Source organism: Rhea pennata, chromosome 11 (assembly GCF_028389875.1).
Source record: "Rhea pennata isolate bPtePen1 chromosome 11, bPtePen1.pri, whole genome shotgun sequence".
In the NCBI taxonomy this organism is placed as follows: domain Eukaryota; kingdom Metazoa; phylum Chordata; class Aves; order Rheiformes; family Rheidae; genus Rhea; species Rhea pennata.
Window position 1 is genome coordinate 7797313 of NC_084673.1, and position 576716 is coordinate 8374028.

At 35.1% G+C, this 576716-nt stretch overlaps 1 protein-coding gene and 1 long non-coding RNA gene across 3 annotated transcripts; one reads left to right on the forward strand and one right to left on the reverse strand.

The window, feature by feature from the left end:
• Positions 1–99337: 99337 nt before the first annotated feature.
• DIAPH2 (diaphanous related formin 2) lies at positions 99338–351695 on the reverse strand. Its single transcript, XM_062584399.1, has 28 exons — positions 351469–351695; positions 333733–333765; positions 331238–331414; positions 330401–330505; positions 325713–325733; positions 319216–319355; positions 310218–310292; positions 310063–310132; positions 308415–308551; positions 306984–307092; positions 303360–303470; positions 301130–301248; positions 300403–300519; positions 299517–299635; positions 297761–297825; positions 295762–295866; positions 293063–293371; positions 287476–287590; positions 263970–264071; positions 260963–261057; positions 256093–256194; positions 249456–249695; positions 245568–245697; positions 226014–226138; positions 199173–199337; positions 183351–183486; positions 167380–167475; positions 99338–103861 (listed from the first exon to the last, which is right to left on the reverse strand). The coding sequence occupies exons 1-28, from the start codon at positions 351589–351591 to the stop codon at positions 103797–103799; spliced, it is 3306 nt and encodes a 1101-aa protein (XP_062440383.1). The 5' UTR covers positions 351592–351695; the 3' UTR covers positions 99338–103796.
• Positions 351696–351855: 160 nt separating this feature from the next.
• On the forward strand, positions 351856–439389 carry LOC134145416 (uncharacterized). Of its 2 annotated transcripts, none has more exons than XR_009959602.1 (3): positions 351856–351903; positions 412616–412696; positions 439186–439389. It is a non-coding gene; the product is annotated as an uncharacterized LOC134145416 (long non-coding RNA). The 2 variants fall into 2 exon arrangements; XR_009959603.1 differs by lacking the exon at positions 439186–439389 and adding an exon at positions 416734–416806.
• Positions 439390–576716: the final 137327 nt, after the last annotated feature.

Consider the following 576716-nt stretch of genomic DNA (forward strand, 5'->3'; position numbering starts at 1 on the left):
ACTTCTCACATAGACAGTAGGAAAGTGATGTAAAAGTTTTTGGAGGATATTCATGCAGTAAAAATGGAGTCAAAATTACATCCTTGAATTCTAGTTTACATCTTCTCAGTGACAAACAAAGCAAAATTTTCCTCAGCTTGCATATAGAACTAATGAAGTACCTAACAGTCAAGTTGTATTCTTTTTGGCTTGTGCATCTCTTCTATTAAATGCTATGTAAGACAAACTCTGCCTGAGTTTATACTTTGCAATTCCATTGAGAAAAGCTGAATAGGAACAGCTATATACAAAACTGAGCCCTAAGGTTGGACTTAATACTGGTGATAATGGTAGAATGTCTGAGATCTCATTTTTTTGTAGTTCTGCAAACCTTGCAGAGCTTTAATAATTTTCATTTCCCTTAGAACTTATAATTTTGTTTTCATATTTTTTGTGATATTTCCTAGAATTTTCTCCTTCTCTTTCATTTCATATTATGCAGTAGACATGATGTTGTAGAAGCTTTATCATAAAAATAAAAATAAAAATTTATTAATGGAGTACAAGTTTTCTTTGGATTAGTAAATCAAATGGTTTTCTACTTTAAAAAAATATAGGTCTTTAAATGTAGGTATCCAGTGCCATATTAGATTAGATTAGAGCCATGTTGCATCTAATATGTTAGATGCATGTGTTCCTGAGTTGCAGGAACAGATCTTGCAGATCTGAAATAGAATATACAAGAAATCCATGTCCTTTTGGAGCAAGAGGTGGAAAGAAGACAAGATATCCTATGGTTTTTGAAGTGTCAATAAGCAGCTGTATAGAGGCATCTGAATGTTCTATTTCTATCCTTACACTTCAGCCTCGATACAAAATGTTTGAAAAACTAAACACTGGAAAAATAACCCAATAATATCTATTAAAAAGAAGACAGCATTAAAAACAGATGGTTAAGCACTGAATTTTCAGAGTCCAATTTTCTTCTTCCTGTGGAAGAAGAAAAAAATTGTGTATAGAACTCAAACACGTTCACAGTAATGTTGAAGTACCACTGTCAGCGTGTGTATATATATTATATATATATACACACACTCTTTATGTACATACATATATATATGTATATATATATAAAAATATATATATACACACACATATGAGACAGTGGGTGTATTTCTCCTGTGCTGCATCACAGACAAGTTTATATGTTGATTATGTTAATGGACTTGCATGCTATTTTGACCTTATGCAGAGAAACTAGTTTTAGGAACCATATGTTTTCATTTAGAGTCCAATGTGTATCTATGTTCTATATGCACTATGTTTATAAATAAAATATATGTTTTGAATATAATACATTCTTGTATAGTTTAAAGCAAAATGTCAGAAACTTAGATTTTCAACATTTAGAATGGAGTGGTGGTAGTTATGATCAGGGGGAAAAGTCCTTATCCAATTATTGCGTATTAGCACAGGTAGCTGTGTGAAAGCTACAAAAAGGTTTACAGACTATGTGGCTAGCAATGCAGCACACCTAGGATAAAATACAGATCTGAAGAGCTGCATCTTTAGGCCAGTCTAAGACTTCATGCTATTCAAAGTGAGAAAGAGTTTTGACTGAACTGAAAAGATCTTTTGCTAAGAGCTTTTTTTTTTTTTTTTCCCCAATCAATTCCCTTCAGCTCAAGATGAATATCAGGTATAACATATGCTGTATGCATCATATGTTTGCCTGCATACCCATGCATATTGTCGCTTTGTGTTACTCCAGGAATCTCTTGAGCACGTGGGGAGTTTCAGTGGATTGGAAATTTATGCTTCAGTAAACGCATTGTCAATTTGGTAACCATCTGTAACTTACAGAATTCTGCTTTATGATGCAGCAATGAATAAAGTAAATTTTTGATTTTAAAACAGGCCAAATAGCATTCTGCAAGTCCTATGTTTAATAGTTTAAATAAAACACAAGTATTTGTGGTAATATAAATATAAATGTATATAAATATGTGGTAATATAAAACACAAGACTATTTAATCATCCACACACATCAAGAAAAGAAAGGGCAATAGCTAAAATACAGATTAAACAATAAAAATCAAAATACCAATCCCCCTTGCCCCATCTGTACTCCATTCTGTTTTCTTTGCTACTGGGATACTCAAATCTAGCTGTTGAAATTCTATGCTTCTGTTTGTCCATCTATAAAAATTGGCATATTACTTACCTTATGTGGCTACTCTGACAATTAAATGTGATTTGAACAAACCATTTTAAAGTGTCCTTTATATCATTTTATTGTAAAAATTAATTCTTTAAGATTTTATGTTACTCTTCAAAATCTGTTTGTTTTCCTTCAGAGTACTTTTTCGTTTAAGATTTTATAGTATTGTTTATATTAGGAAAAGGTCTTCATACTGTAGTGTAGTGTATTTAATTTCACAGCTACAAGGCACAGAAGCAAAAACTACTCAAAGAAGTGGAAATGACATCCTCTCAGCAGACAGCATTTATATGGCAACCTGCTTAGCTAAGATTCAAACAGAACAATGTATTTCCTCTTTCCTTCTCCAAGGTAGTACCTACTCGTAATTGGATATGAAATCGTGAAAAGACGCCAGGATAAAAAAACTTCAGTAGTACTGCAACATCAGTGCGACATTCTTAAAATTAATACTAGGTTTCATTAAAAGAGTAAATACAGTTTTAGCCATTTTGAAAAACACTACTTAAGAAATGTTAGAATTCTACGTTACCTGCTGCATCAGGACATTCTTACAATTCTTATTGCTCTACAGATATGCTCTTATGAAAGCTTGTCATATATTTTGTTATTTGTATAGCATTTTAAAACAATTTACTCAAATAGCAGATATATTTTGATGAAACAGGCTTAGGATTTTCCTAATTAGGTAGCTCTCATTAGTTTTTCAAGAATTGTTAGCATTTTGTCTCAGTACCCATTACTTCAGCCAGGTGGTCAGGCTGCCTAGTATTACTACCAGAAAATACTTTATTCATGAAGAAGCCTGTTATAAACTCCTAAATTGGACATACACACTTGCCTTTTACATCCTGGAAAACCGCACTGTAATGGTAAATACTGCCATCTGATCTGGAAACCCATTTTAAAGGAGAGCCATGTTCTTAGGACTGCCTTCAATGTTACTCAGATTACTCAGTCAGACAGATATTTGGCTTAAGTCCAGCTATATAACCTAGTAAATATGATTTTTGCTGTTATTAGTAGATGGCAATAGGCTTTGCAATGAGCAAAATTGCAAAAATGACACAGTCCATGGTCTCAGGGCTTGTCTGGGCTTGCCTCATCATGAGCTGTTTTTTGCCTAGCGGCCAAGAAGCTGTCGCTCTAGTCTAAGCACTCTACCTGTCCTATCAGGTAAAGGTCTGACAAACACTGAATGTCAGACATTCACATTAAAAAAAAAAAAAGAAGAAGAAGAAGAAGAAGAAGAAGAAGAAGAAAGAAAAAAATAAGAATTCCTAACATAGATTTTGATACAATCTTCAGTTATGTAAATGCCTTTTTTCTCTTTTATTCACTGGAAGGACAGTTATTCAAGTTATTCACTGCTTCTGCAACATACTGGATTTGATGTTTGGCCTTGGCCAAAAAAAAACCAAAGTTTCTTTTTGCAGAGCATTGGTATGGAAACAAGGGCTGTTACCCACATTTTCCCTCAGGGTGCATCAATTAGATCACACAAAATCCAGTTCTCTATTTAGCTGAACCACCCTACTGAAAATAAAAGAGGTCTGGATCTGGCCCATCAATTACTGAAATTAAAAAGACACATTTAAAATCATCTTCTCTTTTGTTGGCGTAATTGTGCATCACATAAATGCAGGTGTACAATGTTAACAAGCATATAAACATTTTCATAATAAAATTTAGCTGTGACATAAAGTCTAGAGCAATTTTTATGAGCTAATGAGAAATGTAAATTCCCTGGATTTTACAGAAAGGCTAGTTTAGTCTTATTGAACCAAATTTCTGAATGAAATGAATTTTGTGAGCAGTAGGAAGTCATATTTTCTCTAGCTTACCCCTTTTAACAGTTGCTGCTGTCTTTAGCTCAGCCTCCCATTCCTTAATTCTTTTCAAATTTGTCTCACAAGAACTCAATATATCTATGCCTAACAAAAAATAAAAAAAGATCAAACAAAACTGATGAGCGGGTTAATAGAATAAATGTATTCTATTATTTTGTGTACATTCCAGAAAAAAATGATCAAATATTACAAATAGCAGAAGCTTTAACTTAGTATTTCAGTAATACCATTAAAATTGCTAATTAACTAATCAAATACTTAACAGTGGCATGTAACATTTATACTGTTAAATATGCATTATAGTTGCTGTAAACTATTGAGAAAAATGTGAGGATGCTTTCAAAAAAAAGCAATCAGATTTTTTAGCTTTACCTTCAAGATCACAGTCTACAATAATTAAATTAGGAAATAACTCAGTGTATTACACTTTAAACAGTATACACTGTTTAAAAAACAATTCAGTATTTTAATAGTTAATATTATTAATTTATGATTAGCTAATGCATTATTAATTGTATTAACATAATTAACCATATTAACAATATGAAAAATCCCCAAGCAACTTGAAAGATAGTTATTAATATCAAATAAAACAATTTATCCATTTCCACTCCTGTTTGTATAATGCAAGAGAATCCACTGAAAGGGGGGAAAGTGAAGTCTCTTCAGATTATTTAGAATAAACTCAAGTTTTGCTTATAGCATTGTGTAACACAAAAAAACTTCTAACAGTAAAACATAGCTTTGTTCATTCCCCAAAGGTAAGCGAAAAGGTAAGATTACCCCTTCAGTGAGGTAAACTGTGAAGAGGAAGTAGTAACACCAAACTCACTGAAGTTATACTTCCTAAATATATACTTACTGAAGACATATATTATTTATATGATAGAAATTGTCTTACTTTACTGGCATGGGCACCACTGTCAGGTCTTCTGAATTATTCAACAGCTGTGGTCAAAATGCCAAATCCCTATGGAAATTTTTGTGCTATTGTAAATAAATTGCTATCTTACCTAAACATGATTATTAAATTTGATGTACAATGGCTATGAGTTTTCAAAAACATCTCACTCCAGCTTGCTTGGTAATGCTGCCTCCTGGTTTATGAATTGGTGTACTTAATGTATTTCTTTCTTTCAGTGAACAGCTAACCTCTTGCATATGTGCTGTTTCACCACTCAACACACGCATTTATAATTTTCATTCCAGGTATATAGATGTTGGCCAGTTTATTAAATCTCCTCCATTTGCTTCCCCCTTCTACTTTTATACATACAAGCAGTTTGATTGCTAATATGATAGGAGTAATAATGTCCATCACCACAGTTTCAGTTAAATTTGTAACTGACATTCTCATCTGGAGCCAATTATTTTTAAATGAGTAGATCCCTGTAAAAATTATCTAAATTTATTCTAACGCTATTTTTAGAACATAAAAACAGAAACTAACAAGAACAATACATGACAACAGAAACCATTCTTAAGAATACCGCATGCAAAAACAATTGAATTTCTGCATAGTATTTTCTTAAGAAAAAGTTAGCAACTTGCATTTGAAATTCATGTCATAAAGACTTAGGTACTCAGATTTACCATCTATCATTCATCCATATTCTATCTTTAGAGTCTGTGGACTTGATTAATCTATCAGAGACTACAAGCAGATATGTAAGAACTGTCCATTTATTATTTTCAATAAAATACATCCTAATCCACAAGGCTTAGAAGTTTAATTAAAGTCAATGGGAAAAATGAAGTAAGAAATCGTAGTAAAATTTAATATTAAATCAGCCTAAAGCAATTCAAGAGCAACGAGAGGGGACCGATATATATTACTTGATTGATGGTGAAGGACAGGCTATTTCAAGGAGAGAGGATGCCATACAGCATTGTCCCAGCTCAAATGAAGGCAGAGTTATCTAGGTGTTAGGTAACTCATTTATGTGCAGAAGTGCTGCCCGTATAACTGGAAAGGCCAAAATACTTGAGAAGACGAATCCTGACATAAACGACTTATGACCTAGAGATAATGTTTACACTATTCCCTGTTCTAAGTCTAGTTTCTGCATACATACCCAAACTAGCTTTAAACTCTGCAAAGTACCTAGTTCAGGAATGAATGCCAGTGTAGACATAGCAACATGAAGTTTATTGCAGGTTCCAATACTCACCCATAAATTTAAGTACACAGCTGGGTGGCTAATTTGCACTGAATTTTGTGCTTTCACAACAGCGTTGATAACACTGGCTAAGTGATTAGCCCAGGCAGTCTTATTCTTCATCTTCCAAGTCTGTATTTTTCATGGATCACTTGCAAAAGACATTTGCATCATCTTTATTGGCTTGTCAAGACTAAGTTCCCACTTCTCAGTTTTGATGGCTAGATTTTTGCTATCATGCTAAGAACAGTTCTAGAAATGCTTGAAGGATTGACAGTCTTTTGGATTTTTTTAGGGCACTCAAGAATTTTCCTGTCTACAAGTTAATCCTGTTTTATTCTTAGCCATCCTCTCTAACACAGCTTCTCAGATGAGAATTAGATTCTTTTGTCAAAGCTATGAATCCTCTAGTAATTCTTCTGACAACATTGTTCAAAAAAACTCCTTTCTTCCTGGGTTAAACTAGCATTTAGTATTAAAATTCTAAACTTTTTTGTTAAATAAATTCCCATTAAGTCAAAAATGTGCCCCTATTAAATTATATAGAATATCTCACCTTTTCCTAAGGTAATTCCTAATCCAAATATAAACTGCAGCTAGTACTTAAAATTCTTCAGTCAATATGAGTTGTGATTAACAATGTATCTCAAAGTGGAATAGAAAATTTACAAACTACACTGGATTTTGACTGATTGATGATGAAGTAGTAGTATTTTACATTCCCAGCAAACAAGGCTGAAATACAAATATTAATACTGCCTAAGTAATTTTACTGAATAACCTAAATATGACTAAATAATTTGTAAAAGTTAACTGAATTTTGTTGGGGGAAAAGAGATAAAATTGATTCAGCAATGAGATGGATGAGTCAATCCCCTAAAGCCTTTGATACGCGTTTTGCCCTTTTCCAGGTCCACCTCCAGTTTGCTCCTTACTAATACATGGACTTCCTAACAGTTGCTAACTCCAGAATCTACTTGTGTAGAATTTGTATCACAGAGGAAATGTTTAAAACACTACCAACTGAAATAGCTAGTTCTGTCCCTATACTTGGTTCAGTCCCCAAAAGATTTTTTAAAACTTTAATAATTTTAAATGAGAAAATGTAAGTCTATTTAATTCTTTGTTGTTAACATTTAGGGTAAACTTTTCCCATTAGGTTAATGTTTTCTGATGTATAAGACTGTTTCATTGACTCAGGGTACACTCACACCTCTACCAGTTCAAGACTGCAACAGGGTTCTTCTCTTTCTACTGTTATAAACATCAGAAATATAAATCCAGATGATATATTATTCCATTTCTTTTTATTCTGATATTCAATTATTCCTATGGCATATGTACTGTTAAAAGGTTTTCCTGAAGCTAGTAAGGAAGAAGGTAGCATACTTCTTTGAAAGCATTTTTGTTTTGCAGCAAAGCATTTTCCAAGTTCTTTTTTCTTCCCTTCTCTGGCTGACTCTTGCCTTACATTTTTATTGCACAGTCTTGTCAGTTGTTTTGGAACTCTCTCAATGTTTTTGTGAAGACTTTAATGGCAATTTCTAGAAAGTCAGGTACTCCAGTTATTACAAGTATTAATCTGGTAAAACTGACAGATAGAAAATGCACTGTGTACCTCTGCATAGCATTAGATAACACCATGACTAGTAATGCTCTAAAGAGAAATAGAAAGTACACAGTACCCTTACAATTTTATGGGATTTGAAGTGGGTTGGCAATTCTACAGCATTTGTAGAATTTATTGTTATAAAACTCCCTTAGGATGGTATACTTGGAATACACTAAGAGGATGTAAACAACAGTATGCAGGCTACTGAAATATAAGGTGGATTAAATCTCATTCCATTAAGTGTGATACTCTCACAACAAAGCATATTCTGAATATACATGATAAAGTAATAAAACCACACAAGTTCTGAAGAGAATGAGCAGTATTGTTCAAGATGAGGAGTGAAGTCTCTCATTGGATGGATTTTTTTCTTTAACACAAAAAAGTATAGTGTAATAACAGTAACCACTAATTTTCCATTAGCAAGTATTCTAGACCCCACCTAGCAAAGTTATGACTAGAGGGCTAGTTCCAACAGGCTTTGAGAATAAGACACCAAAATTGGTAAGAGGAAGAATGAGAAACAGGACAAGTTCATGTATGCCTAAATAATTCTGAACTGTGCATATTTAGATTTGTGCATGCTCATGTGCAATTTGCACAATACACCTATGAATTGTTCAGTAATTATAATTTTTAGGAAGGTGAATGGCTGACAGCTTCCAAAAGCAATTGGAAGTTCCAATAGTAGATCTGGAAGCAGTGAAAAAGCATAGTCCTGAACTATGATGCCTGTGTCCACATACCAGCAGCCTAACAAAATTCTCATACAGAGTATTAATACCTCAAATTAAATAAGAACTCTAATTTCCAGGAAGAAACTACAGAAGCCAGAGGTGTTGAGGGAAGACAGAATATTCCTAACAAGTCTGGAAACCGTAATTAGTAAGCATTTTGTTGAGACTATCTCTTTCACAGATTAATAGAATATATTCTGGTTGTCTCCCAGCTAAATCCCCAATTCAAATCCTAGAATTTTAGTCACTCTTTCACTTTGTGAAATACTGTACAAAATAATCTAACATTAGCCAGTAACACTATCCAATAATGAAGTTGCATAATTCAACCAATTTTCTGAGATCCTAATTTTAAACACATTACACCACTAATGAGGTGTAATGCTCAGGCTTGGTGTTTTGTATGTCAACATTCAAAACCCATAGGCTTTGTCAATAGATGGATGTCATTTGCAGGATAATGACCTAGGTAGATACCACATCCTTTAAAAGTGTCTGACTTTCAGACAAAGGACTCCAAGGAATTTCTGAAAATCCCTCTAGGTTCCTTTCAAAGGACCTTAACTCAGAACCCAGAATGAAACAATTTTTAACATTTTTAACTCAGTTCCTGTTTTGCACTTATCAATGTTGTCAATTTTGCTTAAAGCCAAGAAAAATAATAGGAAAAAAAAACAAGATTGTAGAATATTTATCAAGAAAACCTTTGTCCAAAGTACATAGCTTAACAAAATACTGGAGGCAGACATAGACCATTAGTTTGCAGAAAGAAATATGTATGCATGCTGTTCAACACATGCTCAGTAAGTCCTATGTTTTTGAAAGATTTAGATATGGATGGTCTCAGTCCATGCAGTAGATCTGACTCTTTTGAGATGCACTGACCCCCTGTGTTTCTATTGATTGACATAATACGTGTGCAGAAAAATCTAGTATTTCCCAGAAGCAACATATCTGTTGCATGTAGACTATGTAATCATTCAGGAATTCTGGGATTCCTGGTCACAGTTCCTGTTCTGACAAACACCACTCAAAAGATTTTCAAATTCTGCTAGACAATATTACTACATCGAAACAAGAACAGATATGAAAATGTTGACTTAGGGTAGTCATAAATCATTGCCGTTTTTTCACTGTGTCTCCATGGAGTTTGCAGACAATGTATATTTCTCTGACAATGAGCTTGATTAGACAAGACAAAGCAATTAATATCTGGCCCAACTCCCACAAAGTTCAGTAGAGCAGTACTATTTATATTAACACAAAGAATAAGCATCTTGTATTTCCTAAGAGCCCATCTGTACCATTTGCTGTACCCCTTTTTCTGATAAACTGACTGATCTCTGAAATTCAGGACAAAATAAACAACTGTAGGTGCCTAAAGCCATACGTAAGTTTCTTAATGTAGTCTACTAGTGATCAGTATTAACTACGTATAATGATTTTGATTCAGTGGGTGGCTTCAGATTCTCTGAGGAAACACACCCTTTCAGTTGGATGCATAAATACAGCTTCTCATATCTAAAAGCAGAGCCTCAAGTGTCAGATAATTTTACCAAGATGGTAAGTATTTTTATGACTCTATCATCTCCTTGGAATACCCTGCTAGTTTCTCAGACTATTTTGATCAGGTTTGTGTCTGCCACCACAAACACGTCTACACAGTCAAGAGATCAATCTCTTATCAAATGTTCACGAAACAAAGGCCTAGCATGAATGCATCAGGCTTAGTCAATGAAAGAATTGGAAAACAAACAAAACATAAGCTTGCAGATGTTTAGCAAAACAGTTTCTCATTTCCACATCACTTCCTTATAAAATTCAGTACTATATTCAGTGCTTTAGAACTATTTAGATTCCTGTTTTTCTTTTATCCTTTCTACAAGTTACAATCCTTTTTTAATTAAAATCCTAGTTTTAGGAGGCCTTTATGAATCCCTTATGCATGCATAAATACATGCATAAATAGTCACCTTATTTCCAAGCATTTCTTCTTCCAAGGGCCATCTGTTTGGTTTTTTTTAATTTCATATGTCTTGCATTTGAATTTTAATTGTCCAACTTGTAAAGAGCCAACTAAGACAAGCTTGCTATCTTTAAAGAGACATGGCTACTATTTTCATACTAATTTATTTTTAAACTACTAATTGCATAAGTTCTCAAGCCTGTACCCCTTTCTCCTGTTCACTAAGTTTCAAAAGATTCACAGTTATTCAGTTTCCTTAACAAACTCAGTCTTCTTGCTTAGACAGAAGTTACCAGCTTTTTAAATGTTAAAAAGGACATGATATAGAAAAGGACAAGGGATACAGAACACCTGAAAACACTAAGAAGGGTTAGAGTACAGTAATATTTGGAAATAATTTACTTTCAGAACATAAAACAATGGTATTTTGTAGGTTCTGTGTTTATTATTCGATTTCCCCTATCAGAGATGCTCATGAAATGCAACATAATTTAACAGCCATTCTAAAAAACTTAAATTTAAGATTCTCTTCCCTCCCACATACCAGTTGTCGCCAGCAATAAAATATATTGTAGATTTCACTAAACCTTGTGTGGTGCTTGTGTAATGCCACTGTATTCCTTTGACTGGTATAACCAAAACTAATAGAAATAGAACTTTAGGGAACAATTATTCGCACGAATAAAGAGAAACAATTTTATTTCATCTCTGTTGATTCACCATTGTTAAAGAAAAAAAGGGGAAAAATAAGGAGAACTATAACAGGAAAAGAAGAAATAATGAAAGTCTACTTAGTGGCTGTTCCACAGTTTCTATGAAGTCTAAGGAACCTCCTGATTACAGAATATTAGCAATCACTACATGTATACAGTCTTGAGACCTATGCTCACATCTATAGATTCTTAGGTACTGCAATCGCCTGTCTGTATCTCACAGCCTTTGCACTAGTTAAAAAGAATCTAAACGTTCCTAAATGTATCATAATATGCAGTGTTAGGTGAAAAGATCTGGATAGCTTTTCTCTCAAGAGAACAGACGTACTAGTTACAGAGAAGTGCCATTTCCCCTTAGGCTAGATAGAAGAGAGACTGTGGCTGGGGAGGGGGGGAGTTTACTCTTTTTACAAACTAGCTGTAAGTGACTAAGAAATTGGTAGGTCAGTGTAAATCTGAATTAAGAAGGCAGATCCTTCTACTCAGTAAGGGCAGATGAATGAAATTATTGGTTTAAAGGTGCAACTTGATGTAGTGGTAAGACCGTTGTTCATGCACAGGGAAGGCTCTTCCAATCCAGAAATTATAGCCAGAATTAAGCAGCTAATACATCTGATTACACGTTGCTACCAAAGGAAAAGTTAAATTTTACTACATATAAAGTTCATTCACCTACGGCTTTTGAATTGCAGTAGAGCTAGTAAACAAAACATACAACATGGGCTGTTTCCAAGATGATAATTCTAGAAGCAGAATTACACATAGCCTTTGCTAGAGAATCTGCAATAAACATTTTTCCTTTTTCTTTAATGAAAGATTATCCAGGATAAGGAAATGCAGGTGGGCATTTGTACTGACAAGGCTAAGAAAGAAACTTAAACATAAGGAAAAGCTACTCTCCCACAGAGCACAGCTTTCAAGAAAAACTACCCTCAACTAATTCTGAAGCCATCCTACATTACAGCAGGCTCCCTTGGGATAAAACAGGTGTACTGGTTGTCTTCCCATCAGGTTCAGTTTTCTGAACCTGTTATACGATGTCAGAAGAAAACTGGACCAGTACTAACAAGAAATCTCCCAACACTTTCAGACCATTTTTATTGACATCTTTCAAAGGTTAGGATCAGAATAACCAACGGATATGCAAAAAAGAAAAAAAAAAGAAAAAAAAGAAAAAAGAAAAAAATTCTTCATCATGAGTAAACATTCAAGATCATGCTGATCATTCCTCTGACATGAATTGATATTGTTTAGCCATCAGAACAGTTTCTATTTTTGAATAGAAAACAAGACTCCATGATTTTTTAAATAAATTCTATTGGATCTCAATAAGAAAGAGCTTTTATATTTCATAAAAGAATGATATGTTCATGTAATTGGAGAGAAGTAAGTTTAAAAAAAGTATTTAAAATAGAGTTTCTTCAACATTAAGCTTCATTTTTTTCAAGCTTTTTCCTCCCTAAAGCAATAGAAAGCTTGTTTAGAAGTTTGGAGGCTTTTTTTCCTGTTTGCTTACATCCTGAATGAACATTAATTTGTATGCACAAAGTGCTGATTGTGAAAATCCAGAAGGGCCTGTCTAAGAATATTACACAGGGCTGTGACCTAAAAGACTGAGGTTTTGATCCAGTAATGAGATCACCACAGACATATCTCCACCCAACACAGTTGCATATGCACTTTATTATAAAACAGAATTAACCACAGCATCAGGAAATCAGATCTAGAATATCATATATTCAAAGTGATTAGGAATCATAAGACTAAGGTAACAAAGGCTTACAAGCAGCTCTCACTCCAAAGACTGAACTACTGCAATTTCAAAAATAAAAATTGCATTAGTGATTTGAATTAGAAAAAATATCTTAATATCTAGGCAATACAAACACAGATTAAAGGCACAGAAACAGCTTTTAGAATGCTGGAATATTAAATTGGATCTAACCACCAACAGAATACCTTATTGGACTCCGACTCTTTCTATCTATACATATACACCTTCCTATATATATACACAGACACATGCACTTATATTACATATATATTTTTTAATAGGTACTATGCATTAATTTCACTATTAATTAAAAAGCTAGCAGGTAATGGGTAAATTCTGCTACACTTAATACTTCTACAATAGGGAAATTTTCAGGCCTATAAATGACAATCTTAAGAATAGAGAAAGGGTTGTCACTGCAGCCAATTTTTAAACTGTGAACATAGGAACTATATTTATATAAATAATAATGTATTAGTAATAGCTGTCTTGCACAGTAACCAAAATTGGCAATCAGTTATTGGTACTGTAATTATCCAAACCTGCAGCCTATTAAGGAAGACTCCTTATCTATGTGAAGTCATCAACTGCCACTTACTAAGAGCTTTTCTTGTTTGAAAGTTCAGCATGGCCAGAGATAATTGGAGATATTAGGATAATGAAGTTTAATATGGCACTATAGGGTACAAGTAAATAATAGCTATGAGCTAAGTCCTATATTTAAGCCAGAGTTTATGGTGCATACAGACAAAACATTCAATTGATTTTTTTTAAGAAAATTTGAGTTACAAGATATAACTGAAAACAGAACCATTCAGTTTCCTTTAGATTTTGAAGCTGAGACATGAATATTGTGATTTGCTTGTCAATGGTTTTACTTCTAGTTTTATTAGAAAAATAAAAAAAAAAAAGAAAGATTTCAATGGTCAGTTACTCAGAACTGTTTCTATTGCACTATATCCTTTACTGCTGAATATACATCCTATGTATGTTTGTCTTGCATTTTATTTTTGTACATTTCTATCAGTTATCTTACCTTTCGCCCAGCACTTAAAACTACTTTAGTTAGTGTAGTTTAAGGAAGATTTATAACAATTCATTTAAATCTGGTCTGCCTGCATTGCAGGTCATCACATCCACCAGTTATTCAAGTTTAAGAGCTCTGATTTATATTTTACATTATCTGAACTCATGAACCTGGATGTGTAACAGTTATGTTCAAAACACTAATATTTTATTGACACTTACAACTGGATACTATTTTGATGCAAACTGCTACATGAAATATTAGCAGTTAATGAATATGATTTCTTTTTATGGGTAAAGAAATACAAGAAAGATGCATATAACAATACATTTAGAGACACTTTAGGAAAGTTAAAAGTGGGACGAATTATGTTGTGTTGTACAATAAAAGTTCACTCACCAAGCACAGGGAAAACCTGAATGTGAAATCTAGCCTAACCCCAAATCCAGCTACAATACTAGCTTCAACATACTCAAATGTCCAGTGCCTAGAAGTATCAGTCATTAACTGCAGCTGACACTCTTGCCACCTCCTGCAATCCAAGCCACTCAGCATACAGCAATATATTCAATTAATAAATTCTTTTCCTAACTTTTTACACATGGTGTGACTGTAGTCTTGAGCACATCTAAAAAAGCTATTTCATAAAAAAATAGAAAGGGGTCAATAGCTTATATTCATGCTAGTCCCCAGTTTTCTCAGATCTGGAATGCCCAGCAGTTAGAGATAATTGCTTGGTTAATTCAGCAATAAACAAAGTTTTTCATTTCTTTTCCCAAACCCAAATACTAACATCAGCCATATCCAAGCAATCCTATCATAAATCAAAACTAAATACCAGCTCATAATCATGCCAATACTGGCATTCATTCTAGGTGTCTGGATGAAGCAATAAACTGACTCCAAAACTTTGTTCCAAATTCCTATAGGTAAGGTAATTCAAGGGAAGACAATCAGGAAATGATGGTGTATTGTCACTTCTTCTTTACTCTAGCTATGGGATTAGATAACTTTTGTCTGGCATACGTAGGAGCTAGATTCAATTATTCCTCTGAAAGGATTGGAACTTGGACCTTATGCCTTCCAAGAAAACTCTCAAATCACCACCTAGTCTGTTCTTAGATTGGGTGCTGCCAGTCTCTCTTGCAGATACTTTATGTAATATGCTTTCAGTAGAACAGGAGCTCGAAGACATTGAAAGTCCTTTCTCCAGCCTGATTATCCTAGCTATTAGGCCAACAAACTATTTGCATATTTATTCCCTTTGGCCTATTAAGTATTTTATGCAGAAACTAAACAACTTAGCTGAAGGGACAGAGACATTTTACAGAGATACAGGAAACATCCATTTCCAAAATTTTTCCCTAATTCAGTAGGGACTTAGCAAAATAGCAGGCACACAGATATAGATACAATACTCATTTTGTTCCAGCATCTGTAACTGCTCTTTGATTTCAGCTTTGAAGTTCAAAACACTATGTATATGTCTAGCCAAAGTAAAAAAAAAAAAAAAAAAAAAAAAAAAAGAGAGAGAGAAAGAAAAAAAAAACTTGTATCAGGATATCTACCTTGTGAGTTTTGCACCGACATTTGAGAAAACTATTATATCTGATACCATCTGGAAAATAAATGATTTAGATTAATCTCTAACTCAGGTGTAAAATAGTTATAAATGCAAAGTCTACTACTGTTAAAGAAATGCTTTGATTTCCTTGCTAATATCATCACTCTACCCTTGTAGAATGTCAACAGCTAATCATATTCTATCTCTGCCTCAGTATTATATAAGAAATTGACTTTGCCATCTGGCTTTCTAGAATTTTTATCAGGTCTTTTTAATTAGGTTCAGATCAGTGATTCTCATCATTCTCCAGCTTCTATCTTTTTAAGTACCACTAAAACTGAATCCATTTCCAATGCACCACAGGCTTCTCAAGCGGAACCTATAATGAATAGGATTTCCCCACAGGTTTTCACACCTTACATATGCTAGCAGAAGTCATGTCATGCTTGTCCAATAGTGCATATAATTCAATTTTTGTTTTATTAAGATAAGACGATGACCATTCTATTAATTTTTTTTTAAATTCTAAATGAAAAATGGCCCAAAGCTGAAAACTTAGAGACCTCTGCAAGCAGGTTGAAAGGTTAGAATGCTATAATTATGTTGGACATATTTAAATCAAAGTGTTTGTAAAGACTTTTCTAGATCAAGGCATATTTCCACATCAGTTTGCTTTTTTCTATGCAGTTGCAATGTTAAAGCCATTGAAGTAACACTTCAAATTTATAGCATCCAAACACCACTGAATACCTCAGTTATGGATTCTGTAAACTTCCTGACAGGCAATTCCTGCACAGTAGCATGTTAACTTCTAGTTGAGAAATAAGAACCTATCATTGGAGCAATATTCTTTCCCTCTCTCCCTCTCTCAAAAAGAAGGGCAAATTTATATGAAAGAGAATTGTGAGTGCAATGTTCTACTCACATAGGACTTTCTCTTGACAGAGTAGACACAAACAGAACCTTCAGGGTGGTCACAAAAGTTAGCTCAGATTGCTGGAGAGTACTTGGAAACTCAGCTAGCAGATGCAATGCATTTTTTCCAGTACTTTTGGAATCTCACTAAAGCTATCTCTCAGTGAGACAGCTTAGAGTCCTTTTTCTAGTTTTACTAGCTAGGTGTGTATTAACTGCACATACACTTAATATACCATTCAAAATAACATTTGAAAGCAAGACTGAGAATCCACAGCATAGTAAGCTTAAGGCATAAAGATGAAAATGTGAGGATTTGCATACTTTGCATTTAACACTGCCCAATTAGCACACATATCCATTCATTAGTATGAAATGAGAGGGAGAAGGTATAGGACAACTTTCACAAGTTTAAATAGTTAGTGTTCCTTCCACCTACTTGAGTTGTACATTCCTAATTCTTTATAACTAATTCTAGCTGAAAAAATTCAGACATCAAAAGGAGATAAAAGTTAGCATGCATATTACTTTTCATCCAAACACGCAATTGGCAAGTCAAAGGAGAATTATTACCATTTCTAATATGGTGAAGGACATTAGTTAGAGGAAAGCTGAACAAGTGCTTTGACAGACAAAATCTGGAACAATCTAGCTATGTCTAGATAAAAACATTGCTTATGTAGTTCATGATCTCCTGTTAAAGAAGTATTTCTTTAACGTTAATAGCGTATTTCTCAACAAGGAATTTAAGATTTAAAAGTCAGGTGGTCAATATCTTTCACACAACATGAAAGCAGACTTTCATATGAAGCTACAACTTACTATAGGATCGGTCTGCATTATCACTATGACCAAGAAGCACTTAAAACAATCTTAATTTGTTTTAATCTTAATCGAGTAAACCAAGGTAAAAATTATAAGTATAATTATAGGTTAAAAAAATACAAGTTTAAACCAAGGTTAAATTATTTTTAAAATTATAAAAAAATATAAAAATTATAAAAAGTCACATTGAGAAAGGAAAACTGAAGTTAGTTACATCAGAGTGACAAGCCCTTCTTCCATCCAAATGCAAGTAAAGTTCATGCACTCATTCACTATATTATTCCTTGTACAAAATGCACTCTTTTCTTTAGAGGAGAGGTTGAATGGCTTTCTTTCTAACTTTTTTTCTATATTCAGCTTGTTGTAGAGTTTTTCCACTGGACCCAACAATATCTCATGCATGTGCAAAGAGAATTATTCTTCACAACTTTAACATAAGTTTAAACTAACAATTATTTTCAGCTTTTGAGTTTGAGACACAGAAATTTGAAGCCAATACTTTCTATATTAGCAATCTTTATTCTTTCTAATTCTATTTAAAAAATAATAATAATGAATGGTATAAGGTAAAAGGAAAACCACGCTTCACTCTTCCAGTGCAAAACTAAGGGCATCAAATAAAACTAACAGATGACCAATTTAAAAGTCCATTTAACTCAATATTCAGTCTTTCACAGAATCCAGTGATGATACTTATATTTTCCAAATCCCCAATAGTCTGCAGCTTAATGATTTTCTGAGCCCATAGAGCTGATTTTGGATTTTTCTTACCATGAATTTGTCCTCTTTCCCCCCCCCCCCCCCCCCCGCTTTTAACCCATGCAAACTTTTAGCATTCACATTATCCCACAATGAGAACTTCCACAACTTGACTGCATGTTGTATGAAGACTCATCCATCTTCTCTTGTTCTTTTTTTTGAACCTGCCTCTGACTAGTTCCATTTTTGCTGAGAGATACTTGCTTTGAAATTGGAGCATGCAAATAGTAGACAAAAAAAACAGCAAAACAGATTAGATTGTACTGAGCATGGACAAGCTCTTAAATAGGCTTGTTGGTACAGCACCAGTTCTGCTAAATAACCCCAATGTATTTATTTTCATAAAATAGCACGGTCTTATTGACTAACATTCAACTTGTGATCTTAAGTAATTTCTAAATCTTTACCTGAAGAATTTCTGCTGGATAACATTTTGTATACTTGCAGTTGATTATTCTTGTGTATAGTACCTTGCTATTGAAATGCATTTTATTCTTTCAGATCTTTAACTCCAATTTTACCATGAAGCAGATTTTTCCTTCTATCTACACAACTCTTCTCAGTTTACTATTGCCTAAAGTTTAACACTGTATTATCTGTTCCATCATCCAGATCAGTAATAAATACACCCAGTAGGAACAGATTCCAAGTCAGATTCCTAAAGAAACTTGCTTGATATAAGCTCCCATATGAAAGTCAAACATAGATATCTGTTCTTTGAGTATTGTTTTCTAACCAGATGCATAATTTTGGATGTTTCCTTGGCTTATTCATGAGAACGCTACAAAAGTCTCAAAATATTTTTTTTTAATCAAGATATGCATCTACTGCTTCTCTTCTAATCACAAGGCTTGTTATCTTGCCATAGAAGAAAAATTAAATTGGCCTGGTGAGATTTTTTCTTGACATATCCATGTTGACTGTTTCTTGTTATCCCGTAGGTGCTTGTAAGAACTATGTCTGTTTCACTGTTTTTCCCGGAATTGAAGCTAAGCTAATCAGTAATTATAAATTGTAATTCTCCAAATCTTACATTTTCAGTGATGAAAGACACCTCTTGCAGTCTTTCAGAGCCTTGTTCATCCCTCCAGCAGCTCAAAGACCATTGTTAATGGCTCTGAGATTGATTCAGCCATTTGGACGAATTTAACATTGCTCAACTAACTTGACGACATTTTTTGTTGTCACCCAACTATTTAATATTCTTTTTCTATTATAGCTTATATTTCCCTTTTGTCATTAAAATTAATTGCATTATTCAATTAATTACAGTGGCTCTTTTTAGGGTGGTGAAAAAGAGTATCAAAAACTTGGACTGTCTTAGATTTGTTTCTCAGTAACTTTTCCTTTTCACTGAATAGAAATAAAAAGCATTTTCCTTGGTACTAGCAGACAGAAACAATGTCCAAAAACTTTTACTAGTTGCATCTACTGTTCTATCCTAACCTTTCGATTTTTGTCTCTGTATATTCACCATTAGAAATCTTAGTTCTTCCTTTCTGTGCACTTCTTTTTTGACATAACGTAAAAATTTGGGTAAGATTTATCCAAATGTGTCTCTTGCTACACTTTTTTTTTTCATTAGGAAAGTTAGAGAAAGGAGAAACTGTTGGGTATTTTTGAGGTCTGTAACTCCACCACTTTAGTGCGAGTTCACATGGAGTGCAACCCATTGCTTACCTTCATTCAAATCTATTGTTTTCTTCAATTATCTTCCTAAAGATCAGGAACTCTATTATTTCACAGTCTTCCAAAGCCGCATTTTACCAGCACATTCTCAACTAATTCCTCCCTATTAATTGTTCTCCTCTCTCTAGACTAGCTTTCCTTTCCTTTGCTTTGCCAATTTTGTTATATAATTTTAATTATGCTTTAAACCAATCATAGAATCATAGAATCAGTAAGGTTGGAAGGGACCTCTGGAGATCATCTAGTCCAACTTCTCTGCTCAGCAGGGTCACCTAAAGCATGTTAGACAGGGTTCCATCCAGGCAGGCCTTGAACATCTCCAGAGAAGGAGACTCTACCACCTCTCTGGGCAACCTGGTCACAATGTATATGTATATATAAAAAAAAAAAACAAAAGTACAATGTAGTCTGTATTCTACTATAAACCTTTTTCAGCCAGTGTCTTGGGAATTAGACTGAACTGCCAAGACTAAGATTTTAATGATTGCTCACAGAAAGTCTCTGAAACCTGAGCTGCCTTGCTTGGGAGTCTGTAGCAGATATGCACCACAACAGTGCTTTTACTCTTTCTTCCATGCACTTACAGATGCTTAAACTTTCTTTTCAAATTCAAGATTCTAATCATGTGGATTATTTCTTAAAGTCTCTATATGCTAATTAATCATAATTTTCACACTGTACTGAGACTTTCAGTTCCTCTTCCTTATTCCTTATAGTTCTTGCGTGTTTCTTCCTTTTGTCTTCCATAAGGACACATACAGAAGATGTTCTGCTGAGTAATTTTATTCTTCTAGTTGTCCCTCTTTCAGCAATATTACGAATAAACTTCTCTAATCTATAACCCCTGTTCGGTTGTTTCTCTTTGCAGATAGAAATGTTATTTCTTGCTCTAGAATTTGCTCTACTGCTCCGAAATACATTAGTGACTTTTTAACAATTGATTAGAGATGTTTCCAACGACTCATTATTAAAAGAACTATTTCACTCTACTTCATTCTGTGATAATAAATTTGAAACAGATGCTGATTTTCTACCTTGGGAGAAGTTACCTTTTCTCCCTTGTTTTTAAACTTGTGTATTTACCATAACTTACTTTTTTTTCATTTCTGCTGCCTTATGCCTGTCCTGCTTCCCAGATAATCATAAGCAAAAGAAATCTTTCCCCAGGCCACTTTACCTATCCCAAACAAGTTCCTTTTATCCTGCAGACTCACAGAGCCTTTAATGGAAGCTATACGAAAAACAAGATGGACAGAATTCCAGTTACCTCTCCTGTCATGCTACAGGAAGGAAAGATGGAGTATCACTATTCTCTCTCTAAAATGAACCCAGCTTTTCAGAATTACACACATACACTTCCACTTTCTCTTCCTGAAGTTCAAAACCATGCTGCTGATGATAAAGAGGCAAAGCAACAATCTAAGAAAATAATTTACCCAGTCATCTTGCAAGCCATATATATATTGCAAGAGCTGCTTCTTCATGTATTAACTGTCCAGGAACAGCTCCATTGTGGATAGGGAGACAAGTGTGATAACACAGTTCGCAGGAAAGGTACCCATCTCAGAGCCCCTTAGCAAAGCAAGCAAGGCAGGCCTCAGGATGGTAGCCAGGTTCAGTCAAAAGTCCAGATCATCAGACAAGTGTGTGCCAATGAGGTAGGTCCAAGGTCAACTTACAAGTCAATTTGCAAGCCAGAGTTTGGACCTGAAGATCAGGTCTGGTGACAATAAATTGTAAATTGTAAATTGTCTGACATGGTCAGACACAGCTGAGTGATCATCAAGCAGATCAACAATGATGAGACCAAGGTTAAGTTGGGAAGACAGTCCACAAGTCAAGATCAATAGAGTTCATAGCCAGGTGCAGGTCTGGTTATGGCTGAGCAGGAGACAAACACTTCCCCAAAATAGCTCAGTAAGGCTCTGAAGGCCCAGGGATGACCTTAACGGAGCCCCTAGGCAGGGAGAGGTGTGGGTGAAGGTGCCAAGTGAGGCTGGCCAGGGCAATTAAGGCTTAGGAGCGTACTCAAAGCCCTAGCATCAACATGTCACAGAAACACATAATCACAGATTGATTGGGAACCACAATCCATTGTGCAGACTCCATACAAATATAGATTATTCATTTTAAGACAGCATATTGAAAGTAGACTAGTACACAGGAGAATAAAGGAAAAAATGTTTTTCTATAGGGGATAGGTAATACAGTGTTGATTAATCAAACTCAGAGTTGTTCTTCATATACTCAATATTTTCTGTAATTTGTTAAAAACATTTCTTTTTGTTAATCCATAGTTCTTACCAGAAAAAAAAAAAAAAAAAAAAAAAAAGCCTAAAACCTCAGTAACATCTATCACCTGTCGCCTAGCTTGACATATGTCCACCTGCTGATTGAGTCTGCTTAACCCACACTGCCAGAAAAAATAATTACACTAGTTAATACTGTACTTGCCTGGGAAAACTGAGTCCTGTGTGGCCGCTTCTGGCAGCATAAATTGAACTTCAGCAGAACATACTTTGCCAGAATTCCTGCACTACAGCACCACTCTTTCATCCTGGCAAGTTTGTATTATACTATGTGGCAAGTAGAGGCATCCATATGCTGTTAACCTTTTCAGACCACTAAAGAACAGATGGTCTCAGATTTGCTGTGGATGACCCACTAATGTAACTAGCAGTCAATACTGTTAATTACAGTTTTCCTGTTTCAAAACAGCCTATATTGGAAATATTTTCTTTAAAAGCAGAACATAAAATAACCCACGCTTTAATCATCAGATTAGACATACAGACACATGCAAACCTAGACAGTGTTCTCCTTTCATCCCATGTGAAAACTGCATGTGAACTTTTGTCTTTATAAAATTACCAAAAAGCCATTTTAAGTACAGAAGATCTTAAAAGATTTCTTGTCAAAGGCTCCTTTGGTCCACCTATAATTTTAATCACCTGTTCTCAGTTTCCATAAATTATGTACTACCTAAGAATTTCAGTTACAAAAATCTTTCTACCTGTTAGAAAACGTAATAAAAAGATATATCATTTTCTGCTTTGGGAAAGAATAGACATATTTCCATAAATACCTTATTGGATACAAAATTACCTCTGCCTTCAGACAGTTAGGGTATTGCTTTGTAAACTCTCTTAGGATACTACAGTAAAAGCTATTTCATTTTTATTTTAATTACAGTGAATTACTTGTTAAACGAAAACAGTCTTGCATAGATAACAGTTTCATATACCAAGGCTTCTTCCTTCATGAACAAGTTGATAGGAAATCCAATTTAATATAGTTCAAGCTTTTTTATTACAATATTATCTGTGCAGGTTAGTCAGTCAGTCAGACATGCGCTTTCCAGAAATAAAGTAACATTGTTTCTTCTGCTGTGGATGCTACACTGCCTCCAATTTTTTTTGCAGATAAAAGCAGGTGGAAAGACTAATCATGAAGCTATATTTTCATCTGTGGCTATATTAATGCCATGAACTCAGATTTTTAAGATCTTATATGGGATTATCTAACAAAAACAGTCTAGAAAAACTTATACATAAAGACATAAAACAGAGTTACTGAAAATGTATAGGTCTTTGGAAAGATTTAGACAGATGAATAAACTGAATCTAGAACTATGAAGCATTTTATTAATACTTATAAGAAAAGGTTATGTTTATTTTAATAACTTTAATATGTGGCACTTGAATTCTTATGAAGTTTCTAATTTTAAAGAAAGAAATTCTACAGTAACTTATTGTCATAAATCTGATCAATCTATAACCTTTTGAAACATATCTGTATTACAGGAGAAAGACTTACCTTTGCAAGGTAAGAAGAAGTAATTTTGAGATCATAACTGTTTTCCTCCATTGTATTACCTAGAACAAAGGAATTTAAAACAGATATTATAGTTTTCCTTGCATAAAAATAAATCCTAGTATATAAAATGAGGAAAAGTCTGCCATTTTGCATCAAGCCTTTACAGTGAAACTTTGAGACCATTCTGCTGTGTGCCAGGTATACTGAGTTCTTTTAACTGCTCAGGACCACATAACACTAACCCCAAATCTGAAAGTTAAAAATAACAGTAAGTTTAAAAACTACTTTTCATGTTTTCCTTCCCACTGTGATCTTCCCACAAAGTCCACATTCTAAATAGGGACTGAAATTTTTATTTTTTATGAAGAATTCAAATAAGGTTTTATTTTTGGAAGAAGGAATGTTTGGAGGTAGAAATACAAAGAAATCTCAAAGACTGCTTGGAAGTTTCAATATCACATCATAGAGTTCATAACCTTGGATAATTAGAGCTACTAGGTGATCCTTAGCTTTGAATACCTGGAAACTCAAACCCATTGCTACTCAAAATGACTCTCAACCAGAAGTGAGCAAGCATATTTCTTTCTTCACCTTTCTCCAGAAGCTCAATGAGTATGTGGATTTGGTGCATGTTCATCATCACTTAAAAACTGATTAATTTTTTCCCAAGTCTTTTTAGCTTCAGGAATCAAGCTACCTTTCAACACTTGGCAGCAATATTTTAGTATTTATTTAAAACACCTCTGATTCACTCACAGAACATCATGAGTATTTTACTTACCCACAAATGGCAGATAATTTCAGATAGGCTACAGGTGTTAATTCTTAGGCTGCCATGAACACCTACAAACTGTTTTGAATAACATTGATTTGGCTGTAAAAATGGGCAGCATCTCAAAATATCCAAATATACTCCAGAAAGCATTCTAATCCTTACTAGAAGGAAAAAAAAAATGTCTCTCATCACTTCTAGCATAACTCCCTGTTGTGCGCTAAGATAAGCACACAGATGCAGCTTCAGACAGTGTAACATGATTCAGACATGTAAGTAGTCCCTGCAGGAAGATTAAACTACTGTTAACACACTGAATGGCATTCTCTATAGTATCCTGAAATACAACTGTTCCAACATATTCCTATGTTATAGTTCTTTAGAGGACCAGTGTAGAGAAAGTTTTAGTGTGACACAATAACTAGCTACAGCTGAAATCTGGAATTCAAGATTAATCCCGGGCCTAAAGGAACAAGAGTGTAAGCAATTCATGGTTTAAAACAGTTTAGCACTGGTCTAATTGCCTATTCCTTTGACAGATGAAGGTGCAATAGGATTAGAAACAAAAGAAATTACTGGTAGTCTATCATTAATAAAGGCACTGAAACAACAAGGAAGGAGAAAAGGAAATAAGGAAACAGAGTGAGGGAAGTGATTCTTTGGTATTCTTTCTAAATTATTTGGACTGTCAAAATGACAGGTAAACCTGTAGGTGTTTTGCCTCAGGGTCTGTTCTTAGGAGGGCTCAGTGGAAGTGAGGGAGGGGAAAAATGTCCTGAAAATAATGGTGTAAGTGAAAAGCTAGAAAACATGCATGTCTATATATACATACATATATATGTATGCACATACTTATTACATGCCAAAAAAACCTACTGAATAAAACATCAAACTTCCTTAAAACACATCATTGAGTGCTAAGTGTGGCACAGACTCTTTCATCACTTCTGATAAGAACTATAAGAATATTTAATAGGTATTTTGAACCCACTGTAAATATATATTGCTAAGACATGACCTAACAGACTGTATTAATAATGTATCATCCCATCCCAAGGTCTCTCACTGTCATGGCCTCTGAACTTTTTCTTCAATGACTGCTCAAAATCAGTTATAATTTATTCTGATGGCTGCAACTTGCTCCACATTTTTGAGGCACTAAAGCTATTCTTTGATTAGTGACTATGGTGTATCTCCAGCAATTTTCAAATAGTATTTTAAATGAGCATTTACTGTGATGGCTGAGACAGGCAATAGTGCCTTTCATGTAAAGGTCATTGGCTCACTTCTGGCCCTAGATAATAAAGGCTGAAAGGGATTGCTGCCCAATGACTATTTTGTACCCTGAATGAACTGAATTGATGGGTTTGGTCTAGAGTGTTAGTGGATAAATATCCACATCACAAACTATCACTAGAATTGATGTTATTAATGTCATTCTTAGTAGAAGGTCAAGGAGCGAGTTGGCATACAGAATAAATTGCATTCTCAAAACTAGAAGGCAAGATAAAGACACACTAACAAGGTGGTCTAGAAAGAGCCATCCCTTTCTTGTAGCTGTTTTGGAGCTGTCAGTCCAAGATTCTTAACATGTTAAATTCAAAAAGAATGAAGCATACTACTGAAGATTTCTGAGGCAAAAAAAACACCTCATTTTGCGTGATTTCTCCAGCTTCCTAACAAAATAGACATGTTCCAAATATATGATCAACGATGCTATCTGTGAATACTCTCTTGCTGTTAGAAGTAAGTGACAGGTTTGAATAGTGATTTTTGCCAGAGAAATGGCAAAAATTACTATTGCTGTTGCTCCACATATTTGTGAGCTGAGTTTAAAAAGTCTGTAAAAGATGGTAAGGCAAAGAACACTCAGAAATCAATTCAGTCCTCTACACCAACTGTTAATCAAAAGTGAGATTCACTGGCAGCTACAAACTTCTAAAATCCAAGAAGCATATAACATTCAGATTGTCGCAGTCCCCTCAGTCGCTCTGTTCATCATAAAATCAAAATTTAGATTAGTACAGGAAACAGTTGATCTGTAGTGGTCATTCAATGGAATATGCATTTTCTGGACAAAGGCTCAAAGAACTACAGCATAGTCTTCCAACCCCATTTATACGAATAAATGTGTTTACTGTTTTTAGAACCAAATAGTGGTCCCACTTAAGTCAGATAACTGATGATAGCGACACTACATGCCCCTGAGAAAGATGCTCTGATGATTTTTTACATTCTGTCAACTCATGCCAAATTTTCAGGAGTTTTTCATAAGAGGACACATGAGAGAGCCTCAGTGAAAAACCTGTTTCACCTAAGTGTGCAACAGAAAATTAATGACAGGTGAATACAGTTTAACACAAACTTTACCTCTGCTGATAGTTCTGCTTATGAGACAACAAGCTATGCTTTTCTAACACCAGTTTGGTGTGGAGTTGGTATTTCTAAAAGTTATAGTTGTCTGTTTGTTCTGGAACTGGTTTAATCTAACAGTGCCTCAAAATAGGAAATGTCTCTTTCATTGTGGCTGTAGAGTTTATGCCTGCTCTCCTAAATGAAGGCTTGGATTTGAGAAAGGATTCATGTAAGACACTTACCCCAGTTATACAAGCACTTGTTCAAAAAACAGGCAGGCAAGAAAAGATAAATTCCTTTTTATGCTGCATGGCAATCATATGGACTCCATTTATGGCTAAAAAGTGAACTGAACTACAACCTTATTTTTAAGGAGAAGGCACTGATCACAAAGAGAGAAGTGAATTCCTTTACAAATACGACATTTCAGTACCTTTCAGCAACCACTTTGGTGCTAACAGCGAACAGTTCAAAATACTAGCTCACATTACAACTCAGTCCTGCTGACTTCTCTAGGAGAAAGAAGCGCTTCCCCTGTAACAGGGTAACCCCCGGCTGCAATAGGAAGCCGCTAGAACTCCTCACGCAAATATTAACGCCCCCCTCGACGTCCTAGGCTGCCCGGTAGGTCCCTGACGGACCGTTGGGCCTCCCAACTGCCATGGAACGCTGACAAGATTCAAACGCGCAGCCCCTCCCCCGGCAGCAGCGGGCTGACTCCTCTCCTCACCGTGGCTCAGGTAGGTCTGTGTGTCCCACCTGTGACTCCTGCCTGGGTCAAGTGTATTTTCCCCACTCCTTTGGGAGGTGCTGCGGCTTGGAAGAGTTACAGGACAACTCAGCTTTCGCCCAAGTGCTCCCCACACCTTGCGGTCCCTTGTCAGTACCCTACCCTTTTATTTACAAAGTGGGTAGAGGGCAATGGGCACCTCGGGCTGGGTGTTTCTGCTGTGGAGCCTACTCTAGCACCAGTTTAAAGCCATGGGTCACATTTAATAAACTAGATGATACATCAGCCTTAGAACTGCACAGTTCCCTGTGCACTTAGTGCAACCAGTCAACCTCAGGACTGTTTTCAGCAATCATAAATATCTTCGGAGTAAATGCACTAATATTTAATAAAATTAATTTAAAAATTGCCAAGCTCTTGAACTCAGGTCGTTATGGCCTAATAAAAGAAAGATATTCAGGTTGTTTACTGACAGTGGCAGAAATACAAAGATAAATAGACATATTAAGACACATAAACATCCCCTCTTTTGTAGGCACATTTATTTTAACAGTGCCAATAAATGTCTGCTTATATGGGTGTAGCAGTGACTCATGTTCATCAGGAGATACATTTTAGAAACAAGAACTAGGAAAAAAGTTCTATGTGCACAAATAGAAGATTAAATGTGAAAATTAAATATGTTAGGAATTTTTCCTAAATTCCTGTAACTGAGTAATTTGGGAAATGTATTAGTTTTGTTATAGGATAGAAATTCACTTTGCAAAACCATTGGAAAAGTAATCAATTCATTTATTAAAAATACAGGAAACAAGAATGACACAATTACTGCATTAATTAAATCTTATTTTGAAATACAATTTATGTGATGAAAACTGCTGTTTCTTACTCACACTGTCATGAAATAGCTTTAATAGAGTATATTATATAATTTTGTTTTCTTCTGAGAAATTATTCTGTCTGAATATTACAAACTGACTGAGCTATTAAACATATGTGTATATATACATATGTATAATACCTCGATATATACATACACGCACACACACACACACACATACATACATATATTTATACACACACACACACACACTGTTTCCCCTTTCTAAGACTACTAGAGACTTTATGTAGGAGAACAATGGAAGAGAACATCATAGCCTATTTGTATTTCCACTTCACATGTTCACATCTCTGCATTAGGCTAGTGGTTTTTTTGACACTGTTGAAATGCTGGGAGATAACTGCCAAAAGGAAAGACAGTTAGAAATGAGAGCTTCCAAGGCAGCTACCTATCTAATGTCTCTTCACTTGTCAGAGAGTATCCAGAGAACCAACTCCCCACAAAGCCATTTCTCTCTTCATCTCCCAACAGGACTTAGGGTAGCATGAGTAAGACATGCCAACAAGACAGGCAAAAGGGGAAGGGAAAAAATGAAATATGAAAATTAAGTCATATTTTTATAGGTATCATAAAACCACATCATTTGTTGATACTGATCCTTGATAGGATGAAATTGGACGGATTAGCTGAATCAAAATTCACAGTCATGTAGCTCAATTAAGGTGAAGATGAGTGAACCAAACCTCTTCATTGCAATCATTTCTTCTGAACAGAGATATTGTTCCTTCAGTCACAATGAAAATTTGATTTCAATATTTGTGCCTAATTTATTGTCAAATTAAAGTAGGCAGGATTTTCAGATAAGAAAAGACTGAAAAAGTATGTAATTTAATCTGATAATCCAGTTCTCTTATTATGACTGATCTCTCTGTGATATAAAATAATAGTCAAGGCATATTCAGACCTGACAATTAACATCATCTGACCCCTTATTTAGAAATTGTTTATTTATTTTATTTGTTTGAAATATATATGACAGATTTATTTTAAAGAAATAGGCCAATGATTCAGATAAGCCAGGCTGAATCAGCTCCATGCCATGATTAAATATTATGGATAAGTGCCAATTACTATAATAATCCTGTTAAGAACAGACAAAAGTAAATTTCACCCTCTAAAGCAGAATAGTCTTTTTTTCTTTTAAAAATAATGTAAACCAACAGATAGCATGTATTTGAGAAATATGGCTGTCATGGGACTGTTACAGTTCTACTATCTGCTTAATTGTCATAGAAAATGCAGTCAGATTAATATTGATATGAGCATTACTAAAATTCTTGTCACTAATATTCTTCAGGAACACTGTTAATTTTATATGTTAATGAGTAGATAAGGAGAATTATGTTCCCAGAGGGAGAAGAAGAGGTTGACTGAGGCATGAAGTGTCCCTAAGAGTGCAGCCAAATAGGATTGAGGATGTGCTCTGTTTGTGTAATTTGCCAGATGAACTAACTTGCATTCTACTTGGAGTACAGCTCGTTATTTTTTCTTATTGTTGTTAGGAAGTTTTTATCTAAAATGAATACTAGTGTGAAGAATTGCTCTTATGAATAAAATGCTTTATTAATATATATAGTGCTTTCATTAGGATATTAAAATAAGATAGTATGAGTATACCTGAAATAATTATCAGGGAACATGATAAATCTTTACTTTCAGGAAATGCTTGATACAGGTCACCAAGGAATACTGCCTGAATATAGTACTGTCTTGGTGCTCTCTTTTCATCTTCATGACTGAAAAAGGAATTTATTTCTTTAGATGTATGAAGTCATACCACGGATACTGCAGTGAAAAAAAGAAACAAACAAATGGGAAAAAAAAAACAACAGAAAAAAAAAAGGCCATTGGCAATTTTATGTTGTTCTTTAAAAAGAAAGTAAAAACAAAGACTGATAATATTTTTTTCTTCAACAATAAACAAAGTTTACTGATAAACCTAGTGATTGATAGATATTCTGGCAACTGTCTGTTAAAATGACATATCACCAAATCACCCAAGTAACCCGCACTCACTCATAAACTGCCTGCAGTATTAATCTAAGAACCTGTATAATATTCCTGGTTTGGGGTATAAATATCTTAGTCATGAAGCAAACAGAATGCTTTTGAAGTTATTATCTACATTTTTAAAAACACAGAAGCATTAAATATTGAGAGACCTAAATTAAACTTCAGTACTAGGATCCATCACAAATGCAACAAAAGATGTTATCACAGTATCCCCATGAGAAAATATACATTACATATATAATAAAAAGAGCAACTTTGAACTTCTTTGTGAACTATAAGGGGTGGGGGGGGAACACTTAAATGTTGCACTGTTTGGTGCTAGCTTAATGGTTAAACTTTAGTTGGGATTTTTCAGGGGAAGATTTTGCACTAGTTATTTGTTACTGCCAGACTAAAGATTTACATAAATCTTTTCTGAGAGCTTGCTTCATCACTAAGTGCCACTTTCCACTGCTGCCAGATGAGAAAATGTTAGAAGCCCTTAAACATTTAAGAATCCAGCCCTGTTCCTTCTGTTCCTCCTAACTCTTTCCTCTACTTAGGCAGTCATTAGGAAAATGGGAAGGTACTTGTTTAAAAAAAGTCATGGAGCTAGAGGCTATGCCAGTAATGGCTTTTTGGTTATAACAGCTCTTCAGTCATGTTACAGCAACAGGAAGAGGCGTCTTCCTAATGATTCTCACATTTGAAATTTGTTTACTTTGGAAGTATCCATCAAGACGAACATATATACATTGTAGACTTCAATTTACTTTGCTCGAGATGAAGGCTTTATCATATCATAGGTAGAATGCTTCCAAATTAGGTAGATTGGTAACAGGTACTCAAATTTGCTTATTAAAAGTTAGTTTGGATGTTCCTATATTATACTGTAGTATGCAACAAAAAATATACTAGTAGTATATTATAGATTAGTTAGAGATCTGGACCTAGTATCGTATTTTACCTCAGACACAAAGCAGCACTGTATCATTATACACTAATCAATCAATGTAAAGAGGCCCCTTAGTCATTACATAGATTTTGTGGATGGAAGAAAATGGTAAACTACAGAAAGAGTTCCTCTCATAATCTGCATGTGAGCTAAAATCTAGAGAACTAGTAGCAGGAAAGAAATAAGTAGGATCATGGCATGTGGAACTCATAAAACCAATGACAACATCATTTTATAATTCCATAGGAACACATACATAGAGTTAAATGTTTGGGGGAAGTTATTAATTTTTAGTGTCTATGTCAGCAATTTTTGGAAATTGAAATTCTCTAATTCACATGTTTTTTTCTGTCTGATACTTCTCACACACTAGTTTTTGACATACAATCTCCTTCTAAACAGGTTGGAAATTACATGTAAAAACATGGTGATTACAGTTTACTACTCTGATGAAATTTAAAAAATTATCCGACTTAAATTGTGAAGTACACCTACATGAATGTAAAGTGTGTATGTGTGTGTGTGTATATACATGTTTATATTTATATTTATAACTTGTTTACCCTTTCTTGTTTGCTTGTTTTTCAGAAACTCTCCTGCATTATAACCCCCTGCTTAACATGTGGACATTGTCTTGATTCACACTCAACAGGTGAGCAGCTGCACGGTCTCGCTTCTATAGCAGATTATTATATGGGACAATCTACAATAAATCAATTAAGTTTATTATTAGGACGCCTGAAGTGTAAAATGAAAGTTGTATATAACTTAAAATGTTTCTCCACTTGTACTGCATGATGTTTTCCAGAGGGCTGAGCAAGTAGAAAAGAAGTTATGCAGTCAATGTGGAAAAGAACCAGCTGGTCTGTTCTCTATATGCCGTAGACAGTATTTCACTAGTTGGCTAGCTGTTCTTGATCCCACCTGCTACTCCCTGTGTAATGTTGCTGCTTTGTACTGTAGGAACCTGTTGCCTCAAAACTAGCACAAATGCTCCATTGGAGAAGTAGCTTCATTAAAAAAGACATCCCAGCAGGAAAAGTAGGAAGGAGGTACTTTGCTAAGAAGAGTTTGGCCTCAGAAGAGGAATAGGGAAATACTAGCAAGAGAAATACAGACGGGAGATGGTGTGAGACATAAGGAGGGCAGCTGATGGGACTGAGAAAAGAGATGCAGGAGCCAGGTATATCAAGAAATACACAGGACAGTCATCCATTTGTAGAATTCCAAAAGTTAATATAAATGGAAAATATATAATAGAACAGGACATAAAATGTCTTAAGCAATATATCTGCTCTATTTTGAATTGAAATATGTTCTAGTACAGTCTTAACATAACCCTCAGGCCAAAGACTCTTTCAAATAGAATTTTTGGTAGGTAAAGCAACATTTACCTACAGCACCTGTCAAGTATCCATTGAGAACTAAATCCTGTGCTTTCTAAGTACATATCATTGTGTACTATTGTCAAGATCTAGTGGTGACCTGGTGCTGAACATTGCAGCACATGTATATTCTATCATTTGTCCAGGAAAAGCAGGAAGAAGATACTTTGCTCAGAAAAACTTGGCCATGAAAAAGGGACAGGAAAATATTAGGAAGAAAGAGGTACTGATAAGAGAGAGGTTTAGTGTATGGGGAGAGGGAGCTACACTTTCATACTATGAAGCCCTCGTTAGAACCTCTGTTTTCTCAAGTTATTGTAGTGTCATTTTATTCTCTCCGAACTAAAAGTTGAGTTCTGCTTAACAACTTTTATGTATCTTGATATTTGTCTGCCTCTGGGAAGAGAATTGGGATTTTTCAGGAGAAGATAATGTCTCTATAAATGAGGGCCATCCCATCTACATATGAGACCTGTAAAGAAGAAAATTTCTCCATAACACCACCAGGAACATACTAAAACATCTATGTTAAGATGGTGATGCAAGAAACTTAAAATTTAATGTATTTAGATTGTATGTTACAAAGCTATCATGAAGCTGGCTTTCCTGACAATATTACAGAATATACCAATGATATCTAATACTCCTAAATGATACTCTAATACGCTGGCTAAAGAGGGCCATATTGTTTCTTGTTTAGGCCTCCCAGGACCATGCAATATGGTACTACCCCCTTCATCTAATGAAATGATCAGCTTATGCAGTGCAGCTGAGCTGCAAGTGTATAGGCAATCTGATTATTTTTAAAAAGACAAATATATCGCACAAGGCAAGGCCAGATGTGCACGTGCATAGAAGAGCTATTGCTACCCAGAAGCACTGGGCTTACTGAGTATGCACTAGACAGCATCTGAATGTATGCCATCCAGTAAATTTGCTGCTGCATCTGAGCACTGCTTGGGAATTAGCTGCTTCTACCCATTATCAGATGTAAGCACAGAACAGATCGGATTCTGGCAGTAACAACCCACTGCTGGCTGTCATTATTCCTCAACTAGAGACATGTTCACAGTATTAAAAAAAATCTCTATATTACACCACAAGACAAGGTAGTGGCAGTGTAACCTCCCAAAAAGACAGTAGCTGAGACCTGTTGCTGCCTGCAAAGGACAACCGATCTGCCACAAATCCTGCTCCTCCCCTTACTGAAGGAGGATGATAGAAGAAGGCATTAGTTTAAGTAAATTGCTTCATGATCTGAAAATAGATAATGGGCATCTTAGAGGTATATTAACATTTTATTCTTTTGCATTGTATTTCTCATTCAGTTCTTAAAATATTTTAAAACTCTATCCTACAAATGAAAAAATAATATGAAGTTTTACACTTAGAAATTATGTCAGGCTTCCTCAGCTTGCTAGCTGCAAAGCCAAACCCTAATTCAGAAGGAGCAGGCAGCCCTTCCACACAGCACATATGCAGAGAAATTCTACCTTTTCATAGCACCACCTGGACTGAACAATGTTGTTCATCCTCCACCCTATGCCTTTTTTCAGTATCTGCCAATGTCAGTGAGATGGGTCTCCCAGCCGCAAGTGATGCCACTCACCTTATTATGCAAAATGCCTAAATAAAACTGTTATTGCTTGGCATCTATGCCCAGTGAGATAGTCCAACTGATCAACAAGCACATTAAGAATTGAAAATGGACGTGACTGAAGGCAGCCAAGACTCTTGGCATACTCATCAAGTATTTCTTTTAATTGAAGTCAGGTTTCGAAGCCAAAGTATCCAAATGTGTGTTTGTCTGAAGTTTATGCATGTAGTGGAAGGCACACTCTTACCTATTTTCATTATTTTCTATGATACAGAAAATAGAAAATTTGCAAAAAGGTTAGAAGATTTATAAGGCAAGAAAACAGGTATCATAAGTATGTATCTGTCTATATTAATGAACTACAAAACCAAGGAGAAGAATGTAGCTATGTTTCAGATTAACAGATTGATAAGAGGAACCAGAAATGTTGTGGGGACTCATTCATGAGAGGTAGGTGTAAAGAGTCTTTGGACAACATTATCTGATATTTTCCTTTTCCCTCTACAAAGGATATCCATCCTAGTTGTGATCCTGAGTGACAAGGATTGCAGTGGTTTTGTCCCAACACCAAATTTGTGCATATCCTAAAACAACTTCTTTGCAGTTCAGTGGAGTTTCAAAATTAGAGGAGGCAAGTGTTAAGAGACATGCCTACAAGGATTAAACAAGTTTAGAAAGGAATCCCTTCCACATTTTGCCTAAGTGATACCACTTCTGTTTAGTTTTCTGATTTCAAATGCAGAAAATTATTTTCAAAACATGTAAATGGAACATTCTCTAGAATAAAGTTTACTCAAAGATGTCCACTAGAATATTTTTCAAAAAAAATCAAGAAATTAGCAAGATTGATGCAAAGTGCAGTTTTATATCCCAATCTAAGCAAAACAAGCAGTAGGCTATGTCTCCTCTGATACATCAGTGTACGAATAATTTTGCTGAGGTTAGTCGGCTTAAAAACATGAATTTCTGTAGAAAATTTTGATGTGTTTTCATAGATATTTGCTTTGTTCAGGAAAACTTGTTGTTATTCCCCCTTAACTCCCCCACCTAAGATATCAAAAACTATCTTGAGTAAAGAACAGAAGACTTCAAGAACAAAAACTAAGTTTAAAAAACTTTAAATTTTTTTTTTCATTTTGTGATACTTTTATTCCTTTTGATAAGAAAAAAACCCAACAACTAAACCCAAACAGTTTAACTGGAAACATGGATATTACAATAGAATCTAAAACTATCTAAAAATTGTTTGAACAAATACTCCCTTTTGATTTGTTGACATAACCTTTTTTTGGAAAAGCAACTTTGTAATATATATTTCTCTTTAACTGTACTTGCTTCAGTGATGTTAATGACAAATAAAGATATTTAAGAGACTTGACACTTCTGACAAAATGAACACACACCTTTTAATCTTCAGTGTTTTGGACGGATGGAAATTAGGTTCTCCTCCTCTTGCATAAGGAGGAGAAATATTCTACTGTAAGTTTATAAGTGGTAATTCAAAAAATCTTCAGAAAATCTAATACTTCAAGCAAAACTTAGTTCTTCACTCTTCAGCAAAGTGATGTTATTTCTGAATGCTGACACCAAGCAATTACACAACTACAATCTGTTCTTTAAACATTCCATTTTAAGTGCTTTCTCCCCAAACACTAAATTTTCATTTCTTTTTTTTTTCTTGGAGAACTAGTACATGTTATTTCCATGACAAAGCAGGTTACAGAGCGCCAGCTAAGGAATATTGGTTTAAATTTACAGATAAATTGGGATTGAGGTCTCTTTTTATCATTGAAAATAGGAAAAATTTTCAAATAGATTATTCAGTTTGTGAATAGCTATTTGAGACAAGCTATGTGCAATACTGAATACAGACAAGACAAAACAGCTATAAAAAGGAAGTAATTTCATCATATTCCAAATATTCCATCATATATAAAGTCTTATCAAATACAACAAGCGGAAAAAACACTCTATCTCCGTTAATTGATTGACCACTTCAATCAAGAAGCTAGACACAGAATCTGAACCATATTCTCCCGATTAATAACTGTTGTGCTAGGGCCAGGTTGGTGTACTTCACGTAAACAGTACTCTTAGAACATGGTTATGCTGTATTTGTGTTTAGAAGATATTTAATTGTATTCTAACTGCAATTAGGGACTGCAGGAAGAGGGTCATTAGTAATTCTTGATACTGTAAAGCCATGCTAAAGAGAAAAACTATTTAAAATTATGATAGGATTCAACTCTTAAAAGTTATAAAGGAGACAGGAAGACAGTAACTGGTATACATATGTTAATGAGTGTTGATGGGGAGACAGAATTTCTCTTACTGCTATTGTTTGAGTTGGTATGCCATACCAAAGGCTTTCTTTTTCCACAGCAACACAACACAAAAAAGAACTTGTGCTCAGTCTTCTAGTCCTCACTAAAATGCTCTGTAAAGCCATAGTACTTGGGGAGGGATGGAAAGGTCTTTGCGCTGAGTTGCTCCTAGTAAACATACACTGTCTGAAAACCAAAACTGCATTCTTTGTCTAAGTAAAAAGAACAAGAAGTATCTAAAGTAACTAAGGAACAAAATAGCATCAGCTACAGAAAATGAGATAATACCTCCAGTCTAGAAAACAAAAGGCCTTAGGGTGCTGGGTGTTTAGTAGTTAGAGATTCAATGATGTGTGATTTATCTGAGAATTAAGTACATCTTCAGTCTTTTAAAACAGGTTCAATTACACATATTTGTTTTCTCCTTCTTCACTGCCTTGTCTGTCCCCAGGCACTGAGGAGATCATGGGCATCATTAGGAGTGAAGGAGTTGACATCAGTGAAGTTATATTCCATTCTTATATCTAACACTGATCTACTGTGGTGTTTTATCTCTCTGGTCTGTTGATTGCTTTTCTCATTATTTATCCATGCTGAGTGTCAGGAACACCTAGTATCATTTTGTTCCATTCTTTTCTGAATACAATACAAATTATGACAGGAAGGCACAGATGCATCTAAAATCATCATGGGCTAATTTAATATCCTTTATTGATAAAATTAAAGCAGCTTCTTACCTTAGTTTTCTGACTAAGCCATTTGTAGTTGAAAGAAGAGGTATTCAGCTCTTGTCCAACAACTGGTTCTTGTTTTCTCCAGATAAAAAGGAACTGGCCACTTGGCCTTCCTGCTGCACTTTCAATGGGATCACACTGTGGTAGATAATGGAAGGCGAGAGCACTGCTGTATAGTGGTTTTAAATCTAAGAAACACCAAATGTAATGACACATTAACCATACCAGTAATGGTATCTACTTATCAGTTCTCAAGACGTCTCAAGATTTCTCAGTTCTCCTGTCTCAATTCTCAAGATTTAAGTTTCAGCCTCTGCATCTCTCTGTTGTGTTTTTTTTTTTGTTTGTTTTTTTTTATTTTTTTGCAAAATTAACATTATTTCAATGCCATTGATTTCACTCCATTAGTCACACAGGCTCTCAGAAAAGAGGATGAAAAAGAGACTGTCAGAACAAGCCACATGATTCATCAAGTACAGTGGATCCAACCCACAAGAAGAGTTCTAATACAGTGAATCCCAAATTAAGGGAAAGTTTTAGGTACATCAGTTATAGCAGACATCTTAAAAGCTCTGCAGCTGAATTGACTAGTGGAAATCAATGTAAGATTGAATTGAATTGTAAGAATTGAATTGGCCAATGGGAGAACTGGATTAAGTAAAACCAGTGTAAAAGAGAGCAGAATTTTATCTTCCAACAGCTATTATATTTCAGTGGGATATGTAGGTTCTTCCTAATAAAAATACTTGCGTGTCATCCGCACACTGAAAATACTTTTTCCTCTGATTAAGGTGAATAGTTTCACCAATGGTGAATACAATGGTGATACAGGTGGTTTGCAGTACTATTAAAATTAATTATTTTACTATTGTAAATGCCAAATGATTTATATCATATGATCTTACAATTTGCATTATATACTGTTTTACAGATGTTAATGTGAATTTCTCTTTTTGGACTAATTCTCTAAGCCTTTTGTCTGTTTGTACTGTTGAATCTGTAGACTTCCCATAACAAAATGCAAATAAAATTATAATGTCAGCAGGAACTTCCTCCATAACACAACTTTGGAATATTCCCATCATTTGATTGGCAGAAGAATTAAGAAGTACCAAGGAAATTCTCTGCTTGCATACACATTCAGGAATGAGCAAGCAGGGAAGTTCTGTGATCAATCTGCCTCTATAAGGAAGGAGCATCCAGTGGCAGCAGATAGCAATATTGACTACAAAGGCGATTGCCACAGCAGCACATCATCTGTTGGCTAGGCATAACACAAAGTAAATGTTTTACAATTTGCCTAGGGCAGAAGAAGGTCCTAAAGCCAGCTTTTGGTGGAAGATACACTGCTTCTCCATGGAGGAAAACCTACCAACTTTAAGCAATCCAGAGGACAAAACATTCATACACTATTTCTAGTACAGTGTAAAAAGGCACTGCTTACCATTCACCATTGCCAATGCTCAACTTTTCAATCGCCAGCTCTAAAAATCTGTCTGACAGAAGCACTGCAACATCAGATGCTTCCTATCAGTTCAGCTACCTACCTATTGGATGGCTTTGCAGTACTTTTCTGCACCCTTCCTTCCATCTTCTTGACACACAGCTCCATTTAAGCACTAACTTCTCTATGATATATAATTTCCTCCTACCTGCTTCTCTCATTTCTTCTAATCCCTGCTACCTGAATCTCCTTTGTCTCTCATCATAGGCACACTCATGCTGCCTTTGTTGTTGTGCTTTGAAACTGAACACTGGATGCCAGTGACGATATGCAATATATAATTGCTGAGGCCTATTCTCTGGGCACAGCCTTCAGAATCTACCATCAAGATCCCTACAGCTAGTTCTAGTCTTTCTTCAGCTTCCACACAGTCTTATGCATAAAGGTTCCCTTCCTGATGGCTGTACTTTATAGCTTCACCTTATGAGGATGCACTTACAGAAAATGAGTGGAGATTTCATAAATTCTTATTATTATACACGTCTCATTAATGGAGAAAGTGTCTACAGTTAAAACTCCCATAATAAAAAACAAGGAAAAAACCTAGAAGTGAAACCTTTCTCTCTAGGATCCTTCACACTCCATAAGGCCATGAAGTTTCAGACAATTCTTCCATGGTATTAAAGCCTTGTTGTCCTCCTGCGCAGCCTGGAGGCTCTCTCAGTTTGCTTTCCTCTCATTTTTTTCAGGATCAGCTTTTTCTCATTTGGTCAGATGGCTCCCCGGCTCAGAGAACATACATTCTTTTAACATCTATTTTTTCACTAGGCAATTTCAATTGTTCTAATTTACGGAGGGACAACCTGAGACAATCCTTTAGTTTAACCAGTCTATTTAGCATATTCAATGTTTTACTGAGAAAAAAATCATATCATGTTATCACTTCTTGGATTACTCATGTATCTCAGCTCAAATAGTGTGTGTGATCTATGACATAGTCCCAGCCAGCAAGTGGCAGATTAAATACAGTGAGGGATAGAGTGGTACATGAAATTCATAAAATATCTCTGAATTTATAAATTATACATATATTCCCCAAATTGTCACATTTCCCAATCTTATCTCTGCTGTTCGCCAGCTTTTCTTCCACCAGTCACTGTCACATCATAGTTTCTCCTTTCTTTTTAAGTCCTGATTAACAGGACATCTATATTCTCCCTGAGCTCTCTTCCTCCCAGCAAGCTTGTTTTCTGTATTCCTGCAGAGAAGGTCCAAAAAGCATTTGTGAGTCTGAAACTTTTCTGTTTTTTTTCAAGATACATTATGTGATCTAATAAAAGATAATACTTTTCCCTATAAATATATCTCTAAGAGTAAAATTCAAGTGCTTCAGTATAAGTTCAGGGGAAAAAAACTATACAAAAAGAATTTATTCTTAGTTACTTTCAAAAATCAAATGTATTTCTGTAGGTAAAGTGATTCCATTAAGCTTTTGGGGAAGTCTTCTGACTATCTGAATATTAATAAAGACCAAATATTTTGTAGTTGGAAAAGTAAGCAAAGATAGAGTGGTCAGATTCTCCCAGTAGTACTGATTGTTTAGTGATGTTCATGACACTTTAGAAAACCACTGTTGCCATATATACTATCTATACCCCATGCTCTATTCCAAAACCTAACTAGCATAGTAATTCATATAGAATATAGGTATATAGAACTAAACAGTAGTTGATAGACATATTTTTTCACAATTTACCAACCTTTATGGATCTAGTTTCATTGTTTAGCTCTCAATATTCAGGAATTACTTACAGCATGTGTCAGGTTTTGTAGCTTGAATCAAAAAAGAGTAAACAGCTGTACATCAATGACATGCAGATGTTCTTATTGTCTTATTTACCAAGAAGTGCCAAATTTTGGTGAGAGGATGAGACGTGATGGTAGAAAATGGTTCATTAACACTTATGAATCTTCAGTGCTTGAGTAGAACTAATATTCTCATTTCTATCCCACAGTCAAATCTGCTCTGATTCTTCTGCTTTTCTCTGCAGCAATTTTCCTGGAATTAAATGAGTGCAGAAGAGATTGTAATATTCCATGTATGTATGCACTTGTTTCACGTTTTCATCTTGCTCTGCTGCTGATTTCACCAGCACAATTTTTGTTGTTCAAATCAAGGGAAGTTGCAAATAGGCCCCTAGGGCTTTTCCCTCCAGTGACTTCTCATATATTTCCAGCCTGCATAAGTGCCACTCTGTTTTCCAGAATGTATGCTTATCTTTTTTGATGTGTATATTACGTGCACTAGAGACTTTCAGCAGTTATATTAGTATCACCTTATCTGATGTTTAACAGGTTTGATAGAGTAAGTGGCCTCTTGAAATTCGAACTATCTTGCTGTTTTCCCTCTTCACTGTGTAGTGTGCATTGCTTTTGATTTTTCTTTTTTATAATGAGTCTTTGTTATACAACTTATGCTTCAGCCCTGAACTGCTGAGAAGAATGTAATACACAATAAATGAAATAAAGAGTATGAGTAGGAAATACTGAAATAATGTGACTAGGTTAGGAATGCCTTACTGATACTGTTTGGTGAGTTTGGTTTTTCAAGGAAAATAACTTGTTCTGTCTTTCTTACAATCAAATGAAATTTGCAGGTGAAAGGGAGCATCAGTGCACAGATTACACAAATACATATCCAGCCTTACCTTGGAGTACAGCTTATTTTTTCTAGCAAAAAACCACATACATAAAAAGAAAGCAAAGTCCTTGACTAATACAAGGTATGGTTCTTAGATGTCGTCTTCGTTACCTCTTCTTTGCTGCTAGAAAAAGAATACACCTTATTCTTAAATCCCAAAGTTAAGTGACAGACCCATTTATTTCTTTCTTGTTTCTTTGTCAAAAAGGCAGTAGATGTGTTATGTCCTCTGCTTAAGACTTAGCTGTAATGCTTCTATTTTATTAAACATTAGATATGCACAAATTAAATATCTCAATAAAAGTATATCATATCTTTTAAAAAAATATTACTTTCTACTAGATAATCTAAAAGCATAATAGTTCTGCAACTGAGACTGGTGGAAGCTGTTAACTAGAAAGGGACATCAGACAGTGTTTTTCCATGTTTTGCTTGAAATACGACCGTTTTTTAAAAAGTTAGGATAGTTATGTGGTTTTTACAATTTCAAAAGTGTATGTTGCAGTTAAATCCATACGTCATAGTTAGACCTTGAAAATATTTGTAAATTCTTGGGTTCTAGCATTTAGAAGAAAAAGACAAAACAGTGCCAAATACAAAAGATAATTTTTAAAAAATGAAAAATGATGAGAATAGCAAGAGTGGCTATAGCCTAGGACATACTATGCTGTTGTAAGAAGACGAACAAAAATACAATGAAAAGGGACAAAAGAAACAGCAAAGGCAATCACAAAGGCAATAACTGCTAAAGAAATAATTTGACCTAGTTTTAAATTTAATTTCTTAGTCAACTAATTGCTGTTAGATAAAGAAATCAAAATACCCTGTATCAGTGCTTATACTAACATATTGTTGATAAGGTAGGGCTCATACTCAGCAGAAAGGAGGATCAAACAGCTGGGGTAATACCATCTTCAAATGTTGCTGCAAGTTTTGCTAGAGAACACCTGTCAGAACTCAGAAATATTGAAGTGCCACAATTATGTAACTGAAATGTGGGTGGATGCAGCAAAGATAACATCCTTTCCTGTCTGCATATAATATTAGCAAAGAACCCATAAGTGTCATAAGCTCTCCTTTTAGGGTTTTAGTAAAAATGTAATAAGAGAATAGAGAATAAAAATACAAAAATAAAAGTATATAAAAGAATAAATATGTATAAAGAATAAAATATAATAACAGAAAATAAACAAAATAAGGAAGAACATTGAATTTAAAAGTAGAAAATATTTCTTTTCTAAAAGTTTCTGGAAAAATGTAAATTCTAAATATTGAGTTAAATGAGTGAACAAGTATATAGGTAAAGTGGATGTGCTATGTGGGTAGAGGTTAGGAACATACACACAAAGTCTTCAAGAGCAACAAAACGTGTAGAACTGATTCTTAATGCTATCATAACAAGAAAGTGTATACATATCTCTGAATTCTTCCTTACACAAAACCCAAGCCTAGCTTATATTTATTGCCAATCTCTTAATTTTAATCTTTGACAGTTATCATTCCACAAACAATGATGACTGGCATCAGGTCTCTCTGCTTTCTCATGCCATGTTTTTTTTATGATCCCTTTTTGCCCTACGTTTTCTCATTTTTAAGTTTTCCATTTACTTTAATTTTTTTTTTGGGGGGGGGTGCTTATGTCTCACCAGTACTATGTATGTATGGCTCTTTTTTTTTTTTTTTTTTTTTTTTAACATAATCTTGTTCATCTGGCAGGTCTGAGTTAGCTTTCATGGCTGTCTTGGTTTTGCTTAAAGAAAAGGAGGAAAAAAAAGAGGGGCATTGAGTTCAGGCAGGAGAACTGACCACTTGCCTTTTCAGTGATTTTTTTGTTTTGTTTTGTTTTTAATCGGCAGTCCAGGGGAATTAAAACAAAAATGGAAAACAACAACTTCTGCCAAGACAGAGAGCAAGAGACTATATTCTTTTTTCCAATTTCTGACATGATATGTTCAAATACCTTTCAGATACAATATGTCAGCTTGTGTTTCACCATATGACATAATGCAACATGACACACCAATTGTTTTATGACAGAAATGTAAAGAAAAAGAGCTTCTCCTTTCTGATAGCAAAGAAATCATTTTTTAGTAGAAAAATAGTCAGATTTCTCAAAAACATTAATGCATCAAAGTGCAAGGGCCCTGAGAGCATTCTCCCCTCCCTCCTTGGAGCTCTGGTTGCCAGGGCTCAGAACCAATGTAGGCGTAGGGTAGCTGAGGGCTGCCCCTCTCCCTCTGGTGGCCTCAGAGAGAGGCTTCCAAACACCCTAGAAGCCCCAGGGAGGGCTGATTCTCCCTTTCCATGGTAGCTGCTTTTGAGCTGAGGCTCTAGTTCTTTGCCCCCACCTGAGCTACAGCCTCAGTGGAGTTGCAGCCATTCCTATGCTTGGCTATGGGCCCCATAGATCCAAACCCAGAGCATGACCCACAGACTGACTTTCCAGTCTTACTTTGGACCTTCCTCATCACTGTGAACTTGACCGGCAGTCACTGGGCTATCTAACCCTGGTCAAGATCACCAGATTTGATCTGAGCCTGACTCGCTGACTTGTGTGCTCAGCTGCCTCATCACTATGGGCTTGCCTGGCAATCTGGGCTCTTGGTCAAACCTGACTGTCATCCCCAGGCCTGCCCTGCTCACCTTGCTCATGGACTGTGAGATAGGCCCCTGTACTGCTGGCAATGTTAGCACATTTGGCTTCCGGCTGTGCTCCCTTAGGGAGCAGCTGCACTATGACATAAGTAAGAAGTATTCGTTCTTCCAGAAATAGTACTGTTCTGGTTAACCCTGCAAGCCCTGCTGATACAGTTCATTCAGAAAGCCACATAACTTTCTTATGCCAGTATTTTTCAATTCTAAAACTTTTAATGTCAAAGCATATTTGTAGGGCCCTGGATGAGTGGATGACCTTTAATTTTAGACATGTATTATGTATTCACAGTGATTAAAAGAGGAATTAAGTTCAGCTTCTAACAGCTGGAAATTTCATATAATCAGTTTGAGTATTATAAATTTAAAGCTTTTCAGCAGCAGCACTTCCAGAGATTTAAGTTTTTGTTTTGCTTTGTTTTTCACTTGTCATCTGTCCTCACTTCATCAGATTTATGTGATCCCAGAAGGCATTCTCTGCCTTCTCAGAGGAACAAACTGGATGAAGAAATGAGCATTGTATTACTGCAAAAACTAGAAGATGTCATCATCTTTAATTGAATCTGACTGCTTTCCAGAAAAAAAAGAGATATCACCAGTAGAAAGGAGGAGTATGCCGAAAGAGTTTCTTCAGCATACTGAATTGGTAGGGCAGATGTGTTTGCATGTGTTTACAAGTTCTCCCACAATACACAGCAAAACAATTCATGCAGTGTGTCATAGATTAGTGCAATACTTTGAACTAAGAAATATTCTCCAGATCCCACTAGGCTATGGCAATTCCAATATTTATATATTTACAAGAGTATAAGTTGATTGACAGTTTCAGGTGTGGAAAAAGAGAACTAAGACTGGACTTGACTACTATAGGTTGTCTGCTCTAGATCTTTCCAGTGCCTTTCAGCAAACCCTCCTTCCAAGTAAAGTGAGTGGTATCCTAATGCATAACTTCAGGATAAATCTCCCTATTAAAAATAGTTGAGGAGCTATGGTAAGGAAAGCCAGAGACTCTTAATCTGGGCCTGGATACACCATGCAAACACAAAGCATACAAAATTTATTTTTGATATGTTGATTAATAATTTGGGGGACGACACATGAATTCTGTTTGCTTGAAGTCTATGATATTTCTAGTCCCCTTTTGCACAAAAGTTTAATTAGGCTAGTGAATTAGGGGGGAGTATGGAATGTAACTCAAAGCTGTAGGTTTTTTTGTAGTGATGAGTGATGAGGAGTGAGTGAGTAGGAGCAGAGCAATGACATCCCTTCTGTGGTTACAGAGCCATTCTGTCATCTGTGCTTGGGTTCGGAACTGCTAAGATCTTTCTATAATAAAAATAGACTTAGTCTTAACTGTCCCTTGAAATTCTTTCAACTAGGGAATTGTAATGGTGCTATCAAAAAAACAGTTCTGTTGACATGACACATTCCTTAGGATGGGCCATTAATCGTTGCGTGTTATTGTATCTATTATAGAATCATAGAATCACAGAATTGGTAAGGTTGGAAGGGACTTCTGGAGATCATCTAGTCCAACACCCCTGCTCAAGCAGGGTCACCTAGAGCATGTTAGAAAGGGTTGCATTCAGGCAGGCCTTGAAGATCTCCAGAGAAGGAGACTCCACCACCTCCAGCCCTCTGATCATCTTCATAGCCCTCTGCTGGACTCTCTCCAGTAGCTCCATGTCTCTCTTGTCCTGGGGAGCCCAGAACTGGACACAGTACTCGAGATGAGGCCTCACCAGGGCGTTACTGTACTTATGTTCAAAATTCAAGAAATATCTTTTTGATACAACAATCAAGAGGAAAAACCGTAGCACAGAATCTGGCTAAGAGTGCTTCTGCTGTGACTGAATAGCATTTTAAAACTAATACATATCAAATAGAATTCTGCTGGTTAGTATGTATTTTTATTCCTTAAAGTATCATTTATAAAAAAATAAGAAGGTCAGAAATGTCATTCTTGTAACCTGCCAACTTACTCAGAAAGAAATGCTGGATATAGAATCTTGCTGTGTCTTATTCTCTGGAGTTTTCTCTCAAAAAATGCACAAATACAAACTTAATCATAAAGCTGGGCCTATGTTTCAGCTCCAGGCAACACTGACTGCTAAGATTCTATATCAAAACATGAGATAAGGTCTCTAAAAGGTTTTTTAAACCTGTCCTCATCTACATTTCACTAGGAAGAGGATTCATTTTAAATTTACAATGTATAGAGATTTTTAAGCCTCTAGAAAAGCAATTTATTAATGAGTGATTAACATAATTAATATCTACTGTTTTTGCTGGTCCTGATTGTTCCCATGTCTTTCTTTGGTTGGGGGGGGAGTCTGGAAAAAAGGCAGAGAAAAAGGAAAACCAGTCAGCAGTGTGAAGCTTGAAGAGAAAGAAGGAATTTCTGATGAATGTAACTACCCTCCCTGCAAAAATCTGACACAATTGTAATACTGCCACTCTTGTGATATCCAGTTAATTGTGTGAAGGCTTGACATGCAGGAAGAAGCTGCAATTTTGCTCCATTTAGTATGTTTGTTGTTCCAGGTGCATATTGTCTATATGAACTTGGGCTTCACTTACTGCACTGAATGTACAATAACCATGTAGAATTGCTGTCCTCTTACATCTCCTTTTCAGGGTAAATCCCCTGTCTACCCAGCACAGTGATTCTTTCACCCAGCTGTGCTTACTGGCCCAGTCTGCTGAAGGTGAGCTCCCACTGGCAGAAATGGGTTTTCATCTTTCCCTTTAGATTTCAAAGATCTCGCTGTGAAATTCTGTGGCAAGGATAGTATTAGGATCTATGGTGAGCAGCTGAGCAGCTGATACCCAATATAGGCACCTAAACCAAGTGTGAATCCCACACCAGCACCATGGCTTTCAGTCTACCTTAACTCAATGTAGAATTGAATTAAGAATATAACTCCACTACAAAGGGACAAAAGAAAGATGACACAAATGAGAAAAAAGGTCATATTCTTGATGTATGTTAGAAAAAAAAAATCAGAAAACATAGTCTGCACTAAAGCACTTCCTCTTACCAAATTAAGTGTGAATATCAATCTGCTGTGGTTTTTGAAGGCTTAGTTTACAAATGTATTAGTTCATCATACTTCTTTCAGGTTTAATAAAAAATACTTACTCAAATGGGTAATAGTCAGTTTTGCTGTCTTGTGATAGACTGAGGGCCTTTAGCTCTCCCAAAGAAAATTCAATATCTGAATAAGGATTAAATGCCAAGGAAGTGTCCATCCTTAAATAATTATTTATCACATTCTTGGTGGAACATGTCAGTAGCACAACAGCAAAAAACAAAAAAAAACAGCATTTGTTTCTTTAGATATTTTTCAGCCCAACTGAGGTTTCTTAGTTCAAGTAATTAACTTAAGGTTTTGTTTTATCTGAATTTCTGACATGTTAATATACTACTTGGTAGTATAAGGTTTAACTATAGGTCAAGTGTGGTTTAAATTCAGTACCAAATATATTTACAGTTTACAGAACAGCAAAAATAGCAGTTATTATTAAGGTTGCTAAGTTGAAATAAAATAAATTGAACTCACATTTTTGGAATCCTGACCTTCCATGACTTCTTTTCATAAGTATGTAAAAGCTTTACATATCACTCAGGTGTTCAAATAAGCATGAGTACCTTTATCCTAGGACAGAGAGAGACATGGAGCTACTGGAGAGAGTCCAGCGTAGGGCTACGAAGATGATCAGAGGGCTGGAGCATCTGCACACTGAAGCATCTGAGGAACGACTGCGAGAGCTGGGCCTCTTCAGCCTGGGGAAGAGAAGACTGAGGGGGGATCTTATCAATGTGTATAAGTACCTGAAGGGAGGGTGTCAAGGGGATGGGGATAAACTCTTTTCAGTTGTCCCATGTGACAGGACAAGAGGCAGTGGGCAGAAATTGAAGCCCAAGAAGTTCCGTCTGACCGTGAGGGGGAATTTCTTCAGTGTGAGAGTGACGGAGCACTGGCACAGGTTGCCCAGAGAGGTGGTAGAGTCTCCTTCTCTGGAGATCTTCAAGGCCCGTCTGGATGCAGCCCTGTCTAACATGCTCTAGGTGACCCTGCTTGAGCAGGGGTGTTGGACTAGATGATCTCCAGAAGTCCCTTCCAACGCTACCCATTCTGTGATTTAACAAAAGAAATGTGAATCATTAGAACTACGAAGTGCACAGCTAGTCATTAACAGCAAAAGTTATAGTGCCTTCTGAATAGTGGTTACAAGTCAAAACAAGCTGATAAAGCTGTTTAAACAGAAGAACATTGCTAAAAACACAGTAGAACAACACGGGAGCAACACAAGTCAAGGAAGCAGATAATTCAATTAAGTTATGAGTTCTCAGTTCCCTAGACTTATTAGCTGCTTGGAGTAACTTCTTCAAAATTGCCCCATTATGAAGTTATACAGGAAGTAATCATAACAGGAAGTCGGGAAAAGCATTTTTTTTTTCTTTTGCATAAAAAGGAATGGGAGGGGGGGTTATTTTAGTGATACTCATTCAAGAATGTTTTCTAGAAACTCACTAATTTTTAAATCAATTCAAAGAACAGATATTTTTAGCTTTCTATTGTAAACATCATGCTGAAAAAACAACAAAAAAGAAAAGGAGTTTAACAGTCTGCATCTGTTGAGTTTAGAAATGGTAAATAACCAAGCGGAAAGAGATATTTTTCTCCAAAAGAAGATGCTGTCAGCTAGTGGAAATAGTTAAATCCTAAGCAGTAGAAGCTGTAATGCTAGTATCTGCAACATCTGAAATAATAAACAGAAAGTGATGAAAAATAGACTATAGATGAAAAGTTCATCTTCCAGCACACTCCATTCAAGATGATGGCTAATTATGGGCTTCTTTAAGTGTAATGATGGAGATAATGTGAATATAATTCAGTCTTATCAACAGATTCTGCTGCTCCTGAGAAATTAACTTTTAAGCATATGGTCATACAGTCAGAAAAGCCAATCTATATGAAGAACAATCCTTGAACAGCATGAGAACAGTTTGGAATTACATGCTAGGGCTCACACAAGTGGATTTCCACAGCCATAATGCAGACAAATAAATTTTGTAGTTTGACAGTTCGTCATACAGAGAGAGGAGTTCCCAGAAAGTGTTTAAATTGTTCCACTCAATTTTTGAATATTGTTTTCATTTCTAATGGAGAAAGCAGGCATTTCTCTCTTAAATCTAGCTAATTTCTTCATTAAATATAAAAAAAAACAGAAACAAAAGAGCTCAAATTCTACCAGGAGATGGTGCTTACTACAGAAAAATACAGTATAAAAAGTGGTCCACTGATTCCTGCCCATAACATATGGACATACTAGCCATGCTTTAACATCTCCTTCTTGCACTGAAATCTAGTTATCAAATGGTATCACATGTTAAACACTGGTAGGTTTTTTTGATTCATAAAGTATTACAATGAATTAGAAATGTCCATTAGCATTAAGCAAGGCACATGAGTGCCTAGCTCATCATCAGTGGTGGTTTTTAAAGGGAACAAAAAGCAAAAAGCTGAGTTTTCTTTCTGAAGCATTTCAAACCACCTTGTTTGTTTTTCATATGTCAGTGAAGGCCAGGTTTATGATCAATTTAAGTTACTTACATACTTGAAACGTGTTAAATCGGCCTTGTTTTATAATTGCCTTATCCATCTAGTTGTACCAAACTGGTATTTGAAACTGAGTTCTCAGCTGTCCTTTTCTTTAAAAATAGAGCAGATAGAAAGCTGGTATGACTAAGCAAGTTTTGGCTACCTGCACAAATCTATATTTGTTACAGAAAGAATGAAAAATGTATTTGAAATTCATCCCTGCAGGTTTATTAGTATTTTCTCAAAAATTCCAGTGCATAGGTAGACTAAAACTTTGGACAGGTCTGTTTACAAAGTCTCCCTTTTTGTTCTTTTCCTGGCTCAGCTTTTGATCCTGCAACTGGCTGCTTATGTAGTGCATCCACTGGGAACTTGGGTGAGCGCATCAATCTGTATGTAGTTAGGATCCAAACCCTTTTTATCATTTAAGCTGTTTTCACATGTCTTTCTCCAGCTAAAGCAACATTGGTGAAGTAATTACCACCTTCGGTTGTTGCAGTTGCTAGTGGTTACTGCTTCTGTTAATCTCCCAGCTGAGTTGCTTGTATAAGCAGTCCCTGTAGTGTTGCATTTCAAATCAGTTTGATTAGCAAAAACCAAATGCTGTTTAAGTTAACTTGAATCATTTAGTTAAGAAGGACTCGGATAAGAAAATCCATCAGATGAGAATAAGGAATACCTTCTACAGGGAGAACTGACACGAAGAAGGCAGGATAAGGGAGTAGCAACTGCTTCAGCTGGTAGGAAGAACTCTGTCTAGGGAGAACAATATATTTGCACATATCCATCAGGATAGCCAAAGTGCAGAATAAAATATATATACTAGTTTATTTGTTTTACTAGAACTGACTTACATCGGTTGCAGGAGAACAGGCAACACCTGACCTAGTATTATATTAGATATTCGTGGACAGATGATAGTTGATCTAGCATAAACTCTTCTGAGACAAAGTTACTCCTTCAAAAATGTTAGTAAATGTGATCTGGCAGAGAACATTTATACAAGTTCAACAGAATGTCTCATCCAGACTCAGCATTTCTAATCTGTGCTCACTGAAACCACAGTTAATATCCCATGGAAGTGCAATTTGAGTCTTTCAAAACAGGAGAGAGTACACATATTCCTAAATTACTAACAGAAAATTAAAAGATTAAATTCGCTATATGAATATAAATATGGAAAGCAAAAGAACAAAAAGGGTCAATTTCTGAAATTTTGAAGATGTATGTGGTCAGTGCAGAGGTTTAAAAGTAATTAAAAAGATAGTTGTACAGCTGTTTTGACATTATCTCCAAAATAGGTGACAATCCAGCTCTAGCTGGACAGAACTCTTTCGAACACTTTTACTGTTTCTTGAGGACAAACTGTTTCTTTCCTCAACTTATATAGAATTTTATCTTCTTTTTCTATTGTAGCTACAACATTTATTGGCCTATAGTAACTTACTTAGTAATATAAATTATATTTTGGATGTTAGGGTTGTGAATACTGTACAAGTATTTACTGTAGCTAGTGTGACTCTCTTCTTCACAGTATTCTGATTTACACTGTAATGCTTTCAGAAGATCTCTTAGCATAAAAATAAGCAATTTTGTTTCATTCCTATGTCATGTTTTGTTGAATCCCCATCAAGCCACCATTGCCCTAGAGCACCTGGAAATGTGCACTGATCTTCTGCAACACTAGTTTCATCTCTTCAAGACTGAAACTGATTTTTCTCAAAGTGGCATATACAGGTACAAAGTGTACCCAGTGATCCATGGCTCAAGTGAGTGCAATGGTACCAGCCTCGGTGGTTGAAAAAGCAGTAACTTTTTAAGGTTTTGCAAGCAGCAGTACAAGAAGAAACAGACAGTAGTGAAGAATTTATCTTGTAAAAGGTTGGTAGTCAAGTTGTTCCACTGCTGCTGGAGGCTATTGTCAAAGTTGCTAAGTAAATGGTAGAAATAGTTTTCTTTAATTGGAAAGAGCTTGGATACCATGGTGATATGCTTTTTATAGAGTACCTAACATAACAGATAAAAAGGGATTTCTAAACTCAAACTTTATCACTGCATGATTTGCCTCATTCTGTAGTTCATTGTGAAAAGATTAAATCCTCTCTTTTGAACATTGAAAAAGAAGGAAACACGCTGGAGTTTTTCCTCATCCCCCTCCCCCCCCACACACACACACATAATCCTGTCTGTATGTTAGGAAGTTAGTTCCCCTTGCTATAGGGGAATGTGTAGCCTTGCATGTGTTCACATGCTCACCTTAACTGCTAGGTAAGAGAAAAGTTAAGAAGCTTAAAGAAGTTTCATTAGAAACCTTTAGCAGTTTCTCTGAGGTTGTATGACCAACAAAATTCTTTATTATAAGTCCTGAAATCAATAACTGAATATTACAAACAATCCAGATTTCTACCTCTACTGGTTCCTGCAGTTTCCAGGCCTTCAAGAAGTCCCTTTATTTTATTCTCATTGCATATGCACAGAAGAATTTTCACGTGCCCATGGAAAGGTGACACGTTGGTGAATAAAGACTTTAGACATTATGATAGTTGAAAGTAGAGATCCTTGGAGTAATAAATGAAGAAGTCACCTCTGTAGTTTTAGTTCCTATCTTGATTTATTGAATGTCAACTTTCTGTCTACTTTCTCCTACTGACTGATAAGGATTGTAAAAATTTAGAGCCTAACTTTCTAAAAGAACTTTTAGAAGAACATTTGAAGTCAATGGATTGACTTGATTTGTAAGTGCTTGGCAATTCTAAAATTTAAACCAGACAAGTAAGCATATTTGGAATGTGTCAAGTTCTGGATAATTTTCCAATGATGTGCAGAAAATGACTTGGTAGACCTGGTGACCAGTCAGTTGAACACGAGTCAGCACTAGGCCCTTACAGCAGGTGGCCAAAAGCATCCCAGACTGTATTAGCAAGATTGTAGCCAAAAGGTCAATAGAAATGATTCTTTCTCTATTTGGCACTTCCAAATATTGCACTTTGCAATTCCATCTGGAATACTGTGTCCTGGTTGGGGCTTCCTAGTACAGAGAAGGCATGGCTAAACTGGAGTGAGTCCAGCAGAAGGCCATAAAGTTGATTAGAGGGCAGAAGATTCTGTCTGTTTCTAAACTTGACCTCTAATTCCTCCGTTCAACTATTTCTAAAATCACAATATTCTAAAATAGTAATTTTTGAAACTTCTCAAGGTTTTATCTCCTTTAATGACTTTACCTACAAAGATGAACTTTAATCTTTACTCTAACCTCTAACTTGAATATTATTCTCTTTGCAAATGAAAAATCTGCTAATAATAGATACTTCAGTCAAGATGTGTTAAGAGGCTTTTTATACTGTTTTATAGCAAAGGAGTACTGATAATGTCCCAATCATCTAAATCAGAATAAGCTTCAACATAGAAAGGGAAATTTACCTTTTCTGAGTAATTATAACTAGAAATTTTATTATTGACTATTTAACTTTATAGTTCCTTTTTCAATTATTTGACTCCTGCAGCATTATCTTAGAATAAATCTAGATCTGTTTTAGAGGGAAATAAAATCCAACAGAGAAAAGTAATATCAGAGATTGTCTTTCACTGAGTGACCAAACCCCTTAATGCATAGTTCTACTCAGGCAGGATGAGATCTGAAGTTACATCTGTCTTTCAAGGATGCTGTGCTATATATCCAGTTTTCTAGCTTGACTGGAACACAAATTCTGTTGAACATAACTGTGAGCTCCTTGAAAAGATAAGCACTGAAGTTTTTCTATGATTTTTTGGAACCTTGTCATTTACAAATAATTGCAATGTCCAGATACTCATATTGAGTATCTATGGAAGGAAAAATGAATCAGTTCCAGGAAATAAAGATGACAGCTTAAAAATCTGGTATTAAGACAACAATATCCAATTGTATTTAGGAAAAAACTTAACTGATGCTTGTCTACTATTGCTTGCCATCAGCATATCTTTCACAATGGCTTTCTGTACAATGTAGATGTTTTTAATTTGAAGTTTATTGCTCTGCTTTCAAATACCAAAGAAGTCATAATCACACCTAAAAAAATAGATTAATTGCTACAGCTATGTTTAAGTTACTGCTAACAGTAACTTCTGTTCATCATTGGGAATAAGAACTTCCGGCAAAAGTATTCGAAATTATTTTTTTCTCTCCTAGCTGGTTGTCTTTAGCTGTTTGTAACAGTCCTCATGTTATTTGTCCTAGGTCAACTTGTGATCAACATCCTTTTTTAGAAATATACAGGCACTTTGTGTTTTTAATTTTTGTTTGAAAGCAAGCAAATTTATTTACCCTCTTTATGTGATTACTTCTTTGATTACAGACAGTCTGGCCAAGTTTTTCTCTGAAACTACGTGAGAAGTACCAGAGATAGCATTGTTTCTGCTTGCTAAACATCTATGCCGTGAAAAGATACTGCCTGGGAAATGAATTAGGCATGAATCATTTTTTATCTCCCATTTTAAAAGAAAAATGAAATAAATCAAATTATTGTTTAATATTCTTAATTACCTTTTAATGTGTCTCAAGTCACATGGCATATGTTCTGTAAAAAAGCACTTGCTTTGGTACTCTGAACAGGTCATGTGCATGCTAATGATGAGTGATGGCACATCCTACTCTAATTGCCTATATACTTACACTCACAAATTTTATACATACATACACACACACACACACAGAGTGATGCATTCACTAGGCTAACATTTACATTTACTAAGCTCTTTATTTTTAACAAGCTTGATATAAGGATCCTGTTAAATGTCTACAATATGTTCACCTTTCATAGTCCTTAATAAAGTCAAACACATTCTTAGAGCTACCTCATTGCAAACATACTGGCAAAGAAAGGAAATCTTTAAAGGCGTGAACTCATCTGAACGTGGTGATTGAAAGTATTTTCACATCTCAGGAAAGGAGGATTTTAACATTACTCCTCGCAAACATCCTGTCAGGCCTTCACGTGTTCCAGATAACACCTTTGGTACAGTTTCTTCAAGCTTCAGGATGAACTTTTGCCATTGGTTCTACTGTAAAATTAGATTATTGCATTGTACTCCTGGGTTGCTGTATTCAAATGATAATTTTTGCTTGCTTCTTACTATTCACTGGAAATAACTAGCTCTGTATGATTCATCATGTTGTGGGAGTTCAATGCCAAGCCAGCTCCTGCTTGCACACAAAAGAATTATGTAATTATACTAAATTTTGCAAAACAAAAAATTATTTTTAATTGCCTTAAGATTATTCTGTGTTCCATTTTCAGCTGTTTTCCTGTGTAGATGTTTTGCAAGAACATTTATTATATAAGTTCATTTTAATTTCTTAAACAGTTTGTTACCAAAGATAACCTCTGTTACACATTCCTGAATTTTGGGGTTATGTTTTGGGTTTGCCCTCTTTCTTAACAATCTGATTAAGGAAATGGCATTTATTTGTACTGTACACATATCTGATCTCAATTTCATATTTTATTGAAAAGATGTACTACTGGGCAAAAAAAAGCACTGACAGTCTTAACAGTCAATGAAATAAGTTTAACTTAAAAATATTTTAGAATTAATAAGGAATGGAAAAAATACTGAAATATTTTTAAATAGAGTGTTATTTTAACAGACAGATGAAAACAGACAGGACTTTCAAAACATCATGTCACTACAGGGAAGAATTAATTAAACAAAATTAATTAAAAGATAAAGTTTTTCCACTTTCTGACATTTATTTTTATGGATCTATTTGGAGTCCAACATTGGCAATTCAGCAATCAGCAGCTATTTCTGCTGTGTTGCTTCCTAACTTTACTACAGACTGACACTTTAATCTCTAGAGAATGTCATTACCTAGACAGGCTGAATTGTAAGGGGGAGAAAACCCAAGAAAATCACTTCTCATTACAGTGATGTCAATTGGAAGACTGATTGGAAGAATCAAAAATCTATTCTTTTATTCGTACAACAGAGGAGAACCAAAATTCTCTTGACTTCTTGATCCACAGCTCTGTCTTATTTCTGAAAATACCAGTTTCACTAGACAGGATTTCTAGATTGCATGCAAGTGGGAGGAGATGGTAAAGGACTTCTCAAAACTTAATGATAACCAGTCACAAGATTCTGTTTAGCCAATTAAGATGCTTCATAAAATTGGATTTTGATGAAGTTTCTGCACCTTAATTTCCTCTCCCTATGCATTCTTACAAAGAACTATTACATAAAATACTGGCTGAAAGCTAACCTACGCTCTACATAGCTCTAGATACTTTAACAGCTCTTGTGAGCATTAGACACCCTGCTTATATTTACCACCTACTAGCAGGACGGGACAGAAAATACAATATATACTGTGAAACGCACTGCTATTTTCTCCCTTCTTTGCCACTTTCCTCTGCCTTTGTTTGAATATTTTGCAAAGCAGCTCTCTTTATTTCTCACTTTTATACTTTGCCTCCATACACCAAAAGCAGAGAAATGAAAAGGGAACACTGTTCTTAGCCTAATATTGTATAGGTGACAAAACACTTCTTTTCCCTCTACTTTGGGGACAGCTTTGAGACATGAGCTGCTTGACAGATTCACTCCTGCTGCCCAAAACTTGGCTGAATTCCAGTCATAATTACATTCCACCTACCTAAAATTCTCCGGTTAATTCAAGTGGGATAGTGTGCTACCTTCCCATTTTCTGAGCTCTGTTACTTTTCTCATAAACTCCCACTGATATTAAAGAAAAAGGCAAGCAGGATTTGGCTCACTGGTCTAAGAATGTTATATACAACATACCAGTTGTTCAATAAAGTTGATGAAACCATTTCCGTAGACTTAGGTTATAATATTAAATCAAAAGCTGTCACTGGCCAATTAAAACACTGGTCTGTGGCGTCATTTAAGCTCTTGCCATGCTTGATTCAAAGTGGCATGGAATGAAAATCTTTGGCTTCAGAATCTGGAACTCATAAGCCCAGTACAAGCCTTCCAATACCATTTTCTCTCTGTGAAAACAATTAAGTGGCTCTGTTTTCATTCTAGTGGGGAATTAAAAATTTCCAAAATATTACATATTCCAGGAAAGAGAAATGTCAGTCACTGACGGACTTTGATGGAAGTTCCAAGAGCATTTGCTATTTAAAGATTAAAACCAGAATGGAGAAGAAAAATTAGTAAGAGGAAAAAAGGTTTCACATTGATACACATTAGAAGAATGGCAAAACTACAGATGCAAAAAACTGATCTTGGAGAAAGAAAAAATCATCAGAATATGAATAGAATGAGAAAAATGATGTGAGGTAAAGTTAAGACAGACAAAAGGAAGTTATAAAAGAGGAAGGGAGAAGTTTCAGTTAATTTTCTTTTAGCCTGTGGCAGAATCAGGTATGCAGCTTTTTTTTTTTTTTTTATCACAGTAAAGCTTATTGTGGCTAGATTTGTTAGTAAGTTGACAAAGGGATTTTTTCAGTAAATTGTTTTGTTTGCTCAGTGATTGCCACTCTTTTTTATAGATATTCACACAGACCATACTCATTTGCCTGTCGAGGAGGGGGACTGGAAAGAAGAAAGAAAATTAGTGTAGACATGATGATCTACACTGTGAATTTTACTAAATGACTTAATAGTTAATTAACAAATTCAGTTCGACAACTCATGCCATTTTAGAGACAGCGGGTAGACCTGATGACTATTTGTAGCAGGCACACAGACTACACACTTCCCCCTTTCTATCTGTGGTATCCTCCCAAGTAAGCAATTTAAACCATCCAGAGTGTAGCTGGTCTGATATGATGGCTAATAATATGAAATTAGCAGCCAGAAATGCCAACCTTAATTCTGGTTCTTCTCCACCAACTCTTATACCTTGGGAAAAGTCACATAACTTCAATAAGGAATAATCGTACCTCCAGGTAAAAACAAAAAACATTAAAAAAAACCACATACACACACAAAAAAAAAAAAAAAAAAAAAAGAGAGAGAGAGAGAGAGAGAGAGAGTTTCCCAGAAAATATTCAGCACCTGTGACTTTACAAAATGCTACAAAATGAAAATAAGATTTTGCCTACTATTTTGAACATGAAAAGCTAACAAAGCCCTAGCTGTCTGGGTTTTTATGTACCTTAAAAAAAAATGAACAAAATGCATACTACAGTCATTTGTGGAAATCGTTATCTTTGTACTGTAAAAGCAAAGGCTGCAACATTACAGTCTTAGGACATATGTTATCCATACAATGTCAGTGACACAAGGACAACTATGTTCTAATATAATACTTATCAATGTTCATTAAGTGTTCACCATGCTAAATTGCATCTACACTCAGCACTTGGTAAATATATGATTTTAGAAGCTAGAGAAACCAAATATTTTTTGTCAAATTGAAATTGAGACTTCTCAGCAGACTTTCTCCTGTAGACATTTTTCAGTTCCTCTAACAGTTGTTCTGTCTGGCAGGATAAGCAACAACAACTGGTTTTGCTGGACTTTTCTGAATCCCCTAAAGCATTCCAGCTCACTTTCTGTTTGGTTATTAATAATGTTTGCATCTGATTTTTATCTGATTTTACTTGATCATTTTGTCTGCTGCTAATATTTTACCTTTTCCTTTTGCAGATGCTTGCTGATTATATCCAAACTGTACCTGCCTTTTAAACAAACTAATTTATCAGAAAATGTGTCAGACAGAAGAAAATTTCACCAGCAGCAGGTTTTCCAGATGATGAAGACGACATATGGTAAGAAAATCTAATTTACTTTTTGTGTGAGGTTGAAAGGTTATATTCCTCTGGGCCTTTGTTCCTGCGCACACTACTTTCCGAATGATACACACCACAGGAAGTATTGTATAAAGAAAAGCATCATGAATACCAAGTTAATCCTGACTTGCATAGGAATATAAAATGCACTAGTTCTAGTTAAAACTAATTTCTCCTTGGAAATAAGTACTGTTTGATTTTCTCCCTCTCCCCAAAACACTTAGATAGGTAGAATACGCAACTGTAGCCACAATATTTTAAAGTAATAGATACACTTACACATTCAAGCAATCCTGTTGGTAGTTTCAGTAAAACTGATTGTCATTGTTTCACTACAAAAGCATATAGCCTCTAGAATGAATTGACAGAGCTCATCTATATTGAGCAAAAATGAGCAATTCTTTTTTTTTCCTGTTTTAACAAGATATAATTGGAGCAGACTAGTTGTCAGACGTTCAGACTTACTGAGAAGGAGAAGAAATGGGACAGGAACCACTCATGAGCAGAATTCTTTTTAGTTCTTCCTTTTTCCCTTCTTTTTTTCATTCCAAAATAAATTTATGTTCAGGCAGCAAAAGGGCTATATAAAGATTATGGAGAAAAAAAATCTCATATATTGCTGCACTGACTTTAACAATAGCTAAAACTTTTTATTTCCCTATACATTAAGCTAAAGTAAATTATTAATTCAAATTCTTTTAAAGTAATTATTGATTTTAGGTAAAGCTACTGATGAGTATCTTCAGGTACCCTACCAGGATCCAACTTTCAAAATTTGTTGGAGGACCAAATGACTTTGAGTATCTTGCTCCTGTAAAATTCATATTTTTAACACATGAAGATTAAGGAACTATCATACTTGATATAGATATGCAAGATCCTTGTCACCTAGAAGGGGCAAGTTTCATCAACTAGGTCTGTAAACCTCTGACATCTATATTCATTTGCTCAGTAACTTTTAGGCAGCATCAACTGTACCCCTTATTAACTTATCTTCACAACAGATATCATTGGATTGATATTATCAATTAGATCAATAGATAGCATTAAGCCAATCATAACTTCTGTTGCTTCTTTTTCATTCCACTCTTATGGTATACGTATACCTATAGTGTAGAACTAATCTTTTGGCTAGGTATTTTGTTTCAAAATCAAATAATTTTACTATCTGACTTGACAATAATGTTAGCCTGGCATTGCAGTGCCAGGTACCAGATCAAAAATACTGTGGCTGATTCATCTCACTCAGCTAATTCAAAACTTTTGACTAATTACTCTGCACTGGCAGTTTTTTCATTTGCTCATGCCAAGAGAGGTTAATATGACAGAAATGTAAGTATGCAAATTTGTACTGCTGGATATTCTAATAACAAAAGATCTGGTATGATGACTATGAAAACAGACTCTTAATTAGAGAAAAAAGTATGCCTTTGCAAGGCAAAACTTTCTAACATTTCTGTTTCTTCAACTTTTAGACTCTAGGGCAGACAAAATAGCTGTCAAATTTAAGAATAAAAATGACAATAAAAATAAATTATATCATTCATTTAGTTAATGAATAAGGGAGAATAAGCGTCATATACAAACCAGTATGAATGGAAAGACCTTATTTGCACAAATCTTTGTGCAGCTGCAAGGTGACTCATGAGATATTCAGAGATAGGTAGACCTAAAGAAATGGTCCCTGTACTACAAAGACTTTGTCACCTAGGCTATTTTAGATGGAGAAACTGAACCATCAGAGTTCATCACAGAGCTTGTAAGAGGCCAAAGATAAATCTATGTGATAATAGAATGATAAAGAAAAAGATGGGTATTTTAGGATTTCATGCTTGTACTATACATATTTAAAATGATAGCAGCATTTTATGAAGATTTTCTGTAAAACCACTTAGGGTATGAGTTGTGAAATATGAAATAATGAAGAACTAAAAATGTAAGGCACTGAAAGTGGGAAAAAAATAAATTTACAAGATGTGAATTGAAACAGAACTGTATATGAAACAAACTTCCTGCCTACTGCCAAATACTGCAGAGGGGAGGGTCATCCTCTATGTTGATGAACGTACAGTAGTAGGGCACTAGTACACTCATTTCACTGGTGGGCAATAACACAGCAGGTGCTGTGCAGTGACAGAACTAAATGTTGTAAGTGTCTTCACTCAGCAGAATCTGTTGCTTTTCCTCTTCCCCGATGTTTTTCACTATGGATGTTGGAAGATTACACAATCTGGTGATAAAAGTATGGCAAGTCATTATCTCTCTATTTTAATCCTATTTTCTACCATGTTCATTGTGAGGATTCTACAAATTTACCTACTATTTCTCTGCTGTATTATATAAACCACAGGTATTTGTTTTTAAAGATTGATATTTTCTTGAATTTGAATGCAAACTGTTGCGATCTGAGAAGACTCTTCTGTTCAGTCTTATAACCTGAGCACTTAAAGGTATTTTTGTATTATGTCACACTTTAATCATCCCCACTGACCTGATTAACTAATCAAACTGTAGCTAATAACTATAACAAAACACATTATTTTCCCTGCCCTTCTAGTGTACTTTTGACTCTATCTGAAATGCTGGGTTTTGCATATACCTACCAAACTCTCACTTAGTTTAATCCTCAGCTTCAGACCTTTATACTGTATAGAATGTCATTCTTCAAGGTTGACAACATCTGATAAAATACAGAGATTCTTTTTCCAGCTCCCAAAATACATCCTTTCCTCTGAAAAATCCCCAAAGCTTTCTATAAATTATTCTCTTTGTAATTATATATATTCTTTCAACATATGGAAAAGCACTTGTTCAAACTGAGAACCCGCTATCCATTATCATTCTGTCTTCTCTCTCTGGAACTCAGACATATGCACACAGTCTCACACAGTCCTTTACAGTTTTTGAAATGAAACCAATGTGTCTGTTATTCCAGTGTAAGATGTGTCTGGGAAATAATGCTTCCAAGAAGTCAGGGAGACACTGCTTTAGAGATATACAAGCTTTGCCTGTTCAAGATTGGATTTTCTATTTGGTAGATTTTTATGTTTCCAAAATGACCTGGCACAGAAATGATCACTTTGCTTTGCCTGGTTGAGCATGGTGAATAGTGTATCTTGCTAATTCTCCTGGGGAAAGGTACAGAGATAATGAGACATATTCATATACATAAAGTGTATCTATCTGGTTAATATGGATTCACAATTACAAGAAATTAAATTCTAAACGCTTTTGTACTAGAAACACACCTGTGAAAGCCTACCAAAGGTCAGAGGCAGATCGCATAAAGGAGAAGTCTGTGTTATAAAAATGAGAAGAAAGAAGAGTATTTGGAGGTGGGAACTGGGATGATTGTAAATGAATAGTTGCAAGTTCTATCTTAATCTTTATATGCAACTAGCTTCCCATGTCTATCATTCTAGCATCTGAGTGACTTCAAACATCCTCTGGGATATCTTTAGAACTTACTAAATTCCCAGGTAAAATAAATCATTAAACTACAGTTAAGCAGAATGGTTAAAGTATGATCTTTAAAGCAACTGCGAATTGATAAACCATTGCAGTTCAGTGATTTTTCAGCCTAGGAAATTACTTAGTTATCATTTTTAAACTTACTTCTTATATATAGTTACAAATACATAAAAAATTAGTTTTCTTTTGTAGAATAAAATCTAAAATGGGTCCTCTATTGTTTATATTTGACTTTAAGAAGTCCTAAGCCTAGGACACTATATACCTTACATTGGGGAAGGCTAATACATGCTTGTCCCACTTGCAACACTGATTTTAATCCTTTGTAATTTTCTGATGCAAAGTCTAATCCTCAGTCACTATACTAACAATTGTTTTTATTCTGCAAGTCTGATAATTTAAGGATATGGGACCTGGATGTTTGTGCCTACACATACACTAGTGAATAATGACAGTTGTGTTACTGCTGATGTGTGCTGTACTTTCTGGGAAGTGTGTAGAGTAGTTTTTCTGAGTATGTTATGTGGGAGAAGGCAAAGTATATCTTTTTCTGTACATTCTGTCTGCCCGAAACGTATTAGTCAGAACTCCTGATAGTTTCTATTTGACGAAAATGTGAGTGCAATTTAGCTTAGTAATACTATTGCATAGAAGTAACGTAAAATAGAGAATAAAATACGTATTCATTTTAAACATCACTAACTATATGAAGAAAACATAACTGGGACAAAGTAGAGTTGTAGCTTGGGTACAATGGAAGTGCTATATATGGATAATGAATATTCATCTATTTAACTGGTAATAGACTTATCACCATGCTAGAATGATATCAAGAGCAGCCTGTATATAGGGACCCTAAATGCATCATCTCCATCATTCAGTTTTTGACCAACGGGCAGAAACTGAAGCACAGGAAGTTCCGCCTGAACATGAGGGGGAATTTCTTCCCTGTGAGAGTGACGGAGCACTGGACCAGGTTGCCCAGAGAGGTTGTGGAGTCTCCTTCTCTGGAGATCTTCAAGGCCCGCCTGGATGCAGCCCTGTCTAACATGTTCTAGGTGACCATGCTGAGCAGGGGAGTTGGACTAGATGATCTCCAGAGGTCCCTTCCAACCTTACTGATTCTATGATTCTATGAATCCATTTTATAAGAATTTCACTCACAGACAATATTTCAGGACTAGCTTATTGTGAGCGTCACTACACATCTTGTTTGAAGACAGAGCTCACTGTTAGCCTTTCTTGGCATCAGCTGTTAGAAGAGCTGTGGGATACAGAGAGAGAGAGAAGTGTCTTAGCCGGTAGATAATATTGTGTTAAAAATAAAAATGAAACAGTACTTTCATCTGAATTTAAAAATTTACAGCCACAGTAACTGAAGAGCATTCTCTTCACCTAACCTGGATTGCATCAAACCAGTGTTTCAAGTTTCTTTTGTTTTGTAAGATACTCACATATCAAGAAATTGTGCTGTTCTGGCAGCTAGTTAGAGAATTTCTAAAATTGTTATTCAAAAATATCCTGGAGTTTGACTGAAAGATTATTGAATTCCTTACTCTATGTGAAGTTTTGAATTTGGAGGAAGTGGCATTGTTTAAGTTAATTACAGTAACAGTGAGAATTTTGAATGGTATTGTCAGATATTGTCAGACTTTTATCTTATCAATGGTAGATTTCATGCATGCCTAATGAAATAATAGCAAGAGAAATTCCTGCTCCCAAAACATTAGGAAACACACAACATGTTTTACAATGGCCTTTTTTTATCCTGTTTGTTCTTTTCAAAGCTGCCACAGTAAGTCTTAGGTATTCCATAATTTTGATAAGCCAGATACCTGAAAAGTTTTATTTTTTACTCACTTTCTTCCAGCTTTTTACTTTTTGTCACTCCTTAATATTTTTTACAATTATAGTAAGTCTGAGACTGCACTAATTTCGTAACATAAAAGGAAAGCACTAAAATGAATGTTTCTACTTGAAAGTTCATTGTGTTACCAGTGAGTTTTCTGTTCAGCTACTACAGGATGAACCTGAAGATATTTTTTCAGCTAAGTTTTATTAACAGCCAAATAAATAGTATAAATGTTCACTTGATCTATAACATTTAAAAATATATTTACAGGAGAATTTTTTATCAGACTTCCAGTATTCCTTCCCCTGACTGAACTAAAAAAGCTAGGGGGGAGGGGACATTCATATGTCCATGTGTTTTTATTACCTAACATGTAATAACCAACTTCATTACAAGACTGTGTATTCAGTAAGTCTGTTTGAACTTGACTTCAATTAAGCTATAATTGGGGCAAAGCATCCTTCTCAAAGTCATTTACTTTGTCCTAAAAGTGATAAATTATAGAGGGACAGAAATGCAGAACAAAGACAGGAAGTCTTCAGAAGAATTGCCAGACACTAGTTCTTATACATTTACATAAGAGCAACCATGTAATACTAATATGGAATTCAGAGGAAAATCTCAGATTTAAAAGAGGTCACATACCACATGACAGATCTCTTGTAGAACGATCTTGATAATTTATTCATCAAGATAGTATCTGCTAAGATATGACAAAGGGAAAGGGAAGTAGAAACAAAGAGCAGGACAGGGAAAGATTGAGTAGTATTGCAATGTACTGTACAGTTTTTAGAATGATCAGAAGACATTTGTAGGAGTCAAAACTAAAAAAAAAGGAAGTAAAAGCAGGTAAAATAATATAGTAGAGGATGCAAATAAGATTACTTCATGTCTTTATAATAGTTACAGTGACAAAAATAGGTGTGGAAACAAAAAAGCACAAGACTTGGAAAAAATATACAAAATATAAAAAGTAGAGTGAACAATAACATTGTGGTTGAAGGGCACACAGCAATAAAGCACAAAAATGTGGAGAGAGCATAACATACAGTTAGACCAAAATGTCAGCATAGAAGCATGTGGGGAAACGGTCGATAGTTCAGATGCTGGAAAAGAAAAGATGTTATGTCACTGACATAAAATTGCTGAAAGGAGTATAAAAAGAGAATATATGCAGTCAAACTGAAAATGAGCTATTTATAGGAGCTAAGCAAAGATGAAGACTGAAGATAAACAATGTAATCTATACAAACAAGTGATACATTAATAGAGGATTAGTATATTGCAGAACAGAAAACTGAACAAAGAAGTGCGGAAGAAACAGAAATAAGCTACAGGATATCAATAGCACAGAAAAATATATGGTAATAAAATTCTTAGAATTATAAACAATGAAAAAGCTACTGAAAAGCAAATACAGAAACAATGTCTGTGAAAACAACAATGAAGTTATTGAATGAGAAAAATAATATTGTAGTTTTGTACTTCATTTCTCCGATTAATACAATTATTAGTTATAATACAGAAATGCTTAGAAGTCCCAGTTTTGAACAGAGGCAACATAGAATTTTGCTGCTTACATTGCTAAAGGATTTCTTTAAAATCCTTTGAAAGAAGGGAGGAGTGGGAAAATATGCATTGAAGAGCTTACTTCATTTCACTGAAGTGCACAGAAATATATCTTCTGACTTCAGTGGAAAATGGGTTAGATGATCAGTACAGACTAACTGTTCCCAATAGGAGTACTAGGTAAGAGGTGGGACACAAGTATTTTGCCCTCCCCAATAACCAAAGTCTAAGTCTAGCAGCTCTAAAGAAACAACTCCTTTACCTGCTCATCCTTCAGTTATTTATGAAGTACAATAAGATAGCAATTAGCTTGCAAGATGAGTATCGGGATGCAGAATAATGCAGCTGACTTTCTAGACAAATTGTAAAAAGTTTTAATGTTAAGTGTTAGAATTCAGATACTGAATCATGGAGACACTTTGGCACCAAAGAATTCTTGAGAATTGGAATATACTAACCATTATTAACTTAGAATAATCCTTTCTTCCTTCCAAATAATTATAACTTGTTTTCTATCTGTCAACGCCCACAGCGACAGCCTAGGGAAGTGAAGGTAAATTTAACATAATAACAAGGGGAAAAAATTGGCTTCAGTCAGCCATTGAGACATTGTCTGGTGCAAAGCTATGACATTTGCTTATCTGACGAAACATTATGATAACTCACCACCATAAAATAGTCCATCTCTTGTCAGACTGCTAACAACAATACAAATTGCCACAGGTTCCAGGAAGTTTGTGTCCACCATCAACTAGATAAAGTCAAAGGAAAAAGTTGAGGAAAAACTCCTGCTACTCTTTCTTTAAGGCAGTAGGACTTGGAACCTTGTAGCTCAGGGCAATGCAAATACCTATTTTTCTGTGCAAGTAGGGTGACATTTGAAAAAGAGAACGGGATATAATTTTCTTCATAACAGAAAGATGCTAATCTTTCCTAGCCCATAAGACAGACAGTATTAGATCACAGCTAGACTAATTTAGAACACAGGCCATAGAAGAGGGTGTTGAGAGCTCTGATTTGAGAGAAAGTTACCTGTATGACTGTGCAATACTCCAGAAGGAAGTATCAGTCTCCTGAAGAAAGAGGCAGTCACTGGAGACTGGAGAGGAGATGAAGAACACTTTGCATTTAGTCACTACAATAATAATAATGAAACACTATAAAACACAACATATCTCATCAGGAGTAATTTTCCTCATGAATCAATTATTATGACAGGATAAAAGATTGTGTCCATACTGAAACAAATTCCTAGCAAGCATATCCCACCACGAAGAAAAATTTTAAGCAGTGAAGATTAAAGGCCAGTTACAGCCTCAGACACATTTCTATTCTAAAAGTTTCCAGAATGAGGAAGGTGCATAGAAGCACCCCCATCCTAGAAAAGCTTATCTTGGTATAAAGCTAGAGAAACTCTACTGACTCCACTTTCACATTGCTTGAGATGAGAACAAAATTCAGCCATAATTTTTCTATTTTTATAGGAAAGTGAGCTGAAGTTTTTCTTGAACCAACAGCAGATACTTCTAAAAATTATCCAGCCAGCGCTAGGCTGGTTGTATTCAGAATTTGCACATCTAACAATGAGAAATACTAACTAAAGGACAGAGTTTGGCCTAGACCATCTCAGGAAATCCACAAGTCCTTATGCAAGTTATGTAGCTGCAAATATAAAAGATGTTTTTATTCCAATCAGCAATTGATAATGCAAAGAGAATTCTTTAATATAAAATATATTGTACTATGACTAGTCTTGTTTTTTAAAATATATAATCATATGTAGAGGGAAGAATTTAGATCTTAACCCCAGTTATGAAGGGAAATTTTTCATAAACTTCCATTAGCTGTTTTTTAATATGAAAAGCCAACAAAATGTGTCATGAATTTCAGCTGTCTCATTACAGATTCTGATATAGAAAACTCATAAATCAGGTTTTGCTGGAGGAAGAGGAGAAGCTGTGGTGGAAGGGTTGCAGCATATATAAACCCAAAGAGGCTCAAATAATTTAACTGCACTGGAGTCACAGAAATTCTGAACTCCACGACTCATGTTTTTCTGTGTTGCTGCAAAATACCCTATTTAGTAAACATTACAAAAAAGTAGTCAGTTGGGAAGGTCTGCCCACTAAACCCATCTTTGCTTCCATGTAGACTTTAACATGCAGAGAGACGTGTACATGCCCTTTGCTGCAGTAGGGACCATCACAGGTAAAAATGATAAATGCTAAACTAGAAAGGTGCATCATAAGGGCATTTGAAGGATATATTTGTTCAATAGATCATGTCATCAGCTTCCATGCTGATAGAAGTTGGACAATTTTGATGATGTTGGTAGATGAATTTCCCATTTCTTCTCACTTTGCTGAAGGGAAGATTAATGCAGGAAATGAGATACCCTTCTTGCATAGTCTTCAGTTAATCTGATTGGAAGATATAAGCAAAATGTGAGAGTGAAGTATGTCTAATTTCAAACAATGATATTAACCTGGTCAGAAAGCTATTACAACTGCAAAAAAATATATGTTTTCTCAGTTTGCAGCAGGGCTTGCTTGAAAAAGGGTAAATTAAAAACATCTAAAAAACACACTTGGAACATAAGTATTTTGCAACTAAAATATGACAATCCTTTCCCTTCTATTATGTGCATTCTTTAATTAGAAAGATTCTATTCTGAGTTAGCAATTTAGAAATAAAGGCCAAGGAAAGGAAGAAAGGCCAGCATGTATATCTATCTTGTATCTATCAGTCCTGGTAGTGTCCCATGTTGCCAGCTGAAGTAATAGTATACAAGCCATATATGCATTCCATCACATTTCATAGTTTAAGAGAATATAAAATTCATCAGCCCAACTTACCAAAAAATTTTGAAGTTGAAAATGCATAAAAATAAACATAAGATAGCAATACATTGAACTACTTGAAATTGAAAATATATATTGCAAGTTGCAACATAGAATATGAAGCAAGAATACGGTTCTTTGGTTTGAAATTGTTGCAAGATTAATACCAATACACACATTTTTGGATATTTAATAGAGAAACAGAGAAATGAATTAAAATACAAGGCTTCTTGTGAGTTCTTGAGTAGTAGTCAAGGGAAACATTTCAGTCTATCATGGAAGAGAGGATAAAACTGAAGCTGAGTCCTACCCAAAGAAGTGCAAAATGGCAAATTTTGAAATATTATTGTATAGAAGGTAGCTCCCCATATTATTGCATAAGCAACTGATATATAATTAAGCATAAAATATTTAAATGTCCGCTTTCAGTTGCTTACAATATTAGTAAATAAGCTCATTTTGCACTGCTATTTAGGATGTTTGTTTTCTGAAGGAATGAAATATTTTTCAATTTAAGAAAAACTACTGAGTCTTAATCATTATCTTGATTAAGATAATGTGTGCAGTAGTCTTGCATCATAAATTCCTCCGCCACAACACATGAAATGGCATAACAAGTGAGAGTTATAATGGAGCTGTTTCAGGATGCAATTTTGTAACAGAAAATACAGATTTCACAGAATCCCCCCCAAATTTTTTTGAGAATGCATGATTGCCGACATTTTCAGGAGAAATCAAGTTGTTGACTGGCCTGTTTTCTTCATTTTTTCCACCTAAACAGTAACTCAGAGGGGTCTGGGAAAGCAGAATACCTGTCAGCTTGCTATTTGTCTGCTTCCCTATCTGCAGAGCAGACTTGTGGACTGTCCGGTTAGCCGACCAACCAGATCCAAATAGTTTATTCTACTTCACTGGAAATTTCAGTACAATCACCCAGAATTTCTAATTGAATAGAAATGTAGTCATCCCACAGTCCTATTCTATTCATGCTATTTGCACGGACAGCAGTTTTGTCTCTGATTGCTCTTTATAAATGCTGGCCTTTACTGCATACAAAAGGTACAACATGGATTAGCAACTTTTAATAGTAGTCTGACCTCATATATTTCTCCTGGGAAACACTCATTTCACCTGTCCTCACAGTCCTCGGTACTAGCTGCCTGAAGTTTGTTCCTGATCCCATTGCTTTTGCAGCATAGGAGCAGCTCATGTGATAGCAGACAGCAAAATGAACTGGACACAGCTGTCAATATTGCAAAATAATTATTGACAATTTGTGCACTGTGAATCGAAGTAATGTATTTCAAACTCTGTTATCTAAAAAGAAATGCCAGTCTTGTCCCTAACATAACTGTCCAGAGAATTTGATCATGTCCTGTTACTCTTTTAATTATATTTGAGAATACTCAGTTACATTTTTCAGAACAAAGATCCTAGACATAGATGTTTTGATTTGGTCTCTCATTTCCAAGTTTGCAGTGCCTTCCTCCGATCTATACAAAGCTTCAAATAATAAGAAATGCGTAAGAACCTGGACTGAAATTCCCCAGGAATATCAAATGTGCTAAGAGTAATTTAGATAAGGATTGATGAAGGAAGTATTTGTATCATCTATGTGCCAGCAGTCTGAGAGAGACCCACACTGAGCAATTATGCTGACCTAATCCCTGTAGGCAAATAAGAGATTTCTTTTTCTGTCTTGTTTTCTTTTAACACTAACAGAAAATGTGAACAAACAATATGAAGACTTACTACTTTAGATTATAACTTCCACTTCAAGTAACTTATCCCTCACAAGCAAAGCAAATGAGAAATTCTGTTAATAACTGTGCTCTACCCTTACTGCTTACATAACGTGCACTATAATCCTTGCCTAAGGCATTTATAGTTGTGGCCGTTCAAGTTTGAAAACTTGAACCTATCGTCTATTTTTTAGGAAGTATATAATGGGTCTAATATACTCTCTAAAAGTCACAGTGAAGTTAAAGCCCATGAGAAGTGTGCAAATGAGTAAGTTTGCACCATGGTTTCAAAATCCAGATGCAGATTCTGTGGACCTCTGAGCAAAAAGGCCATCTGAAATTATATCCTAGCTTTCCTAATAATCAAACTGCAAACAGAGGTAGTGACTTCCTCTGTGCCTTTTAGCCTTTCTTTAATCTATAATTTTATAATACTCCTCTGTCTTTATTGTAAATATTTAACAAATTTGTGCAAAAGATCACTTGTAGCTTTCTCATACAGAAAGATATCTTACTGTATTAATAAGAATATAATTCCTTGGTTTGGAGTAGATGTAGTAGACTTAACAATATAAGAATTCTCACAGTTGATCAGAGGTATGAAAAGCATCTTTTAATTAAGACCTATATAGCACCACATTGTACTGTTTAGCTGCTTGCTCATTTGTCAACAGATTATATAGGTTACTCAACAGTGTGTTGTGAACACCTTATTACAAGAAAAAAAAAAAGACAAATATCTTGCATTCCTTCTCAAGAAAATTGTATTCCAAATATTTTGTCTTATAATGCCTCTATCATCAAACTGGTGAAGAAAAATGATCCAGAGGTAATACCTTTGCTAATACACCAAAAAGAATTTGTATCATAAATCGAATGGATGGCTGACACTTAATTACGGGCAAATTCTTGCTGTTTTTTAATTGTAGCTTGTATGAAGCTTTTAAAATCATATCCATCAATAAGATGACCTTTGACCTAGCACCTTTGTATACTGAAGGATTCAAAATGCAGTACACCATGAAATGTGCAGCAATAAGCATTCATTTCATCGCAATAGCAGTTGTCTAAAGAATGGTTATTTATTGTAGTAATTTTATGTTTAGCCCTTACTTCTTAGATTAATATTTTAGCTCTGGGAAGAAATTGAAGAAACATTATATTGATAGCCAATTACATGAAAAGAGGTAGATGAGATTAAAGATGCATAAAATCCATAGATCTACATCCACAGATTATTTTCAGTCACATCCATACTGTTTCTCGATACTGCTGTATGCATAGTTTAATTTTTAAAATTTCTCTTACTCACTTATTCACATAGATTAGCTTAAGTAGCTTGAAGCTAATTTAACTCTTCCGTCAATATTTATGGACAATAAGTTGTTTTCCATAAATATAGATTCAGTTTCACCTATTTTTATATGTATCATAAGTACCAAAATGCATAAAATCCCCAGAACTATGTTCAACTGTTTAGGTATCAAAATAGAAATGCTTTTCTTAGAACATCAATTGCTGTAGACTGAATGTTTTAAATTACAGAGAGGGAAATACACGTAAGCTGCAAAATAAGCTTCACATTTCTTTCCCCGCAAAATCTGTGACTTTTAAAACACAGGTGAGAGTTCTACTCATCAGTTTAGATAGTTTAGATGAACTCTGGCCTGTGACAAAGATATACAAAGATGCAAGCTGCTTTACAAAGCACCTAGCTAATAACATATCACTACATACTGTCAGTTACCAAAAATGTTACTCAGAACTGCTTTGTCGTGTTGATTAGTGCTAAAATAGATGGATAAAAATTCACCATTTTTAAATTGCTTTTTATAAAGCAATTAAATTCTTGGAACCAAATAAAAAAATACCAATAGAACTGTATCTGCATTTTCTTTTGAACATAATGATAGCTATTTCTTCACAAAGGTATAGCGTTCACTAAGAAATATGTGACTAAGCTATTATTACTTCAGCAGTCTCTGGGCTCCAACAAGGAAAAAAAAATATTTTAAAAAATGCAGGAAGTCCATAAAATTGAGAAATGGATGATGACTTTGTGCTATTTACTGTACCTTGTCAATTCTTTGCTTTTCATCATAAACTGAGAAGACTGCACAGACCAGCCACTTGGATGCAGCCAGCCTGAAGACCAGGTAAGAGAGAAGGCTGTCTAATCTAGCAGGAAATTAATGATGACAAAAAAGGGAAAGCTAGAAGCATGGAACATCTATTATTCATCTCCAGTAATTTGTTGTCTGGCAAGAGCTGAAGTATCCAATTCTTTGAGTATTTTGCAACAAATTAAGAAGTTTACAAAAGAAAATCAGTAAAAATAGTCTTTCCTGTTCTGGAAATAGGCTAAAGTCATCACTGGAAATCTGTCATCTTAGATAACTTGATTGGAGTTAAACAAATCAATAGTCAGCATCATACCAATAGCTGAAAATGAGAACAGTGAAATTTTCTATGGTAAAGATTTGGTTCATTCTCAGATTGTACGTGAGAAGCAACAAAAAACTGAAAGGGAGAAGTTCTGGTTCATTTTAAGTTCTTTCTCACTCAGAAAAGGAGGAGAATTGTGCAGATAAGGTCTGAAATGATCACGTTATTCACTCTAGGTGAAGGATCCTAGCACATCAAAATCACATTTTTTATGCCATTGACTGAGAATAGTGAGAAAGGAGCTAGTTTTATCATAAGCATTTTGTAATAGCCTAAACTTGTTTCAACTGCAATTAGTTAATCTCAGTGGAATCACAGTCAGGACAGTTTCAGGTGGTTTTTTTATTTTTTTCTTTTTTTTTGGCTGGTCAGCATAGGTAGCGTAAAAAAGCACAACTTGTTTCATTACTAACACAAATACAGGAAAAATGATCTCATATTCATTGGCTCTACATCAGATTTTGCATCAACTTTCTGAAATTATAACTGGGAGTAAGGGTTTGCCTAAAGAGAGAATTCATGTGCTGGTCAGTACATTGGCAGAGAGACTGTATTTCTACTTTATCCAACAAAGCAGAAAAAGAAAATCTCAATTTTCTTTTTTCCATAAGACCAAAATTAACACAAATGTTGTTCATAACAAAGGCCTATGTTTATTGATTTTATAAGTGATGTGATGGTAACTGAACAGAAAAATTTTGTTCGTATTCTCTGACTTGTCAAGTAAAGAAACAGATCTTTCTAAAAGAAGAAATCAATCACTCTTAGAATTGTAATGGCTAATAAAATAAAAACTCATTTCAGTATTACTCTGACTTCTTATTATGAGCTACAATTTATACTATATTGAAAATCTTCCTAAAGGTAATAAATTTGTGATAGGAAAAAAACTAAGACAGAATCTAATTACTTTTAACAATCAAATTAGAATGGACATTTTTCTGTAACCTCTTTTAATTTATGACATTTGTGAAGCAGCAAAATTGCTAGCAATGCCAAAAAAAAAAAAAAAATCACAGTTGAAGTTTTACATCTTATCATGTGCCTACATTCTTCTCTGCTATGGGAAAGATGAGAATGGAAAACCCGTGCTCTGGGCCAGTGTTCTGTCATGGGCAGCCTCTTTCTACAGCCCTTGGACCAGAATCTGTTACTTTGATCTGTAGTGTTAAAGCAACTTGACAGAGAAGAGATAGGGTTCAGGGAAGGCAGAATGTTTCTATAAAGCATTGTATCTCTGAGAATGTGAGGGAATCTCACTGCTAATCTCACCACATTTCTTCTAAAAGAATTCCCAGTTCACACTAGTAAAACCTCTTCCTCTCAGGAAAGGGGGTGATGGTCAAAGAGCTACATTCTGGCGTATGTCTGGGTCAAAAGATAAGTTCATGTTTCTCTGAGGAAATATTGCTGATCTTGAAACATGTGGAATGGGAGAGTCACGCTGTATTGTCCAGCAAAGGAATTCATATTGACAGAAGAGTACAGCGGAAAATCTACTTTAAACAAACTCCTCCTGTATGTTTTTCATAAGAAATGTCTTTTAAGCTAGCTGAAAAACCATTACTACTCAAACATGATGCTTTTAGTAGGAAGAACTTTTTAAACTGTTATTTTTCTCTTTTTGTCACAAAGATTACTTTGCAAACTCTCTGATGATTATTCTCAAAACACATTCTTCTGAAGCGATCTGGTGCTTCCTTCTTGAAATGTTTTAGTAATTATGCCTTTTAACTTTGTTCACTGAAGAAAAGATACTTAGCCAGTCAAAGAACTTACCTTGTGTCAAAAAGTATTTGCATAGGTACTGTTAGTAGTTTGATACAGTATTTAGTTTCTATTATGGACTGTCCAGCAGTCTTTTCAGCTACCAATTCCTCAGCCATCTGGAGGTCTTTTCTTTCTGTTGTTGTTGTGTTTTATACGAGAAGCTGAATTAGGCATCTTACCTTTCCAGCATAACCTGAGCAAAGGTCTGCTCCCTTTATATGCCTCTTTCATAATCCTTGTGTGCTGCAGATCTAGCCTTTAAAATACCATCATAAATCAGTAAATAAAAGTAAAGCAAGTCTAGTTTTGAGAAATAACACCCACCATTCTTATACAGTTCATTAAAAAATGTGTTCAACCTACAAAAGATTTAGACATATTTTTAAAATAAACAGCAGTGCAAAAAGTTTTAGAGATGTATTCACTTCAATGACTCAGTATCTCATGTTTTTTTTCTCATTTTTTTCTATGCCACAATAAATCAGGTTGTGAAGTAAGTTTGAAGTAAGTAGCAAAAACATTGTGATTTCAAATTTAGCAGCATGAAAGTTGCTGTATGTGTATGCTGTATGAATTTGAATTCGTGCTTCTCAGTAAGCCTCCCAGATAGCTTTCACACACTTGTAGTTTGTTACCTGCCGAGGTGCTTCCTATGGGCAAATTCAGACTTGTCATCACAAGCCATGATGAGTGGGTATTGACAAGAGGCCAGATCCTGAAGAAAATTCTTTTTGTATTTGGTATTTATGAAGTTAAGTTTGCAGCAATCATCTGAAATTATATGCCAGTTAAACTTACACAATTTTATTTGGTGATTATTAGAACTTTCCAACCTGAATTTATATGTAAGCAGCCTCTAGTAAATCAAAGTCTGACCCTATTGGCACACAAAAAAAAATGCTCAGGATAGAGAATTTATTGTGAATTTTCACTAGGATAACACAAAATTAAATTCTGAACACAAAATGAAATCCTGAATTTGTTAATGAGGTTTTATCAGATATTAGTGAAATTCAATGGTAAAGTGGAAAATTCTCAGTTTATTTTCTATTTTGAGTTAAAATGGAAGTTAAAATATCAGTTTTCTATTTGGAAAAGTGCTGGAAATATATCTGAATATATCTGAATATGAAATTCTGAAAATTTTAATAATGTTGCACTATTAAATGGTTCACATCTTAACATTCAAGTGGATAAGACAACAGAAAAAAATAAGACCTAAAAAATGAAGCAATGTGGAAAGCAAGATGAAACAAAAACCACCTTCTGAAACCCTAAATATCTGAACATTTTCTACATGAAATCTGTCAATAATTTCAAGTAAAAATATAAATATCTACAATGCTTTAACTTGTAAACTAACATTTGTAACTTGTAAATTAACATTTACATTTTCAATGAAACTGCTTTTTCCTGAAGGATTGTTTTACAAAAAAGTTTTTCCTAGTTCTACTTAAGAGATTTATAATTGTCTGTATAGCTGTGACTACAGTTGAGAGATTTTATATATATATATATACAGTGAAATATAATGGTTCATATCATATTTGAGTTAATGAGAAAAGTCCTCCAGTACCAAGAGTGAATTATTTTTATGAACTGAATTCATAATTAAAAATCTAATTCAGTTTCAAGATGCCCTTCCTTGGTTTGCATTCCTATAGTGACTGTTTAGTAAGTTTTCAGTCTTTATATGTCATAACTGGTTTATGTGAGTGGCCTCAAAACATTCTATTTATTCTTATATCTTCATAGATGAAGAGCAACCAAAAATGTATCACTGAATGCTGAAAAGAAAACTTATTCTTTGTAATTTTAAAGACAAAAGGAAATATGAAGACCATATTTCAGCAGTACATACCCACTTCAGATTTACAAAATCTTGCCAGAAAACATGGATCATATCTCCATGTCAATTCAAAAGAACATCCTATTTCCACAGGTTTCAGAAGCAGTCAAATAATTTATTCACATGGGAAGCTAAATAGAATGCTTATGTTAAAAATTATTAATTAAAAATTGTATTCTGGAAGTAAAATCTTTAAAAACCACAACTGTGCTTGGCAACCGCAGAAATGAATACAAACCTTTTAGAAATACCAGTGCTCTGGAAGCCTGAAGATACCAGAGTGAGCATTCATAAGACATTTGTTCCTTTACTTCAAGAAGGCATGATGATGAGCATTTCTTTTAACACCTTCCCACATGAGTATTTGAGCATTCAGGCATTTAAAACAGATGGGAAGAGGGAGAGGCAAAAGTCTTTAAGTGACCGAAATAGTAAATTTTCTAAAGAGTTTCCAGTTTCTGAACAATCACTTTTCAAGTCTGACCCAGTGGGCTTCAAATGATACCCAGCACTAATGCTTGGAAAACAGTTACTCAGATGATTACAAAAATGGCATTATGGAGCAGGAAAAACATATTGGGAGAAAATATCTTTTGGGCTAGATATTGCACTATTCAGAGAGTAGCTAGGATGCTCTAAGGAGAAAAACATTATTACTAGAATGAATTTACATGCTACATTTTATTTATTTTTATATATTAATAAACTCTTCATAGGTAGCAGGCAGCATACTTAAGAAACTGCTTTTACTTGAAAAATCATGGTAAAATCTATACCCGGAAATGAATTCTTTGATTTATTGGTAATATTCTAGTAGTAAAGAACATGTGTGGAGTGCATCTTTTTTCATATCTTACAGTTTTTCACAATACTTAAATATTGTTTAAACTATTTTTATGAAAGCAAAAAAAAAGGAACATTTAATGTGAAAACAGTTAATGAATTTATAAACATGATGCAGTAATTGTAAATAATTGTATCTGTTCTTTTTAATTGTTTTGCCAAGTACTTCATGATGTCATATGTCTATCTTCAGAAAGGCAGGACTGGGAAAATATAAGATAAGTAAATACACAGGAGTGAAAATAATCGGAATGCAGATGCTATCTCTCCCTCTTGTATTGCAATTATATATACTACATATCTTTATGCTATATAAAAGCAAAATCCTCATTTGGTCAGTGCTGTGTAAGCAAATGCAAATGTAACCATTGCTAAAGTTCATTGCTTGAAACAATCAAGCTCACTTATGCTGAATGCAGAAGAAAGGCCTAGAAAAGAATTGGCCAAGGACAGTATCCAGTACTACATCACCGTTCAGACAGAGAGAGAGATTAGGATAAAAACAGAAAACTGTTTCTTAGATTGAAGCCACAGTATACCAGGCATTCACTTCTGTGCACAAAAAGTAGCATCAGCGTAGATGTTCTACCATATGGTCAACCAACATATGAACAACAAAATAACTTTGTCCATTACACTCAAACACAGTCAGAAACAGAAGCTGCAATAGACTCACTGTTGCCAACCCTCATTATAGTGAAGGCAAGTTTTTACAAGCCATGGAGCTGCAGCTGCTATCTGAAGGCTTTGCAAAATGCATGCATTTGAACCGTCTCTCTCCAGCTCTTGTGAAAACTATCTTTTCTTTCAGCAATGCCAGGTACTTATGCCATTTTGAGAAGCAGAGAATATCCAGGTATATTATTGTTGAATTATCCCTAGAAGAAAATTCCAATTCCCAGATGGAAATTCCCATTTACATACTTCAGGCTTTGTTTATAAGCATGATCTTAAGGGAAGACATTCTTACTGAATTTACAGTGAGAAGCACATTTTCCTAACTCACAAAAATGTTTATAAAAAAAAAAAAAAAAAAAAAAAAAAAAAAAACTTCCAGTATCCTCAGATAACTGCAAAGAAGATGCCAAAATTGGTGTGAAAATTAGGTTTCTCTACAAATAATAATGAACTATTTTGGCTTATGGAAAAATATACATAAGCTAGTGCACAAAATAGCAATTTAAATACATTATCTCCATGAAGCTCATACAGAAAGGGAAAACATATGTATATTTTATTTTTGAACATTAAATACTCACAAAATGTTTATTAAGACAAATACATAGCCTCATCAAGATGAAAGACTTGGGAAGACTTGTGAATTTTAAAATTAAAAAAAAAAATAAAAACATAATGTTAGTAAGACTTAATGGCATAGTTAAATATTTAAAATACGTCTGTAAAAAACTTTAATATCTAGAGGGCTAAATACTTTTTATCTATAAAACAACATCAGCTACCAAAATTTGGTTGTGCATCAATTGACTTAATCAAAATGGACTTTTTTTAATGCTTTGTTACCGTTTCTGTCTTCTTTATACATAAATAATACATATTTCTTCTGAATTGGCTAGCTAAGCCAGACAAACTTAAGGGAATAGATGTTGTACCACAGTTTAGTTATATTACAGAGCATAGTTCTTCTGACAGAGGTTTGAAACACACTGCTTTCTTTTTTGCATAGTTTATATTATGCAACTTGAGAGCCATACCTAATAAATTCATATTTGAAAATGAAGTAGGAAAAACTATTTCATATTTCCTAGTGTTGTATAGCTGTATGATGGATCCCACATGATGAACTGTGACTACTTTGTTCCAGATTGTTGCACAGGCAACAAATAATCAGTAAGTGCGAGATTACTTGACAGGGTAAACTAATGGCTTTGCGTTTTCATGGCTAGAGCAATAATAGGACTTGTGATCATTTCTTAAAATATTCCCTGATCCTTAAATTTGTCTCCTTGGGTATTGTTACAATGAGATCTTACAGGGGTTGTGATCAGCAGTCACTTCAGACTCATTATAAAAAGTATGCATCCACAGATAAGACTTTAAACAGAAACATGCAAGAACAGCAGCTATATGCATTGTAACTCTTCGTGTCTCCATTCAAGCTTTCAGAAAATTACTTTAAAATGTTTAAATAAAACAATCAACTCTAACTTTGGCCTCTGCTCTCAAAATTTAGCTGGAAATAGAGCAATTAACAGTTTAGAACTTCTCTGGAAGGGCCTGAAATGCTAAGCAGAATTTAAAATGACTCTATCCTGCACAAGGATGACTACCACATTCATATTTCTCAGGTCTTTTGCAAAAAGGTCAAATGGCCAATGATTCTCACTGAAAAAATCTTGAGGGTGTAAGCAAAGAACTTTGATTTCACTTATCACATGAGTGGAGAAAATGAGCCATGGATTGTACAACAAAACTACCAGAAGGATTCAGCCCACAAAATAAACGTTCTCACTGGCATTTCTTTTTATTTGAAATATGCCAAGGGCATTAAACTAGCTGGATCTTTTATTAGCTCTGATTTTACTGATGATCAAAGTCCTATGCTCAACAGCTTGAGATAGCCACCAAAACTGCCCAAGCAATGTCTGAATATGGTTTCAATGTCATTTACACAGCCTTTGTAACAAAAGTAAAGAACCATAACCATGGAGTATGTCTCACTGCTGCCTCTTAACAGTAATGGCATTTATTAAGAAAATTAAATCAGTGTCCACCTTTAGGTATCAATCCCTGGCTTGATTTTTCAGTTGATTAGCTTTAAATCCCACAGGTTTGAATTGAATCCTGGAATTCTGCAAAAACAAAATGATGCTGGATTGCTGTATTAAACACAGATGCCACCGATCTGCACAGGGATCTTGAAATCATGTTTTTCATTTCTTGTTCAAAAAATAGTGTGATCTCTAAACAGCTGCTTTGTTGACTCCCACAGGTAGCTGCACTTCAGTAGTGAGAGAAGTAATTCCTATATATAGTGCCCATATGTTCCTATTCTTTCAAAGGCTTATTGGAAATTACATAAACAAACAAAAAACCTGCTTCGAATTGCAATATACAGGTTAGCCTCTGTTTCTACACAGCTACTAGAAAGCCTTCTGTGAAGACCATGAAGTAGTGCCCCATAGTGAAATCAAGATGATAGCTGGGGTCAAAAAGCTTTTAATTTATTGCTGACCTTTAGCGTTAAAAAGCCAATAGTGCTAACCTGTGTCTAAAGCCAAGCATATCAGCAAGTACCCTGCAGTGCTGGGACTGTCACATGGCATTCAGATTTTCAACAGGTTTCCAGATGAGCAGTGAAAAATAAGTGATAAACTAAAATAAGATTTTTATCCCTGTTTACATTTTCATTAATAAAAAATAATAAAAAAAGCAGTCTCCAAGAAGAACAACAAGCATTTGAAGAAATGGGGTCAGAAATCTTAACATGCTAAATTAAAGATTACCCAATCAATTTTTCACCTGCCAAATTGCAAGGTATTTTCATTCACAGGTTACAAATTTCATTTGCAGACAAGTTAGCCTATTTCAAAAGAGGAGGTTGCTACCAATTCCCCCAAGTTCATCTTTCAGCTTCTCCAGTGATTTGATTTTGCTTTCGTATGACTTTTTACAATTTCTGCTTGATTTGATTCTCATGTTAATTGCCTGTCAGAATACCATAAAAAGGGCAAGGTACACATAAAACCTGTTCAATTTATGAGCTGGGCAAAGAACTTTCATGCGCCTGATGGCAGAGTTCAATCCTTGCTTAATTTGTAAGTGATATGTTGGGAGTTTTAATCTTAGTGGCCATATGTCACATCTCAAAACCAGATCACACTTTGGCGTGAATGGCAGTCTCTGCTTAGAAAAGCTCTAAGATTGACATATTGGAATGGGTTTGGGAGATGCTCATGGGGGAAAGCTTATTCATCTTATATCACTGGTGGAAATAGTCACACTTCAGATATCGCATATGGAAAAACATCATTTTCAAATCAAAGGATTTTTATGGACAACTATGAAATCAGCTTTTTCTTACAGCCAGTGATCTATGTATAAGGATTTTTTTAAAAAAATCTTATCCAATGCTCTATATAATAAGGACAGCATCTATCTAGCAGCTTCTGGTTGTTTAGGTATAATAACACAGTACAGACAGGCAAGAAGGATCAGAAGACACAGGGTCTAGACTTAAGTGTAATTGTCAGTTTAATAGAATAATTTATTTTCTATTAAATATATTCCTGTATACACTTAGAGCTTTCGTAATGCCATAAAGCAGTATGTACAGCACAGTTACTCAAATGCCACATCTGTGAGTATGTTTATTCACTTGTCCAAAACCAATTGTAAAAACAACCCCCGAAATGTGTAATACCAGCTCCTGACTGACTAAGAGCCATAGAAATACCAGGGGTTCTTCCTTTAAGGGGGGTGTACTAATTTTAAATAAAACTAGCCTCTGTTTATATAGGCATTTTCATTTTTATGTATCATAGTGCTTGCTGTTCATAGTACCTAATGCACAGAATAGTATCCAGCTGGTAGAGATTCTTTCATGCAGTGCTTTTCAGTTCTATTTAATCATGCTAAAACCTCCCGATGGAAGTCTATGCTATTCTGTTTCCAGATTACACACCATTTTAGACCAAATTCCGTATTTTCCTTTCACAGATAAAGAGGATATATTGCAGTGCACTATAAATCAAAAAGTTCCCACAGCAGTCTTCTACAGCTTCAAAAGCTAAGTATGGCCAACTAGGTACCACATCTTCAACCGAATTCTCAGATAACCCTTCTTACTAAAGCAGCCATTTGCTGAGGCTTCAATCATAACGTAGTTTCTCATAGCTTCTTCACTGTTCTCTAAACACCATCTTATGTCCCTCAGCCTCAAACACCTCATAATAAAGCCCTTCCTCTTCTAAAAACTCTCTGCTGTTGAAGTATTCTAATATCTTGCTCTAGTTCTTACTCATTAGCAGTTAATGTATTTCCAAAGCTAGTAGGTAATTTAAAACATAATGGAAACATCTTATGCCCACAAATGTTATCTTAAATAGTTCTGTGTAGACTCTAAACTCAGCATTTGCAATCACATTATAAACAAAAGTATTCTAATAGCTGGGGGAAGCTTGGAGAAAGCACCTTTCCTTCCTCTCTTTTTTCTTTTTTTCCTAGGTCTATTCTAGCAATTTTACAAAGACTGGAGAAGCCATTTTGAGTAAAATACTACGAAGTATTATGGTCACTAAGTCAGTAATCTGATACAGAACTACATGATTAGGGAGACTAAATAATTGGTCCATTTCACTGCATAAAACTTGCCATTTGTCCTCATTTCATTAGATGATTAAAAGAATAGAAGTTCTTTAATTCTAGGCCTTTTATCAGGGGACTTTAAGGTAAGTAAAATAGTTAGAAGTGGAGGAGTTACAAGATCTGATACAGCAGATCAGATTAAACAAACAGAATAAATGTGACGATATGTCTTTAAACATTTTAAAGGAAATTTAACAGAAACTTTATCTCAAAATCTTCTCCAAATGTAACCAAATCAGTATAAAAGTTAGAAAAATTGTTTAAAAACACCCACAAATCATAGCTTACATGATTACTGGATCAGATTCTGTCTCGCTATTGCTCAGAACCTACATTGTCTCATGGCTAGACATTTCCCTGAATCATCTAGCACTACTGCAAGCCAGCTGCATGTAATTCCTGGTAGAGGGCAGAAGCAATCACAAAAAAGAGGTCCTTGTACCCTATTGTGTATGACTGTCATAATGTAAACTAGAGCAGTTTTGATTTTCATTAATATGCACTGGGATTGAAATCTGGGGCTAAGATTTGTAATGATATTGAGTATCTCCATCTTTTCCTGTGTTCGAGTCCTGTAACAAACACTGTTTCATATTGTTTTGTAGAGTTTTGTTCATTTGATGGCTTTTTATTTTTTATCTTTCCCCTTTGCAAAGTTCCTTTTGAAGGAACTCTGATGCAGCATTATTCTCTTTCCTTAACCTCATAGGAAAGTGTCCAACCAATGCAGTGCTTTCAGGAATTCTGCTCTGCTGGCTGGTAAGCTGCATTACAAACACACTTGCAAATGTAATTTCTCACTGCTTCTCTCATGGGCTTAGCTGTATGCAAGCAGATGGGTAGGAGTTATTCCTGCAGAACAGGAAGCAGTGACTGGCCTGAAAAAGCTGGCTGTGTGGATAATGATCATCTCTGATACTTCTTCATCATTCCTGGAGAGCATAGCTATCAATCCATGCCTAATCTAGACAATGTGTTTCTAACATAAACTCCCAGCAGGAAACGACAAGCGAGAAAGCTGATTTATCTATGCTGCACTGCTGGCTCCTATTTCATGACAGACTAACTAATATGTTGACAGACAGACAGCTTAAGCTGAGCTCTTACTTGATGTCATTATGCCCCAGCTGATGCAAGTTAGCTACCAAAGATACAAGTTCTGTTCTTGATAACCAAACTTTTGCAAAAACTAGTAGAAATATTTTCAAGCTAAATCCAATACACTTTTTTTGTGCTTTTGAAAAGTAGCTTCAAATTGACCAGTCACACTATAGCTTCTCTTGAAATAAAATAAATCAAATTGTTCTACCAGTGAAAGTTCCTAAAGAACAGCATTTTAATAGTTTTTGTCTATGTTTAAAATACATATTTATTAGTGACAGATTCAACTGAGTTACATCCAGGTCAAAATGTTAAATATAGATGTACTCCTTTCCTGATTCTTCTGGAAAAAAAGCTAATGATCTGACTCCATACCCTTCTAGCCAAAGCAAAGTAGAACTAAACTTTTGTGATGGTGCAGCAGTAGTAATAATATACAGAATGTAGAAATTTGTGGTAGGGTTTCTCAGAAGCAGTGCTGTCTTATTCCATCCAAAGACAGACAGTTCTATCTGAAACTTCTAACTTCACAGAAGCAGGAAAAGTAGAAGAGTTCTCTATTTGAAAAAAATATATATATCTATATTTATAAAATTCTTCTTAAATGTTATGACTTCCAACAAAAATGCTTTTAGACAGAGACAATTCTGTAGTATTTAGTTAACAATAGCAAATAAAACAAAAATAAATTATTGTTAATTCTGGAAAACAAATAAAATATTTACCTTTTCATTTTCTCCTGAACATTTCACTGACTTTAAGAGGGATGACATTCCCTTTACCTGGCTTCATTTTGACACTTCATTAGCCACTGGTCGTCACCTTTCACTCCACTGAGTAGCAATTTTTCATGCCAACACAGATAGAGGACTCAGATCTGATTTGTATTGCAGGTAATAAATGGTAATTATCTGCACTTTTTTTTTTTCTGATGTGAAACACTGTTCCTGAATGCAGGGAACTAAATCTTTGTACACTTTGATGACAGCAGATTAGAGAGTATAACTAGTCTTTGGTATACTTACTAGGGCAAAGACTTAGAGGTCATGTATTCAATTTTGTGTAATTAATGTCAGTTCAGTGATGAAGATGAAGGAAGTGGTTGTACACTTAATCAAGTGGTTGTACACTTAATCAAGCAGATAAGCAATACGAAGCTTTTGCATTACAGATTTAATGGAACAATAGACACAGAACGGAAAAATGAACAGAGGACAAAACATATCCCTTCTTTGACTGTTCATGCTGTATTCTGAATCGTCAGGACAAACCCTAAATACTTTATTCTTTCTCCTTCGTCCTTTTCTAAAGGATTTCTAAAATGAAAAGCAAGGGAACAGGAAGTTAAGAACAACTTTAGGAATTGTAGTTAAATTTCACATTTTCCTCTTTGGAGGCGGTGGTGAAAAGTACTAGACTAGATGGATTAGAGTCTGGCGTTATCAGACAGAGACAATACTGACATAGTGACATAAGCTTTCCCAGATGTAACATGATTTCACAAGTATAAACAAAATCTGCCATAGTTCATATATTTAAAAATCAAAACTTTCATTATATTTAACTTAACATCTCTATGACACAGTGGAATACTACAGTTCCTTAGTTCTCCATCTATTTAAAGGATAAACAAAAATTGGAAGCATTCAGACAATGTAGCCACCTGTCAATGAGTAGAATCCTCTAAACGCTTCCCAGTCTGCAGGGCACTTGGTGACCACTGTGGTGTCTACAGCACATAAAATTCTTTATTTCCTTATATGCGAAAGGGCCAGACACTCAGGACTGCCTCTTACTGCATTGAGAGACTCAGAACAGGAGACACATGTAAACCCATTCAGGCTGTCTGAATCTTCTATATGATGCATCCCAATGAGATTTTTCTGGCTATACTTTACATGCATTATCATGCTCTGCAGAAAACACAGCAAGCGTAGCAGCTTGCCAGAGTAAAATAAGCTGTTAGAGCTCCTTGTAATACAGCAGTTCAACAGTTCCAAGGATTGTCTGTACATTTTACAGAGAAGTGTTGAATAAAGTAGTAGCGAATACAAGCCTGAGTCCAGAGTACTAGGTAAGAATGCTTACAACGAAACTAGCATAATGCTACCATCTGCCTCTGGAGAGAAGCCACTGAGCTATTAAAGGAGATGGCAGAATGCAGAAATATCTCTTTCGTTATCTATGTATTAGCAGAAAATAGTGACCTTTGTTCTGTTATTGAAGTATATGACACAGTTATTCAACTCCAATTAAGATTCTGATATACGATACGCAACCTTAGCCCAGCATTAGGCTCCTAAACTGTCAAGCAGATCAAGTTTTAAGACACATTCTCCTCTTCATCATTTCCTATTGAATAGCATGGATGACACCCCTGTCTATGTGCTGGCTAGTGTAAATACCACCACAAGCCTAATACACCACACAACACAGAAGCATAGGTCCTTACCTCAGAATTGCAGGTCTCACATCACACAGGTTACAACATACCAAGATAGTCTGCAGATCCAGCCCTGTGGTCACAGAGGAGGTAAGAGCACAACAATAACTGAAGGAAACCAGGGCTCTTGAGTCTCAGGCTGCGTCCCACTTGCTGGATTGTTCTTTATCTACCAGAAAGCAGCAATAGTAAAGGGCAGTGAGTTTGTCTGAACTTAACTGGATCCTGAAGAATATTATATTTTCCAGTTCATACAGATTAGTCCACTTAAATGGTGATAATTCTTAACTGTATTTGAATATATGAACTGGAAATGTAAAGAGCTTTGTCACTCTTTTTAGAAGCTCATGAAATTTCAAGAGGATACTGTCTGATTAACTCTCATATCCAATTTGCCAAGATAAGTAATAATTTCCACCCTTCTGTTAAATGTAGATGTAAGGTGCATGTCAAACAGCTTGAGTATAGTGCTCCCCAGATGCTACAGCTGTTTCTCATATATCATTTTCTTCTGTTTCAACATTTGTATTTACACATTTAGGTTATGAATCTAAGTTCTGCCACCAGGGAAGGTCATGTCTGAATGATCCTTATTACTTATTACCATTGTTTTGTATTTTATTGATGGTCCACAGGCTTCAGTCAGGATCTGACGTATGGTGAACATCTATCAAACACTCTAAACAGAGAAGTAGATAGTGAGTGGGAAAAAGCTTCATTGGAATGACTATGAAAACTGATAGATGTCTTAGTCCCATTCTGTCGTGCTAATCTGCCTCTTCAATATTTTTTAATCTTCAATTTTACTTCTGCTGGCATTTGAGCTATGATGGTATAAAAAAATGGAAAACATCAGCACTAGGATGACAAAAAAGAAGCTTGGGTGTCAAGATGTGAGTAGCTTTGGATCTCTTGTACTCTACCACTGCTTTTAGTGAAGTTATGTAAAAGCACTGTCACATTTACTTCAATGAAATACCGGATATAACTGAAGGCAAAAGATGAAGAGTTAAACTGTAGTTTTTCTAAACATCAAATAACTGTAAGTAAGTCTTAGCAAAATGTCTTACTGTGCCATTTTTATTTCTGAATACAGTTTTTCACCTGCTGCTGCAATGGCTCTGTTTATCAGTGCAGCACTAGTGGTTAAATATCTCTTGTCTGCAACAGCTATGTTAAGAACTGGAGGGCTTTTAGATTGTGAACTGTAAAACTCCGATAACAAGACAGTAAGTCTGGCCCAGTGACCCAAAACAAAGGAAGCAGTGGATGCAAAAGGGTAATGCTGGGAGAAAGAAGGCAAGTTCTGAATTAACCTGGGATGATTATGTGTTCTGACAGAATGAAGTAACTCTTATTCACTATACTAAAGCTACATGGCAGCGGAATGGAACAAAAACAGATGTAGACTTTGTATGCAGTAGATACTATATTATCTTCTTTTATACATAAGTGAAGCTATTGGAATAAATTCTGTCAATGGTTGTTAAAAGTACAAATAATTAGGCACATACTTAATATATCAAATTTAATATATATCCTTACTGAAAAGTCCATAAAGATGTAGCATAAATTATCAAAGAAGCACATATACCTTCCGTAAGTTGTTTAATTATGCTTATCTGCGGAATATATCTCTATTATAGTCTACATTTTTTAAAGTATGCTTTGCACCATCTATGTGTCATCTCTACTAAAAGTTACAGAAAAGCTGCATACAGTTTGTTTTTTTTTTTTTTTTTGTTTTGTTTTTTTTTTTTTTTTTTTTTTTTTTTACCTCCCAGTCTTTTTGCTGGCTCCTCCAATTCATACCCTCGTAGTTAAAGGGACTGATAAAAGCCAAAACCCATGTGTTGCTGGGTTCCACTGGATGAGGATCTCCTCCTTTTCCCAGAAGGCTGATTACTTGCCTGTTTTAGATCACTCTTTCATGTGAATCTCCTAGGCTTGCCTAGCAGTTGAATGAATTTATATTACTTATGTAGAAGTATTAGTAATGCTACACTGTGCAAATAGCACTCAGCTGTGCTCCACTGTTTGTGCACTTCCCTGGCCTCTGACTGACTTCACTACTATGAAATGGAGTGCACACAAAAAACTATGCAGGCCATGTAAACACAACCATAGCAGTTGACCATAGGACCCTTAAAACTCTTAAAGTGGGCATTCATATTGCCACTGCTATGTAGCGACTAGCCTTGCTTGAAACAAAATTTAATCATAGGAAGGTTATGATTAATACCTACACACTGATGGCCTTGTATTATAGTCAGTTTAGGTGGCCTGTGTATTGCTTTGCCAAATACCTTCAGCAAAGAAAAGGTTCAGTAGGATCCTATCTGCCATTAGCCTTAATGTCAGTTGTGATTAGATGGGGTTTATGTATTTGGCACAAAATGGCTGGCTTTCAGCAAACCACCGTAGTATGTCAAATAAAACAAATGTAATACAAATCAGCTGCATTAATTGGAATGACAGTGACATTCTGCACTACACTTACCAGTAAAAATACCTTAAAGAAAAGAAGTCTGATATTTGACTGAGATACTCTATTTATACTTATCTTATCGGTTAGAAATGCAGCTCCTACAATCAGAAGTCTAGTATTCAAATTATATTAGTATAGTTATAATAATTGTAAAATGTCTTCAATCTTTTACACTAGAAGTCCTGCTTTTGGCATGACCTTGACAAAGTTGTTCTTCCTTTACTGTGCATGATAAGGGTCTCTTTTTATTATAACAAAATTAATGCCAAAGGAGGGAAAAGAGGAAAAGAAAAGAAAACACCTCTGTGATTCAAACATTATTTTCTTTGATTCTACTTTGGAATCCACTTTTATTTTATAATTTAAGGTCAAAAAGGTTGATATTTCTCTTTTTTGGAGCTCAAGAAAGAATTTCTTTTCATTGATTTAAAGCAAAAAGTGGTTGTCACCTGCCTGCAGGAGGAGTTCTAAAGAATGTTAATTCTCTTTCAGAGAAAGTGGCTCTGTCAGTTTACACATAGCTATAACCTCCTCATACACTGGAGATGTTTGCTAAGTCTTCACGACCTAGCTAGTCTTTTGGTAAGACAAAATGTCATGTCTAGTGGAAGTTTAGAGTGTAGACATTTGCTTACTAAAAGTCAAAGTTAGCAAGAATAATTGCAAAAGTAAAAAAATTACAAATCCATGGGATAGAAGATTTGATAATATTTATGAACTGGATTAAAATCAGCTGCTTTGGGATGGATGACTGTTTTCCAAGTAGCATCCATCCCAGAACAATTTACGGTGACTCCCAAATGCTAGAGAACATAATCCATTCTGGATAAATGAACATTTTTTCAAAAGTCAGAGCTCTACGTATTAAAACTGTGGAATTCCCTCTTTATAATCTTACACCACATTTCTGAAGAAATCTCTAGAAATAGACATCTCACTTGTGACACAAACAACTGACTTGCATAGGAGACGAGTAATTGCAGTCCCTTTGGTTTCAATAGGAATCTTGTGTGGTGAATCTCCCCTAAGATAATTTCTTAAACTTCTAAAACTGAGAGCAAAAATGGACATGACTAAGATGATGATATTTAAAATTCAAATCTCAGTCTTCTTGGGCTTTTCCATTTCCTAGCAATGAAATAGGATAAATGTTTAAGTAAGGAACGTTTAAAAACAAATTCCATAGAGCTAAGGACATTAAAAATAAATAAATAAATAAAAAACTTACAGTGATAAAGTTTAGAGTACTTAAAAATAAAAATATTTACCATGTTGGTCTTTGATGAATAAATTTGTTTAAACATTAGCTAGAGCTAAAGCTTTGCAAAATAGAGTTTGTTTTTCAGAAGTTACAGAGAACTTTTCAATTTCATAGAATTCTGCACTGCCTTAGTTAGGGCTTTATTTGCAGTGCTGATTAAGTAGATTTTTGCCTCATAAATGCAAATGTGTACACACTGTTGATGCAAAACACTCTTTGCTTGAGTGCTGTTATGTCTGCTGTGATATTGGCCTGTTTCTGCTCAACAAATTTTTCTGTGTTACCAAAACTTCACAGTACATTACAGACTCAAAACAGACCCACTTGGGAATAAAGAAAACATCCTTAAAATTATGCAAAATATTCATAGCAAAATGCAAATATTGTTTACAATTTTTAGCATCTCACTATAGCAACTCACATTCTAAATCTCAACCAGCTAGAAGCTTTATGGAAAACTTTTATCAGCCTTTATGCTGGATAAGTTGTCTTGCACAACAGTGTTGTTGATCTTCAGCAAAATGGCCAGGCCCAGCATTCAATATAAAAATACTAGTTTAAAGTAAAATGGTGGTTTTAGATACATTTAACACTGACATATTCAGAATGAGATTTACTTTTTACTGGGGAGATTTTCTGAGAAGGGCATTCAGCCAGAAGAGAACTGCTTCCTCTAGGGAGAGAGAAAACCTATAATTAAAGGATAGGATTTTAATACCACCGATGTTAAATTGCACCAAAAATGAATTGGGCAAAATAATTATTCACCTCACTACCAGGCAGTTACAGATTGATGTATTTACATTTTGCCAGAGTAAGCAATGCCTTGTGAAAAATATAGACCTCTGCTTCTTTAACTCTTGAATCATTGATGAACACAATTTTTGTCATCACTGTTCACTGACAGAGAGAATATACATCCTCTCATCCCTCAGTTCACATTTATCTTGCTGTCTGCTTTCCACTAAGTGAAAAGTCCTCCCCATTTAGAACCCAATGTCGTGTTTCTTAGCATACTGTATCAACAAACTAATGACATTTCTGTTGGTCTCTTTTGTGGTCCGCTCTGCCGCCTCAAGAGATGTCCACAAAACTACAGCTATTTCTCTCTGCTGTACCTAACTCCACCCCACTGGTTTGCAGAATGCTTCTGGAAAATGAGAAAAGAAAATGAGATACATTGCAAAAGACTGGAAGCTTGCAGAAGAAAAACCACAGCAGTATCCATCCATACTCCAGTATGCTAAGATTCTTGTTTAGCTCTATCTCTCAAGTTAGGAGTTTTCTTTTTCAAAGAGTAGAGATAAATGAAGTATGTTTTAAAAGTTTATACTAACATGTGGAGTTTTATTTGGGTGAAGTCTACCTGTATGAGGGAAAATTGCTGTTTTCATGAAAGTTTTTAGGAGCTAGTCTCACTGTTCCAGCTTGCTGAAATTTTTCTTTAGAAAATTCCACCAGGTATTCTACTGGACTCACTAGTCTGAAATTGTGTAGTGCAGATGTTCATGAATAACTTTGCAGCATCTCAGTGGCAACTGAAATTACTTGGGGGGGATAAACTAATGGAAGGAACACTGGACAAAATACTCTACAGAGTGTAAGACTTCAGAATTCACTCCACAGTGACAAATAAACTAAAAATTTAACAGATACCTTTCGGGTTAGGTTAAGCAAACAGATCTCACCTGACCTTTCACACTCGTTCCTTTTTAGGCTCAGTCACCTGCATTCAATCATCCACAGAAGAACTAGACTGAAATCAAAATGAAAGCACAAATGACACTGTCTGAATTAGATAGAACCAAAATTACAAGCTGTCTTCACCAAGAGTGAATGCTTTAATAACATAGGAATACAAGTACACTTTTTAAGGAAAACAGCTTCCCGCTGACAGATCTATGATCTATGATTTAGATATCATTTGGTTGCTCAATTAAAAACCCTATTATGAGAAAAAAAGAAGTTTTGCTGACACATCAAGATTTACATTAAAGGCTTCCCCTGTTTAACTACATCAGTAGGGAATGATGTCTCTTACCTGCCTTGATCAATGACACATTAGTTGAAATGTACAGGGTACATCTCTCCTCATTTCTAATACAATGTTCATCAGTGTAGCTCAAACTGAAAACCAATAATGGTAAAATAAGTAAGCAGCAACAAATACCTGATTGCATGAACAATCCCAATAGTCAGTCACATCTAAAAATAATCCTGGCATAACGCTTCGATCAGATACTTGAATTAGAGGCACAAGTGAAGTTTTAGTTTGATTCAAATCCTGAAGATTTTCAAACACTTCAGCCATATCAGAACTATAGCAGATAGCATTCAACAGATGTATTTTTATTACATACCAAGTTCTCAGTTTAGTTTATTTTAGCGTTACACATTTTGCTTCATAATAAACTTCCCTTTACCCTCAGATTACTGCCTGTATAGTTCATAGGGAAGTAGCTGAAAGTCTGAATTATCTGTTGGACAACACAAGGCAACACATCAAGAGCTCTTCTACCTACTCTGCCAGTCGTTTGCTAAATGCAGGAATTAAGACCACCCAAGATTTTACAGGACAGTACGCATAGTGAACTCAGGGCAAACCCAATAACTAACTGAATGGGAAAAGACAGCACTTTCCTGATGCAGTTCACTGAAACCCATAAAAATAAGAAAGGTTATCCTTTTTAAATTGTTCCTTGTTTTATAAAAGGGATTATACTTTCTATAATTTAGTGCTTCTGTAAATGGTTGCAGCTGTAAAAGAAAGATAGAAATGAAATGATTTAAGAAGAAAATAAAAGAGCAGATGCAAAAAAGATGCCAAAAACCTACCTGAAATAGTTTTGACAAAACTACTTATCACATGTTTGGTTTTGATGCTTTTTGTAGCTTGTGTCTACTCCATTTTATGATTAAGATTATTACGTTCTGGAAAAAATCCAGTTTAAAAAAGCACCGAGTATCCCAATGAATTTCATCAGTCACTTCACTTCAGTATGTACAGAAAGACTGAAATATTAAAAGTCTGACAATACAGAAGTATTTCAGTGGCAAAGCATTTTTTCCTGTTTCCACATTTTAAAAACTTAGATATCTTGCATGGACTTGATAGTTTAAAAAATACTTTCCTTTAAATTAAACTTAATTTTATATAGTGTAACTGGCATTGGAGAAACATGTTTTTCAATCTATGACTTCTTGTTCATGGCATTTCTTAAGTGATTTTTTTTAGAGACCACTCCTATATGGCATATTGTGAGCTTTACAGAGATGTGGGCTGAATTTTGTTAGTGAAGTGCTGTGGCAGCGATGCCTATAGATGCACACAAAATTTCACCTGACAAGGAAATAATAGTCATTATTTAAAAATGCAATTTAGATAGTTGGAACACAGTTCCAGCTGACTGAGGGAATTAACCCTTACCCTTTACCCTTCCCACACTGGCACATTTCACAGGCTGTGCAACAATGTTAATCTTAAGGACAAATGTGCTGGTGCTTAATATTCCAAACTGAATGATGAGAGCTGAGCAACACCTTGTGTTAGATGGTAAAACTAACCATATGCTGTGGTTTTGCTCCTTTATTTCCTTAATAGAGCAGACTTTTTCTCTCTGTACTAGCAATTTCCAAATTTTCTTGTTTTCTCTTTAAGCCATTTATGTATTTTCATTTCTTTCTGAAAAAACAGCTTTCAGAAGTCTAACACTGTATGTATTTTGTTCTTCCTTATTATTTCTTTTCTATCCTTTCTGGCATTATTCATTATGCCAAATGTTGCTTTCCAGTGTAAATCATATTTCTTGAGATATTTTTATCAGTATGATTGAGAGCTGAGACTGGCAGCTGATGATCACTCTTTCACTTCCTTTTTTGTTGATCCTTCCCTCTTAAGAAGTTAGATACCTATCTCAGACACTTCGACTAGAGATAGCTCTTTTCTACCAATGTATACTTTGCATACGTTGTGTAAGTTGTGTAAGAGCACTATAATAAAGTAATTATTAAGTTATACTGCCATGAATGATGGCAGACTACTCATGTTTTCCTAAGTGACTGCATCAAGCAAATATAATGCAGATGATTCACAATCCATTTCCAATATGTAGAGTGTTATAGTAACCGGATACTTGAAAATATTTTCTCCCCAACAGAATCCATGATGAGCTTTATGATAAAAAAAAAATGTATAAAATAACTTTTAATGGACATGACAATTAAGTTCATCTTTAACTTTAGAATGTGAGTATTTAAATGGACGGAACTGGCTAATTTTATCCACTCATGAAATCAAAAATTTTGTGTAACAAAGTAATATATATTACAGCAACTTACTCATATATTGATCTTGCCCATTTTATAAAACTATTTATCATGCTCCAAGAATCAAAATTTATAAAAAAAAAATAAACATTTATATGGGCACTTGCAGATGGTTTGCATATGAAAAAAGCAGTTTGGGCTTTGATGAAGAACTTTGCTTTTATTAAAAATGATAGATATAGGTAATTATGATATACAAATGAAGTACGATTCCTAAGTCCACAGAAAAGCTCCCATTTGTTGAGTTAATCTTTAGAATATTCACTTAAAGTCAATGGAGCCAGACTCAAAATGCATAACTTAAACAGCAGCACCCAGCTGATCAGCTATAGTACACATAAACATTACAATAATATTTTAGGTAACTACTCTGATAATACTAAACTGAAGAGCATTTTAGATGTTTGGCTTGGAATCGTAATCAGACCCAGAGATCAAATAGGAACTAATTAAGATTCTCTGTACATTATATATTAGCTGCATGATTTTGTAGCTCATCACTGCCTAACATAAAATTGATGTGCTTTTTTGTCTATTAGCTCTGGAAGCAAGATTTTGTTTCCCTTAACAGTTCTATGTTTTAACTTCTGGTACTACCAGGTCATAAGAAGCTATAAATTACCCTCATTACCTTAATCATTGCAGGAATGCTGAATAAGCTCCATTCCATCATAACAAAATCACATTCAAGCATCTGCATCTGGCTTTAAGACTTGCTACTGCTTATGACGAACAGATCTGAGTCAATCAATACAGAAAGCATTAACATCCACACAACATGTTGTGTACGTGGTAGAGACGCTTGCATGTCATTCATTATACTAGGAATACCTCAACAGCAAACTTGTGTATCTCAAAGTGAATCATTAAAAATTTTTGTTTCAAGCAACATATGCAGGTTGTAATTAAAAAAATGTTTCCTGTATTTAACTGATTTTTTTTTCTTTTTTTACTTCAGTGTTCAGAATTCTCAGGTTGTTAATGCTGAGCAAATGAAAATAGGTTTGCAGAATGACTACAGAGATCTGCTAAGGTATTACCTAAGAAAGGGAAAATAAAATGAATTTGGACAGCTTCAGCCAGCCAGTGCAAGGAACAATATATTTGCCAACCTCTCAAAAATCAAGCTGATAATGACATAATCTTGTGAAAGCTTTTAGTTTAGAGGTAAGGAAATGAAAGTAAGAGATTAAATTGCTTGCCCTAGGTTAGCGGTTGGGTCAGAAATAGAATCAAGGGACCACGAACACCAATCCCGCACAGTACGCATAAACAGAGCTCGTGCCTTGCACAGAATCCCTCCACACTGTACAAGTGTGGTCAAAAATCAGAGATTACATTTAAAAAAAATTTTTTATAACTATTCTTAGCTTTTACAGTTGCAGAAAGAATTGCAACACATAATACACGTGAGATACAATAAAAAAACAAGCAATGCCTGTGGAGGAGTCAACACCGCCTTCTCAGGCCGTGAGAAGGCCGCTCAGGGAGAGCATTCCCTTCCCTTCCTCTTGCCTCCCTGCCCTGCTGGGCACTGGCCTACAGCTGCATCTGGCTTTCTAAAATTCTTTTTCAAGACCCGTCAATCACAAAGCAACGCGTGCCTTCTGTCCAGCTCCAGCAGCAGGCAACGGGCCTTCCAGAAGCCCAGCAGGACGAGCAGATCCAGCTGTCTGCTCAAAGCCGTTGCGGCAGAGGCCGAGCGTCCAGGCTGGCCTGCTGCGGGTGAGCACCAGCCACGAGGGCCCTTCCTTGGTCCCACCGGCTTAACAGGCACGATGGAGTAATACAACTGTCCCTGCTCTCCTCACAGGGAAACTTCTTCTCACATCCTTCTCATTCACCAGTTGTGTATTTTTCTTGAGTGTTTCTCAGCTGTAATAATTAAGTGACTGTTGCTGATTGGATTTTATTGCTTTTCATTTGATAGTGAAATGTTTTACATCAAATATCCTCAAAAAATGAAAGTTAAAAGGACACAGCTCACAGCATTTCAAATTGACTCGGATTACTTTCTGAAAAGAAGACAGTGTTATCATGGTTGTAGAAATCACCTAACCCCACCAGCTTACACTTTTCAATTGTACACTTTTTGTAAATGAGGAGAAAAATATTTATTAAGGCCCAATGCCATGATTACTGATATATAACACTAGTACTACTATGCTTTACTCCTAATTGCTGACAATACCCTGTGATGAACTAGAGCAAATCAGAGTAAAAATCACAGTCTCAGTCATCATCAACTTATTCCCATGTTTCAAAAGGCTTAGTAGAAAAGCTATTCAGACTGTTCAGAGCGGCCTAAGTTCCTCTCTGCCCCCATAAAGAACACACTTGCAGACTTCTGCAGTTCAGCAGGCTCAAAATCTAATTTTAATTTCTAAACACTAACAATTTGAATACAACTCTAGACACTGAGATGCAATGGAAAACCAAATACTGAAAACAGAAATATATTCAGGTAAAAAATAAAAAACCTCTTTCAGAGTTTTGATTAGTTTATACTATTTGAAATAAAAAATGTTTTCATTAATTTTTGCAAGTACATCTCCTCCTGAGAAAAACATGCTATGACCCCTTTCAAGACTCATCACCTAGATACAAAATACATAAGCTATATAAAATACTGAGTTATTCCATTTACAGTAGTTTGAATTTCATTAAGTCTTGCTCAAATTACTATCCATCAGAATTAAAACTTTAGATTTTCTGAGGAATTTTAAATAGTTTCAGGTAAAATCTATATTACTTCTACACTGAGATTATAGTTTTTCTGACTTAACAGAATTTTGAAGAAGTTCTAGAAGTAGAATTTTGGTTTGGCCACTCTATTACCACAGCTTTCAAAATCCCACAGTTTTCACATAAGTAAAGTCTTCACGTATGTGTAACAGATCAAATTCAGTATCTATCTATTATTTACATTGTCAGTATGCTCATAGGCAGATTTGTCTCTGTGGCTTCAGATTGGTTTTATATTTATTATAGGTAGTGCAAGGGTCTTTTTAAGTGTCTATCATTACTTTTTGCCTTTGTAATCTCGTTTCTCTTCTTAGTAATGATTTCAGTCATTAAATCTCACTGAGTTTTGGGTTTATTCTTTTTCTTTTTTAAAAAAAAATCTGCAGATACTGCTGTTCTTTAAATTGATTGATCCTGTATTACTTAAGTAAAAGGGAGATTTCCTTAATTGGTATGGGAACTAGCCATGGTACATTAAAAAGTTATTTCATTAAAATTTACAACTTTTTTCACTGTTTATAATATGTATAGTTTGGTTAGCATTTACTTTATCTCTTCAGAATAATTCCTTTCACTTTTTACTGCTCCAACAGCTAAAGAATTTTTGAGAAATTGTGATCATTAGCAATTTTCTCCACAAACGGAATAGTCTCCCAAGCTGCTTCAGGGCATCTGCATCACAGAAGTGCTAACACAGTAATAGTCTGATTCGAACCTGTAACTCCACTGACACTGCCAGCCTGATAATTATTCATGAAATTATCTTTGTACTCTAAGTGACTGTTTAAAAACACAATTTCTGAATGTCATCGGAGAACCATCTTGAGGTTAGAGGCTTTGGTATTAGGTTCGTGTAATGTCAGTGGAAGAATTAGAATTAGTTAACACTAGATCTGACCACTGATTTATAGAAATCAGGTTTTCTTTCTTTTTTCTTTTTTTTTTTTTTTTTCTCTAAGGACTCAGGCACTTTAAAAGCATTAAACACTTACATGGGTTTTCAATTATCTATTCCTCATAGATAATTTGCTCCTTAAGACACAGAAATCAATTATTTCAATGGAAGAAAGTTGGGCACATTGCCCTTAGGAAAATCGGCCTGACGACCTGGCTCTGCTGCTGCTTTCACAGTGAGTACATTTACAATGGTATACTGCAGGCTAATGCAAGCCTGCTCTGCTTATGCCCTGAGCTAACAGGATGCAAGCCAGCTGAAGACAAAAAGCTCCATGATTTTGTTTGTGTGGCACCTGAGATAACAGCCCTTACTTCTCAGACAGGTTTCTTAGGTTGGCCTCGTTTCTGTACTAACACAAATACACTGCTTTCAGTATCTTGGGAGTTGAAGTAAAATAAACTTACCTTTGTTCACAGTATACAGGCAGAACCCCCCCCCCCCAATTTGCATTTCTACACTTAATCTTAGTTTCACATCTATAAAAAAAGGATTAATTACAGTAATTAATATAGTAATTAATAGTAATTAGTAAACTAAATACTTATCAAATACTTCAGAGCAAATCAACTGAATGCTTGTATTACTAATGCCCCACAATACTGACTTCCAAAATATGGAAAGGCAACTTAGAGAAGAAAATAATGGAGAGGAGGAATATATCTTAAAGATACATGAAGTATCCGAATGTAGGAAGTCTGTATGTGTGGCAGAGAGCCAGAACTGGCTATGTATCTGAAGTTCACGTACAGGCTTTCTTAACTGACCATGTGAAGAAGTAACAGAAATGATTACCATTGATAAAGGTATTGAGGTACTAGCTGGTTGTTCCAGCACAAATCCTGCCTGCAAACCTCTATAAGGAAAATATCTGAGAGGATGATGGGAATTCCAGACTTTCATACGAGGAAGTCAAGAACATTAACTGAAAGACAAGGAACATGAATATAGTGTATTTTTGGAACCATTAATACATTTTCTTAACAATGTGACAACCACAGAATTTACATTTATAGCTGTCGCTTAAAAGTTTTCATTGGTTACATGTTACTTCCATAAGCAAATAAATTTTATTTTTCATCAACTTAAAATAGTACAGTTTAACTGTAGTTCAGTTCATTAAATAAAACAGGGCCTTCAACCATTCTTTTGGGTATCTTTTCCATATGTAAAAAGTTACTTGAGGAGTATTATATCAACATAGCTGATCATATCTGTTACAGTCCCATTCACTTGGAATCTAGCTCATTACTGCAGAAATTCAGCGCTGTCTGTCTACACCGCTGTGTCAGGTCAGTCTGCTATGGTGACATCATTAAGTTGTTTAGCATGCACCAGGCTATTGCAAAGGGAAAAGTCTGTCAAGTTTCTATTCTGATAAGACCATTTCATGACCGAGTAAACAAACTGGAAAATACCAACAATAGCTGTATAATTGACTGATACGTCTATGGCTTAAAAAGCCTATACTGGAGTCCAGCCATTTAAAACAAATGTAGATCCTTTTAATTTGTTTAGTGGTTCCCTTTTACTGTCATTTTTGTTTAAAAAAATCACCAAGACTTAAATGACCTTTAAATTATGTACTGTTTTTCGGTTATTGTATTTTTAAATACAACTTCTTCTTCAAATTCAAATCAAATATAATTTTCTTGGTGAAAAAAAATAAAGATCCAAAAAAATCAGTGAACTAAAATGGCAAGTAATTTTCAATTTAATAATGTTACATAAGGAAAACAGATTTTGACATGATGATACTCAGTAGGTAACATTTACTATAAACAAGTAAACATTGGTTCACAAAACAAAATCATGTTACATATATCTTTATTACAGTTTTCAGAATACATGGATTTCCAATGGCCAGGCTCTGATTTCATCAAATTCTTATTTTAAACATAACTTAAAAACACAGAGCTGGTTAAATAGAAATTTGATTTTTATCACCTTTTCTTTTTTTCTGGCATCAGGAGTCATACAACTTCTAAAAGGGAAACCAAAGGTGCATGTAACAGACCATAACTAGACTGTAATAGATTATTGTTCACATTCTGTGGTATATCTATCACCTCAAACAGTGCTAAAATAAATACTACAAGAACTTTTTATACTTTTCTAATGAAATCATTTGGTCCTTCAGCCACAGCTTGCAGGACTGCAGGATTCAGCAGAAGACTTGCACAACTCCCTTTCTCGTGCTCAAAAGCAGCACGTGTTCTGAAACAAAGACACCTGAAGCTGAGGGATTTTGGCTTTAGCTGTTTTCATGATTTTTTTTTAACTAACATTTTTGTGCATGTGTGGGTGTGTACATACACAACTGAAGAAGAGATGTGAAGGTTTCTTGCAATACTTATTGAAAATTGCGGAATGTGCAAATACATTATGGCACGTACGAGATGCGATACTTCTGCACTGCTTTGTCTCTTAGCATTTATTATGCCTGACCTATCAGCAATTTGAAGGCAAACATTAAAGCACAATTCAGCCAAGCCTTTGTTTAATGGGTAAGAAGCAATTTACATGTACAGATAAGTTTGCTCCCACGTAACTATTACCAGCTTTAAATATTTACTGGCTATATAATTCTCAATATAGGAAGTACTAAATTCACCCATCAAAGCAGGATCCTTTGTGCCTGAGCAATGCAAAAGGCAAACACTGCAAAATTTTCTTAATGAATGCTACAGACAGGATTTCGAGAGCCAAACCTAGATCTCAGCCAGATTCTCAAAGTTCTGCAAACCATTTGGAAGCTGTGGGATGACTTTAAAGTAGGCCACTGATGAACTGTGGTCTGGGCAGAAACCATGAAAATATTATAGTTTTTGCAGCACTTGTCTGAGGTAGTACATAGACCACACACAAAAATGTATGAATAGACATATAACTATTTGCGTATTATAAACGGGAGCTATGTGAATGTTTGCATCGGTATCTAAGTTTTCAAAAAAGAACAGATAATTTCAGATAACATTTTTGATATTTACCACAGTTGTCTAAAGCCAGAACAAATTATGTAATAGTATTTCCAGCAATACTACTTGAAGTTGTTTGTCAATGCCTTCTGAAGCACTAATTCTGTTTTGGCTACAGTATCAATTCAAAATACGGTTAACATTTAAAAAAAGAATCATTTTTGCATTGAGAAAGGACATTGCTGAATCCCAGACAAACATACATGATATGAATCGTGTTGCACTTGTTTTCTAAGCAAACTGCATAAAACTTGATCAAATAAAGTCTAGTGTCTTTACATTTCTGATCTAAACAGCCAGTACTTTTAAGCAACAAATATATATACTTGTATATGACTTAAAATATTTCATTTCCAGGTCAATTGCAAATTTAGTTCAATTCATTTCAATGGTAACAATATTTTCCTCTTAAAAAAACTAAGAAATGTAAACAGTGTAACGTCATAAAAAAATCTCTTTTGTACTTATAACTGGTAAAATGTGAATGCAAACAGATGTGCTGGTATATTGTTAATGCAATGTCTTAGACATATAGTGAAACATAATTAGCAAAAAATTTATGTATGAATCCTCCAGTGATTTACTTCCTGGGATTGCCTTGAATACAAATATAATTTAACTGATATATTTCATTTTTTAAAATTAGAAAATAAGGCAAGTGCATTTCTGAAGAAGGTGCTACACTTCTAGGATACTAGATAAATGCGACAATTCTGAAAATTATAATAATAATAAAAACATCAAAAATATCTGCAATTTAATATAGACTGAAAAACTATCAAAAGACAAAGTGACCAGCATCGATTTCAGAAAATATTTCAGACTTCATAAATACAAGCACCCTATATTTACATAAATTATTTTCTAAACTAGTTTTCCTTTGAGACACTTTTGTTCTAACAGATATGCCCATGAAATTATATAAATGTTTCAAATACGAAAAAAGTAGTAAAATAGAAATATCAGATGATGATATTATTTTGGATTTGATTTTGCTAACATTTGGTTCTTCAACGTCTGTAGTCAGCTCTTACAGAGCTTTTAAAAAATACAACTAATGGAAAACTGGTGCATTAATAATTACTGCTATGGTATAAAGATTCTAACGTGAACTGCTGAGTTTTTACGTATAAATATTACAACAAAATTTGTAAATCCCAGCAAAATGCTTATTTTAAAAATCGGATTGGAATACACTGTTTCATTGTAGTACAAATTCATACAGTCATTATGCATGTAATCCTTTTACACTAGCTTTGTACATTAAGCACAATGTATAACTGTAAAGTTAATATTTCAGTTAAAAAAGTTATGCTTCGATACGAGGTTGATGTTGAACTTATACAAAAAATTACCTCTTTCTGAAAAAATGGGAGGCGGGATTTTGTTACATGCAATTTTTTTTCCATAAGTACCACATAACTCTTACTAAAAACAGAAAAAAATCCCAAACAATTTAGGTAGAGTATTAGTTGACAGCACATATTTCACTAGGCTTCAATCACGTTCCTATGTCTAGAGATACGGCAATGGGCAAAAACCTGGTTTCCTTCGAAGCCCATGGAATTGTTTTCTTTTATCTCAATAGTAGACTGAAAAACAAGCTGTATCTTTTCTTGCAATAATTAGATATTGATCACTAGAGTCTGAAATTATAAGAATTTATCCCAAACTAGTCACCTAATCTTTACAGTATCTTACTAGAAAAGCAAAAAGAATCTACTGTACAAAGATGCTTGGCTCAAGCAGTAGTGCAAAGTTATACTGCCCCAGTATCGAATGCTCCTCTAAAGTTAGCAGTTAGTGCACAAAATACCAATGTGACACCTTACCTTCCAAACACTGTTTACATAACATTAAAAAAAAAAAGTTCCCCATAACCTCAGGCAATAAAATTATTCATAATAATTCATCAGTCAGTGGAAAGCAATAATTTGAGAACAAGTGCCATCTACTACATTGTATCCTGTTTTTGAAAAGGTGACAGCTGAGCAACGCAGGAGCAGTTCCACTGGAGCTCCCACTTAAAAATCTTCCACCTCATGCAGATAAATGGTAAAGCCTTTAGCACAAAGGATTGTGAGGACCAACCTGACCACCAAAACAGACAGTACATTCAACTAGAGTCCGGGGGAAATAGGGATGGTAGTTTACCATTGAGTGGCAGAACATACACAGTGTCCACTACCAAGCTGACTGCTCACCTGAGGTGCTGCAGTGCAGGGGCTGGCACACCAAGGAGGCTGGGAGGAGCTTCCCCCCAAATTGGACTGCTGCAGTCATTGGTCACTGCTGCACAGAGCTCCAGGTATTTTTTTTTTTTTTTAATCTGCTTAACCCTCAGCACTAAAGTCCACCAGTAGAGATCCAACTACATATTTTACCTGAGAAACTGAGGAAAAACTCAGAGGCAGTTCTGAATAGATTCATAATGTTGCTTTTCTCTAAAAACCTAAACAAAAGTAAAGTATTTTTAGAGCAATTAAAATAGGACAATTATATTTTCCCCCAAAATATCTGTATAAAGAATATATAAGTGCATAATTAGAAAATCCCTCCTAAGATACAGTTAAGAACATATTATGCCCTCGGTATTACTTAACTTTGGTAGAATCCTATGCTTTTATGTATTTATTTATTTTTTAGCAGTGATAAGTAACTATACATCATCAAATCACCAAAAGTATAACTATGTGGTAAATCCTACTTGCAGCCAAACAGCTGAATCCACCAGGCTTTACACTGAGATAAGATTTTCAGTAACCTGACTGGGGCTGTGCATTGCTTTTTTATGGTTACAAAAATGACTCTGACAATGTGTATCAGCTCATGGCTGAATTCATTTATATACTAATTTCTTATTTTCCCCTTTTATGTCCAAATCAGAACTGCAAATGGAGTCACGTCTTTTTCATGACCTGATCCTATCCACAGCTGTATCATTTCAACAAATCTGTATTTTGTTACTTTAGATTTGCTAGAAATCCCCAACTCCCTCCTTTCAGGTAAATTGCCAGCTGAAAAAAAATAGAAAAACAGTAACATAAGAAAATAAGATACAGAGCCTGTTGTTTAACACTGTTTACAGATCTTGGTAGTTGGGGTATTAAAATACAGTATGTGTAGTATTTAGCAATAGCTTTAAAAATACATCATATTTATACATCTTTTGATTTAATCAATAGCAGTATTCATTTATGATTATTACCAATTTGTTTGTTAAACTCTTTCCAAAGTATATCAGTTTTATTGTAAAGAAAACAATTCACTAATTCTTTGGCATCAGAGGAATCATACAGCTGTGATCGTTCCATTGTGGCGAGAACGAGACCTTTCCAAAGTTACTCGTCTGTTATCTGTAATACAAAGAGAGAAAAAACAAATCACCATAAGATTTGAAACACGAGTAATGCAATGTCAAGAGGTTTTCAAACAGCCCTGAAAATCATTTCAAATGATATGTAAATAAGTAACTAGGAGACTGGATCAGAGAAGTTTCACACTGCAGCTGCCAGACTGAGTTCAAGAGTTCTGCAATCAGCAATAAATTACTTTCTTGATCAGAGAAGCAGAGTGATAAAAGCATTGGGAGAATCCTGAAACACAGTCCCCTTGGAAATAGCACATAACAACTAAAATGCTGGATAAAAATCTTATTTTATAAACAATGTATGTGCAGAAGCTCTGGAGAAACACATTTGAAATTTCATGAGAGTGTACTGACCAGTGTGGAGTGAGAAGCCTACCACAAGGCACACCAGATGCAGAAGAGCTCTCAGATTGTTCACTATAGTTTGGTACAGAGTTAAAAATAAAACAGTTAAATGAGCCATTTCCTAAGCATTTCCTGATTGTGCAATGTGAACAACTTTTGATATAAAATATTACACAGTAATTATTGCAATGAATAATAAATGTGTCTGTCACAAGAAAGAAAACAATCATGAACTACTAGTTCATACCTAAATGCCTTCAAAATAAAATTTTAAAGCAACGAATACGGAAAAAAACAAAAAGAAAGTGATGGGCAGAAAACAGTAGCTGAGGACTTGTTTTTGTTTTGTTTTTTTGGCTAGTTAGTTTTCTAGGGGGGTTGATCTCACTGTTTTAAAATGTGGTCCTGCTGCCCAATTTTATTTTGTTACTGTTTTCTTTCAACCTAGCTTTATCTGTTTGCTTATTTTATATTTAGCTTGCTGCTTTTGTTTGTATCAGTACAGTCTCCAACTTGCTGCAGCATGAGGATATCCCAGTTTACAGCTGGAACTCCTAGGTACTACTGTAATATTAAAAAACAACAGTAACATCATTGGCAGAGAGCCTGACAGACAAACTGCAAACAAATAGGTTTCTCAACCTTTTTACAGGTGAGATGATTAATTATACCTGTGCCTGCAGTGAAGCAGGCTAGAAAAATGTGCATTACTGTTACTGCTGGGAGAGAGCACAGAAACTTCGGGCAGGGCAGAAAGCCTCAGACCTAACATGTTGGATGGACAGAAACACCTTCTTTGATAAAGATATTGAGTGATTCACTACGTCCTACACCAGCAAAGCCAGAAATGGTCCAAGCACACTGATTAAGGTCCTGGAGTAGACAGATAAATTTATCTCTGTGATCTGCTTCTGGACTAGGAACATAGGACACCTGCAGAGACTGCTTGGGCTCCGCAAAAACCACCTTCCTTTTCCTCATCCAACAAAAGCATCTCCAGTGCTATAGGGAATTATGCCTCCTTTAGCAAGATTATTAGCTCTTTTTATAGTTTCACCTTGCCTCCTTTTCCTAATGAATCTATCCATGCATAAAGTACTAAAATTACCCCAAGTAAATCTGTTTTGCAAGGGAATAAATCTCTACATTGGTTGCAGTGTCACCAGGCACTGGAAACTAAAGCATGGAAATGTTGTCTGAAAACCAGGAAGGGGAGATATCACCTGAAATGGGCTGCTGTTCTGCTGTAATAGCAAATAGTGAAGAGTACAGTGATGCTTGCTCTCACTGGGAGAAGTGACTTCACCAATGGACTATTTGTTGATTCAGTATTATCTTCTTAGACAATGCATTTTAATTTTATGGCATTTATTGACTTAACCCATAAGTTCTCCCTATGCTCTGCATGTATAACACATTAAAGATCTGGTAGGGGAGAAGTAAATATTTTTGCAAAAAATACACTCTGCAAAATGCATTTTTCCTTTCTTTAATGCTTTTGCATCAGTTCTGTTATTAAGAGAAGTCTCAATACCTGCAACACATTTGTTAACTCAGTAGCTTGTCATCAGCATAAAACACACCTACGTTAAAGTAAAAATAGATATTTTGCAGAATGACTTTACATTTCACTTTCTTCTCATCTATTTTTTCAGGTAGCACCTTTGCACTCTTCTAATTATGAGCCTAACTTTTTATGAGTAATCAATACTAGAGATAATATTGATGTTGTATAATTGAACTAACGCATACATACTGCATCTATTCATGAGACTGATAGATAAAAGTCCACAAAACTATACATTAAAAGCACTTAAAAATTGTATTGTCCTTGTAACAAGCACAGAAAGTTTTTTCACTTTGATATGCCTTATGTTAAAATTATAGGTGTATTAAACTTATCTTGGGCTTTTAATGACTAATATTTGCATAGTTGCTAAGTTGACTAACTCACCAGAATTAAATCAAATCTTTTCAGTTGGTGAAAGCATCAGTTAGAAGCACAACTATTTGTCTTAATATTTAAAATAGATAGAAACTGTATAATTATTCTGTGGGCAAAATGTCAAAGCTCATCAAAAAGATCTCTGTGGAAAATCGTGAGTGGTTTTGTGCATACCAATTTCAGCATACAGTTATCATTTGCTAATTCAGCTAAGATCTCTGTGGTACCTACAATAAAAATGCACTACTCTTACAAAAAGCAGAAAAACTATATGAGACTAGAAAATAAAACTGAAAACAAGAAAAACCCAGTAATTAATCAATCAATTACTTTTGATCTAATTATCTCTCTACCTTTAATCAGGTAAGTTAGAAGTTACTGAAGATTATTTCAGTATTCACAGTACTCCTTTGTATTTTCTGACGTTTACTGTAAGAAGCAAACTTTGCATAGTCTCCATCCAGTTATGAATGTCTTTGGATTTAGATATTTTAAAGGTACATATTTATTAAATGTAATTCTGTACAAAAATTCTAAACTTCTTTAAGTTGTGAAATTAAGTTTACAATTTAAATTGTAATGTCAAATGCTCCAAAACCAGGAAATGTAGTTATAGTTGTCTCCAAATGCACTTGCGTTGGGATAACCATCTGTTTACTTGGGGGCTTTTTTTGTTTGTTTTTTTCCTCTCATGAGACAACCACTTAATTCAATCTACAGGATATACAGTAAAACAGGGTTGTTAAATATTTCATTTCATTTCAACTTAATCTCAGTGTTTCTTTATGCCTTATTTACAGAACCCAATCCAAATAACAGACTGAATTTGAAATTTGATTTCCTCGCAGACCTTCCTAGAGCACTCATCAGGAGGGCATCTATGTTCCTCCCAAATCTAAACAGCAGCAGCATCACTAGAATACCACAGAGGGGAGAGGGGGTGAAAAGAAAAACACTAGCGTAGATAACTACTTTTTGCCCTTTTGTTAAGCAAAAGATTGAAATATCATGCAGAAGACAAAGCCTTTTACCTTCTATAAAAATAGTGGTCGAAGAACTCTCTTTCTTAGACAATGAATATCTTAAAGAACATCTTAGTTAAGAAATGCTACATTAATCACATTAAGAAGAGCTTAAAATGGTGTCAGAATATCGAATCTTGAGTGTATGACATCAGGTGCTCAGCTAGCAACTGTTGTACTGGAGCACATGCTGGAAGGCATGAGCCCTAATACTGAAACTCTGAAACGGTGATATATAGTTAAAAAGCTCACACTATTAGCTTGCATATTCAAAGTCAGAAGATGTCCTCTTTTTGACTATCTACCTGAAGGTGAAAAAATTCCCCTAGGCTGATAACAAAGGGGCATTTAATAACAACAACAACAAAAAAAAAAAAAAAAAAAAAAGAAGAAGAAGAAGAAGAAACCACATGAGTTGACTTGAAAATTATCCTATGAAGAAGGTAGACACTCAGTAATGAAAAATATATTTAAAATTTTATCTTTTCAAAATAATTTTGGCTATGCAAAAGATGAAGAAAGGCACCCTGTAAGGGAATTTGTATGTCCTATGACTTTGGGAAGCAAAGGCATTTGCATGAAATATTTATTTTTATTCATTCATGGAAAATTTTGTTCACTAGTAAATTCTACTGAAATGCATCTTGTTTGCAAGAGTATCCCAGGGCAAAATACTCACACAATTTCAGGTACTTCAGTAAATACCATGAATAATATAACATGGAAAATAATCAAAATAGCAAGGTACAGTTTCATATGGAATGTAAGTATGGATGGCTACACTGAAGATGAGCAAGGTGGCCGCTGGAGAGCTTTAAATGGCTGAAGGACAACTGTTACCATACATGACAATTCAAATGAACAAACAACGCATCTGTGATACTGATGGCATCAGCATTTCTTCTTTAGCTAAAGATGGAAGTCTGAATAACACTTCAAAACTGTCACTTTTTTTCAGATTGAGATAATTAAGTATTTTGCAATATAGTGTCACCAGTAAGAACTGGGACAAACTAGAACAAATTTAAACTACCCTAACCTGTGTAGTCTTTTGCTTTCTCACTAAGTCATCTATGCACAGGGAAAAGTAAAGCCAAGTTACAATGTTATTTGATGTAACGTGTATCATCAATCACTTTAAAGAGCAACTCATGACAAGAATTAACTCAATTATTATTTTTCATTTCTGACTGTACATATCTTCATTATCCTGGCTTCTAAAAAATGTAAGGTAAATCTTTTTGGAAATTGTAATTGATAGAGTGTAAGGCAGAAGCACAATTGGTATAGTAGAAGACAGCAGGGAAGCCCATCAGTCTCCGACAACTCCTCAATGGCTACAGCTGAGCAGTGTTCTCTATTGCCTGGCCTGCATCTATGACATTATTAGAGAACAGAAACTGAGAAACAGCTGGTCAAGAAAATCAAAAGCTCCAAAACTGCTGCCAATTTCTGGAATAAAGTCCTTCTGAAAGACAGCATCTTGAAAAAAAATGTCTCCCCTAGCTGCTTTCCTGTTAAAATTCAGTCCATTTCCATCTCTTGCAAACAGAGATTTGATTTCAAATTGATCTTTCAAAACACATCGTCTACAAATTTGTAACTGGTGTAATTCATTAAATTTCTCATACTCTTAGCTACTGCAAGTATTTCTGACACATTTTCCAACTGGGCTAAGGGAAACTGAATAGCTAATATGCTTTGGTTATTTAGCATTTTAAAAACTGCTCCTCTTCTACAGAGCTCCAGCTTCAACAGGCACCCTACACATGCCTGAATTAGATCCTTTATAACTATCTTACAGGGTCATTTTCTATTTTTTTCATATTTGATATTTTTGTAACCCAAACTGAGAAAAAAATCCAGTGATACCATATCTCTGTCCTCATCTTTTCCCCCAAACAGAATCTCAAAGCCTTGACAAACAAAATTAAGTGGCAGCTAAAATCATTATTTTTAGCATCAATTTCTAAGAAAACTGTGACATTTAAAGTAATGCCTGTAGCACTCCACTTAAAGCTCAAATTCTATAAAGTCCTGTTTTATTTTGTTTTCGGTCCAATCTCAGACTTTGATGCATAAGCTGAGCAAGAGCCTGAGCATACATACAGATGTACACAGTAAGCATACAGTACAGTAAGTATATGGTATCAGCAAGGAGAAAAAGAAACATAACCTCAAGCCAAAAAAATAGCAGTAGCATCTTTGTCTTTTTTTAAAAAAAAGATCTGAAAATCAGATCGCACATATGGACAGCTTGAACACATTAATTATAAATGCATTCGGTGCTGATTTTGTATTAATTCATAAATAATGTTCTTGCCCTGGTTAGTGGGATGCTTACCAATATATTTGTATATAAGAAAATGTGTTAGAAAGAACAAAGGGGGAAGAAAAAAATGAGTCTGTGTAGCTATTAAGAGAGATTTCTAGGATGGAAAAAAAAAACAGAGAGAGAGTATTGTAACAGAGCTTAAAGGATGTCTCTAAAGAAAGGAAGAAAGGTTTCTCCTCAGGAAAAGCAGGCAAACAGATGTGTCCTAAAGTATCTGCAGAAGTCATGATTGCCAAAATTACCATCATAACATGGTAAGTCTTAAGATAAGATAGATTTCAATATCGTTATGTATGCCACTTTAAAATATTTCCTTTACATATAGATAATAACCTGCCTGATCCCTGTACTTCTCTATGCACAAATTCCAAATGAGAACATATGTGGAAGTCTGGATTCTGTTTAATTTGATAAATAAAAAGAGTTAATGCCCAAAAGCATTGTAGTCCAGAGCCAGATCTAAAAATATGGAGAGCTAACAGTTCAAGTCCTGACACATAAAGGGGATTTCACTTAGATTAAAAGGGAACAAAAACATTTTTAATCTTACTGCTTCAACTCATACCTAGCTAGCTTGGCACAAGTAATTGTAGTCTTTGCGCATTTTCATATGACTCAGACACTGTAGAGAAAATAACCCTGCTTATTTATTTTCTATTCCTTATACATAAAAATGCTTTAAAAATGAATAATGGGAGAAGTCAGAATGTTAAATGGCATGTGTGATGACACACATCAGCTCAGCGCAATCCAGCTGTGACCACAGTCGATACAGTATGGGAACACAATAAAAATAATGCTTTTGTAACCAAAATCTATGATGTTGACCATCTGTATCACAATTCCATCAACCAAATAAATATTTATCCTATTTAGAGCTCAAGAAAAATCTAATAAACTTAAGCATTTATAGAATAAAAATGGATTTGTAAACCTTATTTTCAAGTAATCTGTTTAAAATAAATATTACAATTGCTTTCTCCAGCTCAGTGTAAAGCCTTAACAGATTTTCAGAAATAAAAATCTAAAGCAGCCCAACAAGCTATGATTCCTTAAACCTTTAAAAGATCTTTTTAATATTTTAATTTGACTTTGCTTTTTTTGTTAGTATTACCACTTGGGATATGCATTAAAAGCTCTTCCACAAGAGCTGAAGGAAAAGCCGTAGTTTGAGATAACACATACCTGCCTCAGGGGTTACAACACAAATCAATCTATCTTCTCCTTTCCTCCAAGGGTAACTGGCCTTTAAAACCATAGAGGAAAATAGGCTTACATGTCAGTACAATGCAGACCCATATACAGCCATTTTCCATTTCTTCTTCAGTTTGAATTCTCAGCAAAGAACTAAACTTATAGCAGTGGGGAAACAAAAAGGAAGATGATGAGAAACAATTGCATCTATCGGAATTGCATCCCCAGGAATAAAAAACACTGAACAGTACCTAAGTTTGAAATTTACTGAGATGTGCTATGCATAGCTATGATTTTTCAAAAAAATTTTTTTTATTATGATTTGCAATATAGTATTAGTTCAGGTTCTGGGACAGCATGGACCACTGGCACTCATGGAGATTTGTCACAGATGGCAGTATGAATTCAGAAGTTAACAATATTGCTTCATTGCTGCTACAGTCTCACAAAGCAATACTGATTCTACTACCTCATGCTTACCTAAGTGCCTTTTTCAAGTGCTAATCGTGCCTGTAAGTAACCCATCAACCCTCATGCTATGCTACAAACAGAATCGCAATAAACTTGGTTTCAGACTATGAATACAGCTAAATCTATCACTCCTCAGCCCACGAACTTGGCTAATAACAAAGTGTTTCAAAGCATGTAGTAACATTCATATTTTTCTGATTGCTATTAAGCATGATTTAAAATACATTACACCATACCATAACCTCTACTAAGAAATTCAGATGTGAAAATATTTTACAGTACATAAGGATAAGTAACCAGCTAAACCACAACAAGGAGGAAAAAAAATCCTGTTGAAAAAAGTCAAAATAATTTAGTCTTTTAAAAACAGTACTAAAATTCCCTTGAAATATACTATTGAAACTATACCACTAAACCTTTAATGTGAATTTGCTCACTGGGACTTGTGTATACAGGTGTAAAGCAATTATTAGATTTGATATTTGAATGAACTCAGGTTCCCATTAGAGCCTGAATGCTTCAGTGACCCTATTATTTTCCTTCCAATGCTCCCAGACCTCAGCAACTTAATTATTCTGACTAGTGAAACATTTAGGACATGAATTTATGATTTATTTTAAACCAAATGAGACAACTGAACATACTTCATCAAATAACACAAGAGAAGAATGAGATATGTGATGTGATGTGTCAAATCCTGGAAGAAGGTCAGATCCAAGATAAACCTATGGTTACACAGAAATAGAAAAAGAGACCCAATGCAGTAACATTACATTCACTGAGATTCTTTCTCTTAAACTTCTGATTTGTATCCTGTATTGCATCTCATGTACAGAGCAAAACACTTCTTATGTTTTCAAAAGACAGATAATCAGAAGTAAAAAACAATTTTCACAGAGGAAATAAATTAGCTCCACTTTAGCAAGCAAAAACACTCAACTCAAGAACAAAGAGAATAAAATGTCTCCTTTCATGTCTATACACAAACTTTTAGTAGTTGTCCGAAAGCAAAATTATATTCGCTATTAAAGACAGACATTTTATGTCAGAGAGGACAGGTTTGCTGATATCAAGATGTATTTCCCTATTTTAATAGCATCCGTTATTTTACGGCTAGGGAAAATATTGTGACATTGCAAAAAATGTTTGCACATTTGAAGAGATTTGCTCTGATAATAATAAATTGTACACTTAAATAATATAATCTAAAATGGCATCCAAAATTTACTATTCCCAGCTCTCCTATTATCACTACTGCTCTTTCAATTTATATTTGCTCTGAAAATAAGTTTGACTGTAATGTTACAAGCAGGGTAAAGAAATAAAGTCAGAAATAGGTTCTGAAATTTAAGTATACAAGCAGTCATAAAGGTAGCATCTTCTCATCTGAATGCATTCGTCCTTAAAAAGAACGAGACTGACATCAAAGTGGTCCCCTTGCCCCTTGCCTCCCTCCACTAATGATATGTAACGGCTGCTGAGCCTGCAATAAATGTGTTTGTGTCCAGCTACATTGCCATCATTTTACAATCTGATCTGATACTTTCAAAAAACAAAAAAGTCACAAGAGACCAGCACCAGCTTGTGCTGAAGGCACTTCTTGACATCCACCTTCACTTCACACTTCAAATATAAGTATTGGATTTGACAAAACATACAGAAAGTCATGAGAGAAAGCTCTTCACCTCTTCTCCAAAACTGCCTGATAGAAGTCAATATCAATTCCTTTAAAAAGTTACAATCAAAACCTGCCAGATGAAAGTCAAAGGGGAAGCTTTCTAGCTATTCCATACAATATTTTATTAAAAGGTGGCTTAAGAATGCAGTTGCCTCTGTAGGATCACCCCTGCCTCCATTTCCTTCCTCTTTGGTTCAACTCCATCATTTTTATCAGCTGCAGGTTAAACGCCAGAAGTTAATCTCCCATACACAGACACATATTATTCTTTGCATAGAATATGAAAGCAATGAACTCAAATATGGGGGGGAGGAAGAAGAGAAAGTTTTCTTTATTCTGTAAAGATTTTTTATATTTTTAATATATATTTTTAAATTTTATATATATATTCACACATACACACATATAAAATTGAGGAAAAGATATAATGGGAACACATATATAAAATGGGAGCTGGATAACACTGCTGAAAACCAAGTCTTCCTGCTGTTTCACATGAACTGGCTACCATAATTATTTTCCATACCCACACAACTGACAGCCCTTGTCAAAAGCAAACAATTCTGCTTGTAAAAAGTCTAACTCCTGTACTTTTTAGGCATGAGAAACACATTCTCCTGATAAAAAAAAGATAACTCTGCAATAACTTGTAGTCTACATGTAAAATGAAATATTTTAAATAATACAATAAAGGCAGACTATTCATAATTATTTTTAGATTAAATAAAATATCAACATTTTTTATTCATGGTTAGGTTAACATTTACAATTCAATATTTTGCAATATTTAAATGGAATTGAATATGCTATGAGAAAACTTACAACTACATCACTCATATATGACTGCCTGGGACAGGCTGTAGACTTCAGTGCCCATCTGCACCTTCATCATATAACATTAAAGAAAAGCTCCTGTTTGAGCCTGGCAAGATGATCTCATTACTACCTGTTACTTCTCTACACGTCCCAGCTGAGAATGGCTAAATATCGCATACAACTCGTAGTATAGATTATTTGCAACAAAGGCATGTGCAGGATGTGTGATATGAAACTTTTGCTTATTAAAACAATTCATACAAAAAGTCACTTAGACTACAAGAAAAACACAAGAAAGGCTTTGAGACATAATAAGACAACTTTTTGGAACTCAGTGGCTACATTAACTTCTTGGCTGAGCACTGACAACTCCCTTATGATTCAGGAGGAGACCTCTGTATTCACACAGGGTAGAGCTGTGCTCTTTCTGTTGGTTCGTCTGTTAGCCTGCAGTGTTCCACGTGAGATCAAAGTTATCAAAGAGAAATGCTGAATATATCTCATATACACTCTTATAAAACTCCTCCCCATTAAAATCAGCAAGTATTTTACTGAATACTTCAACAGAAACAGCTGTAACCTCAAAAACAAATAAAAAAAATTTTATTATTGGAAAAGTGCAAAAGTAGTTAATGCTTGGAGAGGTCAAGATGTCCCATAAGTCTGCATTGCAGAGCTCAAAATATTTTCTATTTACCAATACTCGTATCTGAGGACAGCCATCTTTGAAACTTCTTATGCTCTGTCAGAAACAACTCTTGGACTACTGGAATCCAAAACTTAGCTCCTAATTATTCCATAATCCCTATCCATTTTGTGAGAAAGAAATAAACTAAAACTCACATACCCATTCAAAATACATAATTGCAAGATCTGCCAATTTATCCCTTCCCCAGTACAGTTCCTTCTGACAAAATGGCAAGGTCCTCAACAAGAGAAAGGCAGAGGTAGCATGCCATTACAGCACGTCTATTCCTTCTGCTGTAATAATCCGTCAGTATTTTGTGACAAGCATGGGGACACTACTACTCTAGAGGCAAAATACCCATGCACATACAGTGACAATTTCTTTGTGAGGTCAGGCTTTTCTAAGTTGCCCAGACATATAACTGTAAATCTTTACTATGTAATGAGCTGTGACAGTGTTGATACCCTGTATTACGCATGATGGAAAAATACCTGAACCAAATATATATATATACGTATATATATATATACACACATATATATATATAATCTGTATTAAAAGCAAGCCCAGATCTGGCTATATAGACAGCAAAGAACACATCCTGTTAGCAAGATATACAAAGAGGTCTCTGTGCAAGTTCTGGAAGTTTTAAATAAAAGATTTTACTTTATTTTAAAACAAGGGGAAAAAAAACAAAAAAGAAACCAAAATAGAGCTAAAAGAAGTTAAGCAGTGCTATCTGACTGAGATTAGAAGCTGCTGACCTTTCCTTGTCCCACTGTGTCTAGTAAAGATATTCTTCGGCTCACCAATTAACAGACAACGTTTTACTACTACTCACAAGTATTGCATTCTGTGGACAAACAAGAAAAATGGAGAACTAATCGGCATCCTTAAACTTCTCTATACCACAGCTGCAGACTCTGGATAGAATAAGCTTTCATGAAATTAATTACCTATTACGGAAGGAGCTCCAGAGGAACTAAGGCCAAGGTTAAGTTTGATTGGCATAGCTTTTGTCCAGTAGTGATACAACCTTAACATTGCTTACGTATTTTAAAATGTTCTATGAAATGTCTGCATATTACTGTTTTTAAGTACTTACCTAGAGTTTTAATTGAAATTGATTTATACTACAATTCACAGCTAGATAACAGATGAACGACATTATTTTATAAGCATAAGATTTTAACCATTATTTTGATTCAGGAAGAGCTATGCACCAATGTCATTGCAGATGTTCATACTGAGAATAAAAACACTTTTACAGACATGAATGCTTATTGAGCATAACAACAGTATTGTGCTGACTACACTAGAAAATTAGCCCTTCCTTCTTAACTTCAGGCATAACCTTCTTTTAGAAAACATGCACATTCAAACAGTTTATTGGCAACAGTCTAGTCCTTTCTCCTAAAGACCTTTAGCAGATGTCACTGCCTCTGCACCTTCCGGTGTTAAAAAGTTGATCTAGTTACCTAACCTTAATTAAGGTTCATACCACCAAAAACCCTCAAATAGTTTAGTTTCCCTCTTCTGCTCCTTTTCAATTCCATCATTCCCCTCTGCTACAAGAAAGATCACCAGAACTTTACAAATTATTTGAAAGGGCGCTGATGATACTGAATGAATGCTGTAAGTCTTCTGTCAGTGCATAATCTCTTCCTATACTCCAAAAGATTCTTTGTTCTCAGCTGCTTTCTAATAAATATGTTCCAACACCACCTTCTGCATTTCCTTATCTACATTTTTTTTGTGAATAGTTTCTTTTCTGAAACTTAAAACTTAATAGCTTTTTCCAATACATAAAAAAGCACGTAAACCTTACTTCTTGGGGATTTCATTTTATCTAGTTAAAATTAGAGATCATAAGCCTTTTCTGAAATGTATACAACATAAAAAGCGTGGAAAAAACAGTAGATACTAATTAGTTTTACGGTTAGCACAAACAACAAAGAAAAGGAACTTCAAAATTGTGGTGAACTTTAAGGAACATATTATTTCAAAGTGTTCTACAGCATGTTTCCAAAGATGTAGTAGAGCATGCAAACCTGCTCAACTCTGCCTTGTCTAAATATCTATTAGGAAAGCGAATTCAAACCTCACAAACCCAGGACATCTTTCACAGACTGCTGGACACTAGCGTGTGCTGACCTCTGGCATGTGCTATAGGTTCTCCACAGCTTTCCTGTCCCTTTTGCTTATTGAAGAACAGCAGGAAACATTATGTTGGTAAAATACACTTCAGCTTCACGAAAGAGTGAGAACTGCTGCTTTATGCTTTTAACCCTCATTTGGTTGCTGCACTGTTTCTGGAACTTAACTAGCTTCATCAATTGCTCACAACTCTCCTGGGTTTTCTGACCTCTTTGATAGGTATTAATTTCCTTAATACGTTACCTGGCAGTTATTCTTCCCTGACAGATTAAACTTAAGTTAGGTTAAAATTCTCTGCAAGATCAACACTTCAATATTGGGCTCCAACTCCGGTAACTGAAAATGAGTTGCAGATATAACTACGAAGAGGGGAATGGAGAATTCCTGAACAGCTCTATGGACACAACGCTAGCTGCACTTTCTCAACTCTGAAACAAGCTGGATACCACAAATTCTAGGTAACAGACAGCCACAAGAAGTCTTACCTTTCACCTTACAACCCTTCAGGTTGGATTTTATTTAGTAAATATTCAGCCACTAGATACTTTGGGCATTTATTTACCCTCCTGTCAGCAAGAATTCAAAGTATAATATGAAAAAAGGACTGGTCAAGGACATGCCCTCACCTGACTACAGTAAGAAAGAAAAAGGTTTCTCCATGTGTGTGCTTTCTTGGTGCCAGCAGTGACAAGGATGGGGAGGTGAGAGTACCTCAACTGCTTTCCCTGACTTCATTAGTAGGAATGATAAGGTAAGCCTCATTTTTCTTATCTTTTACTTCATCCTTGTCTCCCATTTTCAGCTGTCCTCATCACAGAACATAAAATATCACTGTTCTGCAGACTCCTCAAATCATCTTGCAGTCCTCTGTCCACTCTCTATATATCTGATACTGGTTTCATTTTGTAGGTGAATCAGCTTCATTTTCACCTGCTTTTCCCTCGCAGCATTTTCAGAACTTTGCCACATAGCCATTCTCCCCAAAATTTTGATGGTTATCTATGACACTAGTTAAGCACCATCCCCCATGCCACTCAGGCATCTTGAAAAGAAAAGACAGTCACTCAGGTCCTTATAATCTGCCCTGAGACAGTGGGACTAAAATAGTCCACTTACTCAGCTCATGCAACACCTATGAACATAAAGATAAAAGAAATATTATTTCCATATTCACTTGGGCTGGATGGAAAGTAGTAACTTTACATACAAGATGCACAGGAAGATTTCAGGAGATTAATTCGGCTCTTAACCCTTCTCCAAACTCCAGTGGCGGAAGGAAATGATAGGGCAAGAGTAGTTTGGCTGTGGATAAGGTAGGAAAAAAGATTCACTAGAAAAAGAGATTCACTGCTGAGAGCGCAAAGAAATCAGCAAGTAACTTGGGAACAAATTGTGGCATTAAGTGTCTTCTATACACAGAGGACTCGATCTGCTAATGAGGACAGGGGATTCTGGTAACCTCTTGCATTGCCACACAGACGGAACTGTAGCATTCCACATCTCCTACAACATGCCTTCAAGCCTTGAAATAATGGTTTGTGCCACAAAGCTAGCTCTTTTTTCTTCTCATTTTTTTTCTTTTAATGCCCTAGTTTACAATGTGACACTAGAACTAGTTTTATCCATGTAATCACTGGAATGATTAATTTGCGTGGAGGAAAAGAAAATCACAAGCCACTAACTGGAGTGGGAGAGAATAGGAACTTACTCTGCCTCTGCTGCTAGTTAAATGATTAGGAAAACCCATTCTTAACCCCACTAAAATAACACAAATCTATCAGAGGTTTTTACAGAAAGTTGATAATGTCCTTTAAAATTTTACTTTGTTGTATGTAAACAGTTTTATCTACAAACTCCTTTATTTTCATTTGAGTGATTTTCTTTTCTAAATGCTTGAACTAGTTTCATCTTTAACAAATATGAAGTCAGAGTGATTAACTGTTTACACCTATTTGTGATTCACTATGCACCGTGGCCTTTTAACTGTCACTCACCTTTTACTTGCACTTCCTACTTGGAAAGACAAGTAATTCTGCTTGCTGAGGCTGTCAGGATGGAGGATGGTGTTTCTAAAGCTAAAGCAAAGAAAATAATGCACTGTTTGCCCACGGTCTGCCAGGCTCAGAGTGAATCACAATTCAGAGAACAATGCAAAGATTGTTTTATTGAATTAAACTTCGGATCAAAAGAGATGTTATCCTTTTTGTTTGTATTCTGTTGTACTAGATACACTAAATTACCACCAATTTCTAAAAACAGGACAGAGAATTTTCTTCACTGAACATAGACGATAATTCCTGTCTGAAGCCCAAGCACTTCTCTTGCATACATTAGACACTTAAAGAAACAATGATGGAATATATTTAAAAACATAAATATAAATTGCTGCTATTGTACCACAAAGACAGATTTTAACCTCCCTTTCAGGTCCATACTAAGACCTGGTAACTACTCCGTGGACTTATATCTTGTGTTATTTCAGACAAGATTTATAATGAAGTTGACAACTTAGAAGCTTGGATAAAAATAAAGAATATGATTATATGAAAGAATTCCTATGGATCACTTGAATCTCACACTGGCATATTTGTGCTGTTTTTGTTGCTTGCTAACTCTTAATAAATGTCAGAACACTGTATAAATGTTATTTGCTGTTTGAGCCTTTAAAAAATATTTTTCTAGGCCAAATTAAACAGCTCTTTATTTCTGAAGCTTTTAAACAATTTTATTGGCTGCTTATGATGAAAGAAAAAAATAGCAAACTTCTCAAATTTCCCTTGATGTAACATTTGAATAGAAAATAGCAAGAAGTAGTAGTAAATAAAGCAGAGCCTGTACTGCAGCATAACGACTTGACTTGCAAGTTAGCTACACTTTATCTGAAGTGAACTAACTCCATGGATTTTTTTTTTGTGAGAATGGGGAGTTTCTTTCTTTTTTCTCTGAAATTTAGACCTGTGACCATATCCAACTCAGCAACAAAGGAACAGCAAACTGTAAATGAAAAATTTTACAAGGCTTTAAAACATAATTTGTTGCAGAGCTTTCTTCATAAAGTATGTAAATTATACTGCTTTTATTGTAAGTATTCTACTGACTACAGTTTAGGACAAATGATAATTGTTTTATATGAAAGCATAGTTGCAAAGGGCAGAAAACCGTATCTATAATCCAGAAGGGAAAAAAGGAGGAAGAGGTATACTCTCAAGTACAAAAAGCATTTTCATATCCTTTTTTTCATTTATTGTGATGAGAATGCATTTAGACATTTCCTTCTTTTAACTAAATTGACTCATTTTTACTCTTCATACTAATTTATTTTATTTTGAGTAATAGTTCAAAAACAAGTCTCTCATACTTCAAGTCCTACACAGCAAGCAATAGCCATAATGTCTGGGAAGTTCAGTGGGAAGGATTAGTAAATGTCAAAATGCCTTTGGGGGGGACAGCAAACCCTTAAGATAGGAAATGATTCAAGAGTTTCAACAGGAAAGATACAGTAGGGTGCCTTGAAAAAGTCTGCAGACTAAAAGGTCTACTAACTTAAGTTTAATGATGAGCAAACTAAAAGGTCACTCAGCATTCAGCATGATCATTTATGTTCAGTTACAGCTGTTTGATGGGACTGATACAATCTTTTAATAGTCTAGCAAAGGAAATATTAAAATAGTCTGAGCCACTCACTGCCACTTAAGAAAAAATCCATCATTATCCCTTTCTCTAATGTTTTATCCACACACATAGGATAAGATTGTTCATGGAAGGGATCTTCTCAACATTAAATTTAAAAAAATGCTGTATGTAAATTCTGATAAATTTAGAAGATGTAAAGTACACACACACACGCGTGTATTTATTTTATCACTTGGAGAAACAAAAAGCTCTCCGCAAAGTGTCTGTCACTGGAAGAAATGACAGAGTAGTTAATTCAAGAAGCTCACGTCAAAGACTCCTGATTTTTATTTACACCATAGATTATCACTACCTGTGAGATGCTGGGAAATTCACAAGCTTTGTAATACTCCTGCAAGAATGATTATCATCTCTATTACTGTTCACATGTGGTCCTTTAAACACTGATTAGCATTTGAAAAGCATTTTGATTTTGTAATTGGAAGACACTAAGGGCGAATCACTATTAAATGATTAGTGATTTTTCCATCTCCTTTAAAAGATGTAACCTTAGGGAAAATAATATTCTTACACTAGAGCATTTTAAAAATCTTTGCCATATCAAGTCTGAATAAAAAAAGTCTAAAAATGTTCTCAAAAAAATCTAAACTAATATTAAAACAAAGTTCTGATAAAATGATTAAATAAAGAAATAAAATTTTCAACACAATAAAATAGAATAGTCATCTTTTCAAAATCATTTTTGAAGCAAAAAAATTCAATAAACCTAACAATTGGTTTCTGTAAACAAAATGGCTTCCACAAATCCTAAGTTCTCTGAAAATACATTATTATACAAAACACATACTTGCTTTCCTTAGAAAGACTTTCTCACTTCTGTCACTTATGAGGTATGATTTTTAATCACTATTTCTTCAGTGTGTTTTTTGGGTGTTCTCCATCCAACTGATCTTGTCAACTTCTCAGACAGGACAGCTAATAATATTAGAGTATTTTGCTCAACAGCTGCTGAGAGTCCTAGTTTGATCATTGGTCTTCATAAGACCTCTCAATTTTAATTCAGTAATAGCATACTGCTAAAATTTTTAAAGATAAAATTATCTTTGAACACCACTAGTTTAATTCTGAGTTTGCTTGTAATCAAATTAGTATTATTGTATTATTACTGCTTCATAAATAGAAAACCAGTTAAATCAGCTCCTACATAGCTATCTTTTCAGAGGAGAATAATAAGATGAGATAGAAGTTTTTCAGAATTCTTGCATAAGCCAAACATAAAGATGCTAACCATGAAGGGTTTTTGTCTTTTGAATGAGGATACTCGACTGCATTTTAGCCTGCAGCTTGCCAAGGGCCAACTGATAAGACTCATGATGAAGTTAAGCCTCAAAAAGACTGTTTTACATATCAAATTGTGTCACCAAAGAAATTCAGATCCGTAAAATAATGAGTCCTCTGAAGTTACAGAGAAATGATCAGAGACATTTGGACATTTTAGTTTTCTCTCTCCAGTTACACATTTGGTGATATTTTACTTATTTCATAATGGGAGCTTCTTCATATCAATTTGTCACTGAGAAGACTGTGGATTATGTCCCACCAAACCCATTTCCTCCCAATACTACATTTTGTAAATAAAACTTTAGTTAACACAGAATTCAACTTTTAGAGCAGTAAAATCTATTATTTTTGTATCTTCAGTCTATCTTTACCTGTGCTGTTAAACAATATGAACTATATATTCCAAAGAAAAGATGAACATGTGAATAGTAGAAACAAACCAAGTTCCACACTATATCGAAGGCTGGTAAGAGTATTAACAAAACAGCAGATGAAAAACCCACGCAAGAACTAACAGAAGATCTAAATAGGAAGAAAATACATTTGGGACTGTATTACTGATATCTGATCAGCAGACTGACTGCTACGTGAGGAGAGATGAGAGAGACGAAATGTGCACGCAAAATGCAGCAGGAATAGGAGATCTGAGCTACCCCCATGCGGACTGGGCAAATGGAGACGTGGGACTGCTGCATGGAGATGCAGCTTTTCAGCACCATTCATGACTATCTCATGGAGAAGCCCAAAAGAGGAAAGGGAACCTTCTGGCTGGTGCAGAGCAGCATGCAGGTGGTCTTGTTTAAGATCCATCCTGTAACTGCAGCCATGTTGTACTGTGATTCAATCAAAAACCACTAGTTTTGTTCAACTTAAAGGGGGCTATGGAAAAACAAAAATAAGGAAACTCATTAAAAAAGAGAGTTAAAAGGGACAGCTAAGCTTATTAGACTCTTACAGGCAGTGTGGAACTGCTTAAGCATACCCCATTCAGAAGTAGACAGAGAGCAAACGCATAACCAAGAAACAGGGACAGGTTTGAGAAGTAGCAAAAGAAAATTTGCATGTCCATGCAGTGGCTTAAAGGAAGTTATTTTGAACAAGCAAATATCCCTCAAAAAGCTCAAATCATGTCTAAATTAACAAAACAGAAAAAATCACAGTCCTTACTTCCTTACTTAAAACCTGCTGAAAGTTTGTGCAACAATCTGCAAAAGTAATCAAGGTTAATGATAAATCTTTCCTCAAACAGGCCAGGAGCTAGAAAAGAAATTATAAGACCAGCTGATGTTCAGGATATGAATAGAAAGCTCATACGGGGAACACTGACTAACTGAATGTCTGACCTTTACAGCCTTCAAGTTCAAAATTCCTTGTTACTAGAGAACAGGAAGGTGCCAAAAGTGATGCCATCTTCTGTTCTTTTCTCCCTCCAGTTGAGATTCAGAAATATACCTGCCAGCATGACATTGGGCAAATTTCTGATGGAAAGTACAGTAAAAAATAGAATTAGTGACAGCTGGATAAGCATGGTAACAGTGGCTTCCCTACGAGAAGATTTCATGAATTTTCCCCCTTATTCCTTCACTGTTTCTCTAATCCTCGTCTTTGTTTCACACTTTCTTTTCCCTTCTCCCACGTTCAGCTTAGTTTTTTTGTCCACCTTTAGGTTTACTATTGAATTAATATTACATTATTTTAAACAAGTGTATTCAGTACTTTTAAAGCCTCTATTCTGCTAGAACACATAATCAGGCTCTGAAAGACTTGATTTCATAAAAGTAGTAGAGATTCCTGTAACTTACATGTAAAAAAATGAATTCATTGCCTTCGGACAATCCAAATTTAGAATAATTCCACTGAAGTCTAAATGCAGAACATAACCCAGTATATTTTTTTCTTTTCTTTTTAAGAAAGAATCTGTTATAGTAAGTTTATTTTGCCCACAACTGACAACAATTTCTTCAAACTAACAGTAGTAACATACATCCTTATCTTATCAGACTTCTTTAGTGTAAAAGAATTGGGCGTTTAGGATGATCTGCGATATTTGCACAACATACAGAATTCTTTGAAGCTTAACAATGAATAAAATCAAACACTATGAAACTGTTGTGAATACTTAATTATCTTAATTAACATGTATTCTGAAGCAATACATTTTGATAAAATCTTGCAAGCTTCTTTTGGAAAGCTATGCAATTGGGCTCAGTCACAATCCACTCACTGTGTTGCATGAAACTGCACAATTCTATAAATAAAGCCCTCAATACACTGCTAGCACTATTTGCCAGATGCTGCCACTGAAACTAGAAAATGGCAAAAGCAAGCCGATCTTCCTTGCTCATATCAAACCAGCGCAAATGATTTTGTTTGTACTGTCCTCAGAGCCAACATAGCAGATGGGTTTGACAGAGGGTCTAGAAGAACCACCTAGAACCGCTGAGATCTAACAGCTTGTATTTTATTTTTACACGATGGTAAGTCAGGAAGGTAGGCGAACTCATGCCTTTAGTAGAGTTCCTTTGAAGGTGTGGCACTATTAGGAAGCACACTCCTGGTTATAGAGATAAATATAATCAAGTATGAACGTACTGTATAAAATTAAAGGCTAGGGTCAGTTTAAATTTATACATTTCTGATTGTTGAATTGTTCCTTAAACAGACATAATAGCAGAACTGAGTCAAATATTAACGAAAATCTTGAATTATTTTACAATTGAATCAAATAAGAGAGCATATATCATTCAAAAACAACCAGTATGATACATGGAATTTTTCATATGTGAAGAACATAACTGTACAGTAGCTCACCTCTGTGATTTTGCTAGACACAACCTTTGTCTTTAACCTTAATTGCATCATTCCACTACTCTTCCTGCACCTAGAACAGTCCTTTACAGGTCTGGAATAAACCCTCTACAGCAATGCTGAAATTACTGTAAGTAAACAAGAAGTGAAAAGGAAGTCTAAACAAACTACTGTGGATTTTGTTTCACTATACATACAGTTGTACTTAAAGTCTCTCGCACGAAAAGCCTACTGATGTGAGTATATTCAAAGCAAGCCAAAAAAAAGTCCTATCTTTTGTCAGTGTAATACTTCCACAGAAACGGAATTTTAAAAAGTTAGGTATTTTAAATCCACCAGTGTAACCTTTCTGTGTTTAAAGTTCTACTCTCAATGAAGCACTGAAAATGCGTCTGTTGCCATTACTTACCATTTCACAAGCATCTATATGTCCCTTTAAAATAGACCACAGAAGACTACTTAAAATTACATGGTGCTTAATACAGGGACACACAGAATCGATTTCACTTTTCCCCTCTTCCTGAGGCTTATGTCTCAAGCTGTCAGACTATTTGCTGAATCTACCTTAAGCATAGTTAATGAGATGGGGTTCTGAAATACTCTATCATTTTCCATACTATTCACTCAGAATAATTTAATTGTGTTTTTCAGATTTTAGTTTCCCCTAACACAGGCTAGAAAAGATGGTCCAAAATAGGTAAATAGAAGCATACGTGAAAAGCACTTGGTCCCTTAAAAGAAAATTATTCTGGATACATATACTCATATGTGAATCTCCATAACTGGGGATCTACCCTACAGCACTGTCATCCTATACTACATGAAATTAATGACTGTCTCGTACACAGTCAAGTGACCCTTTAGTACTAAGTATGATATATGCACACAAGACAACACAAAAGAATTTACAAAGACAAAAGAAACTATTACAAAAGAGTAGCATTACTATTTCCATTGTAGCGTAAGATTAAGTGCAAGACTGTAAATGTATTTCAAAACCTAACTAACCAGAAAGAAGTCTAGAAGTATTATCTCCACATCTAAGTGGTTTTGAAAATCTCACTATATATCTTGAAAAATCAAAATCAAATGCAGAGTCTGTAGTCAAGCAAACCACTAACTTATCCCAGATATTCTGGTTTTGATCCTGGAAGTTCAACCAATAATTAAGGTGTTTTCCCCTCTTGTATTTTGAGAACAGCTTAATTATCTAGTCTGGCCTCATGCAATAAAAAAAAAAAAAAAAAAAAAAAAAGGAAGAAGAAAAAAAATCACACTGCCTGTAATGCTGTAATGGATGACTTATGTAACTACACTTTAATTTGTATCCTACAGTGTTTATATTCAATCTGTATTACTAATATTGACCATATTCACCTAATACAGTAAAATCATTCATATTTTCTCTCCATTCTTTCCCTTTACAAAATTTACCTTGTGGACAAAAACCCAAATGAATTCATATCATACAGCTTCTATAATTCTCCTGTATGAAAACCGGCACTCACTCTGCCTTGCTTTTTCTCTCAGATGACCCATGAGATTCACTCACGGAAGATGAGCACATGAAGTACACAGAAGATGAGGGAGTTGGATGTTTTTGCTCTGCTGAAGAGGAGGGCTGAAGACAGCTAATAGCAGCCTTTATCTGCTTGAAGGGGAAAAGACAGAGTCAAGCTCTTGGTGTGACAGACGGTAAAACAGGAGTAAATTGACAAAAGCTGAAGCTTGGCCCTAAGAAAAAAAACAAATTCTTCACTAGGAGCATGGCACAGCACTGGAGCAGCTCACCCAGGAGGCTGTGCATGTTTTCACAGGACTTGCTTTCACGAAGTCACAGCTGGCTTCCTCTGGCGTTGGTAATAATCCTGCTCCAAGCAGGAAGCCGGACTAGATGCCTTCCAAAAGTCCCTTCCAAACAACAGTCCTCTCTCAGCAGTAACTGGCTGTTTCTCGGCAAGCTCATGTCAGGGATTTAGAAATAGTAAGTATTAACACCAGTTATTTTGGGCTCGTCATTAGTATTTACATCTGTACTGTTTGTAATTCCTAGTGCCAGGGTTTGGCTTTCAGTGCTATCTTTCTAAGTGAGAGAATTTCTTTTGCCTGTTTATCATTTCTAATCTATTCAAAGCTTAAACCAGAATTCTTCAGAGAGACTTTTTAAGTAATGGTATATAATGAAAATAAATTAACATCTATTATTTAGCTTAATTCTTAAAATAGTTATTATATGCCCATAGGCTAAAGCATATACTGGAAAACAAACAAAATTTAACGGCTGCTAAACATAGTGGATCTTCACCACTCTCTGAGGACTCAGTAATAAGATATGTTAGAACTATGACTCAAGGCTGACTGATAAATTCTTGATTGCATAATTTAATACAGGTAAAAAATTACTACTAACAGATTTGGAACTAGCACAGCCATAGGCAGGTATGATTCAAGCCATAACACAGCACATCGGAGGTGCTGCTTGGGTGCAGGAGCTCTGTGTTCTCGGCTGCATCTCTTCTACACACCCCACGTGCCGGCACCCAAGGTGCACACGCTGGCCACTTCCTCGCCGGGGCGCAGCGAGTTTCCCCCCTCTCCTAATGTGAGGTATCTGTGGGGGCATAACGCAGCTCTCTGCTGAGCCGTGCGTCTGGGTTTCCTCCCAGCTGCGCCTGGAAGAACACCCCATCAGGACGCAGACACACGGACCTGCCCACATGGCCACCGCAGCCCAAGGGGCTTCAGCCGGCCCTTTGAGAGGAGAACAGACCCTCCGGACTACGTACAAGTAAATAAATAAAAAGTTCTTGATGTTGTTTCCTGACATCTTCAGCTAAAAGCCTACAGATGAGAGAGAACCTGTGCAAAGATAATGAAGGGAGAAAAAGAAGGGGAAGACAGAGATAAGTTACTATCACCCTTTCCTAATTTGGCTACATCTAGATTTCTGATGGATTTCACCCAAGAAACATACTAGTTGTGATAGAACATGCTCTATGATGGTAAAGAGCAGAAGTGTATTACAAAGAGAATCAAGTTTTGACTTCAGGGAAAAAAAAAAAAAAAGAAAAAAGAAATCCAGAAACACCGCTGACATTTCTGAGTGCTGTGTACCACGGGGTAAAGGGTACATTACTGAGAAACCAGTCAGCACAAGAAACACAAGAAAATTAAGAGGCTAGAAGAAATCAAAGAAAACACAGTTACAGCACTGACTGCTTTGGGGAAAAAAAAAGACAAACTAGATTTCTGATATTTGTGTGTGATTTTGTTGTTGTTGTTTTGTTTTTGTATTTTTGGCATTATTTATAGGGCTTCAGATATTACAGCAGACTAACTGGACAGGAGAGGAATGATAAACAGATGCCTCTCCAGGGTGCGTGATCTAAAACATGAATCATGAAGAACTTTTTTTTTTTTTTTTTTTTTTTTAATCTACTATATTACACATGCTAAACTTTGGGGGGGGTCTTAATGTTTTATAGGGGAATTTCAAGGAAATATTAACTTATTTGGTCTTAAATGCTCCTGATGAACTTTTTGTTTCTGCTGTGAGTTATGGTGTGACTTTCAGGCAAAACAGCCCCTATCTGCAAAGAAGGCTCTTTTTTAGGGTAGAATTAGAGTCCAAACAGGACTGAAGAGAAAAAATACAAAAAGGATTAAAAAAAAAAAAAGATTAATAAATTGTCAGCTTATATGCTTGCAACTTTTGAGTATAAACAGGTGCTGAAGTGAAAATCCTCATGAACACTGTCTGGAATGGGAACCAATTCTCTTTCAAATGAAAGTGCATCAGACTTCCCTGCCCTCACATAAGAAAATCTGTGTAGTGATATTTTGTGCTTTTCGACATTCCATAAACGGAAAAATCTCCCAACTAACAAAACATAATTATATGGACTGCGTTTATCCTACATTACATTATATAGAGGGCCTATATATTATCAACAAGAAAGCAGAATAAGATACATAAACTGCCTTTTATAAGAGCAAAACAGAGTGGTTTCAACCTTCTGACTGGGTGTTTTCCAGCAGTTTTCAGATCCTGCCTATATCCCAAGAGAGAGCTTCCATTGTCAGCAGACCTAAAATATAACATTTTTTTTCAGATTTCATTGCAAGACACCTTTGCTTACAGCACATGGCTTTTAGAAGGTGAACCTAAGAAAATAAAATATGATTTAGATTTGCAAAGCTCTGGGCCATTGCAGGATAAATACTGTATCCTCAAGCTCAGCCTAGACACAGAAGGAAATACAAAAATAGCAACAAAATGTGGGCAAGTAATTTATCTATTTTAAAAGGACACACAGGATAGCATATGGGTTCAAACTACTGTAGAGAGTCCAAGTCTAAAGCTTGAAAACACACACTTGAAGCAGGAATGGGGGAAAAAAAAATATATATATATATATACACACATACATATATACATATATATACACACACACACATATATAGAGGATTTCCGAAAGCTGATCAGAAATCTGTCACACTAGACAAAATGAAATTACTTAATGGAAAATATCATAGTTCAAGAAAACATTTTTGTACTGCTTCAGATGTGATATTAAATAGTGCACAGCAGCACACATGAGTTGAACTAAAAAAAGAAAATAAAGCTTGTGTATTCTATTTCACAAGCACCGGAAAATGTAACAGCAAAGCCAGGCTACATGGTGGCTGAACGTACTGTGCCAGCAAGAGCAGTCTGGCATGTCATTACCTGAGAATATAAGATGTGCAGACGATACAGCTCAGTGTTTACTGAGTATTTAACACACACACACACACACACACACAAAAAGAGACTATAAGAATCTCCTAAATATTTGCAGTGCAACTGATTTTTCCATCACAGACCATAATAACTGAGATCAGCAAATGAAAATATATCAGACTAATAAAAACACAATCATTTAAAGTAAATATAAGAAACAATAATAGGTAATACCTAGGAACTCAAACTCTGAAGTTGGGGTAGTTTCTTGTAAACTAGTCTTAGACTACGAAAGGTCCTCTGTTTTAATTTTATCTTTCCTTTAAAATAAAGTTTATCACCTTCAAACTAATTCTTATGACATTATATGTGATCTTCACACAGGGCTTGATAAGTTCCTTATGAGAACTTCTATGAAAAGGTATTCTAAACAGAGGACACACTAACAGTAATTCTCTCCACTCTACCTCCAATCAGTCATTCATATGTCCAACTTAAGCCAGCTGAGTAAGAAAAAAATCCCACAAATACTGAAATGGAGAAGGATTTATGAATTGAATTTAGTTTTAATCTACCAATCAACCTAACTTAAAAACATGAATAACCAATTTAACACTGAAATGTATTCAAATATTTAAGTTCAATTCCCCATTGCTTCTAAATTTACTCAGAAGTCAAGAGTATTAATTATTCGTGACAAAAAATCAAGATTTAATGATCATCTGACAGCCATAAGGAACTGCAAAGTAAACTTAGATGATAATTCACACAAAATAAAACGATTTTATACATATAAGAGAAACATTATAGAGAACATCACTTCAGGCATTTCTTTTCAGGCAGTAACTAATTTTTGATTAAAATTTAGAGCAAAAATAGTATGTTTCAATATGTACAGTAAAAAGTGTGTGCAATTAGAAAGGATTTATGCTATCTGTGGATCTTTTTCCATACTACTCTATTTAGCTAAAATAATAATAAAAAAATTCCTTAAAAGAGCATTTACGCTTAATAATAAAATAGAAGAAAAGATTTTAACCCGATGACTTCATTGCAAGTCATTTAAGCTTAGGACAATATTGCTGTTTGAGATCAAGTTGTCTATTCACCAAGACCACAGGTCAAAATTGTCAAAATATTGCACTTTTTATATTTTATAGATAAGCTGATTTCAACTTAGTAAAAATGATATCTTCTAAATGTTTTTTTTCTTTTGTATAAATTTTTAGCTTTCAGATCATGTCTGCAGGGAAATAAATTAGAAGTAAAAGCTGTGTGAAAAATGGAGATGCAGAAACTGTACAGCCTGTGCATTGATTTCTCTGCCCCAGACTTTCCTCTGCTAGCAGAAACAATTTAAAACAAAGTACATGCCAATGACAATCTATTTATATATGACTGTGCTCATTTTTTATTTTGAATAGTTTGAATTTAATGACAATTAAACTTTAAAGCAATTAAAATGTCTCTCTCTTCAATGCAAGTACACTGCCTTTTCCTTGTTGCAAGCTTGCACTGAGTAGATTACGCCAGAAAATTCAAGAGCCAGAGTAAGCTCTAAAGGCAGTTCCTGTACATGCTGGCTCTAGTTAATCAAAAATCCTGACAGATGCTTTTCTGTAAGCCTTCAGTTGTAGAAACTGAGACAGGATTTAGAGGTTCCCACTAGAATGACCTGGGAAAAATTTTACTGTGGATGCCAAATCTACTATTCCTTTTACTCTCACCATTTAATACGCGTTGACTAGAAGACAGAGGGGTGGAAGCAGTCTCCACTCTGCAAAAACCATGTTATGCATCAGGGAGAGAAATGGAAAGAACAGGGAATTCCTCCCTGACCTCAGAAATTTCTAATACTAATGTAGGAGAAGTGGTTAAGAAATACTGGTTTGGGTAATGAAAATGACAGCAAAGACTCAAGATTTTTACCTTCTACAAAATCGTAAGGCAGATCAAAGTGAAATGCAACTACACACTTTAAAGCCCTCTGCTTTTTTATTTTTTAACACATTTCTGTACAGCAATTGACAAAGGATTTGAGGCCATCTCTAGATATGCAAAAATAAAAGTGTGTCAGGGGAGATAAATTTCACGTTTTTCTTATTGCAATTCTTCCTCCTTTAGGAAATACAAATGTATTTCATTTGTAGTTTTAAGTTAACAGTTTGCCTCTGACATTGGCAAAAGGCTCCCGTATGTTTCTGTACTACTCTATGGTCACCATCCATTTAATTCATGCATCTAATTTGTTGAATTTGTTTATCTCTGTGTAGTTCTTGATTTCTAAGCATCACTAGTATTAAGTGGATTGCAAGCAAAGTTAAAGGTGATTTCATGTATCTAGGAAAGCTTTTTGGTTTGTACTTCATTCTAACTGGTCCCCTTATAACGATGCCATTCATATCTATAAAGTCTATTTCTTTGCTATTTTAAACATACTAAACCTAAAAGTCAAACCAAAAGTACTGAATACCCTATGGAATACATGAGGAACTTGGGACCAGCAGGAAGTAGTTAACTCTCTTAAACTTTTGCCTTAAAAACATCCCTCCTCCTCTTGTTTTAAACACATTATAGAGTTTTGATAATAAATGCCTTTTTTAAAATGTCAAGGATGATTAAGGAGCTACATCAGGCAGATGATACAGATAATTTTAGTATCAGTGAGGGACAAAAAGCATATTTTTCTCAAGTGTCTAGTTATTGTTTGTTTATTAAACATTAACAGGCTTTTTAACACATTAACAGACTTTTTAACACAGCAAAAAGTGATGAAACAACAAATTTTGGGGCAAGAAAAGGAAATGACCAAAAAAAGCAAAACGGAAAAATTCTGAGAGCAATTAACATGAACACTGAAGGCTATAGCTTTTCTATTCCTGGACTCCATTCCCAAAGAGGTTGTTAAAATCCACTACTTTGCTTAAAACCTATCTTTATAGATAATTGTTTTTAGTTAAGTATCTACTTTATGAAACAGTGTTCACAATTTTAGCAGTCTACACATGTCTGCAACCTTGTAGACTTGACATCTTGTCCTTTTTTCAGCTCTATACTGGGAATTATCCATATAATTTATTTATATTATGAAGCTGAAAAGGGGATACCTTTATTTTCTTTTATTTAAAAGTATTTGATCTACCTTCTCAAACTTGTCACAAGACATCCCCCTTCTCTTTTACAAGCTTTGCACCACCTCTGACTTGGCAGCTTTACTGAAATACTGGCTGAGGAGTTCAGCTCTAGTTATAGCTCCTTCCTCGACAGTCAGTAGTGAACATACCAACATACACAAGATGAGACCATGCTAAAATAAACACTCCTGTGAACTGGTCCAGCCATGCTTTACAAGCCACATGAAACTGAGCTTTGCATGCCTGTGCTAACTACTGCCTTTATTTAACAGTACGAACATATTCCTCTTTCTTTGAAGACATCGTTTGGGTGTCTTCCCTCAGTCTGCGGTGTTCTTACAGGAAAAAGAACAGAGAAAAATACATAACTGAAGCATTAAGAGCTACACATTTCATATATGAAATTTCACTCCTAACATAACTAGACAGACTTTTAGAAGTCTTCCACTAGGGAGAACATCCTAGTAACAACTTAGCTGAGATGCACCACAGTTCATAGGTAGGTTTCAACACAAGACTAGAACTTAAGGTGGACTGATTAAATGCAGATATTCCAAACAACAAGTAGCCTTTAGGAGGCCTCCTTCAAAAATCGCCACAAAAAGCATGCATATATTTATTATAAAGATCAATATTAATGTATCTACGTTAGCTATGATTAAGGAGAACTAAAAAATATTTACTAAAAAGGAAAATAGACTTTTACCCCCCGAGATATTTCCAAAAAAAATAGTTTTCCCTAAGCTTTTTCTATATGCAAACATTAATCTACTCCTATTATGAATAATATTTTTCACTGAGAGCACATGTCCATCTTTTATATCTTAAATCTGGACTTTAAATAATACTCAAATTTACATCAATGTAAATTTTTGGTTCACAATGTTTTGCCTGCAAGCTGCTTTCAGATGTACAATCATTACAGTTTTTAAAATGTAAAAATTTGGCTAGTTCATATGTTAAAAACTTCTGCTTAATTTTTATGCAGAAGGTGCTATGCATAGATTCATGAACCCTAAAAGGTGTTTGAACAAGAAACTTAATATGAAAGGTACTTTAAAATTTTTTTGATACCAACCTTCCCTGTTTTGGCATATAAATCTTCATGTGCTGTAACTTAAAACTGCTAGTACTTCATGTCAAGGCTATTAGAAAATAAGCAGGAAATAAGTTTTGAAATTTATTGTACATGTTGGCAGCTGCTCAGGAGAGGAGTACTTAATCCACCCTACTCATCTCATGGGGATATAAGCAGGTAGGCAGGAGAGGAACCCTTTTTTTTTATTTTTTGCATGCATAATTAAGAGGATATGTACTGTCATCTTTGTTGCAGGAGATGCAAGCAAACAGCCTGCCCTATGGCTCTCCTTAAAGCACAAGGGCCTCAGTCTGGCTTCTAAAGAGATTTAAACTTAGCAGGCCAAGCATTCACTCTCCTTGCAGTCCCCATCCCCTCACCCCAAAGAGTTGCTGTCTGCAATTTTAAATGCCAAAGTTGTAAAATAAAAAATTACAGATGCTGGCATTTGTGGAATTGTTGTAATTGCTGTCTTCCATGCAGTAAATAGAAGTGATAATGATAAATGATACTAACAATAGTTATGCTGCTGGGATGCTGTTTTGCTTTTAAATTGGTACATGCATGGAATATTCCTTCAGATTATCAGTCCTTTAAAAGCTTTAAATTAGACTGGTCCAAAAAATCCTAATGCCTTGGAATACTAATCTAGAATATTTTTAAATGCTTTCCTCAGACTATTTTCCTACTTTAAATTCCTAGGAAAAAAATCCCCTATATCAAGTGCAAAAGCTGAGATCCTCAACTACCAAATACATTTTTGCTCATGATTAGAAAATACTGAATGCCATTTTTCTCTAAAGCTTCTATTCAATCTCAATATGGAAAGCTTATAGTACAACTCTCCTTTCTGAAGACTGCCAATAATGAAAATTTTGAATACTTTCAACTCTTACCAAGTCTTACCTACAATATATTCCCCAAACACGTATTTCCCACTGTCTCTTCACTAAATTTAAATTCTCATCCTCATCTTCCCCTCTATTGCTGTTTACTATCCCCATTGCAGGGCTGTTTTGTACAGTCATACTACCCAGAATCACTGAAATGAGCAGGTACGAAAACACAGCCATGCACATATCCACTCATATGCAAGAGCATTCTGAGATGTATGGCATTTCACATGTCAAAAGCCATTAATACTTTAAAAAATAGAAAATTATTGTATCCATTATTTCTAGAAGATCTGTGACCAAACTGTTGCTTTAGATTACTACATTTAAAGCACTATATATGTACACCTATACATACACACACATATGTCATCTTATATATCTATATTTTTAATATATAAATATATATATATATTTGCATACACATGCACAAAACTACTTTTTTGGTCTGCCAGATAGGAGTTATTTAGCAAAAAGCTGATTTTACATATATATCATTATTAAAAGCAGCTGAACTAGCTTTTTATTCCTTCAGACTATAGGCATACACTTTATGTTTCTAATGGTAAATTATATTTGACATTTAATTTAAAAAACAAGTTACCTTAATCTACAACTCTACTACAACAACACTGATAAAGCAATGAAACTTTCCATAGGAAAAGAAAAAACCATTTTTTTTTAGTTTAAGATAATTTTCGTCACAAGTAATTGAAAATGTAATTTAGAATTCATTACTTTGGGTGGTTAATTACATCAGAACAGTTCCAAAAGATGATGATCTCAAAAAAAATTAACTGTTTGTGCTCTGAAACACAGTATCAGAACAAATATACTAATAAATTACAAATTGGTAGGAGTTATATTAAAAACATTAAATGTATATCGACATGTAAACTTGTCCTAATACTAAGCATTATACCTACAAGCACGTTCCAGCAACTTATAAAAACTGAATAATCTAGACAAATCTATGAAAGTTAAAACAAGCAGCTCTTATATCACAAATATCTATTTTCCCTTTAATTCATCATGAAGGCAAAATGGTTTTATTCAATTAATACTCTGCAATTAGTCCACAGCTCTTGCTAAGCTGAGAAAAACGTTATTTCCTAAACCCCCTAGCTTAAGAACGTAACTAAGCCAAGGTTTTATCACCACGTGATATGACTTTTCCAAAGTCTTTTTCTTCAGAAGAAAAATAGAGGATACTTTTAAAATCAAAATATCTGATGTAGAATTTTTTTTTTGCACTAATTCTGTCCGCACCACCTCCATCTACTTAGCAGCAGAAGAATCCATGACCTTACTTGCCTGTCAGAAAGGGGACAGAAGCTTGATGAACACTATTCCCATGTTCTTGAAAAACAAAAGTCTGAATCAATTTAACAATTCTTCCATGGGTCTCCAAAGCTTGCGTCCTTTCTTTCACAAACTTCAACAGACCAGAAGGTTATCAGTTCATACATGACTGACGCACCATGTATATAGTTCAGAGCATTTTTGTCTGAAGATCTTTAAAATAATTTGAGTAACTATAGCTGAATACGTTCTGAAGATTAGAAAATAGTTGTGTGCAGATCACACAAGGAACGTGCTATTCCAAGGCATGTGGCAAATTTAAATTGCTCACACGACACCTGAAGTTAAATTTTGTATTTTGGTAATATGAAGTGTTAACACGGATTTTCCTAATAATTCTCTCTAGGGCACAGATCATTTTTAATTCAAAATATCATCTTCTCAAGGACATTTGTCCCTGCAGAAAGACTGGAGTCTCAGTATATAATCTAAAGGATTGCTTCATGATAGATTATACCTGACAGTACTTAGCAAGAATGTCACGTACCACAAATATGGGCCAATAATGTGCAGTACCAAGGCTGTAAACGTCAGCATAATTTATTAGAGGCATCACAACCCTTTAAACCCTAGAATCTGAATCATTTGCAGACACACTGTTATGATATCCCCCCTAGTGCACATCAGAGTTTTAAAGATAAGTTTATTAGGATGTCTTTAACTACTTAGTTTCATAATGCATAAATACCATATTTTTGTCTATTTTCATCTGTGCACCATCCAGTGAGAGGATGGCAAAGTTGAGATGTATCGCCTATGGGTTTTGCCATGGTAGGTCACCTTGACTATACCACAACATTTCCGCTTCAGGCAGAAAGCAGACAGTGTAGGACATGAGGTCCAAACCATGACATTTGGCTCTCATCACAGTGACAGTACTCTCTTTCTCCTCTCTCCCCCAAAACACTTCATCTTTCAAAACTGTAATATGCATTTCATTATGCTCACAACCATATTTTACTTTAAAACAACTATTTAAAGAATCAGATTACCTCAGACTATGTTTAAAGTTGGATGAAAACAATTACCAAATGTATCTCAATTTAGTAATTTTGAGGTTATACTTTTAAAATCAACGCCGTCTAAAAGACAGCCTGTTCTCCTTTACATAATAGGAGTTATAATGGAATAAAGTGACACATCACAAGATCACTAGTTTTATCTGTCTCTATGGAAATCACTGCAAAACTGAACTCCCTCAAAAAGGGTCTAAAATCTATACTAACACTCTCTGCATTTGGATTTTAAATTATGCAGTCAGCTATGAAATTGGATGCCACTTTATCAGCATCCACTGTGGATCCCAAAAAAGATAGCTTGAAACATTTTTTAAAAAATAACAAAAGCCCTAAGATGCAAGTATTTTTCTTCTTCTTTGATCATTTTCATCAATTTCGGTTTACCACTGAAAAATAATGTTAATGAGTTTGAAGGCATTCAGATCTTTTGAAGGTGGTGACAACTATTCTATTGACCAGATCTTGCAAGGTATTACACTGCTATACATTCAGATTCACAGTCCAGCAAAATTACAGCTATTTAGTGCACATTATCCATTTTTGCTGTATGGATACTATTTCAGAACAAAGTACATGAAAGGATGAAGTAGTATAACATGTTATGTTGGCTACTCCTAAACTTTGGAGAAAGACAGGGAGTGACAAATCAAGACTATCAGAACAGTGAAGTCACTTACAATCATTGTCTTTACATAGCCATGTTTGGAGGAGATAACAAGCAAGACATTTGCAATTAGAAATATGAGCAGTTATCACTAAAACTCAAAGCAGCTTCAGATTTGGGGGCTCATATGTGGATGGAAAAATGCTTTTCAGATAGAAATATGTGAACGACGTATAGTCTTCACAAATACTTTAAAATATTGTTAACAGCCTAACATCTCAAAAATGACCTATGGTCCACTCCTCCCAACACTGATTAGTTGTACGAGAATTCAAGTCCTCAATTTAAAGCAGCAGAGCTATATTGGGTAAGGTGAGAAAAACATTTAACAGAGCTGTGCTGGCAAAAATTCAAGTTTTATAGTTTATTTACACCTGGGAAATATGTACACAAGTATTTTTGCACTTTTCTTGGAACAAATTGGGTTATCACAAGAAAAGTTTCTTTGAAATATATCAGCTCTAGAAAGAAATTCTAATGTAGACAATATAAAAGTTATTTTCTAACCATCTGTGCTTCATATCAACTTTGTGTTGTCTAACTTCAAGATACAGCCCTAGGAAAGCTGACATCAGATTAAAATTCAAGTCTTTCTAACATAATATGAACTGTACAGGAACTAGTGATTTGCTTCATTTCAATATTGCACTATTTATTAGTATTTAATGTGCATCTTGTTCAGTAAAAAATGGGAAACAAACTACTGGAGAATATTAAACCTGTGAAACCGAACAAAATTTAATCTATCACAATAAATTTCTTACTTTAAAAGTATATGTTTTTTCTACATAGCAAAAGTAAAAAAATATTAATTTTATATTTACTTATGAGAGTTTTAGTTATATGATAGTGATGATTCTTACTGCTTATAAAGGCAGAAAAAGGAGAACTGGTAATAACTCTAAATGAAGGGCTGTTTCCCTGATAGTGCTGCATTCACAGCACAGTCTCACCCGTTTTAATATAAACACGTGGTCTGCATTTTTCACTTAAAATGCATCACAGGAAAACACAGCCTAATCAATGAAAGAGTTACTATCGTTAACTGGCCAATATATTTGCAAACCAGCTTTACACCTTGGAGCATGAGGTTTTATTCATTACACCCAGTCAAAATGTGAACAGTTGCACAGACCAGTTAGGAATTTTGAATCTGGCTTTAAAAATAAAACAGTGAATGAATGAATACATTGCTACAGACTTCAGGAGAAGATCAATGCACTCAAGCAAGCAGCACAATAAGCCTAATCAATACGGGACTCATTGCAGTATAATATCCTTGGGAAAAATATAGATCAATTTGAAATGTTTGCTATGTAGGAATGCCAGTAAAACTTATTTCCCAACAAACTTAAGGGCAGCTTCCCGGGTCCCAGGGTTTTGTCTGTCTGTTAAATAAATACTGCTTTCTGCCCAGAGATTTAATTCGTGCATCGTCAGTCGTATCAGAACACAGGCAGCACCAATGTGTGGCCTGTCATTACGTTCCTGTGAATGTCTTAAGAAAGAATCTTAAGGCTGCAGGAAAGCTGCAATGCTGCTTCACTAAGAATATATTCTAAGGAGACATTTAAGGAATAAAAAAAGAGTAAAAAACAGAGTCGCTTTGGTGGTGTTTAGAAACACACTGAAACACTGGAACATTCATAGCTGGCAAGCTCAGCCTATGGCATTCGCATGCTTAACAGGTAACTACTATTTATGCTACGAGAGAAAAGTGAATCTGTAAATGAAAAAAAGCCTGCAAAACAAAAATATACTTTTAAAAATATCACAAACTAACCATTAATAAGACCACTAACAATTATGAAAAAACATGCACGAGATACATTAGAACAGGCCAATGACACCACTTTGTTTTTCTAGGAACAAAAGTGCTTTTATTCACCAGTTAACAAATCTAGTTACTCGGACAATCTGCTCTACAGACTAACTCTGGATTAAAGTACAATAGATGCTCAAATCCTAAAAATACGGATCAAAAGACCTTTGACGTCAAAATCTGGATATAATGCAAGTTAATAGGAGTTTTCTATTTGGTTAATGCAAAATTGGACAAAAACATATATAGGTAAGCTACCAGTTTGGAAAAAGTACAAATAAATAAAATATCCTTGAAAATGAGACATTTGATAAACACTTTGAAGCTGTAAACTTCCAGTTTCTGCTTTTTCAAGTCTCCAGATACATCAAAAGACCTTTTCATCTGAATAGCAAGAATAAAAAAGATTAAAGTAATAAATAATGTCATACTATCTTGACTGAGTTCCACAGGTTGCATGGAGGACAATAACACTTCTCAAACAATGTAACATGAAAGAATAAAATATCTTTTAAATATGAAGAAATGAAAAAGATGTTTTTAAAATTAACACTAATTCACAACTGTAAAACCGAACCATCACCTTGTCAATTGATGATAAATCATCCCAGTTAGTCAACACTGACCATGTCACACTGGCATACCTCATACAAAGATAGATATTCGCTATCTTTGCAATAAAAACAAGATTTGCAAGCTCAATATTCACAGTAAACATACCTAGCAGTGCTTTAAATTGTTTTTGTCCTAGGATGTGAAAGTCTATTTTCATATGAATAATTAAAAAAAGAAATACTACTGAACAACTATCTTACTCACTATATAAGTAAATTAAAAATAAACATACAAATTCAATAAAATAAATAAGAAATATGCAGAATGACTTTTTTAGGACACCTTGCCAACGGCACTTCTGCACCCATCTAAGTCTAGTTAAAATCTTTGAGTTTTCATTGTGGAAAAAAAGAATACAAGTAACTTGGAAATCAAGATAGGATCAGATTAATGAGTTTGTGAAATCGCTTTAGTTAAGAATGCCAGTGGGCTTCGCACAGGTGTATGCGTGTGTAAGTATATAAATATACATATATATTTATCTATGTACATATATAGCACAGCACTTATGTATAATATATGTAGACACATGCACATTTTTCAATGCCTTGTTTTCCTCATTAAACTATCATACCAAAAATGATGTTTAAGACCTACATATGCTTATTACATAGCATCAAGATGAACCAAATAATATAAAGATACAGGATTTTTTCAATCATAAAATATTTCAACATTAATTGTCAAGAGTGTTTTTACCTCTTGCAGCTGTAGTTTGCGTGAAAGGTCATGTAATGCTCTGTTCTTAAATATTTCAGTTGTTCTCACAGTGTTTTCTACTCATGAGATCTCTCAGCTACATTTAAATACTGTCTGAGGTGTTCCTACGTATAACATGACATGAAGGATTCTTTCCTGCTGATCCCTTCTGAAAATTATTAGAACCAGGACAAGGGCACATTGGCAAACATGGCAAGGATCATCCTCACCTTCTAATATCTATGATTTTAAGGCAGACATAACAAAAGAAAAGCACTCAAAAACCCTGAATAATGGAACTAAAGTATAATACAGAAGAGACATCACATGCACTTCAGAATAATGTTAGTGTCTTCTTTCAGATTACTATAAATTTCACATCAGCTTGAAGAAATGAGTACATTTTTCAGCTTATGTTTGTGTCTCTATTCTTGTTTATAGTCTTCTTCAATTCAATAAATTACTTCAATTGCAAACCATGAAGTCCTTCATTACACACACAACAATTTTAATCAATAAATATACTCTGCACAGCAGAGATTCACAGTAGGGCTGGAGATACAGCGCTCATGGCTAACAAATTCTCTTTTCATCCTTGGACCACCAAGTTTGAGTGTAGCTGAGCTCACAATTGTTTTTTGTGATTTCAATAGCAACATTTCATATATATTTGTAAAAATCAGTTCACTACAACACAAAGTTCACATTGTCATGACAGCATACTTTCATAATAAAATGCAGAGAAGTGTTTCTTTTACTTTTGTCCTCTAACCAAGATGACTAACAGGCTCTCACTTTTAGAAGCAGAACATGATCAGTTCTCTGTGTAAAAATTTCTACAGTTACTAGAACAATGTATTTTTCAACAGTGAGAAAATAGTGATTTATGGAAGAATCAGTGCTATACTTGTAAATAATTCACCAAAGATCCAAGCTAAAATATAATACACTAGCTAAATTATACCCTCATCCTCACTTCCACTGCTGCCATGTGCATTGGGATTTTCTGACTCTTCATCAAAAGGTTTAGAAGCCTGATGATTGGGTTGATTTCCCTAAAGTTTGGAAAGTCAAATTCTTAATACTTTTCAAACGTCCTCTATTTAAAATGAACTTAAGTAAAGAAAAGAAGCTTACCTACCTAAGCCATGAATGGCTGCAGCCTCTACAATGTTACTGATAGCTTTTAAACATCTACAATACACATAGCCAGAGTGAAATCTTCATTTCGTTTGTGGCATATATATTTGTAAGAAGCCTCTCAGACTTAGAGTGCAATATCTTAGGGCAATATCTCACTCTTGATCAAATAACCGCTGTCTCACAATAGTCAGGGATTCCTGAACAATATTGGTATAAAGAATTCGTTCCTATATGTATTCTCATGAGTAAAAACTCATTACTCAGCTTACGATTTAACAGTTACTGACTTTAATATTTGCAGTAATGGTGAATGTGCAAAAAGAATAACCTGCAAAATATTATTTCCAAGAAAGCTACCACTATACTGTTACTAAGATGTTAAGGAGACATTACAAAGATCAGCTACTGAGAAAGATGTATGATGATTTTTATTTCAGACGGAAGGAAATAGCAGGTTTAGCGAGGGTGATTCTGTCTGCATGTTGAGGATGTGTAAAAAAAAGTTTCTGCTTTAATTTATGCTGTTTGAAAGTCCTGAACTACTTTTCAAAACTTTATTCTTCAAAGGCTTTCTTAATATTCAAAAAGACCTTGCTAATTAACTCCTAAAACTTCCTCAAGCCCAATATGCTTCTCCTGCTCCTTAGAAAAATTTTAATTGCACAGATTAAGCACTGGAATTCCAGCTGTCACCTTCCAATAGCTTTCTTGCTTTTTAAATAAAGTGCTTTTGGACTGATATCTCCTTTGCTTTGAGAAGGGCTTTGGATGAGTTGTTTTTACAATTTAGCAATTCCATCTGACTATTAAAAATGATGTGGCACTGTGGAAAGTACATTTAACCTGTTACATGGCACTTAGCGCTTTTCTAAAATGTTGTGACATCTGGCCATCGGATTAGCTTTTACCCAACACAGATAACAAAAATGAATTATTTGAATAGCTGAGTGGTAGTTACAGAAAAAAGGGAGGCACTCTGTTCACAAAGTCCTGCACAGTGGCAGAGCAAGAAGGAAAAGGCACACCTTGCTACAGGGAAAATGCCTTCCCCACTGCGAGAGCAATCAAGCAGCAGAGCAGGTTGCCCAGACAAATGGTAGAATCTTCTTTGCTAGAAATACTCATAATGCGGTTTGACAGGGCAGCAGGCCCTAGTCTAAAGCCCTTCTTTCACCAGAAGGTTGGACCAGGTTACCTCCAGAGGTTCCTTCCAAACTAGATTTTTCTATGATCTTACGAGCGCATGCATCAGTCTGCATAAAATGTTAGCAGTGCATGTCTCTCTTTCTGCGTCATCATTTGGGGGAAGATGGCCTAAAGCAACATACAGGTCACAGGGTAAGTGGATAATCCTAATAGGTAGGTGCATGCAATTAATGCAGAATGATGATTCTGACCTTAAAATAGCATAAAATTTATAAATACCTACAAACCACTGACCTAGAAACCCAGTGCTTTCTGAGCCATCTAATGGCTCAGATAATTAGGTTGGAGTAATAATCTCATATCTATAACGAGACTACTCAAACTATATTTTAGGAAGCACTTTGCCAGTTCCAAATCTAATAAACTGGTTAAATTCTGTATGCTTAGGAAATAAAATGATTTGCCACAATTGTCTCCAGAAATCTGAAAGGAGGATAGGAAATACTTGCTCTCTCACAAGCCTATATTACAATTCATGCATTTGAGTGAGGTAGTTTTCTGAGGTTCAGATCCAGACTCTAACCCCACACTGAGTTACAAATAATCCAGAGCAAAGTCAAGTCAGGCAACTTTCCTCATTGGCTGAAGGTTCCTCTTCCGCCATCACCTTCTAGCTGCCAGCATTAATTTCTCACTGTAAAATAGCTCTTAAATTCCCATCCGTTCTAAGGATCCCCTGCTACATCACTTCCAGTTCATTGTGAACAAGTATCCCATCTGCCATGTATCTCAGCATCACCCTCACCCAGAATTTCTTTTTGAGTATTACCTATATAAACTCTTCCATCCAGTGGTACAGTTGAAATATAATGAAGTCCTCGTCATCCCGCACCACAATCACCGCAACATCCTCCTCCCTGGCCTTAAAAAAACACATTGATGTCCAGTCCACACGTTTTAAGAATGCTGTCACAGAAATCACATTCCTGGACTGTTGTTCCAAATAAAACACTCCTCACTTGAGCCCTCCAAATATTTATCTCCTTTTATATTGCAATTTGGCTTTTTGGTATTTATTTGGTAATTTAATTCTGGAAAAAGAAAATCTGAGTACTCACCTAAAATTCTTTCTGAAAGTCTAGACCCAGAGAACTCTGATCTTTGCTTTTTTTTTTTCCAGCAAAGGAGGAGAACTAAAGCAGGATGCCTCTCTTTTCTAGTACGTTTTAAATTCCTTTCCTGTCTAATGCAATATACATCAGAAATTTAGCCAGATTTGATGGGAACCCTGCTGAACTGCAGCAGATATTTTAGCCCCTTTCCAACCTCATTTAACACTCCTGTAGCTCCTGCTACACAGATGCAAGAAACAACTCGGTTAAAAAGAAAATGCGTTAAATGTATACTCACACAAACATGTATGTATGCATGTATGTACACACACACATCTCAAGGCTAAAATCATGCGAAGTATATAACCTGCACTATCCTTTCCTCAATAACACTCAAACCAGAGAATATGTATGAGAAATACTCTCTTCCTTTAGCATGAGAGTCAAAAACAGAAATTCGGTTGTTTCTTGCAATATTTTTCCTAAGTACACAAATATCACAGTTCTAAAATATTTTGAAAGTCTTCAGAAAGGACAGTTCTATCTTTGGGGAAAAAGAGCTGTAGCATCCTAATCACCAGCTAGCTGATGATATATCCTGCTTCCTTAAAGAGTTCTTGAAATTCTAACGAACTGTCAGGGTTTTACTAGTTAAGAAATGAGTATATTTTACGTAGTTCATTTCTATCTAGGTTATCTGTGAAAACGTGACCCTCTTCAACCCACGTTAACAACTTTATTCTACAACGTACTGCAGAATCTGTGTAGTTATATAGGTAGCGATACATTTGCACAAATGCTCTTCAATACACGTTTGTGCCTTGCAACGAGTGTTTCTAGTGATGTAATATAAACGATGACACTGTATGACAGTTAAAGGAAAAATGCAAGCATACATATAATTACTTTTTGTAACCCCAACCAACTTGGAAGAAATTTAAGTTAAATCATTGACTCCAGTAGCAGTGGAATCGGATGCTATGACCGGTTTAACGTGAAGATAGCACAGCCACTGGAGTCCTTCTGTCATTTGGCTTTCACACCTCAATGTTCCAGCGAGAACCCTCAAAGCTTCTGAAAATTCTTAAATAGACAGAACAGATAAGATATTTGAAATCTTACAGCTTTCTATAAAGCAGCGAAAGCCTTTGTTAGCCATCAAGTGGATGATATAGGAGAGAAAAAACACATCCATGATAGGCAGAGCACGTCTTGAAAGACAGACAGATTGTAGAAATGTGCAACCCTTAAACTAAGGGGCATTATACACATAAACACACACACACATCTGAATTTGTACTGTGTTTTTTATCTCACTGAAGTTTCCTTACAGGTAAAAACACACATTTGTTAAAAAGATATCATTCAGCAATGGCATAGCCGAAGTTTCAGACTGACCGCAGGTAATAGCTCATTTGTGCAGTGACACCATCATGACAACATATCATCCCTGGATCCGGCTCAAATACACTGGCTGGCAAAAACTTAACTCTTTCATCATCCCCCTTCAATCACGTAGAAGCAACTACAGGTGTTCGATAGAGATTTAAGAAAAATAAAGCAATGTTTTTTCCTGAGCTAGAACTTCTTTTCTTCTGTGCCAGAAAATATGTAGCAACTGGCAAAGAAAAAGGGAAGAGTATAAAGGGGAGCTCAAGACCAGGAAAAATGGACAAAAATCACTGGGGATAATTTAAATATCGATGGGAGGTAGTGAATTTGGAAGTGAACTAGGTCCTGCAAGCTATAGACAGAAAGGATCTGAGATCCCAGAAGTATTTTTTTTTCATTTGTGCAGGGATTACTTAAGACTCAAACCATCTTCATGTATTCATACATGAATAACTTCATTCCCCTGTGCTCAAAGATGGAGGTGGAAGTCAGATACATATCATACAGAAGGGATGAATTTTTAAATGCTGTTTATTTGACATATAAATCATTTAAAACTGAACTTGGACAGTTTTTGCACGTGCACAGGAAGAAACGGAGAGAGAGGGCAAGAATAATTAACTCTTATTAAAATTATACCTTCATAATCTTACAGTTTTTCTAATGCATCTGTGTTTCATTTTATTATCTCTCCTTAAATGGAAAAATTATTTTATCTTACAATCAGGACCTAAAAGCAGGACCTAAAATCCTAAACTGTAGATTATGCAACAAATCTCACGCCACATATGATGCGTAAGAGATTTCCATTTATAATTTTAATGGAGTATATTGATTCTTATAAAAGAAATTTTTAAGATACAGACATAGGTATAAAAAGAAAATATTCAAAGGGATACCAACATTCTGGTTATCCCACTTTCAGACACTTAATAGATTATCAAGCTATGAGCTACTGCTTCCAATATACAAAAAGAAATTTAAGAAGTAATAATGGGTAAAAAGGAAACCTTGAAATACTCTAAGTAATTATTAAGTGCCTTTTACAGAATTCCCTTTGTATGGCTAGAATATTTTTCACGCTTACAGCAACTATTATCTCATTGTAGCAGGTAAAATACCTTCAGACTCCCCAAATTAGAAGAACTAATATTTACACATGAACTGGAGTAGAATACTTAAAACCTCCTACTGTCTAGTTCATCAAGTTCCTCTTTTTTAATGTTTACTCTTAAATTTGAGTTACTTCTGCTTTGCGATACAGAAAAGATTAAGACGGAATACAAACAGTTCAGGAAAGTTGAAGAACAAAACTGTTGCTGCAAGTAAACAAGCACCCCTCAAAAGAAAACCAACTCCAAGGAAATTTTGTGTTTTGACAGATCATGTCTTTTATCTGGTTTTGTTTGATTCTTTAAATTGATGACAAGCTGCACAGTTGAGTTGGCAGTTGTGATTAAGAGGTCAAGGATTGAATTCAGTACCTTATTAATCTGCTTTTTTCTCTCAACTAGTACCTTATTAATCTGCTTTTTTCTCTCAACTAGCACTTTAGTATCCAAAGTTATTCATATCAGCAGGAGTCTATGGGTGAAATAGACACCCATGGGAGACAAGCTTCATTATCAGCTATTGCTTGAAGTAAATAAACTCAGTAGCAGTTCAGATAATCGAGGCATATATATTGTCTTTCAAATTCAATAATTTTTTGTTTTCCTTTTTCTGATCCATCAGTTCCACTTTGAAAAGCTTTAAAAAAATTAAAAGGTTTTTCAGAAAGGGAACCTCTTTTGTCCTTATACAAAAAAGCAGTTAAAAAAAAAAGGTATTCCCATGAACAGAGTCCGTTAAAAATCAGATTATTTCCACAGCATTCTCCTATTATTCACCTGCCAGTAAAATATGTACTCTCATTGTCCCTGTTTGAATGCCTATTTTTATCCAACTGAGGCTATATGGTCATTTTTGTATTTATTACTGAGTTACTAAGGTTTTTTTTTTCCTTCTTCTAAAGCATGTTTTTCTGTTCTCAAAAACTGGGCCACATGCCTCTAAGGAGAAAGTAGTGCATTATTTCATTCCCACCTTTTCTTCTTTTTTGGCATCTCTGAGGCCTGCTATGCCCAGAAGTGCTTCCACTCAAGCTGGACCATCAAATCAATTATCACAGCAGTCTGCTTTCCAAATATGAATGGCAATGAATGACAACAGGCAAGGCAAACTTTCAGCTTTGATTTGTCATCGGTAATGTAAATTTTTTTTGTTTTGTTTTATAGATGTTTGTTATAGTGGCAACCTGACCAAACTCTTCCCCCTGCTGTCTGCAGCTGTGTTGTGTAGGTCCTGAGATTAAAAGCTTCACCTTTGCCAAGGTTAAGGCTAAGCCAAAGACACAACAGAAAACATGCGATAGGGAACTATTATCAATATAAAAGCTCTTCTTCCTGCTAACCTCTTATTACAGTCATTACTGTCAATGAAAAAGCACTGCACCATAACAAAACTTACTTGTTTCCATTACTAATAGTTCCAGCTGTTCCACAATTTCAAGGTGCAGTTGTTCGGTGCTGCTGTTACATCATTTCAGTCCAGGTCTCTATTTACAGCAATATGTTTCAGTTTCTACATGTTGTTATAATCTATCAGCTTGAAAAGACTGAGACACAAGAAGCAATAGCTTGACGAAACTACAGAAGGAGTTCATAACACTATGTGCACTAATCAGTCTACTGTGTGCAAGACCACAAGAATCAGTGTAATAAATTCAGAAGCCTGACATAATATTAATGTTGTAGCAATGTCTTGTGGGTTTAAATATGTAAACTTTATTAACTGAAAAATGTTCTTAAACTTAACATTCAATTCTCATAATAAATACCTGTTAATTCATTGTCTTTCATAAACATTTATCAGTAAGTGAAAATAACTCTAAACACATTCAGAAAATTTTAGACAAAAATTTTGACACTTCCATGTATCAACAGCAGCTTTCTTTAAATCCTGTTCAACCCCCCCCCCCCCTCAGTCTTATGAATATACACAAATAAGGAACTTCTTTAACTTTTTTTTTTCTATAAGCAGAATACTCTCATCCTCTGTACTTGTTTTGCTCTATTTTCCAAGAGCAAATATACCTGGGAAATGAACAAGGGCTATCATAACGTTTCCCACTTTTGTAAAAGCAAAGCTTTCGCCCTCAGCCAGGTGCCTGGGTTCTAAGTCCTGACCATTGCTAGTTGGTTCCTTCAGTTACTTCTAGTGCCAGCTCTGCACATAGGCTATTTCATTTCTCCAAAAATAAGCTCTCATTCGTATTCCTGTACTGAATTCAGAAGTCATGGAATATTTCTGACACCAGCACATACTAACTCAGTCAAAAAAAAATCAATTAACAAAAACAAAACACAAAAAGCAGACAAGAACAAAACACACCACACCTTTTCAGGATCTCTGTTAGGCATATGTACGGACAAGCACATTCAGGGGCTTTGCATTTTGGAAAAAGCAAAAGGAAATAGTTCTATGCTACTGGTTACAAACTTCTCTAAGAGTTAGCATATACTGTGAGGCTAATTGGCAAGAGAGTTGGTCCCAAGTATTGTAAGTTGACATACGAAACTTTTTTTTTTTTTTTTAATATAAATGTATATATGTGCATACACACTCATATATATATAGCTGGAAATAAAGGGTGAAATGAATCTAATCCAACTTTAAACATCATCAATGTAAGCATCAGGATCTGAGATAATTATGCCATTATACAATGGAAAGAAATAGGCACAAGAATATCATCCACTTCTTCCTGACACAACTACGATAAGATCAGACCAATCACACTCTACAAAAATGCTTGCTTCTTTTCATAACCGTAACCGAAACTTAAATGATTAGTTCAATTGTCAGCAGTCACATAATACCTTCGACTTTTCCTCATGACACTTAAACATATGACTGCAGAAAAAAGGAGGCAATTTCTTGGTAACTTCCTTCAGGGTTGTTCGGAGTACAAAATCTACCAAAGGCAATCTTATAGCAGGCTTCTAGGCACGCCGCGTATCTTACCCACAAGTGCCTCCCTGCCAAAAACCTGAGCACACAGACGCAACCACTGTCTCCATTACTCTTCGCTACAAAACTAAAGACACAGCAGGTCCAAAGTGTAGTAGATCAACAGTTGTCCTAAGCCTCTTCAAGGCTAATTTGGAAGAGGTTTGTTAGAAAACTGCTCACAGGTGAGACTGCCCAAGAGCACCTGCAAGTCAGAGCTTTCGATATCCAGTATCAGAAATTCAGTAGCACAGAAGCTGATTAAACTTTATGTATTTTCTTTGTAGACCAGAATCCAGACCAAGCCCATTTCCTCTTTCTAGATCAAACTACTGGAGTGACTTAGTGGGAAAAAAAAAGGCTTACTTTTGGGCTTGGGTTTCTTAACGCGCTCTGGAGAAAGCTGGTTTCACCAAAGCAAGCATGTTTCCTCCATAAGCACATAGACTGAAGCCCCTAAATTCTGTTTTCAGTGTCTTACACTCATCAACTGATACAAAGACAGCCTTCCTTTGTAAATCATTCATTTAGAAATCATTCTTCTGCATGCCTGAAGCAACAACAGGTATTTAGGAAAAATCTTATCCCTTTCCTTTCAAATAAAATAATATTTGCAGATACCTTACATTAAAATTGAACCAAAAGAAATATATTTAGCTAAAAAGGATGAATACCTGCCTTACAAAGACTTGTAAAGACTACCTTTCTGAATTATACAATATGCTGAAATGCAAAATGTTAAAAATGCTTGTCATAAAAATTACTTGCAGAATATTATTTACACAGAGCAAAGTTAAAATACACACATATTTTGGAATATACAACCTAAGAGACAATTTACATTAGCCAAAATGTATATATTTGGGTGCTTTTTGCCATGGAAACAAAATTCTGAATCAGAGAAGTGGGAGTTGCAGTTACATCTACAAAGCTTTTCTTACTGAAGGAAAGAAGGGAAAACGAGGCTTGGAACATTTCCTTTGGTCCTCCCTCCTTTCCATATGCCAGTTGTGAATTATGCTTCATAAGATAAATAACTAGTCAAGAGTAAAGAGATGAGCTGCTTCAGAGCACATCCTCAGGCCTGATGGGCTGACTACCTGTCAGATAATGTTGAGAGTAGGATTATGCCTGGAAAGGTTGACATGTAACAGATTTATCTCTCTGAATCAAGCATACTATGTTTAGCTAAACTCAGTGAACTTTAACTAATTAGCCCATCATTACAGCAAACTTATATTGAATAATTTTCAAAAGACTAAATCCATAGAACCTATAGTACATAATCTTAACTGGAACTATTGATAGTAAAAGCAAGCTGTTTACTATTGCAGAGATCTTTTCTTATAAATTTCAACTGAAATGCAGCAACTGCAATCTTTTACTGTTAATTATTTAAGAACAAGACCCTTCAAAAAAGAACAGATACCCCCCCCAAAAAAAAAAAATCTTGAAAAAAGATAAATACAAGAAAATAATTTTCTCCACCGGAGTGGAAATCAAAGGCTACTGTCTTGTACCATGTCTTATTCCATCATTTTTTGTGCTTTATGTTGAGTACAGAATTCAAAAAAATATATATAGTGCATATATATACACACACACAAAAAGGAAAGTACAGAGCACCACAAACTATTCAAAATTGTAAGATAAATCTTGTGAAAAATATCAGCCAAAATCATAAATGCAGAAACGCTTTTAAAAATTAAATAAAACATGTTAATATTTCAGTTCAAAGTGATACGAAAATGTTATTGGTACAGAACAGATACACACATGCAAGAAATGCTAAAGAATGTAAGAGTTGTTCTTAATAGTCTTCCTGGGACTTTCGGAGAAGTCCCCTTTCATTGCTCCAGACACACGAAACAGGTACTCACAACAGAACAGGAAACAATATAGGAGGAGGTGCAGCTGGTTTCTGGCTGAGTAGAAGAAGCTCCAATATTGCCCTTGATGTAAAAATGTGATGGGAAAATAAGACTTCCATTTCTACTCCTTACAGGTTAATATTTGTTTCCTTCTAAAAGAGCAGAGAAAGGAGGAGGGAGAATGTATAACCTACAATTCTCTCTACTTTTCAGTAGAAAAAGAAAACCTTTTCAAGCTAAGGAGAAATCCTATTTACTCTAGTACCACCCACTGCAATGCTTATGTGAAGCACAGTAGGACCATAAGGGTCGCTCCAGTACTAAGTAGCATAGTCTATATGCACATACATGTCTTGGACAATGACTTATTTGCTTGAGAATACTCACTTGCCTTTCAAGTACCTAATTTCACTGTTCCCATATACCATCGTCTCAAAATCAGACACCACTTCACCACTCACATCAATACAGTCACCAAATTTGTGAGCTCATCCTTTTAACTAAACAAACCAGAGTGCTCTCAGTATTTCAGTAGAACTTCTGCGATTCAGATTCAGTCACTACTGTCACTTTTTATAATCAAATAATAACTGAATTCAGATTTCAACTGTTTCTAAGCATTCCTACAAACTTGAAACAACTATATATTTGTTATCCACAAACAGTACTATTTATTTCCGTATTAAATGCAACCTGCTGTGACTTTTTAGATTTTTTTCTTCTCCTTCTTTTTCTGATGGCTTCTACTGAAGCTGCTTTTCAGTTACACGCAAAAGCCTGGTGTATTACAAATAAACACAACTTGGAATTTTATAAATAGAATAATGGAATATAGGATACACTGCAGAAGCAGAAGACATCCTTTTACCCAATGTGCATCTGGATTCATAGCAATCCTTATAACATCAGTGAAGTTATATACAAGAATCTGAAAATGAGTTATGGCCTAATTTTAAACCAGCTTTCTAAGAAAAGCTGTGCAGTTATCTGCTTCGGAAGTCTGGGAGTTGTTTCTAATTTCTCTTTGACATTTATTCTACTACATCCCTCCTTAATCCATAAAAATCACATTTTAAGGAAAGATCTCTATTTTGATTGAAATGAGTTGTCACATAGAAATTCTAGTAATCCAAAACCCTACAGATGTGTTTTATGCTAGAAAATAAAAATTGTTTCAAAACAAATATAGTATTTTCCAGATGTGCTCTACCTACTATTCTTAAAATGTCCATTTATGAAAATACTTTAAAATCTCTAGTAGCCTAAAATTAAGGCTATTTAGGTACTCTATGTAAAGACAACAGTTCACAAAATTCTTCAATACTTTTACAAATTTTATACACTTCTACATAGGTATTTCTCCGAGTAGCATCGCCTTATTATCAATATTCTGCAGAAACTTCTCTCACACATTCATTCTGATAATGTTCAAATGATACCGTAAGTACCATCTGCCTGCATTTTCCTTTCTGAAATAATATATTGACTTTTTGACTAGACAGCATTAGAATAATTTCTCTAGCATGCATCATTAAAAGAGGACATAAATGAAAGACGACAGCTAGTGAGTAAACTGGGCTAGCAGAGCAAAGCTTGTGTTTTACTCAGACTTTTTAAAGAAGTTTTTCCAAACTACGTGAGCATTTTTGAAACAAAACACATCTTACTTTAGTTTTTCTATTCTTCAACACAGATGGACAGTGAAAAAAACTGTAGGGCATGGGAGATATATGTTTTAGGAATGTGGAATATTCCAAGACATAACAAATATGACGGATTCCAGACTCTTTTTGATGTTGCAGCTATCTTTATGGGGTTGGCTAATGAGTATTCATGACTAAAGGTGTCCAGATGACACCTAAAGGTGCTGAAGTAAAAAATTCAAATAGTTATTCCCTATAACTCTGCTAGTTGCAGAGATTATTGATCATTTAAAGCTTTTCTCTCATGAAAATATCCACAAATATTTCCAATTCAGGGATGTTAGTTACTGAAAATGATATTGAAGTTGTTCCTCCAGACACTTGGAAGGCAGAATGCACTCAAAAGAAAAAAAAAAAAAAAAAAAAGGCATAAATACGAGATTTCTACTGGAATATGATTGCTTTATATGAAGCATTACACATTTTCTGGTTTATCAGTTATCCCCCCGACCTAAAAAACAATAACTTGTTCTATCTAAATTTTACTTTTATTTATGAGAACCTGTTGTTATTCATCCTGAAAGAAAATAATACTCCAGGTATTTAAAACAAAGTAGGTCCTGAAACAATCATAGGAAATTACAAAGCACTATTTGCCAAAATTCCAAGCTAGAGGGGAAAAAAAAACCCAAAAAAACCAACCTGCAAAGAGTGGCATCTAATGACCTATATCTAAAAATCTACCAATGGTAATTCAAAAATAATCCTGAAATTATGCAGAACTTTAGTACAAAAGTATTGCCTACACAGAGAATTTCAGAAAGCTCTCTGAATATTACCTGCTCCTATGCTATGCCAGCAAAGCAAACAACATGCATGCTGCTCTGGGAAACAAAGGAAAAAACAGCACAATACAGTGCACTGAGGCTGTTCAGGATAATTTTACCAACAAATTTGTACATAAGTGCATTCCCTCCTTCACACACAACACACACACACACAAATACACACTTACTTTGACCCCATAAGGCAAAAGATAATTGTTTCAGTGTGTATTTAAACACAGAAGTACCACCTACAAATATGTAGCAGGTGACAAGGTCAGCTACACATTCTTACCAGCCCCTACGTACAGGCTCATCCACACGTGCAGCTGTGCAGTGCATGACGTCTTCCCAAGCACAGTATAGCTCACTTTTACTTTATCTCCTTCCCAAAGGCACTTCAGCACCTGACTACTGACACTCAATCTAGTACAAATTGTTTTTATTTTTTTCATCCTCATGATAGAACTTTATCTTCCATTCTACTTTAAGTGCTGAGAAATACAGAAATTTTTGCAGACCTCTGTCTGTTTGAGTACCTCTGTACAATGAAGAACAATTTCTCTCCAGGTTTTATGTTCCATTACATTGCTTTGTCTTTGAATGTTCCATCCTTTCAAATACCTTTCCTAACAGTTAGAGCACTAACAGCAATACAATTCCAGCAAACTGATAAAACAGCCTTTTAAAGGCTTATATATTCCCCTAAATTCTCTCTTCACTGCTACAAAACTTTAAATTATGTTTTAAAATAATTTGAAAAGATTTTCCTACAAAGTTTAAGCACAACATAGCAATAGATTTAAACTGTTCATTTAAGAGAGATGCTGTTACTGCTTTAAAAGAAAATCTCGACTGCCTTGGGTGAAAAGATAACTTTTTTGTGATATGGATATTCCTTAATAGAATCTGTGGTATTACAGCAGTAAATATTCAAAAGACTCAATAAACATAATTCTAGTTTCCTTCAAAGTGGTTGTCTATTAGCAGAGAAAATGAAAATTTTAGTCAGTCTTCCTTTACATTTTCACTCTAGTGAACAGCATCTAAAATACGTTTTTATCTAATCCACCTTGCAGTGAACTCTGTTTACCACTTAAAGAAATCATAAAGTATTTTTGGAATGTTTACCAAATCAAAAGTGATTAAATATATATGTGGGGCGAATCATCAGATATTGCTTAATTTATTGATAAGGAAGCTACCTAAATAATTCATTTTCAAATAACTGATTCAACATCTTGCCAGATTTTAATCATGGATGAATCAATTAATGAATGAATTTAGCTGTGTTTTCAAACCAACTAAATTCAAACTCTTAAGTCCTATCAAAAGTAATAAAAACCTTTGGAGTCCCTCAACCTGTTCTACTTTATCCACAGTTCCTGCAGAGCTTAAAACTATGTAATTTGACAATATAATTTGTATGATTATAGAAGGAAAATGCTGCACTCCCTGAATTTGGATTATTTCTTCCTCCTCCTTTTACTGCAGAACAAAAATACACTCTCTTGTCTGCTTAGTCTGACTGGCAGCTCCTATGCACTGACCGAATGAACCTTTCGGCCCAAGAGTCTTCACACATCCCCTGATAAGCGGCGAACTGAAGCTCTACCTCGGGCGTTGTTCCGTAAGCCCCTATAAGTCCATAAGGACTGTAGTTCCAAGGTCTCCAAAAACAACCACTGTAAACACTTGAAGAACAGTTCCTGCTGGAACGCTGTCAAATTGATTGTTTTTCTATTACGTTATTTTAGAAATCAGTTCACTTAAAAATGCAAAAAAATTATCACAATAAGTAGACATTTCTCCTACTTTCAGTGTGATGCATCTGTTTTGCTTTGTACTTTAATTTTGTTCGAAAAAATGCAGAAAGGCTGACATTCCACTTGAGCAATATATTCATGAAGTTACAGGCACATAGACACTGTTGAGCAATTTTATATACTTATAATTATTTAAATAGAATCCTCTTCAGTGACAGAAGAAATATCTAATGCATTAATAGAAAATGTAAGAATAAAAAATACACAAACCACACAGAAAATGAGCACTACAGTAAATGGAATACGGATCTAACTAAAATCGTGCTTTAAAAAGTTTTGATTGACAAGGTCTAGACGTGTTCCTTCAGATTTAACTTTCCTTCAGCACAACAGTGTAATCTGACAAAATGCATTGCCATGCAAATTCAGACCTGTAGTCTCTGAAGCCCAACAGATTATAAATGAATGGCCAAAGAGCTTCAGGCAAACGCAAAATGCAAAAATCGTAACTTGCCAATAGACAAAAGATCTTCTTAAATTGATCTGCTCCCAAATTCTTAAAAGCATGAAAGTAACTAAATTCAGGCCTAGCCTATATTAGAAAATCTACACCAGAAAAAACATGGTAAAATTCTCCAAATGTCATAAACTATAATAATCAAAGTGGGGTTGGGCAGCATACTCCTAATTAACATAATAATAGTAGCAAAAGTTTCCAGCATAGATAACATTTTTATACAGTCTGTTATACAGTCTTGTTTCTTCTATAACTCTAAGACCAGTTTGCTTCCCAGGTAAAGTGTTTTTCAGAGTATTCAGTTCTGTGATATTTTTTACTATATATCAATGACCTCCATTTTTTGATCTCATATTTGTAATAGTACTACTCCAGTTCAGTAGCTTAATCATTCATTACAGTACTCTAAACACATCTTAAAAACTGCTCTTGTGCATGAAAATTAATAGGAATATTGAAGCCTGACCAGTATCATGTGATTTATAGCATATTTCCACAATAAATTCTTAATGTTTGACTAGAAATCTTCTACAAAATTTAAGCTAAGTGGGAATTACACAAGTCAGTGAACAGAGCAGGAAACACTGACAAACAAGTATTTGAGTAATTCATACGTATTCAGCTCCCCTGAAAACTGACCTACTGAATGCTTTATAGAACAACCACAAGTAAAGTCAAACAAAAACTCTAAAAAGTAGAGGTTTCTTCTCTATTGGTGAGACTTCTGAGAAGAAAAATAGTAATACCCTCAAATTAGTCTCAGCTGACCTATCTTTAAAAGGCATTCAACTAACTGATGAAGTTAGTCATTACACAAATCTCAAAAGGTATAAAAGAAACAACCAAAACATAAAACAAAACAAGATCTTCCTAATTCTGCAGAAAATAGGATACTTAAGCTAAAAGGAGACAGGAATATGAGCTGCTCTAGAGGGAAAAGGACACAACAAGCAGCCCTTGCCCAGGGTCTACAACAAGCACAGTACGCAGCAAGTCTCATGATTGCTGCAGTAACACACGGCACGGCCTGTCCTGGGTGTTACTGTCACAGAGCGCTGCGTTTGCCCCTCAGCAAGGACTAAGGCACTATCAAGATCAAGCAAACAACCAGCAAGAATGATTCCATCAAACGAACAATAAATAATTCTACTTGCTTTTATAAATCCACCCACGGTAACTCCTTAGAAGATGTCTTGCAAGCTCCCTTCCACTTAAACAGTGTATTGACAGAAATCAATGCTTTGCTTAAGAACATTATATTGCATACAACGCTTTTCTAAATTCAAAGTGATGCTGTACCTTCTCCAACACGTCAGTAGTTTGAATGTTTTCCAAGGTAGCTGAAAACTGCACAATTCTATCTTGTTCGAGTATCTCAATTTTCCCTTCCAGGTATTTCTGTATGCAGAAATGCATTGAACTAGAAATACTGTAGACACATATTTCTAATTACACTATACTCACAGTGCACAATTCCACTCCAAGCCCTAAGAATTTTACATGCAAATATCATTTCAGAGTTCTTAAAAGCTCAACAAAACAGGACACCACATATTTTTAAATGTATATACGAGAGACCTTTCTACTCCTTCAACCATGATAAAGAAAATTAAAGAAATGCCAGTTGGGTCTTTTGCAGGCAGTTATGAATTCTGCTACACTGAGGTCACTGAAAGGCCATTGTAGTTGCATTAGCGCAGTGGTTCAGTGCCTCCAAAGGTCTTCATTGGGCTAGATCAGTCTTGGCCACAGCGAAAGAAAATTTAGAAAACTGACTTGTAGCTGGCTGGCTTGATGTTCAACAAACGAGTTTGCTTCTGTCTACACAAAGCTCTGGAGTCACCATGTATAGTTTGTTGTATGAAGAGTACATCCTCCACAGAGTCAAACTATTCTAGCACACATGCCACACCACGGCCTCTTGATCAACTATTACCTTGAGAAAAAAATCACAAAATCCTAGAATTTCAAAGAAGCGTCTTTATTTTAATGGCAATTTTCTTGTGCAAAACTCATGGTTGACATTGAAATTCTCTATTAACTAATTCCGTTGAAATTCTGATGTCAAAGGTCTTCGTGCTTCCCACAAAGTCCCCTTGTTTGTCCTTCTACAGCTTTGTGCAGCCCCAAAATCAAATTCTACCATAAAATCTCTCACAAGCTTAAAAAGAGCAAGTTGGGAGTATTGTCCATTACAGATTTTCAGATAGACAGAGATATAATAAATACTGATAAACAATTGCTACCCTCTTTTATTCCATCACTTGTTTGTAATTGAAAAATGAAAAACTATAAATGTATGAATAAGTTATTGGAGAAAGTGACCTAAGACAAAAATGACACTGACAAATTTTTTAAGAATGAGAGACTTAAATGAAACAGTAATTGGAGAAGAAAGTATTAATCAAAAGTAAAGTTGTTAGTATACAGTATCAAAGCTCATATATTGTCCTCCCACTCCTTTTTCTTGGCACACTTTTTCCATAATTTTTAGAAAGTTTATGTAGCCTCTCTCTCCAACAGAGATTGCTTCAAGTACCTATGCCCTCTACATGCCTCTCTGCTGCTGGATACCCTAGCCTAGATCCTTAATTTATTTAATCTATCAAAGATTATTGAACTAAAAAGACTGATACAGTGAAAAGACTTATGGCAATATGCTGCAGTTGAGCTTCCAGCTTTTCATGTAATGATTTAACTGCCTAACTACTAAGCTGTGCCTAATGCCAAGGCATGGTATCAGTACTTTGTGGCTAACCACTACTACTTGGGGTATGTTGACCAAAGAATCTCATTTCCTTTTGATCACACATCAAGGAAATTACAATTTCCATGCTTTGTCATGCTATGTCATCCATTACCATTAGGGTAAATATATACTTTACAGAGAATAAAGTAATTAAACTGTTTCACGCAAGATGACATTACAGAAAAAGATGTACAATTCTCATACTTCTGAAAGTCAGGACAAACGCCAGTAACAAACTTGGGACAATCCCTCTGTGATGAGGTTAGAGCATGATCTGAATTCCAAACCACATATTTAGAACACCATGGAAGAGAAAACATCCCTATCTGCTTAAAAAGAAAAAAAAAAAAAAATCCATCCTGATGTATCATCCTGATATATCCTAAATGTATGTCAGGCAAATTAAACAACTACTAAGTCACACATAGCTAAGACGACTTTGATGTCCTTCCTTTCCTTTACATTCTTTATGTATATATATTAAAATATTAAAGCCAATGTGTACTACCTCAATAAATATTACTGCAAGTGATAATTGTTCAGTGTTTCATAATAATTACATAATGAAAGAAAGTGTCACCATTGACAATAAAAATCGAATGTCCAAATGTAAAATTAAATTAGTCCTACATATCATTCATTAGTACTTGCACATGCATGTACGCACTTGTCTGTGTGTGTAAAAGTAATTTCTTTAACCTAAGCTGCCACATACAGATGGGGCCAAACTTCAGCTACCCATCTGCAGAAATGTAGGCGTTAACACCTAGCAAGACATTCCTCATAAAATGAAAGGTTTGGGATTCAGTGTGAATTCAAAAATTTAGATGTGTGGGTGACTTTCACCTCACAGGAGACTGTCACACTAGCTTGGCAGCTGCCTTCTGGATTACCTCTTTTGAGAGGCCAGTTACCGCACACACTTCTGGTTCTCATAAAAGCTTTGTTTTCAGTTCTAAAAGTCTACTTTGCAACACGGGACATTCAAAAAGACTTTTGAAATTCAAAACAAGGCTTTTTTACAGCTTCAGAAACAGCTGTGACAGGTCAGTTCCCAGAAAAAGAAACTTGATAATAAAAGCTGAACCCTATAGCTGCCTCAGGTATCTGCAGAGTCTGAGGATGAACTCTAAAAGACAAAACAACTTTGAAGAAAACTGTAACAGTCGGTTTCCGTGTCTGAAGCAACTGCACAGCACTGCATACTTGTCACATAAGCTCAGATTTTAAATGTGCAAGTTACAAGTGCAGTATCACTCTCAGTACCTCCCTGTAATTCTCATCAGCATTAGGGCAATGTGTTTTACTTCCAAAAGAAGCAGACATCACACTACCCCTTAAATCAAAATAAGTTAGCTTTGTATTTTTGGATTTGAGGAAAATTAGATGACTGAAGGTGTAACATTTTATATAACGCTTTTGCAGAACAATTTCCAGAGAATTTTTAATACTGTAATGAAATGTTTAAAAAACACCTACACTAGGAAAAGGAAGAGACACATCATTCTCTTCAGCTTAATGCAAATTATTAATGTTTTAGGTGAATTATGCTAACTCAGATGCAATTAGTAACAATCACATAGCACCACCTTTCTGAAGGACACTTTTCAGAAAGATTATTACTTTTCATGGCATATCTTCACTCATTCAGATTAAAATCCTATCATAAAAAAATAATAAAAATGGCAATTAATAATTCAGAATTACAGAAAGCAGCAACAAAATATACAAAGTCTAGAGTTCACAATACCACATTTGTGCACCTTATTTAGCAAACATTTGCAAGTACTTCATCAAAATTACTATATATATGTTTTTGGAGAAATTTCCCACACAGCTTTTTTGTATTACAGATCCACACGCAGAAACACATAAGCTCTATGCCCATGTGTGAGCAGTCACTTGTGCATCGGTATCACAGAATCTGAAAGACAAACAATCCTTAATACTTTCTCCAGAGAAAGTTAACCCACACAGGTGGAAACAACAGGAAAACAATTATTCAAATGTATGCAGTTCCTGAATTTTTGTCTTTACACCAATTCACTTAAAGCTGTGAAGTGTTTTCACAATTTATTAATTCCCTTCTGCCCAAAGATGCTGTCCATCTAAAAAACTGAAAAACTGAGTCCAAGCCTGGAGGTTATATCCGGCTTTAGTTCCCGCTTTCTTCCCATGTTTATCATCTTTCTTCCTCCCTGTTTGTAAGCAGAACTCTTCTCAAATGCAAAGCAAAACACTCTACATACTACAGCTGTTGCTTACATACTAACCCACTAGAATGTTATCTAGATTATTTTAATTACAAGAATTGTAAGCTAAAATGCATATATAGTAGAAACAGATTACACAACAAGTATCTGTTTTTAAATAGCTTTGGGACTACTTATGGAGCTCTCTAGACCTAAGTAATTTGCTCAGACTACATTTGAACAGTGCTAGAAATAGGTTTTCTTTCTACAACCCATATTTATATTTAGCAATAAAAGCAAACTTAAATCTCACAATAATGCCTTGGTAGTATAAAAAGCAAATTTATTATTGGTGATTCTTGTTTAGCTCTTGCTATTACATTTATGATAATTCTGAAGTACTTAGATGATATGTGGAAGTCTCATAAGTCCATAGCTCTCTGTAAGCAAAAATTCTCCACTAAATATGCTTTTAAATATTGAACGTCTCAAGATAAAACAACAAGATTACGAGATGCCAGCTGAATATGGCAATAAAAATACTAGTTCTTTACCATGAGATGTCTAAAAAGATGACGAAATGCATTTAAAGTATATATTGATCTATTTCTTTTTAAACTTGAGAGTAGCATTTTGATAGTCTAACAGGTATTTTTAGTTTCATAACAAATGATGTTGCTGTCTTTCAGTCAAACAGCATGTCATCAAGATGAGTCAAAATCACTTTAGTTAAGCACAACCTCTGATTCATTAAAAACACCTAGCATATCTGGGGATTTTTACACTGATAAATATTCTCATCAGTTTACATCCAGATATGAGCATATCCAAAATCAGTTTATAAAACTGCCATGTACAAGATAATAAACAATGCTTTCAGTTAATAGAATATTTTTTGACTGTCTAAAGACTTTTTAGTATGTTTTTGGTAAATAAGGATCTTGCATCTGGAAACCTAAATGACTGTCAAAATTTTATTTGCAATAATTAATGCAACAGTAAATATAGAAGTCAGATTTCAATTCTAAACAGAGCTACATCTTCAAGCACAAGACACAAAATTCCTAAAAATATAATTGGAATTTGGGGGTTAGAAGTTAGAATTGTTATGAAATATATGCTCCTTTTTTATAATATTTAATAAATAATAAATATTTAAGAGTCTGAACATAAACTGAAAATTATCAAGAAGTCATTAAAAGACAGTAATACTCTATTGCCTCCTTTTTTCTTTTTTAATCTTACTGAAGCTAAACAAATGGTGGCACCATTTCAGACAGCTTGCATAACAGAGTCAAATTAATACTGAACAAGCAGGTTTGTTCCCTCTCTCTCTCTCAAGGCATAACACTAAAATGGAAATATGTACTATGGAAACTATGTAGCAATTCTCAGCTAAATCAAGTTCACAAAACAGTTACTAATTTTTGCCTGGTATGCATCTTACTGTTGTGCTACCTGCTGATTTGATTTTGATGTAAAGTATTAAAAATAACACAAAACATGCATATTAGCAGACTCAGTAAATACTCTAACGTGTTCATGTACCTTAAAGCTATGATTTCCTGGTAGTGAAAGAGTGGCACACGCTGCCATTGCAGTTGCAACATTTTGGGTATGTAGGAAAGGGCACTAGTTAAACTTTCTGAAAAATTAAGTTTAATTCCATAGCAAAAGATTTCACAGCTTAGTAGAAAGGAAAAACCCTAACAGAACAGTTAACTGTGCACAGAAATTTAGTTAAACTAGTATTAGAGCAAAAATATTCCTGAATCAGTCTTTTTTAATAAAATCATACCCCAAGGCTAGAAAGAAAGGTCAGAGATAATTGGAGAAATAGTACAGCTGGACACACACTTTGAACTGGTACTGCGTAATGAATGCCACCCTAATACCCTTCTTTGTTAAACTCCTATCCCAATATTAGCAAACTTGTAGAAAAGAAAGTATATTTTTCAAAGAGGAAGCAAAATTTCTAGAAACCAATTTCTAATTATTAACACACAGCCTCTAAAGGCAAAGCAATCTACTGAAAGCAGACAGTCCATAGTTAAAATCCAGTATCTAGAAACAATGAAGATACAGTAATAGGCATAGGAGAGAGAGAAATCACACCAAAGTGTATTTCAAGCTGAAAATTCTACATGTCAAGTTATACATAAAATTACAATGAAATGAAAACTGCTGGAGGGGGATAGGGATTTTTTATTATTATTTCCACGACCTGAGGATAGAAAGATTCTGCTAGGATCCTCCCCACACACAAAAAAAGCTGTAATTATAAATGTAATTCATTTAAATGCAGCTTTTCCATTTGCAAGTTCTTCAAAAAAGGAAAAATAAGTTACACATGTAAAATGAGATTTGCTTTTTCTAACCTGCCTGTACATTCCCTCCAAACTCTTTTGTCCAGTTGGAAAGCTACAATGTTGAGCAGTTGGCCCTGCCTAAGGTTATCATCCTAGATGAACAAAGCACAATTCCTTCGCTAGCTCTAGATCTTAACAATTCAGTCCATCTCATACTCTTTAAAGATCAACACATGACCGAGCGGGCACAAGTAGGCCAGCCAACTTTGTAATATAAATAAATAAATAAACGACTATTTGACTATACAGAGATTTTTGGTAGAATGATACTCTTTCGGAGGTAGTTGCGCCTATAGCCACCCAAACGAAAGGATCCCTCCTACATCCAACCTGCTCTCCCTCCTGCTAGCAATGAATATGTGCCACTGCAAAAGCTTCTGCTTTAGTAAATTGTACTTTTTTTCTTTTTGGCCAAACTGAGCAAGAATGTCATTAGAGGTGATGTTACGGTTTGCTCCTTTGAGTTAAATTTACTCTGTGAAACCACAAGAAGCAAATATAACAAAGGGCAATTTTTTTTTACAGTCTAGTGGTTGTAACCATTCTCTCCCTGGTTGTAACCGTTCTCTCCCTTTTCAATTGTTTTCATTTGCCATGAGTAGGTGCAATCAGAGTAAGATTGCAATATAAGATTGAAATCTAGAGCACATCCATGAAAATAAGCAGCAAATTCACTGTATGAGTTAAAAAACTACAAGTAGTAAATAATTGTTTTTTCTTCTCACTAGATTTTCAATTAGAAAAAAAAATAAAAACGAAACACAAACCATTGATATGACAAAGCTAGAACTGACAAAAAAATGTAATCTATGTTCAAACAGCTGGAAAACAACAATTTCTCTTCTCAGACCACAATGGCTACCAAGATAGCTTTAAGCTCAAAACTTTGCTGTACAAGTCGAAGTTCCGAAATAACAGCACTCCTTTTCTGTATGTCAAAAATGCATGCCAATTTCTGAGACAGTGCAGCAATCTATGAATAATGTACGAGAAATTCCTACGCGGTGCACCAAGTATAGGCAGTGCTATATCATTTGCTGTACGGTTGCCAATCTTAACCAAGCAATCCAGCAAGCCCAGAAATCCCCAATCCTCTTCCTTCCATACCTTGTGTGTGCTTTGTCTTCCTTCCATTGGAACCTAAGAGGCCTGCAGTTAAAGGCTTAGCAGATCCTCACTGCATGAAACTCCTGAGAACACTCAAAGTCTATTTATAGTACTAAAGAGAAAACTCATTTTCCCTGGCATTTTTGGAGAGATACAGAAATTTGTAAACCTCATGTCTGTTTCTTTTTCTTTCTTAATCACTGCTTACAGATGTCACTGTCGTATTTTAAAGTGTCTCTGCCTCTGTAGACAAGTTACTCCTTAATCCAATTTCAGGAGAGTCACTACTTACAAACTGGGGTTTCAGTTATCTAACTGGCTTTTGGAGCTGCAGCAAATTTTGCACAGTCCCCTCTGATCCCTGGGAATCCTCTTTGTCATCACTGGGTGAAAAATCCCACCTCAAGCTGCAGGTGTTTGTCACGCTGTTGTGACTCCCTTGCCATCCTCTTCTTTTGCCCACCTATTCTGCATTAACCTTTTCAGGAGCAGGTCAAATAGATTCATTTTTTAAAAAAGTAACATTAAACATGGAACGAATCATGCAGTGGAGGGCCAGAATTATAGTTCAGGTCTTCTGTTTGAAGAGTATTTAGCTCCTTTTCTCTTGTTCACCTGACGGAGTCCAGAACTACATTCCCAAATCTAGAGAAGTTGAGCTGCTACATCATATTGACACTAGAAGTGTTACTGCTGGGCTCCTCTAGCAAAATCTGCATCTCCACACTAATAGCATAGGAGACACAAATATAAAACCACCCAGAAATATGGTACCTAAATAGGATCCTGAAGGAAACATGCAAGTTGACAGGACCCTGCAAATTATTAACCCAGCGTTAACTACACAAAGCTCCCCTGTCTAGTGGGGAACAGGAATAGTGGGTCAGCCTCTTTCTACCCTGTTCCCACAGAGCAGAGTTAAATTAGAGCTCCCAATAGGCAAGACACCAGAAAATGTCTGCACTGACTAAACGTTAATATTGCTTGGGGGGGACAGGAGGGTAAAAAAAGAACAGGGTTCCTAAGGGCTACCCGCAGCAACGGTCCCACAGTGAAAAACTGATGGCAACATTCTGCAGGATGAACAAAGAAAATGCAATTAAGTTTATGTAGGACTAGTAATATCACCAAAAATTTTTAGCTTTTTACAGCTTCTTAATCCTTACAAAAAGCATCCAGGTAGAAAGTGAACACTGTTTATATTGAAAAAGCCTTCTCATTTTCAAATGGATAAAATTTCTGCTCACATCTGAATAATGCTATACTTAAATGTAGACTGGAAGTATTTTTATGTACATCCATAAGACACGTGAAAGAGCTAAAAGAATTGAAAGCTGCCGTATAGAAGTGATTTGGATTTCAAAGAAAATGGCAGAATTCATGCGGAAAAAAATTCAGAAAAGTGAGATAAAATGTATTAGGCTTTCAGTGTGCTCCACTGAAAATAAACATGGAAATACGTCAACATGGAACTGATTGACATAATTTCTACTGCTAAAGTCTATGGTCTTAGCTCTATAATCTTTTTTCTTAATTTTCTTTCCCTTTGATTTGATTTTTCCTTTGCAGAAAATCTACTTGCAGAATGATGATGATTGAAGTTTAACAGAAATTCAGGAAAAAAGGTTGCTTTCTAGGAATTAAATTTAGTGGTCATTTAAAAAAGTGTACTAACCAAATATCCTTAGAAAAATATCCTATCAAAATATAAAGAACAGTATTGAGTGTTCTAAAGCTTGCACTTTCAGGCTACCCTATGACAAAATAATGAGATCCAATTCAGGGCATGACAGTAAAGAGAAATGAAGAACTGAACTGAGATGATTTTACAGTATGTTATGTCATTTATTATGGAAAGGAATAAAAAATTTCTTTAATAGGGCTACATATATAGCAAGTGCTGTTGGGAGTTTTTACAGCTCTGATACACTGTGTCAACTTTATATAAAGACCACATTAAAATTTAGTGCTACAGATGTAGCATAAACAAAGTGTCTGGTACAAACGATATATTTTGTTTCATTTTTAGTTACGACCTATAAAAACTTGAACAAATGGCTCAATATTAGTTCTTTCAGTTCTGAGCTGAGTGCCGAAATAAGCCGTGAAGAACAACATTGAAAGTGTAGCACAACTCATTTCCTAGGAGGTATGAATCATGTAACACATTTCACATTTTTTCAAGCAAAATCAGGCATATGCCAAATTAGAAGTAATTTAGTAAAGTTATATACTATCCTTGCTAGCTAGATTAAAGAGGATAATAGATTTTGCTTTTATTTTAAAAAAAGTCAACTCCAGTTTATTGGACATGAGGTAGATATACTTGGCTATTTTAAAAAAAATAAGATATCACTTTTTTCAAATCTTCAGCAGCATATATTTGACATAAAAGCATTTGATTTTATGCCATCTTAAAAAAAAAACTATTGAAAATTATAGTTAAGATGGTTTTGTTTGCTGTAAGTTATGTTTTGAATGAAAAGATTGTAAAATACTGTATACTATTGTGGACTTTAAAAAAGGTAAGTGCACAACAAATCCAATTAAAAATTGTATGCAACTTACAAGGGAAGGAGGAAGTGAAGAACAGAAACTGTAGCTGCTTAGCCCTTTCTCAGATATTCTCATCAAAATCAAACCTGCTGGAAGCAGCAATTGTTCAGACTACACCTGTACAAAACTATTGCCTCAGGAAAATGAAGCTACTTCATTGTAATTTGGCTTTTATGACTACAGTTTCTAACCAAACTAAAATATGCCCACAACCAGTGCTTGAAAAAGACCATCAGCTGTATGCCTAAATTCTTATGGGTGTTAAGAAGTTAATGTTTTTCACAGCACCATCTAAATCAAACTAATTATACTTACAATTTTAAAGATTAACATACATGCACTCAAGACTGCAATGATTTTTTTAAAAGATCATTTCAAACATGGCAGGAACTCCTGCTACAAAAATTTTTTTGAGTTGATATAGTTAACTGAAGATACTATTATTAGGTAAAAATTTTGTGATCACAAAGAAACAGCCTGCTGAGATTTCACAGCAGCTTCATGAACAACTTTTAGTGAAAACTGTGGCAAGTCTTTGCAAAACAGCTTTTGCCACCACACTTTCAATACTTGTTTTCTTACTCAATTCAGAACTAAGCTTTTGAGGGCTGGGGGTTCTCCTTACCCTGGCTTCTTGGTGTTCGTTTCCTGCGATCCCTGAATGCTGCTCCCGACTGCAAGGCCTCAAGCAGATTATCCATCACTCCTGTCTCATCACCCTCTGAAAATAGGAGAAAGATAAAATTAATTTCAGTGCAATTGAAGTCAGACTATGGAAGAGAGGGAAAAAAAAGTAAAAGTTGTGTCATATTTACATAACAGTTCCAAATACGAGACATGTCTGTTTAAATATAATGGATGCTGTCAGTTCTTCAGTTATCACTGTCTGTTTTGTGTATGATGCTCTATTAAGCAAAAGTGATGCCAGTCCTACTGTTTTTTCAACTTAGAGATGTCATCAATAATGCACAAGATAACAGCTTCAGTACACAGATAGACAGCTGCTGATGAATGACTGTTGTTTCACTGTTAAAACTCATGTCTTTCCTGAAGTAGAATGAGTTTTTTAATTTAAGAGGTTTTTTTAATTTAATCAATACATGTGGAAAATCTGATAAAGCTGAACAGCACAAAGTTAAATATAGTAGCACTGCAAATATTTCAAACATTTCCTCCTACTTTTATGATGCCTTAAATCCTTAAAACATTTATTTTCTTTGAATCTTACTTTTTATCTATTCCATATGCCAGGTTACATACAATATATACTACACGGCTACAAGTATACCAATATACCATAGATTTTCTTCAGTGAAGGTAAGGAAAGAAAGAACAAGAAAAAAATTTTCAGTGGAAGTCAATGGCACAAAATTTCTTAAAAGCTGAATGGTATTTCTGATAAATCTTTCTCTTGTTTTTTTCATATGCAAGCTAATCTGTAGCCCTAACCAGCCCCAATGCACTAAGCAAAGCTCAGTAGAAAGACTACTTTCTCTATATTTAAGTCTTTAACTTTCTTTGTGTTTTGTTCTGTTAATAACAGTTGACAGCAGCAGGTACCAATACAAAAATATAGAAGTCAAAATACTGCAGTACATTACAAAACTGTTGGTGAATGACTCTTGCTCTGCTCACATACCTATGTAAAAATACAAAGTTAAATATAGACCAGACTCAACAAGTGGGAGGTGGACATTTTATTCACATCTTGGGACTTCAAGTTAATATAAATTTCACCAGAGTAGGATGACAATTACTTTATGCAAAAGATTTGCATTTTAGTAAAGCACTTCTACCTGACTCATACAAAAAGTGTAGAAGGCTTCAGGTACATTCAAGAGATCCAACCCTCAGATATTCAAGTTAAAAAGCAGTTTTTTAATGTAATGGAGAATTTAGATCTATGTATTTATATTTACTGGACCACATCCAATTGTAAAACGGTACCTGGTTTAGATTTCTACATGATGATCAGCAGAACTACTTTGCAAATTTAAGTTATATATAATGGTTTAAACGACACTGACGTATAATAACCAACATATAATAGAGTTATCTTCAGTGTAACATAAAAAGGAGCAGAGCAAAAGCAGCAAGCAGCAGAAGACTCTGAAGTACTAGTTATAATTAGATTCAATCTAAAACCCTAAAAAAAAAAAACAAAAAAAAAACAAAAAAAAAACAAAAAAAAAAAAAAAAAACACTTTAAGCTCATGCAAAAGAAGTAAAATCAGGTCCCCTAGTTACACACTCAAATATACAAGGCCAGAATCCGGTGTAAAGCATACCCATAATTATTTTTGCTGTGTTCCTTACTGCACATAGGGTTATTCATTGATTTATTTTTTGTTCTGCATTAAATCTGTTTTCTAAATCAAAGATCTGTAAATACACTGTGACCAAACTAATATACTCCAAGTTGTTCTGCAAAATTTAATGAATAGTAAGTATGGCTGTAATACATATAGAGGTAGTTAACATGTTAGAATATTTTATGCTTAGAAAAATTACATCTTTCAACATTAATTAGAGTTGGCAGTTTACGTAAGACGACAAAATTCCTTAAGAAGTTCATAAATGTTTATGCAGCTTTCCACTTCTTTTCTGCTGAGTGTGCTCTTCTACCTACTAATTGCTAAAAAAAGACCATACCTTTGGAATTTCAAAAGATACAATATAGAAAGAGACATGAAGGAAGGAAACTGTGGAGCATAGTACAGAGATTTTTAACTCTTAAAAGTGAAACAATACAGCTGATCTCAATATTGCATCTTAAAGCTGCCAAGTGATTAAATGGGCACTGGAGAGAGAATTGTATTTTTAATCAGTCTTCATTAAAATTCTTAAAAAATATTCAATAGAAACTTCAGCCCATCCCAGCAGTTCATGCTGAGGTATTTCAGATATTTACAGTTGTCTTGTTGATTTGCTGTTTTGGATTTTATACTTCCTACAGTAACATGTAGACACAAATCAGAAACAAAGCCAAAACAAGTTTCTAAACAGAGAAACTTATTTCCAACATAAATGGCCAATGGAAATATATTATACACTCCTATTTCTTTTCTAGGTATCTGCCACTGCACACACAAATCTGTGTTTGATCTGGCACAAGTCATTTCCTCCTCCTCATTCTTTCTTTCCCAAGTTGGACCAAGCATTACATGGAGACAGCAAGCATATTCATGTATGCAAAATACACTTTGCACATTTTTTTCCATTTTATGACTAGCTCTTTAAAGTCTTAGCAAGGAGGCAGATTCACTATAGGCATTAAATGCAACTCAAAAGGCAAAAAATTTTCATAATCATTAATTGGTGCAATATCTACAAGCCTGTCTTGTTTTCATTTGTATTTCACACTAACATTCTACTGCAGATTTGTTTTAGCATATGAAGTCAATTTTGAAAATAGGCACATTTTTTAGGAGGTTACAGTTAAACTCATCTTCTAACAGGTCCCACAACCTTCCAATTTTGCCAGTCTTACGAAACTGATTGCGGCCACTCTCAACAAGAACAAAAATACATGACCACTTCTATATAATATCATTTCTTAAACTGCTGAGCAGCCCTCAACCATCTGAGAGGCACAGACAGAAAAAAGAATGATAGAATGAATGAACAAAGCCATGTTTGAGATGATCAGGCAACTGTAAGGTTATGGGAACTAAACCTGATTGTAATTTTTGACCAGTATCAAGGAAGAGAATAAAAGGGAAAAAGATAATGGCATTAAAATGAGCTGTAACATGAAAGTATATGAAACTGGCACTAGGTGCAGCCATTTATGAATGCTTCTAAGAAATAGACATATGCTCTGTATAATGGCAATACTCTAGATTTTAGGCTTTGTTTTTATAAATAAAAACACATTATAAACTGATCATAAAAAAAATCTGACTACATATGTTAAAGGTTTACTATACTACATGAAATTCTTATCAGTAACTCTAATTAGGCTGCCGGTTTAAACAGGAGATTTTTGATAAACTATAATAAATGCTACCTAAAATAGAATATTTAAACGTAAAAAAAGGCTGAGCAAAGAGGGAGGAAAGACATAATTACAAGCAAATTGGTGACTATGGCAAGAGATCTAGGACAATCTCAACACGGTCAAGGTGAATGAATATTTCACTTCATTTTTAATGCAGATAATAGTACTAACCTCGGAACAAAGAAAGGATAGATAATTGAGCATGTATGATTAATGCTAGATTGGTTAATGTAAAGTACTCACAGTTGAGGTAGAAGCAAATGGCAAATACCTAGAAACTTAACTTGCTACTTTAGATGACTATATATATATATTTTTAAAAGAATATATATACTTATTTATTTAAATATTTTAGGTTTTCCAGAGATAACAGTAAATTTATACTTTCTGTAATATGATACATTGTACTTTATTTGTCTAGAGAAGTTCTCTCTCATTTATCTAGTCTTCAGCATTTGATGTAATGGCATATTAAATTATTAGTGAAAGCTCAAAAAAATGGTCATTAGTAAGAGATCTAGCAGACTCAACTCAACTAATGACAAAGGCTGGAAGGAAGCTTTAACACTTGAGAGCTCACAACGGAGCTCCCCAATCCTGTCCTTAATTTAATATTCTAATTAGAGAATTTGGCATAATAACAGATGACATACAAATGGGAAATACTAACTTTTCAGATCAGAACATGCATAAGTATTGGAATAAAACAATAGATTAAAATAACTAATAAAATGATCATGCATAACTTCTGGTGCAAGCCACAAGCTCTTTATCAGAGAATGACTGACAACGTCAGTATGAAGAGAGGACCAAAGAAATAGCAGTAAACGATCACTCTGATCAGTCTGTTATGGCTTGGGGCGAGGGGTGTCAGAGCATACTCTCTGCTTGCAGTAATAATCAAGAACAACTAGTGCAACTTTATGAAATACTATTAAGATTGGATTTAAACATGGTATACAAGTTTGGTCACTGCATTCATGGGAGACAAATCAAAACTGGAAAAGCATTTATGATAACTAGGGGAGTGGATTCAAGTGAGAAATACCTAAGGCAATATGATTTCCTTAGGCTACATGAAACAATCACTGAAAAGACTGATCCGAAGCAGAGTAGGAGACCACATTCCAAGAGGAGAGAGAGAAAAGGAGCAACAGAAGTTTACAAGCAGCTTTGGCACAGCAACGAATAGTTACAAACTGGCAAAGGGAACATACAGGCTGAGAGTTAGACAGAGAATCTTTGCCATCAAAAATGATGTTCTAGAACATATTCCCAAATAAGACTGAGGGAATAAAGTCTAAAGACATTAAGGATGAAATAAAAAGAATTCAGAATGGAATTATGTGATACAGCACACATGAGATCAGGGAGGGGAGTCACACGACCTTTCCAATCCACTCTCCCTAAAGCATTAATCTGCAACACCTTTTTGATGGTGTATCTTTAAAATGGGTGCATGGCAAAAGGGTGAATGACAGTGTAGGAAGAAACCAATTAATGGCACTTACGCTGCTGTGCAAGTTACAGAATAAAGAAAATACACAGTTCCTGGATATCTGTAATTGGAAACTAAGCCTTTCCTTTTGAGAAAGTGTTTTTATTTTCAAATGTCTTGTAGTGCAGATATGACCTTCAAATTTTATGAGGAAGTGTTTCCTTCCAAAAGACCAAATATATTTTAGAAATTAAGCCAAACATATACTAGAAAATATGTGATGAAAGTATGACTAGACTGTTTTAATTTTTCTTCATATAATATTTTTAAACAAAATGTAACAGTTGCGCTGTATTACTGTACTGGCTAGCACTTTTGACTAGATAAAATAGCCCAGGCTTTTAAAGTTGCTTAAATCATTTGGGAGAATAGACTACAGAAATGCCACTTCGTTTGAGGCCACCACACTACAGCTCACCCCGAGTATCCAAAATACGATGCACCTCCAACCTATTCAGTTTCTTGGGTTCGGCTTCACAGTCAGTGCTCAAGGGGGAAGCTCTCGGAGAACACCCGGGAACAGTCCCTTATTTCTGAAGCACTTTTCTGCCTTCACTTTTCTTTATCCATACTGACTAGGTGAAGACTACTAAGGGATATGCCCATAACTTCTAGTGGTGTGCTTTTATTTTCTAGTAAAGACAAGACCCACATGATCTTGTTCATTTGCAAAACATCTTGCACATGTATTATTACAAATATATTAGTAAAGTAATCTAAACCAATAAAAGCATAACCATTCCACAGTCATTTGGACAAAAAAGTACAGGAATTTCCCAGAAAATCTTTCATAAATTAGGGCCCTTACTAAAAGTCTGGCCAAATACTGCTTCAGGTAATACATTTTGACTACCTGCCTGCTTCTTCTGCAAATGGTTTAAAAATTATTCTTTTCTTCACATCTTGCACTATACTGTTCCACTTTGAACTTTCAAATACTTTTAAATCACATATCAACAGCAGAAGGGCCAAAATATTTCACAGCTCTTCCAAGGCTGAGTGCCCTACACAAACTTAAGAAAAGACAACTTTTTATTCATAATTAGTACAGGAATTTTTAATTGTAATATATTCTTTTTAAAAGGTCAATTTTCAGTGGCTTTTAGAAAGTGTGTATTTGCATTCTCATATCATATTTGCAATTTACTCATTTGTTATATTCATTTTGTCTGCATAAAAAAGTCTTTAGGAAGCAGTCTTCCTCATCATTTTATAGTGGAAGACAATCTCCTGACTATTATTTGCTTTTTAATTAAAGGAGAGAGAGTTAGGACAGTATGACTGATAAGTGAACCTAAACCCCATGTCAGTTTACAAAACAAGGCAAAGCCTTGCTCACATACCAATTAAGCTCATTGTTTACAATAACCTGATCTCAGCCTTTTGTAAAGTTAATAGAATTAAAAAATGTGCTTTGTTGTACTGGCAGGCTATTGAAAACAAGTTCTGAAATGCATTTACTTTTTCATTTCCAGATAATGTCACAATGGTCAAGGTCTACTTTAGCAGGAATGTATTTAATTGAAATGCATCAGCATTACCTCTGTGGCCTTATTCTGAATGGACTTATGCCCCTTGCAAGGCTGTTTTTCATGAAAAACTTAGAAAAATAGGTCTTAATATAGATTACTTAGGAACAAATGGGAAGACATTGCCTCTGTGTGGGAAGGAAAAGATGGTGCAACTCCAAAAATGAAAGAAAAAAGGCCATATAATAGATACCTCAACAATTATACATCTGTAATCAAGTTTTTATACTGTTTGAAGGTTAGATTTCAGTTACAGTACTAATTAACTTTCTAATTCAAGTGATCAGCAGATATTCAGACAATGCACATGATCCTGAATCCTTTTAGCATAAGAAAGTCATTTTCTTTTAAAAATTGCTTATAGCTGAACACTATCAACTAACAATATTTCAGGAGGAAACAAGTCCTGAGAACACATTTTTGAGGAAGGGAAGTTCTCACACTTTCTCGCTGAGACATACATATATTTTTTTCTTTTTCTAAAACAATATTAGTATTACATAGTAGTATATAGGCATATATATATACACACACACATATATACATATATATACACACATACAGACTACTAATATATTTATAGTAATGAACTCCTTCAATTTATATTGAAATTATTCAAAGTCCTCAGACAATTCTAAGAGCAATATCCAATCTTACACTAATTGAGGTCTTGAAAAATTTCAGATTTCGGTGCCACAATCAGTAGCAGCCAAAGGGATGCTGGGATTTTTCTATTACTGATCTCTTTAAATTTAAAGTGCTCCACAGACTTTTCCCTCTTTGTAAGAATGCACAGAAAGCAGCAGTGAAAACAAAAAAGTAATCTGGCAAACTCTAAAGGATGAAAGGAACATAATATATATAGAAAATTTCTTCTCTCTAAATAACTGTCCATTTCTCAATTCTGGTCATCTGAAATGGACATAAATATTTCTAAACGTATTTCCAGACGATAAGTGTTGTTAGTTAGCCAGCTCAAAAAAAATTAGAGCAGGGTTGCTATTCTCTAAGACCAGCGACATAAGACAATCACTTCCATTATAGGCATTTAACACTCATGTCTTTATACTGTTGATCTATCATATGCAAAACTCAACTTCCTAAGAGTTTGAATAACAAAGTCAAAGAGTGAACAAAGAAATCTCTGTGATAGACAACATAATATTTGCCAGAGAGGAATTGTTCTGTGCACGCCTTTCCTCCTAAGCAAAACAAAGTGAGACTTCCTCTAGCTGACCAGTTGGTATTACAGAGTTTGCAAGAAATAAAACTGAGATAAACATTCTATTCCAGAGCAAAATCAGCAGTATGTCTAGATGGGAATCAATTATCTGTCATCAAATAGCTTCCAAAATTTCTTGGCCAGTTCCTGACAGCCTAGTCAGTGTATCTTAATTTTTATCACACATTTATTCTCAGAAAAAGAAGCAATAAGTCCAGGCTACACTGTTGAACTTAATTTCTTAGCACTATACATCTACTTTTAAAAACTTCCTTCAAAAGTTCTTTATTAAGCCTCGTTTCTGTGAAACAAATTTTGCAATAGGTGTTGAAAAGCCAATCATGCTATTTCAGGATTTTCCTACTAAGGATGTACATACAGAAAAGTGCCACAGCAGTTGTCACGTTTTAACTTGCTCATTTGGTTGAATCCTTTCTACATGGATTCAAAAGTGGCTCTGACAAAATCTTTATGGTTTTCCATGACTATTAATCATCTTGAAGTCAGATTGGACAAATACTGGACCTGAACAAACCTGACATTAAAACTTACCAACATTTAACATGGGTAGCTGGAGATGTTTCCAACAAGAAACTTACTGTTGACCCTAAGAGGTCAAGACTTACTTGAAATCTACCTAACTAGCCTGAATGTGGCTAGGGAAAACTTCACTCACAACTATAATCATTATAGATTAAATGCTTACAAAAGATACAGAAGATATTAGAAAATAACACATAGTTTTAGAACTAATTCATAATCCAGAGTCCAACCAATGACCTTGAATATAAATGCCCCCGTTGATACAGTTACGTGGCTGGTTATACTGGTAGAGAGCAACTATTTTATTATTTGACTCTTGTACAAAGTTTCTAGTTTCTTATTACTTTGTTACTTCATTGTCTAAAGAAATATGTTGGTTTCAGCTTTTGAATGCGCTCATGCAACTCATCTTTTATGTGGTACAGTTTAACAAGAATTATATGGCATAGTCTGTATACTGAAGACAAATGTTACTACATAATACCTTTCACCTTATTGAATATGACATTGAATAATGTCTCTACAGTTTTGCAGTCTGAATTCTAGACTTGCAAACTTGCACTTTTATGTTTCTTGTCCATCCTGCAATTTTTTTAAAAAACATTTCAACTTTCTGATTTTAACAAAAATACATATACTCTGGATACAAAATTATAAATAAAGTGGAGCCTTTGTTTATATTGCACTTCTAAAAGATTAAATGTAATATGTTTAGAATTTTTTTAAACCCTTTCCTTGTGGATTACACAGCCTACCAATTACCAGCAATTTCAAGTATAAAGTCTCTTACTACACAATGGACACTAACAAAGCACCACTGAAATCAATACCATAAATTAGAGTTAATTTAATTGGATAGATACGTTTGAGAGAAAGAAATAGGCCTTTATCATTAAAACAAATGTCCTTTGGGGTCTTACAGAACTTATCCTTATGAATATACACTGCCTCATCATCAGTCTTAAACTATCCGTAGCTGCAATGATTGTATTGGGTTGCAACATTGTGCTAACATTTGTGAGAAGCTTAAAACTCTTAGCACTTTATTTGAAAAATTTAGCACTTCATATGGAAATTTATTATTAGTGAAAATGCATTATGATATATATCAACAAATAAACATTACTGAATTCATTAAGCTGGTTTTATGTACACTACAGTTAAAAAAAACTTTTTTTTGATATTTGATAGTAAGCTTGCAGTACAAAGAGGCTCATCAACATGGTATTCTCTCCTAAATAATTTCAGAAAACACACTTGTGAAGACAGTATCTTAACAGTTCTATTGGAAATTATATTCTATAACTGTAGAAAAAAAATCTTTCCATAGGGACAGAATTTAATAATCATCTCCCATTAAACTTGCATTTTGCAACACTTCTACATGCAATTCTCCTCCTTATTACCCAATTCCTGGATAAAGCTTACATTCAAGAAATAGCTGGCTGATCAACTAATTGAATTATTTCAGAAATTCCTGAAGTTCTACATGACTACATGTTACCTAGCAATTGAAATAAGGAATAGCATAGATATTTTGAAGGGTAACAGTGGCAAATATATTTTGGAATAATAATTTATCCACGTAAAAGGAAAAGTGAATTTGCATAGAATATTATGCTTGAAGTTAACACTTCTTACTGTTAATTAAACAGTCCCCAAGAAGCCTATTTTTTTTTTTGAGAGAAAAGTATTCAGTTGTTCTCTCTTCTATACCTGTAAATATGCCAGGGCTATGATTCCACTGAGTCTCATCATGTTATTCTTTTCTCTAAAAAATTACCTCATGTAGTTTCTTTAATTTGCTTGCAGGGTACCATATACAGTATTCATAAAGAAATTTTCCATTATAAAAATTTTTAAAGATGAGATTAAAATTTAATTTCTCATTTCTTTTTATCTTTCACTCAATGCTCCTATCTATTTGCATCTCTCTTGAGCTGTTTTGACCCACATTAATAAAAATATTTATAGTAATTTTTGTTCCTTTTTTCTCCCATTTTCAAGATGTCTTCAAAAGATATAAATGAAGCTTAAAAATTTGGGGGAAATCAAGAAAAATTGCTCTGAAGATGACAGAAATCAAATTTCACCCTGGTCCTATAGATGATTGTATTTAAGCAGAATGTAAATCCCCATCTGATTTTTCTCTGTGAACACTATGCAAAGAACTTCATTTCCATTATCATCATATGCATTAGGGTAGAATCTTAATATGTCTTCAAAACAATTAATTCAATACTAATTGGACTGAGGAAGCTCATTGGAGCTTTTATCCTCATACTGGTAGTTAAAAGGTGATCTTAATTGCCATGGTAGTCAGATATAATGAAGAGTAAAACTGTTTTGGATTAAATAACATTTGCATCAGAATTGTTGGTACATGCTTTTCAGCTCCCAGAAAGTTGTCTTCAGTTTTTTCCCCTCACTTGTTCCGATATGCACGTGGAAGCAATGCGGCAAGAATTTTGCAGATGTTAAACCAGACAAAAGTCATGAAAGACTAGGTATAAATGCATAACTATAGCCCAGATCGCTGCAGCCCTCAAAAAACAGGAAACACTGCTAAAAAACAGCCATGAAGAATATAAAGAACATTCTCTTTTCATAAAGGTAGTAAGTGCCAAAGAAAAGCTGACACTCAAGCTTCACACACACACCAGAATTTCTAACCTGTAACAAGAAAGAATGGTTCATGAGTTCGAATGAAACTTGGGATTTCTATTTGTATGAGCAGGTCACTTAAAACTTTCTGTGCCTCCCTATCTCAAGCAAAGCAGGTATTAAGCAGATGCTTAAATAACAGTGGTGAGAATGCCAGAAAAGAACAGGTATTCCAAAGCCCTGCCGCTGCAGCTGAGGTAGGGCTGAAGAGCCACCACAGTACTGGCTGGAAGGAGCTGAGTAAAACAGGTCTTGTTATGGCTTTGACTGCATCACAGATTTCCAAATCAAAGTGTAGATAATCAGTTGCTACACAAAGGAGAAGAGAGCACTCATTAAAATCTTTAAAAATGGGAAGTTTTAGTATGAAACAGTACGGACCACTATAAGCTGTTTTCAGCTGTAGTTTAAAATCAGGTATATATGAAATACACCCTTTCATTAAAAACCGTTTAAAACTAATCCTAAAAATATATTAATACAAATAAAAGCAGCCATGGCAATATTAAATTATAATTCTCTCAGCCAAATGCAATCAATTCTAACAATTTTTATAACAGAATTTTTTGAATTGCTATTTCTAAAAATGTCTTCAAACATCCAATTTTATACAGATAATACTATTTTGTTCTATTTTCCTTTCTACCTAAAAACAGTTCATGTGTATCTACATTTGTACCCTTAATTAAGCTAAATTCGTTATTTTCAAAAAAAGATGTAATTTCTAATAGAATTGAGTTCAAAATAAACCACAGACTCAAAAGATTAGTCTCACTGAATGTTTACTTTTGATTAACTGGGAATGAGCTAACCTTTCTGTATGTAGTAACACGCTTATTTATTAAAAAAAGCTAATACACACTTACGTAACTACAAGCTTTCATGAGGTGAAGAAGCATGTACATGTTGGATAAATTTCTGCTGTAAATATTTCTTTTGGAAGGTATGTGTTGATTTTTTCACCTGTCAAAATCAGCCTGCTTGTTTTGTTTTGTTTTGTTTTTTGGGGGGGGGGGGGTGTTTTTTTTTTTTTGTTGTTGTTGTTGTTTTTTTGGTGGGGTTGTTTTTTTAACGTAAGTACTGATATTTTTAAATCATGGACGTACTTTAAGATTTACAGTTACTTAAGCTTGTACAACGTCATCCAGCGTAAGTCGCTTGAAAGCATATATGGAGTTGAGAGATTTTCTATAACTATACATTCCTTTACCCAACACATTTAGATGCACTTAGTAGGATTTTTGTTGTTTGGCTGACAACAATGATATTTATATGATATTTCAAGCAGGGTAGGCAATCCACAAAGCAGTTTTCTGGTCTCTCAGTTATGCCAAGAAACAAAAAAGCAATTAATTCTAATCTGGATTCTTTTGGGGGCCACAAAAAAATTGCAGTAGCATAACAACAGAAAAAAAAATAAAAATAAAAGCTTACCATAAAACTACACACTAAAAGCTGGAAAAACTTAGGAACCCTATTGCTCTGATTTGAAAGACCATGGATTAAAATTTTGTTCTTGAAGACATAGCTAGAGAAATAACTGAAACAGAGTTAGGCTAAAACACCCTTTGGGTGAAAATCACCTTATCAAAATGACAGCTTGAGAGGACATCTGTCTGCTTCCTCTAAGACTTCTGTGTCATGTTAGCTTAGAGAAATTTGCAAACTATTTATATAAGCAGCAATAAGCACGCAGAAGTGAGTACTCCCAAAAAATAACAAGATGGTAAAAAAAAAAAAAAAAAGAAAATACATTAATTGAATACCAATGCCCTAGAATCCTGTGACCACCCTATGCCTCATCCTCCTGCTGTGGCAATATAGTTGTAACTTATGGAATGCGTATTTCAATATAAAGCCATTTAAACATTGGAAAAAATATTTTAGAAGTATTTGATTGATTTTGTGTCACTAGTTTAGAAATATTAGTTATTTAAATGACAGTTTCAGTGCATTTGGTAATATACAGTCATTCACATTTTCACAGTTTTAGTAACAGACCAAGAACCAGATTACAAAATTAAACTTACGTTATATCTGTTGATAGAAAATATCATTCCTGATGAGAAGCAAAACATACTATCAGAATATTGAAGTATATTACTACCAAGAACGGTCTACTCCTCATCTGCTAAAAATGCAAGGATATAGACAGATGCGTTCTCACTGTCTGAGCTGAAGCAATGTGAAAAGTTATAATCTTGATCTGTTAGCTACTGCCCCTAAACACAGACCAATTAACGGACAATCTTAGCTCCAGGTGGGCTTCTCAACCTTTTCAACAGCTAGCAAGACACCTTAGTTTATATTGCCTTCAGTGAGAGTTTAAATTAACTTCTCTCAGTAGTCTTCAAACACATTGGTAAGGAGGAGTGTGATGGGGGATTCTTAGATTCTTCTCACCCCACTCAAGGGAAAGTGCCTGTCCATAATTCAAAGCTTTTCAAAAGTATCAGGTGACAGGTATTAAAGAAAAGATTAGCCAAATGCTGAGAAAAGTTGTCTAGAGAAAGTTGCATTAGATATTTTTCATAAATTTATTTTTACAGATATAAAAAGATATCTCTTTAAGTATCTTCTGTTTAAATTTGTAATTAATTTTGTTTAAATTTAAACAGAAATTGATAGGAAGAATCTTTATAATATATGAAATTTAAGTTTGTCATTTATCCAAAGCCAAAGTTGCTTGCCGAGCCTATATTTTCATGCAGTGTCGCTGCCACTTCAAGCAGAGCCAAAAATAACAGAACATGTGGTACCACTGCAGAAAACCTCAAAACTAGCCCTACAAAAGTCTCTGTAAAAACAACAGAAATCAATAAAATGAATAGCAAGGCTCTGAGGCTTTGTGACAAAATCACTTTTACAAACACAAAAATTTTTAGAAGACTTTAGATAATTTGTTGTCTATCATTGTATCAAGTTAGAGTACATTTATATAAATGATTTTTAAAATTCAGAATGAAAAGAACAAAAGTATTGAGGAAAAAACTTATCATTATCAGCATATACAAGAGCGAATATTCTCTGATTTCTTAAAATATAATTAGTAGTAGTACATATAAGAATGAACATAGAATAAGAAAAAAGTTTGGCTGGGAATCAAGGCTGGTTCCCCATTCTTAGCAAATCTAAATTGTGAAATGTCTGAGTAAAAAGTGATGACATTTGTATACATATATCAATACAGATAAAACAGCAAAAGCTGCTAAATGATTGTAAATAAGATTCAGTCTGTCAAACAAATGCTTACATAGAGGATACCTTTATCAGCTGTATTAACAGCAGCATAGTTGGGGCTTTTGTCAGTATAAGAATTTGAGTTAAAAATAAATAAAAATTAATGGTTCAAATATAGCTGCATTGATGAAAAATGCATGGAGGACAACTGCATAGATCACGCAGAAGGTTTCAAAGCACAGCACAGAACGTGTGTCAGCTATTCACGTTGGAGAAAACGTCAGATCATCTTGAGCACTGAGTCATATGCACTTCCTGCTGTGATGCACAGAAAAGCACATAGGCAGAACAAGGATTATAACCCCTGTAATTTGAGATGGAGAGGTGAAAAAAAAAAAAAAAAGTAAAGCATGCTGGCAATAGCATGTCTCCTTTGGATTCTTCTTCCTCTTCACAGAACATAGAGATGGAGCAAGGGAGTTGGGGAAGAAATGATTTTCTTAAATGCTTCCATGATAACTATGTGTTTCTACCAGAGCTCTCAACAGAAGCCACTTTATGCATACTGTCATTCAAAGCAAAGACTGAAAGCAAAGCTTGCCAGGAATATAGATTGCAAAGGATCATGGTTGCCAAACAGCAAGAGGTTTGCTGGCTAACATCCTTCAAGAGCTGGCTGTCAACACACACAAGTTTCACTAGTGATGGGAAATGTACTAACATGACAGAAATACTACCATTCTAAAAGCATGCAATATCAAAAAATATTGCAGTTTTAGATGCCGATATGTCTGCACTATTGCATTATCAATAACTGAGATTCTGAACTGTAGAACTCCATGACTCTGGCCATGTTCACCTCCAGAATCATCCTCTTATATGCTGCACTGGGTCTGTTTGGCTGGCCTAGTGTTTCTCCAGTGTTTTTCATCCTTGTATAAATTGACATCTGTTACAGATACTGCATATACGCCATTGAATGGAAGTGTTATTTCAAAGCTTACCTCTGATTTTATCCATTTCCAATATAACATTATGTCAGTTTGTCTGCAACAAACTAGACAGATTACTGCAACATCATCCTGAGACAAAGTTAATAAACCACCAAATCTTCTGTAAATTTCATCATAACCAAAAAAGCTCCGCAGCATTTTGCCACAAGTGTCTGTCAGATTGTTCAATGGACAAAAAGCACAACTTGCCAAACTAATGTAAACAAAAGGGTAGCCTAAAGTAATTTACTGTATAATTTAACTTCTAGTTTTATCATCTCTCCATGCCTTCTAGAGTCCAACAGGTGAAAAACATAGCATATAGCTTACAACCTCTGTAAAATAGCGATATTAGGGACCACTTAATACCTCCAGCTTGCCTGCTTTATTTTTCTTAGGGTGGCTTCAAGCACAATATAATGTTCTCACAGCTAACAAATGCAACACTTTTTTTTTTTTTTTTTTTTTTTAATCAGGCTGAAATGTCACTCTGTACTTAGGTGCGGAGCTAAACCTGACTTTACAGCTTGTAATAGTACCGTTGGGACAACATCCATTATAATATGGAGCCTCCAAGCTCAGAAAAAAAAAGTTAATGGCCACACTATCTTGATTATAAAGACGTTTACAAAACGGAATTAACTACAAAACAAGTAAGATACTTTTTCTTGGAAGTAAATCCATACAAAAAAAAAAAATCAATTAACTGCAACAAATGAAAACAAGCCAATAATTCACAACAAAATGCCTTGAAGGGAACATTACACATACTAGGTGACAGATGTATAACTACAAGATCAGGTAGGCTAAAACAAAACAGAAATTTTTCACTTAAAATGATTGTTTTTTCCTGTTTTCAAAACAAATGGTAAGTATTTTTGATATTTATTTGGAACAGTCTTTGGTTTGTTATTCCTCACTTTTATTTTTTCTTTTAACAAATCTCTCTACTAAAAACATTGCCTTACCTTTGTTCATGTCAATCAACTGCTGCTTCTTCTTCTGCCGTTCCAGTTTCTCTCTTTCAGCCTTCTCTTTTGCCAGCTTGGCTCTCTTAGTTTTCTCCTCTAGTTCTCTTTTTTTGTTGTTGTCTTTTAACGCCTCCTACATTAAATAAAATGAACATAGTAATCTATACACTGAGGAAAACTAACAATGCTAATAACCAAACCAGCAATAAACTTCTCTGTGCGAGCAAGGCTATCTGTTGAATTGAAGAGAACATCCCCATATATAGATCTTTCCAAGATATTGCCTACATCTGGTCTATGAAACATCCTTCTTCTCCAGATAAGATTAGTTTTGATTCCTGCTCATTACTTCTTTGCACCAGTTCTTCACAACTGCTATTACATTGCATGTACGTGCACTCGCTCTTTCTCTCTCTCTGTCTCTGTCTCTCTCTCTCTCTCTCAAAAAAAAAGAAATATTTGAATTCCCTTAAGCTGTTTGTCAACATACTAAATTTCTCCATAGTTTTGTCTTTCCTGAAGATTTCTTTTAACTTGAAGAAATTCACTGAAATCTGTCATGATGGAATTTCACTTAATGTCACAGATACACATGATAAATGTTAGGTGTGATCTTCTTGTCTGATTTATATTCACAACTTAACTGCTACATATTTATTGCTCCCTTTCTTCTCCAACTCACAATACATTCATTTCCTCTGCCTATGAGCACCATCGGTCTGAACTTCAGATGATTTCAGGAGTCCAATCGTTATGCGCAATAAAGAAGTTAATAACACTAAAAAAAAAGTACCGGATCCAAAAACGTCCAGCATTAACAGGGCACATGCTCATTCACGAGGCTGCAGCTTAAATAGACAAACAGTCAATACTTATTAAGCACAGGGCATAGAATAAATGGTTTCTATTTCAGTATTTTTTTTCCTCCTAAAAACTACAAAAATCATACAAGTTAATACGCACATAAAAAGTAAAGGATTTCTTTGTGGATATCTATGTAAATATTCAAACAAATATATCTGTTGTTATTCCACAAGTGAAATTCCCACATGAGATCTGAGGCCTGGTATTAAACAGCCCAATAAATTCTTCAGAAGTGACATTTCATATGATTATAAATGGCAGCTCACTACCCTGTGTGCTGCGAACATGCTAGGAATGAACTACAGGCAACAACTGCCATTTTGCCAAAGAAAATCCCATCTAAATTGCTTCTAAGTGTTAAGATTTATGTAAGTTATGTCAGTGTCTGGTAATGCAGTACCTCCAAACACTGCACACCCACTCTTCCAAGGGACAGCATATTTCAGTATGGATGTGCCATTTCAAGAGTTCACTGAGGTAAAACACTAGCATGGCACTTTATTTAATACTGCTTTGCAGAGATGCTGGATAACACAGCTACCAGTGACATTAATTGTAGATCCAGGTGAGAACTGGACGAAGAACTGTATTTGCTGTACCATCACATAGTCAACCACACTGACAACAAAATACTTTTTTTTTCTTAGACAGAAGAAAATAGTATTACAGAAGAAAAATCAATGTTTTATCCTTTTTGTTTTTAGACAGTTCTGTCTCTGCACATTCAATCATACTTGACAGAGATTTCATTTTACTGCAACTTCGCAGGCTGTAATGAAAGTAAATGCCCTCGATCTTATGGGAGAAAGCACATAAGCAACATCAGGGCTGCCCAAACTAGTAGCCCACTAGCCACTGACATACTACGATTAGATCACGGATCCTGACACATTTTATAACAGGAAGGCTACAGTTGACTGAACTAAGAAAGATAAAAAAAACAAGCTCTTAAGTTCTTATACGTGAAAATTATCTCTGGGTCAGATTCTGAAAGTCCCAGTTGCAAGGGGGATTATATGAAGATACACACTGCAGTTCACAAAATGTGCTGGCTACCAATGACTTTTCAAACAAAAGTCATTCAAATACCGACTTAATCTTCCTGAAGATTTGTAAGATTCGTAAGATAAAACACACTAGTAAATGTGTGCAAGAGTGCACATGTGTTCGCACACCTACCCCTTCACATACAGGCAGGCATTTGTATATACCCACAAAAATGAGAGAAAACCCAGTCCTACAACACATGCACATGTAGCACAGGAAGAGCAGGAAGGTCAGAGCGCCCTACCCATTAATTCTTCAAATTCCACATTCCTTTGTATTTTATTTTCTTCCAGAAAATAAGTGTTTCAGAACATCTTCATATATTAGTATTCCCTTCCCAGAAGCAGCTCAGAGACTAAGACGGGAGAGTCAGGGACAGCAGGTAAAAACCTACTAAGTGCTGACCAGAAATGGCAGAGCTGTTTCTGACTGACCTGGCTCAGGCCCAGGTTGCAGCAAAGGGGTAGTAAAACAGCGCATCCTCCGGCGGGGTCTGACAGGGCCCCCCGCAAGGCCGGAGAGGAAACCCCTGCGGGGTGTCCGCCCGCATGGCCCTCGCCACTCTCCATCCTCATCCTGACTCCTAACTGTTCCACATTTGCTATGTCATTTACCACTGCATACTTAAGTCAGAGTTGGATGAAAGCTTGAAGTAAATCATCATGTACACGAATACACGAACACACTCCCAGTTGTCAAGTTACTTCTGTGCTGAAAGCAAAACAAATACACATTCATCTGAATTTATAAACATACTTTATATTTAAGTTAATACTGGTAACAAATTTGATCATACTTTTTCAGAAGTTGATTACAGATGATTGTGAATAAAGATAGAGGGAATTTTGACTCATACATATTGTGATTTGTGCAGCATTTGCTCTGTCTGAATGAAAGCATAAATCACGTAAACTTTCTTCTACAATTTTACTATAAAGGATTTTTGTTATTTCTCTTGTGGCTTCTATCTCTTCACTACTTACGCTTTCCCAGCTTTTCAGGCCCCCAGTCCGTGGACTAACATAACAATTTCTAACATAAAGGTGACCTGCACATGCCCTACCACGGCGCGAACCGTGGGCGCTCCAGCGCCGAAGGAGTGCCAGGCTGCACCATACCTGCGCTGTGATTTACGCAGTGCTCAACCTATGGTCGTGTACGTGCACATATTTCAAGGCCACTGTTTTCAAACAACAGTAACAAACTAGTTCCGCAAAAACTTGTCTAACCAGTAATATCAGCAAGAACTCCAGCTATTATAATATAAAAGGTGATCAAAATTAGAATCACAAAAATTCCTTTTAATGTTACCATTCAGCTTGGGGAAAAAATGAATTCACTGAGTTTTAAAAAGACATCTATCTGCTTTTACGTATGCTGCTGACTACATGTAATATAATCAATCTATCACCATTTATCCTGCAAAGTAACAGGAGGTATGAATTCCATTTTTTTACTTTTATGTATAAAAATGCCACTTTAAATTGAATTTCTAAATCATGTTAGTAGCGTAATCTAAAGCATCCACAGCAGTTTATTCTGTATCTCTTAAAAACATTTTTAGAGATAGCAAAACTCACCAGCAAAAAATAAAATACCTTAATTTCTATATCTTACAATCTCCCTCAACAACTTTGCCATTTCCATTTTTTACACTTCATCCTCGTTTTTACTCGTTTCACGTCTTAGAGAAACCTTATTTCCCAAAGTGCTGCAAGCCATTTGTCAGTGATAAATCTCACTTTGAGTTGTAATAAAAAACTATAATAAAAATATCACTAAAAAAAGTTGGCCCCTTTCAACGGGCTCCTCTAGTTCACTCAACCAATAGCACACAGACAAGCATGTCTTCTGCTCTTCCTACACTAATGAGAATACTTGCAGCATAACTACCACTGGGGGAACAAAGCAGTGGTTCATGTAACCCGGCTATTGCAAGGATATAGAAAATGCCACCAGAACTGTGTTCTGCAAACATGCTGGTTCACTTGCACAGAGGTCAGGTCAGGATTGCTGGAAGAGATCAGGATGACATTATCATTAATCAGTTTCTTTCCCATAAAAGTCATAAATAATATGTTTATCATCCTTAAAAAAAATAAGGTCTTCAGAGAATCTGGGAGTGAGGGTGGCCACATACAGAAGAACTGAAGGCAACATGCTTAAACAACTGAAAAAATAACATTAGGGAAACAATGAACTAAGAAAACTAGCTTTGTAAGTCCTTTGAAAAGAGAATATAGAGAAAAGCAAATTAATCTGAAGGTTTCTTTTAATTTTAGGAGGTGTCTTTTTAATTTTTTTTAAAAAAAGCATATCTTTGAAATAACTGGTAACTTAACTATAGTTTCTACTCTAGAATGTCTGCTAACTTCCAACTAATCTTTGCTAAATACATGTACTATCATTTGGACTCTGACTCTTTACATACCAAATGCTTAATTTAGGATGATCAAAGCACAGAAACATGTGCATTAAAACCATGTATTACCATTGAGCAATGTTTGAATGAAATAATAATAAAACTGTGTGTTAGTAGCACCCTACCACTGGCAGAAACAATCCACTCATCTTTTGATATTTTCCTGTCAGTGTGATTCTTCAGTTTAGCTTTGTAGGTAATAATATACTCATGACAGAAGTGGAATTTTGTGTACCAGAGATAATGGCATTAGCAGCCAGCTAAAAAGTTTTGTTTGACCATAAATACTTTTTCCCTTCTCAGACTTGAACTTCTAGAGGACACAGAAAAATTTCAGATGTAGGAAACTAAACACTATTTTTACAGTAGGATTGCATTTCCATCTGGCTGAGCAGAACATCGAAATCAGAGAGAAACAAGGAAGAGAGACCAGGAAAAAATACGGAAGCTTCCTTATGCTTTCACCTCTCTTTTCTACTGTAGACTTCTATACTTTTTCTCTGTATTTATTTACTTCCAAATTGCGTTCTTCAATGGAATTCTTGTAATACAATGTACTGCAATTCAAGTTTAGAGAGTAGTTTTGAGTACTGAATGCCACAGATACCCTTTCTATGCAAGTCTGCAGGTCAAGTTACCTAAATACTCAAAGGCAGAGATCTATTTTAAAACTGAACAAAAAGTTTTTGTGGTTGTAAATTGAGAGAGAACGAGCAAGAGTGAATGAAAGAGTCAGAGCAATGCATTTTGTTACTGCAGTGTAGCTCAATGGTGACAAAACATATACTAGTGTTGATAGGTGTACGCTATACAACTATATATATGTGTGTGTGTATATATACATATAAAATTTATATTTTGGGCAAAAAGAAACCTAAAGGGCAAAAACTAAGACTTAAAGGGCAAAAAATACATACTACTAAAAAAACAGACATAAATGTCACAAAGCAAGAAGTAATTCAGTTAAGAATAAAAACCTTCCCAAAGGCTTTAGAAAATATTTTGAAAAGTAATATTTGAAAAGTATTTAGAAAATATCCAAATACTGACTTCTCAAACATACGTAAGCCCTAACAAAATCTAAAATCAATCTCAGCTACATCTCAAACAAAAAAATGTTTATTGTTTAATGAAACAGTTAAAAAATATTTTTGTCTACAAGAGGGCTTTATCATCTATTCTCCTTTGTAAAAAGATCACAACATTCAGGAGTACATCTCCATGAGCAATGCAGTAAGTATGAAAGAAAGGCTAAAAGCATGCCTGATATTGCAGTTGTCTTTTTTAGGATTATGTTTGAAGGCTGAGTTGATTAAAGTTTATTTTAACTGAAGTTTCTCCTTTACAATTAGGGTAAAGGGAGGGGAAAAAAAATCAGTGAAAACAACTTTTAATCAGATGCTACCACTTTTTTCCCCATTAATAAAGACTCAGGATTGCACTGACTTTTCTGTGCAAAATTTCTTGGACTGAAATATTTGTTTTCTTTAGGAATCTACTACCTTCATCATGTAAATAACATATTATAAAAGCAGTAGTACTGGACGCAAAAGACATGCCACTTTCTTACCTCACAATAGGATTTTTACAGCACCAACTTGTTTTCCTAGATACTTGACCCTCAAAACAAAAGCATCTTAAGTGTCTGTGCAAGAGATCATTTAGAATTTTAAAATTCAATTTTAAAAATCTGCCTAATAATCAGGATGAAACCTACTTTTTGACCAAAAATTATATAAATGAAATTTTTAAGTCTGATGTATTATTCATAGAATCATAGTATTTATGGACAAAATATTTTGTGAAGAAGTAGACAAGACTAGTTTAAAGTTTCTTTTTTAAATATATATATATATATGTAATATATAAATATTTACACATACATACATACATCTTGCACAGAAAGCCTCTTTTGGTTATAATTTAAATCTTCTATTTTTGTTGGCGAGGAACAGCATGGAGTTTTGCTGTTTACATGTAGAAGGGTTCTCTCTCTTTTTTTTTTTTTTTTTTTTAATACAAACGACTGCCTTTACTAGTAGAGAAAAATTTCAGCAAGAAAAATTATTTGCGGCAAAGAAAACTATTTCAAGGGACATGCAACTTGATGTTATCCATTGTGTTTATTAGGATTCACTGAAGTAAGGCTCTTGCATTCAGGACTGCCAACTTAAAACTTGGCCTTCGTAAGAAGCACCTAAAAAATTAATGCACTCTTACATGCTGTACCTATCTTAAATTTTGACAAATAGATCTTTGCACGTGAACCAAGTTGTAAATAGACTCTCCAAGGTAAATTATTAAAAACAAGAAGAAAACAAATCATAATGCACAAATCTCCTTGGATATTAACGATGCAGTTGGCTACAAAGCGGTCATGCACCAATAATGAAGGCTGCCTGTGATCCCTCAGGCCTTCCTTAAATTTGCCTTCGAACTGCAAAATATATGATCTGAAGCTCCAAAAAAGGAGGCGAGGGGTGACCAAACAAACAAACAAAAAACAAAAAACAAAAAAAAAAAAAACCTTTTTTTTTTATCATAACTCATTAGGAACAGTGAACTCTGATTAACTGGAAGTCAATCTATACAATAGAGTTTAAAATACAGCAGACTGCTTAATCAGTTCAGACATACAAATATACCTTTTTCATTGGTATTCCATGGAGGATAGCTTACCCAAAATACATTGTTATCCTTAGAATAATAATGGAAATGCGATACAATAAGGCGATATTAAATAAAAGCAGGTAAATAAATGGAATCTCCTGATAAGTGGGTATGAAACAAAGTAGAAAAAACTATGTTTGAGATACTGCCCTGTGGTTTGTGCATCGAGGCATTACATCTGACATGGGACATCTTAGGGGTGCCATTAGAAATTAAGACTTCCAGCATTTTTTGCTGTTTGGGTGGGGGGGTGGGTTCTGCTATTGGCTTTTCAGCAATATTGCAAAAGTACTGCAAACAATCTAGCAGCATTAGGTAAAGGAGGTCTCCCACGTTTAATGAACGAAGTTCAAGGCTAACAATTAAAAATCAACTAGACTGTACCTCTTAAGTAATTAATGTTATCTATTTGAATAACTACTCCACTAAATAGCCCTCAAGTGGACAGACTTGGGATTGCTTTAGTAGCTCTTTTAAATCAATATTTGGATAGCATAATTCAGGATATTACTGAAGAGGAGGAGAGTTGAAATACTTACATACTACAAAAACTGTATTCTTACCATCTAAAGTAAGGAAGAAAAGGTTTTTACACAAAGCAAAAAAATGTAATTCAGCTGCTTTGCTAAAACCTGAACAGAGAAACCAAGGACCACAGAAGATGAAAAAGTGATCTTTGTGAGTTAAGGAAAAGACAAATCAGTAGGCCAGCACATGCAGTCTTCCATCACTGTGCAAGCAAAATCTATTAAAATCCTTATAATATGTGCATTCATTTAAAATTAAATCTGTAAAATATGTTCCTAAAAAAAAATACATAAATCAAGTGAGAAAAGAGAAATATTTTCCCTCAGAAGGACATTCACTGAACAAGATGTGTTGAAAGGATTCAGCTTCCTGCTGGAAATTCTTGACAAGTCAGAGACAAAAAATGTTCTTGACAAAACAGACTGTGAGAATTACTAATAGGCACAGTCTACATTTATATAAGATATTTAAATAGCAGAATGAAAATCCATGGGTTTGGAATATTTTACATGCTCCCTTCAAGAGTTGATAGGCTAAAGAAATTTCAGCATTACATCCAAAAGGAACAGTAAACACAGAAAAATATAACACTGAAAGGGTACACTCACATATCTGCAAATTATTCTCAAGATTTCTTATACCTTCCACTTCATATTTTGTATTATAATTTGACACAATAATCCTATTCTAATAGTTTATTCGGGGTTTTTCTAAACATGATAACCAGGCAAATACAAACTTAAAATGAATAAGCTAATTTACTACAACATCAGCAAGCTAATTGAAGATGCAATAACAGTGATCAATCTGAAGTCACACAATTAGGCCAAACACAGATTCAAACTATCAAATTATTATCTTAATACGATATATGAACACAGAGAATGACGAGGCTGACAGTACATGAAAATCCCTTATGGAGATTTTAGAGATTAGATTTTTTCTAACCCAAGACCCAAAGACAGCATTTCAGACAATAAAAGGTACTAATGTGATGTGTGAATGGTGTAAGCATCTGTAGATTGTAAGCATCTTTTACAGAGATGTCTCTCTTAAATGTAAAATCTTGCCAAAGGGAGTCACTTACAGCAGGTAATGAAGTCTTCTGGTTTACAAGAGGCCTTTAACATCTGGGTTAGATTTACAATTTAAGTACTGCAATATTCAAAATTCCAAACTCTGCCTGGTTTCCAGAGTGGAATGCACAATCCTTACTGAAATGTTATAAACTTCCAAGATGATGCCTGGGAACAACGAGATGATTGAATAAGATTCACTATGATCAGCACACTGACTGGAGAGCCAGCTAAAACTAGTTTATGGAAAATGCTAAAGAAAGTTTTTAATCCTGTCCCTTTTCAAGATTTAGGGATCTTAATACCACAGCTTCCTCTAAACCATGTTTTCCTATACTACTTCTGAAAATAGTATTCAATCAAAGATCTTACCAGCATCAAACATATGACATCTATTGCATTTCCCTCAGCTGCAAGGCCTATCACTCTGCAGTGGAAGCAAGCTACAGTTGGCAGAAACAAACCTCATTTGTGCTACTGCTGTTCCTACATTCTCCTACCTATAAGTGCATGCAAATGCAATATATTGCAAGTCACTGTTTAAAATAGTTTTTAATATATCTTTTGGATATCCTTCAAGAGAAATGTCACCTTTACCTGTTACATCAGTTCTCACCTGAGAAGTACCACTTCTCATCTAGCAGCTCTAACAACTTGTTCATAAAGTTGATGTGTTAGTGCCCATATCTGAATTCTTTCACTTCCCATATGATAACATTATTTATAAACTTGTCTAGTCTATATCCAACTCCCGTTTTTTTTTTTTTTGTTGTTGTTGTTGTTGTTGTTTTTGGGTTTTTTTTGTTTTAAAAAGATCACACTAAATAATAGGTCCTAGCAACAAGCTGGATTGGATACATGCACTCAGACAACAATTTCGAGAGCTTATAACATTGCAACCTTTCGTGCGTGCGTGCATGTGTGGGTGTGTGTCTCCCCAGACAAAACAACCAAAGGAGAATAGTGAATACATAATTTCTTTTACGCCACTTCTGAATTAAACTCAATTTACTAGGTCGAAACTTGACGATTCAGCTTGACTCTATGTACTGTTTTTTATAATTAATACATAATAGTAATATGTTCTATCTATGCAATACATAGTCATTCATTCATATTACTGTAGCCAATGACCACTGCATCAAGGAACACTTTTCAAAAAGCCACAGAAAAGCAGTCTGAGTCACAGAGCTTGCAACCTACTTTGGAGAACTTATAAGCAAATAAATATTAGAAAGAAAAGGGCTTATAGAGACATTTATACTCCAGATGCTGAATCCACTATGGTGAAAATGATTTTTCTTATGAAGGTAATATAACAGATGCTCTGTTTATGCTTTTATAGAGCATAAATCTTAAAAAACTTCAGAAGACAATGGTCCTTGTGGCCCAATAAAAACTGTCAGTTTATGGATAATTTAACACATTGTATCTTTTTTTTGGAGCTCCATTTTCTGGCTCTTATAGGGTTACTGTAAGTATCCCAGCCACACACTAATAATCAGTGGACAAAAAAGGGCAGTTTAATCTCATCTCTCATATTGCCAATTGATGAATCACTCGTATCTGCTTAAATATTTACTTACACTAGAATACATCCCTTTCTCCCTAACTATATTCACCATGTAGTTTAAAGATTTAATTCCTTATTCAAACAGCTGCATTTACACAAATGTTTTCTACATGAGGGAAGTATTCACCGTTGATAATTTATCAGATATCAAAATTATCCTTCCACTGAAGAAAAGCGCTTCTCTGAACTTCATTAGAACCATGCCTCTAGATGTCTGTTGTTGGCTCTCCAAAGTCTACCCAATTCTTCTAATAGACATTACTACAATTGGTTTTAGACTCAGAATTCACCTTTAAGTCTATTTGCATTAAAGAGGGAGGCCAAGGAGCAAAAATTTCTGAAACATCTGATTTATCTTTAAGAGGTGCATGAAAAAAAAGAAAATAATTTGTTGTTCAATGCTAAAGCATATTTTTCATACAGCTTTCATGAAGCATGCAATTTGATTAAAAGGAAACTTAGCTGTGTTTGTAAATGGAGACATGACAGACTTGGTAGATGTCTTTAAATATACTGCTAGCAACAGAAAGAAACATTCAGAAAACAACACAGATTTAAAACATTTCAAATTATTTGATAAAAAGCTTGTAAGACACAGTTAAAGTGAAAAACCAAACCAGAAAAGAATGAAATAGCATATTGTTTCAAGCACTCAAATAATCGTTACTCAGGAAGAGCCCCAAACTACACCAAGCCGAATGGAACAAGCTGCAATTGTCCTAAGGTTATCTAGCAAACCAAGGACAATGGAAACGTGAGTGTACTTCCCGTGGAAGAAAAGATTACGTGAATATTATCTAAAAACCACGTTTCCCTCGAAATAGTCCTAAACATAAAAGGAATATTCTTACTCAGTGGATCTGCTATTTTAACTCTGAAGAGAAAAATAAGTTGTTGCTACCTTTCAAATCAATTTCCCTGCTTTGGTAGAGGAGAAGAAATACACATTTTTTTTTTTCAGGCTCGATTTTCAATTGCGTTCCATTTGCAAAGTAAAGTCCTCATGCTGAAGTGCTTTACTTATTGCTTGTGATATTTCTTGAACACAGTGAGGTTATCAAGAGGTTCCAAGGCACAAAACAAAACCAGGAGAGAGGTGATACAGAAGTACTAGGAAAAATCTATTTAGAAGCTCACATCTTAAGTATTTTACCTAACCTTAGAAAAAAAAAAGAGAATGAGCAAGAAACAGCATAGCCATTTAAAAGGCAAGGAGGACAGCATTTCTGAAGACAAGAGGTAAAAGAGAATTTTTAAGGTAAAGTGATACAAACTTTATTTAGTTATCTCACTACATCCTTGGCTCTACTTGCTTTCAGCAAAAAGGGTAGAGAAGGTTAAGGATAAATGGAAGCACATACAGCATACATAATCAAAACAAAGAAAATTCTGCCTATCTAAATAGATTCTCACAAAGAACATTTGATTAGAGTATTGTTCAAAAATGCGGTCAGTTTTAATTAACTATTTGCAATTATATGATGTACAGTTTTGCAGTTTTAAAGGAGTTAGTTAAATTGTGACCTTCTAACTACATAATTTCTTTTTCCACTATGATGTTAGCATCAAAGAACAATGCAAAAATATTTTTTCTCTCTCAAGCACAGCTGGTAAGGTGGAGATACACATCTAGGTCAGAGAGAATAATTAGAAGTTTTCACTAAAATACCGTATTGTCAGGAAGTGTTTTATAAAGTGTATATATAAATATATATATATTTATACTTTATATTATATATATATATACTATATTAATACTTTATATATAGACATATATTACATACACATATATATAAAGTTCCCTTTCTGGAAAAGTCTCATTCCCTCCTAGTTTCCCAAGTATAGAAAATGTTGCAGTGCCAATCAATAGGGCTCACAAAGAAACTGAGAAAGGTCAACTACTGTATCAGCCTACACTGTCTCCCTTACAATTTACTTTCCTCCTGTTGTTTAGGGATAATAGGATAACCCCTTACTTATACGGAAGATCTTTTTGAAAAATAGCTTGTGAAGAGAAACTGCTAGACCCAAAGGAATTTTTTTTTTCCAGCCGTTGATATACTTTGATCAGAAGGACTAAAGATGAAACAACACTGACTGTTATGGATTTTTTTTCCTTATATTCTGTAAATTTTGTCATTCGGTCTAACAACTTCCGAATGTTGGACCACGTGGAGGTGTATTTATTAGACGTTTTACCTGTTACATGCAATGAACAACTTACAGAAGGCAAACAAGCAGAAAAGATGCATGCATATATTTTTGATTTCAAATAATCAAAACTTGCACTTGTTTAACGCTTGTCACAGTCTCTAACCTGAGTTTACCACTGACCAGATGTTTTCTTAATATTAAAATATCTCAATATCAGTAGTACAAGACAAATATCAAGCTCCAAACATACACATTTAATATATATAGAATTCTCTCTGTGATCTGGAAATTTGCCATCTGAAATAATTCTCTGAAAATCATCATTAAAAATATTCATATATATTTCACGTTTCAAATGCACTAGTTGAATTGTATGATTCTATGTAGGATATTCTTATCTGTAGCTGCAAATGAAAAAGGAAAGAAAAATTGTCATTACAAAATATGAGGGGAAAAACAGGGGAAAAGGTCTTTTTTAGAAGTTGCAGTAGTGCTAATAATCAGAAAGCTTAGCCTGGAAGAAGTGATTCTTGCCCTCTATTTGATTTTTGTCAACCCAAATCTGGTGACCAGTTTTGGGATCCCTAGTACAAGACAGATACTCAAACAAATGTCACCAGGATGGTCAGGGAGCTGGAGCACATGACACAAAGGAGGCTGAGAGAACTGGGTTTGTTCAGCATTAAGAGGAGAAGGCTCGGGGAGAGTTTATTGCCGTCTACAACTATCATGCTAGGAGGGTGCAGAGAAGACAGATCTAGACTCTTCTCATAGATGCACAGTGATAGGACCAGAGACAATGAATAACAGCTGGAACATGGAAAATGTTATTCATTTATCTATTTTCCAAACACAGATGTGGTCAAACACTGCAACAGGAACACGAAGAGGCGGAAGAGTCTCCATCTTTGGAGATGCTTAAAACTTGACCAGACAAGTTCCTGTGCAATCTGCTCTAACTTGACCTGTTTTAGGGCAGAAGGCTGGACTAGATAACCTCTGCTGGTCCAGCCTACATAATTCCATGAGTTTGGACATGGATAGCCAGCAATACAGTGTTGACATTGTATAGAAAAGCATATAAAATAAACAAATCATAAAGTAACCTGGATTCTGCCTTTGCAGATATTGGAACTTAGATCAGAAGATAATGCACTGCATGTACATACATTTGAAATTTTGGCACCACAAGCCTCTGTGGAAATTTTTTATAGCCACTGGTTTTTGTCCAAGATTTTTTCTTAAGTTGACTCTTCTTTTTTTTAAGCTGTTCAAATAATGGCCATGGATAAAGCATTATCCATTATAACTATATATTATAGCCATTATATTAATGACTAAAGGAAAGAATAATCATTTATTTCTAAGTAAATGCAACAGCAACATTAACACAGAACATAAAAAAAAAAAAAAAAAAGATTATGCCTGGAAATTCAGAGAGATTAGCCCTCTGTACAAAGATAAACAACTAAATCTCTCAGAATTCCCACCTACTTAACAATTATCCTTACCTCTACTAACAATCAATAAACATAGATTATAAGCAGTAAGCTAGATTGTGTTTCTTCTCAATATCAAAACAATTAAGATCCAGTCAGTTATATTTATGCAAAAAAAATTGATACTGTAATCACACAAAAAAAAACCATATACACACCCATACAGAGAGAAAGAGAGAGAGAGAGAGACACAGACAGACTGCATGATACTCCGAAATTCAGGACTAAGGAGAAAAGGCCCACTAGTCAACTAAAACTACATTTTATCTAATTTTATCAAGAGTAACAGGGTTACTTTCTATTGTAAAATTAAGACCTCTGACACAGGAGTCACTAACATCATCTCTCCTTCCCTAGTCCCTAAATTCAACACTTCACTCTTACAGAATTACTTTTCTGATTGGAAACTCCTTCTACACCTTAATCAATGACAATTTCACCTGACTCTAAAAATGTGGATCCACATTTCACACAAATATTGCATCTTTGCTCCTACTAGAGTCAGAGTACTTAATACTTTATTTCTTATGTTTGCTCACTGAAACACTTAAGTATCTCATCTTTTTTTCCTGCTATTACTCAGTTACTCCAAAGCAATGCATGAATCTTTCACATAATATGCCTGGAAACTCTATTATAACCATTGAAGAGGAAGAGGCCTTCAACCAGATTTCGAGAAAGTCAAAAGGAAGATTAAATACTTTTATTTTCCATTCTAATATGTCTTCTAGAAAGCGTGACTATTTGCTTTCTAACTCCTATCAGTTGGTAGTTTATATATAGTTGAGGGCAGACTTTTACCTAGATATTTGGACAGTGCTAATATGAAGTCTGTTTCCATTAGCTAACTCAGATTAGTATTATCTTCTTCAAGACTTCCAAATTTAGATATTCACATTTGAAAAATTAAGCCTTTAATTTATGAAAAAGTAAACATATTGAAATAGCTCATGACAACTATTCCTGTTCTTGACAAGTCTTCACACTGATGTGCTGGCAGACTTACTAATTATAAAAGAATTGGTTATTTGCTCTCAGAAAAAGAACAATTTCAGCTGATTTAAAATGAACAGTTAAGTATATCGTAGTAAAAGCTTTCTAATAAAGTAAACCGTATGCACTAAAATTATGCTTTAAAATCAGATGTTATTATATTGAAAGTCCTTATGGTTACTTGATAAATTCAGACAGCTACTGGCAAAATAGAGATCTGTGAGCTACAGCTATATGGTAAAAAGCGTATGCAGTGGTATTTCAAAGCAATTTTAATGTTCTCCAGAGATACAATGCAACATTCCCAGCATCTGTTTTTCCTATATACTTCCTACGGTGCAGTCGATTATGGCTCCCAGACAGCTACTAGTAAAGATGACATTAAATCCATTAAAAAGCTTAGCTGCTTAAAATTAAATTCTCTTAAATTCCTTTATTAAAAAAAAACCCACTGCTATCAGCTATGCTGACTGACAATAGTAATATAAGCACCTACATTAGTTTCAAAAATTATATCAGAAATATAGACCTCATCATGAAAGTCTCAGCCTTAGCATCACTGTGTTATTAAAGCTTGATGCTAGACTAACACAATGCAAATGCAGGCATAGTGATTCAGGTTCCAATTTTAACATGTTTTTGTAATAACTTTCAGATAGCACGTATTAGGTGTGCATTAACCAACAGGCATTTTTTTAAAAAACAGAGGGAAATAAGTTTCCACACTATTACTCATTTGTATTGATCAAACTGACATTCAAGTTTGCAAGCTACAGACTTGAAGAGACAATAGTTATCAGTGATGAAAACCAAAGTAATTCTGGAGATGGGCATCTAGTTTCCTGCCACAGGAACAAAACAAAAAACTAATTATAACAGAAGAAATAACAAGAGTGCAAGGGGAAACTAAAATTAGAAGAATCCAAGAATGAAAATATATACATATACACAAATATATGTGCACACACACACAGTTTTACAGTCTTTACTCACCAAAAAAAGAGTTCTAAAGTTGCTCAGATCGCCAAAGAATTCTTCTATGCTTATTGCTTTGGGATCAAAGGTGAAGTATTCTCCCAAGTTTTCATACAATTTAGTCATGTGTTTGTGCATATTAGACAATTTCTCGTATTGGTCTCGAGCACTCTTAGCAAAGCTGTAGGTTTTTGTTAAGGAAAATAGTTGAAATGTAATCAATAGAAAAAATTCAAACAAGTTAGAAAACAAAACAAAACACTCAGGACCTAGTTTAGTGAAATTGGAAAATCTGCTGATACTGTCCTGCCAACAAACTTGCCATTTTTAGGTATTGGATTTTACATGTCTGTGAGTACAATCAACATAAGGAACACACTTCCACTAAATGACCTGTTTCTAATGGTGAAGATTCACCATTAGTAGACTATGCAACTGACTTTACAAAATTTCACAATACCTCAGATATTTTTCTTCTAAAGTGACTGATGTTCGCAGTCTATGAAAAGAGAAGCTGAAAATTATCTTGCTTTAAGAATATGAGTATGATACTCTGTTCTTTCCAAGTGATGTCTATGTCCCTCCTATTACGAGCGCATATTTTACTTGTATCTGACTGCACATAGCTACCAATCTCAAAACAATGCAGCATGAAGCCTGATTTCCCATTGCTTTTATTACAGACGTGTGACTTCTTCACAGAGTATTTAATGCTCGGCCACCCAGCTCAGCTCACATCTTAGGATTCGTGTATTGGATACACTGATTTGGGGCATTCTCTTTCCTCTTTACCTGTTTATCTTCACAGAGCTTGTAAAATGGAGCATCTACACCTCCACCCCAGTTACACAGAATTGATAAACACCTGTGAAAAATGATTAGGAGCAAAAATATAGGGCAACGTAAGCCTTTCTTTCCCTTTACGAAATAAGATTAAAAATGGAACTGTTTTTTTTTTTTTTTTTTTTTTTTTTTGAGAAAAAGCTGTTGTGACATAGAATAAATGTGTTAGAATTCAGGCAGAAACTCTATTTGTTCCTTGATACTGTTAGTTCATTAAAAGTCTATTTTAACTCACAAATTTTATGGAATATATTATCACAGTTGAAAATCAATTATGTCCCCTTGTATCTTTAAATTAGGGTACATTTTTTGGTCAAAGCTGAATTTGTACCAAGGTGTTAGTGGCACAAAAGATGATAAAGCAATGCAAGATGCAAAGATAAGTAATTTCTCTCTTTCAAGCTGGTTTAAAAACAAATTTCTGAAAAACTTACAAGTTCTAAACTAGCAAGAAAGCAAATGCAGCAGGACAGGAAGACATATCTGAAGACAAATCTTACTCTCTGAAGAATGCCCAGATGTTTGTCCATTCCAGCAAAAGTAAAAAGTGGAAGGCATTTTTCAACTACTAAAATGCGCTGCAAAATAAAACACACAAATATCTACTACAAATGGATCCTAAAAGTCATCTCAAACCAAATTCCCACCAATATGAAGTAGGAGAGACAAACAGCCAACACCTTTCTATAAAAAACTGCTAATGATAAACATGTAATGAGCTGCTGTACTGTCAGAAATGAAACACTAAGGGAGTTTACAAGACTAGAAGGATGTTCTCTCTCTCTCATCCTGGAAGAACCAACCAAGCTGTTTTCCCTTCCATGAAATGATACTGTTAAAAGGTCACAGTATATTACACATCTTTATTAGTAGCTAAAGACAATCTAGAAATGAAACAGATTGACTTCCACCCCAGCAGTCATCATTAAAACTTTGGCATTTTAAACAGAAAAGTATCATATTTTTTCTACAGAAAAAAATTATTTTTAGAACAATTTATATATAAATACATAAATGGTTTGAGCTACTAAGCGAAATATTTTTTTTTCCTTAAGGCTAATAAGATTCAATATGCTGTTTTAATTTGTTGTGGGTTGTTTATATCCACAGAGATACGAAGCCACAAATCACTGTAAAAAATAGCTAGGCACACGATTCAACTAGTACTATTGAAACTGAATTGTAGCTGATTAGAGTGTTGTGCTGTACAAATCAAAACCCAAGAACAAAAGATACAAGTTGTTCCCTGAGCTACAAAAAACATGCAGCCTGGCTCCCTGTGGCTTTCATTTGTAATGATTTTCTTCCATGTGGATTCTCTGATACTTAATACAGTAGAGCTCATTCTTCAAGCTTTCCCCATTCTTGAGTCTCTAATTTGAGTCTCTGCCTAGTATCATATTTAGGATTACATAGCATCTTTGAGATCCCTATCTCTCTGCAAATCAACAACCGAGAAACTAATTAGGGGGAATGAGACCTACAGAGGAATCATATAAACCCCTTTTTTTTTCTGGAGATTAGAGTAAAACCAAAAACGATTCTTCAGAAAACAGCTGACAAGTTGCATAATAAAGGAAATCAAGACATTCTATACACAACATCTCTCCGGTGTTTGGAAGCTGTGAAGTACTTAAAAGGCTGTATCATTCCCCAGCTACACGCAAAAGTATCAAGGCTGAAAATACATTTTATCGGAAAGTAACATAATATTTCACTTGGATTTTCCTGCTCTGTAACTAATATGAGGACACCTGAACAGTCATTTAAAAATTCATTCTTAAAAGCAAGCTGGAAAGTTATACATAACATACAGTTTCCTCCTAAGAAACTTACTTGAGTAAGTAATCAGCTCTTTTTCACAACAACCTCAGTAGTGTATTAATAGCATGTATGCCCAGTGATAATCTGAGCTCCATCTTACCAAGGTCTCAAACACAGAGTACATACAAAAAAGACTGCAGGCAAAAGTGGAGGAATCAAAAAAAAAAAAAAAAAAAAAAAAACTCAGATTACAGTAGCCCTACATAAAATATACAAACAGCCTGTCTTTTTATGTTAATTACTGTAACTTACATAGATACTTACTTAGAAGTCTCTTTGGAAAAAGCTTAAACTTGAAGGATTTATTTAATGCAAGATTTATTTTTCCGCTAGCTTACAATGTTCATTTAGAACTCCAAAAAAGAATCCTAATATATAAATATGAAGATTTTGAAATGGTAAGATGCACCTAGATAATAGTTGCACCTAGTTCAAAAATTCCAGTATCTATATTTTCAGTTTACTCAAGTGAATTTTAACCTGCTTGATTAGAATTTCAGGCTTAGACTGTTGAATCAGTCTTCAATGACAATTAGCTGTATACAAAGAAAATTAACATTTAAGAGCAAGAATGCATTAAGTAGGTAATAAAAAGACACACTACTGTATTACTGAACACAGCCTAAAAATTTCTTAGAAAAACATGAAGTGCTTTACAGTCAGACTACTATCTTGAACGTTCATTAAAAAAAATCCCTAAGAAATACCAATGTACATAATTACACAAAAGACATTTATGGTTCCTTTCTCAAAAAAAAAAAAAAAAAAAAAAAAAAAAAAAAAAACAAAAAAAAAAAAACTAAAAAAAACTCTGACATTGTAACATAAAATCATATTAATACTAGAAATAATGGAACAATGTGAAAGAAAGTAGTAAATAAAAACCTTAAAACACAAACAAGACATAACAGAAGCAAGCTTCATTTATTTTAAACTACTAAAATACAGGTATGTGCAAATCTATTAACATACATTTAGTAATCTGTTAACTTTAGCTGCCAAATTTCAGTTCTCCATTAACTCTAGTTTTTGTTTTCTCTTCCTGACAAAAGAGAGGCTGAGAAACTTTCTTGCTTCTTTTTTTTTTTTTTTTTTTTAATTTAGCATTTTTTTTGTTTCCTTTTACATTTGCTCTCAGCTTAAGCTTGCGTCCTATTCTGTGGTTTCATTGACGTTGATGACCATCGTCATCAATGGGAAGAGGGAAAAACAGTTTTTAAATTCCTTAATATATGAGGAATTCCAGATGAGCTTTCCTCTAATTCAGTATTCTTAACTTGAAAATAAAGTACTTAAATACACAAAAAAAATTCACTTGCTCAAAGGCTAGACCTATTACTGTCAACATTTACAAAGAAAATGAAAGCCAACACTGACACTTGGCATTCATCAAAAATGATTAGGGAAGAGCAAAAAGAGCACTAGTAATTTAACTACCATTATAAAAACGCACTGATGTTGCAGTAAAGGAGGTCTCTCGTCAGGGTAATACACTCCCTATCACAAATGCAATTTCAGGGATGTCAGCTGTAGGTTCAACTGCAAGTACGAAGCAGTAAAACAAACTGCTATGGTCTTTGGTACCCCCAGAAGAAGGAAGGATGCATTGAGAGACAAAGAAAGGAAAGGAGTCTGACAAAAGGTTCTTAGATCTTTTCCGTAATGTTTCAAAGGCTGAACAGCAATTCTCTTGACCTGAACTTCCAGCTACTGGTTACAGGAAGCTGAAACAGGTGAAAGCAGCTTTACACTGGGACAGTCTCATTTAATGCGTGTTTCTCAGAAGTTTGTTCTTACACACAAAATAAGTTTTAAGAAAGAGGCAGCTGGCATTATGCTACAGATGGATTTACACCTAATGGAGAGCAAAAACAAAGCACAGGAGAAAGCAAAGGTCCACTGGGAGGAAAGATGCAAGACATTCTCATTTTTAAATATACTCAGCCTAATGAGCAAAGAATCAGAGTACTTACTAAATTATCGAATTAGCACTGTAACGAGAAGGTAAATTATAATCAGTGTAGGATTTCCTAGAAGTCTGGAAAGCAAAACTGCCTAAACTTCATTTATTTAAATATCTGATCTACCTCTTTTTCCATTAAGCTCAGCCTCACTGAACCTTTCAAGGTTTGGGTTTGTTGTTATGCTCTACACAGTGATCCTAATGCACATCACATGAACTGTTCTTGAAAGACAGCACAGTTCACAAAAAGAAATATGAATATGACTTTTGTAGAAGTCCTCTAGAGATTCCTAGTAAACTTGTACAAATCTGCCTTTACAGTGCCAAGGCTCTGCACATTTCTAACTGTTTGCTTCTACAGTGGTATGCTACATTTCACACTGCAGTTGCTTAGATAAAACTCTAGTCAATTCAGTAATCTATGTTTACAATAGGATAATTGTAACGCTTTTTAATGTTAATTGTTAAATTGTTAATAGCAATTAAATGTTAATTGCTAAAGTAATTCACTATTTTTTAAAATAATTCATCTTTGAAACATTTGTTGCATTTTGCCTGTTTTAAACTTCAGATTGTTAAAGCTGCATTGAGGAGTGAAACAAGTCCATGAATGTGAGCTAAATCTTTACATAATGATAAAGCTCCAAGGCTTCATAATCCTAAACAGTGCAATACTGAAAATATATATGTCAAAATGTATTCTTTCGTGCTTTGCTGAATTTATAATTTGAAATAATTTATTATTCTGGTAGTTGCTTCAAACTCTTGAGCACGCCTTTTACTGTTCTGATAATGACAATTTCCATCAGAATGTTCTGCGTCTCAGATAATAGAGTTTAATTATAACTAGCTTATTAAAATTTCCATGAAAAATTGTATGTTTGAATGTTTCTCTCCTGTCCTGAACTGAACTATGGAATTAATGTCAACAGTATTTCAAGTGGGAGGGAATGCAGCTGCATGTCGTAATACCACTTTATTATTCTGAGGACATATATACATACACACACACACTCCATCTCTTTAAAGGGACAGATACATCTGGAAAGCCTCAAGTAACTAACGTACCAACAGTTAACGTCTGGATAAAATTACAGCTTTGGTATAAAATAAACGTATCACAGTGCATAATTCTCACTTGTATAAAACTGCTTTGTCTATTATCTATAGTACGTAGTCTTCTATTTTAGGGAAATGCCTTTGTTGATTATTTTATCATTTGTTCTGTAAATTCTGAATATATTTTTCCATCCATAAAAATTAACCGGGTAGTGGGTTTTTTGGTAAAATGTATCTTCATTTTTACCATAAATTACAGTAATCTATAATTTATTTACAATTTTTAGTCATCTCTTCTCTCCCAATTAATGACACTATCAAGTAAAATAATTTTCTATAAACAAAAGCATAGTCTTGTACAGACATCAAGAATTTTGATATTCTACTTAAAAATGCAAACTTTAATCTGATATTAAAAGCGATACACAACATTTAAAACCCCTTCTTCAATACTAAGTATCTTCGGTTGCACCTAACAGAGATTATTTTATTAATATTGGTAACTACAGTAACATAATCTTTAATAGAAGTAAAGCATCGTCTTGCTTCCCAGCTAAATGTTTTCATGGATAAAAATGGAATGCCATAGTATATTTGGCAACAATGATAACCATGGATGCCAAAGATGGACGAAGCAGAGCAAAACCTCTATAGCCCAGAGTTTTGAACCTCTGATGAGGAGTCTTTCTTCTAAGCACTTTTGCAAGACGCATAAAATCAATTATATTCTATTTTTAACAATAGATACAGGTGACACTAAGAACCAGAATCTAAAGCTAAAGATTTATCTTACTCATTCTAACAACCTGCCAGCAGATTATAGTATAGTCTGGCAGGCATTAATTGGTACCAAATTGAAGCTTATAAAGGGGTCTATAACTTATTGTCAGTTAGCTCAATATATATCATGTTACTGCCAACACTGTTAGAAGATTAATATTTAAATCTGCTGAAAAAATGCCTATTTACAAAGTTGAAAGAAAGCATTGCCTTGGAAGTAAAACCATTGGAGCCCAAAATGAAATAGTGGGGGGAAGGGAAGTAATTATACAGAAAGAATTATGTAAATAATCTTACAACAGCTGATTTTTTGTTTGTATGCCTTTATGATGGATTAGATTAATTGCACAAGAGTGGGATAAAAACTATTTATCACATCACTTATCATAACTATTTAATTTTACTAATAGGAATGTTTGGATTAGCAGGACTGCTTGCAGATTAACCCTATTCATAGGTAGTAGTTGACATCCTCAGCAGTAAGAAATGAGCAACACAAGGAAATGAAGTGTGCATACAATTAATTTCCTTTTGTTCCTAATTTCTAGGCGAGAAATCAGAAAGGAAACAGAAGATCTCACTTCCACAGCAGAAGCTGCACTCATATCTAAAGGAACTTTAGGTATAAAAATTCACAACCTAATTCATATATGGCTTTCTGTGTCTGCAAAGCTGAATCAAGTTTTGAGTTACATCCAAGTTAAGCTTAAAACCAAAAAGAACAAGACTGGTTAATCTGTTCATATATAATTTCAATTTAAAATCTAACATCTCAAATTATTTTTTTCCTCTTTAACCTGGATCGACAATACAACCTCAAGGTATTCAAAGAGCAATTTAAAAAATACATAATTTTTACACACTGTATTTTATCCCAAATAGAGTTACTGTTGTAGTTGCCAGAATCTTCAACACAAGAACTACAGACATCTCATTTTAAAATTATTTGAGTGAACAGTTAATTGTTTCAACATACTTTAATAAAGTTGTTTTTCAATAAAAGGAATTACTCTGTAAGAATTTCATAGGATGTTAGCAATTCAATATAACAAAACAGACCAAATATTTGAACTTATTTGTTTGCACTAGGTTTGATTTATCTTCCAATCGGTACGTAAGTCAACTCATTGTATGACAGTATAAAAACACACAAAAAACCTCACAACCCAAACCCCATGCTTTGAACCATCTGTGAAAACAAAGTCATCATTTGACATCATTACCTAAAATCAAAGCCACAAGTAGACTGCTTGTTAATCTATAGCTATACACTGCTCAGAGAATGAAACATGTTTTCAGGTGTACACGTAACAACTACTAATATTAATGAAATGCACTTTTCTTATAATGATTTCCACTAAGTGTTAAAGCTTTCTAAAATATTTCAGTGGTGCGCACTGCATTCCACAATTTCCAAATTCTTGTCTACTGTTTCAGAGCAGGATTCTGGACCATGAAACAGCCAAGGTAGGTGAAACAGAAGTTTTACCTAGGTAGAAGAGAAAGCTTAATACAGTTCTGTCATCACGTTTAATGAGGGGTGAATCAATGTTCGTAGCTTCTGATCACTAAGCTCATTCCTAATGGAGCATTCTTTGACCCAAACTGGATCCACAAACAGAACTTATTAGCTGAAGACAGAAATACATCTGTACTCATGTACAAGGATAGCTCTAGTTGCATGTGCTATCAATACGTAAGCAGACCCTAACAATTTTGTTGTCCATGCTAATGTCTCTCTATGACTATGCAGAATAAGACAAGACAACACTCTTGGAGCATACACTGATAATTATGAATCACAACTATATATCTGTTCTTTCTTCCTGTAGAAAGCCAGCCTTTTTTTTTTTTGCTGGGGTGGAGGCAGAAATTTTCATTACAATATACTTGATTACCCAAATTAGAATCCAAAGAAATTAAGACCCATAGAAAGAGCACACAAAATAATGTCCTTGTGAAGAGCTTAAAGCTCTTCACTAATAAAACACACATAAAAAGCTCGATGTGAGAATTTGCTTCTTGCTATAAAGCAAACTACTTCATTTTTCTTTTCATTTTGACTGGCTAGCCCAGAAAAAAAAACAATCTCAGTTATGATACAGCAAAGGTGTCTGCTACACTTCCCCATCTCAATTAGACTACATCAGTAGCTGAATAAGTTTTTAACTATTAGAATTGTTAAATATAATTGTATTCAATATGTAGAGTACTTCAATGTGTTTATGAAAATGAAGCACAGATCTATCATAATCATCTACTACAATGCTAGATGTGATCTGATCTTGCAGAATCTTGACTAACTTCTTATGACTGTATTCAAACAGATCTAAATTTCTAATTAGCACAAAGTCTCCAACTTGTCTGTAAAAAGCCACAAAACTTTAATCTTAATAAACACTAGAAAACCTGCCAATATTTACTTACTCCTTGCTTTAAACAATCATACTACCTCCTAATTTTTATGAATTCAAACTTTCCAAAAAATGAAAAAGACCATCAGCTGTTTCTATTGATTCTATATATGCCATTTACTGTGCACAACAGAAATTTTACATCAACATAACTACAATAGTGCCTTTTTATTTATACTTCTGCTAATCAAGAAATGAGGACCAGGGCTCATATCTCTAAAAGTGCCACCGGAACTCTCTAGGCAAAAAAACAATAAATGGAGGCCTATCTTATGAAATCTTTAATTCAGGAAATAAAGGTCCACAGACTCTAAATTGTTTTATATTAGAAAAGTCTGTTTAAAGACTTAAAATATTGATTCAATTTTTTTTTTCCTAGTAGCAAGAAGAAAAGCCTTCAAGTATGAGTACTTGGCACCTCAGACAGTAGCCATAGAAGACAGCATTTAAAAACCCACAATCTAGAGAAAAGGGAAGGTCTTGGATATCTTGAATACAGAAAGTGTGGAAAACTTCAAAGTCAGAGCTAGCTATTAACCTAATAATATTGTTTTTTTTTCAGAGCAAGGCAGTTATAACTTAAAACATAACAGTTTTGTGCAAATTGTAATATGAAAATATTCCAGAAGTCCATACATACATCAAGATAGTGCTATTGGTTTATTTTCGGCGGGGGGGGGGGGGGGGGGGAGTGTGGGGGGATTAAAAATATTTTTAAATGAAGAAAGATTAAAACAATTTCTAAAAACTCTAGAACTCTTGAAAGCAAAACAAATCTTACTGATGCATACTTTAAATGTACTTTTAGAGAATGCAAAACGTCATTCATGAACATACAGTAGGGACTATTTAACTTCATTTATTCTGAAAAGGATGTGAGAGTAGATAAAATAGGGAAAAAGATTATTATACCAGATTAATACTAAAACAGATGTTTGTTTCTGTTTCTGCATGTATCTTTCTGAATATATGTATTGTGTAATCTTCCTACAAGGTCCTTAAACCTTATTAGACCTACAGCATGTACTTGAGCGTGATGATAGCACAAAGAGGTGGCAAGTGACAATAGTGCTAGATCAATGGCTATTAAAAGATGACAGGAAAGAAGAACAGCAAAAAAATAAATTATATAAAAATACTGAAGGATGTAAAGACTACCTCCAGTTTCTTTTTTGCACCTTGGTGATGATTTGCAGGTTATTTTTCTCTACCTTACTATGCTTGATACATGTCCACAGATCTTTGCTCAGATCTTTCCTAATCAGAGATCACATTTAGATAAAGTCAAACATCTAAGAAATCTGAAAAGAAGTCTGTGCACTTAATCCAGGTGCCTATCCAGAATCTTTTAGAATGGAAATGATGTAGCTTTCAACATAATTCTCATTTACAATACCTTGGTGTAAAATTATTTGAAAAATATTAAGAGTAGTATTCTGAAGCTTTTTTAAATTCAGATTTCTCTCATTTTTACTGATGGCAAACAATTAACTATAATCACTAATAATGCATTAAACAGGAAGCAACACAGACATAATAGTTCAGAATATCATCAGACAGAAAATGTTGCAAGAGTAATGGCTTTCTAGTGTACTTTCCCTGGAGAACAATTAGATAAAAATCTGTTTAGATAAATAAAAACAAGGGAAAACAACTAAAATGAAGCTAGTACAAACAAAATGATTCTTCAAAATTTGTTTTGCATATTGTATTCAAATTAATTAAATATGACTATTTTGAGCAGCAAAAAGCACTGACATACGATCTTTTATCAAGAATAAGAATTAGCTATTATATCTCCTCCAGCAAAGCCGCACTAAGGTAGCCACTCCTAGAAATATTATACTAGTTTTGGAAAAGACATTGAGATGCCTTAAACAATAATTACAGCTTTATTTGCCCTAAATCTTTCAGAGAAACTGCAACCATATTCACCTTCTCTTTGATCATGCAGTTTTAACTCACTTCATATGGATTTAATTAACAGAGGTATGTTTGAGCTGTCAAGCTTCAATCAGCAGATGTGATACTTACTTCATCTAGATAAACTTTATTGGTAAGGTGTGGGAAAGCAAAAGAGAAATGGTTCCCTATATTTCTAGGTTTCTTTAACGCAGCATCAGGAAGTCCTTATTTTCTTGCTTTTAAAATTCAGAAAATTTTTCTTCAGATCATATAAGGCTTCAAGATCCTAGACTTTTGAAATCAAACAGAATAAGGTGAATTTTTAGGTCAGCTGATAGACAAATGCAGGAATGAACTTATTTAAACAGTCACAGATATATTTAGTGCACAAACCTGTTGTACTGAAGTGTTCACATATTCGAACACAGAAAAAAGTATCAGTGTCAGAGTGAGTGCACTCTAAACATCTGAATCTTCATTATGCATCTAAGTAATACTTGGAACATTGGTTGCATAATTAAAACCACATATCATATATGAGCTGAGTATTAGGGCCTGAGTCCTTTTCCCCTTCTTCTCTTTCTGGGTACTGCTACCAGAAATATGTAGCTGTAACTTACCGTGTAATTTTTTGCTAGAGACTTACCATGTATGCACACACACAAAGCCTTGCTCTGAAATGATTACAACTAAAACAAAAAAAGGTGGGGAAAGTGATGCAATTCCTCAAATGTATATCATGTTAGCCACAAACACTTCTATTTCTTAGGCAGGTATTTGTAGCCAGACAGAGAAGCAAAGAGCATAATAGCAGCACAATCAGGATATGAAATTAATGTTCCCTGTGTTCAAACACACTGCTTCAAACCGCATGAGTCTGCTTCCTCAGTGACAGCAGTCCTCTCTGAACGGATCTATTTCTTTCTCTTTTAGGAGGAATGGGTAGGTGGGGAAGGGAGACAAAAAGCAGGTTCATGAACAGCAAGACTAATCAAGTCCAATTTTCTATAGAACCATGTTGCGTGGCAGTTTGATTTTGATATCTAACCACCACAGTTTGAGGTACCTCTCACCCCGTGATAAAGCTAGCTTGAGAGGCCCTTCCCTGCCTGCTCCTTTCCACCTCTCTCCTTCCTTTTATCACCTGTTTGATTGTGCTAAAGCGATCACTTGTGGAGTTACTCTATAAAATATATTTGTGAACTCATGTAGATTTATAAAGCAAAACAGAAAAAAAAGGTTTGGGGAAAAAAAAAAAAAAAAAAAAAAAAAAAAAAAAAAAAAACACGATTGTTTCCTTACTATTACCCCACCACTCAACAAGTATCACTCTAGAACTTAAATCCCCAAAACTGAGTTTGGGACAGTTGTGTTTGACAACTCTATTTTTAGTTCAAGAAATGTGTTATCTGCACATTCAGTTGGACTATAAACACAGCAAAACTGCTAAAACAACAACTCAAACTAAAGGAAGAACTTTTAAGTTAAGAGGGAAATCACAATAGTAAAAAGTAGTAATTTATTCCAGAAATATCAAATGAAAATATATCATTCACTATTTTTCCTCCTTCTCTTTGGTTTAAATCTACAGAAACCTGCATCATGGTCACTGATCATTAGCTTTAACACCAAAATTCTAGAAAGGATTTCATTTTATTCAGCACGTCTCTTCTTTATGAAGCACTAGAAATGAACAGAATGGTATAACACATTTACATGTACTTCAAGGCCCTAAAATGCATCCAGTTGTCTTGTCTCTGACAGTATATTCAAACTATTCAAATAAAATATCCATTTTTTTTATACTTTCTTTAAGAAAATCAGGAAAATGGTTGCAAAACTTAGATGTTCCAACTTGGGAAACACATTTTACAGACAGTAAGACAACCTGAAAAAATATCTGTGACAAAGCAAAAGGGGAAAAGAAGAACAGCGGAAAGCAAGCTCTGTACTTACACCCTGAATCTATAAACATAAAGACATTTTATCATAGATTACTTTCCTCAATCACAGAGATTCTGAAACCGCTCTGTTTCTTCCAGGTATTTTTCAACCTGCATGATAATCTAGAAAGTTTCATACTATTTGCATTCCAGGAATTTTTTGTGTGCATTTTCCCTTTAATTTCATATTTTAAAATAAGCATACAGCAATTTAAAAATGGATCTCTAATGAATTATCATTCTAGAGGTACACAGTTCTTTGCCAAAATGTATCTTAGTGATTTGGATAACTTAGTTTAACACAAATTTAAGGATGAAAGCATTGTTTCCCTCAGGAAACTCTTCACAATCAAGAAGTCTTCAGATTTTTCATGTATTTAAAAATAATTTTGTTCCTTTGAATCCCCTGAATAACCACACTTTTCCTCCTATATCATTTTTTGCATGCCTGTACAGATTACTGTCAAAATCACCTACTCTCAACAGTTCGCCAACATATACACTAAACATGCATTTCATCAGCCTTTTGTTTTTTCCCCTTTATTGGGGAAAAATCTTCTCTCAGTCTTACTCAGCACTAGATCTGAAGCATATTCTAGATGTGGTCTCTAAACTGCAGAACAAGAGGGAGCTCCCTCATGTGGTATATCTACATAATCTCAGCCATTATGTAAAAACAAAAATAACCTACAAACATTTCTTACTTAACTTACAGAATCTATATGTCTTAATAAATACAAATCAGAAAAATAAGTAATTTGAAATTCTTAACTGGCACAGACATACCTCTTGCCTATCTTACTCTTCCTCATTCCCAACACTTGTTCAACCTCCTCCTTCCTTTATTTTTCCTGTAACGGAACCTACAGCTAGTATAGCTCCGCTCATAAAATTTATTGCATAGCCCATCATGAAAGAAATCAGTATAACTCCATGTCTCCTTATATCAGGGCTCTTTTTATTTAAGAAAAATGAAGCTTTGGGAGGCGAAATATACTATCATAAAGAAAATTTATGAAGTGTTCTACAAAACAGATTATCAAGTTTTATCGTTGTTATATTGTTTAGTTTAAGTTTATGAAAACCACGCATTTAGTACAGCCTCGTTAAAATCTAAACAATCACTTTCCAAAAGGATTTGTCATTTATTTTATTGATATTAAAGATAATAAAAATGAGCATTAAGCATTAAAACATTACATAGTATTAGGTGATTTTCCAGTATAAACTAGATGAAGGATTATGCCCATATTATCTAATACTTTCTGCATACATACCCAGGTCTCTTGCTATATATAGCTCTAGATGCGTACTTCTCCCTAGTTATAATACCATCCATTTCCTAATTTTCCTTTTACTTCAGCTTAAAACTACCGTTTGTTTTAATCTCAGCTTCCCCATTTCCATTCAAACACAGGTAGAAATATCATTAAAAGAATGGCCTAGCCTTAACCACTGATCTGAAATATAGTAGTATAAACAAAGGTAATGAAGATAATCTTTTTTTCTGCAAGAACTAATCATCTGTAAATAACAAAGAAAGTAGAATTCCAGAGTGTATTAACTGATTATAAGACTTAAAAACAGACAATATGATGCAACCATAAAAAAACAGAAATGCAATCCCAAGGTACATTGTGAAGGCAATCTCACTAGGAGATAGAGAAGTATTAGACTACTGATCCACTGACTGCCCAGCTCAGCTATCACCTGGAACACTGTGTACATTTTTAGCTTGTTTCAAGAAAGATGAATCAAACAAGAAAAATAAGACAGAAAAGATGTATGATGATAAAAGGATTGTTATGAAAAAAAGAAAGCTTAGTGTTTTGAACTTGGCAGAAAGGCATTTTGCAGAAGATTGTTTTTTCTCTAAATTCATCTGGGTGGAGGAGAAAACTAGGAAAGAGAAGAGGTCTTTAAAGAGCAAAATTAAAACAACAACAAATGAGCATCAGCTGACTGATAATCCAGAACACCTGCAAAAGTTCACCATCTGGGAAGAAAAGTTCTGCAATTGTGCTTATAACGGACATAGCTAAGAGCATAGATCAAGGAAGTTTTAAAAGTGAATTCTAATGTGTTTATCAGAAATTTTATGATCCAACTGAAAAAGATGAAGCAACCTTTTTGTTTCATGTTTTCTCAGCTCTATATGCACCTTTGTGCTCTCTTCCCTTGGGGCCCAAACACACAGCTGCCTGTTATATCTGCATTTCTTCTCTACACCATGCCATTTTGCTGTCCTTGCTGTACACAAACTGCAGCATAGATCACAACCTCACCTGCTACTTCACACCTCACATCCTCCAAACCAGCCTACTCCCTCTTCCTGCCATATGTTCTCTAGGATTTCTGCTTCTCAAAGCTTTCCTCTTCAAATTGTTCTTCTATACCTTCACAGATCTACCAGCAGTGAGATCAGCTGATGGGGATGAAACTACAGCATCTGAATTCACCAGCACAAGAAATTCAGCTTCTAACAACTGTAAACACTACTTTAACTACACATACAGAAGTTTAAGTATAAGCATAAGAAGATAAGTAGTATAAGCAACACCCACAGTGCTTTATGCATTGAAACAACTCCCGGGAAGTTCAAGTCAAAAAAAAAAAGGAACAAGTGGAAATAAACAAATCATAAGCCCACGCACTCACCCCCAACTCAATACACAAAGTCATGCCTGAAGCATTGCATGCACTTGTCTCCCCCAGTAATCTACCTTCTATCTAGTCTGCATCCCTAAAAAAAATTCACTGAGGGCCTGTGCCCAAACAGAAAATATATTTCTAACAAAAATAATGTCAAAAATGATGCATAACATTTTTCAAATTGCTCGCCCCGCCTGGCTTGACAAAAAGCACTACTCAACAACTGTGATGGATACTCCCAACCTGACAGTCCTACTTTCAACTCCATATAAGCAAATCTCAAACTTAAAACTTCTCCAGTACATAGCACATACATAAACATAACAGAAAACCCCACTGACCACATACTTAAAAAAAAAAAAAAAAAAAAAAGTATTTCTAGAGAACACAATAAAGAACATTCTCTTAGAAAAATCAAAAGTAGCTAACTTTACTTTAAGAGAAATTGTGAGCATATGATCTGTACTGCATTTTCAAACTGGGCTTCTTGGCTTTTATCATATAGAAAAGAGAAGGTAGTACACAATTCCTCTTTATTAATGAACCATATCCCCATAAATACATTGCTGCATTACTTTTTCAAGAGTCATTATAATTCAGTTGTCCTGACATTTTTATTATCCCTGAGCCATTTTGTATTTGTCACTTGTGTTTTCATTATTTACTGCTTTGTTACCTGTGAATTTAACTGATAAGCTATTTGCCTTCTTTTCCAGACTGTTCATGAAGCTGCTACATGAAAGTGGACTTTAAACCAGTCCCTGAAGTATTTGCCTAATCGCTCACTCTACTAAGTATATTACCAGTTTGTTTATGCCCTTAAGGCAGCCTGTAAGGCTGACCTTGTCTCAAAGCAAATTAATGATTTTCATATAATTAGTCAAACACTGCAACAATGATTTACTAATCTCTTTTGGTTTATATAATATCTTTTCATAAAGGAATAGGCTTCAGTTCATTATCTATTATGCAGATCTGTGTAGAATCCTTCTTTAAAGAATAAATATTAAAATAAAAGAATGTAAAAAAATTCAAGTTTATAGCAAAAGCATAGTGAAGCATCATGTAAATCTCCTATTAGGACAAAAATAAAACACTTGGCATCTTAGCCATATTAGACTTGATCAATTTAAAGTTTTCCAAATTCTATTTCATAGAACCACATGTGTAGTATAACAAATTAAACAATTAACAGAAAAATACCTCAACTTTTGATAGTATGTAATGAAAATTCATTTGATTCATAGTGCATGACAGAAGAGAAAATACTTCATTTCAGTATTCCTCGGGTAAAAAATTATAATATAAAAGACAAAAAGAATTAAAAATCAAAAACACACACTCCACACACATTTATTACACAAATGTTAGCAGCTTCAGTGTGCCAGTAGGGTGACAGCTTGGCAACTGTAAAAAATTTAACATGTTAATAAATGAATGAACATGTTTCATCCAAAATGACTATTATAAAACACTATACAGTAATTCTGAAATTCTAAAATACAGTACTCCCTAGAACTCCCATGAAAATAAAGAAACAAAAGCAACAGTATAATGAAAAATTGGTTGATTTTTTCACTACTTTAGGAATAAATGTAATTGTCAGTATCAACGCTGCCATTTATTGTAAGAAACCAAAAGCAATCCTGACCAGAAAAGGAGATTCATTTGGTCAGGATAATGAAATAACTTATCTTGTTTCAGCAAATTATCTTTGCAAATTAACTTTTTACAAAGATTCACTGCTCTCCTCTGCTTTATACCAGAGTAGACATAGTGGGCTAACATGTTACAGAACAGGCTGCAGGAACAGTGTATCTAACCTTTAACTCACAGTGAGAGGCACTCACCTTCATGACAAGTATCCAGCCATACAACATGTGGCACCAATCATGCAAATATCTCAAAGCAATTTTAGTGAGTTACTATTATTTTTTTCAAAATGAAGTAAAGGGATTAGTAAGTCATAGAATCGGTAAGGTTGGAAGGGACCTCTGGAGATCACCTAGACCAACCTCCCTGCTCAGCAGGGTCACCTACAGCATGTTAGACAGGGTTGCATCCAGGCGGGCCTTGAATATCTCCAGAGAAGGAGACTCCACAACCTCTCTGGGCAACCTGCTCCAGTGCTCCGTCACTCTCACATGCCACAAGGCCAGACTGTCATTTCTCAGTGGACCTAGAATTGAATAGCAACATTTATATCACAACTGTCCGTGAACAACAGTCTCCTTAAAAAAAAGTTACAAAGACAATCCCGAAACTGTAAAACTGCTGCTCTGCACTGAGATCTTCAGAGATATCATACTGTGCCTTAAAATTACAACAGGTCCTGGTCATATTTCTAACCTCCTGGTTATCTAGTTTATAAACTGGTACCTACACCAAGGCTAGTCTGCACAAGCAGATCTTCTCACGTACTGCGGAGATACTCTCTAAAGAGCAAGGAAATAACTTAAGTGCATTTGAGCTCCACAATATCAAATAGCAGGTTATTTTCCATAATGCTGATTGCATAAACATGACTAAACACACCATAAATTGTAATCTGATTTTGAACTTGGCTGGGTCACTTCTTCAATAGGATTCAAAATACTGAGATGCCGTAAGCTTGAATAAGCAATGCAAAAATCGGAAAATAAATCATTGTTTTATTTTGTGCTCTGTAAATGCCCTGAATTTACTGAAAAAGCTGCTAGTTCAGAAAGGAAAAGCAGATTACATGTATGTACTAATTCTTCCTATCTTTTATCACAGTACTTTCAGAAGTGAGATTTTCTGCCCATGCTGATCAAATACGTCAGACCTTTAGAAGTATTTCTCAGAATTACAAGAACGATTGGTTTAATCAAGCGTGTCTTCGTTGCTTTAGCATAGCCATTTAAATATGATGCAAGCGTTCAGAGATAAAAGGTTTTTAAATGTAACCTCTCAAGATAATACACTGCTGCTTTTCATTTCAAAAATGCATTCCAGTGATTCTTTTCATACATTTGGGGCAACAAAATAAACACAAATTTGGGGCATCTACATTTGATGGACGCACTTTCACTTACAGAGCTAGGAAAAATCTCTAATTTGAAATAGAAATGGCACGATTAGTTTTGTTAACAAGTGCATGAACTGAAAACAATTCCTTCTAAGCGACCAAACTCTACACTGGAAAAATAAATAACTAAAATGTATTCATAGTACTTAAGTACATTCTGCTTCAAAAAGTTCCTTGGTACCTGAGCAATTTATATCTTTGGAAATGCACCAGAACACTAAATTCAAAACTACAGAACTTGGATATCAAACAGTCTAATGAGAAAAAGCTAGCCAAAAACAAGCCTACACATTAATCTGTATACTTGTAATTCTAAAGACCAAGAAAAGAAAAAAAAAAAAAACACACACACACAATTTTTTGTAGAGAGCAAAAGACACACAACATAACAGAAGTTACATTTACTGCTTAAAGTGTTTCTAAACACACACTAAGAATGGCTTAGAGAGAAGCAAAATGCATTTGTAGCTTTTTGCTACAAAAGCTGAACAAAAAAGTTTGCATCCACTTGTCATGTTGAAATTTTCCTACCACTAATTGCAGTATTTCTAAACCTTGTCATTCTGACACTGTGGCCTTCATCTCACATCTGGATTCTGAATGGTTCTCCTAGTGCATTTCCTAAATTCTGGAAAAAGAGGGAGGCTTTGGGGGTTTTTCATGACAAGTTTGAGGAAGTCTGGGTATCAAAGTCACCAGAAGCAGCTTTCTAAGAAGAGAAGCTGGATCATCTTTCATGTAATGTGCTGTACTTTGCACAGTGTCCAAGCTGCAGCAATCAGAAATGATATGCAAGTCGTTCAGACCTGAGAATTAAGAATATCAAAATTCCCTGTCATACGCACAGATTAACTACGCATTTAACCAAGTATTTCTTTTTCTGAGCTAAGTCTTGGAGAGAACAGCTAGTATTTTGATCTCCTAAGCTAGGATGAATCTGTCCTGTCCCACTTCCCTCCACCTTACAAACTCACAAGTCCTGTTAAGTCAGGCTCTTCCCTGGTGCTAGCAGATCTTAAGAAACATGCTTTCTGCAGGGTGTTCCTTAGAGTACATTAACTGTAAGCAGAAAGCTCGAATGAACGCTCAGTGCTGAAGGCAGTAGCACGTAAAGCACCCTGATTATATTGTTAAAGTGCAACCACAACCCAATGCTTCATATAAAAGCCATGTCTTTCTGTCCCTTTGTTTTTCACCATATAATACTTCATAATTTTAAGCAACAGTAAGCACTTTTTCACTGCCTTTTTTAGACAACTTAGGTTTTCGCTCTTCGAGGGGGAGAGGGAATAAGAACTAGGCTATTTGAGAAGCAGGTTGGAGAAAAACAAAACAAAAGAAATCAGCAAAACAAAAAAACATCACAGCTGATATTACTGATGTATAAACTTCAGTAAGATAGATTTTTTTTCCCTAAATACTATTCAGGGAAAAAATATTTTATCTGGATATATAATCACGAGTTTCCCCAATACCTCTTTTAGTCAAGGACTGATCTTCCCAATGAAAATATTTTCAAATGTCATTTCTGTAGAATAGCAAGAACACCACCAACAACAAAAACTTTAGATCATAATCAAGTGCCCTTTTGTAAGTTTTTCAAAAGTCAAAAAATAAATGATCAAAAATTCAAAATATTTGAATAAGTTTTTCTCTTCCAACTCCCAAAGAACTCTATATTTAAAAAAATACATTTAAATACAGTCAGGCAAAATAACAGTTATTTCAAAAGTAGGAACAAAAAGGTCCTAGAAATTTTCTCTCGTTTGGATTATTTTTGAGGAGCCTCTGGTTGTGAACAAATTTGGATGTTAATATTCATATTCATGAGGAAATGAAGGCACTAGTGCATTTCAAGTTGTCTGGAAAACAAAATAGGCTTTCCTAAAAATGACATCTCGAAACACTTAAAGTGAAATATTTTTCCGTTACATGCTAGGAGGAAATCCCAAGTGTTAACGGGTGACAAGAGCGGTAATGCCATTAACATTCTTTCAGTACTCTTTGGCAGTGTGTTAATGATGTCCTGCTGCCTGCTCAGTCACTCTGAGAGGGTCGGTGCAGGGGGAAAATCAATCACAGTCAATTCAGGATGCTGAAATTCTGATTCAAAATATGTATTTGTTTCTTCCCTTGTGGCATGCTATAAAAGAATCTGTGGCACAGTGTAGAGAGAACTCTCGGTTGCTGTTTAGTGCACATTAAACATTTTCTGACATTCTCAGTGCACAAAAGCCCCCACACACACTTAAAGTAGACTTTTCCCTAGATCCTTTCTTTACCACTCAAGTAGATCAAGTAAGAAACTAATAAAACTCATGTTTTATTGTGCACCAATAGTAACTATTAGAACATAGCACAGAACTATGAGCACATATTAATATCACTTGAGAAACCTTAGAAGCAGAAGGCTTGATTTATTTTTTTAAGAAAGGATTTTGCTTTAGTGAATGGTGCTCATTTCTGAAAACCAAATTAGTTTACAAGATCACTAGTTTTCTACTTAAGATGAATAAATACTAGTCTAGAAAACTTTATCTTTTGTTCATGGTTCTCTTAATGTTGCAAGTCCACAAAAACAGAAGGTTTTAATAAATTATTTGCATGTTTCCAATGAATCAGTAAAAACAAGCACCACTGTTTGTACATGTCCTTACTATTCACTTGGTGCCAAGGGTCTGGAGAAAGCGACAAGCACTATGTTACAGCATCAGTTTCTAAATACAAATACAACAGAGAGAGAGGCCTTAATGACTACTATGTGACAAAACCTGCTTGGCAGATACAATGCTAACAAGAAGAGAAGTTTCTGCCAGTATGAGAATGAAAGCATTAAGCGAGTTAAAGCTAGAGCTAGCTTAATCCAGCTAGGGACCATCTATAAAAGGACTGCATGTGGCTCATCATCACTTAAACATCCCTGGAGATCCTAAACTAGAAAGGTAGAACATAGGAAGACTATGGCTAGAATGACTACATTTGCAGCAAAATTTTTCTACCCAAGGAGCATTCATAAGTCATCAAGAAAAAGACTTGCTTCCCCAGTATCTTACCTATTATTTGGGCTTATGCTCAACTTGTGCATGGAGGCGTACAAAAATCCAGCTACAGCATTCTGATTCAGACTCCCTGAACCTCGTGCAAAGCTGGAGGAAAAAGCCGGGTTCAATTCTTATGGTGGCCTTGTTCCCTCATTTAAAAAGACATTCCTCTTTCATCCACTCTTCCTATTTGAAAGGGCACAAATAGGAATGAAAACACTGACTAAATTTAGCATGTGTTACAGGACTCATCTGTTGGCATAGGTTTACCTTCTGTTTACTTAGATGACTCGATCTGCTATCATACAAGCAAAGTTGGTTTACTTCAACAGGTATGTTTCCACAAACATTTGAAACTTCCAGTTGTATTTTTAGATTTCAGGAAATGTTGTCCTAGAAGGAATAACTTCAACTATTTTTTAATAATTGATTTTACAACCAAACTGTAATAGATTCTCAGCTGTAGTAACTCAGCAGATGTGATACATGCTCTTGAAAACAAAAGTCAATACTTGCATTATTACTGTTGTAGCCTGGTTGTCTAAATATATTAACAAGATGAGGCTCTTACTAAGCTAAACGACATAGTTGAAAAAAGAGTTTTATTAAGTCTTAATTTAAGGACATATTAGTCCATCTAGGATACACTGTACAAAAATTTTAATGTGAGATTGTTTAATAGTCCACAAACAAGATCTCCAGTTCTTTAAATTCATCACTAAAAGGGAGACTAGACATACACCTATCACAAGTGAGTACAGAATTCATTTTTCCATTTAAAATTCTTTAATTACAGGCACTAATACTGAAATAAAACAGGGAGTGAATGCAAAATTTGTCACGGTCTCTAATCACTTCTCTAAACTGTTGAATCAGACTCCCCAGCTGCATGAAGCTGGACTAATTATAAAAGAATCAGCCCACAGCTAAAGTTAAATCATTTACAATTTGATATTCAAGTAAAGTACAATTTGAGCCACAGATCAGATCATGGAAATTGGTCCCAAGAACCATAAGCTATTTTAATATAAAATGAAATTTATAGAAAGAATATTCTAATCTTTTCTTTCATTGTAACCATATTCTACTTTCTGCTACAACATGGTTGTGATTCTCATAAGGTTTTGAAACCAGCTACTCCCAGTGGCCTGCTGTACAGGTCAGCTTCACGAACTCCACAACTTCAGAGTGCACTGTGAGCTTTCCTTAAAACTCAGGCAATTAAATCCTTACAGAAAATTCCTGATATAAAAAGGAAAGCAAACTTAGAATTCCAGCACAAGAGCAACATAATGTTCATAAAAATAACTTCACAATCTCACAGAAGTATTTCCGTACAGCTAACTTTTTTCTTTTTTTAAAAAGGGTCCACAGTGCTCATGACAAACAGACACACGCGCAGAATGGACAACTGTATGCTGGGAGGCGGCGGTACAGAAGCGAGCCGGCCCCGGTCCCGGGCTGACCGGGCTGCACGCGAGGTTCCACTACCATCGCGGTGGCTACAGAGACGCTGCTTTTTGATGGGAACAGTTACACCTAATATTATATAACTGACTTTTCCTGTCCAGGAAGCTACAAAATGATTACTGAAAAGCTGTATTTAGCCAGAGTCTATACTTAAAAAAGCATGTTGACCAAAATATTAGTCAAGTCTGGAAAAATAGTGCTAAGCTGGAGAAATTGATTTATTCTGTTATTGCAGAAAAAATTAAGTAACCTCACAACAGTACAAAAGTTTCCACATGGAGAAGAAGATATCTAGTAACAATAAGTCTTAAAATTAAGTCTTAAAAAGTCTTAAAAAAAGGGGGGGGGGGGGGGCAAAATGAAAAAAGTGTCACAATAGTTAGAAACTAAAACTACAAGAAGTCAAACCAGCAACAATATGCATATTTTTGAGAGGAAATATGTACAACCTACTAGGGATGTAGCAGGAACTTACATCAGTTGACTTTTTATAATTCAGATCATGCAACGGCACAAGACATATGCTATTAAAGAGAAGTTAGGAAGTTGATTCCAGCATTATTTGGTGAGACTTTTCTGTTATATATGAAATATATATATGAAATCAAATCAGATGATCATACTATTCCTTAACTGTTAATTACTTAGACAAGATGGCACTCAACCTATAGCTACCTCATCTGAATTTATTATCTTTATTGAACTTCATGATTGGTCATAAATGGAAAAATGGAACAAACTTAAGCGGGAAGTCACACCAATATGATTACAAAACCAATGCAAACAGACTTCTGCAAAGCTCTAAAGCCAGTCTAACATAAAACCAAATGTGGTTCTGTTACAAAAAGATTTCATTTAGTTGCCTCTACTTTTCCTTTCAATATGAACTATTCAGATAACATTAAGCCATTATTCCTCAGATTTTACATATCAAACTGTGGTAAAATAACTGTTCAAAATTTATTAGGAAAACAGACTGCAGCCAAAACTGCATAAATTTAAACCTACCAGCTTTAATTCAATATTTAGTTGAACGTATTACTCCTGCAATACATTGCATTTTTTTAAACGGGTTGTGAAATAGTATAATACTACTATCTTTGTATTTAATACTTAAAACAGCTTTGTTATTGTTACCCATTCAAGAGTTACATCAAGTAATATGCACTGAAATGAATAACAGTATGCATTAAATAAAAAGCCTAAGTGAAATCACAAACTAGCCCATTTGAAAATGGGTCAAAAATAAGAATCTTAATTATATTTTAATGTAAGTTCCCTTTTTTTTGTTACTCATAGTACCAACAATGTGCCTTATTTCTTTTAAAAAAAAGTCAGGTCATTTTGTCATAACATTTGCTTCTAGATTATGAATCATTTTTATTGTAATTCATTTCCTACACCAAGCAATATTTCTTAGTATTCTCTTAAAGAAAAAAAAAAAAAAAAAAAGAAAAAAAAAAACACTAACAACCACCAGTGAGCAGCTTTGTTAATTGGCATGAAGGGAAAGAAAAACTCTGCTTTTAATTATGGTATATTCATGATACTGTATCCCAAACCCTTCCCCACTGAAAACTGATTTATGTTCTAACACTTGTCTTCATTTTCTTCCGATACACTCAAGAAGTTTGAGAAATGTTCAGCCTGCTCTCCTGAAATTCCTTAACTTTCTAATCTCACTATGTGCAACAACATTAAGCTGACAAAAACAACAAAAAAAATACATTGAAGACCAAAATAACATTTCTTTTCAAGTCTAAAAAAAAGAGAATGTAGAAACAAATGTAGAAATATTTGATGATAAGAAGCAGGAACACATTTGATCATCTGACATCACTAGAGACTACTTTCTCAGAATGAAACATACCCTTTATCAGGTCATCTATCAACTATGAAAATATAAATCCTTAGACAGAATCAGTTAATTTCTTGCAATCTCATCTATTTTGTCAAGCCAGCAAATTCCCTACTACGATAGAAGCTGTCACACATCTACAGTTCAGGGTGCTGAATTACCATTTTTTTAAAACAGGAACTGACAGTCTAGCGGTGATATCAGATATGTGCACTGAAGCAAGGCTGCTTTGTTAACAGAGTTTCAACAATCAGTTTTCAAAAAGAATTTGGTAGGATCCTCATATTATGCCTAAGCAAAAAAAAGCACTATATATATTCCTTAACTTTTTTCTCCTCCTCTTAAATACTCAGTTGCATTATCAGATACACTATCTGATTTCTTTAAAAAATTCAGGTAAGAAGCCACAGATTAAAAAAATGCAAGCATTACCTACTTGGCTTTTCTTTTTTCTCACAAAACAAGTTACTTGAGAAAAACTGATTGCATCATTCAACTACAGCAAATACAGAGGTAGCAAAACAAATGACAAAACATTTACTCAAAAACTGAAGAAATGCATATAAACTTTAAATTAGAGCTGTTAACAAGAAAATATACTTGCAAAAGGTGCATTTCAATGTACTGGCATTGTTTATGAATGAAAGTGGGGATTACTTGACAGTGTTCAACCTATGCACTTGATGACAAGGCAAAAGGCTATTACAAGGCAAAACATTTTAATCACTATTTAAGTGAAGAAAATCAAACTAGGAAAGTTATGCATACTTCCTTATGTGAAAGGAGCTCAGAAAAAATACCAACCTTCTCTCCAACCCTTTATTTTTTTAAACAGCAGAACGGATACATGTGCTAACTACCAAGACTCCTAACCTTGCATACAAGATGAGGCAGGAAAAAGCATACAAGTAACAAATAATAATTTTCCATTTAGTCTCCCTTAAGCTACTTTCCTACAGTCTTGATAAAAACAAAAAATAAATCCATATAGAGAAGATATAAACATCATGTGAGTTTCTGTCACTGGATCCATTCATACAGTTAACCCCATTAAAATCTAGTATTCAAATACACAGTAGTTAGGAGAAGCTTTTCAGTACCTACTAAGTAAGAGCAGTGTATTTTCTAATGGCTTGACATCAGTTCCTTTTTAAACAAAGCTATGACTTCTGTCTCATTGGCTTAAGACAGAATAGATGGGCTAAGACAGATGATGATGTAGATGTCCCATTAACAACTTCAGCTTTTGTAAATAAGTGCACAAAACTCCTTAGTCACCGCCACATACCACGTGCTAAATATTTCCACATACGCAGAAGAGAGCTTTGTGCAAAAGCTGTAATTTTCCTTTATGAACAATGGAATTTTGCTTACTCTCTTTCAAAGTTCTGTGAGCTCCTTGCATCAGATGCATCACTTATTCTCCTATAGGTTTTGCTTACTAAAGGTTAAAGAATCCACAGTCTCTAAGCCCTACTAAAAAAGGGCAAATCAATCTCAAGTATAAAATGCATAAATATTTTACAAAAATGACCTGTCCAAAAGAAAACAAATAAATAAAAAGAATAATATGAATAAAAATTCATAGCTCTCCTTCCAAAATGAAGATAGTTGAAGCTCATATTATTCTCAGTCCTACTACTGACAATTTTCTAGATTGAAACAACTCAACAGCTACCATTAAAAACTCTTTTCCTATAAGATAAAACTGTATACTCATCTTTATGACAGGTTAGTATAACTAATTCCTTCAACAGAAGGCTACCTTTTTGTCTTTGGATGTCTGCATATAAATGCCTTAAAGTTATACTCAGAGAAAGGACAAAAAAAATGCATTTCAGTTTAGTTAACAGCTTGGGGGTAGTGGTGGTTCAGGGGATGGGGAAAATGTTTTTAAACATCCAGCATATACACTTTTTTCTGTGCTAGAAAAAATGTGTGCATAGAAGAATTTATTTTAAAATGGTTTGGGTTTTTTTTTTTTTTCCAAGTGCTGTTAATACTTTACCAGACAAGTAGAACATTCAGATCACCAACCAAAAACCACAAAAAGGATATGCTCATCTTTTCGACAAACTTATCATGTGCGTCTTTTGTTTTAGGGAAGTGCTCAATGTCATTTTCGAGGCGCTGGATCTGATGGCCCATTGAATCAAGGTTGCTCTTGAGAGTCTGGGCTGAAACTAAGAAAAAAAGGACAATAAATAAAAATCTTGAAATCTCTGGTTAAAAAGAAAGGGTAGCAGAAAGGGAGAAAACAATACCAATATAAATAGTCTTAAGGAGAATTATTCCATTAAGCAGACTCACATTTTCCTGAATTACTGCTCATAAAAATTCTAGTCTTCATAAAAATAAGTGAAAGTATCTAATGTAATATACCAAATCATCATATTTAATGTAGGAATGTAACCACTTTATTCAACCATTAGCTCAAATGATCCAATTTCCATTTAAATTTATCGATAAAAATCCTAATATTTCATTCTTTTAAGTCTAATTTGAAGATTAAAAGTAGCAAAAGGTTCAAAGAGATTTTACCTTACTAATGCATGTACTTGGTCAAATGAACGATGTTATTAATTCATGTACTTGGTTGTATAAATGATTTAAGAAATAGCCATGGAAAAAAAGATCAAATATTTTTCTTTTATTGAAATTCAACTGATTTCTATAAATCAACATCTGTGAAGTCCTGTCTTAATACCAAAGGCAGGTTTGAATAATAAAAACTGCTGATAATTACCAAAAAAGTAAAAAACTTAGAGTACAGCAGCAAAAAAAAGGCTAAAGACATACTGCTTACTCTGACATATATTATTCTAGTGTAAACCACTAATTTTTTAATTTGTATTAGAATAACCAGTAACTGATACACAACAGAACAGAAATCTCCATCAAAAGTCAGGACATCATAATTTTCAAGGTACATTATAATACCACAAAGAAGAAATCCAAACATTACAGAACTAGATGAAAAATGAGAAGCTTTGCAGAGAAAGTTCCTGGTCAAAGCATGATATTAAAAACAAACTGAAAAATTGTCCAAAAGGGTAAATAAAAATAATGACATATGAGGTTATCCATAAAGCCTCCCTTCCATTCTCCATTTAATCATACAGAACAGGCTACTTGAAAAGCACTTGCTCTCTCCAGTTTGGAGCCCTATTTTAGCTCGTGCTGTTCATCCCCTCTTGCATAGTTTAGAAATGCAGTCTTTGAAGAACACAAGGACAATCTCAGTATCACCTTTCCCTTAAGAAAACTGCAAGTTTGGCATGGTTTCACGTCCTTCCTCTAAACTTAGAGAACGTTTCAAATTTTAAGCTCTGCTTTAGAGATGATTCATGCTCTGCAAACCCTTCACCTTCAGTGAAAGCGCATACTTCCCGGCCAGTTTTTAAGAGGACAGAGCCACAAATGACTGAGATGTGGGATCAGGGGTGGGAATCTCCAGCATTTTAGCTGCTCACCAGCAACTGGCTGGGCAAACACTCCTCAGCAACTGAAGGCAGCCGCCGTAGAAGCCTCATACTGCACACCCGCAGCATAGTTAACCCAAAAGGTAATTCTTCCTTTAGTCAAGACAAACATGTGACATGTGACTTGGTTTTCACTTTTCATTATTATTTGGCAGTAAAGTATTTTTCAGAAAGTTTTACTCTATAAGAGTTCATAAGAATGTCTTGTTTTCCTTTTCCTTTGTCATTAAAAAAAATTGTAAATAGAGAATACTAAATAGCCAGAGCAAGTCATCGCAGGGCGGCTTGAAAAACAGTATATAGAAAATAGAAACTAAAAAATGCTATAAATACAGAAACTGCTTCCAGAACAAAATTCATTTTATATTCTTGGTAAATAATTACTTAAATCAGCCATAATGGCACTATTTAACTTTTCACAGGCATATTCAAATGAATGATAGCTGCCTTTATTACACAAGTGACATTATTAAGTTTTCAACTGTATCCATTCTGGATAGTTAATGGGTAAGTACGTACCACTAATTAAGTGATTTTAAAATTATACTGAAGCAGCATCTTAAATTTAAGTAAATTGGAGTGTGTGTGTGGGGGGGGAACCACTACACTGACCATTGCACCCTTTTAGCTAACCCAGACACCCAGACTCAGACACTATCTGAGTCAAGTAACCCCAAAATCATCCACTAAAATGGTCTGAATAACAAACAGTATCACCGCTTTTAGGTTATGGCTCCATTAGTTTAATCATTTCATGTTACTAAGTCTGAAAATTAACTTATATTTTTGCTTGAACTGAAGAACTTGTCTGAATTACTATAATGGAAGTTTCAGTGGCAGTTATGTATTTGGATAGGGAAACAAACAGACCTGAAGTAAAATGTTAGTACCAAAAAATAAATCAGAAAGGATGCAAATGGTAATTTTGCTGGTAAAAAGAACAGCAGCTGGTAAGCAAATAGGCAACATAATAGATAATAAAATTTAACTGTTTTCAGTGATTTGAAAATATTTAAATGCATGACTGCCTAGCAAGAGTAGTTGTTTATTTTTGTCTGAAATGTAGAAGTGCAAGGAAATTCAGCATGCAACGACAAATAAGTAATCGTGACCTCTGTGATTAAAATACAAGGAAAGTATTTTCAGTAATTGTTTTGCATAACTGAATTCAGAAAACACTTCAGATTAAGTGCATACTGACTTTCAAAGTATGAAGGAACTCTATCCAAGGAAGTACAGCTTTTGAATGCAGATGTTTTTGCTAAGCCTAACTTTTGTAGGCATACTAGATACCAAAAATCTTTAAAGAATATTCATTTTCATCCATCTCATTTTTTTTCCCCTAGCAGAGGCAAATATACAAATTTATGTTCAATTCAGACAGTTTTTTGAACAAGCCCTGTTCCTGCAAGAAAGGCTTAAGACAACTTTTTACACAGGAAATTTGCATATACAATCTGTAATAAAATACGTGCTTTTCCTCCCATAAAATATTTTAGAGATTTACTACTACAGTTACGTGAAAAAGAAGGTGACACTAATACTTTTTACTCTTTAGGAGAAAATCACACAAGTTATGTTATCTTGCAAGGTTTTGACTTAGGAAAGCCCAAGGCACAAAGGCCATTTGCAGCAAAATGCCATTTCTTTGAGCTCACTCTATTTAAAGCACAAAGCAGAAAGACTGTACTACTGCTCTATCACTTCTCTCCTCAATGCTGGTGATTGCAAGACAAACACTTGTTCATCCTTCAATTTAGCCATCCTTCCACATGCAAATTAGGCTTCCTACAAAAATTACTCAAAAAAAAAAAAAAACCCCCACACAAATGTAGGATTTGGTCTTCACAGGTGCAAAAGCATTGTTCAAGAAGCATTACTGGAAAGTTTGTATGCAGCAGTAAGTACTATTAGATATAATATTGTGGCCAACTAAATCAGTACACTTCAAGAAACGATACACTGAGACAAACAGTCAAAATAAATAAAAAACATTGTAGAATGTGCGAACTAGAAAGAGGCCTATAAGCAGCCAGGACACTTTCCTGATTAGCAGCCTGGATACAGCATTTGCTACATTTCAAAAGCAAAACAAAGGAACAGCAAAATACAATCCACCCCCACCACTTACAGAGCTTTATAGGAGAACTAAGAAAATCATCCACAGGGGAAAAGGGTCATAGTTAAGAAATGAAAATTTACTCAAAGAGAATAATTCTAAATAGGACATGCTAAATATAAAAAGAAATTAACACCACAAAAAAGCATTTGAAGAGCAAGGCATATTCAAGTTCACAATACAGAGTTGTTCAAATACATCAGCTGGGCAAATCATTAGGAGAGTTTGATGATGAATGTTTAAAAAAAAGAAACACTCAGGGATGAGAAGGTCAAAGCAGAAAAGCTCAGTTAATTCTTTGTGTTGATCTTCATTCCTGAGGATGTTGGGGAGAGTCCCACACCTCAGGCAGTCTTGTAACAGTCAGACCAGAGAAGCTACATCAATTTGAAGTTAACGTTCTTTAAGTATTAAATAAAATAAGTTACATGTTCATAAGTCACCATGCATGCACCAAATGTTAATAATGTCACTAACAGCATTCATCAGAGACTCCTGAAAGAACTCAAATGTGAAACCACAGAACTGCTGACTAGTGTGTGTTTTTTACTGTTAAAAAAATTTACTCTTCCAGAAGACTGGTAGGTACCAATGCAATTCCCTTGTACAAAAACATTTTTGAAGGGATCATTGGAACTATAAGCTGATGAGGTTGATTTTTACCCCTGGTAATATGACAAAATATATAATAATCATAAAAAAAAAAAAAAAAAGGATAAACATGTAAGAAACTGTCCACATGGCTTCTTAAAGTGAACTGTCTCATTAACTGTTGGAGTTCTTGTGGATATCAAATATGGGAATCCAGTGGACATAACATATTTAACATTTTAAGAGCCTTTGTCAAAGTTCCACATCAGAGGCTATTAAAATAAGGAAAAAAAAAAAAGCCACAGGATGGGATGTTGACTAAAAGCTGGTTAAAAACAGGAAGCAAAAGGTTTAATGATCAGTTTTTACGCTGGAGACAAATCAACATGGTTTGAGTGTGCTAGTTTCAACTCAAGAAAGAGATCTTCAAGTTACTATTGACAGCTATCAAATCCTCACGTCAATGTGTACAGGTAGCTCAAGAAGCTAGAAAAATGTGGGATACTGTACAGAAGTGTTTTGAGAAGAAAACAACAAACATCATTTTGCTGCTATATAAAACTTCAGGAAGTCGAATCTTGAGTACTCAGTACTCAATCTGGTTTCTGCATCTCAAGAGATGTAGAGCAGCATTAGAACAGGTCTCAGAAAGAGCAACTAAAAATGAACAAAGAAAGGCAGCAGCTGCTTTATAAACAGAGACTGTGATTCTTTGTAAGGAGAAGCTAGAAAGGTCATGGGAAGCGACCTTCACCAGATCTTGCAACACAAGAACTAGCGGTACACTTAGTGAAACTACTAGGAACTTCGTTTAAAAGAGATAAAAAGTAGCACTTTATGTAACAAGTAGCAAACTTTCAGAAGTTTGCTGACAAAGGTGGTTTGGGAGGCAGTTTAGAAGAGAATTATACAAATTCATTTAGTCCATAAAAAGGTACCAAAGAAAATAAGCAGGCACATAAGCTTCAGTGTTTTGCAGACAAGTCAACACTTGCTGCAGGGGGGTGGACTGCAGGAACTAGAAAGCCTTCCATGTTCTCCCTAAATGGTCTATCTTGCTGCTACTGTTGCACAGAACATCAGGTTACACGTTATCACTGCTTTGTCCCAAAGAGGCATTTCTTACATTCTTGTTCCCCAAGTCAGAAAACACATTGAAAAATATACCTAAGAGGCAGCAAGATTCCTCACCCTGTTCTGAGCTGCTAAACACATTCACCCATTACTTAGCAATAAGAAAAAGCTGCCTGTTTTAGAGTCATTGCAGCTCTAAAATTGGAAGAAATACAGTATCTTTAACAAATATTTGTATACCATAACCTACTATAATAGAAAGTATTCATGAGACAGGAAAAAAAAAATCTGTATCAGAAACTAAAAATACATACTTCCACAAACAAAAGCATTCTCATGCAGAATGCCTATTAACATAAGATTGATATTAAGAGAATATGAAGTTCTGGGGATTCATAAATTGGCCAATTCTTTTTCATGTCAGTGGAGGCCTAATATAATCACCTAGATTGATCAGTATTCCCTTTGCAAAAATACGAGGTGAAGCTCTGTTTATCATACATAAACTAAATAATCAATTACAAATTTACTTATTATTTATGAAAAACAAGATGCACAGTCATTTAATATAAGGTGCAGTGCCATTTCAACAAGAAAGGTGACTTTTTTTCCTTTCATTTTACTCTTTTCCCTATATTAACTTTTCTTGTGTAAACAAAAACCTATTCACCTATTTCAGAGAAAGCAGTTGCAGAGACTGTGCCCTAAGGAAGGTTCAGTGAATGATTAGTTGACCACTTAAGTCATAGCAAATGCTACAAGCTGTTAATGTCATGTTAATGTCAAATGCCATTGTAAATGCCACTGTCAAATGCTAGCCACCATACAGTCATGATAAGCATTTCATGTCTACAGTAACAGCACCAAAGGACAAACTACCCCTTGGCTCCATCCAAAATACAGCTGAGGCAGACTAAGTTTTCTTCTATAAAAAGAAGTGAAATTACACATTCCAACCAGGTGCAGCATCTCTTGCATCAAAAACTCAAAGCATCTGAATCAGGCCTTCTGATCATAATGCAAAACAAGGGGGGTCATGTCCAGGCATCAGGTTCTAATGCAAAGTAAAAACTCCAAAGAAACAGACAATTATACTATTTGAATGACTTTAGTAAGTAAAGGTAAGTCTATACGGAGCAAGTAGATCAATGCATTTATAAGTCTACATAGTATGAAGACCATAATTCTGCATTCTAAACTTATTGATGATGATCTATTTCTTGTGCCTAAGGGCAGATGAAAATAATCTTTCACAAGAATCTGAAAAATACTTTGAGGAGCAGTAAGTGAGCAAGTATGTAGTCTGCAGGAATTATAATCATTGAGTACCTAACCCACACTGCTGTATATTGAAATATTGTATATTAAAAATGCTAAGGATTTTTTTCATTAAGAATGTACTTCCATTTCATGTCTGATAACTATTCCTGTATAAATTAATCCCACAATGGAATGAAAGGTAAGTGTAATGGGTGGGGTGGGAGCTTTCCATCTCACCCTTCCTTCCCTCTTCCCTCAAGAAAGACATTTTATTAAATCATAAAAAAGTTTTGCATATAATCATTCATCCTTTGAAAGCACAAGAGTTGGTAAGATTAGAATCAACATCCATAACGCAAAGACAATTGATCCATAGGCAACATCCAGATTCAAATCTAATCTTCATCTTAGCCTTAACTGGTTTACCAGACAATTATTGGTTTTATGGAAATACAAAGGCTATGTGTTTCTAAAAAAGAAAAGGCTGAAATTTAATACAAGACATGAATATTTAGACTTGACATGAAATCCTTCAGACTTCTGCTGTTCCTACAGAATAGTCTGTAGTTCTTCATATCATGTAAAATCCTCGTACAGAAACTAAGAATAAACCACATGCTTAGAAATGTAAATCATCAGAAACCAAAATTAAGAAAATAAGAGGCTACTAAATGACTTATGGGAGCTAGGTGTATACGCTGCAGAAATGTACTTGAGTGTTCTGAGTTTATCCCAACATGCCTTTACCAGCCAACCCTCTCTTCCCCCCAAACTTGAAGCTTCATGACTGAGAAGCTTTCAGACCTTGAAGCAGTACACAGCTCTTAACATGTTGTTTCTCAAATAATTAACTATTCCTGATAGGAGTTTTCCTAACACAGCTATACTGTTTCCAGGGCACAAGCTATGATAATTTATGTTGTTTCACTTTGCTGTAGACAAACGATTGTGCTAAAAACTAACTCTAAACATTAGATCAATCATTCTTTGGTCATAATTCCTCCTGAACGCTGGAGGGGGAAAAAAAATAAAAGAAGAAAAAAAAAAAGGATTGTAGATACATTATGTCCTAATATCATAAACCAGAGTTTCACTACATGCTAGTGTGATAGATTGTTGTGTGATAAATCTAGAATAACCTTCAGCAGTAAAAATAACTATACATCGAAATATCTTGCCATGGCAGGATGCTGAACTTCAGCATTTTAAGTTTTGAAGAAGCTAGACAAACAATCAAGACAGGATGGATGAGATAAATCCTTAAAATGGCTTCCAATCCTACTACTTCAAATGAAAAAAAACACTCCTCTATTCAGATTAAACATCACATATGTTTTTAAAATACACTTGGGCAAAAATAAGGAACAAGTATTGAGCAGTACATTCTTAGATCAACAGTCAAAGAATGTCACAGTAGAACCTCAAATAGGGCAATATGGCAAGAAGTTATTATTAGTTCATAAGCTCAAAAGAAATTACATATTTTTTGATAGTATTAAGGTCACAAACGGGTAAGAAAGAGGACTTAGGAGTGCTATAGATACTAAAAAGTAGGTATTTATCCATCTATGATGAGGGAGCAGAAAGGACAGAAAATATCCTAGCTAGATCACAAACATTTCCAAAAACATAAGTATTCTGACACAAACTAGTTATGCTTAACAAGTTGTGCATTACAAGTTATATAATTTTTTTTTCTCCCTGTAATATTGCACTTTTTTTTCCCTCCTCTGCATCCTTTGGAAGTTCAGGAAAAACACTCAGTCAATTCAAAAGCTAATAGGTTACTTAGATATTATACTGTACAATATACTGTAAATGAATATGTATTATTAGAAAGAGCTTCAAAAAGCAAACATTTTAAGCACAGATGTGCATCTGTACTTCTAACTTTCATACCAAATTTCATTCACCAGCAGTGGCCCTGCATTGTTGTCTCATCATAGTATGAATACCGAGTGCTAAAGCAAGGCAGCAGTACAATTATGTTTCACCATTTCTCCCCTATTTTTTTTTAGGGGATTTTTAGACCTTTCCTCTCCTACAAATGATCTCCCTTCAGCAAACATACAGCAATTATTTCATGACATTTATTAAAGCTCATCATTTTAAATGCTGGTCTCCCAAGCTATAATACCCATTTTAACTACATCAAGCAGTATCTAAACAAAAACCAAACAAAACCTTAAAAGAAATTCCTTGTTATACTCTTTTTAAGGCTTTCAGAATCTACATCTCCCAGGAAATACACCTTCACAAAAAGCAGAACTGAAATATGCAACAATCCAACTAGCTCTTTCTTATTATCTAATTCTAAAGCCTCAAGATTAATGTACAAAACAGACAGGTTTTTACTGTGATCCGTCTACCTTTGAAAATGGGAAGAAAAAAGCAATTTAAAACGATAGTCAAAAAACATTCTCATAATAACACTGAGTTAAGCAGGCAAAGTAGGCTTCTTCCCACCAAAATTGTAAAATAACTATGAAAGAACAGAATGAGAGGGATAAAAATATTGGTAAGCATAGAAACATATTTATGCTGATCTAGTTTACATGAGTTAAAACTTTTGATCCATAAGACTTTTACACTAAACTCATTTTAGTTTACCAAAGTCAAAGCAGTTACGTATTGATTCTATCATCCTGTCCATTTGCCAGTAGAGATGGAACACAATTTTGAGATAAGAACACCTTGTAACAAGTCCAGCCTTAAGCAGCTCCTGGCATCATCCGAGCTTAATGAGATAGTCAATCCGAGATATAAATTATCTGACAGTTTGAGATGATGTTTAATGAGGCATGTGTGTGCAGAAGCTCTGGATTGCAATGGTGTTCTTAGTCTATAGAGAGAAGGGAAGGAGACTTATCAATCCTTTGGGACAGGAAAGAAAACACCCTATCAAACCAAAAAAGGGTGAACCTTGGAGGCTCACAATCTCCGCTGTGATCAAGACCTAACAGCTTCACAAAAAATAAATGTTTACAAATACTTATAACATTCATATGTCGCTGAAAGAAAACAGACGTATCTGATAAAGAGATGACATACAGTTTTTAACACCTACCTGGAAAAAAATATACCATGTAAGTCAAGCTTACAAAGAACAAATATTTGGTACAAACTATGAACAAATTCTGTCAGTTTTGCAGAATAACGATAGCAGCCCTCTCAAATGATGAAATTAATTTTAAATGTAATACGCACTGAAATGCAAATGCCATTGACAAGCTTGCCTTGAAAAGTAAGATTAAAAAAAATAGAAGAAAAAAATGCCTTAAGATTACTTCTGTTTGAATTGTGACCCTTGTTATTTTTACTTTTGTGATCTAGCAGCCTTTACACATAACCTTTCAACTTCACTAGGAGTAAATTGTAAACAATCATATGTTGGAGAATATAAACTCTTTGTCTCTTTTTCTCCTCTGGAGTTGATGAAATTACAGTGCTCGTAATCCTGAAACAGAAGTTTGTGCAGATAGCTTTTGTTTAATATCGCTATATATATACACACACACACACACACAGAGTTTTACTCTGGTTTAGGAAACAAATGTCCTTGTCCCTGTTACAGGTGGGAAACACTCCAATGCTTATGCACCTCCACACATGTTCAAAGAGTACAAAAACTCCAATTCGATTATTGGCTATAAATACAGATCTCTAAGGCATAAATTATATAACATTGATTATCATAACACAACTTACTGAGCCCTTAAAAAATCAGTCATAAATAGAACCATTAAAAGCCAAAAATGTTTTACCACTAATGCTGTTGACATGAGACAGCTGTCAAACTCCTTTCCAAAGCACAGTAAAATGCCATTTCTCTTACAAACTATTTCAGAAGGAAACCTCGCTGTTTGTTTTGGACAGGTCCACTTGTCCAACTCAGTACTGACTCAAAATTCTTTACATCTTAAGGTCAAATTAACTGGCAGTAAAAGAACAATTTTCTGAAAAAGAAAAAAAAAGCCTCAGCCCTTAAGATTACTTCTGTTTGAATTGTGACCCTTGTTATTTTTACTTTTGTGATCTAGCAGGCCTTTACACATAACCTTTCAACTTCACTAGGAGTAAATTGTAAACAATCATATGTTGGAGAAATAAATCTTTTAGTTGAACATGAATTGACTCATGGTATTACAGATGAAATCACTTTAGAGAACAGAAATCTTAATTTCAGAAGCTTTAACCATGAGCATTACAGGTTATTACTAAGAACAACAACACCTCCAGCAGCATTCTTCTTGCAATAAGGATAGTTTCTCTAGGGCACTCCACAAATTCACTCTACTTTGAAAGCTTTTATATGCGTCTTTCAAGATCTCAAAGGCTGAATTAATTTTGAAAGTAAATCTTATCTTCATAAATTGAGTACCCAATACAGGAGAACACTAAAGTCAAAATTTCCTGATAAAGGTGTAAAATTAATTTTAAGTGAGATAAAGGCTTGAAATGATCTGACTTTTATGTTCTATTTAATTCATTAATTTTCAAAAGCATTGAACATGCTGCTTCTGCTACATTCATTTCAAAATCCTTTATTTTGCACTGGCATAGTTTCTCCACAGTCAATCGTTGCTTGGTCTGTATAATTTCAAATTTACATGTACATACCATAATTCACTGGGAAACAGCTAAGGTGCACTACATTCAGTGGTGCAACGGTTTGGAAAGCCCAGCACGTAAAAGACAAAGGAAGAGTAAACTTTTGTAACATAGCCTCTTTAGGAAACCTAGTTTATCTCCATCATTGGAGATACTTAAAAATTGACTGAACAAGGCCTAGAGCAACCGGAGCTGACCTAATGGAGCATCTGTTGAGCAGGGGCTTGAACTAGATGGCCTCCAGAGATCCCTTCTAACCTGTATTTTTCTGTGATTTAATGAAAATTTACATATACTTCAGCAACTTCAAGTATTCCCCATTTTGAAAACCAGCTATTCTTTTTATTCTCCTTCCCTCAAAAATGGATTTAAGCTTATATTAAACAGCATTTTAAAAAACATTGAATAGCTAGATAGCTAGCAGGATCTTTAACAAAAGCATGTAATACAGAATATGCTTTCTAGAAGCTGAAGACAAGAATAAACTTGATACATGCATATAAATGCTGCAGTTCTTGGCATTCAACAGCTTCAGATCCAATTTAAATGACAGCTTTCTTTACTTTTATTCCCTCTCCAGTGTCTGTGCACTTAAATCCTTTCCGTAAGGAACAATTACACATCTATCACTAACTGTGACAATAAGAATTCCATATGATAGATGCATTCCAATGTAGTAGTGTTTCTATGTATTTATAACAGCTACACAAGCTACCTGTCTATGCATGACTTCCATTGCTTTGGAATGTCTATACATTCAGCTCTTAACAGTGAGGCCTGGTCTTTCTAAATAGCCTTCAGAGGTTTACCAACCTTTCTGAGTCAGGAAGGATGCATATTCAAGAGTAGATCAGGAAAAGGAAAAAGAGTAGGTGCTGTTTTGCAACTTTGACAGTGCAACATACTTCTAAAAGCTGGTATTACGGGAATTCTGGGGAGATTAAATAATTTGAGAAGTAGTTTAAAGTAGTCTTCAGAACTTAATTAGTTCAACTGCAGTTGGATTTTTTTTTTTAATATATAACAACCTATGAGAGTAATCTGGATTATTCTTTTTTTTTATAGTTATATAAAGTAACTTTTTTAATGTAGAAAAATGCTCCCAGATTTTTCTCATATATATGATGCTCTTGCAGCTGCAAAACACTGTAACACCCTGATGCTAACATGATTAGCTTCCTTCAAAAATCTCAACAACCATTATTTTACTTAAAAATTAATGTAGATTAGAAGACAATAGCTAAATAAAGTCTCAAAACCCTCACATATCATAATAGTAAAGCCCAGAAAAATTTAGTAAACAATTTTGCAGAGCACAATCCAGCCTAGAATGCTACTCCATCTCCAACAGGAATTCTTTCAGAAATTCCACCTTGGAACCACAACACAAAGCTTGTCTGTGAGTTTTCCTTCTTTCTCTTCTTCACTGTCATCTTGTCAATGAGGAAGAAAATTTTTGCTGAAATACTTTTAATGAGATAATGCAGAAGCTATTGTTAATATACAACCTATGATATATGCAGATAAAGGAGGGTTACTCGAAGAAAAAAATCCCTCTGGTGTTTGATGTACCTAATGTTTGTGTTTTTGCTACATTCAGAAAAAAATATTGAGAGCTCCTGACATTTCAATATTGCAGTTCACATGAATGAAAAGAATGATAGAAGTATAAGACTTATACTATACAGTATAAGACTGGCTTTTGAATGTAATGCGGAGTGCCAGTTTTCGGATTCTATTACGGAGGGAATCAGTCGCAGATGCAGGCGTGAAGTTTACCCCGCCAGAAGGCATCGTCTACTTCATAGCCACTAATGTGCCAGATTGGGTAAAATCTGTTTCAGCAATTTAAACTGCACAAGGTGGAAAATACTGCAGACTTTCTTCGTAAAAACAAAGCTTCTCCTGCTGCAAAGAACTAGAACATTCTCCTCATATAACCAAAAAAATGATTGCAACTTTTGAGTATGTTTTAAATTGCTATACATGAAAGGAAGACTCAAACAGTATTCTAAGACATTTTTCCTGCTCTAAAATTGTGGCATTAACTCACAGTGAAATACCTGTATAGAATTTAAAAAATATTTTCTTACACTATTAGTAATAAGATATAATGTCAGATATATACATACTTGCATTCCACAGCACTTCTGGTTACTAATGTCCTGTCTATGAAAGATGCCTCGACTGTCAGAAACATGTATTCGCAGATTAAAGAAATAAATTTTGTATTTCTCACATGAATGAGAAATCTGTGGTGCTGTTATTAGTACTTTCTAGTCTACTAAACAGACATACTTCTCCTCCCCTAAGGCATCTTTCACTTCTACTCCGCATACTCTACATCATATAGTGGCATCTTTGTATCAGGCACTGAATATGCTATGTTTGAAGAAAACACTCTCACAGCTTCTGAACCTCCTCTGCGTTATTCTTATTCCTCCCCTTGGAATTCTGCTATTCTCAAGAGTCCTATATGACTGGTGAGCTAAGCCCCAAACCCCATACTCCCCCGACACCCACCAATGATCATGTTACTTGTCTAAAAATCAAGACACCTTGCACAGTGTCAAATAGCCAGTTACAGACAGCATCATTTTAGATCCAGCTCTCTCTGAAGTAAAAAGGGGATGACAAAATAAAAGCTCAGAAATATTTCATACAACTTTACTCAGTATAGCAACCCCCGCTCTTGGCAGACGAAATAAGACTGTTTCAGCTATACAAAGGACATACAGGATTTACCATGCACTGTAACATAAGTATGTCAAGGATTAATAAACTTAGGAGGAACTGGAAACTGTGAGAAGTGGGACAGAATAAAAAAAAGAATTTCTGGCATATGATTCTGTCTTGCTTAGATTCCCTTGGCTCTAGTTACATTATCTAGGTATCGACATCAGATATGATGAATTAGTAACACTGGTCTAATTTTTGAGAAACTGATTTTGTATGCTTGTGTTTTCACACGATCATAAGAACAGCAAATAGTTAAATTTTACAACTAAGATAATTATAAATAGAATTCTTTTTAAGGAGAATCCCTCAAATTTATCCTGTATCTGAATGTTTAGAAAATACAAGCACTTGCATTTACCATTAAACAGTCTCTCAAGATATTCCAAATCTGTGTAAGACATAGGTAAAGTGTTACACTGTTTGCTGCACACATTTTTTAAACATAGTTCCTGCTTCCAGTGCATGATTCTATGTATGTGAATTCCAGTGCAAGGTATTTATATATGTCTTACAAACATAGGTTGGCTTTTTATAGAACCGTTCATATTGAATCCTGTCAAATGCAGTTCTACTTTGTTGGTTATATACAATGTAAAGAAATTAAAGTTGATGAATTCCCATTTAAATAGGAACACTTCTGTACATTGTGATCATGTAATCTTTTTTTTTCCTCTCTCTCTGAGTTTGTCAGTGTAACATGTTCCTGCAGCCATGGCGCACACTACATCCATGAGTGAAATTTCTAAGAATGGGTGCTTTAATTTGCTGTGCAAAATACTGCTTTTAGTAGCAATGTTAAAAAGGCTACATGGTTCTATATTTCTTTAGGTAGTCAGGAAAGAATGGATGTTCAGACCAAAAAGGTTAAGAATAGCTTTAAAAAAAATAGTAAGTCCTTGCTAGCAGGTCAATATACACTCACTTTTTTTATGGTATCTACTTTTTAATCTGCTGTACTCAGCAGACAACAAGCACTTGTTTTATCAAATATTCTTCCATTGTGAAAATGAAAGCTATTTGTTTTTGTTTTGTTTTCCTCCACAACTCCTTGCATTCTCCACAAATTCTACCAGCGAAGATGATGATGAAACCTTTTGCACTACAGCAGTCAATTCTGAGTAAAAATCAGTTTTCAACATAAAAATTTTTATCGGGGCTATCAAATCTATACATAGTTGACTCAAATATCTTCACTAGGATACACGTGCCTTCACTTCAAAGATCTGATCAGGATTTATTTTAAATATAAGCTCCATGTTTAAGCCATCAGTTGTGATTTATAGGTTCTCTTATTTTAAAATCTGAAATTAAATTATTATTATAAAACAGATGATTAACTTCCCTCCTCCTGTTTTAACTTCTTTTGTGCAACATTTCTCTTCTCTAATTTCTAGATAGCTTGATAATTAAGGGAGCGTTAAGTTCAAAAGAAACATCTGTTCTGGGGGATTCAGAAATATACTTTTTTACAATATGACTTTACCTAGAAATACCAAACTTGTTAGCTGACTTCAGTAAGGTACCTTTCTGTTTGTTTAGTTTCAAAGTTTTGTTTGACTGCACCTGCAGAGAAGGATGTGAAAACTTAAGACTGTCAATAAAATCATAACTTACGATATATAAACAACAAGGAGCAAATACTATGAAGAGAAGAGTAGGTAAAGTAAATAAGGTTAAAAAGTAAAGTAAGGGCTATGTATAGTTTCAATCACAACAGGAACATGAGGATAGCACTGGAGATTGGAAGCAGGTGAGTGAATACCGTTTGCACCAAAGGATCAAGTTTGTCACAATCACGTGCTTTTTATTGGTTTTCCTCTCATACAGTCTGCTTCTTTGAGTAGGAAAGAACAGTTTCCCAATAATCTCTTCATAGTTAATCAGTTTGACCTTTGCTTACATTTTCCAGAATAAAACTGTTTCTCAATTTATTTTTACTTTTCGTAAATCTTTAGGTTGATCTTCCATCCTTAAAAAGATCAAAAGATTTTATTATGCCTAATATCAGATTATTGAAGATTTTAGTACATGCACGGGCAGTTCACCTAATCCCATTGACCTTTTCATATTAAAATCCAGTTTTACGTTTTATCTATTTGTTAAAAAAAATTCTCATATATCCTTTGTTCAGATCCTTGTTCTTTATTTTTACATGAAAATTAAAGCAAAACAAGACTTTTTATTTACACAGGACTGAAGTATATACCAAGGATTTAGGGGAAAAAAAGTCAAATGTGATAAGTTTTGTATTCATAATTTTATGTACAATTTAAACTACATGGCCACCTTCTGCCTAAAATGTAAGAGGTATACATCTCAAGAAGTCAGTGTTGACTGTTTTGTTCATATTTTCTTATTTAAAATTCATATGAAGATATTATTGGCCAATACATTTGCTTTTCAAACCTTATCTAAGTGAAGTGAATGCCCTTATGCCTGCAGACATTTTGTTCCAAGAAAAGCAGCATGCTACACACACACAAAAAAAAATGTAACCATCCATTCCCTGAAAATACAGGTTTTTAAAATAACAAATAATAAATAGAAAGCAAAAATATTCCACACGTAGTACATTAAATTCCTACACCAAAAAAAATGACCGCACATGACAATAGATGAACAACCACCAAAAAATATCATAGGGAACAGCTGTAGCAAGTTGCACAAGAAGGTTTTTTCTGCCAAAACTCTGCTTTGTCTCAGAAAGCTCAGAAGAGCTCAAAGGGAAGTTTCCGTCAGTAACAATGAACAGTTCATGCTTTTCATACGAAAGAAGTTAGTGCTGTTTAAAGAAAACTCAACCAGCTTTTACGCTGTAGAACGAAACAAATGTAACTGTAGTGAAACCTTATGCCAAATCCTGGGATTAGTAGCGACTTTGCTGTCATTAATATGCTTTCTCTTCTATTGGATGCAATAATTTAATTAAAATTTTACTGACCCTTTCGGTTTAATCCTTCAAGTCAACCCATAAAACACCAGAGGTTTTCAATCAAACTATAAAATGCCTCAAAGCTGCAAGGTGAAGTGTCAGCCACATGAGAAAATTAATAAAAGATTATCAAACATACCTAGTAAATCATAAGGCTTTGTATTTTAAACAACAGAATTTTGTAACTTAAAGTCAATAAGAATTTTAACAACAGAAGCAAAGAAGGAGCAAGGTTACATTAAAAATTCCCCTCCAGAAACAAAAGACCAAGTGATGGCAAAATATTTTCAATATTTAACTAAGACAATAAACTGCTGTTACCTAAATAAAATTAACCATGTTACACTTTATCACAGTTCCTAGTGAACACTTCCCAGATTAGCAACACTTACTAAGCAAATTGAAAAAAAAAAAAAAAGGTATAAAACCTAGGATTAACAGCTCAAGTTTATGAAGTTTATCAGATCTGAGAAAGTCATTTGATTCTGTATCAGAGACTAGGAACAATCACTAACACAGTACCAACCACAACAGTAGCTGTACAAATTCTGCGTGTAATATCCATAGCAGTGCCCAGATTTAAATGGCCAACGGTTCATTTTTAAGCATGCTCCTTTATACGTATGGTACATTCAAGACAGAAACGCACAAGATATTCTCTCTCGATCTCTGTGCTGCCCGCAACCACAGTACCCCCCTCCATCCTCCTTAAGCAGATCTGTCCCATTTCATCAACAGGCATTCATGCCTGTAAGCGATCTACCAGTAAAGAGGTAACCGAAGCATGGGGACACGCATGAAAACTCAGAAAGGGCATGAGGTGGGAAATCCACACACTTGCCATAGCCAGGTGCAACTTTCATTAGGTGCAATGAAGCAAAAGGAGAATCCTGGATTCTGAAATAACTATTTGTCTTGCAGAGGAAATGGTAATTTTAAGCATTAACTTCAAAAAGATGGCTCCATCATCTTAATTATGAAGTAACAATTCTAGTTATTGATGCAGGAGAGAAAACTTTCTGCAATCTATTATAAACTGCTAAGTCACAATAATTTATCTTAATTTTCAGAAGTTTTTTTTTTTTATTATTTATTTATACTGTGGTTTACCTTATTAACATTGAAAATCATTTTGGCACCATTCTGAATTCTGATACTTTGAATAGTATCCAAAAGCATGCCCTTCTCCTTACCATTGAAACGGGGGAGAGAAATAAACATTTGCAAAAGAAAATCGGGATAGAGCACCTTTTCTCTTCACCTTCATATTCTTGTACTCTTGAATAAATAATGCCACTTAAAACAAAAGAAAAATCTGTTCGATTCATCTTTATCAACTGCTAACACGTATTCTTCGCAGAGGGGGAAAGATACAAAATACCAGTCTTGCAAAATTTGGCAGATCAGTTGAAAAAGGAGGTTGTAACCCAGAAATTAAGTTAAAGGACAGCGTAACCAGTTGCTTCCTCATAGAGCAGTGAATTTAAACAACTCTCTCCCCCTACACAGTGCATACTTTAAAGCCTGCTGAACAAAAAATTCTTTCTAGGGAGGCAAATTCTTATTCATTCTGATCTTAATATTAGAAAAGCCAATCATTTCCAATACTTGGGAGGCAGGAACACTGGTACGTACTGAAGAGCTCCATCACAGCACTATCCCACTGCTTCGCAGAAGGTAGACCTAGGTTCTTACTTAAGTGATGGACAAACTTAAGTATTACAACCTTAAGCTGATTTTCACAAAAACTTCAAATTCTGACTTTTCACAAAAGACTGAAAAAGTCAAAAGGTTATGCTTCGTTTTTATAAACAGGTAAACTACACAACTAAGATAAATATTTTCAAGGTTATTTTTGTTTTCCTTTCAGTGGTAGCTTAACTGCAGCTCATGTTTAAAACTAGATTTTGACAAAACATTTTTGGAGGAGAATCTCTCCAAAATTCCTTTTTAAGAAACAAAATAAGATTTCCTGCTTTGTGATAATGGTGAATGTAGAAGCAGAATAAGACAAATGGTGTTCCAGACAAAGGGCCTCACTCAATTTCTATTTAGACATATTTGAACTGGAAAAGTTCTGCTAGGATAAATTTTTATTACAGTTTACAATTACATATTAAGCTTTTACAGGTTATAACAGACAATGTCTAAGTTAAATAATTTTAATCTTTCTGTGTCTAGGAACCAAGTGGGCTAAGAAGCAAAGTTTTACTTTAAATGCTCTCCAACAACAGTTCAGTTTTCCAACACATTTACTGTGCAGTATGGCTGACTAAGAACAAAATTGGTAGTAACTGTTGACTTAGTGGTAAATGAACACCAGTCAAACCGTATCTTTGATATATCTTTGATTACTGTGATCATTAAAAAGAGTATTTGTTACTCTTTATTGAGGTAAAATTCAGGTGTTAAAAAGAGAAACACATTGCATGAGTAAGACGTGTTCACTTGCAAGAAACAATCCAAGACATCAAAGGGATAATGAGAAACTAAACATCACCATTATACTGCTAAAGTAAAACATCCTGTATCTGTAAAAAAAAATCCTGTATCTGAAGTTGCAAGCATTTCAGTGAGATATGCTGTATTATTTCCACAAGTCCACTTGAAATGAACAGCAATTACTTTATTATTGTTTTACTCCTTCGCATTTTCTCGGGTCAATACATACTAGAAAAGGAAGAATCCACCTAGATTATTAAAGCTTATAGGTTATATAATCCTACAATTTAAAATGAAAGTTGGAAGTGTTTCATGTCAAAGTAAACAGGTATTACCTTTACGTGTCTTATCTGTTTGCTTACCTTTACTTGCACTCTCAACATGCTCCAATTCATCTGGGAATTTTAAAATGTCCCGATAATTCTCCTCACAAATCTCTACCAGAAAATGCAATAGAGTTGTTTTCTGATCTGATGACTTAGTATCTCTAATCTAGAAAAGTGAACAGAGGGGAAAAAGAGAGAAAAATCATTTTTTTTAAATGAAGCCTTTTTACATCTGCCAAACTCATTTTAATTGAGTTCATTAGCAAAAAGTTACGTACAACGGTTGGCTGCAAACGAAGTAAATTATTTCAAAATTCCCATTTCTACAATCCCTTGTAATTCTCAAGACTACAAAGGGAATCTATCCCTATACTGTATTTTTCATAAGAAATTACTCTGAGAATACTAAGATAAGAACACAGATGTGAATAAATAGAACAAAAAGAGCAAACTCCTCCTATGCCACCACTGCTAGGTTTGTGAAAGAACCCCTCTGAACTGCTGCATAGCTGGACAGTGTGCTAAATACAGAATTTGCTCTTTTATTCCAGTCAAGTTAAAGAAGCTTCTCATCATAAATCTGCAATTTTTATTGAAGAAAAAGCTGAAAAATAATGCTGGCTCTTAAACTGTAGTTTCCAGCCAGTTCAGGCTTTTGAAAAAATTCTATCCAAACACATGAATTAAATGCACCTTAATATTTCTGCAATACAAAACAACAGAAAAAGTAAATCTAATCCTAACTGCCAGTAAATGAAATTCATTAAGTCCACTTTTACTTAGGAAAAGCTATGCGAGAATTATGCACAGTGTGAAGAAATAGGCAATTACTTATTTTCACCATCCTCTCAATTGTACAGGCAATTTCTAGAATAAATTAGTGATCTTAAAGGTCGTATGACCCCCTGTTCTCCATTAAAGCTGTAGGCCATTAGAATTGGTTTACTGTTTTAAAAATCATTCTGAGATCATGAGATACAGGGCTAGCGACAAATTCCACAGTAAGCATATGTATCTGCGGCTAAATCCCACACTGCAGTGTGCTAGGGTATATGGAAAGGAACATGATGAATTTAAGAAAATTACAAAAAAGATTCAAATCCAAACTCCATTTTAATGGACATGTGTTCAAAGGCCACAGAGGCAGTTGATGCATATAAGAGTTTGAGATGACTACACTTCATTATAATAGATGAGAATTAGTACTACAGATATAGCTGTTAAGATTTTTAACCAAATTTTACTAACCCTTCATCTAGTACAGAGCTTATTCAAAAGCAAGCTACAACACACACTACAAATGAAATCAAGGATTTATTTAAGAATACATAAATATGTGTACAAAATCTCCTATTTGTTTTCTCATTCTGTAAATCACTAGAAGTTCTAATTCTATAATCCTCATGACAAGCTTGCATTGATGTTCAATTTAATACAGGCCTTTCAGCTTTAAGGATTACCCTGTTAAGAATAAATGAGTACAGTTCAAAACTAGGCTTTTAAAAATATAAGATATTTAGGCAATTAAGGATGCAATTTAATTCATACTGATTCAGTGATTAAGGACTAAACAATGCTCAGTAATGGTATGCAGTTAAAAGCTTTTGATGCTTTAATGTATTATCTACATGAAGTTATAGCAACTTGAAAAAATCCTAGCTTTACTGGCTAAGCATCTGCATGGTAAAAGGAAATTGCATTTCAATTTGTCTGCAAACAAGAACTGTGGGATTTATAATATCACAAAGATCAGAGAATACAATGTGGATAATAGAAAAAAAATATTTTGTCTTCCAGTTACAACAGAACTGTATTTTGTCACCAACAGTAACAAATGAATTAATACTAGCACCTGCTAAGCTATTTAAGATCTGTAGTGAACAGTCACTCAAATCTTGAACAACCTTATCATGTTTGCTTCTTTGGCCCTAACAAAGAAGTCATACCCATTAAATTCACTCATATTTGAGCTTCATGCATTAAGATACACAACGTGTAACATTAGCTCTTTGTTTGATTTTTAGAATTATGTCAACGCTTTAAAATACTATTTATAACAAGAAGATAAAGGAGATGGTAACTCTGAGTCTAGCTTAGCAGACATTAAACAAAAATGCAAACAAACAATTGGAATTAGAATGCTAACAACAACATGAACTATGTCATTATATTCTCTGTATTAACTTGCAGCTTTCCAGTATTTTTATCCTTCAGGCTAAGCTTTTTGCCTCTTCTATCATTTGAGTCTCTGGAGGAATTTAGATTTCACTTTATGGAAAAGACACTTTTGCATATTTAGAAAACAATAAATTTATCTTTTAAAATTTTGATTTTTTCCCCTTATATCCAGTCCAAACCTCCCTTGCTTCCATTTATGACTACTTTCTCGTATTCTTCTGCTATATACATTATTGATAAGATGGAGCTAGGCTCTTTGCTAAACTCTTAATTAGTGGAAGGCTACTACAATCCTCCCTGAAGCCTTCTCTTCTTCAGCCTGATCCCCATTGCATCAGCCTTGCTTCACATGGCAAGTGCTCCATCTCCTCGACCACCCTTTTGATCCTCCACTCAACTCACTCATCAACAAGAAAGATATCTTGTAGTGAAAACTGCACACAATATTCCAGATAAAAAAAAAAATTTTTTAAGACCAATGAAATAAAAAAAAAAATCATTCTGAATACTAAGTATGTAAACACTGATCTATAAATTCAACTTTATAAAGAAATATTAATCATGTACAAGGTTACTTCTCTAAATATGATCCTACAGCGTAAGTATGGGCATAAACTACTTCTAAAAATGTAAATTCTTGAAGTATATTATTATATTTATCTAATTCAAATTAGAATGGGTACGTTATATAGCAGTGAAAAATGAGGCCTTAAATGGAAACAGAAAATAACCTTTAAGATGAGCACAAATAAGCAACAAATGTAATAAATATCATACAACCATGTCACCCCATCATGACAAAGTTCTCTGCATTTCCATTAACAAATTTGTTCTGATTTTAGAAGTTCAAAGTGATAATTCACAACTAAAAAAAAATACAGGGCATAATTAAAATGTAGACCTATTAATGATACATTTTCATGTCTTCTATATTTTGGTCAAATCATCTTTTTCACGTTCAACAATCATTATTGTCCTTGTGGTCATTTTAATGTCATCTTACAGCAAATGCACACTGAATACAAATACAGTAGCATAGTAAACACTTCATTACAGAGAATGTTTAACTATTTTCTCTATTTGTAACATAGAAAGACAAGAAAACAAAAACCCCACTTCCAACAGAAATTACCAGTCTTAAAACCCCTCCAAAACAGAATACATTTTGTTTCTGAGGACAGGTCTGAATTGAATGATCAGAAACGAGTTTCTCAGTTATTTTAAGTGAAATTCAGCTGTAAGCACAAATACCTACACTGCAATAGTTATTCAGTTTAGTAAAGAACATTTTTTTGCAGAATTAGTCAAATCTACATTTACTGTATCAACCTCTGTTGGATTAGCATTGACAGCAGTTTATAATAATCTATCATCTGGAGTGCAAGAATTCCTTCTCAAATCCAGGCTATGGTAGAATATCACTCACGCATACTCATCATTCTCCTCTCTCAATGAATAACTATTTTCTACTTAAAACATTCATTTTCCTTTAGATTCAAAAACTATTGAAAAGCAAAAGCAGAATGGATTTATAAACTTTCAACTTGGCCTCTCTGTAAAACAACTATTCACAAGTAAAAACATTTCCCAGGTGATGGCTTTTAAGTTAGTGATATCTTTGTAGTGCACCCCTTGCTAAAAATGAAGAGGTAGTCAGTAAGTTCCACTGATGGAAGGGGTTTTTTCCCTACTTTGGGTAGGTTGTCATGAATGTACAATTACAGGAGTTTTAGAGCTTCATCTTACCTTGCAAAGAAAACTGATGTTAAAACCAAGAGATTGTGCATTTCTGGAGCCAGAGTTCATGTAGTTTCCAACCAACAGCACCAACTCTAAAAGCCTACTGAAGCCTTCACTTTTCTTCAGCTCTTCACAAGCTAGTGTAACTGCCATAATATCAGGTTTAATATTGTTTACATGCTCTTCAAACATGAGCCTGAAAAGAATCCCATTGAGACGTGACCGCAACATTTTCACTGAACTCATCTGCAAAATAAAAATAAATGAGAACATAATAAATAACAAAAGCAAGTTTATGAAATTTATGCAAAATAGCTGATAATGAAAAACACTATGTAGCCACATCAGAAAGTATACTTCCTATACATTTGTATTGACTGTATTGTGTGTCCAAGAATTTCTACCTGCGCACAGATTTTTCTCAAACCCACACTGACCAACTAGAAGCAGTTCATTGAAACAATATATTAAAAAGAACTTTTTTTTTTAAAGCAAATAACTTAATTCCAAACTCACTAACAATAAACATAGCACACTGCCAAAACACTTCTTCACAGCAAAGGAAATGTAAGCAACTTCCACCAGTTAACAACAACTGAAGAATAATTACCATACATGTTGTCACAGCTCAAAAGAAAAAAAAATGTCTCTGACATTTACTGATTTCCTAAAATTAAGTTTTTCAGTTTTTCTTCCTACAAAAACATAATCTCTTAAGTGTATGCTGATATCAGCACAAATAAAAACACATTTCAACTCTGATTAAGCTAAAGAATTATGCTTTTCAGACCCCCTCTTACTGAGCTGATGCACAGTATCCTAACTTGTGTTTGATCATTAGAGGAGCAACAGGGGAGAAAGTAGAGGGATAATGAATTCCTAGGGGTCAGGGATCTTCAGGAAAGATGTGAGAAAATTCGTGAGTTTGAGACATAGGAGGTCAAGCTTCGTTAGTTAGATGTTTGTATGAAGCCAGGTTACATCTACACCATTAGTCATGAAGCATTTTCTGCCTGATGTGACTTATATTCTTGTGAGTTACTGCAATAAATATTGATGACATTAGTGATACATCTAAGGTGCTTATTTTTGCAGTTTTCATTAAACTGTAACACTTTTTTTGTTCACTTATTATCTATATCCATAGCATCCTAAGTTGTACAAAAATAATAATACAAGCTCCACCAATATTTTGGAATGATAGTTATTGAAAAAACTCAAATGCATTTTAAGTACATTTGATCCCCAGATGTTTCAAGCTCACCTCCAAAAAAGAAAGCACCAAGCTGCATATCTCAAAGACCAATCAGATTCAAGGAGCAGATTAAAAGGGTTTTGGCACAAATTCATGGCAGCAAAACCTATATATACAAGGAAGTATGCCCCAGGATACTAAAGCAAGGATATACTTCAGGTTTACTCTTTCAGTTCTGATCACTAGACATTACATTGTGTGGGCAACACACTGCCTGCTTTTCAACCTGTTGCCTTTGCCCTTTAAATATACTACTTAAGCTACACCCCAAGATGCTATCACCTTTACATTTCAGATACCTTGCTAACTACAGTACGTAACTTCTTGACCTGATAAATAGATGGAAGATTATAAATCACACCTCTGCGAAATGGGAAACAATGTAGATATTGAAGAGTATCTTTGCTAGCGATTCATCAGCTTAAATGACCCAAGATCAATTTTGTTAGATTGTCTGCCAAAATATGTCCTTACAGTTATTATAATTCACAGAAGATATTTAAAAGCTTTAGAATATTAAAGCAGAAGTGCAACGATAATTTGACAGAACACTAATCGAAACATTTGTGAATAATAATCCTTTACAGCATATTAACCAATTCGGACTTTTCTCTTTTTTAAATGCTGTGAAGTGGCATGGAACACTGGTCACTGGTCATCATGCTTCAATATGCAAGGGATTTACTTGCATTGTAAGGTAGCTGTCTACAACAACAGCACTAAGTTTTAATTTCATTTTCTGATCTGCATAGTATTAAAAAACATCTTGACAATTTAGTGAGAGCTGCTTCAAGTGGGATTTCCTATAAAATTAAAAATACTTATGTATTTTATGTTCTTCATGCATCAGTGGATGATGACCATGAGTTGCATTTTCCACCCTGCAAGCTACTCCTCCTTATCTTCTTATGCATCTATACATACACTTTCAACAGCTGATTAAAACATTGAACTTCGAGGAATCTTATGAAAATAGGTAAGATGCAGTAATTACACTCATTAAGATTCATTAAGAAAAAAAATCAGGTTCCTTATAGCTCTACAAAATTGGTGTCAAAGTCATATAAGATATCACACCTATTCAAGTGGATACAAGTAACAGGAAGTATCATGCAGGACATGAGGGGTTTTTTTGTTTGTTTTGTTTTTGAAAAAAAGAAAAGCACCTGTCCAACAAATGTTATGGGCACTGGAGCTAATATGATCGTTTCCTATGCATCTGCATTTGTCTGAACTGTCTACTTGAGTTCTTGGGAAACACGGCAAAAAAAAACATGATTAAATTAGCCTTGTTTCCTATGGAAAAAAGTTGCAATAGCTGTAACACAAACTTTGTGAACTCACTCAGACAACTTACTTAGCCTCTTAACTGTAATACATTAACCAGTTGCTTTCCTTTATTTTCAATGTTCTACAAAGATTAATTCTGCAGTAGTACTAGAAATTACAGTAGTAAAAAACAAATGGCTATATTTAATTAAAAAGATCCAATGACTAAAATAACACAGTTCAGCTTGTACAATTCTTCTTGATTGCTCTACCTTCCAGCAAGGACTCTTTCAGAGAGCCAGAGCTGGTTACCCACCAGACAGGGTCACAGAATCTCCAAAAGAACACCTACTTTTCCAGGACACAAAAGAGACAAGTTATCTTTCAGCCAGTTCCAGTTACTTTGGTTTTTTTTTGTTTTGTTTTTGTATAGAAGACAGTAACTAAAACTTACATCACATAACTGTGGGATGATCTTTTAGAAGCAGTAACACTATCCCTAACCCCACTTCAAATTTCATGGTTGGCAGTAAAGAAACATGGGTGAAGTTTGGGGAGTTTAAATACCATGAACTCTGTGTAAGATGATATTTTTCTAGGCCTTCATTGAGAAGAAACGGTAAGTATTTGCACTTTATAGCAACCTATGGGAGTTATACTTTCATAATACTTATACTGCTCAACCAGCAATCAAATTAAGTGCCATTATTTAAGATGCAGCTGCTTCTATCATAAAAAGTTAACCATTTAAAATACATATTGTATTGTATTGTATTAAATACCAGAAAATTCTGCACAGCTTATTTAATGTTACAGAACTGATTCAGTTAATCTATTTTCTTCACTCTGCTTCAACATCAGCAACACAATCATTTTTACAGGAGATTTTTGAGCTGCCTTTTTTAAATCCAGGACATAATTTCAAGAACTGCTCCAATAATTAATTTGAGTACATAATTGATCTTAATATTTCAAGTAAATGAAAATGTGATGCACTAATTTTCATTCACATATCAGACAAATATTAAAGCTAATTGGTCTCTTACAGTAAGCAACCCATTCAACAATGGCTTTTCTACACAAATTTTAAACATCTTATTCTGACCTTTATTAAACTTGACAGGCATACTGATTATCCAATTAAAATCTGTTAATTAACATACCTAAATTTGCATACAAATAAGTGTACACCTTTTAATGTTCCCTAATAAAGCCTGTTAGTTAGCTTTATTTCTTAGCATACTCTTCTTCACATCACGGTTAAGATTATCATTAATGCAAGACCCTAATTCAACGCACAATGAAGAAACACCTCCTTATTTGACTGCAATCAAGTTCAGCTGTATTTCTTCCACTTTAATGGAATAATGGATGGTTGAATTAAATCATAAATAAAACCAGCATTTTAACAGTACTATTGTAGCCATATAACTCTAAAAATAAGACTGTAGTGTCTATAAGGAAAATAATTTTTAATTGAATTAGATTATGAAGTTGAATAAACAAACCAGCTTCAGGACACTTAATCTCTTCATCAGGTAAACACCACAGTTTGGACATGTTTGATTATGCACATTTCTCTAGTTAATGGTGTATTAACTACTTTTGAATTCTTTCTCAACTTCTGTGTTCAATCATTCCCCAAAATAATGAAGTAGCAAAAACAGCGATCACAAATGTATTACATGATACTTACTATCTAAAAATAAGGATTTATAAAAATTATATGACTTTTTCAAAACATTTGAGTGAAAAAAGGATCATTTAGTTACAATTCAGTACTAATTACAAGTCAGAAACACAAGATTGCAAAAGACATGACAGGCTCCCCAGTGATTTTCATTTATCATTTTAAGTTCTTCATTCTGAACTTTCTGCTGCCCATTCTGATGTATCCCTAAAACATGACTCAGGGCAGTACACTGACATCTGCAGCTTGCTCCTAACTTATGGCACAGCCCTACTGTCACAGCTTTGCTCAGCAGAATGGTAATTCACTATTACCCAACAGAGAACAGTGAGGATGCAGATAAACAGCACACTGATTCAGAAATCTCTTTATATAAAACCTACAGAAAAATATAGCAAAACTGAGTTGGTGAAAAAGGCTGAGGTAAAAAAGACAAAGTAGATATTATGTTTATAATAGGAAGTGTGTGGCAAAAGAACAGGTCTAGCTTGGAGAAGAGGCAAGGTACAAAAGATCAGGGTGGAGTAGATGGGAATTTACAGCAGTCAAGAGGAGGAATGTCTATAGAATGCCTTAAATCAAAGTCAATAAGCCTAACTTTCGGAACTACTATGCTAACATCATTTTAAATAGCTAACTGAATGCACTTGATAGACATTTTAGTAACCATAATTTGTCTTTAATGTTCCTATCTGGTTTGCTTTCATCCCATGTTTTTCTTTGGACAAGTTTCAAACACCCTCCTTGCACAAAATTTAAACAATTTCACACTTCAATTGGCATTATTTCTGTGAGAGAGGAATAATGAAATATTTATTTGATATATCAGTTGCTTCCTGCTATCCTTTTGCTGTCTTTTCAAAAGTAGAGAGGAAGTAGAGATAGAACTCAATTCCTCTGGTATTCCTTCCTTCCAAGAGAGCAGGAGCCCTCAGGGCTGGCAGTACCACTGCCATTTCATCACTGTTTTAGTCACTTTCTGTCATGTGACAAAGGGGGGGGGACAAAATATTCCTCCAGTGCTTTTAGATAGTTACATATCACACCTCAAACCTCCTCATCATTGCTCTAAAACAATGCATTTTGGAAACTTTATGCCATTTATTAAAAAATAAAGAGACTAAAAGTTCTTTAGAAAAGTGACTGGCCTTTCATTTCCCTAACTCCTCTACAAAAATTTCATTAGATCAAGTTATGTTCCCTGAATCCAAACAAAAGTCAGTGCAAACGCACTTCTGAAGACAAATTATGCTCAAAACAGAGCTTTTTAATATAAAATTGGTTTTGCTCTTTCAAGAGGCCACTACTTCTGTCCATAATACATTTTACTGTACATCACACCGTAAGAATCTAACAAAAGCAAACCTATCTGCTATGGAGTTACAAATATATTCTAACCAATTTACAGAGGTGATCATAAGCCCTATGATCTTAGATTGACATACTGAAGTGAAAACTGGAATTGATTTGCCTAAAGAGTAATCAAGTTTTTGAAAGATCAAAAGCAGAAGAGGGGGAAAAAAAAAAAAAAAAAAAGTATTCCTAGTCCTAGTTTAGTACTCTGTATCCATAGCAGTACAGTCAACTACTAGCATGTGTTAGGGCAATTAACGCAAAATGGATAATCTCATTCAGAGACTGGATCTAGAATCATAGAATGGCAAGGTTGGAAGGGACCTCTGGAGATCATCTAGTCCAATCCTCAGCTTGGCCCATATGCGGATTGAACCCGCAACCTTGACATTAGCAGCACCATGTTCTAACCAACTGAGCGAGTCACTGTAATAATTGTACAAAGTAGAGGTATCTAATTGTAACAGCTCTACTTTAGGAATAAAAATCTATGTATTGAACATAAGTAAAAGCAACAGAAAACAATCTTAAATCTAAATTCTGACACAAATGCATGCATCTTCCAGAGCAGTTTCTCATTAAAAATATGTATATATACATACACATATGAATTTAAAAGTTCTAGCTTTTGGCAAAATATAAAATGAAGGATAACAACTATATTAACTCCTTCAGTCATCTGCAGTTTTCCATATGGTAGTATAAGTTCATCAAAGTTGTCAGTGCCAGAGTAAATGCATTGGTTATGAACTCTTAGAAATACTTCTTCTTTGTTAGTTGTAAAGAACACTCCAGGTTTAATCAACATACATGATCTGCATAGAATATATACAAGGCAGTCAGACAAAACACTTGGGCTGGCACAGAAATGCCTGTTTGGTCTTAATCGCATGCCATTATTCCTTTCAGAAAAATACATGGTAAATGTATTCATAGCAATTTTTAGATTGTTATTGAGCAATAAAAGATAACGAACTGTAGAACTTGTAATAACTATTTCCAATATTTTACAAAATAATTTAAAATTTTTCTTCCCAATCTACAAGTTCCCAGTTAACTACTGCACTAATACTTACGACAATTCCAAATTGTTCCGGCTCGCAAAGATCACTATATTCATCCTTTAACTGGGCTAAGGCATTGAGCTCTTTTTGCTCAGGAAGATTCTTTACTAGGCTCTAGGAAAAAGAAAAAAAAAAAAAAGAAACTTATTTCATTTAGGTATTTCCAACATTATATAAACATCAAATCAAATCAGTAATTACTTAATACAGACATCAGCACCTCTGTTATAGGCTCTAATTTGAGGGATGACAGACTTATGCACAGCTCTTAGACACTGTCAAACACTGAAGAATTATTTGCTATCTACAATCTTTTTTGCCCTCATAACTGCATCTTGCTCATTATGCATTAATCAAGGAACAAATGATTTGTGCGAAGCAAGACATGAAAAGGAAAAATAAAGCTTATGATTTTATTCACAATAGCAGTGTGAAAGTTTTCACATGAAATCACTTTAAACGAGAGATAAATGCCATCTCAAACTTGTACAGAATCTTGGATGGTAAATGTTACACTCACCACTTTTGATAATGCAACTCAGCAGGAAGTAAAACTTGCTCAAAATCTTATCTAATGCACTCCAAAAGTTTTGCAACATTATGATTTAACTTTCATAAAGTTATACCTAAAGTATAAAACTACTCTTACTAAAACAGAGTATTCTGACTTCAAAGGCTATTCAACAGAATGTTCAATATTCAATAGAATATTCAATATATTTAAGTTTTGAGATATTTAAACTTGTTCTTAGTTGAAAGAATATTTTAAGGGAAAATAAAGTTATATATTTATATTTAAATAAAGGTATATATTTACATTCAAGCAAGTAAACAAAAGCAAATAGTCCTTTTTCATTCACCAAGGTTCATGAATCTTAAGATCAAAGAATGACACTAAAGCAAATTTAAGAAGTGTTAGGCTGGTAAAATTATACCAGAGCTGATATTAAGGTCTGCAGCAGCACAAGGACCTTGAATGACGTCTCAGTAGTGAAGGAAGCTTAAAAGTCTTCTGCAGCTCTGTATTGTCCCCACAGATCAGAATGAATTCTCAACATGCAGACAGATACCTACTCCAGATATCGTAACCTTGATACAATTTGGACATAATCTTTATGCAACTACTAAGTTCCAAAATTACAATCTAGATGATCAAAGTAAAAGTAGACATATTCCAAACAAATGCTGGTTATGCTTACAGGCAAGCATTCTGTAATATATATTAACCACAAAATTATTGGATAATAATTCTTCTTTCTTAATGCCTGAGGCCCCTGCCAGCCCCTCCTTAAAGAAGCCCAACCACCAGCAGTGTAGCTAATGAAAGCTCTCATAAACTGTCTACAACCAATACCTCCTTCTGATAGGATGTTACTGGTTGATGAATTAACAAAAAAAAAAAAACAAAAAAAAAAACCCACTCTGCTAGTATTCTCTACCATGCCAACATATTCTCCACTATGCCAATTTACAATCTTTACAATTATACTTTGATTTATTAACGACACCACTAACCGTTGAAGACGTGCAAAATGCACATTCATGACTGGTTGAATACAGTCCCAATTTCTCCACATCACAATTCACACTTTAAAAACTAAGGTTCTTAGGGACGACTAGCAAGTTTAACCATCAAAATCCAAAAAGATTACTGTAAAAAAATACTATTGAATTTAAATGCTAATAATAAAGCATACGTCGTTGTTTCCCTATTGTTATCAATATGCCACTCCATCTAAAGTCTGGGAAGTAGCAACCAGCTGAAAGTCCATCGTCACAATGCCCTGAATTCAGCTAAACATGGTGTTTGAAAAGGAGATGCTTATAAGAACTTATTCTCAATTCTCTTTAAGAGAATATTTTGTCCCAGAATATATTTCTCAAGGAAAAAAAATACAATGGCTTACAGTCTACCATGTACTCAATCTGATTAACAATCTAATTAATTTCAGTATGTATTACAAGATAAATTTGAACAACAGCAAGAAACAAAGGCTTCAGAAGCCTAATTGAAAGAGACAGCATTTCTCAACACGTTCAGTTATGCTATACTCATTTAGCTTTCACCACTACTTAGACACTTAAGAGAGACTTAGAGACGTACTTAGGGACTTAGTGATACTTAGAGAGAACAAGGCAGTTCCTGCACATGCATTTTTATAAACTTCAAGTTCTGCTAAGTATGAAAGTAAGCAAGGTTTGCTCTGCAGAAGCTCTCCGACTAGTAATACTGAAAAATGTTAAACTGGTAAATTAGGTAGTACCTCACACATAGTTGGAAGACTAGAATAAAATACACTAGAAGAGACTGAAGATTAAGTAGATGATACGGCCCATTTGTGCCAATATATTCTTAAGAGCTTTTTTAAAAACATGGAAGGAAATTCTTACATTATATCAGCTAAATCTACCTGCTATTAGAGGTCACACTATTCCTTTCAGAAATAGGCTAACCTCCAAATAATAACTTATTTCCTGCTTCAACTCTCTCCACTGGAATGCCAAACCAAAGCCTTGCTCTTTCGAGGATTACGAACAGTTGTGTTTCTAGAATGGATATGAATTTATCACGAAGGCATCCATGCATTCTGTTAACATTGCCTTTTACTTAAGCAATTTCATTTTCCTCTCCGATGCTTATCTACCTCTCTCTTCTCCCAGCACAGTTATAATATAGTTATATCCCCTCTCAGCTATTTATATTGCTAACCTAATCAAGCCAATCTTTTCTAGCTTCCTTTTTAAACTATGTTTCTCCATCCCTCAATCAGCTTAAGTAGTTTTTAAGTTCACCTTCTACATTTTTAATTCATTTTTGAGAAATGTAAGACATGATCTAAAATGCTCTGCATAAATGTGTTATTCAAAAATATAATAATTATCCTCTCTCCTGGAAATACTTCACCTGATACACCTTAGAATCACATTTATTTAAAAAAAAAAAAAAACACACAGCTGCATCACAGTAGTAGTTATACTCATCCTGTTGGAGATGGACTCACTCCTCAATGATTTCTGATTGATAAGCAACTGTTACAGCATTAGTTCCCAGTATTTCACAACTGTATTTCAAGATCATGACCTTGTATTTTGGCCTAATATATTACATGTTATTTCTATTAATCTAGACCTCAAGATGACTCCATACTTGCTGTAATCAAGGTAACTACACTATTGTTAAGCTATTCTGCATTTCTGAGGAATGTGAGGATTTTTTCTTCCTGTTGATACTTGATTTGACTAATCCTATAGGCTTCTTGATCTAATTATCCAATATCCCTGACCATAACTGTAAAATCAAACTTCCTACTTCTTTCTAAATAAAGAATAAACTTCTTTCTTTCCTATACTGTGCAGAAGCTTTTTATAAGAAAAATGGATTCTCTGATGCTAGGTAATACTTTCATCATTGTAAATACTTATTAGAAGTACTTAGTATGTAACTTTAGAGCCCATACTCATAAAAACAATGTATTTTGCGCTGACATAGCCTGCAGCAGGACACCATACTGAAATATATCAAATAAGGACAGATTGGAAATAAACTATAATAAATGAGGAACTTTCAAAATATTACAAGCAAGAAAAAAAATCATAATATCAAGTATTACTCCAAATTAAACAGGGATGAGATTTTTGATACTCCATTTATATTTTCAAACACATTAAATTAGTTAGCAGAAGTTTCAGAATATGCCACCACAAAAAAAGTACCCTATATATACTGCTGTAAGCCCAGTACTGAGGTTTATGAGAAAATGATAGCCCTTCCTTAAAAGCCTCAAGTCAACAAAGCTCCAGAGAGGTAGAAGGGCTTTGTTGGTACGAGAAAAACTGCAAAGGAAGCACAAGTGCATTTAATTTGATAAACCTAATTCAATTCACATTGTGTATTGCGCAACATAGTAGAACCAATTTTATTATTTATGTTTGAAGAAGCTATGAATTGCATAACCGAAATGTGAAAAGACCAGGAAACTCAGTTCTGCTTGTTTTTCCTGGAATAAAAAATTGCCTAGACCAAGAAAACAGGAAGGAATTCACATAGAAAGCTGGAGGAGTAGGGAGAGTGGGAAGAATATCAGTGGGGGACATGGCACGTACACACAGGGGACAGGGAAGGGCAAATAGTGGTCTGCTACCTTAGTTAAAAAAGCATTAGTTAGTGGAAACAAGATGAATTGGCAGTCATAATACCATGAATCTGTGTATGATATTAAAAGAAACCAATCCAACACCAATATTGTGGTGCCAGCTATACTACCATGCTAATTCCATACACACTTTTTGTCTTGGCTGCATGTCTGAGCTGCTCTGCCTCACTGCCCAGAGATCATTAGGGGCTGCGTACAAACTCACTCTGCTTTTGCTGTGTGGATATCAGAGAGACAACTGTACTCTATATTTTCTTCTCTTTGGCTAACACATTTTGACCTCAAAAACATGATGAAAGTAGCTCAGAAGCAGGCATGAATTGCTAATGTTTCTGTTGAGTTGTAGAAATATCCTGAAACATTCAAGTAGTTTCATCTATCACTACAGCTGAGGTGGTTCAATGAAAAGTCTGGTAAAACTTCATTATCTATCACTGTAAACTGGCAAAAATGTTTGGCTAGCTTAAACTCAAAAACTAGAATTATCAGAAGTTTCCTTTTGAAAGGGAAACTTCAAAAAGTAACAAACTCTGCAATGAAACAGCTTTTGTTAACCGTCTCTTCTAAAGACAGAGTTTTACTGCTATATATCATCATATGCAACAGCAGAGGTGAAATAAACAAAACAGTAAATACTCTACACTATTTTACTCTTGAACTCTCGTTCCTTCACAGAATTTTTACAAGGCAAACAAACTATGAACAAAACCAGTGACATTTTCACATACCTGAATCAAGGATTCACTCAGCTTCTCTTCATCAACCTCTAAAATTATACTTTTTATTTCTTCGTAAGGCATACGAAAAGATCCTAAAAATATCGCTAAAATGCAAGAATACATAGTAAGAATGAAAAATGTCAAAAAGATACATATAAGAACACAAACTTCATTTCTACTAGCCTGTTCTTGATTCAAATTAAGATGATGAACAATTAAAAGTTTATTAAAATAAACTAGACGAAGTGCACTATTTCAGTCCAAATTCTAATGAAAACATGTAAGGAGTAAATCTATGACAGCAGTATTAACGGTTCAGGGAACCTCAGTTGCTCCCTAACAGTTTCACTCATCTGTATCAATAAAGTCCTATTTTTACAAACAGCAAAATATGTACATTATTACTTAAAAACTAGATTTATGCCATCATTAGAAGAATTCAGCTATTATTCTTGCTTTCATAACCACATACATACGTATGAACTGAATCTGCAATTGCTTGAATGATATTTACATGGCATTCTAGGCAAATTCCATGTCAAAAGGCTAATGAAGATTTGGGTAAAGACAAAACAGTATCCTAAGTCCCCTCCCATTTCTGAGGGTAACTAAGCTTATTCAGTAACAAACATACTATACACTCTTAAAAGATGAAACTATCAAAGTAATTTGATCTTAGGCTGTTACAACTTCTCAGTAGAGCCCAATTCAGTATACCACATAGCATCCATAACAGATAGATTAGCATACCATTTTCATGAGCTGCTGTACATTCAGCCCAACTACTATGACTGATTTTCCTGCATCCATATTTTCAACACTTGGTTTGAAATTTTATATCATTTGTGTCACAGCACATTTTCAGCTATGGAAAATGTGCTCACAGACATGGTAATAAACAATGCACAGATTTGGTTTTACACTTCATTTGCCATGGATGTAGACAGACTAGTGGCATTTCATGGTATTTCCAATTCAAATAAAAGAATCAGCTGCTGTCAGTGATTGATTTGCCTACATAATTAAAGAGAGAACAATCAAATTTAAAATAATAGACAAAGCTATTTTCTTCAACATTATAGTCACAAAACATAATGGAGGAAATGCTAAACAGAACTCATTAGAGCTCTTCCCATCCTGTAACATTCACATGTGATAATTACATCACATGCATAAAACCACACAATTTAATACCATTGAATACTACAGCTTTCCTTATAATTTATGGTAATAGCATTTGCACCTAACTTCTATTTTATATTATTTTTCTCATTAGAAGTCAATCTCTCATCACTAATCAATCTCCTCAGTCTCTCTAAATCTAAAATCATGCCATCTCTGCTTGGCCAAGAAATTAGAATTTTTTGTGTTATATTTTTAAACAGTTTCCATAAGTTGCATAATGAATTCAAATCATATATATACAGATCTTTTTTGACCTAGCAAGACTCAAGTTCACTTTAGCCAGTTTATTTTAGAAAATGATTCTTCCTCCCCACCCCCTCCTTCTGGGAAGGAGGAACCTATGAGGAACGGCTGCGAGAGCTGGGCCTCTTCAGCCTGGGGAAGAGAAGACTGAGGGGGGATCTGATCAATGTGTACAAGTACCTGAAGGGAGGGTGTCAAGGGGACGGGGACAAACTCTTTTCAGTTGTCCCATGTGACAGGACAAGAGGCAACGGGCAGAAACTGAAGCACAGGAAGTTCTGCCTGACCGTGAGGGGGAATTTCTTCCCTGTGAGAGTGACGGAGCACTGGACCAGGTTGCCCAGAGAGGTTGTGGAGTCTCCTTCTCTGGAGATCTTCAAGGCCTGCCTGGATGCAACCCTGTCTAACATGCCCTAGGTGACCCTGCTGAGCAGGGAGGCTGGACTAGATGATCTCCAGAGGTCCCTTCCAATCTTACCGATCCTATGATTCTATGATGAGGCATATACTTCCAAGCATCTACCCTTATTTTCACTGAACAATTAGACACAATAGAAATTTCAGAGTTTTCTCAACTAAAAGTAGCTCTTGTAGCCTGAATATAATAAATAAGGCTTCTGGATACTGACATGAAAAAGGCATTTCACTGCTTTCATACTTCATGAAGATTTGGAGGCAGCTTTTAGTTTTCAAATTTTCACTTTTTTTTTTTTTTTTTTTTTTACTATTTCCTGTTCCCCAAATCAAGCATTATGACAGTAGATTTACCCTTCTCCTTTATATAATTCGCAAATCCTTAAGTAAAAATTGAAATACTATTTCTTGTCCAAGAGCTTAGTAGAAGCTACTGCAACTCCTGTTTCTACCCAACTTCATCTGTTCATTCAATTATTTAAGTGGTGTTTCATTATTTCTCTCCAAAATAATCTTGTTACCAAAAATAAATGCATCTTAAATAATTAAAAATGCATGAATCCAAATGCATCTGAAATAACTGGATTAGTGGTTGATGGGAAAAACTACGACAGTATAGGATTTATTAAGGAATCTATCTTAATGACACAACAGCAACCTCCAAGAACCTGCTCGTCAGGAGCCAAAGACTCTATTAAGACATTCCCCTAAGCAGGGGAGATGGATTATATCAGAACAACATTTACTCTTGAATTAAAAATCTCTTCAGTGATTTTTCAAGTATATGCTGTAAGCCTACTTTGGCATAAAGAGGCTGCATTTTTGACAGTAATTCTTCCTAAGTACTAACACTCAAATCCTCACAAGGCTACCAAGCGCTCTCAGGATGCATAATACTCATGCTGCCCTCCCACAATGTGAAACTTCAAGAATTACACCAAATTTTCTGTACAGAAAAGTGGAAACATTTGGCCAGAATTTAGCAACACTGTGACAAAAAACACATGGCTGACCTGGAAAGTCAACAGCCTATACCTGATTAACTGCATTTTTTTTTTCCTTAGAAAGTGGGGTGGGAAGTAGTTTCACAAGTCAGCAAAGAGGAAAGAAAAGATTTAAGGAAGAATAGTTTTGTGTAGGTGTTTACCTTATAAATACATTTTACAGTACTTACATAAGTTTTGTGCAGTCTTTCCATCCAAGATTCTTAATTCTTTAATCCTCTTCTTTGGTTGAACTGTTTTCTTTTCTTCTGTTTCTTCTACTGCCCTTTTAGCTGTGAAGTATGCATTTATTAAAATCTGAGTCGTTATTACAATTTTTAAATTTAAACACATTAACAGCATCTTAGCCAGGAAGTCAAAATAACACATCTACAAGAATCAGTTCAAGGCAAGATAAATCCATCTCCTGAAAGTACTTTAAAATACTCAAAGAAACAAATAAAGCGACTTAATTATATTAGAAGAAATAGGAAATAAAAGTCATAAAACAACAACAATTTTCCCAAGCACCACCAAACATGTTTATGTATTTTTAGCCCACAAGATATTTTTAATTTAACTCCACTCTATCCCAAGCACCTTCAAAAACACACTCCACAGTGATTTAGTGTCAGTTCAAAGCATATGAGTGCCTTCTGCTGAAATACTAATATTAAAGTTTAAAATTTTAAAGTTTTTGATCCAAAACTGATAAATCTTCTGAGATTTTATCATATTACACAAAGGTAGAATTCTTATAAACATATAACTTACTTTTAGTAATTATTTATGCTGTTGCTAATAAACAAAACTAAAAAAAGCTGTATATTTAAATTGATAATTTCTCAAGTAACAAGGTCCACCAGCCTTATATTTAACACTTGAAACTATTTAAAGTAACGCAGTATTTAAATATTTAAAATATTTGTTGATTTCCTGCATAATTAACTTAATTTTCATAAAATTTTCTTAAATCCTTACTAATGGCTTTACATAACAGACACTTAAGTATTATAAAACACGTATGGTACTGAAGTAACAGAAACATTATGTGCTTAACATTAATGAAGCTTTTCAATGACTTAAAATGTTCAGCAAATTAATTAAAGTAAAATTCATGAAACTATGAACAGATCAGCTACGCCCCTCTCCTCAGAGCTTTTTTCTTCTTTTTCTCTGAACTAATTTCTTCAGCATGGATTGCTTTTTCTTTACACACATCTTCTAGGAAAAGATGGTTATTTCTAGCATGAAGAAAAACTCCAAAATCTCAGCTTAAACCTCTTCCCCTCCCCACCCCCCAAAAAACATGAAAGAAACAGAAGTTTTTTCTCCCTGTATACATTACACTAGGGAAACACCTGGCATAAGATAGTTCTGCTGGGTTTATTCTTCTTGAATAATTGGTTTACTTTGGGTATTTTCATGCCAGCATATATTAAGCTAGTCCAAGGTATTTCCATTATCTCCAGTTACCCTTGAAAGCCCCAAAGCAAAAAAGCCAGGCAAAAAACCACAATTCAACAATGATGCAAAGCTTGCTCTTCTCCTGCCCTTTTTACTGCAAGCTCAGGAAGAATGACCAGCTTGCTTTATATTTAAAACAGTGTGGAGCTACACATGAGCTTTACAGCAATCTCATACACACAGATAATTCTTTAGTTCCCATTAGCAAAAACCCTTTAACTGCAATGAGCTACAGTTTAAAATCCAAAAGTAACACTCCATGAAATCATCACCAAGCCCCTTTCACAAACCATTTTCAAACAAAAACTAAGAAATTAAGAGAACCTTACCAGAAACAAAATAGAAACCAGAAATAAGTTAACTACTGTCCCATGACAACGCAATAAACCTTAAGAGGTGTACTATATGAGCAGAAGTTTCACAAAACTGTTCAAAAGCCTAAATTTGGGTCTGTTGAGACAGATGTGAGAAATGGTTCAATAAGATGATTGACCTATTCCAAACTCCTCCTGTTTAAGAATGAAGCCTTCAGGAACTCCATATACGATTGGGTCCTCAAAGAACTATGGTAAACACCACACATGCTAACAAGCCACTCGAGGAGTAGGATACTTCCCATGTTAGTTGTGAACATGGAAAACACGCCTGTTCTACAGCTAAGACAAGAACACATGAAATCAGCATTAATATTTTCAGTCCCGCAGCTTGCAAAACTTCAACAGAGGTAATAAAAATTTATCAAGCAATAAAGCAAAAATCCAATGGAAATGTTAACTAGGGATTGCTTAGCAGAAGACTGAGGAATTTTATAATTCTCGGCATTTCCAAGTGGTACACCACAGCTCAATGTCAGAACTCAATTCATTACAGCTTTACCTACACAGTAAGGTAAATGAGTAAGGACTCATCTAGTCCCATGACAATCTCCAACACTGTGAAAAAATCAACTCCACAGAAAAACAAGCTCCAAGAGGTCTCCAGGATAAACCTAGATCTACAGTGAAAAAAACAGTGTACTAGTTCACAAGCTACAGTAAAAAAATTTAACAATGACTAAAAAAGGCAAGTCTCTCATATGAGGTTGATTGGCAACAAAGTCAATTTATTTTTTAAGAGAGATAATCTTAAGTAAATGAGTAAGTAAATTACTGCTAAGCAAATGAGCACCCTTGATATATATTTTATATACAAATACGTATTTAATATATATAAATATTTTAAGGTACCTTTTGACAAAGTGAATGCTAGGTAAGATTAATCAAAACTCTTCTTCCCCTATGCTTTATTTAGTAATAATTGTGACCTCTAAAAGACTAACACACACAAAAAACATTGCAGAGCGACTGACAGCTCTCAACATTCCTGTAATAGATGAAACAGTTCTCAGCAACAGGATACGTGAAGAGAAGCCGACAGACACTGATCTGAGGACTCCTTTTACCAAATGTCATCCTTCACAGAGGTAAATTTATTTACAATGCTATTTTGTGCACATTTGACCAGCCACAAGTGTGTGAAATACCTTTGTGAGCAAGAGTTCAATGGCAAAGGTGCTGTATGAGCACAACTCAAAACACATACTCAGCTACTACAGTATCAAAAAAGGAAAAGTGTTTCAGGATTTTTTTTTTTTTTGTTGTTTTTAAACAATGTTTTAGTCAAACAAGATTGGACAAACTGAAATTTACAATTGTACCTTTGCCCATACAGTGCAAACAACTAGGTTTTTCCATTACTGTCCCTCAACTGTTTCCAGACTGCACTCATTTTAGTATTGTAAAAGTAATAACCACAGAAAATCAGATGTTCAAGTCTTTTATAATACAGTATGGCTACTCTAACCTGCTTAAGCCTGAAGAGCTGTAACATAACCACTCATAAAACATCCATTTTATAAAAGTTTCATTTTGGGGTTAGACTAAGACTTCTCCACTAGATGTTCTTTTCAAAGGTTCTGATCTATTCAAACATAGATTTTTAAGACCTTAAGTTACCTTTATGCCAATTCACAAAAGACATCTGGAGAAATGCTGAACCGAGACACTCGTGACTGCATCGAAGTCATAATCCAGCATCAGCACCTGCCCTATTTACCAGTCACAGGCAGAAACAGACATTAAACTGCTAGAAATCCTATGACATTGTTTGACCCATGTTTGACAGTTCCTTAAGCATCTTCAGAATATTATCAAAAGCTATGCCCTTCCCTCTTCTGTTACTAACACATTCTCCCCTAATTATTTAGGCCACTTCAGCAGTGTTTTAACCATAACAGATTATAGAGTTCTTAAAGCATCTATATTATTCATGCAAAATTTTGCAGTTTAGTGCAGCGATTTTTCATCATTATAGCACTTGGTTAAGGTCACTGCCTTATCTATTCATCCAATAGCTGCTTGTTTTCAAGCTGACAATCTTGCAGTCATTACCAAAGGCTAAAGTAGTCATACGCGGGTTTCCATAACAAAGGTGGTCATCCTTTAGAAAACAAAGAATAGCAAAGGGGATGTTTCCTTCAACAGCTGACTAAGCAACAGGGTCCTGAAAGAAACAGGACAGTTATCCAAGGTAACATCTTACTCTTACCCTTTGTCCCCTCATTAAGCAAGAAAATCCTCAACATAAAACCACTCTTCAGAAATTCAAAAAGGCTGCAATTGAAGTTTTATTAACCAGGGTTCATTTTGCACCCAGCTCCCTACAAAGCTGATCTCACCTCTGAGTATCGCTGCTTAGGTTTACCTCTCCGATTTGAAACGTGGCTTTTTGCCACCTGTATATCATGCTTGATCCAACAGCCTTTCAAATTCATCACTTACTCCTTTCCCTTCCCAGAACATAAGCACAAATCAAGCTCTGTCAGTCCTCCCCTGCCTTACTGACATTGCAATGGGAGCAGAATCCTCCATCAGGTGAGTAAGGTTGTCCAGGTGACGTAGCAAATCAATCTGGCAACAGTGATGAACACCACCTTCCAGAGTTGTCATTCAGAGAGTCCAAAAAAAAAAAAAAAAAAAGCTGCTTTCCACATTCATACCCCCACAACAGGGCTGCCAAGCTGTCCTCTCTCCTTTCCGGCCACCATGCCTGTGGTAACTGACCGCATTAAAGCATTATTCTTTTCGCTGATACAAAGTATGTTTAAATCCCCTATCCTACATCTGTTTTTCTTGTTGAAGTTTTATATAAATCTTTTCTCTTAAAAAAGAATGGTATCCTTCATTGTTTAAAAGCAGTTCTCCCTCCTCCAGGTAGGAAGAGGGAGGAAGCCTTTTAAAAAACAAATTATCACTCATCAAAACAACAAAACACTTACTAATAAACCACTATCTCACACTAGTTACAAGTCCAAAATGTTTTGGTTTTACTTTTCTTTACTGCCTACCTCCAGCAGACAAGAGAAGGAAAGGGAAAAAAAGAGACATGAGGAAGCCAAAGGGGGAAAAGTAACTTGAGAACACGCAGGGGCCTCTTTAAAGACAATATAATATGGATGTAAATTCCATGTTAAATAACCAACGTTCTATTTTTTTTTTTAGAACTGAATACTGTTTTGTTAGCAACAACATATTTGTTTATCAAAGATGAAGGAAAAAAGGTGATGCAACATGATGTAAGGAATTGGTTTCTACTCCAGTCTTACATTATGCAATGAATGTGCAGCTTAAATGTGTACCTTTACTGATACCTGTGAATTAATATGTCCCACAGAAAGGACACTGTTTGAAATATTTACTGTCTAAAGAAAAAAACCTAACATTATTCAGAGTTACAGAAGTATTAAACAAGACTAATGACCATCATGGCAAAGAAAGTGCACAAACGTGTTGAAATATTTTAGAGACTTAATTTAGAAAAAAGTCTACCACCAGTACTTGGAACCTTTGTACCAAAAGAACTGTTAGCACACATGGATTTTGAAAATCAACAGCTGCAAAATAACTAATAAAATTGTACACCTGTTCATTAGTTCAGTTACCAAATGGCATTAAAAATCAGCACAATAAGATTTTTAGAAATGCATAAAATCGTATTTAACACTATTGGAGCTGTTAAATGTTTTGGCTCAGAGTAAGATGCTTTAGTTAATATTAACAGCCTCCCTTCCTTGTTTTTAAACCTAGGCAGTCTTAGTGCTAAATAATTTTAATAAAGTATGAAGAGTAACAACTTAGAGTTATGAATATGATAAATATCCAAACAAAAGGGAGGGAAAAAAAGGCCTAAATAGAGTTACCATACTATTTATCCTTTCCTTGCTATGTAGTATCTTCCCATTGTTTTTTCTTTTAAAATATTCTTCGCTTTTTTGTTATGGAAATATATACCCTCTTGTTTTGAAGGAAACCAGTACTTATATTTTGCTAAAAACAAGCTACACGTACATTATTTGCTAGAGCTAGACAAAACAGAGATTTAGGTGAACTTTAGTCCATCTGAACCTGAGCCTTAATCTCCAATTTTTAACAAGTCTGTACCCACAGTGAACAAAAGCCCTTGTATTGTTACAGGAAATGAACGAGTAATTTCAGCTTATTTCCATCTGGCAGGTGGATTACCAATTGCATTCGCTGGTATTTTGCGGTAAAAAACATTATATAAAAAAAATTAACTGATTTCTTATTTCCTTAAGTTTACCTTGAAAGAAGATCCATGGATAAAGAGCTGCCAATCTAGGAGATTTTTTTTTTTTTTTTTTTTTTAAACACATAGATCAGTTTTAGGGAATATAAAAATACATATACAGGAGTACTCTTGAACACCTGAAACTAATAATTAAATAGAAGTGATCACTCCTGGGGCAGGGGGAAGCTGATATAAGTCAGTGAATAAGTAGGAATGAGTAGCAACATGTTAGTAAATAACGAGCTACAAATGCCAAGTAAAAGGGAACCTAACATGTTCATAAAGAGATAAGAAAGTAAGATATTTTGTAGCTTAAAAATTCAGCAATACTGCTGCATAATGAAACTCCTTAAACATGGCTAAGTTGATTACATTGAGAAGCTACTGATAGTTCTATTTTTCCAGCAGTGTTAGCAAGAACATATTATTTTTACAGGTACCCAAGTTCAAAAAAGGAAAAAAGCAGGGGAAAGATAAATATAACAGTCTCAAACATGCCCTTGTCTTTCCCCACTGATTCAGTAATGCTGTCTTTCCATTCATCTAACTACATAATTTTCAGTCTCACATGGAATAGTGCAGCAGGTAGCGTGAGTTTGGTCCCAGTAGCATAGCTGGTAGCTTAAATCTGTGAGCATTCACTAAACTCTTGTTTTAGCGAAGTAGACAAAATATGACCAACCTCTTGTTCCACACAACAAAACGAACCTTGAGTAGCTGTTATGTGCTGAAGGAAATGGACAGCTGGACTATGCAAACCTGCTGCTCATCAAGTGCAAACATGTCCAGAAGTGTCTGGAACAGGCAGCCTGTGAGCAGCAGCCACAAAAACTCAGCACAAGTTGAATGGACCGGTCCCCAAGGAGTGTCCTTGCCCCTATCCTGCACCTAACAAAAAGTTAAGCGATATTCAGAGATATTCTATGGATCCCAGGGAAGGGGAGACACCGGGGCACCTCATGGCCCCACACACGGTCTATACCTGTAGCATAATGCAATGACCCCAGCAGGCCCCCCAGCTTTTCTCCTGGACAACACCATCTCTCCCGCAGAGTGGGCAAGTCCCACAATTTGGAAATTGCAAAGATAAGCGACTGAAGTGTTTTGGTATCCAAATCCATTTAGTCACCACACTGTTAACTTGGTCTTAACCTGTGACAAAGAGCAAACCATTTCCCCAAATATCCAGAAACAAATACAGAGCTGATGCTAGCTGCAGCTTCATGTCAGTGCAGCCAGCAGCTGTGTGAGCTCATGTTTATTCCCAGTGCCACCTGGCCTTTCTCAGTTCATCTACATTACTCAGTTATCAGTTCCTGAAGTAAAATTAATTAAGTGCTCCTGCTGCCACTTTGTCCTTTCTGCAATCATAACAGCTAAACAACTGATAGGATTTTTTTTTAAAAGAGCAAAAAATTTATTACAGAGAAAATGAGCAATTGCTCGGAAAGTGGATCTTTCTTTGAGCTCTAAAGATAAAAAATAAAAACCTGGCAGAGGAAAAGAACAGGGAATATCTCTCATAATCTTGTATGTTTTTTGCCTAATTAATGTAATCAAGCAGAAGGAAGTGACATCAACCCAACAGATTCTATTCTATGGAAGGGAAAAATGTCATGACTGAGTTGACAAATGAGTTGTGGCAAAAAATAGCAAGGGAACTGTATTCTTGCTATTTGCTCTTATAATACCATTGACTGCTACTATATTTGACCATCACATCTAATGAATAAATTAAATGCCTCTTGCTCTATTAATACTACCACAGAATAGTTGTAACTAGTATAATATTCAAGTGCAATTTGAAAAATTGCATCAGGAATTTGTGCACTTAAGTTGTACAATTGAATACTTAGCTAACTGATCCTTATTACAGTGGTTTCCATCCTTCTATCAACAGCTTGAAATAAAGTAAATGTTTGGACTATGCAAACTTCAAAATAAAATACTGCATTTTCCTCCTTTTATTTACACTGCCAAAGACCAATACAGAAGACGTTGATTTGGCTGGATTTTATGAATTGCTTAACAATTCATAAAATATAAACGGTCACAAAAACATTTGCAAGTACTCTTTCTGAACGTTAGAAATCAAACAGTAAGCAAATAATGATTAAACTGAAAATATCCTCAAAGCCTGTCTTTACTCTTTGGTAAAATGTGCTGTAGGAAAGTGGAATAAAAGTCAGTAGTCTCTTCCATTGACTCTTCCTTCACCTTTCCCTCCATCAGGCCTCCAGACTGTCTGCCCCATTTCTCCCTTTGTTACCGTCACATCTTGTATCTATCCCTGCATCTGTGATACCTCACATGAACGTGGTCCCTTTGGCTACAAAGGCATGCTTTTGCTTAATGCTTTTTGCCAGGCATTGAGATATTAGATGTCTTAATTGCTGATAATATTCATGCTGGACTAGTGTCTACAAAGACCAATCAATGCATTTTTAAAGTAAAAGACATACTGATCTTTCTATGACAGTCAGGGAAGACATTTGCCTATGAAAATAAAATGCTACTGCTACTTACTGGATAGTAAGTCTAAATTAGACAGTTGCATGTCCCAGTTATGTTTTTCTCAAAGATTAGGCTATCATCATCACCAAGCTGCCAGATAAGATAGCTCCTGGTATTTTTTGCGTGTTGCATCTGTTATCTATGGTACTTTCAAAAGTAAAAGAAAAGAGCCAAGACTCAGACCAAAAAAATTTCAAGTAAAATGAAGTGCTGAAAAAATAGTCGTCTTTCACCAAGATTACCATAAACTAGTCTTCCTCATAAGTCTATTACACAAAAATCTTTTAAATGAATGCTTTAGCTAGTGTACCTCTTGATTAGGCCTGTAAAAGGCACATCTTTCCAGATGAAGACGCTTATGTGAACCACATTTTCCAAAGGAATTCTAAAAATCATGAAGTAAAAAAATAAAACAAAAAAACCCCAAACAATTAAAAGAGCATAATTCTTTTCCACAGCCAAGTCAGATAAGCACTGTTTTTTAATGGAGCAGACTAAAAATGAAGTGTTTATTATATTCCTTACCCCTTGCGTCACTGTGCCATTTGACATTAAAATCCCTGGCGACATTTTTCAAAAACAATACACACTTTCCTAAATACATATTTTAGGTACCCCTTCCCTGTCTACACACCTCTTTAAGTTTTAAACAGAGATGTAAGAAAAAGAAGTTTCACTTCAATATATTCATTAAAATCTCAGAGTCCTCAATTTCTTTTGAGTCCAAGATCTACTGCAGCTTTTAAGAGTGTCCTAGTATGTCTTGGTGTTCTACCCTAGACAGTGAAATAGTGTTTCATTTGTATTGATTTAGTACTTCCTAAAGTTGGTCTAATTTTACTTAAAAGAATTCTATTCTCAGACTCATTTAGAGTGTAGAAGTCCATTATTAGTCCTGAGAAATGGATGCAATTATCAATATTAATAATACTATTGGCAATTAACTGATGCATATTGTTTTATTAAGCTGGCAGAGAAAGATGCTTTGATGGCCATCAGATCCAGAGCCTAATTTCTGAGGGGAGTAGAATCATTAAAAATTATAATTCCAATGAGATTACAGTATGTTCATTTCCATAATTAATAACATGCCCTATGAAATTAATGTAAATCATTAATATAAATAATTAAATACAAATATCAATTTTTACGCTTATTGATAAAATACTGAGAAATTAAGTCCTTCATTAACAAAAGTGTTTGAACATGTGGCCTCATGGTAGACAGTACCAAGCAGATTTAACTAGTTGCATAGGATGTATGAAAGCATCAGTTTGCCAGGAAGCATACTTTTTCAGTAATTTATGGGTATACAAATTTTTTCTTTGTAACATCCCAGTGATAAGCCTATTACTACCTTTAGATTAAAATTACTTGTAGTTTTAACCAGACATATTCGAGGACAAGGATTTGTTTGGAACAGGAACTGCCACAATGCACACTGCCACAAGTTATATGCATTGTAACCTTCAACACTGCAATCATCATAACTTAAGGTCATCACAATACAGTTTCAATATACTATTACAGAGAAATGTTTTAGGTATACAAATATAGCTGTCTATATAACAAACAATAATTGAGGTGTTTGATGCTTCCATACTAGAATAATCAAAACCATAAGATATTTAAAAAATTATTGTGTAGATCAAATCATACTTATCAGTTAAGGACTATAATTAATGATATATTTGTCTTTTGTGTATGATACAGTTTTGGTCTTCCCATCTCAAAGAGTGCAGTACATTAAGAAAGGACACAATAAGAATGATTGAGAAAAAAGAACTGTTTCCACAGAAGGAGTTACTGGGAAAGCCCAGATTTTTCAGAGAGGAAAGCATACAGGGCACAAGGAAGAAGAAGATATGACGGCGGCCTTTGAAAGTACAGAGGAAGTGAGTAGAAATTAATTATTAATAAGACTTCTAATGAGGAAAAAAAAGGAAGTTACAAAACAGAAAACCTAAGAAGTGACAGGTCTGAAACACAGTGGAAAACTACACACATCTGTTTGAAATGTGAAGATGTGAACCTGTGAATGCCACAGGTTAAGAATGCTAAAAGATTACATGAGTTGATTGAAGAAAAATCCATTGCAAGCTTTACTATGTAAAACAATGTGACCTCTGGCTCAGAAAACTAAATAGCTGGAAGCCAGAAGTATCACCACATTTAATTGATTCTATTTACATAGATAAACAGACATTTTATATATACTCAATAACATATATTTACCTTTTTCTTACACCTCTGCCTAAGCATGTGCTTACAGTCATCTGTTGAAGCCAAAATACCAAGCTCAACAGGTCTTAAAACAACACTGTATGGCTGCATGCATTCCTGTTACTCTGTAACAGATCCATCCTGAAAAAGCCTTCTTAAAGCCCAAGTATCTCAAAGGGTGTTGAAAAAAACAAGGTGCTCATTGCACACATTTACAATGTTTTTTTTTGCCTTCAACAAGTAAAAGATAAAATTATTTTCAGACTACAGGATTAATCTTAGGGGACCCAACAAAATACTAAATTAAGCTATTTATGGTAGTAGCAGACTAAAGATGATCTTGAAACATAGTTGTATGTCTTTCATATTTACCAATACAGACAGGTTTCACTATTCATCTGAGCACATTTTAAGCTTATACCCATGGAGAATCCATAGCATATTCCAAATTTAACAAAGGTAATCTGTGCTCTGTTTACCTTTACTTTACCAGCATAAGCAAAATTTAGCTAAATTAATTAAGAAGGTAGCACATCAGCACTGATGATTAAAATTTATCTTAAATCCAAGAACAAAAAAATAATAGGTGGAAAACCATCCCAACCTGCTCCATGTAAACTGTAACTGAGAGTATACAGTTTGCATACAGTTTCATTTGATGAATGAAACTCTAGTTTAACATACTCTTTTTGCTTTTAAAATGCCTTTAAGCGATAAGTTTCTGATTCTCCCTACCTCTTAAGTTTGGGAAAATATTCTATAGTAGTATTCTAGAAAAATTATATTCCCAAACAGACCAGAAAAATGTGTCTGAAGGAATTAAGTTTCAGACGTTTCAGCTTCTCACAACTACACAAGATGCACAACGGTGACAGAATATACCAAATTATAATTTAAATTTTACATCCTTCAGAGATCATTAACAGGTCAATAACATAATCATCAGCTTTATCATCTGCGGTGATGCCTACAAACCTAGTATTTTCAATTTCTCAGTAAATTCAGAAAGTTAATAGCATTTGATTTCTTAATGCATCCATCTCCAAAGAACCAATATTCATTTAGATTATAGATTTATCCTTAGTTTATGTATATTTGGCAGATGCACTGTCTAAAGCATCTCCTAATAGCATCACATCAGATACGGCCAAATATCAGTTAAAAGTCCCTGTCTCAAAAGCAGAAGCAGATAAGGAGTTGTTTTTTTTTTTGATGAAAATATCAGTTTTGCGTGTAAAACTACTAGGCATGTGTGGAACGTAGCTTTCATAAGCACAGCATTACCACAGGCCAGCACAACACCTAACTAGACTTGGTCCACAGATCAGACCACATTTTCAGAGTTTACACTTTTACACAAACAAAATCAGTATCATAAAACAAACATCTGAGAGAAAGTACACCTAGAAAGGAGCGCAACACTTAACTATGGCTCTGCCAGTAAAGTGTACAGAACATCTCTTCCATATAAGACTTGAAACAATTGTTTTAAACGTAAGACCATTAATTTTGCTTGTAAGTACATCTTTGTTTACCAGATTTGTTTGTTTGTTTAAACAACTCTTCTGGAACTTTTCAGGACATTAAAATACAGGTATAGTCTATTCAATAGTCAGCACCAACTTTCCAGGCGAGTACCAGATCTGTTTTTGTTGTTTTCCTTCCTTTCCTCTAGACTTCTCATTTATTCTCCTGCCTTCATTTGGGCCAGAAATTCAGTCAACTGCATGGCTTAATTTCAGCTTAGAAAACTGGAATTTCTTAAAAAGATGACAAATTTCACCCACACAAAAAATGTTTTGAGTCTCCTCATGTTAATAAGTTATTGCAGCACATCTTACAACTCTCACAGGGCTAACCCAGAAGAACGGAAAGTCTGCTTACACTCCTGCAGATTAAAGGATACACTTCCATTTCCAGAGAGGAAGAGATGCGTTTGCTACGTAAAGGCTCCACAGCGTTCCAGAATAATCCCAGTCAAGACCAAAAAATAAGGGGGGGGGGGGCAGGGGACACAATAGGATGCTGGGAAAAGCCACACTAGGAAGAGTCCCCAAGCAATCACCACTTTCTCCCCACCCCAACCTATGAGAAGAGACCAGAACTGAAGCTCCGGAGATAACTCCGCGGGGAGGGGATACAGCCGGTCCCTGGTTGCATGCCCCTCCTGCTCCACAGTGGTGACCCGCATCACAACTCTCAGCCTTCTAGCAGTACGTACATAGGCAGCCGTCTTCACCAATACTGAGAAAGTTCTCGCAAAATACAGTCAAAAGTGCAAAGACGACATGAGAAGGCAAACACTACCCTTACAGAACTACCTCACACAGAATTACACAACACAGACCTAAAACCAACATCAAGTGATTGACCTACAATCTGGGGCATGTGTATATATAGACATACGCATACCTATACACCTGCATTTTTTAAATAAAAGTCATATATATAAAAATACATACATACACACACTATATATATATATTAAATAAAGTATATATGGAAGATAAGGCACATTCCAGGCAAATCTTCACAACAGACATCTTATCAATTCAATTAAAATAAAAATATCGTATGATAACATGGAATAGGCTACTTAATCATTTTCTGTAACTGGCTTCAACTTCAACAGATTTTTCTAATATCTAACCTAAATTCCTTTGCAAAAAAAATGAAGTTGAGAAAAGAAATACTTGAAGTAAAACATCTTTTGATGTGTTTTTTCTTCCTGTTTTGACATTAGAGAAAAAAAAATCTTTTTAGTCTGATCTTCTTACCTATTCATGTAACGTATTTTATTGCAGGAATACAGATTTCCTTAAAAACAAACAAAAAAAATGTTCAAGATTATTTTTGCATTTCAACTTCTGGATTTATTTTTCATTGAACTCATGGAAAAATTATTTTCCATAAGATCATTATACATCAAGACTACTTCATGAATGTATTCATATTTCATGCTAATTAGTCTTTGTATACAATCTCTTTCCCCAGTGTGCCTACTACATGTGTCTCTGTCCTCTACTGCTCATTAAATCTGCTATACTTCATTTGAACACTGCATCGCCGAGACTGAAACAGACATTTCGAAATACAAAAATTGCCTTTCTTCCTCTGCTGTGTTTTATGAAGTCACTACAAACAGAAGTTTTATTTCCCTTAGAGAAAGGCATATAGTAGTTAATACACTCCGTGTGTAATAAAGTTACCAAAAAGTAGCCTGGAATCCCTCTCTTCTCGAACGCCTATGTGTGGGTAGTGCCCTGTATAAGACAAGCACTAAAGATCACTATCCTTATTCTAACGGGCATATCTGAGACGCTAAATGTACAGAAAACATAATGCCTGGCTGAGGCCTCTGGTAGGTCATTTATGATTAGAAAGCTTTCATCTGTTCTCAGCAAAATTTAAAATAATGCTGATCTGTACATTTTCTCACACAAATGATTATTTAATACAGTTAACAAGAAAAAAACACCTGTCATGTATTGCTAAATAAAGGGAGTAAAAGACTGGTTTTTAAATCCGTATTTTGCACTGAATATTCAGCTTACAATCAACTTGTAGCAAATGAGTAGTATTAGAGCCACTGGGCCCAACTGACAGTATATCTCCTTTACTTAATAGAGGTTCTCAAAAAAATATATACACGTAATATTATTAAGCATATTATTCCATGTTACCAATTACCTTTCACAGAGAAAAGAGACCACATAATTTTGGGAAAGAAAACTGCAAAGTAATTAAATGCAATCCAAAAAAAACTTGAAGATCTAAAATTTACAAACATTCCCTCCTTACTGGAAGCCTTCATTTGTCCGGACTCTTTCAGAACACTACTCTCACGTTAGTCCTTTTGTACTGTGATGAATGAAATGGCTACTGATGCTCTTGAAATAAAAGACTCACACTCCCTTCAACAGAAGCAGGTGCTATCAAACAGCTACCGTTTGCACAGTGGCTTCCTCATACAAAAAATTTACACATAAACCAACGTACAAGCAATTCCTGGGAGGCCTCATCTGTGATTCTCCTGAACAATAGCCCAGCTGCAGCAGAACTACATGCACCATTCCCAAAATCAATTTGGAAATCACGCTTCTCTGGGCAACTACCGAAAGTATATTTCCACAGTATAATTAGTAGGTGTTAACTGCTGCAGTTAAGATTTAGTATTTGATGGGGGGGGAAAAAAAACTTCCAATATAAAGATCATATGCTGTTCTTCATTCTTGATATTTTAAGTGTTGCAAGACTGAGTATCATTATCCCATACAAACTACTCTGAGGCTTACAGGCAGAAAAGATTTTATCTTATGGTTAGCTATACACAAACTTGTTTAAAAAAAAGACAAGTCAGACACTCTTAGACAATTACTATGATTAACTTTTAAATGATTCTGAGATCATCTAAGATTCAAAAATGACTTTTTGCTTTTATTCCAAATTTAAAATATCAGTGACTTAAGAGAAACCTCAGATTCTACCAAAAAAAAGACTAACTAAATGCATTATTCAGACTTTTTAAATTTATGATTCAATATATTATCTGTATTAAGTAGTAATAAATGTAGCCATCAGGGTTTATTTTAATTAAAGCACAGCTTTTGCCATCACAGTACTTGACAATCTACTGAGCAGACAGATAAAGGAAAACTAAGACAAACGACAGAGTAACTTGCTCTTTCTTTATTATACTTGAATTTATTCTACTGTTGAAAAAGAACAATTTCAAATATATTAAAAAAGCAACAAATCAACGTATTTTATTTAATTTCCCCTACATGAGTCTCAGATGTGAAGACTGACTACGTAAGCAGGCAAACTAACAAGTTGAAATTCCTGTAAGACGCTGAAGCACTTCATTACTCCATCCTGTACAGCAGTATTTTCCTTTGGTTTGGATACATACACTTCTGAAAAGGAGATAACAAGAAGGGCAAGGGAAACTGCAAAACACGTGCACGCACACACACACACACAAACACACACTGAATTAATCAGAAGGCCAAGGGAGCCACCTGCAGTTTGCAATCCAGAAGTAAATACATCAGGGATTCTTTGTTTTGCTTTTTCTCCTTATTTCAGCAAAGCACTGCATGTAATTCAGCAAGTACATCATATTTATTTTTAATATTGGAGACTCAGTATTAAACTGAAACAAGCTCTCTCGCACCTATAATTACATTTGTGTTATGGGAACATCAGATAAAATCAAGTCCAAAGTTTTTAATATATTTAAAATGTGTAAAAGTTTAAGTGCTCTATGATTTTGATCTTAGCTTCTTAACTCAGATCAAAAAGTACTAATCCACTTTAAGGGTACTAATCCATTCTTCTTTGTTATAGAAATACCAATCGTAAATGAATGCAAACCTTTTTCCTTCAAGTTTAAAGGTGGACAGACCTCTTTCTTTGGTTGCTACTTATCTCCCTCTACTGAGAAATAGCTGAAAAGTGAACTAAACATAACTTGTTTTTCACTAAGAATGTCTCATTTTTATTAAATAAATGAATGAAATATTATTTCAAGCAAAAAGGAAGAACTGATAAAGGAGTGATGTGTATTTCACAATGTCATTTGTCAGTCAAGAACAGAGGTGAAGACAAATCCTGCAATATTCACAGAGGAATACTGCACAAACAGATGTAGAATGAATCTTGAAATATCACATCGTTTCAATAGCAGAATTAAAATAAAAGCAGCATTTAATACCAGTATCCTAATTATTCCAGTGAGGAGGTCTGAAGCTAAAACACATTCATTCTGATCAAAGAGAGAACATGATCTACTTGGAAGACTAAGTGGTCACACAGGGGAAGTTCAGAGGTTTGCAAGTAATTCGATCGTCAGTTCTGCACTTCCTTCTCACACAGAAGGTGTCTAGAGTGATTGTACTTAGCGTGTACAAAAAGGTTTGGCTATGGGCATTCAGTGGCTCAGTCGGTAGCAGCGAAAGCCCCCCCCCCCCCACACACACACCAAAAAAAAAAAGCACTGAAGACTGCTTATAGATATTCAATATTGAACTCATATGAATTCCATATGAATCTCTTCTGTATGAAGTGAATTTTAAGAGCAAAACTACACTATTTACTTTCACACTATTTACTTTGAGTATTTATAACTATGTCAACAGTATCAAGAACATATGTTCAAATTTTTTGAATAAAAAATCTGATAAAGTATCAAGACTTATGTCTTCTATATTGCTGCTCTGTAGGACTTTTTCCTGGAAGAATAATAATTTCAAATACTGAAGCAGGCAAGTTGTTCAAAATTTTGGCATATTCTTGTAGCAACAGCAAATTTTAAAGTCCAAATTATAATAAGTTATTCTGTGGATATTTCACATCAAGTTTCAAAACACACAAGCTGAGTAAGGGAAAATGAAAGCTTACAGTTAAGTAGGTGGGAACAGCAGCCCACCTATACTATTGGCCTTTAATTCACTACTCCAAGTAAGCCAACATTTTGACCTAGAATGAAATGCATTCCCAGAAAGTAGGAGTCATTCAAAACTACTACCACACACTGCAACTCAAATTATTAATAATTCAGTTTAATTAGAATGTAGCTATCCAAGTTGAAAGTCTAAAAATGATTGGAAGTGTCTATGCAATTGTAAACAATGTCAAAAATATCACACAGAAGTATGTAACATTAAGTACTAGTCACTGCTTTTAAACAAAAAACAACTTCCAAACACAAAAAAGTACCGTATACCTGAACAGCTATTTATGACTACTATTTTAACACTGAGTTACAGAAAGGTCATGAGAACTGCTCACAGAGGATGATATTGAAGCTAGGACAGGAAAGTCATCTGAAATTTCATATTCTAATTCTTGAACAAGACTACATTAGAATATGCCTATATCTATCTATATCTAAAGGTACAGATATAGATTAAATATGTATAAAATGATAAACATTTACAACATATAAAATATTTTGTTCATGTTTTGATTATAATTTACTACAAGATTATATTTTCTCTTATTCACTCAATCACTCAGATTCTATAATGTGAAAAATTAAGTCAGCTATTAAAACCTTATTTCAACCAACAGTTGAATGATATTTTAGAAGTCTGATCATAAAGCAGCAACAGAACTCTTGACCAATTGAGAGGTCTTCCTTTGAGGTAGATTGTATGGATAATGAATTCTGTACTGGAAAATCCCTGTAGTTAGACTATTATGTACTAATTACTACCTTTACTGATCTACAGTACACATAATTAATTTCTTCAGAGTACCACTATCACTTTTGACTGGCAAAATACACAACCTAAATTGCAAGAGTTAGAAATTAATATGATCCTTCAGGGAGAAGGTATTAACTTGCTTTGTAAAGTTTTGCAATTAGACTATCAAACAAATAGTGAAAAGTCACTGATTTTGATTGCTGCAGGCCAGATACGTTGGATATTGTCACACTACAGCAGAAAGTGGTACAAAAACCATGATAGTTGTTCTTATTTATCCAGCTGTAATATTTTAATCTTTTACTTTTACCTGAGTTATATAAGACATTTCATCATACTATTATATATGTATTTAATATTCACAGAATTAAACACTAACATAAGCAGTTTTTGAGATTGTATTGCATTAAGCACTATTGGCATCATGTTGATGACAGTGCTCTTTGCCCTATTATCTGCAGCCTGCAGTAAATTCTGACATCAGTTAAATAATAAAAAACATACTAAAAATTGCTCTAGATTAAAAAAATGGAATATAATTTGCTTAAATGCTTTGAAAGATTCGCTATTAAGCTGGTTCTTGCCAAAGACCAAAACTGTTAACAACCTACACAGCCATCCATTAATTTTCAAGTGCACCTGATTTGGAATCTCACTTATTTCCTCAAACTACCTGGAAGACTATAGTGACCATTTCCAGCTCCATATCTGGGAGCACAATTTCCAGTTCAAAACATGCATCTAAGATATTCATTGGCCATTTGAAGTCCATTCAACATAGGCCCTAAAATGCTATTCAGATCACTCAAATTTCTCTTGAGTAAAACTGAAAAACATTCTTCAAGATTGTACTGAGACAGTGATAATTATGTCAGTTAACTTGGTTCAAATGCAGAGATCTCTAAATCCTGTAAAGCCTGACAGGGCGTACACCCCTTAATACTTCTGTTGTTCCCTACAGGACAGATGTTTTCATAAGTGTTTTCAATAAATGATCTCAGAATGAACTGTGTAGTTTGATTAGCTCCAATCTGAATCTAATTAAACACACTGGATATATTAAACAGTCATCAATTTTAAACATCTGATGGCAAAACAAGTGAAGATTTAGCCTTACGCTTACCCTTTGGAAGAAAATTTGACTCTAACTATATTCAGATAAAATTATTTTAGCAGGGAACATTCCTCTCTATTTTTGGTGCTCAGTGATTAAATATTCTTACCTTTTTTAAGTAGTTAATTGACACATGCAGTAAATAATTAACTAATGAAAAGTGTGCTTTGGAGGTGAACTATTACGACACTTATTTTTCCCTATAGAAGGTCTGGTTTCCAAAGGTCACACTTTCCTGCAGCTTTGATTGCCTTCCATGGAAACTGGTGGTACTCAGATAATTAGGCAGCATATAGTTCAGTGACAACCAAGACAAAGACATTTTCGAAGCATCTTAAAACAAAACCATGACAAATGAGAATAAAGAAAAACATCATTCTGTCATTGACAAAAAAATCATGAACAGAAGACAGATTTCATCAAATTTATGATTGCTGAGATCTTACTGGAAATACAAAATTTTAATAAGTGTGTACATTATCATTTGTTTTGCTTCAGCCACTATTCCTATTGGCATTCCAAAAATCTCATGAAATAGAAGATAACACACACTAAGTCATTGCAATAAGCTTTTGGTGTTCATCAGTTTTCTTCCCTTCATCCATATATTTGTTTTACATGCTGACTGTGCTCTCACGAGACAATAAAATGCATGTCTATCTGTCATTATCCATCATTCTCATGGAAAACATCAGGAGACCATACTAAAGATTAGAATGAATGTAAAGAGAAATTTGATTGATCCTAAATTATGCTTGAAACCACTATTCTGGTGATTAAGATGCTTTCTGTGGATGTAAAGGCTAAGAATAAGGAGGAAGAATTTGAAGTACTCTTTTAACACTCCCATTCGCAGGTAGAAATTGCAGAGTAAAATTTCTTGTTGAATGTAATTACTTGAGTCTGTACTGCTACTAAGTACTATGAGACTCTTCCAACTTCTACTAGCTTTTAGAGTTTTTCTTAAAAATTTAATTAAAAAAAATACTAATTTTCTCTACTATTCAGCTAAATAGGATTTTAATGTGCATTTAGCAGCATTTTCCAGAAGAGTATATGAAAGACTGCCCATAAAGCTTTTTTTTCAGTAATGATCAATACAATTTCATCACATTTCTGAAAATGCACCATATTTTCTTTAGAAGCTTTTCAACAAAAATACTGCACTGCATTTTGGTGTATAACTTCTTCGGCTTTTTGGGAATAGTTGTTAAATACACTGAAAGACTCGTTCACAAGTTTGCCTGCTCATAACTTGAACTTCAGAGAAATTTAAATAAACACTAACAATGTAATCTTTATATTTAAGAGTTTTCTCATCCTTTGTTATAGTATATTATTTTCCACAACTATTAAGTGAGAATAACTTAAGGAAGAAGGGGAAAACATCTGCAAAGCTATGAAATGAAGCTAGTAAGAGAATTTGTGCTGTTTATAGTTTTATAACTGTGCAACTAGGTCAGCAAGAATTTCCTCTCATAGACAACTGACAGCTATGTCAACATTTCAAGAGGGTTTCTTCACAATATTTTTAATGAGGGTTTCTTTGCAATATTTTTAATGAAGAAGCTTTTTGAGGAATTCAGAAACATTTCTTCAATTGCTGATAGAAGAATTCAGCTCAAGGAAGAACCCTGTCATTTTCATGAGGAAAGTACTTACTCCACTGCAAATGCTATCTGCTGCCATGGCTTCCTTTCCCTGAAGATTTTCTTGCCTTGCCATTACACCTAAACCACACAGTACAGACTACACAATTGCAACCTGATCGCAAGGCCATCTAGTCTTGATTCTTACAGTGAGTCCAGAATTTAATAAACTTCTATGGAAAAGAGGGTTAAATTACTGCAAACACTGCTTTTGTATTACTGAATGCAACACATTTAGAGGAAAAAATGGGAAACACTGTACAGTCAGAAGACTAATGTTTGAGATTCAGTAACTTAAAAGAGCAAGAGCTCGAGTGAAAGAACTCAGTATTATCTAATGAAAAGAACAGAGTTGACTAACTTTTCTAAGGGGTTTCAAATAGGCTCAGGAGAAACAGACATTTATTCGAAAATAACTCAAGGAAAAATTCTACTCAAGGAATAACTCAGGAAGCTTATGGTACTCTAAGACACCTTGTTTAACCTGAATAAATTTTTTCAATACAGTAAAAACTGTAGATCTTATTCCTGAAATTCAGAACACAGCCTAGAATACCAGAAATAATTTCGAAGTGCAATAACTTATATTTAAAGCAATAAAATCCTCAAGTAATTTATAGAAGTGCAAAAACATTTTTAGCACTTTTTTTAAGAAAGAAGATTCCCTACAGTTAAAATACAAAGTATCACATGAAATGTTAATTCTCAAAATCAAACCCTTAAAAGTTAAACCAACACAAAAAAAAAAGAAAAAAAAAAACGTTTACAGACATCCTAGAACATGCATTCAATTCTCTTAAAAACTAAATTTTGTTTGCTTATTTAGATTTGGCCTATGAACACTTGATTCATCTGACTGCATTCACCTTCAAGAAGTGCACATCCCTGAAGTATGCTAGACTAACTGCCTGACAGATGGAGAAAAGATTTGTGACTAGACCAGGAATTCATTCTTTCAGTACCTGCTGCTTTTTGAACTATAATTTGTTGGGCTGCCTCATTAGCTCTTGAATAAGTTATTATTGAACCATACTTCAACAGTACTTGCTACTTTCCAATGCCTGAAATGAATTACTGGTAAATTGCCCACATATTAAATACTGATTGATTGTTCATTATTATTCATGGTTAACCGTAAGTCTTGAAGAGTTAGTCTGCTGCTTCAGAAGTACTCTAATGCCATCTGAAAACCACAAATAACTGAGGATGGTACTAAAGTACCAGAATCATAACATTCAGTTGTTAGTCAACTACATTCCAGACTTCAGATATGAATATTAAAAAATTATATCCTATTGATGGAATTAAAAACATTGGAGAAAATAAGAATTTTATTAATCCAAAAATATTAGCAGAAGAGCTATTTACATGATATACTAAGCAATCTCACCTTGACTTTTCAGAAAGTGCCATCATAAGGTAGTATTCTCACTGTGCTGTTCTCTCTAATACTGTCAAACAATTGACCCACTCCACACAGTGCTCCATCATAAATTGGAAGAATATTTGATGTTTTCCTATGATGTTTTTCAAACAATTTAAAGAATATGCACTCACACATTCAACTCTAAGAAAATTAACTTATATTTGGTTCACAAATGCCAATAAAAGCGCGGTTTAACTGTAGAGAATTTCTGTTAGGAAATGCTTCTTAGGTAACACATAACATGAATTGAAATAATATGAAAGCTCTCTTTTCTCTCTCTCTCTCTATTTTAATAGAAGAAGCTTATCATCTTTTTTCATGAGACTTCATATAGTATTCCACTTTAAAAAGACCTGAAAGCAAAGACCAAGGAGATCCATGTCTGCAAAATATGCTACACAGAGGTAGGTTCACTCAGTTTGTGCTTTGAGCCAACCAAGAGTCAGTACACCAGGGTAGTACAGTCTCAATTCTAAACTTGTCTGATGGATCAATAAACCCCTCTGAAATGGAAGAAGGCTGTGAGGAGATAGGCAAAAGCTGTAAGCTCTTGATGCTCAGAATGAACAGAGAGATTGACCACAACTGCTGCAAAGGAATCTGAACTTATCTCAGCACAAAGGGAACCAGAAGGTACCCCTTTTCTCTACATCAGCTCTATCAGCTGAGTGGATCAACCCCCTGTGTAACTGTTCGTCCCCAGGTTAATAAGAATGCAATTATATGTCTTCCTGATTAAGTCAGAGCGGCTATAGGGGACGTATATACAGCTTAGCCCGACATAGAGTACAAAAAATGAAGAACAAACAGAAGAACTTTTAAAAGAATAGGCTTAAAATGGTTTCAACAAACATAATCCTTCCTAGCCATTTGATATGCTCAGCATGATAGCAAGCATATCATAGAGACCAGTAACAAAACTCACATTTATGTTGTGATTTAACTGTATATTGTAGTTGTATACTTCTGTGATATATATTGTTGATATACTTCTACTATACTTCTACTCTGATTTAAGCGCATTGCTGTACCACTCTGATAAATCAAAACTTCATGCAACTCCCAGTAACTTCAAATGGGTAGATTTGACATTATACATTAAACACTTCACATGTGGAATAACTAAAAGAACCTGACAACTTGAAATTCCTGCAGCTAGGCATTTTAATGCAGAGGAGCATGATTTTAGAATTAAAATTTTAATTTTTATTAGCATCTGTCTTGAAACAAATTCACATCTGCCACAAGCGCAGTTTTGAGATTTTTTTTTAAATCAGTTTTCTTACTGTTCAAGAACAGACCACAGAAATAGGGAGGGGAAATTCTTGTAATAAATGGCTATCCTTATAAAGTATACATTGCAAGAATTCTGTGTATTTCATAGGATTGTATAAATCATAAAGACAATTGGCATTATACATTTTTAAACATAATGGAAGTGGGATGCAAAGTGAGAGAAAAATGTACCTTTTATTTGTGTTCCAAAAGTAAGTGCTAACTTTGCAAACAGATCTGGGCTTTCAAATTTATCTTCTCTAGTTTTTACCCAAAAGCTGCATTCTGTTATTTCATGAGGCTCAACCTGAAACAAACAAACAAAAAAAAATCATTTTTGAAGTTAATAGTATTTTCAATAGCCAAATTAAAACCAATGCTATTAGACTATTGTAATAATTGCACTGAATTAAGTTTGAGAATTAAAAGCATTCTTACTAAGAAACAAACTGTTTAAGACACACAAACACACAGGGGGCAGTGCCACATGAGATTTAACCCGTGGAGACATAGCAAAGTCCTTAGAACCAGCAAATGATGAACATGGCTGGGTTTACCATCTGACCACTTTGGTCCTGCACCATTTTGGGTGCAAGAATCAGAAAAATCAGTTCACAAAGGTGTTACTTCAATACATCTTATAAGTGTTCTCTTAAAGATGCTTCCTGAGGAAATTAGTCACATTAACTATCCCCTATCTTCACAATGATTTCATCAGATTAACTTAATACCTTCAAGTAAATCTGTGCATTTTTCTCTTAAAAAAAATGCCATGTAAGAAAACAAACTTATCCAATATCAACGAGACAGATTTTTGGCAAGAGAAATTTCATAATCAGAGAACACTTTTCTACATCAACTGGCAACTGAAAAACTCGGACAAAATTTAAGAATAGAAATTTTTCCTAAAGTCTGAAAGAAGTAGCTGATTGAAACAACTGTTCAGACTTCAGTTAGGTGAGTGCGTATAAATATATGTTAGACCATCTTAGAAGAATAAAAAAGATAAGTACCTCCAGAAGAGGTAGCTGTTACCTGAATTGTTTTTAAAAGTGCAGGCAGAAAGAAGAGATAATAGAGTTTCTAGCCCAAGGAAAGCAAAGATTACAGGAGAATGTAGGATTATAGCATGCCCTAAAGTAATAATCTGCATTGAATTCATGGTATCCAGTAGCCATTAATCTGAGTTCATCCTTTGCTTCATATGTTTGGTAGGTTCCTCTAGTGCACCATGACTGAAAGATTAAAGAGCCATAGACCTAAAAATATGACGGTAGAACATAGAGTTGCCTATGAATTTTACCAGCACAGTCCTCACCATAAAATTACAGCAACTTGCCCAGTGCTGATTCAGCCACTGCTTGTTAAATCTTAAGGGCTACAGAATTCTCCTTATAAAGAAAGACTACTACTGTGAAGCTTTTGTTAGCTGTGCTCCCACTCACTATCAGTTTCTTGAAATACTTAATGAGGGAAATCTCAAATGGAATTTCAAACATTCTCGCATTTGATAGTCTTGCTGCTGCTTACTCTTCCCATCGACAGTAGCCAGGAAGAGGATGTTAGAAGTGTCATAATACAGGTTTTAGATGATTTTTTTTAAAGTGTCAGCAAAAAAGTCCCCTAATGCATTGCATAACCAATAGACTATCCAGATGTCTCTCTTTCTAGAAACTGAAAACTTTAAGAACAATTACTTGTACCAGAAGGTGCTTTTATAGCTTATATGGTGTGAGAGTTCACTGTTTCTTGTTCATCCTTGTGGTGAATACTGGACTATGTCTTGCTGCTAAGGTAGAAGTGTTGGTTGCATTTCTTCTTTCCTGTCCTCCTTTTTACAGTGTACAGAGATTGCTTTCTCAAATCACTTGAAATTTACTGATCTTGTTTCTGAGATTTTATTTTTTGGGGGGGGGCCACTAAAGCAGGTAAAGAATGTTTTCTCCAGTTATTTCAGGGTTTTTTTGTTGTTTAAATGGATTTCTTTTTTTTTTTTTCTTTCTTTCTTTTTTTTTTTTTTTTTTTTAAGTTCACTTGCATAAATCTATAACACAAAGAACTATGTGATGGTCAGAAATTACTAGTGATTCTCATAAGATTAGGAGAATATTTGCTTTTCCCAAAAGCTTACAATTCAGACAACACTGTTCAGGTTGATTTCTTTTTAATGTTTTCCATTTCAAAATGGCAAAATACATCATCTTCTATGTTCTATTTGTAGTTTCAATGTATTCACAGTAATTTGAGAACAAGTAAACAGTAATTCTATCTCACAATCTTTGTCATCTTATAACCTTACATCACTACAGTTCTTCTCTCTGTAAAAAAACAAGAGCTAAACAGCGTTAAAATAATTAGAGTTTATTTACACAGAACTAACCAAAATCAAGTGTACTAGCTTTTCCTTAATTCCTAGTAGAAAGAAATTTAATTGTAGTTAATGTCTGTAGTACTTCATCTGATATTTTTCCTAATAACTGTACAGGTATAAGTGTTTTACCGTTAAAATTTTCCTTTCAACAAGTTTTCCAAACAGGTTTGATAGCATAATTGCAACAAGATCTGGAACTGCCCTAGCCTTCTCTCTTGATTACCTTCTTGATAGTTCCCAAAGCTTTTTCTTCACCACTGAAGTGAACCATGATTAAAGATTGTAGGAAGAACACTAATCTTTCTTGCTCTGCCTAAAGGATGGCGTACTTTACTTGCAAATGATATCAGAATGGACATACATACATATACATACATACATATATATGTATGTATGTATATATATGTATGTAAGAGACTAAATTAGCATGTCTTTTTAAAACATTAAGTCTTTAGGAGGAATTAACATCTTATATATGAAAAATAATTCTTTATTTAGTATCATTTATATACAGTTTCTATTTTTCAAATGTACCAACTAGTTAAATACACAGAGATTAAAGTACTTGATTTGATACCACCTTTTTTAAAAAAAAAAAAGAAAGCAGACTGCAATAGAAACTGAAAGCTGATCTTTTTCCTTCCAAAATGATTCAGAATATCTATTTTATGTTTTCAAAACATGCTACTATTCCAGTTTGTAAGTGTTGCAATCATTGTTTATAAGTTTGGAACACTGGTCAAATGCCAATAAAAACTTTGAAATTAAAGGGCTATTTAAATTCAAGCTGACATGCAGGAAATTCATCAATATCAATTCTAAACCTTATCAGAATCTCACTGAAACACAGGTCCTCCACCTTTCTCCATACGATCACTGTTCTACTCTGTAGCTACTTTACCACCAGCTGCAGACAAGACATTTTAAAAATCTAACTTAATGCAACACCAACTATGAAGAGTTACAACTAAATGCAATATTTTTTAATCTCTAAGATTTTTATTCCTAAAATAACTAAATAACAGTTCCTTAGTGATGATCTAAATAGACTTTATTTTTTTTCTGAATGTGGAAGAACATTGGCACTGTTCCCAGACTACTTAAGCCAAGTATCCATCTGTAGTTACTTTCTATTATCATATACAGTGTTCAGATGTACAACACTATATATCACTTCTGTAAACATATTAATATAATTCGTTTCAATGAAACAGGCTACAGTGATAAACACATATTATAAACCAAAACCTTACTTAGGAAAACACTAGCCAGAACAAATGCATAAAAGTGGTAAAATGTAAATCTGTGATGAAAGGAAAAAAAAATATTCAAAGAACCCAGTAAACCCAAAGAAGAGATTAATACCAAAAATTCAGCAAAGAAAATAATATGTAATATTCCAAGAACACTTAAAAGGCTAGGCGGGAAGGCATTTCTGAGGTATTAGAGCTCCATTTCAAAAGGAAAAAAAAATGGGAGGGGGAGAAAAATCAAGGAAACTATATAGCAGTTTTAGTAGTTTTCTATGAAGAGCTATGAAGAGAATAATCTCTTAATAAAAGATAATATGGACATTCAACACTAAAATATTTTCAACCAACAAAATGAACATATTTTGCAAGGAAGTGAAATCGCCTACATTCTTTAATTCAAGAAAAGCTCATCATTAAAAAAAGTTAAACTTTTGAAGATGAATCATTATAATAAAAAGGATTATGAAAGTGTTTAATTCAAATGATTCATAAGAGTGCATGAACTAAAAAAACAATTATCCAGCTAGATGAACTACAACCCCTCCCCTTGCAAAAACCCTCCTGATTCCATAACTCAATAATGCCCTATTCCTCTAAGAAAGAATTAAGTATCTTTTCCAGTATGAAAAACTCATACATTCTTGCTTCTTTTAAATAATGCAACTACACTATTTAAAACGGCACGGATAACTTTACTGAAAAAGCTAATAGCTTGGCATGGCAAGGAGGAGGTTAAAGGTATTTTGTACAGATGTGTTGAGAACACAGGAGGAATATAAGACTCCTTTTAAATTCAAAAGCATAAAAATTCACCTGTATTTTTCAAGAACACTTCAGTATTCCAGAAATATACTGAGAATTATATCCAAAGAACTCCCTACCAATTTCATTTTACTGCAATCTCTCTAGTTTCTTATAACATCACCTTGACCTACAATTCTCTACAATGGATATGAAATTTCCAACACTGCCATTAATGTACTGTAACACTAATAGTATTCTGCTAGTGCTGCATGAGTCATAAGAGCCTGCTAGTAGTCAATAGCCCTCTGCGATACACTAACATATTCACGTATGTTTTAAAACAAATGTGTCACTGTGGGAAGACCCAGATATTTAATAAAACATTGCCTCTATGAAGATAGGATTTAAATAAGTAAACTTAATCTTGATGTTTCTGGAACAGAGACACTTGAAAAGTAATCATGTTTTAACATGCAACATCCCTCCCTTTAAATTATAAATAACCCGTGAATTACTGAATCAAATAAGAGGAAATCACAGGAAGTGATTTCACTTCTGAAGCCAGGATAACACAGCTATCCACAACATGGAAGCTTGTTAACTGAAAGTAAAGATTTAAGATGTTTTTCTCTGAGATGCTCTTAATTCTGCATCCCACAACAAAGAAGTTTCATTTAGTTATCATTTAACCTCACATGAAGAATAATTTATTTGATGTGAGAACTGCAGACTGAAAAAGATAAACAGAAATAGTTAATCGTGATTTAAATTATTAATTTTAATTACAGGTTAAAACAAATATAAAACTATCTGGAAAGTCCTTCCGCTTAATTAAAAACGGGCTTCATGACGTTCATTAGTGCTAGATACATTTTCAGACTATTTCAACACAGGTCAAAATTCAGCAGCAAAAGATGATGATGAATTATATACTTTAATTCTTCTTTACCAGAATGCTGACAATCTATGCATTTCCACACAGCTTTTTAAATAGTTCTATACTTAAGTGTATATTTTAACCATTTGATAACTCAAACATGTTTTAAATAGAACATTTTTACATCTTAAGAGCTCACTTGGAAAGTCAAATATCACCTACAATTGAAAACATGTACAACTATTAACTCAGCTCAATATGACGAGAGTCAAAATTCTGAGAGCTGTTAGCTACCAGTATTCCCAGGAAAGTCGTACAGTGTTACAGGCTTGTGGCAACATTAAACACTTGGAGATCCTCCCATGGAGGATGAAGTGTCTTTGAAAACTAGTATCAGCTGCGGCAGAAATATTCTGCCTAATGCATGGGACGAATTCTACAAACTTTAACCTCCATTTACAACCATGTTATTTTCTTCTCCCACAAAAAACTCTTTTTTAATAAACAGAGAGAATGAAATAAGCATCATAGTACCTTTGACCAGTTGATTCTTTTCATAGAGACTTCTGGCTTATACTTTTTCTTCTCTTTCATTCCATGTGGTAATGCTGGTATCACAGGAAGGGGTGGAGAAGTAGTAACACCTCGAAAAGATGCTGGCATTGGAGGCCCACACAAAGGTGGGGGAGGAGGAGGAGGAGGAGGAGGAGGAGGAGGACCTGTTCCACCAGGCAAAAAAGGAGGTGCAGGTGGAGGCGGGGGAGGTGGTGGTGGTGGCGGCACCATCTCACTTGGTGGAGGTGGAGGTGGCACTTCTGTCAGTTGACCTGCCAGGCCTGGACCCTAAAAATTAAGAGAATTTTTCATCTGGAAGGAAAAGGAAGTTGCATATAAAGTTAAACTACCTAGGCCACCTCATAGCCAACTGTATTGCAAGAAAGTAACAAATACAACAATCCCTTTATTTAAATGAGAAATATTAACAATAGCTTGCACTATGTTCCATGAAACTGCCAAATACACTAAATAACCCAGCATATTTATCAAAATTAATTGTTCCCATTTTAAAGAAAACTTCATAGCATTAACACTTAAGTGAACACTTAAGATGAAAGTATATCATCTTATTTCTTACCAGGCACCAAAGATGGTAATAACAACGATGAATGTTAATAATATTAATCATTAATCAAATGGAAAACTTTCCACAGAAATCACAGAAGGAGGTATTGCCATGTAAGAGGTTACGGGGCCACAGTCATTCACAACTATCCTGACATCTTGTTCAGGGTAGGAAGAGATGGAAATCATTAGTTGGTTTTTTGTTGTTTGTTTGTTTGTTTTTAATCTTTCAGCTGTTGTTTCTGCACTGGTATGAAGGAAGAACAATTGCAACATCCATTCCAGTAAGTTGCAAAGGGAATAATGAACAGAAACAACCTCGTGCTAAGCCATCAGAATTTTTTCACATGATCCTAGCCTAGAACACCAAGTTCTCAAAGAATTTTGTCCTTGGAAGTACATTAGAAAGTAGCAGCAGAAATCAGGCACAAACTACCACACAATGAGTTTACATTCTAACTTGTTTACAGTCTAATTGAACTTTTGTTGCAAAATCATTGTGTAATATAGGCTGTTCATTTAATCTAATTAGCATACTCTTCTAGGCAATTATATACTGTTTCCAGTTTTCTGTCAAATGGGGAAGAAAAAAAGAAAAAAGAAATCAAGCTGAGAAAAATTTGAACATACAAAAAATTAAATATCACATTCTAAGCTAGGTGAGAATAGAAACAGGGAGTATAACACTGGGGGGTCGGGGGGGAACATAGATACTAAAATGTTTATGCATATCAGTTTTAATTGTAGCATTATTGTGAATGAGCTGTAACATCTTGATAATCTGAAATAGAAGCACAAATATCAATATAAAGGGACAAATAATTGATTAGAATAATTCTTAGCTTCGCACAAGGCACATGATATTTTTGGCCCACAAGATCAGTAAGCTATAATAGAGCAATTGGTAGGGAACTCAACAAGATAGGCTGCCAAAACTTAGTACAACACAGTCTTGTAGATATTTGCAACAAATATTAAAATTGGTGTGAATAAACTATGGACAGAAATATCTGCGAATGAAAGCAGCATAAGAAGCAACAGACTATAGATTACTAGAATGGCTTACATACTTTTTAAGAAGGACACAACCAACAGCAATCCAGCTATTAAACACCAAGTAACACATTTTTATTAAGATGAGAAGGCCAGTGTTCTGATAAGGCCATAGCACAGATAACTTGTCAGCGCAAGACCCACACTCTCACAGTGGGAGGATGGTGGCCAGGTTACAGCCTAGCATGTACCATCCTGCTACTCAACAGAAATTGAGACCACAGGCATAAAGATACCCACAATGAAGGAAAAGGCAATCAGTGGCAATCTCACCTAACATTCAACCAGAATGAAGTAGGCCACACTGATGCAAAATGATAATTGTTGGTTCCTAAAGGGTGTAATGAATCCAATTCATTGCCATTGACAACAGGAACCCAAGCAATGCTGAGGGGTCAATGGGCACCTTACAGGTGAACCTGGACAGAACCGCTTGGACATATAGTTCTGGTGCTGCTGAGCGAAATTTATATGAAAATGAATGCAAGTAAAATCAAGTGTTGCAAGTGTTGTTGAAAGTATCACCTTCTCCTTGTGTGGGCTCCTGTACGGTGTTTTGTTAAACTGATCTTCTTCAGTCTCTTAAGTAAACAGTATTTTAGTGAAAGCTACAGCCTAAGGTTCAAAGTTCCAAAAAAATGGATGTTACCGGCCTTCATTTGCATGCATAGTCTGAAAGGTGGTGTATTACACATAAACAGTTACTTCCAGCTTTGCAATTAACACACAAAGCCTTCTGAAACAAAAGTCTTCTGTAAAATACACGAAAGTAACATTAGGACATGAACAATTATTTAAAGAAAAAGAGATGTTTGATTCAAACTTTTTATAGCCTAAGGAAATTTTATCTTCAATAAAGCAAGATTCTACAACAGGTGTTGAACATACTGCTATTTGAAAAACTGCTACTTGCATTAACTATGTTGAAAATAAATCAGCGCAACTCTTATATAGATTTCAAATTCTGCTGAGACAAGGCACCTTCACAGTACACCTTCTTTTCAATTCTAGCAAAAGTAGTTTTCAACTCTGGAATCTACTGGATTTAGTTTTATTACCTGTGTTCGTAGCTTTCTGATTTCTGTTTCAAGTTCTTTGATTTTCTCCTCTTGTTTCTGAAGCTCAGCTTGTGCCTCCTGTCGAGCTGTGAATTCTTCATCAAACTGTAATGATTAACAACCATAGAAATATTCATCCCTTTATAGCCACACTAGATATTATACTTTCAGAAATCTTTGCACAATAGCACAACTACAAGAATAGGTGCATTTTTAGCTTTAAAAAAATTCTACATTTTTCCAGTACCGCATAAAAATTCTCATCCATAGGTTACAATACAAAACCACTTAGATCCAGATCCTTATTTTGGCATAAATTTTATTTATTTATTTATTTTTAAGCGGAACTTTGCAAACTTCTCAAACTCCACTTAAGTATATGCTTCATGGAAAGAGCTTACATCGGAACAGAGATGTCTGCAGCTCCATCAGTTATCACCTACAAAGTAACATAAGAAAGGAAGCATCCAAGGAAGTTAGTAATCACTTCAGTCTTGCTGTCCTCATATAAAATGGGAACATGCAACCCTGTCTAACATGCTCTAGGTGATCCTGCTGAGTGGGAAGGTTGGAGTAGATGATCTCCAGAGGTCCCTTCCAACCTTACTGATTCTATGATTTTATGACATGATTGTGAAAACTTTGTCTTACATTTTCATCTTGGTACTGTTTGCTACGTTTAAGAGATTACTAGCATTCTTCAAAGGTTTCTATTAATCATTCTTCCTTAGGATACAACAACTTATCATTGGGAAGAACATGAGTTGACTGCCACTAGCAAAGCACACTACAGTAAAGAGCTCTGCCAGGGAAACAACACAACAACTCGCTTTATTTAAAGCTTAGACACTAATAAGTCCTATTAATGTTAAGTACGGATGCTATTTTGGAAAGAAAAGCTAGTGATTTCACTCCATCCTATATTAGAAATTTGTGATCAGTATATGTACTGCCTTTTGACCTAGAAAAGGCTTTGTGGACCATACTGGTGCACACAAAAATTTTGAATGCTTTTTGTACTCAACATCATGGTATATGAACTTCAGTAATATTGCAGCTAATACAGCGCATTCAGCGTTTCGTATTCTTAGAAAGGACGTGATGAACTGAGATTACAAATCAGCTAAGCAATCTGAGGAAGCATGCTGTATATCCAGGCATTTTAAGCACAAACACCAACACTGATGAAGCAGAAAGAGAAGTATTAATCACTTCAGAAACGGCCCCCAAAAAGTTTATTGCAAGAAAAAGCTGAACTGGAATTCTTCCTGAAGAAATAATTCTAAATGTCTAGCCTGTTTCTAGTAGCAAATTAAAACTTCCCATGACTGAAATCAAACTTAGTTATTAAGTTCTTAACATAAAAGATTTGCACAGAAGGATAAAATTGTTAGCAAAATATGTCCCAAAATGCACTGCAAGATTCCTAAACACGTGAATAATACAGAATTTCTTTTAATGAGGGAAAGTAATTTATCATGGGCACATTATAAGGAAATAAATCATTATTTTGTGTTAGCTTCTCTCTCTGTGCCTAAAAACTCCATGAGTTTTCAAACATGTAACAACTCGCTTTTAGATAAGTTCCTTTCAGTTCTTTATCAGAGCTAGACAGAAAGTTATGAATCCTCTCCCCCAAGTTCTTTTAGACTTTAGATATTTTGTTAGGACTAAGTTGTTTCAGGAGAATATAAAATAGCAGCAAGTGGAATTTTTCTCATCGACTATCTACAACAGAGGAATAAAAGAACTTAGGATATTTACAACTAACATTACTCATCAGCTTTTGAATTCAGAGCAAGCTTAAATCTGAGCCTTACACGAGATTAAAAAACAGTTATGAACTGCTGAAGAACATCCTGTCTGTGAGATTCACTGTTTCCCAGCACTCTCAGCTTCTACTAAAAAACAAAACAAAACAAAAGAAAAAAAAAAACACTGTAATGTTCTTGTCAAGTTTCTATCCCCTTTCTTAAAAGATCAGTGATATAGGACTTACCTTTTTGGAAAATTCTGCTGCTTTTTTCTCGCTTTCTTCTACTTTAGCTTTGTCCACACACGCATCTAAAGTTAAATAATTACCACACAAGTCATGTAAAACATACCACATCTCTGAGGTCCCTCAATTACCCTATAATTCTATGACATAAAAGCAATAAACAAAAAAGAAAATAAATCACAAAAGGTAAAAAGTAAATCACTTGCATTAGTTTCTCTCCTTAACTATAATATTCCGCTGGTTGGAAAAAAAAATCTAAGTTTTTAAAAAAATTTTTTTTTTGAACTGGTCTCTAGTATACTACAGAAGTGCAATTTCACAATATGCATAATCTATATTGTTGGCAACTATCAAACACTGCAGTAGTACTGCATCCCATAAACTATGCATTCCTGTCATCACCCTGATAAATAATTAGCAAACCATAATGACCTAATAAGGCTCATATGACCAAATAGTTGGTGAATTATTTGTTGTTTTTATCAACAAAATCAGTAAATATAAAAAAAAAAGCGGTGAGAACACGTGACCAGGAAAGTTAAAGACAAATCCTCATAGAGTTGTTCTGTTCACTCTCTAACAGGTGAGTTTACATGTGATGATTTTAGCCCTTCTCTTTTCCATGAATTTTCTACTAAATAAAAGGCAAAGAAAGTAGAGTTTAACATTATTATGAAGTGATAGCTCCTTCAGTGTTTTTAAATCAGAAAGCACCCTTTTAACATAAGAAACCCCAAAAGCAGCATTTTCTTATTTCAGTAAAATTATTCTGTAGGCTTCTAAAAGAAAAAGTGGGCAGATTGTAAAGTAGATTTCTTCACTAAACAGTGAAGAACAGCTATTTCTGTTGACTTTTCACGGAGTGCAAAACTCAAAACATTTTAAGTGAGGTAAACACGATTAACTGCATGTTATAAATAGGAACTAGTATACAGAGACAAACCAGCTATCCCTAGAACTAGCAGATCAACAGAAACTGAAGTAAAATCAAGTGATCAAGTTCTTCTTAAGTCATAACTGAGTAACAGAATGAAGGTAGGTACTTTTTTTAAAGTTTTTTCAAAAGTCAGCCAATACAAAAATCTTCCTTTCTTCTTGTCACATAGCCAAAAATATATTCCTAAATTAAGAAATTTCCAAACAGTTACTACTTCCCCATATGAAGTATTTACTCCAGGGATAGCACTGGATTTCGAGGAAGCAGTCAATTTCACTAATCAAAAAAAATAATCCGAAATAAAACAAAACACCCACACTTCTAAGTGCTGACAATTGTCATTTGCCTGATGGTATGGAAACCTATTCATCTGCTTCTTCCGCAAACAACATGGGAATCCAGTTTCCTAATGCTTCAGCTTATTAGTCTACTTTACTAAGCAAGCTTAAGTACTTGGTTATGGAAAATATTCTGAGAATTAAACACACAAAATTTGTAAATCCATTAACAATTAATGCTTAGTCTTAAGATTTGTAACTGACCAGAAATTAATAGAATTTTGAACAAGCAATTTTTAGTTACCATGATTTTTACGATTCAAATAGAAGTCAAGATAAAGCTGGAGAAGTAAGCCTCAACTATGTTATTTCTTAAAGGCTGGAGAGCTTGATTTGGCAATATAATTGTAACTTACACAAACACTTGCAGAAAATTGAAAAAATTCACACAGTCAATGTAAATTTACACAGAAGTGATTATGGAAAAAAAAAAAATACAATTTAGCAAAGAACAAGGTAACATTGACCGTAGTATACAAACCAATAAGGTGAGTAAGATCCACATCCAGTCTCCCTCTACATTTAAAATCTGGATCCATGCCACTGCAGTGCAATACAATCTGTGAAATGCATTCTTCTATTATCTTGTAGTACTGAGGTCTGCAAAGAACACATTTTATAAGATAATGAGAGCATGAACAACAACATATGCAACCACGAGAGGAAAAGTCAACTATAACTCCTTACACACGAATTACACAAAAGGCTGCAATCAAAAGCCTTATTTGTATGTTGGCTAATAAAATGTCATTATCAGTTTCTCAAATGGATATCTGAAAATATTGAGAACTCTATGAAATATAGTATACTTCTAGTTTATATTTTACTTCTACTTCATGCTTTGCCAGATAATAAGCAATAAAAGATAAACGTTACTTAATATTACCAATATACGTTGCAGCAACTATTTAATAAATTCTCAATACACTGAATTCCATTCCACCACCCAATTAACGATCAAAATAGTCAATTAACAACTTGTTTGATATACATCTCTACACTACATCAGGAATCTCTAAGATAATAGGATTCTGTGCTCAAAATTACCAGCTCTTACCACACCACTGCAAGGTACTACACCTCATTTTCACATAGCATAAAGTTCTCAGAGTAGAAAACTCTGAAAGCTAAACTGGTGATATCCCAACCTTTCTGATTAAAAAAAAGTTATAAAAACATTAAAGGCTTCTCTGGTTTTATCTAATTCTTAATGTCTTCACCTTACACATCAATCATTTTTATCACCCCTTTACAACAAAGCACCATCTTCTCAAAAAAGACTTTGTTCGGAGTACTTTTACACTGTTAATGATATTCTTCTTCTCCTCCTCCCCACTCCAAAATTAAACAAGATAGTTGATTCTTACCGAACATAATAATCATTCCTGATCAGAAGGAAATGTTGGAGAATTGACAGGAAGTAGTTTTCAGAAGATGTATCTTTCAACATATTATACAATAAATGATATACTTCATTAATATCAGTGAAAATATTGTCAAGGAAATGCACAGCATTAAAAATGTTCCCTATATGAGGATTCATATAACTTATATAAAACCCTTTAACATTCTGAACTACTACTCTTATTAATAAATACCTTTTCCAGCAACAACTATCCACAGAACCATTGTTCCCTGCTGAGCAATTAAATCGTTTCTCCAGTACTAATGACCACTTTTTCAAATTTAGACAAACATCAAGCAAGTGTTCTGCACTCATGTAACTTCACATTTACTGCCTCTTCATATCTACAGAAGATATGCATCTTGAAAAAATATTTTTAATTAGTTTTCAAATCTGTCATTTTTCTTCAGACTTAAAATTCAAGTATAATTTACATCTTTATATGGTAAACCAAATACTCTGTTGTTTTATAACAAATAGTATTTTTAAAAAATTGAGTTCCTAATGACTTCGATTTAACAGAAAATTATCAGTATACTAGATTTCTAACTGTATTTCTAACAAAAGGCAAGTAGAATGAAATCTTCTTGTGACAATCAGCTGCATGTAGACAAGGCTACCTTAAATTAAAAAAAAATATATATTAATCAATGTGTCAGAACACCATTTCACATTTCTATAAAGGATATTCCATTTCAGCTCTGATATCACTGAGACGATGTGACAGCTCAATTAAGTCTTCTTCTTTGTTTTCATCAAATACTTTCAACTGAATATCAAGCTCTTCGTTCTCCTTATCTTTCAAGTCCTATTTTTCAAGGCATAGCATATCTTAATTTTCCATTTTCTCTTAAAGCAACAGTTTCCCTCCCTTCAAAGATTACATCATTGTAAAATATATTATATTAATCTTTTGAGCAGAAAATACATATTTAAAAAGAATTAAGTTATAGTTTATTGTCTGCTTTTTTAAAAAAATACTATTGCAAAATTGATAAAGGTAAAAATATCAGTCAATATAGCAGGTATAGGCTGTAGAAGAAACAAAATCTCCTAACAGAGTTCAGTTCTCTTAATAGAAAGTAGTTAGCAATTCAGCCTTGTCAATATCAGTTCTTAAAAAGAAAGAAATAAATAAGAATATTTCTAGACATCAAGGAAAGCAAGCTAAAGAAGGCTAAAGAAAGCTAGAAAAGTGTAAATGAGGGATGCTTATGGCTTTTGTTATTAAAAGTTAATCTAGATTATAGCATAAAATTCTCTATAGTGCTCTCTCAGAAACAAGTAAAAACACAACAAGTAAAAACCAAAACAAACTGGTATTTGGAGATGGAAAAAAAAAATATATGTTCCTTGTAAGAAATACAGAACAATTTCTCCATTACAACTAAGAGGTAAGTTTAGCTTCCTACTGGACACATCACACAAAAAGCATCACTATTTGAAAAGCCATTAGTGTGACCACACTCCATGCTTTAAATGAAAACTGGCTGAAACTGGCCATGCGTAACTCGATGCTAATCATATTCAGAAAAAGAGTGAAATTCATACTGATTCTAATGTTTGAAAGTCAAAGAAGCATACTTTGTATTTGGACAGAGAAAGAGACCAAGAGTTACAGATCCTCTTCCCGAATCTTTCTTATTCCAGAAACTTTTGCTCACTTACAAATTTCTTGAAAAGTTTCCCCTAAGCATAGATAAGAGCATAGAAAGTTTTTAAATGCTTTGTCATTAAGAAATTTGCTTTGTAATATAAAAAACCTCCTCTACCTTGTACAGAATTAATGATTTAAGCTCAATGTATATGTTGTAATTAACAATACATTAAGAATAAACAAACAACAAGATATGAGAGATTTTATGAAATTAAATAATTAATCTTGTTGGTTAGAGACAGAATTTCAACGCAATAGGTCTTCAGAATTTTTTTTAGAAATAAGTTACTGTTATCACTGAATCTTAATTGCTTTGTACTCAAGTATCTAGATATTAGTACATTTGATTAAGTTTTCTATCATGAATTATTGTAGTTCACTTCACTGCACCTCCACCTCCTGCCCTCCCCCAGTTCTTAAGTTTGGGAAATATTTAGTGATTGTAAGAAGACTAACTTGCACTAAGTTTAAGTATATACAAAAAAAAAAAAAAAAAAAAAAAAAAAAAAAAAAAAAGACTAAAAGAGTTAAGCTTTCAGAGATTTTGCAGCAAATAAAAATAGATTGTTTTAAGGTTTCCACATCATATAAAACTTGAAGCTTCACAAATATACCCTAAGAAAATTTGACACATACAAGTTTGAAACTGTTACTGATTTGTATGCGCTAAAGACTAAAGGTTATTCTTGACAAAAATTGATGATGCAAAAGCTGGTATCTTAAAAGTTAAACTATTTCAGACAAAAATAAGCAGTTACTGTTTATTTTCACCCATCTTCTATGGCAAAATACTCAGTGGCTTAACTACACATATTCTTGATGCAGTCATCAAAATAGTTTCTTGGTTAAGAGGTATAAAAAAGCCCCTAGCCTTGCAATTATACTTGCAAAGCCATTATTCTGCCTAATGTAATAACTATTCTAATTGTATTTTTAACATATACTGAATTGTTCCAAATTGCCATTCTGGTCTACGCAACTAATGAAAGCCTACATCACCTTTTCACTATACTTTTACAGCACACACAAACTAAAATTGCTACATTTCAAAACAATAGTGCATTTTAACTGCTAGTTGAAAGCGACAAAACTATGCGCTGCTATGTAGAACAAAAGTAAATGTGAACTGATGGTCCTCTGTAGCTCTGGCCTTCCCACGCCCCAACCTTTCAGTGGCACTACTTTCAACAAGACAGTCAGGTTATATTCAACAGCTACACAGTTATTTGCGATCAATTCGTGTATCAGGAAAAACTACTTACAGGTAATATTTTTTTCAGCCCACAACGTAAAAACTCATTTCTCAAGTGTATCCTGAAATCAAGATCTTCTGGAGATGTAACAAGGGCATTGATGAACTGCATACAGGCTACCTATGATCAGAAATATAGGCAGAAAGCTTTCATTAGGAATGAAACAAAAATAAACGCTTACTGTCTTTGACTATTTCAGTTTACTCGCATTATAAGAACAGATGTCAAGAGATGAACGTTACCATAAAAACCATAACAAAACCTCAGGATACAAGTAAAACTACAGCTCCATCTAATGTCACAACCACAAAAGAGATGATAGCATGCTAGTCGCATAAGCATCTGAATAGTATGTGTAGGTATTATAATGCAAACGCACAGAGAAATAATTACAGTGGTACCAAATTTACCATGTTTCACTCTCTCGCTTTATTTCAGAAAGTTATTCCCATACTACATTCCCATACTTCTACTCTTTCTCTTCCTCCTCTGTGTTCTCCAACTTGAAAGCAACTTCTTCTTGCAATAATTGGAGATTGAAAAATAAAGAGTCAACAAAATTAAAATCATTAGATATGTGTTTTCTACTCCCGTGCAGCATTTTTGCAGAACACCTGAAGTCTCAGGCTACTAGCTAAGGCTTTAATTGAACAGCTGTGCACTTTAATTGATTTATTTTAAAACAGGTGGACAATAGCATTAGGTCAGAAGTGCTGATGCATATTAACAGACTACAGTGGGACTTCAGGAAAATATCCAGTTTGGTAAAAGATGCTAACTGCAAATAGAAGTAGCGGGGTGGGGCAGGAACAATCTATAGCTGCTGGACAAAAAAATAAAAATAAAAAAATAAAATTAAAAAAGATAAAGACTCCCTTCCAGTTTAATTACATACACTATTTAGTTTTAATGGAACACCTTAAGAAGTCTTAAATTTGTATCAAAATTCACTTTGAAAGGCACTCCCCTAATATAGTTGCATCATCAGAAAATGTAGTGTCATCATGCTTGCTTGAATGACTCTTGTCATGTTACTACTATGACATGACTTAACAAGGCAAAGTACATGTCCAATCAGAAATTAATAGAGAGAAGAGGTGCCATCTGCTATGATTGTTTTTGCCAGAAGAGACTCTGGCTTAATGGCTTGTGCTAATACATTACAAGTAAAGAACGTTTTTGTCAGAAACAAGTTAATGAGTCTTGCAATTGTACCTTTACTCAAGTGCAAGTGTTTTTAGCAAGGGGATCACGTAGTGCGAGAAGACTTCAAAATGAATTTCCTTTGCAATAGCATTAGTTGGACAAATACTATTATTAATATGTAACATTAAGATTAAGATGTAACACCTACGCGTGTATTACAAATTACCAAAATAAAGGCAACAAATCACTTCAAAGATGTTTTCAAAAACAGTACACAAAGATTTATCATAAGCAAGAAGAAATACTGATCTCAGTTTCCTCTAAGTCTGGTTTTCAGAAATTCCACTATTAATAGCGTCTGATATTTGTCAAACATTTCAATAGCTAGAAGAATTTTCATGACACACGTATCAAAGAGTTCCAAGTTGCAAACTTCCATGTAATCTAACTTTTACTATTATGTTTCTAGGTAACTACTGTTGGCTAAGATTTTCAAAACTGACAAATTTTGAAGTAGAATACAAACCATATTTTGCAGAAATTGCAAATAAATTGATTCTTAAAAAAAAAAAGTACTACCTGAATTCCTACAACACTACTTCAAAGCAGATAAGAATGTAATTTATAGAGACCTCACCTATATGAAAATCTTGCACTTAAGAATACAAAATTTGACTATAAAGACTGTATTCTAAAAACAAAGCCAGTCAAAGTCATTCTTCAGTAGGATATTCAGGCACTTTGTCTCTACAGAAGCAGTTATGATAAAACATATGGCTAATGATGCAGGATGTGACATTCTACATGTGACATGAGGCAAAACTCATAGCATGCCACAGCCTGACATGTGAATTGACAGATGAAACAACACACGTGACATGATATGATATGAGGCAACAGGTGAAACAAAACATCATGTCACATCAACTGCCAATGGTCATGTCACATGTATCATGTCATGCCACTGCATATAAGTGACATGTCAAGTTTCACATATCACATGACCTGCCCATATCCTGTGTCATGTCATATGAGAGATGTCCAATATCACACGCCATGTGTGATGTGGCATCACACAATATTACATGTCATTTGGCATGTGGTGTGATGCATCACATCACAGGCCACATTACATGTTGCACCACTTGGTATGTCATGTAATGTTTTGTCACATGACATGACTCATGTAGCATGCAGCACATGAATTACAACACCTGAAATGACATGTAGCACATGACATGAGACAACACAACTTCATATGTCACAAGTCATGTGTCATGCTACATCATGTCACAGGTAACTTAACATGTCACATGTCACAGGGAGTATAATATGTGCTATGGGGAGTGATAAGTTGGGGGTGTGATATGTGCAGACAGGCATCATGTGTGGGAAGGGCACAATATGTGTCGGGGGTATGATATGCTAGTGAGGTGCAATACGTGGTAGGAGATCTGAAAAGTAGGGGATGGTGTGATACATGAGAGATGCAATGTGTGTCATAGAGGCACGATAAGCGCTAGAGGGGACATGATAAATGGTGAGGGGGCTTAATAAATAGGGGGCATGGTATGTCAGAATAAGGGCATGATATGTGGGGAAATGACATATCATGGGAGCATAAGCAGAGGGATGTGATACATCAGGCAGTATGATGCATGGCAGGGTGCATGATACGTGGAAATGGTAGCAAGCGGTGTGGGATGTTATATCCAAATTGGGCATGATATGCCAGAAAGGAGCCTAAAAATTGGTAAAGGAAAGGTATAATAATCAAGGGGTCATAATAAGTGGTATAGAGGCCTAATAAGAGCACAAAGAGGGGAAAGATGTTGAAAGGGGCTTAAGTTGGGGGATGGGAATGATAGGTAAGGAGGCAGCGTGATAAGTGGCAGGGGAAGTGTGATATGTGGCTGACAGGGAAAATTTCATAATAAGTGGCAGGAGGGTTGAAATATGTAGGAATGAGGTGTGATACAGTAAGTGATAGGGGAATGATGCATGGCTAGGGAGGGAGGTGGTATGTCGGAATGGGGGCATGATAAGAAGAGGGGGGAGTGATAAGTGGCAGGGGCATGATATATTGGAATGAGGGAGTGATAAGTGTGCATGGAGGGGGAAGAGATAAGGTGCAGAGGATGGCAGGGGGAATGCTGGAATGGGAGGGGCAATACATGGTGGAGGCATGATGTGTTCAAAGGGCAGCATGATTACTTCTCAGAGGGGTTGATACCTGGCAGAGAGGGGGCAAAACATCAGAATGGGGTTGGCAGGATGAATGGTAGGAAAATGATATATTGGAATAGAGGAATGAGAAGTGAGGGTAGGGTAAGGGGGAGAATGTGGTACAACGTGTCATATATTTTAGCTTACAGTGCAACTAAACTTTGCCAGGAAATAATTCTTAAATCAAGTCATATACAGTGTTTTTTACTTCACATTATTTCTAAAGTATCAAAAAGTATATAGGAAGAAAAGTCAACACACCTGCAGTTGTAAAAATTCATGGTTCTCCAGCCCTTCAACAATTTGTGAAAACCGCTCTCTGTTGCGCCTTTCAGCAGCAGTTGTTATAGCTCCTAAAAGTTTGTCAAGACTACACAGAAAGATAAACTGTCAAAAGCTTACTATAGTTAACATTCTCATTTTGAAGAAACTTAGTCCACTGTTTACACAATTCAAGCATTTAGTACACTGATAGGTAATCTAAATGCATTTATCTACATTTATTATGTTAAGCTGAAAACAAATCAAGGAAGAAGTGTTAAAATATCCATGCATTTACAGTTAGAACAAGAGGAGTAAGTTTCTATTGGGACACTCTTAAGAAATAAGTAGACATGTTCAGAGAACAACAGTTGCTGCCTTTGCAATGCTGTACATTTGGTACAAGCAGGAAAGTTTGATATTTGGGAGTTTTAGTTACCTTTTCAGAAGCCAAAATGATTTACTTACTGTATACAAGGGGATTTTGTGTTTTTGAACCTTCAGTAAACTAACACCTTCAACAATTCACAGTACAGATATTAACTGATGATCTTTGCTTTAAAAAGCTCATGGATATGAGCTACATAAGTTAATTCCGTAACTTGATTTATTTAAAACTTCACATATAAATGAAAACTCTGACTTGGCCAAATTAGTTATGCTTAGGTAGAGAGAAGATGCTCTGGTAAGATTCACCCCTTTTTTATTTCTGCAGTTTTTTCCCTTTTTTAACATTTTTTTAAACTAATGACAAACCTCTGTGCAGTGTCATACCAGTCACTTAGAAAAATAATTACTTCATCTTCCCCTCCTTGGGATAAGATAATTAATGGGACAGATAATTAATGGGTAAGATCATTAATGGGATTATGTTAGGTCCCAGCCTAACTTTCTGTTGTTCTTATTTCTCCTTCAGTTCAACTGACAGATAGCTCACAGCCTCCTGTGGCAACCCATTCCATCAACTCAATACAACATCAGAACACTTCTCCCTCAAGTTGACCCTCAGCTTTCATTGCGACAGTTCAAAGCTTACTATTCCTTTGCATACTCAGAGATACATGAAATAATGGATATAGGAAATAACTTCTCTTTTCAGCTGCTTTCTGCAAGCATTTATGGCTCATTAAGTGTTCTCTTCTTTACAATAAGCAATTATAATCCTTCAGCACCTTCTGCTTAGGTCCATTCTTTTCCGTTATTTTTTTTAATGATTTAATACTGTATTAATACATAGGAACAGCTGAAAGACTCTTCATTAAAATTGGAAATAGCATAAAAGCAGTATAAAAAATAAGAAGACTGTAAACACTAAGTGGTTACAACTGCCTTGCCCCCCCTACCGCCTAACAGGCAAATTTCATCTCACCTGTGACCAAACTGACACCTCACAAGCATTCAAGAAGTATTTCATTTCAATATCTTACTCACATATTTTCCTCCCCAACAATGCAGATCGCAGAAAGTATTTTCACCGTTTCTGTCATCATGTTAGGCTGCTTTGGATCAATTGCTCTTGATAACAATAAGAGACTTCTTTCATCTCCTAGAATCCTTTGCAAGCCATACTTAGAAATAAAAAGAAAATTTTTAATTAAAAGACTGTATTTGCCCTAGATGTTCACCATCATCTCTGAGTTACACACATGCACACACATACTCTTCCATATGAACTTGCTAATGTTCTACTACTAAAACCTTACGGCAATTACCACTTGGGAACACAAGTCAGTCTTCCCAATCTTAAATCTAAGGCCTTTTCCTGACAAAAAGACTCAGTTCCTAAAGGAAGGTATCTTGTAAAATCAGGTACCTCCCAAAACACAGACTACAGTTTTTATTTCTGATGAGATCTTTCAGGTGTATTTAAGAATGAAAAAATAGTTTTTTTCCCCTGTTAACTATTACAATAGGACAAAAATCTTTTTCCCTGGCAACTCAAAGTAACTTTTTCACTCACTGGCTGATAAAGTTGAGAACTCTCTCTTTAAAGAAATACTTCCTTTCATTTACTGCAAATCCTATTTTCACTTTATGTACTGATAATTCAAAACCTATGCTTTTGCATTTTTTTTTTCATTAAGTACAGGATGCTCAGGATCAAACATTGTTTGCAATTACATACTGTATGTGTAGGAATAACCAGGAGTTAAAAAATAAATAAATAAATAAAAACCCCAGGCATTCAGTGCTACAGTAAGCTATTGTGTAAGTGTTTGAGACCTTAATAAACGGAACAGCAGTAGTTAAAAGTAACTTTAATATATAGTTAACTTTACTGCAGTGGGGGAAAGCTAAGCCATTATGAACAACATTTGAGTTTGTTATGAGTTAAAGTCATAAATCACAAATAACAAGTTAACAATTTAAGTCATGAGTTCAACAAATCAACTTCTAAAAGCAGTTTACACAGGCTTAGTGAACACGAGTAATACACTAAAAACAAATTAGATTCACCTTAACCTACCTTTATTCTCCATCTACCACTTTAAGAACAATACCTACAAACACTAATCATACTCAATTGAAATTAGGTGTTAATTATTATAAAAATTAGACATTTTAGAGTTTTTTGGAGAGCCAAAATACAAGCAGTATAAAAACATTAACCGCAATGGAAAAAACGTACTCAAAAGAATCCAAAACAGGTTTTAAGGGAAATAACAGTATATACTTCCAAGTTAATCTACAATAACATATTTCAAAAGTTATTTCCTACTAGCTCTTCTATAACCTCATTATACACAAGAGTAAAATACAGTTCTTATTTTATTTTAGAAAGAAATATTTTTCATATTTCATAAGCAAGTTATTTTCCTAATTCATTTACCTTCAATCCACATGATCATGTTTGCCAAATGGTTTTACTTCTATACGAATAATATTTAATATAGATTCATGAACAAGATTCTCAACAAAAATTGTACATCACTTTGAGACCTACATTTCCAAAGAGTAAGATGACAATGGACATATGAAAAAATTCCCTCCTTTTTCTGAGATTCAACATCTTAGTTGATCCTGAAGTCTACTGAAAACAGTGACGCTAAAAGTATCTGAAATTTAAATTTTCTCTTACTTTGTTGTTCATAAATGCTTTGAGGCACTGGATAAGTTTATGTTGATTCTTCTTATCAATGCTTTCTTGCCTTGAAGGGAAGGAAGAAAATAAAGTAAGTGTGATCCATCTTCACAAGTTCCCCCTCCCTCTACTCTAATGATCTGAGTCCTTACTGTTTCTTGTCCAGAAGCCTTTCCAGTACATCTAATAAAAGTCCAAGACCTTCATGTCCAAAATTGTTAACCCAGCTAGAAAAGAAGTGAAAAAAAATTTTAGTTATCTTTAAATCAAATGTAAAACTTTCAAAGTTGTGTGTCCAATACTGCTAACACATCACTTCAGAGACACTGCCTTAAATACCACTTTCCAGCAAGACCTAATCAGCTGTTAATGCAAATGGGTAGCTCCAGCTAGATGTTTTGGAGCACCTAGCACAAGGCCAAAAAGAAGTTGTAATTCATTGTGAGCAAGTGTCGATAGACAAAAGGTAAGTGAATTCATTTCTGAAGTATTTGCTAACAATAAAGCACTTTAAATTAAGCATATTACAGTCCTGCAAGAAGTTAAATATAGTGCCAGCATCAAACATCTACAGGAAACCAAAAGTAGAATGCAAAGGGACAAGATGCACTGAGGTGGTCGGGGGAAGATGGCAATAGAGACGCATAGATGTTCCTTTAAATTACAAAAGGACGAATACAATATCCTTCATTTTTCAAATACTTTAGGATATTTGATACATAACATTCATATGACAGCAACAAAAGAAAAAAGTGCTGTCCTACTGTTAGTAGGACTAGAGAGTGTAGTAACAAAAAGATTCATTCACCACATGGCTAACAATCCAAAGTCTTCTAATTTATAAGTAATTTACAAAGTAAGGGTAAAAATCAGTAAATAAGGTAATAGGTAAAATGTGACAGGAAATCCAAAGCACCTGAACTTCACTGTAATGTATAATTATCTTTCCAAATCAAATGTATATTTATTGCACAATTAGTAAAATAAATGAAAATAAATATTGCAGTATGACATCACTAGAACAGTCCAAAAATTTTCCTTTGAAAATTTTATAATGGGTCTCAGGACGAGCAAAGCACCTCTCAAGTCCCAATGAAAGTTGTGCTGCAAGTATCTTTTGAAAGACTTGGCCTAACAAGGATTTTGTATACATGCAAGAAATGATCATACTGATCATTTCTGATATGTGGATCATCACACACACAATCCACAAAAGCTTCCCACTCCTCCTTCCCCCAACAGTCTGCTTTTGCAGAGTGAAACAGCATGATCATTTCTATTTTCTACAACACACTAAGGCCTTGACTAAATGAAAAAGTCCACTTGTATTGCTTTGTGTGCACCAGTTAACTATGCAAGGAGGTAGTTCCATGGAAGAACACAGCTGCTGATTAAGATGCTGTAATTGTCACATGAACACATTCTTTACCTGAAGCTAGTAAGTTGTGCTGAGAAAGAATGGTAAACTAACCTGGGTATAGTAGCATACCAACGCAGCAATACTGCTGTGAGCACCTGCACTACTAGTTGAAAAACATGAAATCGGAACAGCACTGTTTGTGCTATATACTCTTGACAAAAGTCAGTACTTCAAAAACATACATATACTTATGCTGTTGGAGGCAAAAGAGTGCTAGCCATCCCCCAACCATAATGCAGTCAAGTATTTTAAACACAAGATGTAATCACCTGAGAATCTACTGCAGACATTACTTGCAAACATGCAGCCTATACTTTGCTTAAAAAAAAAAAAAAAAACACACACACACACACATTCTTGCAACATGGTGGCATTTCTTGCTACCATTTATATGTATATTTATACATTTATTTATAAACAAGTACTGCCCCACACACACTTGTACACACAAACATGTGCCTACACAGTGATTTTTCCCTTAAATTGCCTCAGACAAAAAATATTCTTGGGAAAGTATTTACCAAATCACACTGTCCTAAAGTCAACACATTGCACATTTTGTGTAAAATCAAGTAACAATATATTTCCAAAAAAAAGCTAGAAAAAAAATTGATTACATTGCTACATTGACGGTGATGGCAAATGGGTCAATTGTTAAAACTGTGTTAAAACTTTTTTTCAACCAGAGTTTTGAAAACAGGGTACAAAGGTATTTCCCTCAAACATACTCATAACTGAAGGAATGAAATTCTCACTGTAGCCATCATCTAGAATGAAAGATGTTCATCAGTCACCATAGGATCTGAAAGATTAATATCACCAGATATATTATAAATGTATATTCTACGTTCATATTCTTTCCTCTTGCAGAAACAGTACTACATAATCTCAAGTCAACAGCTAAACACCATCATTTCTAAATGTGCTTGCAGTAATAACAAGGACATTCACAACTTGTGTGCCACAGTGACTATATGCAGTAGTTTATCTTTACAAGCGTTTGAAGCATATTTGTCAATTCAAAGTAGTCTCAAGACTGCTGAAGATCGACAGTATTAATTCTGACATCTTAACTCATGGTAAATGGCCATCGTAAAGTCTACCTAATAGCCAATTCATTTCATAATACTTAGTGATCAAGCAGGAGCATAAACATTTTTTTAGTAAGCAATTCGCATGACATCCTTCATAGACTGAAGTGACTTTAAAGTTAGCTGATCTTGGACACATAGTAGGTAGCACTGCTTTACCCTAAATATGCAAAAAAAGTTCTTTTCAAAGGAAAGTTTTCTTACAAAATAAATTTGATATGGCTGTTCTGAACTTGCACGTACCAAGCAAATCTAATATGCAGAGCTTTTAAAATACTTTACCAATAAAGTTACAGCATACAGGACTATCAAAAGCACAATAAGTGCTCTCAGACCTGCAACTGGAAAAAGTTTTCTGTAAACAAAAGCTGAAAATATCCTCTTAAAAAAAAAAAAAAAAAGAAAGAAAAAAAACCCAGCAGAGTAGCACATTATCAGTTCTATTACCAAGTTATCTTGTCCTAGTGTTTCCGCAAACAGGATGTAAACTTCAAGGCTAAATTACAACTCGGATTTAATATTTGTCAATATTACAAACAATATAAGCCAGCATCTGTCTTTAATTTCTGTTTATTATTCAAATTAGAAAAAATATGGAACAGATGCTATTTAAAAATGTTTGCCTCAAAGGTTTTATTTTACTAAGAAATTGTTAATTTTATGAGATGAATTCTTGCCCTAGCTTAATAGCAGACTTCTATCTAGCCACAGCCACACTTACGGCTATGCCATATAAAGTTCATAAAAAGTTAAAATAGCTCCAATTTTAACTATACTAATCCTAATACAAATATCAGATATCCCCATTCAAGCATTTCTAAATAAAAATTTTCTCATAAAATTAATAAATGTACATAGGGAAAGCATGTTACATTTAAGTGTTGTGCTACCATAGCTATATTTTTATACTGATATTATACCAAGTAGAAGTGATGCTGTAACAGCAATACTCTGTAAAAATATTTTTATTAATAACCAAAATTGCAGTCTTAGGAAACTATTGCAGGTTCCATCTCACAGCATTCAAGTAGCAAAAGCAACATTTAAATTAAAACTGTATTCTAGGTACACCTGACATATGTTCACCTCCAAACCATCCAGAGCTTCTGAAGAGAGATTTGGGGGAAATTGCACTGAAAAGCTCAGCAGTGTTCTTCATCATATAAGACAGATGTTTATAAGACAGTTAGCTAATTAAACACATGCACATGAAATGGTTGAGGTTGGATCGGATCCCTTGACATCATCTAGTCCAACCCTCATGCTCAAGCATAATCTCCTGGAGCACCTTACCCAGGATTGTTTCCAGATGGCTTCTGAATATCTCCGAGGGTGGAGACTCCACAACCTCTCTGGGCAACCTGTTCCTGTGCTCCGTCACCCTCACAGGAAAGAAGGCTCTCCTCATGCTCAGAAAGAAACTCCTGTGTTTCTGCTTGTGCCTCCGCCTCTCATCCTATCGCTAGGTACCCCTGAGAAGAGTCTGGCCCCATCCTCTTGACACTCTGCCTTCAGATACTGATACACAGTGATAAAATCCCTTCATCAGTGTTCTCTTCACCAGGCTGAACATGCCCAGCTCTTTCAGCCTTAAATCATTTTATACCATCTCAGATATCTGAAGAATAAAACACTAATCTATTATGCAAAGTCTTCTGTTCCTTCCTTGTCTACACTATACGTTGGGGGTCTGTAGTGTCAGTCGTATCTGATCAAAATTCCATTCAAAGTGTTCATACTTCTCTCAGAAAGAGCTTGTAATTTTAAAAGAACAGAACTGCAGAATTCCTATGTATTTGCATCGATATCTATAACAATTATATATCAAAATGACATTCACTGATGCAGCATTTTTCTTCTTCAAGTAAACCAAGTTATATGCTTTTTACCAAAAAAGTAGTCTCCCACCAGTCATTTTGGTTTTGCACAAACTCTCCCAGAGCTTATAGGCACTTTCAAGAATTGAGCAGCTGTAGTATCCATTTCATTTGAAATGACTAAGCAGCAGGGAGGGGAGGCCGCTACAACCAATCCAGATTTTTTTTTTTTTTACTCTGAAAAAGTATAATAGAACCTTCAAATTTTTTTGCATTCTGAACACCACAACAACCTAAATAATGTAAACCCACAATGAATTACTATTTTAAAACAGTGCTCATGTAATTTAGAAAGTTCTGCTAGACAAACTATTATTTTCTCAATAACTATTCTAAAGGGATCTTTGAGAACTTGACAAGAGACAATGAAATGCAGCAAACCATTGCAATAGTTATTCAATAATAGAAGTTATAGATCAAAATTTTTCCTGGTTAACTTAAAATTAGAGAGAAACAGGCAATTTTAAAAGTTACTTTTACTAGCGCTTATGTAAAAGGAGTGGTTTAAGCACTCTTTCATAGAATCCCAATTCAGAGATGAATAGTGAAATTTAGGCCACTGACACTGGTTTTGTTAGGATGGCTTTTCTCTAGTTGTCTTATTCTATCCGTTCCCTGCAACGGCTCTAGTATTCTCACTCACAGCCAGTCCTGCATCTTGTATTTTGTATTTTTCATTCTGCGTTAATCTCAAAAGCATTTTTTTTTAACAGTTGCCTCTCACACAATTCACATTTATTAACTATAGCCTTTTTGACAGCAGCTACATTAAAGCACTTCCACTTCAAAGAGTATACTGCTCAGATCAATTACTCAGAATTAACTGTTAATTTAAGTGCTTTCACAGAACCAGCTTGGTTTATTCCCATGTAGCATTCCCAGTTATGGCATATCCTCTTTTAAACTATCATTGATATTAGGCCTGCCAGGATTTCAAACAGAAAGAAAAGTTCGAACCATTCAATGCTGCGGCCTTTGATTCTTTAAGATGCTGAAATCTAACTTAAAAGCACTGATGAACAACAATTGATTCCATGCTCTGTTATCATACACTAAGCTGCAACTTGAACAACTGGTTGCATCCATCTCCTCTTAAACTGCACGAAATCTTCATATACAGCTTCTCTGAGTCCACATTTCGCATATCTACAGCTTTACCTTTCCATAATGCTTTTCACCAAATTCTGTGCCAAAAGGTAAAACACACAAACTTGGCTAAATATAAATGAGGAAAATGAGAATACTGAATAGAGCAGGCGATTTAGCAACAGCATAAACAGATGCAGTTGAGAGCACTCAGCGTGTTCTTTGCCTCCATCATCTCCAACAAGGTGTCTCAAGCTTTCACGCTTAGGGACTGAGTTCAGACAGGAGCACTACCAACCACAGATGACAATCAAATGAGGGATTACTCAACAGGACTCAACTCACATAAGTCAGCAGGACCAGATGGTCATGCCTAAGGGTACAAAAAAGGTGGCTGATAGCACTTTAAGGTCACACTATCACCTTTGAATGGTTGTAGAGATTGGTAGAGGTCCCTTAGAACTGAAGAAGGGCAAATTGGTGTACTCCGCTTCAGAAGGGCCAAAAGGGTGACCCAGAGAGCTAAAGGCCAGTCACTGTGATCCTTGGGAAGACCATAAGGCAAATCCTCTTGAAAGCCATTTCTGGGCATCTAGTCCAACCCCCCTGCTCAAGCAGGGTCACCTAGAGCACGTTAGGTAGTGTTGCATCCAGGTAGGCCTTGAATATCTCCAGAGAAGAAGACTCCACAACCTCTCTGGGCAATCTAGTCTAGTGCTCTGTCACTCTCACAGGGAAGAAATTCCCCCTCGCGTTCAGGCAGAACCTTCCGTGGTTCTATTTCTGCCCATTGCCTCTTGTCCTGTTACATGGGACAACTGAAAAGAGTTTAGCTGATTAGGACATTATAGTCTGCACGGGTGGACAACTAGATATGGGAAAAATGGTTGGATCAGCCCAGGAGGTAAAGGTTAATAGGACATACTTGTTGTACCTAGATGCCAGTAATGAGTAGAGTACTGCAAAGGTCTGTACTTAGATAAAGCCCTTAGCAGCTCAACTTGGTTTCATAGCTAACATCGCTTTGGGCAGTTGGACAAGATGACCTACTCAGGCCCCTTCCATCCTCAAATGTTCTATGCTTGTAACCTTTGCATCTACTTATTTCTTTTTCTTTTTTCTTTTTTTTTTTAAGAGACAATAACATACATAAGCCAAAATACAGTGACTGAACTCTTGAACTATAACGACCTCAAATATATTTATTCCAGTGCCAGCTGAACAGTTCAAGAAAAATATGAATGCATGACCGATGATGAAAAGTCTTTTTTTCCATGATCATCATCACAGGAAAACTATGTTAATTAGTACAGATAAACACAAAACTCAGCAGATTAGTGGTAATGATCTGCTTAAATGGATAACTACTTAGTTCAACAAATATAAACAGAAGTTTCCAATGTATATCAGATGGCTATACATAAGACACGAGCACTTTGTTTATTCTCTTTGTACAGAAATTACGGTAAGTATGCTATTCATATTCCATAATGATTTCAGTATGGAATTTGTACAGTTCAGTTAAAAAACCCAAAACATTAGATCAACCACATGATGGTTCAATTGAACTAGTTGACTTACTATAACTGTCATCTTTCTGCGCATACTATAAGCACTAAGTTGATCAACTCCCTCAATATTGTCAACAATTGACTTGTCCATTCCCACGATGAATTTCCGCAATATTGCTAGCAATCGACTTCTCCACTTCCAGTGTGCTGAGAATTATTTTCTGATGCCTATAAACAGGCATCTGTGTGCTTCACAGGAAGCAACTAATGGGAAACAGATCCCCACTCATACACATTCCCTATGCTATGGCAGTTACAGTTGCTTACTTCTCATAAGGTAGGCAGGGGGTAGGGGGTGGTTGTTTTTTTGGATTTGTGGTTGTGTATATGGGTTGGAGGAGGGAGCTGAAATCACTTTGAATAAAAACTTTCTAGCCTCCTGAAAGGCTACAACTTTGAAAGAGTTCCATAAATTGACCAAAAGAGTAGAAAATTATTATAAATTGCACAAAAATCACACCATTTAGCTATACTAGTAAAGTTATGGTACAATGATGCAACAAGAGCAATAAAAAGACAAGTTTCATCTGTATCTCAAAAGTATATTGCTTTAACTGCTTTAGTCAAAACATACTTCTCTCTAAAATAAAACAGTATGAACTACATGGACAGGGTCTAAGAACAGAAGTTTCATGTTTAAACTGGAATACATGCAGGCAATCAGCCAGAGCTAGACTGTGTATAGAATTGTTTTACTGTTCACATCTGCAGAGGGAACAAAATCTACTACAATCATCCAAATCAAAATTCAACCCAAGAAATTCTTATTATATTGGGGAAAGAGTATTGATTCAATTTTACTGTTCAGGTTACTAAACTGCTCTTTACAACAGTTGAGCATCAGGATAGCTTCATAACAACCATTCATCTCAATGCAGAAAGCAGTCCTGTTCAAAAATTTTTCAGCTTATTACAGAGGACATTGAAAACAAGAATCATCTAGGTACTTATTCTCTGAACACAAATCAAAGAACTATGATAGCAGTAGAACAAGTCTATGCACAAAGATGCTTTTTAAATTTCCCTATATAGAGTTTTTACAGCCAATTCTGGCTAAGTATATTTTATAATACCACGTATAGAAAAGGTACTATAGTGAAAAGCAGGAAAAACGGTTATTTTCTGCTTCTCAAATTAAAAGAAAACAAAAAGCTTAGCCAGATCTGTCCTTTGCAGAAGCTGCAGGCTACTTTCACCAAAACCTCTTCATTAATCTAAAGACAACTGTAGGGTTGTATATAACTAGGCCTTGAAGTCTCTCAACTTCAGTAACAGTAGCAGACACAGATCCAGCAGGTTTTCAGTAACAGTAGCAGACACAGATCCAGAGAGAATGAACGCATTACCCCAAAGGGCAACTAAGGAATGGTGGGTAGTCTGTAGTACACTGATCCTAAAAGGGAACAGGATTTTTCAGAGTATTCTCCAAGGGCTCACATAAAACCTTTTTAAAGCTTCCTTTATAAAAATATATCTCCTACAATTCTGTAAGGCTCCTTTAAGAGATCTCAGGGGTGTTTAGTGAACAAAACAGGGAGTCAAATCTACGTTTAAAGCCTCACAACAACTGTTCAAAATTTCCTAATGTTACATTTATCGATTAATGGGACACAGTATAACTCTAACAAAACCCTATCTGTTCCCTAAGTTCTCTCATATACAATGAAGGTCCACCAACTAAAACAAACAAAAATCGAGCAGTCAACCAAATGGCAGTATACTAAGCTCGTTCAGTTGTCAGTTCTTTGCTCATTTTAAGCTAAATATATATATATATATATATATATATATAAAGAGAGAGAGAGAAAGAACTTCAGAGCACAACTTGAGAATGAACTACCTGGTTTTATACATGAAACTGTTTGCAGGTTACAGACACCAAATTTCACAGTTCAACAATGTCTTTCTTGTTATCAAAGCTAGAGAGCTTTATTCACTACTCACATCAGAAGAATCAAACATCTTAACACTTCCAAAATCAAAACTTCCAAAGTATTCCTATAATCACCCTAGTTTCAAAGGGATCAGACAACCAAACGAACAAAATCTTTTTATTGTCAAATAAAAGCAGTACAATGAAATCCATAGAAAAAATTCCTACTTACCTGACTGGATTGCTTGTTAGAGACACTCTCAAAGACTCTAAACAATTAAGAAGCTTTTCCTCTGCAATTCCAGATCGCAATTCATGAACATACTCTTGTGAGGACAGTGTGCATTCATGCTTGCTGTTTTTCAGTCCACCCTACCACAGAAGATTGAATGATGCTTAGTGTTATATAGATTATAATAGCATCTAAGTAAACGATGATATGTACGGTCAATATATGCATGTTACTTAAAAAAATCAGTTTCCCTCTCTCGTACAACTATTACAGACCACTGACTTGACTTAGACTTGTCATACATGTATAATAGTTTTGGGCTTGCCTCCCAAGACTAGATATTTTTCTAGAATTTTCTTCACAGGAAGACATTTTAGTAGCTGATATGCTAGACAAATGCACAATATACTAGATAACTGCTAAAATTCTTTAAGATCTGAAAGTGTAGTGCATCATTACTTGATGCAGTGATTACGATACTTACTAGCTGGTAGTATTTAAAATTCTTTGTAAGATTCAAACTCATGGAAATTTAACTTATCAAGAGTAATACAGTTCCTGGGGGAAGGAAGGGGACAAACCACAAAACACAAAAGAATCCTCACAGTTTGGCAGTTCACCAATTACTTCCTTTTTCCAGTGAACGATTTGAATAATAGCTACAAAGTGGTTCCAGAAGTAGATAAAATATATTAAGATGATAGTATGATTTCAATCACTGTATATCAGTAGATGATAAGCAATAAGACACAAAATTCTTCAAGGCATTTTTCAGCTTGACTAATTCTAAGTGTCAATACCATACACATTGTTCCAAAGTAGCTAACCAAAAGTAGTGCAGGTGGACAAAGGTAGAAAGGCTCCAAGTGCATCTAGTTCTGAACTCATCTCAGATTTTATTTGTTTTATTTCTCTCTCACACACACATACACTGCAGAATAAACAAGTTTGCTACAGTTAAAACACTTCACACAACAGAGCTCATATCTCTTATCCAAGTTTTGGTACACAGGTTCTCGGGGTGCATTACAACAGGCACAAAACTATTTTAAATACTGTATTTAGAAATAAAAACAGAAAACACCAGACATTCCTTGCAACTACTGAGTGTAACATACAATATAGGTACTTCTATAAAAGTCGTGTTAAATCAGCCATCAAGACAGAGCAAGACAGCTACACAAAATTTTTAGTACCAGTCCAAATTTAAGATCTTAGGAAAAAGGTCCCAGGAAGTACTTCTCAAAGTTTACCAAAAAGAAAAATGTCATTTTCAACATAACATATGAATGCAAGCCTAGCCAGAAAGTTGCTACTACTGAGCTGCATAACTACTGCTGCTTCTCTTTGTGAAGAAGGTAGGTCTAAGTAGCTTATAGTCTACTCAAACTAGATTATACAGAACCTACAAATTCAATAGATTTTATAGAGAAATTAGCTATTAAAATAACGAAACAAGCTTACTTCCCGGGGAAGTAATCACAGTACTCTACAATCTGCCTACAAAACACTTCAGACGGGAAAAAAAAGAAAAAAATCTCCTGGATTTAAAATGTCTGATTTTCATGAAGTCTTGTTTTAATTGGTATCTTTTTCTCCTATAAAATACAAAAGATTTCTGAAATGAGCCAAACTCCCCTCACCAAAGCAGAATAGCTAAGGGATTATTATTATTAGGGAGGGCGTACAGATCCCAAGAGATGGGTACTGAACTGGCACAGACATCACACAGCACTACAGCCACTACTGAAAACTCATTTTCTGAGGTTCTATAATCAGCTCCCCAGTAAAATGGGGAGTGGGAGAAGACAGAACACTTCTCCTTACACACCTGCATTTATCTTGTTCTTAGATTTTATTTTCTGTGAAGCTAGTGAGCACCTAGTACAGACAGCCACAGACTAGAACACTAATAAAATCCAAAATCTTATTAAAATTGAGTAAAACATTAGTTCTTCGCGGTACTTCAGTGTACAATTAAAGCTTGTGACAGAAAATAAGGTGAATTGCTACATCCAATTCATTATCAGAAATATTCCAGTTGTGTTCACGGATACAATACTCGGCCATAAACCAGCTTTTAATGCTTCTTTCAGTGTAAGACACTTCCAGAGAAATCGTACCTGTTTTTCCCAGTAGTTTAAAAACAATTCAGATGGTTGACATCTCTGATCATACCAGTGCATTCATTTCTGTCACAAAAATACTTCACAACCGCAACTGCAACCTTTCCCCTTCCCTTCCAAACTACATTGAAATTGGAAGGTTTCAGCTGACTCCAAAGATGGTTTTACTGCAGCTTAACTCCTAATATAAATTAAGGATCAAGAACATTTATCCAAATTACCACATGCTAACATATATGAGTTTCTGCTCTGCTGCTATGTCAATACAAAAACAATCACCATGTAAACGAAGATGCAGGTTTGTAGCTTGAAGTAGTTTTAGACTAGCAGTATAGCTAGGAGACCAACCTGTAAGCATACACTTCAAAGTTTAACCTGTTGTCCAATTCCACTTTTCAATTGTGTCATTCAGACAAATGGAAGTTACAGTACTACTAAAACGTACCTATTGAGACAGACTCTTAAAATTATTTTAATCGCTTAACCAAAGCTAGAGTGTCTGTTTAAATCAGCCCAAAAACTGTCTTATATTTTCATCTTAAAAAAAAAAAAAAAAAAAAAAAAAAAAAAAAAAAAAAAAAAAAAACAGTTCAACAAACATGTATGAGTCCTTGAGCCACAACTGACAAACAACCAGACAGAAATGGGGAAGAAAAAGATAAAGATAACTTCTTCTTGTGTTAAGAATTGTATTATAACTTCTTCTAGTATTACTAAAGTTACAAAATTAGGAATTTGATTAAATTTTAGAGAATGCACACATATGGGTAAGTACACCAAAGAAAAATCTTGTCAGCTGGGCCTTTGATCAAGTCCATTTTAAGCTAAGAAAGGACAAAATAAATTACTTCAACATTTTTTTGTTCTCTTGTACTTTATACTTCAGTTTCTAAGCCTCCACGACAGTCAGTCAGGAGGCATCTGCAGGGCTTCTGCTGGCAAAGGTGCATCAACAACAGTGTCAGCTGAGCCCTGTAGTAGCAGACAGCACATTTTAATAGAAGGTGCCTTACAGCTTAACAGCCACACACATTTCTTTCATCACAGGAAGCTAAGCCAACAACTGCAGACTTATGTCAAAACAACCACATCCGCACCGAGATTTTTTTTTTTTTTTTTTTTTTTTTTTTTTTTACTTTCTGTATACTGTGGTTGGCTATCATGTCTATAGTATCTCATATGCAAATATTAGCTACAGCGAAACACATGCATCAATTTTTCTTCCACAATCAGCAGGCAAAACCACATCACAAATATTTTTAGGCAACTAGTTAGCGAAGCTCAAAAAAACAAAAAAAATATCTTTTTGCCTTTTGAGATTTTAAGAGGCAACTCTAACAAACATGGAAGAAAAATAATGTACTGAACAGTATTGTTAACCCACTGATTTAAATAATGAAGCTACTAAAGGAAAAACAAAGATCATTCTGGAAAAAGTAAAAGTAAAAGGGTTTCTGACTGAATGCATTCACCAACTCACAGAAAGAAAACTGCTCTGCTTTGGATAGCATGGAGAAGCAAAGCAGGCCATTTGCAGCTACCTGAAGAGAAATACACGTTCTCCAAGCCAAACTTGCTAAGTAAAAGGCACATACATACTCTTTAAACAATGAGAACTGGTAGTAGAGAAGATGACATACTTGTCTCAGAGAAGAAACAAGCTAGAGTAGAGACAAGCTAGCAAACAAAACACTTCTGTTATAGAAATATGGAGCTGAGAAGAATTCTGCAACAAATGTTTACAAAAGCTCAGAGGTTCAGGGAACACGGGTGGAGAATTCCTTCCCTGGCATTATGCTAAGTGGAAGTAGGATGAACCAAAAAACTCCTGAACTATAATAATTTAATAGATTGACTGGACTGGGTTTCCACAATCTTTTCTGCAGTTTAAATAGAAAGAAAAAAAAAAATCATTAAACTTACTAGTGACTAACTATAGTTTATTAATCAAAATTGCTCAAGACAAGGAGAGCTTCAGTTATTCTAATACATATTTTTACATTGGATCAGCTACATTACAATTCATTGTAACATCCATAGTAAGTAGAACGGTATTTCAAAAATGGTGTATAGAAAAACATGTAGTTGTCCTTCAGAGTATAAAAGAAGTATATATAGCATAAGAAACAAGGAGAGAGTAAAATTGAATAAAGTGTCCAAAAATAGACAATATTAACATCAAGATAAGAACTTACAAAGCAACGCTAGATATTTCTAGTATTGATTTTTGCTGTACATTTGACTTGGAAAAGCAATGTCCTTAGTCAAGTTGTGATGAATTTAGTAGTAGTATTAGTTCAGCAGCTGATACATAAAAGTTTGTAGTGTATATTAACTTCACCTAGGTTGATACTAGCCAAACACGCTACAATTCAAGCTATTAAAAACAGAACTAGCATGCTAATCTTAAACATCTACATTAGTGTCTAAAAGATAGACAGAACATGCAGAGCTACCATTTCCAAGTAATTACCAGTGTTCTGAATAAAAGCAAGGAAAGGTTACTTTGCGGGCAACTAAAATGATACGTTAAGCGGGCATCAGTGCTCATGATCCCAAATAAAACTCAGATAAGAAAAAGCTCAAAACTCTGAACAAACAGGCAAATCTCTTTGCAACCGTTTCTAACAGCACTCATGCTCCAAACTTCTTCACCTTCCTAACCACTTCAGATCCATGAAATTAACTAAAATAACTCCTTGTGATATACAGATGTTTCAATCTTTTCCTAAGCAGGATAAACAAACAAGGTAACGGCCTCAGTCTGCCTAAAGACATACTGGCCTACAACCTATAGGGCAGCGTTTGGAAATTCTCAGTGCAGTTGCAGGCAAATTCACTCAACTCCAAAAGGAGGAATGCCATTTAAAAACAAACAGAAACAGAGCAATCAAAGAGAGAGGAAAAACCATACTAACATTCATGATTTCAATAAGCAAGGAAAAGCAGAAGCCAGATCCTAAAAGTAGTATTTCATATTTTGGAAGCTATTTGTGCAAAAAAAACCATACTCAATTATACTTGCTCCTCCATCAGATCCTGAATTAGAAAGCACAAGATAGAAATCAGATAACTTAGAATTTCTCCACTAATCCCTTTGCATATGAGTTCTTTCTTACAAAAATCACCTCTTCACAAAGCAGCTGTTCAGGTTAACTCATATTACAGGGAAACAACTTGGGAGTAGGGATTGTTTCAAATTTGTTTTAATGCATCAAACTGCAGAACTAAACATTTGTGAATTTTCCCCAAGAATCAAATACCTTTCAATAACACCACTGTGCTTACATATTTTCCACAATCAGTGTGAGGAACATTAACTACAAACTACATAGTATTAGTACAAACTAAACAGTACTTATGAATACAGGTAGAAAAGTCTTAGGAAGCAGGAAAGACTGATTAAAAGAAAGTCAATGCCAACTTCTTAATCCCTATATGCCACATCCATATGTATTGAAGTACATGTTTGATGCAACTAGAGAGAACAAGAACTTGAAGTCAGAGGTAGCTCTTTATTCTTATTACTACAAAATTGAAGTATCGAAGATTACCTAAGTAGAAAAACTTGTAATACTTGAAAAGTTTTTTGAGTACAATTTAAACAAAGTCTAGCTATACCTAAGGAAAAAAAAATTCTTTGCTTCCATTTTAAACTGTACATGTTCAAAGTATCCTAATCTCCCCAAAACCTTTTTCCCCCCAGGAAATTTTCATTTCCTGTATCCAGTCCTACAAAAGAGTTATGAAATACTCGTTTAATAAAAAGTAAAATAAAATAAACAGAATAAATAAACAGAATAAACTCAACCACCACTTAATATAAATGTAACAGAACACTTACTAAGATAAAAGCTATGCTGTGAGTGGCCTCATCTTATGTTTATTAATTGACCTTCTGAATCCTTTATGTAAATCCCATTCTCACACTGATATCCGGCAGCTGGCAGTTCCACAGTGAACTATGAACGCTAACAAATATTACAAAAATCCACATCTCGGCAGAATAAAGATGAAGACCGTAATATAAGCTTTCAATTAAATGTCTTCAGTAAAATCAAGATAAGCCTAATTTATATTTGTTTTCATGACATATATCTTTTATCTTCATGAACAGATTCCCAATGAGTCTTAAGTATCTGGAAATAGATTCCTGAAAACATAATATAAAGAGATTCCTCAATAGCACAATCAAATTTATACTAGTAAGATAAATGTGTTTGGGCCAATTGATGATTACTGTGATAAAACAAGGACTAAATTACACCCACTGAACTTTTAAATCCATGATAAAAGCCCAAAATATTCCAGTCGAAACTCTAAAAAATGACACGTATTCATAAAAAACAAAACCATCATGTTCGTACTCACCGGAACTTTACTTCCGACTATCTGCATGCAGTGGTCAGCCAAGAGATTATTGTGTGAAAGAAAAATAAATAATAATAATAAATAAACATAGCAAGGTAATTAGTAGGATGTAGCATCACAAAAATATTTCAATGTTTCATCATTAGTAATAGTTGCATTCTTTTATTATTCTTTTATTAATTCATCAAAATGTTTAAGAGTTACAGCTCCTCAACAGGAAAACAGCAGCTCTACTGTAAAAAAAACAGAAGTTGAAATTCTTTATGTTCTACTGCTGAATCATTAGTGTTTTACACACTTACAAACAAATCAACTACATAATTTCAACATGTACATGCCAAGCTGGATAAGAGATATGCCATATTGTTACATATGACATGGAAAAGCTGCAGAGAAAACCCTGTAATGGCATACTGACTTTCATTAGTATACAGCAACTTCATTTATTACAGTGCTTTTTTCTATTTAGATGACATCATCACTGGATTTAATTAATTTTTCATAATCTAAACATAGCCTATAGTTATAAATCTAACTGGTACTTCAGAAAAATCTCATGAGGCATTTTTTTCAACTACTCAGTATGGATGTTTTTAATTACATGGATAATTAAACAGTGATTTACACAATCATGTTTGCTCTGTCCTATCATAGAACAACATCTTTGCATGTACACAAACAAGACGTTGACTTTGCACAGAAGAAAAACTCTCTAGAAAGGCAGTACATCTCTGCCCTGTTCTATCACTTTGTACAAATGACCACGTTCTTGTGAACACTAGTACTATAAGACTTCTGCCTAAATATTCTAGGCCTTTCTCTGGCAGCTATTTGCTGCAATCTGACAGCAGTCAATTTATTTGATATCTACCGTTATTTCAGTAAGAACCTAAGAGCGTAATGTTTTGCTCTGAGATCTAAATCCGATAGTATCTGTTCAGCCCCTACTTGTCCCACTTTCTGCTCCTACCTGTTCAATTATCCCTTTAGAACTCTTTCAGGGAATGGAAGTCACTGACAATCTTTTTATGTCTTTTCTCGCTTCCTACTGGTGAAGCTTCCTCCAGACGCACAAGATGAACCATCATCACCAGACGACAGATTTTCCTCTAATTCATAACCTTCTCCTCTGGTCTTGGTCAACGCGGCAAGACGCCACCAAGCTCAGTTCTGAAAGAGTTTTGAGCCCCCAAGTATAATTCCCATGACCAATAATCCTTCTCTTTGAGTTGAAAAAGTAATTAGCTAGCACCTAAGTCAATTCTGTAAATCTCCAGATGCTTTAATTCCACTGAAGTTTAGAAATAAAGCACAAACGCTTTTTACTGAACAGTAATTTGTACAAGTTTTTTGTTTTCTACATACACAAAAAGCTTGAAAGATTTATTAGAGAATGCAAGTATAAAACCACACTAGTAAGTCACCTTCTTCATAAGTTTCAAAGTTGAGTATCTCTCCCAACATGCATTAAAATAGAGAGAACATGGAAAAACTTTCACTGAACTTTCTCTGTTGCAGCACATACATCAAAAAGTTATCATTTTGTGGTTTCAAGGGACGTCATATGGGACATGACAAAGAAGGAATCAGAAGCCCAAGTAATTGTACCACATCCAAACATCTACCTTATTAGCTACTATCCTTCCTCCACCCCAAAAGAAGAGCAAAGCTTTTCTTTTCATCCATTAGAAGTCAAGTTCCTTCCTCACTCAGAACTCTCAAGACAGCAGTGTTTCAGAGAAGCATGGTCAACTTGCTGAAGATAGCACAGAAGGGAAAGAAAAACAAATCCTGATTTTTAAATTTGATGAAAATAAGATCAGGAAATGAGATTCATATTTCAGATGAGTGCAGAAAAGCACAAAGCCTAGCAAAAAAGAAAATAAAATGTACTGGAAGAGAAGTCACATCAACTATTAAGTGTTCCAAGAGCCATGAGCTCTAAACAGAAGAAAAAACCCAAGTATGTTCAGTACAAAAAGAATACAGATGAACAATTATCTGTGACCAAAGAAAAGGAAAAAAATCTAAGGAGCAAGGGAAAACCATGAGTTTGTACTCAGTAAATATTTTCACGGAAGACATATCTGAAAACGGCCTGAGGAAGAGAGCTTGAGAAGCCAAAATGTAACAACAATTGGTTAGGGCCAGAATCCAACTACATGTTAAAGTAATCATTCAACTAAAAAGATGACAAAATTAAAGAAGACAAGGTTTTCATTTATTTTAAGAGTCCAATCAATATTTTATAATGAAGTTCTATTTTTTGTGTATTAAATAGCTAGCAACTTAAAAAGCTAGCAACTTAAAACTAGCATAGGACTATAGAAAGGTCAGACATATTTCCAAATAGCTTTTAAAATACCATTTGAATATTATGTTTCAAACATAAAAATGGGTTATTAAATAATACAATACCTTTTTCATTAGGAAAAATCTTCCACATATCAACAAAACATCTATAGCAGAGCTGAATGAAGTTCAGAGCACATTAAGACAGAGCTTCTTTTGTACATGAAGACTTTTGGGGGTATCTTTTAAACTGTTAGTAGCTTTTGACAAATTTATCCCCAATTCTGTTACTTTTCCATGCTACAGCACATATAGTGGCAGTAATGCAGTTTGTTAAAATTTTCAGCAGTTAGACACGCAAAGGCAGCCATCCTTTTGTTACTCAACTACAAAATTCTGGGAATCAATGAGGCTACGTTTCAATACTGTTACATATAAAGAGATCATGCTCCTCTCCACTGCTTTTTGCGAAAGAATTTCAAGAACTCATGTTTTGAAAATTTCTACCACCTCAACAAAAGTTTTGCTTGCTCAGAAAAATTGAGATTTACCATTTAGTATCAACTAAAGAGAAACCCCTACAACAGAATCAATAGCTCTCAATATGAAGTATATTAACAGGAAACTTCATAACATTCACCACATAAGCTTGAAAAAATATTCCAATGAGTAGTATATTTAGCCAATGCCTTAAGTACCAAATTCATTATCAGACAGTTGGGAAAAAGGAAAAGACTGTGGGTTTTATCTAAGATAAATACATCCAGAAACTTCACTCCTCTCGAAGTAGAGCACCACTTGCACATTATAATACAAGCTTTTCCTTATTTAAGAAAAAGTTTTATACACAGCATTGAAGTTTAACATTTATATGTAATTCTTGCTATAATTTTTTTTGAAATTAAAACTCCATGGCAGAGTGGAGTATCACAGTCTATGCTTATATATTTAGACAGACATCAATACAATCTTATTTCTTATTTTTCAAAATCAATTGGCAACTAAATGACTGCTTAATATAATGTTATCTTTATTTTTCACTCAGACGTAGCTATGTAGAACTGCTAGAAGCACTACTGTTAAGTATTTGATTAATTATTCTATACTCAGGCTTCATTTCCAATAACTTTTTACTACAAACAATAACTTAGAAGTGAAAATAGAAATAGATTCATCCTAGTTTCCAAATAAAACCACATGCATCATTTATTTCTATTGAAGAACTCCTGACATGAGATTTCACTTATCACTTGAAACATGTTTCTGTCCCTTGAATATCAAAAGGTTCCCTCCCCCTGCCCATGCTGTTACTCAGCTCTGACTACTCTGCAATATATTAAATTGCTCAGAATTCTGCACTAGCTTCTTTAAAGTTCTATATACAGCAAACAATAGCAAAACAAGGACAAAACCAACATTCCAGTGCAATCACATTTATTTGTAATTGTGTTTCATACAATATTCAGGTGGTTTTCTGAAATATTTTATTTTTACTCCAAAAGAATTGTATTTGCCATAGTCGATCTTTAACACACAAAAAGCATTATTGTTCTTTTTAATAACTCACTCATACTACTATTCTCACTACTGTAGAAAAATTGCAGCTATTCACCATTTGAGATCAATAGTATATTTCTCTACCTCAATAGATGCTGAAGCATACTGTGGTTCTTTCACTTACAGCCTCAAATAGACAAACTTAAAAAAATTCTATACAAAGCACTCTTCTGTTAAGGGTTAATCAACCACCTTCAGTACAGGGAATCATCAACACAAATGAGAGGTCTGAAGATAAACTTTTCTACTCAAACAATTCAGGGAATAACTTAAGACCATTTTTTCCAATAAAGGAATCATTTTATTTGGCTGCAAAACACCTAAAAATATTTAACACAATCTTCAATAAAACTACCATAATCAATGCTTTCAAATTAAACTAATATCCTGATTTATTGCTATTTTCAGTATTTTCATTTCCTGTTTCTTATACTGCAAATGGTATGCCCACTAACAATGCATGTCGTTACTGAAACTGTAAAGTCATACTCTCCTTTCTAAGCACCTTGCTATTATAAAAGCATAAAATAAACTGCACAAAAATATGCTCAAGTTCTATCCATCACTCTACATGACAGAATTAGCAATTCCTTGTGTATTACATGAACATGTCAAGTTTTTTTTTATTGCTCAGCAACTGAAATTCAAACTAATTAACACTTCAGCCACAGTTGCGGGCATTTCAGAATATATTAGCAAGGACATGGTTCCCCCGCCACCCTTCCCTGCCTTAAAGGTTACATCTAGACCAAAAAAAAAGTAGAATTTTCAGTATCAAAAGTATAATATTTGCTAAGCTAAGCTTACTAGTTTCATCTGGTTTAGAGGCAACTACTTACAGATTTGGCAGTTGCAGAAATGTACTGGACAACCATCTCACGTTTTGTGGTCAAGTCTTTATCTCTTAAAGGAGCTTTACGTTCTTCATTAAGATTCATATCTTCCTGTAAAGATGACCACATGATATCTAGATTATATTTCATGAGTTTTATTCATAGTCCTTAGGCCATATTGACTGTTTGGAAGTTTTCTAAATCATCCTTTAAAATTGTTGCAAACAGTATTTCTAACAATCCTCAAAAGATCACATCTCCTTACAGTTCATATATAAATAGCACTGTGCATGACAAAAGTAATACATTTCTATTTCAAAAGCTTTTTCCTATATTACTAATAGAAAAGTACACTTCTGAATGATGTCAAGTCTTGGTAAATGAACTTATGATATAAAATACTCCAGATCATATAAAAATTTAGCTTTCTCGACCGTAAAGTTATATTAATGCAAATGGCTATTTTGCAAAGGAAGTAACATAAGCCTGGTAAAAACTATCCTTCAGCAGCAGTATCTATCTGCCACATTTAAGATGCTTACAAGTTAACAAAGCAATCAACACTCAACAGATTGAAATTTTTAGGTTTTGGCTTTTTGCCTGTTTCTTCTATGGAAATAATCTGAATGCATGGAATACGAACACATACTTTTTGTATTAACTACTCAATTTTTTATGTAACAGTTTAGCACAGGTCCCTCTGATCAACTTGTCTGTGTTCCTCCCCCTACCCCACACCCACAACATAGTACTGTCAAAACCACAACATTTGGAAACTACTACTACACAACACTAACACGAAAACTAATGAAAATCTCCAAATCATTTGACATATCATCTTACCATCATTTTTTCAAAAAGATCCATAACTTCTTTTTCTGATAAGTTCATGCAACGTTCATCAACAACTGGCTGGGCAACTGGGAGTTCACTGATAGAAGCTTGAGAGTCAGTAGGATGTTGAATGAGAGGTTTCTCTCTTCTCACTCCTGATTTTCTAAAGCTTGTTATTCTGTCACGCTGCAAAGATATCCATTTAAAAATAAACACAAACAAGTAGAAATATAGAAAAGCAGATATGTTATAATGCAAATATTCTTAAAGTTAATCCAAGTAGCAGTGCTAAGACTCAAATTGTGCTGTAAGCAAAAATATTATTACATGCAGAGATTACATTCCAGAGAAAGACAGCATTTAAGATAGGTTTTACGACAGGTCATATGTGAAAGAGACTCTGAGGTATACCAACTATGTCAAATTCTTCACATCGCAAGATCTTGATTAGATCTTCTCATGTTACTCCCTAATTATCCTTGCAGTAAATACATACAGTACCACAAAGATCATGTCAAACGTTCCTTAACCTGAAAAGTTGCAAGTCTTTGAGGATAACTGAAAAAGCCAGCAGCTGGGAAGGAGATACTCACAAGTTCACCAGGCTTATATAAAAACCCTGCTAAAGTAAAATAAAGTTTGTATAGGAATTAATGCTCCAAGTAACATTTACAATTCTTTGAAGTGTTTTTGAGTACAAACTTCTAAAATTAGCGCATAATTTTTAAAAGCAAGATAATGGATTACTTGCATAGAAGCAGACATTCAGTTAAATACAAATAACAGACATTAGTGAAAGCATACCATGTAGTCTGCAATGAAATTTAATTAGTTAAGGCTGATTTGTTTTATGTCCTGCACCCAATTCCCCACCCCTCCCTTTTTTTTTGTAATTTAAGCAGCACATGCTTATTCAGTTAATTTGTTAATATTAGAAATAACCAACTAGTGCATCTTCCTTATAAGGCTGTTTCCTACTGTATTATTTAATATACAACTCTATCTTGAATAACATAACCATTAGAAAATTTGAAATTTACTAATATTGTCTTTTAAAAAGGATATATGTGTGTGTGTGTGTTCATATCAGGAAGGTTATATCTACTGAAATTTTCTAAATAAGCTGTCTGCATCAACAAATATTTAGGTATTTATGTCTCAAACAGCCTTATGAAGATGTACTTTTGTTTAACAGCAGCTTATGTAGGCATTAACAGTATCATACATAACATTATAACTGCTATGCAAAACAGATTTTAATGTTCTCTATAACTAAACAACTTCCATGATCCCTGAAGAAATAGGAAGTAGATTTCATTTGCAAGCAACTTGGATTAATTTTCAGTTAGTCAAATCATGAGTGGGGAGACTTGACTAAGCGGGGTGGAAGACAGGAAAAAGTGTTGTTTCACTTTTTGCTTTGTTCTGTTGACTTTTAAGAAAAAAATATAAATTTTTGAACAGAAAATATTCCTACATAAGCTGCGTGCCCTTATAATTTGTTTGGAGTTTTGTTTTGTTTGGGGTTTTTTGGTGGTTGGAGAATAGCTTCCTTAAAAGTTTTACATTTGTGGACAGAAACACATTACTGAAAAGGATATTGTCAACTTCTTTAAAATGACAAGAATTTTATTTTAATTACATTTTCTCTTAACAGAGTAATTTACATTACATTTCAAAAAAATAGGGCATAGTCTATTGAAAAGCCCACAAAATACTATATAATGCTGTAAAGGCAATACTTGAGCAAATCCATCAATACATCAAATCCAATTTTATTCATTTACATTAAAATGCTCTCCTAGTAGTCACTAAATAGGGCTTTTAGATCAATTTCACTGTAATCCATTTCAAGTACATTTTACTGAAAAGCAAGTTGTTTAATCAGATTCTGACAGTAAGATCACTTTCAAGCCATATAGTAAGCTTAGATGTGGTTACTATATATAATTTCATCTCAAACAAATAAGTGATAATTAACTAGACAGCCAGTGAATAGCCAGAACTGCTCAACTATCATATCTAGAAAATCAGATTCAGTAATTTTATCACAATCAATTATAACAGTATGCAGTTATATAGAATACTTGACAACAAGTTTCAAAATATTGAATATTATTAAGTTAGTGCTACTGAACAGACTTGTTGTTTGACATACAGTTCAGTCATTAGCCATTATAGTTCCATTTGAATCATTTTGCAACTGACTTTGAAGAACCACTGCACATCCTTTACTGCTAAAAGAAGGAAATAACATTTCTAACAGTTTGAACACTTTTTGCAATGTTTACTCAAATATTTACTGTGGTTAAAGAAGCTTCTCCATATTGATACCATTATTTTTCTTTAACTAAAGTTATAATGATGTTCTTTGGGTATAGTAACTCAAAAGTCTAATTCCTAATATCCTTATAAGAACATGTCACATTGTCCACAACGTTTGGAGTAAAATAGCATGCAATGTGGGGTTATCATTACAAATCAAGATGTCATGAAAACCTTACCACATCATCTGCCAAAGTTTTTATTTGAATATTCTATTAAAAAAGAAAAAGAAAAAAGGCAGTTACCTATTATTTCAAAACAATAGTCCACATTTTGTACACTCTATCATCAAAAAAAAAAAAATCACTTATAATTTCAATAACTGTTCCAGCACAAACAAAACTAGAGCATGAAATCAGAACGCAAGCAAATTTCCTGTAATTCTTAAGGAAATAGTAGTATTCACTGTATTTTATGAGGAAAGACAGGCTTACATTACCTTGCCATTATCTTTGGACTACCTCATGAACCTAGTACCCTTTATGTTTCACAAAAGCGGAACAAAATCTCAAAACAGTTTGCCAAAGATGACAATTCTTCTTTTTTTTTTTTTTTTTTTTTGTCTTAGTTTGGATTTAGTATTACTGGACTTCAAATTTATTAATAGAATACAAGTAGATAAGCTATACGACATTCTCTGTTTTGACAGAGTGATTGAGACTGGGAGAGATGAGGAGACGCAGCTGTGCCTTGGCTTCTTGAGGCTTCTGCTGTTTTCTCACCACCTCATTCACCAAATTCCTCCAAACTGAGTAATGCAAACTGACCAGTTTCTGCACCATCAGTACAATATTATCTATGCCTCCCTCCTATCTCTTCACATTTCCTCAGACATAGTAAAAAACTGACAAAGATACTGACATTGTATCTTTATTAACAGCCAAGAAAGCAATCTACATGGCATACCAAGATCAACCTAATGCTTCCTTGATATGATTGTTAATAAATACTGATCAATTTACGCCAAGCAGTCAAGAACAGAAAGCTAATATCTAGCACTTAAAAAAACAAACACACACACAAAACAAAAAGCAGCCACAAAAAATAACTGCTATATCTTTAGAAGTGTGGTAATTGATCCACTTGCTTTGCAAGTGTTGCAAATGTTCGCAAATTAGCAGCCGTATCTTCTTGCATGCAAAGGATTCACATTCTTTGGTTACGCTCTTAACAGCTTGATCGCTTGATCAAGGTGCTTCTGTCAGAAGCCCATGCCACATGAGTCAACAAATCTCTGGTTGGGTTTCTGATTGCTTCATGTATAATGTTCCTCCTGTATTAATTATGGGGTTTGATCAACAGCTGCACTTGCAAGGAGGGTCCACTTCCGCAAAGAACTCCTAAATGCCAAGGAGGCATTTCTGGAACAGTAATCCATTTCTGGGATGTACTGTTCCAAACATGCCCTCGGTCTTTTTGCCATAGCTTTATTCAGGCTCCAAAAATAAAGTTAGACCTGCAACAATTCCTCCAGTAAATTGAGCTGCACTTTGTAAAGGTCTGCATCCACTGTTTCTCTGAAGTAAGAGAGAGATTAAGTCAGGAACTTTTCAAGCAGAAGCAGTAGCAATGGAACGTGACTGACTGATTTTAAGAGGCAACTCCAGTTACGTCAAGTCTCAAGTAACTGGTTAAGGTGTCAGGTAGCTGCTCATCAGTAACAGTATTCAGTCAAGACAACATTTTGACAACTAAGAACATACAATTACCCCCAAAAAGGTCAATCCAGAAGATGTATTATTGGTGGGGAAATTATATAACATTGGGAACATCACAATGTGATGTCTTTATGTGGGTTGACTGATCTTTCCATTCATATATTCATATATTACTTCTCTATGTTTTTGTCTGCTATGCTCAGAATTCTCACTTCCATCATAAAAATAAAAATCAAGAGCAACTCTGTTTACTATGTATATCGAAACAGCCATTGACTGGGTAACTTCTGAACTTGGTTTTCATTCTGCTCCACACTGCTCAGAAAAATCATGCTTTGCTGCAATACCCTCTTCGAGCACTGTCTGCAGGTAACAGTTCTGACAACTGCTAGCAGTCAATTTTTTTCAGCCATCTTCATTTAAAAAAGGAGAAACCAAAAGAGAAGGTATGATTGTTTTCTAAACTTTATTTGGACTCCAACAGAAAAACCAGCACCCTAAAATTTGGCTCAAGCAGAAGTGTTTTTTAAAACAGCCACAAACAAATGTGCATACATTTTTTCATAACAATTGGAAAGAAAGTAACTTCCTACATAAGTATCTCGACTAAAGGCTCATAAGCAGAGGAAAGCCAAATCTAGCTAACATAATATGCAGTACAAGAAGTTGTCTGTAACTAGAAACTAGATCTTATAGCCACAAAGTGTCATCTATTCCTACAACTTCTGTTATCTAGTACAAAAAGATGCTCCTGCTAGACAAATTTAACCTCCTGTTACCATAATCAATTTTGTAATTAAATATAAAAAAGTACATAGGAATTCATTAAAAAGATAGTTGAATTGTGTTAGTTGAAGTACAGAAACTAGTATTACACATTCAAGACTTTCGGGGTCTTTATCCATGACAAAGTATACCTGGCATGACTAATAGAACTAGCAAAAACTTAATTATTAAAATGTTTGCTTTACAGAAAGTTGATTAGCACTTCAAAAAGCATGAGTCAGACTTCGAAAAAGGAGAACTTAAAATAATTGCTGTACTCCATCATGTATATTAAAGGTAATTGAAGTTAGCAACTCTAATAGTTTTACTACTATTGCTGCACATTAACATTTAGTCTTTACAGCACCACACTGAAAGATGTTTGCTTTGCAGCTGTTCAGAGAAAATTCTTTAAAATGCATTATTTAAATAATTAAACTAAGACTTACTCTAAAAGTTGAACACTCATAGGGACACTACAAATGAAGACATGAGAACCATGTGAACACCTTAGACCAGGCTGCAAAATGAAGTTGAAAAAGGATCATCCACAAATGAGCAATCCTAGGAAAAGAAATTGGACAACTAACTCCTCACACTAAAGCCAAAAGGTCACCTAGGCTAGTGTTTAACAGCAGAGGGCAGCAATCCTTTAATCACAAAGCAGGAAGATTGAGGGCCTCAGAACTATTCCCAACTACGAGGTGGGGAGAGCGGGACAGGCCAGTGACCAAAATCCCTGTTCATCATACTGGACACTCACCCTCACAAGCGCCACTGATACGCAGGAGATGGAGCTCTCCACACCATATGCCTGTGCAAGCAACAGAAGCCTTAAGCAGCAGCCTGATCTGCCTCAAAAAGCAGGTTGAAAGAACCTGGGATGGCTTCCACGTTTTTAGTCTGTTTAGGCAGAACACTAGCACACTCTAAAAAGCACATGGACTATTGAAGAAATTGCGTTTTCCGCATGAATTTTGTGCAAGCTTTTACCAAAAGGCAAGTCAACTCAATTTGGAAAAATAACTGAACTTACATAATTTTAACTTCTACATTTTTATAACTGAAGATATACATAAATGTAGAGAAAAGAATTCAAGCAACATTGCTTTGTTATCTGTAGCTCAAGCTGCCATTACTGTTTTGAAGAACTTGTTTCAGAGAATACTTCATTGGTGTTTATCAGAAGTAGATTTTAAAAATCAGAGCAGAATTCATTCTGTTCATTCCAAAAGCTGCACTTTCACAACAGTCAGAGCCAATAGAATTACTGACTGTCAGACAGATGCAACAGCTGCACTAGGGCACTACAGAAGACTGTAGAAACAATTTCAGAGAGCCTGTTACAGGCAGTTTTCATGCTAGTCAGTGCAAAGGCAGATAACGTAAGCGTTGCCATTTTCCAAAGCTAGAGTCCAAAGTTTTCCATCAAGTCTTTGCACCAACCGTATCAGATGAGCTATCATCATTAAGGACATGCAAAAAAAAGATCAGACATGGGATCACCAGAGTTCAGATCAGTTATGTTACATGACAGATGAGCTCTTTATATAGCACTTAGTACAGCCAGGACCTGTTTCTCATTCTGATATTTAGTGACAAAATAAAAAAGTAAAACTATTATTGTTAAAATTTTGTGAACATTCAGAATTTAGTATCCAAGCATTAATTATAGCAAACTGATTAGTGACCATTACATTAAGAAAAAAGATTAACCTCCAGTAATATTAGGAAGAGCAAGCTCAGAACCACTTGGGTAAAAGCATCTTAAAATACAGGTTATCTACCTCTTGCCATTAACTGCAAGGTATGAGCTGGCTGGAAACTATATTAGCATGCTCAGGTTACTCTCTTCAGTTTAGATTAAGTGTTAACATACTCCTATAACTAGTCACAGTCAATTAAGTGACACACAATGCACTGATTATTTTCAAACAAATCCTTATTAAAAAAAACAAACTTCCCTTTGAGCTTCCTGAAAAAGCCTTGTAATAGTACAACATGATTCTCAGTAGAGGCACACTGTCTCTCCAAGATGCTTTACAGCCTTTGAATTCTTCAAGTAGTTCGCTAGCTAAAACTTTTATAAACTAGACATGAAAAAGCCAAGTCATAATTCTGTTCATGAATTCCACAACACACAGACTGCAATGCTGCTTTTATTAAATGCATACTAGCTTACCAGCCTCAATATGCAGTTATGAAAGCTTCATCATTATTGGATCTGAAGCAATTGCTGGTATGGTAGTAATAATTCTGTTACCACTTCTCCATTTGTCGCTTGGCTCATTAAAAAAGAGAGCTAATTAGACAACGCAGTAGTCCATTGAGGACTGCCAGATCACTTTTAGATATATCAAGATTTACAAAGTCTATATAACAGATACATGTTCTGTAAACTATTATCCATGTTTCATAGGAATACATAGTAGATGAGCGTAGGCAATAAGCGAATTTTAATACCATAGCGGTAAGCTAAAGAAACTAGCATGTGAGGCAGTGGTACTACGGATATTTTCTTAATAGCCAAAACATACTTTATGCCTAGCTTCATTTAATTAAAAAATATATTTCCTCCATGCAGTACTTCAGGTTAACTTGAGAGATCCACCATAAGTATTTCAACACATTTGATTACTTCCGGTTTCAAATATTACATTTAACAGGCCATATAACAATTAGAATATATTCAAGACTATTACTTTGAAGTAAATCAGGTCTTGAATGTTTTAACCGATGCTGAAGTAATCAAAATCTTTACAAAGATTAAGAGACAAAGCAAACCCTCTCTTTACAATATAAAAATTTAGACTTTACATTTTAGTTTGAAGGTTCCACATTTTTCTGAAACGTGATCCACTATCATTTCAGTCTTCAATTTAGAAATAAATGTAGCATTACACAATCAACCAACAGAAGTCTTTTAGGACACATCTAAGGGGGAAGAGAGGGAAGTGGGGGGGAGAAGTAAATTACTAAGAGACCCCTGACTATCCTTAGGTCTCAAAAAAAAGATAACTAAAATCTCCCACTTTTATAAGTATTCTGGCAGTCTGGCAAAAAAATCTCTATGAAATAAGAGAAAGATCTCAGTAAGAATATTCTGTTCATCTAAAAGATACTTTAGATACCACTAGAGAGACTTCACATATCAGCCTTTACAGATTTATAAACAAAATCTGAACTCAAAGGATAAACTTATGTCAGCTGGCCAAGTTCAAAAGTTAGCACACAAGCTCAAAGTGACTGAGGTACTTGAGTCCACCCCTCTTCTTGATAAGCCATAAAAGTAGCATTTTTATCCAATGTCACATTATACTCAGTTTTGTTACAGTGCATAAGAAAAAAAAAGGTAAGACTTGGGTTATAAAAGCCTTAATCATTCACAGATTCAGAATAAGCTAATAAATATGACAGACTAGTAGAAGTTACTTTAGAAATCAAGGCGACTTAGAAGTTGCAATGAATCTCAAACATTGACAAACATCTAGCAACAGGTTTTTTATCTTGGCTTTGCTGCACCTGCAGTGATCTAGCTCTGGTGTTATTTTCAATCTTAATTCCCATATTCCCATAAAACAAGTGTGTGTGGGGGGGTCTTTTTTTTTTTATATTTTTTTTTAAATCCTATTATCTAGTGGGACAGCAAGAGCTGTTGCTCCCAGGCAGTGTGAGCCACGCTCCCTGGAACTGCTTCAGCTCCTCCTTTCTACCCCTCTGTGGCAAATGGATCACCCACTGCGTTTCTCATCAACAGGAAAAAAAATGAGGAGCCTAATGGTGACAGGACTCCATTTGATTTAGCACACTACTTCTTACCTGAACAGTCAACACCTGCTGCAGCCTCTCCAACCTTTGTAATCCTGAATTCTGTGTTGTTTTAGTCTTTGTCTCCAGCTTCCAGTAAAAGGCAAAGAACAGCTTCATTCTCCAGCTTGGTGGAACCATTCCCAAACTACACATGCCAAAGTACAGCAACAGGCTTTGATAAAGTCTCTACCTATAAACCTAATACACAGATTTCCTTCAATTTGTAATTATTAGCCTACATATTCATATTTGAATTTCAAGTAAAGCTTAGGTTGAAAAGACAGGCTTCTTCAATCCATTAGTATTAACTAACAATATTCTAAGATTTAAGCTAATTCCTGAATGAATTGAGATAAACAATAATCCCATCAGTTAACATTTTATATTTAAAAGCAATTGTTTCCTGAATTCACAGGAAAACCTTTATAAAATTCATGTGGATATCCATACCCAAGCACACACTACACTCCAATATTATGATAAACTATCTTTTTTGCTAATTTTCTCCTTTAACAGAAGATCATAGCTGTTTCACAAGATTTCACAAGCTGTTTCAAGCATCTGGAATCCTTCCTTTTACCTTCTTAACAGAGAATCTCAACTGCACGGAAGCCAAACGATACCACTACTTCCTCTCTATTCTGTACAACATAATTCCTCTCCAGCAATGCTACATGTTGCTTCATTTCCTACTTCCTTGTAGGACAAAGGCCTGCCATCTTCTCAGGAAGCTGATACAAATGGGAAAGATCAGGAAAAGGAGCAGAAAGCCCCTGCACATATGCTTTGACTACAGCATTACTTATTTTTCTAAATTTTAGTATTATATCAAGCTTTTAACTGAAAAAATATATCTTCATCATCAATTTATTTATGAAGCAATCGCATACTGCACCGATCAGATACTCGCTCTTTGCCACTAAGTCTAGATCTTGGAATACAGAACAAACATTACTCTAAGGAGCTGTCTGCACGATCCCCGGCGACTAGATGTTCCACGATTGCTGGGTTCAGACAAAATGAATAATGCTCAAAAGTAATTCCAGCTCCCTTGGCTCACTACACCTCTACCATTGCCAGTTCCTTTCTGGGCTATGTTTTTGGCTAGTCGTGCATTTGTTTTTATTATTTAAAAACAAACAAAAAAAAAATCCAAAAGCCTATGTCCTTTCTTCCTCAAAGTCTAACAAAAGAAAAATACTTCCTTTTCAAGGAGCTGGCCAGTATTAGATCAAACTCTTCACAGCACAGGCTACCTGTAAACTTTTGTAACTTGCTTTTGGTCTTGTGGTTTATTGCCAAGTACATCAATTATCTCCCAATATGCTTCCAGTTTAATTCTCTTCTCAAGCAGCAGAGGGGAAATATGTTTAGTATTTGTATATTTTACTTTATATTGTTTTTATTTTTATATTAATTTATAATATTATGCAAAAAGAACAAAAAAATAAAGTCCCCTATAAACTTAAAGATGGGAAATCAAACAGTTTTTCTTTTTAAAAACAAGAAGCAGAGACACAGGGCTTAATATTGTACTGATGAGCAAACTGGGCAGAAAAGCAACAAGCAGGTAACTAGTCCAATAAATATCTTAACAGTCCATTTATCCTGGTAGGAGTTGCACTGCTTTCACTTGTAATTAAGTCCCAAAAGTTGATCCAATGACTATAGAAGTGGTTAGTTCAGTAAGTGATCTCAATCTGTTTTCCTACCAAACAAACAAACAAACATAAAAAAAACACCCCACCTCTAATTTCTTCCAAATCTAAACCAATTAACTTGCCTGGTCGAGTCACAGCAAACAAAACACACCAATATTGACAACCAGTCTTGCCCAATACCAGTTCAATAGCAACTACAAGGACTGATGGCTGCTTCTCTAATGTTCATCTGGCATCTTTTGCAAGCACCAAATACATGTACAGAAACCATTAAACCCATCTTAAAGCATTTTTGGAATTATTATGCTGCACTTCTATTAGTATTTCACTAAATGAGGCTTAGGAGGTGTAGCTTTAAAATAAGCTTTCTAATTAAGCAAAGCACAAAATGTCACTATCAACTCAACTACTCAAATTCCTATATTTTAAATAGAATGTTCCTCAAGAAAGTCCATTAGAGCATTCACTACAAAAAATTAGATTTCAATGTGAAATTGTTCAAGTCCAAAACAAATGCAATGTTATTCTTCAGGTGCCAAAAAAAAATGCAATATATCCTTAGCCTGAAAATTCAAGTACACAGAAGTATGTTTCCATTGCTGATTTTCCCATCTTACACTGTTGATTATTGCTGCAATCCCGTAGTATCATATTTTTAATGCAAATATTTATTTGTTCTAATACAAATGAAACACTGCATGCAACTACTTGAACTATTAATAACTGTCAAGTTCTCATTTATTCATGTGCTCATACAACCACAACTTGAACTATTAATAACTGTCAAGTTCTCATTTATTCATGCGCTCATACAACCACAATATACATATCCAACAGAGTTTCACCTGAAGCTATAGTATTTTAGAAGTTACTACAATTTTGTAGATACCAACATAATTCACAGCAGGAGATGAGGAATCAAAATGCAGCAGAAAAGCAAGAAATTATCCTGTACAAAAAATAACTACTTGTAGTACTAAATTACTTAAGTTTTTCCAACCTAAAGTACTCAGTTTTTCTTTATTTTGCCATGTGCAACAGCCATCCCTGAGACCAACAGAAATGATGAATTTATACAGAGCCATTTACAAATATAACCAACTAGTTTCAAAGAGATACCATCAAGGTAGAACTAAAGTAAAATGTAGATATTTCATTGCAGTCTGCCTTTATGCATAGTTATTACCAGAAATTCTACAATAAACTATTATTTCAATTAAATCAAATTAATTAAGTGGCAAGTTATTCATGATGCACCTGCAACCTTTCAACTAATTAATAGCTCTTTACATCTGTCTCACCTCTAATGTATCATCTTAAGAAACTGACAGTTTAAAAAAAATTGTAGTTTAATAGAACATATGCATGCAACAAAGCAGTAGTTCAAAAAAAAAAGTCCCATCTCTCAAAATTCTTTATTCATTCTTTTTTCTCTAGTAGGTGAATCTGTCTGGATTTAATAGCTGAAATCAAATGGAAATGAGAAAACATAAAACACACCCAAAAAAAATCAAGAATCTTTCTTTACATGTGTTATTTGTAACTTACAACCACTAAGGCAGCAATTGTGATTTATGTCTCCAGTTACATAGCTCTCTGGGATTCTACAGTACTATTTCCCATCTTTTTCCAAATCTACAAACATTTTATTTACAAACTTGTTCCAACCTATTAGTCAAACACTGCTCTGAAAAGTTCACATTTCCCAGGTAAATTCTTCTGCATTGTCACAAGACAAACCAAATACGCTACTTTGAGGGGTTTTATCACAAACATATTTCCACTACAGTTAGCAGAGCAGTAAATGTAAAAGTATCTTCACCAAAAAAAAAAAAAAACTCTGACAAAAAGATAGTATTTCTTCTGATCACATTTTTGTAATCACCTGGTGACTTTTTACACTTAAATTGTATACTTTCAAAACAAATTTACAAATTTCAATACACTTAACCATTCTGAAATAAAAATTGGAAATATCTTTACTAACACACATATTTCATCTTTGGTGTCCTCTGTATCTGATAACACTACAAGGAGGACACTTGCCAGCAGCCAACATGCATCACACAGTGAGCACGCCTAACACTTTCTCCACTATCATTTTATGTCTCCAGTGGTTTACGCTTTGGATCACTGAAAGGATCAAGAGGAAAGCTTACAAGGAAGCTGCCTGTCACATATATCACCTTGAACTTCCTCTTCTCTACCTCCCCCACCCCAGCCAGCCACAAAAAGGCTCTGAAACTAATTCAAAAATAGTTTCCTGTTTACATAGGCAGAGCCTTTATCTACTAAAGGCTCTTAAAGGCGTTTTTGTTTTATATACCAGAGGTGTGGTGATACTACAGTATTCACTACACCTTCAAAACCAAATACTACCACACCCAAGTGACTGAATACCTTCCACCAGCTGTACCAAATCCTAAAACATTTTCCATGTGGGAACTCATTCCTGAGTTGAATTTCTAAGGTATTATCTCAGCTTTTACAGGTCAGATGAATCGACGGTTTATATTAACATACAGATTACAATATTATACAATTGCCCTAAGAAATCTTTTCAGATATACCAACTCACGTGCATTGTGCTGCTTTCACACCTTGCTACCATCAACACACTATCATCAGGAGACGGCTGAAAAGCAGACACAATGGTGTTTTAATAGCACTAATGGATGAACTCAGACAAACCAACAGAGAAGGAAGAGTTCCAGTTTGCCATAACTCTGGTCATATTAATTCCAGTAAATAATCCACAAAGACAAGAACAAATATATTTTTTGATTGGATCAGTCTTGATCTTGTTCGTCACACTGCCACACAAAAACTTTAGTGAGTATAGCACAGAGATCAGCATGGAGACTGTTTAAGCAAGCACTGCTGCCCCTAAAAAACTGCTGAGCCTTACGCTCACACTGCAATTTTGACCACACTGGAATGAGCAAAGCAGCAACAGTCCTTTCTACTTGGACCCACAAAGGACTCAGCTTCGCTACAATTACCTCTTTCAGAATAAATCTGATTGGAGTTCTTATGGTCAGGCAGGTGCTTGTTACACTTCTACTTAGTTATGCCTTAACAGTTCACACCACTTTCAAAAAACAGAGTTGAAGTAATTAAAGAATTATTTTATTTAAGGCTCTGACAAAATCAGTCACGAAGATTTGACATTGAAAAAAATAGAAAAAAAGCAGCTAAACTGGAATAAAGAATTTTTCTTTCTGCAAGTCTGCTAAAAGTCTAAAAGGATCCAGTAGCATTTTTATTCCAGCTCCGCACATCTGTATGACCAATCCTGTACTATTAAATCTCACTGGACATACTTGACTATTAACACTAGCACACATTCTGAACTACTTCCTGCTCCAGCCTTCTTTCTCTTCCTCAGCCAGGGAAGACCTGAAACCCTGTCATGCATTAAGGATGTCAGTACCACAAGGTGTTCAGAAATATATATATACACACACACACCATATATTATATTAGACATATTATACATACGCTGCATTACATTTCCTCCTATGCATGGAATAGGTCACAACATAGGAAATCTCTGAATTTCTCTGAGTTCACAAGCACCACCAACTTCTGAGTTCTTCCTCCTTTCTTTTAAAATCATGGCATACTACAAGCATTTTAGTTTCTCTACATTAAAAATCTATATATAAATCTATATCCTGAAATAGACACCTTTATCTACATAATCCCAAAAAGCTGAAGATCTGCAAGTGATATATATTCACAACTTTTCTTGGTAGCAATTTGCTCTTCCAGGGATCAGCAGTTCTAAACCCAATATATACTGTTATCCGAACAGGATAAACATATCATGTCACATGATTTCACATGCTACAGATGTCAAAAAGCCTGGACAGCATTTTTAAATCAATTTCTAAAACTTTTTTTTTTTTTTTTTACCTTAAGTCAACTAAAATGTTTATTGAAGAGTAATATTTGATAGCTCTTTCTTCACAAAAACCAGAGCTGAAGTCACTAAAAAAATACTTAGTATTTTATCAATGAGTAGCTAAAACTGACTTATGTTCAGCAATGACAGAACTGTACAAGATTTTAAAATTATCACTTTTACAAAAGTCTGAAAAGTACATGAGAAAATATTCATTTTTCTAAACAAAATCTAAATATTTTTTGTTATATAATAAAAAAAGCTAAGAGAAAAAAACATTGTGGGCTATCTACAATCATTTTGGCAGCTCTAAATCCAGATGATAATCTGTATTTACTCAGAGCATGCATATTATACACATCTGCTATTCACTTAGTGATATATCCAACTTTCACTCTAATTTGCTGGGCAAGATACTGTGAAACTCCACAATGGTACATGACACTGCCAGAATGTGGCATTCCCCTATGGTGAAAGAAGATAATATTCACCAGTGTTAGGTGTCTTTAAGGGAAATACCTAACAGCAAAATAGTTAATCTAAGATGATAGAAGGCAAATGTATTTTAACCATTCTGTATCTCTGTCTTCTGGCAAAGATGTTTAATGCAACCTTTTAAAAGTGATTTTAATATTTGAAGCCCAAACTGCACATAATCTGTTCACAGTTATGAACATTAATTAGAAACTGTAGGCATTTTTTTTTTTTTTTGAAGAAATAAGCAACTGCTTAAGCATTTCTTCAGTTTTCACCCTTTCCTCCCATATAATGAACTATTAGTTAACAAGCAGAATATAATTGCATTACTACCACTTTTATCAAGCAAGACTCAGTTTATCTATCTATTAGGTATTTATGCTTGAAAACGGGAGATCAATATTGGTGGAACAAATATCTCAAGTAGTGAAATGGTACTTGATTCCCAAGACCTTAAGTGAAAGATCCAGTTGATACAAAAATAACACACAAGTTTAAGCTGCTTCACATTAGGTTTGCCTACCTGCAATTTCATAAATTGATACAAATTGTTACACATCTTTTGTTAGTCTGTCAAAATCATCTGCTCTCCTCATCAGAAATCCCTCAGATTAAAGAAAAATTCTCCTCCAAAATAAAACTATTGAATCATTAAAAACATAAAATATGACTTAGATATACAAATTGTAAGCAACTGTGGAAAAAAAAAAATAAGTTCAATCATTTCCTAACTGCTTGTGGTTTTAAGGTTGAACTAGTAAACTGATGAATACTCAAATCAAATTGTCAGTTGCTTCAGCAGCAAGCACTATCTCTTTCTTTTCCACTTTAATAGTTTTTATCCTTGTCAAAATCCAGAGGAGGGGGGATTTTATTAGCCAGTATTGCTTACCTCTGAAGAACTGCAATTGATGCAGAAAAGATGAAGTCATCTTTTAAACACACCAACATTTTTAAGCCTGACTTTTCTCTCACATGTGCACTTAGGTCATCAGCAATCACAGTGTCATTAACATAAATTGTACACACTGTTCATAAAGCAAATAAATTGCAAGTTCATCCTTAATATCTTGAACATTCAGCACCCCAGTGCTTAAACTCTAAAGAAAGCATCACTTATTTAATCTATCACTTCCTTTGATGTGTACACTGTCAGTTTTCACTATTTTTTTCTTTCTCATTGCCCAGATAGAAATTGTTTTGCTTGTAAAGCTTCCTGCATAGTATGGCAAGGCTCAACCGTTTTGTCTTATAAGAAGTACTCCATGAAATTTAATTACGACAAGCAGATAGGCTTATCACTGTATCATCTTATCTAAACAGCATCAATACCAATTAACATTAAAAGCTAAAGCATTCACCTAACTGTCAGTATCAAGTATGCTCTACTCCACCATACTAGAATACATGCTCTAATACCAATACCAACATAAACAAGTTTCCAGCAGGTGTCAAGTTCATTCTTCAATTACAATTGTACCTCAGCCTAACTTCACCTGCTAGAATAACTTTACAGGGATCTAGTAAGAATGAGACTATCTTCTAAAAGACAAAGCGTTTCAATTAATCTTACTCAAGCATACAGTTGAAGCAACCCAGAAATCCTTTGCATGCATGCACTGTCTTACTATTAGACACTCTGTGGTCTCAAATGTAATGTTTCATTCGTTTGCCAGTGATCTCTGCTCAATACAGGCTGATAAGTTTGCTTATGCAGTATACAACCATCTAAAAAAGTCGCATGTAAAGAGCACATTACTCCTTCACAAGACAAGGACATCAAATAGCGTGAGGAGGTAAAAATGATGATGGGATGCTTATTACCAAACACACAGGTCCTGTCTGACAGTAACTGGTACTACCGATGCCTTACATAAAACACTTGTTAACTCTTGCACTTAAAAGTAGGGGGAAGGGATGATGTAACTGGAAAATCTACTCTCCCAAGCACATGGTTTACCTCTGTATTTAAGCTAAATGATAAAAACTTATCCTATCTGACACAAGCTTACAGCACATAGTCAGAAACAAAGTCTTTAGTTTGTGATTCATCTCAAAGCTCACAGGGTTTAAAAGACTTGCACAAGAAGCAAAAGTAATCTCTACCTCTAAAACAAGGTACGAGCTGCTCCTGTTAGGAAGAACCATCAAGTCTACTTGCTCTCCAGTTAAATAAGCTTTCTCTTAACTCCAACAGTTTGCTTATCATGGTAAATGAGATCTTTCTCTCAACGTACTATTAAAAACAGCATCACACTTAAAACAACCCCTTTCAGAAATTTGGTTTGTACTTCTGTGGAATATATTATCACTCTGAACGATTAGCACACAAACTTGAGCTCGGGGGTAGTATAGCACTCCTTCAACATCTCCAGACCATTTAGGATCAATGTCAAGAGCTTATAAATATTTTGGCACTAGCTACCACATGCACAGAAATATTTCGATTTATGCTATTACTAAACCAACATGATTTAACACTATAAACTTAGCCAAAGAAAAGACATTTCTAACCACACCCAATCACATTAATTGGCAGTTAGCAGTGTTCACTTAGGCAGCTTTGCAAATCCTGTTTTAACTCCTCTTTTGAGCATTGATTCATAGCATTACAGAGATTCAAAAAGTGTTCAAGTCTCCAATCCAATCTCCACAAAAAACACTGAATTCCAAGCAATCTTGAAAACCTCCAGGGATGGAGGTTCCACAATGTTTCTAGACAATCCATTCCAATGCTTATCCATCGTTGGAATGACAGAGGCTTTTAGGGGGTTTGTTTGGTTTTTGTTTATATCCAGAACCTCCTGTTTCTATTTATGACCATTCTTTCCTGCTCTTCTGCCATGAACTTTTATAAAAAGCCTTGATTCATCTTCTCAACTAGGAAAGATAATCACTTGAAAAGCATTTGGATTCAGCTTAGCTACAATAACAACATCAAATCGGATCGAATGCTTTCAGGCACTTACCCGTTTCCTACACACCTAACAAAATCACATACTTCTCATCCCATACTGAAGTGCTACAGACAGTAAACAACATCTAAGTTAAGGGCTAACAAACTAAGTTAAGATTGTTAGGGAAATTTCTGAGATAGCTGCTTTCTCTAATTTAATAAATTTATCTTTAAACAAAACTTCATTTTGCAGAAGAAACACATTGCCAAACCAAGTTAAGATTGTAGCTGCTCACTCCTATCTCATGCCAGCCTATACTCAGTACTGGCATGAGAACAGATGATTCTTTGCTAAAAGAATTTAATTTTTTTCTCTACCCGTTTAATTGTATACAACAACAACAAAAATATCAAACACTCATTCCTACCTCTAGTCCTTGTGCCAGAACAAAATATGTGGAAAAACAAAAAGATGAACCCACTTCTTCCAGCAAAAGTGACGTGTCAAGGTGCTCCAGCTATGACACTGAATCTCAGGAGAAAGAATGGCACTAAATTCTAACTCCACGGTCTGTCAAGTTCAATATATTATAATGGACTTGAATGACTCAAAATGACCCAAAGGAAAAAAAGTTGTGAAATCGAAGCAAGAAAATCTCCATACTAAACTCTTCAAATGCTTTATGTACAAACTCAGTGACAATTTCACACTTGTACAAATACCAACTATTTTCTTACCAAAGTCACAAATACTTCCCTAATCTTATTTGCACAATGAAGAGCATGGGGATGAGGTACAATAAGGTTGCTCTGTGACTACGTAAAAAGACTGCTATCCTCAGCTGAACTAATCCCTCATTCAAAATTAAAGCCAGCAAAATTGATCAAGGTTATTCTTTCATATAATGGATGAAGCCTTTTCCCAGATTACAGTCTTGTTCTTCCCTTAGAAGACATCAATAACTGATACATCTGACTGTCCATTTGCTCACACTACTTCGAGTTTAGAACGCACCTGAATTCAGCCCATCCATTTCCCCTCACTGAGAGGGATTCTGTTTCACTTGAAATTTTATAAAGACTTCGTGTAGACCACATCCAAAATAAAACTACTCTCCCACTCAATATACTCACTCAATTATATAATCAGAAGGTAGTACTGTATCTCAAGGCAAAATAGTCTTTCAGAAGCTATTTAATTCAAATAATGTACCACTATTCAAATTCGTGTTCTCATTCAGTTGTGTTTTCCTCAAGAAATAAAATCACATTTAACTGTCTAAGAACTCAAGTATTACTCTAATATTTTTCCACTAAATGTAGCAAAAAAATTAAGTCTACTCTAGTGACTCTAGAATGACTGAAGAGAACACGCAATGGAAACAGTAAGCACGCGTAACACAGTTGAGCTCATTTCACACTTTACTTTTAAAATTGGATAGTTATTACATAACAAAGTGCTTTCCCTTGCTAGAAAGCAATTCTACATCTTTGCATCTAATGTACCTACAGCTTCAAATAGAAGCACTTTTCCTGTGTTCGCACACTACAAAGAAGTTTCTTTTCAATAACTTCTCTGTAGGCACTTTCAACTATCTTTCCTAGCTACCTTATTCGTAAGAAGTTTGTTTATATTATGACAGTGAAAGAAAGTAGGAGTTTGTTTGTAAGAAGACTATATAACAAAATAAGACATCACATCTGATGATGTTTGGTTAAGATATACACGGTCACTTTTAATACAAGCTGATGTTAGTATTCTGGCTTTCTGTCATCCTCTTAAATAACAGGCACTTTCAGCAGCTTTTTACAGCTCATATGTTACCAATTTAACATCAGTTGTAAACACATTTTAACTCAGTTTGCAGTAATAAAGAAATGCAGTTTTCACACTTAACAGCTTCCCAAGGCTCTTTTCCACTATGCTTGATGAAAGGAACATAAGGTGAAAGCATTTGTATTAACTTAATCCTACTACGATCTGTGTAAAACCTTGTGGAAACTAAACAAAACTCCACTTTATACAAAACATCAGGTAAGTTTTAAGAGTCCACTCCACTGCTCCTCTTGAATTCCCACAAGGGAATTGAACTAAAACAAATTAAGGCAAAGTTAAAACAAGTAAATGCAAATAACAGAAATAAACAAGTGATAATCAACATGCTGTTATTCACCGTTTATGCTGCTGCATTTATAACCCGAGGCACAATCCAGTGCTAAGATTAGGTTTAAAATGGTTTTTGTGGTACCTCCTGCTCCAAGGCACCAGGTTCTCAGGCAGAGATCGCTCCTGTTAAACCCAGCATCCCGGCCCCAGTAAGGGACAAAACGAACTCCCGGGCCCTCGAGCGGGCCCGCTCCACGGTCCTGAAGAGCGTTCGCGCACTCAGAAGCTTGTCCGATCCCTCCTGCTGCAACAGCTGTTCTCGCTGAAGAGCGAAGCGCACACGATCCCCCCCCCCCCCCCCCCCCGCCACCGCCGCCGCCCCCGGCCGCGCTGCAGCTCCGCGGCCTTTCCTCCCGCAGGCAGCGCCGCGCCGGCTCCGCCCGCCGCCGCCGCTGCCGGCACGGCGGAGCGGAGCGGAGCGGAGCAGCGCCGCGACGGCGCCTCCGCCCGCGGGGCGGCCCGCGCGCAGCCCCGGCCCGCGCGCAGCCCCGGCCATCGCGCCGCCCCGGCCATCGCGCCGCCCCGGCCATCGCGCCGCCGGAGCCCCCGGCCCGCGCCCGCCGCGCCCGCTCACCAGCTTGGGCTTGCTGCGGCTCTCCTCCTCGGCGGCGCGCCCGCCCCGCCTCGCGCTCGCCCTGCCGCAGCTCAGCGCCTCCTCGCCGCCGCCGCCAGCGCCCGCCGCCGCCGGGCTCTCCATGCTCACTCCCGTCCGTCCGTCCGCCCGCCCGCGGGCAGCCCCGTCCCGCCGCGGGGCTGTGTCCTCAGGGCCCCATAGGGCTGCCGCTGCCCCCGCGCAGCGCCTCAGCAACGCCGCGCGCCCTCACGCACACGCCCGCCCCGCCCGCGCCGGGCCGCTAGCGCGCACGCGCCGCCGCCCGCCGCGCATGCGCCACTGAGGAACGCGAGGGCGGTGGCGCCTCAAGGGGCGGGTGCGGGCGGCGGGGCGGGGCGGCGGGCGTCGAGGAAATGGCGGCGCGAGGGGGTCCGGACAGGAACGGCCGCTGGAAAGGTGGAGTGTGGGGCAGGAGCAGCCCCCTTTCTCCCCGGGCCGGGCCGGGCGGAGCGGGCCGGATTTGGCCGCCGGGATCCGCGGGGGTGGGGGGGAGGCCGGACGGCCCGGGGCAAACCTGCCCCTGCAGACCTGACACCCGGCGCGGAGGGGGGACCTAAAAAGGCGTCGTGTGTCCCGCTGTGTTTTACACCGGGTTACACCTAAAAAGGCGTCCTGGCTACCTGTGTCCCCGTGTGTGGGGAAATACACTGAATGCAGTGGACAAATGATGTTTTAGCAAAAACTGAGAGACTGTTAGCGCAACCTGAAGATTTCTGTTGTTTTCTCCTATCCAGATTTGAGAACACCAGTCCCTGGTGTCTGTGGTTTTGACACCTGCTAGCTGTTCACAACAATGAAAGAAACTTTCTGAACCATTTCTCTGGGTTAGAGAATTAGAGAATCCCCCTTGCTGAGCCTCACTGTTTTAACTTGAAGTTTTCTCAGCCTGGATATATTAGTCAGGATAGAGGGGAGAAAAGGATTGCATCTGTAATTGGTAGAGGGCTCACGTTGACAGGCATCCTGATATCAACAGAATTATACTGCTTAAAAAATATACACTTCTTGTTGGCATAGCTGAGTATATGCTGGTAAAGCCACACCATTTTGGTAGGAAGTAAATTCCCAGATCTTCAGCATACACATTTAGATACGAATATATCATTCAGTGGCCTTCTAGAAGAGGGTCACAAGTCTACATTCCTTCCAATTTGGGCCTGTTCTTTTTCAGAAAGGAAGCGAGACCAGTATGGTGGGTTTCCCCCATGTCTAATACACACATTGTGAAAGCAAGCCTGAGATTCTTGTAGCAGTTTGTATTTCTTGTTACTCTCCAAGACTAGCCTCAGTCATGGATGAAATATTATGAATAAATATAAAACTCAACATCCACAATCTGTAGATAAAATCTGACAATAGTAGTTTTCAAATAAATTCACAGCTGTAAAGCTTTCCGTAGCCTTAAAATTTAGGTTGAATCTTTACAGCAGAAGTTAAGAGATTATAAAACAAACCAGCTCTCTCAAAGAGACTGGCAAAGTGTACAAATCTGAACTTTTCTTTAGGTTGTGCCTCTGCCTCTACTTTTTAACATGATTGTCTTTTTATTTCGTCTCACTGATTTTATATTCTGTCACAGTTCATGCTATCATAGCTTCAGAATTACAAAATTGATCAAATCATCATGAAATTAATCACTTGTTTACAGTGACAGGCAATATAAAATTATTTCCAGCCACATCAGTTTCTAATTTACACTACGTCATTCTACAGAGATAGTTTAACAAGTGATTTGTCAGCTTCAGTTAAAAAAAAGAAAAAAAGAAAAAAAAAACTCAGATTTGGCTTTGGTCTTTCCAGTCAGCCCTTCTGGCAATTTTGTTTTTCTGTGCTGTCTTTATTTTTCTGTATTAAACAGCACCCATAACTGGAGCAGAAAGGTCACTCATTCCAGAGTCAGAGAAAAGAGAATACTTTCCAACTGCCTGACATTCCTGTGTACAAATTTAAGAATTTCTAATCCAAACTCTATAGTACTGTTTACTCAACATAACTCCTAAATGTGCTAGGATTTTTTTTTACCAAACATTTCTGAATTTGCCACAAGACTAGTCATACTGCTTTAGCCAAGTCTTGTCCAGGCAAACTTATATTGGACTCAGCGCTAAGATGAAAGAACAGCAGGGAAAACATTACCAAAATAAGGCAGGTACACATTTTCTCAAAAAAAAAATGTACGTACATTTATTTAGGCATTAAGTTAACTTTTTGATGAAGTAACAGATCATATGAAACATCATCTAAAGCAAGACTTGGAGAAAAATCACTGAGGGTAGGGCAGGGACTATGCATATTAAGTTGAAAAACCCCAAAACATTTACTATTTTCAGTGCTGTTATGCAATAATAGCTACAACCCTGACAGTAATGGAGACAAGATGTGTATCCATTAGGCTGTAGCTACATCATGTGATGAAAGATGTACCCAAAAGTACTCTTACTTCCTTCTTTTCCTATTGCCATTTGACAGTTGGACAAATGACTGGCAGACAGCATGTTTATTATATTGACACTTTTTTTTTTTAACTCTAGCTTGCAAACATTCTGCACAGACAGAGATTGCCATGGCATAAAATCATTGTTTGAATTGTACAAGACATTGCTACAGGTTTTTCTAGAGAAGCATTTAATTAGAATACTGTAAATCAAGAATCATTATTTCTACTTCACAGTCTCCTCAGCAGAAGTTAGAGAAATTTCTTTCTTCCGAATGTTTCTAGTAATACTCCCGAATTTTAGTATTCATTTTTTTCCAATTTTTAGGATGGAAAAGCAAATATTGCGTGTATGAACTAAGAACATATGAAATTGTCCCACTTAGGAAAATTTAAGCAGGAAAGCCTCACCAAAACAACAACAACAAAAAAAAAAACAAAAAAACCCCTCTCCTTAAACTAACAAACTAATCTCAAATCATTTTGGCAATCAGTTTGCAGTGTAGTGTTTTGGCCTGTCTCCAAGAGCAGCCTGGTATGGCCTGAGGGTGGAAATTAGTAGTTGTTGCAAATCTGTTCTTAATTTGGCTTCATCTCTGAAGAAAATTTATTTTAAAAGTATACAGTTTGCAAAAATTACCTCATAACATTAAAACCATGTAACTACAAAAGGCCGCTACTCTGTAAACACTAACATTTCTCCTTGTGGTTTCCAATGTAATCTCAGTCATATTCAATCACATAACCACAACAGCCAACTGTGACAGAAACTGCATAAGCCTCTGTTAAAAAAAAAAAAAAAAAAAAAAAAAAGAAAGAAAAAGAAAAAGAAAGAGAGAGACCATTAACTTAGAGCAAAGAGATCATGGCCTGATAGACATGATATATTTTGAGCCCTCCTCAAAGACAGAGTGTTTTTATCTGAATTTGAAGAAAATAGGCCTGTGAAGATGACTGGCTGACTCAAGCAATATAAGCACTTATCCCTCCCCCGCTCCAAACATAAAAATTAGAACTGTGCAAACTTACAGAAGACAGATATCCAAAGAACATAAGTAAAAGAAAAGGGTTTTAAGTTTGTGACAGTTTATAAGTTCAATGACAGAAATTCCATTAGCCAGAGGAGGCAGTAGCCTCTGTTTAAAACAGCAGTTCTAAAACAGGTGAGGTCACAAAAGCAGCTATTCGTATTTTAGTCCTCAAGAAATGTGCTGTTTTCCATGCTTTTGGTAATGAAGAAGGAAATCAGCAAGGCTGAAATCATTGTTCTAACTGCACTGGGGAAGAAAAAAAAATAATGTTCTGTATACTACCATGGGAGAAAACATACTAAATTTAACTAACCACAAACAGGAAATATGTTGTTAAGTCATCCAGTAGTACATATCCTCAGCTTTTCATCCAAAAATTCTTTATGCTTAGCAGAATGGCTGTACCACGCAAAACACTCTGTAATCATCCTTTCACTATCCCTGCAGAATTCCAAACATTTTCAAACTGTCTTGTCTCTCCTCCCTATTACTGTACTCAGTTTTCTCCTGAAGCGGTTAGTCTCTTGCCATTTCCCTTTTTGCAGTTCTAGATGACCTATTTAAAAATTTTAAAAATCTGGAATACTCTTCAGAAGGAAGCCAGACTAAGATTGCTTACAATGCGTGAGAATGTGGTGAAATACAGTTATAAAAAAGTCACAGTGTAAATAACTTGAAAGGTAGGAAAATGAGATTAGAAATGTTAACTACTACACAATGTAAAGCAACAAAGAACATTATCTAGATATAAAAGATACTCTGTACTGACAAAATAACCTCACTTACTAAAAATATTCTCTTTGACTAAATAAGTTTAATAAATAAGGCTTAGTTTGCAAATCTAAATCCAGAGAAAATTCACTTGCTGATAAGATAGTCCCAAGAAATACTGTTTGCCAGAAGTTTAATCTACAACCGTAACATCCTGGCCTGTTAGAGAGAGTCATTGTACGTTGTATAATGTGTCTGTAAATTAAGTCACAAGAAGTTACTATCGTATTTCTAACAAATATATGTTAGTGATTTGTAAGTTCATTAAAACATTCTAATTTAATCATTGAAAAATGAAGCTACATTTCATATTACAATCATGAACAGAATCAAAAATGTTAAATAAAAGCACAGCAAATTATGAGTATTTCTATACATGGGTATGGAATACAGCATGGGCAGCTTCTTCACAGCTATTTTGATTTTCCATGGCCACAGCTACAGTTTGTTTTTAACCAGCTGTGAGATGACTGCAGAACAGTTCACTGATTAGGCTATATACTGGAAAATTTTGAACCAACTTATACATTTTGCCTGTACCTATTTATACTTCACAGGAAGAGGAAGCTGATAGCTCCCACCTATTGTTTTAAAAAAAGTTTTCACATTGCATATGTTAGTGAGGTAATGAACTCCACAGTCACAGCAGACCTACAGTTGAACTGTACTTTGCTGTGTCTAGCTGCAAGTTAAAACCAAAAGCATTGGAATTAAACAAAGCATAACATTATTAAATGATATGTTAAGCATACATAGTCAGCCTATGCAAGACTGCTGTCTGTTCTGCACTCTCCCTATGGACCAGTAGCCGAGTTGTGTAGTTAATGTTTAGTAGTTAATGTGTAGTTGTGTAGGTAACGTGTGGTATGTTTCCCAAGACTGCTTAGTGTTTGTCTTTTGATATTGCTGTCTCACAGCACAGTTTATAACTGAACTGTTCAACATAAACTCCCTTTATTTACTATATCAGTCCCCTTGACCATATTAGGCACCAAAGATCTTTGTATTTCTTTTCTACTATGAGGCTTTAGACAAAAACTAAATGTCCCACTGCAGCCATTCTCTAGCAGACCCCTCACACATGTCTGGAAATTACATGGGTCTGGTCAAAATAAGCCTTTGGTTATTTAGCAGTAAGATTTTTCTGAATGGTAACCGCTCTACTTTACTTATTTTGTCTATAAAGAAGGCTATATCCTGGGGAAATAGTGTTTATAATTTCCTCTGGGAGTGATATGAAAGCTTAGTAAATAAGATTCTACACACATAGGATTAACAATCATCAGTGGAGTTTAGCTTTAAATGCATCTCATGATGCTCCATATTCTAACATTATAAATGTGTCTCTTTTTAGATCAGCAGAATTATAATGGGATGATTTAAACAGTTTCTTTGAAGGAAGGTGAGGTATTATAAAATGCAAACATTCTGCAGATAAATTAATGATTTCTGTTGTATAATTTCTTTGTTATCGCTATAGGTTTTACTTAGTTAAATATTTATGTGCTTGAAAAACAGGTATCAGAACATCAGAGTGAAAAATTACCTTAGCAGAGATGTGTTTAGTATACTTCCTGTATAGGTTTTATTTCACTTAATATTTTTACTTAAGCTATGAGAATCATTATAAACTACCACTGAAATAGAACTCATATCTAGCTTTTCAGATGGGAAAGCGTAGTTTTGAAGTCTAATGTGCTTACTTGCCATCTAGCAGAGTTCCATCAAGACGGCGCTGCATGAAGCTTACTGAAAACAAAGTATCTCCTCTTGCTCTACCTTTCTGGTTCTGAAACCACTTTTGTTTCAGTTAATTCCTTAAATATTGCTCAAAATGAGCTTATTTGTGAAAAGCAAGATTCTGAAACAGATAATCAGAGTTCTTTGCCTATCCGCTTGGTCTTCTTTATAAATGAGTGAAGATGTAATGCAGTGAGACCGGTAAACCAGTTAGAAGTAAGATTAACTCAGATCCTATTCTGCAAAAAACAAGGGTGTGTATTTTTATAAAATGCATATTTTCATGTATACATTATAAAATTTGTATTTTTAGTCAGGCAATCACCTGAAGATGAGTTTGGGGCTCAGCCCAAGGGAATGTGATGTTCCACATGATCTGAAACTTTGTTTAGTGTAAGGTAGTTTATTCTCCCCCCTCTTTATTCACATGCAAGGTAAAGTGGTTCAGCAAACTTATCTGATGGAAAAAATAATATGTGAAAAAAAGAATAGTTTTCCGTCAGATTAATCTACTGAGCTAATAATTCACTTGTGTCTGTAGTATCTGTAGCTCTGACACAAGGGACAGAGGAGAGATACAGCAGTGGCAGCTTACAGGTATAACAGATTAATTGTAATATAAAACCAAATCTTAAGTACTAGCATCTTTAGCTCTCCACTATAAGTGCTGTGATTCATGTGGCAGGACGGTTTATGCTGGGACAATTGGCAAGCTTGTTATCCTTTCCTATCCATTCCATTTCTGACTTAGGAAAGAATAATGTCTACGCTCAGGCTGCCACGATTCACAGCCTGATGTTTTAAGATAAACTGATATTGTGCAAAAAGAGAAGTATTAATTGGTGTATCGATCGGGAGGTTAACCTTGTCAGCCAGACCAATGTACGTTATTCCCCATTTCTGAGTCAGAAACCTAAGCAACAGGCACATTTCTTTGACATGGTGTTCTCTAATAAATCTTCAGTGATGAGAGTATGAACACAAAATTGCCAAAACAAAACACACTCCTGCATATACCTCTGTGTGGGGGTGGGGCATGAAAACAAGCGTGTGAGAGATGCCGGTTACATTGCTTAGGGCATTCTCTGAAGGTGACAATGCTACAATGGTACAGGAAGTGCCAGTTTCTTGTATAGAAGAATGCAAGTTCAATCTACAGGAATGATTGCTGTGCAGTTTATTAAAAACTCATTTCTCTGACAATCTTAACATTTCAGAACAGAAACAGTACTGAAATCCGTAGATGAAATTGTCCAGGAATAAAACAATGAAAGGAGTCACGAGAGGAAAGGCCTCTGTAGTCTGCAGACAGCTGGAGAGCGAAGGTGAGACTCCAAAAAATGCACTGAAAGTGAAACATAGGGAATCAGAGGAAGCCAAGAAGGGGCGATGTTGTAGTTATGTGGTTGATTGCCTAAGGTGTCTACTGGCACAAGAAAAATCAGAGTAGAATAGTGTTTCTGAGTTTAGCTAGAAAGATATCAATCCAGATTTCACTGATAGGAGTTTCACTGCAGGTTAAAGAAGTGGAACGGGAAAGGAACTCTACACTCTCTAGTCCAGCTGGAATTTGCGGTTCTGTGTTCTAAATTGTGCTTATTCTATGGGCCAGTTTGTCTCTTTAAGTCCTCCAAGGACTTTTAAGCCTCCCCCTCCCTTCCTGAGGCAATAGTTCTAGCAAGCTGAGGGCCTTGGAAAGTACACTCCAGGAGGGGATTGCTTATGTGTAGATAACAGTTGAGTTCTAAAGTCTTTGCTCTTCAGATCATGCTCTCCTTTGGCTTTTTTACATGTAGTCCTACCAGTCCTACTAATGGAAAGTTACCGGTTCAGAGCTGTAGGGAAATTTATACAAACTCTGTTTTCACTTTTAAAAGCTAGGACGATTTCAAAAATTTTTGTCTCTGCCTGTTACCCTTTCCTGCTTCCTAGTGCTCCTATTTGAGCAGAGCAGTCATTCATGTGACTGTTGTTAAATGTGATTGGATAAATGTGTTGCAAAAGTGGTCTGCATTAAAGTTAACCTAAAAAAGGGTTAGTTTTAACTTAGGTCAGTTTCTTGATCTTGCCTGTGATGTTGTTTCACAAATGCTTGCACTGACACAAGAGAAAAGATAAAGGAAAGGGCAGTGTAAATCAGACTACCCTCTCATCGTTCAGTTTACTCTTCCAGGAATCCAGGACTGTGCTCTAATCTGGCCCAGCTGTGTAATCCTGACTCAGACTGATGAGGAAATTGCTAAATTGTGAGGAACAGCTGTGAGAAAGTCTGCAAAATAGCACCGCGTGAAATTTAAAAGGTGAAATTACAGACAGAGGTAGGCTTGTTAATAGTTTAAGGATTCAAGAGGAGGACTGTTAACATGTGACTTTATGCAATCCTGAAGGAAAAGAGTAGGTATTTGATAGAAGATAGCTATATGGTATGAGAAAGGTGCCTGCAATAATACAGCAAGTAGCAAAGGCTAGCCTTTCTCTCCCTGACTAATGTTTATCTGACCAGCAAGGATTCTTTGGTCTCCTTATTGGCATGGTGAGCATACTAATGCTTGATGATTTAGCTTGTTAAATCTAAGCTTGTGTGTGTTAATCAGTAAGTTATTGTTTTATATTTTTAAGATGCCTTTATATTTTTCTTTTACAGTGTCTTTATTTTCAGCTAAAAGACCTCTAACAAAGTGACTAAGTAGGGCTGTATTTTAGTAATACTATTTGTTTGCAATATTAAACTACTTAGAGTTATGAATAGCTTGCTAGACTTAATCATAGAGAAGGCGTCAGAATACAATAATTCTGGTTTTATGATAATAGAGAAGTTTTTCTGAAAGCATTCTTTCTAGATAAATCAGTGGACATACTGATAATTATTATTATTTCTAGTTTATTTTGGGGATCTTAATATATTTGGAACAAACTGATCTTCCTGTGAGTTCTTCTTTTCTAAGTGATATTTGTGTTGGTGATTTATTCAGTGTAAGTTTGTCTTTACACTGAATAAATCTCATTTAGTTGACAAACACTTAGTTTTCTTCAAAGTTCATAACTAATTCATGAAATACTAGAACCTTAATATGACTTAAACTTCCCTTCTCTGTTCATCTTGTACTTTATTCTTATTATAATTTTACTGATCATGGTAAACCAGTTAAAAAACTATTCAAATTACTTCTCACAAGTAGAGTTGTACTTTAATGAAGTTAAGCCTTTCTCTGTATCTGGTATTCTGGTGCACAGCAGTTATCCAACACTGCCTTTGTCTTACTGAAAAACCTATTAGTCAGCATATTACCAACAGCAGTGACGTCATGTTGCTTAGATTCTGAAGTGCTTAATCTGAAATCGCATGGTTGATGCTCATTTTCAAGCACACCAAAACCAGTAAAGACAGTAGTGGAGTGTGCTGTGGAAACTTGCAATTCGTCTTTTGATGTATCTCTCAGCATATTAACAAATTATTTTGTTATATAGATCTATTTTATGACAAAAAACAATTTTTTAAAACTAGGCTTCAAAGCACAGAACCTTCTGCTATAGTTCTTACGAGGTTAGTCATTTAGTAAGTGAGCTGAGTCATTGAGCCAAATAATGTAATTGTGTAGCCACTTGTTTATCATTGTATAAACTAAAGTTTAAAATATCTTAACTATATAAATGCAAAGATAAGTGGGATGACATAACTGATGGCAGCTTCAAGGTTTTAATAACTGAGCCACTAGTTTAAGTATCTTAATGGGTCTTGTGGTTAATTGGGGGGTGGGGAGAGAGATGGGGAGGAGTCTCATACTTTCTATCAATTCTGTCACATTCCCAGAAATTTGTTTGCCTAGACTTCAATATTATCTTACCTATTGCTGTAGGAGAACTAATCAACTAAACATTCCTCTGCTGCTAAATACAGCCAACAAGCTGCTTATGAGTCATGACTCTGGCAGATAATACTGCTGCATACCAGTGAAAACTTTATTGCTAGCTGTCATATTCTTTGTGTGTACAAATACCACAGTCTTTGGTCTTATTTTTTACATTCTAGGTTCCCATTGTAGTAAGCATTCACTGTAGTAAGCTTATGCTTGTACAGGGCTGGAAAAAGACAACTTTGTCTTGCAGTAATCCTGGAGTATAATGCATAATAAATTTGGAAAAATGCATTGCTGTATCCATGGCTGATTAGTAATTAAGCTTTGAAGTGTTCATAATCTAATTTCCATAAAGAGCAGCAGATAAGAGTGATTACTGGATATGAACAGTGATGCTGGAAACTAGAACTACATAATATTATAGCAAGTGTGAAAGTGCTCTCCATTTTATTTCAGTCTTTTAGGATATAATACACCATCAGTTCATATTTGTGAATGAAAAGATATTATATACGTACTAATTATCCACTATATAGACCTGTGAAATTAATTTTTTATTGTAGCAGTACTTTGGATAAAATGAATATTCCATTTTTTTGTGTTGGTTGTATCTGCATCTCCTGCTGTACTATCTGTGTTTTTTAAAATGATGTATAAAGTAGAAAAAGATTGTCAAGTACTTATTAGAGTTCCTAAATGAAATACTAGCTTTGAAAGGCAAGTAATCATTCATTTGACCAATGGTCATGCTTATTTTTGTGTAAATATTTTTGTTTAAAATAATCTATCATAATCCTGTTATCTCAGATTAGTGGATAAGAGTACTCAATGGCTAAGCAGCTGGGCAATTGGCTAAGATATAGGAAACAATCTTGTTCCTGACCAGTTACTTGAACCTCATAATGTGACTGCTGTAACAGATGGGTTATATTTCGTTAATAGTCTGTTCATAAAAGTGGGTCAGAACCAACAATAAAATTAGAAAGGATTGCCATATATGTTAAAAACAAACAAAGCAACCTTATGTTCAGAGCACTCTCTGAGAGTTTAAAAAAATCAAGTTCAGTTTAATCAAGTAGAATGGCAGAATCGACTTCTCAGCTCCAAGATGAATGCTGTTATTGCAGGGATAGCAGGTACCAGACACTTCATCCTGAAGATGGGAAAACTCTTGCTGAAACGTTTTCTCCCAGCCGTGTAATTCCTAGTTCGCATATCCCCTACTCTTCCAGTTACTGTTCGTATTGCTATGCTTTGACAACTATTCATCCCACTTCAGACTTCTGTTGACAGTCTGTCAGCAATGCTGATTAAACATTGGCACAAAGAGGGTTGCTACTTAGCTAAGCAATTCCTGTTCTTTGCCCTTCTACAATCTAGAAACAGTCTGGTGCATCTACACACTTCTTTTTTGGCATTCTAAAGCAATAGAGCAAAACGTATGTAGTCCTGTTTGTTGACAACGTAGAATTTTTTTTCTGCTGCTTAGCTTCACACCTACAGTTAAGCTGTAGAATTCAGTGCCTTTTGCTGTTAACTTCTGTGTATTGTGTTTTCTAATTAAATGTAAGAAACATAATGGAATAACCATTGGAGCTAGTAGAATGTAGTAATTTAATGTCAATTTCTGGTCTTAATATTTTCATTTTAAACGAAAGCTAATGAGGTGTTCTCTCAAAGTGATGCACAGCAGGCAAGATGTATGCTAATCTGGTTTTAGTGCCATGAATAGGAGAATTTTAGAGCTTCTTTTTTTGGAATCAAGTATCACATTTAGACAGTTGAACAGAGGTATAAAGGAGTTTGATTCTCTTCAAGTGAATATATTAAGAGCATTAACAGTTGTCTAAAATGCGTTCCTATCTTGTCAGTTTCCCTACTCTGTGTTTAAAAAAAGTTTAAAAATATAGACAAAATTAGCAAATGTATCCCAAATTGAAGTGTGTTTTTGAGACATGCTTTTCCCCCTACCCCCCCTTCAGAGTAATTCTGCAACCAAATATGAAAGGTTTTGTTTATTAAAAAGAGTGGCCTGGGCAACTTAATAACTTACCATTTTTTTGAGATTTTTTTTTCCTGTAGAAGTGCCTAGTGCCTGCCTGAACAGCCATGTTGTACTTGTGCATTGTCTGCTTCCAGAGTTCAGCTATGATTCTATCAAGTGCAACCTGAGATCTGCCAACTACTTGTCCTTCCTCCCTGGTACTTTCTACCAATATGCAGCTACTTCCAGATGCCCAAATAAAGGGAAATTGCAATGAATCAATATTGACCTAAAGGTTTCATGCCAGGACATCTGCTTATTTAGTTTTGGGGAGCAGCTATATGTTTCTATACAGTAGAGCTTTAAATCGTACTACCTCACCAAAAGGTACAACAAGCTTTATTTTTGACACTTTTCCCCAGTGGTGAAGTATTTTATGGTTAGGCACATGTTGTGCTGCTGCTATTGCGGAGGAAAGAAAACTAGACAGACCAAAGGGACAGAAGTTTTTTTTAAAAAAAAAAAGCATTATAAAATACAGATATACTTTCTGAATGCACAGTCAATTTGAATGCACAGTCAATCCAAAGGAGAAAATGCTGAGGTACTGTTGAAGTAAGAAGGAATAGTGTTTCATGAATTGGAGGTCACAGAGCAATACTCTCACTGGCAAAGCTCACATTCCAAGAGCCTCAAGTACCCTCAACTCTCTGAGGGCAAAATAGCAGAGAGAGAACCTGAGACTGAGACAGTAAAAAACATATATTTCAAAGAATGAATTGGCTTTTGAGCTCGGACCTGTTAATCTCAGAATCTTAACATTCACACTTTTTTGTTTTTTAACATAATAAACAGCAGGAAATTAGAAAAATGATAAAACCTTGGATCTACTGAGCTCTTGGGGTTTAAAGTCTGTGTGGCTTGCTTCTCAAAAAAAGAGTTGGACTGTAATTTCGAAACAATCTTTTCCAAGTTCTTTATCTCAATTTAAAGTATATGTGGATTTAGGGGGTGGAGTGGGGAAAGGACACAGACATAATGAGAGAAATGCCAATGTAATACAAAAGAAATGACAAAGATCTTAGATCCTAGGAATCCTATTATGGTTTTGAAAACAGGTATGAAGTACCTGTGAATTGACGTTTGTTTTCTGCTATTTTCGATGTATTTTGGAAGTTCCTGTAACTGATGGTCAGACTTTCTTCAGAAGATGGGTTGTGTTGTAGTCATCTTGTAAGTACAAGACTAGCTGTAATCAGTATGGCTAATCTCATCCCATGCCTTTAATCTTTGATTCTTTGTTTTAATCAGACATGTAAAAATGATTAAGCCACTTCCAGAATACAAAACAACTGATAACCAGAGCCTTTTCTTCTGACCTAGTAGTAGCTTTTTCTTCTGTGATAACAGGACTTACAGCAGTGTGCCTTTGTTCCATATTAACTTTCCCAAGCCTAAATAGATTCATTTCTTGCTGTCTGGAAGGTTCTTTTTAGTTCTGCACAAGATTATAATAAGTTCTACCTCTGTGCTTGTGTCACCACTCTAGAAATGCAGAGTATTATAAATCCTGTGCAGTTATATTTTTAGGAACTTGAATGTGGCATACATTATCTGTTTTTTTTACTAACTTGATCATCTAATTTAGATGTTATAAATTGCTTCCCAAGAAGCACCTGCCCTTTTCATTTGGAAGTGGGATGCCTCAGCTCCTAACTTTGGTCTTTCAAATTGTGCTTAAGTTAGATTCCTAAAGGGTATATTGTGACTATTAATGCATTTTTTTCCTTTCTTTCTTTCTTTTTAAGATAAAGACATAAGCTAGAGTGTAGGCCTTGGACATCAAGCCACTGTTTTAGCCAGTGGTATCACATAATGATTGTTTGTTTTCTGATCTTGAGTTTTGCCTTTCATAAGAAAGTTTTGTATTCTGTTCTCCCTGATCATGTGCATCTGTGTCCTGAGTAGTTCCAGTTTTGTTAAAAGCAACGGAATGCAAGTCCAAGCAATAGAGAAGGCATTCACTTCTGGCAGGTCAGTTTGCAGTGAATGACTGTCTTGTCTTCTATGAGATGGCAGCCAAGGGGTTTGACTACTTGCCAGCCTCCTGGTAACTCTTGAGTCTCTAATCTTCTGTAATTACTCAGCTTTTAATTGTATGTAAAGGAAGTAAGTTGGATTTTTGGAAAATACGAGAACTTAATCTTTCAAGGCATAAGGATCCAGGCAAGTAGTGAGCCTTTTATTCCTCCCTCACTACTCCTCTCCTTCCCCCCACCCTTGTTGCTTTACAAGAAGATTACATTTTTGGCTGACTTTGGGTGCAATTCTTTTTAACCAGCTCAGAGCTTCTCCCTTTCCTGGCTGCATTTGGCATCCCCATTTAGCACATTGCTTGACTAATTGTGCCTTTAATGAAGCCAGTTCTCCCATGAAGTGGCAACAGCAACATGAAGTGGCAACAGCAACATGGAAACCTGATATCTCTGCGTAGCAAATGCATTCAACTATTGTCCCACTGATAAGAACATCACTGGAAAGGGACATAAATGATATATCTTAAAAAAGACCTGAAGTGACAAGTGTCATAAGCACAGGCTGGCCTGGAGTGCAGGATGAAGAACAGGTGTTTATAGAACAAGAAAGCATATGGATTTTACGTAACAGCTTGTCTGATTTTTTTCTACTTTTTTTCCTTTTGCTGATGAGCCTGAATATGTCAGTATGTCAAAACAAGTGCTTTCTCAGTAGACAAACCTCTGCTACTTGCATTATGAACAATGTGACCGCAGTTTGAAGAAACCAGGAAAGAGCCTTTTCTGTCATGTTTCCTTTCTGAGGGAATGCTGCATCATGATACTACTCACATTTTAACATTAATTTGCCAGCTCTGGAGAATGACATATGTTGCACATTCAGGGAAAAAAATATGTACAAGCAGATCAGTTTCAATTGCTAGAATGACAAGTCCTATTATTTTTCATGAAAATAACTTACCAGTGGTCAGTGTTTCCTTGAACCTGTATAGGGACTACAAGGAAACTTTCGGTAGTGCCCTTGGTCTTTCTACAAACGCAAGAATTGCTATACTCTCGGTCTTTGGGAAATTATGTCTATGAGCAAAGGCATAAGTCCTACACCATATTTGCTGTAGAATCAGTCAAAATGTGTTTAAAAATGTATTTAAATCAGCAGAATAATTATGTTGCCACTGTACTCTCAGCATAAACTTAAAGTATTAAAATTACTCTTTGGTAGAAATAATTCACTTAAAACTGACTTTCTATTGACAGACCAGTGTAAGTCCATGAAAGGCTTATTAAAGAAGCCAGCAGTCTACAATCTGTTGATATAGGTTGATTGTATAGGGACCTATTGGCATGCTGCAGGTATATGCTAAGAAACATTCTGTATGATCTCAGTGGCGATTTGAATTTTCTGATCCAGTTTAAGCATCTCTAAAGTGAAGAACGTTAACTTGTTTTTAACTTGGCATCAGTGATATAGCAATGATTAACAATAACTGATTTTCTTTGAGAGTCTTGCATGTAGTTACAAATGAGTAGTGAGTGAAAGGGAAGCAGAAGAGTGTCCTTTACTTGCTGAGTGATGACTAATATGCTGATTAAAATCTGAGTGAGTGCAGCTAATGATGTCTCATTTAGTGATTCAAGAATTGAAACACAGACAACTCTGACTCATTACAAACACTCCAAAAAAGCTATTAAAGGAAGCTGCACTAGACCTGTTGCAATGTGGAATTCCTAAAGCAATCATTTGGTGTGGGTAAGGGAAAATACACAGCTTCTAAGAGACATTTTGAAGGCTTAATGGTATTTGAAACAAAATCTTACCATTACAATATCTAAAAAATGGAACAGACACATTGCATTTTCTATTGAGTAAAACAATGCTGTGTTTCATCTTTTAGTTCCACTTTTCAGAACACTTTAATTCCTTTTCACATTAAGACTGAATAAATGCTTCTCTCTCACTCACTCTCTTCTCTCTCACTCTTGCACTCCCTTTTTCCCCCTTTGAAGAAAGCATGTACACATGCTTCCCTCTCCATTAGCTTTTTGGTGACAAGGCTTTTTACTTTTCAGACAAATAATATTAAGTAGTCAGTTCAGCAGGTTAAATGAGTGTTCCAAGCAGTAATGGATACTCGTGCCATGTAAATACAACAAGGTTATGAGATACTGGAATGCTGAGTGCTTAACTGGTACACAACACCATTTACATTACAAATGGATGCATCAAGTAAATAATTCAGGCTGTTAGGATATCAGCATGATCTTCTATTGGTTTATAGCGTATACATGGGTCACTGAATGACCCCTTTTGATTTGTTTACCACAAGTTTCATCTTCAAGCCCTGCATCTTTCATTTCACATATCTTAGAGGGTCTTAGTCTCTCTTGACTTTTTTTCAGAAAACAAATTCTTCCTATTAAGCTATTCAAGTATGAAGAAGGGCTAGGCAGAAAACTTCCCTAAAACACAAGTCTGTAAAAATCAGATTGCATTATATTAACCTAGTTTGCAGGTGTGCTTAGTGCTTTTTTTTTTTTTTTTTTTTTTTGGTATAACTTTCTAGGTTTCTATTACAATGCTTAGATAGATAATACTGCAGAACTTGTTTTGATTTGTCCAAGTTTAGACTTAAGTTGTTCAGACCTAAATAAGTTCAAATGCAAATAACTCATGCTTTGAGAGCTTTACAAATTCATAGAAATAAAACTAAGGAAAGGTAACTCTATGAGCATCAGTGCTTATGAAGCCTGACTTTTTAACTTTGTCTTGTTCAGGTTCCCATATCTAAGTATAAAGTTTGAAATTATTTTAAGAGATGAGGCACTTATCTCTGTTCTGTGCAAGGTCTCTGGTATATAAGGAATAAACTTATGCTGTTACCATTTTCCCTTCAGTGCAGAACTTACCATGGAACTCTTTTCAATCTTAGTGACTATCTTCAAAGGCATTGTAAAAGCTGACTTCTGAGAGATCTTCATGAATTTTTTTTGAAAAGAGATAGTGATTTTTTTTTTTTTAAGGAAAAAAGGGGGGGGAAGGAGAGCACAAGTCCTCCTTTATCATATAGCACTGAGGACTTAAAACTTTTTTTTTTTTTTTGGGGGGGGGGGGGGAGGGAGGAGTTCTTCCTGACAAAAATCTGAAAACTTTCTGCTTTAGCAGAATTTTGGGTAATTTCAGCAAAGAAATTGTAATATTGATCAGATATGGCATGATAAGCTTCACCTGTCTCATGATTTGCCTATTGTAAATAAAAAAAGATAAAATTAACTTTTGCTTTCCTGTCCAAGTGACTTGTTGTCCAAGAAACATTTAATAAGCAGTGGGAACAGTATAATACAGGTCACAAAGAATGAAGAAGATGATCTGACCTTCATTAATGTTATGCTGCTACTGGAAGCAGATTTTACACACGTAATTATTTGTTTTTCTCTTAATGATACAAGAACTCTGTTTTCTCTGGAGTATCTCTTTCTAATATCACTGAAGTCATCAAATGAGAATTCTGGAAAATGTCCCTGCTTGCTTGCAATTTGGAAGGTAGAGATTATGTCTCCAATTACAGTATAATTTTGGAGACGAACACATGCAAATGTGTCCTAATACGCTGTCCTGTCATACCTTCCCATAGAATTTGCATGATAGCATCCCAAATCACTTAATTTCATACTTCAGTTGCTATATGGTAACTAAATAAATGTTGGAATTGTAGAGATTCAAAAAAAAAAAAAAATGTTTAGTTGCTGGCTTTACCTCCAGAGTAAGCTGCTTATTTTGAGGCATCACAGATATCTCATCCTTTCCAGCAGTCAGGACTTCTGTGTTCAGAAATACAGATTTTGAGTGAGGTGGCTTGGGAAAATGTTTAATTTAAAACAAGTCCTTCAACTTTTTTTTTCCAATATTGCAGCAAAAAATTAATGTAGCAGATGGCTTCCATAAGAGATTAACTTTCTGGCAATACAGTAGGCAGAGTTTATTTGCCAAACTACAGTTGACATATATTGCAAAACAGTTCTTTGTATTGGCTAATATCTTGAGTATGGTGCTGACATCAAAAGAAGGATGTGCAGAACTGCTGGGAGAGCAGTCCTGAGGGTTGGTATGTTTGATGAGGTCAGATGCTTGAACTAGCCAGCCCCCTGTGGCAAAAATGTCCTAAAATGTAGTGGTTAACAAACAAGGCAGAGGCATAATGGTATACAAGAAATTAATAAACTTGCCTATGTTATGTGTTTGGCAGTGAGGGAATTCCATATTATGTGAATAGAGAGAGAGTCAAATCTGTGTTTACCCTCAAGTACATGATTTGTGCGATGAGATGCTCTCCCACTCCCAGACTGTTGTGCATTGATTTTTTTTTTTTAAGAAATATGTCAACTGCATGGCTGTGTATTTTGGTGGAAAGTAGATGACTTCTGGCTGTGAAGGAATAGTTATTCTGCAACAGAATAATGAACACCTCAAAATGGACATTTTTTGTATGGGAAAGTAAAAATGTATTTAAACTTGGTACTGAAATTTTGACTGATTGTAAACTTAGTGTAGCTTTCTTTCAATTTCTTTCAGCTTTACTTTAAAAGGGATTCTTACATCAGCTTTCTACTGTCTTCTAAAAGCAGCATGTGTTTCTGTGCACACATGCATGTATGCAGATTTCCCCCCTCCATTTCTCTCCGTTTGTATTTTTTTCAGTTTAGTAAGAGTACTTCTGTGTATGTCTTGGACTTCCTTATATCCCTAGATCATCATGGCTACAACAATAAGAAAAGTTAGTATCTGAGAATGAGAACTGTTACACTAGATGGATCATATTGACCAGATTTTGGTTTACAATAGTTAGTTTTCATAACAATAAAAATATTTGCTGTTATGCCTGGAAAGGATAAAGGTACTTTTTGTCAGTTCAGGGACCGAATAGAAATCACTTCTGAACACTATCTAGTTATTTACAATCGTGATTCCTCAGTTAGGTCCACATACAGGTTTTCAAAAGACTTGAACTTTTTGTCTTTTTTGGGGGGGAGGGGGGCAGAATTTCACTGTTAGATGGATTTCACTACTGAAAAATGGCATATTCTTCAGCAGTAAATTGCATGGAAAAAATATATTGTAGAACAGATGCTTAGTATGGATGTTTCATTTAAATAATGAATAACTGATGAAGTTATTGCAGAATACCTCCAGTGCTTGTAGAGTATTGATTAGTATCTGTTTTGTAGACAGCAGTTTCAGAGCTGTTTAAAGCCACATGGAATAAGATTACTTTCTCAATTGACTACTCTAAATATGAGTCATTATTGTTGACAGGAACTGGATAACTTATGATGTCTGCTTAAATGATTTGTTGCACTTGCTGGCTGGCTCAGTTTGTTTAAAGGTATTTTTTTCTTCTCCTGCTGAACAAATAACTTCTAATGCTAACTTGACCTTGCATGTGTATAGTTAGGATAAAGTTACTTTAATGACATGAAAAAAGGGAAAATTAAAAAAAAAACAGTTATGGTTGCATTCATCAGATAACTAACTTGAATTCAATATACTGTATGATGTGTATTATGCATTTATAATATGCACTGGAAAAAACTGTCCAAGGTGCTGTAATTTTTCAGGAATGGATCTCGTGGTCATATAGAAATAAATTGCAAATTCAGTGCACTGCAGAGTAATCCTGAGGTACAGAGCAACCAATTAAATTAAGCAGCCACAATTAAATCCCCTGCAAATCAGCTTTATATCTAACTTCAAGTAGCAAAAACATTCTGCAAGTATGAACACTGGATTATTTACTAGCATTTTAATATAGAGAGAATTCTCTCAAGCTTAGCTGGGGAAGTGAGGACTTAAGATAACACTAACTATGGCAACTTCAGGTGGAAGTTAACTGGATTCAGAAAAAACATCAGACATCATTATTTCACATATAAAGCAGTTTAAGTTTTAGAAGTTAAGTATTGCCCAATAGTGAGATAGTAATATTTCCTCACAAGCTGAAAAAATGAAGTCCCACAGTTGTGGCAGCTAGGTGTCAGCTAATCTTTTTCTGAAATGGAAAAAGCTGGCAATGTGAAAGGCTGATGCTGGCACAGAACAAAGCTTTTTCTTCTTTTTTTTTGTTGTTTGTTTATTTTTTTTAATAGGCTACTAAAGAGACTCTAGAAAAGCAAACAAAAAGAACTTAAAATTTCTAATACCTCAGGTTACTCTGCAGTCTAGAAAGTTAGATAATTATTCCTGGACTGTAAGTTACATGGGGAGATGTGCCAAGAATTAAGGGCTACTGACCTAAGTTTTCAGTTTCTCTAGTTGCATGATGTTCATGAGTAGATGATGAAAATTGATTCACAGTTGAGTATTTGACTGGCATTTAACAAAGCTTGGGTAGAAATAGACTTTTGCTTTTATTTCATGTCATTACTTTTTGGTTTGTAAGTGAATGTTAAAATGGAAATTACAATTACATTAGTAATTCAATGACATTTTCTCTGGACTTTTCATAAGAACACTAAAAAGCAACAAATGCTTCCAGACTCTTACAGTATTTCATAGTAGAACACAAAAATAAGACTGGAATATATTCTGAGTAAGAAATATTTGAGAAAAGTCAGATGCTCTGACAAGAGGCAATAACAAATATTTTTTTTTCAGCATGTAGTAGGGGCACAAGATAGTAAAGTAAAGTAAAGATATTTCTTCATTTAAGGCCAAAGTAGAAATAAATCAGCAATTAATGATCTGAAAAAGTATTGCCTCTTCAGATACTTGAAAATTCAACCAGCGAGTCGGAGACTAAACTGAGACTCTAGTGAAAGCTTCCTAGAAATTCTCTGACACTGGAAGACTACTATATGATTACAGTTAGTTTAAAAAAAAAAAAAAAAAAAAAAGTGCTGGTAACCTACTGTGTTATGTGGAATGTATAACTTTGGAGAGTTCTGCCTTATGTCTTTAAAGTGCAGTACATGTGGATTAGCAACCATTTTTGTATTGAAGAGGCAGAAATGTATTTGTGTTTTTATCTGCTTACATTCATCTTCTACACAGAGAACATTGATTTCTGTAGAAGAAATTTTGCCTGTGACTTTTACCAAAGCAAAATAGAAGTTCAGTTTCTACATAGAAATAAGCTTTGGAAGTAGGCACGTGAGTAAAAAGAATAAGTTTGTAGTGATGAAATAAACTACCATTACTACTTCTGTGGATATTGGTCTATACACAAACTCTGATGTCTCTTCTAAATGGAGAATGTGAATTTTGCAGCCATCAATTCTTGCTTCTTTGTATTTTAAGTCTTTTACAAATTAAGTCTTTTACTAACTAAGCACCTACATACTTCTGTTGGTGTGTTTGAATATATAGCTTATAACACGTGCTCTTGGGGTAGGAAGTAGGTCTGTCAAGGCCTAATGAAAATGGAAGTAGATCTATAAAGACTTACTGATCTTTAGTACATAACAGTGTGATTCCATAATTCCTCTTAATGATTGTGCTTTGTCTCCATTATGTGTTGCCTAGGAACAAAATGAAGATCTCAAGGGGTGCATGGATAGTCTATTCTGAGAATGTCTTAAATTTGAATATAAGAAAGAAAATTAATCTAGAAAGCTGAGGGGATTAAGTGTCTAAAATTGTATCAATGCCAGTTAATAGGGCAACACCAAATCCTAGATATTGAGATACCATGGCCATGGTACTAGATAACTCTCTTCGTTAAACTTCAGCTTGGATCCAGGCAGGCTTGTCTGGAAATTAATCTTCCTGTGCAGCAGCTGAGCCTTCTATATAGCACAAAAATGCGTAAAGAAATAGATGAGAACAGCCTACATTAGGAATTTTCTATAAAATATCATCACTTGTTTGTCATAACTTTAATGCCCGATTCTCAAGTTTTACCAGATTTTAAGGTCAAGATCCTGGAACTTTGCAAACTAGGAATATAAAATCAAATAACAAAAAGGATGGTGTTTTGGGTGGGAGGTGTTGTTTATTTTGGTTTTGTTTTTTACATGCATAAATCCAGTGCATATTTGTGCAAGTCTCAGTATGCTCTAATGCATAACAGTAACATCAAACTACCTCACTGTTTCCTGAGTGTGGAGCAAAGACATTACAGCTAATAATGATTCATGGATAATGTTATGATTTATGTCTTTGGGAGCTCTGTTAGAGAGGAAGAGATGGTGAAATGGGAAACCAAGCTTTGTATAAAAAAATCTCTAATTACTTAATTAGAGAGAAAAAAAGCTACAAAAATAATTTATGAAGGATTCTGCTGTATATTTCTATAGAAAAATATATTAATTATTGTGCATGGCTGGATACTGTAATGGCTTATAATGAGACAAGTGACTAATTTGATCTGAGACTTTTTAATTTGGGAGAACAAGAAGATAGATTTGAAGATACTGACCAAAGTAGCAGTATTTGTGGTGTGATCATGACTGTTACCTTAGAACTGGATTGAAAAATCTTTTAACCAAATAAATGATCTTGAAAACATGAAGTGTTATTCAAACTTATTTGAATATATTGCCATTTCTGAAACTCATAAATGTGTCCATGCCTAGCAGTAGTGCTCTAGAGTGAGCATGATGATGTTCTACTCTGCAGTGAAATCTACTGAAAGGATATGTACAAAAGCAGTTCTGTAATTGTACTTTGTGTCTGGAACTGACCTAATTTGACTTACTCATAATAAAAAGATGAAATTTGCCTTCCTTTTTTTTTTTTTTTCTTGCTGAAGAATGGTTGCTGAAGTACATGTGACTGTATGTATCAGAACATTAGAAAGCATTTCATAAGGTGTGTAACTTTACTCCTGTAAAAAGATAAAACTGAACTGGGATTTAATTGAGAGTCCAGGACAGTATTAAATCACTTTTACTGCTATTTTTTGATCACCTTGCTGACTTGTTTCTCTAGCAGCAGTACCGCAGTACCACTGCATTAAAAGACTGACTATTTAGTATAACAAAGTTGCTGATACTTCTTAAGAAGTGGATGTTAACTTTTTTTTTTGTCTGTTATGCTACCCTTTACATGTTACAGTCTTGAGTACAGGAGAATGAAAATAATGTTTATAGCTAGAAAGCTTATGTTCTTTGCTATTAATTTATACAGAAATGTAATAGAACAGTTTGTCTGTCCTAGCAAAGGATTCCATGAGATTCAGATCCCATTCAAGGACATTGGAAGTCCGGAAGGTGAGCACTGTTACCTTTGCTGTTCCACTGTACAGTGGAACCAGTATTTGCAGTACTTCTCCAGGTTTTTATAACAGAGCATGTACTTAAAGCATGTTCTGAAGCATCAAGTGAAAATATTAAGATTGTATGCTTCAAGAAGTTCAGTAGGAGTCAATACCTCAGTTGTAATCAGAAGCCACCTCTAAAGAGCAAGCTGATATTAGCTCTTCTGTTTTGTGGAATTCTGGGTGGATTTAAGGACAGTAGATCTCTTACTTGGGGACAAAAAAACCCACTCAACTAATAAAAATAAAAAAAATAAAATAAAAGGAATATGGTGCATTAATTCAGTACTGTATTAGATTTTTTTCTAGTAGAGAGATTCATTCCACTGTGAGCTGTAAGAGAAATCCTACATTTTTTTAACTTTAATTGGTCTATCCTCTTCCCTCATCCCACCCCAAGTCTATAGCAATTTTGAACTCGATGTTGCATGTATTTGTGTTTACAGCATGACTATGGTATAGTTATTGCAATGGAGCTTTAAGTCATCAGCAGAGATTAGGTCTGGAGAAACAGCTAGCAATAATATAACCTAATTTGTGTAACTTTGTTACAGCAAGCTTTGACTTGCTATTCCAGTGGTTTAGATATTGAAAACAGCTGTCTGTCTTTACTGGAACTTGACTGCAGTTGTGTTCTGAATTTTCTGGTTTTGTGCTTCCACTGAATTTTTCAAGTTTTTGGAGTGGTTCTGCTGAATGCACAAAATAGTCCATCTGTGCTACTCTGTAAAGCAGGAATTCTGCTTTTTCTTTGCTGTGGCTCACTTAGAGTAACTAAAGTCTTCTGAACTGTAATACCTCAACTGAAAACAATTACATACATGTGGCTTTCTTGTGCTATAGGTGAACTGTGGCTAGATGTTGAGAAGGCTTATTCTTCTTGCACTTTCTTCCAAACTAAAGTTTGGAACAGTACTAAGAGCTAGGAAGGACTAAGTCACCCCTTGAGTCGGTGTTTTCTTTGATTCACTGCTCTTTTTAAGCTCTTTAAAAGAGTTTCCTAAAGAACACTTAATGAAATTGACTCAGTAGTACAATTTTATGAACTAGTAATTAATACTTCATATTGACAGCTAGGATTTTATTACTGTAAGCCTAGTTATGGTTTCTGTCTGATGTAAGTGAACAAAATGCTATGTATGGATTGTCAGAAAAATCAGTGAGGAGAGAAATCCTTGGGACAATGTATTTCTAAATCTCAAAAAAGTCTCTAGAGCAAGTAATGAATATTTAAGCTTGCATGTATATTAAAAACAATTCTGGCCTGACTGTTCATTCTTAGCAAAGAGTACCTATCATCACAGTACAAAACAGAATCACCTTTGGACTTGTTATCGAATTGTGATTCATCTTATCCAAGCCTTTTTTGTCACTGAAGGTTTTCAGCAGATTGTTAGCAGTATGATCCCTAAATGTACTATTCCTGCGCTATCTATTAGCAGGGTAATAAAGAAATGCTCACTGCTCACCTGTCTTATACGTGAAGTTTGTTAGAAATAAACTTAGGGAAAATTGGAGTTGACTGTGTCTCTTTTACAGCTTTTTGAGCACTGAAAAAGGAGAGTACGTAAACTCTTAAATTTTTCTTCTGTTGTGTCTCATAGATTATGCAAACCCTTTCTATTTTATTTTGAGAAAAAGGCAAATGAAATAAGCAGAGGAATAGTCTGTAAAGAGGAAAGGGCGTTATTAAAGTTGGTGCAGCTTTTTCCAGTGTTCCCAAACAAGAAGTTGCATAGAACAGACATTAATTGCCAGAGTGAACACAAAACAAAAAGTTAGGGTAGGCACAGGGTCAGGAGAGGTTTTAGTGCTAAAATCCCGTGTTCCTCCTCCCCTCCTTGCAATACTATATAATTATGCATCAAATATTGGCATTTCTGGGAAAATGAAAGCTTTAGAAAAGCTGATATTTCTGTATTTTAAAGGAATAGAGTATTATCTTCCAGTTGACTTCACTTTGAATTGTGTTGCTGTTTTTTAAGTATGATAGCTTTATGACATGATTATGTTCACTATTTGAATGCTTTTTAGTCAGACTAAGGCATCAAGTTGCTGCAAAATGCCGTGCTTCTCAAACTCGATAAGAGCCTTCAAACATCCACATTCAGCTATTAATCTTCTTCCCCTGCCCCCTTTCTAATTTTACTGCTTAATCCAGTAACTTTCCTGTTGTTGAATGACAGCATCTTTCTAAAGCTATTAAAACAACAGTCATTTGCTTGTGTATCGACCTGCAATAATACCTTCAGTACATTTGAAATGCAACTGTGCATCCTTTACACATTTTTTCTGTACCTAGTTAAGCTTATTAATTTTTCTGTATTAAAGATGAAACAAATTTTCTTGATGGCATTCTTTTTAGATTTTCAGTGAAGAAAAGGAAAACAATCAGAAAGTCTCCTCAAGGGAATTGGCTTGGTTTAATTCTGCCTGAGCTAAAACATGAAGAGGCAAATGCCCAACGCTAGGTTCGGTACAGAAAACAGAAGGACTTTACCTTCAAATTTCCTGCAGCTTCTGGTGGTAAATTAAGGCACAGAACAAGAAGTTAAAATGAGTATTTCTGGTCAAATATAAGCAGAACTAGCAGCTTAGAAATATATTAAGATCTTGCTTGCTGTTGAACAGTTGGTGAACTGCTGAGGCTTTGCTATGGAAATACAGTAATCTGGTGTGTGTTTGTTTGTTTTCACTTCTCATTATAATGAAAACAAGACTTCAGGAGTCATGCTTTTCTTAGCATAAAAATAATGCGGTATGTATGTTTAAACTTTCTACCAATCTGTTAAGTAGGCTTGCATGAGCTGAGACTTGGCATGTGGTAATCTTTGCTAGAAGTATTTTTCGCTTATGTATGTTGATTGCCTAATAAAAACTTCAGGTTGATGTTAAAGTTCTGATCATGTATAAAATTACAGATGGCTTGGAATCTTCTAACTTTATAATATGAGAAGCAATTAATTTGGAACTGAGGTGCAGAGGTACATCAAACCTCTTGGCTTTACTGATAGACCAGTTAGTGTAGGGGAACTTACTTAAAAGATTTGGCCTCATGAAAAAGATAGTAATAAACCAAAATAATGGGAATAGAAAGGATTTTCACAAATCCTAGAAAAGCAGCATTGCAGTAGTCTAGGCAGTGTTTAAGGTCAGATACTGGTTTAGAAAACACATGTATCATGGAGCACAATCTACTCACTCTTACCTCCAAGCAGTTTCTGAACAGAACTTGCTGCTTCAAAATATTTTAAAAGAATTAATGTACCTTAATTATACTTTCAAATTCCAAGATGAAGACAGAAAAGCACTGGATAGTTTCTTCCTCATTCACTAGTATTCTAATAGGTTCCCAATATGAAAAATCACTCCATGAAAGAACTGCAGGGTTTTTTCAATAGTTTTGGCATCTATCTTGTCCCATGTAAATGAGTCGTGGCTTTAAAAAGGCTTAATTAGGAAAATATTTTTTTAGTGGAATCATGAAAGGTTTAAACTTGTTGTGGTGAATTATAGTAACTTTGTAATGTATGGAATTTGGGAACGTGATGCTTCCCTCTACTGGCTGACCCACAGAGAGTGAAAATAAGAGCATATTATATGGTGAAGCAACAACAACACTTTAAAACAGCAGTCTATGCTTAGGACTGAAGTAAGAGGATTCGAATTAAAATCTTTTGCACAGGAAGGATTAAGTCCCTTACCTGCATCATAGAACAGCTTTCTCATATAAAGTGACTAAAATCACATCAATCAGTTTTGGGAATGTGAAAGGACACTAAACCCATTAATATTTTAAGCTTCTTCGTGTCTACTAATAACCTTGCCACTAAGTATTAGCACTACATTACAAAGAGCGTGCAATCAAGTATTGAAATATTGCAAGGAAGACATTTATCCAGGGTAGAACCCATGATCCATATAGCCTTCTGAATGACATTTAAAACTGACTTTCAGCTTAATTTTTTGAGAGTTTATATGCTCAGTTGATTTCAAAGAATTTCTGGGCATAAAAAAAATCTGTGGGTAGTCCAAAACCACTGAAACTCTAAAGGCAGCATCAGTGGGTAATCAAACTCAGCTCCCTGGTCATTCACAGTATATAAAGTAACAGGAAAAATACTTAGCATTTGTTTGTGGTACATTATACATATAATTAACACAATATACATATAATTAACATGAACTTTCACATATGCTTCATATAATTTAAGATTGCCTTGCATGCTTGTAAGACAGCTTCTTACTGTCAAAGCACTTGTGACTTTGTGTTGAAGACTTCTGTGTTTATGCCACGGTTTATTCCTTCCTTAAGCAATGCCATTTTGCGTCTATCCTGTGTATTGTTAGAAGATGCAGACCTTTTTAGTTACAGATAAATAGGTCAGTGAAAGACTGTTTCTTACATTACTTAAATTTTAAGTTATTATGGTAAATCAGTCTTAAGTACTGAGAGGCTGCTCAAGTTGGCTTACCTGAGACCCGGAGAGATTGAAGGTCTTGATTCAGGGCTCTGGTTTCAGCTGTGTGCTCTGTACTTTCCTTGTATTGGTGTTACCCTGCAATGACGAGCAAAAGATTGATTTCTGCTGATGGTGTTGAGTGCATGTTTAAGAATCTCGGCTGGGAATTGTCAAGGAGATTAGCATACATGCAAGGCGCATTGATACAGCAATGTATCATGTTCAACTTGGTGCCTGCCAGGACCCTCAGGTCTTTTTTTGTCCAAGCTGCTTTCCAGTCAGCTGGCCAGTAGTGTGTACTGATGCAAGAGGTTATTCCTATTGCACTGCAGGACTGTATACTTCCCTTTGTTAAACTTCATGAGGTGCCTGCCAGCCCATTTCTCCAGCTTGCTGAGGTTCCTCTAAATAAAGCACACTCATCTAGTCTATCACCCACTCCTCCCAGTTTTGTGTCATCTGCAAACTTGCTGAGGACACACTCTCTTCAACATCCACATCCTTAATGAAAGTTTAAAATAGTATTGGCCACAGTATTGACCCCTGGGGCACACTGTTGGTGACTAGAGTCCAGCTGGACTTTGTGCCATTCATCACAATTCTCTGATTCCAGTAGTTCAGCTAGTTTTCATTCCTGTTCCAGCATCATAGCTACATTCAAACTTATTTAAAAAAATAATAATTGAGGGTTGGAAATGACAGTAAATGTGTGGTTTTGTGGGAGACTAACCCCTTCAAATCATGGGAGACTCGAAAACTATGACTTGAGAGAGTATAAAAGCAGCTGTGAGAAATAGAGGTAGACATCAATTTGGTGCTGAAAAATAGATGAGAGGGTGTTAGGAGCTTAAAAGTAAACAGAATATGTATAAATAATCATCAATGTATGCTTGTGATTAGAGAAGGGATGCAATGTTAGAGAGATGGGTAGTATAGCCTAAGAGATGGGCAAATGCCATTGTAACAGCACACAAGCGAGGCAAAATCATATTTCTGTAGAGGAGAAGAACAATAAACAGAGATAGAAGATGAGACCTGAACCATAAACATGACTATCTTAGAGACTGGGCAGAAATGATCTTAAACATGTAGACAAGGGCTAGATATGGAATAGCCTAAATATAGGCAACGGAAGTGGTTGAAGTAGATTTTTTTTTTTTTTTTTTTTTTTTATCCCAGGTAAGATTTTTGCAAAGACTTTTTTATTTTTTAATGTCTGCACCAGCTGGGAATAACCTATAAAATTGGCAGTCAGGTTTTTGCTGTTGTGTTGTTTGTGTTTTATTTTCTTTTTGCTTGTTTGTTTGGTTCCCCTCTCCCCTTTTATATAGGTTACAGCTTTGACTAATTAAAAACTTTGTTCTGTTCATTGCTCCTTGTACCCACTGAAACTAATTAATCAGGCTAATATTCCATGGTAGTAATGTCTTGATAAATTCTTGCCGATTTTGAGCTGTTGATTAACTTAAGTAAGCCTGCATACTGATTTTTACATAATTGTAGTGTACATTTCAATACAGCATAACAAATGGTAAATACCTAAGCAAATATGTAAATGCCACAGGTAAATAGATTTACCTGACTCTCTGAAAGGAGAAGAAATGCTTTTCAGAGAAACAAATACTATACTCCTTTAGCATACTTGTAATTAATATCTCTGCCAAGGGGAAACTTAATAGAAGATTTTTTGGAGTTTTGTTTGTGTTTTTTGTCTTGTTTTTTGTTTTGTGTGATCTATATGATATTTTCTTAAAAAAAAAAAGCTTATATCCTGTACCTTATATGCAACAGTCTGCTGTATAAATTAATTCAACTCAGTTTGACAGCCATTTTATCAATGCCTATTTTAAAGCACATTAAAAAATTTCTGTAGAACAAACTTTGCTTTTATGTGGGCTTTTTGTTTGTTAGCTTTTTACTTACTAATTAATTTTTCTGTTAGACACAGAAATTTTCCAAAAAGATAGTGGCTTCTTCTATTGTGAGTTGTGAGTAGCAGTTCAGGAGTAACCACTAGCAGTTCAGGAATAATCATTACTCTGAAGCTCTTGGATGAAATTCCTACTACAGTAGGAATTTCCCACCAAAAGTATCCTTCCATAGTGTCACAAAATTGCAGTTTAGATAATCCACTGGATCATCTAGTGTGAACTCGGAAATATTGCAGGTTATCTTCACTTTCCCCAAATACTCCATGAAGCTTCAAGGATTTTTAGTCTCCTAAGGATTAAAGTGATAACATGAGTTAGCTGAACAGCACAGGTGGAAAACAGTAGATAAAAGTATATCACCAAAAATAGAAGCCCCTTATAATGACAAGAAATTGTCACTCATATGACTGTCAGGGAAATGCCAACCTTGCAGGAGAATAACTGAGCAAAGTTCCTGCTTATCCAGTAGAAAGAAAGAGGTTATTATTAAATTAGGCAGTAACTATTTTTTTCATCTCAGATCTGACAGTTTGTCATGGCCATATGGGTAGGGCATAAGAACTAAGAATCACAGAAGACATGATAATATTTCATGTACATCATCTGTCGTTAGTGTGTCAAATACTGCTGGAGAGAAAAGGTGAAAGGTTACTATTAAAAGCCTAAGATTTTTATGGACATGTGCTAACCAAAAGCTGTGACTTATGTGTTCGTATAGAGGATTATATCCTTGTCTTCTCAGAACTGGCAAAAGAGAAATAGGAGTGCTGGACTTGCAGACTGACAGATTTCAAGCTCAGTTTCATGAGCATCTTGCTGCCCTCAAGAAGCTTGTCCAAGAAATTAGATCGTAGTATGTATTTTTCTAGGAGATACCTAATTCTACTATAAAAACAGTAGACTGTCAAAGACAAATTTACCATCTACCCTCCCTACTCCTGAGAAAAATAGGAGTTCAATGAGTTGTTTTTGAACCAACTTATCCTTTGTTAAAATCAGTATCAGTAAGAAATAAATGGCTATTAAGACATTCCTTTAAATTATTTACTAAGGAAGAGAAAGAAATGTACTATTTGAAGCTTACAAGAGTTACTGCCATAAAAATGAATATTTGATGTGCTACCTTGGATGACAAATAAGAAGCAACTCCTAATTCCGCTCTTTGTAATAAGGCTGTTGAAATTATTTTATGAGAGCAATTAGTAGGACAAAAAGTAGCTTGCAACCCACAGCTGCAAAACCAATCCAGAATGGAGTATCTTTTGGCCTACAGTTTTAGAGCCTTGCATAATAAAGGTACTGCTAAACTGGATGGTTAAGAGAAAATATTCAAAAAAAAAAAAAAAAAAAAAAAAAAAAAAAAAAGAAGAAAGAAAAAGAAAAAAGAAAAGAAAGAAAAAAAAAAAAAAACCCCACAGCGTGTAGACTGAATTTTGTGGCTTGTTCAGTATTGCAGAGTGGGATTTCAGCACTCTGGTGCTAATAGCGCTAAGACTTCTGGTTAGCACTGTTAGTGCTGTATGGCTTTGTAGAAATTTCTGTTGCTCTCTTTTTCCTTTCTTTCTGCCCTGCCCCCTCCTCAAGGGCTGAGAACAGCAGACATCAGCATACTTGGGAATAAATTCATGGGGGAAGAAGGGAATGTCGCATCCAACCAACTGAGAAGCTTTGTAGAAGTCTCTAGAGAGAAAGTGACCTTTACAAGAAGACTTGAAATTACGTATCTTTAAAAAAGAAACAAATAACTCCCATCCAGTAATTAAGAGTAATAGGTAATCTTGTAACTAGTTATACTTCATGTTACACACAGAGAGGTGTTACACAGATATCTAAACTGTTCTAATATGAATAGAAATGCCTGAACAGACAGACTAGGTATTTAAATGTCCCCTTTTCTACTTTGCTCTTTCTATGCCAAAATCCTGTTATCAGATACGATGTACTGACTTTCTTTCAGTTACTGGTACTCTTGCTATATGGACCAAAGTCAGTATTTGGCTGTCATCTGTGAGAGACTAAGACTTTTTTGGAGGCAAGTTCAAGAAATATGAGATGAGCTCACTTTAGTTAAACCTATCAGGTTGAAATCTGGGGTAGGGGTGTAATCAAAATAAAATGTCTATGTGAATAGTGCTTTGGCACTATGATTTTTTTATTTGAATATATAAAAGGGAATAGCACCGTCCTAAAGAAAACAGATTTGTGTTCAGGTCTTTCTCTTACGAAATAGTATAATTAGCATCAGCTTTAGTAAGAATTTCTTATTTAAATAAATGACTAATGTATATTTTCACGAGTAGTCACTAGAAAACACTAAAATAGTGAAATGCGTTATCTATTCAACTAGTCATGTAGAAAGGAAAAGTAATATCATCGAAAAGTGAGGTTCTAAAGTCTGAGGTGCAGAAACAGAACTGTTACACTGTCTGCTTTTTAGAAGTGTGAGGTCTTAAACCATGCTGGCTGCATGATATTGCTGTAGGCTGATCTAAGACTATAGGACAACTGACTTCTTTGCTGTGTGTATCAAGTCTGTTGAAAGGCAGAAGCTGCTGGTACTTCAAAAAAGATCTAAGAATATTAAAAGAAACTAGCTGTAAGACCACACATTGGCTTGTCTTTCAAAGTGAAACGCAGGCTAGCATATAATTAAATTACAATTTTTGTAGTAGCCCAAATACAACATTTCAGCTGAGAGCTGAGCTTTTTCATTATGAAGACTTTTCTCAGGAAATACTAGTGAACAAGTTCTGGGAAGTAAAAGCATCTTGGAGAACATATTTTGACATTAGTTTCATCTGAAAGGAATCCCTTTTATTGTACTCAAGAACATTCCCCAGGATGAACTGAAATGCATTTTATACAGACAATCAGGAGAGTTGCCTCAAAAATGCTTTCCTGGTCTGAATTAAATTATAGTGTAGATAAACCAATGGTACAGTATTTGATAGGAGAGGATGGCAAAGTGAAACTGGATGAATAGGAGGAAAATCATTATTCAGAGACCAGGAATATAGGAATATTTGAAATGTTAATATCTGTCCTCCTCAATTCTGGCGAGTTAGGAGTTGTGTACTAACTGGCTGTAGTTCCTAATGCATATGTATTTTATACTTACTGTCACCTTGCCTGCCTTACTGTTAAACAGTGTTTGGGTGTGGACAGGACAAAAGATTTTATTTCTCAGAGGTGCTTAACAGTATCTGAATATGAAGGCTTTCTTCGTAGTTTAGTCATACTAAACTTCAGAGCTTTTCGTTTACAAAGTTGGCTATTCCATGAAAGGACTTGGTGAAATCCTTGATTAAAATGGAGGGGAAAAAGTTAACATACTGCTGAGTATCCCTCCACACCCCCCCTCCCTTTTTTTTTAATTGCCACAGTTTAATTTTTGTTATGCTGGTTTCGTTTGCTTTGAAGTTCTATGCTTTTTGGAGTGTAACCTAAGCTAATTAAATCATGTTTCCTCCTGAGGGCTGGCAGTTTTGGCAAGCAAGGTAACAGTTGCACCATGCTGACGAGGAATGACAAAACGTGTAAGAGCATGTTTCTGCCTTGTCAGATGCAGTATTAAGTTGATAGCATTGAGGAACACAGGAAGCTTTCACACTTGTATAGTTCAATTCACACAAAATAAGAATTCATAGTGGAAGGCTATTGCTTGGCAGGCAGATATGCAGAATGCTGCCACTTAGAGTTAACAGCCAGAAGTGTGTGAGGTGACACTTGGATTTTATTTCAAGTTTTAACCTTCAGTAAGTCATTTAGATTCTTTTTGTTGTGGTCTTCCTGTCCACATAATAGAAACAGAGCTTGAGTCACAAGAGTGTTACAGTATCTTGATGAGAGGAGATATGTATGTACAATTAACACTAGGTGAGTCTGAATTGAACTCTCAACAAAGAGAATGCTTTCAGTTAGTTTACAATAAAATCATAAGTATAGCCCTAGTGTCCTTCGAAACAGATTATAGCCCTATATTGATATTGCAATTCAGTATTAATTACTGATTAAGAGATCAAAAAGAAGGCAGAATAGAATCACTCACTCCACAGTTCCGTGGATGTGGGGAGTGGGGCTTATTTTGTTGTTGTTTGGTTGCTGTTGTCTTGCCTCCCATTAGAGTAAGTGAAACCTTATTTGTTCAGAATTTCCTTTTGCTGTGTGGTGGGGGTTCGTCATGCTTGAAAAAGCCCTGTTATTGTAAGTCTTAAGAAAGCCCTTCAAAACGTTGCATGTTCTGTTTTACTTAACAAGATTTGAGTGTTTTTTGTGCTGAATCGTGGCAGAAAATACTCCCCCCCTCCCCCCGAAAGAGTGTTACTGGATGCTTTGATTTTTCCCCACCAATATTCAGCCACAAATATTGACTTTATTTGATAATTCCTGCTCCAAAACTTCAGTTCTTCACTTCCTGTACTCCTCAGATTTTTAAGAATAAATTATTGACTAGTTCACTCTGCTCCCATCTTCCCAAGCAAATGGATTTAACAACAGATGACATTTATTGGAGTGTTAATTTTTGTTTGTTTGTTTGTTTTAGTGCAAGCTATCCAGTTCTGATGCTATTTCATAGCTTTGTTTTTCACCCCATCCTATTATATCAAAAGATGGACTCCACTCTGCTGCTTTTAGCAATATGCCTCAGAATAGTTACTGATTTCTTCATCCTAAGTGTGAAAACCAGGCATGGATTTCCTTAAGTCTTGTTCATTCTTTTGGGCTTTTTATGACCTGGACTGCAGAAGCAGCAGTGAGACTGATCTTTGGATAGAATTTTTAAGCTAATTAATGAGAGTTCTGGACTAGCCTGTAGTCATAAAAATATTTGTCAGCTTAACTTTTGGACAAGTAAACATGCCTTTAACTTTTGAGGGTGATAAGTTTGTTCTTGTCATCTTTTCTCACATTGCTTAATCTCTCTCCTATACCATCAAATGACAGTCTCATACATTATTAATTCTATTTAACATTAAGCTATGCAGAAAGTTCTGCTGGCTGCCAAAATGCAAGATTATCAGAGCATTGCACATAGTTTCTACTATGATGCTTGACTTCCCTCTCCAAGGAAAGCAGAGAAACTGTGGAAAAGTAACATTGACCTTAGTTTAATACCTGATCTTTGCGCATGTTTGGGGGAAGGAAATTCCTCAGGTAAAAAAATAAGGAATACCTGAAAACAGAGTAGGAGAGGAGTCGTATGTAGCTCAGGACAATTTTCATCCTCTGAGGGAGCCAGTTTTTGTGCCTTGAACTGTTGAAAGAGTTTATCAATACTGGAATTTAATGCATCTGTGACAGATGGTAAAACTGCTGGACTTGTCCATAGTTACCCTGTAATCTTTTAAAGAATTGCTGTAGCTTAACAAGGATGAAAGCTGCTAGTTTACTGTGCATTAGATATGCACTCTGTGTTATGACTGAACCTGCTTCAAAGAGGGAGAGGGAGACTGTATCTTGCTGAAGATTAATGAACAAGATTTGCATGTCCTTCTTGCAAGCAGACTAGAGCAAGCTGGTAAGCAGGGAGTTCAGATGGGGGAGGTGCCTGCCTGGAGCAGAAAGTGCAGTGGGAAGCAGATCCGAGGTGACAGAGGGATTAAAAAACCTATCTGTGTGGAGCTCTCCTTCAGCTGTTGAGGTTTCCTGGGCTGGAGGGAAGAACTGGAGGAATGCACCCTTCAAACTCCCCATGGATAGAGGGAATAAAGCTTTAAAACCTTGACCTTTGACTTTCAACATGTAGTCATTCTAAGCTTCTCTATATTTTGAATTTTCTTGTTCTAGTTCATTTAAAAAAATTTAACAAAATGACTGGCGTTCTTATTCTTTAGTATGCTGATGGAAAGCAAAGGGAAAAGTAGCAGTACTTGATGTGGTGGCTGTCTGGGAGCCCTAAATAAAGCAAAACAAACTTCTCTTTCAAGAGGGCTGGCTCATAATATTTGTAGCAAAACTATATTATGACCAGTGGAAGATTACTTGACTCTTGGCTGTTGGTACAAACCATTTGTTTATTAAGTTGAGAAGTCTTTGGTGTTATGTAGTTTAAAGATAGGGAGAGCATCCCAGTGTTAAATGCCTGGACCGTAATAAAGAGGGATTAAAAAAAAAAAAGAGAGAGAGAGAGAGAGAACCCAAAACCTTCCCTGAAGAAAAGTGAGAAAAGTGGTGATATTTATTGTGAGCTTAAAACATAGTGAGAAAGTGGGACAATCTGTATAAGAAACATAGCATAACTGCCTAACAACTTCTTATTTTCAAAGCTATTTGTAATATTCCATGTCCTATTTGCTGTATATTTTAAGCCATGCTACTTTTATGTGCACAGAGTTTTACAATAGTCGCTCTAGATGTTGACAGGGGGCTTGCAAGTGCTGGGTCAGTATGGTGCCTTTTCTCCTGCTAGGATTCTTGCACGTCTGGCCTATACTCAGCAAGGAGTTAAACTGGCTGCAGAAAAGAAAGTGTGCAATGTGAGATGACTGCCTGAACAGCTTTCTTCTTTTCTAAGTCAATGCCCTTGTGTATGCAGCTCTCTCTGTCTAGAAGGTTGAACATAATGAACATGCACAAGCACCTGAACTATTCTTTTGTCTACAAGTAAAAGTGTATAAATCATAAACTAACCGCTCTGCCACAATGGTGGAAGTCCTGCCTCTCTACCACTATCTTTCAATTTCTATCTAGAATAAGAAGGTTTTGTAAATAGAAACATTTAGCTATTTTTTTCTACTTTAAAGAATTGGATTAATAGACCCATTTTCTTAAATGGTAGTTTTATTTTTTTGTCCTTACTTAGTTATTATTTCTGTCTAGCTCTAGAACTTGTGTGGATTTAGATTGTACCCATTTTTACTAGGATAGTATTTGTTCATGTCTGTGTTGGTTTGTTTTCATGGTCTTGTTTTTGTATTTTGTAAATCACAGTGAATTTACATTTCTGTTACCAGATTACAGTATAGTCTCTTCCCTGGCTTTAAGTTCTAAAAGTGTATGGAAAATAAAACTCTGAAATCTGTTTCAGAATAGAAATAACTGAACTTCTCTGGTTTATGAATCAGATAATTACGGGCAGAACTTCTATCAGATCTTACCACTCATCAGATCTTTATCAGATCTTTTATTTCTGTAGTCATAAAAAGTAGTCATAAAAATTTCAGTTATTCATTCTCAATCCACTGAAAAAGAGTTTCCAAGTAAGCTAATAAATTTTAAAGCATAGTTTCTAAATCCTTTAACTGCTTTTGCAAGAGATGTTTAGGATAAATATTTCTCGTGGAAAAGCAGATATCACTAATGTATAATAGGAACTAGATAAAATTGCAGGAAACTCTTGTTTTTGTCTCCAGAGGATCAGTGTTAATAAGTCAGATAAGTCATTTTTATTTAGGCAATACAAAAAAAAAAGCATATGTTTTCTTGCTATACCAGCTGTCATAAAATTTTGGAGAAAAAGGTTGTTTCCAAGGTTTCCTGGGGGAATATTTCACAGAAATGTTTTAACCTTTACAGCTTATAAAACCAATTGGCTTCCTTTTCCCATAAACTATCCTCTGGCTGTGATTCTTCTACAGCAAGTCTTAGTTATGAGGGAAAATACCTATTTGGAACAAAATAACCAGACTGCCCTCTGGTGGTTTTAATTCTCATAGATGACTCCTCAGGAAAAAAAAGTCACTCTTCAAGTGAATTATATCATTCCAAGTTTAATATGCTAACAAAAATATGACCTAGTAGTTAATGGTTATAAATGTTCTCCAGTGATGTATGCATTTTTAGAAGCATGAGAGAGATCTTACTAGTGTCTTGTCTATCTGCTTGGTATTTTTCTTTAATCTTGATGAAAGACCTCTTGCCTGTTTTAATTATTTTATGGGCATTTACTGCTAGATCAGGAAACATTCTTTTTACAGTAAATTTCTCACTTTCTTTTATTCCTTTGGGTAGTCTTTTTTTTTTTTTTTTTTTTAATAGAGAAAAGAGCAACTGAATGAAGTGATGCCCTAAGGACCAGAAGAAAGATGTAGCCCAACAAACATAATCATTGAATTTAATAGTAGCATAGTCTAAAAGTGTTTCAGGTGATAAAGAACTGGGACAGTAATGTATTGTTAATAGTTTGAGTCACTAGACCTCACTGAAAGAGCAGCTTGCACAACTGGTGAAGAGTCTCATATGAGAAGGCTTAAGGGATTTGAATATTTGGTGCTCCCGAAGTGAATGAACGGACCTAGGTTGCTGGAACTCCCTTGTAAATGTTTGTGTTGTCACAGGTGGTGTGTAAGAGTTTTGCGTGGGTCTCTTCTGCAATAGCTGCTACTTATCAATAGGAAATGTGAAGGTCTCTGTAAATAGGTGTCTTTTACCTGATAATGACCATAACATGCATCAAGCAGATACACATTGTCAGTATATTCTCCTGGTGCCTTTTTTGTTTTTAAAGTTAATCTTCATTTTGAATTAATAGAAATCAAAACTTACTTTTTTTTCTTAAAAAAAAAAAAAAAAAAAAAAAAAAAAAAAATCCCCACCTCCAACTTGGTGTAACCTCCCCACAGGGTATTTTGTTTTTTTTGTGGGGCACTGAAACTTGCACTGGTGAGAGTAAATGAATATATATATATATATATTTTTTTCCTGTTAGCATGACATAACAGAAATAAGATCATAAACCATTTTCTGAAATCAGAACACCCCAGAAATGCTCTGGTCTGCAGTATTGACACTCTCTTGAAAACTTTAAGAAAAACATGACATTTCTCTCTAATTCAAATTAGTGTCCAGAAATAATGTAATTTTATATTTGTAGATCTTACTAATTTACTAATTGCTGTACAGTGCATAAAGACATCACTGAAATTGTAGCAGGGCAGTATCAACTTCAGTCTATGAACTTGTGTGGAGGTTACTATAGTAACAAATGCAATTTTCTGTGATAAAGCTGTGGAGCTACAGTTGAAACTTTGTAGCAAGGTAGGTTAAGGTGCACTTTACAAAAGGGTTTATTTGCGAAATAAAGCCTTAAGTAAGTCAGCAGAAAAGTTAGGTAATAAGATCATACTTTTATCTGGATAACAGCCTTGCAAAGATGCTGAAGAAAGGAAACTGGTAACTGATAAGTGTGATACAAATTGAGGTATATTAGTCATAACTGAAGGGATAAGCAGAAACAGAGATGGCAGCAGTGCTCAAGGCCAGTGTAATATAGATGGTGGCAGAAGAACCTTGGATCAGCAAATTAAGATCAAGTTTCTGAGAATGCTAACCATTGGGCAAGATTTATGGTATTCAGTATGGAGTCCTAATGCATGTATGGTCCTTTAGTCTCTGTGCTGTTTAAGTCCTCAAATATGTAAGTTCAGATGCTCCTGAATGAACTGATTTCTGTGCTAGTGCTGTAGCTCTGCTTTCATTTAAGTGTCCAGAAGGTTGCTGATGCTTAGTGTGTCTAGTGTAAGGTAACTTCTTAAAGCACACAAGTTAATACTTTCCACCTCACAAGACTTCTTCCACTTTGATTTTGCCAAAGTATTATAATATTTCAATTTTCTTCTGCATATTTTTTTACACTTTTAAGTAGTCCTCTCTTTTTTTTTTTTAAATAATGACATAATAGACCGTGAACTCAGACTTAAAACTAGACATCTAATCAACACTTTGACCAGTGGTTTGTATCACTAGTAGTCCAAAACTTTAAGATCCATTCATAAATTTTTATATATCTTCACAAAAATTTAGTGAAAATGAGAGATGAAAAAAGCATTGCAATTGTGTTTCAGATAAAATTTGGATGTGGCTTTTGAAATGATGAAAAAAGATATCATGAATCCATACTCCTACTCTGTGTTTGATTTCATCTCCTTTATGGGGGTAATGGAATATATTCATTTGGAAAATACATATTTAACTGCTTTCAAGAATTCTTGTGACACCTTTAATAAAAAAAATTGTTTTGAAATTAAATTTGTTCACTGGCTAAAAGTTGTTAATGTGAAGTTGATTTCCTGCATTTCCATAGGTGGTCTGGGTGACTAACACAGTTAAATGGTTTACAAGGATACTGTTCAAATTAGTTGGCAGCTTAATTCTGAAAGTTGCATTTTGATTCTCTGTATGACTCTGATTAGGAATAAATAAGAGGTTAAGTAAAAAAGGCCAATCTTCCATTGTAACTCGAGTCTGATATACCTATATTTAAACAGCAGCTTTGAGGAAGTAAAGAAATTACATAATATTAGAAAACGGGAGCTGGGAGAACTTTGTGTGTGTGTGTCTTTCGAATCCCTTTTCTCAGCAATAGAACCTTTTCAGTTTTATGATTGCTTCAGACGCTACTTAAAGTGTTACTGACATGCTTTAGTAATTGGTAGTAACATGCTTTAACCACGTCACTCTTTACATACCTATTTTTTATTGGGATAACTTAAACCTGAAGCTTGGAATTTATTATAAAGAAACAAGAATGTAGTTTAAAGTGGCCTTTAGGGTGCTTAAAATTTCTAGCTAATGCTCTTTAGTTTTGAGGGCCAGTTAACTGAATGAACTTCAAGCTCTGTTTATCATTTTACTTTAGTATTTGCAGTCATTCTCCTTATTTCTGTAATAAAACTGCATATGCTTTTCATGTTCCCAATGTGGTAGTTACCTAACAGGGAAGCATATAACACAGGAATTAATGTTCTTCATGTAATTTCAGTGTTCACCTTAATTCAGTTTGATTCTAGACATCTGTTATAAAATATTGGCTATGTTCCTTGCAGTTCTTATTTCTCATTGACATCTCTGATCTCTTCAAATGTGCTGCTCTAAATCTGTAAAGACAGCTAAGCTATAGATTAAAACCTTTCCTTCATAAAAATGATAAGTTACCTGACAATAATCAATTAAATATACAAACTTGAAGTAAGATTAAACTAACCAATAAGTTGTTTTAAAAATAAGCTTTGGAGAACTCAAATGATTATTGACCAGCCCTTCTTCATTAACAATGTATTTGATAGTTGTCAAGGAAACATAACCTTCCCAGTAACAGTATGCATTGCACATAATCAGTAACTGAAGTAATTTTGACAATAACTGAGCCACTTCTGCATACCTATGCTTCATCTGACCTCTGCAAAAATTACAAATGTGTTTGTATCAGGCTAGATTAATACCCACTGTAATATGCTGCACAGTTACTACTTTATATCTGAAGTTAAAATTCAATTCAAAACAAAAGGAGGATATCACCTTTTCCTGATTGTAAAATGGTCTTTTTGCAATGAAATGGGCAACTGTTGCATGCCTGGCCTGCCATTCTTGATTAAAGGTATTTTGGAGTACTACAGACTCAAAAGCTGGGTTATGTTTATGCTTCATATTGACGCAATGCAGAAATACTAGATTCAATCTACGAAGTCTAAAATAGCAGCATAAAGTCTTGCAGTACTTAGTAGTATTGTTTAGCTTGTGTATTTAGAACTCTATATTGCTGTAGCAAATGCAGCACAGAGGCTGTTCATAGTTTCTTTTTCCTGCGTTAGATTAAAATGGAGCTGTCACACTCTGAAGAAATCCCCTATTCGGATAAGGTGCAAGTCCAGTGAGCAGCATAAGAGTTAACCACAATCCACTTGAAATGTGAAGAATTCATACATTACTAAAATTAGTACAAGATTTCAAATGATGATAATGGCAGATTTAGGAGACACCAAAACAAAATTGCCAAAATGGATCCTCTGCCAAAATAAGTGATCTGAAGTTCTTGCAGTGGTAGGTAAGGTTTAAAAAAGGTGGGGAGAGAGGGGGAAATGCCTGTAATAGCACCACGTGTAATGTCAGAAAGATAGAGGGATTTTCAATTCTATGTTTTCCTTAGTACTATGAATGGTTCAAGGTGACATCTTTTATGCAGAACTTTGTTAGATATAATGAATGTTTTAATGCCAAATTGGTATTGGAATTATTTATGTATAGTTAAGGTGTACTTTACGGAATACCCTTAAAAGATGCTAGTGTTGAGTGCAGGTTACAGATGAAAAAAAATTGTCTTTGAAAATCTATATTTGACAGTGAAACTGCTGTAATTGTGACTCTAAAGCAGTGACTAACACAATGTAGTGTTTGATAAAGTGCTTGGGTGAGGTATCAGCACAGGATCTTAATCTGTAAGGGTGAGCCCTCCCTATTTCTTCCCAGTCAGGAAATTAACTCTTGCTCCTAAGCAAGTAATACCAATCTACATATGTTGCAAAGCTATGGAATGTGAACATGGGTCGTTTGACTGCAGTCTTAATTACATGAATTCAAGTAAATAGGTGATATATGAATTTAAGGTCTCTCAAAAAATATTAGAAAGACTGAATAATGGTTGCTTCTTGCCAAGTACACATTTGCACAAATTTCACCTTGCCTGCAGAACTGATTCTTCCGCATGAAGGATATTGTTTTATAATTTAGCAGTACATAATTCTTTCTTCATTTTGATGTTGTTGTTTGGATGATTTTTAAATAGGTCTTACTAAGAAATGGAAGCTAATGGCTTAATTGAATGGTGGCTGAAATAATCATAAAAGATGTCTTCTTACACTGTAAATTAATGCATGCTGTTGTCATACCTTATATAAATGATTGCTCTTTTTTTCTCCTTTTCTACACTGATCTCCTCTTTTTATAAAATCAGTTATAGTCCAAATTTAGTGAAGACCTTCCAGTTTTGTAATCTGCGTGAAATATGCTCCTATCCATTATCCAAGTACAATTTGGAAATTGGATCACGGCTCTTACTTGCTTCAATGCCACTATGAATCCAGATACTCAGCCACCAGAATGTCATCCCAAGGGGGAAAAAGAAGTGACTGAGAATGGTTTGAATTAAGTATGAACCTAATCTTTATGGAGGAGGAGTCAGGAAGAGATCTAAATCATGTAAAGCCTTTCCTGAGGCACAGAATCTAGCTAGAATTAAATTATTCAGAAAGCTATAACTTTGTCTGACATTATGCAATGCAAGTGGCATGACTTTAGTCAGGCATCGTGGTTTTTGTTTGTTTTTGTACCGCCAAAAAAGATGAAGTATTCCTTAATATGGGTCTTTTTAACTTGGGATTTTATGGACATGCTGCATAATAATTGTTCACTTCTTTCTTTTATTCAGTGCTGATGGCCTGGGCAGGGATACCTTGATCCTGGAAATGCTTTTTAAAAAGTATGACAGCTGTGCAGTAAGAATGATTATAGATCTATCCTTGAATAGTACTCATAACTTCTGTAACATGGACATCTTAATTTACCTTTGTGTGGAGCAAGCAGAAAGCTCAGTTGTTTTGCAGATCTGTTTTTGCCTTTTTTTTTTTTCTCCTCCCCCCCCCCCCCCCCATTGATATTTAAGAAAATTTTAGTATCTGCATTTGGATACGGAGGGAACAGACAGCTAGGTCTTTGTATGTGGAACTGAAGCCTGTCATCTGTCTTCGTAAGAGAGCTAATTAACGAGTGAAGTAATATAAATAATCAACGTAAAACATACGGTAGCATAACTTAAATGGTATACTATAGTCCTAAAAAGTATTTTTCTTTTAAATTAAAACAACTTCAAATGTAAGTTTTTTGGAGCTTGCTTTCATTAGTCCACGAGCTTGCAATTAAGTTTTAGACTAAACTGAAAAGGTGCTCTTAAAAGTTAAAAACAAACAAAAAAACGAGAACCCACCTAATCTTCAAAGTAAAGTTTAAATCTGGATACTAGCCTTTAAAAAAGATAAAGCTGGCTGTATATGCTCTCATTGGTCTAAAAGTATGTTTTCATCTCAAACTTTTGAACTATGGGAAAAATAAGTTACCTCATTTGTATTCTTCTGTTTTAATAGAGGGATTGTCTTGTAGCTTATCTTTCAGTGTATTCCCAGTAGCATAGACCTCACATTTTCTAACAGTGACATGATGCCAACCTGGATAAATAATAGTGGGAACACACTATCTTTTGTGGTCATTTGATCTGTTGTTAGAAGCTAGTAAGTATAGGTAATAGAGAAGAAAGAGCAAAAATAGGTAACAGCTTAGCTGTCTGAAACAATGTCCAAGTGGTTTCCTGAAGATCTGTAGAAAATTTTAATATGTAAGGTCATTAATGAAACTTTTGTTGGACAAGGTTCATGTTTTTATCTGGAATGAATAAGAGTTCTGTTGTGAATAAATAAATGCAAATACCTACAGACAGTTTGGGGAAAGATCGGTATTCCTGACTTTGGCATTCCTGACTCCTTCTTTTTTTTTTTTTTTATTTTTTTTTTTTTTTATCTGTAGAGGTTGAGGATTTGTCTATGTAAGTCTACAGCTTACATAGAGTACTATGAATACAACATTTGTCCAACTTTAAGTAGCTATCGAATGGTGCTTTGAACACTCTAAACAATCTTTGGGTTGGATGGATGGTCTCATGCTGAAATGGAGAATATCCATTTGAGCCATAGCAACCTATAGACTTAACTCAGTACAGAATGCTTTAGATCAAATATTTAGCATTGATATTTCCTGAGGATACCATAGTTGCACCTCCAAAAAGAAAGTCAACTAGCTATGGGCAAGGATGCATTTTAAACTGGTGAGAACTGTAGCTTATTGTTGAATTGTGTTTGAAACAAATATTCTTTGAAAAATTCCTACTTCACTTGCAAACAACTTTATTATAAGGAAATGTCTCAATGCAAAAGACATTCTTAGACAACAGTAAAATACTGCCTTTTAGTTTAACTTACTTTAACTTTGAGATTTTTTTCCTTGACATTTTTGGCAGTTCATTCAGACTTACCCCCTGCCCCCGACCCCTTCTTCTGTCTCTTGGCTGTGTGTGTCAAGGGGAGAGGGGGCAATTTTGTTCCGATTTTGTTTTCCCACAATCTCTAAATAAATAAATAAGGAGGTGGAGAATTAGGCTCACCATAAATTTATTACTTAAAAGACAATACTGCTTTAGGTTTGGAGATCAGGATGAGTCTAACTTCTAGTTTCGCTGCCAGTTTACAGATTTCATTATGCTTACTTTACCTTCTTCCTGCCTAGATTTTACTGTGTAGAGATACTCAATCTCCAATACCTGAAACACTTCATACTGTGCAACATGTTAGCAGCTGATTTTTTTTTAATTGTGCCAGAAATTTTCATAGAGTTTATTACTTCTTGCATAAGAGTATTGGTTTAATGTCTCCTATTTCAAGTTCATTCAATTCACAGTAATAACTGCTATATTTAGTCACAGTTTCTGGAAACTTAAATAGGAAATTTTAAGAGTACCCTGGAGACCAAGGTCTGATTTTATTATGCCAGACAAGATTTTCATCTTTATTTAAAGAGGAACTCACTTCTATCATCTTTTTAGTTTCATGAGAGTCTCCTATTCAAGTTAAACCAAGCACATTGCGTCACATGCAATGCTATATTTTCTGTTTATCAAGAAGACATTTTAAAATTAAGTTGCTGTTACCAATACATGCAAATCCTTTCTCTGGTGTATTAAGCTTTTTTTCAACTCTCTTTGATATCAAACACTGATAATGTAGGTAGAGCTTTCATTTTAAATGACCGCTGATGTAATTTGCTAACAATATATGTGATATCAGTCATTTCAGAATCTTTATCTACCTCCATGGGCATAATATTAATAAGAATACTGGAATAGTACAGTGAAAGTGAAGTGTTGCAGATAATCAGTTCAAATCTACAAAATGCTAAATAAAGCTTTGCTTGAGTGTGACTAGACATGTGACAGGAACCTGAGTGGAAATACAAGGTCTTTATGCAGTTTTGTAGCTGGTATGAAGGGGAGAGGAAAAAAGGGTGGTACTGTTACTAAAGAAGAAGAAATATAGTTTGTATATTTCGTGATAGAGATTAAGGAACCCTGTGTGACTGTGCTTAGTTGAAATTATTTTGCAAAGTTGCTATAGTTGACATTGACTTACTGATAAACATGCAGCTGCTTTTCATATGTGAGGAAAGGGGTTATTGTATGAATACATTGTGTTCTTCAGATTTCTGTCTGGAATACATGCAGGAAGATTCAAGATTGTTTTTGATTCCCAAGAAATGGGGAGTTACTGTGGAGTAAATGCTAAAACTGCTTGGTTTGTCCTTTTTTTTTTTTTTTTTTTTTTTTTTTTTTCCCTTTCTTACTGACGAGTTTGTGGAACTGAAGTGACCATTCACAATCAAGCCTACCAAACACAGAGCTCTGAATCAGAGCTCTAGAAAGTGGTGTCAGACAGCAGTAGACAAATGTACAGAAACATAAGAGAGAAATGCAGTAAAATTGACACTTACTATCAGATAATATTAAATACCCTAAAAATGTATGTTTCAAAAATCATTTTTTCCTGTGGAAAAAATACAAGAAGCTTAGATGGAGATTTTCTCTCTCTCTCTCTCGCTCGTGCTCTCTCTCTCAATTATATATGTGTGTGTGTATATATATATATATATATATATATATATAAATATTATTTATAGTGTGTGTGTGTGTATGTATGTGTGTGTGTGTATATATATGTATATATACATATAAAATATATGTTGTTAAAAATATTGGTAACTAATTAGAAAAATAAGTTACCATATATGCCATTGGTAATGCAGGGGATATGAACGGAAACACAAAAGGCCACTGAAACCAGCTACATGTATGCTGATCTACTGAATATAGCATCCCACCCTTGCTGTATTTGAGTGGAGTAGGAAATTTCATCCTTGTATGGGAAATGGCCACAGAGTAAGCCTCTGATGTGCACTGGTATACCAGAAAGAGAGCAGAGAGGTATTTGCTTACAAAAATAGCCTCTCAGGTTATTTGAATGTATTGACAGTAAACATAGTGCCTTTAGGCAAACTGACCAGCTTAGCGTTTGCTATTATGCACTTGTTCAACACAATATTGTCTTAATCACTTCAGTTGGTGTTTTGAAGTTTTCTCTGACTTGAACTCAGCTACATTGGTGGAGAGTGACATTGTTTTGCCATTTTTTCCAATGTCTGCTCAATTTAAGCTTGGGATTACTGTACAGTGTGTGTTCCTGCAGGATGGTTTATTGTTACTGGTTTGTTCAGATTAGGAAAAATATTCAGCAGGTTTGAAGATCAGACCTGTGAATTTTCTGTTTACAGAGAGAAATGTCTTCTCTGCTTTTGATGTGTCTTTCTTTAACAGTTACTGACATACTTTGGCTAGTGCTAGCAAACATAACAGAAATCTTTCTTAGCTCAATGTCGAGATTAAGCATCTGTCAGAAAGGAAGATTATTAATAATCTTTAACATTGCTACTCTTCTTCCAGGTAAATTAGCTACCAGGTTTGTGATTCACGTGGAAGCCTTTACTGCTTTTAAAGATCATTATTAGGTGGTTGCCCAATAATAGAAAAAAAAAAATTCCTACCCTTGAGTGATGTCATCAGCTGACATGTTTCACGGCTCGAGTCTGAAATAAATTGTTGCTATTTGGGAAGTTGTTTGGGCAACATCAAACAACGTAGTAAAACTAAAACAAGCTTAGGGTTGTTGAATGAAGAACACTTACATGCCAGTATACGAGATAAAGATCTATCCTGATAAAGCTATCTTTAATTTGCAGAGGTAATATTTCCAGATCCTGTGACTTTAGTGTAGCTTTGAGTAAAAAAATAAATGAAATTAAAATAATGGCTTACAAACAGGAGCACACACACAAACAGGCAGAGACAGACAGATGCACATGCACATAAACATATGTACACACTTGCTTTCCTGCTTTTTAGGAAAAGTGCATGAAGAGTAATATTTGTCACCCTAGTCAATTGTCTCTTGCATTGCATATTTTTCAGATGCTAAAAATTGAAAGTTCCCATCTTTCCTGAGTTTTAGTTTGTTTGTTAAATTTGTGAAATTGTATTTTCACTATTAAATTCAATAATGTATCAGATGATATTTCCTTGCTTCTAGACTGAAGGACCATAACTCGGTTACAGCTGATAGTAGAATCACATGGTTCCAAAACCATATCCTGGAATAGTAAATTTTTTATTTGAAAATTACTGAAATAATTTACAATTCAGAACACAACATATTTTGAAGGAACCTGGTTATGTTCTCCCTTCACTACCCAAGAATTTCATTGCTAGCTCCTCTGAAGGTACCATCATGGGAATATCATGCTGAGCTTGAAAGCTAATGCTTTCCTCATGCAATGCAGGAATGGAATTAAAAAATAAAAGCCAGCAAAATTATATTATGAGAGATTTTTTTTCACACCTGAAATGCAGAGAAGGGCACCACATACCACATTCTATTACTTTCTCCCACTCACTTTTTGAAATTGAAGACAACATTTTTTTTTCTTTCCCCCTGAACAGAAAGTTCGAAACATAGAATTTATCAGGAATTGTAGAAATAGATAGACCAAATAGATTCATTCCAAGGACTTACGTGTATGTATCCTCTATATATCTTCTGCCATTTCAAACTAAAGAATTGGAGAACAGTTTCCTCAGTGATGCATCTTTCAGATGGGTAGATACTGAATTAAGAGATCTATTGAGTTCTTGTTGTCATCTAATATCATAATAGATAACATGGAATGCTTTTTCCTCTTATTTTACTTCTGCAAAAATAACTCTTCTCCTTCAGAAAAGGAAGGGAAAAAAAGCAGAAGTAATAATAATATTTTACCTGATCTTGTTAGTAATTATAAATTAAGTTTAGAAAAGAAAATAAAATATTGTCAAGCTCTTCAGTGGTAGATTTCAAATACAGTAAGTGCAGCTCTTAAGCACAAAGAGAATTAAAGAATTGCATGTGCCATAGGGAATGGTTATGTACTGTCTCACTGAAGAATTCTGTGTTAAGAAGAGGAAGAAAAAGCATCCCAAGTGCTATCCTTTCTGAACAGTAAGTCAGTTACTCAATCCTTCAACATCTTTACTGATTTTGACCTTTGTGGAATATTTTCTTTTTAGGAATGGATGTAGTGACTGCAAAGTAATGATGTTGCTTTGTCTCAGAGTGGCTGAAAATCAAAATTTCTTAAAAAAAGAAAAGTCTATACTTGAAGTATTGTTATTAATCTCAAAAGCCTTTTTTAAAAACTTGGTTTTACACTAACTTACAAACTAGCTTATTGAGTTTGATAAGACTCCATGGTGCTTCATTCTTAAGAGAAAAATAGCAAGCTATAGCTTACCAGATGATTTTTAGCATGCTTGCACATGTAGCTGTTGCATGTTTGACACAGAAATAATAGTTCTTTTCCTACTTCATAACATAGCAACATATCATTAAAATGATCTTTATGTAATGAAGAAAGCTTTTGGATGTTAGACTAAGGTTAAATACAGATTGGTTATCCAAACTGTTAGTTTTTCAGGCATGTAGATATCATGTATGAACCTGAATGCTTTTTTCAACGTCAAAATATAGCATCTGTGTGTGTGTGTATGTATTTTACTTTGCTTATCTTCAAAGTGTGTCTTGTGATACTGAAGATGCTGAAGTACAGAGCATGCACAATTCCTTGTTCTCTCTTCTTGAGCTAAGTGATTCCATTTTGAGGTGAAGAGATATTTGTGTGAAGTGCTCTATACTCAGCTGCCCAGTGTCCCCTTTCTACCAACGACATCATGCTGATTAATAGCCACGTGGTCTCTTGTCAGCTGTCTGAACCTTACTGACTTTGTGAAAGAATAAATAAAGTAACACAGAGTTTTCACCAATGCAATGTGTGTAGTCTATACTTGTCTTTATTTTAGGCGGTAACCACAAGGTTGTGCTAATCTGTAGACCCCAAAATCTAGTGAATGGAGGTGGGTTTGAAAACCTAAATTGTGAAGTGGAATTATTTACTAGGTTTAGATTTTTGTTTGCATTTTTTGGACTCTTTCCCTCATCAATGTACTTATTTTAGTATGTTTAAATCTGTTGATGCAGTAGTCTTCTCTGCAACATGCTGGGCTTTGTGAAAAGAGCTGGACATGCTCTTAAGACTAATCTTCAACTTTTATAGTGGTTCTCTTATATTGATCTCTGAATTTAAAAACACTATGATCCTTCCTGTAAATAGACTTTCCATACCTGAAAATGATGCAGTAGAAACATTTGAAAGTGGTCAGTAGTCTTAAAATAAGAGGATATTACTGTCATAGAACAGGTTTGGTTCTAATCATACGTTCAGATGTTCATCTTTTTCAGAGTAAATAGTGCAGGAGTGACTATTGTAAAGAGTGTTAACAAATACTTTCCTGCTTGAGAATGAGCTGGTTTACATAGTCTAGTTGCATATGCACAGTAGAAACACCTGATCAAAAGATGGCTGGATAGTATTACACCGACAGTATTATACCTTCAAGCCCTTGGTAGTGCAGAAGCATAGGGTACCAAATCTTAATATGAGTTTTGTCCAAGCTTAATCAGTTGTGCCAAAAATAAAATATTTTCCAAGTGGCTCTAGGAAGATATTTTGATAACTGATATACGAATTTTCTGTGTTGCAAAAATGTTGAGGCTTTGAAATGTATTTCATTAGCTGTTGGATTAGAGGAGGCAACCTTCCAAAGCTTGTACTTTGATCCTACAGGTAAATTCAGAGAGGTGAGTGACATAATATTTAGGTTTTAACTTATCTATTATTTAACTTAACTGTTGTTATCTTTGGACTTTCACATAAGCCAGTGCTTGAACATAATGGCACAAAAGTTAAACTACAGTTGATGCTAACCAGTTGTAAAGAGAGTCAGCCAGAACACAAAGATGGGAACCAAGTCAACCGTGCCTTGGAACGATACTGCAGAGATAATGAAAGGCTCTGTACCTGTAGATAATGATCCAGCCACCTGTAATTTTGCCTAGGGGGAAAAACTGAACAAAACCTCGAGTTACTAGGAAATGACTGATGTTCCTTCTTATCATTCTACAGCTTGTTTTTTGATCTCTCTTCCTGCTGTAAGCAAGTCCTTTGGTCCTCTGAGCAGTCTCCTACCCTTTCTACCCTGACAATAGCTAGTATATTGAGCTAAGAGAAGCTGCTGGAAAGCAGAGAAGCACGAAAGAGGAACGGCAGCAATCAGGAAGCCTACAGCATATGAGCCATCTCCTCCTTCAGCAGTGTTCTCGCTGAGTCTTAAGATAGTAAGAAGTGAGGGCTACAGCAATGGGCAGCCATCTTCACTGTCTAGCCACAGTCGTTTTAACAGGAGACAGTACATCAGGAATAAACTGAAAACAAATAGTTACGCCAACTGTTACAGTGGGAGTAGCCATATGAAAGAAGTTCAAAGGGTGTTAGCTCTTGAGTGTGTGCACATTGTAGTCAAAGAAGTAACTGAAATAAGAGGGAGAGAGCAGTTATGAATAACTGTCTAGTTGGACAGTTAGGATGGAGCTCACTCTTCCTTCTTTTCAATAGCATCAGAAAAATTTTACACAGCACAAATTATAGCCAATGGTCTAACTTTTCTCGGAACAATGGCAATCAGGAACAGTAAAAGGAAAAAATGTCCAAGAACAGCTGGCATGTGTTGCAGCTGTACTTCTCCATTTCACTACCAGCTGTGGCTTCAGAATGCTGTATATGCATGAATCTAAGCTAGGTGGAAAGGAAGTGGGTAAACAAGGAACTCTCTAAAGCAGTAGCTCTCCATGTGTTGCAGTTTAGAAAAGGAAAGATAATTAAAAAAATTAATGCCATACTTCCCCCTCCTCCTCTTAGGCTATGTGTTCTTCTATGCTTTGCTCACTTTTCCCGGGCAGCAGCGTTCTCTAACTGAAGGAAGCATACTCTAATCTTAGGATAGCTTGCTAAAGTTGGCTGTTACTACACAAAGGTGTCTAGAACTGTATGAATCCCTTTCAATAGGGATTTGAGTATGCTATGAAGGACAAAGATGCTCTATAGTGCTGCAGTCTTTTACCAGTGTGCAGTTGTTGCAGAGCACCTCCAGGGTTATGAAAGGGTAAAAATAGTGTCTCACGCTTGTAAGACTTCACTAAAGTGTCTTGTGCTTCTTTAGCTATTCCAAAATGTGAATAGCAAAATGTTTTGTTATTCCAAAATTAAATATTTGAATTGATAATAAATAGGAAAATTTGTCTCATTGTGTGTTCAAAGTTTTTGAAATGAAAATGTTAGTATCTCAGTGTTTTGTGTGGTGACTGGCTTGATACAAGTGAAACATTCTTTTCAGTAAGAAAAGGTGATTTTGTTACATGGGAGCAATTTTCCATGTCAGATTTCTAATGTCTCAATGCTGTGGAAAATGACCTTGTTAGAGATCACTGTATTTCCAGATTAACAGTAAGCACTGTATGAGGATCTAAAGCATAGTCATATGGCTTTCTAGCTAAAGTTTTAATCATATTACTGGCTGACTATTGTAATTATATTCACCCAAAGAGTCCAAGGCACTCAGGCAGTTTATATATAATTGGATACTATGGTCACTGTGGTTCAGTGACACCATTCAATGCCAGTTTCTGCCAGATGGCAAGTCAAACACCTCTGTACTAATGAAAATGGGATAGTTCTGATATCAAAATAATAAGAATACCACTGATTGTAGGAAAATTAAAATGAGTATTCAGTGTGTCCTACAAATTTTGGGTGATGAGACTGATCAGGTTTCACAGATATTAAGATTGATCTCATATTATAATAAAAATAATGGATATAGAATCCTGGGCCAGTGGGAGTGTGTGTGGATGTTTTTGGAGCATCAGAAATAATTCCATGTACTTAATGTAGTGTGGCCAGGAAAGCTTTTACTTGAAATGAACAACTAAAAATAATCAAAATATGAGATGCAGAAACTATTGAAAAGTACAGGTATGAAATGTATAGACTGAAAACTATGTTTGAGTATATTAATACAGATCTTTTGATATATTGCTTCAGATGAAGCTGAGTGTAGGAAATATCCTGGAGTTGAAAATGTTACACAATTACTTGTCAGGAAAGTCCCTCCCCGAGGGAGGGGACAGCCCTTGGTGGTCTCTTAGGGTACCTTCCAAGCCTACTGTCTTTAAATATCAAACTGCTCTGTTGGATATCAACTATCAGGGTAGCTTTTACCTCTCCTAGAACTCCAGCACAAAAGATAATCTGCAACTTCCTTCTTAAAAAGTAAGGTAATAAAGACATCAGGAAACATACAGTAACTCTGCTATGCATGCTCTTAAATGTAGATTTCAAATAGCTGCTGAGGAAATATATTCATTATCAGAAACTGCTAACATCTATGGTATTACGATGCAATTACCTGTTAGCTGAATAAAACTCAGCTGGGTATTACTTCCTATGAAACTACAACGAAACATACTTGAAATTTAGTCCTTAAAGGTTAATCTACATTAGATTTGTAAATTAATTAGGGCAGGGACTTAGCTTCTCTTGAGTGACCCAAATTACAAAGAAGATGGACTGAGATTAAGGCCATCACTGAGATGTGATGAATCTGACTAACATGAAATGATGGCATGAACCTACTGTCTTAGGCTGTCCAAGCATGGCAGGGCGTTCCATGCTGGTGAAGAGAAGGAAGAGAAGCGAAGTGCCAAAGTACTCCAGCTGCCTTTGAGCAAACTATTATTTGACCCATAGTAGAAATAAAGTTCCTAGTGCTTGTAAGTAGGAATGATAGTTTGCAGCTTCAATATTCTCAGTTTGTACACCGGAAAGCATTATTAGCACAATAATTGATTGTTTCTCCAGGATTTGTAATGATCACATAAAAACCATAATTAACACCAAAATAAACTGGAGAATTTAAGCCCTTCGTGTATACTATTGGGGCTTTAGCCTTGGAAAAATGGTGCCTGTAAAATTCATGACTCACTTGATTAAATACATCTATCTCAAATCTTCTCTATCAGAAGAGCTTAAAAGAGAAATTCTAAAAATCCTTTTGTGTGTTGGGGTTTTGTTTACTTTCTTAAACTAGAAGGAGCTTGGATCTGAACCAGAGTGTACGTTCTGAGATTAGGATAATTTCTTATGAAACTTTGTCTTCAGGCTCAAGTCCAGCCTGTAAGAATTCAGGCCATAAATTTTGCTGTTAGATATTTTCAGTTTGTTTGGACCAAGCTAGTAGAGACAAATAGTGTACATAGAGTTTTGAGGAAGTCGCAAATGCAGTAAGTGACATCATGAGGCTGCCAACAGTTGGGTCTGGTCTGTAATGAACAGTAAGTACATCCTTATGGTCAATGAACTCTGTAATTTTTTTCTAGAGTTGTAAATCTATTCTTAGATATAAACTTAAAATATTTATCAGAACAATGCATCGAATTGCACAATATGGTCTACTTAACTTTCAGCATCCAAGTTGTTGTCATGACAGGATTTTGCATAGGATTTTTCATTTAACATAGGAGTTAAATGAATACTACAAAATGTGTATTTTCAATTATGTGGGACAGAGCTTCTTTCAACCAAAAAGGTGATTTGCCTAGCATGTAAATAATACAGTGTCAAAGATACTTCTTGGGCTGTGCGAAACTCTGTTTTAAGTCACTGAATGCTTTAGCCATTGGACTTTATTAGATGAATTAGAACCTTAGGATTTCTGTGGGATTTACTCTTATTATAAAAACAAACAAACAAACAAAAACTTTCTATTCAGTACAGAATAGAACTAATCTGGTGAAATCTGTTTCAGGATTACAATTTTCCTGGGTGCTGTAGCCAGACCAGTTTATTATGAAATACCAACTTCTTAACTTAGCTTTTTATTATGAAAATGTCAGTTTTCTGCATGTAATGATTATAAAACAGATGCCTGCACCTTTCTCTTTCTTTCATATACATGGAAAAAAGGCAAAAATAATTTTAAAGACTTGTAGTCTAGTGGCATTTTGAAATAGCTAACTTGAGATTTATAATATCAATACTCAGAATAGTTTCAATACAAGTATCTTTGTTTTATTTTAATGAATCTGAAATGTCAGGGTAATGTTACACAAAAGGTAATCAAATTGTGCATCAAGACTGTTTTTCAATGTGATTAAATTTTGTAACCAATGATAAATAAAACTCTCCTCTTTGCCTGCTTCCCCATGTTCAAAACATGAATTACTATATCAAAATTTCTCTGAACTAAATACTTCAACCCTGGGGTTAACCATATTTCTTGATATTTAATCTTATCCAAAGCAATGAGAAAATCAAAACAAGATAGAAATGCCAGTCACACTGTGAAATGGAAAATACTGTCATGGACCAATTAATTTTCCATCTAGGGATGCTGCCAAAATGATCAGTTAAAGATTGTGCAGATAAACTGACCAAATAAATTTTATAGAGTGAATAAAATATTATCCATGTACAAAGTTAATTTAGGTTTTTTTAAACTGCAGGTTTATTTCTCAACTTTTTCAGACTAATATACAGTAAACACTATTAGCTCTACTATTAGAACAAGTAGTTCTATTTTGGAGCTTCTAAGCTGGAGCAAGCAAGAAGACTGTTGATCTTAAAACCGTTAAGAGCACAGACTGCATTTTTTTGCGATGGGGGAAGATGATCTGCAGTAATGAGAACAGATACAGTTTTGAATATATATATATATAGATTTTTTTCTTAAATTCCTTCTTTTTTTGATAAATGAGGTTGATTCATTTTAATATGCAAAACATCTATTGTTTCTAAATCCAATGTTATAAATGAGCAGTCCATTCCCTGTACTCATGTAACCATGTGGCTGGTTTGTTTCGTGTTTATCATCCATGACTGTATTTTAATTCTATAGTTGTACCTAACAGTGCTGGACATCAATTCATACATTTCCAGTAAATTTGTGGAATTGTTGAAAATTTCTCAGTTTTACAAAGAGAGGAAGACCAGAATTACAGTATCAACATTTGCAATATGTATTTTCTGATATTATCCCTTGCTCAGAACTGTTCTGTTGATAATTGTGTTTTGTATGCTTTTGTTTGTTCACTGAATGTATTTGATGGGTTAGACGGCCTGTTGTTTTTTGTACGTAGTGAGAAAGCCCAACAATAAGCTACTTCTCTTAGGGTTACAAGAATATCATGCAAACTGGCTGCAAAACATACCAATAATTGTCTTTTTCATGTTTTTCTTACTATGACAATCATTTAGGGATAGAAATAGTAACAGCTGAACTTTCTTGTGAAAATAATTTTTTTAGGGTTTCTAATAAAAATTGAGAGCTATCACATAAATTTTTCAGTAGACCTTAATATAATGGCACACCTCATTCTTCTTTTTGTTTATAGCCTTTATTAACACATACTGTTGTCAAATTGAGTTTCAGTGCTATTGGACGTTTAAATTCCTGTATGTAAAATTGGAAACACGGGGATTCAGCTTCTAGTCATGTTACTACTTAGTCATTAAAAACGTGACTCAGATCAGTAAAAGGTTTTTATAATGTGCTTTTACTGTTATTCCAGGTATAGATGTATTTAGATATACTGCTTTTTGTAAAAAGCTAAAATAATACAACTCTTGTGATACTTACCTTCCTGAGAACATCAGAAGAAAGACATCAGACAATGAGTTTAAATCTAAATATGAAGTAAGGCTGCACATTCCAACTCCTGTGCAAGAGACAACTGTGAAATTCTTCTCGTTCCTTATCCTTTGTGTTTATCTACTGCTGCATTAGATTATTCTGAAGAAGCTTCACTACACATTTGCTCTCAATTTGTTCATTTCTCGTGTTTTTAGCTTGGTATTCACTGCTGGCTGCTTCTGGAGACAGGATACTGTCCCTAGGAAAAACTATGTTTTGATCTGACTGAGTACAGACTCATGAGTGAAAAACAATCATCTTAATTATGACCTTTTCAGACTAATTTTAGGAGTGAGTCACTAAAAATCAACTAACCAGTGCATTCCGTTCATGTAACTCTAGGATCTCCATAGAAATGCTTCCCCACCTCCAGTCATCCACCCAGACCTCGGGCAGCTTCTTGTCCCCTTTGTGCTTTAGCGACTTTCTCTGTTTCTGTAGCGTATTGAAAAAGCTGTCATGGTTCCTACTGTATTCTCTCTAGTCTTGATTCCTTGCGTGTAGTTAGTGTTCTCCATTCTGATAAAATTTAATTTACAGAAAAACCACTAATTCTCGAATTCCTAGGTCCCTTGAAGGATTTCTATTTGGTAATTGCTTTAAACAGTTGCTCTTTGATTGGGCTTAAAATACCTTACTACATCCTTTGTCTTGCTCCTCTGTTGTTCGCTGTAATGCTAACCAAGGTGTTACAGTAATTGGAGAATAGTAACAAATGGCTGGGCCCTCCTGTCCTGGTCTTTTTCCAAATTTTACCTCAAGTTTGCCTTACTACTTAGTCATTTGTTATTCTTGGAGATATATTGGCTATACATTAATTATGTATTATTTTGGAAGCCCTTTATGGCCACAGTTATTTCTCATCATTTTTCTGAAGTCCTCCACAAAGTGTTAGACTAGGACTAAAATTATTTTTCTGGAAGTCCAGAAATACAGTAGAAGAAAATGGAGCAAAATGTTCTTTTTTTGGCTTAGGAGAAATCTATTGGTTGTTAATGCAGAGATGTATAACTTGCAGAGCTGATCAGAATATCACAGTTGAATTCATCTGCAAAATGGAAATAAAAGGTAATATCTTAGTTTTTGTTTAAAATAAGAGCATACAATACAAGTTAAAATTAAATTATGAAGTAAAAACATCTTTCTTACAAGTTAGTAGTAATAACCTACTGGTACTTTTCTCTATATCTTTTTTTTTTAAATCATCAAATTCAAATGGCATGGCTATATTTTAAAGTAACTGTCAGAACTGGTGATCTATATTTTATAGGACAATATCGTATTCCTATCTGATGTTTAACTAATTCAATTTATTTGAAATAAATACAGGCTCTAAAGAAAAAAATGACCTGTGCTGTCAGGCAGTTTAAAGCTAGGAGGTAGGAAAATTATGACTGTTTTACAGAGCTATATTTCTGTCCTTTCATAAAGGTGCGTGGGGGTAGCCATTAATGAAGCAGAAAGATATTTTGTAAACTAGACCCCAGCCTCATTTAATGCACAGAGAGCATTAGACATAATCTGAGAATAAGAATGGACAAGAATAGGTGCTTTTCCAAACCTTTTTCCTCAGCAGCCTTCTGCAGACACCTTATTTTTCATCAAACTGTTTGAGAAACAGCAATATATCGGCTCAAAGTAGCCAGCATAATGATGGTTAAAAATGGACTCTCCCAAAAATGCAGCATTAAGCAACCTTAACTACATTCTTCTTTCCCTTTTGCCTGCAGACATGCTTGCCTGCAGGTACACACACAGAGACCCCCACGCCGGTGTGTGGCGGTGTTCTTAACGCTTCCTCCTCCCCAGTGTTTGGGTTTTCTACTTTTGTTTTAGCTGTAGTCCAGAATAAACTCTGCGAATAGACAGTTAGTCCTAAAGGCACAGGAGCATTTTCATTCCTTCAGATGAGTGAACACATTATTCCCTAATTTTGTTGTGCTCTGGTGTGATTTAAATTTACCGCTTTGACTTTCTTCCCATTTAGAATTAGTACAAAAATGACGAAGTATTTTTATCTGCATCTTCACCTTGCCTATTTAGTAGTGAAATTGTAAATAAGCTGGGAGTACTTATTGCCAAAGTGTAAGATGTTTATTGTTTGTACGAGTTAATCCATGATTCTTTGCTCTCTTGCAAGAAGGATCATCCTGTTCAGACTTCAGGGAGAAAACTTGAAATCTGATTGTAATTTCAACAATGTGTGTTTCAGTCTGAAGTAGAATAAAATGTGCAGGGGTAAAAAGAGGGGAGAAAAGATTTCTTAACTGTATTTCTGTAGCGCTGTATTTCTTAACCCAAAGGAAATTGATCTTTGGTTGAAGTTAATTCAGTACATGTACTTGATTTTTAAATTTATTTTGAGTTTGGTTGCCATTTGCAGGTGGCTGACTTTCTCTTTTGACTTAAAACAGGTTTATCACTGGAGTGGTTTCTTCATGAAGAGCTCAGGTAGTTATTGCATCATTGAATGCACACATAGCTGAAAAGTTGTACTAGAAATTGTACTAGGAGCAAGATGATGCCTTGCTGGTAGAAGAGCATGAAAAGGGGAGTTTACAGTATAGTATAAGATGCCGTTATGGTACTTCTTCAGGAGCAGATTTTGCTTAGAAAAATGCTTCCCTAGTTGGATAAACAAGTGAAATTTTGCTCTATTGTGCTTATTTCTCCAAGCTGATCTGAGAAGTTGAAACAGTTTTTGTTACGGGCTTGTTTCTTTCTAGCCAGAATTGGGAGCTGGACTTGCCTATACTCTGAAAGCCCTGGCCCTGGTGCAGTGAGAAGCTGTCATTTTATGCTAGCATTGATAATGATGCAGCACACTAAATCTGGTCTTAAGAGTGGCAGATATAAAGCTGTTTTTATCTATAGCCAAAGAAACATACATAAGAACGAAACAAAATGAGAATTTAAGTTCTTGCTATTACTGTGGAAGTGATTGTTGCTACCAGGTTGTGGCATTGGTAAGAATTCAGTGTTTAGCTTTTACAAACAGAAGATAATATTGTTTTGTTCCATCAAAAACTTGCGTAACTTATTTTAGGATTATTCTGGCAGAAGACTTGTGAAAGAAATGCTTTAAATAAAATATTAAAGTAAGTTTTGCAGTCTTGTCTCTTTTGCTATTCTAGTGGAGCTGAGCCTTTCAGTTCCAAAAGGAGATGAAAAGCATCTCCTCAGCCACGTGATTCAGATAAACTAAAAATTACTGCTATATTAAGAAGAGAAGTTAGGATTTTTGTGGCTTTTGTGGTATTACTGAGGTAGCTGGGTATCAAGAATCTGACAGCTTACCTGCTTCACTTTATGCTTTCTTCTGTTTTAAGGTTTTATATTTAAAAAAGGGATTACTGGCAAATATGTGTGCACACTCTTTGTTTTATATTTTTTCTCTCTTTTCTCCTCTCATTCAAGCTCTGCAGAGTTTCTTTAATTCTTACTTTAGGTGCCTTCCTGAAAAGGTGGTCTGGCAGAACTTCCTTGCAAAATGCCAAGTAGAAACCTTCAAAGATGAAGCATTTGTAAACTATTTAACTGCTGTTGTTGTAGTATTATAATAGAATTACTTTTAAGCTAGAAAGAAAAATTTTGAGTATAGTTACATAAAACATATTAATGCTTTGAACTCAGGAAATATCAATATTTTTGAGTTCACATTTAGATAAGCTGAGGATACTCAGGCTGTCACTCTGAGAATGAGAGGAATTTTTAAAATGATTTGTATGACTTTCATCCTTTATAAAGCACAAAATAATGTGGAAGTGAAGGCTTGGGCTTGGAATGAGTTCCTCACATATTTCAGCCTTTTCTTCAAATGAGCTAAGAGATGTTATTTCATCTCCTCTAGAGAGACTATCTGATATGATGCTATTAAGCATGACTTTTTAATGTAATAAGATAAAGTTGTTCCTGTAGGATAGGTCACAAACTACTTTGCCTCTTTACAGTAAGTAGATGCACAGCATGGTCCATTATAATTGCAAGTTCTTAAAAATTCTTTCTTTTTCATTTTAAAATTTCAGTGGGTGTTAGAGAGAGGTGTGAGCTGCTATGCTGCACAGTATGAACCTCTTGAAAATGTAGACAAAGTGCAACAATTTGGAGTTGGCCAGGTTTGCTGCAAACCCCTGCATAGATGTTAAAGTAATCTTGCTTCTCAAACCACCTACCATTTTTTTCCACCCCTTTTTCCCTCTGCTTCTAACATAGCTTTACTTGCAGTAGCACTTTCAGAAGAGTCTATGCTAATATGCTGACTAGGTTGAAACAATTATCTCACATTTGAATTGAATGGAAGATCGTACCATTTTGGGGGTTCAATCTCTGCGTATATCTTCTCTTAAAGGATAAAGGCTCTGCAATGCCGTCACAGATGATGTTCAGTTACTTAATATTTTTGTGGGGTGAGGGGATGTAAATTAAGGTAGAATGGGACTCATTCTGTGAAATTTATAACTTTAATTGGGAAAAGATTATTTTGAAGGGATGAGTCAAGCGAAAGTCAAAGTGTGTAGAGAATGAGGTGAATGCTTTGTGGAATGATGCAGAATATGATTCTTTCAAAAATTTCAAATGAAACTGTTCAACTGAAGTTATGTGCAGTGGGAAGTGGATTTAACAAACACCAATCACTGATGCAGGGCTGTTATTTTAGATATATGTTTAAAAAGTGTGTTAAATTAATTGTGATAGCATTTATTGTTGTAATAAGTTGCATACCTTTATAAATTAAGGACGTTCTAGTGGTAGTTACTTTATTCAAGGGTTTGCATTGAAGTTTGGACAGTGCTTAAAGTATGTATTAGATTCTTTGTAATGGAGGGTTTCTGTATTTCTCTCCAGCTTCTTAACTGAATGAATTTGGCTAAGTATTTAGTTTTTATTTGGTATTTTTGCAGCGCAGGTGGGGAGGATGAAAATTGGAATTCTATCATAAGAAAAACTTCCAGTCTTCATGTATGGCGGAAGAGAAGAGCAAGAAGAGAACTCGAGCTTCTCCTGTTTGCATCAGTTTTTAGAATGTGACATCTTAAACTTGCCAGTTTAGAAATAATTAACTATCTTCCTGCAGGTCCATCCTCATGCATGTTCTAATGATCCAAAGGTACTTCATTGTGTTTCTCTCCTGAAATGACATTGCAGAGAGCTGCCAGTAAGTGCATTATTTCATTTCATTTTCTATTACATTTGCTTTCAAAGATACAATCTTACAATATTTTTATGGTTTTCATTCTGTTACTCGCAGAAAAAGTGAAGTTCTTTGAAGCTGATTGTTTTGCAACAACTAAATTAAAAGCAAGTCTGGATTTTCTTTTTTATATATTTTTACATCAGTTTGTATTTTAGGTTATTCTCCCTGCCAAAGTTCTTCTACAGCTGATGAAGTTAAAACTAACATATTACTCTGATTATCACAGCATCTTGTAAAGCTTTTGCAGTAGTTTGACCCTAAACTTCAGGTAAAACTTCTCTAACATATTGTTTATGGAACAAAAATAATAATTATGAATGCTTATGACATGAGACAAAAGATGAAAAGAAGGAAAAAGATGTGACCTAACGTTGTGAGAGTTTGTCATTTGTTCTCCAGCTTATATGTAGGATGTAGAGAAAGGCTTATTTTCTGAGTGAGAATGCACCTAGAGTGGTTTGCACTGAATTGACACCTTCCTCCCCTGCTGCCCCCTCACAAAACTTAGGGCACAGAGGTAAGTAGCAGTTTTAGAGTACTGTGAAAGTCTTTTCCTTTTCTTGCAAAATACTAGCAAATCCTGAAACATCCTTTCCCTGTGTGTAAACATGTCTCTTCTCTTGCAGCTCGTGTAGTACTCACCCTCTATCCTTGTTATGCAGAAACAAAGATAATCTGGTGTTTTTCAACTAGTTTTCCAAGTAATTCCTCTGATTTAAAAAAGTATATATATTTATCTCTATGAATATCAAAAAAAGTCTGAATATCCATTTAGACAAAAGGTAATAAGAATTCGTATGATTCATCAGATCTAGATTTTTTTCAGTTTTGTTCCCTAAATCAGAGATTGTAAAAGTTTTCAGGGCTGGCTATGAAGGCTTAAATGCTCTACCTACAAAATAAATTACATCCAACTCAGTTTCCATATTCACTGTTTTATTCTTTTGAATCTCCCAGTGTGGAAGCCGATCAGTGTTACAGGTAACGCAGGCAACTAGACTGAGACTGCCAATGTATTCCATGTAGGTCAATGAAATATCCTCACTTCATCATGACCTCCTGTCACTTCTAGCGATGGTCTGACTTTGCAAGTAGTTCTTTAGAAATGAGAAGCTCACTGAGTGCTTTCTGCTCTCTTCAGACCAATAGTAATTAAACTATGTGAACGTTAGTACTTAGTACTACTAAGTAACTTATGATTATGTACAGCTCTCTAACTTTCCATTTAATTTTGCAAAAAATTCTTCAAATGGTTGGATATTTTTCCTCAGTCTTTGCTGCAAAGATTTAAGAAGGAAACTGGTTTTTTACCCCCTACTGAATAAATACAATTCTTTATTTTTCCTCTCATTTAATAATTTTAAGGAAAGACCATACTTAGCAGGTATCATTGTCTCTTATCTCAATTTGGATGGACAACTAGGCTACCTTTCCAGAATTTTTAACTTAGTAAGAAGTCAATTTTCACTTGAATGGTTTGAGATCATTCTCGGTCTTTGTAACTGAGAGCGACATTATTGTTCTGTTCTTCCCTTCCAGTTGTATTGTGGTGTTGGCACTGTCACAGCTTTCCCCTTTGTCACGTAGAAGCAGCACAATTTTGTATTTTGTGAATGAGCAACTGCTCAAAATCTTGTCTGAGACCTGTCTTTTATTATCTCTTGCAAAGTACCTTGCATTTTGCTAATGCACGCAAGACAAGTTAGATGGGGTTGTTATTTCAGTATATTTTCTGAAGAGTCTCGTGATATCATGTGGGAAAGCTCCAGAGTCACCCAGGGCATCTAGGCTCAGGATTACCTTTTGGTATCCCTGAGGCACATACAATGGTGTATTAAAATAAAATAGGAGGCGGGGGGGGGGGGGATTTTTTTGTTGTTAAGGTGGAGTGATTTCCTCCTTCTGCTCCCTACTGTTTAATTATCACTGCTCTGCTTGGTGTAAGTTCTGAAGTGGATTTATTTCAGTGATAGAATGAGGCCAGCAGAGGAATAACACGCAGATTTCCCCCCCCCCCCAACTTAAAATATACAGCTGTATGCTTGATACAAAAGCTGGTTCTGACTAGAATTTAAAATCATCTGACAAGAACTTGTAGAACTTAATTTTCCTTAAACTCCCAAATGAAAAACATGGACTATGTGTGGAGGAGACATTATATGAAGCACTTAGCAGCAGTCCACCTACAGTTAAGCAGCTAATAGATTATCTGCCAAAATTTAAAATCTGAGCCCAAATAAAATTCTAAGTATGGATTCTTATTTCTGTGTGCTGCTTGAGCAGCTACACATAATTTAATTTAATGTTCATCCATTTACCTTTATGAAGGCATATTTCTAAAGAATTACTCTTGAGGTTTTTTAAAAAAGAAGGATCTGTGAGTGTAGTCCATAAATAAGCTACACGATCTTTACTTCCCCTTCAAGTTTTTCAGCAAATGAAAAAGGCTATACTCTTCAAAAATGCTCTTACCAAAATGAACACTTTCAAATCATTTTCCACTGCTACGGCTTTTAATGACTGTTGCAGTAAGCCTGGTAAATAGCTCCGGCTCTATTTTAAGCGTATGTATACATGAAGTGTTGTTCTCAGTGTAGATTCTGTTGCTGTCCTGAGTTCTGGTCACTGATACTGCTTAGCAGTTTTGGTGGAGGCAATACATCAAAGCCAGAAAGCAAGTTCAGCAAAGTAATTATAACAAATACAATCTATGATAGTTCTTAATGTGATTTGAGGGAGTGTCAGACAAGCAAGATATCATAATTAAACTATTCCTTGCAAATAGCTGAAGAAGGTGTCCGCTGTAGGATACAGTGTTTATCTTCTAATAATGAAGGCTCCATCAATGGACTGCCATTAACGCTTGATCTGACAGTTAATTTATTGTGCTCATTGCCATTTCAGACAAGATATTCAAATCATTTTAAGTTCATTTTGTTGCATCTTAATGTTTCCAGCTATTCCTCTAAAAAGAAACTTCAATTATTGATTATGTATTTGTGATTATACTTTAGGCAGATACTATTAGAACCACGCACCACGCTACTGAAAGGGAGTTTCAGGTGAACAACCTATCTTCTGCTTTTCCTTCCACATGTCTTAGGGAGTTAGGTAGGTTATCTATTAAAAAGTACTGTCCTCCTAGGCAACCTACAATTGTTGTATTATCTTACCTTTCATTAGAAGGTCTTTCCTAACGTCTAACCTGAAAATCTCTTGTTGCAGTTTAACCCATTATTATCTATAGTACACAGAGGATGATGCGTTTAGACTTATATACTTCCTCAAAATGACTTCTTTCTTGGAAAATAATTCCAGTTAGTTCAGTCTTTTTGTTAGGTCGCATGTCCCAGATCTTTGATAGTTCTTGTTGCTATGCTCTGAACTCTTTCAAGAAAATAAAACTGTAAGCCATAGAGAAGGTATATAACTATAGCATGGGCTTTACCGGTGCCGAGTAGATTGGAAGGGTTACTTCATGTATCTTGCAGGTAATGATCCTGTTGCCATTGTTCATTCACACTTCCTTTTTAGCAAGTGTGACACTAACTTTCCTTAAAAACTTATGTATGCTTGTATAATTATTTATTATCTCTGTGGGATATTTGGTTTTGGAGAAGAGGATTTAAACTGTGAGCAACTCTCCAGTAACAACACCTGCATATCTGATGGGTACATTTCTTGTTCTGTCATCCAGCCTAAGATAGACTTTTACAGCACTCCACTGATTGCCCTTGTTCATTTGATAGGAAGAGTCACTGCCAAAAACTGCAATCCAAGTGCAGACATCCAGGCAGTTGTATTTCAACACTCTCAGCTGCTTTTCCTTAGCTTGCTAATGTAAAAGGCTAAAAGTCTCACCTAAGTCCCTTATATCTTACAGCTTTTAAAGATGTTAGAGGGGGAAACTAGACTGATTTGATGAGACTTTTTGGCAATAGATTTGTTAGCTCTTAGCTGATACAATATTGTTAACTCAGTTTTAATTAACGTTGCAGAAAATGATGACTCCATTACTGCCAACAGTAAAACGCAGAAATGCTGCGGATATTCTTCTCTTCAGACCTGCAGGTACACAATTCTCTGTTTAAAGAGAGCTTGACTGTCCAAGTTCTATCTATCTTCAGTGCAGAAGTTGCAAATTCAGACTCTTGGCTTTCCCTTCCTGGATAGGCATCAATATTTTAAAAATGATAATTTCTTAGGTTAGCATATAATCTATGACTTTATAGCGAGTGAGAAGGTTGTGGACTATTCAATTTGGACACAAAATTTTGGCACTGAGAAGCAAGGAGAATTACTAAAGAATGGAAAACAGCAGTTGTGTAGTTTAAATAGAGTAGGAAGAAAAAATAATTGCAAATCATATGAGAAGTCACAGCTTACTGTAACTTTGGGGTGCAAAACAATGCTTAAGTGGAAAGAGGGAAAGCATACTTAGAACCAGTTCAAAATCTCGACAAACTTGACTAGAATAGATCAGAAGATAACCGATGCTAAAACTCTTATGAATAATTTAATAGAACTAATGTGCAATTATAAGTACTGCTGGCTTCATTTACTTTAATTTATGTATAGATGAAACTTGCAAGATGTTAATAGGAATACTTATTTTAGGAGAGAAAAACAGCAAAAAATGAAATATATATTTTTAAGTACATTGAAAGATTTCAGTATTTCAAAAAAAAATTTGAAACTTTCAATAACATAGAAGAAAAACATCCTTTAATGAAAGTACTTCTCACCTCTGTTGGGAAACATACTTCAGCTCAAGAAAAGATTAGTGTAAAAAGACTCTCATTCAGAAAGACAAAGCTTAAAAAAATGCTAAAGTCTATGCATTTCTTGTTTTTTTGATATAATTCTTTCAAAATCACAAATCAACTGGACAGAGGCAAGATAATAAATCACCTTGAAAAATACTAAGCAGTGTTGCATATAAAGGAAGATGAAATAAAAATGCAATACGAAAATTCCATGTTGCCTGAGATGAGATGTTGCTGTCAAAAGCTGTATAAAACTGAAACCATTTGGCTTATATTTGCATTTAAGTAGTGTCCTTGTAACGCTAGGCAGTTATAGAATTGTAAGTTATAATTAAACAGATAACTTTATAGGAAGATGGCTCAGTTTGAACACAATGTTTAAGGAATCCTTTAGAAAAAAATTAAGTAATAAAGCATTGGGCTGCTCAAATACATGGACACTTGATTCAGTCCACAAAGACTGTGCTTGAAACTGGGGGAGGCAGCCTCCTTTCTCCAAAAAGAAACTTTGTATCAGGAGATCTAAAACTTGTTTATTCTTTCTTGTCCTTAGGAAACCTATATTACTACTTCTTCCCTCTCTGTAGAAACTGATCATTTCTGTCTCTTTGTTTGTAGGTTTTTCTTGGTGCTTGTCACTGTTTACTGAGAAATTGAGAGAAATCATGTACATAAATGGTTATTAATACACACACGTGCACACACACACGTGCACACACACGGTGGGGGGGGGGGGGAGAGAGAGAGCTTTTCTCTTCCCTCGTAGAATTTTTCTCCCGAGAAGATGGAATAAATGAGCACTTAGAGCATTTGCCTCCTCTAACATAATGGGACTTGTAAATTATCATGTAAATGACTTGAACTGCTAGAGAACTGCTGACCTACTCTATCACCTCTCAGGGAATACAAAATAGTGGCACTTCCAGTGGCAACAGTGCTGCCAGAATTAGTAGACCTTTTGATAAGTCATTCTGAAATAGTAAGGTAGGAGAAATTGGAGTCAGCTGTAGTGTGAAAGATTTTTGAAATGAGGCATATGTTTTCTGTCTAATACTGCCCAGTGTGGGGTTGGGAAACAGGGTAATTGATGTTTGATTAGCTAACTACTACTAAGGATCCTATAAGTGTAGACCCTTGTCATGAATAAATTAAAAATATATGATTACGTGCACAGCATTCTGAATTTTTCTAGATAGTGTTCACCTCTGGACATAAAAATATACAGTTACTTAGAAATTGTCTGTCTTCTCCTATAAAGCAGGTCAGCAAAGGTAGGAGGTCGAGAGGACAGGATCCAACTGCAAAGAGAGAGGAAATCAGTTTATCAGGCAGGACTAGTAGGGAATCAGGGATGAAAGTGTTTGTGCTGTGCATGGAATTAAATGGTAATTATGTTTGTGGTTTATTGCACACACAACACCCATTATAGTCTAGTTCCCACTTAGTTCTGATGCCAATAAAAATTGATGCAATTGTTCTGTAAAACTGTCTTCTCCTTCACAATCAACAATGAAATGCTCATATATGACTAGAGTCAACTGAAGCACCTAATGATTAGAATAGTATCACCCAAGATAAGTAATGATGTCAGAGGAAAACAAACCTAAAGAGGTATTCTAATCCTACTGAAAAATCAGTGTTATAGTCTATTTTTTGACATTTCTAAGTGCATACTGTATATAGCATGCATGATTCAACTACTGCACTTATTTTCAAGCTGTAAAAACCACCACAAGGTCAGTAAGTATGAAAATATTTATCTTAAAATTATGTAGTGATATAGTATAGTATATGTATGCTATATATACATATAGTTATGCCTTACAAGCTTTAGGACTTATGGACCTGTTAAACTGATATATCAGCTGTCCCACAACAAACACTAGATATAGCTGAACTATTTCAGTAACGGTAAACATAATAAAAATCCTCATAGTGATTCTCTGAAAAGACAATTTGATGAAACTCATAGGAAATACACAATCGAAAAGAATGAATATTCCTGTATTACTGATGAAAGATGCTTTATATAGATTCAACTAGGGAATTCTTTTCCAAGTGACTGAAAAAAGCCATGTTTTGTTATGGAAGTAACAATAAGAAATAGAAGCCCCCCAAAATATCAAGGTCTCTGCAACTGAAGCTCTTTTTTTATCCTGAAGTGATAAAAGTGCTTACCACCTGGAAGCACATGAAGGGTCTTCCCAAGATTTTCTGTAAAATGGTTCTTATGGCAACATGAGAGCTGCCCAGTTACTGAGAATTTTGATGAAAGGGTCAATTTATGGCTGCCTTCCTCTGCTCTGAGTTATAAGGATTTGTATCTAAGTCTGAAAAGCTAGCCACAGTGGCTAGCTCCTTAGTCCCAGGTGAGGAACAGGATTAGTTTCAAATTGGGTCACAAATTCAACACTGAATCTTTTTTGGCTACAATAGAGAAGAAAAAGATGTTCTATGTATTTATACTAATTTAGGGGATAAACACAAAGTTGTCATTTCCTGAAGACACTAACAAAAAGAGCTGGCTACTTATTTTAGCAACATTGCTGAAATTTTGTTTATATTTCAAAGAATCAAGTTTTTTTGATAGTACGAGCCAGTTAAATGTGAAAAAAAAATGGTTATAAAGAAAGTATGCATCATCACAAAAGCACAAAACAATTCCTCCTCTTTGGATAATCCTTCATGAGAATGTTATTTTTATGCGCTAAACCTGGAACAATATCAATAACAACTTTTCTTAGCAACAAGAGGTTAGTGAATGAAGCAGATCAATCACAAGCATTTTCATTCTTTTTACCCATATTAGCATCAATTGTTGATGTACTGTTGCAGTCCACACAGATGGCTGGATCCTGTGCTCAGTGTTGTGCTGAAGCAGGCTTGCCTTTTGCAGAAACCGTGCCAAGATTCGCAACAAGTGAATTCAGGTTTGGAGATGTTCCAAAATACAATCAAACTGTGGCTACATGACATCAGCAAGTATGCTGTGCTGAAGGAGGAGCAGCTCTGTGGAGTAAGACAATGCAGATGTATCCCCGCATTTAGGGTAGGAATGGAGAACTTTAAACTAGTTCTTGTTTGGTCCTGTAGGTGTAAAAACCCTATGGTGATGAGGACACCTCAGGAGAGTCCTAACCAGAACCACCTTCTGGCTTCAGTTTCATCAAAGAGGAATAGCTGCTGTGTGCATTGAGATCATTTGAAGACATGAACCAATGTGCATCCTCTAGTGGGGAGCGATCAGCAAGTGTGTTCCTTGTGTGAACTAAGTGGCAATGTGGACGCACCGTTCTAGCAGACATACCGATACATATTGCATTATGCACCTCTCGCCACGGTTAAACGCATTTGAGGCTTATGGTACCAGTTGTCTTACTTGAGATTTAATGGCAGTTTTGGAAGAATGGAAAATGCTATTGTTAGTTTTTGATAGTCTGCGTCTGTGCCAACAGCTGAGATAACTTAACACTCTGGAAGTCAGCCTTTATTTTTAAATACTGAACTTGCTGTCTAAATAGTTCGAGCAACAAGAAAGCTTGTTATAGGTCTGTTTGTTCTGAAAAAAGTTATGAGCAATATTTCTTCCAGAAGTGATTTTGCTTAACCAAGCTCTCTAATCCAACTCTGCAAAATGATCATGTGTGGAAAGATCCAAGTTTCGAAACTGTGCTAGTGAATGGAGGCAATGTATGCCTAGCTATTTTGTTAGCATGTTTAGCTTGTTACAATTTGGCTACCATTTGTTAACTTGTCTTTTCTGTTGGAAACATGTTTCTTAATAGATTCTGTGGAGGTCTGTGAAAGTTAGTAGGCCATAGATACAGCTTAACGCTATTTCAATAGCAGAGACTTTAGCCCTTATTGGGAACATGTTCTCATTTTGTTTGTGTCGTTATTACATCTCTTAATAATCTTCTTGGATTTTAAAAAACAAAGTATGTGAATCAAGACATTACCTTCTTACCTATCCTTCTGTTTATTTTATTAATTCATATTAATGTTTTATATTTATACTTTTAAAGCAGTCTGTGTTTTAAAAGCAAAAATCTAATTGAAATTGTTTAAAAGTCTAAAAATTAAAATAGGTAACTGTTCCAGAGCAATTTAATGGAAGGCTGTATTGCGTTGCATTTGAAGAATGACCAAATACACTAATTTACCGAATTGTACTGAACTTAAAGAAAACAGTAGGGGGCATTAGTTTCAGCAAAATTAGTTCTTCGTGCTATTTTTAAAATATATACAGTGCTACGTATTCAACTATGAGCAATGAATTATTATGCTCTCTAATTTAGTGATGTATCGGAAGTAAAGTCTTAAAACATTTGTTAAGTTACTGCCATGTGAAGTGAATTCTTTTAAAACTGCTCAATTTAATTAGGATGTTTCTCTAGTAAGAAAGGGGAAAGCAAAAATATCAGTATAGTTTTAGTATTTACATTGACTTGTAATTTCTGCAGTCACAATTTCTTACCCACGGACAAACTTATGTCGCATGTTATGTGTGCACAGTGATAAATTTGACCCTTTTTAATCTTGCGCCCTTAATCTATGAATTAGCAAACATAGCTTGAATGTAGTTCAAGGGAATGTAGCTATGGGAATAGGCAAGTAATAGCTGTGATGAACAAAGGCACAAACATACCGCTCAGTTGGCTCACCTGGCTGAGTTCTAGGAGGTCTGCATTTTGTCTTGGTTGCAACTGAATAATTAAGTCAGATTTAAAAATGCTCAGAACTGCCCTGTCTCTTGCAATCTCTCTTTGTTTGTTTGTTTGTTCCATCATCTCTGGTTAGTTTTTGTTGTTTCCAAAGGCTATTCTGAAATATTCATGATCTTATCGCAGAATATTGCTGAAATCCACTCTTAAACAAGCAAATACAAACTTTGGAGAAATGAAGATAGGGAAAATGCTATTCCAAAATATGTCTGTGTATTTGCCAGTATTTGAAAAAATACAGTATTTTTCACAAATTTTGTTGTTTATATTAAAATGGCCTCCAATAATTCATATCTTAAACAATTTCTAATGCATGAAGAAATATTGTATATCATGATGCATTCTATTAAGACTACTGCCATTTTAAATCAGTGATTTTAAAAATCTGTAGATACTTGCTTGAAGGAACTGGATGGCGAGTGTTTCTAGACATTGGTTTCATTATAAGGGTTCAAACTCATATCAGGGTTCAAAAAAACTTAAATCACAGCTAACTATAGCTGAAAGTAGTAGGTCCAACAGTACTGCCTCTGACTGAATGCCTTGACTTCTGTGAATATGTAGTCCCTTTTTCTTTAGCTTTTACTTCAGTGTTACAAATATGTTCTTGGATAGTGAATAGAGTCATCTTTTGGTTCTAAGTTTTTGGTTTTTTTGGTTTTTTTTTGTTTTTTTGTTTTTTTTTTTTTTGATAAATCCAGTGATACTAAAACTCAGTCTTCAGCCTCAATGTAGTTAATCAGTTGTTCTGTAGAATAAACAATGTATAGGAACAGCTTAATGTGCAAAGAAATCTGTTGTGTATATTCAAGTCAATAGTTATAACTGAGATATAGAGAGAACACATCATAGCAGTATGGATCTGTATGCCATCAACTTACACAGTTTTACTTTGTGGAATTTTGTATTTTAAAAACTTTAAAACAGTAATGGGACATCTGTGAATCCAGCAGTGTTCTGCCAAGTCTCAGTTATGAGTCGTTGTCTGTGAATCACCCTTGCTGTTGTACAGATGAAATCTGCTGCTGTTTACCACGAGTTTGCACTCCTCAGACTGACCTTATAAATGGTGTTATGGGCTTCTGTGCAAGTGGTGCAGTGACTAACAAACAACATCAAGTGTGATAAGTCAATTTTTAAGATACTTTTCCAACTGCCCTCCCTGCAAAGTCACCCAGGGGATGATTAATGCATTTTTTTTCCTAGTTTTGAAAGTTAAAGTAAGCCTTAATTGCACTAATGTAAGGTAACATAAAATTGATGCCTTCAGTAGGTTTGACCTGTCTTCACTTGAAATTTAGGAAAGTATCTCCTGTGCTAACAGGAGATGAAAGTAGCAAAACTTTGGCTTCGCAAGACAGCAGATAGAAGTTGGAAAACACCCAGGGGAAAAGCTCTTCTTATTCTAAAATCCTTTTTTCCTTAGATGCCTTGCAGAGCAGTACTGATTATAAAGTCAGAGGAGGACTGCTCTCACACTGTTATAGCTTGAGTTTCTCTTGTTATGTGCCTATTTTATCATGTACTACTTCATCCCCTGAGAGTATTTTGTCTCTAATCAGTGTCTTTTCCTTTTGTTGTGTTCTAACTCTGTAATTTAACTTTCTTTTGTCTTTAAATCCTCAAAATATTTGCACTTATATCATCCTAATTTCCTTTTAATTCTTTATTTCAGTGGCTGATAAATAATCATAGTGCCAAATACTGCTTGTCCTTACATTTTTTTCAGCTAGCAGGAATACTCTGGATAGCTAATTAAGCTTTAACATGTGGAAAATTATTGATAAGAAGAGCAGCTGCCAAAACCTGCATTACCAAATATCTTTATATTAAAGTTGGCTAGCTTAAATAATGATCAAGTCAAACAGAAGAATGAATGTCAGCTACTGAGATGGATTTTAAGCAGCAGAAAAGAACTTCATTTAACATTATAGTTTGTCTCCTACCTCTTATGTAAGTCATTTAACTCATTCTAATGGCTCCAAACATACTTACAAATTTCACAAAATTCATAGAATCCTAGCAGGAAATTTCAGCTTATCATACCAGTTCTCTTCTGGTAAGCCAGCAATCTACATCTGTTTTCCTGATTTGTTTTCCATTTGTGAGATAATCTCTTTTAATCTTTCTAGTCCTTCTCTGAAGTGTTACAGAACAATGGCAATGGCATTGCCACTCAGACTTGCTTCTTCTTTTCCCTTCCTTATCCAGTATTAAAACAAAAGTCAGCCTCATTTGCCAAATGAGTTCCATTGCTCTAGAAGTTATGGGTCCAGAGAATGTTCTTGTGTTTGATTCTTTCCCAAGTTGTATTTTGCGTTTTTTTTTCTTAGATGTTTTGCATAGCAAAATTGCTCTTCAGAAACAAGACCCCCCTCATTCCTCCCCCCCCCAGTGTCTAATAGTAATACACAATTCTAAAATCTGAATTTGAGATAAAGCATGAATTTACCATCGTATGTATTCCATCATGATGTTCAGGGGCTGCAGCTGTAGGGACTATCGGCATGAAATGTCTCAGCCCGGTGTTCTGTAGTTTCCTTTAACTCTGTTTTGAAAATTTGACAAGACTGACCTGTTAAACCCTGAGCGCAGGATGGGATAAGGAAGGGATTTTTTTTTTTTTTTTTTTTTTTTTTTTTTAAAACGCTTTATTGGATCTTGGGCTGGTGGTGCTGCAGTGGGTGAGCTGTCAGTCAGAGGTGGAAGGACATTCTAGAGTCTGGCAGTGACTCTACTTGGAGAAGGCCAACCCAATCTTTCAGGTAATACTAATATATATATATATATATATATATATATATATATATATATATATATATATATATATTAGGTTTTCTGCCAGACCTGGAATGTATTAAACAGTTAACTTACACCTATATTGTGCCATACTTGGTGCTATGCTAACTTTGATATTTTGTATATTGTTGAACAATATAACCGTTTGTTTGAAATTAAAGTTATTCGGCCATCTGATCATGTATCTGCAGTTGTTGTATGGCCGATGTTCTGTTCTAGCATTAATATTAGCCACTATGGCACTTATGACCATTTTTTGTTCATTTGTTTCTTAACATTTTTAATTTTCAGTTGGCACCTAAATGTCATACCAGCCTCCATATACTGCTATATATCTGAAAAGGAGAGCATATTCACCTGGTTGCCTTTCAGAGATTCTCGGTCAAGTCCACAATAATTTCTGCAGTGTTTTCATCGTATTTAGACATAATGATATACATACATGTATACATATATATTCTTATGCTAATGCCTGTTTTTGATTTTCTTTAAATAGACTAGAGATGTACTCTAGTGTACAAATGTTACGGCTTTGATAAAGGGGTTTCAAGTATCTTTTATCTTCTGTGGCATCAATACGTGTGCCCTACTACATAGGTACATAGCAGAATCATAGTGATACCCTATCACCATAGTGATTACATAGTGATATTTTCATGTGTGAGAAAGAAAAAGACAAAAGATTTTGTTTTATACAAGTATACAATATAAAAGTTTCAAAGTATGTAATTCTGGAATTGGGTCTAATCCTTTCTATCAATTTGTGGAGGCAGAAAAATAGGAAAAGGAGAGTATGCAGGAAATGTATTTTTCGTCATCCCTTCAAACAGGGGGAAACCAAAAAGCCCTTTTACCATGGAAATATCTGCTTTTGTCCCCCTCAACATAACAGTGAATGCTTGTTGGATCCCCAATACCCCCCCTTTTTTTTTTTTTTTTATTCAATTGATTGCAGCTGTACTGAAAGGGAATAAATGTTTCGCTGCCTTTGCTGCCAAATAATAATTACATTTGGAAGCAAAAGACTAATGAAAAAAAATACTTTTTAGAAACATAGTGACTGTAAAGCTTTAGGCATAAGAAAAGAAACTTAACTTTTGTTGGTGAAGCATATTGGACTCTAAAAATAGATTTTAGTTTTGAGATGCAATGTTAATGCAGTTTTCCTGAGGATGCAGGTTTTTCACGATGGCAGTGATCCTTCATGCTTTCTGCAGGCCATAATTTATCTGTTTAACAGCAGCAGCCATCTGTTTGGAAAACCATGACCTTAAGGCTGTGGCAGAGCAGGGGAAAAGAGGAGAGCTGACCAGAACAACAACCTGCCCTGTGGAGGGATAGTAGACACGGTATTCCTAATTCTCTTCAAATGTTCAGTGCTGGTAAACAACGTTCTCTGTAGATGTACTGAAGTGACTTTTTACTTAGGTACTACCATACAACAAGTCCATATGGGGCATGAGAATTCAAATTGTCTTAGGATTTTGGTGTCTCAGATAGTGCTATTCAGTAAGAGCTTTTGTTCTTGCCACAGCTTGCATGACTTTTGAATAACCTGTTTGATTAGTTTTGAGTTGAACCTGTAGGTTGAAATTCAAAGGTTGAACTTGCTGAAATTTGCTGAACTGTGTAGAATTATCAGTATTTGGCATTTATGAAAGCATTGGCAGGCATATTACCATTGCTCTGACAGTTCAGGCTTTAGAGTCCTGCTGGGGATTTCTGAAAGAATTCTGAAAACTGCTAGGTGCAGAACTTGCCATGTCTAACAGATTTCACTTACATGCTGTCATCTGCTTTAAATGTCACAGGATATATAGAAGCCCAAAGCTGCCGAACTGGCTCTTCTGGTCTGCAAGGTGAATTAGTAGCTGTGACAGTAAGCTGTACAGGTAGTGCCATACAAGCACAGCCAGGGTGCAGGCAGTGGGAAATGCAGGACACCAAAAGAGCAGGACACCGGGTGCGTGGTTTGTAAAGAATTGTGAAATACTCTTCTTGTTTGTCAGCAGTGGCAATTCCTAATGATGAACAGAAAACAATGAACATGAATAGACAAAGATTAAAAAACCTTAATTGGAGAAACAGAGTTTGGGCATTAGTTTCACTGCATGTGTTCTTTACACGTAAGTTTTACCTTAACTCTACCATTAGTAAACATAAATATATTGATAATAAGGTTAATGATATTTTAAATGTACGTGGAGCAGTTATTTAGCAATCTGATTCCCATTCATGGTACTGAAGGGGTACTCATCAAATAACTGTGCAAGAGGAAGTAATTGATTTTGTAATGTCTGACCACCTAACATGCGTGTCTGTATGTATATAATAGAGAACTATACGCAGATCAAACTGAGAAGTGACAAGTGGATTTTGTTCCTTACTACACCAACACTATGCCTAAGAATATAAATGCTTTAGCTTTTGTTGGGAGTTTGTGGATCAGGCATTCTTGGAGCGATGTGCACAGAAATGGAAAAACAATGAGAAAGTGGCTGCAGAGATCCAGAGTGACCAGCGCCTGAAGGGCAAAGCTGCAACCTTCTATTGGTTATAAGCACAGACTGGGTTCACTCCTTGCCAGTTCAGCCTCTGTGGTCAAGCTGAAGCCTATTTGGCAGCTTGCTTTTAGGTGGTTTATTAAAACGAACATGTGCTTTCCCCAACAGTAATGAAGCAAGTTTCTTACTACATGCTGATGTTAAAAAAAAAAAAAAAAAAAAAAAAAAAAAAGTTATTTATTTCAATATTTAAGTATTGCATTCACGGAAAAAATACACCAGTCTTTTCAAAGCTAATATATACAGGGACTTTTAAGTCTATACTACTCTAAACATGTCTATAAAATAGAATTAGTAGAAGGCTGGTGAGAACTTGAAGACTTTTTTTGATGGGACATCATGTAGGTATTGTGCTTGCCTTTCACTATGCACAGAGTACCAAAAGGGAATTCAGATGGTTAAACTTGCAAGTTGCAAATGGTTGATTTACCACCTATGAAACAGCTTAATTTGGAATAAATTAAATTCTAGTTAATAATCTGGTCATTGTTCACGTGATTTTGAATTTGCTTAATAATATTTCTTCTAATTTTTAGATATATCCTTGCTTCTGCTTCTATGAGGCTTTTTGGAAAACACACTCATAAAAATGCAGGTGTATTTAGCAGGTATAACAAAGCTACAGGAAAAATGCAGGTGTGCATAGCAGATTTGTCAAGTGATACTTGCATAGACTAGAATGAACCATATATGAATTGGGAAATTTCTGAATTAAAGGTTTTCGCATTGCTATTCCTTAATCATTTTTTTTCCTCCAGCCCCAGACCAAATGTGCCATTTTACCACAGTTTGCGGTGCCTCATTTCCCCATGTTATTTTCTCTCACAGATGGCATCATTTCATCGCGTGCACTGGTAGTGACAAGTGATGCTGTGACACCGACTCTGCTGTCGGAGGCTGTACCAACTGTGATGAATATGTAATCTGTACTGCAACTTTCTTTGGCTCTGCCTTAAATGGTGGAGGGCGAAGTAAGAAAACCCAGGGAAACTAATATAACACTTCAGACACTGCTGCTGTGAATTTGAGCAGGAAGGCTGTATCAGTAATATCATTGTTGGTCCCAGTGTAGAAGCACTGATAACATTTTGTTTCTAGTGTGCCAGGGAACATAGAGGCCTACAGCTGGCTCACTGGCTGATGTTGTCACTTTGGCACATGAGCAGTTTGTAAAATGCTGCCAGCGCTGTCTTGCTGTGTGTGATATGTTGGCCCAGGGCTTTTAAACTCCTTTCCAGAGCTGACAATTTTGATGGAGCTGTAATCTGTGGATACCACAACATTTGACTCAAACCGAGACATGGAAGTATTTGATCTGTAGTCTATTCTCAAAACACAGCGTGAAAGGTTTTTTGTTTTGTGTGGCTATTTTTTTATGCTAGTGCTTCCCTCCACCCCCCAGTTGTGATAGACACTGAATTTTGTTGAGGGGGATAAAAGATGTGTTGTGAAGAAACTTGGTGTTTTTCTGCTATTGTATTTTATTTTTCATCTATGTTTTTAGACTTGTAAAAGATGGGCAATATGGTGGAAGCAGTACTGAGAGGAGACAATGCCAAAATTTGCTGTAGCTAGATGACTTAGAAATGGTTTGATGAGTGATCTACATCTGTGCTTGGTGGCTGCAGAAGTTCATTACAATGCCTCTACGCATCTGGACCTGATCTTGACTGGGAAATATCCATACTAATTAGTAGCAGGAATGACAGAATAGGACATCAAAATAAAACACACAGCCCCAAGTATCACTTGCGTTAATATCTGGGACTTTTCTATATTCTATTTTTCTCTCATTTTTCCAAATATCTGAAATATTGAACAGATGAAGAGAAAAAAAAAATACAGGATGGTACTTTTTTTTTTTTTTTTTTGAGTCCCTGCTTATACTGCTTGCTTACGTTCCTTTGGTAAACAATCTATTTAAATAGAATCAGCAAAAATCATGTTTAAATCTAATGAATGACTTTGATACTTCTTGCTACTCACTTAACCAGATGTGTTTCATTAAATACGAAGTTAATATGTCTAGGAAGATATGGGTTCTACAGTGAAAGTTATACAGGAAGTCAAACATATTTGTATTAGTAATTAAAATCAGCTTGAATCAGTGAAATCAGACAGAGGTTTTAGGTTTGGGGTTATTGCTTCTGAAATATTACCATATAAAGATTCTTTACAGGTATTTAACTCAGTAACTATTCTGAAAACTAGATCTGGTTAACAGTTCTTGAGTGAGATATTGAATTTTGGTTAGAAAAAGCAAATGTCATCAAAACTGAAATGAATCTTAGAAGGCAACTTCCCTCACCACACATACCTTTTGACAAAGTTACAAGTAGGCTCTAACGGCAATAGTCTGGTCGTTAGCTCTGGAACAATTTTGCTGTATTTTACCACTCTAGCAGTATTAAAATACAAAATATTATTTGTATTACAAAATGGTGGAGATTTTTCATATTTCCTCTTCTGTAAAGACCTTACAGAAGTCAATTTTACATCCTGAACAGAGGATTATTTTCAGAGCTTGTTTTCAGTTGAAAGGGACGTTCTATAGAAATTCCCCCTGCTTTGATAGTCTGGCTGTTCTCTGCAATGATTTTGTCTGCGGTATAAAGAACTCTGGATTTTAGGGCTTTTTTTTAAACTCCCATGAGAATTGAAATGTGGGATCACTTGGGGGTGGAGAACCCCAATACGACAACAACAACATTCTCCAGGTAAATAACTGTGTTTGTGCCTGCAGAAATACTTTTCCTGCGATTTCCCTCTGCACAGTGACCTAGTAAACACCTGGAGTATGCTTCTCCTAGCTCCCCTTTTTAGTAGGTATTTTTCAAAAATACCTACCAGTAGCTGTTCACATTCTTGAGTGATGACTAATTTATTAAGCAGGTCTCATAGCTCAATTCACATCCTCAGGGATCATTCAGATGTAGAAGGTAGGGAAATGAGGTACTCTATAAAGTTTTGGGATAAGTGGAAGTTCACCGTGAAGATCAAGGTCATGCATGCAGCAGAAAGTGTGCTTCTAAATATCTGCCTTTTCTGTTATGCAGGACTTTGTTTTACAAATTCTTATGGTCTCTGTTCTTGTCTCAAGATCTATTTTTTCCACACCACTTCATGTAGCTGTGACCAAACCAGTCAGATCAAGACCCAGCCATAAAGGTACCTTTAAGAGATTCATTGCAGGTGAGAACAGCTTGCTTTCTAGCTTTGTTTTCTTTGAGGACTTACAATTGGAGACTTGGAACAATAGTAGAAGACCTTAGTGAAGATGAGAAAAAGAGAGAAGTAGCATATTTGTGTATCCTCAGGTGAAATTCACTGTGCTTTATTTACTCTTCAGCTTGGAACTGGTTATGTGTATATGAGAAAAACTCTTTTCTTTGGTTTGTAATGTCTTCTGAGGCAATAGATCCTGTCTGCGGCTAAATTCCAGCTACTAAAATCAGTAGAGATATGCTGATCTCATTTGCTCTTAGACCAGAATGAATCTGACCACATCTTGATGTACTTGATCATTCAAATTTGCTTCTAAAGACTTATTGTGAATACAGGTGAAGTCTCAGGTACAGCAACATCAATTTGTGTAGAAAGCAGCTGGCTTCTGCTTCTAGAAAAGATTCCTTGCTTCCAGCAGTAGTCACTGCCCTTACAACACCCTCATCCTTCTCCGTTAGCAGCAGCAGCCAGCCTGACATGCCGAAGAAAAGGGGCCTGTTGCTCTTCTGCCGCGCACCAGCAGTCTTTGCTCTCTCTAGACATTTAATTGCTTTGCTTTCACCAGGGCAGTATCCAGTTTAGTGCAGAGAGGGACAACACAGAGGATCCTCGCTCAGCCTGATGAAGAGTTTGCTTCTGATTATCCCTTGAGTATTTGCTTTCAACTACACATCACTGGTCAGCATATTTAAAATTTCAAGCCCATTTGTCACTGAGATATTAGAAGAGAATTCAGAAACTTTCAAAATGAATAGATATAGTAAAAGGAGATAAAATTAATTTATTCAACTATCCTGAGTTCCATCAACAATATTGTTTTTTATTTGCTCATTGCATAGCTTTTAATGATTTCTGCTTATCTTGCTAATGAGAATAAACATTTTATTTCTTATTACTGATTTGAGAAATGATTTAATAGCTTATCTAAAATAATAGCCTGCGCGATGAGTGAAAAAACAGTGTACATTTTTTCATCTTATATTCAAAGTACTTATTTGCAATTGTTCTTTGACAGAGGAGACAGTTTATTGAATGCTTCAAGAAATAAGCATAGCTACTCTTCGCCATTAAGTAGACATAAACAAGTCTAGTTACAAACAAGTTTAAGCATCAATTTTTCAACTGATATTCAGTAAGATAGGATGCGACATATTAGAATGTTATGTCTTTCTTTGTACTTTCTTCCCTGCACATGAAAATTAGCAAAGATGATTTCATCATAAGAAGTCCATGTGTTCTCATCCCTACCTCTTGTGGCTGGAAGCCAAGCCCTCTGGGAATATTAACTTCACTGGAAAAGAGAAGCAATTTAGCATTCATTCAGTAGTATATAAGCAAAATAACACACAGGGATAAACAGTCAATCTGATGTCGTGTGATTTAGACAAGTGATTTCAGTAGTTAAATCATGTCTCAAAATAAACTGCAAGGCCTCTCTAGGAGAAAAACTGCCAATCAGAATTAAAATTTTGCTAAACAAAATTAAAAATGTGCTAAAATTATGAATAAGTTCTGGATACTTTTGATAATTTACATTCACAGCAGTATAAGAACTGTGGCTTATTTCTAGTGTTTCTTCTAGGACTTCCAAAAGACTATGCCCATGTGGTAGTTTGGTATCCTTTGACTGACTGAGGAATATGCTCTTTGCAAGTGTGGGTAGTTGAGTATGTTTCCACTCTTGTTTTATGTGTGAGATAAAGAATATTGACCACTTTACATACTGTTTTGCATTCTGTTTTGTTTTTAGCTACGTTAATCAGCCAGGGCTTTAGAATATACGTTTTCAAAAGGCATTTTCTACAAAAAGAAACTTATTTTTCTGAAAACATGATCTTCACAGAGGTAGACAGCGGGAGGACAAAATATGCTGAGTGTAAGTTTAAACACGAGGTTCAGACTGGATGTTAAGGAAAAGCTTTTTACCGCATGTGTGGGCAAGCACTGGAACAGGTTGTCCAGAAGCTCTGCAGTCTCCATCCAGTGAGGTTTTCAGGACCAGACAGAGCCCTGGCCCTTATCTGTTCCTGGTCCTTATCCAGTTCTGGTCTGATTTCACAGCTGATCCAGCTTTGAGCAGGAGCTTGGATTAGATGCCCTGCTGAGGTCCCTAACAAACTGTTTTTTTTGTATGATTCTATGCTCTACGTATTTAATCCTTACTCTCTTCCTTGTGTTCATGCTGCGTAAACTTGCAGTTTACTCTAGCAAGATTTACAAAATGTCTGCACAGGAGCCTTTTTTGTGACAGCAGGTATACACCACACTGACTCTGTAAGAGAAACCTGGCAAGGGTTGGTGACGGAACATGAAACCAGATCAAAGTCTCTGGTTCAGTTGCTTAACAAACTTGATATCCAGGTCAAGATTGTGAAGTAGTTCATTAAACAAACAAAAATCTGCAAACTCTCCCTAAAACCATTATGTGATGTGAACACTTTTCATTGAAACTAAGCCAATTGTGAAATTTTACATCAAACTGGAAGACAGCAGTTTGAGGCTTTGGGACAGTTTTGGCAGAACTGTTAAGAAGGATTGTTTTGATCGTCTCCTTTGTTTTGGGGCTGAATTGCAAAGCTCAAGACATGCAATGTCTTAACTGAGAGAAGGATTTCTTATCGCTGCGGAGAGACTATCCCTTCTCTCCCAACCTAGCCTTTTCTCCTTAAGTTGTACAGCAAGATTAGAGATGAATGATTAAATGAGCAGGTAAGCCATGAGAAATTTTCCCTAGCCAATTTCAGGCTGTTAGCACCTCCAGACTTCTCTGTATTCCCTGCCTCTCCTATACTTCTTGTGTTCTGTCTACACTATGTCTGCGTACATGCCCCATATGTGCACCTCCTTTGGTCTGTTGCTGATGGCACGTATGGTGTTGTGTTCCACTACGCCTCTGTGCAGGTAGGGATAGACTTGCACCGTGGGATTTGCAGAATTGTAATTTCATTGTAATGTGTGTGATTCGTAACATTTAAGAGTGATAATTAATGATTTTGTATGTAATAATGCACAAAATGACATAAATGTAAATCAGTGGTGTGTTAATTAGATTATTAGTCATGTAATTGATTTATTAATTTTTTAGTAATGTGTTGCTTAATCAATAAATATTGTAGTTTCTTAACGCAGTTACATCATAGGCCTGTAATTAAAGGGGGAAAGTCAGACCCATTAACTAACAGAGGCATACTTGGGCTTAAACTAGGTCTCAGAAGGGACGAATCCATGCAGAGCAATCGTGCAGAGCTCCAGGAAACGTTTTTTTGTTTCTAAGGTTGGTGCAAGTTGAAAATGTGCTGCAGTAAGGGCAACAGAACTGGCAGAAGTGTAGCTAACCTAATCAATAATAAAAGCGTAATCTCTCTTTCTTTGTGATACAGAAAGCAATAATTTGTTGTTCAGATTGATTAAATGCCTCAGCTCTGTTTCAATTATTAATCTCCAAAACAGTTTATTGTGAGTGTAATACAACATAGTGGAGATTAGGGATAATAATGACAGTGATATTAACAGAGGAAGAAATGCTCTTTTTTCATGATGATGTGAGAAGTGAGAGTTTGACATTCATTTTCTTTTGGTGCATACGTATGTGTGGCTTGATGGCAATGTCGAGATATGTAGCTCCAGAAGTGTCTAAAGTGTGAATTGCTTGAGGGAAGAAACCCCAAGTTTTACAAGATACAGATTGTGTGAGATTTGCTGTTCAGAGCTGTTATTTGTCATCTGGTAAATTGTTTGTCATTCCTATGTGCTTGGTTGTTATTAAATGAAGAAACGAGAACTTTCTTGTTTCTATTTTTAATTACAAAGGCTGTCTTTTCTGCGCGTAACAAATATTCCAAAGCATATATAGAACCCAGTCTACAATTCTGTGCCACTTACATGACAGAGAAAGCATATAAAGTATCAGGACTAAGAAATCTGGAAGCTACTGGTTGGAAACAAAGCATGCTACCACTTTCCTGACTGGTCATCCTTCGAAATGTGCTCTTGTCTGATCCATTCGTTGTTGGATACGACTTGTTTCATTGTTTGCTTGCATCCAAGCTTCTTTCATCTGAGAGCTAGGCTGGGCTTTCAACTTCTTGATGCTTGAAGTTATGAGGGAAAAATAAATCTCTCATGTGTTTTGTGTTTTTGTATCCTATGTCTGGGTTTTGTAGTTGGTCTTTTTTTCTTTTTTCATAGTCTTTTTCTCAGTAAGTTAAACAGATGGTGTTCTCACTTCAAAAGACAAGGCAAAAAGCCAAAATTTAAATTGTTAGAATGGCTTACTACTGTCTGAAAGGAGGAATATGGGATTTCTGGTATTTAACATCTATTAAGAGATTTGAAAATACTTGTTTTATAGAAACTTAATAATCAAATGTTATAAAATGTGGAATCACATTTTGTGGAACCTTAAGCTCTAAACACTCACTTTTCCTGTGCATTGGCAATGTCTTTGTTAACAGGCTAGGTTCAGGGGATTTGGGAAAATATAAAGAAGTATCACTTCAGAAGTCACACTTCTACATTACTTTCAGCAATATATTTCCTAACTACTCTAGAAAATTCACTTTTCACTGTGCTAGAGAGGGCTTAAACATGCCCCTCACAATTTGCATGGGTGGATTTCTTCTTAGCATTTTCTAATAATTGTGTTTTTAGTAATTATTATTAATAAAATATTGTATTTTTGAAAACTAACAATACTATCTTACTAAGGACTTGTCTGAAAAGTAGGAGCATATATATTGTCTTTATGGTTGGACAGCAGGGGAGGATTGGAGAGAGAAAAGTAGCTAACAACTTGTTTTCTTCTCCACTAAGACTAGCTGATTTAATATAACATACCTTGATCACATAATAAAAATAACATTAAATTTTCCTCAGAATGCATTTTTGGTATAAAAATAAAATAATACTGGATTTTCAGAAGATCAACATTATTTGGTATGCTTTTCTAAGTTCTTAGTATGGCCTTCTCCAGTATAACTTTTCAATGTGTATTCTATGCTAAATTAAATGTTAGCACTCTGTTCATCAAATTCATTCTTAGCCTTTGTCAGATATATTTCATGTGAGTACAGAGTATCTGGATAATTGACTTTTCTTTGCAAAAATTGAATACCAGATGGCAGTCCTCTTTTCTACAGTACAAGAGTAGAGTTTCAGCCTGAGACCTTAATTGGCATTACCTCCAGTAGGAGAAAACTGAGCTATGTGCTTAACTATATTTGCAGTATTTCAATGCAGTAAAATCGTGTGCTTAAAAACATTTCGCAAGTACTGAACTTCAGGCTGTTACATAATTTTAGGCAAATACAAAACCCTGCTTTTCCTTGAGGAGGGAGTAGGGGAAGGAATCAAATTTTAAACCAATATTCAAAACTTTATAGGTTTTATATTCAGAGTACTTTTCTTCTGGAATTTATTTATTGGTCCTCGAACTGCTTTTGGCTGAGTGGGTTTTTTTGGTCCACAGTCCATACTGCTTTTGTTCTTAGAGTTTTTTCCTCCTTTGTGAAAGGTGAACAAATCTAAATAGACTATTTATTCATATTTTAAAAAGGTCTTAGCATGTTGGAGTGAGCCCAGCAGAGATCTTGACACACAGGAGCAAGTCCAGCAGAGGCCAGCAAGATTATTAGGGGGCGGGTACAGTTGATATTTGAGAAGAGGATGAAAGAACTGCGTTTGCACAGCTGTAAAAAGAGAGGGCTCAGGAGAGATCGCTGTCTAAAACTATCTGCAACTACTACAACATGAAGTCAGGCTCCTCTCAGGGGTGCAAAGAGGTAGGATAAGAGGCAATAGTTACAATTTAGCACAAGGGAAACTCTAATGAAATATTATGAAAAAGAGTTTCACAATAAGAGTAATCAAACATTGGAACAGGTCACCGTAGAGGCTGCGGTATCTCCATCTCTGTAAATACTCAAACAGGGAAAAGCTCTGAGCAAGCTGATTTGAGCTGGCCTTCCTTTGAGCCCAGGGTTGGACCAGATGACTTCCAGACGTCCCTTCCAACGTATCTTATTGTATGGCCCAATGATATGATGTGGAATAAAAAATGCTTGAGATATTAATCTTCAAATGCATTAGGCACAAATGATGAGCACAGTTGAGTCCTTACTTATCATCTTAAGGGCTTCTTGTAACCAGCATTTAGGAATCCCTGTAACGTGAGTTTCTCTATCGTGCTACTTCTACATTATTACCAATTATTCATCATGGTTATCTGAATTCTACAATACTTGAAGGAAATAAATGTTTTTTTGCGAAGAGGATAACTTTAGTCTCAGCACCATCTCCCTGAGGACTTATAGATATGGAACCAGAAGAGTGTTTGTATGCTTGCATTCTTTTGAGGTAGCATTGAATAGCCTCCAGTGGCTTAGAGAGAAGTTGAGGGTATCATTATAAAAATTGATATTAAGTCTTCTGAAGGATTTTCATCTTTTCAGCAGTACTGACCTGCATGACTAATGATGCATTATGCTATAAGAATATAAATTTTATTGCATTCTCATTCTTGACTTCCTACCATTTTTTTTTTATGGTAGCATGAAATAAGGAAGCTGGTAATAAAAATATATATAAAAATTCTGTCAAATTGATTACTTGACAACATAGGTTTTTTCTACCCAGCTGGTCATTAGGCCTTTCCAACTGTCAATGTCTCATGTAATATGCTTTAATAGCAGCACATAATTATCTTTATACAGATCAGAGGCATTGGGGGGTAGTATTCAAATCCAAATATCAAATCCCAAGGAAGATAACTCAAAGACACATGTTTAAGCCAGACTTTATGACTTTTAGTCCTGTAGTCTGTAGCTGTTGATTTATGCATATAAGCTTTGAATTCTGATATGGAAATTTATCAGCTAAGAACCCACAGGAGCTCTGGAAGAAAAGTACAGTTCTCTTTTCACTTCAAATACTGCATTTTTTTTTAATCACCTAGTTTCTTGTTTAAAAAAATAAAGTTACAGTCTTGATATTGCTTTATTAAGAACCAAGCATCTCAATCTTTTTTATCTTAATCTACACCCTCAAATACAATTTATGTGGGTGTACTTTAGCTGTTATGTGTGTGCTTAACGGCTGTTTGGCGTGGGGGTATTAGTGTGATTTTTGGAATGTTTTTGTTTTGCTGGGTAGACCTGATGTATGCTTTGTTTTTAATATGGGACTTAAGTGGAATTGGGCTAAACTCCAAAACTGTCATGTGTCAGAACTCAGTGTTTCATATTTTTACTTTGCAAGACTTAAATCTGAAGCTGTGCCTCTGCAAATACCACAGGGTAGCCATGGTTTAAAAGGACACTGGAGGATGTTTATGTTACTGCAACTAGGACTTGATTGTAAAAGAATGAATTTCTGTTAATCCTTTTAAAGCTGTATTTGAATGCCGTCCTCCAAACAGGGTCTGGTTTGCATAGGCGGTTGAGTAGACCAGCTATCCAGCAGAAAGGACGCACCCAGATGAGCAAGGGACAAGATTTCAAATGCTGCAGACAGATAAACTTACTGACTCGCTCTGGCAGGTTATTTGGTTCATGACGCTTACCGCTTCCCGATGCATTGATTAAGGAGTCTGTGCACTGAACAGCAGCTGCTGGGCCCAGATCTACAGATCTGGAATAGTCCAAACAGGCCTTTGAAAAAAAGAAATATACCTTGTTAGGCGAGTATTGCGTATCCTGTATTAAGGTTCTATAAAGCTAGAAAGCTCTCTGAATTTAGGCTATTGGTTTTTCAATACAAAATCACAGTTCCTTCTTTTTTTTCTCTGCCATTGTAATCCATTTAAGGATTCTGTCAATACCCCTTCAAAAAACTGCATAAACCTGTTAAGATTTGTAGGAGAAAAATCAATACAACATACCTTTGAGTCATAACTTGAAGTTCAAGGCCAGAGCTCCCTCCAAGAAGTGTTGCAGTACTAGAAAAGAAAAAGCGGATGTCTGAGTTTTTTGTTTTTTATCGTTCCCTATTGAAAATAATTAGTGGTACCACGATAGGGATCACTTTTAGCCTAGACTTTTGCTCACTGGTTCCCCACTACTTGCAGTAACAGTAAATAGAGTGTAAGGACGTGTCCTAACTGTGACAAAACAAATGGGATACCGACAGGGGAACCACAAAACTTGAAAATCCTATGGGAAGCATGTTGACTTCTCCGAAAGAATATCTGTCAAGATTCATTGCAGGATCTTTTACTTGTCTTACTTCTTTAATTTTCTGCATCATTTAACCAGTGTTTTCTGTGGTAGAAATGCCCTGCACATGATTGCTTCCCTTTATATCTATTGATACATAGTGCCTTCTTGTATAAAAGACTTTTTGGATGCAATGGTGAATATAATCTCTTTGGTTTGCAGGTACAAGCTAAAGACAACACCCGGGACTTTTAATAAGAAACCAAAAACCTGTGAATGATGCATGGTAAACAGCCTGCAGTTCAAATGACAGTTTTTCCTCCCTAGCTAAATTTATTTTAAGATTAAACTCTTTCCCTGCTCTACTGTTCATAGTGTTTTTGGACCCCTCTCTGGAACTTACTTTCTCTATGCCACACTTCCTCATACGACCTTCGGTCCAAGTTTGAGGGAGGATGGGAATGCTACATTCCAAAATATTGAGAAAGGTAGCATGCTAACTTAAAAGAATAGTGAGACTGCTTTGTTTAGAGCTATACTCTTAAAAGATGAACTTAAGGATCTCATGTTGTGGTATTAGGTATTTTGAGTCAAGCTGTAAATGCAAAATCTATTAAAATATTTTGGTATGCTACAAAAATCACTAAAATCTCTCTCTTTTAATTTAACTTCTGAGTTAACTCTTAATTCCACTGCATTTTGTGGGTGTGTGTGTATCTGTGTGTATATATATGTATGTGTGTATGTGTGCATATGTATGTATATGCATGTGTATATGTGTGTGTGTATATACATGTACGTATGTGTATATATACATATATAGGAGAGGAAACAGATTAAAGTGAAGCAAACATTAAAGTAACACTGTTAAACAGGAAGTGGCAAAATTTTGCCTAAAGGAAATAGCTGAACTGCAGCAAGCTACACTTTAATGGCTGTTGCATCGCTCCACTTTTTGAATCACTCCACTTTCAAAGGGAAAGGAGTCTTTATTAGGAAGTTTGCTTGTAAAGCAACTTGTTTTTCTGAAAAAAAGCTTATTGACTGAAAGGATATGGAAACCATTCTATTGTTGGTAGTGGTAGTTCTAAGTTTGGAGTGTTTTGGTTATTTTCGTTTGCTCTTTTTTTAATGTCCAGCTAGGAAACTACAATAGAGATATGTGCAGCACTATACCTTAAAAGCCCTGCAAATATCCCCGGAGATTAGTACAGGCAATCAGCTTTGACTATGCCAAGAAAACATACATAGTTACTGATAATTAGTGATGTACACCCCACAAAACCAAGATGGGAAGCAATAAACTAGGTAACTCATCAAAGTAACTGATTACTTCAAAAAGTTTTTTTTTTCCTCCACTGCTGATTGCTAACACAATGCGATGCTGTTTATTTTAGTTATGTGTGTGAACCTCTGATCCTCCTCAGAAATATTTTTTACTCACCTCATTTATGCTTATGAAATAGATGCATTAAATACTAGGAGTATGTAAGAAGGCAATGAAAGATTTCAGGTATGTGCTTATAAGAAACAGTAGCAAAAGCACAACTATTTATTATGCTTTTCTCAGCACTTGTCCAATCTACTTCAGCAATTTAAAATTATCTCTATTTTACTTTCTTTATAAATGTGCTTAGTGAAGAAGCAGTAGCAAGACAAACTATTTGAAGGAGATTAAAATGAAAAAGAACGTTGCTACAGATGTTTTCCACACCTGTTTTTGACAGTTATATTAATTTTTCCTCGGGCTTATGTGGCAATGAAAGGTTAAGCATTATTTAAGTGATTTACCGTGAAATACTGTATTGTCACAGGGGTTTTAAATAGTCAGAGGTGAAAACAATTGAATAGGAGGTATTTGGTTCAGTGATGAAATGTAACACCTGTTTTAGGATTTTAAAATACAGAAAAAACTACTCATACAAAACCCATTATATATATGCCATTTTGATGAATTCTAAAGGTTACTTTTCAGATAGCATGTTTGTTTAGTTAGCTTGTTTGTTGTTTTAGGGATAAGCCTTAGTTTTGCGAAGAGCGTTTAAAAGGCAAATGGTCTAAGTTATTCATGAATGCTTTCTTAGCACTGTTTTTCATTAGCAGACGAACAATGGTGATAGTGGGAATGCAGCCGGGCTTCCTCGGTTTTAGTTATCAGTCTGCTTGTTTGATAACAAAAATAATAAATTGGAAGCTTAATGATTTTTTTCTAATTATTCAGTAAAAGAAGGAATTATTCAATAAACAGGACTTGAAGAAATGTGTGTGCTTTGTTTTTCCAAAATTTTTGCAGCTAACTAGCTGTGGTATATGGGTATGTATGTATATACACATATATTTGTGTCCTGGTCCTGTAAAATTATTCCTGTACTATAAGGAAAAAAAGGTCCTTTTCTCTCATTTTTGTAGATTCTGAAATAATTCATCTTGAAAACACCTTGCAAGTTGATGATGAAGTGTTAAACCTTCAAGATTGTGTGTTTAATATATATTTCTTCCAGTAAGTAAGTTATAGCATAGTAGTTATTTTCAGATTACAAGAGGTAATATAAAGTTTAATTGGTTTCAAGCCATCTACCTAAAAATGTCAAGTGAAATCATTACTTAACATCGGCTGCCAGATTTATTCAACAGAGTGATTAAGTATTATTTGAAAAAAGTTTTTGCATAGCCAAAACCGCATTTACCAAAAAAAAAAAAAAAAAAAAAAAGGTAAGATCCAGTAAATCAAACACTTCAGAACTATACTGATGAGCCGGCCAGAGAAGGGTTTCAGAAAACGATCTTTTTCCACTACCATTTAGATGAAGCATTTGTCTGTAAATAAGACCGAGAATAATTTTCTTACACATTTCTGTAAATTTTGATGGTTTGGCACAGTAACATTTGATTTTTGTTGTAACTGTTGAGAGATGTAGAAGATTCAGAGTGTGGAATTACTGACAATCATCTTTTAGAAAAAGATTTTTTTTCTGCAGAAGAAAAACAGGAAATCAGAAAGCTAAAAATAGACTGCTGATAGTTTTGTCATATCTTTGATCCTTTGCTTTTTGGGGAATTCATGTTTACTGCCTGTAACTACTACGTCTTCCTTGTTGTTTAGTTCTTTGAGATGTCCATATTTCTATTTTATTTATTTTTTCCTCAGAAAGCCAAAGGATTAAAACTTAAGACTATCTTGGATCACCTAAATATGGTAAGAAAAAAGCCTGTAAGAATATGGGCTGCAAGAACATTGCCCAGAAGAATAAGGCCTTTGAGAACCTTTGTCACATGGCCTTTCCCATACTCATACATTTTGCCACTGAAATAAATGCACTGAGAATTGAGATAGATGTAAGCCAAGGTATGAAGTGGTGGGACAAGCAGGCAGGAAATGACTAATTTTGTCTTACTGAAAATTAACTTTGTGTTTTGTAAAATGTATGTTTTAAAAGGATATGACTTCATGTGTTCCATGTACCAATGTTGTCTTAATCTAGCAGAGCAGATTTGCATTGCCTGTAGTACTGAGATTGTTTCATTGCTAGTTGCTGCTCCTTTATTTTTAAGGAACTAGTTGGATTAGTCTTGTCTCCTCCTGGCAGAGAAGGCTCGAGTTTCACAGCCATACTGTTTAAAGTTCCAGAGTTTATTTCAAGTACAGTCTACAAGAACAGACTATGTCAACCCTTCAACAAAGTAGCATTGCTCTTCTTCCCAGTTAAAAGACCCTTTTCTGATTGAATAATTATTTATCAGTCAGCTCTTTGGTCTATCTGGGAAGGCCCAGTTGAAGTTTCAGTTGAGAAAAAAAGCTCCTTGATTGATTCTGGGCATCTGTGCAAAGTTCATTATAAAGTGAAGTAGGCTTTTCTGCCAGTCCTTCTCTGATATATCCATTTATTGGATGTTTAAATCTTCAAGTGGAGTAAAACTACTGGAAATACTAGCCAAGATGTTCTGTTCTGATATGTAGCTTAGCAACTACTAGAGCTAGGGAGAGATAAAATTTCACTTTGGTGCCAAAGAAAATAAAGGCAGGAAGAGAGTTCCTGAAAGAACAAGCAAGTAGGGCAAGGTTATGGAGTTAGTTTAAGAATAAACAACATTTGATTATGTCCGTTTTGGAAGCTTTTAATCTGTTACTGCATCAAAGTTATTTTGAAAGCCCTTCTATCCCACTCCCCCGATAGAGGGGTAGTGGAAATCCTTGAGCTAACTGATCAACTGAAAACATAGATGCAACAGTAGTGGACTTCTTAGAGAGAATTGCAATGCACAAAAAAATTCAGGAGTGTTGTGTGATTAGCCCTAGAATAAAATATTACAATTTATTACAATTCCATCTATTTTACTGGTTAAATCACTAGTATGATGCATGGAGCCAAAGAAACGTGTTTGTTGAATGAATATGTTTCCAGCTGCCTCAGAATTCCTTCTTATTTCTCCTGGAAAGGTATTTACTTATTTTTTCTTTTCTTGTTCAGTATTGGTAAATATAATGGGTAATGTAAGATTATGATTCTAAATTCTACTTATGCATCACTTAGAGAATATAATTGTTTGGAATGCTGTAACATATTCTGGATAAAATCAGCAGAAAGAAAAGACAAGGAGGAGAATACATGTGTTAGTGGACTCATCTTCCCAGTGGGACTATCGATTTCATTCGATGTCTTCATAGATAAAATGGCTAAGCAAAACATCCAACTTCAAAACCATCACTTGAAGAAGATACGAGAATGTAGCAGGGAAGGAGGAAAATGATGAATGTTACTTTGTTCAAGGAAAAAATTCAATCTTTCTGCCTGAGAGATTCATCATTTTCCTTTTTGCTCTACAGCCATATTAATAAGCATTTGATAAATGTCCATTTAGCTACAGTAGGAAAAAATCATATTTAAAATCTTGGTTTATTGGTCATCTTTTAAAGCATTGTATCTTAATAGCTAAAATCTTTATTGGATTCTGTGCAACTGTTTAAATGTTTCAAGCAATTCTCAGAAGAAAACAGTAAGGAATTTCATTCAGAATGGCAACATATTTGTTGTAAGAAGAGCATCATATATATATACATTTACATCAGTGTTGAACAGGCTTTATAAAAACACCACTGGAGTTAATTGGTCTCAGAGGAGAAACACATTACTCCAAATACATATATTCAGAATAACGATGAAACTACACTCTGAAGGTTTTTGTGATGTTACATGTGAACTTTTGTGAATGCTATTAAAGGGCAGGAAAATAGGACAGAATACGAATATTTACAGTGTAAATTCATGTGCAGGCTGTAGCACATATGTGTATATATATTACATTATGTATATAATAATAAATGCATCTTATTTTGGAATAGATCTTCAAAACTCAACTGTCTGTACTGGAAAGCTATTCAAGATAAATCACATAAAAATAATATATCTTTCTACAGGATGAAGTTGTCTGGAAAAGATATTAAGTAACTATAAAATTGAGTATGTGAAGAGGTATTAATATAAAGCAAAATATTTTTTACAACTGGAATATTGTTCAAAATGATGGAATGAACTTGAATTACTAAATTTGTATCGTATTTCAAAACACTGAACTGTGAAATTGGGTACAAATGATATGCAAGGAACAACTTTTAACAAGTAGTGTATTTGAGGCACTGGAAGTTACGCATCGTTAGGTTTTTCCAAGAGAAGAAATTACTGATGAAGTCGGATTTATTTTTTTTTCTTTTAATGCAACCTGCCTTATTTACTAAGAATTTGAGGTCTCTTAAAATATCGGCCAAAAAATGGGGTTCTAATTGTTGAACTTATAAACTGAAAAAAACAAAAAAAAACCCCTAGGAGATACATTTAAGTTTAAAATGGTCTTCAGCAGGGCTGTCCAAGTGGTTCTCATTCTGTTGTTTTTGCTTCAGGAACTGTGAAGCTTTGAGTATAGTACCAGAATCTGCATTGGGAAGTAAGTTCTTCAAAAACTTTCTTTCAATTTCTTTTTCTTTGACTATTCTTGGTAATCAGACTTGATCCTTTCTCCACATTCACAAATAAGCACAATCTTCTGTCTTTCTCCTGGCTAAGAAGTCATTTTTTTGACTTAATTCTCTCATAAGGAAGCCGCATTCTATTAAGCACGCAGTATTTCTTCCCTTAAATAGCCTCTTGCAGGTAATCTATTATTCTGAGTTTTCTCCTCAAGGAAACACAAATAAATAAATAACAAGCTTTCAAATTGCTGATCAGCCTTGATACATCTTATTATTCAGCTATATAAACTTTATTACCTTTCAGTTGTAAACGCTGCATTTTAACTATTTAATGACAATATTCCATTATCTGTTTTACCTAGAGAAATGTAACAATATGGTAGTGATGTTTGAGTTGATTTTGAAGTCATTTCAAGTCTGCCAAAGTTTTAATTTGAAAATTTTCCTATTCCAAGTTACACAAAATCCGAGATTTTAAAGAACCTCTATCTTCAAGGCCTTCTTAATCAGTTAAAGACAGCTGAGATACAGCAGATGTAGCACCTGCTGCCCTAGAAGTAGTAGATTGTTAGGAATTCTGCCACTTAATAGAGAAGAATGAAATTCAGGTTAGTTCCTATAGAAAGGCAGGGAAGGAAGTTGAATTTTGATCTCTTCTGTCCCACAGAAGCACCGTGTCAGATTGCTGTGATAGGTTAGTTTCTATCTCAGGATTTTAGCACATAGTCCATCTTAAGAGATTTATGTTTCTGTGGAAAGTTTTGCCCTTATTGCATCAACATTCCTAGAGAAACTGTTTTCTTTGAAAACCTCTAGGAAGGTCTCAGTGTTTTACATGAAGTAAGCTACATTTATTTTAGATTTGTTATTTTGCTCCCAGTCTCTCTCCATTCAGGATTATCCAATTATGAATGGTCACTCTGATTTTTAACAAGCCTTTCTTAAATCAGACTTTAGCATTGAGAGTTTTGATGGCTTGAAATAAATTTCATTTGTTACAGGTAACCTGATAGCACAAGCTGATTAAACTATAAATTGTTGAGTTTCAGGAAAGAGATGATCATTAGGAATTGTAACAGTAACTTGATTTTGTAGATTGGCTGTCATTGATGACCATTCTCTAATCATTACAATACAGTAAACAGCTTCATGCTAGTTCATGCCTGTTCAGTATTTCTGCAATTAAGCCATTAATATAACTGGCAATAAAGGAGCTGGCCATTTGTTGTAACGCTTATATCCACAGAGAGTTGAAAAAGCAATTTTTCCTGTAAGAAGATATTGGTCTTCCGGAGCTCTAAGAGCTGAGTTTCAGAAAGCCATGTAAGATATTGTGCAATGTAGTTTTTATGCAGTAGGACTAAGTATTACAGGGACAGGATCATCCTGATGACCTCAGTGGAACAGTCCACCTATCTGAGGGTCTAGAATTTATAGGGCTTTTTCTGTCTCTTAATTAGCAATATATTATATTTTATATTTTGCTTGTCCTTCTGCACATGTTAGGAAGAAGTCTGCATTCCCTGTCCAGATTGAAGCACTGCTTTAAACTTGGTGGAATTATCCAGTATTTCTCCTGGGTTGCATATTTTATCCCCTTGTGCATGTTCCTGCAGAGAAGCTATGCAGATGAATCTTCCTTGACGTGTATTCACTTTAAGCTAATAGCTGAGGGCAGAATTTTTGCTCGTATGTCATTTATTAACGAGTATCTGACTAATGAAGGCTTTGTGAACATGGAGGAGCCAATGAATCCTTGCTTATTGCCTTGGCGTGATTCTTCAGAGCCTCATCTGGTTGCCATGACTGACACACTCTAGAAGTACAATTTAGTGGGCTGGCTTTGGCTTTGCAGGGGTGGGCAGGGTGTCTTTAGAGAGAGGGTGAAGCATGACAAAACTGCGTTCCCAGCACACTGGTGTGCTAGCACATTCAGTGCTGTGCTGCTGACAGCAAGACAAGAGCGTATGACAATGGTTTGAGGAAGATAAGATCTTGAACATTTGTCTGAAGACCAGCTACTTGAATCTGAATTCACCCACTGCTCTTTGATCTTTCTTTTGGAGACTGAGAGATTTCCGTCTCCCAAGTTTTACATTACTCAGTACAATTTAAATAGATCCTTAAATAAAAAATAATAGAAAAACCTCATGTAATTATTTTGTATGGAGTTAAACAGGTAAATTGGGGCAAGTATTCTGTATCCATAAACAATTATTTCCTGGCCATCATAAACTATACTGCCAAGTGCTCCCCACTGTGAAGTGTATATACCTTTACACAATATAAGGAATATACAGGATTTTTTCTACTTGAAGTTCCAGTGCGCGCGTGCACACACACACACGCATGCACGCACACACACATGCACTCTCTCTCTCTCAGGTTATTTAAATCGAGTCATAATCATCTGTGTCAAATGTTCTCAGTACAATGGGATGGAAATCAGTAATATCTTCAATATTTGTGTTATATTAAAAGTTGTCATTTTGGGAAAACAAGCAATGATAAAGAACTGTTGTGATGCTTTTGCTAGATCCCTATTTCTATGGCAACCATGATGTTCATGTTGCCTGTAGTGTTGAATTCTAATAAACTATATCCCTGTTTTACAGAAAGATTTCAAAACAAAGCTGTAAGAATTTAATCACCATATATAGGAAACATGGGGTGGACTTCTAGAAACATTTCTACCAAATAGGTGCAGTCATTCACATAGTGTAATAATGTATGGGAAAAAAAAAGACTTTCATGTAAAGCATGAAATCTAGTGTATTTCTGATTGGGCAAACAGATTAGGAGATGCTATCTTCTAGCTGTAAATTAAAAGAAATATTTAACTCTCCATATAAGTATGTATTATATATATGTAGATATATATAGATATGTAAAAAATACATAGCATGCTGACCTCCCTAATAATGTGTGATTTCATGGGTAATATCAGGCAAATTAATATTTATAATTGTTGAAATCTTAGTGGAGAATGCTATCACTGTTTTCTGCAGTACTTTTTGAAGGGGGTAACAGAACTCCTACTGATTCTGAGGACCCATTTCTCATACTTGTTAGCATTCAAACTACTATCAGAACGATTATTAATGAGACTAGATACTGTGTAACCTGGTTCTGGAACCACTGTGGCTTTTTAGTGAGTATTAACTTACTTGTAGCTTTGTGTAATCTACAAGGTGATGCTTCTAAAATTCTGTGTTTTGCAACTGTAGCTGAAAATCAGTCTTCAGAGTTCTAGCATCTGTGGCAACATGTGCTCATGCATAAATTTGCTGAGTCAATATGCCAGCTTTCTGATTCACCTCTTTTACTGAGGTGATAACTGCTTTTCTGAAGCTGTTCTGCAAGAGAACTGGCAGCTTTCTTGGCTAATGACTCATTGTCTTGTATATTATGCTTTAAAAATTTCACAGGGACAATCCGTCCCCATTAAATAGACATTACTTCCCTAGGTTGCTCATTTCCCTGCCAGTACTATTACTTTTCTGTTGTTACCTGATGACTACAGCTATCAACTACACAGACATGATAGTGAGAAAATATATTCAGCTGACACACAAGCTGAAACCCACCTGACTGCAGGCTCTGTAAATCTGCTTTATAAATACTTCTTGCCTTTATAACATATTGAGGAAAACCAGAAATGGTGAAGTTCTTCTGGAAAGCAAAAATGCTAGCACATAGAGGAGGAAGGTTTTAGAGATGTGAGATGCAATTGTTTACATAGGTAGTACTTACATATTGCTTAGTAACTTAAGTAAGAACATACTTGTCTTTGTGTTCGTATACATGACAAACTCCCAACATGGAAATTATTCATTATATGCATGTTAGAGTAAACTGCTTGTATAAAGCAAACTCCATTTTCTTCCAAAGAAAATGATTTGCTTGCCAACTGTAGGCTTCTTGCTTTTTTATTCTTCCTCTTTGTGTCACATATGAGTAAATTTGTGTAAATAGTTGGATTATTTCTTTTTTTTTTCCTCCCAGAAAAGGGAGAAGGTGAAGACTGACAATTATAAATTGGGTATTTCTGTCAACTTTGTAATTACCCAGGTTGTGTTTGATAATTTGAAATTTGGATTGGGTGTCTGGGCATGGAACGGGGTTGGAAGCATAAGATAGAGTGACTTCAGTGTATAATTAACCCCATTCCAAAAACCCTATAATCATATGTGGGTCAGATGTAAGTAACTACTATTGGTCCAAGAGATTTGGTGTATATAGTAGTTTTGGAGATAAACTAATGAAAATCCAGAAAATTCAATAGCCTTGCAATACAGCACCTGAGTTAGCATACTTGTATAGCATAAATATGTTATCTCTCTGTTGCTTCCAAATACATTTTAATTCAATACTGTGTAGTTTCCTAATGCCAGGATATTGCTGTTAACTCAGTACTAGTGACTGACTAATGTGGTATCTCACTTCCTCCACTAAGGTACTATTTTGCTCTTTAGCTCACTAAAAAAGGTTTTCTTCATTGCTGTGTTTTCAGTCTCTGTGAAAATCTAATGCTATATGCACTATAACTGATGGTAATATGTGCTATAATCTGTGAAAAGTTCCTTTTATTGTGTAGTATGTTCTTCCGTATTGCAAGGAGAATTACATAGCAATTGTGTGCAATTCTAGAGTTTAAGAAAGTCTTAGATGGGTTCTAGGAATGTACACTCAAATAGTCAAAATGTTCTGATTCAGTGGGATTTCTTATAGTTAGACTGTTAGGCTCTCAGGAGGCATCTCTGCATATCTGGCAGTAGCAGAGCAGTATTTGCTAGGCAATGGAAATTTTAAAGCTATTTCTTTACATTTCTTCCTTTTAATATTTCCCTCCCCCACCAATTTAATCTTTTTCTTTGTAGTGAGTTGGACAAAATTATAAATTAACATGGTTTCCTTTGTAACCCTCTCTTTGTAAGTCTCTCTTTGGCTTGTATCAAAGTAATTTTCCTGATAATGTCATATCACAGAGCACATGTACAAATTATCCTCAGAGATGTGCATTGATATTGTCATGAGAATGTTTTGTATTATTTACATCATGACACTCTGTCAGTGTATTAATACTTGAGACTGCTTATATTTCTGGATTTAACAAATATGTAAATCAGATGCACATTTCCCTAGAAATGCAAGTATCTCTAATGAGGAAAGACAACCTAATTCAAAACAAACAAACAAAAGAATAGAAAATAGTAGTAGCTCAAGTGAAAGTGGTGAAAGAGTTGTTGCTCAAGTAAATGGACTGGAGATACTGGACTGTAATCTTTGGTCTGGGATTTTTTGATCAGCTGATTTAGAACCTCTGATAGATCAATTGTTTCATAGGAGGGAGAGAGTTGGGGAAGAACAGCAGCCAGGGCCTTTCATGAGAAAGGATGAAAACTTCTGGCTTTCCTCTACGGGGCAATCTGAGAGCCGAGAGGACCAAGTGCCTCTGGCTGGATTTAACTCTGGCACAGTTCCACTCTAGTGGGCCAAAACTCTTTAAAATACTGTTTTATATTGTAATAATTGAAACAGCTTTCTAATTTCAGTGTATAAGCATAGGATGGCAATAGCATCACGGTGAATTGAATTCTCAAATATTACGCAATGACTTGGATGTCCTTCAGAGAAGCATTCAGCTTGGATTTCATGTCAAAACATTCCTCTGATTCAGCAGGGATAAGTGGTATTTTTGAATGATTGTGCTCTAGTTTGAGCATATGTATAGTGTGAATATTCTTTATTGTGCTATGATCATGCTATACGTTTTACTGTGCATTGCTCACTGAAAACTTTATCTTCCATTAAAAGCTGAATTCTATTTCAGAAGTGCGATTAAACAAAATTTGCTCACTAAAAGCAGACATTACTTGTTTCAAGCATGCTTCTGTTTTGAATTTTGATGGTTTCTTGCTAAATGTACAGTCCTTCTTCTGTGAAATTAGTTCAGTATCTAGAAACCTGAATTACTTAATACTTCATTTTTCATTATGTAACTTAGGCTCCCAAAATACTGTTAAATATGATTTTTTTTTAACTAACAGTCATCTTTTAGAAGATCATTATGGTGAAAATCAGTCCAAGTTCTTTATGGATTCTGAATATTGTCTGTATAAAAAGTTTTAATCACTCCTTATTAATTCAAAAACTGTGTTGTATGTAACTATGGCTTTTCAGTGTCTCAAGTCTTTTTAACTGTAAAAATTTCCTTTGTTATAGTCAGAATACCATTTTGATTTTGTTGAGTGATAGCAACATATTCATGAAGCCTCTGTCTCAGTTGTCTCTGTCATTACATACCAGGTCTTGCTTTAAGAAATTCTAATTTGTTTGTACTAGCAAAGAACTTCCATGATCTAACTACTAGTTTTTAAATTATAATATAGGTTAGACTTTCTGTTACTCTTAATACTTTTTCTGATTTCAATTTAGTTTTCTAGTTGTTGAATTAAGTAATTGTGTAGAGAATTATGTGAAATTCCTAAGTATCACAGCAAAACCACCTTGGAAAGTGCTGTCTTGACTTTCCTATAATTTATCTGTCATGTAGATACAGACATTATAATATTGGAGAGCAAGTATTCTAGAAAAAAATATTTTCTGACAAGATCTGCCCCAAAATTATGCCAAATCTCCACATCCTTACAGAAGACAGCGAGCAAAAGGAGAGATCCTTATTTTAGACAAAAAGCATTTCAATGTTTAGGCTTGTGACTAAAGCTTAACAGATGAAGAAAAAGCCTAGGCTTAAACTTGGCATTGTCTCAGCAAACAGGACTGAGGCACATATGTCCAAGATAAAGATCTTTCAGCAGTGGTATTTCATTTAGTCCTTTTCAGGAGAAGGCTTAGATAATGGTATCTCATCCTGATGAAAAGAGAAGAGTTTAATCTTTTCCTTAAGCTAATTTTGCTTCCTTTCTTCTTTGGCTGCATGTACTCACAGATGTACGCACACCTTCCCAGCCATTGGGCGCTATGGGGTTTAAAAATCCTACATAGATCTTGTTACACCTCTGAGTTTGACATAGTTAGCAATGTAGGTAAGATTTAAATATCTGGATACTTTTTCAGAAGCCCTGTGCGGACTAGAGAGGCATGTGTAAGTAGGAGAAGCGAGGGCTGGGGGGAAGGATTTCAGTCTCTTCATGTTGTGGCTACTTGGACCAGTGCTATTGCTGCTAGATGACAGGTGGGAAGATTGGGAAGATTAAGCACTGCAGCCTGTCCATGCTACAGCTCCCCTGCAAGGTGGGACAAGGGAGCAGTTGGAAGTAGAATGATCTGTATTAGAAACTGCTAATGCAGTAGGAGGTACTGACAATATCTTGCCACCTGGCCTGTTCTGTCTTTCATCTCTTTAGCATCATCTATTGAAATGGTAGCTGTCTGAGAAGCATGGCTTACAGAGCTTTAACCAAGATGATCCCCAGTACAAGAGAGACATGGAGCTACTGGAGAGAGTCCAGCGGAGGGCTACAAGGATGATCAGAGGGCTGGAGCACCTGCCCTGTGAGGAACGGCTGCGAGAGCTGGGCCTCTTCAGCCTGGGGAAGAGAAGACTGAGGGGGGATCTTATCCATGTGTACAAGCACCTGAAGGGAGGGTGTCAAGGGGACGGGGACAAACTCTTTTCAGTTGTCCCATGTGACAGGACAAGAGGCAATGGGCAGAAATTGAAGCACAGGCAGTTCCGCCTGACCGTGAGGGGGAATTTCTTCCCTGTGAGAGTGACGGAGCACTGGAGCAGGTTGCCCAGAGAGGTTGTGGAGTCTCCTTCTCTGGAGATCTTCAAGGCCCGTCTGGATGCAACCCTGTCTAACATGCTGTTTGAGCAGGGAGGCAGGACTAGATGATCTCCAGAGGTTCCTTCCAACCTTACTGATTCTATGATTCTATGTCCAGGTATTTCTGTTTTGGAAGTAAGCAGTGAAGAGTGGAGGTTCTTACTGCAGTGTGTTTATCACACCTGTAGCTCCAATTAGATGGGAGAATACCCTCTTATCAGTCCCCCATGGTACTCCAGAAGGGCTCCTGATGGATGGGGATATCTTGAATTTCTCTTTAGGTATGATATATATATATACATATATATCTCATATATATATATGTATATATATGACAAAATAATCCTGTTTTGCAGTAAGCAAATTGAAAAGGAGAAGAAGCCGCTCATAGAACTTTCTCATTTGACGTGCCCTGTTTGTTCTTAATCTTAACTCTGAAGAGTAGGGATTGTTTAAAATATTTCAAAGGTTCCCCACTGTAATCACTACATCTTAATGTATCCTATTGCTTCAGTTTGTGTTGTGCTTTACTTAACTCGACCTTTTTTTCTTCAAGGTAGGGTCCCAGAAGATTAAGTTGTTTCTAATTCTTAATGAACGCAGTAAGACAGATAAGATAGAGAAAATGTGGAAAGGATTAAGGGGAAGCTAACATGAAATGGATCCCACACTATACATGAGAGCTTTTACCATACCTTTGGTAAATGCAAACTTTATATAATCATGCTTTTCTTGATATTTTTACACAAGATAGCACTTTTCAGTAGTACATATCATAAAGGTACACAGTTCAGTTGGAAACAAAATGAGTTAGTTTTAGTAGAAGTGATGTACTAAGACTAACTCATTTTTGAGTGCAGTCCGTAAAAATCTGAGTCGTACAGATTTCAGGGTAGTTCTCTATTCATTACACTGTATCTCAGAAGTTTTATGTGACCCTAAAATGTATTTCTTTTTCAAAAAATGTGGCTTTAAGTTGGTAAGTCATTGAATTCAAAAATTGAATTGTAAATCTTCCCAGTGTCGAGGTATTCTCAATCTCTGAATACTTCTCTTTTATTTTAAATGGTCTCATGGGTTTCTTTTTGCTATGTTTTAAATGTAGATGAAGAACTCTCTTAAGCAGTCTTTCTTTGAATATGGTGTTTTATCGGTGAATTGCATCTAATACAAATTCATAGATAGGCTTAGCTAAGAGATACAGTACTGGATTGTATTGCTGTATCTGACTGCCAGTATTGTTCCTGATAATGATTGCAGTAGAGGAAAAACAAAACAAAACAAAACAAAAAAACCCCAAAATCACTGTCTGCAGCTTGAGCTTGTTTGTCACAGAGAAAGCCAGGGGAAATATAAGTTTTCACTTGTGAGCAAACAAACAAACAAACAAAGACTGTTCATTTCAGCTAGTCCAGTAAGAGCAAAATAATCTCAGAAAGTCGAAGATGAATGAGATTAGACTTCCCATTGCTCATATGCTTTATGTGTATCAGTGAATTTGTGATAGGAACAGAAATACTATATAGTGTTCCTTCTGAAAAATACTGCAGACCTTCTTCTAGCTTATTTTCTTGCTGCGTTTTATTTCATTCTCTTATTGAAAGAATATGCTAACATATTCCTCTTTGGCTTAAGTCTTTGGAAAAATTCAGAGTAGTTCTCCAATTAAGATATTCATATTCCTGCAGAAAGTAATCAGTATGAAATTGTAAAAGGGAAGTCACCCTACTATTTTGGCAATGAAAATGCAGACTAAACAAACTCAAATTTGATGTCTTCTATCTCTCTGAGGTATATGATAAGTTAATCATTCATGAAGTAATTCTTGTCGTAAAAGTATGACTCATAGCTCAAGAGAAATGAAATATAAAATAAATACTTTGCTGTTATTTTTCTTTATTATTGGAAGACATTCATCATTACCCATGATGTCAATGCATGCAGGGAGTGTTATACTCAGGCAAGACTTTAAAGAGATCAAGCTAATGTCTGAGAAAGATTTTGAGAGAAAATCTAAAAAGCTATTATACAGTTTACTACTTACAGTTTACAAGGTTATAAAAACTTGAAGAATAGGTAAAAAAAAAAATAATAATTTGAAGCCTTCTGGACAGCTGGGAGATTTATGTAAATAAGAGAGAACTAATTTTTAATACAATTAAACTTTATTTTCAGTCCTAATTGTTGTGATTTAACAACTTCAGGTCATAGAAAAATAGACCTGAAATAAGCCTTTTAGTGGTCATCCAGTTTATTCTTCCTCCATAAGCAATGATCAGCTAAACCATTTTTTGATAAGTATTTGCTCTTCTCCTAAATATCCTGTTTTAATATTTAAGTTTTTTTAAATATTTTTCTCGTAGCTAGATTTTTCCTAATTTCTAAGACATCAGAAAGTCTACATACGTAGACTTTTGTTTTAGTGTCATTTGTTGTTGGTTTTCTTCCTTATTTGCTAGGGGACCATCTTTTCCCAAGTCTTCTGCTTCCAGTACGGTCTTGATACCTTAGACCTCTTTGTAGTTTCCTCCATTTTTACCTCATTTTATATTTTTTATCTTGCCTTTTCTAGTTTATTTTATTCTTTCATATTAAGCTAGATCAAATCAGTACAAATTATCTATTTTGAATTTCAGGTAAATGAAATGCTCAAAATTTTATCAATTTTTTTTACTTCTGTTTTCATTTATACACTCAGGAAGAGATTTTTATTACTAGGAGGAGGGGCTACAAAACCATAGACAATTTTACTGATGATTCATGAGACATCACTGTAGCAGGTGGGTCTCTGCTACATGAGACTGAGTTCTGCTCTCATGTGCAGCACTGTAATCTGTAAAATCTGGTTTTTAATTTAACTTGTCTGTGCTGTCTTGCTGAAATGGTTCAGTTTCAGGGCAGGGATGCAGCTGTTGGTTTTTCATTTGTCTGATTACCATAAACCTGAACCACAACTGACCAGGTTCCCTACTGCTTTGTAAACATATGGTTTGGATATATGAAGAGAAATTCATAGGAACCTCTTTACATGGCAAATTGTCTGAGTATCGATTAAGTATTCTGAATTTTCAGACTCCACCTTGGTGCACAAGGAGAAGAAAAAATAACCAGTAGAGATGAAGTTTAATTTTTTTATGCTTAAAAATCTTTTTGTGCAAGAAACAAGTGAACTTTTATAGCTACATGTGGGATCTGTTTTTGAAAAGAACCAGTCAGTTAAAATACACCTGAAAGTTTCTTTGAATGAGGCTTTTTTGAGCTTAAAAGGAAATAAGAATTGTGGAGAAGGCAGTTATTCTCCCTCCCCCCTGCCAGTTAAATATACCTAGGAATGCATGTACTTTGTTGAGCTTAATACTAGCTGAGAAGTTTTCTTAAGGAAATCATCCCTGTTTATCTATTATTTGTGATCTGTATGAACAGGTATGTGATGGGGGAAACTGCAAGGTGCAACAAAGCCACAGAAGCACAGTGGTAATATTAGCAGAAGATAGATGTAGGTAGCATTAGTGCATTAGTTTTATGGCGATAAGGTTTTTTCTTTTTTTCTTTTTTTTATGCTTTAGCGTATCCTGTAGAGAGGAGGACTGATAAAGCAACTCCATTTTGATATTAGAATCTGTACTTTCTTTTGGATGAATGCAACAGTCCTTACTGTTTAATTACATTTGTTCCAAAATGTTTTATTGCATTTAGACTTCAGGTGCAAATGGCACAGAAAATAGGCTGTCTCTCTTGTGCCAGAATAATGTTGGAATTAACTGGAGGACCTGAACTCAAGTATATGCCTCCTTGAGAATAAAGGAATTCTCACTCAACTTTTCATTCCAAGCATTTCCAAAACTGTTTCAGCCACTATCTGGATTACAACAACTGGTCCTAGATGTAAATGGAGCTATAAGAGTGTCTGAGAAATATTAATATGCTAATAGGAAAGAAAAGGACAAATTCTTCTTAAAGACTACTTTAAATAGTTGTCTCTAAAGTGTCTGCCAATCTTGGCATTAAAATTTAGTATTCTGTGTTTTATAGGTTTTATACTATTGATAGCAATGATATTGTAATGACTTCTATCCATTGGTACTATGGTTGAGTTTAAATTAACTGGAGTGTGCACTAGTAACAGCCATGAAATCCTCTGTTGCCTCAGTGACTACAAGTTTATTGCAGTATTAAGGAATGTCATGGTGGCTGCATTTTTATGTCAGAAAGAGTTATGTAGGATGGCATGTTATTGTGTCAAGATAGAGAAAAACAAAATCCATAATGGCTGTTATTAGACACTGTAAGTCTGTTCTGAAGGAGAAGTCCTTTGTGAATGGAAGAAGGCGAGAGAAAATAATCCCCAGCTTCTGAGTCGTAGTGCTGCGAGATAAGCTTCTTTCCACTTGCTTTCTGATGTTTTCTGTGCCTTCTCTATATAGATTAGGGAGTCTATACAAAGATTGTTACCTTAGCGGAAAAGTCAGGTGTCCACTCTCTGTTTTCACCCAAGATTCAGTAAACTTCAGGAAAACTTGTACATTTGGCAGATCTCCGCAGTATTTGTTTTTGACAAAAACGTTGGTTTTGCCAGAGCTTCTGGAACCTTCAGAGAAAGAGGGGGGGAAAAATGCCCCAAAACAGATATTTATAGACTTTTGCTTTTCTATTTGTAATTCCTCTGCTTTTTTTTATTGTGTTCCGGCGTGTGTTGATTTCCGGGGTATCACTGCACTGTTGTGTCTTTGCGCTCTCCTTTCCAGAAGCTGCCACCTATGAACTTGCAGTAAACATTTAAGTGATTAAGGCCTTCATAAAGGAAAGTGAACTCCTAGTAAGGGCAGTGAATTACATATGAAAATCGATTTTCTGAATTGATAGAAATAACACGGACAGTACCCAAAAAGGTCAGTTGATGTGATGCAAACATTTGGGTTTGCAGTTTCCACTGAAATGCCTCAGAAGACAAGCTACATTATTAAATTAACCAAACACAAATTCACCTTACAGTTTTTTCCATGCATTCAAATAAGACACGAATATTTTGCTTCTTCATCTTCAAAATTACTCTGGAGTTCATGTTGCAAAGTGTTAGTAAAATGACAACTTACCCTGAATGACAGCTCATAACTCCAGTGAAAAATGACAGTATTTATAAACCAAGGTTGTTTAAAGAAAAGGCTTGGTTCTTGAGTGCCTATTTATTTCTCAGTGGTATCGCAGTTAATCATTACTGCATTTCACAATATAGTTTAAATATACTTATTTTAAAATAGATCCAACGGGCATGCTTAAACAGATTTATAAAGGAGTATAATTTGGTATCACAGAATATGCTCTAGTAGCACCTACTAACATAATGTCGTTGATACTAATTAGATGATGTTCGGAGACAAGACACACATTCTACAGTGTGATTTAGTAAAAACAAGTCAGTAGTAATGGATGCCAAAGTTTGTAAATATTCCCCTTAGTGGCGAGCTTTTTACTATGTCTTTTGCCTGTTGTCACTTGGGCTGTTACTGCCACTAGCTATTTTCCTAATGGAGGCCTTATTTTTCATGTAGTGTAAGCAGCAACTCTCCCTGAATGTCCATTTTGTATGCAACTCTGTTATCCTGAGTTTTCTTTAATGGCATCTTGCTTAACAAAAAAGGTGAAGTGAGTATTTTATAAAAATAAGTATGAGAAAGGAGTAGAATGAAAGTTGACTGAAATTCTCACTTATTTTCACCATCCTGAAAGAAGCTAAAATTATGAATATAGATTACCGTAAGGTTTACCATTTATTTTAAATACAAATTCTGGGACTTGAACTTGTATCCATGCTATACATTTATTTATGTATTTAGTTCTGGCTCTTGGGACAAAAGATTGACTATGTTACATGTTTATATGGCACCTAGCGTGACGCTCTATTTATACTTGCAGACTAGGGGAATTATTGTGACATAAATATATTTAATTATGATGATAATGTCATCACTCTAAAAGCAAGGAAAGTAACTCCTATTATTAGAACTGCTTTGAACACTTTCAAAATTTTCAGTAAGTCTACATGACTGTTTTCAAGCATAGCAAGAGAAGGCACAATATGAGTATGTTGCGTAACACTGTTGTCTGGCTGACTGCTTTTTTGTTTGCTGTATAAAAAAATGTATATATATGTGTGTGTGTAAATATATATGTAGAGAGAGAGGAGGTGATCTGAACTGGTTCATAAAATCTTGCTGGTTTGCAAATCGTAAGGATATTTTAACTGCATTGCCTGCTTCTGAGTTAGCTTCTGTAGCCATCTTGCATTATATTACATGTTGGAATTGCATCTGAAACTGCTGGCTACACAATACTGTTTATGAATCTTGATATTTAAAGTAGAAAGGACAGAGCAACTTCTGTGTAAGACCTCTGGTGTGAAATTCTGGGTTTGGTGACGTCTGTAGCTTCTCCTTTGTTTAAATAATGTTGATGGTTTTGTCTTTCTGCTGCACTTCAGTGGAAGAAACTCTTCTTATCTCTTTACTCTCTAATTAACTTGTAACTTCTTCAATTTCATGGCCATGGATTTTCTGGAGCTATTTCTGCAACCCTTATAAAACTGTTCTCTAATCAATCATGCCATTATTTATTCAGTACCAAAAAACAGAGACTTTGGGAGGAGCATTACTTTCTACAAAGTGTATACATCTATATATTTTGTTTAGCATAAGTAGATATCCATGGTATTGTTAAATACCTGGTATATTTGTAGTTGAGGAAGATACCTCTGAAAGTATTTTGAAGTATTTTGAATTTCCAGTAATCAAATGATAGTCAGATAATTTCACGAACACTAAATAACTTTAATGAGTAAACATTAATAGGATTTCTAATGTGAAGCAGTTAATGAATATGTAAATTTATATTTATTTTGAACAGCTGAATGGCATTTGAAATATTTTGAGGCTTGAACCATCTAGGATGATGATAGGACTTTATAACTGTTGCTTTCACTTTTATTCATATTACTTATATGCTTGTACAATTTCCTAGAGACATTTAGTGCTAGCCACTTCTGGATAACTGATGTGACCTAATTTGTGTGATCTAGTAACCCATTTCTTTTCCTCTTTATGCTATACATACTTCCCCAGTGACAGGTTTTAAAAGCTCTTTATTGAGAACTCAGCATGCCATTTTTAATAGAGGTGATCCAAAATGTTTTGTGGTCAAAATCAGCATTGCCTCAGCATTTTACGTAAAGCAAAGTTGACTTTATATAAATGGAGCATATAATATATGGCAAATAATGTTGTTTCCAAATTTGATTACGTAGTACTGATGGATTTTTTTTTTCTTTTCTTTTTTTTTTTTTTTTTGGGGGGGGGGGGTGGGTGGGGTCAGTAATTCACTTGTCTATAATGTCTTAGGATAGCAGGTCATAAATGAACAGGTCCACAATCAGTGAGCACAATGACTATTGAAACAAATTTAAAACTGAGGTTACTTTTTTATTTTTGGTGCAGTGACTGGAATTGCATGAAGAAACAGCAAGTTAAATAGTGCACGTTCTTAAAAAAAAAAAAAAAAAAAAGGAAAGAAAAAGAAGTTAGTTTCATGTAACATTCATTTTGTGATAGTCAACTGCTAAGGTAATTGCATGAAATAGCTGTTTTTTTAATCACCTACATGAAGCTAAAAAATAGCTTCTCCTGAACTAGCATGATGTTTTAGTAAGGCTTTTCCAAACTGAAATGCTAGTCTTACACCAATTCTCCCTTCTTTTTTCCTGAAGTAGTTTTATAATGGCCATATTGAAAAGTGTGATATGTCTATTTAAGCCTTACAGCCTCAAACGAGGACATTTTTTGTGATTCTGTTTGACTGAAATCAAGTACATTGTTACCTGAAAAATTGTTCTACAGCACTGTCACTTGAAGCAGATGCTGTTTCCTTCCAGACCCCACACATTGAAATGACAAAATGTGTGGAACTGGAGGCATATGGATTGTCAGCATGCGTATGACTGGAATTTTGTGATTGTGATGCTACTTTTTGCAATATGTACCTGAAACTGAAATTCGCATCTGCTTTCTCAGCAGACTCGGATATGAGGCTGTCACCTGGCATTGCAGTGTTTGGGTGGAAAGGTCAGTTTGTTTATTCTGATCACAGCCCTACCATCTATGAAGGATTTGCCAAGAAAAAAGTGTGCAGAGCATGTCCTTGTTATGAAGGAGTGGTCAAAGAATATTGTCAGAAACAGAACACACTTTAAAAAAAAAACAAAACAAAACAAAAAAACTTTGCAACAGTTCAACATTCTTTGCTGTGAGTTGGAAAATATTTCTACTCATGCACACATAGAAGAAATAAAACATAAAATATAAAATACACCTTGTAAACATGAAAACTATTAAAAATTTCAGTTTAAGAAGATTAATTGCCATGGAACTATTTCCCTTTATATTTAACAAGTCAAATTTGTATTCAAAACATGTTTTATTTTTAATAGTTTTTTATCTGAGTTGTTGTGGGTGTCTGCTTATCACTGGATTGTCCCATACTTATATAAAAGTAGAATTTTTAGCATATCACTCAACTACAGATCAATATGTATCCACATGAGGGATTAAATGACCTTTATGTCTGCTGTGTACTACTATCCTGTACACATCTGGACGTCTCCTTACTGTTGCTGTTCCTGTTTTGTTGAGAAGCAGCTCTCATATTGCTTTTTGCAGCTAATACTCATTTACCACATATTAGCTGGCAGCAGTTGACAATTTTTTCCTTCCTTTTTCCTCTAAATCTTTTTTTTTCTCTCTCTCTCTTCTCAGCCTTGACAGAATAATTGCAATGCCAGATTTGGTATCAGAGAGAGCCATTTTCTGTGTTAGAAACCTGACAATTTCTTCAGTGTACTTGTAAGAATGCTTCTTATATAGACTATCTTCCTCTTTTTCCTGTCTTTCCATTTTCCTTAGCTATCAGCTTTTGCTGCAACTCCATAGCACGCAGTCAGCCATCCAGAATTACCTAAGTAGTCATACAGAGTATTGTAAGAGTTCCAGATTTACTGCTGATACTGAAAAGCAATCATCTCCCTAGGAAACACTAGGAAAAACACATTTTCTTTTGTCACTTAACTTTCTCATTTGGCATCTTATGGAGAAACGAGTTTTTGGAATGTTTTAGCAAGTGAATGTTTGGGTGTGCGACATCCTTTGTTAGGCAGTCACTGGAGTGGGCCCAGCACTAGGCTAGCAGATTATTCCTAACTTGTTCCATTAAAATACATAATATAACTGCTGTTAATACACTAACTAGGAAAAAACAGCTGCACACTGCTTCTTTCTTTTATGTGTGCTGACAGAATCCATGTGGGCGTGGTATTAAGATTTTATTGACAGATATTTGGGATGACTGCAACATTCATGACTGGCAAATCTTCAAATGAATTGTGCAATTCACCTCATATAGGTTGCATTTCTTGAAATGAGCTTCTATGAAAATTTCGAGTGACCTAACAGCATCTTCTGGACTAGATGATTGAAACTTTCACTTGCTCTATGCCTGTGATTGTTTTGAATAAAACTCCTGTTCTTCAAAGGAGCCATACAAAACCACAGTCAAATGCTGAAGTTCATTCTCCACATAAAAGTCAGTTGGAAATATCTTGAATAAGGCCTGATTATATGTGATAAGTTAAAGAAACTTTTGGAGAATATCATTTATTTTTAAGTTGCATATGTCTTTTAAATTTTCCTCATAGGAACATGTATGTGAATGTTTCTTTAGAACATTTTATTAAGTTATTACTTGAAGTCTATTTTAATAGTTATGTCTCTTTAACTGAAGGTGTCATCACCCAAATATCAGGACCTAGTAAGCACAAAGGTTAAGGATGCACAGATTTCTAGCTTGGAGAGAAGAAATTTGACTATTCCTGGTTGAGTAGAGTTTTGTTGTCTTTCTAAGCCCAGCTGATAATAAGTGGAACACTGCCACCTTTTGGTCATAAAGAAAATAAGTGGTTAAAGAAGAAGCAAGTTAAGGAAGCTGCTGCAAAACTACTTAATAGTGTATTCATTTGTTATGTAACTGCTCGGTTATAGTACCCTAGTTCAGTGGAAGTTGTTTGTAGGCTTTGCTTGCTTTGATTGTGCGTATTGCACACCATGGTGATGCATTTAGAAAGAATATATTATGCTACTAATTATGTTTTCCTGAAGATTGAATTACGTATGCATTGTGAAAATAGTATGAAGGCTACCATGGTTACCATTGTGCACCCAGCAACTTATTTTATACAGTGCCAATTAATCTGAAGTAATGCTTGAGAGAGAACCTCATTGACTAAGGAATGCTAATGTCTCAGCTGAAAGATGGAAATTAGATATAAAATACAGCTTTTATTTAACATTATATGTCAGGGTCGCATTTATAAATGAGTCTGATTGTAAGGCTTAAACTGTCCTACAAAAACCACATCTCTTTTAATGTCTGATTGACACACAGGTCACTCTGTTGCTTTATCAAGGATATTCTCTGAGTAGTTTTTCTCTTCACATAATTTTTAGGCTGTTTTCACGCAATTCATACTAATTACTAATTCATAGTAATTGGAGGCTGTGGCTCTAAGAAATTGGGTGCCATTTCACAATGCGAAGGCATCTAGGCTACAGTTGCTGGGGTCAAATCTTGTGCCTCTGGCCAAAGGCTTCCAAATGGCGAGGACTGGGCACAGTACAGTTCTAGTCTTTTTCTGTTCCTGAATGTGTCTCAGATTTGCTGATGGTATGTGCTGACATGTTGGCTTCCCTGTCAGTTCATCCCATCATTATGAAGTTGATGGCACAGTTAACTTGCCAGCTGTACATAACGTATGGTTAGAATTCTTACGTGCCCACTTCTACGTTTACATTGCTTACTGGGGCCAAATGGTTTTTAACAGACCAGGCCAGAACATTCAGATTCCTTCTCAGTTCTGAATACCAAACACTGCTGTGGTAATTTTTAGATGTGAACTTCTAGGAAGGGTCAAATGAAAACATGGGATAAACTCCTGATAGAATTGCAGATTTTTTGCCTGGATGTTTTTATTAGATTTCCTGTATCAATTTACATCAACATAACATAAAAGAATTAAAAGTACCTGCGGAATAGTGATGTATAGTGTCACAGCTGCTTTTCTTGATGCTTTTTCTGCTGCCACAGGAGTCTTGTAGAGTTTTGCCATTGATTTTTTCACTGCAGCAGCTGTAAATTTCTGGCAACAAAGATCTAGCTTAGGCCTAATGAAGTAAATGACTTAAAGATTGATAACACCAACATTTTAAAGCTGTTTCAGAACAGAAAGGTGCAAGCAAACATCCAGATGAATTTAAAAGTCCTAAAGACCTTGTATCTGATTTTTGCCATTTTGCAAAAATGTACATAACCCTGAGCATTTAATTTGTAGCCAGAATTTATGCTCTTTCTTTTGATTCAGCAAAATGCACGAACAGTTGGATTTAAGATTGTGGCTAACTTTATACTGAAGCAGATGAGGGAATGTTTACATGATCCATTCTGCTGGTTGAGCAATATCACGTTCTTTAGGGCTGGCAACCTTTGGCAAAGTGATAATGGTAACAAACAGTTGGGAAGCAGTAACTTCAGCTTCCACAGATGTTCCAGCAGTGAATACCTGCCGAAGGCAGAAGTTTCACTGTTACAAGTGCTTAAGTCACAGTATATTTATCTTAAAAAATAAAAATTAAGCTCTGAAAATGCTTAGACACCTTTTGCAAATGTTATTCATTAAAACAGTTCATTGGGTTATGTGGCTTGTAACTTTATTATTACTATTTTTCATTAAAAACTAGATTTGCCATACTTACTAAAGCACTTCACTATAATGTGAGGAGTTTTCAATCAAATACCTGGATAAAAGAAAATACACAGGTTCAGTAAATCTTTGCTCTTCAGTGATAATCACTATAAATCTGATCCTACAGCATTCTTAGTACTTTAGTTTTAGTTGGATTGAAGATGCTTAACACAGGGTTAATCACAGTACTCTCTTAACTATACTTTATAACAAAGATTTCTTTTGTAATGCTTGGAGATGTAATATGGTGGGGAGTTTGTCTGCTAGATGTAAAACAGATATGTACGATACAATAGCCTTGAAATTCATACACGTTTGTCTTTTGTTTCTACGACCCTGACTTTACAAATATCTTTTGCTAAGCCAGGCTGAAGCTTCTGATCAGAAGAACTGGCTCAGTCAAGTGGGTACACCAGAGAAAAGTTGTAATGATTTATAATAATCAAACATAATTAAGTTCCTCACAAAAGATGTTATATATAATGCATACTTTTTTTTTTAACATAAGGATTAGTATTTCTTGTATTTTAAGGGAAATTTTAGGTTCTTAACTAAATATTCTAGAAAGTGTTTAGCTGCTGCTGTTAGGATGATTCAGATCCTGTGCATAAATCTCCTTGATGAATACAAAAAATAATAAAAAAGAATTAATCATCAAGCTCTTGGCAAAAATATTTCTGCTACCTGTATTTGTGGAATGTAGCTGTGTTTAAAAAGGAAGCCCTTTTATAATTATCTCATTATGCATTTTCAATAACAAAACAATTGAATGGTCTGAATCAGTGGAAGAAATATATCAATAATGATACATAGAAACCTTAATTTTTCATTCTGATGAAATATGCATATTCTGTGAACCACTCTTTTTCCTCAGTGAAATGGCAGCTCTTTATTAATTTTAATTACAATACTTCCTGTTAGTGATTTCATCATCCTTGGAAAAAAATCACATTAAAAATAGTTTGCATGTAGCTCTAGTGGCAGGAAGTTTGAGTCGTAAAGAAAATGGTATACCTGACCAGGTGACTGAACAGTTGAGAGCTCCAGGTAGGTCGGTTGCTGGCTCTGCAGGGCTGAAAACTGTAGTGGTGGTAGCAACGTATTTCAGATACTGATACACCAGGCAAGGTGGATAAGGCGTTTGTTCAGAGCATCCGGTTCTCTCGATGGAAGGACACACAGATGGAGAGGTTCTGAGTGACTGAACATTACTGAGGTTATTCAGCAAGCTGGCACAAATTTGTTCCTCCTGCAGGAAGCCTACAGTACAGCTCTAGGCCATTACAAGTGAAAACCTGGAACTAAAAGGACAGAAGATAACAGGGGAATACAAGGAAAAATCCGTTAATAATACTACTTCTAGAAGGCTAACTTTCTAATTTATTTTAGAACAACTAGTTATACAGTAAGTTAAAGCATTAAGGAAAAAGCTCGAAATGACACAAAATCAAATTACTGCATTTACAATCTAAAGGGAAGTATAACACGTTTTTAGCAATTTATGATGTTTTTAGAAATAAAAGACACTTATCCTACCAAACACAAACCATTACACTGAGACAACGAAACAGCAGTGGTTTGGTTGACAGTGGCTGTCACAGGATAGTTTCTGGCAAACTATATTCAAACAAATGAAAAGTTAAATTACGTGCCTGTTTAATGAAATGTTGAATTATACTTTTGAAGAAGGGTATCAGTTGCTTCTAGTGGGTTGGCGTAACTCCCCTGCCCCTTCAGCTTTACCAATTTATAAATTCCCTGTTGCGGCAACTTTCTTTTTGTACTTAAGCTGCACAGCTTAGCCGAGGCTGGCATGTAACTGGCAACATCACAGGTAACTTTAATGCAAACAGGTAACTTTAACCTTTGTATTTCGTGCTGAATTGAGCACAGAACATAACTTCTTGTTTCAGCATATGTTGTAGTAGTCACAAAGGCTTGTTTTCACCTTAGGTTTTGTCAGTAATCAACAGAAAGACGATGGTACTTGCTACTGATTAACCTCTACTGATGATGGAAGGAGCCTAGCGTTTGCAAAACCCTCCTATGGATCTGTTTGTTTTCTAGCCCATTATGTGACTGTAAAGTGACTGCAAACTCATCACTTGACTGTTGAGTACTTTATTCATTGATACTATGTAAACGGTGCTGTTCCTTGTCGCATTTGATTTTTTCCCCCCACTTTTTACAAGCTCTTTTAAGGCGTAGCTTCATGAAGAATAACTTAAAGGTTATTCTGTCCTTAAGGCAGTAGTAAGACAATCTCTTCCACTTTCACTGGCGTGTATGTAATGTGGAAGAAGAGTGTTTCCAGTGAACTGAACTCCTCAGTGTGGAAGCAAGAGAGTCCCAGTGAAAACAGTTTTGCTCGTTTACTCCCTGCAGAGAAATGACATTTGTTCTCTACAGCATTTTCTCCCAAGAGGACCAGTTATTGGCTTATGTCACAAGCAGTCTGCCATTCCTCAGTGATGCATTCCTTCAGGCATACAGGGATCGCTTTCAATAGTCAGTGATCCAAATTCAACTCTTATTGATTGTATGAATGTGATGGGGCTGTGAGAACAGAAATTGTTCTTGTGGATGTGTTAAAGTTCATCTGGCTTTCTATCTGGTAAGAGTGCTCCTGGGTGTTTTTCTCTCTATATAGCAGGTGTATATGTATATATGTGTATGTAACTATACACTGTATCTATATACCCACATATATTAACATGAATAAAAGGCTTTAGTGGCCTCTTATTAATCGGCTGGCCCTGAATCTATCCCACCCCCTGCCATGGATACATGCTTGTACATCTGTCTAGGAAATCAAATTATCTGAGGTGCTCCTTCCTTCCTACTCATTGCAGCTCATTAACAGAGTATGCAGTGTGTGTGTGTGTGTGTGTGTGTATACATACATACATACATACATACATATATATATATATATATAAAAGTAGTAGACAATATTGTTAACTCTTTTCATCTGATGATGAAAACAACCAAATTTAAGGCATGGTGAGGAGAAAACAAATTACACTGAAAATGCAGTTAAAAACCATCGTAGGCCCTCTTCCTCCCCCTTTGTTATCTGTATTTATTAGAGTTCACTGGTGACATTAATTACTTCTGTTTTTTTCTCTCTTAAAAATATTAAATTTACACAGAAAAGAGTTTTTTTTTTTTTTTAAGTATCTTCTGCTCTATTTTGCTTTTCAAAGGAATCTTAGCTGAGGTTAACTGCATAAAAATGCAGTAAAATAATTAAATGCTCTGGTAACTGCTGGGGTGAACAAGCCTCATTAACTTGGCTTGGGCTGTGCAGCTGAACGTTAAGAATACACACAGTATCATATGGTTAGCTAGAGCTCAGCATTCACTGGAACCTGCATTTTTATTATTGAGCTACTTCTGTATTGTAATAAAACCTTGTCAGGTGTGAGTGCAAGAGGAGAAAAAAGTGAGAGAGCTGAAAACAATCTCAGGCAAAGAATGGGGAGACCACCCATTTACAACACTTATGACCACACACTACAGCCTGAACTCATGTTTTTTAGCTTTCTTGGTTAAAATATATTAAGCCAACTGTTCTGGTCCTTTACACAGTACATTAAACAATTTAACCATACTGTCCTCTCTTGCATCAATAAATTTAGCATTTATATTCTTGAAGCAGCTATGTTTTCTTCTCCTGTTCTGTTTCAGTTTTTCTTCAGAATACAAATTCTAGCTCATTTCCATTTCTTCCAGACCTCACACTTCTGAAAGTTTTGTTTTCCTGGTTTTTGTTAATCATGTATTCCACAGAGTGAGTGCTCTGACTACCACTTATATATTTTGTAAATGAATACTCCTGTTGTAATTCACTGTTCCTGAATAAGGAAGGAGAATATTTGGGGACAATCTCTTTGAGAAATAAGCACTTGTTCCTCGTTCTGAATTTTGCTCAGAATTGCTTTCATGAGGAACTAATTGCCACGTTTGCACAGGTGAGTGTTCATTCTGGATGCACCTTGATTCCTGTGCATCAAAGCCAGAGTACAGATAAGGAACTTTAAGATGGAAATTAATGGATTCTGTGCTTTGTCATTCCGGAAGCCTCAGATCCAAGTTGTGTAGAATTTGACAGGTAAATCCACAGGGCAGTTTCAAGTTTTAGCCATAATTGCAGATACCAATCAATCTCATTCATTGCAGAAGAACGAATTCCTGTAGAGAAGTCAAATCTGTTTCTCTTTGAAATCTAGAGAAAATGGCTTAAAGCTGATAAACTTAAATCTCAATCTTAGATCAAGTGCCTTAGAACATGTGCCTTTGGATTCAAAACAGAGTAAACTTAATTCTACTTAGTAGAAGCCGTCTTCTCCTAAGAAAAGAAGCAAAAGGAGATCTGGTATGAATCTCTAAATAAAATAAACTTCTCCATGTTTAATTCTCTTCTATTTTATGGCTTCTTAGAGTGAATTACAAAATGGTGATGAAAAATAGAGTAGCTAGATTCTGAGGGGGTTAGACATTCCCTGAAAATTACTATACTTCTGTAATGAAAGTGGGAAAATGATATTTTCTGCAGACATGATTTAATTGCCGCTTAATTAAGGCTGGTTTATGAACATAGTACAGTTTACATCTTTGAATGGAATGATGTGAGCCAATGATACTGATGAATCTTGGAAGGAGGTTGGGGAAGGATGATAGAGTAGTAATGTGTATAATATATCCTGGAATATTTTTTATTTCTGTGTAGAGCAACCAGAACCTTCTCAGTTTTATATCCTGGTCTCACCATATAATAGATCCTCCTGAAATTTTTCTTATTAAAAAACAAAAGAAAACAAGCATGTAGTATATTAGTTGAGCATGCTGGTTGTAAAGTTTTATTCTATTTGTGGTGAGACTGAGGAGCACTCAAATGTGCAAGGTCTGCTGGGCTGAAGCTCACGTACAAAACAGCTTTTAGTAGGAGAAGGTAAAGTTGCAGTATTCCTGGATTCCCTAATATGGGTTTGCTTTTAGCTCTGGATTCTTTATCAGTTGAAAAACTGCAATGTGGGTAGCCATGCTTTATACAAAACCAGAAAGCCCTAACATGACATTCTCACATGACAGAGTTGCAGCAAGAGCTATAGAATTTAGCTGGATATCAGAGCTGTGCTTGTGAGCACATCTGGTGGCCCAGGAACTCCTGAACTAGTCACCTACATGATGAGACAATGAACCAATTTGAGACAACGGATGGACTTGAAAGGGGGTGACTGAATGGTGGTAGGTGGGTAGGAACCCACCTCCACCATTAAGTGTCTGACTGGTACAGGAACTCTCCAAGTGGGACTCTTGTATAGTCCTGAAGATTTCCCCCAGGCATCTTTTGCTGAGCCTCCACCAATTTCCATGCTTAAATGCATTGATCAACATCCTGGTTGGACAGTCTTTCCCTTATAGAGACTCCTTCAGGTGGTTCCTGCTGCAAAATTGACCCATTTGTAGTCAGGTAAGAGACCTGTAAACAGAAAAAAACTCTCCTTGGAGGTACGAAAATGGTCCTTTGTACATAGTGTAGATAGGAGATATTTTGAAGAGAGTTTAAGATAATCAGCAGCAGTGGCTGATGCACGTACAGGAGTGGTAATGTAGGACTATGGGCCAACTGGATATAAGAATTTAGTAGAACAACAGTGTCCTCTACTCCAGCTGAAGATGCCGTTGCAAAGCCCTTGCAATAGGAATTCCCATTGCCACTCAGCCAATGATCAGCCATGGTGTTTTAGAGATTTCAGCTCCCTATGTTAGCATTACAATGTGCCAAAATCCTGATATATTAGTGGTTGGGGGGGGGTTGATTCCCTCTCTCCCCTCTCCTCCCCCCCCCCCAACAAACCGTGTGTGCCTGTGCAGTGAGGTGGAAGCACAGGATGACATTGAGAACCATGAACAGGTTAAAGATTCTTTTTGCAGTACTTTGCTTCAACCTACTATAGAAATAGACTGCTGATTACCCCAAAGATTTTGCATATCTCATGTGTGTACTACAGTGCAGGTTATGTGGCAATATCTCGAAGTACAGTATATCATAAAATAGTAGGGAGCAACTTAAAACCAAAACTTGATGCTTTTGGTGTTTTAATAACAACTTTCCTAGGAGTTTTGCATGCAACACCCAAAACAGGGAGCCAAAACACTGGGAACTTGCTAACATTGTAGGAATTAACATGTTGCAAAAAGACTTAAGGAACGTGTCTGAAGTTCTAACATTAGAAATGTTTGAGAAAAACCTTCTGAAAACACTGCAGCATCCTGCAAATTGCATCACTGTAATCTATTGTACTTAATTTTAGTTGACAGTACTATCTGCTGCTCTGCAGTTACTTCTCAGATCCTGTCTTTTTGTGCTCCACAACAGAAAGTGTATGTTTTTGTTTTATTGCCTTTATTATGCCAGCAAACATGCAGAATAAGAATGACTAATGGTCTGTGAGATTTCTTATCTTTCAGGATATGATTTCTTTAACAGCCATTATTACTCTTCTCCCTACATATATTTTGTGCTGAATGCAATTCATCATTTCAAATCTTTTGTTATTGCCATTCTTTCCAAGTTTTCTACTTTTGTTTCTGGCTTAAGAGATGCTAAAGTTTTCTTAACGATCACTGTTCTTTGGTAGATGGGGAAAAAAAGATTTTGAATTATTGTTGACACTTAACTATTTTTATCACAGTAGATATTAACAAATCTTTAGTATAAAACTACATTTTCTTTTATGAAGCAATCACTAATGAAAACATTGGGCCTCGCCCCCCCGCCTTCAGAAAGGGGCACATATGTGAGTAAAGCACTGGGAAGACTGCAGTCTTGCCCCAAAAGGACCATACTTAGAAATGACAGAATAGTTAATTCTTTCTGCTCATTAATTCTTTGGTTACTAGGCGGAAAATCCTCATAAGCATGCCAGCTCTAGTGGTTCTATTCTGCTAATGATGAAAAGGTGAAGGTTTTCTATTAGATTATATCTAATTAATAGAATTAATTAATTCTAATTAAAATTAATTCTAATAATTAATTCTAATATTAGCTATGGATGCTACTTTTAACAGGACTGAATCGATATAAAGATTGTTACAGAAGGAGAGTGACAGGGTTTAAACCTAAAGAGGTTAAAAAGCCCACCTTAAAGTTGCTTTACTACCTTATGAGGTCACTACCTATATAAAGAAGCCATGGCAAGGAGAGGCAATGAAAAGTAAGGATGAGCTGAAGTGATTTTTATGAAGTTGCACAGCAGGTGAGTAGTAAAGTGAGGAATGAATTTCAAGTCTCTTGAGTCCCAGTCCAGTGTCTTTGCAGTGAATTCTGCTGTTCAAGAAATCTTATTACTTACTGAACACACCAGAGTAATACCTAACCAGTAAAAGCTGGGTTACACATACTATGTCAGTTGTCAATCACTGTGCCCCATTTAAAAGAAAAAAAACAATCTTCCAATCTAATTAACCTTCACCCTGTCTCTGATCACAAAACAAATCTATGCACAATAGTCAGCTATATAAGTATTTATTAGTTATGTTGTCATCTGAAATGAAGATATCTGGAATGTAGAGTCATATGAGCGTAGTAAGAAGTGATGGAGACAGCAATAGAAATGGATCAATTATATTGAAGGAGCAGTGGAGGGGATGAGTTTTCTCTCTGTTTCTCTCAGATTTCCTTGTTCTCTAGTATTTGGAATGAGGAATGAATATGAAAATCCTCATTCTCAAAGCTTTTTTTTTTTTGATATATGAATATTACCTGTCATGATTTTTTTTAACGCTCAGAAACCAAGTAACTTGTGATCAACTTCAGCAGTTCTGCAATGAACACTTTAAAAGTTGTAGAAAGGGTTGCACACACCTTATTCTTACTTACACAAAACTTACGCAAGGCCATTAAAATAACTTAAAACTTGTAACTAAAAAGCAGTTTAAACTATTGCTCATTTTTATAGACTTGAGTGAGTTTGCATCTAGCTTGAAGCACAATGCATGAGAAAGCATTTATTGTAAGCACCTGCTATGGGAAAGATTTGGCAGAGACTGGATGGATTAACAGTCTAATACAAAATACGGAAAAGCTTGTCTACATTTCCATTTGTATTAATGTCATGTTTTAGGGAAGAGCTTTTCCAGATGCTAGTGTATCTGAAGATCCTTATGGCATAGATACTTTGATGGATAGATACAGTTCAGATAATATGGGGAATATATCTCCTAGTGCAATTAGAGATAGTCATAATCGCCCACAAAAAAGGATGAAAAGAAACAAACGGTTTTGGATACTGAAATCACATACAGTTTGTTTCAAAGTGTGCAAGTGTTTCTGTGAATCCAAACTGTGTATGAACTGTGTCTGTTCCAGAGCCTTATGAAATAGATTGCGTGGGATGACTGAGCAACTGCATCGCTTTGGAAGCTTTCTGAGGAGGAAGTGATGGATTTATGAAGCAGTTCTTGCATGCCAATTGTATTAGAACATTAGATTCTATTAGCTGAAACTACAAATACGGACTGATTGTTAATCATCGAATAAAGCTCATGAATTCACTGATTTATGGAGAATAGAAACCTGACTGCTAGACTTGAAAAAAGCCTGAAGATGGCATTTGGTGCCTAAGCTGTTTCACCTCCACTTCTCTTTGAAACATCACTTAGAAACCCATAAAGACAGACAGAATGACTACAGTAGCAGCTGGGTGGGTAAGAGCCCTCTGTGTTTCATAGTATACTCTATTATTTTTTATGATTTTGATAACATGAGGGTGTTGTTCAGTAATGATCTTCACTGGAAATAAATCCAATATTTTTCTACTTTATTTTTAGCAGCCATAAGGGGCTTGATGATTAAATAAAATAAATAAAAACCCTCCATTCTCCAGCATAAAAAGTATCATGGTAGAACATGGCAGACTATTACTATTGAAAAGGTTAACAAGAATATCTAAAAAGGAAAGTTATTCTTCACAGAAATATCAGTAAAATTCACAAGATTGCCAATGAATTGACTTTTTTTCAGGTGAAAACAACTTGGTTTGCAAAGCTGATGATTCAGGATTCGTTGCCAGTCATGATGTTGGGTAAGGCACAGAGGTAGCTTATACCATGGAAGAGTTGACACTCTCTTCTAATACTGTCATATTTATTATATTATTACACTTCATTATGACATTCAGAAAGGAAGCAGAGAGAAAACACTAGAGACCTTCTTGTGACTTCATTTCCTTAACTATGTTGACAGATGGGAATCAAAATTACGGGTTACTGTTTTGATGACCATAATTACTAGCTGTGACCGACAATACTGGTCTATCAGTACATTATCTTACTTGCTTTGTAATGCTTTCACTTATCTAAAGCCCAGCTATGTTAATGGGTTGCAGAAGATGGCCCTCACAGATATTATATGCTAGTTTAAATTCAGATACTTCTACATACCAAAAGTACACATAAAAGAATTGACAGGCAAACTGTTAACAATATCACCAATATTGTAGCCACCAATAGGTAGCCCTATTATATTTGGCATCTAGAATATAATATATCTGTGGAACAAAAATTACCATCTAAATGACTAAAACTCCCACAGAGATGATGTAACATTTATTAAGTAACTGACAACCTGATTGCAAAGACTGATATAACTTTACTCCAGGTTTGTCAATTTAAAATAAAAATAATAAATAAAAGATCACATGTGAACATAAGCCTTAGTCATAAGCAGTTATTGGTCAAAACTGAAAATCTGGCTATGAAGAGAATGAAGTCATACACCTGAAAATGAGGTCTTACCGGGAAATAATCACATGCTTAGAGAAGCTACAGGAGTTGCTCTGTTGTACCATGAAAGAAGTTGAAACATTAAGTCTGTGGGATATTTACGCATGAATTTATTCTCTGAAGCATGAACTGAGTTTATATTCTGAGAAATCAAATGCTCATCCAAAGAAAGGCATTAGAATATAATACAAGTCCTTTCTAAAGAAACACCTTCTAGACAACATCTCTTCAGGATAATCTACACAAGGACAACTGGAACCCTATCTGCCTGCAGATCCTCAGATTCCAGTGCTTTAAGTCTTTTCCAATTTGGCATACAAGCAGGGCACTGCTGAGTCAAGCTCTCTGTGTGCACTGAATTACTGATTTCACTTCTTTTTTTACGGTGTACAAGCAGTACTATGAAATATAAGAAATTGAATATAATTCCTTTATGCATTTTAAACCTGTGCAATTGTTTAACATATTGCAACCATAAATTGCTACTTTTGAGGAATAGATTGAGGGGAGTAACAGCGCACTTTTGAAAGGAAAATAAATTAAGAAAGTATTCACAGCTTCCCCCTTTATAGCCGCAGTGCAGTGAAACATAATTCTCTGTGGTGTGACACAGATGTATATTTTTCATAATGGTAACAGCCAATCTTTGCTGAGGTAAAAGGTGATATATAAAATAGTGATAAACTTTCCTAACAAGTGGTCTGATTATTTCTTGATTCACCTAAAAACATCTTGCTTTAAGAGGTAGGACTCTGAAGCAACAGACAGAGGATAACAAAGCATATTGGTATTTTTGTGAAGGATTTTAGAGAAAGACGTTTGATAAAATAAAAATTAATCATCTAAATGCTGCCAGTATCAGTAGCATCTGACTGAAGAATTATGTGCAATTTTGGATCAAGGAAATTAATGATGAAATGAGGTGATCTTGACTTTTGTTGGATTAGGCAGATTGAAGATCTTTCTCTACACCCAAGGAATTTAGTCTAGCAGCTAAGGCAGATGCTTTGAAGGCGGCTGCTGTTTCAGATCAAGAATGCAAAGACTGGATTTAAGAACTGGATGCAAGATTCCACTGGGAAAGGCTGGAATTATGTAATACATAATAGAGGGAGAAAGTCTGGAGATGATTCTTTTGTTTACTCAATCATGAATGATGCTCTTTAATTCTAAGGAAGGAGAGGAAATCAAAAACCATACTAGCTGAACCAGTTATCACTATTCGCAGGAATTGTAAGCCATATAGGCTTGCAGAAAATTTGATGAAACCATGAGGTTTGGACTACAGCTGCTGTTTTATTTTTCAGTATTTAGTTCAGCTGCAAGTAGGGAAGGGTTCCAGATAGTGTTTATCATTTTCTTTATTTCAGTTACACTACTAAGAATTGTTCTGCTTTTCCCAAGTGGTATAAATATACCTCGCATTCAAAAAAGGGTTTTTCTGTTCTTGACACAAGACTTCTGCTAAGGTTTCTTTAACCACAGCTCCTTGAACTAATGGGATGAAAACATTTAACTGAATAGTTTTTGAAAAAAGAAAAGTCTTCCTAACACTGTGTGTTAATTGCAATATTAAGAGTGCAAAATTAATATTGTTATATTTTTTTACTACACTGCATGCTGTTCTTAAATAACGAGGAGTTCAACAGCCTGACAAAAATGACTGAATAACGGACACAATAGCATGGCTTTACAATACTCTGTCTACTAGGAATATAACTGAGGATGCTTTACATGCAGTCCTTCAAAACAGTAGGTTAAGAAAGATAATATCAGGACATCTCTTAAATTAGTATGGCCTTGAAAAAGGAACGGTGCATCAGATGCACATCTTTAGTGCTGTTTCTGAAAGCACCATATCTCAGACAGTCCTGAAGGATGAATTCTCTTCTGTTTTCTTCTTTCTCTTCTTAAGAGAGGCAAGTGTGACTTGTTCTTCTTTCTTGATACCGGAAAAATCAGAACCAGAGGTCTGCCTAATAACTATTTTCAAGTAAGTACCAGGGAAGCAAGTTTGGGTGCAACTATTATAAACATAAGGTTAAAGGAGCTGCATGGCCATGAAATTGCTCCTCTGTTATCAGACTGGAGTGAAAGGGCAGGGAGGCTTGCACATCTCCTCCCAAAGAGGTGGCCCTCTGAGAAAAGCTTAAAATACTAGGATAAATGCATTAGGCACTAATGAAATCATGAAGAGCACCGTTTCTTGCCCACTTCTTGATGTCTCTGCAGTTCCAAAAGCTTTTCAGTTAGGCAAAAGCATCAAAAAAAAAAAAAAAAAAAAAAAAGGCCTATTATTGAAAATAGAAAGATTCTAGGAAAAAAAACGGTTGGTCAGTAGTGTTCTGATGGCTGACTGTGTGTGTGCTATCTATAATGTATGTATGTACACCCCTCTCCCCTAAAATTAAAGGCAAACCCTTGCAATTATAGTTGGCCATGACTTTGTGAAAGATTGTTTTCATTAGAAAGTGCCAATTCCTTAAAAGATTTTAAGAGAGGTCAGTTTTGATAAAGCTTCAGAAGAAAAGTTATTTCAAATCCGTCATAAAGACCTGATATTGAGAAACACAGCAGGTTGGTTTCTCTGACATTCATTTGGGGGTGACAGAAACAAGGTGAAAGGTCTGAATTAGTGGCTGTTCCTGTCCGCCCCCTCAGAAAACTTGGGATTAGCAGCAATAAAGAAAGTGAGTAAGAAAAAAAAGTTCTTTCTAGATCTCTTGCAGCAATCCCCGTAGCTCCAATCATAGTTTTATATAAGCATAACTCCTCTGAACAGTTTCTCCCTCACTTTTTATCACTACCTGTTACTTATTTTATAGCAGTTTTATTCTCAAATTGCCTCTTTACTAGTGGAAGTGGTCATTTCATCAATGAACTAGGACTACTCAGTGAAGACAAAGTATCAGAGATCCTGAATATCCGTACATGGAAATCTTGGGTCCTAATCTATTTTTACATTAACTGTAAAGTGTTTTCCACTTCCCCTTCCCCTTCTTTGTTCATTTTTGCCAAAGCAGAGCTGTTCTGTGCATGTTCACGTCTTGAGTTCTGAGGGCTTTCAAATTTTTCTTGGAGAACCGAAAGCAAAATCTATTGCCTTTATATCATAATACAAAAATCCTATTTCTGACTGCTATTTCACTAAGAATGCAGTCAAAGCAGAGTACAACACAGAGTAGCTCATTAGGCCACTGCAGCAATGAGCTATTCTCTTGTTTTAGTCAAAAGGCAAGTAATATAGGTTCAGCTATAGATCTTTTTCTTAATCTTTTCACGGTATATCAGAAGAAAACATGTAATGTTCTTATGCTGAAAAATGTCAAAGTAAAAATAATGGCAAAAGAATTTGATGTTGCTTGAGAGCACCTAGAGTTGCCAGTGCCTGAATTTTTGTCAGATGTCGCCATATATTTTATTTCTACCTTTAGCAGCGGATGGAAGTTAAAGAGCCGGGACTGGTATGTATTAGCACTGATTTGTGACTGAGTAGCTGGGATACTCTTATGTTCAAACAAGTAACAATCCAATACATGCACTGTAATTACACTATGCTTAGCTTTTCAATTACAAAACTGCAGTCTTGTTTGCACACATCAAGGCTAACAGTTCTATTCCATCCCTTTCCTTACCTACAAGAGGATGTCCTTTAAAAAAGAAATCAGAAAGTTATGTTGCTGAAGCAGCAAGAAGTTAAACTAATCAACTTTACATTATAAATGTCACATAGTCTTCATATTAGAAAGACAAAATGTTGAGAGGGGAATGATTCTGTGGAGGTCTGAAGATATTACTAGTTTAATAATAGTAAGAAGAGCCCATATTCAGATGCGTCTGCAACTAGAAGGCAGACTATTATAAGAGCATGCTTTCACAAAGCTGTCAGGGGGGCCATAAAAATGTGCATTTCTTCTGGAATGAAGAAAGAAATAAATGCCATGTTAACAGCAGACCCAGGAGCGTACATTATTAGCCTTTGTTGCTATTCCATCCTTAATTAGAATACAAAACCAGACAATTACATAGAAAAGCCATGTTGACACAAAGTTAAATACTTTTGTGAAAATGTGGATGCTAAAACTCATATAGGTTTATAGCCATGGAATGAATTGTTATGAATATGTACTATTTTCTATATATTTGCATTATCTATGCAAAAGCTTAAGTAGTGAGTGATAGTACAGATTTCTAAGCATACGCTATCAATAAAGTAAAAGTGCTGGATACCTATTTTCAAACTTTCAAAAACATCCACAGTCAAAGAAAGACACGAATATTTATTTGTGACTAAGACTTTTGACCAAATAATCCTTATTTTTCAAAAAAGTGTAGATGTATGCACACAACTGCCATTTACACATTGAAGAAACTAGAAGGTAAATATGCTTATATTCTGCTCAGAGTCTGCTTTGTGACTATTGCAACTATTGCATTACTGAATGTAACTATGTAATGCTTAATGCATCTTCTTCCCCCACCATCTCCCTTTATCTTTCAGTTTGGTCAGTGTCCAGTACACTCTAATATAATCATGATTCGAAGCTAGGATATAGTATATGACTTGAAGTATTTCAATTTTCACTACTGAATAAGGTGATTATTTGTGGAGGATTTCACACTTATCAGTCAAAACTCCTAATAATTGCTATAATAATTGAATAAATTATTCTAACTGGACCTTTTTTTTCCTTAAAGTTTACTTGATTTAATTTGTAAGGTTCCAATGTATTATCTTTGTACCTTATTTCTAAAGCTAAGTCTTGTTCATTTTTGTTTTCAAAAAACATTTTATTTCACTTTTCATTTGATTTACTATGTTAGAATAAAATCATGTATGTTTGTCTAACTTGATTGGAATAGTACAAGAAAAGATGTTTCCTGGTACAAGATAGCTGTTGATGAACTATGTGAATCCAGCCGAGGCCACCAAGATGTCCAGGGACTGGAGCATGAGAACAGGCTGAGAGCTCAGTTGTTCATTTTTAAGATGAGAAGGCTAAAGGGCAATCTTACTGTTGTCTACAGTCACCTAATGGGAATTCACAGAAAAGGCAGAGCCAGAGGTGACCAATGATTCGGTAAGAACAACAGGCACAAGCTGGAACAAGGGAACTGCAGTGAAGGTGAGCTTGGGATTTTGGTTGGGTTTTGTCTGTAGTTTTTTCTTTTTAATAATAAAAAAGAAAGAGGAGGTGATCATGAAAAAGGTCACTTGAACATGGGCCCAGGGAGGTTGTGGGAGCTCTGCTCTTGGAGATATTAAACTCATCTGAACAAGGCCCTAAGCAAATTGCTGCAGCTGGACTTGCTTTGAGTAGGCAATTGGACTAGAGGAGTTCAAGAAGTCCTGTCCACACTAGGTTATTCTATGATTCTGTTTTAAATAAAGTTGGAGTAAATCACAGTTCTTCAGCATACAGTGCTTCTGAATAACTCTTTACAACTTCATATCCTACTGAGACTGTATAGCATGACCTGAACAGAAAACTGAATTTCTACAGAAAAACTAAATGATCAGTGTTTATTGTTTAAAGTTACCATTTCTGTTGAAATTAAACCTCCATTTTTAAGTTAAACGTGTTAATGTTTCAGACTAAATTTGGTGTTGATTAACATGCATACAATAAATGCATTCAGAATAATAAACTGTGCGACTTCCCTAGAAGGCCTTTTATAAAATCATATAGTCATGACACTAAAAGAAATCAATGATTATTTATTTCTGTGTTCCATAATAAAACACATGCTACCTGTTACAAAAAGGTAATGCAGAAATTTATCTCCTTTTTTGACAGTTACTCACAGACTGAGGAAATGAATGCAATGTGGAAAAATTGGAAAGCAAGTTCAGATTCTCACAGATAAAATTGTAAGATTTAAGTATATTCAAATTGTAAACAGATTTTAAGTATATTGTGGATGATTATTTTATGACTATATCGTTATTTCTGAGTATGGCTTTTTATAAATATCTAGCATTAATTGTCAGATGTACAGGTGCATTTTCTTGCTAAAATAATTGGCTTTGTTCATAAGGTACTATGAATACCTTTCTTTATAATATATATAAATTAAGAATATACATGCCCGTTTAAGAAGGGAGGCAGAAAGAAAGCTTTTCAGAGTTCACCCAAGCAACAAAAGCCAAGAAATTTATATTCATGAGTATGAAAAACAACATTTTTTGATTAGGCAGATAATATGTGGAAAAGATAAGTATTTTTCCACACTTCCTCTCATTATTGCAAATTTCTTATAGTTGGCCTTTTTAAGTTACTGAGTCTTCATGCATAGCAATAATTTCCAGATATTATCTCCTGAGTGTTACATACTATGTACTGCATGTTAATAAAGAAAAAATAATGTATAAGCAATTCTTGCTGCAGTATTGTTTCCGTCTGTGACTTCTTTTGTAAACCACTGATAATTGGGGGGAAAAAAAAAGTTTAAAAAGTTGTCATAAGACACTGTCTCAAAATATAGTTAATCGTATTTTCCTTTTTGAAAGAAGCCTCATTCTCAGAATGTAGAATCAAAATTGTAGTGGTTCATAAATTCTTTGAAAAATATGGGCAAATGTTACTATGGTTACAGAGCCATTGCCATTTGCTTCTATTTTCTGCCTTAGTAATGAAAGTGGAAGGATAGATTTTTAGTCCAACAATTCGTATGATGTTTTGGGGAGTGGAAACCCTTCCCCCTCTTCCACCCCAAATACTTAAAGCTTTCAAACTAGTGCTTTTTATTCTTCCGTCTTAAGTGTTTTATTCTTGCTTTTTTTTTTTTTTTTTTAAACACACACTAAAAGCAAATGTGGGCTTAAGCAGCTGTAGTAAAATTGTGAAGGGATTCAACTTCCATCCTCCCTCAGTCTAATAGTCTTCAGGTCAGGTTGCCCTATTTGTTGTGTTTTCTTAGTCTCAAGAATGAATGGCACTTAGATTTTTTTTTTTTTATTATTTTTAAAGGTTATTGTTAAAAATTTCTTAAGTGCATGTTGGACAGATGAACTACTGCTCTAGGAGACCCATTTTTTTGCCCCACTATGTTGCTGTGTTTTCCCTTCGTACTTTTGTGAACAATTTTTAGTTTCTTCTCCTTCCACTAAGATGAATAATATATGCACTCAGAAAGAAGTTTACAGTACTCTACTTTTTGAAGATATTTTAATAGGATGACAAAGTAATTTATAGTATGGCTGAATTTAAATCTTTGTGAAAGCTATTCTGATTTTCCTATCAACAAAAACATCATAATCAACTCTTCCTAAGGATGAAAATGCATTTGGAGGCAGGGTAATGCAATGGAAATTGTCTCATGAGGACAATAAGCAACCTCTCTTAAAGTAAGAATATGGCATAAATGTATTCTCTCCGGACAGAGTAACTGATACATTTCCCTGTGGGTCGTTATGATTCTGCTGCAGAAAGCTTACACTGAAAAGGTAATGCAAAAAAATGCTGCTTGTCATGGGAGGAAGATTGCATACCCCTCCTCCAACCACCCAAACTCATTTGGGAATGAGAATAGGCTTCCATTTTACAAACCTCAAGACCCAGGCTACTCTAAACAGCCCCATTAGGACGAGATTTTTTGCTGGTTGTCTTGAAAGTGTACACATTTTAGGTGGGGATGTTAGCACGGGTATCATTAAGGTTTTCTGATACTTTTTGTAGTAACAGTTAGTCTCAGTCGCTCGTAACTTTGCCAAACTTTACCTGTTTGAGATTTTCCATTCTGAATAGTTTTTCTAGACTGATCTATATAGTCAATGTTTCATTTTATTTTATCATTAGAGCCAAAGCAGTTGCAGATATCTCTTGAGAATTAACTAAAAAAAGCAGTATTGTGCTGGGTTTTGCTGTTTTTTTTTCCTTACATGTGAATTTTATTTTCCTTTCATTCTTTAGAACCTTTTCTTTCTGAAAACTTACACTTTGATGCAGGCCAGTTTAAGCCCTTGCAGTCCTTTACAGCTGTTCAGTAATACAGCGATGATGCTTACCTTTAACACTTCTTTCATGTTGTATCTAAGTTTGGATGCTCCTCTCCATATAAAACAGGCAGAGAGAAAGAATGCAGAAGAGGCAATAGAGGATTAAAGAAGCTTCCAAATCCATCTTAACTAAATAGTATTAAGCACTCAGTTGTATTGATTTGCCAAGGCATGCAACTGCTCTATAAATTAAATGATTTCTTTTCCTAGAATTCATTGTATCTTCATAAGGGAATCATTTCCCATCTCATTTAACCCTTTGAGGTATGTCAATTAATGTTAAGAGATTAAAAGAATGAATAAATGGTATTTTTCATCCACCAAGAGTTATTCCTTATGATTAATCACAGATAAAAGTATGCTACAGAAGCCATGTTAACCACTATTGTCTTAACTAGCAATGAGAAACTTTGGATGTGAACTGGCAACCTTTAGCTCTTCTGGAACATGCCTTTAGGTATTTGAAAAAAATGTTATTTGAAGTATTTGTGGGTTTTTTTGTTGTACTTTAATATCATAGTTTCAGTGAGTTTAGTAACTTCAAGGAGCATATTATAATGCATTTTGAAAGATAGCCTTTATTACAAAACTGCACATTCATTTAACTACAGTTGTGTCACAGAAAAAAATCTATTTTATGCTTCCAAAACTATCTCAGTATAATATCTATTCTATCTTTATCTAATTAACATGAACTTCACACAGTATGTGTGGAGCACCTCTGAAGTCAGTGTGAGAAATGCTTTAGTAGAGGAATGAAGTATTTCAGTCTCACCATGCCTATGGGTATAAAAAGAAGCTACTGTAGAATTCTCTCCTGTGAATGTACAGTACAGCTGTTATTCCACTGAAAATGACTGTCAATACCCTTAGGTGGGAAGAAATTTGAGACAGCTTACCTATTAATGAAAGGGACACTACATCGTCTTTAATGTAGGTGTATATACATTGATAATTACTCCTGAATATCTGATGCACTTTAAGCTTGCATTCTAGTCTGCCTTGTAATTTGCTATGTGCCATATATTGTAGCTTGTTCATCTTTGGTATGACTTCCATGAAGCTTTAGCATCATGTAACCTCATACCTTTACATTATTGTTTAACCTTCTGCAGTCCTTACGTAGGCAAATACTTATTATTTTCTCTTAGAACAAATACGCTGCATGGCTTATTAGGCAATTCACTTGGATTGTCTCTTATCCATATTCAATTACTGATTTTTTTCTTTGCTTACCAGTTATAGTATCATAGTATTTGAGTTCTTGACTGTATGCCCTGAGATTGCAACATTGTTAATTTAAAGATATATTAAATAAATAAAATATATCCCTAAAACTTTGATACCTGGCTGCAACCCTGGAATCTAAAACTTATATTGGATACTTGTTCTTTACTGTGCTCTTAGGAGTTAGGACTATTTAAGAAGTTAAATTACAAACACGCTAAGAGCAAATCAATGTACATATGAACAGCAGACAGTATTAAGCATAGAGAATATACAAAGTTTTGTCCATTACCATATTCAGTTTCAGTTTTTGGATCATGATAGTAGGCTTGCACCTACATATTTTTATGGTATGTGTAGAGCATGCATTTTTTGAAGGTAGGTACCTTTAACGTTCCCAAATAGCTGAGGAGTGTTCTCTCTTTCTTGTTTAAAATGGAAGTCCAGAAGAGATGTCTGCCCTTTATAGTAAAATACATTGACTAGAACACTCAACCAAGGAAGTCAAAATCCCAAGTCATTTGCCCAAGAATACAACAGTACTTTAAACTTTTCCTTGTGCAAAGACTGCTCAAGCATGATACTGCAGGTTAGTCAGTGCAAGGGTACTCGCCCTTGTCTTTTGCTACTCTGTAGCAAAATAGGGTGCTATGGGTTAAACTTGGAAAAGATGAACAAACTAGGCAAAACTGTGTCCAAAGACAGTTTGGTGAGGATAACAGTTTCCTCAGCAGAGGGCAAAAAAATCCTAATAGTTGCTGATGTATGTCACTTTGTAATTTTACAATATAAAACAAATGAGGAGAAATGTACGTGCCCAAGAAGAGGTATAAAATAATCCTGCTTAAGTGGAACAGTGCAAAGTCATAATATAGCCAATCATTCCTTCAAGAAATTCAATTTATAAGCAAACAGTCGTATACATTAAGGAATATGTTGTATAAGTCATTCATGTCCATCTAGCTCAGAAACACCCAGGTGACAAGAGTTTTAAGAAATGCATCCAATCTCTAAGAATATTTCCACAGGGTGGTGGGGAGGGCAGAGAGCGAAAGGAGCAGAAAGAGACTGGATGATTGAAGTAGGTTCTGTCTATTATGAAACAACAGCTTAACCAACTGCAAACAATACAGAAGACTGGATTTATTAAAAAAAAATCTGTTAATTGTTTTGTTACTGCAAAACAACTTGGTAATGTGCAAATAACTCAGGGATTTCTCGAATTTCAAAACTTCCATCTGTCTGAAAATAAAAATTAGTCCAAGACTGGCCTGCTTATAAGCTTCTGGAAGTAATTGTTTACATTTTTTTAAACATTTAATCTGTCAGTTTATAATTTTAAATAAGAAATCAAAATCATCCAACACTCAGATAAGACTGTAGCAAAAAGGCTACATTCAATACTCAAGTAAGATGCCAAAAGTTGTATTTCAAATGTAATTTATATAAATAATATATGACTAAACTTACATTAACCAAGTGTCATATTCACCACTGAACACGGAATAATCTAACGGCCAAAACTCTCTGAGATACCAGTTCATCAGCACTTGACAGATTTTCAAGGCCCCCCCCCCCTTTGTTTTCTATATATGAGCTATTTTATACAATTCAGCCACCTGAATCTTTTTAAGTGATGTCTATATAGCCTATATAGTAAAATATATAAACATTGACTGCACACAAAAAAGAACCGTTTCTTTCTTGTTGCTTTTGTAAGAAGTTTATCCTACTCCTTAGTTTAAAATAATAGGCACCATATAGGAAAAATACAGCTATTTGTGGAGGAGCTAATAGAAGAAGTAGAAAAATAATCATTCGTAAAATACAATAGAGTTAGTTAACAAGAAAAATACCAAAGGGAGAAAAATCATAAATACCATTCAGGATGTAGATTTAGCATGTGACCTAATCAGAAAAAAAATACAATTGGAGTATGACTGATTCATTATATCTCATTAAATGCCAGATGTCAGCTAGCAGGAAATTAACACAAAAATCACTGAGGACAAGATAAAGCAGCACCAACAGCTTATCTTTAGTTGGAACAGCAGTTACAATGCTGAATTTTAGATGTGAAATTTAATACTTAAAAGTCTACTTCTATCAAATCACAACTGATTTAGTAAACACTAATCAGATGTAGAACATCTCAACTCTTTTAATTAAGTAGTTAATTAAAATATCTTGCTTCATCTAGAAAAGCCACCTACTGTCCTCCCACTACCTGTTACTAAAAAAACTGGTGACCAGGGAATTAAGTCTATACCCAAGGCAGTTGCACCGACACAGAAGAATGTAATGGGCTGTAAGCGCCGCAACGCACCACATAATACGTCTCTTCCAATCAGATTTTTTTTCTTTTTGAGCATTTTCCAAACATGAATGATTCTATGACAGATGGACACAACAAGCTATTATGGTCTACTGAGTTAATCGTCTGCAAATTAAGCTGTAGTAGACCCAAACTAAGTCTCCATGCTAAAGCTGCTAAGACCTTCTCTGTCAATAACCTGCATTAATATGAAGTCTCCAATTATACCTCAGCACAAACTGTAATGACTACAAATTATAGCAGTAATTGCATTATGCAGCAAAGCAATTTGATTCATTGCTTACAAGGCATACTTAATAAGCTGAAATAAGACTACTTCTATATTCCATCTCTATAGCCTCATCCTTCTAAGCTGTAAGTTTGTAGGATACTTTTTTACCCAAAATCACATGGCCCTGTCTGCCAGAAATTATTTAATGCAGATATTTTTTTGTAGAAGTCTCGAGTATCTTTTTAAATTACTGAGGTATCTGACAGGACCTGTGAAGAATCAGGAGTTAGGTATCACTGCCACCAGAAGATAAATGAAGGCGGCCAAGCTCAGTATTGCAAAGAATTCTTTATAGGTATCATCCTTTGATGAGCGAGGGGAAGAAACCAAATAAACTAGTTTACATATGCATTTGTGTTAGGTGACAGTTCATTTTAGTTACACAAATGGTGTTAAATGAGGATAACATTTCCAGGGGAAAAAAATTAAGACAAATATGACAAATAATAGCCCAAAAAATACACTAGGCTAAGGTGACACCTCACTGCCTCAGCTTCTCATCAGACAGGAAGCAGTTAGAGTTGGGGAAAAAAGCTGCTGTCTTTCTTCCCCTAGGAAGCCATCAAAGGTTGGCAGGATACAGAGGAACGCTTGGTGGGCTAGGCAAAGAGAAATCACACAAACATCATTAAGATGGCCAAAACTGCTGGGCTTGAAGTTCGTAGGAGTGGCATTCTAACTAAAGGACGCTTCAGCGAGGGGCTCCCTTCCTAACATCCAGTAATCTCTAATAAGCCACAAAGCTGGTAGAACAGCACAGGCTTTTTTAAAGACTGGTATGTCAAATTTGGGAATTAGCCAACACTGAACAAGAAACTGTAAAATGGAAAAAGGATAGAAGGAAAAATACATAACCCTGGACTGTAGATACCTTGTTAATAGTTCTTGATAATGAGAGAATACTGGAGGTGATCATTAACAGCACTCTTCTAAATCCTTCGTATTGTTGCTGGTAGTTTTTTTTAAGGCTGGCTTTATCTGTTTAGATAATTTTAAAATACCAAGAGATGATCAACTGAGAATGGCAGAGACATACGGTAACATCTATGCTTTCACTGTGTTCTAGTGTACATCTTTATTCATTAACCTTGTTTTCAAGCACAGTTATTTTTAAAAATAATTTATAATTCTAAACTATTCCTCTCATTATAGAGCTATTTGGTGACTTCAAGCTGTACCTTTCTATTCTTAAGAAAGGTAGTTATCCTCATCATGTAGCCAAATCAAAAAAATTTGTGAAATTTAGTACTTGTCTTGAAAGTTGAGGCTTATAGAAAAAAAAATCTTTAGGAGTTCTGTAGTTGATATTTTGCTCAATAGACAAAAGTTTTTTTTTTTTTTTAATTGAAAGAATCTCATTAATCAAAAAGCTGACTCTGTTTGTTCTTAAAGGATTATTATAATGATGACTATGAGAATCAGGAAAAAGCCAAAACTGCAATTGACTTAAATTTGGAGTAAGCTAAAGACCACCTGCAAGTTTTAGAACTTTGTCCTTTTGATATGATGTGGAACAATGATCTTCAGCATCTTCAAAAAAGGCTATCCGGACACCAGAAAAAGCCGTGGTAGTTCTCTTTTCTTTTTCTCCTTTAAAGTCTGTTTTGATAACATTAACATTGTAAAATGTTAATATGAAATTCCAGTGCAATGCTTGAATTTTTGAATGCCTGTATTTCTCCACAACTATCTGTGCAGTTGTACTCAGAGAGAAAAATCTGTTGTTGAATATTTGACAGTGGATTTGAATAGAAGGACATGAATATGGAAACAGGAGCATTCTTAATAACTGAAGGCACTTCATATTCATATAAACTGCATATTTGCAACATACATTTTAGAATACTTTTCTTCCCAAGATTGAGGTGAGTTAACTCTTAATTTTGGAAGGATTCTTTCTCTTCCCCCTCACACGATTATCTTAAAAACGTATTATAGCTGCAGCTCATATTTTTATGCAAATAAAAGGGGTTTTGCATAAAATCCACTTCCTATTTAGACACATGGTATTGTTAATTATGATTAATTAATCTCTCTGACAGAAGTTCCTTATGCATCTACAGTTCAGGAATAAAGTCCTTGTCTAGTGAATTTGATTATAGCTGTTGAGTAGTGGGAGAGGTGGATAATCACATAGCAGAGTTATTTTCTCATTTTAATAAAAAAATACATGAAGGGGAACTATTATTTAGAACTATTATTGTTGCTCTTCCCACTCCCTTTTCAAGAAACACAGTTTTCCTCCCATTCAGTAAGCCAAAAAAATAACATGCAGTCACACACAAAAAAGGGAGCATAAAGAGTGTGTAATAGTCTGTGATGAAAAAATAAGGGTTTTTAAGTCATGAAAAAGAGTGTTATTATAAAGGCTGGCATTATAAGGCAGTATTTAAGTGCTAGAGATGCTATTTCATTTAATACATCTTCAAACCCATTTGTCTTAGGATATATTTTTATCATGCATACAGAAAGCATATTCTACAATGATTACACTTGAAAATCTAGACCAAGTATGATATCACTGTGTTCAAAGTTTTTAACTTATTCTTCCAAACACATATAGTCATGTTAATTTCCAGACTCCAGACACAAAAGTTTGAAAGTATGTAATTACTTTAAATACAAACATACTGATGCATGTTAGTGATGTAGAAGATAAGTCCCATCAGTTATTTATGCACCTAAAAAAAGAAACTTGTCAGTACTGAAAATGTTTAAATGGAGAATTGTTTTATAGTTTATTAAAATTATCATTTATATAGAAATGTGGGGGGACTGGAATGTCTTCTCAGCATGAAAAACATGCCTTAAAAGACTGTAAGTAGTCTCGCAAAGCCAAATCCATAAAGTATATACATTTCCTTTATTCCTTAATGGGAATAGGTAGTCCATCTCATTTGAAAATTTTGAAATCTGCTTACAGCAGTAAGTCTACAGCAGTAACTACTTAGCCACACCATGGCAATGAATATACTTTGGTTGCACCAGAAAGCCATTATTATTTTTGCACTGTGCCCTGATAGCTACACAATGCAATGCTTTTTAAGGGTACAATAAAACAATTAAATAGGGACCACAGAAAAATCTTTTAAGATATCCAGGATTTTTCTACTTAAAAAAATATCATTTTCTAAATTTTGTAGACTTTTGTTTCCATGACAATTCTAATATATATAGGCAGAAATTGAGTATACAGTTTATTTTTCTGAAGTAATCTAATATATTACATTAAAATTTTGACAGCAGTGTAAGGCATTATGTCTTCTACTGTTGAATGTTCAGAAAAAAATCTGTACACAATTTTAGACAATTTTCGACATGCTTTTGTACTGATGGGTATTAAAAGATATAACTGATGACAAATGACAAGTACAGTCCACATAATGATTCAGTGGTGTTAGACAGAACTAATCTGTGGCATTAAAGTAAACAAAACAAACAACAGAGCCACATGATATGAAAAGTGGAAAAATTGCAAGTCTTGAAATAAAATTGTTAAGAAGAAAAAAAGGGGGAAAAAAAAACAAAACAAAAACTTTAAATTGCCCCTTTCTCTTAGCAACTCTGCTTAGTAGCAACTGGCACAGGAATGGTTCTCCCACACGAAAGATTCTTCCTTCATGTAATACAGATGATGATCTCTACGTAATTCAAATAATTGACTGTCTGCATCTATTTTTGTTCGTACATGTCAACCCTGCAGAACTAACAGAGATATTACTTAGCTGAAGCAATTTTATAGTGTCAAAAAAGACTGTCCAAAGCAATACAATATATGCAATACTTCCTTGAAGTTGCAAAGAAGTATTTTTCTCTATTTAAAAACAATGCAGGTAACCCACTAATCCAAAAAGAAATCCACCTGCAAGTTTTTTAGACACTGTGAGATACAGCTCTAGAGGTTACTATTTTTTGGGCTTCTAATTTTGGAATTATGCAAATAGAAGCCTATTGAATTACACCATACTGACATCTTCTAAACAGAAATCTAATTAAAGAAACCATGAATGAGTATTTTCTCAGAGCTGCCAAAAAGGCAGTGCAATCAACAACATGCACAACTACTGAAATAATTAAACTACACTTAACACAAGTCTGAACCACAGCACTGCATCCCTCTATACTGTGAACTTATTTTCTTCTGTATGAATAGATGATGCACCAAAGTGCAGTAAAAATGTATTTTGTTATGAACATTTTAACTTCCATTACTTTTCCCAGTGAAATCAGTCAGGGTTCTGATATACTCATTAACACAATGAGATGCTGTCTTTGCTGGCTTTTAACACCCAGTGATGAATATAGTGCAACTGCTTTCACTTACTGCTTCAGTTTTCACATTAAGTAAGTTCTACAGGTCTCAGTTAGCTTTATAGCTCTTTCTAATTCATTTCATTTTTAATGCTTAAGACCAAAATGTTTCTGTTGTGATTGGAAGGGCTATTTCTAAATCTCTGGTAAAGCTCACTTGTTCTGGTATTTCAGGGACAGTTAGTTAACATACCAAAAAAAGAACAGCCAAAACAAAATGCAGAGAAGTCATCATAACTATATAGTCCTTTCTAGAGGCAGATAAGTAGGTCCACAGTTTCTCCTTCCTTCTGTATGAATGTGGTATCACAGGAGTACAAATTGGACCAACCTGCAGAGCAATGCACTTCTAACAGCATTATCCCCTTCTTTCCCATATGCTTCTGCCTCTTTCAAATCAACAGCTGTGTGATTCTCAGCATAATAAATTGCTCATCAAAATGAAGCTACTGCACAAGCTTTAATTCTTGTGTACTCAACCGCACTGTGAGGTCAAAATAAAGAACAAGATAGTACAGGGTATCTGTTAAAAACATGCATTTCTAATAGGCTTCACAGATCACAGTATCTCCTAATATACTGTACTTTCTTGCCAATATATACTATGAAGTAATTTCCCAAAAGGCAATGATACAGTAACCTAGCACTTTCATCAGACTTAGAATTTGCACCAGGGGTTTTTGCTGCCCACAGTCTATTAGACTATGTCTACCTCTATGGACCCTCAAACCGGCAGCAATTCAAACTGGCAACACAAGGTTCTGCTGTCCATTTTCCTGCCCCAAGCTACTGATACTGACAGTACCTCACAAATTACAGAGTATTTATGTTTACTATGTTGAAGATACTTAAGTGGTGACGATCATCTCTCTGTGATTATTTTTTCATACCATTTTCTCCATTTTCATTGTTTTAATAAAAAGTGAAAGACTGACCAAAATCAATACCAAAAAAAATCAGCATTAAAGACCAGCCATTTAGTTGCACTGATTAGATAAGACTGCAGTACATTTCAGTTGAATTTGCATTTCACTGATAATCAAAAACATGCATGGGAAACATGTATGGGAAATATGTGCGGATATGTACTAGTCAAAATTCTCCCTAACATTATGAACATTTTACTTCTGACAGCACTCTTGAAGTATCAACTGCTGTAATTTTCCACACATTTACAGTTAAGCTGTTGGAATTTTCATTATTGCTTGCTGCAAAAATAATAAAAAAAGAAACCCCACAGCATTCAGTGGTTTGCTCTCAAATATTTTTTGTGATTAGAGCATTAAAAAAAATGCATCCACAGTCAGATGGTCAACCTGAAGTTTGTGTGAGAGAATTCTCAATTAACAATTCTCTAATCTACACAGTGTTCGGCTTCTCTCCCCCCACTGTATAAGATCTGCCCCGGCTGGCAGAAACCCAGAAACCCACATAAAGTTTGGGATTTTTGGAATTTCACTCAGCCCATGGCTCCACATTTCAGCTGATGGGAGAACTACTGAGGTGGACATCCCCTTCCTTCACAATCTCACTGAATTACAGGGTATCTTAGCTCTCAACAATTTAATTTTCACAGGAGCTATAAACCCTCAAGGCCAGAATTGTTTGAGAACTCAGAAAGCCATTGAAAGAACTAAGCCTAGCTCTTCCATATGTTCATGTAATGCCTTTCCACTCTATCAGACATGTCTGTTCCAGTTTATAGCAAAGTGGTACTGAAACTGATCTATCTACGGCAAGATTTAAGTTGCACCAAGTACACAGAAGAATAAAAATTACAATATAATTATCATTGTTTTCTGCAGGTCGACATGCAGTTTCCTCCAAAAACAATACATTATGTTTCACAGCATATAATAAAATCATATTATCTTGACACCTTCTATGGTAAGACCAAAGTTTTGAAATTGAAAAGAAGTTCTACAGAGACCTGTCAAAAACAGCAGTGCATTAATAAAACCAATGAAATACTCTGATATGCATAAAATAGATTGAATTCCTTTTCTTTATGTGGAAATGGGTAGGTATAAGAACTTTCATTCTGGACTTTGTTTTTTTTTAAATATAATTTTAAAATATCACATAAAGATAAAAGTTATCCATCCATCCAATATGAAATTAAACATTCTGTTTCCAATATATACTGTATTAATCTAGGTTAAGTAAAAACCTCACAAATAATACCAATTTAACACTGTTCCAAAGAGTTTAACAATTGCTATAATCAAACCATGACAACAGAGGCACCAGAGTTCCGAGCCACAGAAACTTAATGAATTGGTCCTCTTGCAGCAGCAAGAACCAGTTTACAAAGATGCAAATAAACTTAGAAGCACAATTCTAAATAAGGTACTTTAGATATCAAAAACCAAAAGTTGTCTAAAATGCTTGTATATGCATACATATTCATACATATTCAACAGTATCCCAGCAAAACCAAAGGCTTTCTTCTTCCCTAGCTTCTGGGAGGAAAGGGACAAGAGCCAGACTCTACATTTTGGAAAAGATGGATAAGAAGAGGAAAGGGTGGAGCCAGAACTATCCTAAGAAATAGGAAATACAGAAAAATACCCTTAAGACTGCTCTGCTACTTCTTTTGTTTGAACTGGCAATAGCATCTTCTTTTACAGCAAAGTACAATCTCCTGTAACAATAGATGTCTCCTACGCATCCTGGAATAGGAAAGCTGTTTGATATTGGAAAAGTTAATCCTTCTCAATCATGGAGGAGACAGCCATTTCAAGTTTGAAGATCTATGATTTCGATTTAGATGCTTAAATACCACTTAATTCCACTCCTTGTCCTTCAGCCAATTTGGCTCCAAACACATCTTCTCAATGTGTTTTAAGCTTCTGAGGCCACAGGTTCAGGATATGCTGGTATCAACGGCAAAGACAGCTAAGAACTTCTGTGCACTTATTACTAGACTTAAAGTCAACATCAGACACTTGCTATAAAGCAAACTCATTTTTTTCTGTTCTAGAAAAAAAGCTAACAATTTAAAGAAACTTTCTACAAAAGGCTTTTGCAGGTTACAAACTGAAGGTTTTGGATTTTGGTTTAGGTATGGCTGAGTAAAATGTTCAAGCCAGGTAGAGCTTGAAGAAGTGAAGAGTTAACTTGAGGTACCATTTATCATGAGCAATAACAACGAGCAAAATAACCTCAGCTTTTAAGAGACCTTGGTGAATGTAAAAGAAAACAGAATGGTATTTCATTTTGCAAAATACGTGAAAAAAATAAGGAAGTCCAAGTGAACATGCCTGGAATCTGGAAGGATGTGATCATCATTTGTGTAAAATAAGTGCATAATAAGGCAAATGCAGTTTGTTCATGCCTATGAATCTCAAAAAGCAGACAGAAATGCATTGGTGATGTGATAAACTCTAGCTACGTACTTTGATATGTAAAAAGAAGCATATTCCCGAAGGAGACTTCCACTAGAAGGGGCATTATATTGCTACTGAATATCCAAGCAGCATAGCTATTGCATTGTGTTCTGCAGGCACTAAGAATTCTCTCATCAGAGTTACTGGTATAAAGGTTCTAGAAATCCTAGGAAAGGGAAAGAAAATTCTTAGAATGTACAAAATTCTTCTGAAGAGCAGCAAATCCAATTTGGTCCGTAAGGTAACTGCTGAAGTTCTTCTGGAAAAAGAACACCTAATACTAAGATGTAGTTTTGAAGTTATGATATAGAGAACAAAAGCCAAAGCGGTAAGTCACAAAAAGGTCAAAATAGATTAAACTATCCACCACTGCTTCTTTCTTACACATTTAGAGATAAAATTTCTCTCAAGTAGTTTAGGCATAGCTGTAAAAAAAACATTAAACTTCATTTACAGTTTGTTTACAGCAGTTATACAATCACACAAACAGCTGTGGCAGTTTGGATGTTACTGTGCTGTAGTGGGGACTTTAAACATACAAGCTCCTTGTCCATTTCTGTGCAAAGTCAGTAGATTACTTAAGCCATTGCCAGCAATGACGTATGCTAAAATAGATGATGCTACACTGAAATGAGGGAATTATAATCAGTAACAAGGACTATACTCTTCAGCAGAACAAACAGGAAACTTATCTCCCCAACTAGATCTCCAAGGAGTTTCTGATCATTAAAAACAGATGATACAAGGTCTCTAAGAATTTGAGGACATATCAACATAACTACTTTTCTTAATTCATTTGCTTTGATGTTCTTTCCAAGTTCTAAGAGACTATGGCATCTTCTGGAACTGTAAAGAGGAAGGAGGCCTATCTCATTAACACTACACAAATCATGCTTAATGAAAGCTTGTGGAAGAACTTAGGAAGGGCTCCTACAGAATGATTCTAAGCATGCTTTTGGCACTTAAAGTATTTCAGAGAAAAAGGGACCTCACTTCTGAGAAATTTACTTCTTTCTACAGAAAAACCAGGATTAAATAGGGTGGGCAGGCTAGGCGAGGCTGGAACAGCTTTTATATTATTATAATCAATGCATCAAGGTGTCTGGTTAAGTACAACCTTGATGAATTATTTCTAAAAGTAGTATTGATCTAGCAGGTAATCAATCTTACAGATTTTGTCAAAAAGGTGCCTCCCACCCCCCAACCATATATTGATTGCTTATGATAGAGTTATGTTTAAGAATGATAAAAGGCATTTCAGTCAGTGAGATTGTGGTCACTGACATTTGAGAAACATGAACATTAAACAAAAAAATCTTTTTTGTTTTGATGTATTTCTTATTTTTCTTCTTGCTTCAAGTGTTGCCAGTTACTCAGCTCGCTTCTAGTTATTTCTATGATTACAGTTTGTAGAATAGCTATCTTTTAGAAAAACAGGTAAATAGGGGTTAATTTTTGCAACAGCAGCATCTCACAAGCACGTACAAAGTCACAAAAGGGAAGAACAGGGAATGACATGCATGCGATGAAATAAATGATTTTTCAACTGGTTCTAACACTGATATGACAGCTATATTAGGAAGAGAGCAGACAGATTCTTTTATATTAATTGCATGCTGTCATTTAAAAGTTAACTAGCATTTCAAATCACAAGATGACTCCAACAGAATTCACACAGAATTGCCAGCAATATTGTGCCAGAATCCTGACAGGAATTGATGCAAGCAGTTTTGAACCTCTGACAGTGTATCCACTGAGAACAGTTACTTGAGCAGTGTAACTAGTACTTACCTACAACAAATTCAGAAACTCAAATAAAAGTATGTATTCAGTGTCTCATTTAACCTGAATTTGTACTAAAAAAAAGAGGTGTCAAGGTTGACAAAATATAATATATTCTCTGTAGGCAGAATCTTTGTAGATTTTACATGTATTTTTTTAATAATACTACAAATGCTCTCATGCATATTTCCAAAACAACCCAAAGTGAGACCTGAAAGTCAGATTTGCTACTACAGTAATGCCATGCACATATATAAGAAATTTCTAAAATGACAAAAAATACAATTCAGTCTTCCAAAATCCTGCATCTTCAATCTTCAACAGTTATATTGCATACAAGAGGGAGAAAAATGTGTTAAGAAATCTATTATTATTTTATTAATAATATTAATAAAACTGAATAGCAACTATAAGATATACAGAAGAATCTGTATGTACAGAGAAAAATTATGCAAATTACAAAAATCTAAGCATTTTAGGATATGTCATGAGATTGTATACCCAGAAAGAAGAATCCTTCAAGTCATTTATTTTATTTACTTGTTAGACACTAAATAAAATGAAAAAAGACAATGAAAGATAATGTTCCACATATTGTTTCTTCTCCTCTGAAACATGACTGCCTATTCAGATATTTATGAATGTTAAATATTTCAACACTTTAGTGGTACAGGTTGCCCTGGGGCAGAGGTAAGCTCCAGCTATGGAGCCTAGTTACTACCATGTAATTTAATAATAAAGTACTTACTTAAAAAAAAAATACAGCATGAACTTAAAGTCAGCCAAAAGTCTCTTCTGAAAATAATTAGATCACACATTAGCTAAAACACTCAGCTGAAAATACACTCTGGTAATAGCACTGTCTGAGGTATGATAACAATTATTGTGGGCTTACAGTCATGTTTTCCAGTTAGAACAGTCTCTTCTCCCCCCTTGGTGCCAAGTAAAATACTCATCTAAGAATCAGGTAAACCTCAACAGGAGGTTTACCATCTTTTGCCATTCTATTCCTGATAAATATCAATTAATGTCAATTGGAACTAAATCATGATATGCAACACACTAACCAGTTTGGTCTCCTGATGTAGCTGGAAGGTTGTAATTCTTGTTTATATTTATTAACTCCTTAAATGTATTGTTTGCTTCCTGGCTGCTTAGAGCTGGATTTCCTAGGCGTGAAAGGTAACCATTAGGCAGTGACAGAGGGCAGACCGCTTTCTGCTTTGGTCAATTGCTCTGACCTTTTCGTTAGTTTTAAGGTGGTTTTTAATTGTGGAAGGCTGAAACATGTAAGCCTAAGGAGTCAAGCCACACAGTGACGTCTAATACAAGCTAGAGGCTGCCTGCAGCCAAGTAAAACACATTTCAAATGCATCTCCCTTTATTTATTTACCTATGAGCTGACGTAAGTGTCCAGCTCTTCCTAGAAGTTCTTCCTGCTCTGTGTCCTGCTTCCAGGACAACTAATTTTACCAACATGTAGGTAAAAACTGGCTCCTAATTCAACTTCATTTTAACATCCAGAACTAATCCCTAGATTACTTTGTAAATATGGTCCTCAGTACAAAGGCAATCATTATCAATAACAACTAACAATGCTTTTTAAGACAACGCTGAAGTTTTTCAAGAGAAAGATTAAATTCTAGTATCTCATAATCTAGTCAATTTTGATATGTATTTAACTGAGGAGTGACATATATGTATATATCCAATTCAGTAAATCTCTCATTTATAGTTTTGAATGTTTTTGGTAGATTTAGGCCCCTAACACTTTCTGCTGAGCTGTCTGACCTAATTGTATTGTGGTATTGGTTTAATTTGGGGTGAAAGTCTGTGTTCATAACATACAAAAATCTTTCATAAGCACTAGTTAAAAGTTACTCATATATTCAGACTGTTAGAAAAGATGGATTAATTAGCAGAATAGTAATTCATGTATTTTTATTTTTTTAATTCAAGATTTTAAAATGTGTAGAAATATGTGAATATTTCTTATACTTTTATTCTGTGAAAAATGAATTTAAAAAAATTACTCATGATTCTGTCAGACTACCTGCATAATGCCGGGCAAACTGTTAACATCTTTCAGCCTTTCTCTCTCCTGCAAAGTAATGTAAATAAAAATAGTCTTCCTTCTCCTGCCTTCCATCACACTGTTTTCAAAAGAAAAGGCAGAGGGAATATCTCCACGACAATACAGATACCTCCCACACTGAATTCACAGAAGTCAGTCTCCACCTGAGACCAGTCCTGCATTGCACATTCCTCGGTATCCCTTCCAAACACTTCCTTGTTCCATTTCACATAACTTGTGAATGGTACTTTCTGGAATCTCATTATAACAGATTATGCATGTTTTATATGTTGCCTCAGAGAACTGCATATTTTAGTACACATACATCTCATCAAGAAATACTAGATCTGCCAGTTTTACTTAATCTACTCTAAATAGATACACTTGCCTTCTGAACAGAACTGAAAAGAGAATTTAGGTGATTTTAATACAGGCAGAAATCCAGCAGCTGGAGCCATCTGTTAAAAGAAGTGAAGTCCTATTAATTTTTTATCACATACCCAAAAGGACACTGCTTTGTGTAAATTATACAGCATATTCAAATAAGTTTAAGAAAGAAGCTTCAGACATTGTCCTCAGAACAATTTTAAGTAATGGATAACGATGCCCTTGCAAAGATGAGTGAGAAAAAATGTTAAGAAAAATCTATTTTCCTCAACCAACCAACTATACAAGCGTGTCAAACACATGCATTTTCATTTCTCTCAGAACAGGTTCAACGAAGCATTAAAGAACATATTACCACAGAGACGGCTCTATTCTAGCATACCAAATCAGGAGACATACAGGTTACTTTCCTGATTTATGTATCCTATAGCATCTTCCTGCCAAGGCTGACTCCCATGACAGAAACAGCAGACTAATTCTAAAGGCATATGCTATACTTCATCTTTTCACAAAATCTCCAGCCGTTATGACTGCGGTGCAAGCTGACACAGAAACAAAAAGATTTATAGTGTTAAGCCTTGCACAGCTTGCAAAGATGACCAAAGCCACCCTTATTTTATATACTTATTAATAGGATCATTAAAGCCAGATCAGACTGTGTTTACAGTGATACAATCCCACAAAAGTTAAATGGCAGAAGATCTTTATTCTACCTTTTTGACCTTTTTCTTTAAATTCTCAACACATATGACATAGCATGTAAAATTTTTACGTTCCCACTCCAGTTGGGATTTTTCCCCATCTTTTAAAGGTTTCTGCGTCAAACAACTAACACAGCTCACTAACTGCACACTTTTACTCAGCGTTGATCATCAAAACTTCAACTGCATCTCAGAAAATGTCATCACTAAATAGCAAAATTTGTAACAGTATCCCCTATTACCTTGTTAAAAACCTTAGTGACAAATGATAGCTCTAAATCCCTTGTTAGCTAAACAAAAACCACCATTAATATAGAAATGAAAGAAAATGAAAGTTAGAAATCATGCTAAAAGATCAAGCAATGATGATCACAGTCATCATTTTGAAAGCAAAGTTAGTATTTCAATAGTCTAGTCTATCACTAAAGATCAACACAAATCTAGACAAGAAAGCAAACTGCTGTAGCTTACCTTGAGAAGGTTTAGTGGTGTATCGTCACATAAAGCAAAAACATTCTTTAGTCCCCAAAATACATAAAAGTGAAAATGTGTGGTCTGAATCATCATTACTCATACAATATGGCTGCATCCAACTAAAATTCACATGGAACGAAAAGGCAAGGATAGTGACCTGGACTAGTAAGTTGGTGAAAATATTGTTTATGCTCTTACTACAAAAATATTTAATGATTACTCCTTATTACATGAAGAGAATCAGATCGTTAGTCACAATGGAGCAGTAAAAGTTAAGAGTCCAAAGCAGATAACAGGACAACTTCGTTGGAATGACCAAGTTTTGACAGCATCTTCACTTGTACCTTATTTAAAGCCAATGATTTGTCATGAGGTACCTTATTTAAAGCCAATGATACTTTGAGAAAAGGAAGAAAGCTTAGCAATGGACCAAGCTGCCACAGTAAATTATAGAGTCAACTTCTCTAGAAACATTCCAAGTTCTACTAAGCCATCTATTTTAGGTAACTTTGGAATAATTACATCAAGCCTGCCATTATGCAACTATATATTCTAACAATAGAATAGATCATGCACTAGAAATACCCTTCAGACTAAATAACACTAAGAACAAGAAATCTGTTGCATTTCCCTGTATGAAAAGAATCATTTATTTCCTGCTGAACCAGGAAGTGTGTATTTACATTCAGAATTACTTAGCTCTTTTAGATGAATGTGAAATTATATTTTTCCACCGATACTGAATTCTCACTCAATGTGGTCACTCTATGTAAAGAGCCAGAAAGATTCATTTTACTCCCTGTAGCTAAAATAAATGAAATATAGCATTCAAGGACACATAAGGCTTTCTTCTCTGTTTTCATGATCCATTTACATGTACGGCTACCAAAACGAAGAATTTTAAATTTAACATAGGTCACAGTTGTCTTGCAATTGTCTGATATTTTATAGCCTGCACACAAGATCAGGTAAGAAAAATACAATGACTGTGATTCACGTACATGTTTATATCACTCAGAAGACTGAACTAGCTTTAAAAGCCTTAGTGCAGACTCACGTTAAGTTCAATATTCTGTGTTGTCATGTCTTAATGCTGGCTGGATCAAGACAGAGCACTGGAGGTAGCCTGCACCCTAGAGGCTGCATATTTCCTATTTCCTTTTAGTATTGGCTTGTTGCTATATACAAGAATTGAAATTCTTTCATTCAGTGCTTGTGAGACTGCATTTGGAGTACTGGAGGCCAGTTTTAGGTCCCCCAATACAAGAAAGATATTGACAAAACTGGAGGGAGTTCTGTGGAGGGTCACAAAGATCATTAGGGACTTGAAGCACATGAGATATAAAGAGAAGCTGAAGGAGTTGCATGTGCTTAGTCTGGAGAACAGAAGAGCATACAGAAGAACAATCTAATTTCAGTCTTCCACTAATGAGTGTCTTTTTTGTTGACAATAAAGAAATAAAGTTGGTAGATGCATTCCAGTAAGAGAACGCTACAGATACCACAAGTATTACATGATCAAGTGCATCTTGGAAGGGATCAGAGATGCAGATTAGAGTCCTTGTGCTTGAAAGCTTAGAATGTCTGCAGAGATTAGGGAAACGTTTACCACTTCTGAGCTTGGCAGGCTCCCTTATCTCATCTCAGGCTCTTTTGACAAGGCAAGTAAAATATAGCAACTAACTAAATGGGCCATTTGAATCAGCCATAAACAATCTTACCAGGATGTAAACGAAGTTTCCACTGGGACCAGTACAGTTACTTGGATGTTGTAAGACCGACATCTAGGTCTGCTACAAAGAAAAGTGATACTTATTATTTCTATCCTTTTAATTTGCCTTGAAATGACATGAACATGAACACATGCAGATACAGAAATACGTATAACATAATGCAGCTTTGTCAGTTATGGAAAGAGAATATCAAACTAGATGTCCCATACAAATTCTATTTTTTTTTATAAATTTTATCATTAATGGTATGTCTAGAGTATTTATATGAAAAATTTAGTAAGAGTTCAGGACTAGCAGCATTTTCTTTAGTTACTGAGAGTACAAATAAAGCCAGTGATAAAAGTATAGGGTGAAAGAAACCATTCATTTTCTAATAGTTTCAGTATATTAAATTTTCCATACCTATATCTAACACAGTGGAGTCACACCCTCAGAATATCATTTGCTGGAGTTCTTTCATTAAAGAATCCTTGTATTCTACTATCTTTCTCACTCCTATATTACTTCAGAAAATTGTAGGAGGATGTAAAGATGTAAATCCTTATTTCTGATTTTTACTTTCATTACCCTTCAGAGCCATCAGCAAAACTACCAGTTGGAGGCTTTTCTGCTGGGCTTTTTTGTTATAGCCACTGAGCTTAAATCTCGACTAAAGGGTTTCCTCTCACTTCCTCCATTCTGCAAAGTGCTTCTGCAACTATTTAACAGAATCATTAGTTCAAAAGGTACAAAGACTACTGCTAGATTCATCTTTATCTTGAATACCTGTCAGCTTTGCCTAACATATATGATTTACAAAAATACAGAATAACCTTGATTTTCCCATCCTTTGACTAGGACAAAACAGAGTGATTTTCAATTAAACCATAAAATATATTTTCTCTAACTCCATTGTACTGAAGCCATAATGTGCACAGAATAAAGGACTTAAGAGGAGCCCTTTGGCTTTCACAATATAATTTAACATCTGAAAAGACTTGTTAAAGAGATCATGTCTAATAATAAAATACATCAAACGCCATAGATATCCTTAGAAGATACCCCTCTTTAGGGAGTAGCTTCTAATAAGAATTGTCTTAAAGAATAAAATTATTTTCTTATAATTTTATTTTAACACTACGAATTCTAGGAAAATCTTCTTCATAATAAATCTGTTCATAACCTATTTTTTCTATGTGATAGCTAAAATACATATTTGCATTACCTTCTCAAAAAGGTGTAGGACATATTGTATCTGTATTTCATACACATTTTAGCCATTTTTAAGCCATTCATTCTGCCAGAATTATTTTCTACTGAAGGTACAACATGATGTAACTTTTCAGATGACAGCAATAGAGTTGTGGTGCCAGTCAACTGCATTGAGATGACAAATCCAGATTAAATTTTTATGTATGTAAGCCTTCCATCTCTACTGGATGAGACAAATCCAAATCCTGATAGTTCAAACTCCCCAAAGTTCTGAATCCATATTTACAGACCACATCACCTGTTAACATTAGGTGACTGACTTGGTGTTCCTACACTTATTGAGTATTAAGAAAAACCTGCCATGAACTTCAGATTTCAGAGATCAACACAAAGAAAAGGAATGCATTAGCACAGTGAAGAGTATCTGCAAAATCTGTCTCCCTCTCCAAATTATTCGAGTTCAAGTAAAATTAAGGGAGTTGCACCTATATTATTTTCCATCATCAGTATTAAAATACTGCCTCCACTTCAGCACATAGTTCTCTTCCCAAACATCACTATGCCATTTTCAAAAATAAAGTAAAACATTCTTTCAGCCAAGGACTGCAGCCTGTGAGAGAAAGGATGCTACAAGTTCTGAGAGACACTGAACTGTAGAGAAAAACTTCTAATCGGCCTATACCATAAAGCAACCACCATTTTTTTTTTATTTTTATTTTTTTGTGAAACTATAGTTAGGTTAGCCTGTCTTTATTCTAGGAGACTCAAACAGCATTTACTGAAAAAGCAGGGCAGAAGGTAAAATATATTTTGCCTAACTAAATGCTGTTCCTGGATAGTATTAATTACAATCCTATAAGTAATGTAATAATCCTATATATTAGTGGCATAAATATTTTAATATCATCACCATATCACACTTACAGTATCTTCACATAGTGTTCATCCTCCCATCATCATTAAATACACCAGCCAAACTAAAATACAGTTCACCTCTAGGAATTTGCTTTCAGAGGACTTTCTAATGGTAGTCTGTTCTATCCATTGTTGCCTTTTTTAAACTTTAGGCTGCTTAAGGGACAGCTTATACTATATGTAGCCTGTAGCATGTATTGTAGGATGCAGCCTCCATCCTGCAGATGATTTGACAAATTTCCTTTTCTAAATAATGGAATGCTAATTTTTTTCTCACTCCTGTTGGACTTTTCAGCTGTAATTGTGTATTAAATAGTATATGTGAACATGGAGAAGAATGCATTTTCTCAATATGACTTTCTAGATACACATCTTTCTTCCCATCATTTTATTAGATTCTGAATCACCTACGCTTGCCATCTTATTTCTAATACTTTTAGCTGTATCTGGTTTCTGAAAAGTAATTCACCTAAGCAAGTGCCTGTAGATGACTCAGGTAAGGTTTTATAAGAGATGAAAATTCTTTCAATCTGACACTCCAATCATCTGTACTTCTGCAATTTGGTTTGCTTTTGGCAATACTCTGGTTCATCAAGCTTCCACTGTAAACTGTTTTACCATAGTCAAAGACAAATACTTTGAGAAGTTATCAATAAACTAGGTATGTCTTCTACTGGCCCACTGGTAGATTTACTGTATTGTCAAAACCAGACAAGTCAAAATATACCTGAAAGCTATTCTTACTTCGATTCCCTTTCTTAGTTTATAAGCTGACATCAACCTTGCTCATGCATAGCCACTCTGCAGCTTTTTTACTAGGTTTAATTGTAGGCCTAGTTTGTCTTTATAACGCTTTGATGCCCTTTATGCTCAAGTCTTAAAATTTGCATGCTCAGTTTTCATGGTGTAATTATTCTTAAAGTCTGCCTTGTTAGCTTTATATGATGATTGTGTAACAAAACTGTAATCTCAGCTTTAGAAACATTCCTTCAGGTTATTTCAGTCAGTATTTCTGCACACTGTTCTTAGTGAAACCAGGCATTTTATTTTCTCTCAAAAAGTATGAATTTTCTTCCTGCTCTGTTTTAAATGTAATGCTCTATAACTATGCTACAGAATTTCTTCCTTAAGCCATAAGTAACATCAGGACCTCTCCTAGTGTGATCAATGAGTATGGATGATATTACTCAGAAAAATTATGAGAGAAATGATGCGATCGGTTGCACTTCAGTCCATTATTGGACATTATTCAGTCCAAGTGGACAGAATGCTGGTTCACTTGTATAGGAGCATTTCCTTTTATTCATGAAACTTTCTGATATATTTAAGTCCTTATTGATCAAGGAACATGAAAGCATAAAAATAACATAAAAAATCTTCTGTTTTTCTTAGGCAGTTTTTGTCTGAGCCTGAAGAAATTGTGTCAGTTTTGTAGAAGTAGATTTTCTTAGATAACAATTCTATCTAAATGAGCTATATAAATTTGTACTTCATCTAGAAAGAAAGGATCTCAAAGAATTACCTACCATCCCCATTCATAAAAAAGTACAGAAAATGTTTTGAGTGTCGTCCTTATTTTTTTCACTATTTAATGTTCTACCAATGAATTAAGAAGTATAACTAGTGAAGAGGAAGATAGCTAGACCATTTTAATTAAGAAGAAATCTCTGAAATTTTTTTTTTAAATCTTGTTCCTTTCAATTTCATGCATGAAATTAAACAACTCCATAAACAAGAGAAAGGGAATAGCTGTCTTCCTTACTGCTACGCTAAGCATTCCTTCAATATTATTCACTCACTTGTAGTAAAAAATGTCTATAAACAATTATTTGTGATAACCAGTTATATTTTGATATAAGAATATTACATTTAACTATAATATTTTTAAAAAACACTGGTATAGCATCCATCTGGAAAATAAGCAAGAAAACTGAGAAATTTCTGATGAAACTTGATCCATGTATAAAAGACAGTAACAGGCATCTGACCTCAAAATAGACGGATCTTCCAAAATACGGTGTCTTAGGCTGTAACAAAGATTTTTGTCCAATAATACTCTTTCTAATATCTTTACATTCAAAGTCCACTGAGCCTTAATGCTTTAAGTCTCCATTCTACCCTGTATGTCCAATCACAATGTTTAGTCCATTCTTTTAAGACAAAGTCATAACCACATTCTGGGTTACAGAAAGCACATTTTGGCATCCTCCTCCTGATCACTCAGACCCGTGTCAGGAAGTGTCACATCAGCGATCGCGGCGCCACCGGAGATGAGAAAGAAGGAAACACATGAGCTGGTTGCCTAAGGAGCCGCGATGACTGGGGCACCGAGTGCGACTTCTCCCTGTATATGCTGAGTAATGAAGTCTTCTCTAACACCTGAGTTTAAATTTCCTGGAGTCTGTTGCTCCAGGCGCCCACCGCCGCCGTGACCGAAACTCGGCCTCCACACGAACGCCTCTACACGCGCCCACGAGACGGCTGGCAGCCACGCGCCGCGCACATACCTGTACGTAGAGATGTCTACTCCCCTTTCGCAGGCCAGGTCATGCGCCCTACACGCGTATATTCCCCTCTCGCCCAGGCCGCGCACCTGTATGTTCATTCCTCCCTCTCTCCGCCCAGGCGCCGTCGGCGGAGCGAGGCCGCGCCGCGCTGCCTCGGTCACGCGCGGCCCGCAGCGTCCCGCGCGGGCACCGGCGGCGCTCTGCGCATGCGCGGCCGGAGAAGCTTCTAGAGCCGGCGGCGGGCGTGGGAGGGGGGAATGGTCGGAGGAGGAGGAGGAGGAGGGGTGGGGGATGCCGTCCCGTCCCGTCCCGTCCCGTCCCGTCCGCGGGCTGCCGCGCAGGAGAGCTGAGCTAGGCGTGAGGCGCTGCTCTGCGCGTCGCAGGGCTGTTTCCAAGCCGGCGGGTCTGCGCTGCGGCAGGAGGTAAGGGCGGCTCCCCCGCTCATGAGCCCCCGCGGGAGCGGCGGGCGGCGGCGCTGTGTGCGTGCGCGCCTCGTCTCGGCCCGCGCCTGCCGCTTGCGGAAGCAGCCGGCCCAAATCCTTGCGCCACGCTTCAAACACATCCGAGTTGCATGTGAGGATCCTGTTTGGACTTTAAACACGGTGTTCCTCGTGTGAGAAAGTGGGTTTGTAACTACAGGTTGGGCCCTCTTTCAGAGGCCTGGAGAGAGGTGTTGGGTGAAACAACAAGAGGTGGCCTGAACGGCTGCTGACCAGGGAGGGGAATGTGTGCTGTGTGGGCTTTTTCCCAATTCTGATTCCAAATGTCTCCCAGTTACTCAGATATTTTATTTTATTTTATTTTTTTGCAATCCATGAGAGCAAGAACATCAAAATAGCTCAAATAAAATATTTGGATTAGAGATGTACTCCTCAGACTATTGCAGTTTTTGAAGGTACTACATTTCTTCTAGAAATACCATGTATATCATCATACCAAATCTCAGTGATGTATGATTTTGTACTTGCTATTATTGCATCTTATTTTTAAGGTTGCAGTAAAGAGACTGGCTAGGCTTTATTGAGGTTCCATAGGATTTATGTAAACTGTCTGCTTGTATCAAATACAGCTTACTAGTTAGGGTAATAAATTTGGATATGTGAACCTTTTGAAGAATGTGTCAGATAACTGAAATAAGCAAAGATAACATTCGGTAGGCTGATACTTTGGTTGAAAGTTTGAGAAAAGAGAGACCTCATTCTAGAGTAAAATTGCTATAGCTGGTTTCTTTACCAGTATACTGGGGCTTTCTGAAATAGCATTTCATTAGCATTGGAATAGCTACACCTTCTGTCTGAACTATACTTCTTTTGTCAAAAAAGTTATTTTGTGGCATATGCACAGCATTCCTCTCTAATCTTAGCTAAATATGACTTTTTCTCTTATATTTTACATAACTGCCAGTGTTTTTATGTCTTCTTTGCAGTTGAAGAGAAAACAAGTTTCATTAGGTCTGCTCCCCCAAAGATGTAATTACAAATATCCTTTGTAAAGCATTTTTTCATATGTTTTGTAGCATCCAAAGAGGTAGATGTCACCTTTTTCCCTCTTACTTTAAATGTAAGCGAGCATGCACAGACACACACATGCATATGCAACTGAAAGCTTGATTTAATGGGCATAACTTTATTTTATTTGGCTTGATCTAAACAACTTGCATCTAGTTGTATAGATGATAAAAAGAACAGGCTGTTACGTGCTTGGGAGTAATTGCTACCCAGAATTTATCCGAAGTTGAGCGTAGAACACTGTTTATGTTACACTTTTAATGAAAATTTTCAGAGACATGTCAAGCACAGAAATACATTGTCAGAAATAGAACATTAAAACTGCAGCAGTTATTGACCAGAATTTGTTGTTCTGACAGAACTGTGGGTCTCCTTTTGCTGTGCGACACTACTGAATTTGAACTTCCTTTCGATTTGGATTGCTTGACTATAACTAGCAGTAGCAAAAACAGATTAATGGCATGTTACACTTCTTACGAGACAGAGAAATTCAAAACTATGCTCAGAGTAAGGGGAGGTGAAATGCTTTTAAGATAATCTAAAGTGGATCTGAATCCATGCCTGTCTATTCAATAATGAGTGTTTACTAATCTGTACATAGATACTTAACTTCCTCCCAGTTGCAGCCTGAGATTCACAAAAAGAATATAGTTGGATTTCTCAAGTTGATTCAGAGAAGTACATATATTTCATGCAATCTGTCGAAGAAATGCTCTATTTTAATTTTTTCTGTGCCAATCTCAGAGCTGAAGTTAGAGAGGATTTTAGTGGTTGTGAATGCTTATCAGGCTGCAAATATAGCAGGTCTCTGTAGCCTAATAATGAGATATTAACTCTGTGCAATGTCTTGCACGTGCAATGCTTTCCCAGGTTAGGCTACTGCTTGGAATGATGACCAGGCAGTTTTTGCTCATGGAAGATGAAAAGGGTTTTGGAAAATAACAGGACTTTACTACATTGTATATTGTTCAGAGCTGCTTGTAAGGTTCTGTCTCCTTTGCTTTTCCGTAAGTAATTATGTCCTTAACTTCTGGCTTGTGGCTTTTGTCAAAACTTTGTCCTTCAGTGGAAAGTGACTGGGGAAATGTCACATTTGGGAACACTACTGTAGTATTGGGAAAATACTACATTTATTATAGTTAACAAGACTATAGTGTCTGAGAATAGAACAAACATGTCAATCCAGAATACACCGAATGTAATATATTTTTCTTTTTTTTTAAAAAAAAAAAACCCTCTTGTTACTTTTAATAGTATGCTTATAGCTGAAGATATAGCACTTAACCTGAAGTTTTCCCCATTTGATAAGGATCACATCACACCATCCAGGGTGATTTTAATGTACTGAATTATGTGACTTACACAGCTTCTATGCCCGGAAACTGATTGCTCAACTTGGTAACTGCCATCAGCACTACTTCTGTCCGTGGAGCAACCTTGTCTGAGAGACCATTTGTTTTATAATGAATTTATACTTGAAAGTGACATTGTTGCAGTGCACATGTTGTGACTGTCAGATGACACATTCCAATGCGGTATACTTTCTATGTCTGAGTACCATTAAACCCAGCACTGAAAGGTTTCTTCTATGTGACCTGAAATCTAACAATCTCCTCTCCCACTCCCATTGGACATAATGTAGATATTTTAGTATTTTGCTACAGAGATTCCTCTGATATAGTGTCACACCCAGAAATATTGTAAAAACTGATACAGTTTTTACGAAGTCAAATATCAGTACCACAACATAACACAAACTAAATTTTTATACTGTAGCACAACATGGTGAGAGAACTGTATGAGACGTTTCAGAATGTATGTTACTCTGATAGTCTTACAAGAACAAGTTTGACTATTTAGTCTGTTCTTTGTCAAGATGATCAAAATGATCTAGAAAAAGGTTATAAAACAGAATGATATAATAATAGTTGTGCATACTAGATGTGAAAGCTTTTATTTCCAGAGTAAGTTTCTTTCTAGGGCTATTTATAAAGTTTGAATATTTTTATTAAATAGAAATGAGCTAATAGCTATTGTAATTTCTACCTGTGTAAATAAATGACAAATATATAAAATAGGAGAAGACTTGCAGATGTGTGTGATTTAATAGAGCAGGTATTAAAAAAAAAAAAAAAGTCAGGATGAAAGATTTAGCTTTATCTCAGAACTCAGTTTGAAATACTGTAGTTTATTACCGTGGTTTAGAACTCAGACTTGACCCATGTGCAGCTTAGTTTTCTGGGCTTTATTCAAGAACAGGAATGGAAACAGAGTTTTTGAGCTTTTTGACTAAGTTGATGTAGAACTTTTATCTATTTTATTACCCTTATTTGTCCTCTTCATCTACTCTAGTACTCTAGTGCTGTTTCCATTCATTTCTGCTCAGATCAAACAAGAATTTACTGAAAGAAGTACTCAACCCTTTGCAATGTTGGATCGTCATTTGTGAACCTTCTTTAGACTTCTAATGCTCCTGGCTGGCACTCTACAGCCTTCATTGTAGCAGCCATTGTTGTGCCAGTAGTTTACTCAGCTAGTGTGCCCTGTATTTCTTCAGATCTAGAATGACTGCTGAGCCCTTCACTGAGTTCCAGCTTTTCTGTCTCAAGGCCACAGTATTGCACTTTGTTCTCTGAGCTGCTTGTTCTGCATTCTAGCTGCTTTGTTAACACACTGTTAAATCACATCTTTTCAACTTCACTGTGGAGTAGCCTCTTAATGCCTAATCTACATCATTGTGATTTATGGCTCAAAAGTCAAACTTTGATGACAAATCAAAAACATCCAACAGAAGTCTAGAATTTTTTTGATAAACTCTTGAGTATACTGAACTGATTACTAAGTTTGCTGTGTTTCCTGGGTGCCTCAGCTTAAGGCAGTTTGTTAGCTCCGAAACATGAATTTTAAAAATTGATCAATACACTAGTCGATGTTAAACAGTTCTGTGCATCTTATGATAAATGAGAGAAGAGTTAGATTCTCAACTGATCAATTCCTTTAAATTCTTTTTTTCCAAGTAATTAAACTGAGACATTTCCTGTATTAAATTATTTCAAGTGCAGAAGCCTACCGTTCGCTTCTTACATTCTCAAGGTATATCATGAAAAAAATCCATCATCAACCTGTTCTTGGGCTAAGTGCAGTTAACCTGTTAATTTCAGTCAGGCAGTACTGTTTTGAAATCAGCAAGCTTTGTAAACAACAAACTCTAATTTAGTATTTATCTTGTATTCATATAATACTCAGGAATCCTCTTCTGATAAATATTTCATTGACAGATAAATTTACAAGAAAAGCTTCCAGGAAAAAAATGCTTTAACTTTGAAGATGTACCAGCCATTTGTAAAAGCTGTTGTTAGTCAGTTACCTCTTCACATAAGCAAAAAGCAGTAAAGCAAGAAGTGTGTGTGTGTGTGTGTGTGTGTGTGACAATTGAATGAACAACACAATACAAGCTCTGCATCTTTACAAGCAACAAGTGGGGACAAAACTTAACTTGTAACAGGAGGTTAGTACCACAAGGGCATGGTATGTAAAGTCAAGTAAGAGGTCAGACAAAATATTTACCAGGCCAATTATATTTCAGCTACACCTTCTATTAGTCACTCATTTATGAAGTATTTGAAGATGTAAATAATAAACTAACTGAATAGTAAGGTATAACCCCATCTAATACATTCATAACTATTATGCATTCAGTATGTTGCTGTATTCTGTACAAGCTTTCCTTTTTTCTATGTTGTAGTGCAAATGCCTATCATGTAACAATAAATTGTGACGGAAATTGTCGGTACCTGTAGACATGAGCTAATAATGCAATCAGTAGTGCTAAAATTGACTCCAGCTGTAAATTTAGAGTAGGTCACATGTACTATTTTCATAATGCAAATTACTGGGCTTGATTTAAGATAGTTTATTGTCAAGTTCACACTTAAACGATTGAACAGCTGAGATACTAAACTGGTTCACATCAAACAGTGAGGGTTGTTTTTTATTTATTTATTTATTTTATTTTTTTTTTTATTCACCAGTACTCACTTGTATGTATTTAAGGCATCCAGCAGGCAAATACTGCCTTTAAAGAACTATTTTACTGTTGTAGTATTGCATTCAAACTAGGATTTTGAAATTGGATGTTTCTGCATAAATTATCATCTCACTTCTGGACAAAACTATATTCTCAATTTCATTTCTTTTTTCTTTCTTTCTTTCTTTTTTTTTTTTTCCCAAGATGAAGTAATGACATTAGAAATGTTGTGTTTGAGGATACCACTGAGTAAGTATGCTTCTTGACATCTCATACTCAGTGGAAGCTGTTATGTCCTGTATAATGATTTCTCTGCAAATAAGGGAAAAATGCCTAACAGAACAGGTATGTTGCGTGCCAGTTCAGATGGGAATTAAGTTTAATGAGCCCTATCTTTCTTTTAAATAGGAAAAGTCAAAACAACAACCCCTTGGCCCCCTCATCCTCCCCAATATTTATTTTTATATTCAGTGTTAATTCACATAGTTAAAAAGATGAAGTTTTGATGATGTGTTCCCTCAGGTTCAGCATGACTGTGAGTTTTTTCTGCAAAGTAAATGTGACTATGGAATAAAAATTCCTCTTGTAGGACTCTCAAATTATAACCATAACCTTTGTGCTTCTGGTATTAAGGAATGCTACATTTTTCTTCAGAAGTGACTTTATAGCAAGAACCTTAAAGATTTAAACTTTTTGTCATTATAAAGACAGTTTCTTTTTGTTTAGAGAGAGATTTAAAAATGTTCTGTGTATAGAATTCCTGCTTATGTCAAGATGAAATATATATGTGAAACTATATTTTCAGATATATGTTCATTAGTTCTGTTTGAAAACTTTTCTATGGTCTCATTTCTGTTATTTCCTTCTTACTGCAATATATAGAATTAAATATTTGCCACTTGTTTTATAATTAGTGTCATAATGTATAAAGACATTATATAATGCATAGGTAATGAGAAAATAAACATAATCGGTGTCCTAAAATCTGTTTACTTTTCATCATCTTTGCCTAGGACAGGAAAGTTCTAAGTAACACTGAATTTTATGAGTACAGTTAAATGCTGATTATTCCTTTCCTGGTACCCGAGGCATCAACAGAACAGTAATGCAAGCACCATTAAGTTAAGTCCCTAATGTTACTATGAAGCGTTACTGGCACACAATTATATATGTTCTGTGTTTATCAGCAGGGCTTACTTTCAAAATTGCTATGTTCAAAATACTGATACTTCCAGTAGACTACCTCATGAAGATACAGTACTGTCTCAAAGTTCCTCTCAATTTGCTACAGGATACTCTTAACTACATATCTTGTTTCACTCTGGAAAGGTACTGTATTTTATTTCTTTTGCCCTTTAGAAATATAACATTTAAGGAGCAAGAAATACACTGTTGAGTATTAGCTGAGCAGTGGAGTAATGAAAAGGACGTTATGATACTATGATAAATACTCAGCAAGGAAAAAATAAATTGTAATTGTGGAGTTTGATTAGCAGTTTCTTTCAGAAAGTTTTCTTAGTAACATTTCATTCCTGTGAGAGGTTGTGAATATCTGACTCACAGCTAATGTATGTACTCAGTATGCTTTGATAGGAAATCTAAAAATCATATCATGTTGATTTACAAATATAATTGATCTTTGGCACTCCCTTTGTTTCTACTGAGCTCTAAGAATCTGGGTCACATTACTCCCCCCTCCAATTCTGAAATGCATGCTTATTTCATTGTGATGGGTCTGAGCTGTAATGTTGATACTGCACTGTGGGTTAAAGTGACAAGGTGATGAAACCAGTGTTAACTCTGAAAATAATACAGAACATTCAGCTTTTCTTCTTTCTTGAAAACAATTATTTCAGACTAGTTAACTGCTTCGTGGTGTTGTATGTGCTGATTTTTCCCCAGTAACTCAATCAGGGTAGGTATTGTACCAAGCAAGACTAACATAATTTAGTTTGACTACAGGCCAAGAGAAATGCAGAACATGACAACCCTTTAAAGCACCAAAGCTAGTCTACGTGAAATCTTTTTTTTGGGGGGAAGGGGGAAATAGCTAGCCTCAGCCACAGGCAGATTGCTAATTGTTTTGGTTGAATTACCTGATCAAAGTAACAAGATTTTATAGTGGTTTATTTCCTAATGTGTTTTACCAAATAAAGTTTAATGTGAAACAGTTTCTTCCAAACTTAATAATTACCTGAATTTTGGGTAGCTAGGAAGCTAACGTAGACAACTCTCATCAATTACTGTCTTTCAAGAGGGATTGAAATTACGTTTGTATTAAATGTTGTTATCTATTTATAGCTGATCTTGGCTGACTACCTTGGAAATAAATGGTACGGTTTTGTAACAGAACTTGTGAATTTGCAAAAACTCTAGCAAATTTCGCATTAGGTTTTTTTTTAATTAAGATTAGGTCAGTGAAGAGATTTGAAAATATTTATGTGAATCAGACGCACCTGCTTTCACCTCTGAGAACGTTCTAGGACAAACAAAAGAACTAACACATCAGTCTGCTAGACTAATGGTATATTTAAAAATTTGTCCTGCTTTTGCTCTTACGTTGTGCCCAGTTTTGCCCTAAAATTTATTTAAACTTTGTGCAACGCTTGTGATACTACAAAGTGTAGAGCATATACTAGTCGGGAGGTCTAGAGAATTTCCCTGAAGACCACAGCTCTCTTCCTCTAAAATTGTTTTGAATTAATAGGTTGAACAAATAAAGTTGCTGCTATTATAAACATCTAGGCAGAGGACCAGAGTCACTTCAGGATGCGTAAATACCGAATCTGGTATAAAAACCCAGGAGACTTAACATCTACATCCGTGTTGAAATATCAGACTTCATCCCCTTGTATCAGCAACTGTAATGTTGATAAGCAGTATATACAACTGATACTATAAATCAGTAAAACAATACCCATTGGCCTGGCTCTCCTCTGACTCTGTAAAGATAACTGAAGTCCTTTCTTTGTTATGATACAGAAAACACCACTGATGTGTGTTCTCTACCCTCTCAGTACCTATTCTGGTCTTTTGAGTGCTTTGATCACAAAATGAAGCTTGTCTTCAATGATTTAGTAAATAAGTGAAAATAGATGCTGTGATATGTGGACAGGTTGCAAAGTTCAAGCTCCTGTGCAGACTTAATACCTAGTATAGCTGTGTACGCACTGCGGTATCTGCAAAGCTAATTAGATAAAACTGTTTTGTATTGGAAGACCAGGATTGTTTTCCCTTGAAACTGGATTATATCAAGAACTCTGTGAAGCTGTAGCGGTGCTTGGGAGTAAGGACTGATCTCCCGCAGACACGTTCTTTCCCGCTGTTTGGTATACAAGCATGTTAATGGATGTGTAGCTCTAATGAGGAATTGTCTAGTATAAGGGAAATGCTAGCTATTCTGTTGGCTCTATACCATGCAGGATCTGCAAGCGGAATAAGGGTGCGTAGGCTTTCTAACAGCCCTTGAATGAAATACTTAGTGGAAAAAAGTGTAATGAAACATCATCGATCTCTCTGCTTCCCCCCAAATAATGCAAGTAGACTTAAAGAACATGCAGTTTAATTAAGCACAAATCTGTTGTACGAATGCATTAAGAGTTGTGTGGGGTTTTTTTTTTGTTTGTTTGTTTTTAATCTAGTCCTTGATGTGACCTTCTATAAAGGACAAAAATCTTAGTCTAAAAACTGCTTTCTTATGTATGCATGAGTGTGGAAAAACACGTGTAAAAACAATCAGATTGCATAAATCGGTGTTTGCACCATGAACTAAAAATACTTAATGAGTAGTCAGTAGACTCACTGCTTTGGTTCTCATCTTATGACTGTCTCCCATTAGATAGAGAGAACTGGACCCCATATTGGGCACCTAGGCTATATGCCCAAATTAAGTGGTCTGAATAAGTTACATTTTAAAGGTGAACTAATCTCATGCTTGGTGCTGCCATTGTTAAAGCACTAAAATATTTTTGTGTATTTGTAATCGTTCACCTGTTGCAGAGATGTAATACTGACTGAAAGATCGTAAGACATGTCTGCAGATTCAGCTGCATGGTATAAGTTAGGTGACTACCTAGAGAGCTTTTTAATAGTCACACTTTTTTTTTTCTTTTTCTTTTCTTTTTTTTTTTTTTTTTTTGTCTTCAAATGTTTAAAAAAGTACATTTGGCAGTCAGTCTCTGTTCTTGCAGCTGCTGTTGTTGGGAACTGATAGGTGAGGATAGTAGCAACTACAGAGCATGAGAGTTAACCAAGTCCTGCTTGCTTGAGAGAACCAGTTGATGAACCTGAGGTAAGGCAAAAAGTTATTAAAGATTTTTTTTTCCTTTGGTTGCTGTTTTTCTATTATGAGGAAGACACATTCACCTCAGTGTTGCAAGTTGACAAGTTTTAGTAAGAGAAGTAAGGAAAATAGCAATGATTGGGCCCTCTACAAAACTGTGTTCTCAGCATCAAAAATAGTTAAATGAGCTGTATTTTTTTTTAATGTTATCTTCTCTAGTGGTTTGGCATTCCATGTGTACATCACAGACCAAGACGCATATGTGATTATACTCTGAGAAAGTCTTTTTTTAAAAAAAAAAACCTATTGGTCTTTTTTTCACATTGATGATAGAGCATAGGCAGTCTGTCATTCCATGTTTAGTAGTCTATGAAATGTAGATAGTATTTCTAGTAATAGAATTTATAGTAGTTATGCATATTGTCATGGCCTGTTAGATACATCATTTGAATGCAGAGAAATATGTTGGTTGATTATTTTTTCTATATAAACTAAATTTCCAAGAATTTTGCTTGATTTCTTGACTATATTTCCACTTACGCATGGAATAATTTAATTTTTTCTCTTTCTTTTTGTGAGTGATTTATAAAGAAATTATGTTTTCATATCCTTAAGGATAAAGATTTGTTCTGCCTTTCCAATTCATAGATTAGGGAAATCAAAACAACTGTTGTCTACTTATGGAAGAAGTAGGTGAGAGAGAAAGGAACTGATACTTCCTACCAAGTTATTGCAACATTAAGATTCAGTACTTTGATTTTAATTTTCTACAAAAGGAACACTTCATGTTTGGTCACATACTGCTCAATATCAGTTTTTTAATGTGTTTAGTTTCCTGTTCAGCGCACGGAGTATCAGCACAAAGGCTGTACAGTGATGTGGCACTTAATGTAGCTGTTTCAGGGAAAGAGCATATAGGGGACCCAAAAGCATTGCTTGAGACTGTTAATCTCTGTGGTGATGGTGACCATGCAGCACAGGATGCATTCTCTGGCATCAGCTGTCATAAACTCCACAGGAACATCAGAGGCCTTGAATCGGATAGGGCTCATGAAAGGTGATGCCGCTGTCCAGGTGTCAGGTTGCAAGGTGTGCCAAGTACCTTTCCCAGAGGCCAGGACCAGAGGCAGTGGTGGCCTCACCTGTGGAAGGTGTTCTTTGGTCTGGTTACTGAGCCACTAGGTAAAGGAGGTATGCGATGAGGAGAGCAGACTGCATAAATACCAGGGAGGATGAATAGGAGATCGGCTGTTTCTTCATGGAAACCCTGTGTTATGTGGAAGAAAGGAGAGACTACCAGAAGGTTCGCTTCAGCGGGTGGATGGTGGGGACTGCCACAGCAGTGGAAGCTGGAAGCTTGTGACTGCTAATGACTGGTAGAAACTCTTTCTTCACCTGCAGATGTATACCTAAAGAATACTTAGAGAACTTTGATAACAAAGGAGGAACAAGCTCTACTAGAGGAGGCTTGTGGGCCAGCTGGGTCTGATTTGGGGCCCATGGGTAATATCTAGTAATGGGTAGTAGGAGCTGGGGACACCATTCTGCGGGTGATAGAGGGAAATCTTAACAAACTTCCTGTGACAGTAAATCTGGTTGTTTGCCAGGGGCTAGATCTGGACTGTTATGGAGATATGGCCGAGGCCTGTCTAGCTCTCAAGAGTGTTACCATTGTTAGCAGTAGCATAGCCAGGGGAGATGTGGAGTAAATAAATGGTGATTGCAGGGTCCAGAAGTTGGAGGGAAGAACATGGGAGTCCATGTAGTGTTCTTGATCCTACTGGCAAAGTTTTGGCTAAGAGCAGATGCATCTTAGAGGGAGGAAGTGTCCTGGAGAGAGCCTAATAGTGGAGATGCTTATGATTCCCATGAGAAAGTGATGTGACTGGTGAAACTATCAAGGTACTGCATACGAAATGAGTGCTGTTGTGCAGTTCTACTGCTTTTATGGAGCTGTTGCTAGGCTGAACTAATTATTTAAAATATTAAATACCTTGTTGTCTAGTGGTTAACATAATCTCTGAGTTCTGTTGTACTTGAATTTATTTATGGGTAAATACTTCTTTTGTGTGTATGACTCGAGAATTTGGGAGGGGAAAAAGAAGCACACACACAACCAAAGAGCTTGTCTTTGTCCCTATCTTAGTCATATTTGCTCAGGCATCTGCACTGCCACTTTGCTATTACTTCCAGCCAGTCAGGAAGTGGAAACAGCTACAGGGTTCTTGCAGTTGTTCAAGTACCTTAGTGTTGCTAGCCTGTGGAAGTAGCCTCAGCTGTATGTTGTACGGTTAAGCTTACTCTCATCTTTGGCAAAATGCATATAATACATCTCTTTGTTTTGTTTATAACTACCTTTGCTTCCTCATCCAGTTAAACTGGTCTGTAATATTTGTTGCTATGCTACAAAAGCCTGAGGACCCCTTTCCATTTTGGTCTTCTGGCCTTTAAAAGCCTATTAGTTCCTAGAAGATTAGTTAGTTTTGTTTAATTAGAAGTATGTGCTTAGGAAGCTTAACTGAAGTTAAGATTCATAGTTTGAAATCCAAGCTGTTAAGATATAATCAGACTTCTTGAAACAAGTTGTTTTCCTTAAAATTTTAAGATTTGATGAAACCCAAAGGAGCAGTAAAATGTAATCTGGACTGTGAACTATTTTTTTTTTTTTTTAAAACCTTGAACTGCTTGTTAACCTGCTGCAACCAAAGCTGAGCTAAGATGAATTCAAATTTCAGAAGTAGCTGAGTCAATTTATAGTCTCTGCTTATCGACTTCAGTAGGCCTGAAATGGTGTTTTGTAGCTGAGAATAGAATTATGGCTGGTCTGAAGCACACACCGTATGGTTACTTCAGTTAGCACGAGCATCAACCACAGTTCTGTACTATGCAGTAACACATGTAACTTTAAGGCTGAAGATGGGTTCTGTAGCACATCTGCAGTAACATTTGACTGGCAAGTTACATTTGTAGGGCCTTTGCTGCAAAGTGAGAAGTCTTTGTTTAGATACCTGCAAACCACAATACCTAAATTTTTTTAGTGCCCGTTCATTTATATGTATGGTAACTTATATTTTGAAGTGTTACAAATCATAAGATCTTTTGAGGAGAGAAACTATTTTGGTTCAGCATTAGAAAACAGTGGGAACTGTCTTGAATTTTTATGTGGTAAAGACAAACCTTGACTTGCTTAAACTTTCTAGGTCTGTGGCTAGGTTACCTACTTAACATACAGTTCCTTCTGTATGTAACAGAAGGAACTTGCACCTGTTATTCTCACTTGGCATACAGATGACTTAAGCACATCTACGTAGGGTTAATATTTTGGGTTTTTCTGTTAGAAAATCTCTCTTTATAAATAATTAAAGTGGGCGTGAGCAGAAACCTGAACCTTTTTCCTGCCCCTTTAAAGTAGTTAACAGTTCTGAGCGAATGTCTCTTGCTTTTAGTTTGACCAGAAGTTCTATCCAACTCATCAGAAACTTTTCTTAAAGAACAGTCCTTAATAAAATTCCAGATATCTCTTATAACGTCTCATCTGTAATCATCTCGTATGAAACTGTGGTGAATTTTCAATTGGTTTTGGATTGAGTTGCACTAGTACTTTCCAGCAATTTACAAACTAATGCCTAACTTTCTGTCTGTCTGTCTCTGTCTCTCTCTCTGTTTATTCTCCAGATTTGGATTCTGATTTGTGTTTGTATAATTGTTTAATATGTTCAGTGTAGCGGCTCTCATCAATGGAGAAGATTGTGTATTGCTCTGGAGACAATCATCTTGCTTTTTTTTCTTTTTTGCTCTGTTAACCTCTTTAAATGACATGTTGCATTTAAGCAGATGAATGGTACAACTTTTTTATTTATTATTAACTAAGGGATACAAGATAGGGGAGTCAGTGCATTTATCAGTGAAGACGCATCCTCTTTTTTATTCTGCTGTACTGGTTAGCGTTTGAGGTTTTAATATTACGTTAGATGGTTATTACATCCACCTTTTCTGTTGTCTTTCATCGAACTAATAAAGCAAGACAAGGGCGTGGTTATCATGAGGAAAATATGCTTCTGGGATAGCGTAATACATGAGGTCTTAATGGGAAGTTGGAAACACTGATGATTTATGGCCTTACACAACAGTCATTAGGCATACACATCAATGTGTAACATCCCATAAATTATATTAAAGGCTGCAAAAAGCCATAAATTGTCATTTTCAGTGTGAATTATTACCATTAAAGATTTCTGTTCCTTGCTGCTACTGTGAATTTCTGCAGCTTCCTTGCCAGTTCCCATACTAATGATTTCAGCAACTGCAGGAAGGAGACTGAGAGATGCAGTGGCTGATTAGGTAGCACAGTTGCCTAAAAGCTGTTAAGTCAGAGGTTAAACTACTTTCTAGAAAAAATGTGATCAACTGGTAAAATCCTTAGCATTGAGCATTTCTAAATATCATTCAGACTAAAGGTGGTATTTTTCTTCACTGTTGTTAATATGCGCATACTATAAAACAGACACAGTCTTAAAGTAGTAATATCAATTTGTACTGAACAGTCAGCCGCAGGAGAATGAAAATAGGCTTAGTCTAATGAAACAGTTCTGTGTCCATCATTGATATAGTTTCTACTGCTGCATATCACAGAATATGTGGCAGTAGCTCAAAGGAAATACTGCGAAAGTTACTAAATTCTAGGAAATATTAGAATATACTAGTAATTTGTATGTTTTTTTAAGTGGCAAGTGTTCAAAACACCAGGCTGTAGGTTTTACTCTGTATTTGAAGTTGACTGGAACAAAACTACTTTTTTTTTTTTTTTTTTTTTTTTTTTTTTTTTTTTGGTGCAGCAATGTAGTATTTAGCTTCAGGGAGAGTAGTGCGTTTCTCACAGTTGTTTTGGTTATCATTTGCATGAGGGAAAACAGAATAGAATATAAAAATTAATTTGAATTACTTTTGGACACTTTAAAAACTACTCTTCAAAACCTGAGCACCTCCTTTCAGGTTGGTGGCAGTGAAGTGTCATTATAATTATGAAAAGCAAATAGCAAAATAACACATCCTGGCTCTTCCAAGACCTCCTTTCAAACAAGACTGTTTTTTCTTTGGAATTGTTGGATTTACTGTGGGTTTTGGAAAGATTTTTCTTTGCCACACCTTTGTTTTGAACCTTAATTAAACATAGTCTTTCATTATTTAAACTCTTCCAGTTTAGTGTTGCAGAGAGATGCAGTCAAACCATCTTGATAATGTTCTTATCTTAGGCATTATGAAAAGAATTATGATAAAAATCAATTTTAACATTTTGCTAGCCATTTTTGTCGCATTATAACAAAAGGGCTTTTCGTATGTTCCCCTCCCCCCCCCCCGCCCCCAGCCCTGACTATAGCACGTTACTGGCTAAAGCATGCCCCCTAGTGAACCAGATACGAAAAATCCTTGCAATTTAATCTTTCCTAACAGTAGGGTGTGTTTTTTCCCCCCCCCCACCCCCCCCGCCCCCGGTTCGTTCTTCTAACTTGCTTGGAGAAGTATTCAAATTTGTATGAGTAGCTAATTGTTACATTATTTCTTAGATAAGAGGAAGATCAGTGTTTTTTAATATGAAGATGTGGCAACTGCAGGAATATGGTATCATGCAGGAAAAGGAGCTAGTGTTCTTTGTATTACATAGTTCTTATTTGTAAGTTACTGAAGAGCTCAGCTGAGTGAATGATTGGAATAGCCATCTGAGCTAGAAAAGAGGATGTGAATATAGCTGAATATAGTTGGAATATTTTTGAAAATGGATATATAATGTATCTAATTGATTCAGGTGGGAATGAGTTGAGTGAGGGAAATTCCATAGAAGTAAGTGTTCAAAGCTGAACAAAACAACTGCAAAGGTACTTTAGAAATAGCTACAGAAATGTGGACAGATGAACTGCTTTTTGCTGACTATTAATTCAAATAATTGTTTCAGTTGAACTTGGAGTCTGCACTATATTGTACTTTGATAACATCTGACATTTTAAAATGTTAATAGTACATTTTATAAATACAATTTTGTTTCAAATTTTATAATAATGGAAATAGTATTTATAAAATGAATGTACACTTTTAACTATTCATTCAGATTCGTTGCTAAAAGGTATCTTGTCCTAGAATGCTATTTCTTGCCTTCATAGTCCCATTGGTACTCTTCAGGATCAAACACTGTGAGAGACAGTTGCATTTCTGTTCATTCAGAATTCTGTAGTACTGTGTGTTCAGATTGTATGTCATGGAATAGATAACTTCTATGAACAGCTTCAGGCATCTAATCCTATTTAACTATTTCAGTACCATTAAGAGATGGAATTTATCCATATGCTGAAGTTTCTTAGGCTTCCAGAAACAACTGGCTTACACATATGTGACTCCAGGAATATCATGAAAGAAAATTGGACCATTGTCCCTGAAAGCTATGTTTCTGAGGTGTGTTTTTTTTTTTTTTAAGCTTTATTCAAATCAAGTATCAAAAAATGAGATGAAAATGTGGAATTTTGAAATTTTAGGTGAATGAAATATCTGATAAAATCAGTTTGAATACTTCATTTGACATTTCCAAAAGGATAGTGCACTTAATATTTTCAATTTCATTTCAAAATTTCTAGTAGCTACTTTTTTGAAATGAATGTTTTGGAATTATTGAAATAAAACATTTTGATTTCTTCCTGGTTTTGGGTGTAGAGATCTTCTACTGCAAAATGGTTGGAACTTCAGAGTAACTTGGTTTTGATGAGTTCTAGTATTGATACCTTTTCCTTACTAACATACTTTTATGTCAAGATGTTAACATACCAGATGATAATAAATGACTTTGCTGCTGCCAGACAGGTTATGGAGAATCTGGATTTCAGTGTGTGTCTTTTCCTTGAGAAACACTTGTGAAAGCCTTATGCTATTGCATGGTGTGGAAAGCAGTATTGTTGGGTAAAAAAGTCTGCCTGCAGACATGGCTAACCGGCATCTCCTGTGAGTACAGCTACATGTTTCAAGAGGGTGTGATTCAGTTTGGTTGATCTGCCTGTGGAACTAGTAAAGCTGTGTTAACATACTTTAGCTGTTCAGATAAGCCGCTGGGATCAAGATAGCTGCTTTTATGGCCTGAATTATTTTGTGTCCAGTTTTAGATCATACTGTTTAGACATTGTAGCCTGTTCAGTGGCTGCTGCAGTGTTATCTGCATGGCATGCTGTTATTCAGGGTGACCACTGAATTTTTCAATTTTTAATGAAAGAGATATGTTTGATACTTGCTACTGTGATGGAAAAATGTGGAATGATTTTTTTTTTCTTTTTCATTAGGCTGCATGCCTGAATGTAAGTGTCCATTGTGAAATCTCAAAATTCTTCAGGTGAACTGTCTAATCCTTCTGATTTCCCATTAATTCTTTTTTTTTTGGGGGGGGGGAGGCAGGATACAGGGCTCAGTTCCTTTGTTTCCCAAAAGCACCTACCAATATTTTTCACCACTTACTTCAGCAGTCCTTTATTCATACAGTCAGTGCAAGCTGGCTGCTTATACTCAGTTACAGGAAAGTAATCAGCTGAGCTCATAAAAAAGGAGTCTTGGCTATATTGGCATAAAATGCTCAGTTGTCAGGCAGTTTATCACGTTTATGCATTAGAGAGCAGTGTGGGGGACACTTAGTGTTGCTTTTTGCTCTCAATACATACAGTCAGCTAATCAATATTTTTTTACTGTGGGTAGGTCAAGAGAGGTATTTAAGAGGAAAAAATTCTAAAACTTCCCTCTGCACATTCTCTTTATGACTCTCATCCATGTGCCTTTTCATTTCCTGAGTGTTGCAGTTGTGCTGAATAGTCAGATTTTAGTCACATACATATACCCCTTACTTTACAGAGCAATAAAGTATATTCGATAAACATGTGACCAGGCTTTTTCACTATTTTTCTGAGACTGTTGGAAAAGCAAAACTGTAGATGGTAGACGATGCAATCTAATGTTTTAAGGATGTTATAATATTATCCGAATGCAATTAGAATTTAAAGACAAGAAGGCCTGGAACTTCCTTATATTGGGACTACTATCTAAATTCTCCTGTTCAGTAGCATTTTCATTTTTCACCCTTAAAAGCTTCAACTGAAAGTGAGACTATGTGCAGGTTTTATTTGTTTCTGGACAGAGGCATGGGAGAAGTCTGTTTTTTGGTTAAAGAAGATTGCCTGTAGCATTCCATTGCTGATCATTGTGTTCCTCACTGGATCAACTACATGGAGACCTAAAGATGAGCAAACCTTAAGTGCTTTCTGACACTTTGTAGTATGCCTTTAGACTCAGCCCTGGAACAAGAGGGATTTTTGGTTTAATCGGGTGCTAAATTCATTATGCTTGTCATAGGAGCTTGATTTTTATTATTATATAAATTAAAAAATTAAAAGTGTTGAAAATGAACATTCTGTTTCCTTACAGATTCAAATCATATAGAAATGCATAGAAGCAATGTATAGGTGAAAGTTTGGAATTTTAAATAAGCAGCTGATAGATAGTTGACTGAAGTCTGCATTGTTTGACTTTCCTTAAATGTTTAATACATTAAAATTGCCTTTTACTATCAATAATATGACAAACTTACATGTGGAAACAAATTATTTTCATGAATTGTTTTTGAGTGCAACGATGAACATGAAGGGGAACAGAATGGTCATTGATTTATTGTGCATTTACAATGTTTCTGCTAATGCAGCAGTTTAATGTTAACTTATGTGTTGATATACTTTTAACTGGTGTGCTTCCATCTTTCACTAACCTACCTCTCACTTAATAAACATTCACAGGAAAAGTGGCTGATAAAAATTGCTGCTGATGGTAGTATTGACTTGCTTCTGTATTGGTTAAAAAAAAAAAAAGGCAAGAGGCATGCCTTGTGTAATAGCACTAGGAGGAAAAACAAGCATAAAACAAAGGCACAGCATGAACTGGCAAAAATATGTGAGAAGAGTTCAGAGCAGAGATGTCATTTGCATTCTCATGTCAATACAGATTAGTATTACTATCTTACACTCACAGTTGATATACATTTGTTTTCTATTTGAAATAGTCAGGAATGTATTTTTCTTCCTACTCTGTAGGACTCTGCTTTAAGCAAGCAGTCAAAATATAATTGCTTATAAATGGAGGTTATTAAATGACTTTAAAAAAATCCCTCATGCCATTGTAAGTGAATCCTGTAAGCTGTATATTAGGGTTTTAGTTGTTGTGTAGTTTCAAGTAGTACTATTGCAACCTGAATATTTAGACTAGACAGGAATTGTTCCTGGTTAGCTGTGAAATGCGAGACAAATGACATCTGTCACCTCTCAGTCATTCCAAGCATTGCTTGCTTCATTTCTTCTGTCTTCTATGTTTCAGCCCCACAGTATGCATCTGAGGAAACTTAATAGACTAGGTGATTCTGATGGAGCTTAGTTCAAATATATTTAACTCAGATTTTTAACTTGAATGTATTTAATTCTCACTGAGATTTGACTATGTTAGACTTGGATATCAGAAATCCAGCTACAAAACCAACCCAAGTAGGAGTAAAGAAACTTCTTTGAACCGGAGGATCCAGCAATGAAAACAAACTTTGTCTTTGTGCTGTTACTAATATATGGTGTAGGAGTATGACAGTTTGGTCCTAATGTTGCAAACCTCTCTAATATGAGGGCTACCTCCCTCCCCCTGCAATCCAATTCGTTCTTTCTTTCTTTCTTTTCCTTATAGCTTACAGTGCTCAAATTTCTCATCACCATAATAACCTCATGAAAATGAGGTGGGTGTTGAAAATGAATGGATTCAACAAAATACAGCTAACCTTGAATTTACTGTTGTTTTTTTTCTTGCTTCTCACATGGGTTGTTACCAGAAAATCTATTTAGGACACCTACACTTTTTAAGACAAAATTGTTCTCATGGCTTAAATACGAAACTGCAGAAATACTTTGTCTATCACTGATTTTTATTAGAACTTTTCTTGCAGAAAAGTAAATTCAGAACTATTGTGGTAATGTATTCAAAAGCTGGTTCTGTCTTCTAAATAATTTAGCTGAGACGATGTGTAGTTTGTTCTACATTACAATAACAAATGCCATCATTTGTAAAATTTTAGGACTAAGTGCTGGACTATATCCATAGATTTACAAATTAAAGTATGTTGAAAAGTTTTATTAGCTGGCTCCTTGTGTTTCAGGCTGTAGTGGATGTTTTGGTTTGTGTACTTTGTACTAGGCAAGAACAATAAAAAATCTGACTGTGCCTTAAGTGCATATCTTTTTTTTATATATATATATATTCGTGTATGTGTGTGTATATGTATTATACAGTGAAGAGCCAGTAATCCCAATGGATAGGGCTGAAATTCATTTAAATTGTCTGATACTCGACAGGACTCATTGTGGTCTCTTTTGCTCTGTAATTCTAGTGGAAGGATTTGGATTTTTGGTGGGGTGTGAACTGAGTCTGATTTTAATTTGTCAAGATGTTATTTACATGTGCCTCTAAAGTGGAGGGCATATTTTGAATCAATAGATGCCTAAAGATGCCTCATAAGTCAATTGTTAACTTAGTGAGCCTATAGCTATTGAACTTAGTAAAATAAAAGGGATGCACATACTGCTGATTTCTTACCTGCTGCTGTTTTCCCCTGTTCTCAGGTGTATAGTTCAGTTTAGTTTTCTTTTTACTTTACTTTCCTTGCTCTTCTTTTCCATTTCTGCCTTTTTTTGCATATATCGGAGTTCACGATCATCTCTGGTTCAAGAACTAGTTTTTTTTTTTTTTGTTGCCTAAAAGGCTCAATTGAGCACGCACTCAAACTGCTTGACCACTTTATCTCCCTTCAAAGAGACTCCTGCATCTTAGTTTGATTGCCTTGTAGCGTCATAGAAATTTCACAGCCAATAGGTGATAGTCATAGGTGATAAGCCCATCCATAAGTAATAAATGTGTCATTCTTGAAGGCATCATGTGGTTCATGTGCATCAGATTACTTCAAGTAAACATTAGACAAGGTTTAAGGACAAAAAGAGTACACTTGTCAGTACATCAGTAAAGCTTATACATTGTATCTAAATGCAGCAAAAGGGATAAAACCATGTGTTTTGAACAAATGATAACTTCTTTTAGTTTTGCTCCAGACACCCTGTTATAGTGCCCTTGGCAGAACTGTCCTCTCTTCTGCTTGCTATTTACTGTGATTCCAACTGTCAACATGTCTAAGACCCATCTTACAGTAACAGAGGTGTTCTTGTTTTGTGAAAGGCTGTTGCCATTTAATCATAAGTTACTTTAAGAAGGTGTTTTAAACTTAACAGATATTATTTTTAAACTTTTATTGCATGCTTGAAATTTATCTGTTTGTTTTTAATTGGTGAATTGGTTATGGAGCCCATACATACTTACACTTTTGTTCCAAAATGAGTGGCTGGAGAAAATTGGAACCACCGGCTGAAAAAGTTCTTTCCAGCTCTAGTAAGTCTCTCTGTTATTAGTCATCTGTGCATGTAAGGGCACAAACTGATTTATTTTCTTTCAGACAGAGCTCTTTAGAACTTTACTTGTAAGGGTTTTCCAAAGCCTTGTCTTTCCAATGATTAAAATATCTTTCTGATTTCCATTGTAAATTTATTTATGGCCATTGCCATTGCATGTCTATCTAACTTAAGACCTTCTGGGGTCTTTTATTGAAATGTCTGAAAATAACTGCAATTTACTGCACTTATTCCATGTGAAGACAAAAATGCTTCTGAAGAGCATATATTGAAGAGCCCAGTGAGAAGTCATCTACGGCAGGAAAATAGTAGTATGATGGAGTTGGAAATGGAGAGTTCATTTTTTCTAACAAAATCTATTTGCTTCCTGCTAGAGGCAAACATTTAATGGTAGTTTCTGATCAGTAAAAAACAAAAACAAAAAAGCTTTTTAAATGTGTTAGTAGTTACCCAGTATTTCAGAGCAGACTTTGCCATATGTCAGTAGTAGAATGTTGCTGATCCATAGCATTGTATCCCCTGGGTGAATAATAGCTACTTCTATAAAGAAAAAAGGCTTGATAGTGTATACACATAGCAGACTTCTAAATGCATCATAGTCTCTTTAACTAAAATTTTTAGTGCCCTTAGCAGGTCCTGCTGCAATAATCATTCTACTTTGGCAAATAAACAGACTGTTTTAAAGGATTAACATAGAACTAATATAAGTGGCAGGAACATATTGTATAAAAGTTGATAATTTTTCTTTTATCCTTGAAAGAAATTGCTGCTTTCTTTACTGTTAAATCATACTTGACTTTTGTAGATCTCCTTGAATTCTAACACTGGTAAATAAAGTAAATACTGCAGTGCAGTGCAAATACTTGGCTGCTTGGTATCAAGATGCGATTTGATACAGATAAATTCATTTTTCTTGGCCAGATTGATCTTGCATTTTATAAATGAGAGATGAATGCAAGTAAATAATAGTGCTTAATTGGCAAATATGGTAGGCTGTCATCGGTGTTTTGCGTTCAATACTAAAATTGTCTTCGTTGTGATGATTTCATGAAAGATGCAGTCTGGATAAAGTGATGTGTGTAGAACTTGGCAAAAAGACAAGTATTCTCTCCAAACATGAAAGAGGAACTTTTATCTTAACCAAAGTAAGAAGAGAGATATAAACCCCTCAATTTCTTGACTAGGATAGCATACCCATTCTAAAATCCATCTTTATTGTGACAGGATTCTCTAAGCAGCAGAAGAAGCTAGGAAGTTTGGCTGTTACTAACATCTGACATCATTTAGAGATTTCAGTTCAGGACAAAAGTGAAAGAAATCATTCTGTTAGTTGCATCAGCAGAACAGGAGATATGTAGAATTTTTACCCTATGTATATAGCTTTAGTTGATAAATTTTTACACTCTTACTACAACACAGAATGATAAGTTGCAGAATTTAGAATGCTGGTCATGCTGTTGCAGGATGTGCTGTATTTTTGATTAAATCACATATGTTACAGCTGAAAAAGCTGAAAAAATTCAGGAAAAGTGCTCATAAACTTGCACAATTAAAAATAAAATTTCTGAACAATTCTTTGTACATCCTTCAACATGGTGCATCCAGTAGAACTGATATCCTAATTTTCCAAGGAGGTTGAGGAATCTTGTGAAATTCAGTTAACAGATTAGTCCTAGGGAACAGTTTTCAGTTGCATTTCTTTAGGACTTCCAGCTAAATACCATTGAGATACTTGCTTTTGAAGTTAGTTTACTTAATTAATATTAACTACTATAGCATAATATTATTTGTGTGGGTTTTTTCTTCTTGCTTCCTGAGAATTTCAGAGTATGGCATATTGTGTCAGTTTTATTCTCTTTCATAAAGCCTTTTAAAATAGATTATTGGAGGGGATCTGAGATCATAGCCTATTGGAGTATGTGCACAAACTGGGTTTCTTCTGGGAGATCTTTTTTTTTTGGGGGGGGTCAGTATTTTTGTTGAAAATAACTGAATCTGGAGTGGTTCTGTGTTACATATTTATATTGAATCAGTTCCACATATTCAGGCAATATGAGTGTAGTAAGTTACAGGAATGTTCTGTCATTGTTACTGAAAATGGTGTTTCCCTTTCTTTCTCTTTACATCAATCAGTTCTGCATTGAAACAGTACACAAATAGTAGGAATATTTATATAGTAGGAATATAGTAGGAAACTTCATTCTCAGCCAGTTGCAGGTAATACATCCTGAAGCAGTTCTGGCTTTGTCTTTGCCAGGTGGCTTTTAATTTGCTCCTCTGTGAAAAGTAGTTTACACTGGCTTTTCAAACTGTGCTTTCAGACACTTCAGATGTCTTGAAATAAAGCTATAAATTTGATTTCAGGTTTAAACTTCACTCTTGTTCTGCATGTAAGCTTAAAAGTTGATTATGGATATAGTTTTAGTCCTTGAGGATCCTTCCTCAATTAGAAGGATTTGCTGCAAAAGATTCTCAGAAGTCTGAGCGACTCCAGTTGTCATTCTGCTTCTTGAGAAAAGATTTCTTAAGTAAGGACAATTGTGTCATTACTACTTGCTGTGTAACAAGCATTTTCATCTGGTTGCTGAGTGGAAAGCAGAAACTGATGTTCTTGTGCAGGTGTGAATTTTTCAGGTTTCATGACAAAAAATACAGACTGGTGTGAAAACTCAGTTGCTAAATTTATGAAACATTTACAGATGTCCCCAACTGTGTTCTGAAGCTGCTAGTGGTGAATATTACCAGGGTTACCTAGAATAACATTTTAGTAGAAATTTTTGAAGTTTCTCTGGCTCGCTAGCGTGCAAGCAGAAGTTAAAAGCAAGAACCACATATTGCAAATACATTGCTACTGCAGCATGTAGCAAAATTTTGTGCTGAGAAAATGGATGGACTTTAAAAATGTGATTACAATATTGCTGATTTCTAAGAAAATAATTTTAAGAAAGGAAACTGATAAAGAGGAAAAAATAAAAAGAAGCAGTTGATGTATGACTTCAAATAGATGATTAAGTGAATATAGTGAACCTTTACCGTGTAGATAGAGATCAACTTTATGACTTCTGTTAGACTATTTCTGTGCTTTCCTCCCTCCCCCCCCACCCGGAGATTTTGAGATTTAAAGGAAATGTCAATGGAATAAAAGTACAGTTACGTATAATATGATTAAATCGGTGTACTTTGTGAATTAATATATTTTAAAAACAAAATGAAATGCTATGGAGGAAAGTCATTGTTGCTATGCTATGCACTCCCAAACATGGATGTACCACAACTGTAAAATGCCTGTGAGAATTCCCCCCCGGGCATACTATTTACAGAATTTGGAAATTTTTTTTTTGTTTGCCTTATTGTGATGTGTTTATTCTTGTTGAAGACTACTTGTTAGTTCTGCTTGTAACGTGTAGTTTTTATCAGTACTTGAAGAAATTCATGCAAAATTACCTAACTGATTTTTGTAGTTTCTAGCTAACTATAGTTGTTATAATTCCTAGGTAATAGACTAATGAAACTTTAGTAATGAGTTTTGTGGCTAGAGTGCACTTTTACAAAAAAGATTTGCACTTTTACAAAAAAGATGTAACACTATAATCATTAGAGCACTCTGACTGGCAATCAGCAACTAATTAAAAAAGAAGAGTTGGTGGACATACTTAAGTTAAATAATGAGGATGACAAATTTGCATTGTTTGCCTTCAGCAAGATATTTGCAAACAGCTTCATGCCAGACTTTTGATTCTTCTTTTGACCTTTGGATGAATTAAAATAAATCACAGAATAGTGGTTAGAGATGCAAAAAAGATATTTCATATGAACCAGCAGACCAAATGCTGAAAGCAGTGATGTTTACTGTGATTACTGGGAAGAGAAACCAAGAAGAGATGCTTTGGCCATTCTGGAAAAGATATTGATAAAATAGTTCCCACTGGCCAGTCATCACTGGCATTTTGGATGTGGTGTTAAAAAAAAAAAAAAAAAAAATGCATGAGACTTACTGATTCCTTCTGAACGAGTACTTCATAGTGGGTAATGTACTCAGTGAAAATAATTTCTTCTGTTGATGAGCTGTTTATTGGCAGATCAGTTACATCAAATGTATTTCAAATGGTTAGCAGAATAATTTTGAAGAATGACTTGTAGATTATAAATGAAATTATAATTCTCAACATTTAGTATTGAGAATTCAGTTTACATACAGATGCTGTGACATTCTTTGTGTTCCCTGGATTGGTGGGTAAAACTTGCATAATCAGACTTCTGGGTTACATATTTCAGCAAAAGTGCACAAATATTCTGAACAGTGAGGGATGGTGTTGGAAGTAGATCATGCATACTCAAAGATCATTAATGAGTATATAAAATTCAGCCCATCTGATGATTTCTCATGGTGACTTGATAGGGAAGTGCTTCATGATTATCATTTCTACTGGCTGTTACCTATAAAACAGCCTATGTCTATAAAGTAGATTGAATTCCCCCTCCCCTTTATATTATGTGTGCATATTCTTTATTATTGCTACCCCATTTAGAGATACAGTACCTTTTAAATTATCATAGAGGTGGCTATTTACTAATTCTCTGGAAAACTTTTCTGTTTGTCTTTAAACATCCTGGTCTGCGTTTCATAATTATGGCTTAGGCTTTGTGTATATAGAAGTGCTTCTTAGCTCTCTAGTGTTTCCTTGTACTGCTGCAGCTCTGCAGGAGCCAAAACTTGTAGAAGTGATGCTTTATTTAAAGCACAGATGTTTTTACTGACACAGTTCAGAATAATTCTAGGTAAATGTCAGGTGAGTGTCGTATCTTCTGTGTGTTAGTTTTCTCTCTGTGGCATGTGTTGTTCTGCAGTGAGTCAGATTCACCTGGAGGGAGCTTAGCTTAGTCAGCCTGTTCAGTAAAACACAAGGAAGTAACTTAAAATTGATTATCCAGCTGGTTGATTCTTTTTGGCAGCATCCTGTACAATTTCTCTTATATCAGCTAATTTTATTAATGCCTGTTTGTAATAAGTAATGATTTCAGTACTTCATAGACACCTAGTTGATAGTGGCCCTAACACCGTTGTATTTCAGAATTACCAGGCAGTAACTGGTATTAACAGCTGTAGCACTGCAGATGGAAACAGTTAGTGGTTTCTGAGACAGATGACTAGTAGTGATAGCTGTGGCCTTACTGTCTCTCTGCAGGTGATGTTAACAGTGGTGGCTGTGACAACCTGGATATTGATAATGGCCTCTGTGGACATGGCAGTTGTAGTGCTAGAGGATTTGGCAGTTTGGCCTTAGCAGATGGACTGCTAGAAGGGCTAAGACCTCTACTTCTGACAGTACTTACTGGACCCTGTGTAGTTCTGGAAAACCTTTCATAATCCACATATCCTTATAAAGGACAGTAACAAATAGCATGAAAGAAAACCAGCATTAAATGTATAGATAGCATTAAGCATATTGTAGTAGTTCCATCTTTGGATGTTCCTTCTCCTTGTCTGGGCTTTGCCATACCAGTAACAAATTTTTGTAGTTTTGTCCTTACAAAAGTATTTTAAAAGTCAGATGCAGTCAGTTCACACTGCAGCCTTTCCAGCTACTGACTTTCAAGCTACCAGTAGTTCTGAGGAAATGCATGATTTTTAACAGGTGTGGCAGAGTGACAGAAGAGGAGCTTTTTTTTGCTTGAGTACAACTGTAAGTGAATCTGCCTTCCAGCTTTTTCTTACACTTTCCTGGACCTGGATTTAAGAGATTTGTCTAATACACCCCCTCACTTGCAGCTCAAAATTTAATGTTTACTGTAGTAAATGTCAGATTCTGAAGCAGTGTTTGCTTTCAGATACATCAGTGATTTAAACATTCAATCCTTATGTTTCTGCCAGTGGGTAGGTTATTAGAAATGTTGCTGGCTAGCACATCAGTAGTCTTACAGCATTATCTGCCTTAGACTACAGCCTCAGCAAGTATTTTGTTTTATTTATTTTTAATGAAAGCCTTGGACTTCACTAAATAATGGAATTTGTTGAAATAGATTATTCTTTATGGTATATTTGCATAAAGAAAATATTGAAGTGACTTCAGATCAATATTTCAGTCTGCCACAAAGTTGGAAAAAATGTCCATTATATGTCAGACTAAAAATATAGCTGTCAAACAGCAGGGTGGGAGGAAGTGCAGATGAGTAGGTTGGTTGTACTGGACAGAAATGCTATAGGAGTAATTATCAAATTATATTGGTTTTTTCTGTATGGCAGTTTCAAGCATTTCTGCTCAACAGAACTAATTAAAGCAGTTCTTGAACTTTAAGGAATTAAAATGACAAGTGTAAATCATCAACTCTCAATTTTTAATGAAAAACTATCCCCAAATTCATCTCCTGTATATCTACATAGCAGAAGGATTTAAGAAATGGAACCATCTTTATCTAGGAAGAAGTCCACTTGTTGAGTTCTATCAGAACTGCTTATCCAGTTCAGTTTTGTGAATTCAGTAATGATACTGCATTTACTGCAAATGAAACGTTTAAAAATGTTTGCTAACTTGTTCAGTGTAGTCTTCTATCGCTTGTTCATCTCCATTGTGTTTTTTGTTCATTGATGTTTGGCTGCACTTCAAGCTATTGAGTTAATATGTGGCAAATTGATACTTTTTGTACTGGTTTGCAGTAATTAAAAAGAATTTAATTGAGCTGCACTAAGTTTGATCTAAGTACAATAGAGTGTAAGTACTTAATAGCTTTACTGCTACATTTTCATGATTCCAGAGCTTTAATTGGGCTTTTACATACACAGATAAAGTATCTTTTTAAACTATTTTTTTTATTTCTTTAACTTTTCAGCAACCTTTTTGATTGTTCTGAGTCCAGTTTCTTCTGTTCCTCAGCACTCAATTAATTGGCACACAAGCAAGAGCTAAGTACACGGTTTGTACACATGAAAGCATTATGGTTTTTTGCTTGTGAAACGCAGTCATGCATATGTTTTGGGTACTGCTGTTGTAAGCAAATAAAATCACAATGTAGTTCATATTCCTTCAGGTGCAGCTCTGTTCAGGACAGTTCTGTGGCCTCAGATGTTTAAATAGCTTTACATAGGATTTAAAGTTTTGAAATGAGTACACCTAAGGCTTCTATTTCAAAAACTGAAGTTTGTAGAAGAGGTCTAATCACTTAGTATAGAGGATTCTAGAGCATTCTGTTTAGGGAGAAACTCCAGGCATGTTAAGTCAATTGCTTGTCTGCCCTGAGGTCTTTCCCTTGCATCAGTTTTTCTGTTGCTTTTGCTACTTCTAATTAATGGAAGTACTTGATGTGCACTTTATCCAAGAAGACTTTGCACTGGTACCAGCTAGGTTTGAATTCAGTTCACAAAAATTTAAAAAACGAAAACAATTTGCAGATTGATACTGGGAGATTCAAATGTACTGTGAAATACGCTGCTTAGTGTGTGCTGGCAGTCTGTCACATGTAAGCTTTTCCTGTAGTTGGTAACATTACTCAACACTTGATGAACTTTCAAACAGAAAAAAATAGATTTCTGTTTGGTAGGTGCTGAACCAATGCTGTTAAGTGAAAAAATAGGGAAACCAAGAACTAGGTTTTAAAAAGTCATACATTGTCTGACATTGTCTTAACCTTAAATCATTTTAGCCCTTTGACCTTAATTTAAGGTAATCTTTGTTGCCACGAAGTGATGAGCTTGTTATCTGTGTGATGCTGCTCCTCTGCCTTTTCTTGTGTATGTTTTACTGACAATGAAATCTAGTGTAAAATTAGCCTCTGAAAGCTTGAAGGAGTTGTCTGTGTGTATACATTCATTGATTGTTTATTGAATCCTTCTGATTATGCTTATCCTGAGCATGCAACCACCCATTAACTTCAGAGGAGTTCTGCAGGGAGCTCATAGGTCTCTGGAGGTATTTGTTGGTTTAGTATGTAAGTAAGATAGAAGTGTGATATCTCAGAGTGTACTGAGCCCAACATCACTATTTTATGTTTTTATCATGTTTCATGGTAGCTGCAAATGTACTTACTGGTATTTGAAACATTCCCTTGCTCTCTTGTGTTCTGAGGATAGCTAACATTTTCCAGTTATATCTATGATGTGTAAGTAGTTTATATGTACTCTAATTCTTTTTTTTTTTTTAATTATATTGCAGCTAGTGAAGACTTGTATTAAGTACCTTCGAACAGCAAACAATATAAATGCTGGTGTGGTGATTCTGAACACTGACCTGTTTATATCTAGGCCCTTCTGTGAACTTGGTAAGAGATTAGCATACTGATGCTGTTCCGTTTCAAGAATGGTAGCGCTTGGGGGAGACCTTAATGTTGCCATTTTTTATCATTTCTCTGAAAGCTTCCCCTGCTTTGCAATCTTTAGACATGTTATCTCTGGAGACTCACTAAGCTGGCAACAGCATGTGCTGTAAAATAACTGTTCATGAAGAAATACAGGGAATATAACTGGAATGAACACTTGGAGATCAGGATGCATCTCTAGAAAAATTAATGAAATGATTGTGTACTCTCTTTAGAAGTTGAGCGCTCCTATATTCCACCTGTAAGAGTGTTTGAAGGGCTTAGCTGCTTTTCCAGACTGTCTAGGACACTGCTGGATCAGACATAAAATACGCAGGTATATGTCATCTTGTATGCTTTTGTCTTTTCTTCTCTAATACAAAGAAATTTCTCTACCCCTTTCTTTATAGCATGGTTAAAACTGGAGGCATTTTTTGATTAAAACAAAATAAAACAAAAAACCCTAGAAGCTTGAGACTTCTAAGACACTGCAGTCTTTAGACTCTACTTTGAAAAAGATTGATCTCTATACAGCAAAAACAGTAACAACCTAAAAGAGATTTTTGCACGTAGCATAGTGCTATATGTCTGGCTCTCTGAGCTTATATTTCAGATAATGTTGAGCTTTGTATTCTGTCCTTTTAATGTCTTTTAATCATTTTAATCATAATTATTAGTAAGATTGGCATAATTTTTAGAATTGAGATTAATAAGCTCAGCTGAGCACTTTCTTCAATAAAAGGATGACCATTTTAAGTAGAAAGGGCAGTATATTCAAAGAATGATTGTGCAGTAGAGTATTGTCATAAATTATTGTCATAAATCTTTGCAAATTTTTTCCCCCAAGAGATAGTATATTTTTTTAGCCAAGAAAACATACAAAGTGGTTTCCTGAGATACTTATTCAGGTGCAATAAGGAAAGTGTTACTTGTGCAGTAAGCATCAGAAGGAAAGCTGATAGTTTGTGTTAGGAAAATACAGGTTCCTCATTCAAGAGGTCTGTCAGAATGAACAGTGATACAGAAACGAGTTTAATCAGTGACCTTGCTGATAAATTTGCATAGGAAATATTAAGATGTGTTCTAAATTTTGTTTCTTTTAAAAATGCGGACTTAAAAGAGGGTATGAGCAGCACTTTTTTCTCATACAGTTTCTGATTTTGTTGCTGTGAATGGCTGTGCACAAAAGGTAGTGCCTTTCTAATCAGTATCTTGGTGTTGTTTTTCATTAATCTCCTGAAATACAATAGGAAGACTATTATATGACTGTATGTTACTTGGTGATTTCATAATTTACATTGCTAAATTCATTATTTTAGAAACTGGACTACAAAACAGTGATTATTACATTAAGTCATCTTATAGATAAAGATGAACTACTAATTGGAAGATAAATGATTAAATTAGGACGAGCTTTATATTCTTAGTATTTATTTTGCCTTTTGTTCACCCAAATTCTGTTACTGGCAGTGGTTTTCAGTTTCATGTGAATACTGCAATGTGAAAACCCCCTAGAATCCACATATCTTCTGTTGTTTTTTTTTTCTTCCTTGACCTTGCATATACCCAGGTTAAAATTTTATTAAACTAAAGAACTGCCAGATACTAACAATGTTAAAAAGAATGTGTTGAAACACCGAATCTTTTTATATGCCTATCAGGGTGAACCACAACTATTTAAATGAATGAAATACATTAAAAGATTTCATTAGTGCTTCAGTTCTCATGGTAAAACCCATTTCTGATTAGTCACATTACACACACATTGTCAAATAGCGATGAAATAGAAATAAATACATTTCACATCACAGAAATGTCACCTGAATATAGTTAATTTATTACCAAATATTTAATCCATGTCAGTAGGAGGTTACTGGGAAATACTGGTTTTCAACAGCATCTACCACTTCAGGAGCATTCTAGTCTTGTCTCTGTCTGTGATACAAATACTGCTGAAAAATGATCAATGGTTCAGTTGGATCAAGCGTGGGGTACTCGTGCAGAGCTCAGCAGTTGATCCTGGTTAAACATTGAGCACGCTGATTCTACTGACTAATTCAAACAGAGCTTTTAACTAGTGTGTTCCAGCATTGCCCTATAGGGATAAAGAGAAATGCTAGCAGTCATTTCAGCATGTGACTATTGATACTGTATATAGTATACATTTAAAAATATTAACCTCCCATTGGTAAATGATTTCTACCCCCCCCCCTTTTTTATAAATTGAATTTCTGTGAAGGAAAACTTCTCTTTTTAAAAAGTTGCCGAAGTGGCTGCTGGGCCATTATTCACATGAAAGTCTTGCATGTGTGAATTTAAAGCATATATATGGGAAAAAAAAATACTTGTAGGTCTAGTATATTTATTTGGAAAATATTTTTGAATATTTTCTTATGAGTTATCTACAACTTTTGCAACATTAACTAATCCTGTTGCTGAAGATGAAGCTAAAAACTAACCTTACAGTGCTACAAAACATTATCCAAGATGGCATACTGCATCATTTCTTAAGGAATGACCTTTTGTAGAAGTCTGTGGAACTTGACATAAAGTCCTTCTGTGCTGTGGATGGCGGGGGTCTTAACATCCATCTGGAGCATGGATAAATGTGACCAGGAATGGTTTGGTGGTGTTTTATTATTATTATTTTTTTAATCAGTAGCTCTTAAAACATTTTTTTTCTGCAGCATGCAAAATGTGCTCTGTTAATGAGCACATAAAGCCTGGTATACTACAGATTTATCAAATTCTGCTACACTGCTCCCTAAAGTTGTTCATTTTAGTTTCACTAATCTTGTAGCAGGTAAAAAGTCATGTCATCTATCAGGAGAAATTGCATAAAACAGAAAACAAAAAAAGTGCATTTGTGGAAAATAACATATCAGAGAAAAGTTTCCACCAATGTTGAAAACTCTTAGGAGGTTGATCCAAATTTCAATGTCAATAAAAGCTACAAGTGTGTGTGGTTTTTTTTTTTTAAGCAATTATACTTCAGTTTTTCATCACTATATTGAAAAATGCCTATGAGATACAGAATTAATTCCTTCCCCCTTTCCCCCCCCCCCCCCCCCCCCCGCCCCAGGAATTCCTGAAAAGGAAATATTGAAGGTAGTGGAGTCTAACAGTATTGTTGCCATTCTGTAGTAATACCTCTGTTTTTTCTGATCTATTACATAAGAATATCTCTGTGTACTTATGACTCAGAAATATGTAGGGGTTTTAGTCTGACATTATGAAATGACCCTGTTGTTGACCTCATTTATTAGTTGCTTTCCAAATCCATTTCTGAGAGTGGTGCACTCTCTCTAGATGGTAAAGATCTGGGTTTTTTGCAGAAATTTACATCAGTAGTTTAATAATTGGTATTTCCACTTTAGTTATATGTCCCATAGGTTTGGGTTTTATGTGAAGAATTGTCTAGCTTTGTAGACTTCTTAAAACCCTTCAGGAAGCTGAGCTTCCTTTAGTAGAGAGGAGGGGTTAGAAACTGATCTTGTTTTACAACTGAGGTTAGACTCAAGGCTTCCAAGCTTCCTAGAAATGAACATTGGTACCTGTTGGCTTTGCCATTCTGAAAACTTTCCTGTCTGGTCAGTATCGCGAAGCATTAGTGCAGATTAATGCAAAACTATCTTTGTCACTCTTCGCACTGATCATTGTAACACTCGAAGCAGGCTATTCTGCGTGATGCTTCTCTTAATCGTTGTAATACCACCAGTGCAATCTTTTCTGTGTGATAAGTGCCATCGGTGTTTGAAACTCTTATTCAGCCGAGTTCCTGGGAGATCTAGCAGTCCTTGAACACAAAGACTAACATCAGAAAAGAAAAATGAAAATAGGCAAGGAAATGTAGAAAAATCTACTTTTAGATCTGAAAACATACCTGTGATAAAATTTTTAGTATTTTTATCATATCATGGGGCTGAGTTGATAAGCGTGATCTGTGAATTTTTGCTGTTTCTTCTTTGGGGTATTTTAATTCAAGTGCTTTTAAGAAAAATTACAGGAGGAAGTTGTGAAACTGATACTAAGGTTGAGATCACTGAATACATTTTCACCTTTCATGGATTTTTTAGAATATTTATGCAAATTAATCTAATGATGGTGCGGGGAAACAACAATTCATCTGGCCAGATGATTCACCTGAAAAATGTTGTGTGATTTTGGTGCCTTATGGATTCTTCTAGTTGTATCACTGCAGACTTTTTCATCTTTATTAAAATCATTAAATTAAAAGTCAAGTTGTCAATGAAATGTTTTAGATTACATCAAATTAGCTAAAACTCTACAAAAATAGTGAAGAAAACTTGCTCTTAGTAATTACTTGCTAAATTACTTTAGGTAAATTCCCTGCCTCTTAGAAAAGTTTTGTAGGCTTTCTGCTTTTTATTTTTGTACTTTCTAAATGATCTATAAAAAAGCAATAGCTAGCAGTAGCAAAAAAGCACTGAATAAATACCTAGCACGAACCTTTTATTAAAGAGATTATTTTGTGTTGAAACTGTAACATCCCATGTACAGTCTTAATGTGTGTGTGTTGGGGGGGGGGGGGGAGAGCGAAGACTAGTTCTTTTTTTAATGTTATCATGATAAAGCTTTTTCCAGCAAGTGTTACTCAATAGGAACCAAATATTTTTCTCAGAATATCTTTCAGCTGTGGCTGCATTATATGTGGCCTTTACTTTCTTAAGACTGTAAAACAGCATTAACTGCTTTTTTTTCCACTTTCCCCTTTCTGAATGTTTGTGGTTATTCTCTTGTCTCTTCTTAAATAATCACCTGCAGGCACACTTTTAAGTTGGTAGTAAATATGCATTGGCTGGAGTTCAGAATAAGCTCAAGGGTTGAATGACCTCAGATTTTCTATTTTGGTATATACTACAGAAGAACAATAAATTTCTTTTTTTCTTTTTTTTAAAAAAAAAAAAAAAAAAAAAAAGAATTGCTAACATTTCAGGCAGTTAGCCTCACCCCATTCAGTGCAATGGCATAAAGGCTGCCAATAACTTACTCTTTTTTTGTAAAAATTAGTGTTTTTTTTTTTTAATTAAAGGTTAATCATTTGAGTCTGTTCACTGATTATCTTCCAAATAGTAAGCTGAAAATACCCCTGTATAATACCTTGGAAGTAACCTTTTCTACCTGGAAGAATAAAAGGAAGGAAGTTACATATATTGCCACAAGGTTTCTTAGCAACTCGCAGAAACCAGATAGAATTAAGAAGACATGTACAAGTCGTGCTTTATTACATACCTAGTAGGTTTGATACTCTGCTTTAGAGAGAAAGGCATTTTGGTGACTAAGCTGTAGACCTTTCTGGGGCAGCATGTACATATTCTTGAGTGTACTGAACACTGATGGACAAATACTGGACTGTATTTTGATACTGATGGTCTCAAAGGTTTAAAAAGTTCTATGGCAAGTTCAGAAGGTGAATCTAGTGACAGAACACCTCCCACACTGAATTCCCAAAGAGAATAGGACAATATATGCAAGTGTGTTAGTAGTTGTATTTCTCTCTTGGTGTTAATTTGATTTCTGAAGGCATTGTAAAGAAAGGCCAGCCTGTTAACCATTATAATGTTTTTTCAATAATAAATGTCTTAAATACTGCTTAGGAAGCTGTCTTCATCGGTGATGTTGGCAAAGTGTGCTGTTTTATTTACATAGTAATAAAACAGGTGAAGCTTATATCGAATTAGGGCTCAATAGCAAATAGCTCTTTTATAGCAGAGACTAGAGAGAAGAAACGTGTATCCTGTGAGGAGAGGATTACAGGAAAACTGGTAGAGAACGTGGGAGGAAAACTTTCCTTGAGTAAAGAGCTACATTTGTAGTGTAGAAGAGGTAGATGAAGACGGAAGACAATGCTGACTAAAAGACAAGTTAGATTAGAAAAGATAATACAGTTTTTACATACCCAGAGGGCAAGTGTTATTTTTTGTTGTTCTCGTAGCTGGTTGCTATGGTAATAAAAGTAGTTGGTCAATAACTTGAAATTCTGTAGCTATAAGATCTAGCCATTTATTGTGCTATACGCTGTAAGAAGATTTCGGAACAGAAAAGGGATGTATATTCTGTTAATACCTGTAGATATTGTGTGTATTTTTAACCTCTTTAAGCCATATTTTTAAGCCTCTAGAGTGTGTTTTGCTTTGTGTATTTTGTTTCTTTCTTTTTTTTTTTTTTCCTGCTGCTGTCTCTTCCCAGATTTTATTGCTCAGCTGTTCAACTCTGTTTTAGTTTTTGTTTTGGCGTGGAAGATTCTTTAGTTCAAACTACTTTGGAAAGCTTTTACTGGTTAGGGCTTTTGTTGTGTGTGTGTGTGTGCGTGTTTTTCTTTTTTTTTTTTTTTTTTCTCGTGTGTGTCCAAAGACTTGTGTAAGATGAACTACAAATAGATCTTTCATTAGCAGCTTTAATGAGTACTTCTTTACTAAGCTAAAATACATGAAGTTTTTTATAGAGGTATACCACTAAATTTGGAAAGACAGACTGGATGAGGTACTAGCTTATCTTTGTTTCATATACTTTTGAAATTTGGAGCAACTTTTTACATAAATTTTTAAATAGGTTTTTACTTTTTCTGAGTTTATTTGCTAAAATGGACTATGTTAACACAGTGCAATTACTTGTGTAGATGTTTTCATGAATTATAACTCAGCAGTTTAAAAGTAGGGATGTTTCATATGATCGAGTAATGGGATTAAGGCTTATGTTTCTTTTACACTCTGTGGAGGTAAAATGTAATTCTGGCTTTAGTTTGGAAGGTTGTGCAAGTGTGCAAGCTATCTCCTTTACAGTATCTGTGTCTCTTCCAAATTCAAGACAAGCACCATAGCCCTAATTCAGTCTTCAAGCCTTGCCCTTCATGTCAGAAATTAAAATCACAAGATTGTACGCCAAATTGAAATTTTGAAAGGATTTTGCATTTTCAGTTTATTATTTGAAGTGCGTGGTGATTGTTCTGATACAAATTAGACTTCCATGAATTTATTTAAGGAAAAACACAATTAGTATACAAACACTGTATTCCAAATTCTGAACAAATCTCTCTTGTAAATGGAGTGTTAGTTATCTTGTACTTTCTTCTGAAGATGTCAGTGTGATGTGAAAGACAATTTTACTGTAGAGTTTTACTGAGGCAGATTCACTTTGATATATTGGTGCTAAGGTCTAGTTTCAGTGAATTGTGAGAATGAGAAACTACTCTGCTTTTTCTCTAAACTCTTTTATGTCTTGTGTAGAAAAGGTGAAGTTGAAGCAAACGGTTCAGACCTTTCACTAAAGCTTGTTCCATCTTTGAATCATGCTGTAACAACTACTTAATGATTTAATCTCTCTATAAGAAGATACTGGAAAAAAAATTTCTTTTCTGCTCTGGTGGCTGGCAGGGCAGACTGCTTCAGTGATGGAAGTACTCAATACCTCCTACTGCCATGTTTACACAGGCAGAGCAAATAATATACAATTTAGAAGGAATTTTCAGTTAGTATTATGGAACTCTTTTTTTAATGCTTTTAAACTAGCTGTTAAAATCTCTGAAATAGTATGAGGGAAGAAAAAAATGAAACCTAAGATAGCTACAAATGCAAGTTATATGCATAAGCAATTTCACCTTTAAGTGTAACCATTCTGTGAAGGAGACACAGATTCTTTTCAACAGTTGAGCTCTCTTGAAAGTTTCTAGTTTCTAAGTACTGTATCTTTTTAGAGTTAGGTTATATACATGCACAAAATCAAATGAATGCAGAATTTATGATTTTAATAATAGATTTCATACAATTATACAGAATCACTGACGAGTTAGAGTGGAAGGGGTCTCTAGAGATCTAGTCCCACTCCCCTGCTGAAGCAGGGTCAACTAGAGCAGGTTGTCCAGAGCTGTGTCCATTGCTGGAGTGTGGCCAACTTGGTGCCCACTAGGATCCCTAGGTCCTTCTCTGCAGAGCTGCTTTCCAGATGGGCAGCTGGAAATTGCGGTTTTCTGTTGAAATAGTGCATTTTTGTGTGTTAATAGATTAATCCTTTTGGGAGCGCTCCTTATTGTAACTTACTGTGCCTGATAGCAGTGTTTTTCAAAGTCACAGTGCATTAATGGATCCAGTGATCAATACGTGGTTGTGTTTCATTCTTCCAGTGCCAGATGATTAAATTAATGGCTGAAGTTAACAATCTTAATGAATTTCATTAAATGAATTGATGAATAATGAACTTAGGCTAAATGTCAGTGTTTTCTAAATGTAATTATTTAAAGCTTTGTATTGGATTTGTGTTTTAAAAATAATATTGATAGTGGTGGTTGATTGGTTTGGGGTTTTCTTGGCTTTTTTTCAAGTGTACTGCTTTGGAATTCCTGATTAATTAAGAGCAGAACAAAATACCCGTGGCTTGTAAGCAGTAATTTTCAGCAGATAACTTTGATTTTCACATCTTTGTCAGCTACACATCTTTATGGAATGGTGAATTATACTTACACTTCATCCTTTTGGTTTTTTTTATGCTGTGTAGCAAATTGTGTTGTTGAAACTTCTGAGTGTATTCCTTCATATTATATCAACCAGATAAACTAAGAACATCAGGACCAGCTTTATTCAAGAAAAAGTAATAAAAAGATACTGCATTAGATTTACATATGCAAAATATATAAAGAATGGGCTGCCCTCACTCTTAATTTGTATTTTGTCCTCTTCTGGCTCCTGCTGAAGAGGTCAAAAGGACATGGTCAGCCATACTTCAGAAAATGTAGTTACCAGATAAAATATGTACTTCAAAATTTTTTGGTAATATTTGGAACAGTCTATCCATGGTGCTTGTAGGGAGAGGGCTGTTCTCTTCAAGTTTTTTGCTGGGGGTGGTAAATAAGGTCTGCTGTAAATAGTTCAGAGAGTATAACTAGTCTCTAGTTTAAATTATGATGTGGTTGTACCTGTTTTAAATAGTAAAATGTCTGTAAGAAGCATAGAAAAATTTTTTTGTTCTTAATGTTATGTTAGTGAGCTGTTACAGAGCAGTCGAGAGTGAATTTTGCTGGGTTGTATGTGGCTCGGCAGTGTGCTCCTGTCTTTGTTTTGTGGAGCCTTGTGTCAGGGAGAGGCCTTTTGCCAACTGTTTTGCCACCAGTTAATAAAGCTTATCCGATGTTCCTATAAAACAAATCATATTGGTTGTCATGCGCCATATAAAACACCAGTGAGAACCCTCTGTTTCTTCAGGGCATATTTTGTCTTTAATTTCAACTTCGTTTTGCTCTGTATGACAACTGCAGAAGTGAGGCTGGCATGCTTTAGACCCTTGACCACTTTCTCTCCATTAGTTTGATTTTTTTACTATTGACAACCTTGCTCTGTACCAGGGCTTACGCCACATTTACAATACTCCTTTGTATTTTTTATTGTGATTTTTCCAGTGTTTCTTCCTTTGTAAGTGGTAAATTGTGTCTAGGTTTATTCAGTAATCGTTTTGATGCTTTAGGTTTGGATGGCAGCATACGAGCAATAATGTATCCGCTATTCAAAATGTTACAAATTTTTTTGAAAATACTTAATCAGATGACACTAGCTTAAACTACAGTGGTTTTTATTAGTTGAACTTTTACATGTTTTCCAGTGTGAATATGAAAGTATTTTAAAGGATGAAATAAATGTATACACCTAAGATACTGGAGAGCCTAACAGAAAAGTTGATGTTACTTAATTTGCTGTTACTGTATTAAAAATAACTTGAATGAATTTGAATTTTGGTTGATCAAGACGTGATCTTAATACCACCCATAAATTTTTTTCTTGTAACTTTGCTTTTCTGTATTTTCCTGCAGTGCCACAAAAAGACTTGATTGCTGTGGCGAGGGCCAAGTAAATGCCTTGTATTTATTTGGCAGAAAGTGTTGCATCTATGATTAGAGCACTGGAAACCTTAAGGCTCTCTTATTTACCTGTCATATGTGTACAGCGCATTCAGTGCAGGTCTTTGTGTATTTACATAGGTGAAGTGAGCTTTACATTTTTATTTGGAGTTAAAAGTATTTGACCATTCTAATAATAAATGTTTGTTGAATTTGGCAAAATGGAGAATATGTACAGGAATTGGGGACATCAAGATTGCATGGAGTGGATAGTTCCTAATGACAAACTTAAGGTTTAGTAACTTTTTTAAAAACAGCCATTCATGTGACCTAGTTCATTGTTGCCGCTTAAAGCAGATATTACTGTCTTAAAAACCAACAGTGCTGTTGAAGGTTCTTCCCTAGTAATTTTGCCAACCATGTTCTCTTATATTAATGGTTTTATCCATTTTTCCCATGCATGTGTGATGGAAAGTTTTTGAAAATTGTGTATTTTCTGGCCAGTTTGGTATCTTGGGTGTGGGTATACTGTTCGTGGCTTTTTTGTGTGTGTGGTGGTGGGTCTTTTTCTTCTCCCGCCTCTGCCGCATTCCCTCCAGCTTAGGTAGCATTTGTTAGTGGAATGTTTCCCTGCTAAATAAATTATTTAAGAAATATTTATTGAAAACATACTTTCAGCATATGCCAGGTGGAGAATTACCAAGTTAGGAAATACTTTCCATCGCAAAACTAGAGCATCTGAATTTGGAGGCTACTTACTGCAAGTCAGTCACAATGTGGCTTCATTAAGTGTTAGGCAGTGCTTTAAAGAGATTTCTTAGGTATCATTGATGTTTTTAGTCTATCTGTAGATTAATCTGATGTCGCTTAAAAATGTCTCGGTTACAGAGCACGTTCTGTTTTCCGATTCCAAAATCTCATCCCACTACTATGCTTTATGCAATTCTACTCAGCTTTTTTTAATTCAAAACCAATTTTATGCAGCTTTTTTAAATTCAGAACTATGGTGTGCAATATAATACCAGTGAATAGAAAGAGAATGCTTGTGATGACAAAACTACTAGACTAAAAAAAGTAGATTTTCAAGAAGGTCTTTGGAAGCTCTGTCTCCTGTCATTACCATTAGTGCTTTAGTTTCCTGTGTTTGCCCCCACCCTCCCACCCCAAATTTGCAGTGAGATTATAAACTTGGAGGGTTTGGGAGTGCTTTGCAAGTCATTTTAGATATCTGCAGAAAAGCACAATAAAACCCAAAATGTGTCCATTTGCCTTGATTTACTAAAATGTACTGTGTAATATCAGGCATGTTATTACAGGACCATCTTAACCCTTTGTCTCTGAGTTAGAAGAGTTTCCCTCACTCCAGAAAATCACAAGAGGGTGAGATTAAGGCAGGTTTATTTTCGTCAGCCAGTATGAAAACATATTTGATTTGGTAGAATGGTGTGCTAACCACAGTTGAGTGGTTGGTTCTTGTAGAATAATTAAATAGTGCTCAGAGACAGATTTTTTTAAAAAAAATTTCAGCTATGCAAAGATTTATATTTAAAACTCCATACTCTATTCTAACTAGAAACTAAAAATAAGCATAGTCCTGAAGTAGATGAAATAAATGTTTTAGGTGTGACAGGAGTCTCTGAATAACGCTTTTAGAGAACATGATCTTCACTTTTCAGCTCGAGGACTGAAAGACTTAGATGTGCTGATATCTTACAGATACAAGATTCTCCAGGTAGGTTTGTTCTTCTGAAAATGTTTTCTTTGAGCAACTGTGTTAAGTTAACAAGAGGATTTAAAATCTCCAGACTGCATCTGGCTTTGAATTAAGAAAATTTCTCTTCTCTCTTATCTAGTGTTTGAAACAGTAACTCAATAGGTAACAATATTCTAACCTCAATAACAATATTCACACCTCACTTCTGTGGCATAACTGTTTCTACTACCACAGGCATGGTATAGTCTATACACAGCATGGGAGGAATTTCAGTCACCAAAGAGTTCAGTGTATTGTCGAATTTACGCTGTGGGTTAGTAGATATTCAGATTTGAATTCATTCATAAACAAAGAAAAGGGTTGTGAATACACTCGTCAGCAGTAAAGGATCTTTGTTAACCTTTGTCCTTTGTACTGTAAGCACTTACCTAGCTGTCTGCCTGATCATCATCTATCCTAAAGACTTTTCTTTCTGTTCTGTAGGCAAGATAAGCTGTTTCAAGAAATGTCTGATTTTGAACTGATCACAGATTTTCTGCCACAGGATAGATTAGTGGAGTTATTTTTGCAGTGAGATGCTGTAGTTTTCTGTACTGCAAATGATTTTTAGTTCTGCTAAGTGACTGCAAAACTCACCTTTGAAAAGGTTTAGTGGGTGAAATTCTTAAGTCCACAGTTGTAATAAATAAATAAAATAAATAAAATAATAAAAAATAATAATACTGGAAGTGGGTATGGTGAGTGTAGTCATGCTACCTGAGTGGAAAGCTCATGGATGATTATTTCATTTGCTTTTTCTCTTTGCTGGTCATGCAGGACAAAGTTTTATATGTATCCTTTTCCTCCTGTGGGTACTAATGGATGGCATAACAAGCAGAATATCTAGAACATATACGTGCTTAATAAACAGAACTATCTCTTTGTTTTCTGTTTTAAGTATTAAGAAATAAGCCTTGGAACCTAAGCTACGTTTGTGTGTTTGATTATTATTTATACTGTAAATCTGTAAATATTTAGGCCTCTTTTAGAAAGTAGAGGGGCTGGGACTTGCCCTTTCCTTACCATTGATGGAATCAGGCTATCAATGTGATTTTTTTTTTTGATGATGTTACATTTTAATGCTAGCCTATGCACCTTACAGGCAGCAGCAGATCAAAAAAGGGCCTCACCACAAAATGTCTAAATTGAGTCAAATTGAAGGTACGTCCAGCTTCCTCCCATCTGAGGTCAGTCAATAGTGAAAACTTAGGGGGAGTATAAGAACAGGAGACAGGAGCATATTGGAAGCCTTTTCCAGGGTATTCTTCTTAGCCAGCCTTTAATTTGTTTAACAGAATAATGTATGTTTCCTATTATTTTGCATGGTGTGTGATTCATAATTGTGCTGTGGACCTGCAGATCTGTGCCAGCTTTTGGAGCTGTGTGTCATTTGTGCCTCTAAAAACCAGGCATAAATTGTTGCCCCAAATCCTAAAAGCCTTAGGAAGACTCTAAAGCTTCAGCTGTTTTCATAGATTACGAGTTGACAGTGATCCCTGGCCCTTTGCTGGCACTGGGGGAAGACAACAGAGTAAATCATTCTCTGTGGGCAGCGTCATACTTTACTCTTTTGTCAGTCTTGTACTTTAGTGAGAGAGAGTTTTTGTGACCATTGGTGACATAGGACAATCTCTTAGGAACGTGTGGCACAAGAGCTGGAAGTGCTCATGTGGAACCTGGATGTTGTCTCTTTTTCAGTTCTACAAAGCTATGTTTCTTGCACTTCATTTATTATTGTCCCTTTTCTTTTAGGCAGCTCTATTCAAAATATGTTTTTTATTTCTATTCTCCCCCCCCACCCCGTTTTTGTTTTCAAAATGCTGAGGTTGATAGATTGCTTTTCCTGCGCATTTTGCGGTATATTTTTAATAAGAACTGCAGTTATTGCTGGGAATCATCTCTTGGTAATGTGTTAATCTAGCCAAACCTTGTATCTGGCTATTTGTAAATATTTTACTATGTTGACAATCCTCACGTGCTAATAAACTACCTGAAAGCTAGGAAAAAGCGTGGATATCTTAACAGCCAGTCCTTTCATCATATTACCTCTTTCTAACTCTGTGACTGCTAGAAGCTATTCCAGCTTAACTGTGAGACAAGCTGTTAACACAGCCTTTGTCATTTCAATTTTTCACACATTTTTTTCTTTATAACAGCCTTTACCATTTCAGTTTTTCATGCATTTGTGTGTATGTGTATGCGCACATGTCTGTATATAGTGTGTGTGCTATAGAAGACTCACGTTGGCAGCCAGCTGCTGTGGACCTCTCATTTGCAAGAACATACTAGTTTAAAAAATGTCAAACCAAATGAAATGGAGGGGGGGAGGGAAATCACAAAAACAAAAGCTGGCTCCAGTCAATCCTGTGGCTTGTGTTCATGCTGTGCCAGGTTGTTGCAGTTCATCAGCCAGACAAGTTGGAGGGGAAGACTGCTTTTGTTTCCCATTTCATGGGGTATCATCAGTTAAAAGGATGTTTCTTTGAGACATTGAGATCATTCTATCAGTTTGAGAATGATAATTATAGCAGCAAGCTCCAAATATCGTTGGAGGAGATCTATAGGAAGAAAGAAGGGTATATGGTAAAAGTAACAAGAAGAGAACTTGCAGCAGATGTTTCATGAATATATCTCAGAATTATTGCAGCACCTGTGACTTCTGCAGCAGCCAAAATAATCTCTCACCCACAGCCAGAAAATTGCATGAGAGCTAGTGAGAATTATCTGGTTGAATTTGGAGACCTGAGTATCAAACTTAAAACTCACTGTGAAGGATGATGAGTTTGTTTCACTTTCTGCTGGCACAACATTTAGGAATGATCTCTAAGATACTGTTTTCTGTAGGAGAGCTTACAAATATAAAATTAAACAGTCATGCTCCAGATGTATTCAGCTTTGTTAGTGCTGCAGCTGACTTAAAACTGCAGATAAAGGAGAGGATGAAATTGGGAATAAACATCTCCGGTGTGATTCTGAAATTCTTCGTCTTTCCATCTAAATCTGAGAGGAGTTTAAATAAGAATTTTTATCCTAAGGGGGAAAACAAAAACTTGCTTGAGCATAATCAATTTCTGTAATACAGATAAAACTGTATTTTAAGATTCAGCAGTTACGGCTGTCAGATGGGAGAGGTGCACAGTCCTCAAAAGTCTCTATTCTTTCAGGAGCCCCAAACCACAGATAAACACTGCTTCAGACATCTACATTTTTATAATGTCAGAGTGGCAGTATCATCAAGAAGGAGATCTGCTTGTGTTCTCTGATGCTGAAAAATAACTTTCTTCTTTTCTATTAAGGAAGATGTCTACTTAAATCTTGATGGAAAGAAAACCTGCTGGAAGAACAGTACAGAGAACATCCTGGATATTTGGACAGTAAGTTTGTCTAACCTGTTGCCTCTTTATTGGCTTCTGAATTGGTTAGTAACATATGGTGGGATGTACTTTGAGCTTAAAAGTCCTAGACTTCACCTTTTTTGAACTTCATCATGGAGCAGTTTCTGGCAATCAGAAATAACATTCAGCAACCCCATATTGTAGGAGTAAAGCGCAGAATATCCGGACAGTTCAGCTTCTGATGTTTGCTCATTACAAAGCCCTGTCTTCTAGCACTAGGCGCTCTAACCTGAATATAAGCATTTTATCCAGTATTTTTTTTTTATATATATAAAACAGGTGGGTCTAAGCCAGTTGCAGGAATTGTGGTTTTTTTCTTCTTCTTCTTTTTTTTTTTTTTAGAAGCCTTTTAGTGGTTACTCCTTATTTCTTGAAAGCAGCAACCTACTTCCACACTCACCTTTTTCTGCAGCACTATCTAGTCCTCTTCCTTCTCTGTGCAAACAAAACTCCTCCCGTGCCACCTTTAGCAACTGTCAGGCTTTGTCTTAGGCTGCTGCCTGGCTCCAGGACTCGTAATGCGTACTGTACGGTTTTGGATTTAGAAAGATGGTCTTCAGTCCTCAGGCAGTGGTTGTAATGGGATGAATGGAGAATACAGGTGGGTTAGCATTTCCTTTTACATCCTAGTGTTCTTGCTCTAATGAAGCCCAGCATGGTGGTATTCGATAGTAAATATTTCTCTGTATCTTCAAATACCTTTTGCTTATAGGTCAAGGTGTATTGGAATTGAAGAGGAGTAGAATGGTCTCCCTGGAGATGTCTGAGAGCTGATAAAAGCTTAAGTGTCAGGCAATGAAACAATCAATGGGTCATGAGTGTAAGTGTTTTGATTGGGAGGGAACAGCTCAAGTTGAAAAAACACCTGGCATGTGGGCCCTCTAAGGAAGAATCACTGAATATGGGTGTTAGGCCTAGGCTCACTGAGGATGTGCTTTTTTTGGAAAATTATTCCTCTAGTGCTGCTTAAAAATAAATATTCGTAATTAGAAAAAGGATCCAGTTAGGCCCTTCCGGGTTTAGAACTTTTGAACTTGGTAAATAATGTAGATGAAGTGAGTTTTTTGCATAAACTTAAAAGAGAGTTTATCCTTTAAAAGAGAGTTGTTTGCTGTAAAGGATAAAATTAAAGTAGTCTAAACACTTGTATAGACTTTGTGTTGTATTATATTTTTAAGATTTACTCTCTTAAGAAGAGTATTTTTTAAATTTTAGCTTAAAAAAAAGCTTGAAAGCAAAATTAAATGATGGTAACTAGATGTTGTAAACTGTCATAGGTCATTTTTTTTCTGATTTCTACCTGAACGTAATAGTTGCACTTCGGAAGAGATGAGATGGTGCTGAGAAATGCTTAAGAAAGGATATAGGTAAAATCAGCTGCATAGTCTCAACATACTGTTGACTTTGGAATATACAGAATTTACCTTATTGGGTCATTTCATCTTGAAAAGTTCTTGCTATGTCTCAAAATTTTATTTTACTGAAGTGGGCTGATCCTCACTAATTGTAAAATCCTGCAGTGCCATCTGGTGGATGAATTATACTAATACTTAAAGATGCTAATTGGGTGATTTGAAAGAAAGCTACTAAGCCCTCTTCTGAAACAACAGCAAAAAATGTATATAGTGAGTTTTTTGATAGATCGAGTTAGAAACCATTCAGTAATGCTCCAATGTAGAGAGAGCTCCAAGTTCCTCTTATATTTAATATCCTCAAATTTACTCTTAGCTACTTGGAAGTCAATTTTACTTTGTGTTGTAATGACTTCATGGATTGCTGTATTGATATAACATACAGCTATTGTTAAATCCCTTATCTTCATGCATGTTGCCTCAGCTTTCCAGAAATAACACCAGCCATTTTCTGTTCTCAGAGTTTTAATGGAAAGTCCTTAGATTGAGATTCTAAGCATGTATAAAAGCATCTGAAACAAGCAGCTTGGATCCTAGGTTAGATCCGTAAATAAACTTGTGAAAATCATGAAGGATTAAAACTTGAGCAAAGACAGCTCTGTTCTAGGAGAGCTCTTTTTACATTATGGAGCACAGGATAATAAGATTTGGATAAACTTTTCTTTGTTTCTTGTGCAAGGCTCTTTGTCTTTTCTGTTGATTTTATTTTCTGGGAGGAGGCTTCATTATGATCTCTTACTAAAGAGACAAGAGTGTTATACTGCACAGTTACTTAAAATTACTATGATTGTGTGATGATGATATGATACATAGCACATTTTCTACATAAATATTTGATTTTATTTACATAGGAATTTTTCTAGAATGGACAGAAAAAGGAAGGTAATAACTTTAGACAATCGGTAATTGATACAAGTCATAAAGGGCAAAATTCAGAAAAAAAATCAAAATTAATATTGTCTAGTTGTGTCCTCAGATAACTTGCAGAGCTCAAACAGTGACCAGGTCTGTCAAGTACAAAAGCAGCTATGATTAAGGAAATCCTTTTCTGTAGATAAGGATGGATTTTTGTTGTTGCATTTGTTTATTATGATTACTGGAATAGTGCTGTAAGTAGTAGAAAAAAAGAATTTGGGAACTTAAGAGCATACATAGATACAGTGATGTGTCTATCCAATGTGTTTAGTTTTTAGGTCTAGAAATGGCTTTTTTTAACTGATATACAAATGTTATTTTTATATTCACAAGTAGTTCTGAGAACATCTGTATGGAGCAATTTAGTATCATGTATTAGACATTCTTTTGCAATTTTGCAAATATCCCATGTGCTGGTATTTCTCAGTGACTAATGCAGTAGGTTCTTTCAGTTGCCGTGGTCAGTGCAAGAGCATCACTGTACGCATCATCAGTAGCCCCACAGGGCAGCAGTGAAGAGTTGAGCAGTTCAGGTGAACTGCTTTGGCAAGATTGGGCACTTGCCAGTAGGGCAGGAGAAGTCTTGGGGTAGCTTTGAAGGCTTATGCGAAAAGGATTAGGGAAGGCTGAGGAAGAGGTGCTGGTAGAGGCTTGCTGTGGATTGAAGGTGGGCAAGATCTCTATAAAACCATGAGCATTTCTCCCCACCCCAATCTCTCATCTGCTAAATCTTTACTAATCTATACAGCTACATGTTGCAAAGGTTTACATCTTAAGAAAACTAGATCCGCAGAAGTCCACAATAATAGCCAGGTCTTACTCATGTAAAAGCTTGTTCTACATCAGGATTAATGCACTTCAGTCAGTCAATACTCTAGAAACCTTAAGTAGCAAAGCAGTTGGTAAACAGTGTCTCATTTATCCACATCAATTTTGGAGAACTCCTTATCATGAAGTGGTGCTATGTACAGAATTAACTGACATATTAGTTTGTTATTCTGTACTTCATGAAAAGCTAAACTGTGAATCTAGAACTGAGGTCACCAGATTCCTCAGCAATTGTATGGTAGGCCCTAAGTTATGTGATAGCTTAATTTGAAAGAATAAAGTAGTTTTAATGAACTGTTCATAGAAATACATTTACGATAGCCTTAATGTTGCTCATTGTTAAAATTATTCTTGTACTTTTACCACTTTTTTGATTTTGCCATATCATTGGTGTTTGTATTCATACGCCAACAGTTCTACCCCTAAAACATGCTAGAGACTGAACTTGTCACTGTAAATGACTTCTTGGCCCGCAATGTCTAGGGATGTGTGTGGTGGGAAAATTAATTGTAAATAAGTAACAGTTTTATTTGGTACCTCCATGGAAGCCTGTTTTCTAGCACTGCGCTTCTGTTAAAAACAAAAACAAAAACCCTGAATTTTTAGTTTTAACAAGCAGTTGGGCAAAAGAATACATTCCTTTGTAGAAGAAAGTTAATGAAGGTGCTGGAAGCCTGGCATCCTTGGAAAGGCAAAATGAAGATTCTGGCTTCATTTGCCTTAAGTGTTACTAGTGCTAGAGTGTTCTGGGTGTGTTGCTTTTAAAAGAAGGCAGTGCTCCTTCTAATGGAGTAAGATGGTCTACTGTTCCAGTTTCCTTTTCGAGGTCGTGACCATAACTGCTTCCTAATTTTGGTTTTGTTTACTGGTAATACAGATAACTAAAATTTTACTGATAGTGTGTACGATAAAAAAATGCTTTTCACTGCTAAATGACCACAGAATAAAAAAAGGTTGGCGTGTCAAAGGCTGATGACTTCTTTTCTTCCCTTCATTCTTAGAGAGGTTCGGATAGTTTTAGATACTGGCTTGTATTTAAGGAGCCAACTATGAGAATAACAGTCAAGTAATTAATCTCACTTAGGTGAGGTGAAAAGCCCAAGTAACCTGAACATAGGAGCTTTGCTTATGAGTGATTATTTAACTAACGTACAGTAAACATCTAGTTACATCTAAATTAAAAACTTAATTGAGACTTTAAATTAAAATGTTGCTGTTAAATTACTGATCAGCAACTTTACATCAGAAAATGGTGTTTTCACTCCTATAATTATAAGTTTGTTTTGATAGGTATGGACTAAGCAGAACAGATGATCATCAATGTGAATAGTTAAAAAAGAAAAAAAAAAAAGAGATTCCAAATGATAACGGGAAATAAATTAATAGCCTGTTTCCATACACTGATTCTCCTTTGAAATGTGACTTTGTTGAATTTCTGCTAACATTAAAAAAACCAACCAAACAAACAAACAAAAAAAAACTTGCTCAGCTTTGGCAGATCTGAAATGGTCAGGTAACGTACTCAGTGTCAAGAGTTTAGAGATTTTTTTAAGATACTTTTAAAGAAATGGTATCAGCTATGAGTATTGTAATAAAGGCCAAGAGTTGCTTATATAAACTAAGAGATCAAATTTTTGTTAGGGCTAATTCAAATATTATATGGCAAGTGCAAGTGTTAGTGAAGTTTAACTTATTTAGACCTGTAAAGCATTAAGAAATATTAAAGATAGGAAAATATTTTTAATATTCCCATGCATTTACTATGACTTACACTTTTTAAGGTTAAAGTTTTCTCAAAATACTGTTATGGGTTTAGAAAAGCAAGCAATTTGAAGGATTCACGCTGACAGAGTTTGAAATTCTGTTGTGTGCTGAATGTTCCCATGTTATGACTGACAGCTGTGAGATGATGAGTCAGTTAAGATTTGACATAATTTTGTTAATAATTCATGTTGATATAAATTACACATTGTTAACGATTTAGGATGGTTTTTATGTCACTTACTACAATTTGTCTTCTGTAATGTGGTTTTAGCTTGACCCTCAATTTTCCCCGTTATTTTATTTACTTCCTCGTGTAGTTCTTAGAGGCCATAGGGTTGTAGATGTTTAATATTTTATCTACTGGAGGGAGAGGAGAGAAGGGCAATTGAAAGGAAAGGTGTTACTGATTTTAGTTACTTTAGATGCTTTTATGCTAGACTGTGTTATCAGGAACATAAGATGTGGTTTTGACATACCTAACCACAGATATTCTTAACAGACTACTTATAATGATTGTATGCTGTACAAGGAAAGAAAAGTGTGCTTGGAGTAGGATTGTTGTTTGCACGCATCTGTCACTTCTAACCACAGGCGAGAAAACATTCATCTCTGTACCTGTAATGTTCAGCTCTATCTTGTAAGCCTTACAGCCTCTTTAAAGAAATGCTGTGGTGGTGTTAGGCTAGCGCTGCCAAACAGCTGTGTTAGAGCGCAGGTACTCGTAATTCTGGGTAAACAGATCATAGATGCATGAAAGTTGCTTTTGTTAGGGCACTGTCCTATTCTTTGTGCTTATTTTTATATGCTTATGACTAAGAGAACTTAAAAGTCAGTTTGACAATGATGACGTTACTTTAATTTACTTCCATTCCTTGAGAAAACTGAATACTTTTGAAGTACTTTCCTGTACATGGTGGGATTTTTATTTTTATATTCCCTTTCATGTATTTCTACAGTGATTACTTTATCAGTATAAAGATGCTTTGCTTTTCTTCTTTCTCTTCCTTTCCTTATGGGCACTATTATTGTAAGTTATGTTTAGGAAATAGAAACTCTTTCCACATGAAATAACCTACATGTGAAACACACAAGTGTAAATTTCCCTACTATGAACAATGGCTTAAGTGGTCAATAAAAAGTCTACAAACCTGAAATGATTTGATCAAGTTACTTTGATTCAGAAATAGTGCTACGCAGAATTTCATGGTTCTCCCTGTCTCCCACTCCACCTTTTTTTGCATCAGATTGTCACTGTTTGAGAGAAAAGAGCTTATCCTGAGACTCTCAAAACCACAAAGCTTTATAGGAGCTTTATTCCACACTCCAAAACACAAAATGAAGGAATCAGAACTCTAGTGAGGCATCCTGGTAGTCTGTGTGGACCTTGTTGCATGGACAAGCCCCAGGTGTAACTACATACAGTCTGTTCTTAAAAGTTCTGTAATGAAATTTAATTTAGGCTCTTCTAACATGGCTGTTGCGGTAGTGTAGTCAGAGTGCGGGTAGAACTTTCTGTTGGGTTGAATGATAACCTTTTATGTGGGAGGGGTGGTAGGTATGTGCTGGTCTGATCTGTTTTCCTATACCTATCATTTCAATGATTGGCTACATGAAGTATTCCTGGATTCTCTCTGAGACTTAATTTGAGAGTTCTGCATTTTAACTGTTTTTCTGCTGACTAATCAAGCCTTCTGAAGAAAAAATGGTTATAGATAGATTCAGGGTGCTATGACTTGATAGAATAACATAATTGGAGGAGTCAAGGCATTAATCATAAAGCCTTTTCATTTTGTGCTAGGTATTATACTAATGTGCTGTAAAATGACTGAGGCAGCACAAAAAATATCCTATTTCTGAGGTTCCCATAAACTTGAAAACAATTATCATTGGAGAATAAAAATTATTTCTCAATGTTTATTTCATTTCCTGTTATCTTTAAAATGGTTTGAGGCAATGGAAAGAGTAGATCATGCGTTTGCTTCAGTTACTGAAACTGATAAGCTGTGAACAGGACATAGACAAAAAATACTCATTTAAAAATTATTTTCCAAATAGTTCAGTAAGGTGAATATATACCTACTTGTATAGTTTTCATTTTAATTCTGACTACCATTGTGTCTGTAACTTACATTTCAGGAGAGTTAAAGTCTTGCCCCCCTTTGCCCTTCTCTCCTGGAATTGGTAAATATACTTATTCAGTGTATAAAATAACTAAGCTAATGCATTTTAGTTTCAGGTCACTTTCTGTTTTCTTCTTACTGAACATACAGCAGTCTTGGTCATACACTACTTCATGTCGTGCGTAGGAACAGCTATGGAATAGGTTGCAATAGGGCAAACTGGAAGAGTGAATGCAGAATACTGTTGTTGCTGAATGTCCGCAAGGTTGATAAAACACTTATGTATTGGAAGAGAAATTTGGAGATTTGATGTTGTGTTGCTTCAGTGATATAGATGAGTCTATAAGAGGTAGGTCATATTTTATCTACTTCTAAAATGAAAGATTGGTGGTCTGTGCTAACAGCTATGTTAATTAGACCTAACTCAAACTTAATTGTTAGAGCGGCAGATATGGGCTAGAGTGAAAATGTGCAGCTCAAATTATAGGAAGTGGACCTCTTCGTGGGGTTTGGGCTTTCTCTGATAGAAAGATCTGTTTGTTCCTCCACAGTGTAGTCTGTTCACATTCACTTTCGTTGCTTGTTTTCCAGATCTGTTTGTGGAAATGAGGTTGTTCCAATGCATGTGGGATAACTATCCTTGTTAATGATACAGGTGTCAAAATGCAGTAAGTATCTCCTGTTATGTGTTGTAATGTGTGTTTTTTTTTATTTTTTTTGAAGGAACAATTCAGTCTTTTTAAAGCTCTTCTAGCATTTCTGCCTGCGTAAGTTGTGTCTTAGCTTACTACTTGCCACTTACCACTTTCAGCTGTACAGGTCCAACATACACTATACAGTCTCCTTGTACCAATAAACCTTTAATGACTAACAATTTTGACTTACATCTGGTAGTTCTCTTCCTTACATAAATGCTACAAAGATCTTTTCTGACTGTAACCACACTGTGGATAAGAGGGTATAGGTATATTGTTTTATGGCAGCAGTGGCAAATGATGACTACATATATAAAAGTATGTGACATAAGCTGAACATTGTTGATTCCACATCAGTGGTCATCCCAGTTAAGAATTTTCTTGCTATCCGCAGTAGCAGTCCCTCCCTACTCAGTGTGCTCACAAGTTTTTATGAAGATCTACTCTTACAGCCTAGAAAATGGAGAAGAGTCAAGAGGTATGGAGGTGGGAAATCTCTGTTGAAGCAGAAAAGCAATGTGAATTAAATGCTTATTTGCAGAGGCAGGGATAATTGGTAAGAATGAAGAGTAAGTGAGAAAAAATGGTTTTGGGGATTGAGATTGTGAGATGGAGGATGAAGAAGTAGGGATAAGTTTACAGCTGAACGTGAGTGAAGCTCTCTTTAGAACTCATCCAACTTCTATATTTAATGTTAACCTAATTCCAAAATATTTTATGTTTGATCTATGTAGCTTTGGAAGTCTGGTCCAAGGACCAGATACTTCTGTATGGTGGTCTGTGTGATATTTTTTTTTACTGTGCAGAAAGTCTTGATAAAAAGAAAAGGGATAGATATTCATAGCAGCATAGCATTCATAGTCTCCTTTGTGATGAAAAGGAAAGTTCTTAACCAGGGCAATCCTATGGGCATTAATACAATAGAAATTGCAGGCGAGTAATTTTTTTTAGCTTTTAAGTAAGCATTCAGTAGATAACATAGCAATTTTCTGGTTTTATGTGGCTTTTCAATTATCTGTTGTGAAAGAAGACAAATACAGAATTAGAACTAAGTATGCCTCAATATATTCTGTCTTTGAACCCATTAAAATATTTGTGCATTGAAGAAGATTACTTCATGAACTCAGTTATCACGTTTGATTTCCACTCTAATTTTTCTCAATTTAGAGGTTGCTTATTGTATTAAAAGAGAAGACTTGAGCTAATGGTGATTGGTGATCTGCCCTACTGAGTCTTTTAACTGATTGAAATCAAATTTAGTTGTGCCATTGAGGATATTAATCAGTATCTGTCGGTTCATTTATCCAATTTAGACATGGAAAAGGGTTTAGAGTCAGTGTTCTCAGTTCCACTGAGACAACTGAGAACAGAACATGCTAAATAAGAGCTGAAAAATGTATACACATGTATGTGTATACACACACACACACACACACACACACACACATCTATACGCATCCCTGAGCAGTGTTCCTGGGTGTTGAAAAACATCTCTTGTACTAGTAGACTGTTAGGAAGGTCCCTGGCATGATTTTTGGCATGTTTCGACCAGTGAACTGTGGAAACAAGTCCTGGTTGCTGTTTGACAGTTAAACTTCCCCAAGGATTTGGGGGTAAATGAGGCTAAACTGTGTGCTAGTGTCCCAGTATGTTTTTGCAGCACTGGCTGTGTGCCAAACCAGTGGAAATTGTTTAATCTTATTTTATTCCTTGGGTATTTAGGGTTTAAAGCATTAGAGGATCTTCTAATTATCAGTATTGAAGGTCTTTCAGCTTTGAAAATTGGAAAAGTATTTCGCTAGCGACTTCACCATGGTAAGTGGCACGTTGTTGCAATGTCCACACAACGTTGTTCCTATTTCAGCATGTTATATAAAAGATTATTTGTTGGGATTTATTTTCCCCCTCCTTACCCTCCTGAAACTTTAGAATTAATTCAGTCTAGGCTCTGCTATGTAATTTTAGTTTGTATAAGTTAAACAGTAATTTTTCAAACTGTGAATTATTAGTCTGTTTTACTCAGATATATTTGAGATACGGAACAACCTTATTTCCTTTCATTTATTAAATAACAAGAAAATTGTCACTGCTGAGTTTAAAAATCTGATTATATTCTTCCCCATCAGAATAAATGTTACAGTGCTAAAATATTTCATAAAAAGATGTAACATTTTCCAGTAAATCACTACTTTAATTAGAGATCTGCGTGTAGTCTTAGGGCCATGATCTCATTGCAGTTACAGAGACGTAGTGGGATAGCTCGTGTGACAGGAATGCTGTCGTGGATGGCTACATGCTTTTTATGAAAGGCAGTCCAGGAAGGTAAAAAGTTTTAGAACACTTGGACAATTTTTTTTAAATAATCAAGGATTATCTTTTGTATTTAAACTATGCTTATGAATTTATGTTCTTACAGACCATCTTAAATTAACTGCTTAGGAAAACGGTGTACTTAGTAGTTGAGTGGATGATTGAGACTATGTATACCAGGATGTATGGTATTAGGAAAAATAGCTTAGATAAGAACAAAAAGGTCACAAAATGTGAGTCTGTGCACAGGCTTACCGTACTAGTTGGCTGTTGGTGATCGATGCTGTTTAACAACAAAACACCGAGGTGTAAGTTAACACTGTTGTAGAAATAAGATACTAGCGTAATTTGTGAACTGATTTGTGTTGCAGATAATATTGATACTTTAAATTCCTAATCAGATTTAGCACTGCTGTACCACCAACTTCTGTGCTATTCTGGATACTTTGCTTAATTGCTTATTCTATTCTATCTATTACTCATTTCCTTTACTATCAGGTTACTTAATATAGCTAATTTTAATTGTTTGGATGAAGCCATTCTTTGAATGGTGTACAGAATATCAAAGTTTGTCATTGATGCATTTTATTATCTCATAATATGCCTAATATTTTGTAAGAAGTAAGACCGATGTGTTGACAAGAGGTATGAACAACTTTGATATCGACCAACATATAAATATAAGTAATACCCTGGAATCGACTGATTCTCAGTTTGCTGGGAATGTGACATAGGTCCCTTCTCAGACTGTACTGTTAGTTTTGAAACACTTAAAATGGCAGTATTGGTAGTTGCTGAAGATAGATAATTGGAGTAATTGGACTAAAAACGGAATTTTGTTAAAATATGCTACTGGTGTATCGTTTTTTCACTTACAAACATTTCTTTGAAGCAGGGTGACAAATAGATCTGTTATTGGATTTGTCTTTATCTGTTGAAAATTACACATTTTTTATGACTAATAGCTGGGAATTCACTAACTCCAAATTTCTCAGTCACTATTTATGTAATTAGTAAATGCATTCGTGTCTCAGACTGCTTAATAGCAACACTGGAAACTTTTTTGTTTTTTCCACAAAAGAACTGAATACCAATGGAAGTGATGTAAAAGGCAGCATGCCATCTCACTCTTCTGGTGAAGCAGAACTTCTCTAGGATTATGTTATGTCCAGTGTTTTTCATCGTACGTCTTTGCTAAGACAGTGCGTAGTATCTTGTTCATTTGTGACCTGTGCCATTCTTTCTTTCTTTTTTTTTTTTTTTTATTTTTTTTTTTAAAAAAAAGAAAGGGATGAAATCTGCTGTTACAAGTCTAAAATGAAGATCTGTTCTGACACAGTTTAGGCTTTACCTTGTGACTGAAGGTGGGAAGATTATCCACTGTTAATCTGAGTGGTTCAGTTGCATCCCATAGGATACTTTAGATAGAACAGTGGATGGGGGGAACCTCACAAACCTGCGTAGTCCAAGACTGTTAATTTTCTTGTTTGTTTCTGGAGCTCTTCCCCTTCTAGGTCTACTTGTTTGAAAATTAATAATATGCAAATTAAAGAATTGCAGAATGTTGTATTTGTAGGCAGTTGTGTTTTCTGATAACACTTACGGTCATAGAGCATGATGCATTGTATAGACCACTTCAGTCTTGATGCTTGGAGCTGCCAGTGCATTTAGTGCTGCATAAAGCTGCTGTGACACCTCCCCCCCAAATTGTTCTTTTTTTGTTTTTTTCTTTTCCTTCTTATGTTGCGCTGTTGAAGATCAAAGGAAACCCAACTGTACTCCCTGGGCTACTTGTTATCACAGAAATTAGGGGGTAGTTGTGGAGAATTTTATGCTGTCGACTCCTCAGGTTGTTCCTTTTGTGTGGTTTTTTGTCTGCCTTGTGCTGAGTTGAAGCTGAAGCCAAAGCTGAAGCTTGATCTTCAGTGCCTCAGTGGGTGGTCTTTAAGATAAATGCCTTAGCAAGCTCTGCTTTTCTACTCAGGATTTCTAATCGTGACTAGAAAGTCATTGGTGTGTGTTTTATGTTATCATCTTCTAAACTTAGGTATAGTTTATTAGTGTATTTACATTTGGTTAGGCTCTTTTTTTTGGGGGGGGGGAGAGTTACATAAACTAGTATTTGTTGCTGCCATTCTCTTCTGCATACTGACCTGCAAGTCAATAGTGCTGTTGTCATTCATGCAGTCACTATGACGTTTGTCAGCACTTTTTGATCACAAAGGTCTGTTCTTGTTTTGTAACAAAGAAGTATCTTTATCTTATGATTTGTTCTTATACACTTACTAATTTGTTACTAGTGTTACTGACTTAAAGTGCTTCAGCTCTTTCTGGGAAGGTGTCACATCCATTAAGTATTTCCTCAATTTTCTTTCTTAACTAATTAACACTTCTTAATTTAGAATATTCAAGGTTGTTGTAAATGATAGAATGACAAATTTAAATGAGTGTGATGGGTAAATAAAGTGGACTATAATGAGATTTTTCTTGCATCTCCTATTAATATTTTGGAGTTTTTTAAATATGAATACAGAATTCAAATACTGGTTGATATTCTACCCCTTAACGCTTCCTTTGCCAGTGGTATACGTGTTTACTCTTTGAACTTTGGTTAGCTGCTTCATGGTTCTCAACAGTGAGTAATTAGCTAGAGCAGTGATGTGACTCTTCTCCCATTAATGTTAAACTTGCTCATTAGCAAGAAATATATGTCAGTGATTATATTACTAAACAAGGCACTGCTGCTGTATAGTTGAAGAAATAGAGATGCACTTTCCAATTGTCTCAGATGGTCATGTTAAGCAGCCTATAAAGAATACTAAAACAAAAAAAAAAAGGTAAATAGTAGCCTGATGCTATTATAATTCTCTTTTGGTCCCAAAGAACATCCATGTTTAGCAATTTTCCACTAAAAGAGGCTGAAGTACAGTTAGACCAAGCTCAGGCTGCCAAATCTGTTTAAATAATCTGATTTGGTCAAGAATAAAGAGAAACAAAACTTCTCCTTTCCCATTTCACTCTCTTCAAAATACCTATTTTTGTGATCATAATATTTGTAAACTACAAGTGTGAATGTGGAGCGGTTGCCCATGAAGGAAGATTGTGCAGATATGTCCCCTTATGCTTTAATTGTTTAAAATGGCATTGAAATGGAGTTGCAGAGTTACCTTTTATACCCTTCTAATCTTTCCTACAGGTCACTCACTGATGAGATTTCATGTTTGTTTGTTTTTTGTGTATACATATCATGCCATCAGATTTAAGAGAACAATGTCATACAAAACAAGAACGCTGGTTATTTGCTATCCGTGTAATACTACCAAGATGTGAGTAGTTGGTTGTTGTTTGTTGAAAAATGGAAAACGTATGGTTATTACCATATGAAGGACTTTGAAGGACCTTGTAACTTTTGCCTGTTCTCCCTTTCAAAAGCAACCTGAGTTGCCCCAGGCCCATGTGTGTTAGCTTGGGGATGACCAGTGAAATCCCCACGGAGGTCTGCTGTGCAGGTGCAGTGTATGTGCTCTTTTGGCGTATTATGGAGGCAAAGCTCTGTGCGAGCATGTGCAACAGCTGTGCTTAGCACAGGAGGCAAGTAAGACATGGAAGGATTTTATTGAGGCTTGGAGAGTTCAAGGAGGGATGGACCCCACTATGCCCGGTGTAAAAATTATCTGCAGCCTGCTGGCAAAGGGACTGCTGGAGAGTATGTCAACAGTTTTAGGAAAAGAGGGAGGAAATGGAATGGAGGAAACAGAATGGGCGATGAACGTTTTAAATACCAAATGTTTAGAAACCTCTACAGAATTTTTAATCTCAGCAGAGAAACGTGAAATTAACTTCCTGGACCAGAACAAGCAACTTCTATGTTTAGTTTAATTTCAGGAGTCAGGTACACTGGTAAAAGGCAGAAGTCTTGCACCGTTGTTCTGCAGCTGTCATTTAGATAAATTCAAATGATCTCTGAATTGTCTGGAATTTTCTGTCAGCTTCATGCTCACTTGAAATACCTTCGCTATTGAAATAGCTCAGGTCACGTAAACACTTCAGATTCAGGCCATATTCCAGTAAAATGAAGGTTGTTATCAATTGCATAAAAGTTTACTTGAAAGCCTAGCAAAGAAGTTGTGAGTTCTCTCATCTCTAGAGGATTCCAATATTGGGAAGCTAACCAAAGTGGGTGATGGTGGTGCAGGGTGCAGTACAGTGAGATGGGAGGAGGTAAAGTGCTTAATTACAGCAATGAAATGTTTAATGTGCATGGATAGGTAAAACCCACTTTCTGGTAGAAGTGTGTTTTTCTTGTTTAAAAAAAAAAAGAGGGAAAAAGACATCAAAAAGTAAGTCTATAGAAAATAATTAATGATATTACACCCCCAGTAGGGCAGAACTCAGTGTGCAATCTTGAGATTTTTATATTTGGTAGTCGTACCACATTGTGCTGGAGCAACAGGTTTAAATGATTTAATTGCTGCAGTTGTTGCTGGGTTTTGCATTTACAGGCAGAACCAGTTCACGTAGACTTCTACAAAATTGGCACATTCTCTACTTCAGCAGTGTCAGGGTAAAAGTGTTTTTTAATGCGACTTCGTTGGAAACAGTGTTGAGAAATAATCATGAGATTTACCTGCTTAGATAGTTTGCTCATATTTCATGTAATGGTAATGAAAAATGAATGTTATTCTCCTTGCTTGTCAGAAACAGATTTAACTCAGATGAGAGAGTATGATAATGTAGGTAATATTTGTACAGCTGGTGATACAATTTAGGTACAGTTTAGAAACTCTAATTTACTGTGTAGCTTGAGGATATATGTAGCTATCTGATAAGGGGCACCTTTTTGTTTAATATGTACAAATTTTCTTTTTATTTCCCAAGAGCTACTCATGCAGAGGAATTTGATGTTCACGATTAAGTTCTGAAACTGATGAAATTAGCATGAGTTTTACAACTCGGTTTGTGGTGTGGATTGACCCTGATTGTAAATAGTAGGATGTGGCTGGTCTCATTACAGGACTGATCCCTTATTTGGTAGGAATCTACCTGTAAATGAGGGATGTCTGCCCTGCAGTGAGGAATCTGAGCCTTGTGGCTGTTCTTAAAGTTTAAAACATATTCATGACTACTTGCATGAACTTGTTTTGAATTTGTGTGTGTTTATATCTTAATTTCCTAAATGGCAGTTTCATATAGTGTGTAAATGGAAACTGTGTAAATGAGCTGGTACGGATGTAATATGTGAATTTTTTCTTTTTTTTAGATCTAACTTTAACTATGTATTTCTGATCACAAAGAAAAACATGATGATCTCATCTAATGAGATCATCTATGTGATTTTTAACAGATTATATAGAAATAAATGCAATTTAATCTGTCATGGCTTGCATTCCTACTAAGGATGGTGAAAAGTTTGGCATCTGAGAATTAAGTAGCCTTGGAATAAGAAGTCTGTATTATGTCTGTTTTATTTTGCTGTCAACCAAGGCTAAACTCACTGTAAATGTAAACTAAAATTTATTTAATCAGAACTATAGCATTTTCGAGCAATTTCAATACCAGTTATTTTGAATAGGAATATTTTCATGCTGCTTAGAAAGCAGTAAAATTAGTGTATTTGTAAATTTCTTACTTAATGAATTTGTGAGCGAGGGATAACGAAATAAGAGAAGTCTAACTCTACCTTGTGAAAGTGCAGCACAGAGCTTTCAAAGAGATTGAGAGATACGTAAGTAGAAGGGATTAAATACATGAGAGGAGCAAACAAGGATTAAAAAGATGTCTGAAGTAGTAATATGGATTTAGGAATAAAAATGATACAAAATGACAAGGGAAAAGGATGAAGGGTTTCAGGAATAAGATCAATTTACAATCAATACAATGAAAGCAGTGGAAGTCATCGGGAGAAGAAAGGGAAGGCTGCAAGGAAAGATAAAACAGGAAATAAAATGGACTAAACTGAGGAGAGATGATTTGGGCTGTTAGTCGAAGTTGCTTCACAAGAAAAAAGCAGCAAAACTTAAAAAGATGACATTTGTATTACTGTGGCTATGATGTTGCTCTTGCAGATAGTTTACTGTATCGCAGATAGTTCTGACTTTTTTGCCTATGGAGTAAAAGTACATTTAAGGAAAGTATCTATACTTCCGTTCTTCAGGAAATCAAAATGTTGACAGCTCAGTAGGCTGCCAAGGTGATAATTACACCATGATGTGTTTATATTCTTAGAATAATGTGTTTTCCTTCAATCATTCTGCAAATGGGGAGAGCCAAATTTAGCCTCTTTTCTGTCACTTCCAAATGGCTTAACTGGGCCAAAAAGCTTCAGGGAATGTGTGATGGGAATGTCAGCTTCAGCTATATTTTCATGGATATGTTCGTACGAGTTCTTGTTAGGTAAGTATCTCTAGTACCAAAGGAAACATAACTTCAAAAACATGTTTTTAATAAGGTGTTTTTTTCTTTAATTCCATCTCTTTTCCCATCAAGTGAGGAAAGAGCAGCGAAGCTTTAAATAGAACCAGAAATTAGTTTTGCAACTACAGATACTTCATTTCCATCGCACATTTTGCTGTCCGTTGTATTGTGCTGTACGAGCGTGTTCAGAATGTCTTTCTGACCTGAAGCTCAACGCTAAAGCTTTTGGAGGCCCTTGGTTTACTGATGAAGTTGAATAACATGGATTTGGAACCAGTTACATTTTAATTAGGATAATTGTTTAGCCCTGATTTACTTGCCTAGTATTTACATACTGCTTTTCTTCAGTTGATATCAAGATATCTGTTGAGAAAAGTGAGTACCTCTTTTGTAGATTTAGAAACTGAGGCAGAAGATGGTGAGGACAATTTCTTGAAGTCTTATACATAAGTGGCAGAGCTGTGAAACAAAATACCAGCCTGCTCAGTCTCGGATCGTTATATCCGAGAACGATGTTGTATTGGTTAAGAAAAGTGGTGTAGCTAAGTCAGCTCAGCATTAGTTTAGACATCCAAGTAGCTTTCAGTAGCGTGCAATTTAGCAGCTACCAGTATTCATACATGTTAATGTGATTGAAAGTAGTTCTTTTTATCAGTGTTTTGCAGTATGGCAGAGTTCCTCTTACCCACCTCAAAAATTTTGTTTCTTTTAGTGTTATATTCTCTAGCTATAATATACATCTCACTATAAAGACTGCAATGAGGACAAAACCAATAATAAACAGTAACATACTGAAAAAGCAGATTTTCAAAATACGAGAGACCAATTACTGTATGCTAAAAATCTGTCTCCCAGTACAGTAAAACATACTGGTATATATGTTGTGGTAACTAGTGAAGTACTGCATTTAGGGGGTTAAGCTGTTACAGAAGATAATATTTTTTAAAATACATTAATCTATAGTATTGTCCACAGAAAATAGTTTACTGCTCAATCTACACACCTCTCAGTTGTCAAAGCAGTATATTACTTACAACCTAACACTGCACTACAGATGCAGAGTTAATCAGAGAAACTTCATAATCTTAGGGTGCATGTATAGTAGTATTTTTGGTTCAGACAAAGAATGTACTTTTTGAAACTTCTCTCCATTTACCATGTTCTGATTCACTTTGTGGAACAGATTCAGAATATGTGGCTGGATTTCCTTTCAGGTGAAACTAAATCACAGGTGTGCTTGCAGAGTCCATCTATAGTATTCCAGCTGCATGCATGTTGACCGGACTGGGGTGTGTTTAAAGTAAGCCTTCCTAGAATACATGTAATGTGGATTTTAGATCATCAGCACCACCTTTTTTTACTGTGCAGGTGCATTCCTGTTGTTTATGCTACTTGATAATATAAACATTGCCTTAGGTTGTGGCTTAGTGTATATATGGAACTTTCAGAGTTGGAAGTAGTTCACTGAGGAAATACATACAGAAACAATTAAGAATATATATATATATATATATATGTATACACTTAATACTAGTGGCTAACAGTCTGATTTTAGTTACTTTATTATACTTCTTTTTTCATGTAATAATATAGAAATTTAAAAAGTCAGTTGGGATTAAAAAGCTTGAAGTCTAAATTACTGGAAAATACAAGATCTCATAAGAAAAAAGAAGTGCTCAAAGATGGATTTGAAGGTGGGAAATGGGAATACCTGGGAATTCTGGAAAAGGAGCTTGTCAGAACTATGGAACTCCTGTTTCTTGAGAAACAGGAATGTGCTAATGAAAAAACAAGATAAGAAGTTTAAGTATGGTATGGAGATGGTAGAACACAGATTCAAAGGGAAGAGACCCAGATTTCTTTACTTAGGCTGTTAAACTTGACATCAAGATCAACCTTTTCATTTTTAGTAAAACACTTGTGTGATGCAACGTGCTGAGAGATGAGTATTTTCAGGCAGGGTAGGCTGAAAGCAGAAAGGCAGGTTTAGTCAGGAGATAGGGATTAGTTTTGGGCTGATTGGAATATGCAGTGATATAAATCAAGATACGAGAATTCAGTGTTACTCAATGCAGCAGTCAGTCAGTCTGCTCTGTCTCATTATGAAAAGCTACCAGGTGGAGGAGAGAAGAGTCTTTAGTTAAAATACAAAATGTTTCTGGGCTTTAGATTCTCAGATGCTTTGGAAATGGGTAGTGGGATGAACACCATTGATTTCTCAACTGTTAATACACTGTGAAAAAGTATGTATGTCTCAGTAACAGATTGTGGTTTTAAAGATCTTCAGGACGGTGTTTTCTGTGGAACAATGATAAAAGCAGTATTTATCAAATACATGAAATATACAGTACACGTTTTCCATGAACAGCACATTCTGATAAAGGGAAATTTCAATGGAAATGAAATACAGCATAAAGAAAAAATAGGGCTTTCCTCTGATAAGGATGAATCTTTTTCTAATAATACTCAATGTTGTTTTATTTTAAGCTGTTCTTGGACGACTTCTTTAATGGAATAGGCTTTGATACCTTTCCCCCTCCTCAGTAAATCTCTACATTTTGTGCAGGATTCATAAGAACAGTGTTTGAACTGAGACAATGGCTATTCTTTTAGTATTGTATAATCTTTGTCACAAAACTGAACGCTTTAAGTGTGTCTTTATTAGGATACGGGTTGTTTTGTTGTGGGGTGGTAGAAATTTTTTTGGTAGAAATTAGGTTCATCTTATCTTCAGTGTCTCACAGGCTTTGGCTCTTCATCCTTTGAGTGGAGACAGCTGCTTCTGTCAAGACAGTCTGCAAATGGGAATTCATAGTGATATCCCAGGTCTTCAGTATCTCTCTTGGGTTATCTGAATCTTTTCCAAAATTTCTCTGTGTGCTTTACAAACTTTCTCTGTATGGTTATTCTCCTCTGTCACCCAGTATTTCTCCATTTTACAGGTGAATACTAGAAATCCCTGTTCTTTAGGTTGCCTGCCAGTCATGGTAGACTGAACAGGGAACCAGACTGCTGAACGTAGGATATAGAAGTAGATACAGAAGAATGCTTATGGCATGGAAAAAAGCTGGTAGCAGCAATTCCTCTGATATGTAAGAGCCAGTCACTGAAGCATAGGAAAGGGGTAAATTTACAGGCTGATACTCCCTGTATCAGGTACAGTTGAAGTGATCTAGTCAGCAGAAAAAAAGAAAAAACATAAAGTAGATGCCTCCTTTCTGTGGCTAAATGTCATTATTACCTTTTACCTTTTATACCTATTTCTTCAAGCTTTAAATACCAATGCTGCTTTTTATGTTACAAATCCATGTTCACCAACCAAAATATTTTGGAGGAAGAGACTAAAGACTTAGTAAAGCAAGAGAGGAATGCTTAGAAACACGGAAAATCATTTCCTAGGTATTTTGTAAAAGCTGTCACAGGTGTTACGGTAGATAGGCACTGCAGTATTTTTCTTCTGTTTCTGCACACCATCACACAGAAAGGAAGTCAGTTCAGAGAATTATTCTAATTACACGGAAGGGATATAAAATTTCAGAGTGTGCACAGGGATTTAGCCATGTGACAGTCATTAACGCTAATTGAACTCATGTAGCTAAATCACTCTTCACTTCTATGAAAGAAGTATCCTAGAGAGTTTACATAAAGATAGAGTTGTCTCACACAGCTGGACTGTAAATCATTGCTGTTATGTGTAGGAGTAACATAGTGGGAGAGATGAACAGGTTATTTCTGAATCTTGTGGAAAACCACTTTTTATGTACTTGAAAGTGATAACTTTCTAATGTTTTCTGGTAACTAACAATGTGAGCATGTTAATGATTTGGGATAGACATGCTGCTGTTCCTTGTGCCAGCAAGTGATGTAATTACAGCATCTCTGTAGTGGATTTGTCCAGCTGTTCTCTGGAGACCTTTGGTCACAGCATCAGCTGCTGTTGTTTCATCCACTGATAGTCATTTGCTAAAACATTGCGCCCTTTCAAGGTACCATATTTCCACAAACTATTATTTGGAAGAGTGTGCATTATCAAAAATAGCAAGGATGAAATGTTAGCCTTAATACAAACTTTTTTTTTCTCTTCTTTTTCCTTCTTGAAGGAAAATTCCTGAACCAAACTCTTGCTGGAGAAATTACCTGTTTTTTCTACTTGTTCCTTTTTGTTTGAAAAAAAGACATCATTAAAAGACAAGCAGCACAACTCCCTATAATACCAACTTCATGTAATATGTTTTACTACAAGGAGATGTACTGGAGAAAAGGGATGTACTTAGTAAGGAAAAGATTACTTTGACAGGACATCACAGCCCCAGCTGCTGACAAGTCTGATCAGCCCGTTTTCCCCTATTGTAGTTTAAGCTTTTAGAGTTTGAATAGAGCCAGACATGATCTCTTGGTCTGTAAATACACTCTTACCTAACATGCCAGTTGGTGCTGTTCCTGAGAACTGAAATCTTGTTGTCTGTCTAATGCCTGGGCTTAGTATTAGTTCTTTTTTCAGGCCTGTCCTTTATCTTAAACGTACCATTTCTAAGCATTCTGCCACAGATAGTCTGTTAGTCTGCTACTGTGGGAGCTGCTTGATAGTTCTGAGCAGGATTTTACATCAAGGTGAGCTCAGTATAAAATTCCTTAACATGATTTAGATCTCCATGATTTAGATCTCTTGTTAACTCCTTGAAATGTTACACTTGCATGGGTCAGCTACATGACATCCACACAGACCTCGTCTGAATGAGTGCTTCAGTCGAATTAGTTACCTATAATACCAGTCACTGAGCTATTCCACTACAAATAATAATAAAGTATGAAGACATTAATTAGTAAGTTTCTAGTTTAAAAATGGGGGGCAGGGATGGGAAACACTTTCCAGCAGGGTATTTTATCTTTCCTGGCTTTTAGGATGCATTGGGGGCCGTAAGCTTAAAATTGTTAAATAAGTATGAAGACTTCTGGCCACTCTGTTCAGAGTGAGGTTCTATTACCAAAAATTGGGAAGATGGTCCTTTTGATCACAGCCTCTGCTATGTGTATGATGTGTGATTCAGTCTCTATGAAAACAAGACATACAGTGCTTGACTAGAGTTCATTTAACTGTGCTTACACAGGTTGATAGCTGTTTAGGTCTGATGAACTCAGCAGAATTATGCTCAGGAAGATCCATGGCCTTTAAGCAATGCCTTTTGCAGTTCATACACTCTGCTATAATCCACAGTTATGCTCTAGGCCATATGCCCTGAATGACATTAGCAACTTTGAGTAATACTTGCATTCCACTGGAAATCCTTTAACTTCCCTGTATTTGCTTTAATCAATATACTGTAACATGTCTTCTTGGGAAGAAATCATATTGAATGTTTAACACTGCATATCAAAATATTAACTTCAGCTTTATTGATGTAAAGAATGACTAAAGGACTCTAGGAATTAATAGGAGATTGGAGAAAGTACTTCCATTTTTTAATTAAGAAAAATAAGAGAAACCATGCTAACATGTAAGATTAGCAATGACTTTTTTTTTTTTTTTTTTTTTTTTTTTGCAGGAGAGGTATATGATGATCTCTTTGGAGTCATGATGTTAATTAATACTTCATTTATATACCTATCAGCTATATATACACTGGTGCATAAATACTTAATTTATAGAGCTAAGAGTAGCACTTACAAATTTTGACAGAAATAATGATTAAAGGTAAGAGATGAGCTGTCCAAAACTAAAAGTTAGAGATATCCTAGTCTACTTGTACTGGTTTCATTTTTAATTTAACTTTGAATGTGGCTGATTATAATCAAAACACTGTAAAGGGTTCTTAGCTTGTTTCTGTTGCTTTGCTTTCCTTATGTACCTGTCTTCCTGTTTTTCTTAAAACACCACTTAGAAACTTAGATTGTGTTCCATTGTGCTCTTCCCTCTGATGCACAAGAACATTTTAGTCAACACTTCTCAGAAACTTGTTCTCCATATCCAAATTTTTACAGTTACTTGAATGCATAAAAATACAATTTTTAACTTAAAATCACTTACAAAACTAGAATCAAGGTGGAGTTTATAATGTTAAAAGTATTACTATTTAACTCTTCTATTTAACAAGAGTGAGTCACTGAAATTTTTTCATTCCCCTGTTCCCTTCTTTTATTGTGCTGCATTGTTTTGGGTTGCTAGTATTTTGTTTAAATAGATGGTTCGTTGTCTTTACACTAAAACACTGCCGAAGTGAATTAACTAACTTCTGGGAGCAAATGAGAGGAAGGGAAATCAAATGAGGATGTTGAGTTCTTGGCTTTGTGCAGCCAATATCCGTCACTAACTTACTGCAGAATGCAGGAAAAGTACTAAGAAGGTCGGTTTCACATATGACCTCCAGCAAACTTAGGATGCGAAGTACTTCTTTATAAAGAATACGGGTGTTAAAAATACAAATTCTAGTGTAGCGAAACCGCTTTTTAGAAGATAATTCATTGAAAAAAGCAGATGAAAGTAGTGATTTAACATCATCTTATTCATGTTGAAGTCTGAATATCTAAAATTTCATTTGTTTTTTTACTCTTTTGTATTATAGCTTTATCTTTTGCTTTAATTTATTGTTTAAAATTATATTTACAAAAGTGTTTTCTAAGGAAATGATTTTTCTTTTGCTTTATGAATATAGGAAGCTTTAATTAGAAAATTAGAGAGGATTATTAAATAGACATTGATTAAACCAATACATAAATTCTACAGGTTAACCTGGATTGAAGCCAAGAATGTAGCTTTTATATTCATCCTTGACTGAGCAAGCTGCACAGATGAGCACATGCTGAGAACAGTGGTGTGTACAGCAGGAATAGTAATGTAGAAGCACAGCTCATTAGAATTCCTGTAAGCTTTATCAACAGGTCTGCAAAATACAATAATTAAGATGCAACTGTGAAAACATGTCACTTTAATGTTTTTGAGATGAGACAAACTAGCTTAAAATTACCCAGTTGAAAATGATCACGTAAAATATTCTTTATAATTGTGTGTGTGTGTGTATATAGATATACATATATATATATATATATATATATATATAAATGTATCTGCTCCTACAGTGATTTTTGCAATTACTGCAATCAAAGCTAACACTAACTAAATTTCTTGATAAACTGTACAATATATTAACTTACAGTTCTTCAAGCTAGTACTAAAATGAAGCTAGATTGCTAGAAAAATACATTACCTTGGTATAGCAGAAACATGTATTTGCCTGTGATAGGGATATTGCCAGGTAGGAAAACTGCAGTATGCAGTAGATTGCATAAAGGCTGCTTGATGTGTGTGTCTGGTAAATGTTCTGGGAAGATGTAGTTAATTCAGTCAGCTATTTTAGAATAAAATTGTTAGTGATGGGTGAAATCTGGTAACAGCTGATGATTTAGTTAAAACCATCTGAAGGCAGGAAATTGGTGGGTAAGCTTGACACTCTACCTGCAGATTACCTGTTGAAAGAAAAACAAGGAAAAATATACACTGGTTGAAAAGACAGTGGGTTAGTGTCTTTATTAAAATCTTCTTTGTGGGTATGGATGGGAGTCTGTTTTAAACCTATGAAGTGTTTTTGTTTTTGTTTTTTAAAAGAAAAAAACGTTCCCCATCCCTTTAAATGTTTACAAGAAAACAATGTAGCTAGGCTTTTTTTGGTTGGATGATCTTACAGCTGGCGAAGTTAATGACAAGTTAGCAGACAGAAGTTGAAAGTGGTGTTAGAGTAGCGTTGTCATTGCAGTCGACCAGCAGTAGTGATGGTCTGAGGATGAAAGAGAGAAAGGATCTGGAGGAAGAGTGTAATGGTTCTTAACAGGGTGAACACCGCTTGTGCAGGAGGGCAGGTAAAGGGTGAAAATGGGCAAACTTTGGGGATTGATGTGAGTGAACCGGTGTGGTTGTTCTGTGCTGAGCTTTCCCCTCTGTATCAGCTCGTCTCCTGGAAGTGTGGCTTTTGTAGACAGCTGCTTTTAGAACCTTTGAATTGACCTCAGCTGCCTCTGCTGCAAAGCTCCCTCTCCGTGGAGTGCCAGATACGGCACCCAGCTGAAGTACTACAGCATTTTGGAGGAGGGTAGGGTGTTCTTTAACGGGGTTAGTGTATGTAGTGTACTGGGAACTCAGTAAGAAACTATTTGCCTATCTTCAGCTCCTCTGGTAGCTGAAGAGGAAAGGGAAGGGCAAGTGTCGTAGGGCAATGCTTTCTAAAGTGATGATGTGGTAATATTATTTTAAAATCTTACTTGTATTTGTGGACATTCATTATGTATTCTCTTGATTTAAAAAAGATTAATTTCAAAAAATTACAAATCAAAAAAAGACTAATCAACAGGTCATGTTCCTGTGAACATGGTGTGAGATGGTGCATTGATCTGCTTCAAATGGCTGCTGTTTGGTAGTAGGAAGGATGGACCTGCATTGAAATTTGTTAGTTATCAGTGCTACAAACGTGTGAATACTTGATTACCTTGTTGACAATACTGATGTTAGAAATAATGAAAACTGCTTGCACTGTACTCTGTGTCCATTTAAAAGTGAATATTCTTATTGTCTGGTTTTCTGATTTATGACCTACAGGAGAAAGGAGAGAGTGTTTTATCTCAGAAAGCAAAAGAAATGAAGGATAATCTAATTTCATTGAGTTTTTGAAACACTAAGAGTTGCTTCAAGGCAGAAGAAATTACTGCTTTTGGAGTGCCAGTAAAATGTAAAAACATATTCCTCTGACTTCTGTCTAACTTCTGTAAACCAAAATAACTTTATCTTTCTCTAGTTCGAACCTAAGTTTCTGTTTTTGTTCTTCTCAAACTGAATTCTCCCTTGGTTGTGACACTGGCAAAGACAACTCAGTTGTAAAGTATTCATGGCAAGAATGGCTGTGTTCAAATACAAGAAAGAGGATAACTGCAAGTCGTTGGCTCGAGCTGTCGTACAGCTATACACAGAGCTATCTTTGCTAGACAGTTGTGAAGGATATGGAAAACTGGATTATTAACAACTAGTTTATTATTAAATAACTGCATTTTTGAAACTCACTGGCTGTGTCATCATGGATATAAAGCTTGGAGTAGCAGAAGCTTTAGTTGCCAGAAGTCTTCGTGTTCTCAGAAGCATGTCCATGGTTGGAAGGTAATGCTGAAAGACAGCATTATTCTGTCTGTCCTGTAGAACAGTTTGCTGTCCTGAAATGCTAGAAACATTAATGTAACTGACCTCTAACCCTAAAACTGTTGAAGGCAACTCTGCTCAGGTTCCTGCCCTATTTTTCCCAAGAGTTTAAAATACAAATTATTAAATTTCCTGTAGGATAAAAGGTGTGAGTAAGAGCAATTGGTTAACCTCTTTACTGTGTTGTAGGTATGCTGTGGTTTGGTGGTGGTGGGCAGAATATGTTTAAAATACATTGGTAAGAGCTAACTATGACTTAACTCTCTGTTAATTACCTAAGAGAGGTAATATCTACCAGTCCTCTTTGTTTTAGTAAACAAAAATATCATGTATTTCTGTAGAAACTTAGCTGAAGCTAGATCGTAATGCAAAGTAAAGAACACACTTTCAACTGTAAAGGTTATTTAATTGCTGGATCAGTTTACTCAGGGTTGAAATGAATTTATCATCAATAGCATTTTAAAGATCAAGAAATGGAGTGTGTAAAAGCTGTTACGTTACTCAGAGAAATTCATTCAGATTTGTTTTGCAGTGTTTTAAATAAATTCATACTGGATGATCATGTTCCCAGGTTTTGTTATTTCTCAGTTTTAAAATTGAGTTAACTCCAAATTTTATTTAAATACTTAAGTATTTAATTACTTTTAAGTAATTTAATTGTCTTTTTTTCTTATTCATGGTGGAGACCACTGCATATCACCGCAGCACTCTACCAAATCCTTTTGTTCAGTTTGCACAGTCAATGTAAGTGGTTTGCTTGCTTTAAATTTTTTTCCTTCCCCCCCCACCCCTCCTCAGTAATTAGTAATCTATTCAGTAATTGCATCTCTACCTTA

Excerpts from the sequence above, each read along its gene's own strand:
- DIAPH2 (XM_062584399.1), bottom strand. The coding sequence starts at position 351,591 with ATGGAGAGCCCGGCGGCGGCGGGCGCTGGCGGCGGCGGCGAGGAGGCG. Across the intron at positions 295,867-297,760 it reads CAGCAGAATTTTCCAAAAAG|TTTGATGAAGAATTCACAGC; the intron begins GTAAGTCCTATA and ends TAATCATTACAG. Across the intron at positions 245,698-249,455 it reads ACATCAGTTTTCTTTGCAAG|ATTAGAGATACTAAGTCATC; the intron begins GTAAGATGAAGC and ends TCACTTTTCTAG.